The sequence below is a fragment of the Neoarius graeffei genome, chromosome 7 (genome assembly GCF_027579695.1).
Source record: "Neoarius graeffei isolate fNeoGra1 chromosome 7, fNeoGra1.pri, whole genome shotgun sequence".
Taxonomy (NCBI): domain Eukaryota; kingdom Metazoa; phylum Chordata; class Actinopteri; order Siluriformes; family Ariidae; genus Neoarius; species Neoarius graeffei.
The window spans coordinates 64,766,604-65,343,319 of record NC_083575.1 but is presented as its reverse complement, the minus strand read 5'-3'; the positions used below and the strand labels follow the sequence as shown (position 1 = coordinate 65,343,319).

Below are 576,716 nucleotides of genomic sequence, written 5' to 3'. Positions count from 1 at the left end.
CACAGAACAGTTTTCCACTTTGCCACAGTCCATTTTAAATGAGCCTTGGCCCAGAGAAGACGTCTGCGCTTCTGGATCATGTTTAGATACGGCTTCTTCTTTGAACTATAGAGTTTTAGCTGGCAACGGCGGATGGCACAGTGAATTGTGTTCACAGATAATATTGTCTGGAAATATTCCTGAGCCCATTTTGTGATTTCCAATACAGAAGCATGCCTGTATGTGATGCAGTGCCGTCTAAGGGCCCGAAGATCATGGGCACCCAGTATGGTTTTCCGGCCTTGAGCCTTACGCACAGAGATTCTCTGAATCTTTTGATGATATTATGCACTGTAGATGATGATATGTTCAAACTCTTTGCAATTTTACACTGTCGAACTCCTTTCTGATATTGCTCCACTATTTGTCAGCGCAGAATTAGGGGGATTGGTGATCCTCTTCCCATCTTTACTTCTGAGAGCCGCTGCCACTCCAAGATGCTCTTTTTATACCCAGTCATGTTAATGACCTATTGCCACTTGACCTAATGAGTTGCAATTTGGTCCTCCAGCTGTTCCTTTTTTGTACCTTTAACTTTTCCAGCCTCTTATTGCCCCTGTCCCAACTTTTTTGAGATGTGTTGCAGTCATGAAATTTCAAATGAGCCAATATTTGGCATGAAATTTCAAAATGTCTCACTTGGTATAAAAAGACTGGGTCTCACTTGGACTGGGTATAAAAAGAGCATCTTGGAGTGGCAGTGGCTCTCAGAAGTAAAGATGGGAAGAGGATCACCAATCCCCCTAATTCTGCGCCGACAAATAGTGGAGCAATATCAGAAAGGAGTTCGACAGTGTAAAATTGCAAAGAGTTTGAACATATCATCTACAGTGCATAATATCATCAAAGGATTCAGAGAATCTGGAAGAATCTCTGTGCATAAGCGTCAAGGCCGGAAAACCATACTGGGTGCCCGTGATCTTCGGGCCCTTACCAGGGGCGCAGATAGGATTTTTGAACTGGGGGGGACTGAGCTGTCAGCAAATGATTCCATTTTGTGTATGCATGTATGTGTGCGTGTGTGTGTATATATATATATATATATATATATATATATATATATATATATATATATATATATATACACACACACACACACACACACACACTACCATTCAAAAGTTTGGGGTCACTTTGAAATGTCCTTATTTTTGAAAGAAAAGCACTGTTCTTTTCAATGAAGATGACTTTAAACTAATCAGAAATCCACTCTATACATTGCTAATGTGGTAAATGACTATTCTAGCTGCAAATGTCTGGTTTTTGGTGCAATATCTCCATAGGTGTATAGAGGCCCATTTCCAGCAACTCTCACTCCAGTGTTCTAATGGTACAATGTGTTTGCTCATTGCCTCAGAAGGCTAATGGATGATTAGAAAACCCTTGTACAATCATGTTAGCACAGCTGAAAACAGTTGAGCTCTTTAGAGAAGCTATAAAACTGACCTTCCTTTGAGCAGATTGAGTTTCTGGAGCATCACATTTGTGGGGTCGATTAAATGCTCAAAATGGCCAGAAAAATGGCTTGACTATATTTTCTATTCATTTCACAACTTATGGTGGTAAATAAAAGTGTGACTTTTCATGGAAAACACAAAATTGTCTGGGTGACCCCAAACTTTTGAACGGTAGTGTGTATACATGTTATTTCACCTCCCTCACTGCCATCACCAGGAACTACCTGCAGGCCAGGACAATGATAACATTTTAACATAGCCTATGGAAATCCAAAGTTTACACATTATCATCACGCACAGAAATTGCAAAACTGCAAAACTAGTTTTAAAACTGCTAAGTTCCAACTGTTAAACATAGCGAGAGGCTGGGCTACGTGTGTGTGTAAAGTGTAAACCAGTGCATCCTGACTTTCTAACTATGCCTGTGTGTTGCGTGAGCGGCAGTCAGTCAACAACTCTTCGCAAAGTTTCCTTATGAAACAATATGCTCGCTGAAATTATGGCAGGGAACGCCAGATTAAAAATTAAAACTGCCTTCTGAGCACTGTATCTACAGGCTGCCACCGAAAGGAGGAGGCTACCAGAAAGGCATCTCTACTCCGTACGATTTTACTTTCACTATGACATTACTTTGAACAGACTATCAAAAAATTGCAAGGTGATATGATAAAGTAAGGCACAGTTTACTTACAGTCGTTTTTTTTTTTTGAAAAAACGATGCAATCGTTTTCTGCCTTTTGGCACCCTTCATCGTGCCGTGTTGGGGTCCTGAACTAGGAGGCGCTGTCCCCGATATGCCTGTCAAACTTGTTGTGGGTAACCATAGCAACCAAGCTCGAGCTCGCAACCTGTGCAGTCTGTGCAGTTGCAACTACGTCTGTACTGCTGTGCACCTCAATAAACCGAATGGTAATTAGTCTTTTGATTTTTCCGTGAGGTTTGCCTTATGCAAAGAAAGACAGCATAGACGTTTTTTCCTCCCTATAAGTGGGGGGGACCGAACGAGGTGAATTTAAATCTGGGTGGGACGAATCCCCCCCGTCCCCCCCTCTATCTGCGCCCGTGGCGCAGACATCTTCTCTGGGCCAAGGCTCATTTAAAATGGACTGTGGCAAAGTTGAAAACTGTTCTGTGGTCAGACGAATCAGAATGTGAAGTTCTTTATGGAAATCAGGGACGCCGTGCCATTCGGACTAAAGAAGAGAAGGATGACCCAAGTTGTTATCGGCGCTCAGTTCAGAAGCCTGCATCTCTGATGGTATGGGGTTGCATTAGTGCGTGTGGCATGGGCAGCTTACACATCTGGAAAGACACCATCAATGCTGAAAGGTATATCCAGGTTCTAGAGCAACATATGCTCCCATCCAGACGACGTCTCTTTCAGGGAAGACCTTGCATTTTCCAACATGACAATGCCAAACCACATACTGCATCAATTACAGCATCATGGCTGCATAGAAGAAGGGTCTGGGTACTGAACTGGCCAGCCTGCAGTCCAGATCTTTCACCCATAGAAAACATTTGGCGCATCATAAAACGGAAGATACGACAAAAAAGACCTAAGACAGTTGAGCAACTAGAATCCTACATTAGACAAGAATGGGTAAACTTTCCTGTCCCTAAACTTGAGCAACTTGTCTCCTCAGTCCCCAGACGTTTACAGCAGGGCTTTGAACCAGAATTTTTTTCCTATTGGTTCGTTCCGAACAGAAACAGAATTTTAACGTTTCCGGTTTTGGGTTCCACCATTAAATAGATGTTCCCGAACCGGTTAGAACAAAATAATTTCGTTCCCGGAATGGTTAATTACGTTCCCTGTCAGCTGTTTAACAAATGGCTATAAAATTATGTCTCTGTCTCATCCAGCTTAAGCCAAATGTAGGCTAATTCTATTACAACCTTCATTAAATAAGACAAGAAATAATTCAAAACAATTATTATTTCAAATGTTGGCGATTTGGATTCTCAGTATGTCCTCCCATCTACACAAACAGAAAAAGTGCCAAAAATGAAAGATAATTCGTTTAGTGTGTTACCAAAGGCTAGTCAGGCCCTATGCATTGATAGGCTAACAGAGGTTAACGTCATTTAATGTTCGCGAGCCTCTCATTAACATGGACAAATATATTGATATCGTGTTTGAAATTGATGTTTTTGAATAACAATAGACTGCAATATTTACCTCTTATTTAAGATGTGGAGACGTGATAGTAGTCCACCCTCCCGCTCTCTCCATTCAGTCAGCGAACGTCACACAGGAAGTGAACCCCAGCAGGTCATAGAAACTTGCGCAGGAGAAGAATGACTTTTTTATTTGTAGGCTACGGAAACTTTGAGGAACGAAATAAAAACCGGTATTAACCGGTTACCGTTATTTTTAATAAGCGTTTCTGTTCCGGAACATAAAAAATAATAAAGTTTCTGGTTTCGTTTCTGTTCCATGTGAAATAGAAAAAGTTCCCGGTTTTCGTTTTCATTCCTTGAACCGGTTCAAAGCCCTGGTTTACAGACTGTTGTAAAGAGAAAAGGGGATGTCTCACACATGACCTTGTCCCAACTTTTTTGAGATGTGTTGTTGTCATGAAATTTAAAATCACCTAATTTTTCTCTTTAAATGATACATTTTCTCAGTTTAAACATTTGATATGTCATCTATGTTCTATTCTGAACAAAATATGGAATTTTGAAACTTCTACATCATTGCATTCCGTTTTTATTTACAATTTGCACTTTGTCCCAACTTTTTTGGAATCGGGGTTGTAACACAACTTTATAGTATATACATAAAGCTGAGAGAAAACAAATAATACCATACAAGATAAGACAGAAAGGAACCATAATGCTATGCAGGAAATTGTCATGTGTGTATGACGACATGTAAATATAACTGAGCCAAATTACAGGCCTTGGGAAAACACACTCTGAAATCAAGTCTCTGTAGCTGAATGTGTTCATCCTGAACTTGTGCAAATAGAGTAATATGATCTTTTTTTTTTTTCCCCCTTTGCGTGATGATGCCTGAAGGCGGGCTGTTTGTCGCTGTAGTATTTGGATGACGTCCATTGAGTTAATATGACTGTTATAAACTGTTGATAGAAAAGCCGAAGAGGAAGCACATGTCTGTCCGGGTAAGTTGAAACCAGCGTTTATTTATTTTGCAGGGTTGCAAAAACAAACGCGCATGCAAGACAGGATACATGCACACCAAGTCGTGAAACGGGGAGGAAAAACAAACCGGACACTTGCTTTCTTTGCAGTGAAGTGCCACACGCCGGTAATCGGTGTTGATCGGCTTGGCTGGGGCTGTGAGTTGAGCTCAGTGGGAGACGCGCTGTGACTGAGTGTCATGGCCGCTGCTGCTGCTGACGAACCGGGTTACAATATGAAGGACGCACGACACCATGTAAGTCCGTCTGAGTGAGAGGTTTAGCCCGCTGTGCCTGCGTATTTGCACAAAAGTAACAGGTGGCTCATCTGTCTTTCTTTTTATCTGTCTGTAAAGTTGTTCTTAAAGTGGAAATTCAAATTGGGTCGAGCTGAACGAAGGAGAGAGAGAGAGAGAGAGAGGAGCCTCTGGCTGAGGAGCTAAACTCCGACTCTACGTGCTAATTTCCTCCCAGGACCGTAAATAACAGCTCTTTATCCTGATATAAACTTTAAACTCAAACCAAATTTCAGTTTTCACAGACTAAACATTAACACTGACGGTGAATATCTCTTCTCCTCGTCCGCCACAGGTGCAAACAAAGCTGTGTTGTTGGTAACTGCTCCAGTGCAGCTTTAGGAAACTTTCCCTCATGTTGATAAACAAACCAAGGGCTGTTTTATTTTCTTTTAAAACGTTATACACCACTATGAACTGATATATATATATTTTTTAAAAAACAGGTGTTTTGTTCAGCTGAGAAAACCGAGCACATATCTGAAGAGCAACCACGAGGTTTTGACACTTCAGCTCCTTAGAGCTCTGCACTACAGCATACCATAACCCAGTGAGAGGGCATTTATACTAATCCCAGTTTCCTACATGATCAAGGCCGTAGTTAGACGTGAACTTCATTTATACAGTATCTGCTTAGTAATTAAGATGTTGTAGCCCCTTGTTGGCAGCACGGTGATGTAGTGGTTAGCATTGTCGCCCCACAGCAAGAAGGTTCTGGGTTCGACGGGGGCCTTTCTGTGTGCAGTTTGCATGTTCTCGCCTGTGTCTGTATGGGTTTCCCCGACAGTCCAAATACATGCAGGTTAGGCTAATTGGTGGCTCTAAATGGTCCATGGCAGCACGGTGATGTAGTGGTTAGCATTGTCGCCCCACAGCAAGAAGGTTCTGGTTTTGACGGGGGCCTTTCTGTGTGCAGTTTGTATGTTCTCGCCACTCTGTATGGGTTTCCTCCAGATGCTCCGGTTTCCCCGACAGTCCAAATACATGCAGGTTAGGCTAATTGGTGGCTCTAAATGGTCCATGGTGGCATAGTGATGTAGTGGTTAGCATTGTCGCCTCACAGCAAGAAGGTACTGGATTCGACGGGGGCCTTTCTGTGTGCAGTTTGCATGTTCTGCCCGTGTCTGTATGGGTTTCCTCCAGATGCTCCAGTTTCCCCGACAGTCCAAATACATGCAGGTTAGGCTAATTGGTGGCTCTAAATGGTCCATGGCAGCACGGTGATGTAGTGTTTAGCATTGTTGCCTCACAGCAAGAAGGTACTGGGTTTGACGGGGGCCTTTCTGTGTGCAGTTTGCATGTTCTGCCCGTGTCTGTATGGGTTTCCTCTGGATGCTTCGGTTTCCCCAACAGTCCAAATACATGCAGGTTAGGCTAATTGGTGGCTCTAAATGGTCCATGGCAGCACGGTGATGTAGTGGTTAGCATTGTCGCCTCACAGCAAGAAGGTTCTGGTTTTGACGGGGGCCTTTCTGTGTGCAGTTTGCATGTTCTGCCTGTGTCTGTATGGGTTTCCCCGACAGTCCAAATACATGCAGGTTAGGCTAATTGGTGGCTCTAAATGGTCCATGGCAGCACGGTGATGGTAGTGGTTAGCATTGTCGCCTCACAGCAAGAAGGTACTGGATTCGACGGGGGCCTTTCTGTGTGCAGTTTGCATGTTCTGCCCGTGTCTGTATGGGTTTCCTCCGGATGCTCCGGTTTCCCCGACAGTCCAAATACGTGCAGGTTAGGCTAATTGGTGGCTCTAAATGTTCCATGGCAGCACGGTGATGTAGTGGTTAGCATTGTCGCCTCACAGCAAGAATGTTCTGGTTTTGACGGGGGCCTTTCTGTGTGCAGTTTGCATGTTCTTGCCATGTCTGTATGGGTTTCCTCTGGATGCTCCGGTTTCCCCGACAGTCCAAATACGTGCAGGTTAGGCTAATTGGTGGCTCTAAATGGTCCATGGCAGCATGGTGATGGTAGTGGTTAGCATTGTCGCCTCACAGCAAGAAGGTACTGGATTCGACGGGGGCCTTTCTGTGTGCAGTTCGCATGTTCTTGCCATGTCTGTATGGGTTTCCTCCAGATGCTCCGGTTTCCCCGACAGTCCAAATACGTGCAGGTTAGGCTAATTGGTGGCTCTAAATGGTCAATGGCAGCATGGTGATGTAGTGGTTAGCATTGTCGCCTCACAGCAAGAAGGTTCTGGGTTTGACTGGGGCCTTTCTGTGTGCAGTTTGCATGTTCTGCCCATGTCTGTATGGGTTTCCCCGACAGTCCAAATACGTGCAGGTTAGGCTAATTGGTGGCTCTAAATGGTCCATGGCAGCACGGTGATGTAGTGTTTAGCATTGTTGCCTCACAGCAAGAAGGTACTGGGTTTGACGGGGGCCTTTCTGTGTGCAGTTCGCATATTCTGCCCGTGTCTGTATTGGTTTCCTCTGGATGCTCCGGTTTCCCCGACAGTCCAAATACATGCAGGTTAGGCTAACTGGTGGCTCTAAATGGTCCATGCCGGCATGGTGATGTAGTGATTAGCATTGTCGCCTCACAGCAAGAATGTTCTGGGTTCGACGGGGGCCTTTCTGTGTGCAGTTTGCATGTTCTCGCCTGTGTCTGTATGGGTTTCCCCAACAGTCCAAATACATGCAGGTTAGGCTAACTGGTGGCTCTAAATGGTCCATGGCAGCGTGGTGATGTAGTGGTTAGCACTGTTGCCTCACAGCAAGAAGGTTCTGGTTTTGACGGGGGCCTTTCTGTGTGCAGTTCGCATGTTCTCGCTATGTCTGTATGGGTTTCCTCCATATGCTCCGGTTTCCCCGACAGTCCAAATACTGTACCTGCAGGTTAGGCTAATTGGTGGCTCTAAATGGTCCATGGCAGCATGGTGATGTAGTGGTTAGAACTGTCGCCTCACAGCAAGAAGGTTCTGGGTTTGAACCCAGCAGCTGACGAGGGCCTTTCTTTGTGGAGTTTGCGTGTTCTTGCCGTGTCTGCGTGGGTTTCCTCCCACAGTCCAAAGATATGCAGGTTAGGTTAATTGGTGGCTCTAAATTGACCCTAAGTGTGAATGGATGTTTGTGTCTCTGAGTGTGTCAGCCCTGCGATGAGCTGGCGACTTGTCCAGGGTGGACCCTGCCTCTCGCCCATGGTCAGCTGGGATAGGCTCCAGCTTGCCCTGCACGGTTTGAGTGGTTACAGATAAACCAAAAAATCAAACAAATGGTCCATAGGTGTGAATGAGTGTGTGTGTGTGAATGGTTGAGAGGAGAAAATCTCTATAATAGTCCAGTAGAAAGCAACGGGAAACCACTACTGTAATGTTCCTGAGAGACTTTGATGGCTGAAGCCATCAGAGTGGCCACGTCACTGCAGTGATATGCCAAAATGGATGGAGCCCCTAGTTAGGCTCTGCTCAAAATGTGTCCAAAAGTTTTACTTCTTGTTACACTGGTGGAAATCACAACTCACTATTAATATCAAAGTTATTATATTTCTTATCGCATTTATATAATTATTTATTTGCCTGTTTGACTTGGCCAGTGAAATGGGTCTAATCCAAACCTCAATAAGATCAAAACCTAGTAGGTCTATTAATATTGGGAACTTGGACCTAATGTGTTCTGCCTGTGGAAATTTCAAGAACAAAAAGCTCCAGGGATGTAACAAATACTCAGTGTTATTGTACACATTTAAATAATGTGCATGAAAGAAATCAGTACTGTGGTGGTCTTTGGAATTTATTTTTGTATTAAACTGGTCCCTGGTTACAAAAAGTTTGAGAACAAGTGCACTCGTACCCTTTTTCAACCAACAAGGAATAGGTTCTTGAACCGTTGCCATTCAGGATTCGTTGAACCTTGGTGCCAGCTAGTGAATCAGCCCATGTTTTTACCAGTTTTGAGCAGAACCGTTGTAATCAAGGATGCGTCATGAATGGAGGGTGTTGCGCAGTTCACAATGGGAGTAAACAGTAGCAGCTAAATGGCGGAATGCATTGATTACCTGCAAGCTTTTTTCTGTTATTCCAGATATCTGTTTTCGGTACATTTTTTTTTTCTGAAGATGTAGCCTTTCCCATTGTGTCCTCCATTTCTGAGGCTCTGTTTCCTCTTCAAACTAATGATGCACCCACTGATGTCATCATGGTTTGTGCTGGAAAAACCAGCTATATTTTGGTTCCAGCTCGGAACCAACTTTTCAGGTTATGAACCAATTTATTTTTGGTTGAAATGCTCTTAATGGTTCAAAATTTGGTGCGTGAATCAGAACAGAACCTGTTCCCTGTTGGTCAAAAAGCGGTATAATTGGTCTTTTCCACCAGGATGGTGCCAGTGTGGAGCCAGTTCTGCGTTGGTGCCTTTTAAGAACCGGCCTGCATTTTGACAGGTTTGAGAAATGAATATTACATAGTGGAAGTTGGGATTATTTCCATAGAAATGTTACCAGGGTAACATTTGTTGGCAAAGTAATGGCGTTCAGAATGCATCAACACTACCGTTCAAAAGCACTGTTCTTTTCAATGAAGATCACTTTAAACTAATCAGAAATACACTCTATACATTGCTAATGTGGTAAATGACTATTCTAGCTGCAAATGTCTGGTTTTTGGTGCAATATCTCCATAGGTGTATAGAGGCCCATTTCCAGCAACTCTCACTCCAGTGTTCTAATGGTACAATGTGTTTGCTCATTGCCTCAGAAGGCTAATGGATGATTAGAAAACCCTTGTACAATCATGTTAGCACAGCTGAAAACAGTTGAGCTCTTTAGAGAAGCTATAAAACTGACCTTCCTTTGAGCAGATTGAGTTTCTGGAGCATCACATTTGTGGGGTCGATTAAATGCTCAAAATGGCCAGAAAAATGTCTTGACTATATTTTCTATTCATTTTACAATTTATGGTGGTAAATAAAAGTGTGACTTTTCATGGAAAACACAAAATTGTCTGGGTGACCCCAAACTTTTGAATGGTAGTGTACTTTGCTTGTTTTTTATACGTTTATTTTTAGGGCCCGTTTACACGAGGACACTGTCGGGTAAAAACGACTAAATATTTTATCGGAAGTGCCTTTCGTCTACACGGGGACGGCGTTTCCGAGGCTGAAAAACGGAAAAAATTGAAAACGCCTTCCAGAGTGGATAAGTTAAAAACAGCCCCCGTTGCATATCCGTCTAAACTACCCAATACGCGAAACTCTGCTCGGATCTGCTCACGTCGGGTACGCGTTTACGTCATACATATGTCATATACTGTACATGCCAGCCCAGGAAGTAAGAAAGTAAGTAAAAAAGTAAGAGCATGTCTGATTACATCGATCCAACGGACCTTCAAGCTGCTCTGGCAGCTTTAATAAACGTCCAGGAGTCCTTTGAACATCTATACCGAATCTGCACATGAACAGAGGCGGGTATGCAATTACCTTTATGAATTTTTGGATACACCGATTCGTCGGAGGCGTGCGAGACGGATTTGGACAAGACCCGGGAGAACCAGTCAATGGTGGGACAATTTTGTGAGAGGAGTAACAGATGACAATGCCTGGAGGGAAAACTTTCGCATGTCCAAAGCTGCTCTTGTGGCTTTAAGCGAAGAACTTCGACCCTACATCGAGGGTGTAACAACAAACATGAGAGCACCTGTCGGAGTCTTGAAAAAGGTAGCTTGTATGTTGTACTATTTGAGTGACAAGGGACGGCTAAGGAAAACTGCGAACGCCTTCGGATTATCCCGATCAACGGTGTCAGTCATCATTAGACAAACATGCAAGGCCATAACTGTCCACCTCGGTCCGAAGTATATCCAGTTGCCATTCACTGTGCCCGAAACAAAGCTGCTTGTTTCCGGATTCCTGAAGGATCATGGAATGCCCCAATGTTTGGGAGCAGTGGATGGGACTCGTATAGAAATAAAACAGGCAGCCGTCAATGCCACAGACTACATAAACAGGAAGGGAAAGTATTCCCTTAATGTCCAAGCTATCTGCGACCACAAATATAGGTAAGATAAACGTTTTCTGCTTTTTCTGTAGCCCATGTAGGGTTCACTAAATTGCTATTATAGTATGCTATATTATTATTATTATTATTATTATTATGGTAGAAATATATATTGATATCATTTCACTATATTGTGTAGGAAAATACAAGTGTGGTTGTGAATGCCAGGGTCAGAGTGTTAGGCTACGTTTACATTAGACCGTATCTGTCTCGTTTTCTTCGCGGATGCACTGTCCGTTTACATTAACCCCCCTGAAAAAGCGGGGAAACGGGAATCCGCCAGCGTCCACGTATTCAATCCAGATCGTGTCAGCTCCGGTGCTGTGTAAACATTCAGAATATGTGGATACGCTGTGCTGAGCTCTAGCTGGCGTCTCATTGGACAGCGTCACTGTGACATCCACCTTCCTGATTCGCTGGCGTTGGTCATGTGACGCGACTGCTGAAAAACGGCGCGGACTTCCGCCTTGTATCACCTTTCATTAAAGAGTATAAAAGTATGAAAATACTGCAAATACTGATGCAAATACTGCCCATTGTGTAGTTATGATTGTCTTTAGGCTTGCCATCCTTCCACTTGCAAGTAGTAAGTGATATGCGCTGGGATCACACACACAGCGGCTCAGTCCCGAATTGTGGCTTGTGCACTTCACTCGCGCGCTGTGTGAGCTGCGCAGGGCCGGAGTGCGCACCCTCCAGAGGGCACTCGCTGTTCAGGGCGGAGTGATTTGGAGCGCAGGATGCCTGCGGAGCCGAGCGTATCCGTGTATTGGCGTTGCTGTGTGCACGCAAATCGTGTATTGGTGTTGCTGTGTGCACACTAATCGTTTTAAAAATGTTAATCTGATGATCCGCTGATACGGTCTAATGTAAACATGGGCTTAGTTGGGCAGGAGGGAGGAGGCACTGTTGATTGGGGTGGTGTGTGTGTGTGTTTTGGGGGGCATGGGGGGCTTCATTTATTGGAAATTACAATTAAATGCTATTGACTTACAGATTCATGGACGTGGTCATAAAATGGCCTGGAAGTGTGCATGACGCGCGCGTCTTTGCCAATTCAAAAGTGAACACCTACTTGAAGACAGGAAAGATACCTTCGTTGGAAAAGCGAATAGTGGATGAAGAGGATCCCATACCGGTCTTTCTGTTAGGAGACCCTGCCTACCTCCTTCTCCCTTACCTTATGAAGGAATACTCAGGTGGAGGCTCTAACCCATCAGAGCAATTACTTTGGACTTTGTCTGTGCAGGGCCTGTATGGTAATTGAATGTGCATTTGGTCGACTCCAACGGCAAGTTTTCAGCTCTCAGATGGCCCATGGACATAAATCTCACCGATCTGCTAAATGTCATTTATGCTTGCTTTGTATTACACATTACTGTGAGGCCTGGGCACCCCTGTGGATCCCCGTGTTGAACAGGAGGCCATACAATCCGATAGGATCTGCAACCTCCTACCAAACAAATAACTACCTGACAGACAGCAATGAGGGAAGTGGGAAGAGAGTAAGAAGAATTCTCACTAAATACCTTGACCCCTAATGGCCTTTGTATTAGACTCCAACAGGTGGACTGTGATCAAGATGGCTGCCTATTGGCTGTACGTTCTTTACAGCTCCTTGTTACTTTCTACATTCATCCTCACATTGACCGTTTAAAGTGCCATTCCACCATTGGATGTATTCTTTGGCATAAAATACAATATATTTTATGACAACATGACTAGACAGAGAAATCTTTTAGCTTCAAAATTATATATCAAACGTATAATTTTTGACAACGACAAGTATATTAATTTTGCGACCAAAGTCACCTACCCTTTTAATTTCTGCGCGGTAGTGAAACGTGATGTCATCGGCAGGTTCCCCTTCTTGTGTACCACGTGTCGGTCTATTTTTAGACCAGGAAACCCCCAAAGTGAGAGAGTCATTTCTCCTCGTATATGGGGGCCAAAAAAATTGCGAAAATTTTTGAGTTAATCTTTCAGTTAGCTAGATTTATTGGTATTAGCTAGATTTATTGGTATTATTTTTATCGCGTTCTATCCGCCATTGCTGATAATATGTGCCACGTCACACGTCACGTGGTACACAAGAAGGGGAACCTGCCGATGACATCACGCGCGGAAATTAAAAGGGTAAGTGACTTTGGTCGCAAAATTAATATACTTGTCGTTGTCAAAAAATTATGTTTGATATATCATTTTGAAGCTAAAAGATTTCTCTATCTAGTGATACCATTTATATATGTTGTCAAAATATATTGTATTTTATGCCAAAGAATACATCCAATGGTGGAATGGCACTTTAAGCTCAGGTGTGTTTCAATACTGTATGTATATTAAAGTGCCATATTAACCAAAGCATAGACTGTAAATTCTTTGTTTTTTATTCAGGACACACTTACAGAAGTGTTTTTCACAGAATATACCCTGGTAAATAGAACAGAAACTACACATGTGAACAATACAATAAAAATGAAATGCTTTTGGGTTTATTATCAGATTTATCATACTAAGTTGCCTATATGCTTAAACAGTAGTGCTAGGCAGGTGCTGAGCAAAAGTGTAGCAAAATGTAAACAATTATTTTGTATTACACCAAGTGACCCATATTGCTTAAACAATAGCACTAGGCAGGTACAGAACAAGTGTAATAAAATGTAAGCAAGATCTTTTTTATCGTACTGAGTGGCACACATCACTCAGCTGTCCACTAGTGAGCCTCTGGCTGCTGTTTAAGAAAAAAAAAAACTTAAAGTGCTTACTTAAGTACTACGCAGGTACTAAACAAAAATAGGGCAAAAAAATTGTTTATGACCTCAGTTACAAAGACACCATATCAACGTCTTCCTCATCTGAGTGTCGCTCCAGTAATCGTCTGTAGGACTGAGGTGCAGGGCCCATCTGCTTAACTGTGTGCAAATGTGGTGTGTATGAATGTGCTGTGGCCATGGTTGGTGCTGTGTATGAATGTGCTGTGGCCATGGTTGGTGGCTGTGTATGAATGTGCTGTGGCCATGGGTGGTGGTGCTGGGGTATGAATGTGCTGTGGCCATGGGTGGTGGTGCTGGGTATGAATGTGCTGTGGCCATGGGTGGTGTGCTGGGTATGAATGTGCTGTGGCCATGGGTGGTGGTGCTGGGTAGATGTGCTGTGGCATGGGTGGTGGTGCTGGGTATGAATGTGCTGTGGCCATGGTGATGGTGGTGGCTGGGTATGAATGTGCTGTGGCCATGGGTGGTGGTGCTGGGTATGAATGTGCTGTGGCCATGGGTGGTGGTGCTGGGTATGAATGTGCTGTGGCCATGGGTGGTGGTGCTGGGTATGAATGTGCTGTGGCATGGGTGGTGGTGCTGGGTATGAATGTGCTGTGGCCATGGGTGGTGGTGCTGGGTATGAATGTGCTGTGGCCATGGGTGGTGGTGCTGGGTATGAATGTGCTGTGGCCATGGGTGGTGGTGCTGGGTATGAATGTGCTGTGGCCATGGGGTGGTGGTGCTGGGTATGAATGTGCTGTGGCCATGGGTGGTGGTGCTGGGTATGAATGTGCTGTGGCACATGGGTGGTGGTGCTGGGTATGAATGTGCTGTGGCCATGGTGGTGGTGCTGGGTATGAATGTGCTGTGGCCATGGGTGGTGGTGCTGGGTATGAATGTGCTGTGGCCATGGGTGGTGGTGCTGGGTATGAATGTGCTGTGGCCATGGGTGGTGGTGCTGGGTATGAATGTGCTGTGGCCATGGGTGTGGTGCAGGTATGAATGTGCTGTGGCATGGTGGTGGTGCTGGGTATGAATGTGCTGTGGCAATGGATGGTGGTGCTGGGTATGAATGTGCTGTGGCCATGGGTGGTGGTGCTGGGTATGAATGTGCTGTGGCCATGGGTGGTGGTGCTGGGTATGAATGTGCTGTGGCCATGGGTGGTGGTGCTGGGTATGAATGTGCTGTGGCCATGGGTGGTGGTGCTGGGTATGAATGTGCTGTGGCAATGGGTGGTGGTGCTGGGTATGAATGTGCTGTGGCAATGGATGGTGGTGCTGGGTATGAATGTGCTGTGGCCATGGGTGGTGGTGCTGGGTATGAATGTGCTGTGGCAATGGGTGGTGGTGCTGGGTATGAATGTGCTGTGGCCATGGGTGGTGGTGCTGGGTATGAATGTGCTGTGGCCATGGGTGGTGGTGCTGGGTATGAATGTGCTGTGGCCATGGGTGGTGGTGCTGGGTATGAATGTGCTGTGGCCATGGGTGGTGGTGCTGGGTATGAATGTGCTGTGGCCATGGGTGGTGGTGCTGGGTATGAATGTGCTGTGGCCATGGGTGGTGGTGCTGGGTATGAATGTGCTGTGGCAATGGGTGGTGGTGCTGGGTATGAATGTGCTGTGGCAATGGGTGGTGGTGCTGGGTATGAATGTGCTGTGGCCATGGGTGGTGGTGCTGGGTATGAATGTGCTGTGGCCATGGCTGGTGGTGCTGGGTATGAATGTGCTGTGGCATGGTGGTGGTGCTGGGTATGATGTGCTGTGGCAATGGTTGGTGGTGCTGGGTATGAATGTGCTGTGGCCATGGGTGGTGGTGCTGGGTATGAATGTGCTGTGGCCATGGCCTGGTGGTGCTGGTATGAATGTGCTGTGGCCATGGTGGGGTGGTGATCTGGGTATGACTGTGCTGTGGCCATGGTGGTGGTGCTGGGTATGAATGTGCTGTGGCAATGGATGGTGGTGCTGGGTATGAATGTGCTGTGGCAATGGATGGTGGTGCTGGGTATGAATGTGCTGTGGCAATGGATGGTGGTGCTGGGTATGAATGTGCTGTGGACATGGATGGTGGTGCTGGGTATGAATGTGCTGTGGCCATGGGTGGTGGTGCTGGGTATGAATGTGCTGTGGCATGGATGGTGGTGCTGGGTATGAATGTGCTGTGGCCATGGAGTGGTGGTGCTGGGTATGAATGTGCTGTGGCCATGGTGGTGGTGCTGGGTATGAATGTGCTGTGGCCATGGTGGTGGTGCTGGGTATGAATGTGCTGTGGCCATGGGTGGTGGTGCTGGGTATGAATGTGCTGTGCAAAGGGTGGTGCTGGGTATGAATGTTGCTGTGGCCATGGGTGGTGGTGCTGGGTATGAATGTGCTGTGGCCATGGGGTGGTGGTGCTGGGTATGAAAGTGCTGTGGGCCATGGGTGGTGGTGCTGGGTATGAATGTGCTGTGGCAATGGGTGGTGGTGCGGGTATGATATGGTGCTGTGGCAATTGGGGGATGGTGATGTGCTGTGGCTATGGATGGTGTGGGTGCTGGGTTGGGCCGATGGGTGGCATGGGTGGTGGTGCTGGGTATGAATGTGCTGTGGCCATGGGTGGTGGTGCTGGGTATGAATGTGCTGTGGCCATGGGTGGTGGTGCTGGGTATGAATGTGCTGTGGCCATGGGTGGTGGTGCTGGGTATGAATGTGCTGTGGCCATGGGTGGTGGTGCTGGGTATGAATGTGCTGTGGCCATGGGTGGTGGTGCTGGGTATGAATGTGCTGTGGCCATGGGTGGTGGTGCTGGGTATGAATGTGCTGTGGCCATGGGTGGTGGTGCTGGGTATGAATGTGCTGTGGCGATGGATGGTGGTGCTGGGTATGAATTTGCTGGGGCCATGGATGGTGGTGCTGGGTATGAATTTGCTGGGGCCATGGATGGTGGTGCTGGGTATGAATTTGCTGGGGCCGTGGATGGTGCTGCTGGGTATGAATTTGCTGGGGCTGTGGATGGGGTTGTGTGTGAATGTTCTGGCGCTGTGTTGTACTGGAAAGGGGTGGCACAGTTTGCACGAGGTTGACACAAGTGTCTCACAAGAACATCAAAACTGTTGCTCAATCTGACATGAGCCTCTGCAATTGTGTCCAGCCTCTCACTGTTGCTTCTCTCAGCCTTCTCCATAATATCTACAATCTTCCTCTTTATGTCGAGGTCAGTCTGGACTGGATCCACACAAACTTTTTTCTGGAGCCTTTCACTTCTGTAGCTATTTAACTTTGCCTTCAAGAAGAGCAGGGAGAAAAATCATTAGCAGGTGAAATGTTTGGTATTGACAGTGAAAGTAGAAATACATGGTTGAATATTCAGTTAAAATTAAAATAAGTCATATCCACTTATGGAAGTACAAAAGCAGGCCCAATTGCCTTCAGATGAAAGGTAGTTATTGTAATGTTAATGTCGACTTTTTTGGCTTTTGAAATGAAACAGGAAGACAGCACACCTTGATTACAGTAATTAAGCGTACTCCACAGATCTAATTTCGAACAAAATAAACAAAACATACCTGCAGTAGACCTCTTCGTCTTTGGAGGGGGGTTTCGACACTCTGGGCCTGTTGGCTGTCACTCTGGGCTAGTTGGCTGCCACTTTCTTCTGTAGCACACGCTTGACTCTCGCTTGACTCACTAGAGTCATTCAAGGTATCGTCGTTGAGCTCAGCTGTCTCCAATCCGAATTCTAGAGATGAGGTGGATGGCGAACCACCCCATATGTTGTTACACAAGTAAAAAAATAGATATATAACCCGACCATGGCCACTCCGTCGTTGTGTATCGACTGCATCCCTGTATTTACTCCGTATTGATTTCAGCTTTGCAGCGATTTGGGGTTTAGTGATGTCGGTAGGTGTATGAGGGTAATCACCTCTCATCTCACTGTCTTTGGGAGCCGGGTACTGTTCAATGAATGAGTTCCATATATCTGCATATTTGGTTTGACAGGATTCCCAGTCAATTCCGTTTAGTGTTTTTGCTGTTTTGTAGTCCAACGTGGCTTGAAGTAGGAGTTCCACCTCCTCGTCTGTCCAGACGAAGTTTTTCTTAACCTCACGAGTAGCCATAGCCAGAGTAATCAAAGTTTTCGCGGCGCAGATGTGCAGATCGGACAAGACGGAAGACGTTGCGCATGCGTGCAGACATAGTGGAGGTCTTTCACAGCACCACCTAGCCGCCTGGCATGCACATCCAATTGAATTCCACACATTTATGTGTCACCGTATAGACGCAGATTTCCTCCTTGAAAACGGTCGTGTAGACGCGGAAAAAAGTGAGAACGAAAACGGACTTTTGCGTTTTTGTTTCAGACCGTCCCCGTGTAAAGTGGGCCTTAGTCATTACATCTTGCATTTGAAGGTTGCCTGTGTGTAGCAAATTCTGATTTCACTCATGTTTTCTCAAAATGGCAGTGAATTTCTTGTGGTATCCCCTCCTGTAGTCACTGAGATCTGTGGTTCCAACTTTGAGTTTTGTAGTGTTGTGCTGGTGCCAAATTTTTGGCACCAGCACCAGTCTTTTTTTCCAGTTGAAATGCCTGGAACTGGTTCTAGATTAGGCACCAGCACTGCATTGGTGGAAAAGGGACATAAGGTGTTTTGGGCAAATGTGGCCTGGGCCTCTGTGGGTCAGTTCATTACCAAATCCTTCTTATTTTTTGTCTAAAAATGTGGAAGTCTAGAGAGTCACTGCTTCTCTTTCCCATTCTCTATGCAATGCTAGGTTTAAAGTGGGATTTAGGGGGTGGAGGAGACCTAGTTCTTTCATGTGTCAATAGTATGGGAACATCATTGTTCAGTTTGTGTTCACGTAAACTAGAGATGATTGGTGATATTGGACAATAAGTGATACTGATCTGATAGTAACTGATCCTTTTAGTAACTTTATGTTCACACCAAACGCAACGAGAGAGTCAAAATGACTGGAAATCATTCATTTCCAGTGTGAGCCAGCATTTCCCAGCAGCAAGCAGTGACATGATTGTTGGCAGCACATCTTGGGTGGTGGGGGCATCAGAATAAAGTTGAAATTCAGGCAGTGCTATAGTAATGAACTATGATGCAGTTTGGGATTTATAAGTGCTCTTTTTTAAAAATAGTAAAGAAAACAGTCGTCAGAATTCTGGTTCCATTCAAACTGTTCCCAAGTAAAATGAAAGACAAACGAATAAGTATGGTGGCTTGTTTCCATTTATGATGTCTCCCTGTGTGTGTACAGGGACATAAATAAAAAAAAAAAGAATGAACTGCATGTTGAAATTTGCGCTTAGCATCAACACAAAAGTTAGACCACACAAATGACTTTTTTAATTAGTATATATCATTAGTTTGTTTTCTTACCAAACATGTATCATAATTGTTCGTTATTTTCCTTCATTGATCAATTTCTTACCTAGATTTCATGAGGTTAACTTATACCCTACTTATGGTCAGTTAGCACAAAGATACCAATTGATGTGTCTGTTTGCTTTGTGTCCCTTTTAAATAAAGTTTGCAAGACGACGCATTTTGAACGAACTTGTAGCAGCCTATTTTGTCTACATCACGGAGCAACCACAAACTTACCAGCGTTGTTGATAGACAGCCAGAGCAAATTTTAACACTCTCACCACCTTTGGTGTGAACATATCATAACTGAGCTACTCTTATACCCTGTCCACACTAGGGATTTTGTACCGATACGAAACTACTTTCGTACCGCAACACCTGTCCACACTAGCAACTATACCGGTACTGTAGCGGTATAACTGTATCGGTATGAAACCCACAAATGTATGGGTTTCGTACCGGTACAGGGGCTTCAAAGTTTGGGAGAATAGCAGGGTACAAATAATTTACAGCAGGGTGCAAAATGGTAAAATGTCTGCTAGCGGCAGACATAATGCACGCAAAGTGTGCAGGGATATATATATATATATATATATATATATATATATATATATATATATATATATATATATATATAGATAGATAGATAGATAGATAGATAGATAGATAGATAGATAGATATGCAAGTACGAATTTTTCATGGGGCGGGATGGTTTGGAACAGGCCATCTAAAATTGGGATAACATTTACCTGGGACGGGTATTTGAGGCGGGTCGTCTAGCTTAAGCTTGATTAGCGTTGTTACGCATGCCAGTGTTTCCCACAGAAATTTTGGAGACTATGGGGGCAAGCCATGGGGGAGGCGCGGGGGTTGTTTAAAATTGAGTGATATGTTAAATATTAAGTTATTACTGAAAAACTATTGATTAAAAAAACAGACACTGAGAAATGATCCTATAAACAACTTTACCAATATAAAAGATTACCAGGACTACAAAAATGCAGAAAAATAGGCTTTACTTATCCAAATGCTCCTGTTGGTTCAAAAGTTAAAGTGCATAGAACCTCACAGCACAACATGAAGTTACCTTCAAATATAATATAAATGCCTCAGCTTTCATGTAAGAAAAAAAAAACTATTAATACTAGTACTGTGTGCAGGCAGTCTCTCCTGAAGACTAAATTAAACAATAATTATAAACTAATAAAATAAATGGCTCAGGCTTCATAGAAGAAAAAAAAACAATTTGAACAGAATCTCACAGTATGATGCTGAAGCTGCCTAAACAATGGAAAATAAAATACCATTTTGGCAAAAACGTTGGCATCCATTAATTTCTTGTATTAAGTAAAAAAATATGTTGCCAGATACTGCTGACATTTTACAGCCCAAAATATGTTCAAAACCTGCCGAAATGCACTTAAAACCGCCCAAATTGGGCGGGAAACCGCTCAATCTGGCAACACAGGCGGCAGTAATGGCTGCACTCGTGTCAAGGATGTAAACACAGTTGACACGGCAACGGACATACATGACATAGTGGATGTAATTTACGTTCACAACTTTTTTTGCTGTCAGAAATATTTAATATTAAATTTTGTGACTCAACTGACAATAGCCGGCGGCATAACAAGCCATAGCCGGCGATTTGCCGCCGGTGACCGGCTACTTTTGAGACCGCTGCCGGTACAGTATCGGTACTGTAGCGCTTCGCTGTAGTGTGGACAGATGAAGCGGCTCTGTATCGATACAAATATAATGCGCATGCGCAAAGTCACACACCTCAATCGATGTCTTCGCTGAATAAAATAGTGAAGAACGGAGATTCGTTTGTTTCTTTCTCAACTGCCTCGCGAATTTTATACAATTCGACTGAATAAATGACCACCAGAAATAGACTGTACATTGACAACAAAAAGCGCACACACGTTGTTTCATCCGCCATATATTCTCGGAAGGAAGTTACTCGGTAACCACGGAAACATTTCGCGCACGCGCATTTCAACTACTGTGAAAGAAAACCGCAAACATTTCTCGCTAGTGTGGACAGATGCACTAAACTGTACCGGTATACTTTGTATCGATACAGTTATACCACTTTCGTACCGGTATAAGTGTGAACACAGCATTAGATGCAAAGCTTCAGTGATACAGTGGTACAAAGACAATTGGTGCCCTGTGTTCACGTCTGTGTTGTGCCAGTCAACATTACACATTTTAATGGCATAAATGAGTGGATCAGATGAGAAAATCTGTCAAATCTGATTCGATACCAGTCTAGCCTCAGTACCGTTGCTCAGTATTAGAAAGGTGTATCCTAACAGTTTATCCTGTGATCAAGTGTTATGGCCTTTCCTTTGTAATAAAGATGTTGTAGCCTCTGATTCAAATCACTAATCATTGCAAGCACAATAATGTTGTTAAAAACAGCCTATAACGAGCATCAGTACAGATTGCATATATGCCTTTCAGTGAGTAATAACATAGTGGTAATTGTGTTCAGGTGATTTTAGATTAGATTTTCGTCATTATATACTGTCCGGCCAAAATAAAAAAAAGTCGTGCACACAAATATTTTGTTGGATTGTCTTTAACTTTGATTATTTTTTTTACTGGGGCATTGTTTGAACAACCTCATGCAATGTCACAACATTTATTTCCATCCAGAATTGCATTAATTTTTTTGTCGAGATCTTGACTTGATGATGAGAGAGTTAAACCACTGTGTAAAGTATTCTCCAGCACATCCCAAAGACTTCCAATGGGAGTAAGGTCAGGACTCAGTGGTGGCCAGTTCATGTGTGAAAATGATTCCACATGCTCCGTGAACCGCTCTTTCACAATTTGAACCCTAATTTTATGCCTGGGCCATCAGGGAAGGAATAAAATCCATTGATGTAATAACCTGGTCATTCTGTACATTCAGGTGGTCAGCTGACTTCATTTTATTGCCACATAACATGGCTGAGCCTCGACCTGACCAACTGAAGCACCCCCAGATCATAACACTGCCTCCAGAGGCTTGTACAGTGGCCACTGTGCATGATGGATGCATCGATTTATGCGCTTCCCTTCTTACTCCGACACACATCACCCAGGAATAGGGAAGATCTGGACTTATCAGACCACATGACCTTTTTCCGTTGCTCCAGAGTCAAATCTTTGTGCCCCCTAGCATTTGGAAGCCATTTCTTCTGATTAGTCTCACTAACAAGTGGTTTTCTTCTGGCCAAACAGCTGTTTAGTCCCAATCCTGTGAGTTCTCATCACATTGTGAGTGTGGAAGTGCTCTTACTTTCACTATTATACATAAATCAGCAGTTTGACTATTGATTTTTTTTTTTAAGATTCGACCTCACCAAGTGTTTAAGTGAGCTTCGATCATGGTCAGTTAAGATTTTTTCCAACCACATTTTTTCCGTATATTTGTCAGTGGCGGCACGGTGGTGTAGTGGTTAGCGCTGTCGCCTAACAGCAAGAAGATCCGGGTTCGAGCCCTGTGGCCGGCGAGGGCCTTTCTGTGTGGAGTTTGCATGTTCTCCCCGTGTCCGCGTGGGTTTCCTCCGGGTGCTCCGGTTTCCCCCACAGTCCAAAGACATGCAGGTTAGGTTAACTGGTGACTCTAAATTGACCGTAGGTGTGAATGTGAGTGTGAATAGTTGTCTGTGTCGTGTCAGCCAGCGCTCGAAACTAACGGTGTCCCGATGTCCCGGGGACCATAAAAAATGTCATCGGGACACAAAATTATCATATCTGGGACAATCCCGGGACAATGGAAAAAAATAGATCTAGAGACGACAATTCCCCCGGGGGAAATCGTGAGAGTGATGCAGTGCGCGTAGCAGTCACAGTTGCCGGAGCTGAGCTGGACTGTATTTTTGTCTCTCTCTGCTCAGCGTGCGGGTGGGGGAGGGGCACACAAAAAGGGCAGCTTTCCGTCAGAGCGCTCCCTCCAAACAACGGGGGTTTACACGAAAACGGAAGGAGATATTCACAAACTTATTTCACATTGAGTGCCACAAGGGTCTCCTGAACACACTGATGTACTTTTTTTTGTCTGTAGTGTAAAAATTGAGGACACTAGAGCGAGTTAAAAACGAGTGGCTTTTCTGATTTAACAGTCAAAGCGCAGCCACGTTTATAATGGCAGTCTATGGGGTGCGCGGCTGCCCTCTCCTCACTTTCAGGCTTCTCATTCAAAAACTGCAAGTCCTATCGTGTAGGTAGACACATTGTGTGAATCAGGACAAGTGTGACTACTACTTTTGAGAAAATTGTGTGTGTAGAGTGAAAATTGGGTCTGAAAACACAGTTTAAATGAGAAAGTTTGAGCTATTTTTCCAAGCTCTCTACACTCTAACTTAACGAGCTCCATTGGTGTGTAACGCAATAGACACCCATTATAAAGCTGGAATTTCTCCAGGAACCCACATGGTGTTTGAGCTGGGACTGATCCAAAAGTATAGAACCTAGCAAAAAGTTGAATGCCAGATCCACAGAGGAGAAGTTTCTCTACGTTTTAAAGTTTGAATCATGTCTCTAGGTGAAAGCATGCCAGAGCAGCGGATGTTTGAAAATGTGTGTAGTTTTTCAAATAATTCCATAGAAATGAATGGGAAATTTATCTAGGTCAAAGAAAATGAAATTAAGCACTGTAAATAATGTAAATGATTTCTATGACTAAAGGTTACAATAAAAAAAACTTGGATTACATTGCTTTGTTTGCACTTATATGATATGACACTTTTATCCAAAGTGACTTTACGGTTTTTTACAGTGTTACAGTCCCTGTAGCAATGTTGGGGTCGGTGCCTTGCTCAAGGGCATTGCATCTATTGATGGTATGGCTGATGGCTTTCAAAACATCTCTGAATGGGGCAACAGGTATATTACATAAAAATGGATAACGGTAATGGTGAAAATGATAAGTTGGGCTTATAAATGCCAACAGATATTCAAGGTACAAGTAGATGAAATGAACATAAAAGGGGTCTTATTTTCAACTAAAGTGTACTGCAGATGTAGGGAGTTGAAACATTTTCTGAATGAGCTAGTTGGCCCCTTTAAATAAACGGGTATCTATTCATACAGTGAGATCGCCAAAGTTTAATAAACTGAAAATGCAATAACTGTAATTTTGAAGTAGATGATGTATAGGACATGTGTCACTTGTGTTTTGTGACTTATTGTAAAAATGATATAAAGGGTTCAAAATCGCATAGTTACAAATATAATAGTAACTTCATATGATAATATTAACCACTGGTTATTGCAGAGAGGAAAAAAATGGGGACACTATTGCTTCCATTCGGGACAATACAACACAGAATTCGGGACCACTGGGGGACACAAAGAACAAAAGTTAATTTCGAGCCCTGGTGTCAGCCCTGTGTTGACCTGGCGACTTGTCCAGGGTGTACCCCGCCTTTCGCCCGTAGTCAGCTGGGATAGGCTCCAGCTTGCCTGCGACCCTGTAGAAGGATAAAGTGGCTAGAGATAATGAGATGAGATGAGAAATTAGGTGATTTTAAATTTCATGACAACAACACATCTCAAAAAAGTTGGAACAAGGCCATGTTTACCACTGTGAGACATCCCCTTTTCTCTTTACAACAGTCTGTAAACGTCTGGGGACTGAGGAGACAAGTTGCTCATGTTTAGGGATAGGAAAGTTTACCCATTCTTGTCTAATGTAGGATTCTAGTTGCTCAACTGTCTTAGGTCTTTTTTGTTGTATCTTCCGTTTTATGATGCGCTAAATGTTTTCTATGGGTGAAAGATCTGGCCTGCAGCCTGGCCAGTTCAGTACCCAGACCCTTCTTCTACGCAGCCATGATGCTGTAATTGATGCAGTATGTGGTTTGTGAATGTGAGTGTGAATAGTTGTCTGTGTCTATGTGTCAGCCCTGTGTTGACCTGGCGACTTGTCCAGGGTGTACCCCGCCTTTCGCCCGTAGTCAGCTGGGATAGGCTCCAGCTTGCCTGCGACCCTGTAGAAGGATAAAGCGGCTAGAGAGAATGGGATGGGATATTTGTCAGTTTACCACTATCCTTCCAGGTTTTAATAATGCGTTGGACAGTTCTTAACCCAGTTCCAGTAATCTCAGCAATCTCCTTAGTTATTTTCTTTGCTTGATGCAAGCCAGTAATTTGACGCTTTTGAAACACAGCAGCATCTTTTCCACGACCATAGGATCCATCTTCCGGCATGGTTGTTTAAGAAATGAGAAGCTACTCACTGCATCAGTTAGGGTTAAAAGTATTGTCGCCAGCCGAAACATATTAATCACTACAGTAATTATCCAATCAAAGGCTCTGAAGTGTTTGCTTATTTAAATCCAAATAGTGACTTTTTTTGGCCAGGCAGTGTATAACAAGGCATGATAAAACATATATTGCATGTTGCACACACAAAGTGTTATTATTACAGAATTGTCACTTTAAAATGGTAACATTTACACTTTATACCTCATACCAAAGTAATAATACTATTTATACCAAAGCACTGTAGAAATCTGATTGGTTGGCTCCTGAGTTGCGCAACAATGTTTGTTCTATTTTCAGAAGATTGTGAGTTTGAATCCTAACAATGAAACAGCCATCACTGAAGACCCAGAGAGCAAAATTGTCCTGTTGCTCTCGGGGTTGAAGGAATGGCATACTTTCTTACTCCTGTCACTCAGAGTGACACTCACCAGTCGCGGGCATCTGTGAGCTCATGCATGCAGAAGGGGGCAGATAACGCTTGAATGCATGAATGCATGCACAACAGTTTGAAAATATGCAGAGGTTGGCTTCATGTGTCTTGGAGGAAGTATATGCTTGCGCTACCCTCCCTGTTTCACAGATGACATGTAATAATAGGGATGAGTTAGCCTGTGGGTGGGGATTTGGCAAGACCAGACTGGAGAGAAAATAAGGAAAAATCCAAAAATAAATAAGGTTGGTCAGGTGTTGACTAATTTTCTATTACAGCAACCCTGATAGTAATACTGGCTGTAATTGTAATTTTAGATTACATTAATGTACCCATTCTAATGTTGCTGTTTCTATAGGAGCAACTCATTCATAGAGACTTGTATGATGGATGCAGTACATAAGCTTAGCCTAATAATAAACATTAAAAATGTGTTATTTGATTATCAAGAACGTATAATCATTGATATGATAAAGATTCCTGTAAGGATATGTTTATTTAACATTTATGGAAAGAGTCTTGTGTGTTGTTACTTTCTAACTGTCAGTGTGTTTTCCATCATGTGAAATTCTCCAGAACAGATAGCCTATGCTTTACACTTTTTGTTCAAAAGAGAGAAAAATAATGCTGGTGAAAAACTGTTTATAGAGGGCTACCGCATGACGTCACCGCGCCGCGAGATTTTGTTAGGCGCCATATTGGAAGACCAAGTACATGCACTCACAATATAAAACAAAGTACGAGCGAGAGTAAAGTGACACGATGGATGATAATTCTGGTTATGTGAGTACATTACCAGCTGCAGAAAGGGCACGGTATGTGGAGAAACTGGCTGTGATTGATGGGTTTGACCCATATGATAAGACTCGGGGCAAGGGAGAATGGAAACATAAGGAGGACCTGATACCAATTCTGCCATCTGTTTGCTACCCAGACATTGTAAACTATTTGTTGTTTACACCCAGTGCCTACACTGCTGATGACTTGAAAGCCTACAAAGGGCTACAGGCTTACAATTATGTTGTTAGTGGCTTGGTTCGTGATATTACAGCTGTTATTAAGAATAACCTACACATAGTTATGGCCAAGGTAATCTTGTTGATATCTTTTAATAATATATCTTTTCAGTTGAAAAATTAATACTTTTTGTTACTATTAAGGTATCCATAATTTAGGTTAATTTATCCAAATTATACATATGTATTTATGATATATGCCTACACAACAACTATGCTTTATTTATATAATAGGAGGGAGAGCAAGCCCCAAACCATCCTAAATTATTATTATTATTATTATTATTAAATTGTAGAAGTCTGGGAGGCTTGCTCCTCATCCAGTTATCAACTTGGGGCCAATTTAGCATGTTTTAAATCTGAATTTCTTGCGTTTGCTTACCTCAAAGTGTCCACAGATCATGCACAGACTTATCCATTATATCCACAGTTTTTTGCCAAGTCTCACACAGGTTTCTTTCAAGTCTACTGTTGGGCCAATAAATCATAAATAAAACAGCTCAGATTTGTTTGTTTAAGTCGTTTGCCACTCCACTTTATTCTCGTGGGTTCACATATCGCTGCCGTTATTTCCCCCTAATCACGAGTTTGTTGGTCTTCCAAAATGGCGCAGGGTCTGTTTACTTCCGGTTTTGGGTGACGTCAGTGAAATCCCTCTATAGCTGCTATAATGTAAGTGATAACAGGAACCCGTTTCACAGACACTCCACATTATTAAATTTAACTATTAACAGTTAAAATATGATGTGTTTTCAATATTAAATTAAAAATTCTAATCATTGGCATATTGTGTTGTATAAGATGAATCATCTTGTTGCCTTGTACCTGTGACATGTGCAATGACAAAGTTGAATCTAATCTAATCTGTTGTAGTATAAGAGGAATAAAATACCACAGGGTGTGCTGTTATTAGAAAATAATTAACTCATTATTTACCTACGGTATAACAGCCTATAACACCACTTGACCCCTGTCGTGTTTTATTCATTAAATAAAGTTTTCTAGAACATTCTAACACAGCTGCTGTTTCACCTCCCTTTTTTTTTCTTCTTTTTTTGAGAGAGGGAGGGAGGGAGGGGTCCAAGTCCATTTGGTCAGCTGGGATCTTACAGTTTGTTGTTTGGCTGTCAGCAATCATGTCAAGTTAGGCCAGGACTTATTGTCATGCCATTCCTTAACACATATACAGCTGAATTAAATGCTGTGCGTTCAACAGTCTAGGGATATTGTATGCATTGTATGGGCATAGTGGAAGTGACCTGAGGGAAAGGGCAGTTCCCGTGTACTTTTATGTATCAGATCAGAATTGAACCTGTATAGATAGATATAAATAAATGTTAGTATCTAGTAGAACACTTCTGAACGAGAAAGTAGAAAGTTTCTAGTTAATTAAGGGCAGACAAGAAAGACACTAGAAGGTTAGTAGATCAGTGGTGGTATATGGTGGTGTGTGGTATCAACGATGCCAAGAGAAATCCCAGTATGAATGATATTGAGCCACTTGTCATGGTTTAATTGTAATTGACATTGAGTGAACATGACACTAGCAAGAATAGCAGTGGCTCATTGACCTCATTGGCCTCATTGACTTTGGGCTTCTGATTGGAAGGTCATAAGTTTTGAATCTGGATCCTTTAGGCTGCCAGTGTTGGGTCATTAATCATAAAAATGATAATTGCATTTTTATATGTTACAGGTGTCTTTGATATGAACATGGAAGTGGAACAGACAAACCCAAGCAGCCATCATGAGGATCAAGCTGGTGACAATGACCGAAGCAACTGGCGTAGACGCTTACGACTCAGGAAATCCTCAGCTTTGTTTCCCACTGTGAAAGGTCCAATTGAACAGCAGAAAGTTGATAAAGAATTGACCAAGAAGTCATCACAAAACGAACAAAAGGATCACCAAGTAGTGGACACTGTGAGCAGCAAGCTAGCATTTACTTGCTCTGATTGCAAGGATGGCACAACATTTAGTCCAGATGGTTTATTAAAACACTTTAAAAACTTTCATGGAGGTAAAGGGTGCCCATCGTCTTTTCCTTGCAACATGTGCAGTTTTGTTGATTCTGACTTTACTACCCTGCAGCAGCATTACCTGAAACACAAACACTCTCGGCTTCCATGTGAGACGTGCAATGACAAAGGCTTGCAAACGCCATCCCAACTCACAAAACATTGTAAAATGCACAACAGTCAATATCAATGTGAAAAGTGCAAGTTTTCTACAAAGGGGTTCACACCTTTTCTACATAACTCTTGTCCACACAGCACTGTACCAGCTATAGATAGTAGTGAAAAGTCTGGTGTTAAGACCATGAATGGTGAACTGAATGGGAATCTTTTGGCTGATGCTGCAGGTGAACCCCAGAAAGATGCGCTACTAAAGCACATGACTCCTACCTGCCATCGAGGGTGGAGCAGAAGGAACTGGTGGAAAAATAGAGATGTTTCCCCAAAACAACCCAAACGTAGTTCTCCAGATAACAAATTCCTGATTCCAAAATCAGAAATTCAGTGGACATCTGCAAAATACCTGCCTTTCTCAGCTGCAGGTTTACTTGATGAACATGGTGAACTACTAAATCCAACACGGACCTTAGAGGAAACTAAGCAGTTTTTGGAAAGGACAGTTAACTGTGGAACAAAATGGCCACTGACTCTAAAATGTGAACCAGATCTCTCATCTCTGTCCTGTCCCGGGCCCTTTCTCTCTGAATCAAAGATGCACCGATGTGTCACACCACTTCCTGTACTGAATTCTGAGAATGAACTTTCTGGTCTCATGGAGAAGAACAATATCTCAGTTCCACCTGATTGCACTACAAAGGTTGTTGGTTTCAAGATGGTGGATGGAAAAAAGCATCTTGTTGTTAAAGTCCTTCCTTCAACCAAGCCAGAGGTTTCTTCAGACACAGCAGAAGAATCTGCAGAATTAAACCAGGAAGTAAGAAATAATACACAATTAGACCCTCATATTGAGAGACCCAGTGATCCAATGTGTAGTGAATCAGGCAACATTATCGCTGCAGATTCCACAATCAACAGCTATGATTCTACCTCAACCTCATACCAGCCCAAAGAACAAGGACTTGGTGAAGAAAAAGACCAAGATACGATAGGAGATGCTCCTCAGGTTGATAACACTGACAATGACTGTAGCAATGACCAATGTGCAATCAGTGAAAGTCCTGATGCGCCTGCACAACTCACTCTCTCAGGAATAGAGGAGGTTTTTCATGTAGTAAATCAGACTGAAAAACCAGCATCTCCTGAGCTAATGTTTAACTCTAATGACGCAATTGACCTCAATGAAGAAAATGTAGATGTGCCAAGGGAAGTACGTTCCATCAGAGAGGCATATATCCCAACTCTGCAAACAGATATGCAGGAGATAAGTGACCCACACACAGACTATCAAGAAAAAGCAGCAAGTGATCATGAAGAAATTAATTCTGAACCTTCTACAAGTCAAGATGATATGAGTTGTGTTGAAGCTCGGTCTTCCAGTACCTCATCTGATTTTGGCAGCATGGAAGAGGGAATAAACTCTCAGCTCTTACCCTTGATGTCTGAGAAAGACAGAAGCCCCGATATCTACGTGAACAACATGGATAAAATATCAGGGGAAGAAGCAACTATAATACAACCATCTCTGGAGTCCTGGAATGAACAGAAAATGGAGAAAGGTCTAAACTCTCCCACAAGTCAAAATGGAGTAGCCATGTTAGAATCTAATATTATTGATCCAGTTGTAGCATCCCCTCACAAAAATACTACTGACTCTCTGTTTATTTCCCCACATGAACATGGAAGCCTGTTTTTCCAAGACAGTGGAGATGAGAACACAAACAACATAGACCCTAGATATGCTCATATCCCACTAGATCAGAAGTGTACAGTGGAAACTGTAGAGGAACCTTCCTTCCCACAGTTACCGCTTGAAGACTCTTGCCATAATCCAGACCTGCATCAAACACTCGAAGAGCTGCCTGATACTACAGTAAGCCATTTGCTTGATGATTCTGAAGTTACATACAGAGGTAAGCAATAATATTTATAACATAAGTGTTCTGCTCAGATATTTTTTTTGACTAAGGTATTTCTGAGCTTTGCCTTGTGAAGCCATGTTGTCAGTTTGCTAGTTAGAGCAGAGTGTAAATAAAATGTGTGAATATTGTCTCTTTCTGATTTAATGTCTTTAGCCATGTAGCTAGTCTCTGGTCCAGTGAGCTGCCTTCACAGCTAAATAACTTACATAAATGCATGTGATTTGATAAGGTACAATGGAGAATCTACTATAGACGCTGTGCCAGTTCATATCTCTAGAACTACAAATTAACATTTTATTTTTTCTATTTGATAGTACTTATTCACGGATTTGGTAGGGCCCATGAAATCCGCCTTAGGCTTTGTGTGTGTTTTTTAATGTTCCTGCCATATTTCAGTCTATTTTTGTTTAGATGTGCCTTGACAGATGTTAATGTTTAAATGAGACAGCTCAGATGTCCAGGTGTGCAAAAATAGTTTTTTTTTTCACGAATTAATTGTTTATCAAATCGGACGAAATTTAATATCGATCCATCTTTTAGTCTAAAATGCATTTTTTGGGTGAATGGTTTTCAAGGTTCATATCAGCTATGATTAAATGTAGCCATATAATTAAATAGAGAGGATCTAACTAGTATTAAAAGGAATTACTAGGCCCCCTCCCCCTTTAAATATCACTCTCTCGATTAACTTTTGCTATATAGAATTTCATATCTCATTCCTATTGAATCGATATCAAATCAGAATCAAATCAGATCAGGACATTAGAGCCAATACCCAGTCCTACTCAGATGTGCTTGATGTAAAAATCAGCATATCAAAAAGTGTGGAGAATCAAGCAGGACAGTGGGCCATATGAACATCATGAGACCATCACAGTCCTCCAAAGCTATGAAAAATATAGAGAACTGAACCAAACCATCTCATCTCATTATCTCTAGCCGCTTTATCCTGTTCTACAGGGTCGCAGGCAAGCTGGAGCCTATCCCAGCTGACTACGGGTGAAAGGCGGGGTACCCCCTGGACAAGTCGCCAGGTCATCACAGGGCTGACACATAGACACAGACAACCATTCACACTCACATTCACACCTACGGTCAATTTAGAGTCACCAGTTAACCTAACCTGAATGTCTTTGGACTGTGGGGGAAACCGGAGCACCCGGAGGAAACCCACGCGTACACGTGGAGAACATGCAAACTCTGCACAGAAAGGCCCTCGCCGGCCACGGGGCTCGAACCCGGACCTTCTTGCTGTGAGGCGACAGCGCTAACCACTACACCACCGTGCCGCCCTGAACCAAACCAAACAAAATTAATTTTTTCTCAGATTTGAGACAGTTTTGGAGGAAAACACTAATGTTTAAGCACTTCAGTATCTGTTACAGTTTGTCTTTTTCCTCTACAATTGTCATGTTTTTTTTTTTTTTTGTCTGAAATGCTAACTAGTTGCTTGTGTGCCCTTTAATGTCACCTTTTTAACCAGGTCATTCTTGATATCTTCACAGGTATTACCTCTCAGTTTGAACCAGTGAGCATGACTACCCAGAACGTGGATATGCACTCATCCAAAGCCATACCAGTAGCAGCAGTGACTAATGACAAGGCCTCTTCACAACTACCATTAATGACTGAACCTACTATCAGCACGAGGAGACGGCAAGAACCAACCACAAAAGACTCTCAGGGACGCATTTCAAAATCTAAACGAAGGCTTGCTCGAAATTCTCAAGAAAGCAAGTCATCAGCATTTATCCCTTACTGGGAACCGCTTCCTCCAGAAATGGAAAGGACTCTGCGACTCATTCCTGTTAGTTCCTCACAGCCTGTAAAAGTACCACGTTTAAACCAGCCTGTGGTCGTCCTCAATCACCCAGACACAGATATTCCTGAAGTGGCAAACATTATGAGATCAGTTCACAGACACCGAGGAGCTGTGCAAAAGGTTGTCCTTTCTCAGGGAACTCTAAAAGCCCTTTCAGAGCTTAACTGTGACACATTGCGTAATATATGTGTTGGCAACTTGCAGTCGTCTCACTACAGAAGAGCGTGGCCTCAAGGAACAGTTAAAGAAAGGTTTATCCTTAATCTGAAGCTGAAGAGGTTAGGTGGGAATAAGTTTAAGGTGGCAAATCTAAGCTCTAATGCCAACCAGCTTAAGTCAAGCTTCAGATGCTGGTTTTGTGGCCGCCTCTTTAGAAACCAGGAGGTGTGGGTAGGCCATGGTCAGAGGCATATTATGGAGGCTACACGAGACTGGAACAAGTTATTCAGCAGTGAAGAGCAGGATAATGGCGTAGATCAACTATCTTACTATTGAGCTTGTGTGATTCCTTCGTATTGCTTTATGCAGGCCATTTTTTGTGCATTGATTGTTCTAGAAGATTTTGAGTAGGCTGGAACAAGGTTTATCCATGCACAGCTCAGGGTTTGAAAAACAGGTCAGGTAATGTCTGTTTCTGGATTTTTGAGCTTTATCAGCATGTCACTCGTAGTGTTGGGTTGATAAACCATCTCAGGGACAGTTGGCCAACCGAAACAGAATTATTTATTTGTTCTTTTTACTTTGGTGTCAGTGTATGCTATTGTAAAAGCAATATACATTATTTATATAATGATTTCAAATGCACTTGTTTATAACATGGAATGACTAAAATGAAATAGCATTGCTGTAGAATTTATTTAACTGCTCTAAAAGCAGCACTATCTGTTGTATTTATTTATAGCTTTAATTGCTTCCAGATAGACTGAAGATATTTTTTTTGTTGAATCTGCTGATAAATATATTAAGAGATATTTGACGAAAATTCATCGTTTTTTGCATTAATTTAATATCCAATAATTGCTTACTGGTTTTAAGCAAGCAGCCTCATGTCTTTGCCAGTGAGTGTTTTACCGAGTCTTTGCAAAGACAAAATTATTTATTTATTTAGACAAACACAAATGCATTTGAGGTATTTGCTGTTGGATATGTAACCTTAACAGATGTATGTTTTGCTGTGACAATCAAATTTTGACAAATCAGCTGTAAAGATTCCCTGAAATTGTGATATTTAACGACTACAGCTTTTCTTTATAATGTTATCATTGTCTTGTGTACCAAATATGTTGTGTCGTCCCCCCCCCCCCCCCCCCCCCCATGCTCTTGTAGTTCAGCTGAATTCAAGATGCTGCCGTTAAAAAGATTTCATCATCCCTGGTTTGTAATGGCATCAGTGTTATCATGAAGTCAATGAAGTCCCTTTCAGCTCCGTTGGGCTACTCTTATTCAAGGAGTGAGCACTCTCTGTATAGATCTCCACATGGTAACCTTTATGTTGTATTTATCTCATCTCTGAAAAGTGTTGCAAAGAGAGATGAATTTGGTTACTTATATTTATCTTATTAATTGGCTGCCTGAACAGTTTGTGATGGAGTGGTTATTAATTGTAGCACTTAATTACTTATATTAATGTGATCACTTCAGCTTGAATTCCACAATCCAGCCCAAGTCAGATTCCATTTTCATCTGTCATCCCTCTTATTTGACTAGAAATGTAAACCTTGTTATTTTTTTTTCCTTCTAAATTTAAAAGCACTGGTGAAATGCTTGTAAAATATTCCTAAATCATGTACTACATAAACAAGTGCCTTCCCTTAAGACTCGGTTATGTGCTGTGTTTTGTGCTGTGTAGAGATGTCATGTTGTTTCAGACACGAGATAAAGAAATATGACACTGAAACGTTTGGGTTGAATACCAGTGCATGTTGACAAACTACACATGTGAGAAATGTTTAAACTTGGATTGGCCATAACTTGAAATATCTATCTCAATTGCAATCAGAAATATTCAACCCCCTTACCTCAAAAGACATTATAGTGATGTGGATGAAAGATACTGACAGTAAATAACAAAAAACCTCATTAAACAACAAAAAATATTTATTGATACATATTTGAGTTATTTTGACAACAGAAGTTGACAACTTTTGAAGTTCAAATGAAAATTTTAATCTTTTAACACATGTGCACTATTATTCAACCCCCAGCTTCAATACTTCGTGGAGCATCCTTTAGCTTTTATAACTTCTAGCAAACATTTTCGGTAAGTGCTGACAAGCTTCTTACACCTCTCGATTGGAATCTTTGCCCATTCTTCACGTGCAAAAGCCTCTAGCTCGGTGATGTTTGATGGCTTCTGTGCTGCAACTGCCTTCTTTAAATCCCACCAAAGATTTTCAATTGGATTTAAACCTGGTGACTGACAAGGCCACTCCAGGACGTTCCAGGATCTTTTTCTCAACCAAGCTTTGGTTGACTTGGAGGTGTTCTTGGGATCATTATCTTGCTGGAAAGTCCATTGATCACCAAGGATTAATTTGTCAACAGAAGGCATCACGTTCCTCTTTAAAATGGCCTGGTATTTCTGGGAATCCATGATGCCAGGTACACGATCAAGATTGCCAGTTCCTGCCGCAGAAAAACAGCCCCACGTCATCAATGACCCACCTCCATGCTTGACTGTGGGAATGGTATTCTTCTGATCATAAGCCTGGCCTTTCGCATGCCAGACATACCGCTGGTCCATATGTCCAAACAGTTCCAGTTTGGTTTCATCAGTCCATAGAACCGTCTCCCAAAACTCTGTAGTCTTATCCAAATTCCTCCTGGCATATTCTAGTCGACTTTTGATGTTCCTTGTGGTCAAGAGTGGAGTGCGTCTTGGAGTCCGGCCATGAAATCCTTGTTTATTCAGTGCACGTCTTATAGTTGCCACTGAAGCACTTGTACCAGCCTTCATCATGTCATCCTGTAGGTGTCTTGCACTCACATGGGCGTTTTTCTTAGTTGTCCTGACTAAGGGCCCTTGATAAAATTTTGGGCTTTCTTCCATGGCCAGGCAGATTTGCAGCTGTTCCATTAGTTTTAGACTTCCTTATAATGCTCCCAGTGGTGTCTCTTGGAATGTTAATTTTTTTGGAAATCTTCTGATACCCAAGGCCCTTTAGGTGTGATGAAATAATCTCCTCTCTCAGCTTTTGTGGAAGCTCCTTTGTCTTTCCCATGATTGCAACTGACCTTGAATACTTTCATGGGTGGGGTTTATATATGCATCATAGCTGAAGCAAATGAAGGATCATTATAGAGTTCCCAAAGGCTTAATTATGTTTCAACTCCACTTTAGGCCATAAAAACTGTCAGAAAGCTTTAAAAACAACAGTATTATATAGGGGTTGAATAATTTGTGACATGGCTATCTTAACAAAATATACTGTTACACACAAATACTACATCATGCATTTTCTGTGTTGATTTTATGCATCACTCAACTCATAAAGAAGTCATCCAAAGCAGAATCTTGCTCTTTGAAAAAACTTCAATTGATAAATCCTTAAAATCTTTGGGGGATTGAATATTTCTGACTGCAACTGTGTGTGTGTGTGTGTGTGCACACACAGTTGCAGTCAGAAATATTCAATCCCCCAAAGATTAGAATGATATATATAATTCTATCCACATTCACTGGATATGAGCAATCACATGCTCTGTTTGGCTACTCTACTACTAGGTTATCAGCTCATATACCGTGAGTAGAGAAAAACAAAATGGTGGAGCATGTTGCTGAACCAACCGAGGATGAAATAAAAACTCGACTCGAAAACAAAACCCCCCAAAATACAAAAAAGCAACAAAATATGGAATAAAAGTATTTGATGGTAAGAACATATCTTTTTATTTTTCAAGAATTATTATATCATTTTTTTCACAAATTGCTACTGTCATTTCACCAGCTTGTTTACATTCTTAAACGGAAATGATTTTGTCAGACGCTTTGTATATCGAATTTGCAAAAAAAAAAAAAATGCTCAGTTTCTCAAAATCCAGTGAATGTGGATAGAAGAAAACAGTTATTCCACTCAATCTCGTCGTCCATGGCTTATAGCCAACTTGGTACTACACGCCTTATCGGTTATCAGCTTATGTACGACTTGATTTTGTGGAATAGCTGTTAAATATATATGTGTGTGTGTGTGTGTGTACACTAAAGATAAGGTAATTCAGCTTCCACTTTCATCCTGAGTCTCTTTACTAAAGTTGATTATAATTAAATGTTTCAAATGTTCACAATATTTTACTAAATTGTCTTTAGGTTAAGCAAAATATACTACATAATATAAGTGCATTAAATACAACTTATGTACGAATACTTTACACACTTTTACAACTCAGTTGCCAGTATGACCATCACTTTGCTTTTCGGTCAGTATTAAATGATCCTGGAGTGTGCCAGCAAAATGACACGTTTTCCTGGCTTCACCAAACCGTTCCTGGATGTTCTGGAGAATCGTGACCGTGCAGGAAGTTGTGTGCTGCTAAGACACCGCACTGAAATTGAGTCACGGCTTTACGGCATGCTTCAGATTAGTGGTGTCTTTTGTGTTGCTTTGCATGTCCACCAACACAAGTGTGTTCTTTTGGTGGTTCTCGATGATTTCAGAGACAGTTTTGAATCGCTAAAAGAGAAGAAGTAAAGGGAAATTTCAATAAATGCTTTAAATGATGGGATCTAAACAAAATAACTTTTTGCAGTTTATTAAGAAGAATAAAAAGCCACGAGAAACATGAAGAATCAAAAACAAGCTGCATTGTGAACATTTTAAATTGGTCATGCCATAATGAAAAGTAAGTTAACGTTTAATAAATTATGAAATTTAAAAAAACATAAGCAATTTTTTTCTTTACCTCTTCTCTGTTCTTCTGCTTGCCCAGGGCGTACTGCTTTGTGCTGGGAATATAGCGCACTGGGATGTTGTAAACCCGTCCGTTGTAGAATACAACTAAAGTGTAGGGCTGCAGGGCGTCCACACCTGAGCTCTTCCTCACCAGGTAGGAACCATCCTGAGAAACAAGACACAACACCCAGGTAGAATGAAAGGATGCGACACTGTTTGTCACGGTATGTGATGTGACATGTTTTAATAGACTAATTTCACTGCTTAAGCCTATGTTCTGTTCTACTTAAAATAATCTATTTTTTTAAATTCCAGAACATAAATAAAAAACAAAGTTGACACCATACAACAGCAAACAACAGCAAAAAAAAAAAAAAAAGTCAACTTTCTGTCTACAGTCACTGGCCACTTTAGTAGGAACTTGTTCTTGATTCTAAGATTTCTGTTCTTGGCTGGCAGGAGTGAAACCCAATGTGGTCTTCTGCTGTTGCATGCTGAGATGCTTTTCTGCTCACCACGGTTGTAAAGAGTGATTATATGAGTTGCTATATCCTTCCTGGCAGCTCAATCCAATCTGGCCATTTTCCTCTGACCTCTCTTATCAACAAGGTGTTTTCACCCACAGAGCTGTCGCTCACTCAATGTTTTTTGTTTTTCGCACCATTCTGTGTCAACTCTAGAGAATATTGTGTGGGAAAACCCCAGGAGATCAGCAGCTTCTGAAATACTCAAACCAGTCCATCTGGCATCAACACCCATGCCACAGTGAAAGTCACACTCTGAGATCACAATTGTTCCCATTCTGATGTTTGAGGTGAACATTAACTGAAGCTCTCGATTTGTATCTGCATGATTTTATGCTTTGTGCTGTTATCAAGGGATTGGCTGATTAGATAACAGCAGGTGTATGGGTGTTCCTAATAAAGTGGCCAGTGAGTGTATAACTTTCATACTTTCACAACATGCACAAAGAAGTGATTAGTTATCGATCCTTTCTACTTTAATCACAACTCCATTATTTACCCAGAAATGGTCATATTTTTCAGATTCATTCTTTTCAAATAGGAATTTTTGAATTTAATCATGTCTTGTTGGAAAGCTTAAAAAAATACCACATAGTCTGTGGTCCATAGTTATTTCCTTAGATGACAATGTCATGCTGAAAGATTAAGTGTTTCCTGGTATTCTGCTGGTTGCTAACATTATGCTTATCAGCTATTTTTTTTTCTTAAAATGCCTCTGTCCTCATGAGCTAAGCCATTTTTCAACAGAAGTACATGCTTTCATACACTGGTTCATAGATCTTAAACCCAAGGGCATAGGGGCTTTTTAAATATCTTGAATAGTTTTGAAATGAATTAATATTTTGTCAATAAAACTGTGCAAAATACATATGCCATACTTCTAAATATTTGCGCTGTGAAAAGAATATTTCGATCAGTGCCTGAAATCCATTTGTTAAAAATGCATTTTTTTTTTGTAATAAGCACATTGGTGCATATTTAATGGACTTGCATCCCATTTTTATTTTTAAATATTTTCCTCTTGCATCTGAAGATTCTCTATAACAGCATGACTCTGACAGTAATGCCGGCTGCAATTCAAATGACAGGTTTATATTCATGTACTATTTATAATATGTTGTTTTTTCTTTTGCAACAACTCATTCACAGGGACTTGTATGGTGTAGCCAAACTCTAATAATAAACAGATTACAAAATGTGTTGGTATTTAACCAAAAATACATATAAATGTCGCCATGGGGAAGCTTTGTCTGTTTGGTGATGTCTGTTTAACATTTATGGAAGGAGTCTCCAGCGTCAGCGTTTTGTTAAAAAAAAAAAAACCCTATTCACTTGAAGAGGGAGAAAAAAATAGAGGCTGGCGAGGGAACTACTGCTTATAGTCATTTATTCCACAACATTAAATTTAACTCCAAATGTTGAAAAAGCACAGGGTTTTGTTAAAACCTAAAGCACAAGGCTTTAATGAATTAAAATTAAAATACTTCAGGATGTGCTGTTGTTGGAAAGTAACACTACGTTCACACTGCAGGCTGAAGTGACTCAAATCCGATTTTTTCGCCCATATGTGACCTGTATCCGATCTTTTATTGACAATATGAACGACACAGATCCGATTTTTTTCAAATCCGACCCAGGCCGTTTGGATATGTGGTCCTAATTCCGATTCCTATCCGATCTTTTCATATGCGACTTCAGTCTGAACTGCCAGGTCGCATTCATCTGACTTACACGTCATCAACCAGCCACAAACGTCACTATTCTGCACTGAAGTAGGCGGCGGGTCTCTCAAAAAAAGTTACAACAACATGGCTTTGATGTTCCTTTGAACGGAGGTTGCAGTCACTACCCCGCAGAACGCCTGAGCCAAAACCCTTGCCCTCTTCCTTCTCAACCTCCTCCTTAACATCAGGCTATTGTGCATGTTCTGGCTCCGTCGCAACAACAACTGCATCATCGCCAGGTACTCCATGCTGGCTACTGTCATACACAGGAACCTTTAGGTTTCTTCCGTAAACACTGGCCATGCTCACTGCGTGTGACGTCGTCGTATCCTGCAATGCGCATGCGGAACACTTTTAGGTCGCTTTTCGTTCATACTGAGGATCACATACAAGTCGCATATATTTATTAATGTGAATGACCTCACAAAAAAATCAGATTTCACAAAAAAATCGGAATTGAGCATTAAGCCTTGCAGTGTGAACGTAGTGTAATTAACTGCAGGGTGGTCACGGTAAATCCATCCATCCATCCGTTATCCATAACCGCTTATCCTGTGTAGGGTCGCAGGCAAGCTGGAGCCTATCCCAGCTGATTATGGGTGAGAGGTGGGGTACACCCTGGACAAGTCGCCAGGTCATCACAGGGCTGACACATAGACACAGACAACCATTCACACTCACATTCACACCTACGGTCAATTTAGAGTCACCAGTTAACCTAACCTGCATGTCTTTGGACTGTGGGGGAAACTGGAGCACCCGGAGGGAACCCACACAGAAAGGCCCTTGTCGGCCACTGGGCTCAAACCCAGAACCTTCTTGCTGTGAGGCGACAGTGCTAACCACTACACCACTGGGCTGCCCCCACAATAAATCCACTTTGCATTATGCTGCGTCACACCACCCCGTTGTGGATAATTTTCCTACAATAGCACAGCCTGAATGTGTCTTATTCCTTACCGTACATAAATAAGAAAATTGAAGCAAACAGTTCCTGTATTGGTGTAACTTGAAACAGCTAAAGTTTCATTCTTTATATGGGTAAAGAAAAACATTCGCCTAGCAGCTTGTGATACCTGACCTTAATTCAGTGTTTGATGAATAATATATATATATAAAAAAAAGAAGTGATCATTTTGACCTGATAGTAACAATATGACATGATGGATGCTAAAAATACATTTGTTATTTTTGCTAATGACGGATATGAATATAAGATATATTTAAAATAGACTGAACTTCTTACCATAAAATAAAAGTGGTGTAAAAAGTGATCATAGGTAGTTAATACAATTTAACATAAAGCATTGCATATTAGAAATCCGTGTGATAGAAAGCCCTTCAGGTTTGTGGAAGGGTAGCTTACCTTGGCTGATCGGATGAGTGCATCCTCTGCTGTTTTCCGGTCACAGGTACTAGCATACCACGGCTTCTTATACACACCAGCCTCCTGTGAGTGAGGAGGAACAATTACTATCCATCCATTATCTGTAGCTGCTTATCCTGTACAGGGTTGCAGGCAAGCTGGAGCCTATCCCAGCTGACTACGGGCGAAAGGCGGGGTACACCCTGGACAAGTCGCCAGGTCATCACAGGGCTGACACATAGACACAGGCAACCATTCACACTCACATTCACACCTACGGTCAATTTAGAGTCACCAGTTAACCTAACCTGCATGTCTTTGGACTGTGGGGGAAACCGGAGCACCCAGAGGAAACCCACGCGGACACGGGGAGAACATGCAAACTCCACACAGGAAGGCCCTCGCTGGCCACTGGACTCGAACCCAGGACCTTCTTGCTGTGAGGCAATAGTGCTAACCACTACACCACCGTGCCGCCCAGCGGAACAATTACTATGAGATGTTGATTTCTTAGTAAGAATCACACCAAACTCTGATACAGTAGCTTAGTATAGACCTGCATTTCTGCTTTCCTACTGAATAATTACTATAGTATATAACTTGTAGACCACGTGGCGTTAAAAACACCACAAGCAAAGCAAGGTGAAATTCTCTGGAAGCACTAAAATATGCAAAGGGATACATGAACCAATTAAATGAAGGATTAATGTTGTAGGATGTCATTAGGAAGAAGTTGATGCAGACATGTTTTTCACCTCCTCTTGCTGCCTGGTGGCACTGTCCTCCTGAGATAAGCTTCCTCTCCCTGGTGGAGACTCTGCACAAACACATAACGGACAAATTACCAAGAGAATCAATTGAAAACATGGAACAGAGAGAGAGAGCAAGAGAGCGAGAGAGTGGGTGTGAGTGTGTGCGGTGGTGGCAGGGTGTTTGGGTGTGACAAAATCTATTTTAGAACCACTTACTCTGGCAAAGGTTGTCACGCTGCAGAGACCTGCTGAAGTCATGAGAAATGAAAGGGAATTGCAATGAGATGCTACAGGTAGTGAATATTTACTGGATTTGACAAAGGTGTTGGTCTGCGGTCACTCACTTTACAAGATGAAATCCGGTAGTGGGTGGAGACACCACAGTGTGAGCTGGATCCCAAGCTGTTGAGCATCAGATAACAAGGTCAAGGTCAATATCAAAGTGAACGCCACTTTTTCACTTGGAGCAAAAGGGCATTACAAGATGTACACTCAGAAATCTTACACTACTATCCAAACACATCATCCTGTTCTTTTGCAGGTCCAGTTTGGAATGTTTAATGGGGACAGCTGGCGCATCACTTATCACATAACCAAAAAAAAAACCCAACAAAAAAAAAGGTCCAATCAGCAACCTCAGCGATTTTGTCAATACTTTTTGCAATGTGTGTTGAAAGTCTTGATTTCAGTTATCAGCTCGAACTTTGTTTGGTCCTGCTACTTCATATAAAAACAACGAGATAATGAGTTTCATCCATCCATCCATCCATTATCCGTATCTGCTTATCCTATGCAGGGTCGCGGGCTCACGTGCGTGTGTATAAATTGAGAAATACACATGTATGCCAGTAGTGTAGGGTTGCATTCACTGTCTAATACAAGGACAAAGCTGTAGCTTCTGTCGTTAGCATAAGTCTGGCTGATGCAGTGTGCGTGTGTGTGTTTTATGGAAAGGTTAAGTGTTCCTGGACCTGTAATAATCCTATAATCCCTCATATTTACATGCTTTACAGCTAGTTTTTTTTTCGAGCTACTTTTTCTCACTTCTGGCTTTTGTTTATTTTTTTTCTGGCCCAGAAATTGGCTCCACCCTCAACCATAGCAGGGCTGTTCAACAACCCCCCCCCAAAAAAAAAAAAAAGCGACTCATGAAATATGCAGTTCTAACAGATGACGATATAATGAATTTAATAATGTAAATAAAATATACTATTTTAGATTATGCCATACTCATGCTTACTAGAATATCTGTCTTTATCTGAAGAGGTGCACTTAACAGCTGATGCAATGATTGATTTCAAGTTATTGTAGGCAACCTGGGCCAGTGTGTGTGTGTGTGTGTGTGTGTGTGTGTGTGTGTGTGTGTAAATTGAGAAATAGTACACACATATACACCCCCCCCCACACACTCCTTGTTTAAAGCCACTCATGAAATACAGTGGGGCGGCACGGTGGTGTAGTGGTTAGCGCTGTCGCCTCACAGCAAGAAGGTCCTGGGTTCGAGCCCCGTGGCCGGCGAGGACCTTTCTGTGCGGAGTTTGCATGTTCTCCCCGTGTCCGCGTGGGTTTCCTCCGGGTGCTCCGGTTTCCCCCACAGTCCAAAGACATGCAGGTTAGGTTAACTGGTGACTCTAAATTGACCGTAGGTGTGAATGTGAGTGTGAATGGTTGTCTGTGTCTATGTGTCAGCCCTGTGATGACCTGGCGACTTGTCCAGGGTGTACCCCGCCTTTCACCCGTAGTCAGCTGGGATAGGCTCCAGCTTGCCTGCGACCCTGTAGAAGGATAAAGCGGCTAGAGATAATGAGACGAGATGAAATACAGTATGTAGTTCCAACAGAAGCTGTGGTGTTGGTTGGGGGAATACAGGAACGTTTTATTTTTGCAGTATGACAACAGAGCAAAAATAAAGCAAAGACCACTAAAAATGACAAACCATTATTATTATTATTATACACTATTTGCTACTTTCTTTGTTTATAATATACAAGAAAATACTATGTTATGCTGAGGATTATAAAGCCTATTCAAATGTAAAAGAGTCTAGAAGTGAAATACAGTATGTTATTCAGATTGTCGTTATAATATTAACTAACACTCATTGAACTAGAAAATCTCAACACATGACTAGAGGATTATGTACACTGCTACACTCAAAAAAACCAACATGGGTGTCTGTTACATGAACCTAAGTCTAACATGTAACGGTTGACATTTAAGTCACTCAACAAAATTGTTTCTGGCTAAGTTAACGCATTTTACTTAGGTGGAAATACTTTTATTACGTTCACTGAGCAAGTTATTTTTTGAGTGTGCCAGAGTAAGAATGAGAGCAATATTCAGAGATATTCAGATATTTCCATGACCAAAATTATTATTATTTTTTTTACCTTCGCGATCTCTAGTTGGAATGCTTGGTTTCTGAAAAAAAAAAAAATCTAATTACAAAACGTAATAACACTACACATTTAATGGTAAACAAAAGTGAAAACAAAACCAACATGCCTAATTTCATATTTCAGACTTACATACCTGGACAGCAGGTGGTTTTGGATTCTTCCTAATAAACATGGACCAATTTTTAGATACAGTTTTGTGTTGCATATCTGTAAACACATGATTCACTGTAATTGTATAGATATAATGTTGTTGTAACTTACATGTCTCTTGGCAGAGGGACAGGGATAGATGGGCGTCTTTCTTCTCCAGTCTTCTCCTGTTCTTCTGTCACATCTGCAAGAGAAAAGCTTGGTGTTAGATCATGATATCTGTTGTGTGTTCCAGAGGCATATACATTTGTTTCAGTGAATTATTTAACAAGCTACACAGTGTTCTGCTGGTAAAAAAAAAAAAAAAAGCTTTTTATTAAGACACAACCTCTTCTTAAAATATTAGTAGTTAAAGCACATCTTCAAAAAAGTATTGCTGGGAACTTACCGTCATCATCAATACAAACTTCATAGTCATCCTCATCCTCGGGCTCCTGTAAAATCAGATAACAGAACGTCACTGTGATCATTACTGTGTGAGGTGCATTTCATATTTCCATGCAAACGTAGCAAAGATTTCTGTTCATTTTGCATTTTACCCTTTTTCCTTATTAAATAATCAGTAATACTTACTGGACAGGTAACTGGCTTCTTAATATTAATTCTGCAAATATAAAAATAAGAAGGTATTATACTCAGTGTTAATCATTTACCTTAAAATTGTAATAAATGCATTTAGTTCTCAGCTGCCATGCTTTGTGACAGTTTTACATTCTTTGTCTTTATGTGTTTTGGTAGATATTGACACACTGCATAATAAATTATGATACAGATGTTTATTTTCTATTAAGTTTCAAATATAATCCTGGAAGTAATCTCTCATAGTCTTGGCGACTGGATTTGTTATTCAGTAATGAGGACTAATCGTTTTTCTGCACCCACATTTAAACCAAAAGCTACGACAATCTCCAAAAGGTCACACTTAACAGTTATTCCACAAAATTGAGTCATACATGAGCTGATAAGCCATGTACGACAAGATTGAGTGGAATAACTTTTATTCTTTCCAGATTCACTGGGTTTTGAGACATGGAGCATTTTTATTTTTTGCAAATTCGATAAATAAAAACTTTTATACAAAACGTCTGACAAAATCATTTCCGCTTAGAATTTAAACAAACCGGTGAAATGACAGGGGCAATTTGTGAAAAATGCTATAATAATAATTCTTGGGGAAAAAAAGATACGTTCTTACCATCATATACTTTTATTCCATATTTTGTTGCTTTTTTTATTTTTTGGGGTTTTGTTTTCGAGTTGAGTTTTTATTTCGTCCTCGGTTGGTTCAGCAACACGCTCCACCATTTTGTTTTTCTCTACTCATGGTATATGAGCTGATAGCCTAGTAGTAGAGTAGCCAATCAGAGCGTGTGATTGCTCATATCCAGCGAATGTGGATAGAATAATGGAGCGTATATGATTTCATGAAAATGTACAAAGCTGAAGGTGTGAGGATGAAGTTATTTAAATGTGTTCATTATCACATGAATGAAGTTGTAAGACTAATCAGAGGTTAGTAACTATGTAATTAGGATCCATATCTTATCTTAAATAGATATTATAGAAGGGAATGGATTTTATGTCTGGTTTCTATATACTGGAAGGCAGTTAGATTCTGGTAACCCACCCTATTTTTTTCAGTCATTTAACGTTAAATATACTTGAAGAAACTCAGTGAATAGTAAGAGTCCTTTTCTGCAGCAGAGTCTTCTTCAGATGTCTTAAACATTATAATGCCTAGACAACTTGTATAGGTTTTGTCAGAAATCTTATAAAATATTGTTTTAAGACCACACTATACAGTATGATGTGTTTAAGCTCAAAGCTCATCTCTTATTATTCATTTTTGTACCACAGCACTGTTGACTTCTGATGATTTAAGTTTCCATAACAGCAGCTCAGACAGTAGTTTTGGCTGTGAGGCAAATCACAGATTTATATTAATGTGCTCCGGCTAATATGTTCTTGTTTCTATAGTAACAGTGCATTCACAGGGACTTGTATGGCGGATACTCCAAACATGCTAAACCTAATAATAAATGTGTTGTTGTTTAATAGAGAAAAACATATAATTGTGATGATGTTTTCCAGAGGGCGACATTTATCTAACATTTGTGGAAGGAGTCTTGGGGTCAGCGCTTAAAGGTCACAGGCCTTGTGCAGACCAGAACGACCCAGCACTCCATTCAGGTCAGTGAGGAGGTCTGTTTGTGATGTAAGGCAACACTGCTACTTCTCATCTCATCTCATTATCTCTAGCCACTTTATCCTGTTCTACAGGGTCGCAGGCAAGCTGGAGCCTATCCCAGCTGACTACGGGCGAAAGGCGGGGTACACCCTGGACAAGTCGCCAGGTCATCACAGGGCTGACACATAGACACAGACAACCATTCACACTCACATTCACACCTACGGTCAATTTAGAGTCACCAGTTAACCTAACCTGCATGTCTTTGGACTGTGGGGGAAACCGGAGGAAACCCACGCGGACACGGGGAGAACATGCAAACTCCACACAGAAAGGCCCTCGCCGGCCACGGGGCTCGAACCCGGACCTTCTTGCTGTGAGGCGACAGCGCTAACCACTACACCACCGTGCCGCCCCACTGCTACTTATGAGACCAAAACTGTTTCACTTTTGCTTTCATAAATAGAAGATATTACACGGTGTTACAAAGATATGAAGTCTATCTTCGAGTGGTGAATGTACATTTCACGAGTGAGCAAAGCGAATAAGTGAAAATATTTTCAATATGAAAAGATAAACTTCATGTCTTTGTGCCATCGTGCAATGTTCTTTATATTATATAGATACATCCACAAAAAAACAAACAAAAAAAACAACAACCCCCCCACCCCCCAAGTTAATCGAGAATAATTTTAATTTTGAACCAGTTCACCATTTTGACAAGCGGAAAAACACTGGGAGTGATGTCATCTGAGTGAAATATCGGAAAATACGACACTCAGATCCAGAATGTATTTCGTATGAATTATACAAGTTTTTCAACACGAGAAGATAAACTTCATATCTCCAAGTCAACGTGTGATTTTCTTTTTGGCTCAGCCTTTGGCTGAAGCCTTTAGAGGCACCTGTCTGTATGTTTATGTTTAACCGAGTTCGAGCGTGTTTAAGAATGTAAGATGGTTATTGGCCTGCTGAAAAAGGCTGAGCTCAGACCTGCACAGATCTCTAGTTATTATATAGCCAATTTCCTCATGAATGAAGATATTGAAAAATATGTCATGGCTGTAGTTCTCAATGTCCCGGATGTAGTTCGTATGAAAAATACGAGTGGTGTATTTCCCAGTAAAACACTTGTGTTTATCTAATATAGATGAATGATGTTGCTATATTTTGGTATATTCTAACAGCTTTGGTTGAATCTAGTTGATTGGTGGTGTTGCAGACCTCCCTCTGTTTGAAGATGCTTATTCCTGTTTAATACAAATGATCTCTTTTATTTCTTTTTCAAACCAGTTGTCTTCTTTGTCCAGAATGTGTACACTGTGGACCAGTTGTTCTTCAGGGACAGGTAGAGAACTATGTGAGTCCTGACCTAAGGCCCTCTGTAATTGTACATTAAGTGCAGTGTACAAATATGGGCAATTTAGAGTAGCCAGTAGAAAGTTGGTGAATTCAAGTGCCTGGAGTCAACTGTGCAGGAAAATGGGGGCTGTGATAGTGAGGTGAGAAAGAGAGTGCAGGCAGGGTGGAGCAGTTGGAGAAGGATTTCGGGAGTCATTTGTGATAGGAAAGTCCCAGCAAAAGTGAAAGGTAAGATGTATAAGACAGTAGTGAGACCAGCTGTGAAGTATATATTGGAGACCGTACCCTTAACAAAGAGACAGGAGGCAAAGTTGGAGGTGGCGGAGTTGAGGATGTTAAGGTTTGCGATGGGAGGTTGGACAGGATAAGGAACGAGCACATCAGGGGGACAGCACATGTGGAGAGCTTGGGAATTAAGCTAAGAGAGATGAGACTGAGATGGTACGGGCACATCCTGAGAAGAGATGCAGAGCATGTTGGAAGGAGAATGTTGAGGATGGAGCTGCCAGGCACACGAAAAGGAGGAAGGCCAAAGAGGAGATACATGGATGTGGTGAGAGAGGACATGAAAGTGGCAGGTGTGGTAGAGAAGGATGCAGAAGACAGGGAGCAATGGAGACGAAAGATCCGCTGTGACGACCCCTAATCGGGAGCAGCCAAAAGAAGAAGAGTAGCCAGTTGATAAAACCTGCATGTCTTTGGACTGTGGAAGGAAAATGGAAAACATGTATATTCCACATGCAACGGCCCCAGTCAACTGGCAGGTTCAAACTCAGAACCTGCTTGCTGTGAGGTGACAGTGCTCACCACTGCACCAGCATCGTTGACATGACGTTTAATTAAAATGTCTCTGTCACCCTCTAGTGGCTGTCTGTAGTACAACGTTTAACACAAATCTTGGTGAATAGAGCATTTCAGTTTGCACATAATATAAACTAAGCAAATATAGAGCAAAATTGCATTTCAGTTCACACATGTAAACAGTTTTTCTCTTGTCAGTTTCTAAGTTCCTTTTTTAATTTTAATATTATTTCTGATCATTTTTTCAGGTACCCTATAGGCTACTTTGTAGATATACAATTAACCCTCCTGTTGTCTTCGTTTTCTGTATACACCCCTTGTTAAACACAGAATTCGGGTCATTTTTGACCCAAAGACAACAGGAGGGTCTGAAGTCCAGCTTTTGTTATGCACAATTTGCCAGCTATCCATAAAAACATATCTGATCAAATATTATTTGTATTTTTTTTTCTCTTAGTTTTTCTTTGGCAGTATGTTGTGCTGGTAGGAGTGTATTAGATGCAGCAGTGATGCTTTTAAACTGACTGGCTATTAGATGCATCATTAGACCTGCATCATTAGTGCACATGTAGGTGTACACTTCTAGAGACTTCAGCTCATTATTTTTCATGCACATTTTGCATTAATCATCCTCTCCCTCTTTATCAGCTGGTTTGTGACCATATGGTGGAACTGTTGCTCTAACACTACCTGATACATTAGTACCAGTACCACACACACACTATTACATGTAACTATAGTGGACTACAGTGAATGAGAATAGTCCACCATGAAAATATCTAAATTTTTTGGATTAGATTGAGGATAATTCTATAGTGATTTTACACCTAAAATGATCAGTAATACAGGTCATGCATTTAGGTCAAGACTTGCTAAAATGGCCATTGAGTAAAAAAACAATGTGGGTTTACTTCATAAAGTGATAACTTATCTCCCTACATGTTCCAATACAGTGCCTTGCAAAAGTATTCACCCCCCTTTATGATTGCCCTGTTTACAAGCTGGAACCAAAATGGATTTTTGGGGGGTTAGTACCATTTGATTTACACAACATGCCTACCACTTTAAAGGTGCACATTGTTTTTTATTGTGACACAAACAATAATTAAGATGAAAAAACAGAACTCTGGAGTGCGCATAAGTATTCAACCCCCCCCCCCCCCCGCCAATATTTTATAGAGCCACCTTTTGCTACAATTACAGCTGCAAGTCTCTTGGGATATGTCCCTATTAGTTTAGCACATCTAGCCACTGGGATTTTTGCCCATTTCTCAAGGCAAAATTGCTCCAACTCCTTCAATTTACATGGGTTGTGTTGGTGTACAGCAATCTTCAAGTTATGCCACAGATTCTCAATTGGATTGAGGTCTGGGCTTTGATTAGGCCATTCCAAGACATTTAAATGTTTCCCTTTAAACCACTCCACTGTAGCTTTAGCAGTACGTTTAGGGTCATTGTCCTGCTGGAATGTGAACCTTCGTCCCAGTCTCAAACCTCTGTCCGATTCAAACAGGTTTTCATCCAGAATTGCCCTGTTAGTGCCATCCATCTTTCCTTCAGTCCTGACCAGCTTTCCTGTTCCTGCAGATGAAAAACATCCCCACAGCATGATGCTGCCACCACCATGCTTCATTGTAGGGATGGCGTTTTCAGGTTTGCACCACACATGGCATTTCCCATGATGGCCCAAAAGTTCAATTTTTGTCTCATTTGACCAGAGAATCTTCTTCCATGTGTTTGGGGAGTCTGTCACATGCTGTTGGGCAAACTCCAAATGTGATTTTTTAAGCAATGACTTTTCTGGTCACTCTTCCTTAAAGCCCCACTCTGTGGAGTGTATGGCTCAAAGTGGTCCTATGGACAGATCCTCCCATCTCCACTGTGGATCTTTGCAGCTCCCCCAGCATTATTGTTGGTGTCTTTGTTGCATCTCTGATTAATGCCCTCCTTGCCCAGTCTGTGAGTTTTGGTGGGCGGCCTTCTTTTGTCAGGTTTGTAGTGGTGCCATATTCTTTTCATTTTGCTGTAATGGATTTAATGGTGCTCCCTGGGATATTCAAAGTTTGGGATATTTTTTATAACCCAACCCTGATCTATACTTCTCCACAACTTTGTCTCTGACCTGTTTGGAGGCTCCTTGGTTTTCATGTTGCTTGCTTAGTAGTGTTGCAGAATCAGGGTCCTTCCAGAACAGGTTGATTTATACAGACATCATGTGACAGATCATGTGACACTTTGATTGCACACAGGTGGATCTTGATCATCTAATTATGTGACTTATAAAGTGAATTGGTTGGACCAGCTCTTATTTAGGGGTTTCATACGAAAAGGGTTGAATACTTATGCACACTTCAGATTTCTGTTTTTTCATCTTAATTATTGTTTCTGTCACAATAAAAAACAAACAATGTGCACCTTTAAAGTTGTAGGCATGTTGTGTAAATCAAATGGTGCTAACACTCCAAAAATCCATTTTAATTCCCGCTTGTAATGCAACAAAACAGGACAAACACCAAGGGGGATGAATACTTTTGCAAGGCACTGTATTCTTATTCACAATCACAGAATTTTGCAGAATATTCAGTACCGGGCAAAAGTCTTAGGCACATGTAAAGAAATGCTATAGACCAAAAATGGCTTAAAAATAATGAAATGAACTGTTTCAACACTAAAAAGTACCATAAACAGCAGTAAGCCATAACAAATGGAACAAAGTCAATATTTGGTGTGAGACGACCCTTTAGTGCAAAATAAAATAGTAGGCTTAGATACAATGAGCGCAGTTTTATAAGGAAACGAGCTGTAGATTTTACTGAGCATCTTACAGAACCAGCCACAGTTCTTCTAGACACTTTGATTGTCACACTTGCTTCTTAAATTTGCACCAAAACCCAGTAGCTTTCATTGTTTTCTTTTTTTTTTTAATCTGAAAAGTGGTCTCTTTTGTAATATGCTGCCCAGATACAAACTTTTTTTCTGTAACATTTAATTTTATGCTGGAAAACAAACGTTTTGCACAGTACTGTATATTAAGATATAGTGTATACTGAATTATAGTATTAGATATTAGGATGTATTTAATGAGTTGATTTAATGAGGTATAAGGTGAGCTGATAGAGAGTGCCTGTGCATGAGCTGTCTCATCTCATTATCTCTAGCCGCTTTATCCTGTTCTACAGGGTCGCAGGCAAGCTGGAGCCTATCCCAGCTGACTATGGGCGAAAGGCGGGGTACACCCTGGACAAGTTGCCAGGTCATCACAGGGCTGACACATAGACACAGGCAACCATTCACACTCACATTCACACCTACGGTCAATTTAGAGTCACCAGTTAACCTAACCTGCATGTCTTTGGACTGTGAGGGAAACCGGAGCATCCGGAGGAAACCCACGCAGACATGGGGAGAAGATGCAAACTCCGCACAGAAAGGCCCTCGCTGGCCACGGGGATCGAACCCGGACCTTCTTGCTGTGAGGCAACAGCGCTAACCACTACACCACCGTGCCGCCTGCATGAGCTGTATACTTTAAAAAAGGACATTCCTGCATTTATGTAATAGAGTGTGCCTCCTCTATCACTAGCCACACATTTACATAAATGTCATCAGATGTTTTTATCTGTAGTATTTATGGCTCATTTCAGTTGGAAGCCTCATTTTCATTTCAGGAAGATTTCTGTACAAAGCAGGCATTTAATCACCATGCACCATACACCATCTTTGTACCATTCTGGCACAAAGATGGGACGCCTTCACAGCAAGTAAGGGCAGACTTTACGTGGTCACGTTTACCTGACTTCTGTTTCTTGAACACATCTGACTTCAGAGTTTTATATGGGGTCCTCTGGGCTCTAGGTTGGTTGGCTACACTAAATTGCCTTTCAATGTGAAAGAGTGTGTCTGCATGGTGCCCTCTGCTGTCCCATTCCAGGTCTAGTCCCACGTCACTTCCAGTCTTTTCCAAGATACATAGGCTATGGATCCACTGAGACTGTGAGTAGGATAAAACAGTTACTGAAGATGGATGGATGGATGAATGAATTAATTCAGCTTCAACAATCCCTCCTGTCCAAACTCTCGTGCCAATTTTCCTACTCTATTTTGCATACAGGAACATGATGGCTGGTTAAAATTTGGCCATCTGTTATTCAGTGGCTTCATCGTGGCTCATCGTGAGTCAGCAGCATTATGCTTTTGCCAGCACAGGAGGGTAAAATTCTTAGGTCAGGATTTTGTCTACGTACACATGAAGGAAAAAAAACAACAACAACCACCCCACATTGTTGAGGATAATAATGGCTTTAAAACCGGTTTGAAAAAGGAGCACAGGAGGCCATACCAGGTAGATTTGTCACTCTTTTTAAGATATGTTTACCAGGGTGTTTTCACTGCCCTCGGTAATAAAGTAATCTTATTTTACAGATGTGATTTCCATACACGCAGCTCACCATATCTGAAAAACTTTGCCTTGTCTACTAGTAATCACTTTTTCAGGATCACAGCTTGATTCATGTAGGAGGATAATGCATCATAGAAGTACAGCTGTCAGATCCAGAGGTCTACCCAGGCTGGTGCTCCCAGAAAGCTCTCTCAGTAGTCGAGGGTATAAACCATCCAGCAGGTCATCAGTGGTTTGTTTCATTGCCATTAGGGAAGTGCAATAAAAGCATCCCGGCCCACACTAACAGACTAAAACACAGCTTTTACCCCAGAGCTGTGACAATGTTACCACCCCCACTCATAGTCTCATAGTTTTTCATGTTATTGTGATTTTTAATGCTACCGACTGCTGGTTTTATACTTGAGCTGATTTCACACATTTGATTTTGCAAATGTTTTGCACCTTTAAATGCTTTTGCATATGCCTTTTTCTGTACATGTCAAAGTTTCATTATAGTTTTATTCTGCCTTATATATTGTTTATCAGTGCAACAACTAGCCTTACTTATTTGCTTAATGATGACAACCACTGTTGCCTAAGGACACTGTGATTAAGGAAAATGGTGCAATATTTAACACTTTTTGTAAGGTTAGATTTTATAGAATTATAAATTAAATATATAATACATTTTGTTACTTCTCTAGACAGTCAAAAACTAATTCAAACAAGATTATATAACTGACATTGTGTGGACACACATGGCAGATACAGTATGTTCGCTGCTATTAACAGTATAATACCTGGGACTTGGTTTAGGAGGCAGCTTTAGCGCAGGGGGTTGTGGCTTTGGGCTGCACCTGCAGGCCAGAAAGAGGAACTGTTACAAATATTTTGGAAAAAGGGTACACGAAAATATTGATGAAGTCACTTATTTCCTGCATATTTTGGTATAAAAAAAGTGTTAGATTTAACAGGTGCCACAACATGGACCAAAAATGAATTTCACAAACGCACACCAAAAATAACACGCTGAAATGGAAATGAAAGTCAGAGTTGTCAAAACGGAGAAATACACACACCCGTGCATACTCAAAGCAATCATAAACTCACCTGCTGATGGATGGAGAATTGTCCTTTTAAGAGAAAAATCAAGTGTAGATATAATTTAGTAAGTCAATTAATTACAATGGGAATGTAAAATGTTTAAAGATGATCTGCATAAATGAAGCAGATAAGACACAACGTTTAAAACTCACCTGGTCAGGAACCTCATAAACATCTGAAAATAATAGGGATAAACATTAGCATGGTACGGTATTCATAATATAACCGTCCTTTCTGTAACTTTTCCCTGTCATAAATATTACATAATCTTCTGATTGTAATTATTTGAGCTGATTGTGGTTAATTTTTCTACTAGTTTCACAAGCATACAGTATGTTACCATATACAGTAAGTGTATGTTGTTAGTCAAGAACAATATGCCAACAAACTCATATGTAGTTGATCAGTATAATCAAATCATTGCCCCATTATAGCTGAATCAGTAGTCTTGCTCAGTGACTTTGTTTTATGAACTATTTGTAACTGTGTCATGTAACAGCCATATTTAGTACAATATCATTAAAATTTACAGCTTGTAAATGAAAAGCTATGGGTTTTTTTGGCCATAATACATTTATTGATATGGTACATAATTTATTGTTTATTCTTCAGCAACCTCTTTGTCTTATTATTTCAGTAATAGATTTGTATATACAGTTGTTGTCAGAAGTTTACATACAGTGACATGAATGTCATCTTGGATATGAGTGTCATGGCAATATTTGGGCTTTCAGTAATTTCTTTGAACTGTTCTTTTTCTGTGGCAGAATGACTGCACAGCATACATCTTTAATTAAAAAAAGAAACCACTAGAATTTGGTGCACAAGTTTAAATTTTCTTTGGATTTTCTGAAATCAACACAGGGTCAAAATTATACATACAGGGTCAAAAATATACAAACAGCACACCTAATATTTGGGCAGAATGTCTCTTTGCAAGATTTACCTTAACCAAACATTTTTGTTTACCATGAACAAGCTTCTGGCAGAATTCTGTTTGGATATTTCATGACTCTTCATGGTAGAATTGGTAGAGTTCAATTCATTTTTTTTTTCTTGGCATGGACTCGACTTATGTATAAGCACAGTCCATATATTTTCAATAGGGTTGAAGTCAGGACTTGCTTTAAGCTTAATGTTAGCCTGCTTTATCCTCCACAACCAGCTCTGATGCATGTTTGGGGTCATTGTCCCGTTGTAAGTCCCAAGTTGTGTTCAAGTTTCTGATGGTTTATGCTGAAGAATTCTGAGGTAGTCTTCCTTCTTCATTATTCCATCCACTTTGTGCAATGAACCAGTTCCACTGGCAGCAAAACAGCCCCAGAGCATGATGATCCTACCACCACCACCAGCTGGTACAGTGTCCCTCTGTACATGGTGGTCATTGTGGTCAAACAACTCAATCTTTGTCTCATCTGAACAGACAGCTATCATCCAGAAGGCTTTTTTCTTTGTCTGTGTAGTCAGCTTCAAACTTTAGTTAAGCTTGAAGGTGTCAATTTTGGAGCAGGGGGTTATTTCTTGGATAGCAGCCTCTTAGTCCATGGTGATCTGAACTGTAGATGGTGATCTATCAGCTTCCAGTTCATGGCAGGGCTGTGCCATGGTGGTTCCCAGGTTGTTCCTGACCATCCAAACCAATTTCCTTTCAGCTGAGGGTGACAGTTTGGGTTTTCTTGAAGCAAAGTGGCTTGGCAAAGTGACTGCACCTCACAATAACTTGGATACAATTGTTCGAACTGATCTTGGAATTTGCAGTTGTTTAGAAATGGCTCCAAGAGACATTCCGGAGTTGTATATATCTGCGATCCTCTTTCTCAGATCTGCACTGAGCTCCTTGGACTTTCCCATTTTACTGTGTGTTGGTCAAGCCAATGAGTGCTGTAAACAAACCCTTTTTATAAAGGCACAGAGAAGCTACCTGCTGTAGTCAATCATGAAACAGGAAGTTAAGAGGCCTTGGCCTTGGCAAGATAAGAGACATTTTGGAAGTTTCACACCTTTGAATTAATAATCTAAGTAAACGTATGTAAATTTTTGACCCTGTATGTATAATTTTGACCCTGTGTTGATTTCAGAAAACCCAAAGAAAATTAAAACTTGTGCACCAAATTCTAGTGTTTTTTAAATTAAAGCTGTATGCTGTACAATCATTCTGCCACAGAAAAAGAACAGTTCAAAGAAATGACTGAAAGCCCAAATACTGCCATGACATTCATATCTAAGATGGCATTCACGTCACTGTATGTAAACTTCTGACCACAACTGTATTTGTATATAAGTATGTTGTATGTGCAGTCTACAACCCCAATTCCAAAAAAGTTGAGACACTGTGTAAAACATAAATAAAAACAGAATGTGAAGATTTGCAAATCATGGAAACCCTATATTCATTGAAAATAGTACAAAGACAACATACCAAATATTGAAACTGAGATTTTTTTAATTCTTTTTTGAAAAATATATGCTCATTTTGAATTTGATGTCAGCAACACGTTTCAAAAAAAGTTGGGACAGGGGCAACAAAAAACTGAAAAAGTTGTGTAATGCTAAAAAAAAAAAGAAAAAGAATTTGTTTAATTTGCAACAGGTCAATAACATGATTGGGTATAAAAAGAGCATCCCAGAGAGGCTGAGTCTCTCAGAAGTAAAGATGGGGAGGGGTTCACTGATCTGTGAAAGACTGTGTGGGAAAATAGTGCAACAATTTAAGAATAATGTTCCTCCAATGTAAAATTGCAAAGAATTTGGGGATCACATAATCTATGGTACATAATATCATTAAAAGATTCAGAGAATCTGGAGAAATCTCTGTATGCAAGGGAGAAGGACGAAAACCAACATTGGATGACCGTGATCTTTTGGCCCTCAGGCCACACTGCATTAAAATCGGACACAATTCTGTTGTAGAAATCGCTGTTTGGGCTCAGGAACACTTCAGAAAACCATCGTCTGTGAAAACAGTTCATCACTGCATCCACAAACGCAAGTTAAAACCAAATATAAACAATATCCAGAAACACCACCACCTTCTCTGGGCTCAAGCTCATTTAAGATGGATTGAGGAGAAATGGAAAACTGTCCTGTGATCTGACGAATCAAAATTTGAAATTCTTTTTGGAAATTATAGACACCACATCCTCTGGGCTAAAGAGGAGAGGAACCATCCAGCTTTTTATCAGTGCACAGTTCAAAATCCAGCATCTGTGATGGTACGGGGGGCATTATTGCACATTGCATTGGTAGCTTGTACATCTGGGAAGGCTCCATTAATGCTGAATGATATATACAGGTTTTGGAACAACATGCTGCCATCCAGATGACGTCTTTTTCAGGGAAGGCCTTGTTTATTTCAGCAAGACAATGACAAACTGTTTTCTGCACAAATTACAACTGCATGGCTCTGTAATAAGAGAGTCTGGGTGCTAAACTGTCCTGCTGCAGTCCAGACCTGTCTCCCACTGGAAACTTCTGATGCATTATGAAACTTAAAATCGACAAAGAAGACCCTGAACTGTTGTGCAACTGAAATTGTGTATCAGGAAAGAATGGGACATTTCACCCATCCATCCATTATCGGTAACTGCTTATCCTGTGCAGGATCGTGGGCAAGCTGAAGCCTATCCCAGCTAACTATGGGCGAGAGGCAGTGTACACCCTGGACAAGTCACCAGATCATCGCAGAGAATGGGACATTTCACTGTCAAAACTACAGCAATTGGTCTCCTAAGTTCCCAAATGTTTACAGAGTGTTGTTAAAAGTAGAGGTGATGCAACACAATGGTAAACATGCCCCTGTCCCAACTTTTTTGAAAGACACTTCTAAAATCAAGTGTTGCTTACATCAAATTCAAAATGAGTATATATTAAAACAAACAGACAAACAAACAATAACATTTCTCAGTTTCGATGAAATGTAGGGTTTCCATGATTTGCAAAATTCTGTTATTATTTACAGTTTACACAGCATCCCAACTTTTTTGGAATTGGGGTTGTACTACTATTATGCTAATTATATTAATATGATAAAAGTGGCATAAAATCAACAGAAAATTAAATTGATAATTGCAGTTGTTTGTACTGTTGACAGTTCAACTGCCAGACAAAAACTGAGACATTCCTAAGGCAACCTTTGAGGTTTAACCTCAAATGGATTTAAACAATGACACAATTTTTGTTGTTTTAATTTGTCCACTTTAATTTTTAAGGTTAGTAATGACTCTATTTGATTGAGTTATATATTAGTATGTCATGCTGTGTAGTCATGTGATATGGCTGTTGCTGATTGGCTGTATGAACCTACAGCACTGGACTCATTACAGTTAGCCCACAGCCTCACTTCATATCATTCTGTGGTTTTTTTTGTGACCTTAGTGGTGCTGTAACACGCTGTTTAAAAAACAAATTGCAAATAATCCTCTTTAAAACATTTGTTAACCCCAGATAAGACAATGTGGATGTTGTAAGCTTTCTTGTGTACGGTCAAATGATGCACAAATGCAGAGCTGGTCAAAAACTACTGAACAACTTTAGATTCTTATAAATTACTGGATTACACATAACAGCATACCTGGACTGTATGAGCGTCCTAATTGCTTTCCTTGGTGATCTATAGAAAAAAAAAAATCCAAGTAATGTTTATTGAAGTTGAGAGGTTTGAGGTTAACTCACCATAATATAATTCTAGGCTGAATGATAAGCCATTATAAATAAACTGGCTATGAAATCAATAAATCCACACCAGTGAGATAGACCAACTAGAGCATGTGTTCAGCACAGTCTAATCCTGTGCAGTGGGGAAATTAATCTTTTATTTTCTTGTTTTTGTTTTGATGAAAGTGATGAATACAGTACTCAGTATTCACTCCCACGAATGTCCCCTTTAAAAGACAGGATTAGTCTGGAACTTTAGTGTGAATGTTCTGTATTTCTAAAGATTACTGTACAATAAGTGTATTTTGATAACTTCTGCTGGCTTAGATGTAACAGTTTAGGTTTTTAATCTTATTTTGCAGAACCTTTCTCAGAAGGGTCAATATAGTTATCATCTGTGTCATCCTCAGGATGAATATAGTCCTCCTGCAAAGAAACACAAAAGGAATTAGGGATAGTTTCCAGGACAAGTTCATATTCATTAAATGTATTTAAGATTTAAGATGCATACAAAAAAAACCCCCAAAAAACCCCAACTGCTTTGGCACAGTTAAAGGGCACGGCTATTTCAAGATCAAGCGTATTTGACAGTCAGTGAACAGTGAAGTGAAATGAACAGCAATAGCTTTACTTACATCATACATTGCTGGTTGTTTGGACTTCTCTGGAATTGGTGGTTTGATTGGTAGGAAGGGCTTCATCGGTTTAGTTTCTGGTTGTCGACCAGGACGTGTGTCTGTTAAAGAGACATGACAGAAGAAGCAGGAAATTCTAGTTTTGATTAGAGTTCACTGACTACATTCAGACTTTGGGGCAGTTTGTGACATGGCAGCATTTGTATGATAAAGTCCTGATGTCAAACTGCTGACTGAATGTCCATATGCTTGTTGAAATACAGTAACACAGGCTTCCACAAGAGGAACAAGTGTATCCTGTCTGTATGATCTGTGGTCATTGCCCATGCACTGCATCTAGCATCAGATTTGTAAATCAAAAATGAAGATGAACACTTTAACCAGATTAATATTATTCTTTCGGCTGCTTCTGTACGTTCGGGGTAGCCACAACAGATCTTTTCAACATATTTGACTTGGCATAGTTTTTACACCAGATGCCCTTCCTGATACAAACCTCCCCAAATTATCTGGGCTTGGGACCAGCACTAAATATGCACTGTCTTGTACAAACCCAGTGGCTGGGTATTTTACCTAATCTGGTGGTGGAAACTTAGCGTACCCACAGGAAACCTACGCAGATGCGGGGAAAACATACAAACTCCACACTGAAAGGCCCCCCATCGGCCATGAGGTTCAAACCTGGAACCTTCTTGCTGTGAGGAGACAGTGCTAACCACTGCACCTCTGTGCCAATTTAGCCCGATTAAATGTTCAATTAACCATATATTTTGATCAGGATGCCTGGTTTGATTCGGAGATTGGGTTACTATTTGTGACCCACAAATAGAGATTTCATGATGTTGGTTAATTCCAAGTTCTCTACTTTCTAACTACCTCCCAAAATACATTAAATACAATTTATACAGTCCATATATAATAAAAAAAAAACACCTGCCATGCCTACTTATTAAAATTAGTAACATAACAAAAATGTAATTATTCAGTTTGTCTTGACGGGAGACTAACTTTAAGAGGAAATGTCAAGTCAAGTTTATTTTTATAGTGCTTTAAACAATAGACATTGTCACAAAGCAGCTTTACAGAATTTTAATGACTTTAAACATGAGCTAATTTTATCCCTAATCTATCCCCAATGAGCAAGCCTGTGGCGACAGTGGCCAGAAAAAACTCCCTCAGACGACATGAGGAAGAAACCTCAAGAGGAACCAGACTCAAAAGGGAACCCATCCTCATTTGGGTGATAACAGACAACGTGATTATAACATTTTTAACAGTTTGAACATGAAATCTGTTTTGTTGATGTTATAACTCTTCATTGATAGAAACTTGAGTGCAAAACTGTTCATGACAACTGCAGTCATAAAATTAGCAAGTCAACAGTAGTTCTCAGCCATAAAAGCATTACTGTAACTGTCCAGAGCGTCTTCCAAGTGTGACTTTCAACTGTCCATATGGGGATGATGTAACGTCTGGTGTAATGGTATAATGACTTACATTCATAGTTCATCTGCATGTTCTCTTACACAGATATTTTGTTCCAAACATAGGCAAACTGGATCGTTTAGTTTTGGATCATAATGATGATAAGTTGAAATTTACCCAGGTAGTCTCCTCCAGTGTACTTGACCAATCGGGGAGGCGTGAAGACTTTCTCACAAGGAGGAGGTTCATAGTTGTAATCACCCTGTGGTTCTTCATACACGTCATTGTCCTGCAATAAGGACTTAGTTAAGCATCATCTGTATATCAGAGATGTAATTTAAAAAAAGGATAGGATACTCACAAATTCTGAATCGGATGACTGGTCAGAGTCCTGGTTATCACCTGAATAAAGAAATAAGGGGACCATGTAAAGCGCTCATCGTCAATTTCCTTCACTGGACTTTGTATTAGCAATTAATTGATAGTGATTAGTATATTTTGCTTGGTCTTTTTTAGTATTCTGGGAGCGTACATAATCAAAATCCATTGACTGTAATAAAAAGGTAAAAGGAATTTACCAGGGTAATCTCTTGCAGGTACTTTTGGAGGTCCTTTGTTTTTTAGTCTGAAACAGAAAACAGCCAAGCAGAGTGCAATAAAGCTTTATGTCTCTTTTTAAGATTAAGGTTATTTTATTTGTCATTTCAACCATATACAGTTGGTACAGTACACAGTTAAAATGAAACAACGTTTCTCCAGGACCATGGTGCTACATTAACATCACAGGACTACAAGCTACAATACAACATAAAGTGCAAGAGTGCAATGAGTGCAACACTGCAGACAATAAATGACACAATAGACAGACAATAAACGCACAATAAACAACACAAACAACATAAAGTGCAGACACAACATAAGGTGCAGAGTTGAGGGTGCATATTGAGGTAAATATGCAAACCATAAACCGATAAGACACAATTTCATTTTTGGACCTTTCGAACATGTTTACTATGCAACGATTATATCAAATACTTAAAAATGAAGAGGATGCTGTTTATCATTACATTACATTACATGGCATTTAGTAGACACACTTTTCCAGAGTGACGTACAAGTGCAAAATCATCAGAATAGCTTTTTCAGTCCTGTGTGAATGCTGGTATTTCTTGAACTGTATGTAGTGTAATATTGGCCATTATTATACATACAGGACACTTTTTCGATGCGATAAAAACATGTATCCTGCTCCCTTCTAGTGGGTTTCATTCATTTGGTTTGATAGCATGCAATATTGTTAGAATATCACTTATCCTACATGCATTATGTCACTCTACTCAATGGAGAATGAGCTTTGAATGTGGTTTACAATATTGCATGGTTGTCAAGACAACATGACGTCACACGTCAGAGACATAAAACTTCCGCGCTAGGGAACGACTGTGACAATTTGTAAACAAACATGGCTGTCAGGTTTACTTTGTTAAATATGGAAGATTTGTAGAGAATTTTGAAAGAGAAAGACATGTTGAACATCCAAAAGGAGTGGGTATGTATAATAATAATAATAATAATAATAATAATAATAATAATATTGGCTGTCTTTTTTTGTGGTATATCATATTCCATTCAGCTAGCATGATACTGAACTCATCTTCGACTCATTCAATATCATGCTAACTGAATGGAATATATCTGATCTCATCTCATCTCATTATCTCTAGCCGCTTTATCCTGTTCTACAGGGTCGCAGGCAAGCTGGAGCCTATCCCAGCTGACTATGGGCAAAAGGCGGAGTACACCCTGGACAAGTCGCCAGATCATCACAGGGCTGACACATAGACACAGACAACCATTCACACTCACATTCACACCTACGGTCAATTTAGAGTCACCAGTTAACCTAACCTGCATGTCTTTGGACTGTGGGGGAAACCAGAGCACCCGGAGGAAACCCACACGGACACGGGGAGAACATGCAAACGCCACACAGAAAGGCTCTCGTCGGCCATGGGGCTCGAACCTGGACCTTCTTGCTGTGAGGTGACAGCGCTAACCACTACACCACTGTGCCACCCTTATTTAAATATATTTACCAAGAAATAAATAACTTTATTTGTTTGGTTGTAGAAAAAGATGGAAATGTACTTCGCTTCAGAATTTTTCATATAGGTTTCAGTGTTTAGATGAAGTGAATTTGTGGCCTTTGGGTTTTTTCTTCCAGCTGTCTATGAAACATTCTGAAATTTGTTGAGCATATGTCAAGTCTTGTTCACATTGAAATATGGGAAAATAATTATGAAATAATGTTTGCATTTGTTCAGTTGACTCCTATTTCTTGGTCATTATGTGACTGTGTGCAGCATGATTATTGCATTTATCTTGCTATCCATGTTACAGAACCCATCTCTAAAAGAAATATGTTTAAATTATGTTGCTCCTGAGTGCTGACTGGGTTACAAACTATGGACTTGCTATTGCCTAAATGTTATATATGACCAGTCTGTCATTGTGACATTGGGTAGATGGTGCTGGTCTTCTTGGTAAAGCTGTATGTGATTCCAGTCCAGACACTGACAGCCAAAATCCAAATTGCAGTTGTATGGACCAATACAACTTTATTTAGTCTAATCACTTCAATGAGATGGCTTCTTGTGCCATTATGTTTTAACAGCTGACTATGAGCATTGCTTATAGAAACCATTCTTAACCCCTTCACAAACAAACACACTTGGCTGTAGGGAAAATGGTAAAAGATGACTAATCAGACCATAATTCTTTTTTTCCATTCCTCAGAATGTGCTCTTTACACTTGGTTCTTCTGTGTTTATTCCTTGGATACAAACTCCAAATCACAGCCCTACCATAAATTCTATCTTTATGATGTTCAATGGGTATAGTTTGTGTTTTAGGTTGCAGAGCTTCTAATTCAATGCTGTTACCATTCTTAAAAGAAACTGCCCTAGATGCTAGCTAGCTACCCACTTTAACATCTGCCTCACTTGGGATCACCACCTTAACGTGGTGGGGCGGTTTTTGTGTCCCAGTGACCCCTAGAGCTATGTCAGCTGAAGCTTCATGCTCCTGGTAGGGCCACCCATGCCATATTGGTCGAAGGGTAGGGACCAGACAAAGAGTGATCCCCCCGCCTTGTTGTAGTAAAGGCTAAGGAGTAAACCTGAAAAAATCTGGAGTGGAGCCCCTAAGGTGGTTGGATGATGTACTGCATCCCCTTCCGACAACTCCTGCAGCCGAGCTGGTACCAAACTGTATTGGTTCACCCTTTCCTTTGGATTATATCAGCAATGCTGAGAGGAGAATCTTGATGTGTGGGCAAGATTTCCATAACCTTGCCTAGCACACATGGAGAGGACACTCCATCGATGTTGCAAGATATCAGCAAAACACGGGATGTGGCAGTTACCGGTGATAAGCTTCTATCCAATTGGTGTAGGAGTGAAACGCCAGGGGTCACTTCTGACGGTGGGAGAGGTAATCGCATCTCTTTAAACAGCTACCGCCTGCCTCAAGTTGGGCAGTCCCCAGCCAGTAAGGTGCTGTCCACCATGGCCTGCCTGCTCCACTGGGTGCATGGGGCTTAGAGCAACCCTTGACAAGCAGGCTGCAAATCTGCACAAGGCAACAACGAAAGATATAAGAAGACTCCAGCTTTTCGCTTCGCAAGTTGGGATGTTTGTACTGTGTCCCAGGAACTGACCAAAGACCTTCAGCACATAAATGACACATGCAAGACTGCCGTCATCGACAGGGAGCTGGCACGACTGAACATCGACATTGCGTGCCTCCAAGAAACCCACCTGCCCGATAGCGGTTCCATCAGAGAGTCCAGCTACACCTTCTTTTGGCAAGGTCTGCCACTAGATCAGCCAAGGCATCATGGTGTTGGCTTCGCTGTGAAGAACCCACTTACTGCCTATATTGAAAGTCCATCTGGCGGTACAGAGAGAATTGTCACACTTCGCATATTCACATCGTCAGGCCCTGTAATCATCATCAGTGCTTATGCTCCAACCCTCTACTCAACTCCAGAGGCCAAAGATCAGTTTTATGAAGCACTAGATGCTGCCATATCTAAGATACCCACTGCTGAAAGCCTGTTTCTCCTAGGTGACTTCAATGCCTGGGTGGGAGCCAACAATCAATCTTGGCCTGCATGCTTAGGTATCCATAGCATTGGCAAGATGAATGAAAATGGGCAGCGATTACTCAAACTGTGCTCTTTCTGTAGCCTGTGTGTCACCAACACATATTTCAAGTGCAAGGAGATCCACAAGGCTTCCTGGCGCCATCCCTGGTCCTGCCATTGGCACCAGCTAAACCTTGTCATCACTAGGCAGCAAGACCTATGCAATGTCCTCCTCACCCGTGCTTATCACAGCGCTGATTGCAACACAGACCATTCCCTTGTTGCCAGCAGAGTGAAGTTGAGACCAAAGAAGATCCATCATGTCAAATTCAAGGGCCTAGCTCGCATCAACACCTGCTGCATTGACGATCCCGTGAAAAAGCAGAAATTTGTAGATTCTTTCAGTGCAACTATGAAGAACACCACGGTCAGCGATGTCGCTGTTGATTCTAAGTGGTCCAAGCTCTGCAACGCCATCTATAGCTTGGCTCTTACAGCATACGGGCAAAAGGAGCGCAGAAATGCAGACTGGTATGCAGCTTCTTGGCAAGTTTTACAACCAGTAACTGAAGTCAAAAGGAAACCACTGCTGGCCTACAAACAAAACCCCTGCCCCACCACACGCGATGCTCTCAGGGCTGTCCAGAGTGTTGCACAGCAGACTGCACATCACTGCGCAAATGACTACTGGCTTAGGTTGTGTTGTAAAATTGAGACAGCAGCTGAAAACGGGAATGCAAGGGAAATGTACAAGGGCATCAAAGCAGTGACAGGTCCTACGCCCACTAAAACTGCCCCCTTAAGTCTAAAGCAGGGAATATTATCACAGAGCCATGCAAGCAACTTCAATGTTCAGTTGAGCAATACCTTGAGCTGTACAACAAACATAATGTGGCTAATTAACAAATCATTGTTTTACGCTGATGTATAAAAAAGTTGAATAATGTGATGATTTTCACATTTTTGACGCCCTGCAGTGATTTAGATGGCATTTCTTATGTCCTTTATACATAATTATACCCAGAAAAAAATCCATGTCCCATGTCCTTTAATCCTTTAATCTGCCCAGCTCTTTCACCTCCTTATCTGCACACTTTGCTCAAACAGGTCAGTTTTCAAAGCTCAAACTATCATGCTAAAACCACCATATTTGTATCTGTATTCGGATTTTAACCTGACGTGGGTATGGCCTAAATCAAAAGTGTTTGAAATATGAACCCTGCCACTATGCACCTGGAAACACTGGACAAAAACCCAGAGGTAAAAATGCCAGTACTGCCAACGTGGTCTGATAATTATGACAATTATGACAGTTCCTCAGCCTCAGCGACATCATCCATTCATCCATTATCTATACTGTTTATCTGAGGAAGTTGGAGCCAATCCCAACTGACTTCAGGGACACCCTGGGCAGGTTGCCAGTCTAATGCAGGTCTAACACAGAGACAAACAACCATTCCCAGTCACACCTATGGGCAAGTTAGAGTAGCCAGTTGACCTACTCCACACGCCCACACGCCTTTGGAGTGTGGGAGGAAACCAGAGCACCCTGAGGAAACCTATGCAGGTACAGGGAGAACATGCAAACACTGCACAGAAAGGTCCCAGTTGGCCACGAGGTTTGAACCCAGAACTTTCTTGCTGTGAGGCAACAGTGATAACCACTGCACCACCATACCAACCCTTCAGCCACATCAGATGAGCTATTAATTAGTCTCAACTAGAGATTGAAAAGTTTTTTACTGCTTGCCTGCAACATTGTTTCATGAATTTAGTTGGTTTGATTTCCCTAAAGAAAAACAACAACAACTAGTAGCCTAATTTAAACCATTGCAACCTTGACCAGGCAGTTACGGGATGCTGTAAATGTGTCGTGCAGCACCTAATGGTCATGCTAATGAATACAGTCTTTGTTTGTTCTCCTTTGTAGCTGACCACTCGCTTCACCCATATGAAAAAGTAAAAGCCACCTAATTGTGCAACCAGAGGCCCTGTGAAACTTTCTAGTCAGTTTTCTTTAGAAAAAGAATAGTGAACCTCTTATTTGTATGTGCATATGTATGTGTTTAGAACACATTATCTGTTCATTTGGAGTAATTTTTTTTTGTGTGTTTGATTACATCCATGATACATAAGCACATTTAGTGTGTTTCAGAGTGGAGTTTTCCATCAAGCTGTGGTTTTCGTTGTTAAAAATACATTGACATCAGTGCAGGATCTCTTTACACTGATGAGAACAGTGAGCATGTGCCTGGTTTCCTTTAACCAAGACAAAACCTGCATGCCACATGTCAACCTGCAGCTGTAATGTTATATTCTGTAAGGTGCATATAAGTTAGATCATATTGGGGCAGGCACGGCGGTGTAGTGGTTAGCGCTGTCGCCTCACAGCAAGAAGGTCCTGGGTTCGGGCCCCGTGGCCGGCGGGGGCCTTTCTGTGCGGAGTTTGCATGTTCTCCCTGTGTCCGCGTGGGTTTCCTCCGGGTGCTCCGGTTTCCCCCACAGTCCAAAGACATGCAGGTTAGGTTAACTGGTGACTCTAAGGCTACGTTTACATTACGTCGAATCAGCGGATCATCAGATTAACGTTCTTAAAACGATTCGCGTTTACACTAAAACCGTTAGCCGTGCACACAGCAACACCAATACGCGGATACGCTCGGCTCCGCAGGCATCCTGCGCTCCAAATCACTCCGCCCTGAACAGCGAGTGCCCTCTGGAGGGTGTGCACTCCGGCCCTGCGCAGCTCACAGAGCGCGCGAGTGAAGTGAACAAGCCACGATTCGGGACTGAGCCGCTGTGTGTGAGATCCCAGCGCATATCACTTATTACTTGCAAGTGGAAGGATGGCAAGCCTAAAGACAATCATAACTACACAATGGGCAGTATTTGCATCAGTATTTGCAGTATTTTCATACTTTTATACTCTTTAATGAAAGGTGATACAAGGCGGAAGTCCGCGCCGTTTTTCAGCAGTCGCGTCACATGACCAACGCCAGCGAATCAGGAAGGTGGATGTCACAGTGACGTTGTCCAATGAGACGCCAGCTAGAGCTCAGCACAGCGTATTCGCGTATTCTCAATGTTTACACAGCACCGGAGCTGATACGATCTAGATTGAATACGTGGACGCTGGCGGATTCCCGTTTCCCCGCTTTTTCAGGGGGGTTAATGTAAACGGACAGTGCATCCGCGAAGAAAACGAGACAGATACGGTCTAGTGTAAACGTAGCCTTAATTGACCGTAGGTGTGAATGTGAGTGTGAATGGTTTTCTGTGTCTATGTGTCAGCCCTGTGATGACCTGGCGACTTGTCCAGGGTGTACCCCGCCTTTCACCCGTAGTCAGCTGGGATAGGCTCCAGCTTGCCTGCGACCCTGTAGAAGGATAAAGCGGCTAGAGATAATGAGATGAGATGAGATATTGGGGCATTGATGTACTTGAATAAAACATGGTTGGTTGGTACACTCACAGCAGTTGCGTAGAACATTATATATTTTAAAAAAATGAGCAGGAGTTCCCCTTAACTGTCTGCTATTTCCCGTTCTAATACAAAAAAAGCAACAGAAAGAGCTGTGTACTAAGTAGCAAACATGACAATCACAGAGAAAATACGACTAATATAATTCCTTTACAACAGCCGACATGACAATTTTATTATAAAATCTTTCTAATAGTTAATGAGCAGTGTTTGGATGAGTTATAAGTGATTGTTGTTTTTCTTTTCACAAAAACCTCATTCTCATGGAAGAATGAAGAAGTTTAGCATCATTCATAGTTCAGCACTTCTCCTAGCAGACCAACAAAACCAGCAAGGACATGTGACTGGTGCACAGTTAAAGCATCTGGCAGCCGGGAAAACCCTACACATGATCAAATTTGGACATTTTCTACCATAGTTTTTTTTAATCAAGCTTTCTTTTGAAGGACTTATACAGTACTTTACAGAAAGTCTTGGGCACATGCAAAGAAATGCTGTAAAGCAAAGATGGCTTCAAAAATAATGAAATGAAAAGTTTCTACATTAAAAGAAAATGTTGTAAATGGTGGTAAACAGTAATAAACTAAACAAAGTCAATATGTGGTGAAGAAATAGTTTGATATAATAATAATAATAATAATAATAATAATAATAATAACCAATCAATTTTAGAAGGAAATTAGCTGCCAAGTTTTACTGGGCATTTTGGACAATCTGTCACATGCAAAACCAAGCAGCCATCTCATCTCATCTCATTATCTCATCTCATCTCATCTCATCTCATTATCTCTAGCCGCTTTATCCTTCTACAGGGTCGCAGGCAAGCTGGAGCCTATCCCAGCTGACTACGGGCGAAAGGCGGGGTACACCCTGGACAAGTCGCCAGGTCATCACAGGGCTGACACATAGACACAGAAAACCATTCACACTCACATTCACACCTACGGTCAATTTAGAGTCACCAGTTAACCTAACCTGCATGTCTTTGGACTGTGGGGGAAACCGGAGCACCCGGAGGAAACCCACGCGGACACGGGGAGAACATGCAAACTCCACACAGAAAGGCCCTCACCGGCCCCGGGGCTCGAACCCAGGACCTTCTTGCTGTGAGGCGATAGTGCTAACCACTACACCACCGTGCCGCCCAAGCAGCCATCATGAGATTTAATTTTTTTTGTCTGAAAAATGGTCCTTAAAGCTAGACCACCTTTCATATTTTTCACGTGTAGGTCAAAAAAGAATTTTCCATGATACCCAATTATTTTTGTTTAGTGGACTGAAAGCTACTGAATTTGAATCACAGACTTCCAATTTAATAGTTTAAAAAATAGAACAATTAATGAATTAACTCTCCGCTATTTTTTCCTACTTCACCATGACCCAATTCAAGATACTACATTATGCATCATGTGGTACGCTTTCCCCGTTCGTGTAAGGCATTGTAGGATACAAATTTGAAATAGGAGAGAAAAATGGAGGACGTGAGTGTGTGAATGAAATGTGAAAGACCAACTACAGTAATGGAAAGCGAGAAGAAAAGACGTTATGCTGTGAAGGAAAGGAAACGCAGGACCAAACTTGACTGTGCAAAGCAAGCGATTTCATACACATTATTTGCTCGGGAATTCCCTTAAATTAGATTACTTCTCAGCCACAGAATGGCCTGGGTTTTTTTTAGATATTGCAGAAATAAACATATAGCACAATGACCAAATTTCAGAGGGAAGTAAATTTCACCGATTTTATGAAATTGAAAGGCCATCTTGCTTTAACCTAATACAGTATGTTGATTTCTTTACTAGTCTACCCTACAAACATACTGTATTTCTGTAACATTACAGTTTTTGGCGGAAAAGTAATGTTTGGAAATACAAAATGTATTTTGTACTGACTCAGTAATTTGGAAGTCATACAATAAACATCTTAGATAAAACATGTACTAAAAAAAATAATGTGCCTTTTGCAAAGTTCTGCATTTCAACCACAAGTAAAGGTCTAGCATTTCAACATCCAGTTACCTCCAAAAGTAATAAGGGAAGGGAAGGGAAGGGACCCCCTGCCCCCCCCCCCCAAAAAAAAAAAAAAAATCATATCAGTCTCTGTCTCATCAGCATTTAAATACTAGCCTCATCATCGTCTCTTCACTTGACTGATCCCTGCCTGTGCTTGCATCAGTGGGGAAATAATCACTGATTAATTCATTTAGATATATTCTGTTGCCTAAATGACATTTTTATAAACATTTTCAAACTTTGTCTGTACAAAGCATCAAAGCACTCTTCTCTGTTTTGATGATGATGATGTAATGGCATGGGAACAACAGCGACATTTTTGTCAGTTTGTATCTGATTACAAACTGAATTTATCATGCTTATGTTAGTTTTACTATTGTGTGTAGCCAGGCAACGACTTTATCACACTGAAAGATTCAAAGCATGAGGTAACCACATACTGTAGCTCGTGAGATTTTAGATATCTAGGTAGACTGACTGCATTTAGCATGGCATTTGTTAAACTGGCCGAATTAAAACATTTCTACAATGTTTTGGTGAAATAAATTGATGTTTTTGGAAAGTAGACAGAAAACCCCGGTTTCTGGCACATAACGTCAATAAATCTGTGAGCCTGACAGTATATACTAATGACAACTACAGACATGCTTAATTACAAACTAGTCAGTAGTTCAGCTGAATGTGCAGCACTTTGACTTTGTCATACCTGTCTATTGTATTTCTGCCAGTTTTGAGTATACTGGCTGTCTGTTCACTTTGGAACCTGAAAGAAATGAGCAAAAACACCACCACATCATATCATCACTTTAGTTTTTCTCATTCCTTCCAAGTTTAGTTTCAGAAAAAAAAAATATTCCCCTACTACGAATAGACCACAGCTGAATGCTCTGTTGCATTTCTGTTCACACAGCCATGGTTCCTGTTGGGCCCAGACTGATAGAGGAACTGATACAGGTCTCACTACAGATGTTTCCCTCTAGTTTTTAACAGCACTTTGTAAAAGCCATTACATTTGTTTTTCAATAACTTTCATGAACCAACAAATAGTTCCACCATCTTGTTATTCTCCTCATATACAATATGTGACACAGCTTCATATTAAATGTAATTTTTTTTTACATGAGTGTACAACCCCGATTCCAAAAAAGTTGGGACAAAGTACAAATTGTAAATAAAAACAGAATGCAATGATGTGGAAGTTTCAAAATTCCATATTTTGTTCAGAATAGAACATAGATGACATATCAAATGTTTAAACTGAGAAAATGTATCATTTAAAGAGAAAAATTAGGTGATTTTAAATTTCATGACAACAACACATCTCAAAAAAGTTGGAACAAGGCCATGTTTACCACTGTGAGACATCCCCTTTTCTCTTTACAACAGTCTGTAAACGTCTGGGGACTGAGGAGACAAGTTGCTCAAGTTTAGGGATAGGAATGTTAACCCATTCTTGTGTAATGTAGGATTCTAGTTGCTCAACTGTCTTAGGTCTTTTTTGTCGTATCTTCCGTTTTATGATGCGCCAAATGTTTTCTATGGGTGAAAGATCTGGACTGCAGGCTGGCCAGTTCAGTACCCGGACCCTTCTTCTACACAGCCATGATGCTGTAATTGATGCAGTATGTGGTTTGGCATTGTCATGTTGGAAAATGCAAGGTCTTCCCTGAAAGAGACGTCGTCTGGATGGGAGCATATGTTGCTCTAGAACCTGGATATACCTTTCAGCATTGATGGTGTCTTTCCAGATGTGTAAGCTGCCCATGCCACACGCACTAATGCAACCCCATACCATCAGAGATGCAGGCTTCTGAACTGAGCGCTGATAACAACTTGGGTCGTCCTTCTCCTCTTTAGTCCGAATGACACGGCGTCCCTGATTTCCATAAAGAACTTCAAATTTTGATTCGTCTGACCACAGAACAGTTTTCCACTTTGCCACAGTCCATTTTAAATGAGCCTTGGCCCAGAGAAGACGTCTGCACTTCTGGATCATGTTTAGGTACGGCTTCTTCTTTGAACTATAGAGTTTTAGCTGGCGACGGCGGATGGCACGGTGAATTGTGTTCACAGATAATGTTCTCTGGAAATATTCCTGAGCCCATTTAGTGATTTCCAATACAGAAGCATGCCTGTATGTGATGCAGTGCCGTCTAAGGGCCCGAAGATCACGGGCACCCAGTATGGTTTTCCGGCCTTGACCCTTACGCACAGAGATTCTTCCAGATTCTCTGAATCTTTTGATGATATTATGCACTGTAGATGATGATATGTTCAAACTCTTTGCAATTTTACACTGTCAAACTCCTTTCTGATATTGCTCCACTATTTGTCAGCGCAGAATTAGGGGGATTGGTGATCCTCTTCCCATCTTTACTTCTGAGAGCCGCTGCCACTCCAAGATGCTCTTTTTATACCCAGTCATGTTAATGACCTATTGCCAATTGACCTAATGAGTTGCAATTTGGTCTTCCAGCTGTTCCTTTTTTGTACCTTTAACTTTTCCAGCCTCTTATTGCCCCTGTCCCAACTTTTTTGAGATGTGTTGCTGTCATGAAATTTCAAATGAGCCAATATTTGGCATGAAATTTCAAAATGTCTCACTTTCGACATATGATATGTTGTCTATGTTCTATTGTGAATATAATATCAGTTTTTGAGATTTGTAAATTATTGCATTCCGTTTTTATTTACAATTTGTACTTTGTCCCAACTTTTTTGGAATCGGGGTTGTATATTACAGGTTGTTTGTTGTAGAGCAGTTGCAAACTTACCGTTTTATTCGATTGAAAATGCTGTCGTCTTTCTTTTTGATGTCCTGAACTAATTTTTGGATTTGCCTGGAATACAAATGAACCGTGAGATTAAACGGCGCCATTATTTGCATATCTAACACACAATCACAGCATACATGTCTGAACTGTAGTGCAAGATAGAAAAATCTATTGATAGTACATGTGGGAAAGATGATGCAGTAATATGAAGCAGATATATGGGATAGTAATGTATTTCTCTCTTGGCATAACCTGGTTAAATCCATGTTCATTCTGCTTTAGTGTAAGGAGTCATTTCACAGTGTGGTCAGGGTTATGTGTGTTGGGTTAAAGTAAAAAGTTAGCAATATAATTCATTCTTAGTTTTAATGTGATGGACACACAAAAGGTATATAAACCACACTTGGAACAATGTAAAAATAAATAAATAAATAAATAAATAAAGTCTCATGCACCTTATACTCCTACACTTTCCAGACACCTACTTACAAGCTTGTGATGAGACTAATTTTAAAATGCAAGGCACACCCTTTTCACATTATGGTACGTGAGTGTTAAAAGCACAGCACATTGACTCATGCCTGTCTGAAAGTGTTGTCAGTGGTGAACATCGGTTTGGTACCTTGTGTGTTCATGATTGTGTAGGTGTGGTAGTAGTAGTAGTGGAGATGATAGTGTGAGCGAATTGAGACCTATAATTAATGAGATTATAGTTTTGTTTCGTCTGCTATTTCCTATCCTACATACACACACACTCACTGACTGGAACATAAAGTAATCGAGAAAGATTTCTCAAAACAGACTTCAGATGCATTTCAACAGAATGTGCAATGGCTTATGACACACACACACACACACACACACACACACACACACACACACACACACACACACACACACGCTGAGAGAGAATTTGTTTTAACACCACACTTTTCATAGAATGCAATCTTTCACCAAGCACAAAAGCACACAAACACACAGCTAAACAAACTTCAACTCTTCAACAGAGTTACAGGTGTGGAATTACTGCTACATGAAATCTCTTCAATCCTTTCATCAGTGCTAGCTTTACTTATACACCAGTAAGTAACTCTTAGCTCTGAATCAACAAACAATCATGTACAATATCTCAAGATGAATAAATTAGTGTACATTCCATTCAACTAAAGCTGTTCCATATTCCAAATGTATACAGTAATACCAGGAAATAAATTCAACACTAAGAGACGTTACAGTTTGGGATAATCTTCACAGATTTAGTTTTAACTTTTAGCTGACCCAGAATTAAGAATGTTGTTTTTTTCCTTAAAGTAATAGTTGATAATAAGAAAAAATCCCCAACAACAGCAACAACAAAACATCATTCTTACCGGAGTTTCTCACTGGCTGGAACAGTGATCTTGCTCAGTTTCTCCATGCTGTGTGAGAGAATGAGGATGTGTGCATTCTCTAAACTAATGCTATGAAGTATTTGGCAAAAAGCCAAAGGTTAGACATATGACTAACATAGTGGGATATTCTTTCTTTCTTTCTTTCTTTCTTTCTTTCTTTCTTTCTTTCTTTCTTACATTTCACACTTTTGTATATAAACAGACTGCAGGTTGCTTTTATAATAGAATGGAATAGAATGATAACCATGATTATATGACATCACATGGGGAAGTGAATTTTCAAACCCATTTTGGTCCAACAATAAGCACAGGGATGACATAAAATGAAGCCTGTCTCATTTCTGTCCTGCATGGCTGGTCACCTCTCTCCAATATAAATAGACAATTACATCTGAATACGAACAAAATGCAACAATTTTAGACCTAACAAATAAGAAAGAACCATCTCCAAAGTGGCTACTAAAGGACAATAGGTTCTGTCCATACAACACTTACACATTCAACTTTACTGGTGATTTCATTTCCGGTTAGCAGACAACCCTGATGTGTTAACAATAGCTCTGTATGCATGTTGTTTGCAAGACCTCACTTACAGTAGATAGCTGTAAACAATGTTCACCACATTGTGAAAGCATTGCTATGGCTTTTTCAAACGAGAAGGAAAAAGTGTTCAAGATATCAGGTTATACTGACATTTTTGAAGATAAGTGTTCTGTTCCAGTGCTAGCACAAAGCTAGGACTAAGAAACCGAGGTGGTGTAATGCAGCCCAAATTTAGAGTGGAGTTACTGTGACCACCTCAAAGTTGGATATTTTCCTATAACAGCACCATACAAGTCCTGTTGTTACTCTAGAGACATTACTGTAATATACAGTTGTGGTCAGAAGTTTACATACAGTGACATGAATGCCATCTTGGATATGAATGTCATGGCAATATTTGGTCTTTCAGTAATTTCTTTGAACTGTTCTTCTGTGGCAGATTGTACAGCATACATCTTTAATTAAAAAAAAACTACTTGAATTTGGTGTACAAGTTTTAATTTTCTTTGGGTTTTCTGAAATCAACACAGGGTCAAAATTACACATACTACAATGTCAGAAATATACATACAGCACACCTAATATTTGGGTAAAATGTCTCTTCGCAAGATTCACCTTGACCAAACATTTTTGTTTACCATGAATGAGCTTCTGGCAGAATTCTGGTTGGATATTTCACGACTCTTCTTGGTAGAATTCAATTAAATTTTTTTTCTTGGCATGGACTCGACTTATAAGCATGGTCCATATTTTCAACAGGGTTGAAGTCAGGACTTGTTTTAAGCTTAATGTTAGCCTGCTTTATCCTCTATAACCAGCTCTGATGCATGTTTGGGGTCATTGTCCTGTTGTAACTCTCAAGTCCCAAGTCGTGTTCAAGTTTCTGATGGTTTATGCTGAATAATTCTGAGGTAGTCCTCCTTCATTATTCCATCCACTTTGTGCAATGAACCAGTTCTACTGGCAGCAAAACAGTCCCAGAGCATGATGATCCTACCATCACCAGCAGCTGGTACAGTGTCTCTCTGTACATGGTCGTCATTGTGGCCAAACAACTCAATCTTTGTTTCATCTGACCATACAGCTATCCTCCAGAAGACCTTTTCCTTTGTCTGTGTGGTCAGTTGCAAAGTTTAGTTAAGCTTGAAGGTGTCAATTTTGGAGCAGGGCGTTATTTCTTGGATAGCAGCCTCTTAGTCCACGGTGATCTGAACTGTAGACAGTGATCTATCAGCTTCCAGTTCATGGCAGGGCTGTGCCATGGTGGTTCCCAGGTTGTTCCTGACCATCCAAACCAATTTCCTTTCAGCTGAGGGTGACAGTTTGGGTTTTCTTGAAGCAAAGTGGCTTGGCAAAGTGACTACACCTCACAATAACTTGGATACAATTGTTTGAACTGATCTTGGAATTTGCAGTTGTTTAGAAATGGCTCCAAGAGACATTCCAGAGTTGTGTATATCTGCGATCCTCTTTCTGAGATCTGCACTGAGCTCCTTGGACTTTCCCATTTTACTGTGTGTTGGTCAATCCAATGAGTGCTGTAAACAAACCCTTTTTATGAAGGCACAGAGAAGTTACCAGCTGTAGTAAATCATGATCACTAACAGAAAGTTAAGAGACCTTGGCCTTGGCAAGATAAACATTTTGGTAGTTTCAGCACCTCTGAATTAATAATCTAAGTGAGCATATATAAATTTTTGATCCTGTATGTAAAATTTTGACCCTGTGTTGATTTCAGAAAACCGAAAGAAAATTAAAACTTGTACACCAAATTCTAGTATATTTTTTTAATTAAAGATGTATGTTGTACAATCTGCCACAGAAAAAGAACAGTTCAAAGAAATTACTGAAAGCCCAAATATTGCCATGACATTCATATCCAAGATGACATTCATGTCACTGTATGTAAACTTCTGACCACAACTGTAGCTGCAAGCAGTAATTGGCAGGCCCAACTACCAAGAGTGCAGCAGTATTTCATGAGCCAGTATCGGATGTTATTATGCTACATCACTGGACATACAGTAGGGTCTGAGACCACATTGAAAATCTGGCATTATTCCCTTTCATATAAATTTGGAAATAAACAGAAGGATTTAGAATTTTGAAATATTTAAAATAAAGAAATTACATGTTAAATAGCTTGAAAATCTTGAAAATCTGAAATTCTAGGTTCCTGCTGAAATGTAATTTGTGTTATATTTGCCATGTTAACTGCTTTGTACAAAAGGTCAGGTTTTTCTCATGCTTAATCTGTTCTATTGAAGCATGTGTTCAGTTAACACTCCAATAGATTTCATCTAAAATGGATCATCAGGTTTATTTATTTCTCATCTCATTATCTCTAGCCGCTTTATCCTTCTACAGGGTCGCAGGCGAGCTGGAGCCTATCCCAGCTGACTACGGGCGAAAGGCGGGGTACACCCTAGACAAGTCGCCAGGTCATCACAGGGCTGACACATAGACACAGACAACCATTCACACTCACATTCACACCTACGGTCAATTTAGAGTCACCAGTTAACCTAACCTGCATGTCTTTGGACTGTGGGGGAAACCGGAGCACCCGGAGGAAACCCACGCGGACACGGGGAGAACATGCAAACTCCACACAGAAAGGCCCTCGCCGGCCCTGGGGCTCGAACCCAGGACCTTCTTGCTGTGAGGCGACAGCGCTAACCACTACACCACCGTGCTGCCCCGGTTTATTTATTTATTTATTTAAAGAAACTTGTGGAGTCCATGCCAGCTTGAGTGTACACTAAAGCAGAAAGGGGACATAGCAAATACCAAGAAACTCTGAAATTCATGTATATACAGTACTGCGCAAAAGTCTTTTAGGCACCCTATTTTTTATATAAACTTTGTTATAGATTTCTATTTTATGACTTCCACATTATTGAGTTGGTACAAAAACATTTTAGAGTTCCAAACATTTGTTTTCCAGCACAAAATTAAAAGTTACAGAAAAAAGTGTATCTGAACAACATATTACATAAGAGAGCACTTTTCAGATTGAAAAAAGAAAACATAATGAAAGCTACTGGGTTTTGGTGCAAAATTAAGAAGCAAGTGTGACAAAGTGTCCAGAAGAACTGTGGCTGGTTCTGTAAGATGCTCAGTAAAACCTACAGCTCATTTCCGCATAAAACTGCACTCATTGTACATGAGACAACAATTTTTTTAAAAACAAAAGGTTGTCTCACACCAAATATTGACTTTGTTTCATTTATTATGGATTACTGGTGTTTAGAGTATTTTTTTATGTTGAAACATTTCATTTTATTATTTTTAGGCCATTTTTGGTCAACAGCATTTCTTTACATGTACTTAAGACTTTTGCATAATAGTCTGATGCATGATGTCATTTTGACCATAGCCTGTTGTCATTCCTCTGAGAGGAGTATTTAAAAAATTTGGTTCCTGTTGTCATTTCATTTTATTATTTTAGGCCATTTTTGGTCAACAGCATTTCTTTACATGCTCCTAAGTCTTTTGCATAATACTGTATATGATGTATATATAAAACATTTGGTTTATAAGCCACTCTTCCTGTTGCCAGCTGGCGGCACTATGACAATAAAGCACTACTGGCATGTTCATGTGATTGCAGCATTGAATATGTCAACATCGGTCACACTGTATAACCTACAGTGGAATTCTGTGACACTTTCTGTATCTGTAGCAAAACATTTATAGCCTCACCACAGCAACACTGTTTGATATGTCAAAATTAACTTCCCTATTTAATATGAGGTATTTTGATATTCTGACCACATGTGCTCGGACTCCAATGAACCCTGTAAGAGATATTAAAATGACTTTTTTAGTCAGAAAGTCTCACTTTCTGTTGCCAGGTAGCAATGCGTTGACCAATAAATTAGCATAGACATGTCTATGTGACTGTGCTTGATCATTTAACATTCATGTGAGTTTTAAACCACAGTGCATAATGTACTTTAGAATTATGTCACACTTCTTGATCGCACAACCTGAGAAAATAATTGCCACCTTGACCATGACAGCACTTTAAGATAATCCATATTCTATTCCAGTTTCGCATCAGGGATTGCTTGATGTCATTTTGACCAGATTTGATTTTGATGATTCCTCTAAGAGGGCAGCATGGTGGTGTAGTGGTTAGCGCTGTCGCCTCACAGCAAGAAGGTCCTGGTTCGAGCCCCGTGGCCGGCAAGGGCCTTTCTGTGCGGAGTTTGCATGTTCTCCCCGTGTCTGCGTGGGTTTCCTCTGGGTGCTCCGGTTTCCCCCACAATCCAAAGACATGCAGGTTAGGTTGACTGGTGACTCTAAATTGACCGTAGGTGTGAATGTGAGTGTGAATGGTTGTCTGTGTCTATGTGTCAGCCCTGTGATGACCTGGCGACTTGTCCAGGGTGTACCCCGCCTTTTGCCCATAGTCAGCTGGGATAGGCTCCAGCTTGCCTGCGACTCTGTAGAACAGGATAAAGCGGCTAGAGATAATGAGATGAGATGAGATTCCTCTAAGAGGAGTATTTAAAAAGTTTGGTTCCTGTTGTCATTTAGTGGTACTATGACAATGAATCACTACTGTCATATATATGTGACCGTACCACGTCATTGATCATAAATGTGAAGTTTGAGTCACATTGCTTGATGTACTTCCACTGCCACTCTTCCTGTTGTCATTAATCTATTGCCTTGCCATAACAACACTGTTTGAGATGTCAAAAAATCCTTAGAAAGTTAGGATTATGGACATTTTGACATCATGCTGACCAAATTTGTTTTGGATCTGATGAATCACCAAGGAGAAGTATTTAAAAGGAGGGGTGGGAGCACTATTAAGCACCAGGGCTGGATCCAGTCTTTCACCAGGACTAGATGTGAACCACTTCAGATGTACTGTATGTGCCGATCATGTCAAAAATGTAAGAAAGGTTATAATAATAATGCTAGTACTAAACCTACTAATACTACTACAAATTAACAATTGTAAGAAAATGAAGTTTCATATCTTTTTTTATCTAAACATCAAGATGTCTCAGAAGGGATAACTCTATTCTTTCATTTGTATTTTTGTTTCAGAAAAAGGGATATGTGCAAGGATGGCCTGTTTCATTTTAATGAGGCCATACAACTTGACTGCAGGATAACAATAATGTAGTAGCTCTTATGACTATATTTGGTAAATCAAACTGAAGTGTTTCAAACAATTACATCTGAAACACATCTAGCAGAGAGAACAGGACATTATATTATTACAACTGAGGAAAAGAAAAGTTTAGGGCATTAGGGACCTAGGAGATGTTTAATCCCCACCCCCATCTCCCACCAAGGAGATGTTTAACCCCACCCCCATCTCCCACCTCCGACACCTGGTGAACAGTGAGATGGATCCCTTGCAGTTCGCACATCGATCGGGCATTGGTGTGGATGACGCTGTCATCTACCTGCTACACTGGTCACTTTTACACCTGGAGGGCACTGGGAGCACTGTGAGAGTCATGTTCTTTGACTTCTCCAGTGCTTTCAGCACAATCCAGCCATCACTGCTTAGGGGGAAGCTGGAGGGAGCTGGTGTCGATTGCCACCTGGCTGCATGGATCATCGACTACCTCATTAACAGACCGCAGTATGTGAGGTTCCACGACTGTGTGTCTGATGTGGTAGTCTGCAGCACGGGGGCTCCACAGGGTACAGTGCTCTCTCCTTTCCTCTTTACACTTTACACATCTGACTTCAGCTACAACATGGACAGCTGCCACCTCCAGAAGTTCTCAGATGATACAGCCATCGTTGGACGTGTGTCAGAGGGGGACGATCTGGAGGTCATCACCAACTTTGTCACCTGGTGCGAACTGAACCACCTGCGCATCAATGCCAGCAAGACAAAGGAGGTGGTGATCGATTTCAGAAGGACGGCTCCTCAAATTGCTCCAATGAACATCCAGGGTTTGGACATTGAGATCATGGAGGAGTACAAATACATGGGTGTTCACCTCAACAACAAACTGGACTGGACAAACAACACAGATGTCCTGTATAAGAAGGGCCAAAGTCGTCTCCACCTGTTGAGAAGACTGAGGTCTTTTGGTGTGTGCAGGACACTGCTTAGGACTTTTTATGACTCTGTGGTGGCATCAGTGATTTTCTACGCTGTGGTCTGCTGGGGCTGTGGAAGTTCAGAGAGGGACAGGAAGAAACTTAATAAACTGGTCAGAAGGGCTGGCTCAGTCTTGGACTGTCCTCTGGACTCCATTGAGGAGGTGGGTGAGAGGAGGATGTTAACCAAGCTGACCTCAATCATGGATAACCCCTCTTACCCCCTACATGAGGCTGTGGGGGCCTTAAGCAGCTCTTTTAGTAGTAGACTGCTACACCCACGGTGTAAGAAGGAGAGGTACCGCAGGTCATTCATACCTAATGCTGTCAGACTGTATAACACCCACAACTTGTAATGTAGCACCAATAACCTGTTTGTGGTTATATTTGCACTACTTCACCACTACTACCTCTGCCATCTCTCATCAATGCAATTATTATGTGCAATAATATAGGTCTTAAACTATTTTTGTACATACTTATATATATTATACAGAGTCTACCTGTAATGTGCAATTTTTTCCGAGCCTCTCAATAAGGCAATTTTTCTATACTTTTTCACGGTAGATAATGCAAATAGCCCTCTGTATTTAATCTTTCGTTTGTCTAATTTTTATTTCAGTTTTATTTTGTTATCTGTATGACATTTTCTTGCTACTGTAACACGCGAATTTCCCCGATGTGGGATCAATAAAGTGAATCTAATCAGCCCACTTTATAAACTTTTTTTTTTTTTGCCAGGGTTCAGGAAGCTGGAAGGACAGTAGCATGAAAATTAAATATATTTAACAGCAATACTCCTAACATCAATGCAAGACTTCCTTCATTTTTTCCACGTTTCAGTGACGATGTTGTGGTGGTTCCAGAGACTATGCAACTGTGAACATTGGGCATGAGGTGGGAATACCTTGGATGGGTTTTTGGGGGGTGGGAGTAAGCCAGAGAACCCACGGGGAATCCATGTGGTTATGGGGAGAACATACATAGAAACTGTGCACAGCAGGAACCCAAGTTCAGGATTTGAATTGGGGACACTGGAACCATGAAGTGGCAATACTTTTGGTTGCAATAATCTGCTGCCCTAAGTTATTTTATTTATTTGCATTGTTTATACTGCTGTTCTGTCCTTTCTTTTGTTTGAGAACATGGTTTAATGCAGGGGTTCTCAACCTTTTCTACTTTAAGGCCCACCTATTCATACTTGTAATGAGTTGGGGCCCATTAAAAAAGATCCCCAGTTATTTTGGCTTATTTATTCTATTATAATCTTATAATCTATTGTAAAGTGTATTAATGGGATGCAACATCACTCCCTGTTACAGATGGGAGCCTAAGAATTAAATAAATGGAATAAAACACATTTTTTTAATTGTAGGTATTGTATTTAAAACTGCATGGATGTGCCAGAAGTCAAACCATGCATGCAGGGCATTCTCAGTCAGAAGGGATTAATGATCCAAAAGTGGAGTCTGGTTGATTTAACACAAGAACTTATTGCCATGTTTGTGTTCTGCAGGCAAGCAAGTTATTAAAACTAAGAAGTACACTCAAAAGATGTGGATATAGAAACCACTCAATGGGATAGATCCTTACATGTTAACAAAGAAGGATTTTTCCTATGAAAGAAAAATTTACTAGCTAAATTTGACATTAGAATAAATTTTTATCCTATTGTAGCCATAACTAAATACAAAGACAATAGTTATGCATACTATTAATTAACTTAATGTGAAGTTAATTAATAGATAATTAACAGATTTTAAGTTTTTTTTAAAGATTGTGTATATTTTTAGTCTCTTGCATTTGTAATTATTTGTATCTGTACATGCATGACCCCACCAGCTCTGCTGATCAACTTCTCATCTCATCTCATCTCATCTCATTATCTTTAGCCGCTTTATCCTTCTACAGGGTCGCAGGCAAGCTGGAGCCTATCCCAGCTGACTACGGGCAAAAGGCGGGGTACACCCTGGACAAGTCGCCAGGTCATCACAGGGCTAACACATAGACACAGACAACCATTCACACTCACATTCACACCTACGGTCAATTTAGAGTCACCAGTTAACCTAACCTGCATGTCTTTGGACTGTGGGGGAAACCGGAGCACCCGGAGGAAACCCACGCGGACACGGGGAGAACATGCAAACTCCACACAGAAAGGCCCTCGCCGGCCCCGGGGCTCGAACCCAGGACCTTCTTGCTGTGAGGCGACAGCGCTAACCACTACACCACCGTGCTGCCCTGCTGATCAACTTATCAGGTTTAAATAAAGTCATTCATTCATTCATTATAAGTTGGAAAATTATCCATCTGTTGAGTTCCCTGACATCTCAAACTACCTGGTGCTGCAGACATCGTTCTACACGGACAAACAGATGAAAACCTGGAAGAGTATGGAGGAGTACAACTTTTTATATGTGGCTGAGTTAAAGATCTGGGGATCAGGACACTACGAGATAAATTGTGTATCGTTTTTGTGCGGGTAAGTAGGACTCTCTGGGCTTTTTGTGTGTGTCTTTGCAATGGTTGCTAGGATGCTACAAGTTTTAGTATCAGGTGTAAACAAACCACAGCTGCTCAATTCTCAATCCTCCCTGCTCATCTCTTCCAGCAGGCATCACAAATCCATATAATTTACCCACAAACGTATTTATTTATTCTGCCCACTGTGCTGTGTGTGTTAAATATAGAGGAGGAGGAATGTGACAAAAATAAAGGCTTGTTCTTCTTAATTTACCCATAAATGTATTTATTCTACTTGAAAAGTGTACGGCAAACCAGCTACTGGATTTGGCACACTACGGCATCCTGAACTATTCAGCATTTGGCTTCAAACTTGAAAAAAAATTCGTGGCCCACTAGATAGTGCTTCACAGCCCGCTAATGGGCTGAGGCCCAGTGGTTGAGAAACACTGGTTTAATGCATAATTATTTGAATGCCATTTTTGGTATTATGTAAAGATCATGAGCTAAAAGCTAGAACCCTCTGAGACATGCTTTTTGTCTGCTTATTTTATAGCATGGACATGAAAAATTAGATGATTGGTATTGGTAAGGCCAGGAATGAACAAAGTGTGTGTGTGTGTGTGTGTGTGTGTGTGTGTGTGTGTGTGTGTGGAGAGAGAGTACATTTTCCACAATGTGATCCACTTTTCTGCATTTTATATTTCAATAAAAACAACAGTAAGACAAACAAGTGTTTTATTAATAGTAGCAATCATTTTATTTTCATAGAAATCTTTAAAAAGATAAACTTACTTGTGCGAGGTTCAGCCGAGTATTTCAGAACACAAGAAATTAAAAGAAAGCTTGTATTTAAATCAAATGCATGATTGTGTTGACAGTTTTTAGTTGATCGTAGATCAGTGATCATAAAGCCTAGCTGTAGGCACTTCCAGAGCATGCATGCAAACTAGGGAACAATAATCTTCAAGGAAAGAATGCACGCTAAGTAGAGATTATATCTTTGTGATACAGAGCACAATGGAACAGAACAGTACTCAAATGCACTGCATACATGCCTCTGAAATTGACTTTTAGCTACTAAAGCCTTGGCAGGAAGTCAAAGCCAAGAAGCCTTTATTTGTCACATGTACGCTCAAGCACAGACTTAAATACACAGTGAAATTTAACCTCTGCATTTAACCCATCTGAAGCAGTGAATACACACATGTGAGCAATGAGCACACACACGTACCCAGAGCAGTGGGCAGCTATGCTATGCCTGGGGAGCAGTTGTGGGTTAGGTGCCCTTGCTCAAGGGCACTTCAGCCCAACCTCAGGCCATGGCTGCCCCATGTAAACCTAACTGCATGTCTTTGGACTGTGGGGGAAACTGGAGCACCCAGAGGAAGCCCATGCAGACACGGGGAGAACATGCAAACTCCACACTGACAGGCCCCTGTCGGCCACTGGGCTCGAACCCAGAACCTTCTCACTGTGAGACACCAGTGCTAACCACTACATCTCTGTGCCACCTTTAAAAGTGCCAGTAAATGAGAGCACAAATACATCATTGATTCTTATGCATATACCCAATGCACACTAAAAGTTTTCATGAAGTGTTCCTCTATTTTACACTGCATTTGAATCCACACAACTTCAGAAAGCATTGTAGAATCACACATCCATCCGTTCATCCATCCACCCACTCATCCATCCATCCATCCACCCATCCATCCATACAGTCATCCATCCATCCATACATACACAGTCATCCATCCATCCACACACTCATCCATCCATCCATCCATCCATCCACACACTCATCCATCCATCCATCCATACACCCATCCATCCATACACAGTCATCCATCCATCCATCCATCCATCCATCCATCCACACACCCATCCATCCATCTGTCCATCCATCCTTCCATCCATGCATCTATTTTTTACAGACACCTATAAGGTAAGCACAAGCGCCACAGAAATCCATTAAAAATTACTCAAACAAAATAATTCATTAATTTTTTCGCGGTCCGGTTTCCATCAAATCCTGCGCTCTGATTGGCTGGCGAGCGGGTCCGTATCCTACAATACGGACCCCGGTTACAGACCCTGGATAGGGACCTCTGGTGACTCACTCGTTCACAACAACAGCAAACATAGTAGCAATTTTTGTTAACATTTATTTTCGCATTTCTCAGGAGAATAGCATTAATTTTACATCATGGATAGTGATAACGACAGTCTTCACAGCGAAAGTGAGTTTTACTGCCCTGAAGATGAAATAAAAGAAAACATTTCAGGAGAAAGCTAAAAAACCTGTAACTGTTGCTAACGCTGAGCAAAAACATGGCTGAATCCTGAATGACTCAATTTTGTATAAATAGGGGACTACATAGGCGGCAAAATGTAGTTTTTTTCCTGCCATGGAAGTGCACTTGTATACCGAGGAGGAAGTCATTTGCATTACAGCCGTGAATGAGGATTCAAAATGGTGGCTCGCCTTGGCTCGGTTTTCCCTTTCGGGTGCTCTCGTTTTCCTATGGAATCAATTTTGTGCCAAAATGTTCATATAATACTTTTGAAATATCAAACAAAAACGACAAATCAAAATACAAAAAAAGTCAATTTTTTAGACTGGCAAACAAATTATTCGTGTAATCGTGCAAAATATCAGTCTATTACTCTTCAGAAACCTTTTATTTTTGTTCTGCGTCTTTCTCAGTTTTGTTTGACGTAATTTATTTTGGTTGCAATTCCAGCTTTCTCATTTGTGCTCCCTGACTTTTTGCTTGCAGTTTTGGCACAAACTTCACGTGTGGGTGGGCTGTCCAGGAATGCATTCCCATTGGCTAACTTGTGTTTGACTGACAGCTACGCTCAGCAATTCCCCCGGAGGCTGTTGCGGCCATTTCCTACTCGGATTTTGGCGGACTGTTTGACGAGTGACCGATCCATTGACGGTAAACAAGGATCGAGTGGACTTCAGTGGCGACTATGATATTGAATTACAACCCCGATTCCAAAAAAGTTGGGACAGAGTACAAATTGTAAATAAAAACGGAATTCAATAATTTACAAATCTCAAAAACTGATATTGTATTCACGATAGAACAGAGAAAACATATCAAATGTCGAAAGTGAGACATTTTGAAATTTCATGCCAAATATTGGCCCATTTGAAATTTCATGACAGCAACACATCTCAAAAAAGTTGGGACAGGGGCAATAAGAGGCTGGAAAAGTTAAAGGTACAAAAAAGGAACAGCTGGAGGACCAAACTGCAGCTCATTAGGTCAATTGGCAATAGGTCATTAACATGACTGGGTATAAAAAGAGCATCTTGGAGTGGCAGCGGCTCTCAGAAGTAAAGATGGGAAGAGGATCACCAATCCCCCTAATTCTGCGCCGACAAATAGTGGAGCAATATCAGAAAGGAGTTCGACAGTGTAAAATTGCAAAGAGTTTGAACATATCATCATCTACAGTGCATAATATCATCAAAAGATTCAGAGAATCTGGAAGAATCTCTGTGCGTAAGGGTCAAGGCCGGAAAACCATACTGGGTGCCCGTGATCTTCGGGCCCTTAGACGGCACTGCATCACATACAGGCATGCTTCTGTATTGGAAATCACAAAATGGGCTCAGGAATATTTCCAGAGAACATTATCTGTGAACACAATTCACCGTGCCATCCGCCGTTGCCAGCTAAAACTCAATAGTTCAAAAAAGAAGCCGTATCTAAACACGATCCAGAAGCGCAGACGTCTTCTCTGGGCCAAGGCTCATTTAAAATGGACTGTGGCAAAGTGGAAAACTGTTCTGTGGTCAGACGAATCAAAATTTGAAGTTCTTTATGGAAATCAGGGACGCCGTGTCATTCGGACTAAAGAGGAGAAGGACGACCCGAGTTGTTATCAGCGCTCAGTTCAGAAGCCTGCATCTCTGATGGTATGGGGTTGCATTAGTGCGTGTGGCATGGGCAGCTTACACATCTGGAAAGACACCATCAATGCTGAAAGGTATATCCAGGTTCTAGAGCAACATATGCTCCCATCCAGACGACGTCTCTTTCAGGGAAGACCTTGCATTTTCCAACATGACAATGCCAAACCACATACTGCATCAATTACAGCATCATGGCTGCGTAGAAGAAGGGTCCGGGTACTGAACTGGCCAGCCTGCAGTCCAGATCTTTCACCCATAGAAAACATTTGGCGCATCATAAAACGAAAGATACGACAAAAAAGACCTAAGATAGTTGAGCAACTAGAATCCTACATTAGACAAGAATGGGTTAACATTCCTATCCCTAAACTTGAGCAACTTGTCTCCTCAGTCCCCAGACGTTTACAGACTGTTGTAAAGAGAAAAGGGGATGTCTCACAGTGGGAAACATGGCCTTGTCCCAACTTTTTTGAGATGTGTTGTTGTCATGAAATTTAAAATCACCTAATTTTTCTCTTTAAATGATACATTTTCTCAGTTTAAACATTTGATATGTCATCTATGTTCTATTCTGAATAAAATATGGAATTTTGAAACTTCCACATCATTGCATTCTGTTTTTATTTACAATTTGTACTTTGTCCCAACTTTTTTGGAATCGGGGTTGTAATTCAACAAAGTGTAAGTGCGGGATAAATGTGTTGTATGTGTTGCAGTAGTACACATTATGCAGGTGTTTCATGGCAAGTCAAATGTTAAACTTAGCTCCACTACCCAATATAATAGCTGTCTTGCTAACGTTAAACACACCTGCATAATGTGTACTACTGCAACACATACAACATATTTGTCCCGTACTTACACTTTGTTGAATTAAGTCAATATCATAGTCGCCACTGAAGTCCACTGGATCCTTGTTTACCGTCAATGGATCGGTCACTCGTCAAACAGACCGCCAAAATCCGAGTAGGAAATGGCCGCAACAGCCTCCGGGGGAATGGCTGAGCGTAGCTGTCAGTCAAACACAAGTTACCCAATGGGAATGCGTTCCTGGACAGCCCACCCACACGTGAAGTTTGTGCCAAAACTGCAAGCAAAAAGTCAGGGAGCGCAAACGAGAAAGCTGGAATCGCAACCAAAATAAATTACGTCAAACAAAACTGAGAAAGACGCGGAACAAAAATAAAAGGTTTCTGAAGAGTAATAGACTGATATTTTGCACGATTACACGAATAATTTGTTTGCCAGTCTAAAAAAACTGACTTTTTTTTTTTGTATTTTGATTTGTCGTTTTTGTTTGATATTTCAAAAGTACTGTATGAACATTTTGGCACAAAATTGATTCCATAGTTTTCTGTTAGAATTTGATAAAGAAAAATAAATATATTATTTACCAGCTTAAGGTCGGTCTGTATGGTGAAATACCGTGACCTCGGCCTTGAATACTGAACTCGGCCCAGAGGGCCTCGGTCAGTACTTTCAAGACCTCGGTCACGGTATTTCACAATACGGACCTCCCAGCTGGTAAATAACATATATTTATTTACATACCTGGCAGTAGTATTTTAGGATATCAATAGCTGCCTTTTTAAAATTTGCACTTGGTCAGATCACTACACAGTATTGCATCTGCACTGTCCTGGCTCTTACTTTGTGCTGCTGAAAAGAGTGAGAAATATTCTCTTGATGCTGCACTATACTGGTATAATAACAAAAAAGAAACAGTTGAATTGTAATTGTAATGTGTAAAATAGTTTGATGATGATGAAAACTACTGTTGAGTATTTTAAAGATTATATGATAAAGGGATTTAACGTCCCCTGTGATATTTATTTAAAAAAACCCTGTTATTTCATTTTCTCAGTCAGACATAATTAAATGCCGTGACGCATGAGAATTCATCTCTGCTGCTAAAACCTAAAACACAAAATAAGAATTTGCCAACAAACAACTACTATTATTATAACAAACAGTTGGCGTATATAGTACTGCAGACTAAAGGCTCAGTCTTGCATCATATAGTGTAGATTTGGAAACAGTATTGAGTGGAAACCCGTGTTGAGGTTGGTGTAGGAATCTGCGTCAGTCTGTCTATATTAATCTCTGACCTTCGTCTGCACGTTTCCCCTTTAATACTTTGCATCTCTTCCTGAGAACGTTATGTTCAACACCTGGCATGTTTTAAATCATGAGCTGTTATCTTCTACATAAAACCTAAATCAAAGCATTAAGTAATGAAGGTGCTTTGTTTTGTTCAGATTCAGAAGAACAGTTTGGTCAGTGGCCCCTGATCACTTAACACACCATTTCACCTGTTCACAACAGGGTTGATATGAACATCAAATATAGTGATAACTAAATCGATGTTGGACTTATTAAAGCACTTTTTATTAAATGGTTTCAACATAGAATGATGGATGCGACACATCTGAAAGTCATTATGTGCATTGATAATGATGCAAATTTAAACAAATGGTCATCCTGCATGTTGCTGTTCTTCCTGTTGGGTGTCAGGACTCTATCAGGTTGGGATGGTGAAATTGTGTTTGTTTAGCCTACAGGCTTACAATTGCGTTTTATAGTTACACAATCAGGGCGGCACGGTGGTGTAGTCGTTAGCGCTGTCGCCTCACAGCAAGAAGGTCCGGGTTCGAGCTGTGTGGAGTTTGCATGTTCTCCCCGTGTCCGTGTGGGTTTCCTCCGGGTGCTCCGGTTTCCCCCACAGTCCAAAGACATGCAGGTTAAGTTAACTGGTGACTCTAAATTGACCGTAGGTGTGAATGTGAGTGTGAATGGTTGTCTGTGTCTATGTGTCAGCCCTGTGATGACCTGGCGACTTGTCCAGGGTGTACCCCGCCTTTCGCCCGTAGTCAGCTGGGATAGGCTCCAGCTTGCCTGCGACCCTGTAGAACAGGATAAAGCGGCTAGAGATAATGAGATGAGTTACACAATCATTCTCACTTACTTTCAGTCAAACCCTTTCCTGATCAGGGTCGTTGTGGACTGTCCTAGAAACACAGGGTTAAGGTGGAAATGTATCCTGGATTGGAATACACCCAGTCCATCACAGGGCCCTCTGTACACATATTTTCATACACTCATTCACAACTAGGGGCAGTTTAGTGTAGCCAATCCACCTACTGGAATGTTTTTGGAAGGTGGGAAGAAACCAGAGAAAGTGGAGAAAACACACACACACACACACACACACACACACACACACACACACACACACACACACACACACCATATTCACCCCATATTCTGCACGCAGACAGCCTTTGATTTTAATCATGCTGGCAATATTGTTCTTGATGCATTTGCTGTCAAATTTTCTGAATTATTATTGCCTCATATTGAACTGGCATGATAATGAAACAGAGAGAATTTCAAAACAAATGCATTCATAAGAATAATATGCATGTTTATCACAAATTGTGAACCAAACTTTTCCAAAGTTACAGTATGAATTTTGTCATTGAGGCAGGGACTGTTTTTTTCTTTATGTGGAGTAAGCACACAACATACATATTTTGTAGTGCACAAAATAAGAAAGTAAGCTGATAACCCAGTGACAGTAAATAAACCTAAATAAAATAAAATAAAATAAAATAAAAGTACCACACTGGATCTGGGGGAAAATAAAGCACACACAGAAAAATATGTGTGGCTCTATACATGAGTAAGATCAGTTACTGAAACTGAGCAGTTGCTTATTTTAAGTGCATGATGACTGAGTTTACACAATAGGTCTCATGGCTTAACCAGGGGAAGTAAGTTTTATTTAAGAAGACACGCTTACATAGCATGTCTGATGCCCTGAAGGTCAAAAAGTTGGTGATATTAGCCTGAGTTAATAGATACAAACAACTTTGTATAAGAGGATTTCATTAAGTTAAATATGATTAATATTGGGCGGCACGGTGGTGTAGTGGTTAGCACTGTCGCCTCACAGCGAGAAGGTCCGGGTTCGAGCCCCGTGGCCGGCGAGGGCCTTTCTGTGTGGAGTTTGCATGTTCTCCCCGTGTCCGCATGGGTTTCCTCCGGGTGCTCCGGTTTCCCCCACAGTCCAAAGACATGCAGGTTAGGTTAACTGGTGACTCTAAATTGACCGTAGGTGTGAATGTGAGTGTGAATGGTTGTCTGTGTCTATGTGTCAGCCCTGTGATGGCCTGGCGACTTGTCCAGGGTGTACCCTGCCTTTCGCCCGTGGTCAGCTGGGATAGGCTCCAGCTTGCCTGCGACCCTGTAGAACAGGATAAAGCGGCTAGCGATAATGAGATGAGATGATTAATATTTAAGGTTTATGATGTACAGTATAAATAATTAAAATTTCTTAATGAATTCATTTCTTATAAAGGCAAATTAATTTACACATTTGTATCACACATATTTTTATATATTTAAAGAAAATTATATTTTTCACAAAGCAGCTTATAAAATCCAGATATAGATTTACAGTTGTGATCAGAAATTTACATACACAACACTAGGCTTTCAAAGATTTCTTTGAACTATTCATTTTCTGGGGAAGAATAATTGTACTACATACATTCTACAAGAAACTAAATTATACATATAGGGTCAATAATGTACATACAGCACCCCTAATATTTGGTTAAATGTCCTTTAGTAAGTTTCACCTTGACCAGACGCTTTTGGTATCCATCAACAAGCTTCTGGTACAATTCTGGTTGGATATTTGACCACTCTTCTTAGCAGAATTAGTAGAGTTCAATTCAATTTGTTGATTGGACCAGACTTTTAAGCCCAGTCCACATATTTTTGATAGGGTTGAGATCAGGACTTTGGGAAGACCATTCCAAAACCTTAACATCAGCCTGCTTTATTCATTCCATGACCAGCTTTGATGTGTTTGGGTCATTGTCCTGTTGGAACACCTGACTGTGTCCAAGTTTCAATGGTCTGTGATTATGTGTCTTTTTTTTTCAGCAGGGGCTTCTTTAATACTTGCTTGACTGTAGACAGTTACACTGGTGTTCTAGCAGCTTCACGTTCATGACAGACCTGTACCTTGGTGTTTCCTGAGTTGTTCCTGACCATCCAAATTAATTTCCTGTTAGCTGAGGGTGACTGTTTTGACAGTTTCCAGACCTTGGTGAAGAGGCTACACCTCTTAATAACTTGTACTTGTCAAACAAACCCTGTTTATGTTGGCACAGAGAAGCTACCAGCTATAGTTAATCATGATCTCAAACAGGAAGTTAAGTGGCATTGACTTTGGTAAGTTAAAAGACATTTTGGAACTTTCAGCACCACTGAATTAATAGTCTAAGTGCGTGTATGTATAATTTTGACCCTGTATTGATCTCAGAAAACCCAAAATAAATTAAACATGTTTTCTTCTATTAAAAATGTATGAGGTACAATAATTCTGCCACAGAAAAAGAGCAGTTCAAAGAAATCACCGAAATCCCAATATTGCGTGACATTCATGTCCATGATGAGTGTATGTAAACTTCTGACTGCACCTGTACATCTCGAATGAGTAAGTCAGAGATGACAGTTGCAAGGAAAATCTCTCTGAAACTCAAAAGCGAACTCATCCTCTGCTAGGTGACACCAGATAGTGGGATTAATCTCAGAACCCTGTCTCAAATAAACCTATGTGTAAGCATTACATTTGGGCATCTTGCCTTTCCAAATATAGTATTTGCATGTGCATACTCCCATAGCTTTAATATTTCGTAAACAGTCAGTAATTTGGTAGCTCTGTTCTGGCCATTAGTGTCTACATTTGCGTGACTTCCAACACAATCATATCAAAACAGAAAACAAGAAATTCATTTCCTATTCTGGCACTGGAGCACTGTGACTTTACTGTCAGTAGCACATAGCTTAAACTAATTAAAATAACTAGCATCAGTTAATTTCCCCTGAAACGAGCTCAAAGAACCCATTATAACTAAATTATTGAGCTACCCAATTGAATTAGCATACAAAAATGACAGCTGCTATATTACCAGGTCTGAAAAAGACATGAGTGACTTTTCTCACCAAATAATGGCACATCATAAAAACAGAACAATATCTCATAAATTGCAGCTGTGAGCTTTCTATTTATTAGTATCAAACCATTAGCCTTTTTATTGATAAACTCTTTATGTTGGTTTACCGCTTACTAGCCAGCGTTACCAAACAGACCAATTAGATAAATTGCATACAGTCTCGTCTAATTATGGGTGCTTTGCCCTGTCTAATGCTTTCTCTTTCCTCTCTCATTACTTTTGGGCTCCGCTTTTATATTTATAATGGAAATGCATGTGTGCTCTTTTCTAATTAGGCTGTTAGAAACAAATCACTTCAAACAAAACACAGGCGACCATTATAGTGACTTATAAATTACCTGATGCAATTAGACCCATCCTATTAATGGATATGTCTGGTGTATATTAATGTATAGTGTTGTGAAACATTCCTCCAGTCAGCACTCAGTGCATTTCCAAGCATGACGAGTGCTGTTCTCTTATTCTTTTCGTCATGTATTTAATTTACATTTAAGTCATGTGCTTTTGTTTCTGTTTTACTCCTTTTGTCACCCCGTCCTGTCCCTGGTGTTTTACTCGATTGTGTTCATTTGTTCCATGTGCCACCTTGACTAGCTGTTTCTTCTTGTGAGGTCTTGCCCATTGTGTTGTGCAATCATGAGTGTTAGCTTTTGTCTACAGTGGTGCTTGAAAGTTTGTGACCCCTTTACAATTTTCTATGTTTCTGCATAAATATGACCTAAAACATCATCAGATTTTCACACAAGTCCTAAAAGTAGATACAGAGACCCCAGTTAAACAAATGAGACAAAAATATTATACTTGGTCATTTATTTATTGAGGAAAATGATCCAATATTACATATCTGTGAGTGGCAAAAGTATGTGAACCTCTAGGATTAGCAGCTAATTTGAAGGTGAAATTAGAGTCAGGTGTTTTCAATCAATGGGATGACAATCAGGTGTGAGTGGGCACCCTGTTTTATTTAAAGAACAGGGATCTATCAAAGTCTGATCTTCACAACATGTTTGTGGAAGTTTATCATGGCATGAACAAAGGAGATTTCTGAGGACCTCAGAAAAAGCGTTGTTGATGCTCATCAGGCTGGAAAAGGTTACAAAACCATCTCTAAAGAGTTTGGACTCCACCAATCCACAGTCAGACAGATTTTGTACAAATGGAGGAAATTCAAGACCATTGTTACCCTGCCCAGGAGTGGTCGACCAACAAAGATCACTCCAAGAGCAAGGCGTGTAACAGTCGGCGAGGTCACAAAGGACCCCAGGGTAACTTCTAAGCAACTGAAGGCCTCTCTCACATTGACTAATGTTAATGTTCATGAGTCCACCATCAGGAGAACACTGAACAGCAATGGTGTGCATGGCAGGGTTGCAAGGAGAAAGCCACTACTCTCCAAAAAGAACATTGCTGCTCGTCTGCAGTTTGCTGAAGATCATGTGGACAAGCCAGAAGGCTATTGGAAAAATGTTTTGTGGATGGATGAGACCAAAATAGAACTTTTTGCTTTAAATGAGAAGTGTTATGATTGGAGAAAGGAAAACACTGCATTCCAGCATAAGAACCTTATCCCATCTGTGAAACATGGTGGTGGTAGTATCATGGTTTGGGCCTGTTTTCACACAAGTCCTAAAGTTGATACAGAGACCCCAGTTAAACAAATGAAACAAAAATATTATACTTGGTCATTTATTTAGCAGCTTCTGGGCCAGGTCAGCTTGTCATCATTGATGGAACAATGAATTCTGAATTATACTAGCGAATTCTAAAGTAAAATGTGAGGACATCTGTCCATGAACTGAATCTCAAGAGAAGGTGGGTCATGCAGCAAGACAATGGCCCTAAGCACACAAGTTGTTCTACCAAAGAATGGTTAAAGAAGAATAAAGTTAATATTTTGGAATGGCCAAGTCAAAGTCCTGACCTTAATCCAATCGAAATGTTGTGGAAGGACCTGAAGTGAGCAGTTCATGTAAGGAAACCCACCAACATCCCAGAGTTGAAGCTGTTCTGTACGGAGGAATGGACTAAAATTCCTCCAAGCCGGTGTGCAGGACTGATCAACAGTTACTGGAAACGTTTAGTTGCAGTTATTGCTGCACAAGGGGGTCACACCAGATACTGAAAGCAAAGGTTCACATACTTTTGCCACTCACAGATATGTAATATTGGATCATTTTCCTCAATAAATAAATGACCAAGTATAATATTTTTGTCTCATTTGTTTAACTGGGTTCTCTTTATCTACTTTTAGGACTTGTGTGAAAATCTGATGATGTTTTAGGTCATATTTATGCAGAAATATAGAAAATTCTAAAGGGTTCACAAACTTTCAAGCAGCACTGTATTGTCTTTTGGCTTTCCAACTCGTGTCTGTGCTACAGGTTGATCACAGATTAGTCGTTTTTGAGATTTGCATTGACCCCTGCAATAAACACACAATAAAGCTCATGATGTATACATGTACTTGTGTGTCTACTTATTTGTCTTCCATTGTCTACTTCTAAAAGGTACTTTGGATGAGCTAGAGTGATTAAATAGAGTAATTTATCTGTTAGAGAGTGCCATTATCCACACCTCCACAGTTTGGAGGAAGTGATTAGCCATCAGCAACCAGGTCACAAGTGCACCATCTGCACTGCATTAGTTCCACCCCTGTGTGGGATCATAAATCATTACAGTAGAGAGTATGGATCTCATCTCATTATCTCTAGCCGCTTTATCCTGTTCTACAGGGTCGCAGGCAAGCTGGAGCCTTTCCCAGCTGACTACGGGCGAAAGGCGGGGTACACCCTGGACAAGTCGCCAGGTCATCACAGGGCTGACACATGGACACAGACAACCATTCACACCTACGGTCAATTTAGAGTCACCAGTTAACCTAACCTGCATGTCTTTGGACTGTGGGGGAAACCGGAGCACCCGGAGGAAACCCACGCGGACACGGGGAGAACATGCAAACTCTGCACAGAAAGGCCCTTGCTGACCATGGGGCTCGAACCCGGACCTTCTTGCTGTGAGGCGACAGCGCTAACCACTACACCACCATGCCGCCTAGAGTATGGATATATGGAGAAAAGACAAACAGTACTATGTATGTTAAAAAGATGTTCTGTATGACCATAGTATGAATAATGGGCCTAATGAGCACAGAACATCCCAAGAGCATGGATCTTTATAATGACACAATCCTCTGTTTAACTTTGACTTTAGTCTTTCCTTTAACCAGTCATGTGTAAAATACTTGCTTTATCCGCATTCCTTTCTTTATTTCCTCATAGTGGAGGAAATGCTCACTTTCTGTGAACAAAGCTTTTCATTAGCATATGATCAGTATTCCAAGATGGAAACAAAAACATGGGGGAAAAATAATGCCATTTAAAGAAAAAAAAGCACAGTGAAGACTTGTAACATTAATACTAATAAACTTACCCTCTTGCATTCCTTTCATAACACAATGACCTGAAAGGTGTACTCAGTAAAATTTTGCACAAGTTAGCCGAAGCTAGCTGATTTTAAAACAAATCTAAAATTAGAAGGGCACTCGGTCATGTGCATACTTCCACTCAGCTACATATTAGAAAATCCAGATGTTTACTAATCCGGGATGTAGATCAACATCAAAATCAAGTCACTTGAACTGAAGGTAATACTAAAACTGTACACCACATTTAATTTAATCTGACTCTTTGTTTGAGTTACGTTGGGAACAGACAAAAAAAATCAAAATCCTGGATCTGCATACATATCTGGATTTGCATTAAAATCTAATCAATTGTTCCTTGGCCCATGGTTTGCCTTTCCTCAAAATTTAATCAAAATCCATTCACTACTTATGTTGGAAACAGACAAACAAGGAAGCAAACAGAGGTGAAAACCTCCTCCAACAAAGTTGGCAGAAGTAACAAACAACAAACAAACAAACAAACAAACTCCCACTTTTTAGTATTCTCTAGTCATGTCCTCAAAACACACAAAGGCAAAGATTTCTATATTGCAGGCAACATGATTGACAGGCAAGTAGAGAAGCCACTTTGTCCTAACTGAGTTCATGTTGATGTACCACATAATTGTGGCACACCAACATACAACCTGTGATGTCGCAGAGACCACAGTTATTCTTCAGAACATATATTTTTGACAACTGGGTCAGACTTTGTGAAAACAAACCCCCAATAACAACAAAATTGCTAATTATGACAAAAAGTGTACTGTGACTTGGCTGACCCTGATTTTAATTGCTGAGCTATCACTGCTTGTGCTAAATATTGTAAAATATGATGCTTCGGGGTTATAAATGTGGAAGGATGTTCGTGGACCAGACAGAGTGAAAGTGTCTGAACATTTTTGTTCTATAAAGAAGTCAGTTTGTGCATTTGTGAAGGTTAACATGTTAATGTGTGACAGAAAGGAGGAAATGAAACTTAATCTTACGGTCTGTGGATGAGGCTGAATCTGCTCAGATCGTTGTCAGAAAGATTCTGGGGGGGGGGATGAAAAAAAGATCTTTTGTTAATCATTTCAGTTCAATCCTGCATTAGTCCAGTTCTTCTTACCCATTACATTCTGTGCATGTAAAGGAAAATCCTACTGTGAAACACATCAAATTTGTTTGATTTGAAATATTTGTGATAGGCTTCATGATTCTGATGAATATTTAGGGCTTGATTTTTGTTATTGTGATTAGAAGTTAATAGTTGTCTGCTGCTCTGATGTGACAAGGAGATATTACTCGTGCAATTACAATGAAGTTTAATAAAAGAAACAATTTCAGTGATCTCAAACATAATCATATAACAGTCAGGCTTTGCTCTTAGCTCTTCAATACTAAAGAGCAAGCGCTTCTCACTCACCAGTTCCAGTGGCATTTAATGTTATATTAAAGGTAGACTGACTTTCAGACTTTTCAGATTTAGGTCATAAAAAGAATTTTCCCCGACACCCAATTATTTTTGTTTAGTGGACTGAAAGCTACCGAATTTGAATCACAGACCCAATTTTATTAGTTTAAAAAAAAAAAAACAGAACAATTAATGAATTTAGGGCCACATGGCCCTAAATTCTCCACTATTATTTCTTGCTTCATCATGACGCAATCCAAGAGACTACATCATGCATCATGTGGTGGGCTTTCCCCGTTCGTGCAAGGCATTGTGGGATACAAATTTGAAATGGGAGAGAAAAATGGAGGATGCAAATGAAACATGGAAGACCAACTACAGTAATGGAAAGCGAGAAGAAAAGACGTTATGTTGTGAAGGAAAGGAAACGCAGGACCAAACTAATAAATATCGGCGGTCACCGAGCACCTCAGTGTGATCAGCTGTTCGTTTAGTGACAGAATGATGTAACAGTCAGTGCACGGTCAAGGTAAACCTGTAGATGGCAGTAATACAACACTGGATGCCAGCTGCCGTGAAACCCAAAAGAAGAAGAAGACGACGACACCAAATGGTAAACCTGTGCATGCGCACACTGGACTTCCTCTGTCTGCTTGACTGCGCGAAGTGAGCGATTTCATGCACATTATTTGCTAGGGAATCCATCCATCCTTTATCTGTAGCTGCTTATCCATTTCTGAATCCCCTCAAATTAAATAACTTCCCAGCCACAGAATGGCCTGGGTTTTTTTTTTAGATATTACAGAAACAAACGTATATCACACTGACCAAATTTCAGAGGGAACTAAATTTCACCGGTTTTATGAAATTGAAAGGCCGTTTACTTTTAATGTGAGATCTAGTAGAAACAGTGGAGACCCTATAGATTGGACACAAAGTTCCAGAATGCAATTCAGCTATACAACACAGTTGTGTTGAGTTATGGCAGGGACTCAATTCAGCTAGTTAGCAATCTACAAAACAGAGGTCATGAAACTTGAAGCTCTGGGAGCTGATCTGTTTGAGCAGAGTGTACAGAGGATAAGGAGAGAGAGCTGGACAGACTAATAGACTGGTACCAAAATTCAAAAAAGTGCTTATTTAAGGAGTTAAAGGCATTTTTGAGACAAAGTCGGCAAACAGTCTTATTTTGTCAATTTGGGTGTGCCGAATTCAAATCTGCAATATGCCGAGCTCTATCTGACCTCTGTTGACCTCTAGAGGTCATTGAACTTTGGGCCTGTAAACGTCTCAGCTAAACCCAGTTTCTCAGCTTTCTAAGGAATGAAATGCACTAAAATGATTAATGAATTTAGCAAATGGCCTTGTTTGTTAAATGTTTGGGTGCTGAATTCATTTTTAATTTGTAAAACGACATATGACCTCTGATAACCTCAAGGTCATTAAACTTGGCCTATAGGCCTATGCATTTAACGGCATTTTTAAACTGACTTTACTCCCCCAAAAAGAATATGAACAGACAAAAAACAAATAGAAAGGAACAAATGCAACATTAAATGCCAGTCCATGTACATGTGACTTACTTTTCACAATGAGAATGCCGAGGCGATCACCTTACATAACATTGCATTACATTTAGCGGTTATTGTTTATACAAAGCTACTGAAAAAAGGACAGATTCAGCAGCATACAAAATGTGGGGGCATACAGGGTATACAGCTTAATCAGGGTTAGTATATATGAGAGTTTTTTTCTTTGTTGTTTGTTTTTTGTAAAGGCTTTACCCCGTTTAAAACAAAACAAAACAAAAAACAAACAACAACAAAAAAAACCTCTCATATATACTAACCCTGATTAACCTGTATACCCCCACATTTTGTATGCTGCTGAATCTGTCCTTTTTTCAGTAGCTTTGTATAAACAATAACCGCTAAATGTAATGCGGTGTTATGTAAGGTGATCGCCTAGGCATTCTCATTGTGAAAAGTAAGTCACATGTACATGGACTGGCATTTAATGTTGTATTTGTTCCTTTCTATTTGTTTTTTGTCTGTTCATATTCTTTTTGGGGGGTAAAGTCAGTTTAAAAATGCCGTTAAATGCATAGGCCTATAGGCCAAGTTTAATGACCTTGAGGTTATCAGAGGTCATATGTCGTTTTACAAATGAAAAATGAATTCAGCACCCAAACATTTAACAAACCAGGCCATTTGCTAACTTCATTAATCATTTTAGTGCATTTCATTCCTTAGAAAGCTGAGAAACTGGGTTCAGCTGAGACGTTTACAGGCCCAAAGTTCAATGACCTCTAGAGGTCAACAGAGGTCAGATAGAGCTCGGCATATTGCAGATTTGAATTCGGCACACCCAAATTGACAAAATAAGACTGTTTGCCAACTTTGTCTCAAAAATGCCTTTGGGTGTCACAATTCTGGATTTTGGTACCAGTCTATAAAGGACTAAAGGGCTGATGCACTGTTCATTTTAGGTTGAGATGAAGCAAGAGTTAAATCACACAGGCACCATTAACAGCATGTAGTGGAATGATATTGGAGGTAAGGTATGAACCAGTTAACTAAAGTGATATGAGAGTAATATGTAGATGAAAGAAAGTTAAACCAAAAAATTCAATTTATTTGGTCAGAGTTGAATATAATAAGTCATTTCCAGCATTGAAGATCAAATATAAATTCACACATCACATCACATTATCTCTAGCCGCTTTATCCTTCTACAGGGTCGCAGGCAAGCTGGAGCCTATCCCAGCTGACTACGAGCGAAAGGCGGGGTACACCCTGGACAAGTCGCCAGGTCATCACAGGGCTGACACATAGACACAGACAACCATTCACACTCACATTCACACCTACGGTCAATTTAGAGTCACCAGTTAACCTAACCTGCATGTCTTTGGACTGTGGGGGAAACCGGAGCACCCGGAGGAAACCCACGCGGACACGGGGAGAACATGCAAACTCCGCACAGAAAGGCCCTCGCCGGCCCCGGGGCTCGAACCCAGGACCTTCTTGCTGTGAGGCGACAGCGCTAACCACTACACCACCGTGCCACCCAAATATAAATTATAAATATTAAAAAATATGTAGTGTTTATGGGCTCTGCAATGATCTGGCAACTTGTCCAGGGTGCACCCCGCCTCTCGCCTATAGTCAGCTGGGATAGGCTGCAGCTTGCCTGCAACCCTGTACAGGATAAGCAGTTATGGATAATGGATGGATGGATGGTGTTTATGGTGGATTTTTCCTTTAAGCTGACAATTTTTCTTATTTTGTGATTAATCATATAAATCTTTTACTTTGACATGACCATAGCAAAAAAGGCAGAACAGGGAATTTGATGGTAAAGAAGGTTCTGGGTTCGAGCCCAGTGGCTGATGGGAGACTTTCTGTGTGGAGTTTGCATGTGGCGGCACGGTAGTGTAGTGGTTAGCGCTGTCGCCTCACAGCAAGAAGGTCTGGGTTCGAGCCCTTTGGCTGGCGAGGGCCTTTCTGTGCGGAGTTTACATGTTCTCCCCGTGTCCGTGTGGGTTTCCTCCGGGTGCTCCAGTTTCCCCCACAGTCCAAAGACATGCAGGTTAGGTTAACTGGTGACTCTAAATTGACCGTAGGTGTGAATGTGAGTGTGAATGGTTGACTGTGTCTATGTGTCAGCCCTGTGATGACCTGGCGACTTGTCCAGGGTGTACCCCGCCTTTCGCCCGTAGTCAGCTGGGATAGGCTCCAGCTTGCCTGCGACCCTGTAGAACAGGATAAAGCGGCTAGAGATAATGAGATGAGATGAGTTTGCATGTTCTCTCTCAGTTTCAGCCCTGGAACTGCTTTGGTGGAAAAGGGGCATCAGTGTCTGCATGGGCTTCCTCCGGGTGCTCTGGTTTCCCCCACAGTCCAAAGACATGCAGGTTAGGTTAATTGGTTACTCTAAATTGTCCATAGGTGTGAATGTGTGTGTGAATGGTTGTTTCCCAAGCCCAGAAATGGGAGGGTTGCAACAGGAAGGGCATTCAATGTAAAACTATCCTCCAATTAATATGACATGTGGATCATTTGGGTCCACATGGACCCTGACCTGGTAGCAGTGCTAGACAAGGAAGAGGAGGAGGAAGAAGAAGAAGAAGAAAAGAAGAAGAGCGAATTTGCTGGTAATATGTGTACTTGATGTTTTTCATTCAGCTCAAGTGTATTACTCACTAACAGCACTAGATGGAGATAAAGCCTAGATTTAAAACACTTTAAGCTGATGAGCTCTCAAAGGAAGTGGCTTCTTTACACTTAGTAAAGAGCAACTTTCTCGAGAACTAAAATTTTGCTTCATTACCTCAGTGGCCATTTGACCTTGAGTCCTTATGCAATCTCAAAAATTATAAAGCCAGACCTCCATTACTTTTAATAAACTCTAACATTTTTTAAGGCCAGGGAATGGCTCCATCTCTGGGATAAAATACACCTTTCTCCATCTTCTGCAAAGAGCTTCATTTGATTTCAATACATTTCAATACTAGTATATTATAGTCATAGTCATAATATTATAGTCAAGCCCTGTGCCTAGTGAGCTACTGTCTTACATACAGTACCAGTCAAAACTTTGGACACAGGTTCTAATTTTTTCTTTATTTTTATGAATTAAAAGACACTTCATGTCTCAAAGTAATGATGGATGTCGTTTCACTTTATTTAGTTGAGTGGTTCTTGACATAGTATGGATTGCTACAGTTGTGGAAGAGGGCTATTTACTGCATGTTTCTTATATTTACTATTTACTGTTTTGGTCTCAAACACATTAAGAAGGCAAGAAATTGTACTAATAACTTTTGATGCGGTGCACCTGTTAACTGAAAAGCATTCCAGGTGACTACCTCATGAAGCTGGTTAAGATAATGCCAATAGTGTGCAAAGCATCATCAAGATAACGCTGGATACTTTGAAGAATCTAAAATATCAAACACATTTTTTTTTGTTTACTACAGAATTCTATATATGTTCTAGTGTTTTAGTCAAGACCACCTAAACCAAGACCAAGTCATGACAAAGACCAAAGTGTATTGAGACCAAGACAAGACAAAAACTTTGAGGGTCTGAGATCAAGTCAAGAACAACACCAAGGCAGGGTGAGGCTGAGTAAAGACCAGGACCAGACCAGTGTGTGTGAAAGGTGTGTGGGTGTATTGGTGTGTGTGTGCGGTGGGGGGTGACAGCTGTTAACAGGAAGAAAAATTTCAAATTAGCAATGAGTCATGTTATTAGTCACATTTGAAGCAGGAAATTTTACATCCAATCAAAGTAACGATGTTAACAAACAAATCAGACAAGCCATCCATCCATTATCCATAACCGCTTATCCTGTACAGGGTCGCAGGCAAGCTGGAGCCTATCCCAGCTGACTATGGGTGAGGGGCAGGGTACACCCTGGACAAGTCATCAGGTCATCACAGGGCTGACACATAGAGACAAACAACCATTCACACTCACTTTCACACCTACGGTCAATTTAGAGCCACCAGTTAACCACAGTCTTTGGACTGTGGGGGAAACCGGAGCACCCGGAGGAAACCCATGCAAACACGGGGAGAACATGCAAACTCCACACAGAAAGACCCCCGTCGGCCACTGGGCTCAAACCCAAAACCTTCTTGTTATGAGGCAACAGTGCTAACCACTACACCACTGTGCCACCTACTACAACACATGTTCCATCTCATCTCATTATCTCTAGCTGCTTTATCCTGTTCTACAGGGTCGCAGGCAAGCTGGAGCCTATCCCAGCTGACTACGGGTGAAAGGCGGGGTACACCCTGGACAAGTCGCCAGGTCATCACAGGGCTGACACATAGACACAGACAACCATTCACACTCACATTCACACCTACGGTCAATTTAGAGTCACCAGTTAACCTAACCTGCATGTCTTTGGACTGTGGGGGAAACCGGAGCACCCGGAGGAAACCCACACGGACACGTGGAGAACATGCAAACTCCGCACAGAAAGGCCCTCGTTGGCCACGGAGCTTGAACCCGGACCTTCTTGCTGTGAGGCGACAGCGCTAACCACTACACCACCGTGCCACCCCACATGTTCCATATGTTATTTAATAGTTTTGATGTCTTCAGTATTGTTTTATAATGTAGAAAATAATCAAAATACAGAAAAACCTATGAAAGAGTAGGTGTGTCCAAACTTTTGACTGGTACTGAAAGTTCCAACCAACCTAAAAATGCATGACTATAATGTTACGAAGCTGGATGAGTGTATCAGTATATAGTTAGAATTACATTTTACTGGTATCCAAGTCTCTAATGGAGCCATAAGTGGAATATGCAGCATTATATTTCAGTGTGTTACACAAAATTACATCACTCTGTGCCTTGTTCCTGTAATTGATCTTAGAATACTGTCTAAGTAACACATTTTCAAGATGAAAGGAGACACATGCCCACACAAGCAGACTGAACTATACTGTAGGTAGAAAAGATAAGTACAGTCTCAGAAAGAACAGAAATATGTGACAGGCCAGAGAGAGAGACTGTGACTGATTTTGTAATTAGTGTCCACTGAAGTGATCATGTGGACAGTGACGGTAGCATAGATTAGTGTTTTTGATCAGGACCCTAAGTAATCAATTATTTAATCAGTTTAAAGATGCAGTGTGGAGTGATTTTGTTAGTCATTAAAGTGATGCTATTGATCTGGTAGGGAAAATTATTAAAAAAACATGCACAAATGGATATGAGTCACATTTTTACAACTTGGGGGCTCCTGAGTGTCACAAAAGAAAAAACATTCAAGAGTTCGAATTCCGATAATAAGACAGAATCCCAATCATGCTGTCATCCATGGTCAGGAGACTAAGAGAGATTATTGTTCCTGTTGTCTAGGTGAAAGAGATGACATTAATTTCTCCTATTCAGTCATGGTCATTTGTGAGCACCTGTGAGTTCATGAATATGGAAGGTTAGTGCTTTCCGAGGAATGTTTATCTCACTCTGTAACACATTATATGCAGCAGATCAAAAAGACATGAACATTCACATGTTTTGGAGGAAGTGTGTGTTAAATCTCACCCTCCCTAGCTGGTATCTATTGCATGATCGGAGAAAGCTAGTTAGTAATTGGAAATTGGCAAATTGGAAGCAAATTCTTCTTCTTTTGGCTGCTCCCATTAGGGATCCCCACAATGGATCTGTTCCACATATTTGATTTGGCATAGGTTTTACACCGGATGCCCTTCCTGATGCAACCCTTGCCAATCTATCTGGGCTCTTAGTATGCACTGGTTTGTACAACGCCAGTGGATAGGTATTTTTACCGAACCTGCATGTCTTTGAACTGTTGGGGAAACCAGCGCACCTGGAGGAAACTCACACAGACACAAGAAGAACATGCAAAATCCACACAGAAAGGCCCCCATCTGCTATAAGGTTTGAGCCACAACTTTCTTGCTGTGAGGTGACAGTGCTAACCACTGCACCACCATGCCACCCCTGGAAGCAAATAGAGTTAAAAAGAAAACAAAAAAACCAAAACTAAACTAAAAGCACCTTACAACCCTGGATAATAATGAAGGTTTAGTATCTATCAGGGACAGTGCTGGGAAATTGTAATGTTACAGCAGACATTCTATCCAGTTATGTGCTTCCAAATTTGTAGCAACAGTTTGGGGAAGAACCAAATATAGTTGTGATGGTCAGGTGTCCACATACTTTTGACTTTACATGTGGTGTAGTAGTTACACAAGTTTAAGGATATAGAGTTGGAGCTTTGGATATAGGAGCCTTACAGTTTCTTACATGTTACATCATAAGCACTCAAACAAAACAGAACATCACCTTTTCTCATTATAATTGGATTTGATATCAGGTACTGCAACCGTTGTACCAATTTGCACATGATGCATGATGTTTGCAATAACATATCTGCCAGAGAGGTCTCTAAACCCCTAAATCCATACATCTGGAAAAAGTTACACTGCAAAATACTGAATTTGAGGAGAAAATTCCTTAATACTAGTGAAATTATCTTGCTGCATGGACAGATAATTTTACTTGAAAAGACATCTTGGAATAAGTTGGTTACAATCTAGAACTAATTTTAATAATCTCAGAGTTGGTGTCTTGTATTCTTCTACACTGCAAAAATGATATCTTTACAAGTTAGAATATCTTGAATATAGTTGAAACAATCTAGCATTTCCTATTAGAAGAATACAAGACACCAACTCTGAGATTATTAAAACTAGTTCCAGATTGTAACCAACTTATTCCAAGATGTCTTGTCAAGTAAAATTATCTGTCCATGCAGCAAGATAATTTCACTAGTATTAAGGAATTTTCTCCTCAAATTCATTTTCAGGTTTTTTTTTTTTGCAATGCAAATACTGTGGTTTGAAGTAAAGCTATTCCAGATATATACACCACAATATTTTAGACAGTTTGCAATGAACACATTTATAAACTAGTATTATTACTCAAGGAACTGTCTCACTACATCATCTTCTTACTAAGAAGCATGTTTTTATGGCTTCTTGTACTTTATATGAGAGTACAAGAAGTATAAGAGCTGCAGTAGGTGACTAAAGAAAGTGTCTAAAGGAAAACAGTACTATTTTTGCTAAATTTTCAATCCTTATAGGATTCAACAAAACCTGCCAAAAGGAATCCCCCAAATCAGTTCTGTAACTTTCAAGTCGACGCAACGGATGAATAATATTTGGAGTGTTTGTGATAAAGACTGATATATGCCAGGGCCAGAATGCTCCGATGCATTGTCTGCCTTTGATCCTAAGCTTAGCCTTTTAACACAGAATAAAATATCAAATCTATTTCAGCTGAGTGCCTCCTCAGATACAGGATGAGTGAATTATTTATGTAGACTTCTTGAGGAGCTGGAGTGAGACACAAGGCACCCCGGTGTCCTGAAAGACCAGTTGCATATTAAAAAGCAAAGCTCCCTCAAAACCACTGCACTAGAACCTCATCTACTATGTCAGCTTGAAGAACTCACACCAACACTGTCAGAAACTAGTCTAAGATGTCAGAACAAAAGACAGACCATGACCTTACACTTCTTTATAAAGAAACACAGTTTTCCACACAATAGGAGTCGGAAAACAGGAGGAATCCTGTTAAGGACAATGTAAATAACATCACAAATATTTCTCAGATGTTGTTCTCTTAGCGCTGTCGCCTCACAGCAAGAAGGTCTGGGTTCGAGCCCCGTGGCCAGCGAGGGCCTTTCTGTGCAGAGTTTGCATGTTCTCCCCGTGTCTGCGTGGGTTTCCTCCGGGTGCTCCGGTTTCCCCCACAGTCCAAAGACATGCAGGTTAGGTTAACTGGTGACTCTAAATTGACCGTGAGTGTGAATGGTTGTCTGTGTCTATGTGTCAGCCCTGTGATGACATGGCGACTTGTCCAGGGTGTACCCCACCTTTTGCCTGTAGTCAGCTGGGATAGGCTCCGGCTTGCCTATGACCCTGTAGAACCCTGTAAAGCGGCTAGAGATAATGAGATGAGATGTTGTTCTCTATTTCACTGTGGATTCACTGGGCGTGGTATGCATTGTGTGCTTCATGTCTTGCTTCACCTCAGCACCCTATGTTTACTATGGCAGCATGAACATAAGAGTAGTTTACAGAAGCTGTGAGAATATCTCACGTTTCATTTAGTACTCATCAATGGCTCAGCTCCAAATGAGCTGCTCAGTAAGGATTCCCTATTCGTCTGTGCTCACCTAGTCCCAGGCAATGTTATTTTAATCTACGGACTAATTTCCTAGGCACCCTAGAATAGGAGCAGATGGTTAAACGCATGAGCGGTGCTTGAATATGTAAAGTAATTCATTTCATACCCTTGGTACCCACTGAGCATGACAGCATGTACAGCATAGAGATTATTAGCAGGGATGCTTTGCTTCTCTTGACTGATACATGGCTTTGTTCTTTCAAAAGTTCTGATTCTGCACTGTTTTTTTCCCCCCTCAGGCCCTGTCTTTACCAATAACTAATGCTAATGCACAAAAACGATGTGAGACTAAATACACACAAATACACATTGATATGCAAAAATCTTAATAAAAAAATCAGAACTGATGGGAATGCAGACAGACCCAGACATCCTGAATCAATGCCTGTCTGAGAAATCTGAACTGTTCTACATGAGGCTTTGGCATTGACATATTAAATGAAGTCTGTTTAAGCTTTTAGTTCCCTTATTGATTTACATCACAATGTGCAAACTAACGTCCCCCCCCCCCATGATGAAACTGAGACCATGCAATGGCAACCATCTTCTGCATTCTGAAAGAATGCAATGGCAACCATCTTCTGCAAAATATGTGTTCTTCTGCAACACATATTTTACATAGCAATATGAAATTACATAAAAGCTAGAGTTAACTGCATAAAAATGGTAAATACAACCTTTGTTAGGATGAAAATGCGAATTACAAAGCCAGTGCAAATAAATGGGCAGACACCATAAATACCTCTGTTTATAGAAAGACTTCCCACTGTATCAAAGAACATTTGCTACAGCAAAGAAGAGGATACAACTCCAGCTATACTTTTAATTAGACAGAAAGAACAAAGATAATGACTAGGGTTGGATCCGAATACTCAGCATGCTCTTACGTCCGTTAAAAACCTACGACCTTACTGTTACTGTAGTATATTCTATGGGTATACAAGTGAGTAGTAAGGACACAGTTCGAATGCAGTCTGCTGCAATCTTACCTGTCCTTAGATCGGGATGTTTACAGATGATGTATACCCATGTATGCCACAAAAATGGTCACATTAGAAATTAAGGTTACAAAGAAATTAAATGTCAAAAACTAGAGGATATGCGCACTAGAAGGAGTTCTTGGACAGGAAGGAAACTTATTCCAGTCAACTTCATTCTCATTTTTCGTGATAGGCTGAACTATTTGAGCTTCTGCTTTAGCACCTGCATTTGGCCGTTGGGCCTGAGATAACACCCAGACATCCAGGTCGAGTCAAGTCAAGTCAAATTTATTTATATAGCACATTTAAAATCAGGCTTCATACTAAATTAACTAAAGATTACTGAGCTCCGAAAGGCTACAAAAAATCCCCAGAATATGGGAATAACCAACATTTCCATAAAGGCTAACAGGTTTGAGTCATACCGGAGTGTTTTAGCCATCTGGAACAGACTTTTAGATTGTAGGAGCTTTGGGACTATTAAAAGAGTTTGTCTAACAAGAGATATGATGCTGACTGTTGTGGGATAGTGAAGGATTCTGACCTGGAAGTTGGTGGGGAAGTTTAACTCGTGACAAGATGAAGAAAGGAGCTGGTGTTATGCCAAGGTTGTTACTTTCTGTCACACAGCTGCTTGAAATCCTCTCAACAAGCTTGTCAGCGGGTTCAGGATTGTTAGCTTGTGCATCATTGATCTTTATATTGATTGAAACAAACAAGCAGCTTGGCAGACTGATAGGTTAAGTGTCAGTTTTCTCTCACGTATTCAAGACAATGAATCTACCGGAGTGTTATTTAGTGTTATTTGTAACAGATCTTTAAAATATAGTTAACATACAGTAGATGAAAAACAGGATATATTTGACTATGCAAGAAAAGAAAAGAAAAGAAAAGAAAAGAAAAGAAAAGAAAAGAAAAGAAGACATGTGACTTCCATGTGAGATTGGGATATTTTGCATACACAGTCAAAAGACAGTACACTGTTTTTGACCAGGTGATGCCACTCCTTCAGGACTAGCTAGGACATCCTGTTTGCCAACAACACAATTATTCTCTGGCAGTATCATAATTCCTGTCTGCTCTCAGCTAAGTGGGTTTTGAATGATTCTCCCTCTCAGCAGCTGTTGAGCAGAAGCATATTTTTGGAGTACAAGTGGAGCATGATTTTGATAAACTTCCTGATAAATCATTGGTAGAACTTTGAGAAGTTTCCAAATGAGCTCACCAAGTCATTAAAAGATATACTATTCATGCATCCATCCATTATCTGTAACTGCTTATCCTGTACAGAGTCGCAGGCAAGCTGGAGCCTATCCCAGCTGACTATGGGTGAGCGGCAGGGTACACCCTCACCAGGTCATTGCAGGGCTGACACATAGGCTACGTTTACACTAGACCGTATCTGTCTCGTTTTCTTCGTGGATGCACTGTCCGTTTACATTAAACCGCCTGGAAACGCCTGGAAACGGGAATCCGCCAGCGTCCACGTATTCAATCCAGATCGTGTCAGCTCCGGTGCTGTGTAAACATTCAAAATACGCGGATACGCTGTGCTGAGCTCTAGCTGGCGTCTCATTGGACAACGTCACTGTGACATCCACCTTCCTGATTCGCTGGCGTTGGTCATGTGACGCGACTGCTGAAAAACGGCACGGACTTCCGCCTTGTATCACCTTTCATTAAAGAGTATAAAAGTATGAAAATACTGCAAATACTGATGCAAATACTGCCCATTGTGTAGTTATGATTGTCTTTAGGCTTGCCATCCTTCCACTTGCAAGTAGTAAGTGATATGCGCTGGGATCTCACACACAGCAGCTCAGTCCCGAATCACTGCTTGTGCACTTCACTCGCGCGCTGTGTGAGCTGCGCAGGGCCGGAGTGCGCACCCTCCAGAGGGCACTCGCTGTTCAGGGCGGAGTGATTTGAAGCGCAGGATGCCTGCGGAGCCAAGCGTATCCGTGTATTGGCGTTGCTGTGTGCATGGCTAACGGTTTTAGTGTAAACGCGAATCGTTTTAAGAACGTTAATCTGATGATCCGCTGATTCGACGTAATGTAAACGTAGCCATAGAGACACACAACCATTCACACCTACGGTCAATTTAGAGCCCCCAATTAGCCTAACCTGCATGTATTTGGACTGTGGGGGAAACCGGAGCACCCAGAGGAAACCCACGCAGACATGGGGAGAACATGCAAACTTCACAAAGAAAGGCCCTCATCAGCCGTTGGGTTCGAACCCGGAACCTTCTTGCTGTGAGGCGACAGTGCTAACCACTACACCACTGTTCATGGAGGATAGATTAAAACAATCCTGTTGATTAAAGGTACACCTAGGTTGAGCCAACTCCTCTGTGTATTCCTACACAGCTCATTTAAATAATAGCAGGTAGACCAGCATAGGGGTTCATCAGAGTTAGAATGAGGGATGACCTAATGGTCTATTGCTGTTGGAGTTGCTCTTTTTGTTGCTGCAGTTCATGATGTTGGTTAATGAACAATTTTAGCTTCCTGGACTTTGCACTCGTGAAATATCCTTGGTTTTGTCATGCTTTTTTTTTTTTTGGAAAACATTTATTTTCCCAGAGATGTATGTATGTTGAATATATAATCACAGGATTTTTTATTAAACAGACAAGAAACAAGTTGGACTCTTGGCTCATAGCACACTTTGTAGCAATACAAAGACTGGCAAAAAATATATAAAAAAAGAAAGGAAAATGTGGAAGGACTTCAGTCCTTAACAAATTAACAGTTTAGGAATAAACCAAAATTAGATAGGTCAAGTCTATATAAAAAGTCGACTTGCAGGAAGATGACAAGAATACATTGAGGTCACAAGATCCTGATAAAGAGTTACAGAAGTTCATGTACAGAAGGTGAACTACTAAATTTTCAGACTTTGCACTTTTTGTCTCACATGTAGTTTTTGTTGAAGATAGACACATTTGTCATGTAATCATTAAACAATCCATTGGAAATTCTATTAATTCATGATCATTTACTACCTAATAATACCTAAGTTAAGAATTAAAAATAAAATTAAAAGCTGGGCCATGAAACTGATTATATTAATTTGCAATTGTAGTGGGATGAATGGATGGAGCTTCTGGTAATGGCGCTCATGGGCCAATGGGTATGCTGGGAGCTTGTATATAAGGATATGGAGATCTGGCCCAGGAAAAAAACGCCTTCGTTTCCTGGTCCTACCTTGGCTCCCCGTATACCCGTTTCTGCCTGATCGCTGGTAAGATTTCCTGTTTGTTTAATGTGCATTGTTTGTCATGGCTTATTCCTCACATTGTGGGTAATGTTTTACTTTCTGCAGCTTCCGTTGGTGAGCTACGCTAATACCTTGCTGCACGTTTGAGTCTGTATATCCTGTACCGATAGGTTCCCATTCAGTTTATTTATGTTGGCAGCTTGTTCTGTGTTTGTAACCGAGAAACTTTTTGCAGTATTAAAGAATTGTGACTGAACCTGTGGAATTCGGCGTCGCAAGCAACTTGATACTGCTCCCCCGGTATGTAGCTTGATAGAGCATTGGAATGAATTTGTTGTTTCATTTATTTTTTTATTAACGTGATATTTTATGATGCATTTTAGGAATCAGGGCATACGCGACATTCATTGGGGTGCCTTCTGCTGTTTTGCTTGGCCCTGATTTTGTGTGATTGGTCTGACGGCGAACAGAGCTTTTGCTGTATGTCAGCTGCAATTGTGTGGCGTTGCTGTTCTGTTCGCGTTGTGTGTGATTGTCTGTGAGAGAGTGTCTGCATTTGTAATTTATCTTTGTTTGTTATTTTGTTTTCTGTTGGCCTACTTTGTGTGGGCTAATTGTTTTGTGTTTTCTTTTCCTTTGTGTACTGGTGGGAGGATCTCTGACAACTACCGTGGATCACCAGTATACACTTTTCATTAGTTGTTTGTTTTGGGTTGCTTTGTTTGAATTAATTTTGTGTCAATTTAGTTTAATTTTGTTTGATTTATACCAATTTTGTTGAGTAGATGTGTATGTGTTTTTGGGTGTGTTTGTTAATTGTGTCCACCTCCAGTTATATTAATTTCCTTTTTAGTGTGCTGTGGTTACGTGTAATTAGGTTGGATATATTTTTTTGCTGTGGGTGTGTTCACGTGTGAGTGGGTGTTTTATTCCTGGGATTTTTCCTAGACCAAAGACTTGCCCTTTTCGTGGGTAAGCCCCCAGCCTAGACATTTCTTTTTTTTCTTCCCTCTTCATTTGAGGTGGTACATACAGTTGTGGTTGTGAGTGTTGAGTTTGTGTTTCATAAATATATATTTTTTATACTCTTTCAATAAACTGAATTTCATGGATGGAAACACGTTTCTTGTCTTGCGGGTACAACGAACCTGTGTGCTATAGAACAGTCTATAGGTAATAACTGAGACACCTGTTAAGGTGATACTGGTCTAGGTAAATTCCCTAGTGGTGTAGTCAGAATATTAAACCCCCCCCCCCCCCCCCATTGGCTACACATTGGTAGTTTGTAAGTTTAAGAACTCAAGGTTTACTAGTTTACAAAAAGTCTAGAGGTGTGGAAAAGTGTGAAAAAGTTATAGTTATTTCCAATAACTGCTTTGTCATGGTCACGGAGGATCCTGAGCCTATCCTGGGAACACTGGGGACAACAGACCCTCTATGGGATTCCAGTCCACTGCAGGGCAACATATACACACATATTCATACACTTATTCACACCTAGGGCAATTTAGTGTAACCAGTCTACCAACACATTTCTGGGAGCTGGGAGGAAACTGGAGAACCTGATATGTGAGAGAAAATGCAAAGTAACCCTTGCCCAGGCTCAAACTAGAGACCCTGGAATTGTAAGCCAGAAACATTAAAATCTGCACATGTCCATTTTTAATAACATAATTCATTTGTTAAAATCACCACCTAACTCACAGATTTATAACATTCAACCCTATCTAGAGGTAACACTTTTTTTCTGTGGGAAAAAGATTGGAGCTGAATTATTGAACACTTCCTAGTTTCACTTTACAAATGCAAAATGTTGATGTTTCAGCTGAAAGTAATTGACTGATTATTTTGAGTGACTCACACTGAACAGCCATTGTTGGGTAAATCCATGTGACAGGATGCTTAGTTACATTATATTAAAAAAAGACACAATTTGCACATTTCCTATATGAAAGGAAGTACACTGACTGTTACATTACTTCTCTGCAATGAGCTGGTAACTTGATCTTTCAGCATGCCTAATCTCTTAAACATAATGAGAACTGAGAAAAGGATAAACATTGTTTGTGACAGTGAAAATTATGAGTTAGTTTAACATTACAATAGTATCCATTTGAAAATTGTACATCCACAATACACATGATTATGCTCCTCAGGAACATATCTGTGATGTTTTATAATTTACTCGACATACTCTATTTCCTTTCAGAACGAACGCTCACAAATGGCATACACCCTATATCATGGAATGAATCATATATTAAGTTGAGAGGAGTAGGATTTAGGAGTATGGTTTAGGTTTTTGAGAAAATGTAATGAGCTTGAAAATCAAGTTTCCACGTACTCAGTGGAAATGCTCAATGGAACCACAAGCTTTGAATTTCAGAAGGCTTCATGCTGGGACAGAAAATAGCACAACAGTGAAACTTTGGGGATGATGAGTATGCATTAGAATTTAAGAATTAGTAAGAATTACATTTTATTCTTGCCAAATAAAGTGGTACTTCATGTCATTCCAGCGGTAAAACTGTACTGAATTCTGGTGTCAGAATGAATGAATGAATGAATCATGATACCATACTCTAGTAAGACTTGTATACATTACAAGAACCATTTAAGCAAAAATAGACAATGAAAATATAATAACAAATAAATGAGTGTTAGATATTTCTATAAGTACAGTAAGTAAATACATAGCTTTCTTGTTATTTGTTTTTTCCCCACTTCTGTGTAGTTTCACTGATATTACACATAGATTTATTTTGCTGTAAACAATACAAGTAATCTTCTAAAAATAATTTCATGTAAGTGATGCAAACAATATTAGTAATTACTACTTGTCACATGAAATGATTGCCACTGTATGTGCCACCTACCAGAAACCAGCGGCCATCAATCTTCATTCTCTGCACTGCTGTAGCACAATCTCGCATCTTGTTCTATGAGTAACATACACAATATTATACATGCAAGCACTGCGTATGTATAAACTGCTACATTTTGGTGAGTATGTGTATATGTATTTCTACCTAACTGTTGGTGTGAAGTTTACTTTTACATTTGCTTTAACTAGCTCATATTCATCATTTATAATCAAGTCCATCAAGTCATCATTTGCTTGATGGACTTGATTATGCTTAATGAGCTAAACACTGGATCCTGACAGCATCTCCCATGACCATGTGCTAACAAATAATTATCTTCACTTCTATTATTCTTGTGAAGATACTTTTACACAGTAACAGCAGCAAAGTCTTCCTGCTGCGCCTGAGTGTTTTTCTACCCACTTACCTGAGACAAGAAGCTGGCTACCTGTGCTGTGCTCCACTCCTCAAACTGTTCCCTGGTTGGCAGATTCATTTCAGCTTCAACTATTCCACATCAAACTGAGAGCTATCTGACAGCAGCTCATCGATCTGAAGTGTTTACTGTAACTACACCGCCACTGGACTTCACATAATGTGGGAAGTGTGGGAAGTTCCTCTTGTCACTGTGACAGCCTCTCTGACAGTCTCACTGGCTAACTTTCTCACGTGAAACAACTCAGGTTGCACATTTCATATTCTGGTGAACTGTTGCAAACCAGGCTCATAAATACCACTCTTTGGCTTTGCTGGAGTAAATAAAAACCTCTGAAATTAAGCATGCCATTTAAAGTGAGAATTAACAGAAGGTCACCTTTTCAAAGTGTGACTTGAATAACCTTACTAAAGGAAGTGAAAGACTTTGTGGTAAACATTTCACATTTTAATGCAGAACAAAGATTAGTCAGAATATAGGTAGAGCACAAGATCTACGGGGCTAAAATAAACAACGTCTGACTTCTAAGTAGGTCTATATTTGTGCTTTCACTTTACATCAGGGCCTGTAGGCCACATTTCAAGTGCTCAATTGATCTTGCTTAATTTGGTGAAGTTGCTTTTGGTTCTAGACTTCAGTGGCAGACCAGCAATCAAATGAAACGCGAATGTGAACTGAATTTAATACGTTTTACAGAGCTGAGGGCTGCATGGTGGTGCAGTGTCTATTCACAGCAAACTGATTCTGGGCATGTTCTCCCCATAACTGCGCAGGTTTCCTCCGGGTGCTCCGGTTTCTTCCTACAGTTCCCGGCTACTGGCTACTCTAAATTACCCATAGGTGTGAATGTGGCTGTCTGTCTCTCTGCGTTAGCCCCATGATAGATTGGAGACTTGACCCTGCCTCTCGTTTAATGTCAGCTGGGATTAGCTCCAGCTCACCCGTGACCTGCAATGGATAAGTGGTATTGAAAATGAATGAATAACATGGCTGATATTAGAGTCGATGTTTTGGATTATCATTTTCAACTGCATCTATTAAAACTAGAAGGGCACTTGGATATTTGGACACTTGGAAGAGCACTCAGAAGCCATATATTCAGATTTACATCAAAATATAATTAATTGTTCTTTGGACCATAGCTCACCTTTCCTCAAAATTTCATCAAAATGCGTTCACTACTTCTTGAGTTATGTTGGGAACATACAAAAAAATTCTCGATCCTAATATATATCCTGATTTGCAGCAAAATCTAATCAATTGTTCCTTGGCCCATGGTTTATCTTTCCTCAAAATTTCATCAGAATCCATTCACTAGTTTTTGAGTTATGTTGGGAACAGACAGACAGACAGACAAACAAATGGAGGCGAAAACATAACCTCCTCTTACAAAGTTGGTGGAGCTAACAAACTAACAAAAACTCTCTAACAATGAATCCTGAGACTTTCAGACATATTTCAAGGTTGAAATGCAAAAAGAAAATCAGTAAATGCTGTATATAAAGTTCAGGATTCAATAACAAGGTGATATAAGCACACAGCTTCCTAATTTGAATACAAACACAAATACTCAGCAGCAAGCTAAAGTATAGTTGCTGTTTTTCCCTCAATTTAAAGTTGAAAAGTACAAATTACAGTAGTTGTGTAATAAAACTTGGCATATTACTGCAGATTTCACCTTACAAAACTGAGAAATATACAAATATAAACTAAATTAACACATAGCGGGTATATATTATAATAATATGCTAATTTTTGGCTAATGGATCAAATGTTAGCTAGCATGCTAAAAGCTCTGACAATACAAAGCAACACTGTAAAAAATGATTTGTTGTTTTAACTTAAAAAAGTTAGTACCCTGGCTGCCTTAAAATTTTGAGTTCATTGAAATTCATATAGTAAGTTAAATTGTTCACCTCGTTGTGTTAACTTACTATATTAATTTCAATGAACTCAAAATTTTAAGGCAGCCCAGGTACTAACTTTTTTAAGTTAAAACAACAAATCATTTTTTACAGTGAACTTGTCAATAGTTAACTTTCACAATACAAACTGGCTATATAAATACAAAATTTAGCTAATGACACATATTTATAGAAATAAATATCAAATAATTTTCCTCTGTGTCTTATTTTTAGAATTCTTGGATGCCAAGCCAAATTTATTTGATTGGCACCACATTTGGCAAATTGGAACAAAACAGGAACTGACTATCTGAATAACTGAATGTCCTGCAATCTTATCACTTTCTTCAACTTCAGCTGGCTAGCCCACTGGTTTAATTAAATTATGTTGCTGTACTTTGTGGACTTCATCACCATACAGATTTTCTTCCTCACAAAGCTGCTTTACACATTACACTTCTTGTCACTTTGCCTGATATTTTGTTGGTAGACACTGCATGTGTGTGTAGCTGTACAAACCACCAATTGCAGATAAATGATAGAAATTTGTAAATAAATATAACAAGGGCTCAGTTAACCATCTGTTGTTGTCGTCACATCTGTTCGAGTTTAGATTTGTTAGAAATGTGGTACTTAAATGCTTGATGCTGTCTGATGCAAAAAATGTAACAATTCCTTTTAAATAGAGAGGGTTCCTTTGAAATGTACTGATTAAAAGTCAAAAATCTTGAGTGAAAAATGGAGAGGTACTTGAATATTTAACTTCAGTTCTGTAACCAAGGTTTTATACTTTCCACCTCTGTTCATAATGAATAGGCTAGAATTGCATTTCAAACACTGGCTTATTAAACATTTTTTATTTGTTCTGTTTTTGAAGAGGGAGGTTCACCTTGGGTTATGTGCTTGTGTGATAGTGAATTCTTTCGTCTGTGCTGCAGGTGTACAGGGGCAGGCAGGCCATTTATCTGCCAGACTGCCAAACCAATGTACACATGAGGGGGTGGAAAGAAGAAGGCAAACAATCGAACAAATGCAGCATTGTGGCACCAATTAACATCCCAGTACTGAGCCAAGCATCTAACTATAAATATTTAACACACATGCCACCAGGTTTTTTTTTGACGTTGGTCACCAATAGTAGACTTTTTCAGAAAACTGATTATGACAAATACTAATCCATTACCATTTTGCATTTTTTTTGTGCATCTTTTTTTCTTCTTGAGAGTTAATTTTACAGAAATTTACTGGTACAGTAGTACTTGAAAGTTTGTGAACCCTTTAGAATTTTCTATATTTCTGCATAAATATGACCTAAAACATCAGATTTTCACACAAGTCCTAAAAGTAGATAAAGAGAACCCAGTTAAACAAATGAGACAAAAATATTATACTTGGTCATTTATTTATTGAAGAAAATGATCCAATATTACATATCTGTGAGTGGCAAAAGTATGTGAACCTTTGCTTTCAGTATCTGGTGTGGCCCCCTTGTGCAGCAATAACTGCAACTAAACTTTTCTGGTAACTGTTGATCAGTCCTGCACACCGGCTTGGAGGAATTTTAGCCCATTCCTCCATACAGAACAGCTTCAACTCTGGAATGGTTGTGGGTTTCCTCACATGAACTGCTCGCTTCAGATCTTTCCACAACATTTTGATTGGATTAAGGTGAGGACTTTGACTTGACCATTCCAAAACATTAACTTTATTCTTCTTTAACCATTCTTTGGTAGAACGACTTCAAGTCAAGTCAAGTTTATTTGCATATCGGTTTTAACAATAAACATTGCCGCAAAGCAGCTTTGCAGAATTTGAACGACTTAAAACATGAGCTAATTTTATCCCTAATCTATCCCCAATGAGCAAGCCTGTGGCGACGGTGGCAAGGAAAACTCCTTCAGACGACATGAGGAAGAAACCTCGAGAGGAACCAGACTCAAAAGGGAACCCATCCTCATTTGGGCAACAACAGACAGCCTGACTATAATATTAACAGTTTTAACACGAAGACAGTTTCGTTGATGTTGTAACTCTTCATTGATGGAAACTTGAGCGCAAAACTGTTCATGACAACTGCAGTCCTAAAGTTAGCAAGTCAACTGTAGTCCTCAGTCATAAAAGCATTACTGTAAGAGTCCAGAGCGTCCTCCAGGTGTAACTTTCAACTGTCCTCATGGGGCCGTCCTCCACAGGAGTGATGCGATGAGACTCCAACCAGACACAGGGCACCAGGATGGATCAAGCAGGTCCGAGGAGCAGAAGAGGTCAGCATCTCGATCCCAGGACCGACATGTAACTCAGAGGGACAGACTTGGGGGGGGGGAGAAACACAGGTTGTTAGGTATGCCCTAAAAATAACACAAGTATTAAGTCTGTGTGGTAGGCTCGCAGAGACGAGAGTCTTGAAATCAGGCATAATACACAACAATGGCATGTTAATATGGTTAAAAAATGTCATGACCTGCTCTGATGCTTGATTGGGTGATGGGAGCACACTCCTGAGCAATGATGGGATGCAGATGGGACCCTTAGGGCTGGCCAAGACAATTCAGTTACATTTCACCGGGTCTGGGGCATGCGACAGAATATCTGACGGACGATTCCTTGCAGGCTACGAGAGCCAGTCGAGGTCTCCACCCTCTCCACTAAAAGATTTCCTGTTGACTCCATGTAACTCAGAGGGACAGATTTGGGGGGAGGGGGGAGAGAGAGAGAGGGAGCGAAAACACAGGTTGTTAGGTATGCCCAATGTCACCTGAATAAGTAGGAACAGTATACATATTGCACTGAGTACAAGCAGGGACTCCGGCAGCTAACTATGACAGCATAACTAAAAGGGGAGAGCCAGAAGGTAACACAGGCATGAGGGAGCCCCAGGACATAAAGCAGCAGCCACTACACCGTCAACAAACTCGAGTGAACGACTTGTGTGCTTAGGGTCGTTGTCGTAATGCATGACCCACCTTCTCTTGAGATTCAGTTCATGAACAGATGTCCTGACATTTTCCTTTAGAATTCGCTGGTATAATTCAGAATTCATTGTTCCATCAATGATGGCAAACCGTCCTGGCCCAGATGCAGCAAAACAGGCCCAAACCATGATACTACCACCACCATGTTTCACAGATGGGATAAGGTTTTTATGCTGGAATGCAGTGTTTTCCTTTCTCCAAACAGAATGCTTCTCATTTAAACCAAAACGTTCTATTTTGGTCTCATCCATCCACAAAACATTTTTCCAATAGCCTTCTGGCTTGTCCACGTGATCTTTAGCAAACTGCAGACGAGCAGCAATGTTCTTTTTGGAGAGCAGTGGCTTTCTCCTTGCAACCCTGCCATGCACACCATTGTTGTTCAGTGTTCTCCTGATGGTGGACTCATGAACATTAACATTAGCCAATGTGAGAGAGGCCTTCAGTTGCTTGGAAGTTACCCTGGGGTCTGTGACCTCGCTGACTATTACACGCCTTGCTCTTGCTCTTAATTTTTTCCGCAGTTACTGGCTCACTTTCGTTATCAACGATGTCCTCGCTTTGGACATACGAACAACGTGTGGATCATCATGTAATCGGCGACTACTTGACGTCAAGCATAAAGCGTCATCACAGAGCAGTAAAGTCGACTGGTCGATTAGTAGATTAGTCTGTGCAATCCCTACTTCCAACTTTATAGTATCAGTTTGGATAAGAACCACATACAAGTGTGATTGGCAGGTGTCCAAAAACTGTTGGCCATATAGTGGGGGTAAGTACAAAACTATCTGAACGGGAAGCTTGTATTTTAACAAAGCAGTGTCAAACACTGATGTATATTATTTAGCAGTTGGATAACTTTTAGTTTAAAAGTATTGCAGGCAATAATATTAACTCTTAGACGCAAACTGCATCCAAATTCAAATCCCTTCTTCTCGGTTAAATTGCTCATGAAGTATTTATCGCAGTGAGGTGGATCACATACAACATGAAACAGTACAACTTGACCTTTCCAACAATGCTAGTTGCTTGTCTGTGCAATGAAAAGTTGGCAGGAAAAAATAATTTTTAATAAGTTTACAGTAAATTTAATCAGTTACAATAACTCTTGTTTGGATTACTCAAGAGCTCATCATTGCATAGATATGTAACACACATCACACGAAAAAGCAGAACCAGAACTTTGTAATGATCCGAGTCTCTTTCATACAGTATGTGTACATACTGAAGTACTCATGTTATGAAGACAGATCATACTTCTGCAAAGTAATGTCTAATAATTTCTTCCCATTTTCATACTCCGGCTTTTCAGGTGAACACTTCACACAGTCCCTATCGCTTCACAAGCGATATCCAACAAAAGTCTTAGGCACCCTATTATTTTTTCATACAAACTTTGCTATAGATTTCTATTTTATGACTTCTGCATTATCGAGTCACATCATTATATGAACATTTTAGAGTCCAAACGTTCGTTTTCCAGCACAAAATTAAATGTTACAGGGGAAAAATTTTTTTGTATCTGAGCAGCATATTCCATAAGAGAGCACTTTTCAGATTAAAAAAGAAAACATAATGAAAGCTACTGGGTTTTGGCGCAAAATGAAGACGCAAGTGTGACAAAGTGTCCAGAAGAACTGTGGCTGGTTCTGCAAGATACTCAGTAAAACCTACAGCTCATTTCCATATAAAACTGCACTCATTGGACCCGAGACTACTGTTTTTTTTTTAAGCAAAGGGTCATCTCACACCAAATCTTGACTTTTACATTGGTTTATTACGGCTTACTGCTGTTTTTATCATATATTTTTTAACGTAGAAACATTTAATTTCATTATTTTTAAGCCATTTTTTGGTCCACAGCATTTCTTTACGTGTGCTGAAGACTTTTGCACAGTACTGTATTTTAGAATAAACAGAATAAAACTTACCCTTTCCGATGATACTACTCGTTTCTCTGTGCAATAAAGTGCTGTTGAGTAATCTGGTTTTGAAATCATATTGAATAAAACAATGGCCTTTTTTCCGTTAGGCACGAAGAACATATCTTGCACATTGCTGAGTCATAGAGTTTCCCACCATCATGGGTCTGGTTTCATAGAAAAACAGCAATTTCATAAGACAACCCCCCCCCATTGACGTATAGGTTAATAAAAAAAAAAAGTGCAAATATTATGGTATCAAATGATGGAAGATCTGGATAGCCTAGACTGTTCTGGCAGGGGGGGACCCAAAACACAAGGCACATCATTACAAAAACACTGAGTTCCAAACGTTCGTTTTCCTGCACAAAATTAAATGTTACAGAGGAAAAAATGTTTTGTATCTGAGCAGCTACATTTTGTGCATTACAGCTAAATTTTGTATCTGCACCAGGCGTGCTCATTGGGGATAGATTAGGGATATAATTAGCTCATATTTTAAGTCGTTCAAATTCTGTAAAGCCGCTTTGCAACAATGTTTATTGTTAAAAGCGCTATACAAATAAACTTGACTTGACTTGACTCTTGGAGTGATCTTTGTTGGTCGACCACTCCTGGGGAGAGTAACAATGGTCTTGAATTTCCTCCATTTGTACACAATCTGTCTGACTGTGGATTGGTGGAGTCCAAACTCTTTAGAGATGGTTTTGTAACCTTTCCAAGCCTGATGAGCATCAACAACGCTTTTTCTGAGGTCCTCAGAAATCTCCTTTGTTCGTGCCATGATACACTTCCACAAACATGTGTTATGAAGATCAGACTTTGATAGATCCCTGTTCTTTCAATAAAACAGGGTGCCCACTCACACGATTGTCATCCCATTGATTGAAAACACCTGACTCTAATTTCACCTTCAAATTAACTGCTAATCCTAGAGGTTCACATACTTTTGACACTCACCGTTATGTAATATTGGATCATTTTCCTCGATAAATAAATAATCAAGTATAATATTTTTGTCTCATTTGTTTAACTGGGTTCTCTTTATCTACTTTTAGGACTCGTGTGAAAATTTGATGATGTTTTAGATCATATTTATGCAGAAATATAGAAAATTCTAAAGGGTTCACAAACTTTCAAGCACCACTGTACTTATCAATATGTTAATGTTACAAGTTACCCATTGTGGAGCCAAAAACTAAACATACAATAAAATAAAATGTTACAATTGCTGTACCAGTATGTAATGGTGAAGCTCTGTCACTCTACCAGTCAGTCTATTCTCACCTATAGTCACAAGCTATTGCTGGGTTTCACGTGACGTCACATTTGCTTCATTAGTTATTCAAAACTTTTGCTGGTGGCCTACCAAAGCTCAGTTGACAAAATGTTTGTACGGAGAAGGTGTATTGCTGACATGAAAAAACAATGCAAGTGTAAGGCATTTAGGTTGTTCGAATCGATCAAACCGTCAAACTGATAAAAGTTTCTTCAGGGTTCCCCGTGAACTAATAAAAAACAGTGAATGAACACAGGATTTCACAAAAAGACGTTGAGAAAGGCGGCTTTTGAACCTCCCACTGAAATTGAAGGGAGCCGAGTCGAAGCATGCTCGAGTTTGCAGTGATCACTTCATGAAAGGTTTGTTTATCCCTCTCAGCTATGTCCTTAGTGTTTTCCAAGTACTTTTCTTGCTATGTGTCATTATTTTACAGTACTTTTTTTTGTCACAAAGCGCTAAACTCCCCAGCTGTTTCTTTGTTTACTCCTCACAAAGTCCATATGCATGAAGGTCATGACAAAATTCTTACCCAGCCATACAGTTACAATGCGCTGTGATCACTTCTCCATCTTGTTTAACTAAGATCCAGGTCTTTAAAGGGGTTTCTGATGATCTTTGTGAATGATTTACCTGGGAGATGAGAGCAAACACAAGTGAGAATCAAGCGAACTGTTGATTGTTTACACTTCAAGTTGCAGCGCTTTGTTGTAAAGACGGAAACAAAAAGCTTAAAAAAACATACTTACATGGGCAAAAACAATACAGGATTCATTCGGCAGCGACTTGATACCGAAGTCCTTTACCCAGCCACATACAAAAAAGCTGTAAGCCTCCATACTCTTCCACGCTTTCATCTGTTTTGTGGTGTAGAAGGATGTTTGCAATATCAGATAGTTGGAGATGTCGGGGAACTCGACTGAAGGGTAGTTTTCGAGATCATATGACAAATCCTTCTTTCCCAGACTGTAGGGGTCGATTCCATTGCACATAGCAATCTCCTGAATATATCTAAAGTGAGCAGTGGCTTCTAGATTACGAGCATACTCCGATAAGTTATCACTAGTTGTTTGCACTATGGCAGCCGTTTAGACCACCAGCTATTTCACTTCTGGTAAAACCGCTAAGAAAAGTCAGGTGACTGAAACCCAGCAATCGCAAGCTCGTGAGTACAGGCAGCAGAAATGAGGTTCCTCTCCAGGGTTGTTGGGCTTAATCTCTATGAAGAGCTTGATATTCTGGGACAGCCTTGAAGTAGAATTGCCACTCAAGTAGAAGTAGCTTGAAGAAGAGCCCCCCCGAATCAAGAGGAGTCAGTTGGGTGCCCTTTGGTTGAGCTCCTATTACAGCTGTATCAGGCATGTTCCACTGGACATAGACCCTAGATCCTAGACTTCTAGACCCTGCTGGAGAGATTGTATCCCACACTTAGCTTGGGAATGTCTGGAATTCCCCCAGGAGGAGTTGGAATCTGTGGCTGTGGATAAAGAAGGCTGGGCTGAACTTCTCAGCTTGTTGCTGCTGTGACCCCGACCAGGAAAAGTGAGTGAATGAATGAATGAATGAATGAACACAACTAAAAAGCACTGGTTGGGTTTAGTAATTCTCAAACAATATTTTAAACTTGCATTTATATATAAAGTTGGCTGCTCCAATATCCTTTGCCATTCTGTTAAGTGAACGTTGAACTAACAGAAATTGCTATACATTGTGGTTCTTTTGCATGAATATGCAGTAAGTATTCTGCATTGGAGTGGATGTAGATTGGCTTTATAGTGCACTATGGCTAATAATGTATTATACTTGATTGAATATATCCAATTGTTTGTTCACTGAGAATTCTCACAACACTAGCAATCTGCACTCAACACAGTCATCTGATAAATAGGAATTCAAATACTAGACAAGATTTGAAAACATTTGATTAAATATGGATCCCAGAGAAGCAGGGTGTAACACATTTTAGCAATTTCCCTGCTAATCATGCTTAGTCAACTGGTGAGTGGAATCAAGTGTGATTTAACAGGAACTGATCAAACTGTGCCAGACTTTGGATCTCCAAAAATAAAAATTTGCAACATTGGTTTAAAGGTAGACTGCCTTTCAGATTTTTCAAGTGTAGGTCATAAAAAGAATTTTCCCTGACACCCAATTATTTTTGTTTAGTGGACCAAAAGCTGCTGAATTCAAATCACAGACTTCCAATATTATTAGATTTATTTTTCTAATAGAACAATTAATGAATTTAGGGCCATGTGACCCTAAATTCTCCGCTATTTTTGCCTGCTTCAACATGACCCAATTCAAGATATTACATCATGTATCACATGGTGGGATTTCCCTGTTCGCGCAAGGCATTGTGGGATACAAATTTGAAACAAGAGAAAAATGGAGGACGTGAGTTTGCGAATGAAATGTGAAAGACTGACTACAGTAACAGAAATGGAGAAGAAAAGACGTTATGTTGTGAAGGAAAGGAAATGCAGGACCAAACTAATAAATACTGGTGGTCAGCGAGCACCAGCTGTGACCAGCTGTTTATTTAGCGACAGAATGATGTAACAGTCAGTGCACGGACTTCCTCTGTCTGCTTGACTTTGCAAAGTGGGCAATTTTATGCACATTATTTGCTCAGGAATCCCTTCAAATTAAATAACCTCCCAGCCACAGAATGGCCTGATATTTTGTGAGATATTACAGAAATAAACATATATCACAATGACCAAATTTCAGAGGGAACTAAATTTCACCAATTTTATGAAATCGAAAGGCAGTCACACTTTAAATGAATACAAAAATCAGATCAACATATTTGCTTCAAATACACTGTGAATGTACCTATCTTATGTTTCAAAGACAAACCCCAGCATGTTTTGTCAAACATTTATTTTAAGAACTACTAGTTCTGAGAAACATTACAAGGAAGAGAAAGAAGAAAAGGGAAGAAGTGCCAGTAAAAAAACCCAAACCATTATTAAAAGAAAGAGCAGGAATGTGAAGACATGTGAAGCAGTGGAATGTAGATTGCAAAAAAAAAAAAAAAACCAGCCCTAGATGACCATCCTCACATATGCTGCTTTGTGGTTACTGAGTAGTTAATGAAGGGCTCCATCTTCACTGATGTGCTCATTTGCTGGCTCAAGCAGATGTACGACTAGCAGGAACAGCATGGGCTGCTGGGCTGCATATGGGAGGCACGTGGGGGGAAGCTTCTGGACAACACTGGACATCTGGGATGGTCCATAATTGTAATGAGTTTTCCTAAACCCTGTGGAGAAATAGAGAAAGAAAAAATGGTGCAACCAGTAACAGAGGTTGTAACAGTACAACTTCTACCTCAGATAATCTGCAGTGTTTATACACACATTGTTTTGTTAACTGTTCAGTTGTACTGTTTCAATTGTTGTGCAGTCCATAATTCCTTTATAAATACACATACATATACAGTATACAGTTATAAAGAATATGCATTCTATTTTTTATTTTTTACAGAATCTATTCATGTTTTTTCCCCATTATTCTTTGTATTATCCTGTGCTGGGATCAGACTACATGGATTCAGCCCAATTGTTACAAAATTTTGTTATGTTGAAAATGTCCAGTGTTGGCCCAAACATGAATGTCAGGAATGAAGAACAGGCCTTGTAGCATGACATAATCGAAGAACAGCGATGTGGCACCTGGGACACCCAATGTCACCCAGACGAAAAGTCTAGCATGTCAGAAATTTTTGTATTTTCTTGCCTAGTTTGATAACACCTATAATGTTTTCCTTGATAGGCATGATTGACAATTTCTTGACCCTTCCTCCCCAACAAAACGCAAGGACGTAAATGATGATTGGTCAGGATCAAGCTTGTACTATTTTCCAGTCTCCCTACCAACACACGGCAAGGATTTATGGCATTAATCCGACATGATGGCCATCATGAAAGACAAAAATATTATATGGTTTGATCCCAGCATTAAGCAAGCTGTGTAAAAATGCTTTGCATAAGAAGCAGACCTCAACCTGAAGGCTACGTTCTAATTGAGGATCTGTGGCAGTCTTGTGGTTCCTCAACATCTCCATTCAATCTGACAGAGCTTGAAAAATTTTGCCAAGAAGAATGGCCAAAAATATTAGGATCCAGATGTGCAACGCTAATAGACACAAATCCCAAAAGGCATGGAGCTGAAATTGCAGCCAAAGGTGATTCTATCAAGTATTGTCCTGGGGGATGAATACTTATGCAACCAACAAATGGTTGCTATTTTTATTCAAGTAACCTTTGTCTAATTTTTTTTTTTCACATTCAAATGTTAGACATATTGTTTAAATCAAACAGTAAAAATCCAAATTAAGTTCAATTCAGGTCCAGGTTGTAACACTACAAAATGCAGAAAGGCTCAAGGGAGGTGAAGATTTATGCAAGACACTGTGTATTACAATTTAGACATTTACAATTATACATTTTCATTCATTCATTCATTCATTCATTCATTCATTCATTCATCTTCAGTTTACCACTTACCCTGGTCTGAGCTGTACCCAGAATCGTTCTAATGATTCTTTAATAGCTGTGTGATGGAAGAAATATTGGCACTCTCACTGAAGGGAGCATTGTATGCATTTGACCTTCTTTTTGTTGTTCTAGTTACTGGTCTCCTTGGCAAGGTCACTCATCACTTTACATAATTCTTTATATTATCTGGAAATGAGGGCAGCACGGTGGTGTAGTGGTTAGCGCTGTCGCCTCACAGCAAGAAGGTCCTGGGTTCGAGCCCCGGGGCCGGCGAGGGCCTTTCTGTGTGGAGTTTGCATGTTGTCCGCGTGGGTTTCCTCCGGGTGCTCTGGTTTCCCCTACAGTCCAAAGACATGCAGGTTAGGTTAACTGGTGACTCTAAATTGAGTGTGAATGGTTGTCTGTGTCTATGTGTCAGCCCTGTGATGACCTGGCGACTTGTCCAGGGTGTACCCCGCCTTTCGCCCGTAGTCAGCTGGGATAGGCTCCAGCTTGCCTGCGACCCTGTAGAAGGATAAAGCGGCTAGAGATAATGAGATGAGATGGGATCTGGAAATGAGTGTTTTACTGGGAAATACACCACTCATATTTTTCATACAAGTTACATTCGGGACATGGAGATTGAGAACTGCAACATAAATCTCAATATATGTCACTTTGAGGAAATTGATGAATTGTTTTGATAAATTTGGGTACTTTTTGTTTGTGAATGTGTCTATATAATAAAAAAGAAAATCACACGTTGGCTTGAAGATATGAAGTTTATCTTCTCATGTTGAAAAGCTTGCATTTTTCATATGAAATACATCGCGGGTCTGAGTGACATATTTAACAGTTATTCCACGAAATTGATACCTGACGAGGCATGTAGTGCTGAGTTGGCTGTAAGACATATATGACGAGATTGAGTGGAATAACTGTTTTATTCTATCCACATTCACTGGACTTTGAGAAACAGATCATTTTTATTTTTATTTTTTGCAAATTTGATAAATAAAAACTTTATATAAAATGTTCGACAAAATAAGTCCCGCTGAGAATGTAAACAAACCGGCAAAACGACAGTAGCAATTTGTGAAAAATGCTATAATAATAATTCTTGAAAAATAAAAAAGATATGTTCATACCATCAAATACTTTCATTCCATATTTTGTTGCTTTTTTGTATTGTTGGGGGTTTTGTTTTCGAATACAGCTTTTATTTTGTCCTTGGTTGGTTCAGTAAAATGGTCTGCCATTTGTTTCTTCTTCTTTAGGGTTTTTTGAGGTGCATTACCGCAACCGACTGGGCTGGAGTGTGGAACAGGAGATATTGGGGGTGGGGGGACTATATTATTTTAGCTATTTCTGTTTCTTTTAAATACTTGAAAACAAAGTGATATATCTGACTTGATGCACTTCACCATTTTGTTTTTCCTCTACTCACGGTATATGAGCTGATAGCCTAGTAGTAGAGCAGCCAATCAGAGTGTGCGATTGCTCACATCCAGTGAATATGGATAGAATAATTTCCGATATACGCCACTCCCAGTGTTTTCCTGCTGACTTGATGCACATTGCAGGGGCGTCACTAGGAATTAAGCTTGACTGAGGCACTGCCCCCCCCCCCCCGACACACACACAAAATGCCCCCCCGCACAATGCACCTTAACGTTCCTGTCCCCAACCTATGCAAAGTGGATAATTCTCATGCTCTCGTGGATGAAGTTATGCGAGGAATAGGTCAACAAGATGGAAAACACATCCCAGTCCCCAAAAAAATTTATTGTTGGCATTTGGGCTTTTAATGCATGCTGATGCTAAATGTGTCACCTCAACTCTCATGATTCACGAACTTAGCTGGTTAGTTATGACTGACTAGCACATAGCCTACAACCTTAATCTTACCTCTCTCACCCTCCTCCTCATCTGTCACTGTTTCCCTGCCCCTGTCTCTGCTTCGTGAGAAGAATTGTCTGATATCCATCTGGAAAAGTAATTTAATATCGTTTAATTTGATGTAGTTTAATGGGTTTGTAAGAATATGGTTTGCTTAGTTTTGTTGCAAAAACTTCGCGCTACCTTAACTCATCCAGAGCCCGTTCTCTGACTCATCCAAAGAGTAGACTCATCTCTCCAGTAGGCTAAATGGACTCATGGCACGCCGCACGCACACTATGTTTACAGTGAGAATCTCCCAGACCAATCAGAAAATTAGTTAGAAAGAAGAGGCGATAGAAGTTTGAAACACACTCTGTCCTACAGCTTATAGTAGATAAATGATCTGCCAAAGAAACTAGTTTGTTACGAAAATCTTTCAACATTTTCTTACTGGGGCACAGCTGATTTTTACTGGGGCACGTGCCCCAGTAAAAAAGGCCTAGTGACGCCCCTGGCACATTGTCATGTCATGTTTTTGTGGATGTGTCCATATAATATAAAGAACATTACATGGTGGCATGAAGATATGAAGTTTATCTTCTCATGTTGAAAATATTTTTACTCATTTGCTTCACTCACTCGAGATACATGCATTCACCACTCAAAGATAAACTTAATATTTTCATGCAACTGTGTAATATCCTCAATATGTAATAACTTCAATATGGTTTACACCTTATCTATTTTCTTGTCACTATTTTCTGACATCTATTCAACTCAATTATTCAGGCCTGGTAGTTGAGCTTTATGATGGGTAGCAAATCAAAAACACCTGTTCCTCATTTCTTTGCCAAGTCACAAACACACACTCCACAACTCCAACTGCCAGCTCTCTCTCTCTCTCAAAGAAAAATAAGACACCAATACCATCACCACTGCCAAAGAAGAACTTCTCTGGCTGTGCCATTAGACAGAGAACACTGCCACATTTCTGAAATTCCTACTGTACAACTAATTGTATTTAGAGTGCAAAAAATGTTTCAGCCAACCCTTTCCTCTCTTTTGAGGAAACGCCGGCAACCTGAATTGAGCTGTGTTCAACCTCAAAAGGAAATGAAGTTTGGAGAAGTGACTGTGTACCTGGTGGAGAGAAGAATGGGTAAAAGCAGGAGAAACTTCCTGACAAGTTTGGCCAGGTCAAAGGGCTTCTGTGTGGATGACACCTTAAGGTATGTCAGTTGCAAAATGGTTGTCTTTATAAAAATTGAAACACTGTAGATGGATAACTGGCTGACCAAGTCACTGAAGGCCTAGTTGCGGGTTTAGCTATAGAATGAAAGAAATGTTGATTTGTTACATATTTTGTATGTCACATTTGATTGTCTCTGTGAGGCACACTATTCTGAGAATTCATTTTACATAATGTAATACAGGCTGTCAATCTGATATGCATCAATTTGTATGCAAATCATCATGATAATGTGAAGGTATCTTGCCTGATTTCTAAGAACACCAAAATGATGACAGGATAATGACAGAGAAGATGAAACTCTAGCTGATTCTGTCAGATGGGGACAATTGACAGCTACAATCAAGCTTGTCCTGCTTCACAAAAATGACACTTGTGAACTCTGTAAAGCTGAACATTTGCACGTCAATTGTAACTGGGTACAGTGTCTAATTTCAGTCTTTTTTTTTTAACTGCTCTTTGCACATTAAACAGCCTGTTAAAATAGAACTTTACCCCTCAAGGTCATAAAATGTCATAAAATATGGGCACGACTTGAAGCTCCTTGTTATGTCAAAGCTCTGTATGAGTGTTTCTGCATGTCTTGGATAGTAGTGGGAATCTATAACAGTAGCTTGTGTGCCTGGGTAAAGCTGATACATGTCTACTGCTGCCAGTTGGAGATCTGTGCCAGGCATCTGCAGCTGGCTGTGGGCACCAGTGGGTGTTGTTTTGGGCACGCTGGCATAACTGCAGCTGGTGGCTGGTTGTGGTGTGGTGTGCCATGCACAGCTGAGGGGTGGCACCATTCCCAGAAATGCAGCTTGAACTCCTGCATCATGCAACTCCCTCAACACCCAATCAGCTATTGTCTGAAGCTAACAGCAGGAAACAGACTGAAAGAGGTGTAAACTGACATTTTACAAGGTGGTGAGATGTACACATTAGTGGTGAATTAATAATACATTGACCTCGTTTAAATGGTCCTTGACCTCGTTTAAATGAACTTAAATGATGATACAAAACAACACTTGCATGTGCCATCCATGTATTATGTAAAAGATAAACAGAAGAACTAACCCATGGTGAAGTGTTTTACATTTGAAAATGTGTTGCTTTAAAAAAAAACCTAAGTGGATGTGGTCGCTGGTTTGTGGTTTTCTGAGGATTTTAAGAAGCATACATTTACTTCCACTTGTACATGAATATACAGTAGTTTTTTAGTCTTGTCTGCCTGCTCTTAAAACTAAATAAAATATACTTTAAAGGACCCATGGCATGGTGGTTTGTTGATGCTTTAAACGGGCTCGTGGAGGTTTCCGGATGTTATATCCGCAGCCTTTCTCGAAATGGACCCTCGGCATGTAAATATTGAGGTTTTTCACCCACGTGACCAAGTCATGTGAGGCTGCCATTTTGGACGTCACTGCTCGAATCAGTTTGAATGCGAGGAAGGCGACAAACGAAAAACATAAAAGAAAAAGGAGCGAGATGCAGAAAACACCTTCACTATCCAGCGACACAGGGCATTTACAGGGCGAGCAGAGGGAGAGGTATTTGCAAAAATTGAGGTTAGCAGGCTTAGAGAACGACGTTTACCTGCTTCCACCAGGATTGTTCACTGACGTACGGAAGTACACGAAGCCCTCGTCTTTACCTGACTTCGGCCCACATGATCTGTATACCTATGTCGTTAAAAACCCATCGCCATACACAGGTATTGATCTGAAAGCGTATAAGAGTTTGGATGCCTACAAATATTTTGTGTCAGGCTGGGTAACATGCCTACATCAGCGGGTCGTCCCTGGAGCCGGTGGTCGCCATCTTATTACAGCTAAGGTTTGTGCACATTTTCATTTACTTTCGGTCCTCAGGATAAACAAAATGTTATTAAATGTCATTGAAATAACTTCTTAGTCTGTTGAGACATGGCCCGTTATAAATTTGCTGTTACCAGGCAATGACCAAGAACTGTATTATTAGGGTCGGTGTCTGTGTTGTAGCAGTGTACTAGCAGCTAGCTGTTAGCACTAGCTAATGTCAACAACATAGCTAGTATGTTACTGTAGCAATGTTTACATTCAGTCATTTGGATGACTGTTAAAACCTTTCAGCCTCAAGTTTTTCCTTTACTGTATTTACTAGTTTACTGTAATTATGATCCGGCAGCTATTTACACCGGATCCAGTGTAAATAGCTGCCGGAGCGCGCTCCGGCTTGCTCCCCCTCAAATTAAGCAGCGCGCTCTGGCTTACTCCCGGAGTGCACTGCTTAATTTGAGGGGGAGCAAGCCGGAGCGCGCTCCGGAACCTCGGCCGGAGCACTCCGGGAGCAAGCCGGAGCGTGCTGCTTAATTTGAGGGGGAGCAAGCCGGAGCGCGCTCCGGAACCTCGGCCGGAGCACTCCGGGAGCAAGCCGGAGCGCGCTGCTTAATTTGAGGAGGAGCAAGCCGGAGCGCGCTCCGGCAGCTATTTACACTGGATCCGGTGTCTGTAACACGTTTTTTTTTCAAGCTGGTTCTCCCTCTCTGTCTGCAGCGTTAGTATGTAGCTTGACCTTCAAAATGGCGGACACCGGGGCATCACGTGACCCTGTGACATCAGGTGAAAAACCTCAATAGCCTCCTGGGAGAAAGCCCCATTTCAGCCCTTTTCCCAGTGCGTCGTTTTGCTAATGAGAAGCATGGAGGCGGGGAAGGGTAGAGGGTGGGGGCGGGTCTTATCATTAATATTCATGACATGTAAATGTGTTACCTCTGATTGGCTAACAGCACTGTGACGCTACCTCCAGTGGGTCAGAACAAGCGGATGTGGGTGTCTTACTATGGCGAGAGAGAAGGAACAAACCGCGAAGGGAAAAATACCGCGCGCTAACGTCATTAAGGTGCGACGCAAGGAAATAAAATAAATTCAACAAATGTTTGGGTTTTTACTGAACAAACAAACAAATAAAATGAACGAGTGACTTAAAAAAAAGAATGTGGGTGTCTTTGTAAAAACTGTTTTGATTGGCTATTATAACAGAGCATGTTGCATGCTTTTTGATTTTGTAGCGCAGAGTACCTGGGTAACTGCAGGAAGCGGTTAGCTGCACAGCTAATGTAGCCATTGCTAGGCTAACGCACCGATTTTAAAACACGGCAAAATGACCAGTTACACACTTACTTGTTCGGTGTTTGTTGCTGATGCGGCAGGGATGCTTGGTACGGACCCAGGCTTCAGTGACAGTTGATGTGCCAAACCTGCCCTGTACTGTCCCAAGTTGTGGAAACATTCATCAGGAAAATGCTTCCGACAAACATACACCGTCTTAGGTAGACTCGACGGCATATTATTGAAGTAAATAAAATTAAGCCACTGCGTCTTCAGGGGTTCTCCCGTCGGCAGTAAAAACAGACTCTTTTCTGTGTTGTCACATCCATGTACAGCGCAATTTCCAAGTTTCGCTCGCTTAGGTGATGCCATGTTGTTGTGTCCTCTATGGTCTCCTCACTACAACTGGGCGGGCAATCCATACAGTGGGTAGGAATCCAGAGGGGGGGCGTGGGGATCATCTCCCTTGCTGACGTAGTAAAGGGAAGAGCTTATCAACGCGCCGTTTTGACGCGCCATTCTCAAATGTTGGGCATAGTTTGGTTTACACATTATGAAATTTCTAGCCACTGGGGTGACTTAAGAAGGTCAGAGGAACTCATTTTAACGTTAAAAAAACTCAGAAAGTGAAAATTTCATGCCATGGGACCTTTAATACACTGTAAAGTAAAGCATTCTGTATATACCTATGTACATGTATGAAAGTAAAACTGAAGTATACTAAGAATTATATTCAAATTTGGTAAATTATATCAGAGTTGGCAATGACAACTGACCAAGCACTCATGTGTCACCCACATCTTATTTTAAGTTAATTCATAATTTTATTTAGAAAAATTTGCATACTTGAGATATACAGTGTGTCTGGTTAAGATGCATCTCCTTTGATGATATTTCATGGCATTTCATAGTTTTTTGAGTATATTTACAGTCAAACAGTCAGACAATGGACTTAACAATGCTCTTTGCTTGAGATAACATCACTCAAAAAAAAAAAAGTCCTTAAGTCTAAGGTCAAAAACATCTCATCTCATTATCTCTAGCCGCTTTATCCTTCTACAGGGTCGCAGGCAAGCTGGAGCCTATCCCAGCTGACTACGGGCGAAAGGCGGGATACACCCTGGACAAGTCGCCAGGTCATCACAGGGCTGACACATAGACACAGACAACCATTCACACTCACATTCACACCTACGGTCAATTTAGAGTCACCAGTTAACCTAACCTGCATGTCTTTGGACTGTGGGGGAAACCGGAGCACCCGGAGGAAACCCACGCAGACACGGGGAGAACATGCAAACTCCACACAGAAAGGCCCTCGCCGGCCCCGGGGCTCGAACCCAGGACCTTCTTGCTGTGAGACGACAGCGCTAACCACTACACCACCGTGCCGCCAGTCAAAAACATGTGCCTCTGTTTTTGGAAAGCTCTTCTATGTAACTCTCCTATAAGTTCTGAATAGCATTTAGGTCTATAATTAGATTTGAATACAGATGTAGACTACTTCTAAGCACTCAACTCAAATTTAATGAATTTATTGCGGAGCGGAGCCCCATACTTAAGAGAAATGCATCAACCTGATTTTTAATGGCTTGACTGTACGATGTCTACACATACAAATGACGAACATGTCCCACCACAGGAAACCCGATTGTAAGTGTTAGGCAATGTATCTCATAAACACTTGACCACCAGACAATGAAATCTGTATCTTTATTTACATAAGGCAGATGGGTTTTATCCAGCGTTTATTTATAATTTGCTTTTTAAAAAAATAACATGGAATTATTTGCTAAAACATCCATCCATCCATTATCTGTAGCCGCTTATCCTGTTCTACAGGGTCGCAGGCAAGCTGGAGCCTATCCAAGCTGACTATGGGTGAGAGGCGGGGTACACCCTGGACAAGTCGGCAGGTTATTGCAGGGCTGACATAGAGACAAACAACCACTGACACTCACATTCACACCTACGTTCAATTTAGAGCCACCAATTAGCCTAACCTGCATGTCTTTGGACTGTGGGGGAAACCGGAGCACCCGGAGGAAACCCACGCAGACACGGGGAGAACATGCAAACTCCACACAGAAAGGCCCTCTCTGGCTTTACTAAACATTTTACAGAAAATGTTCATGACAATTTCATATAAAACTAGTAAAACAGTTTTATTAATCCACTAGTTTGTTGGACAATTGACAGTTTGTGTAATGTAAAGGTGATAGATGGATGTAAGTGCAGGAAGAATTTTATTGAAAGCACGCTAGCAAAGAGATCCAAAACACAGACAAAGGCAGAGTCGAAAAACAGGTAGTGGTCAAGTGAGGCACAGATATCAGAGGTAATACAATACTCAAAGTCCAAAAACACAAATGGGGTCAAATCCAGAAAAGCGACACAAAATACAAGGATTGCTAAAGTCAGACACAGGGTACAGAGCATATACTTTGTAAAGTCAGCACTTTCCCCTTCCTTTGTTTATGGCTGAAGTGCCCTTGAGCAAGGCACCTAACCCCTAATTGCTCCCCAGGCACTTGTAGCATAGGTGCCCACTGCTCTCGGTATGTGTGTGTGCTCATTGCTCATGTGTGTGCGCATGTGTGTGTTCACTGCTTCAGATGGGTTAAATGCAGAGGAGGAATTTTGCTGTGCTTGAGTGTACATGTGACCAAATAAAGGCTTCTTCTTCTTTGGTCTGTGTGTTACTGAGAGTCCTTATATGTATGTTTGGCCTGGTCGCAAATGAGGAGACCAGACACAACAAAATTCTTTATGTGGGTCTTTTATTCTCCGACTGCACTAACAGAAGAGCAGTGTTAAGTCTGTAAGTTTGGGGACAGGATATAACTACAAGGAGAATAGAACAAAGAGTAACTTTCCCTCTTTACTGTACTTTTCCTGTACTTGTCTGTACCCAATTTTCATTGTTAACTCCCAAACAGTTCACTTTAGCACCAGTAACACTAATACAGCATGGCCACGGGACAAGAACTACAGCAAACAGACTTCACCTCAATCCCCCCTGCAGATAACCCAACCTAATGAGTTCCTGATACTGATAAAAGTATCTAAAGACAACCGCTATCTACATAGAGTACAGACAAACTGCATAACCAGTATAGAAAACACAGACAACATAGGCAGCAGTAGTGGCTATTTTCTAAATAAAGAAAATAAAAACAACACAAATATTACATTTGTTAAACCACACAACTCCAATAGTTGAATTGCAGTAAAATTCATTAATTCACTGGAAATGCACATTAATGAACCAAATGTGCTTTTACAAACATTTTTACATGAGCTTGAAATACATTTTCACAAGAAAGAAATTAATTTACACTCTCACTCCATTGTGCAGCCTGTGCACTAACACACACACACACACGGAACTCAACTCGACATATCTCCCCTCTAAATTAGGCAGAAGCATACAAAAATGGACACATCTTAATGAAATAGTCAGCATAAACCATGATGATGTGATTAAGCGTACTTTATCTGCACTTATGCTGCCCCATTGTTCAGTGTTGCCCATGGCACAGTGAAGATATTACACACACAACTTGCTCTATGAATTTACAAAAATCAGCAAGAATACCAAATCATCATTCATCAACTCTAGTCTGTTAGTTTAATCATGAACTCATCTGCTTACAACAATAACCATTTTTGCATTTTACCAACGCTTTTAGTGTTATTTTCATCCATGTACACAAAAATACACACCACGTGCATTCGTTCACCAGCACTGCTACTTCCAAGCACTTAATGTCTCATGGTGATTATGCGCTCTCGTGCGATCTCATCTTGTGCCATGCTTAAAGTGACAGCATTACATCAACAACAACAACAACAACAAAAACAGCTACTACAGTCATAATTTCCCAAAAAATAATAGCCCACTGTGTAAATAGCTCAAAAACACTCTTTAGCCCTTGTTCACCTGGCTACATTTGCGCTGTGATTGTGCTCTAATCAGGAACAGGTGCATGGTAATTAGCCTAAATTGCACTGCATGCACATGCAAATGCAAGTAGACATGAGATATGTAATTAGACAGCTGTTTGACATATCAAGTTTGATATTTGATTGTAACTATACAGTAATGATGAAAAGTGAAAGTGCAGGTTCACTGCTGTCCAGCAGGCACCCAACAGAGTCACACTTTTTTTTTTTCATATCTTATTTTTTATATTTTTGTAAATACTTAATTTATCTAGAAGTTTTCTCTATTTTCTATTCTCTGTTTATCATGTAATGATGCTGCTGGAATTTTAATTTCCCTGAGGGAACCCTCCCAAAGGGATCAATAAAGTTTTATCTAATCTAATCTAATCTAATCTAATCTAATCTAATCTAATCTAATCTAATCTAATCTCCATAATAAACATGTTGTTTCTGGCACATGGCATGTGGTGTCAAATAAATAAATAAATATGTATTCATAACTGTGATATGTATCTCATTATTGATATCACTGTCACAAGACAATGCAGCAATTTATTGGTGCGAAATTCACTACACTAAACAATTTGATGATTCATATGCTATATTTTATCCACACAGGACACTTTTTTGATGGAATGAAAACATGTATTCTATTCCCTTCTAGTGGGTTTCATTCATTTGGTTTGATAGCATACAATATTGTTAGCATATTGCTTATCCTATGTGTATTGCATCACTCTACCCAATGGAGAATGAGCATTGAATATGGTTTACAATATGTCATGGTTGTCAAGACAACATGACATTACACATTGGATGTGATGCAACTATCCAATGAGAGTTTTCTGCTGTGCATGTGCAGAAGCATTTCTTTGTCCGTGGGGAAAGAGAAAGACGTGCTGAACACCCAAAAGGCTACCAAAACTTCATTTGATATTCTTCATGCATATTTACAAGAGAAAAACATACCAACGGACATCGAAAAACTGGAAAAGAGTATATAATAATAATAATAATAATAATAATAATATTATTATATTGGCTGGGTTTTTTGTGGTATATCAGATATATTCCATTCAGCTACTCGTCTTTGACTCGTTCAATATCATGCTAGCTCAATGGAATATATCTGATATACCACTCAATGCCAGCCAATATTCTTTAAATATTGTTATTCAGGTTGATTTTGTACCTTTACAAATATTTTGCGATGCTAATATTTTGCATACACTCATTAGGAGCTCTGCTTTTAGGTAATGCCTAAATATTTATATTATGCTATCCAAATACTAATACTTGCCTTGGACTAATTGGGATAAAACATAGACTTGTCTGTTTTTAAAATGTTTGGCATTTATTTTGAAGAATTCTCTGAAAAATGGTCTTCTTACTGCAATTTCCATATACAGTACTTATTAATATCTGCACAGTTGTGACATTTTGTGACAGTTGTGACATAACCAGATTTTTCAGTGAAAATGTTTTTACATCTCTCTCACCTTGTTCTTTAGTTTGAGTGTTAATATTATTAGTACTCATGCTGAAGCTAGATTGCGTAGCTCTGGCTTAATCCAGGAAGCCTCCCACCTCTATGTCTGTCCACCACATCTCTCTCTCTCACACACACACACACACACACACAGAGAGCAACTAGTAAATGCAATTAAAAGAAGATGAAAATGAAAGGTTAGAAATCAGAGAGTGATATAAGAACAGGAAGAAAAAGATGGAGAGACGAAGGGAAAGATTTCATTTATGTTTCATGAACTCCACTCCATGATCAGATTTGATATGGAAATGTCAGTGAGCAGACAGCCTGGCTGCAGAATTGAACTTTGATTCAGTTCACACTCTCAGCTGAGACTTAAATTCATTCCTGTGGTTTGATTGACTTTATAGGAACAAAATGAACCTTTCTTTATGACTTGGTTTCAAAGTTGCTGGAAGGCTGTATAACATCTCTCAAACTTGACTGGACTACTCTGTCCATTTGGCTATAAAATGGCAGAAATAATTGCTGAATTATAAGTGATTGTACATTGATGTGATCTTGGTGAAAGCACACTGCTATATGTTTTACAACCTTTTATGAGGCACATGGCCCTCTATTTTTCTCCTTTTAGCTCACTGAAGAATGTGGAGTTTGCTAGTGCACAGTTTTGATACATGGGGAAGCCATGGCTTAAAGGTGATGATACATGGGGCAACTTTTTGGGCAATGTTGTCGGATAATGTTGCTAGCAATGAGCAACCAGGTGAGCCACAGGGCAACTAATTAGGGCAACAGACAATTGGCATCAACCAATCAGATAAGAACAAATCTATTGCCGTGGAGACATACACTGCAAAGATAGACACAAACATTTGCAGTGGTCACTTTTATCTTGGCTTCAGCCTTTATTTTGCTCAAGTATCACTTCTGGAACAAAACTGAATAGATACTCTGGTCAAAAGATAATTTGCTATTATTTTAACATTTATAAGTCAAAATAACCACATTATTCTGTTAATAATAAACACTTTTTAAATCTCTTTAAAAATGCTACTACAGTGCCTTGAAAAAGCATTCATACCCCTTGAACTTTTTCACATTTTTCCACCTTACAACCACGAACTTAAAAGTCTTTTATTGAGATTTTATGTGATAGACCAACACAGAGTAGCACATAATTGTGAAATGAAACGAAAATGATAAATGGTCATCAAAATTTTAAACAAATAAAAATCTGAAAAATGTGATGTGCATTAGTATTCAGCCCCCCTGCGTCAATACTTTGTAGAGCCACCTTTTGCTGCAATTATAGCTGCAAGTCTTTTGTGGTACATCTCTACCAGCTTTGCACATCTAGACACTGAAATTTTTGCCCATTCTTCTTTCCAAATAGCTCAAGCTCAGCTAGATTGGATGGAGAGCGTCTCATCTCATCTCATCTCATCTCATCTCATCTCATCTCATCTCATCTCATCTCATCTCATCTCATCTCATCTCATCTCATCTCATTATCTCTAGCCGCTTTATCCTTCTACAGGGTCGCAGGCAAGCTGGAGCCTATCCCAGCTGACTATGGGCGAAAGGCGGGGTACACCCTGGACAAGTCGCCAGGTCATCACAGGGCTTGGAGAGCGTCTGTGAACAGCAATTTTCAAGTCTTGCCACAGATGCTCAATGGGATTTAGGTCTGGACTTTGACTGGGCCATTCTAACACATGAATATTCTTTGATCTAAACCATTCCATTGTAGCTCTGGCTGTATGTTTAGGGTCATTGTCTTGCTGGAAGGTGAATCTCCTTCCCAGTCTCAAGTCTTTTGCAGCCTCCAACAGGTTTTCTTCCAGGATTGCCCTGTATTTAGCTCCATCCATCTTCCCATCAACTCTGACCAGCTTCCCTGTCCCTGCTGAAGAAAAGCATCCCCATAGCATGATGCTGCCACCACCATGCTTCACAGTGGGGATGGTGTGTGCAGGGTGATGAGCAGTGGTAGTTTTCCGCCACACATAGCGCTTTGCATTTAGGCCAAAAAGTTCAACTTTGGTCTCATCTGACCAAAGCACCTTCTTCCACATGTTTGCTGTGTCCCCTACATGGCTTCTGGCAAACTGCAAACGGGACTTCTTATGCCTGTCTTTCAACAATGGCTTTCTTCTTGCCACTCTTCCAAAAAGGCCAGATTTGCGGAGTGTACGACTTATAGTTGTCCTGTGCACAGATTCTCCCACCTGAGCTGTGGATCTCTGCAGCTCCTCCAGAGTGATCATGGGCCTCTTGGCTGCTTCTCTGACCAGTGCTCTCCTTGCTCGCTCTGTCAGTTTAGGTGGACGGCCATGTCTTGGTAGGTTTGCAGTTGTGCCATACTTTTTCCATTTTTGAATGATGGATTGAACAGTGCTTCTTGAGATGTTCAGAGCTTGGGATATTTTTTTATAACCTAACCCTGTTTTAAACTTCTCCAGAACTTTATCCCTGACCTGTCTGGTGAGTTCTTTGGTCTTCATGATGCTGTTTGTTCTTCAGTGTTCTCTAACAAACCACTGAGGCCTTCACAGAACTAGCCTGGGCCCGCCCATCCTAAGCGTGACGCAACACGAGGGCCTGTTCCAAGCTTAGTCTGGCCAGGCAGGCTATCTACAGCATTTCCAAGGTCCCGAAAAATCGGGAACCAATCAACTTTGAGCATCTCCAACGGCCCTGGGTAGAGGCGTGTTCAAAGCAGTGACGTAGTAGAACTGTGACCGGAAGCCATAGATTGTTTACAGAATCTATGCTGGAAGCGCTTCATTCACATCACGAACATGGAGCAGCTGCAAGCCTTTAACACAGCGGTAGATGCTGTATTGAAAGCATTCAACAGGAAGTTCTCATTGAAAACGGAGCAAAGAGCAGCCCTGGAGGTATTTATTGAAAGGAAGGACGTTTTCGCCTTGCTCCCGACCGGCTTCGGTAAGAGTTTAATCTACCAGTTAGCCCCATCGCGTCACATACGTCAGAGGAAAGAGTGATGTGATTGGTTTAAGCTTCATCACAGCCTTTTCTGGCTTCGACCAGTAGCAAACTGAGGCATTTCAGGGAGGCGGGTCAACCATGGGCTCTGGGAAACGGTTTGGCTTAATAGCTTGGCCAGACCAAATGCTCGGAGAGCTTTGAAGTCGCGTTAGCCAGGCTATCACAGAACAAGTGTATTTATGGTGAGAATAAATTACACACAGTAGGACTCTATTAACTAATTAGATGACTTCTGAAGGCAATTGATTGCACTGGATTGTATTTAGAGGTATCAGAGTACAGGGGGCTGAATACTAATGCACACCACATTTTTCAGATTTTTATTTGTTTAAAATTTTGAAGACCATTTATCATTTTCATTTCATTTCACAATTATGTGCTAATCTGTGTTGGTCTATCACATAAAATCTCAATAAAAGACTTTTAAGTTCGTGGTTGTAAGGTGGAAAAATGTGAAAAAGTTCAAGTGGTATGAATACTTTTTCAAGGCACTATAGCCTCAATCACATGTGCTGCTATAACTAATAACTGACATACACATCACAAAAACATAATGGAAAAAATACAATTGTTTAATTCTCATCTCAGCAAAAAAGACAAAAGATCATGGATCAGGAGATGGCTGCTGAGGATGAAAAGGGGTGACAGAGCTCTGGAAAGGCTTTCTTTTTTAGATCCTGAAGTTTGTACTGTTTCATCCTTGGGTTCCACAAGTAGTCATGCTCTGTATGTGAATTAGATCAGATGATAAATTAGACAATCTCTATTACAACTCATAAAAAAGAGCTGCCCATCACTTGTAACTTCATGCAAGAGAGCTAACATTATCCCTATATAGCTAGTGATAACTTTCAGCTAACTATGTTAGCAAAAACCACCGCTAGTTAGCTAAATCCCATTCAATCTCTATGGACTGGTAACTGCTAACGGCAGTTTACACTTAGCTGAAAACAAGCGATGTCTTAATTACAACCTGAGCACATAAAAATAGATGTCTGTTGGGTTTCTAAGGATTTGATGAGGTAAATTCACCACTTTGGGTTTACACGTAACAACTTACCAGCAAAAAAAGATATAAGCTCTTTTTCTTCGCTCCACTGCTGTTGAGATGCCGCCATCTTTATTGAAAAATTCAGAAGCTTTCAGGTGGTCATGTGATTTGCTGCTAGCACTCTGATTGGATGATCTTTAAAAGTTGCCCAAAATGATCAAAATAGTTCAGAAGGAAATTATGTTGCCCAATCTCAATGGGAAAGTGTCCAAGTACAATTGCCCAACAATATTGCCTGGCAACATTGCCCAAAAAGTTGTCCTGTGTATGATCACTTTAATGGTTAGAGAAGCAGCTTTGGGACCAAAAGGTTGCTGGTTCGATTTCCTGGACCAGCTGGAATAACTGAAGTGTCCTTGAGCAAAGCTCCTAACTCCCAACTGCTCCCCAGGCTGCTCTGGATAAGAGCATCTGCTAAATGCCATTAATGTTATGTAATGTACCATAAACCACGTTCCAACTGGAGTAGAACATTTAAATACTTCACATTTAAGCAGAAATATTATTACTGATATGTAAACAGAGCATAATGTTTTGATAGAAAACAAATTTTCTGTTTTGTGAAATGTCTCCAAAATAGACATAAATGTGTTTCTCTGTAGTTCTAACTGTTCACTAAGGATACATCCACACGACAACGGCAACGAGATTTTTTTTTAAAATATCGCGTCCACATAGGCAACGGATCAGTAAAATATCAGGTACATATGGCAACGCAACGCTTGCTGAAAACGATGCAATACACATGCCACACCTCTACGTGCACTGTAAGACGGTCCCATCGGAGACACCAGAACAATAGAAGAAGTAGACGCATGCGCATAAACCCCTTCTTCTGTAGCATCAGCCACATAAAGTTTTGATTATTAATCGTAGCGTAAAACGAAAGACGTGGAAAGAGGAATGAATGGGGGTAGATGGAAGCCGGTACGCCAACATTCTGATATCCTCCAGAATTCTTTAATGGTCTGGAATAAATTGAATGCTACACGTTGATGGATTACTTTGTTCTTCTACGCCCTTTTTGAGGAATGTATTGTCGGACTTAAACCAACATCTGAACACATGAGATCGCTCCTTTTTTTCCCCTATTTTTGCTGGCAGGATTGTTTTTGTTTTTGGAAAGCGCACGGGCGGTGTGCGGTTTGGTTATACTGCTTCCGCAGTGTTTGGACTAAAGACTCTGCCCTAAGGACTATTCTCTCACTCTCTCTCTCACTTTGCACCATTACACAATAAATATTCACAGTGAAAATATTTTGTAAGCGCGTTTCATGAACCAAGTTATAGGATTTGTTGACAACTCGCATCGAGTTTGTTACACTTCTACCCGGTGTGAAGCACTGACAGTCATGTGGTTGTGACGTCATCGTAAACAAATCCGTTCTACTCATCCAGACGACTTCGCAACGGCGCCGTTGCCAGATTTTTCCACTCTGGAACCCGTTCTCAAAAGATTTCATTTTGGGGCACCCAAAACGCCAGTGCCGTGTGGACGCCAGGCCAAAATGAGAAACAATTTTATCAGATTCACCTGAATCCGTTGCCGTGTGGACAGGGCCTAAATCCATCCATCCATCATCTATACCACTTATCCGTCAGGGTCATGGAGGAAGCTGGAGCTGATCCCAGTTGACATTGGGCAAGAGGAGAGGTACAACCTGGACAGGTTGCCAGTCTATGACAGGGCTAACACAGAGATGAACAATCATTCACACTCACATTCACACCTATTGGGAATTTAGAGTAACCTGTCGACCTAATCTGCATGTTGTTGGACTGTGGGAGGAAACCGAAGCACCTGGAGGAAATCCAGAGTCATAGAGAGAACATGCAAACCCCACAAAGAAAGTCCCCAGTAAGCTGTGAGGTTTGAACCCAGAACCTTCTTGCTGTGAGATTACCATGCTAACCCCTGCACCACCATGCCATCCCATTCACTAAATGTGAAATCAAAATATATTACTGAGTAAGAACGTCTAAACATAAGGCATTTTAAATGCAAACAAGTTATAAATAATAAAAATTAAATCCTTCACATTGTTGCTGTAACCAGAGTATTCCTACTTGGACATTCTGTATACTATAATGCTAACCAGAAGACTGTTTGTAATCCAGCACACAGGAGAACATAATTCTCAAGGGCACAAGGATGATAAGTTGATGGTACTCAAAGTGTATTGACTATTTCACACCTTCTTCACACACATGTTGGTGCTGAGCACGTTGCTGCCTGAATTTACACCTCGGAGTCTTATTACCATGACTATAGCCCTATCTGTCTGGTATTAATTTTACTGTGTGACCTCTGTAATAACTTTTATACATGGGTGATAAAACTCTCACATCCAGACGACAATTAAATGAACATCGGAGGGGCGAATTTACGTATGTGAGGTTGCTTTTTCAGCGGCATGGTGGTGTAGTGGTTAGCGCTGTCGCCTCACAGCAAGAAGGTCCTGGGTTCGAGCCCCGAGGCCGGCGAGGGCCTTTCTGTGTAGAGTTTGCATGTTCTCCCCGTGTCCGCGTGGGTTTCCTCCGGGTGCTCCGGTTTCCCCCACAGTCCAAAGACATGCAGGTTAGGTTAACTGGTGACTCTAAATTGACCGTAGGTGTGAATGTGAGTGTGAATGGTTGTCTGTGTCTATGTGTCAGCCCTGTGATGACCTGGCGACTTGTCCAGGGTGTACCCCGCCTTTTGCCCATAGTCAGCTGGGATAGGCTCCAGCTTGCCTGCGACCCTGTAGAAGGATAAAGCGGCTAGAGATAATGAGATGAGATGAGAGATGAGGTTGTTTTCTCTATGAACCTAGATGATTGTGACAGACAAGGTCATATTGAATAATGGGTTACTTATTTGGCAACATATAATGTGAGATGATTAAGGAACTTGCATATTATTAACTTCTTTCTAAAAATAAATAAATAAATATAAATAAGTCACCAGAGAGACATGGTCTTACCAAAGTGAGTTTTGACTGAAGAGTTTGGAAAATGTGTTTTGCATAAACATTTATTTACTGCTCTTAGCCTGCTATTTAGAGTAAACTAATTTTCTCTTCTTTTCTCAGTACAAGGAAACACATGGAATTTGTTGTGTAGTAATCACTCATAGTATGTACAGATTTGCTTGAGTGTTGCTTTAGGGATTTGGCTTTGCATGAATTGAGAATCCCTTGCTTGTAGGCTCCCACCTTTTCACATTTGCTCTGGGTTATTTTGTACAATATGAGAGAAAAGTGTGAGGACCTTCAACATGGAGGATTAGGCTCAACTATGATTCAACAGATTACCCTTCATCTCCTGCGCGCGCAGACACACACACACACACACACACACACACACACACACACACACACACAGAGTTTTTTGTTTCTCTCTTCTCTCTAATTGTGAGTCTGGGTTTGTGACTGCACCGCTATTGTATCTCTCTGGGAGCCATACACTCGGGGTAATTATGCATGGGTGACTGCTCACACTGGCACTGCAATTAAACAAAGCAACAACAGCATGGGATGCTGGCACACAGGTTGGCTGTGATGGATGTTTATGTGTGTTTATGTAGAGGTGTGTGTGTGTGTGCGTGTGTGTGTGAGAGAGAGATCCAAACAAAGCTCCTGTTTTCAGTAATGGAAATTTTCCGATGGTTCTCTTTATCAATGTGCCACAACATCAGTTCGAGATTAGAGACACCGTTTTGGCCAAAGGTTGGAAGAGAGATCAGGTTAAAGATGAAGGATTTGATTAAAGAGATAAGAATGAAAGTGTATGCTCTTCCAAATATACAGATGTACATTTACAAAGCTGTATCAGATTATTGTGGTTGTGAAGTTTTATTATTTGCTGTCATTTACAGTACCTGAAAAAGATCTTCCTTTTTGATTAAGGCTTATATGTTTTCTACTTGGAACCCTCTCTGCCCAGGAAACCCTGAACTTTAGGGTTCTACTTTGAGCTCTAAAGGCCTCCATATAAACTAATAAAATACAAAACAGGCGTTTGATCAAGTGCAAGTGGAAGCCCATCCATCCATCCATCCATTATCTGTAGCCACTTATCCTGTTCTATAGGGTCACGGGCAAGCTGGAGCCTATCCCAGCTGACTAGGGAGAGAGGCGGGGTACACCCTGGACAAGTCGCCAAGTCATCACAGGGTTGACACATAGACACAAACAACCATTCACACTCACATTCACACCTACGGTCAATTTAGAGCCACCAATTAACCTAACCTGCATGTCTTTGGACTGTGGGGGAAACCAGAGCACCCGGAGGAAACCCATGCAGACATGGGGAGAACATGCAAACTCCACACAGAAAGGCCCTTGCCAGCCACTGGGCTCGAACCCAGGACCTTTTTGCTGTGAGGCGACAGTGCTAACCACTACACCATCGTGCCACCCACAAGTGTAAGCCGTATTGTTGATACGTATATTATACCATAATTGCAGTGATTTAATGTGACAATTACAATTAGGACTATATCCACAACTTTCCCAAACTCTGAACTTTCCCATTCATTGTTGCATCATAGTGGATGCCGGTATCTTTCTTTCACTCCACTGTGTTGATGTTTGTAGCTAACGCTAACTGCTAGGTAGGCAAGATCAAAGATGACTAAAGGATGGCTACACAGGTCTGATTTTCTCATGTGCTCTGGGGATAATATGATTGGAGTGCCCCATCCGTCTACTGTCACAGAATGGATAGACAACATGAAGTTGTGGCCCAACGTTAGCTACTTTGACACTGTCAATTATTTTTATTCTTAGTACAATTATCTACACAGTAATAAAATTGGCAAAATAATGTGTAAAAGAGGCGGCACAGTGGTGTAGTGGTTAGCACTGTTGCCTCACAGCAAGAAGATCCTGGGTTTGAACCCAGTGGCCAGTGAGGGCCTTTCTGTGTGGAGTTTGTATGTTCTCCCCGTGTCTGTGTGGGTTTCCTCTGGGTGTGCTGGTTTTCCCCTGCAGTCCAAAGACATGCAGGTTAGGTTAATTGGTGGCTCTAAATTGAATGGTTGTTTGTCTTAGTTATCCTCTAACTAAAATATGGTTGTCATAGCTAGCTCCACTCAGCTATGTTTGGCTCCCTCAGCCTACTTGGATAAACTGGAAATCAAAGACCGGCATCTGGGAGAGGCGGGTTTCATGGCGACCCCCATTGTCTCTCACAGGAAAGCTATGGATACTGTATGTATGTATGCATGTATGTATGTATGTACAGTCAAGCTGGAAAGTCTGCACACCTCTTTCAACTTCTCCATGTTTTATTACATTATATAATTATTCTACAATAGATTGAGTTAATTTTTTGTCACAAAATTCTACACAAAATAGCCCACAATGACAAAGTGAAAGCAGGTTTTTAGACATTTGTGCTAATTTATTAAAAATCGAAATGTAAACTATAATATGTGCACAAGTGTGCACACCCTTTGATAGGACACCCAAAAGTGAGCTGAGGTGCATTTTGTTTCCACTGATACTGCATTAGATGTTTCTACAACTTAATTGGAGTCCACCTGTGGTAAATTCAATTGATTGAACATGATTGGGGATTGCCAACACCTGCCTATATAAGGTCCCACAGTTGACAGTGCATGTCAGAGCAAACTCCAAGCCATGGGGTCAAAGGAATTATCTGCAGATCTCAGAAACAGGATCGTGTCAAGGCATAGATCTGGAGAAGGGCACAGAAAAATTACTGCAGCTTTACAGGTCCCAAAGAGCACAGTGGCCACCATCATTTGTAAATGGAAGAAATTTGAAACCACCAAGAATCTTCCTAGACCTGGCCGCCCAGCCAAACTGAGTGATTAGGGAAGACGGGCCTTGGCCAGGGAGGTGAGCATGAACCTGAGGGTCACTCTGACAGAGCTCCAGTGTATCCTTGTGGAGATGTGGAGAACCTTTCAGAAGATCAACTATGCAGGCAGCACTTCACAAATCAGGCCTTTATGGTAGACTAGCCAGACGGAAGCCACTCCTTAGTAAAGGGCACATGACAGCCCGCTTGGAGTTTGCCAAAAGGCACCTAGAGGACTCTCAAACCATGAGAAACAAGATTCTCTGGTCTGATGAAACCAAAATTGAACTTTTTGGCCTGAATACCAAGTGTTATGTCTGGAGGAAACCAGGCACTGCTCATCACCTGGCTAATGCCATTCCTACAATGAAGCATGGCAGTGGCAGCATCATGATGTGGGGATGTTTTTCAGCAGTGAGAACGGGGCGACTAGTCCTGATAGAGGGAAAGATGAATGCAGCTAAGCACACCAAGATCCTTGAAGAAAACCTGCTCCAAAGCACTCTGGACCTTAGACTGGGGTGAAGGTTTACCTTCCAACATGACAATGACCCAAAGAACACAGTCAAGAGAACAAAGGAGTGGCTTTGGAGAAAGTCTGTAAACATCCTTGAGTGGCCCAGCCAGAGCCCAGACCTGAATCCAATTGAACATCTGTAGAAGGAGCTGAAAATGGCTGTGTACCGATGCTCCCCATCCAACCTGATGGAGCTTGCAAGGATATGCCAAGAAGAATGGGCAAAAATGTCCAGAAACAAGTGTGTCAAGCTCGTAGCTTCTTTCCCAAGAAGCCTTGAAGTTGTAATTGCTGCCAAAGGTACATCAACCAAGTATTAGGCTAAGGGTGTGTACAGTTATGTACCGGTAACCCTTAAATAACCTATTGTCAGTAAAATAAAATTGCATATTTCAAAAAAGTTTGTCATTATGGGCTATTTTGTGTCAAATTTTGTGACAAAAAATTAACTCAATTTATTGTAGAATAAGTCTGTAACGTAGCCCTGTGATGACCTGGCGACTTGTCCAGGGTGTACCTCGCCTTTCGCCCGTAGTCAGCTGGGATAGGCTCCAGCTTGCCTGCGACCCTGTAGAACAGGATAAAGCAGCTAGAGATGATGAGAGATGAGAAAAAAACCTTCCACTTTAAAATTTTCACTTTAAATTATCTTGCTTTTACATTTAAATATTTGCTGGCTTTGAGCGGTATATCAGATTCCATTCAGCTAGCATGATATTGAACGAGATGAAGATGCGTTCAATATCATGCTAGCTGAATGGAATATATCTGATATACCATAAAAAAAGCCAGCCAATATTATTATTATTATTATAATACAGACACATTTAATGGAACAATTATAGATTTTACAAAAAAATTAAGAACAGGAGGGCGTGCATGCACATTAAGGCGCGCCTCGGGCTGTGCGTGCCGAGAGGGCTACAGTGCGCGTGCTGTCAACAAGGTACACCTGCCGCTAATCAATGAACTATGTTTGGACTATTTAAAGGTCATAGGCAAGGGTCGGAGGTGGAACGTAGAATATCAACTTTATTTTTTAGAAGAACTACCCAAAAAGCGAATTCCATCTTCCTGGTGTCTAATTTGCACCCTAAAATTGAATAAAACGGTTAAAATATACTGGTTTGCACAAGTTCCGAAGGTTTGTTTACATCTCACTTATGCGCACTTTTACCGCCAGGGGACAGTCGTCGTGATGTCATTCAAGGCAAACAGACTGGGAACAGTTCTGTGTTTACTTGCGAACTGAGCACACATGCACAGACTTTGGTCGTGAGAGGTTGTATAAAATGTCTGAAAGCGATAGCGATTTTGAAGTAGGAACTCTCCAAATTGAATATTGAGAGGTGAAACGGTATATGTGTGAACCTATGGCCATTGTGAAGCAATCGGTGAATGTGGCTCACTGGTTTGACCGTGCGGCCTCGGAATCGTAAAGCGACTCGGATCGTGGTGACCCTGGACCTCAACAAGACTCGCACCCAAACAATTTATCCTGGTAGTTATGACAAATTCTTACTTTCGTCATAATACTAAATAAGAGCCCTTTTGAAGAATTATTCAACCACACAGGTACACACACAATCCCTATAATATAATGTGGATTCATTTATATTGCTAATATAATATATTGCTAATAGTAATACAAGCATTGTACTATTTATAGCCTGCTCTAAGCGAGGAAATATCCCTTTTGTCTCATTTCCACAATGATTGTACAGGATCCCTCAGGATTCTTGACTTGTCAATTGCAAGAAAAGGTAAAAATGTTTATGTTCAGTCTTCTTTTTGCTTGAGCGTTGCTGGTCCGTTTCTTCTTTGACTGCTTGATTTTGTGTTCAAATTTTGTCGGAACAGTGTCAGGTTTGAGCCTTCTCTATCCGGCACTGACACCTAAACTCTTCAACAGATGGGGATTCTTCAAAAATGAATTGTCGTTGAAGTGACCGAAGCACAGAGTGGCATATTTATCTGGCTGCCAACCCTCTCGCTTCATGCGCACAATCCACTCTCTCCATCTCTTCTTCTCTCTCAGAAAAAGGTAAAAACTTCTTCCTGAACCGGTCCTGTTGTTACAGTTCACTGCACAACAATAAGGCATGGTTTTTCTTTGGAAATTCCCGAATGCACATCTGCACTCAAGCCAAATGACAATGCAAATAAACTGAAGTGGACTCAACTCAAGCGGTTTGTTTGTCTTGAATGACGTCACGCGCTGAGTGGTCACGAAAATCGCCAAGCAGAAATTCACCATGATACGTGCTAACTTATTTTAATTATTACTTATTAACAATACTTCTTGGGAGCAGAAGAAAATTACAGTTTTTTTTTTAAACATATAAAGTTTCAAATGTGCATAAATTGAAAACCTTTGCCTATGATCTTTAAGGACTGCGCCAAGGATAGGGCGGCGCAAAGTATTACGCTGTATCTAGTGTGCCATACTAAGCCTTGTTTCCTTGTTCCTAGTTCTGGTTGACTTTCTGGTTTCTCGAATCTTTTCTCATATCTAGTTCTTGTTATTGTTTTGCCTCTGATACTCTGTCCATGCCTCGATTGACCTCCTGCCTGTTTCCACATTATGACCTTGCCTGCTCCCTTGGACTGTTTGCCTGTTGTGCGTCTTACGCACTTTGTTTGTCTCGTAATATTTATGGTTAGTGAATATACCTGCGCTTACATCCGTCACTCTCGCACACCTGACACATGTACAAAGTCAAAGTTCTAACAATAAAAATGTTATAAGTCCAGAAAGCCTGAACAACAACCCAAATTATATACAAGCTACATCCAGGTTGACAGTTCAAGTTCAAAGTTACTTTTGGTTGGAGTTAATTGTTACATTGCAGTAGTTCAAAACAAAAGGGCTTTGCTGAGTGACATCCACGAGTGAAGTCCTCTTGTAAAAGTCTCTGTCACTTTTCCTCACCTCCAAGTAGAACTTTGAGAATATTTCCGCTATTGCTTTCTTTTCCAGTTTTTCAATGTCTGTTGGTCTGTTTTTCTCTTGTAAATATGCGTGAAGAATATCCATTGAAGTTTTGGTAGCGTTTTGGGTGTTCAGCGTGTCTTTCTCTTTAAATCTTCCGCTTTTAATGAAGCAAACTTCGTGGCCATGTTTGTGTACAAACTGTCACAGTCACTCGCTAGCATGGAAGTTTTATATCTCTGTGTCTCTTTTCCAGTTTTTCGATGTCCGTTGGTATGTTTTTCTCCTGTAAATATGCATGAAGAGTATATAATGAAGTTTTGGTAGCCTTTTGGGTGTTCAGCGTGTCTTTAGTTTCAGTTTTCAGTTTATTTATTTTGTGCTTAAATGGAGCACTGAATTAACCCCGTCTTCTCTCTTTCCTGGCCGACAAAGAAATGATTGCGCTCATGTGCAGCAGCAAAGTTTTTGTCATTGGATCTTCACATGAGCTCTGACGTGTGACATCGTGTTGTCTTGACAGCGTGCAATATTATAACAATATTGCATGCTCATTCTCCATTGGGGAGAGTGGTGTAATACATGGAGGATAAGCGAGATGATGACAATATTGCATGCCATCAATAAACCCACTAGAAGGGAATAGAATACATGTTTTTATTCCATGGAAAAAATGTCCCATATGTATAATAATACATCATATGGCATTTAACAGCAAAAACAACAAAAAAGCCATTTCATTTTTTAGTAAATTTTTCTGAGAATTAAGGGAAAGTACTCATGTTTAGACAGTGGGCTAAAGACTAAAGACAATATTGGAAAACACAGTCTCACACACGGGCGGCATGGTGGCGTAGTGGTCAGTGCTGTCGCCTCACAGCAAGAAGGTCCGGGTTCGAGCCCTATGGCCGGCGAGGGTCTTTCTGTGCGGAGTTTGCATGTTCTCCCCGTGTCCGCATGGATTTCCTCCGGGTGCTCCGGTTTCCTCCACAGTCCAAAGACATGCAGGTTAGGTTAACTGGTGACTCTAAATTGACCGTAGGTATGAGTGTGAATGGTTGTCTGTGTCTATGTGTCAGCCCTGTGATGACCTGGCGACTTGTCCAGGGTGTACCCCGCCTTTCGCCCGTAGTCAGCTGGGATAGGCTCCAGCTTGCCTGTGACCCTGTAGAACAGGATAAAGCGGCTAGAGATAATGAGATGAGTCTCACACACACCTCTATTTATCTGAAAAATCTGCCAACCTCAGATGTGCAGTATGACCTATGCATGGGTGATTTTAATAATCAGTATGGAAAATCAACTTAAGTGCATAAGCTAATCATGAATATGACTTTCCTCAAGTAAATATCAATGCTGATTTAAGTCACCAATTCTGAATACGATATGCATTACGTCTCAGTATGCACCATTTAACTTTCATATGAGTGACAAGATGTCTTTGTCTGATCTTTGCAGTAATAAAGTGACTCATATTGTAGCAGAAGACAATCCAGCACATGAGCTCTGGCCATGGCTACAGGAGCAGGGCATATCAGACCTGGGCAAAATGAATGTCTTGGACATTGCTTGGTTTACACAAAGCATGAGAGCTGGCAGGCCCATTCCAGTGGAGGCGCAACATCGCATACAAGTGAGTATTCCTGTGTGTGTCTGTGCGTATAAAAGAGATATAGAAGGGATTTAGAAGGTGACTTCATGTAGAGAGCTGTTGAGGAAGAAGCACAATGATCTGTCAGGTCAGTTAAAGGCCACAGGAACTGGCTAAGTATGATAAGATATATGCGGAAGGAGGGTTATGAAAAGGTCTGGAGACCACATTACCATGATGGTGGTGCTGTAGTGTACTCACATACATAAACACTGGGTGGTGCTCTAAGTCTAAAGGGTTGTACTGAAGGTACATTAAACATCTGGTTCCGGCACTATAGCAATAACATTGCCAAAGCAATAAATAAATAATACAGTTTATAAAAAAAGAAAAAAAAGAGAGGGTCCTTTGTACATATTCAGTATGGTAATCATGAAATTCATAATCATTCATTTTCTCCAAAGGACAGAAGCATAAGCATAAATAATTGAACAGATGAATATTCTGTGCTGCCTACTTGATATAAGATTAAATCATTTTGGATGATCGATTTGCATACAATGCTCATAGCTAACAATTAGACTACACTGCATTATTCATTAACAACAATTTTGCTAAGGCTTTGTAGAGAAATGGCCCTTTTTCTTCAGTGCTCTTCACTTCTGTTCACTACTTAGACCTGGAGAACTCTGAGAAACCCGAATTACCTGAATGGTTCAGTCATACTGTCAAATAGTGTGTCAGAAAGCAAGTTTATCTGGGCTTTGGGAAATAAAGGGATGCATTTCCTGTGTTGGCTGTAACATCACATTGCCTTATCCCTGCTATCTGACAGCTGGAGAGTGATGTGCAATATTGTGCCAAATAAAACCATCAGTGTAGAGCCTGGTCTCATAGTGCCATACTAACTGATGCTCAAGATATTTATTAAAGACATTCCTCTGCTCTTAGACCACTCTGGAAGGAACTTCAATGATCTGTGTAAAAAATAAAGAAGTATGCCATCCAATTCTGGAGACCAATCAATCTCACTTCTGTTCTCAGCAGAAAGAATATGAGCTTGGCCAGAAAGGCTAAATCTCCTTTGGATCTCCAAAGAGCTATTACTGGGGACTGGCCCTTGTCTTTTTGCTATTTTTATATTACAGGCATTTAGTAGATGCTTTTATCCAGAGCGACATACAAGACCCTCACATACCCACAGTGGGCAGCCCGGGGAACAGTTGGGAGTTAGGTGCCTTGCTCAAGGGAACTTCAGCCATTCCTGCTGGTCCAGGGAACCAAAGCAGCAACCTTTTGGTCCCAAAGCTGCTTCTCTAACCATTAGACCATAGCTTCCTTTTTTAACCTGATAGTCCAAAATACCTATGGTTGACATAAAGATGATGGGTTTTATTTAGATTGATAGGTCATCATCATCATCATCATCATCATCATCTTGACTAAGTGCTTTATCCTCATAAGGGTCATGGTGGACCCTGTTCTGGGAACACTGGTGTGAGGCAGGAATACACCCTGGATGGAACAGTAAAAAACACCATACTGCCTTCAATAGATATTGTTTATATTCGATTGTGGCAGCGGGGGCGTGGTCAAGCGCCAGTCTGTGACAGGAGGGCGGAGTCAGGGAAGGTGAGTGGCAGAATCACTACACCTGAGAGCAATTAACCTGTGTTTGTGTGTCTTCCCAGTGACCGCGCCCTATATAGGGAGTGAGAGCAGAGAGCAGAGGACTCTTGCCTGAACAGACACCCTTCGTGTGTGTGTGTGTCTGTGAGTGAATGTTATGCTGAAAAGTGTGACAATAAATACTAAATTGGAACTTGATCTCTGTCCTGCCGTCCTCTGTGCTCCACCCACCTGCTCCGAACTGCCACAGTGGTGCCGAAACCCGGGACCTGGCGCACAGCAGCCTCACGGCCCCATGGAGTCCTCCCCATTTGCTGAACTGGTCCACGCCCTCGCCACGGCCCAGCACAGCCAGCACCAGGCGCTACTCACCCTCCGAAAGGAGCAAGAAGAGCGGTTCGAGGCCCTGGTGTTGGCCCAACAAGAAGATCGACAGGCGTTCCGGCACCTCCTCGCGTCGGCGGGGCCCACCAGCGCTCCTACCGCGGGCCCGTCTCCCCTCACCGTCACCAAGATGGGCCCGCAGGATGACCCCGAGGCGTTCATCATGCTCTTTGAGCAAGTCGCCGAAGCCTCGGGGTGGCCGATGGAGCAGCGCGCGGCGCGCCTTCTCCCCCTGCTTACGGGAGAAGCACAGCTGGCCGCGCTACAGCTCCCCGCCGACCGCCGGCTGGCCTACGCGGACCTCCGCCGGGCCGTCTTCCAGCGCGTGGGGCGCACTCCAGAACAGCAGCGCCAGCGCTTCCGCGCGCTGCGCTTGGAGGAAGTCGGCCGGCCGTTCGCGTTTAGCCAGCAGCTCCGGGACGCCTGCTGGTGGTGGCTGAGGGCCAACAACCGTGATGCCGAAGGAATCCTCGACCAGGTGGCGCTGGAACAGTTCGTCACTCGCTTGCCAGCAGGAACTGCGGAGTGGGTCCAGTGCCACCGCCCGGCGTCGCTGGATCAAGCAGTCGAGCTGGCGGAGGACCATTTGGCGGCTGTCCCGGTGGCAGGACAGCAGATGGCATCTTCTCTTCTCTCCTCTTCTCTCTCTGTCTCTTCCCCTCCTCCTGTGTCCCATCCTCGCCCCATTCCCCCACCGCGGAGGCGGGGGCCGGCACCACCCCAGCTGGCCCGCCGCACCCGCGGTGCCCTCCCGTTTCTCCCTTCTGTGTCTGTCTCTCCCCCACCTCAGGTGAGTGAGCCCCAGATCACCGGTGCAGAGGGAAAGCCCGGGCCGGTTTGCTGGCACTGCGGGGAGCCGGGCCACCTTCAACAGCAGTGCACAGCAATGGAAGTGGGTGCGGTGGTTCAGATCCCCGACGCGCCAGAGGCCGCCCTCGATCGGGCCGGAGCGTATCGCATACCGGTGAGTATCCAAGGGGCTACATATCAGGCGGTGGTGGATTCTGGTTGTAATCAGACCCCAATTCGCCAAAGCCTGGTTCAAAACGAGGCATTGGGGGGAGCACAAGGGGTGAAGGTGTTGTGTGTACACGGGGATGTTCACTGCTACCCTTTGGTGTCGGTCCACATTATTTTCAGAGGGAAAAAATTTATAGTGAAGGCGGCGGTTAATCCTCACCTTACCCACTCTTTAATTTTGGGGACTGATTGGCCAGGATTTCAGGGTTTAATGACGCGCCTAGTAGAGAGTGGGTCCTGCCATTTGACAGGGGGAGGTCCCGGTGTCGCTTTGGCAGGAGCAACTGTCACAGAGCCGTCTACGTCATCTCCGCATCAGAGTGAGGAGCCGCCGGCTCCTCCTCTCTCTATTGGGGAATCCCTCGCGGATTTCCCATTAGAGCAGTCGCGAGACGAGACTCTGCGGCATGCATTTGACCAAGTGAGAGTAATCGATGGTCAAACGCTCCAGCCGAACGCCACCCCGTCCTTCCCCTACTTCGCGATTATGAAGGATAGATTATACCGAGTGACGCAGGACACTCAAACTAAAGAGCGAGTCACACAGCTTTTAATTCCGAAGAGCGCTGGGAATTGGTATTCCAGGCGGCTCACTTTAATCCCATGGCTGGACACTTGGGGCAGGATAAAACACTAGCCCGAATAATGGCCCGATTCTATTGGCCGGGGATTCGCGGCGATGTCCGTAGGTGGTGTACGGCATGCCGCGAATGCCAGTTAGTAAACCCAGTGGCCATTCCAAAAGCGCCTTTGCGCCCTCTACCGTTAATCGAGACCCCGTTTGAGAGAATTGGGATGGATCTCTTCGGGCCATTAGATCGGTCAGCACGAGGGTACCGCTTTATATTAGTTCTGGTGGACTATGCAACACGATACCCGGAAGCAGTGCCTCTGCGCAATATCTCAGCACGCAGTATTGCAGAGGCCCTCTTCCGCGTCATCTCCCGAGTTGGAATCCCGAAAGAGATTCTGACTGATCAAGGCACTACGTTTATGTCACGGACACTGCGCAAACTGTATGGGTTATTGGGGATTAAGCCGATCCGCACCAGCGTGTATCACCCACAAATGGACAGTTTAGTAGAACGGTTCAACTGCACCCTCAAAAATATTATTAAAAAATTCGTAAGTGAGGACGCACGTAATTGGGATAAGTGGCTCGAACCCTTGCTGTTCTCAGTGCGAGAGGTCCCCCAAGCCTCCACGGGGTTCTCCCCGTTCGAATTATTATATGGGTGTAAGCCGCGCAGCATCCTAGACATGCTGTGGGAAAATTGGGAGGAGGGACCTTCACAAAGCAAAAACGACATTCAGTACATTATAGACCTGCGCGCAAAACTCCACACGCTCACCCACCTAACTCAGGAGAATTTGCGGCAGGCCCAGGAACGGCAAGCCCACCTGTACAACAAGGGTACGCGCCTTAGAGAGTTCACTCCGGGAGATAAAGTACTCGTACTGCTGCCCACGTCGAGCTCCAAATTGATCGCCAAGTGGCAAGGACCCTTTGAGGTCACACGGCGAGTCGGGGACGTCGACTATGAGGTGAGGCGAACGGACGGGTGGGGCGCTACAGATTTACCACCTCAATCTGCTTAAACTGTGGAACGAGGAGGTCCCCGTGGCGTTGGTGTCGGTGGTTCCAGAGAAGGCGGAGCTGGGGCCGGAGGTTCAAAAAGGGACATTGGCATCACGTACCTCTCCGGTCCCCTGTGGAGACCACCTCTCCCCGACCCAACTCACGGAGGTCGCCCAGTTGCAGACCGAGTTTTCGGATGTGTTCTCGCCCCTGCCCGGTCGCACTAACCTCATAGAGCACCACATCGAGACACCCCCGGGGGTGGTAGTGCATAGCCGCCCTTACAGGCTACCCGAACACAAAAAAAAGGTGGTTCGGGAAGAACTTCAGACCATGCTCGAAATGGGCATCATCGAGGAGTCACACAGTGACTGGAGCAGCCCGGTGGTCTTGGTACCCAAGGCCGACGGGTCGGTCCGGTTCTGTGTGGACTATAGGAAAGTCAACGCTGTGTCTAAATTTGACGCGTACCCAATGCCTCGTATTGATGAGCTGCTCGATCGACTAGGCATGGCTCGCTTTTATTCGACACTGGATTTGATGAAGGGATATTGGCAGATCCCCTTGACTCCACTATCCCAAGAAAAAACGGCCTTTTCCACACCGTTTGGGTTACACCAATTCGTCACACTTCCGTTTGGGCTGTTTGGGGCGCCCGCTACGTTTCAGCGGCTGATGGACGGGGTCCTCCGCCCGCACGCCACCTATGTGGCCGCCTATCTTGATGACATCATCATATATAGTAATGACTGGCCGAGGCACTTGGAACACCTAAGGGCCGTCCTTAGGTCGCTGAGGCGAGCGGGTCTCACAGCCAACCCAAAGAAGTGTGCAATTGGGCGGGTGGAAGTATGGTATCTGGGCTTCCACTTGGGCAACGGGCAGGTGCGTCCCCAAATTAACAAGACCGCAGCGATTGCGGCCTGCCCGAGGCCCAAGACCAAAAAGGGGGTCAGACAGTTCCTGGGGCTGGCTGGCTATTATCGTAGGTTTATACCTAATTATTCGGACGTCACCAGCCCGCTGACTGATCTCACTAAAAAGGGGGCACCAGATCCGGTCCAGTGGACGGAGCAATGCCAGCGGACTTTTTCAGAGGTAAAGGCTGCACTGTGTGGGGGGCCACTTCTACACTCCCCTGACTTTTCTCTCCCCTTTATGTTACAGACTGATGCGTCGGACAGAGGGCTGGGGGCGGTTTTGTCCCAGGAGGTGGAGGGGGAGGACCGCCCCGTCCTGTATATCAGCAGGAAGCTGTCGGTGCGTGAGGGGCGCTACAGCACCATAGAGAAAGAGTGTCTGGCCATCAAGTGGGCGGTCCTCGCCCTCTGGTACTACCTGCTGGGGCGCCCTTTCACCCTCTGTTCGGACCACGCGCCCCTCCAGTGGCTCCACTGCATGAAAGATGCCAACGCGCGGATCACCCGTTGGTATCTGGCACTCCAACCCTTTAATTTCAAGGTGGTCCACAGGCCGGGGGCACAGATGGTCGTGGCGGACTTCCACTCCCGCCGGGGGGGGGAGTCGGCTGCAGGCTGGACGGCCGCCCGGCCTGAGTCGGGCGGTGGGGGTATGTGGCAGCGGGGGCGTGGTCAAGCGCCGGTCTGTGACAGGAGGGCGGAATCAGGGAAGGTGAGTGGCAGAATCACTACACCTGAGAGCAATTAACCTGTGTTTGTGTGTCTTCCCAGTGACCGCGCCCTATATAGGGAGTGAGAGCAGAGAGCAGAGGACTCTTGCCTGAACAGACACCCGTCATGTGTGTGTGTGTCTGTGAGTGAATGTTATGCTGAAAAGTGTGACAATAAATACTAAATTGGAACTTGATCTCTGTCCTGCCATCCTCTGTGCTTCACCCACCTGCTCCGAACTGCCACATCGATACACTTGATACACAAAGGTATGAAAAAGGGGAACCCTTAAAGCACCATAAAATATTTCTCTATCAAAGTGGGTTCCAAGTAGAGCAATTTTAGAAGAAGAAGCCTTTATTTGGTCACATGTACACTCAAGCACAGTGAAATTCCTCCTCTGCATTTAACCCATCTGAAGCAGTGAACACATGCATGCACACACAAGTGAGCAATGAGCATACACACATACCCAGAGCAGTGAGCAGCTATGCTACAGCACCCGAGGAGCAGTTGGGGCTTAGGTGCCTTGCTCAAAGGAACTTCAGGCATGATACAGATGGAGGGGAAAGTGCTGTTCATTCACTCAACTCACTTCACATTTTTCCTGCTGGTCCCGTGAATCAAACCAGCAACACTTTCAGCCCAAGACTGCTTCTCTAACCTTCAGGCCATGGCTGCCCCTGGCAGCTAATGGCAGCTAATATACCATGCCAAAGGGCATAGGCAATTTTATACTTTCCAAACAGGTATGCAATAGCAAGAGCTAGACAATGTAGCTGAGGCTACAAAGGCAAAGACATCAGTGCACAAGCAAGACAAAAGTACAGGAACACAACAATAAACATTCATAGTCAACATGTGTGAGGATATGGGATTAGTGTGAAGGAAGATTTGTAGAAATAAACATTATTCCTTAATTTGAATTTAGTAACCACTATATCATGGTCAGGGTTATAGTGGATCTGGGGATCCTGAGAACACAGGGTGCGAAGCCGGAATACACCCTGGATGGGATGTGCCATGTCCATCATGGACACACACATCTACATCTAGGGGAAATTTTGCATAGCCAATTAACCTAACAGCATGTTTTTGAGAGGTGAAAGAGAAGCGGATAACCCAGAGGAAACCCACACAGACACGAGAACTTGTAAAGCTCTACTCAGACATATGTCTGTGAAGGTTCTCAGTCATCCAGGTCATCATAAACCATAGGTGCTAAAGAAGGCAACTGGACTTGCTTGAAATTCTTGAAGATGTTTCGCCTCTCATCTGAAAGGCTTTTTCAGTTCTGTCTGACTAGTGGGGAGTTCCAGGTATTTATCCTCTAGTGGACCAAAAGCAAACCTGAGAGTTGTTGAGGTCACATAGGTCGTTGACAGTCTCAGTCATCCTGTAGGTGTTGGGGTCACTGGATGCCATGTGCGAATGGTGTAAGCAGCCTAGAGGGTTGTTAGGGTGATTTGTGGGTCGTTGGCTCTCTCTGCCATCATGTGAGTCATTGAAGTTACGGTAGCTGAGTCTTGGTGTGGATGTGTAGTTTTCTGGGAAGTGTGCCAAGGACTGCATTGCAGGTAGCTGATAAGTGGTGTCTCAGACCACCTCCTCTGTTTAGTGATGGTCGTTCCAAGTTGATGAAGATGGCTTCTTTTACTCCTCTTTCAAACCACTGGTCTTCTCTGGCTAGAATATGTACAGTGCAGTCCTGAAATGAGTGTCCTTTGTTATTAAGATGAAGAGAGACTGCAGAGTCCTGGCCTGAGGAACTGGCTCTCCTGTGTTGAGCCATGCGCTTGTGAAGCAGTTGTTTTGTGTCCCCAGTCAGGCCCGTTTCAAGCTATTTGGGGGCCCTAGGCAAAGGGGGATCTGGGGCCCATAATTATCCCCCCCTCGACGAAAGGCCTTATGGCCGCCTACCCACTGAAGACTTAATAAATAAACATCACACATATTGTAATCATTCTTATGATTTTTACTTAATAAATGAACTCTTTACATAATTATAAATAATTATCAAACCCAATTAAACACAAGAATAGACAAAAAAAATATATATATATACACACACACACACACACACACACACACACACACACATATAAATCAAATATGAAAATAAGACAAAGTAATATAAAATGTGCAAATAACACACTAAATATTTACAGTATATAAACAAGTAGAAATAACTTCAAATGGTGATTAAATTATTACAAACATGAATAAGAATTTTAATAAGAACCAGCACACACAGAAAAGTGCAAAAGGTATAGAAAAACACATAAAAATTTAAGAATACACAACTAGAATCATGGGCAAAATGTCTAAAACTGCTGCTTGCGGGCTTTGGCTTCAGCAAAGGCAGCCACAATACCCTCCATGTCCAAAGACCTGCGGACATCACATTCAATTGAATGCTTCCTTGCAGAAAGTTCGGGTTTCTTAGCTGAATTACTGCATTACAGTAATATCCGACCAAGGTCACAAACGTAGCCTATTTATGTAAAAAAGAGCTTTCTTGTGAGCCATCCCCTGTCCTACTCCATTCATGCTCACGACACACTAGCTACTTCTGATGAAAGCCATGCAGCTTGCTGAAACTAACTCTGACTATGACATTTTGATAAACACAATAAGTTAATCTGGGAGAAGTTGACAGTCTTTCACCTATTTGTGTGGCACATATTAGAATTTTTAGCCAGTCCTTGCAAGTTTGTAAGCCTGTTGTGCATGACAACATTTACATCACTGTTATAAACACTGTCTACAAGATAACTACCATTAACGTAAGCTAGCTACCAAATTTGCTTGTCGACCCGCTTGGTATTAATGAGTGTGTACATTCTCACTTACCAGTGTCTTGTTTTTTTCTGTCTTCCTCTTCCCTTTTCTTCTTTCTCTTCTGGCTCCCTGAGGGGTAATTTCGCTTCATATTTGATTTTGTTTTTGTTTTTTTGCCGTGGAGCTCTGCAACCACTTGACTGGACGGAGATGGGCATTGAGGGGTTGACAACAGACTGTCATTGCACTTTTCGGCCAAAGCATGTAGGGAGGTGCTCTTGTGCATTAGGGGGCCCCCCTTGGAACTAGGGTATTTCAACAAGTGTCATTAGGCGCTGCGCTGCCGCGCTCAAAAAGTTGTCATTGCTATTGAACACATAACCAGTCGTTCGGCAGCGGGGGCCCTTCGAGGGCTGGGGCCCTAGACAATTGCCAAATCTGCCTACCTTGTTGCAACGGGTCTGTCCCCAGTGTACAGGTCTGTGCATTCCTCAGTGACTCTCCTTAGGTTTGCTTTTGGTCCACTAGAGGATAAATACCTGGAACTCCCCACTAGTCAGACAGAAGTGAAGAAGCCTTTTGGATGAGGGGTGAAATGTCTTCAAGAATTTCAAACAAGTCCAGTTGCCTTCTTTAGCACCTATGCTCTACTCAGACAGTAACCTGAACTCAGGATTGAACAGGGGAACTTGAGTTAAGCATAAATTTAAGCATAAGAAAAATCAAGCAAAGATTATTATTTTATATTGACATTTGGATCTCTTGTCTATTCTGAGAAACAGAGGGCCGAATGGTATGCTGGAAAGAGGTGTTGTGCCCTTAAACAAGGGGAATAGTAATGGGAGAAGGATGATGGAGCAACACACAGCTCTTGCCTTCACTTGTCTGTATTGAGTGAGGAAGAGGTACGTGATCCCCCTACTGGATCCCCAAGGCATTACTAGCAGATCGCCAAACAATTAACCCACATAGACAAGGATCTGTATTACCTGTCTGCATTCCTCTTTTTACAGTCTCACCAGTGATCAGTATTAATACACATTTACAATAAAAAATGAAACTGCATATCCTCAGAAAAGAATATCAAGATAACTGTAGCCTACTGTTGTCATGAACTGTAGTCATGCCTGTCACATACTGCTTGTCACAGAAAGAATGTGTATAGCACTAGGCATAAATGTTTGCCAGTAGTGCTTATTCAAGCCCTTGGCTAAAGGTGCTCCTGGATATCACATTGGGGGGGGGGGGGATGGGCAGAATTGTTCAGAATGCTCTCCAAAGCTGCTATCATCATCTTTTTCTGTCACTGCCTCCAGTGAGTTTAGACAGTGCTGTGATGGTTCTGGCGTTCCTGAGGCATTTGCTATCCCCTGCAGTGTTGTTGCTCTCTCAGCAGGCCACAGCATAAAGATAGCACACAATAGACTGATAGAAGAACCACCGTAGCCTGCTGCACACATTGAAAGACTCCAGCCTTCTTATAAAGAAGAGTGTCATCAGTGTTGTCAGTCCAGTGCAGTCTGTTGTTCAGGTAGAATCCCTGGTACATAGACAATGTTTGGTTTAACTTTTAAACAGCAACCTACCAGGAGGCACCAAATACAATACTATGCTCAATACTCTCAAACAAACATACAGGAAAATAAAACACAGCTCTAAAAGAAGACATGCACTGCATCTCAGCACTTGAGTGGAGTCTGTGTCTACTATACATGAGCAAAGTATTGAAATAAATAAACTCCATGGAGGACAGCACAGAAATTTAGAAAATTATTGAGCATAAAGTTACTGTATATAATAAGTCTTGTGATAGTAAAGACTGTAATGTAGCTCTTGGTAATCATGATAATGTGAAGCAATTAAACATTTTAATTTTGTAATTGTTTGAAGTGGTTTGTAGTTTCATTATTAAATGAAATATAATTTATTCTGTGTATATTTAAGTTTTGGCTGGTTTAATTGGCAACTAAAGAAATTTGTCATACAATTAAATGTCAAATTTACTTTTGCTAAATGACAAAATGTATTTGAAAAAAAAAATTTGTCAGAGGGGCAGCATGGTAGTGTAGTGGTTAGCACTGTCACCTCACAGCAAGAAGGTTTTGGGTTTGAACCAAGTGGCTGATGGGGGTCTTTCTGTGTAGAGTTTGCATGTTCTCCCTGTGTCTGCATAGGTTTCCTCTGGGTGCTTCGGTTTCCCCCACAGTCCAAAGACATGCAAGTTAGGTTAATTGGTGGCTCTAAATTGACCATGAGTGTGAATTGTTGTTTGTGTCTATGTATCAGTCCTGCAATAATCTGGTGACTTGTCCAGGGTGTACCCTACCTCTTGTCCATAGTCAGCTGGGATAGGCTCCAGCTTGCCCGTGACCCTGCACAGGATAAGTGGTTATGGATGGAAATCTTGTAGGGTTTGCAAATACACCTATTACTATTCCCTACAAAATCACCTATGTTCAAGGGTTCTTCAGTTTATTTGGAATCCTTAAAGGTTCTATGGACGGTTGAATTAGATGGAGTGTTAATAAAGTGTTGGGCCAGCATGAGCCACCAGAACAGCTTCAATGCACCTTGGTATGGATTCTATAAGTTCCCAGAACTGTACTAAAGGGATGAATACCATTCTTCAATAAGATATTGCCTTAAATAGTGTTTTGCTTATGGTGGTGGAGAGCGTCATCCAACATGTCGCTCCAAAATCTCTCCAATTTGGTAGAGATCTGGTGACTATGAAGGACATATCAGATATAGTTTATACTTTTTTTTGCATTTTTAAAAATTATTTTTATCATTTATTAAACCATTCTCTGAGTCCTCATGTGCTGTGGATGCAGGTGGAGTCATTCTAGAAGAGACCACACCCATTAGGATAGATAAGTTTCCTCATGGTGGCATGGTGGTGTAGTGGTTAGCACTGTTGCCTCACAGCAAGAAGGTTCTGAGTTCAAGCCAGGGGGCCTTTCTGTGTGGAGTTTGCATGTTCTCCCTTTGTCTGTGTGGGTTTCCTCCGGGTGCTCCGGTTTCCCCCACAGTCCAAAGACATGCAGGTTAGGTAAATTGGTGGCTCTAAATTGACTGTAGGTGTGAATGTGAGTGTGAATGGTTGTTTGTCTCTGTGTCAGCCCTGGGATGACCTGGCGACTTGTCTAGAGTGTACCCCGCCTCTTGCCTATAGTCAACTGGGATAGGCTCCAGCTGCACAGGATAAGCGGTTAGGGATAATGGATGGATGGATGGATGGAAGTTTCCTTATAGGATAAAGGTGATCAGTTAGAATAAGTTTGTATTGATTTGCAATGGCACTTTCTTCTAAGAGGACAAGTGTATCTAAACCATATCAATAAATGCGATCGCACAACACAGCCACAGTTTTTTTTCTTTATCTGTAGAACTCTATAACCAAAAGTTTCCTTTTTAGATACAATTCCAAGAAGAAGCCTTTTAAACAGCTATGTATTAAACATCGAAGAACTCTCAAGGAACCTTTTTCTCTAAGAGTGTCTGTTTGCTTATCAATGGTATAAGATGGCATGTAAGGCTATGACCCTTTTTACACAGCCTATTCAAGGTGGAATTCTTACTCCTTTATTCTGCCTTGCATTCTCTTTAAAACATCCGAATGCATTAAGTAGGGTCTGTGTTGAGCCAGAACGTTTGTAGTAACAAAGGTGGAATAAATGCCTGTATGCTGGCACAGTGGGAACGGGGTGTGAAGTTTTTGGCATTGACATTGTTTTGATGTTCTGCTTTCCGAGACCAGCGAAAATTCTGCCTCAAATTTCTTCCTACTTCTCTTCACTTTTTCCTCAACATATTTCTGATCTACAAATATGTTGCTTGCACGAGTCTCTCCACTCCTCTCTTCCTCATTACCTCTCTCTCTCTGTCTCTCTCTTTCCTCTCCATTTGTGAGCGCAGTTTTCTATGATGGACTTTTTCCTGAAAAGCTGCCTCGGCTAAAGGACACAAACAAATTATATATATATATATATATATATATATATATATATATATATATATATATATATATATATAGGCAGCTACTTCCCTTAAATGTGAATTATTTAATGGAAATGATTACATGTTGTATATGATGCTCAGCAACATTTCTTGTGTTTGAAGAGTGCTATAAATGTGCACAACAGCATCTCTGGTTGTGGAATGCCAGCTCGCAACATAAAAACACACACTGGTGCAACTTCCTACCAGATCTGTTTGTTTCCATCTAAATCACTAAAGCTGCAATATCGAGATGCCTTCTTTACACCAATATTATGGATTACCTGTCTAAAAAGGGCTTGCAAAGACCATAGTTGTACCTTGAATGAATACCTTGAATTTACCTTCCAATGTAAAAGATGTATAAGAAATGGTATACTCGTGTGGGTCCTAGCATAGTGATAATGTTTTTATAAAGTAATGTAATAACTTAATACATGTATAATATTAAGCTTAAATTGTTTTACAAATTGTTAAAAAATCAACAAAAATAACCCGCTAATTAATGAACTAGTGTTTTGCTATTTGACAACAATTTTAGGGCTGAATATTAAAGTAAAAGGATTTTAAACCCCATTTATTTTTAAAAACTGTAATTTTGAGGACTTGTGAGAGGCACTGGTCTTTGGAGCTTTAAAAAAAAACATCACTTTTGTAGCACTTCACTCTCAAAATGTTCAGTAAGCCAGTAATAATCCTTTCTGCTCTTATAAGATATTCAAGCAAGTAAAACTCCTACAACCTATTCATAGCTTTTACTGCAGTATTTCCATAATGTGTTCTTACTTTAAGAAGAAAACCACAGTACACTAAGGCATAAATAAGCTTGGATAAAAAATAAAAAAAAAAAGACATGAAATAAAATTGCCTGAGTGAACACAGCTGACTTTTCCACAGGCACTTAGCCTGCTCAGTAAAATGCTGCAGTGTTCATTTACCTCCTCTGCTCTTCTCATTGGAAAGCACAAGCTGTCTTTTTATGAAGGCTGTCTCTGTGGTGTGGGCAGAGACCTGTATGTAGGGAGACCTGAAGGCCTACCTTGTGTGCCTTCCTTCGCTCCTATCAATCATGGTCTGAGAGAGACAGAAGAAGACAAGGTCAGACTCAGAAGGGATGTGACCCCATAACCCTGTCAGTCTGTGGATTGTGATCTCATTAACCTGAATGGACATGGCTGACTTGTGTGTGTGTAGATCATTATCCTTGGCACATGTTCTCCTAACCTGCGTTTAGTCCTGGAGCCACACACACACACACCAACATACCTGTACACAAATATGAGCATAAGTCTCTGAATTATTTCTCATATGCTTTAAAATTTCATGACAGGGTACAACTGACTGAGTTGCAATTTTGCATACCAATAGTGTATATCTGTTTAGCTGGAGTCAGCACATATGCACAAGTATTGTATGTGATACTCCCATGAATGAAAATGAACTCTACAGGAAATTAACTTTAAATTCTGTCTTTACTGTATTTGTGATTACCATAATTAATAAAAATAATAGAACTGAGGAAATAATGGAAAACCTGTTTCGATGCAAGTCACTTACAAGTGTAGCTCAAAAAATTAGAATATCGTGAAAGGTTTTTTTGTAATTTAATTCAAAAAGGTAAACATTCATATATTGTATATTCATTACATATAAAGTGAAATATTTCAAGCCTTTTTTGTTTTAATTTAATGATTGTCTTATAGCTCATGAAAATCAGAAATCCAGTATCTTAACTTATTAGATTATTTCATAAGATCAATCCAAAAAAGGATTTACATGACAGAAATGCCTAACTTCTGAAAAGTATGTTCATTTATACACTCAATACTTGGTTGGGGCTCCTTTACCATGAATTACTGCATCAATGCGGCATAGCATGGAGGCGATCAGCCTGTGGCACTGCTGAGGTGTTACTGAAGCCCAGGTTGCTTTGATAGCGGCCTTCAGTTCGTCTGTATTTTTTGGGTTGGGTGTTTCTCATCTTCCTCTTGACAATACCCATAGATTCTCTATGGGGTTCAGGTCAGGCGAGTTGGCTGGTAATATCATGGTCAACAAACCATTTGGTAGTAGTTTTGGCACTGTGGGCAGGTGCTAAGTCCTGCTGGAAAAGGAAATCGGCATCTCCATGAAGCTTATCAGCAGATGGAAGCATGAAGTGCTCTAAAATTTCCTGGTAGACAGCTGCATTGACTTTGTATTTGATAAAACACAGTGTACCAACACCAGCAAAGGACATGGCACCCCAAATCATCACAGACTGCAGAAACTTTACACTGGACTTCAAACACCTTGGATTCTGTGCCTCTTCGTTCTTCCTCCAGACTCTAGGACCATGATTTCCAAATGAAATGCAAAATTTACTTTAATCTGAAAAGAGGACTTTGGACCACTGAGCAACAGTCCAGTCCCTTCTCTCTTTAGCCCAGGTAAGACACTTCTGATGATCTCTCTGGTTCAGGAGTGGCCTGATATTAGGAATGTGACAGTTGTAGCCCCTTTCCTGAAGACAACTGTGCGTGGTGGCTCTTGATGCACTGAAACCAGCCTCAGTTCACTCCTTGTGAAGCTCTCCCAAGTTATTGAATTGATTTTTCTTGAGAATCCTTTCAAGGCTTCAGTCATCCCTGTTACTTGTGCACCTTTTCCAGCCAGCCTTTTCAGCAATGATCTTCTGAGGCTTACCCTCCTTGTGGAGGGTGTCGATGATCATCTTCTGGACAACTGTCAAGTCAGCAGTCTTCCCCATGATTGTGGTTGCTTGTATTGAACTAGACTGAGAGATACATGGTATTTATACTGTTTTACTCAAACTCAAAATGAAATACTCTAATATTTTGAGATTTTTTAATACATTTTTGTTTATAGGCCATAATTATCAAAATTAAAATAGAAAAATGCTTGAAACATTTTATTTTACATGTAATGAGTCAAGAATATATTAAATTTTCACTTTCTCCAATAACTGATGGAAAATATTGAACTTTTTCCACAATATTTAATCTTTCGAGATGTACCTGTATAATGGGTAGCAGTTAGCACAGCCAATAAACACATACATAATATCTATCTATCTATCTATCTATCTATCTATCTATCTATCTATCTATCTATCTATCTATCTATCTATCTATCTGCACAAAACAAGCTTTATATATGTGTAATTCATCATTTCAGAGACTTTTTCCAGGAAAATATTGTCTGGTTATGTAAAACCCACATTCTGTAGTTACTGCATTGGTTCATCTTTCCAAAGTTTAATCTGAAGAGAGGCATCAGAGAGGCCAAAGCTGCTTACAGGAGGAGGATAGAGGACTGCTTTCAGAGCAACAACTCCAGGCAGGTGTGGCAGGGGGTCCAGCACATCAACTACAGATCCAGCAACCTCATAGCTGATGGTGACTCCTCATTGGCAGAGGAGCTGAACCACTTCTTCGCTCGCTTTGAGGTGGAGACACAAGAGGCAGCCATACTACACTCACAAGCCCCCAACAGCCACACACTCATGGTGGAGGAGCATGAGGTGAGGTGCACGCTGAGCACGGTAAACCTGTGGAAAGCTGCAGGACCTGATGGACGGGTGCTGCGGGTCTGTGCAGGTCCGTTGGCTGGGGTCTTTACCAAGATTTTCAATCTGTCTCTGTCTCAGGCTGCCATCCCACCCTGCTTAAAGTCCTCCATAATTGTCCCCCTTCCAAAGAAGAATACCATTAGCAGTTTTAATGATTACCAGCCAATAGCACTTACACCTATCATTATGAAGTGTTTTGAGAAACTGGTCCGAACTCAAATTATTTCACACCTCTCACCCAGGTTTGACCCTCCCCAGTTTGCCTACAGAGCTAATAGGGCCACAGAGGACGCAATAGCCACAGATCTCCATCTTGCTTTGTCCCATTTGGAGCAGCAGGGGAGCTATGTACGGCTGCTCTTTGTGGACTTCAGCTCCGCCTTTAACACCTTCCTCCCGAACAGACTGGTGACCAAACTTACAAACCTGGGAATATCCCACACCATCTGTCATTGGATTAAGGACTTCCTCACTGATTGCTCCCAGAGAGTGAGAGTAGGCTCCTACATTTCCTCTGCCCTTAGCATCAGCACTGGCTCCCCTCAGGGCTGTGTGTTGAGCCCCCTACTCTACACCCTCTACACCCATGACTGCATCCCTGCCCACTCCAGTAACAGCATTATCAAGTTTGCTGATGATACCACTGTGGTGGGGCTCATCTCCGGGGGTGATGAGTCGCAATACCGAGATGAGGTGGAGCAGCTGTCAGATTGGTGTACAAATAACAACCTGGTCTTAAACACCACCAAGACTAAGGAGCCAATCATAGACTTTAGAAGGAAGAAAATGGACATTCTGCCCCTGTTTATTAGTGGGAACTGTGTGGAGAGGGTCTCAGAATTTCGGTTTCTGGGGGTCCACATTCAGGACAACCTGACCTGGAGCGTCAACACTACAACTGTTATCAAGAAACCACAGCAAAGACTATTTCCTGAGAGTGCTCAGGAACAACCATCTTTCACAAAAACTACTGGTGTCCTTCTACTGTTGCTCCATTGAGAGCATATTGACTTACTGTTTCTGTGTGTGGTTTTCTAGTTGCACAGTAGGAAAGCACTCCAGAGGGTCATCACTATGGCCCAGAAGATCATTGGCTACCCTCTCCCCTCTCTGGAGGATTTGTACAGTTCTTGCAGTATAAAAAAAAAAAGCACAAAACATTCTCAGGGACCCATCTCACCCCGGACACACTGTGTTTGAACTCCTGCCTTCAGGTAAATGTTACAGGTCATTAACAGCCAGGACAAACAGTGCCATAAGGGCATTAAATAAAGCAAACCTGTACATTCAATAATACAGTATGATACAATATGGGATTGTACAATGTCCTCCACACCAGAGGATGTGAATGTTTGCGAGTGATGACTGCTGTTTTAAATAACCTTTTAAATTATTAATTTATATATTTATTAGTTTCTTCTTGTATTATTTTCATAGTTTTTTTAGATGCACTTTTTTTTGCACCATAGATTGCATTTAATTTTGTTGTATTTATTTACAATGACAACAAAGATTATCTATCTATCTATCTATCTATCTATCTATCTATCTATCTATCTATCTATCTATCTATCTATCTATCTATCTATCTATCCACACACACAAAAAAAACAAGCTTTATATATGTGTAATTCATCATTTCAGAGACTTTTTCCAAGAAGATATTGTCTGGTTATGTAAAACCCACATTCTGTAGTTATTGCATTGGTTCATCTTTCCAAAGTTTAATGAAACTACTTAAGAACTAAATTCTTTTACATCTGTCTCACATTAAGACATTCATTGTTAGATTGTCATGATTGTGGTTTTCAATTTGCATTATTTTAAACACGTTCAATAACCAACCATAGACTTCCATTATAAACACACACACACACACACACACACACACATACACACACACACACACACACACACACACACACACACACACAAACAAAAAAACCATGAAAGAATCATTGTTAACATTAATTACATAAACACTACAGATGCAGAAAACAGATTAGTTTAAAAAACACTGGCGGTTTTGGACTTTAAGATCTAATAAACATTCTGTTTGGGTTTGTTAATTATTCTGCCCTCAGTAGATTTTAAGTGATTTATGAGCATACAATAAATACACTGACCAAACTCCATTAAGGAAGAATTGAATTAAATGGGCTAAAATGAATCGCCCCAAGTATTTATTTAACCATTTATAAAACAAATCATGTCACAGCGCTTGCAGGAAGAGCCACACGTTACCTTCTACGAGGGCACAGAGTGCATGGATAATGTGATAAAAGATTTATGGCAGAAAATGTGATTTTTCACTTACAAAATAAATTCTATTCAAGACCAGTGTTATGGGGATTTCAAGATAAGTACGAGGAATTTCAGATAAATTACCATGTAACTGGTGTGCTCATAAGATATGATGCAGCCTTATCTGTAAAAAGTGAGACGATTATGCCAGATTGTTATAGCAGGGTGATTGGATTGGGTGCTAGCTGAGCTGAACATAAATATAGCACAACATTTATTGCACCTCTTCTAGTCCCAGGACCCATCATTATATTTCTTTTTCAGATAATGCTGGATCATATAAGAAGTAACTGTTAAATTGCATTTATCTGAAATTCCTTGTACATATCTTGAAATCCCCTTGGCACTCTTGTAACAACATAATAATCCATAGTTATTGAATGATATTATTTATCACAATTGGAAAAAGAGGGGATTACATTACAATTGTTATACACTACTAATATCATCCCAACTACTCTTTTCCCCCATTGTTAGACGTTTCCTTTTTTGTCCAGTCAAAATGGTAGCTTATAAGCTGTCAGTCATGCAGGAACCCATTTTGTCTCAATACAAGATGTTGAAAAATGACACAAATTTTTACACAATGTCATAAAGAAAAAAAACCCAATTCTAATAATTCATAAAGTAGAGCTTGTAGGACTTGATGGTACAATCCCTTGAATAATCAGCACTGCTTCTTGCCTGTTGTCTTGAGTGGGAGAGTGGTAAAACTTCATTGGGATCATCAGGTGGGCACTCCTTCCTTGATGTTTCATTGATTTAGGGCCACGACGCCTCCAGAGGGCTCAACGGCGACACCTGGCGTCCCAAGTGTGCTCCCCTCTGTTTTTACCCCTCAGTGGTCATCTCCCCCTCAATGGTCATCTCACAGCCCAGCTGGAGTCCTTCTTCTTGATCCACAGCCAGCTGCTGCTTTGCTCCGCAGCCTCTGAGAGTGATTTCAGTGCTTGTTGGAAGGCCTGTCCTTTCACTCCCATTCTGTTCAGGAGCCTAGTTGTAGTCTTGGCAACAAACCCTCTACACCCAGCTTCTACTGGGAACACCTTGGTATGCCAGTTACGTTGTTCTGCCTGGGCTGCTATTTCAGCATACTTCAGGCTTTTCTGCTTGTATGCCTCTTCAACAGCAGCTTCCCATGGTACCGTCAGTTCCAGGATGTATAGAATTTTCTGGGAAGTTGATCACAGGATGTGGTCTGGCCTGAGAGTAGTTGTTACTATCTCTGTCGGAAAGATGTTCCAGGTTGTCCCAGCTGGTCCACTGTCCCTGTTTGGACTGTGAGACTGCCTTTGTACATTGCTCTGCCTCCTCTTGGCACCAAACCTGCTCAACCACCAGCTTTCTTCTCTCAGTGGATGGAGCCTTGTGCCACATTGGTCGACTTGCACCAAAATCAAGCCCTGCTCTTCCCTGTTGAACATGTCCCACTATATCTCCATGCTTGAGAGCAGATTGTGCTTGCTGTACAGCTTCTGATGGGGTCCATTTCCTCCCAGTTGCCAGTCTGGGGGCAGCTGCTTGTATTGCTGCATCGTGAGACTCAGTCAAAGTCATCTCCAGCCTCACTTTAGTACACTTGTACTCTTCAGTGAGGCTGGAGACAGGCAGTTCCAGAGCTCCCCATCCATACAGCCCGATACTGCTGAGACAACGCGGGAGTCCAAGCCACTTCTTAATGTAAGAACTGACTATCCTCTCCAGTTTCTCAACCTTGATGATAGGTACCTCATAGACCGTAAGGGGCCACATCAGATGTGTTAGGACTTGGGACTGTCTTGGCCTCTAGAGGCCGCTGTTATGTTTTTTTTTCTTGTCATGTTTGTTTTGGACCTCTAGAGGTCGCCACTGCTTCTGTGTTTTGTGTTTGTTTTGATTGCCTGTTTAGTCCTCATTATTGTCACCTGTTTCCCATTTAGCTTGTGTATAAATACTTCCTCAGTTTGGTCCCCAGTCACGGAGTCTTTGTGCTACCTATGGTTTGTTTCCTCTGTCCCGTGTACCTTGCTTATGCTCTTGTGTTTTTTGGTATTTTGTTTTCTTTGGATTTTGTTCTACCTTTTTGGATCTTCTGAGCATTTTGCATTTTGCCTTTTCTTTTCTTATCTTTGGACTTTAGTTTGCACTACCTTTTTGGATCTTCTGAGCGTTTTGCATTTTGCCTCTTCTTTTCTCATTTTTGGACTTTGAACCTTTGGATCATACTTTTGTTTTTTTTTTGCCTTGGATTTTTTACTTTGTAAATAAACTTTTTTTGTACTCTACTATCGTCTCACGCCTCTGCACTTGAGTCAATCCCCTGGTGGCCTAGTGGGGGTTTGGTGGATCACTACACCAGCGACCCGGGTTCGAATCTCAGCAAAACCCTAACAGAAAGACTCCGTCATGACCGACTCAGCAGAGGCTTCTTCAACTGTCTACCCAGCTAACCTTCAGGGAATTATGGCTGCTTTAACATGCTTCGGAGCTACCATGGACAAACTCTTGCAAGCCAACGTGAGACCCTTGCGACCCTTGCGTCGCCAAGTCCTGAGCCTCCCCGGCCTCACTGCCTCAACTTGCAACCTGTCTACCTCCTCCAGTGACTGTCCAGAGCCCATGCAAGTGGGCCGTACTCGTCTCTCCGCATCTGAGAGGGAGTGCAGAAGGAGGGACAAGTGCTGCATATACTGTGGCAAGCCTGGCCATTTCCGAGCATCATGTCCCGAGCTCTCGGGAAAAGCATGACCGCCCCGTCCAGCCGAGGGAGGGTTGTGATGGGGCCTACCCTCTCTCCTGAACTCCCTGGCCAAGGAGTCTACATCCCGGTCTCCATCTCCTGGGGTGAGTCTGTCCACTCTTGCCAGGCCTTGTTAGACTCCGGGGCGGCTGGAAACTTTATGGATGTCCACTTCGCCCAAAGTATCAATGTCCCGATTGCGCCTCTTGAAGTCCCACTGTCTGTGTCTGCCCTGGATGGTCAAGCCTTAGGTGACGGAAGAGTCACCCAAGTAACTTCTCCAGTCTTCCTCCAGTCTCGAGGTCACAAGGAAGAAATATCCCTGCACCTGATTCATTCACCAGAGTTCCTAGTTATTCTAGGTCTTCCTTGGCTTACCCGCCACAACCCTCATATAGACTGGGTCAATAGCCAGGTTGTGGAGTGGGGTCCTTCATGCTATGCCTCTTGTCTGCTCTCTAGCTCTCCTGTGTCTCCTGCCGAGCCTCCTGATCTCAAGTTCCCACAGAGTACTGGGATCTCAAAGAAGTTTTCAGCAAGAGCAGGGCTGCCGTTCTTCTTCTGCACCATGCCTACGACTGTGCCATCGACTTGCTCCCTGGGGCTACCCCTTCTCGCAGCAGACTGTTTTCCCTCTCTCAGCCAGAACGCAAGGCCATGGAGGAGTACATCAAGGACGCCTTGGCCTCTGGGTTCATTCGACCCTCCACCTCACCTGCTGGTGCCGGCTTCTTCTTTGTCGGCAAGAAGGATGGGGGGCTCCGGCCGTGTATTGATTACAGGGGCCTGAACAATATCACTGTGCGCAACCGCTATCCCCTTCAGCTGATGTCCACAGCGTTCGATCTGCTCCAAGGCGCCACTGTCTTCACCAAGTTGGACTTATGGAATGCATATCACCTCATCCGCATCCGACAGGGAGATGAGTGGAAGACTGCCTTTAACACCCCATCAGGGCACTATGAGTACCAAGTTATGCCCTTCTGACTCACCAATGCTCCAGCTGTGTTTCAGGCCCTTATCAACAACGTCTTGAGGGATATGATCAATCAGTACGTTTTCATCTACCTTGATGACATCTTGATATTTTCTAAGACCTTGCAGGAGCACCACCACCATGTCCGCCAGGTTCTCCAGAGGCTGCTATGGAACAATCTGTTTGCTAAGGCCCAGAAATGCGAGTTTCATGTCCCCGAGGTCTCCTTTCTGGGATTTGTTGTACGGACGGGACAACTCCAAATGGACCCAGCCAAGATCCTGGCCATCCAGGACTGGCCCACTCCCAAGTCCATTAAGGAGGTGCAGCGGTTCTTAGGATTCGCTAACTTCTACCGCAAGTTCGTCAGGAACTTCAGTTCTGTAGCAGCACCCATGTCGTATCTCACCAAAAGGACTGGTGGATCTTATGTCTGGTCTCCTCAGGCGGAAAAGGCATTTAAGGACCTCAAGCACCGCTTCTGCACGGCACCCATTCTGGTCCTCCCGGACACTTCTCAACCATTCATCGTCGAGGTGGACGCCTCGGACAGCGGTGTTGGCACAGTTCTCTCAAAATGCTCGGAGGGGAAGTTGCACTCCTGTGCATACTTCTCCCACTGCCTGAGCCCTGCGGAGTCCTGGTGTGATGTGAGGGACCGAGAACTGCTAGCGGTCAAACTGGCCCTTGAGGAGTGGAGGCACTGGCTGGAGGGAGTGCAACATCCATTCCTGGTTTGGACGGAACACAAGAACCTGGAGTACCTCCAGCAAGCCAAGAGACTGAACCCACGACAGGCTAGGTGGGCCCTGTTTTTCAGTCGATTTAACTTCACCCTATCGTACCGCCCTGGCTCTAAGAACACCAAGCCTGATGCGCTTTCCAGGCTGTTCTCTGCCACCAACAGGGAGAGTGAAGTTGGGCCTATCATCCCTGTGTCCCGGATTGTGGCCCCTGTCCACTGGGGTGTTGAGGAGGTCGTCCGACGGGCTCAACGCCAGGATCCCGGTCCTGGGACGGGGCCACCGGGCCTCTTGTACGTCCCTCGTCAAGCCCGGGCCAAGGTTCTCCAGTGGGGTCACTCGTCCCCTCTCACCGCCCACCCGGGAGCTCGGAGGACCCTGGACTTCTTGAAAAGACGCTTCTGGTGGCCGAGCATGGAGAAGGAAGTGAGGTCATTCGTCCTGTCCTGTGATGTTTGCACCAGAACCAAGAACCCACAACAGTGTCCCCAGGGTCTCCTGCATCCTCTGCCTATTCCCCGGCATCCCTGGTCCCATGTGGAGGTCGACTTCATCACGGGCCTTCCTGACTCTCAAGGTAACACTGTCATTTTAGTCATAGTCGACAGATTCTCTAAGGCCTGCCGCTTCATACCGCTGTGCAAGCTCCCTTCTGCCCTTGAAACAGCGAAACTGTTTATGCATGTCTTCTGAGTCTTTGGTCTCCCACAGGACATCGTCTCAGACCGGGGGCCCCAGTTCTCCTCCCGAGTGTGGCACGGGTTCTGCAAGCTCATCGGCGCCACTGCCAGCCTCTCCTCTGGGTTCCACCCCCAGTCCAATGGCCAGACGGAGAGGCTCAACCAGGACCTGGAAATCACCCTGCGAGGCCTGGTGATGGATAACCTGACATCGTGGAGCACCTGGCTGCCATGGGCAGAGTACGCCCACAACACCCTGCAGTCATCGGCCACCAAGCTGTTGCCGTTCCAGTGCCAATTTGGGTTCCAGCCACCCCTGTTCCCGGACCAGGAGGAGGACGTTGGGGTGCCCTCGGTCAACCAATATGTGAGACGGTGTCGCAAGACCTGGAGCAAGGTCAGGAGGACCCTCATCCAGACTTCCAGGTCCAACCAGACTCAGGCCAACCACCATAGAAGGCCTGCCCACGTTTTCCGCCCTGGGCAGCAGGTTTGGCTGTCCGCCAAGGACCTTCTGCTGCGGGTGGAGAATCACAAGCTTGCTCCTCGCTACGTTGGTCCCTTCAAAGTTGTGCGCAGGGTGAACCCTGTCTCCTACCGGCTCCAGTTACCATGGACGCTAAGGATCAACCCTACATTCCATGTTTCCCTGTTGCGGCCCATACTGTCGTCCACGTATGCCCCTGCCCCTAGGATTCCCCACCCCCCCGCATCCTCCAGGGTCAGACTGTGTTCACTGTGCGCCGCCTGCTTGACTCCCGCCGGGTCCGCGGTGGGCTCCAATATTTAGTGGACTGGGAGGGCTATGGCCCTGAGGAGTGCTGCTGGGTCCCCGCTCGGGATGTATTAGATAAAGAACTTTGTCGGGACTTCCATTCGGCCCATCCAGATCGCCCTGGGCACATCAGGAGACGATCCTTGAGGGGGGGTCCTGTTAGGACTGAGGACTGTCTTGGCCTCTAGAGGCCGCTGTTATTTTTTTTCTTGTCATGTTTGTTTTGGGCCTCTAGAGGTCACCACTGCTTCTGTGTTTTGTGTTTGTTTTGATTGCCTGTTTAGTCCTTATTATTGTCACCTGTTTCCCATTTAGCTTGTGTATAAATACTTCCTCAGTTTGGTCCCCAGTCACAGAGTCTTTGTGCTACCTGTGGTTTGTTTCCTCTGTCCCGTATACCTTGCTTATGCGCTTGTGTTTTTTGGTATTTTGTTTTCTTTGGATTTTGTTCTACCTTTTTGGATCTTCTGAGCGTTTTGCATTTTGCCTTTTCTTTTCTTATCTTTGGACTTTAGTTTGCACTACCTTTTTGGATCTTCTGAGCGTTTTGCATTTTGCCTCTTCTTTTCTCATTTTTGGACTTTGAACCTTTGGATCATACTTTTGTTTTTTTTTTTGCCTTGGATTTTTTACTCTGTAAATAAACTGTTTTTTTTTTTGTACTCTACTATCGTCTCACACCTCTGCACTTGAGTCAATCCCCTGGTGGCCTAGTGGGGGTTTGCTGGATCACTACATCAGTGACCCAGGTTCGAATCTCAGCAAAACCCTAACAAGATGAGCGAGTAGTCCAAATTGCAGGCACCACAGTTTCAGCTTGCCAGGAAGTGGGGTCTTGTCTATGGTGGTAAGACCTTTGATGGTTTCTTCCCTCAGCTGGTTACTCTGGTCTGAGGCTTTCATTGTACCACCATCCCAAGCTCTTGACTGGCTGCTCCGACACCATTGGAATGGGTGTTTTGCCAATGTGGAATCTCTGGTCTATGAGTTTTCCTCTGATGATGGAAATGCTTCTGGATTTGCTGGGTTTAAACTTCATACCAGCCCATGTTATATTATCATGAAGCTTTTCCAGCAAATGCTTGGTGCATGGGATGGTGGAGGTCAGGGTGGTCAGGTCATCCATGTAGGCATGAATAGGAGGTAATCACTGTCCATCCTGCAGACGTTCTCCTCCAAAAGCCCATTTGGAAGCCTGGATGATCACTTCCATCACCATGGTGAAGGCTAGTGGGGAGATGGTACATCCTGCCATTATCCCAACTTCCAGTAATTGCCATGATGTTGTGCATTCTGTAGTTGTTATGCAGAATTGCAAATCTTGGAAGTAGTTTCTGACCAGGTTCGTGATGTTCTTTGGCACATGCAAGAAGTCAAAGGCTAACCAGATGACGGAATGAGGGACAGATCCAAAAACATTGGCTAGGTCCAGGAATAAGACGTGCAGGTCTCTTCCTTCCTGTTTTGCAGACAGGATTTGATGCCATATGATGCTTGTGTGTTCTAAGCATCCTGAGAAGCCTGGTATCCCAGCCTTCTGCACTGACGTGTCAATCAGGCCATTCTATTTCAGGTACAGTGGTGCTTGAAAGTTTGTGAACCCTTTAGAATTTTCTATATTTCTGCATAAATATGACCTAAAACATCATCGGATTTTCACACAAGTCCTAAAAGTAGATAAAGAGAACCCAGTTAAACAAATGAGACAAAAATATTATACTTGGTCATTTATTTATTGAGGAAAATGATCCAATATTACATATCTGTGAGTGGCAAAAGTATGTGAACCTCTAGGATTAGCAGTTAATTTGAAGGTGAAATTAGAGTCAGGTGTTTTCAATCAATGGGATGACAATCAGGTGTGAGTGGGCACCCTGTTTTGTTTAAAGAACAGGGATCTATCAAAGTCTGATCTTCACAACACATGTTTGTGGAAGTGTATCATGGCACGAACAAAGGAGATTTCTGAGGACCTCAGAAAAAGTGTTGCTGATGTTCATCAGGCTGGAAAACATTACAAAACCATCTCTAAAGAGTTTGGACTCCACCAATCCACAGACAGACAGACTGTGTACAAATGGAGGAAACCCAAGACCATTGTTACCCTCCCCAGGAGTGGGCGACCAACAAAGATCACTCCAAGAGCAAGGCGTGTAATAGTCGGCGAGGTCACAAAGGACCCCAGGGTAACTTCTAAGCAACTGAAGGCCTCTCTCACATTGGCTAATGTTAATGTTCATGAGTCCACCATCAGGAAAACACTGAACAACAATGGTGTGCATGGCAGGGCTGCAAGGAGAAAGCCACTGCTCTCCAAAAAGAACATTGCTGCTTGTCTACAGTCTGCTAAAGATCATGTGGACAAGCCAGAAGGCTATTGGAAAAATGTTTTGTGGACGGATGAGACCAAAATAGAACATTTTGGTTTAAATGAGAAGCGTTATGTTTGGAGAAAGGAAAACACTGCATTCCAGCATAAGAACCTTATCCCATCTGTGAAACACGGTGGTGGTAGTATCATGGTTTGGGCCTGTTTTGCTGCATCTGGGCCAGGATGGCTTGCCATCATTGATGGAACAATGAATTCTGAATTATACCAGCGAATTCTAAAGGAAAATGTCAGGACATCTGTCCATGAACTGAATCTCAAGAGAAGGTGGGCCATGCAGCAAGACAACGGCCCTAAGCACACAAGTCGTTCTACCAAAGAATGGTTAAAGAAGAATAAAGTTAATGTTTTGGAATGGCCAAGTCAAAGTCCTGACTTTAATCCAATCAAAATGTTGTGGAAGGACCTGAAGTGAATAGTTCATGTGAGGAAACCCACCAACATCCCAGAGTTGAAGCTGTTCTGTATGGAGGAATAGGCTGAAATTGCTCCAAGCCGGTGTGCAGGACTGATCAACAGTTACCGCAAACATTTATTTGCAGTTATCGCTGCACAAGGGGGTCACACCAGATACTGAAAGCAAAGGTTCACATACTTTTGCCACTCACAAATATGTAATATTGGATCATTTTCTTCAATAAATAAATGAGCAAGTATAATATTTCTGTCTCATTTGTTTAACTGGGTTCTCTTTCTCTACTTTTAGGACTTGTGTGAAAATCTGATGATGTTTTAGGTCATATTTATGCAGAACTATAGAAAATTCTAAAGGGTTCACAAACTTTCAAGCACCACTGTAGGTTGTCAGTCTTTGAGCAACAGTGCAAAAGAAGATCTTGCCTTCAACATTAAGGAGACTGATCTGCCGGAATTGGCTGATGTTAGAGGCATCCTTTTCCTTGGGTATTATTACACCCCCTGCTCTCTGCTCTCTTCCTCTTGTGTCAAGTTCTGAGGTTTTCAGCTCTTCGCAGGCTTGCCAGACGACCCTTAAGATCCTCATGCAGGAGGTCAATGGCTGCTCTCTCCTCCACTAAAGCTTTCCTCCATTGTTTCCTCAGCTGTCATCTTTCCTTGACAAGTTGATCAATCTCTTGTTGCCTTCTGGACTTGGGTGGGGTCGATGTTTCCTTTTTTTTGGCTGTTTTAGTCCAAATCTTTCTGCTCCATAGGAGTTGATAAGATCATCCATTTTCTCCAGCTTCTTCTCAACTGTTCCTCTAAGGCTACTCAGGATGTTCATCAGGTCTGTGTTGATTGTTGCCCACTCTTTCTTGCTGCAGAATTTGGCCACTTCACTTGGTCTCTGTGGCCTTGGATGTTTTTCTCCAATGCAGGCTGTGGCTGGTTAGGTTCCAGGTTGTCACAAGGTGTGCTTGAGTCTCTCTCAGTCACTGGGATAGTGATGTTTGGTGGACTGTGGGTTCAATCCTGCCGCTGAGCTTCATTCGCCTTACTGGACCTATGTCTTAGTAGATAAGACATTTTTTTGAAGATCTGCCATTGCCAGATCTTCAAAAAAAAAAAACTTTGCTGCCTATCATTTTATCTTCTTGTAGCCAGGCATACAGAAAGCGGTAAATTCTGGGAAGCATCCATCCATCCATCCATCCATCCATCCATCCATCCATCCATCCATTTCCTGCTGCTTATCTAGGTCCAGCTCGTGGGGACAGCAGTTCCAGCAAAGATGCCTAGGCCTTCCTCTCCCCAGCCACCTCCTTCAGCAAGGACTCATTCTCGACCCAGAGTGGGCAATTCACCCTTTTCTGGCTTAGAACCATGGCCTCGGATTGGGAAGTGCTGATTCTCATCCCAGCTGCTTCACATTTGGCTGCAAACTGCCCCACTGCAAGCTGATAGTCACAGCTCAATGAAGCCAACAGGAACACATCTGCAAAAAGCAATGATGTGATCATGAACCCTCTGAATCAGACATCCTCCACCCCTTGGCTATGCCTAGAAATTCTGTTCATAAATTATGAAAAATAATTGGTGACCAGGCCGGCACGGTGGTGTAGTGGTTAGCACTGTCACCTCACAGCAAGAAGGTCCTGGGTTTGAGCCCAGCAGCTGGTGAGGGCCTTTCTGTGTGGAGTTTGCATGTTCTCCCCGTGTCCACGTGGGTTTCCTCCGGGTGCTCCTGTTTCCCCCACAGTCCAAAGACATGCAGGTTAGGTTAACTGGTGACTCTAAATTGACCGTAGGTGTGAATGTGAGTGTGAATGGTTGTCTGTGTCTATGTGTCAGCCCTGCGATGACCTGGCGACTTGTCCAGGGTGTACCCCGCCTCTCACCAGTAGTCAGCTGGGACAGGCTCCAGCTTGCCTGCGACCCTGTAGGACAGGATAAGCAGCTACAGATAATGGATGGATGGATGGAATTGGTGACCAAGGGCAGCCCTGGTGGAAACCAAGGCCCACAGGGAATGAGTCTATCATATTGCAGACAGTGTGGACCAACCTCTCTCTCTGGTTATACAGGGGCCAAATGGCCCATAGCAGCAGGCCTGATACCTCATACTCCTGAAGCACTCCCCTCAGGACACCTTGAGGAATATGGTTGTATGCCTTTTCCAAGTCCACAAAGCACATGTAGACTGGTTGGGCAAACTCCCCTGCACCCTCAAGTACCCTTGCAAGAGTAAAAAGAGCTGGTTCAGTGTTCCACAACCAGGGTGAAAACCACATAATTCCTCCTGAATTCAAGGTTCAGCTAATGGATGGACTCTCCTCTCCAACACCCTGGCATATAGACCTTCCCAGGGAGGCAGAGGAGTGTGATCCTCCTAAAGTTGGAACACACCCTCCAGTCCCCCTACTTAAAAAGGGGGACCACCACCCCAGTTTGCCAATCCAGAGGTACTGTCCCTGACCTCCATGCAATGTTGAAAAGGCATGTCAACCAAGACAGCCCCATAACATCTAGAGCATTAAAGACCTCAGGGCAGATCTCATCCCGGGGCCCTGCCACTGAAGCCTTATCTTTTTTAACTACCTCAATGACATCAGCCTAGTGATTGGAGAATCCCCCTCTGAGTCCTCATACCCTGTTTCCTCTATGGAAGATGTGTCAATTGGTTTTAGGAGATCCTTGAAGTATTCCTTCCACTGCCTGATTATGTTCTCAGTTGAGGTCAGCAGCACTCCATACCCACTGTATACAGTGGGGGCAAAGCACCGTTTCCCCTTCTTGTGTTGTCTGATGGTTTGCCAGAAACTCTTCAAGGCTGACTGAAAGTCATGCTCCACATGGCCTCACCAAACTCCATCCACACCTAAGTATTTGCTTCCGCAACTGCCGAAGCTGCACTCAGCTTGGCCAGTCAATATCTGTCAGCTGCTTCCAGAGTCATAGGACACCTTCTTCAGCTTGACAGCTCCCTTTAACACTAGTGTCTACCATTGGAATTGGAGGGTGCTCCCATGACAGGCACCAACAACATTACAGCCATAGCTCTGTGCAGTTGCCTCAGCAATGGAGGAGTGGAACATGGCCCATTTGGACTCAATGTCCCAACCTCCCTTGGAATACAGTAGAAGTTCTGCTGGAGGTGGGAGCTGATGAGGATCTTCAGGACAGGAGCCTCTGCAAAATGGTCCCAGCCCACCCTCACTATATGTTTGGGTGTTCTGGGCCTGTCCAACATCCATCCCCACCATCAGATCCAACTCACCACCAGGTGGTGATCAGTTGACAGCTCAGCTCTTCTCTTCACCCAAGCATCCAAGACATGCAATCACAGCCTGACTATAACTAGCTGGTATCTGTCAAGCTCATGCAACAAGCTCAGGCTCTTTCCTAATCAAAGTGGTAACATTCCATGTCCCTAAAACCAGTTTTGGCAGTCAGGGATTGGACTGCCAAGGCCCCTGCCTTTGGCTGCTCCCTGATCCACAGTGCACCAGAACCCTATGGCTCCTCCTGCAGGTGGTGGGCCAACAGGCAGGTGGACCCATGTGTCTCCTTTGGGCTGAACCCAGCCAGTCCCCATAGATAAAAGCCCAACCACCAGGCACTCACTGACAAGCCTCTTTATCAGGCCTGGCTACAAGGTGGAGCCTCAGTATCCCTGTTCAGGGTGAGGTTTCATGCTTCCTTGCTCTCCTCCTCATAGACATCTTTGGTATTTCACTAGGTTTGGCTCTTCACCTAGGACCAATTTGCCTTGGGAGACCCTGTCTGTCTGTTGCCGTCCTCACAGTTGAGGGTCGGTGATCCAGGAAGCTATCAACTAGCTTTCCTTAATTCTCTTGGCTGATTATAGTACACCAGAGGGACCCAAACCCTCATCTGGTGGTGGGTACACATACACACCTATGGGCAATTTAGAGTAACCAATCGACCTAATCGACATGTCTTTGGACTGTGGAAGGAAACCGGAACACCCGGAGGAAACCCATGCAGACACAGGGAGAACATGCAAACTCCACACAGAAAGGCCCCTGTAGGCCACTGGGCTCAAACCCAGAATCTTCTTGCTGTGAGGTGACAGTGCTAACCACTACACCACCATGTCACCCTGGGAGACCCTACCAGGGACAAAATGATGTTCCAGAACCACTTCATGTATCATCACCTTATCATGGTGAAGGGGTTTGAGTGCCCAAATGATCCTAGGAGCGATGTTGTCTGGAGCAATTTGGGAGACCCTACCAGGGACAAATTGCTCCAGACAACATAGCTCCTAGGATCACTTGGGCACTCAAACCCCTTCACTGTGATAAGGTGGTGATTCATGGAGGGGTTTTGGAAAGGAATTTAAGCCTATTGGAAAATTGTTTAGGTTTAGGCTATCTCGTCTCGTCTCGTCTCGTCTTCTTCCGCTTATCCAGGACCGGGTCGCGGAGGCAGCAGTCTAAGCATGGAAGCCCAAACTTCCCTTTCCCCAGACACCTCGGCCAGCTCCTCGGGAAGAACACCGAGGCGTTCCCAGGCCAGCCGAGAGACATAGTCCCTCCAGCGTGTCCTGGGTCTTCCCCGGGGCCTCCTCCCGGGGGGACATGCCTGGAACACCTCCCCAGGGAGGCGTCCAGGAGGCATCCGAAAAAGATGCCCGAGCCACCTCAGCTGGTTCCTCTCGATGTGGAGGAGCAGCGGCTCTACTCCGAGCTCCTCCCGAGTGACTGTGCTTCTCACCCTATCTCTAAGGGAGCGCCCAGCCACCCTGCGAAGGAAACTCATTTCAGCCGCTTGTATCCGCGATCTTGTTCTTTCTGTCATTACCCAAAGCTCATGACCATAGGTGAGAGTCGGAACGTAGATCGACCGGTAAATTGAGAGCTTCGCCTTTTGGCTCAGCTCCTTCTTCACCACGACGGACCGGTAAAGCGACCGCATCACTGCGGAGGCTGCACCGATCCGCCTGTCGATCTCACGCTCCATCCTTCCCTCACTCGTGAACAAGATCCCGAGATACTTAAACTCCTCCACTTGAGGCAGGACTTCTCCACCAACCTGGAGAGGGCAAGCCACCCTTTTCCGGTCGAGAACCATGGCCTCGGACTTGGAGGTGCTGATTCTCATCCCAGCCGCTTCACACTCGACTGCAAACCGCCCCAGTGCATGCTGAAGGTCCTGGTTTGAAGAAGCCAACAGGACAACATCATCCGCAAAAAGCAGAGATGAAATCCTGTGGTTCCCAAACAGGATTCCTTCCGGCCCCTGGCTGCGCCTAGAAATTCTGTCCATAAAAATTATGAACAGAACCGGTGACAAAGGGCAGCCCTGACGGAGTCCAACATGCACTGGGAACAGGTCTGACTTACTGCCGGCAATGCGAACCAGACTCCTGCTCCGTTCGTACAGGGACCGGACAGCCCTTAGCAAAGAGCCCCGAACCCCATACTCCCGAAGCACCCCCCACAGAATACCACGGGGGACACGGTCGAATGCCTTCTCCAGATCCACAAAGCACATGTGGACTGGTTGGGCAAACTCCCATGAACCCTCGAGCACCCTATGAAGGGTATAGAGCTGGTCCAGTGTTCCGCGACCAGGACGAAAACCGCATTGTTCCTCCTGGATCCGAGGTTCGACTATCGGTCGAATTCTCCTCTCCAGTACCCTGGAGTAAACTTTCCCTGGGAGGCTGAGAAGTGTGATTCCCCTATAATTGGAGCACACTCTCCGGTCCCCTTTCTTAAAAAGAGGGACCACCACCCCAGTCTGCCACTCCAGAGGCACTGTCCCCGACCGCCACGCGATGTTGCAGAGGCGTGTCAACCAAGACAGCCCCACAACATCCAGAGACTTGAGATACTCAGGGCGGATCTCATCCACCCCCGGTGCCCTGCCACCGAGGAGCTTGCAAACCACCTCAGTGACTTCGGCTTGGGTAATGGACGAGTCCACCTCTGAGTCATCAGCCTCAGTCTCCTCAGTGGAAGACATGACGGTGGGATTGAGGAGATCCTCAAAGTATTCCTTCCACCGCCCGACAATGTCCCCAGTCGAGGTCAACAGCTCCCCACCCGCACTGTAAACAGTGTTGGCAGAGTACTGCTTCCCCCTCCTGAGGCGCCGGACGGTTTGCCAGAATTTCTTCGAGGCCGACCGATAGTCCTTCTCCATGGCCTCCCCGAACTCCTCCCAGTTCCGAGTTTTTGCCTCCGCAACTGCCCGAGCTGCAGCACGCCTGGCCTGCCGATACCCGTCGGCTGCCTCAGGAGTCCCGGAGGTCAACATGGCCCGATAGGACTCCTTCTTCAGCTTGACGGCATCCCTTACTTCCGGTGTCCACCACCGGGTTCGGGGATTGCCGCCACGACAGGCACCGGAGACCTTGCGGCCACAGCTCCGAACAGCTGCGTCCACAATGGAGGTAGAGAACATGGTCCACTCAGACTCAATGTCCCCCGCCTCCCTCGGAAGCTGGGAAAAGCTCTCCCGGAGGTGGGAGTTAAAGACCTCCCCAACAGAGTGCTCGGCCAGACGTTCCCAGCAGACCCTCACCATACGTTTGAGCCTGCCAGGTCTGTCCAGCTTCCTCCTCCGCCAGCGGATCCAACTCACCACCAGGTGGTGATCAGTTGACAACTCAGCCCCTCTCTTCACCCGAGTGTCCAAGACATAGGGTCGGAGATCAGATGACACGACTACAAAGTCGATCATCGACCTCCGACCTAAGGTGTCCTGGTGCCACGTGCACTTATGGACACCCCTATGCTCGAACATGGTGTTCGTTATGGACAAACTGTGACTAGCACAGAAGTCCAATAACAAAACACCACTCGGGTTCAGATCGGGGAGGCCGTTCCTCCCAACCACGCCCCTCCAGGTGTCACTGTCATCGCCCACGTGAGCATTGAAGTCCCCCAGTAGCACAATGGAGTCCCCAGTCTGAGCACCCCTCAGTACCTCTCCCAGGGACTCCAAGAAGGCCGGATACTCTATACTGCTATTTGGCCCGTAGGCACAAACAACAGCAAGAGCCCTCTCCCCAATCCGAAGGCGCAGAGAGGCGACCCTCTCGTTCACTGGGGTAAACTCCAACACATGGCGGCTGAGCTGGGGAGCTATAAGGAAGCCCACACCAGCCCGCCGCCGCTCACCATGGGCGACTCCAGAGAAGTGGAAAGTCCAGCCCCTCTCGAGGAGCTGGGTTCCAGAGCCCAAGCTGTGCGTGGAGGTGAGCCCGACTATCTCTAGCCGGTACCTCTCAACCTCCCGCACAAGCTCAGGCTCCTTCCCCCCCAGCGAAGTGACATTCCATGTCCCAACAGCCAGCCGCTGTGTCCGGGGGTCAGGTCGTCGAGGCCCCTGCCTTCGACTGCCACCCAATCCACACTGCACCAAACCCCTACTGCTACCTCTGTGGGTGGTGAACCCACAGGAGGTCGGGCCCACGTCGCCTCTTCGGGCTGAGCCCGGCCGGGCCCCATGGGCAAAGGCCCGACCACCAAGCGCTCGCATACGAGCCCCAACCCCGGGCCTGGCTCCAGGGTGGGGCCCCGGCTGCGTCCTACCGGGCGACGTCACGGTCCTGGATTTTTTCTCCATAGGGGTTTTTTGGTGAACTGCTCTTGGTCTGGCCTGTCACCTAGGACCTGTCTGCCTTGGGAAACCCTAACAGGGGCATAATGCCCCCGACAACATAGCTCCTAGGATCATTCAAGCACACAAACCCCTCCACCACAATAAGGTGGCAGTTCTAGGAGGGGGGTTTAGGCTATACTTTCTTGAAATCACACTGGAAAAGAAAATAACATTATTAATCAGTTAAGCGTGTTTTCACTGTGATACAATTTAGAGTGATTTTTTCATCTTTTTTCAATTATATTCAGTGAAAAATTCTGTTCCCTGTAATCTTTCTAATGCCTGATAAGCACTGTATCTTTTAGACATTTAAGTATAGCCTTTTGTAGGGAGAATATTTGTGTTATGATGAGTTTTATTAGTTAATGCTGCAGACAGTGAATATAATGCTTTTCCCAGTCCTGCTTATAGGAGACAAAAATATATGCAATTTTTTTTCCACTCAAGTAACTAACTAAATTCTTCTTTAATGACTGGTATAAAAGCTTGGTAATGTGTGCATTAGCACTTAATGTCAGAAAAATCACAATCTGCTGAGAGCCTTGTACAGGCAATTTTCATAGACATTTCATATCAGTTCCCGAGAACACGAATGTCACATACATAATCATTTTAAAACCTTATAGATGGGGAAATTATTTTTGTGCTGAAATTAAAAGCCAATTTACAGGAAGCAAATGAAATTAGGGCTTCTTGATTTCTTTGTAGGGCAGGTTGCAGGAAGTAATTGCATTGCTATCATAACTCTATGATGAGAAGAAGCCATTAACGTGTTGTCCTGATGCCTATGATACCCGAGAGTGAGTGAATAGTCCAGCCATTTGCCTAGATTTACACTCTAACCAAAAAAACAAAAAACAAACCCACTATGGTTTCAGCAGGATGCAATAAAGGCAATATGAAAAGGACTGGCTGAGATTTAATTCCTGCTAGTATATTGTCTGAAGTTATCTATGTTTGCTAAGCTTAATTAATTTAAATGTAAAACAAAATATCATGTTATTATGGCTGCTGAAGACTGGTATTAAAGTTCTGTCTCTCATGTATGCATGCACACATTCACACTTTCTCTCTATCTCTTGTTCTGTTTCTCTTTGCATGCAGAAGCCATCTGTGCAGCCGAAGCCAGAAGCAGGTCCACTAGACAGTCCTTGGCTTACTGTTTCTCAGTATGCATGCCAAAGACGGACCACACTGCACAATTGTAATAAGATACTCACTGTAAGTACACACACACACACACACACACACACACACACACACAGATGTTTCTTCAGCTTGTCGATCACGACATTGTTATTTTCAACTCTGACCCACTTTTAAAATATAAAATAAGGCATTTAAAAGGGAAAGCACACATTTATATTCACACTTTTGCACACTCACACTGTATGTTCTTGACAACATGGAGACATTTTTCTGCTTGACATGCCTGTCACTGAGAAGCTGCATGAATCTATAGTCTGGGATAGAAAGAAATCAACCCCAGCCTTAAAGGACTGATGACACGAACATGACTCTATGCAATTTCTTAAATAAACTATACAACATGGCAAACATGTTAGATTTCTGTTATAATTATGTGAAAAGAAGCTGTTGTTACGCAAATATCCAACTTTTAATTGCACAGCGCAAGAAAACTGGGTCCGTGGCTCGCGGCCATGTTGTGACGTCAGCGGGAGAACACGCTGCGGTTCACTGGCTGTTCTACTCATAGACATCCTATGGTTCTACTCTGGTTCTACTCAATGGAAATGGCGCATGAAAACGCCGGTGAACTCTCTAGTGCTAGCTCTTCCTCTTCTGGGAGTCTAGAATTGTGTTGATCTCTTCCGAATAGAATCTATGATAGCCTACCCTCTTTACCCTTTGCCTCTCGTTGCTAGGCGGCAGTTACATGAAAGCCGCAAGCTTTCACAAGCAAATACATGACTGATATCACGCCGACTTTATGATTACATTTATGATTATCATGTAGAATCTATAGCTCTACATGCCTTTATCTTATGTCGTTTCACAACACATGTTCTGACAGGAGGACTGTCTTTGGATCCGGCATAGCTACTAGTAGACCCCCTCCGGAATACTGGCAGTGTTGCCAGATTGGGATTTTTCCAATCTAGCAACACTGTCAACAGATACTGCTGACGTTTTCCAGCCCAAAATATGTTCAAAACCCACCAAAATGCACTTGAAACTGCTCAACTGGGCAGGAAAAATCCCAATCTGGCAACACTGTGTAGGCACTGCTGATGGTAGTAACACACGTTTGTGCTGAACTGAACATCCAAGAGATTCTTTTAAGCTGGGAAGGGTGTCAAAACAATCCAAATCGAAGTGTTCAGAGCACAGGACGGATGTTGGTGAGGGCTCCCACTTGTCACAAGTGCGCCTGACTTGCTTCACCCACTTCGCATGCAGCTCGGGATCTCTGGGAAACTTGAATAAACTTACCCCATCCTTGTAGGTTTTGGAGCAAAAGCCGGCAACACAACGCGAAGGCATAATAACTAATATATATATATATATATATATATATATATATATATATATATATATATATATATATAAATAATAATGTATAATAATAATACTAATAATGACAAACTGAACACCTGTCGCATCAACAATAAACTGGTAAGTTAGGAGGAAGGTTCTTTCGCTGACATCATATAGCTCCTCCTCCTCCGTCTCCTGGGTGCTGCAGCCCCGTCAAATTTGCCCAAATAGCCACGTTTTTTATCATAACTTGTAAAATAGGCGCCTTCGTGAATTAATATATGGATCATCGGGAATTACTTTTTATGTTCTAAAACATCGCCAAAGATGTCAAAAACATGTCATCAGCACTAAGTTCTTCATACTGCTCTGCGAATTTTTCTTACTACCTTTGGTGGTGCTGTTGCACTTGGTTCCACAAAAATCTAAAATAACATGCTTTTAGACATTCACTAACAAGAAATAATCTCATCTCATCTCATTATCTCTAGCCACTTTATCCTGTTCTACAGGGTCACAGGCAAGCTGGAGCCTATCCCAGCTGACTACGGGCGAAAGGCAGGGTACACCCTGGACAAGTCGCCAGGTCATCACAGGGCTGACACATAGACACAGACAACCATTCACACTCACATTCACACCTATGGTCAATTTAGAGTCACCAGTTAACCTAACCTGCATGTCTTTGGACTGTGGGGGAAACTGGAGCACCCAGAGGAAACCCACGCAGACACGGGGAGAACATGCAAACTCCGCACAGAAAGGCCCTCGCTGGCCACGGGGCTCGAATCCTGACCTTCTTGCTGTGAGGTGACAGCGCTAACCACTACACCACCGTGCCGCCCACAAGAAATAATGTAATGTTAATTTGATGCCTTTTTTTGAAAGTCAGGGAGGCTGACCCCTGTTAGCTCATTTATACCAGCTGCCTTGGTGCCAAGTTGTTGTTTTTTTCTTTTTCTTCTTTTTTCTCTCTCTCTTTTTTTTTATAATTGCATGGGCGCATGATTAAAATCTTTCAGTGTGAGGATTATGCCATCGTTTCACCCCTGTGCTTACCTGATCTGCACCTGCTCAGCAAACATCATCAGATATTAATGAAAATGCATAACCTGCACTGCTCACTTGCCTGGAGAGCAAACACCCTTGCAAAGTAAACTGATTCATAAGAATTTATTCAACCTGATAAGAGTATTCATGTGTTTTTTTTTTTTGTTTTTTTTTTAGAAAGAAATATCTCTGACCTTGTCTTGCATGAGTGGATTTATATTTTGTGATCACCTGCTCTGTCTCTGAATGCACACTGCGTTTGTCTAAAACTGGAAAGAGAACATGAAGACCAATAATGTGGAGAGGTGAAGAGACAGGCAGGGAAAAGAGAGGCGAGAGAACAAAAAACGTTGTAAAGAAAACGAGCAGAGAAAATGACAGAGCACAAGAGAGAGCACAAGACAGAGAGAGATAGAAAGAGAGATGGTAAAAACCAGGACAGAGAGTATGGGAACTAGGCACACAAGAGACTGGATAGAGACAGAAATGAAAGACAAAAACCAGACAGAGAAGGACATGCTCAGAAGGGCATTTGAGGCCATCGGTGCAGGAAGCTGGAGGTGAGAGCTGATGTCACCCACAAAGACAATTCCATTCCTATACCCCAGTGAGCTGCCAATCAATCAACACACGCTCCCCTCCCTGTTGTTGATTTATTCATATTATGTTTTTTCCCCATCCACTTCCCTTTTATCCACAGACCTTGGGATTTTCTACATCTTTCTTCACACATGAGAACACACTGACATATTTTCTATAAGCAGCTCTTGCTGTCTGCATGTGAGTGTTTATGTATGTGAGTATCGCACTGCAGAGCTGAATGGATGGATGCTTGGCTTTGGTGCTTAGTTTTTGAGCATTAATGAGCTGGCAATAGGTAATGAGCTTCCATGTAGTTGCCCTTAATCATCAGGGCTGTGCTGGTGCACTCACTGCTTAGACTGCAGCTCTGTGATGGTGCCGTGTGCTTGACTGAGCAGCAACACGGATGGATCGATCCCTTAACAATCCTGTGGGCTGAGCTTTCTCACACCTCAGCACTTCATCACAGCAGGTTTACACACACACACACACACACACACACACACACACACACACACACACACACACACACACACACGTTTGTCTTCCTATCCTTGTTGACATAACCCGTTTCAAATCACATCATTATTTACGTAATTGTTTTACCTCATTATTAGCCCTAAATTGCTCCCATCACACCTTTTTTTTTTTGGAATGTGTTGCAGGCCTGAAACACAGTAATGGCTGTATAGTAACAAATAAAATGAAGCTGACCAGACGAAACATGAAATATTTTGGGTTCATACTGTCTTCTATGAAATACAAGTCATATATTTAGTAGTGTATGTGTGATATATACAAACACTACTAAAGGAAGGCTGTCTGTCTCTCTGTCTCTTTGTCTGTTCACCTATGCAAATTGACATGGCTGGACCCACACTCTGTACTTTGCACATGGATTGGTGACACCCCAGAGGGGCCCAAGACAACATTTTCGATTTTCCAAAACATGGGATTAGTGTTAATCCAACACACTATTCATTTCCCATAAGCTACATGCTTGCACAAACACACTGTGCTAATCCAAGACACTATCATTTCACACAGGCTACATGCTCACACTAACACACTGTGCTAATCCAAGACACTATAATTTCCCATAGGCTACATTCTCACATTAACACACTGCACGCAGCCTCAGCGGGGAATCCCCTCCCCATCTTGCCTGAGAGTTTCGATTGTACACGACCTTGCAATCAGCACTCCTCGCTGGAGACTTCTGCTAGGACTGAGTCTACGTCACTGAGGAGATGTGGGGAGCGATTTACGTCGTTTTGACAGAACACAGTGAAAAAATATATATCACTCATGTCCACTCAACTCTCCACTGGGCTTTCTAGACCTGTGTTATACAAAGGTATTTGACTTTTGACTCCCTTTAGTTAATGTTGCAATTACTTGACACAGGGCCTTCTAGTATGTATACAGTCAAGCCAGAAAGTCTGCACACCCCTTTCACCTTCTCCATGTTTTATTATGTTACAGACTTATTCTACAATAGATTGAATTCATTTTTTATCACAAAATTCTACACAAAATAGCCCATAATGACAAAGTGAAAGCAGGTTTTTATACATTTGTGTTAATTTATTAAAAATAAAAATGTAAAATATCATATGTACACAAGTGTGCATGCCCTTTGATATGACACCCAAAAGTGAGCCGAGGTGCATTTTGTTTCCACTGATACTGCTTGAGATTTTTCTACAACTTAATTGGAGTCCACCTGTGGTAAATTCAATTGATTGGACATGATTGGGGATTGACAACACCTGCCTATATAAGGTCCCACAGTTGACAGTGCATGCCAGAGCAAACTCCAAGCCATGGGGTCAAAGGAATTGTCTACAGACCTCAGAAACTGGATTGTATCAAGGCATAGCTCTGGAGAAGGGTACAGAAAAATTGCTGCAGCTTTACAGGTCCCAAAGAGCACAGTGGCCACCATCATTTGTAAATGGAAGAAGTTTGGAACCACCAAGAATCTTTCTAGATCTGGCCACCCAGCCAAACTGAGTGATCAGGGAAGATGGGCCTTGGCCAGGGAGGTGAGCAGGAACCCAAGAGTCACTCTGACAGAGCTACAGCATATCCTTGTGGATATGGGAGAACCTTTCAGATGATCAACCATTCAGGCAGCATTCCACAAATCAGGCCTTTATGGTAGAGTGGCCAGACAGAAGCCACTCCTTAGTAAAAGGCACATGACAGCCTGCTTGGAGTTTGCCAAAAGGCACCTAGAGGACTCTCAAACCATGAGAAACAAGATTCTCTGGTTTGATGAAACCAAAATTGAACCTTTTGGCCTGAATACCAAGCATCACATCTGGAGGAAACCAGGCACCACTCATCACCTGGCTAATGCCATCCCTAAAGTGAAGCATGGTGGTGGCAGCATCATGATGTGGGGATGTTTTTCAGCAGCGGGAATGGGGTGACTAGTCCTGATAGAGAGAAAGATGAATGCAGCTAAGTGCACCGAGATCCTTGAAGAAAACCTGCTCTAGAGTGCTCTGGACCTCAGACTGGGGTGAAGGTTTACCTTCCAACATGACAATGACCCGAAGCACACAGCCAAGAGAACAAAGGAGTGGCTTAAGAGAAAGTCTGTGAATGTTCTTAAGTGGCCCAGCCAGAGCCCAGACCTGAATCCAATTGTACACCTCTGGAAGGAGTTGAAAATAGCTGTGTACTGATGCTCCCCATCCAACCTGATGGAGCTTACAAGAATATGCCAAAAGGAATGGGCAAAAATGTCCAGAAACAAGTGTGCCAAGCTTGTAACTTCTTTCCCAAGACGGCTTGAAGCTGCACTTCATGCCAAAGGTGGATCAACCAAGTATTAGGCTAAGGATGTGTATAGATATGTAACTCCTATTTTCTAAAAACCTGCTTTCACTTTGTCATTTTATGTAGAATTTTTTGACAAAAAATGAGCTCAATCTATTGTAGAATAAGTCTGTAACCTAATAAAATGTGGAGAAGGTGAAAGGGGTGTGCAGACTTTCCAACTTGACTGTAAACAAAACCACTAAAATTGCCCACACACAGACCAATATCCAGGCAGTATAGCTTACCTACTGTATGTGTAAAATTTAGCCAGTTTCATCTATTTGCTTTTTCACGCTCATGACACTGAATTTCATAAGATTTGCGTTTAACCCACGCATTGTTATATTTTTGCAAGCCCTTTTGTTCACCTGTGTGTTAAAGGTCCCCCCCTTTTAAGTAGCCAGTGTACACCGAGCCGTTATTTCCCTTTGAATGTAATGTACATTTTTCTTTTCACTAAAAATAAAACAGGCATTTTGCTAACAGTATTTTAATAGAAAATCTCCTTTGCTGACCTTGTAAAGTGTTACAAGGGAAACATTAAATATGAAGGATTACATAACCTGACACCCCCTGTTATGTTTGAGCTTGAACACACGCTGCAAATGCACTTCCATGCGCGCTCATACTGTGCTCGCTGGAGGAAGGATAGTTTTCAATGGTCCTGTTTTATAGAGGACACTGGACTAGATGAGTCCATTTAGCTTCCTGGCCAACAAACCTTGAGAGCATTCATCTCAACCCAGCCTTAAACAAATATAGTTTTTATTCTGCTGCTGTGACAGGCATTGAGGGAAAACCAGAATTTAAAAAAAAGAACACACTGAAGACCATTGTTACCATGCTGAGATCTTGGTTACATTTTGAATTAATATTTTGGGCTGGCAAGTTTCTTAAAGATTCCAGTCATTTTACAGTCATGACAGGTGAGAGATAGAAAAGACATAAAAACTTTGATAATAACTTTCATTACTACATCACTAATACATATAGTGGTGCTTGAAAGCTTGTGAACCCTTTAGAATTTTCTATATTTTTGCATAAATATGACCTAAAACATCATCAGATTTTCACACAAGTCCTAAAAGTAGATAAAGAGAACTCAGTTAAACAAATGAGACAAAAATATTATACTTGGCTTTCTTTATTGAGGTAAATGATCCAATATTACATATCCATGAGTGGCAAAAGTATGTGAACCTCTAGGATTAGCAGTTAATTTGAAGGTGAAATTAGAGTCAGGTGTTTTCAATCCATGGGATGACAATCAGGTGTGAGTGGGCACCCTGTTTTATTGAAAGAACAGGGATCTATCAAAGTCTGATCTTCACAACACATGTTTATGGTAGTGTATCATGGCACAAACAAAGGAGATTTCTGAGGACCTCAGAAAAAGCATTGTTGATGCTCATCAGGCTGGAAAAGGTTACAAAACCATCTCTAAAGAGTTTGGACTCCACCAATCCACAGTCAGACAGATTGTGTACAAATGGAGGAAACTCAAGACCATTGTTCCTTTCCCCAGGAGTGGTCGACCAACAAAGATCACTCCAAGAGCAAGGCGTGTCATTGTTGGCAAGGTCACAAAGGACCCCAGGGTAACTTCCAAGCAACTGAAGGCCTCTCTCACATTGGCTAATGTTAATGCTCATGAGTCCACCATCAGGAGAACACTGAACAACAATGGTGTGCATGGCAGGGTTGCAAGGAGAAAGTCACTGCTCTCCAAAAAGAACATTGTTGCTCGTCTGCAGTTTGTTAATGATCATGTGGACAAGCCAGAAGGCTATTGGAAAAATGTTTTGTGGATGGATGAGACCAAAATAGAACTTTTTGGTTTCAATGAGAAGCGTTATGTTTGGAGAAAGGAAAACACTGCATTCCAGCATAAGAGCCTTATCTCATCTGTGAAACATGGTGGTGGTAGTATCATGGCTTGGGCCTGTTTTGCTGCATCTGAGCCAGGACAGCTTGCCATCATTGATGGAACAGTGAGTTCTGAATTATACCAGCGAATTCTAAAGGAAAATGTCAGGACATCCGTCCATGAACTGAATCTCAAGAGAAGGTGGGTCATGCAGCAAGACAGTGACCCTAAGCACACAAGTTGTTTTACCAAAGAATGGTTAAAGAAGAATAAAGTTAATGTTTTGGAATGGACAAGTCAAAGTCCTGACCTTAATCCAATCGAAGTGTTGTGGAAGGACCTGAAGCGAGCAGTTCATGTGAGGAAACCCACCAACATCCCAGAGTTGAAGCTGTTCTGTACGGAGGAACGGGCTAAAATTCCTCCAAGCCGGTGTGCAGGACTGATCAACAGTTACCGGAAACATTTAGTTGCAGTTAGTTGCACAAGGGGGTCACACCAGATACTGAAAGCAAAGGTTCACATACTTTTGCCACTCACAGATATGTAATATTGGATCGTTTTCCTCAATAAATAAATGACCAAGTATAATATTTTGGCTCATTTGTTTAACTGGGTTCTCTTTATCTACTTTTAGGACTTGTGTGAAAATCTGATGATGTTTTAGGTCATATTTATGCAGAAATATAGAAAATTCTAAAGGGTTCACAAACTTTCAAGCACCACTGTAGATATCAGCAAATCATTAGTTATTTCCTCATTAACAGTTAACAAATGCCTTTAAATAACACTTTATGTAGGTTCTAAAGTATGTATACACTATTGTTGGCTCATTAAGTGCAGGAAACACACAACAGCAAACAGTCCAAATCAGCAGGCAAGGTCATAAACACGAAAACAGGCAAGAGGTCGATCGAGGCGTGAACGGGATATCAGAGGCAAAACAAGGACGAGAACTAGAACCAGGAACAGGAGTCGAGAAACCAGGAAAATCAGAAGGACAGGAAACAAGGCTCGGTAATGCGCACTGAACGTAGCGTAATACTTCGCATCGCATTACCTTCAAGGTAGTCCTTAAATAGCCCAACATTTAGTTCACTGATTGAAGACAGGTGCACCTTGTTCATGGTGCACATGCTGGAGCTCATTTGGCGTGTGTGCAGCCTGAGGTGCGCCTTCAGGTGCACGTGCCAAGGCGCGCAGGACTGATAGTGTGAGATGTAGATTTCTAACAAAGCTTTAAACTTTATCATATCATGAAAACTCTTTTTAATGGTTAGTTATTTAGATAAAAATAAGTGTATAGTTTTGTTTAAGTATTTGTATATGTATCAAGCTAAAAGCCTTTGTTATTCCGACAGTGAAATGCAGAAATCTCCTTTATTACTTTGTTCACATTTGATTTTGGCTGGACATTCCGGAGGTCGTGAGACACTGCCTCTTACTGGACACCCTGACATTATGTACAATTATGAGCACTTCACCTTATGTGATTGTCCATGCATGATGCCCCTACTTGCTTGCAGATATGTGTGTGTAGGCGTATAATCAGCCCTTGGCTGGTATCCACTTAGTCATGTCTCTACAGACCCCTGTGGTTCCCAGCACAGTAGGACTTCGCTCTCTTATCCTCACCATTATCAGCCTCATACACTCATTAACCACCACAGGGGGGAGAGCCTGTGTGTGAGAGTGTGTGTTCGACAGACTGCATTTGAAGGTGACTGTTTATCCTAGAAAAAGAGAATGTATGGTGTGTGTGTGTGTGTGTGTGTGTGTGTGTGTGTGTGTGTGTGTGTGTGTGTGTGTGTGTGTTTTCTATTGAGTGTGTATGAATTGTGACGTTCTTTGCCCTGTTACTGTGGCTTCTGGGTGCATTAGATATGCTCATTAGAGACTGCTCTAGCAGCATTAAATACATTTTTCCCAGTTAAATATTTATTCCCACAGCTTTTAAAATGAAAAATCTATCTTCTATTGTTAAAAAAAAACCCCAGCTGATATCTGTCACCCCATCTTCCCCTGTTGTCCATGATGGCTTCAGATTTTATTTAAACCAATTTATACTCTGTGTAAGGCACAAAACATGACAGACTATAAGTTTAACCACATGAACATGAATATGCACATCTTAAAGGAAATATAATGTTTGACTGCTACAGTGTCTTCGTCTTTTATATGCACTACCAATCAACTGCCAGTGGGGACACAGCTGAATGTATACACTGTACTTTTCATTGTTTTAAAGATATTTTGATAAAGCTATATGGTTGACATTTATTTCAGATGAGGATGAATACAAATAGTGAAGCAGTAAAACAATGCCAATGTATAAATATTACTTAAATTAAAAAAAAAAAATTAAAAAAAAATATATATATATCTCATCTCATCTCATTATCTCTAGCCGCTTTATCCTTCTACAGGGTTGCAGGCAAGCTGGAGCCTATCCCAGCTGACTACGGGCGAAAGGCGGGGTACACCCTGGACAAGTCGCCAGGTCATCACAGGGCCGACACATAGACACAGACAACCATTCACACTCACATTCACACCTACGGTCAATTTAGAGTCACCAGTTAACCTAACCTGCATGTCTTTGGACTATGGGGGAAACCGGAGCACCCGGAGGAAACCCACGCGGACACGGGGAGAACATGCAAACTTCGCACAGAAAGGCCCTCGCCGGCCACGGGGCTCGAACCCGGACCTTCTCCCTGCAAGATTCAGTATGATTTTAACTAGTAGATGCCGTTTTGAGCCATTTTCAACCCATAAAATGCTGATTTTTTTAAATCAAAATGGTAATTTTGTCAATATTAACATCAGCATTGATGTGTTCCATCACAGTAGTTATATAATTTAATTTACAGTTAAAAAAAACACATTTAAGTGTGCAGTGCCTTTTAAGCAATATGTTTGTTCCCTACAACTATATTCACAATTAAATGCAACCCCAAATCAGAAAAAGTTGGGATTGTAGGGAAAATGCAAATAAAAAAAAGAAAGCAGTGATTTCTAAATTTACTTTGACTTGTATTTCATTGTAGACAATATGAACCTAAGATATTTCATGCTTTGTCTGGTCAACTTCAATTCATTTGTTAATATTCCTATATTTCAGGCCTGCAACACTTTCCAAAAAATGTTGGGATGGGGGCAGTTTAGGGCTAGTAATGAGGTAAACACTTAAATAATGATGTGATTTGAAACAGGTGATGTTAACAGGTGATTGTAATCATGATTTGGTACAAAATCAGTATTCAGGAAAGGTATAGTTTTTGGACCAAAGATGTGGTGACGATCTCCAGTTTGTAAATAAATCCGTGAGAAAATTATTGAAATGTTTTCAAAACAATGTTCCTCAAAGAAAGGGACTTGGATATTTCACCCTCTAAAAAAAAGTCAAAGTCCCTCTCACACCAGGATCTGGTTTTCCCAGGCAGTCTTCTGTATCAGTATTAACCAACTCTTCAAGGCATATGGGTGCAGTGCCAATCTCCATTTCTATTGAGGTATTTCACCTGACGTCACAGGGTCACGTGACGCCCCGGTGTCCACCATTTTGGACGGCAAGCTAGCTAATGTCAACAACAGTAGCTAGTATGTTACTGTAGCAATATTTACGTTCAGTCATTTGGATGACTGTTAAAACCTTTCAGTCTCAAGTTTTTCCTTTACTGGATTTACTAGTTTACTGAGCTAGCGCGCGATGGCTCCCGGCTCGGCCGCCGAGCGCGCGATGGCTCCCGGCTCGGCCGCCGAGCGCGCGATGGCTCCCGGCTCGGCCGCCGAGCGCGCGATGGCTCCCGGCTCGGCCGCCGAGCGCGCGATGGCTCCCGGCTCGGCCGCCGAGCGCGCGATGGCTCCCGGCTCGGCCGCCGAGCGCGCGATGGCTCCCGGCTCGGCCGCCGAGCGCGCGATGGCTCCCGGCTCGGCCGCCGAGCGCGCGATGGCTCCCGGCTCGGCCGCCGAGCGCGCGATGGCTCCCGGCTCGGCCGCCGAGCGCGCGATGGCTCCCGGCTCGGCCGGAGAGCGCGCTAGCTCAGTAAACTAGTAAATCCAGTAAAGGAAAAACTTGAGACTGAAAGGTTTTAACAGTCATCCAAATGACTGAATGTAAATATTGCTACAGTAACATACTAGTTACTGTTGTTGACATTAGCTAGTGCTAACAGCTAGTTGCTAATACACTGCTACAACTACACCGACCCTAATAATACAGTTCTTGGTCATTGCCTGGTAACAGCAAATTTATAACGGGCCATGTCTCAACAGACTAAGAAGTTATTTCAATGACATTTAATAACATTTTGTTTATCCTGAGGACCGAAAGTAAATGAAAATGTGAACAAACCTTAGCTGTAATCAGATGGCGACCACCGGCTCCAGGGACGACCCGCTGATGTAGGCATGTTACCCAGCCTGACACAAAATATTTGTAGGCATCCAAACTCGTATACGCTTTCAGATCAATACCTGTGTATGGCGATGGGTTTTTAACGACATAGGTATACAGATCATGTGGGCCGAAGTCAGGTAAAGACGAGGGCTTCGTGTACTTCCGTACGTCAGTGAACAATCCTGGTGGAAGCAGGTAAACGTCGTTCTCTAAGCCTGCTAACCTCAATTTTTGCAAATACCTCTCCCTCTGCTCGCCCTGTAAATGCCCTACGTCGCTGGATAGTGAAGGTGTTTTCTGCATCTCGCTCCTTTTTCTTTTATGTTTTTCGTTTGTCGCCTTCCTCGCATTCAAACTGATTCGAGCCGTGCCGTCCAAAATGGCAGCGTCACATGACTTGGTCACGTGAGTGAAATACCTCAATAGCCTTCAGCCTCTCACCATTAGGGTTACAGTGGGGGGTTAGTCCTCTGGTAACTGTGAGAGTTTGACTTCCCCACTTGCATCTGTATTGCAGCATGCCTTGCCAGACAGTAGTACGTAGGTACCATTTTTATGATGGTCTTTGGTATGACCCGACCACGAGTAGAACTTGTGATCTCCCAGTTGAGAGGCAGACACGCTAACCACTAGGCCAACTTATGGTCATTTCACCCTCTATGGTGCATAATATCATTAAACAATTCAAGGAATCTGGAGGAATTTTGGTGCATAAAGGGAAAGGGGGTGGCACAGTGATGTAGTGGTTAGTGCTGTTGCCTCACAGCAAGAAGGTTCTGGATTTGAACCCAGTGGCCACCAGGGGCCTTTCTGTGTGAGTTTGCATGTTCTCCCTGTATCTGTGTGGGTTTCCTCCGGGTGGTTCAGTTTCCCCCACAGCCCAAAGACATGCAGTTAGGTTAACTGGTGTGAATGTTTCTTTGGGAAGCTGCGACAGGCCTAGCAAGCTGGTGGTAGATGACGTGTGCTCTCAATAAGATGTAGACAGACTTGTAAGAGGTTGGCAACTGACAGGCCAGTTGGCCTTTGGGGCTTCAAGATAAAATAAAACAAAAAGGGTAAGGGCACAAGCCTAAGCTGAACACTCATGATCTCTGATCTCTCAGACAGCACTGCATCAAGAGCTATTATTAATCTATAGACCACTTGCATGTGACATCACAGCCGATCCAGATTGTAAACAGACACCATCTTGTTGGTCAAACGCCATAGTTCCGTCTTCTACTTCTGCTTCTACTTCTACTTCTACCTTTTCTTCTGGAAAAGCCTACTATATACAATTCTACTACAACGTCAACTCCACTGAAAATCAATAAAACATAAGACGAGTGGAATCCTGTGTCTGAGTCCTTCCCTTTCAAGTGTGGGAAACCCATGATGCTCACATACACTTGACAGTAGGCTGCCACGGGACCCTGACAGGCGTGCAAAATGGATTGCTGCTATCAGGTATACCATATATACAGTAATAGTGATAGACTACTGATACTTGATCTAACTGATAATATAAAATATTCAACCATAATAGTGGATATGGCGGCACATGATGGGGATGCTGCGGCTACAAGCTCTCCCTACCTGTGCACGTTTTTTATGTTTTTTGTGTGTATTTTTGCGTGTTGTTCGTCTGTACCGGACTTCAATATCTACTACAACCGTATGGACTTACTGGACATTGGTTTCCAGCAGAAAATGACGGTTTGTAGCGATTTCCATCGCATGCACAACATTCCGGACGAGATAGCGAGACCAGCGGGGTCTCTGTGAATTGTAATTGGGTCTGGCAGGCGAAGGAGGCGGCGTCGGGAGAGGAAGCAAAAGCGAGGCTGCAGAGCCGGCCTGTTGACTAAGCTCAGAAAACAGCCACTCAAACCTCCACTGCCAAGCCTCTACCTCTCCAAAGCCAGATCCATGGTAAACAAGACGGATGATTTGGAATTACAGCTGGAATTACCTTATTCTATTCTATTCTATTCTATTCTATTCTATTCTATTCTATTCTATTCTATAATCGGCTGGTCAGTGCTATACTAGATACTACTGATATATCTAGTATCAGTACTAGTACTCAATATTTAAGTGACTTACCTGTCCAATGAGGATTGTTATTTTCTTGTTTACAAGATGCCACATCTGAGGGGGGCTGACAAATCCTGAATTTCTGTAAAGATAACTGTCCAGAGATTTATAAGCACGCAGTGCTTCACCACTGAACAGCGAGGGAAAGTTAATGAGGTAATTATACACAGCTGGGTATTCCACCTCTGGCAGTTCAATATCCACTGGCACGGTCATGAAAACTACGTCCGGTAATCGGTAAGGGTCACTAATCTGTAGGTCGTTTATTTTAGACATATATCTAGTTATCTGTTCATTAGAAAAATGAGCTGTGTAGTCCGTCGGTTATATTCAGTTGTGTTGTTGACCGACAAGATGGCGGCTGTTTACATTCCAGACGGGATTCGGTCACGTGACTGCAAGAGGTCTATACAGACTTGGACAAATTTGTTGGTACCCTTACAGCTCGTTGAAACAATGCTTTATTTCTTTTGAAAAGTAATGAAATTAAAAGTGATTTTTATTCATACTTCCATGCCTTTGGTGTGTCATAGAGTTAAGCAAAAAAAAAAAAAAAGTGTGAAAAGAAATGATTTATTGTTTATTTTACAAAGATATTCTAAAATAGCCTGGTTGGTGCCCCTAGAAAAGATTATAAATAATTGGATTATAGTGATATTTCAAACTAATTGTTTAACCTTAATTAGTATCACAGGTGTCTTCAGTCTTGTAATCAGTCATAAAGTCTATTTAAATGGAGAAAAGTTGTCACTCTGCCATTTGGTATTGTCCTGTGCACCACATTGAACATGGACCAGAGAAAGCAAAGGAGAGCGTTGCTTGAGGAGATCAGAAAGAAAATTATAGACAAACATGTTAAAGACTATAAGACAATCTCCAAACAACTTGATGTTCCTGTGACTACAGTTGCAAATATTATTAAGAAGTTTAAGTCCTATGGGGCTGTAGCCAACCTTCCTGGACATGGTCACAAGAGAAAAATCAACCACAGACTGAACAGAAGGATAGTGCCTATGGTAGTCAAAGAGCCAAACACAACTTCCAAAGAGATAAAAGTTGAACTACAAGGTTAAGGTATATCAATGTCTGACTGCACTATCCATTACTTTTTGAGGAACAGCAGGATCAGTGGAAGGACTCCATTGTTGAAGGAGAAACTTAAAAAAAGCCAGACTGGAATTTACTGAAATGCATACTGACAAGCCATGATGCTTCTGGGAGCATGTCCTTTGAACAGATGAGACAAAACTCAAGGTTATTGGCAAGTCACATCAGCTCTATGTCCACAGAAGAAGAAAATGAAGCTTTCAAAGAAAAGAACACCATACACACTGTGAAACATGGAGGAAGCTTGGTTATGATTTGGGGCTGTTTCGCTGTGTTTGGCACAGGGTACCTTGAATCTGTACAGGGCACAATGAAATCTCAAGACTATCATGGCATTCTGGAGCGAAACATACTACCCAGTGTCACAAAGCTCTGTCTCAGTCACAGGTCCTCCAAAGGGATAAAAACCCAAAACACACAGCAAAAAACACCCAAGAATGGCAAAGAACAAAACATTGGACTATTCTGAAGTGGCCTTCTATGAACCATGATCTGAATCTTATCAGACATCTCTGGAAAGAGCTGAAACATGCATTGTTGAGAAGGCACCCTTCAAACCTGAGACAACTAGGGCAGTTTGCTCAAGAAGGGTGGGCCAGAAGTACCTGTTGGCAGATGCAGAAGTGTCATTGAAACTATAGCGATTGCTTGTTAGCAATAATTGCTGCTAAAGGTTGTACAACAAAATATTAACTTAAGGATACCATCATTTTTGTTAATGCCGTTTTCATTTCTTTTGTTATGTAAAATATTCACTTGTATCAAAAATCAAAATCAAAATCTGATTTGTGTTAAACATTGAATAAACAAACAATGATGAATGCCATTAACTTTTGTCAATTTCAAGTTATTTCAGAGATAGTTGTGGGTTCTTGTTTTCTCATGGAAGGGTACCAACAAATTTGTCCATGTCTATAGCTCATATAACCACATGGGCTTGAGAACTTTGGCAAACCTTTGTCAAGCACTACAATACAGAGTTACATCCACAAATGCCAGTTAAAACTTCACTGTGCAAAAAGAAAGTGTAACAACTTTAAGAGAGTGGGCAGTGAGGAACTGGAGACAGGTGCTGCAATTCAAGGTGCACTTTTTATTTTGTTTACACTTTTCAGTGATTTTGATGGTCACACACAGACATACATGTGGGGAAATACAGTTCTCTCTCTTGGTACTGGCTACCTGAAAGACACACAGAGACACACATTAATAGACTGCCAGTAATTAGACACAGATGTACCTTGTCACATGTTACCTGCTGGTTCAACCTGACTCCTTGCCGTTCACAGCCGTTGCTCGACCACACCCTCGCTTCCACAAGAAGCCTTATGTTAACTGTGTCCAGAAGCACTGCCGACCTCTCTTCCACACAGTGGAACTGTGTATTGTGGTCAGAAAAATCAGTATTCCAGGTCTGTTTTTTGGAAGAAATGGATGTCATGTACTCCGGACCAAAGACATAAAGGACCATCCAGACTGTTACCAGCAACAAGTCCAAAAGTCAGGGTCTGTCATGGTATGGAGTTGTGTCAGTGCCCTTGGCAAATACTATAACTTACACTTCTGTGATGGCAGCATTAATGCAGAAAAGTACATTGAGATTTTGGAGCAACATATGCTGCCTTCAATAGGATATCTTTTCAACAAGACAATGCAAAACCACATTCTGCACACATTACAAAAGCATGGCTGTGGAAGAAGAGGGTGTCTGTCCCCTCTGTCCCCAATAGAGAATGTGTGGTGAATTTTGAAACAAAAAATATGACCACGACAATGGGACAAAAATAACACCTGAAATGCTTCATCACAGCCCTGTGATGACCTGGCGACTTGTCCAGGGTGTACCCCGCCTTTCGCCCGTAGTCAGCTGGGATAGGCTCCAGCTTGCCAATGACCCTGTAGAACAGGATAAAGCGGCTACAGATAATGAGATGAGATGAGATGCTTCATCACTTGGTATCTTCGGTCCCTAAACCTCTTTTAAGTGTTGTGAGAAGGAATGGCACCATTATAAAGTGGTAAATACTTTACCGTCCCAATCTTTTTTTTAAAAAATGGATTGCAAGAATCAAAATTGTAATAAGTTTTTATTTTGAAATCACAAAAAAAATTCATGAGGTAAAATATCAAATAATGTGCTGTTGTATTGTTTTGAGTGCAATACAGGACAGTCTTATTTACAAATCATTGTTTTCGGTTTTAATTTCAATTTCAACATACCATCTTAAATTTTTCTGATTTGGGCTTGTATTTCAAATGGCCTGGTTTAACAAGAGAATCAGGTTTCAAGCTCCTTATCCTTGGTGTGTATCTAAAGGCCGTACCTCAATGTCAACTTGTCTCTCATTTTCATTTTATGGTTACTAGTAAGCATTCCCATCAGTCACTCATATGTCTGCTTACTCAAATCTTAGAGCATAGAGACATTTCTGACACTGTAAGATGTCAGAAATAATTTAACAGTTTGGCAGTGTGATGTATTTAGCCTTCCATACCTGGAGTCTGACATCTTTGATCTATCATATAGCATTTATAGGACAACCTGAACTGAAGTTTGAACTGAAAGTGTAGGAGAAGCATAATCCCTAAGCCCTTCTGCCACTCACACCAGCCGATCTTACAAATACACTGCTTATGTCATTTCAATTCACGTCCTTTTAGTCAGTTACTGTCAACAACTTCTTCCTGTTAGTACATAGTGAGCTACTTCGAGCTGTCTTACTGGATATCTAATTAGGCTACGATGTTTTATTTCTGATCAAAAAGTGAATAATGCTGCCAACAATATCCTTGTCACCGCACCGTCACCTACCTTTGCATCTCTGTGTAACCAGCTCCATCACCTGCCAAGGTGATTACATTGACTGAAGAGTGAAGTGGCAAGGTATTTCAGTGTGTGTTTCCAGGTTTGAACTCACATCAACTCTATACTTGGTCTATACCATCCAAAAGCTGATTACTTTCAAAGAACAGCACATCCCAAACAGTGGCATAATGCAAAATTCTGAGCAACCCAAGTAACTAAATGCAAACCCTAACCCAGATTTGTGAAGAGAGTAAGAAAGGTGAGTGTGCATCTGAGAATGCAGTGTGGGAAATAAGGCCGGACTGGCAGACATTGACCGGTAATTTTAGCATTTGTCTGTCTGTATTTCAAAAGCACCTGACCGGATGGTCCATGAAAAAATTGTAAAGATATGGGTCTAATCTACTTCTAATTTTCTTCCAAATGTTACACTGGGTGAATACATTATGTCGTAACATGGCCTGTGACTGGCCGATCACGGACGCTCTCGATGAATAACAAGTCGCCTCTCATCAGCGAGTAGGAGTGCATTCTGGCATGACACCACGCAATGCTGTTATCAGCTGGGGAGGTATACCACTAACGTTAAAAGAAAATAGACTTTATGTTATGTAAATACAACTTAGAAATTTCTAAAGCAAGACAGTCTTTTTTTGCTGATATTATTAATAGGAATATCAACAATGCCCGTGCGCTATTTTCTACAGTTGAAAAGCTAACAAACCCATCAAAACAAATGCCTTCTGAATTTCTCTCAGTTAATACATGCAACGACTTTGCATCTTTTTTCAAAGGAAAGATTGATAAAATACGTATGAATATAGCCACACAGGTGCAAACACTTCAAAATCTGGAACCATTGGATAACGAGAGAGGGGGTCGTAATACAATGTCAACATTTAGTTTAATTGATGTTGAGACTCTGAGAAAAACAGTACAAAGTCTCAGCTCCTCCACATCTGAACTGGACATTTTACCTACAGTCTTTTTCAAATCTGTTTTTCACCTAATATCAGATGAGATACTTCAGATTATCAACACCTCCTTACGAACTGGCATGTTTCCCTCATCTCTGAAAAAAGCGGTTGTAAAACCCCTACTGAAAAAGAATAACCTGGATGTCTCAGTACTCAACAACTACAGGCCCATATCCAATTTGCCATTCGTTGGTAAAATAATTGAAAAAATTGTTTTTAATCAATTAACTGCCTTCCTGACATTAAACGGATGTTTTGATAAGTTTCAGTCAGGTTTTCGTGCCAATCATAGCACTGAAACAGCTCTTACTAAAGTCATGAATGACCTACGTCTTAATTCTGATGCTGGTAAAACATCAGTCTTGGTGCTTTTAGACTTAAGTGCTGCATTTGACACGGTAGATCATTCCATACTGTTACATCGACTGGAGCATTGGGTTGGATTTACTGGTATAGTAATCAACTGGTTAAAATCTTACCTACAACAAATATTTTTTAATGTGGCCATTGGAGGCCACAGTTCATCACCCGTGTCCTTGAACTGTGGGGTTCCCCAGGGCTCAATCCTGGGACCATTACTATTCAACCTTTATATGCTCCCACTTGGACAAATTATTAAGAATAACTCAATAAACTTCCATAGCTATGCAGATGACACTCAGCTTTACTTAGCTATGTCACCTAATGACTATGCCCCTTTTGAGTCTCTTCATAGATGCATTGACCAAATTAACAAATGGATGTCTCACAATTTTCTTCAGCTGAACGCAGATAAAACTGAAGCAATTATATTTGGCAAAAAGGAGGAAAGGCTTAGGATTGCCACTGTTCTTGAAACTAAGGGGCTTAAAGCAAAGGATACTGTCAAAAACCTTGGTGTCCTTATTGACAGTGAACTTAAATTCAACAGTCATATGAAAGTGGTAAAAAAGTCTGCATTCTATCACCTAAAAAACATTTCTAAACTCAGGGGTCCCATGTCAAAACATGATCTAGAAAAACTTATTCATGCTTTCATCTCCAGTAGGGTTGATTACTGCAATAGCCTTTTCACAGGTCTTCCAAAAAAGACCATCAAAAATGCAGCAGCAAGGGTTCTTACAAGAACAAAAAGGGTAGTCCATATCACTCCAGTCCTAAGGTCTCTGCACTGGCTCCCAGTGAGCTATAGAATTGACTTTAAGGCATTACTTCTTCTATTTAAAACATTAAATGGGATGGGACCCAGCTACCTACTGGATATGTTTCAATTATATGCACCAACTAGGTCTCTAAGATCACAAGAGAAAAACTTGCTAGTAATACCAGCTGTCAAAACGAAGTGTGGTGAAGCAGCCTTTAGTTGCTATGCTGCTAAGCTTTGGAACCAACTTCCAGATGAGATCAAAAATGCTCCTACTGTTGTTAGTTTTAAATCCAGGCTCAAGACAAAGCTGTTTTCAGATGCTTTCACTTGATTAATTTTTACCTAAGTAATTAATTTCCTTTAACATAATTTCTTTTCATTTTGATTTTAATGATTTTACTTTATTTATTTTAATTTCTTTTTAATCTTGGATTTTAATTATTTTACTTTTACTTTAATTCTTTGTTACTGTGATCCTCGTAGATTTTGTCTGTGGGACGATTTTTGGTGATCCTCGTAGATTTTGTCTGCGGGATGATTTTATTTGGTGATCCTCGTAGATTGTGTCTGCGGGACGATTTTTGGTGATCCTCGTGGAAGAGCCACGGGAAGAGCGCACTTTATGTGATCCTTGTAGATTTTGTCTGCGGGATGATCTTTGGTGATCCTCGTGGAAGAGCCACGGGAAGAGCGCGCTTTATGAGTTAAACCCATAATAATAATTAATCTCGAGGCTGATTCCTTTTTTGAACTTTATTTCATTTTATTATTTTATTTCTACTATTGTTTAATTCTTATTATTTTTCTTCCCCAATTATTTTATGTAATTTTATTTTCTATTGTTTACTGTTCTGCTTTTACTTCTGTAAAGCACATTGAACTGCCACTGTGTATGAAATGTGCTATATAAATAAACTTGCCTTGCCTTGCCTTACTACAGGTTTTGGACCCTGACAAAGTGTTTTTTCCATCGTATTTTAACCCTCTGGGGTCAAGAGCTTCGCCGGCAGGTTTAGAATGAGTAGGTCATGTATTTAGACAAATATCTTCATGAGTTTTTATCATACAAGCATTATAAATATATTAACAGATACTTTATACTTTCCTCTGTGCCCACTGCCAAATAATATTACATTTTTTAAATTCCCTAAATTAGATGAAACATAAAACTTGTCACCTTAGGCTACATCCACACGACAACGGCAACGAGATGTTATTTAAAAAAATATCGCATCCACATGGGCAACGATCAGTAAAATATCAGGTCCATATGGCAACGCAACGCTTGCTGAAAACGATGCAATACACATGCCACACCTCTAGGGGCGCTGTAAGACGGTCCCTTCGGAGACACCAGAACAATAGAAGAAGTAAGGACGCATGCGCATAAACTATTATGTGCGAGACTTCATATTAGCCACAAAGTCAGAAAAATCTGTTCGTAAAATTACATTATAATGACCAAATACAATGAAAAGTATTTTTCCAGTCTCACCTGTGAAAGGTAATCCCATGTGATCTCGTTTGGATGGCAAACCTGTTGGTACAGTTAAACGCAGCACATGAATGAGGCATCTTTATTCTTCGCTTTGACCCATCCAATATGGCGGCGAGGATGACGTATGATTCTACGCGGAAGGCGGCGTCTTTAATGGTCTGGAATAAATTGAATGCTACACGCTGATGGATTAATTTGTTCATCTACGCCCTTTTTGAGGAATGTATTGTAGGACTTAAACCAACATCTGAAGAGGTGAGATCGCTCCTTTTTTTCCCTATTTTTGCTGGCGGGATTGACTCTGCCCTAAGGGCTATTCTCTCTCTCTCTCTCTCTCTCTCTCTCTCTCTCTCTCTCTCTCTCACTTTGCACCATTACACAATAAATATTCACAGTGAAAATATTTTGTAAGCGCGTTTCACGAACCAAGTTATAGGATTTGTTGACAACTCGCATCGAGTTCGTTACACTTCTACCCGGCGTGAAGCACTCACAGTCATGTGGTTGTGACGTCATCGTAAACAAATCCGTTCTACTCATCCAGATGACTTTGCAACGGCAACGTTGCCAGAGCTTTCCACTCTTGAACCCGTTCTCAAAAGATTGCGTTTTGGGGCACCCAAAACGTCGGTGCCGTGTGGACGCCAGGCCGAAACGATAAACAATTGTATCGGATTCACCTGAATCCGTTGCTGTGTGGACAGGGCCTTAGTCACACTGGAGTCGGAGCACTGAGCACCCACTGAGCACCCACCATTCATAAAAGACTATTCACATGGTAACGGCATGATGATCACTTTCACTCTTCTGGTTTCGATTGGTTTCTCTTTGGCTACATCCACACGACAATGGCAACGAGATTTTATTAAAAAAAATATCGCGTCCACATGGGCAACGGATCAGTAAAATATGAGGTACATATGGCAATGCAACGCTTGCTGAAAACGATGCAATACACATGCCACACCTCTACGTGCGCTGTAAGACGGTCCCATCGGAGACACCAGAACAATAGAAGAAGTAGGACGCATGCGCATAAACTCCTTCTTCTACCCGGCATGAAGTACTCACAGGAACAAACACACAACAACAAGAAGATGGCTGCGACTCCGCGAGGAAATCGTGCCTTCTGTGTATACAAATTAGTTTTATTAGTGTGCATAGTTTTATATAACTTAATTTTCTTATTGTATGTGAACATTTTGAAAAGCATTTTTATATAATTTATATAACTTTTTATATTGTGTGAACATTTTGAAAAGCAGTCTTATCCACTAAAAAAAAAGAAATTCAAGAAATGTTTCAGTTACTTGTTTATTTAAAAGAAAAGCTGTATACAAAAGTGAATGCAATGCAGTGGTTCATACAAAACAGCGAGAGTGCTGCTTGTTCTAGTCATGTGGTTGTGATGTCATCGTAAACAAATCCATTCTACTCATCCAGATGACTTCGCAACGGCACCGTTGCCAGATTTTTCCACTCTGGAACCCGTTCTCAAAAAATATCGTTTTGGGGCACCCAAAACGCCGGTGCCGTGTGGACGCCAGGCCGAAACGATAAACAATTTTATCAGATTCACCTGAATCCGTTGCTGTGTGGACAGGGCCTTTCACAGTGTTTTCCTCTATTTTCTAAGTTCTAGTCCAGCAGATTTTAGTCTGAATGCCAAAGGATATTACCATGTCTAGTTTTGAGTAATTTTAAAAGTCATTTTGTTACAAAGTTACTTGGAATCTCTGACTCAAAATCTCAAAATTTTAACTCTATTATGTAAGAACAGTTGTATTGTTAATTACTAAATTTCTTATAGACTTAGAGTGGTGGCTACAGTTATCGACACCTTAATGATCTTTTGGCCATTGCAAAAGTAGAAAAGACTTTCAGTACATAAACTGTGCATGAATAATTCCTCAAACTTACACTAGAAAGAAAAATTGAGTTGATTCCCGATTACTTAGCGTATCAGATCACGTGACACTGTTCCACAATTATCGACATGTTTTTCCACAGTTATCAATACTGTTCCACAGTTATTGACATCCAGATGATTATTTATAAAAAAAAAATCGGTATGTGGTATTAAGTTAACAAAACATAGTTTTTATTTAAAATTTGTTTTACATAGACTTATATTTAGTACAAAGTATCTTTTTATATAAATACATCGGTCAGTGCTTACATAAATCAGGAAGTAATTCTATGAATGAACTGATAATATTTAACCTGTCAGAAAATCTTTTTGTTCCACTTTCTACCCACTTTCTAAGTATTTTTGTAGATCACATTTTGTTAATCATTTGTTGTTTGTATTAATTTCTAGTTCCGTAGTTTACCAATAATTCAAACAATGCTCTAATTTGTTGCAGTTAGATTCAGATTGGTGAAGCTTCAGTGTTTTCAAACAAGTGACTTTTTTAAATTGAGATTTTATATCTAAAAATATAAAATGTCTACTGATATTGTAATATGTGGTAGATATTTACAACAAACTGCAAAAAAATCTGAATGGAATAGAAAAATCTGAATAATTTAAGCATGTAATTTTTTATATGCTAGGAATTTAATTCTGGTGTAATTCTATTTATTGCAATAGCATTTCATTCTCTTATGAATCAGAAAAAAAATCATAGCACTTTTATTTTTTTAAAGTACTTCATCTACTCCAACAATGTTACACAAAGATCGATGCATAATGGTGGACACCGATGAAAGTGATCACTATTATCGACACCTCACGTGATTTGCACGTTTAGATACAAAATGACAACTGTCAAATGAAGGAGTAAGAAACAAAGTAGGCTTCGACAAGGAGATCATGAAATATCGGTGAATTTGATAAGTAAAAACATGTCCATGATCTCTGCAATGATCTGGTGACTTGTCCAGGGTGTACCCCACCTCTCGCCTATAGTCAGCTGGGATAGGCTCCAGCTTGCCTGCAACCCTGTACAGGATAAGCAGCTACAGATAATGGATGGATGTCCATGATCTTTCCACCATGCTTACTTACGATGATAACGTCCGGGTTTTCCTCAAATTGCTAATCATGCAAAAAAAATTCCATCTCAGGTAATGAGCCGTGTCATCAGACGACAAGATCAAAGGTCAAGGGGGTCTTCTGGATGATTAATTAACCAATAATAGCTGCTGTAACTGAAACTCACCTTTGTAAATTTGTTTTTTATTGGTAAATCTGAAAAGGCGTTGATAATTATGGACTGTCGATAATTGTAGCCACCACTCTAGTATAAAAATATTCATTGTTGACATAATGTTTCATGAGTGGTATTATAGTACCTATATATGAGTACCAGTAAGTTGCAACCAACTGGAACATCCTTGAACACCCCCCCCCCCCCCCCAGGGTTTTCTAGACATGGAACTGACTTGTGTGTGCTACTGTTTTCTTGGGAATAAATTTAAGCATATTTTTCTTGAATCTTCTGACATTTTCTTGTAAATTATATTCAGTTTGTAATGTAATTAGCAACTAATGTCTCGTGTAACTTGGCCTTTGAAGGTCACAAAAATGCACCTAGAAATAGCTGAGAAGCTATCTCCAGGCATCTACTGTAAAGCCCTTCAGCTTCCGGGGCCCTAAAGTGAGCCCCGGCTCCCCAGCTGCATTGTTCTGGGCCTTTGGCCCATCATTTGGACAGACTGAAATTTGGATGGACAGACAACATTTCAGACTTGTCTGTCCTGTGATGGTCTGCTTAAAATTCCTTATTTCCCCACACTGGAATGCATGTGTGTGCTTTCGTGTTAGTGTATTTTTTCAGTCCCCTTAGGGAGAAGCTTATGAACAAGTGGAAAATAACAGATTTCTTTCCAGTATTCAGAAAGGTACATGTCACTGGGTGGTCACCCATAAAGAAAGAGAGAGAGAGAGAGAGAGAGAGAGAGAGAGATGGAAAGGGGAAACCGGGAGATGAAATGAGCGTGACCCAGTCTGTTCTTTGATCCCTGTCTTCCTGTAACCACAGATCACACTGCTTGAGAAATACACACATGCAACTGACACACATCTCTCTCTGCTCTCTCACCCCTCCTTTGTTTTGTTTGCCATCTTATTCACACATTTTTTTTTCTTATTGGCTGGAAGAATGTAAACAAAAGCCTAAGACTAATGCCTCACTCACAACCTGCTGTAAGTGTTTTGGACACGCATGGGTCGCAGGGTTTGGTAGCTTGCAGCTGTGCCGCAGGGTCGCGGTGAACCCGGGGGAAAGTTTGGGGGAGGAGTACGGGCAAAGTACTTGTCAAGTACAGGTTGCAGACCTGACTTTCTTGAGGTGTGGGAAAAATTGTGCCGTTAGCCCATTGGAAAGCGTATATCTAACGCACGTGATCAGTGCGTGTTCAGTGAGTGTGGAGTGTGTGAGACTTGCATTTTACCAGTTTCCTGCACTATGAGTTTGGGCTGCACTTGTGAAGCATGTATGACGAATGTGATTAGCACGTTACAATCACTTATAACTTGTGTGTGATGCAGGCCAGGAGTGGGTATAAAACCAGCATGTCTGCAGCATTCTGCATCTGTCTTTCGACTGAAGAACATTGGATATTTTGTGGGAAAAATAAAAAAAAATTCAGTTTAAAGTTTAGAAAATGTGACCCAAGAAGAAGCGAGCAAAAGTGAAGTAACCCAGCCTGAAACAGCAGAGGGAGAGGAGGAGGAAGAATTTGATGATGATGGTAGCAGCACTGGAAAGCCCTGCACGAACAGGGAGAAGTATGCCTTCAAGCCGGCAGAAGGCACAGCACCCCACCAGAGGGATTTTCACAGGTAAATACACATGCTTTAAACATTCATTTCAGTATCTATATGCTTATGTAATTAATATTATATATGCTGAATTTCATGTATGTTTCAGCTAACGACTCCCAGAAGTGAGGACATTGCAATCTCATCATCGCTGTTGTGCCATGCTCAGTGATAAGGACAAGGACATCCCGACACCCCGTCCCACTACTCAGCAGGACAGTAGTTTAGCGTCAAAGTGTGTTTCAGTGCTTAAACTGTTGGGCTATTTAGTTGGGAATTTTTACAGTGTAATAAAATGTGTTATTCCCTTATACTCATATTTTATTATTTGATGTTTGCATGGTAAATTAACATATATTCAAATAAAAACAGCAAATGAGGTGGTCTTCTTCCTTTCTACAATGCTACACGCTACATGATCGGTTCCTTGGTTCCTCCCCAATATATATACCCAGAGTCTTGCCCCTAGTGTCGCGTGCAGGTCGCGTGCGCTGCGTGCAGGTCGCGTGCGCTGCGTGCACACCACACATAGGAGTAGAAAGTGAAATGCACTTCTTGCACGTCTTGCGCGCTGCACAAATAGCAAGTGTGGAATACTTGTGTAGTACTTCTGAGGCACGTCACTCATACAATGACCTTGCGTCACTCATGCATCTTACTGTCATCGCAAAAAGCCCCTACTAGCCATGCTGCTGACTTGGTTCAGGTGTACAGAAGGCGTACGGGTCCCGTACGTAGTGTATGCGCTCTTGATTTGTCGCAAGACCTGTAGAATTTGCATGTGCAGGACCAAAAGTCTCCACAGGCAGTCTGCGACCTTCTACGGCGCTGAACACACGCAAGTGTCACGCAAATCTCAAGCATGGTTTTGCCAAATTTTTTACCGTAGACCACCCGTAGCAGCACGTACGGCAGGTTGTGAGTGAGGCTTAACAATGCCCATTGCATGGCAACATTGATGAGATGATGTGTTACAGCACAGTGTGATGTTACTGCTACTTCTACTGTACCACTGGTACATCCTGAAGTGTTTCATTTTTATACCACAGCAATATGCTAATGTGAAAAAAACCCTTTCATTTCTTCATGAAAAAGACATACTTTTTAACAGATTATATTTACATACACTTAAGTTGTGTAAAATCCATGAATCAAGTTAGTTCCTGTGATCACTTATGTATAGCAGCTCTCAAACATCACAGATTCTCATATTACAGAGAAACCACGAAGCACAGAGACTTTCCCGTGACAGTAAACTTACCGACACTGGAGACTTCTTCTATAAGGAATGTTAAACAAACCTTTCCTTACAGAAAGCTTCACCATAATGAAACAAAAATGAGTTTTTTTTTTTAAATCAAATTACTATTAAACTATTATTACACAGTTTATGTGGAGTGTCTGCCATACGAGTCCCTGTGAATGAGTTATTACTATAGAAATGATAACATGAGTCAGGATTAGAAAATGAAACCATGCATTTATATAAACCTGTGATTTAAATTCCAGCCAGTCAGAAATGTGGCGTTTTAGAAAATTAATCAACATCTTCTGACCAACCAAATTCAAACACAGAAGATCATTAAGACTCTTCATGTCATGCTATAGGATGCTCTGGAAGTACTGGCAGAGAGCTATGAGTTCGTTGAGAGTATAGGTCCATGTCTGGGCTTCAGGAGAGCTGCATCTGTGCTGAAGAGTCTTCCTGTGCAACTATGCAGGATCACTGACATTGAGGGACTTCCCTGCATTGGACCAGAAAGCATGGCTGTTATACAGGTAGGGGATTACAGATCTTTGTAGTTTTTACAATGACCTACATGTTTGTAGCCCATCTTCTCATAGGTGAACATGAATCCAATTGGAAAACCATCAAGCAATTAAATGAACATATATATGGGTATTTATGTCAGCTTAGATCAGCGATTCTCAAACATTTTCATTCAGAAAGTCCTTTCAGTGGATCAAAGAATGCCAACACCCTTATGATTGCAGCACAGAATAAATGTATGAATATAATAACTTCTCACATATTACTAGACTTTTATTCCTGTTTTCATCTATTCAAGTTTTTAACTTGTTACATTGTCTTAAAAGCTTCTAAAAATTACTTCTTTTTCTTCTTCTTTGTTATTATTAATTTATTAATATTACCAACACATTTCCTAATTTGATTAAAATTGCAGCAATCTCTTCTTTTATTACTTCAATTTTTAAATTGTATTTATTTATTTATTTAAACTTTTGCAGCCGATTAAGCATTAGATTAGAAAAGAAAACCTACACACTTGATGGACTGGTATAATTTGAAACTCATTTAATTCAAATGACCAGTCAGCTAAGCTTGTCACTTTAATACTTTAATAGCAAATAATAACTATAACAACAGTAATTGATAGCACTTGATACTGATTGCAATTTCCTCCATTATCTTGTCAATAAAATAATAATAATAATAATAATAATAATAATAATAATAAAAATAAAATCAGAGACTCTTAGCTGAAATTCACAGTCCCCTGGGGGTCTTCGTGTGCCACTTTGAGAACCACTGCTTTGGAGAATGATAACGATTCTGCCTTATTATCATCCTTATTGAGACACATGCATGCTGTGACCAGTATACTGATCATGTAAAAGAGACAGAAAAGACTTCATTATTACTCATGGGTTTATGCATTTCTCAAGGTTTAAGATTGGTACTGTTTTTTATTTTTCTATTTTTTATTTTTTATTTTATAAATGGGGGAAAAAGTTCAGATCAACATTTCAGTTTAACACTCTGTATAGTACAAAAACACAGTTGGCTAGGTCAACTGTTTCACTACTAATCCACAATGGAAATCTCAATACTGTGTTAAAAAAAAGTAATTCTATTTTTCAGTTTATCTTGGCAATATAAACACTACTGGATCAATATGAATATCAATAACCTAACAAACATGGCATAGTATTTCTTGAACACTCTCTCCATTCCTGACAGTCTTTTTGTCTGTATTGATTCTCCGTGACCCTGGCTTAGGGCTTCCAGCTGGAGCAAAAAATGGATCAATTCACTGATCAAATCTGGGCATTTTCTCAGCTATAACTTCTGCAGTGCTGCTAAACCTCAGATACCCATTAATACTTTGTTTGGGAATTCAAACAATGATTCAATACAATTCAGTACTTACAATACATTTACATTACAGGCATTTAGCAGATGTTCTTATCCAGAGAGACATACAACATACCCAGAGCAGTCTGGGGAGCGGTTGAGGGATAGGTGCCTTATTCAAGGTCATTCCAGCCATTGCAGTTGGTCCAGGGAATCAAACTGGTGACCTTTTGGTCCCAAAGCTGCTTCTCTATACAGTACATTATAGCATGGAAATGGTTTAAACTTGTAAGGAACAAACCCAAATCAACCTAAGACAAGGTCAGGAAATGTATGTATGTTTGCATGTGTGCAGATGTTTACATACTTCCATCCATCCATCTGTAGCCGCTTATCCTGTACAGGGTCCTGGAGCCTATCCCAGCTGACTATGGGCAAGAAGACCCTGGACAAGTTGCCAGATCATCGCAGGCTGACACATAGAGACAAGCAACCATTCACACTCACATTCACACCTACAGTCACTTTAGAGACACCAGTTAGCCTAACCTGCATGTCTTTGGACTGTGGGGGAAACCGGAGCACCCGGAGGAACCCCACGCAAACACGGGGAGAACATGCAAACTCCACACAGAAAGGCCCTCGTTGGCTGCTGGGCTCGAACCCAGGGCCTTCTTGCTGTGAGGTGACAGTGCTAACCACTACATCACTGTGCCCCCCTCGTTTACATATTTATTACGTTATATTATAGGCACGGTGGCGTAGTGGTTAGCACTGTCGCCTCACAGCAAGAAGGTCCGGGTTCGAGCCCCGTGGCCGGCAAGGGCCTTTCTGTGCGGAGTTTGCATGTTCTCCCCGTGTCTGCGTGGGTTTTCTCCGGGTGCTCCGGTTTCCCCCACAGTCCAAAGACATGCAGGTTAGGTTAACTGGTGACTCTAAATTGACCGTAGGTGTGAATGTGAGTGTGAATGGTTGTCTGTGTCTATGTGTCAGCCCTGTGATGACCTGGCGACTTGTCCAGGGTGTACCCCGCCTTTCGCCCGTAGTCAGCTGGGATAGGCTCCAGCTTGCCTGCGACCCTGTAGAAGGATAAAGCGACTAGAGATAATGAGATGAGACATTATAGGCATTTAGCAAATGCTCTTATCCAGAGCGATGTACAAGAAGTGCAAAAGTCAAGTACAAGAAGTGCTGAACTTCTAGGCAAGAAAGTTCTAGTGCCAAATGTCTAAGTGACAGAATAACACCTCATGTAATATTCTGTTGAAGTAACAATCAACACACAGCCAAGGAAAACAAGCCAACCATATAGCTGAGCTGACAAAGTGCAACTAAATAGAGAAAAATAAAACCCCAGTGGCTAACCCCAAGTCCTAATAACCAGGCTAGACAGTACACAGCCTGATACTATGGGTACAGTGGGGTCAAAAATCTGAGATCACACTGAAAATCTGGGATTGATAAAAATGGAAAATAAACAGAACATTTTAGATTAGTTTTTAAATATTTAAAATGAAGAAAGTAAATGTTCAATATCTCGCATATTTAACAGCAAAGTAGGTCATTCTGGAGAAGATAAGATAAGAAGACCTTTATTATCCCACAATGGGGAAATTTCCTGTTTGCAACAGCACAGTGGATAGCAGCAGAGGAAGACATATCAAGCCACACAAGTTAAAAAAAATATTATACCTAAGATAAATACTAACCAACAAGAGTAAGCTAGATTTTGAATGTGCCCAAACAAAAATCCATACCACCTCCCTTCAGGCCTCTCCCCAAAGCCACTCCTCCAAAACACATGAACATGCATTGCCTGATTACTGCTGAAGCATGAGTCCATGAGAACGTGCATTGGAGGGGAATATAGCACATTGGTGTCATATCCAACTAACAACATTCACCCCGAAAAACAAACAAACTGGATAACTCCCTCATTTGTCACCATTGCTGAAAAGCCATGTTCACTCTGGTTTGACCTGCTTTGCTGCCTTCACCTGCTTCACCCCACTGAATCTGGGGTTGGCGCAGTACTTTAACACCATTTTGGTGAAAGGCCCAAGTTACAGACTATAGCATTTTTCTCAAAGAAACTCACCCCACAGAATGTAACTATGACATTGGAAACCAGGAACTACTGGCCATGAAATTAGCATTGGAGGAATGGAGACACTGGTTGGAAGGAGCAACATACCCTTTCACCATGTACACTGACCATAAAAAGCTGTATCTCAAGTCAGCCAAGAGATTGACCATAAAAACCTGTACTTGAGTATTTCAAGTCAGCCAAGAGATTGAACCCCTGCCAAGCTTGCTGGACACTGTTATTCACCCGTTTCCAGCTCACCATAGCCTACAGACCCGGTTCCAAGAACATAAAAGCTGATGCACTATCCTGTGTATGCCCCTCCTTAGCTCCAGCCCAAGATTTAGGACCCTTTATCCCCCCAGCCTGCTTCATCAGTGCCCTCACCTGGGACATAGACCAAGAGCTTGCCCAGACTTTAGCCTATCACATTCCTGACAGCTGCTCCTCCAATCTCACTTATATCCCTACATGTCTCTGAAGCTGGCTGATCACTTGGGCATATACAGCTCCTGCAACTGGGCACCCGGGCAGCCAACACACCTATCAACTGCTCAAAACTAAGTACTAGTGGCCGAACACGCTCACTGATGTCAACTCATATATCTCATCCTTTTTTGCATGTGCACAGGCTAAAGTACCCTGTGCGCTTCCAGTAGGCAAACTTATGCCATTACCCACACCAAAATGTCCACGGTCCCACATTGCAATCGACTTCGTCACAGACCTTCCCAAATCACAGAACCACACAGTGATAATGGTCATCACCGACCACTTTTCAGTCTCTGAGACTCATCTCTCTACTCAGCCTTCCCACAGCACTAGAGACAGCAGAATTGATCTTTTCACATGTCTTTCGGTACTTTGGCATCCCCGAAAATGTTGTCAGTGATCGGGGCCCCCAGTTCACATCACGAGTCTAGACTAGGTTCATGGACAAATTGGAGGTCTCAGTGAGTCTAACCTTGGGCCATCACCCGCAGTCCAAAGGACCACTAGAGAGGGCAAATCAGGAGATTGGATGCTTCCTGAGGGTGTTCTGTGCTGAGAATCAGAGGGACTGGGTGCAGTCTGTCACAACTATTTAGCAGGGCAAGCTGTTGTAGGTATAACATTAGGTGTAACTGGAAATTTTGGCTGCCCTTTCCCTGCCATTTTTGTGTGGTTAGCTCACTAGTTTTACCAATATATCTGCCTAGCCTTGTGGAAGACAAGACAGGGGCAGGATGTGCACAGGTAGGCAGGTAGACAGGCAGGTAGGCCATTCCAATCATTTCATTTGGACCAAAGAAGTTATTGGAAGGGCTTTTTATGGACCTGCGACTGCCACAGATGACGGATTTTTTTCTTTTTATTGTTGGAGCATTTGATTTATTCATTGCTATTGGGATGTAAAGAAAATTTAAAGAAATATAACAATGCTTCTGGAAAAACGAAACAAAACAATCTAGCCTACTTCACCTTCAATATTCAAGTTTCTAGGTACTTATTTAAATGTAAGTAAATTTGTGATTTTATGCATAACAATTATTTGCCAAAGGCAAGGTGAATATCGGTGAATAATAAGTCTCCGTTATTATTTACTGATATTCACTGAGCCTGAGGCCGATAATTGTTTTAATATAAATACACTGGTGATTATTTTTTAAAAATTGTATTAAAAATAATTTATTTCAAACTCCAAAAGTGGCATGCAAATGGAATGTTGAGTCACATAAAATACTTTGTTTTGAAATAGACAAAACAAATCACAATTCCACCTTACCTTTGAATAGTTTTAGACCAAACTTCATAGCATCTTTAGTGCTTTTAGGAATAGCATTTTCTTTCATAATTTCTAATTCTCCTCACTTACGGTGACAAAGTGATTGGCAGCCATTTTGCTGCTGGAGGTGATTATCGAGAAATAATCCAAATCTCTCTGCCTATATATATATATATATATATATATATATATATATATATATATATATATATATAATAAGAAAAGGTCAGATTTTCCTCATGCTTAATCTGGTTTACTGAAGCATGTGTTTAGACAACACTCTGAAAGATTTGGTCTAACATGGATCATCAGGTTTTGCACAAACTTGTCCATAACAGCTTGAGGTGCACACTGTCATTAAAGCAAAAAGAGGACATACCAAAGACTAAGAAAGTCTGAAATTCATCTAAATATTTCAAAGATTCTCCTCTTCACCCAAGTTGTTGTCAATAATATCATTTGTAATGAAAATTCTTGTATTAAATTAGAAAGGAATGTAAAATAAAAGTATTATCACTAATGCTGTCAGACTTTTGGACCCCACTGTATATATGAAAAGCGTTTTGTATGAATTCAGAGGGAACGATTCACATACTGTCACCGGCATTATGTGACAGTAATTTAAAAAAAAATTAATTCTAGAGGCTTGTATGTACTTAACTATAAGTTTTTTTTAATATCATATCCTATTTTCTCCTGCAGGATATCTTTGAATGTGGATCATCTTCAAAAGTTGAAGAAGTATTAACAGATGAGAGATATCAAACTTTGAAGGTTAGTTGCTGAGAAGTAAAGGTAATATTTTCTTTGGAGAGAAAAGAAAGACTGTATTTATTGATGTTTTGAAGGGAACAGGAGATTGAGGTAGTTGATCATGATATATAGTTCAAAGCAGAAGCTGAAGTCAAAGATTTTCGACTTCTTACTGTCTATGTAATAAGAAAAATAAAGACTGAGTTTCATGGCGCTCTGCTTTCACAAATATTTCTTTAATGGTTTCCGCCACTCAGTTAATCAGTAAGTCCACTTCATGCTACAGTAATCTCTATAAATAATACATTTAATGAAACTGATCTCTATGTCAAATATCTTTGCATGTGACTGTATGAAACCTGACGCCATCAAATAATAAAGCACTGAAGCTGTGCAGCCTCTATTCAGTGGATGTTAGTGAAGCAGCACGATTCTTATAAAGATACAGCAAAGCCATGCATTGCTTGGACTGTATGAATAATTATATTTCTGTTTATAATACAATCCCAAATGAGAAAATGTTGGGATGGTATGTTGAAATTGAAATTAAAACTGACAACGATGATTTGTAAATACTCTTTGATCTGTATTACATTCAAAACAACACAGCAGTAAATTATTTGATTTACCTTATTATTATTTTTTCCCCCAAAATTCACACTTTTCAATGTTGACTCTTGCAAGACATTTCAAAGACAGTTGGTATGGTAAAGCATTTACCACTTTATAATGTTGCCATTCCTTCTCACAACACTTAAAAGATGCTTAGGGACTGAAGACACCAAGTGATGAAATGTTTCCGGTGTTATTTTGTCCCATTCTAACTGCAACCAGGTCTTAAGGTGTGCAACAGTATGGGGTTGTCATTGTCATATTTTCATTTCAAAGTTTGCCACACATTCTGTGTTGCAGACAGAGGGGACAGAAACCCTCTTCTTCCGCAGCCATGCCTTTGTAATGTGTACAGAATGTGGCTTTGCATTGTCTTGTTGAAATGGCCCTGGAAAAGATGTCATCTTGAAGGCAGTACATGTTGGTCCAAAATCTCAATGTACTTTTCTGCATTAATGCTGCCATCACAGAAGTGAAAGTTACCTTTACCAAGGGCACGGATGCAACCCCATACCATGACAGTCCCTGGCTTTTGGACTTATTGCTTGTAACCTTCTGGATGGTCCTTTATATCTTTGGTCCAGAGCACACAGCATCCATTTCTGACAAAAAAGTCCTGGAATATTGATTCATCTGATTACAATACATTTCCACTATGTGATGGTCCATCCCAAGCCCAGAGACGTTGTGCACAGCTAACACAAGGTTTCCTTTTTGCACAGTAAAGTTTTAACTGGTATTTGTGGATGTAACTCTGTATTATAGTGCTTGACAAAAGTTTATGAAAGTAATCCCCAGCCCATGTGGCTATATCAGCTGTAGATGAATGACGGTTCTTGATGCAGTGCTGTCGGAGAGATCGAGTGTTCAGTTTAGGTTTGCGCCCTTGCCCTTTATGCACTGAAATTCCTCCAGATTCCTTGAAAAGTTTAATGATGTTATGTACTGTAGAGGATAAAATATCCAAATCCCTTTGTATCTTATTTTGAGGAACATTGTTTTTAAACATTTCAATAATTTTCTCATGCATTTGTTGACAAACTGGAGCTCCTCAACCCGTTTGCTCCAAAGACTAGGCCTTTCCTGGATTCTGATTTTATACCAAATCATGATTACAATCACCTATTGACATCATCTGTTTCAAATCACATCATTATTTAATTGTTTTACCTCATTATTAGCCCTAAATTGCCCCCATCCCAACTTTTTTGGAATGTGTTGCAGACCTGAAACACATGAATGGATGTATATTAACAAATCAATTGAAGTTGATCAGACAAAACATGAAATATCTTTGGTTATACTGTCTGCAATGAAATACAAGTCAAAGTAAATTTAGAAATCATTGCGTTCTTTTTTTTATTTGCATTTTCCCTACAATCCCAACTTTTTCTGATTTGGGTCTGTAGCTTTTCACCAGTGTGTTTGGAGTTGGACCCAAGACAGCAGAGAAGTGGTATCGCAGAGGCCTGCGTAGCCTGGAGCAGATCGTCTCTGACTCCAGCATCCACTTAAACAAGATGCAAATAGCAGGTAGCACATTTATAGTTATCACAAGTAACAAACGTGATCAAATACTAAATGCTAGGATATCTGTTCTGGAGATACTTACAGTATGTTGAATTCATTTGTTTCCTTTTTTTTGATGTGTGTCTTTAATTTTGTCTTTTTGGAATTGTGTGCTTTCATAGATAAACTTTGGTCTGATAAACTATGACCTGATTCTTCGATTAAAAACCTTGGATGTAAACTTTTCCTGCAACTGTAATAAGGTTTTGACATGTTTGTGCTTTCTACCTATACTCACCTGTCATATTTTTAGAATGATCTCATCTCATCTCATTATCTGTAGCCGCTTTATCCTGTTCTACAGGGTCGCAGGCAAGCTGGAGTCTATCCCAGCTGACTACGGGCGAAAGGCGGGATACACCCTGGACAAGTCGCCAGGTCATCACAGGACTGACACACAGACACAGATAACCATTCACACTCACATTCACACCTACGGTCAATTTAGAGTCACCAGTTAACCTAACCTGCACGTCTTTGGACTGTGGGGGAAACCGGAGCACCCGGAGGAAACCCACGCGGACACGGGGAGAACATGCAAACTCCGCACAGAAAGGCCCTCGTCAGCCACGGGGCTTGAACCTGGACCTTCTTGCTGTGAGGCGACAGTGCTAACCACTACTCCACCGTGCCGCCCACTTTTAGAACGATTTTATTTATAATAAATAGAAACTAGGACTGCCAAGGGGCACAGTGGCCAAAGTCAACAGCCAGGTTTTAAGAGATTGGAGGTTGAATGGTTTACCCAGAGCCATTGGGGTCAAGAGACAATAAATGACCCTCCTGAGTGTCTCTGAAATCATGCACATGGGAAAGCCATGGCCTACTGGTTAGAGAAGTGGTTTTGGGACCAAAAGGTTGCTGGTTTGATTCCCTGGACCTACAGGAACAGCTGAAGTGCCTTTGAGCAAGGCACCTAACCCTCAACTGCTCCCCAGCCTGCTCTAGGTATGTTGTACATTGCTCTGGATAAGAGTGTCTGCTAAATGTCAGTAATGTAATATACAGTCCCCTTCCAAAATATCAGAACAACTTATATTTACCTTTTCATGTCTAACCCAAATGTCATTTAGTATATAGCAAAAACAAAAGAATTGGCCTTGCTGTTTTAGTACTTTTGGAGGGACTCTGTATGGAAGAGTTAGTGCTACAAAATGATGCTGTGGCTTCAGGTGTCATGGCTTTCTAGTTGGCTTGTGATAGGGAAAACAACTAAATTTGGGTGAAAAATACAAAGAAAGAGGAGTACAGGATCAAAATAAATGGAGAATTAAGAACTAGTGTAAGCAATACTTACTGTGCTGAGGCGCATGCTGAGAGAGGCAATTTGTGACACTAATATTGATTTTAAATAACTAAGAGAAAGTTCAGACATTTGGAACACACTGGTACAAATTCTTACATAACTTCTAATCAGAACATGTATTTATTACATAGCTTCACTTAGCTATGAGGGAGGCAATATTCTGCAAGTTTTGCACTGTTTACCGATTATTTGTTGCTTTAGCAATTCTGAAATTATACTAAATTACTCTAGCAAAAGTAAATCTTGAAATCACGTAAGCTGAGTGATGAATGTCTCTATCAAAGTGCCATTCATCATTTGGCTGTCACTGTGTTAATACTGGGTCTGCCACGTCTCTCTGATTCCCTGCAGGCTGTTGTGTTTGTTCCCGCATCGTTAAGTTGCCCAAAGCTGTATTGTGTGGGTTAATTTCTTTTGCAGCTCTCATCTGCAGCAGAAAATGCCCCCCCTTCTCTGAGACATTTCACTCTTCTCTTGGAGAGATGTGCACAATGTCCTGTATTAAGAAGCTTCACTGACAGGCCATTGGCTAGCTATAGACATGTTCCACACACAGACCTGGTGCCACATGGGGTTCTCACAGATACAGATGGCTGTGGGTAGATGAGATAGAGAGAAGAGCAAAATGCCAAGGCTTTGCAGCCCTCCTGCAGAAACACAATGAGAACACTCTGTCATCAGTCAGGCAGTTAAAAAGGCCAGCTGCCCAAAGGCCAGGCTCGCTTCCGTTATGATGCTTTTCCGAGTTATGATCTGATTGTGTTATTGCAGTTATAAAAATGTTAAATTGCCTGACCTGTTACAAACAGGCGGTAAGTTTCAACACTGCATCCTAATTTGGATTTCTAATGGAGGGTTGTGTTGTTAATTGCTGATTGTTATGAAAATCTGTTGTGCGGTGAAAGTTTAATGAGGCTCAGGTTTTTACTGCCACTACACAACTGATTTTTAATAGGCAGCTGGGGTAGTTTTTTTTATTTTTTTAATACACACACAAACACACCCACCCACACACACACAGTTGCACATGCAGACACTCATTTGCAACCTGCTGTCCTATAAACAAGCTTGTTCCTAAACAATTATGCAGATTGAGTTGAGGAACTTTCCGGGAAATATACGGCATGCCTCAGGTGCGCTGCACAGCACAATATATTAGTTGTTTGCTTGAATAGAACAGAATTTCTCCATCTCATTTTTAGGCTGTGCGAGTGTGCAGGATTTCTGATGAAAATAAGATTTACACCAGTCAAATATGATGAGATAGCTGTACTTAAAATCATACCAGTACAAATCTATACCTGCAGCATAATACGCTGAATATTACCAATTATTCAGAATCAGAATCACTTTTATTGCCAGGTATGTGAACACACACAAGGAATTTGACTCTGGTTTCACTTAGCTGTCTTAGTACAAACAGATAAAAAAAAAGCGTAGACAAAAAACAAAACAAAAAGTTATGTACATGTAGAAGGGTAAATATATGTATAGACAAGGATATATATACAACCCCGATTCCAAAAAGTTGGGACAAAGTACAAAATGTAAATAAAAACGGAATGCAATAATTTACAAATCTCAGAAACTGATATTGTATTCACAATAGAACATAGACAACATATCAAATGTCGAAAGTGAGACATTTTGAAATTTCATGCCTAATATTGGCTCAATTGAAATTTCATGACAGCAACACATCTCAAAAAAGTTGGGACGGGGCAATAAGAGGCTGGAAAAGTTAAAGGTACAAAAAAGGAACAGCTGGAGGACCAAATTGCAACTCATTAGGTCAATTGGCAATAGGTCATTAACATGACTGGGTATAAAAAGAGCATCTTGGAGTGGCAGCGGCTCTCAGAAGTAAAGATGGGAAGAGGATCACCAATCCCCCTAATTCTGCACCAACAAATAGTGGAGCAATATCAGAAAGGAGTTCAACAGTGTAAAATTGCAAAGAGTTTGAACATATCATCATCTACAGTGCATAATATCATCAAAAGATTCAGAGAATCTGGAAGAATCTCTGTGCGTAAGGGTCAAGGCCGGAAAACCATACTGGGTGCCCGTGATCTTCGGGCCCTTAGACGGCACTGCATCACATACCATACAGGCATGCTTCTGTATTGGAAATCACAAAATGGGCTCAGGAATATTTCCAGAGATCATTATCTGTGAACACAATTCACCGTGTCATCCGCTGTTGCCAGCTAAAACTCTATAGTTCAAAGAAGAAGCCGTATCTAAACATGATCCAGAAGCGCAGACGTCTTCTCTGGGCCAAGGCTCATTTAAAATGGACTGTGGCAAAGTGGAAAACTGTTCTGTGGTCAGACGAATCAAAATTTGAAGTTCTTTATGGAAATCAGGGACGCCGTGTCATTCGGACTAAAGAGGAGAAGGACGACCCAAGTTGTTATCAGAAACTCTTTCAGAATAGTTCAGACGCCTGCATCTCTGATGGTATGGGGTTGCATTAGTGCATGTGGCATGGGCAGCTTACACATCTGGAAAGACACCATCAATGCTGAAAAGTATATCCAGGTTCTAGAGCAACATATGCTCCCATCCAGACGACGTCTCTTTCAGGGAAGACCTTGCATTTTCCAACATGACAATGCCAAACCACATACTGCATCAATTACAGCATCATGGCTGCGTAAACGAAGGGTCCGGGTACTGAACTGGCCAGCCTGCAGTCCAGATCTTTCACCCATAGAAAACATTTGGCGCATCATAAAACGGAAGATACGACAAAAAAGACCTAAGACAGTTGAGCAACTAGAATCCTACATTAGACAAGAATGGGTTAACATTCTGTAGCGCGTATCGAGTGTGGGTGGAGCACAGAGGATGGCAGGACAGCGTTTGGAGGCAGACAGGCGATTTATTTTTACAACTTTTCAGTATGATACCGTTCATTCATTCACACGCACACACTTGTCTGGTCCCGGGTTGCGCTCCCTCTCCTCTCTCTCTGCCTCCTTAAATAGGGAGCGGTTACTGGGAAAACACACACACAAACACAGGTTAATTATCCTCAGGTGTCGCGATTCACCTTCCCCGGCTCCACCCTCCTGTCACAGACCGGCGCTTGACCACGCCCCCGCTGCCACATACCCCCACCGCCCGACTCAGGCCGGGCGCTCGTCCGGCCCGCAGCCGACTCCCCCCCCCCCTTGACGGGAGAGGAAGTCCGCCACGACCATCTGCGCCCCCGGCCTGTGGACCACCTTGAAGTTGAAGGGTTGGAGTGCCAGATACCAACGGGTGATCCATGCGTTGGCATCCTTCATGCAGTGGAGCCACTGGAGGGGCGCGTGGTCCGAACAGAGAGTGAAAGAGCGCCCCAGCAGGTAGTAACGGAGGGCGAGGACCGCCCACTTAATCGCCAGGCACTCTTTTTCAATGGTGCTGTAGCGCCCCTCACGCACCGACAGCTTCCGGCTGATATACAGGACCGGGCGGTCCTCCCCCTCCACCTGCTGGGACAAAACGGCCCCCAGCCCTCTGTCCGACGCATCGGTCTGCAACACAAAAGGGAGAGAGAAGTCAGGGGAGTGTAAAAGTGGCCCCCCACACAGTGCAGCCTTTACCTCAGAGAAAGCCCGCTGGCACTGCTCCGTCCACTGGACCGGATCTGGCGCCCCCTTTTTAGTGAGGTCAGTCAGCGGGCTGGTGACGTCCGAATAATTAGGTATAAACCTACGATAGTAGCCAGCCAGCCCCAGGAACTGCCTCACCCCCTTTTTGGTCTTGGGCCTCGGGCAGGCCGCAATCGCTGCCGTCTTATTAATTTGGGGACGCACCTGCCCGTTGCCCAAGTGGAAGCCCAGATACCGTACTTCCACCCGCCCAATCGCACACTTCTTCGGGTTGGCAGTGAGTCCCGCCCGCCTCAGCGACCTAAGGACGGCCCTCAGGTGTTGTAGGTGCCGCTGCCAATCATTACTATAAATGATGATATCATCTAGGTAAGCGGCGGCATAGGTGGCGTGGGGCCGGAGGACCCTGTCCATCAGCTGCTGAAACGTAGCGGGCGCCCCAAACAGCCCAAAAGGAAGTGTGACGAACTGGTGTAAGCCGAACGGTGTGGAAAAGGCCGTTTTTTCCCGAGATAATGGAGTCAAGGGGATCTGCCAATATCCCTTCGTCAAATCCAGTGTCGAGTAAAAGCGAGCCGTGCCTAGTCGATCGAGCAGCTCATCAATACGAGGCATTGGGTACGCATCAAATTTAGACACCGCATTGACTTTTCTATAGTCCACACAGAACCGGACCGAGCCGTCGGCCTTGGGAACCAAGACCACCGGGCTGCTCCAGGCACTGTGGGACTCCTCGACGATGCCCATTTCGAGCATGGCCTGAAGTTCTTCCCGAACCACCTTTTTTTTGTGTTCGGGTAATCTATAAGGACGGCTCCGCACTACCACCCCCGGGGGCGTCTCTATGTGGTGTTCTATGAGGTTAGTGCGACCGGGCAGGGGCGAGAACACATCCGAAAACTCGGCCTGCAACTGGGCGACCTCCGTGAGTTGGGTCGGGGAGAGGTGGTCTCCACAGGGGACCGGAGAGGTACGCGATGCCAATGACCCTTTTTGGATCTCCGGCCCCAGCTCCGCCTTCTCCGGAACTACCGACACCAACGCCACGGGGACCTCCTCGTTCCAAAGTTTCAGCAGATTGAGGTGGTAGATCTGTAGCGCCCCCTCCCTGTCCGTTCGTCTAACCTCATAGTCGACGTCCCCGACTCGCCGTGTGACCTCAAAGGGTCCTTGCCACTTGGCGATTAATTTGGAGCTCGACGTGGGCAACAGGACGAGTACCTTATCTCCCGGAGTGAACTCTCTAAGGCGCGTGCCCTTGTTGTACAGGCGGGCTTGCCGTTCCTGGGCCTACCGCAAATTCTCCTGAGTTAGGTGGGTGAGTGTGTGGAGTTTTGCGCGCAGATCCATAATGTACTGAATTTCGTTTTTGCTCGGTGAAGGTCCCTCCTCCCAATTTTCCCGCAGTACATCTAAGATGCCGCGCGGCTTACGCCCATATAATAATTCAAACGGGGAGAACCCCGTGGAGGCTTGGGGGACCTCTCGCACTGCAAACAACAAGGGTTCGAGCCACTTATCCCAGTTACGTGCGTCCTCACTTACGAATTTTTTGATAATATTCTTGAGGGTACGGTTGAACCGTTCAACTAAACCGTCCGTCTGTGGGTGATAAACGCTGGTGCGGATCGGCTTAATACCCAGTAGCCCATACAGTTCGCTCAGTGTTCGTGACATAAACGAGGTGCCTTGGTCAGTCAGAATCTCTTTCGGGATTCCAACCCGGGAGATGACGTGGAAGAGGGCCTCCGCAATACTGCGTGCTGAGATATTGCGAAGAGGCACTGCTTCCGGGTATCGCGTTGCATAGTCCACCAGAACCAATATAAAGCGGTACCCTCGTGTTGACCGATCTAATGGCCCGACGAGATCCATCCCAATCCTTTCGAACGGGGTCTCGATTAATGGTAGGGGGCGCAAGGGCGCTTTTGGAATGGCTGCTGGATTACTAACTGGCATTCGCGGCATGCCGTACACCACTTACGGACATCGCCGCGAATCCCCGGCCAATAGAATCGGGCCATTATCCGGGCGAGTGTCTTATCCTGCCCGAGGTGTCCAGCCATGGGATTAAAGTGAGCCGCCTGAAATACCAATTCCCGGCGGCTCTTTGGAATTAGCAATTGGGTGACTCGCTCTTTCGTCTGAGTGTCCTGCGTCACTCGGTATAACCTATCCTTCAAAATGGAAAAATAGGGGAAGGACGGGGTGGCGCCCGGCGGGAGCGTCTGACCATCGATTACTCTCACTTGGTCAAACGCGTGTCGCAGAGTCTCGTCTCGCGATTGTTCCAGTGGGAAATCCGCGAGGGATTCCCCAATAGAAAGAGGAGGGGCCGGTGGCTCCTCACTCTGTCGCGGAGATGATGTAGACGGCTCTGCGACCGCAGCTCCAGCCAAAGCGACACCGGGACCCTCCCCTGTTAACCGGCAGGACCCACTCTTTACTAGGCGTGCCATTAAACCCCGAAATCCCGGCCAATCAGTCCCCAAAATCAAAGAGTGGGTAAGGCGAGGATTAACCGCCGCCTTCACTATCGATTTCTCCCCTCTGAAATGTATGTGGACCGACACCAACGGGTAGCTGTGAATATCCCCGTGCACACACAACACCTTCACCCCTTGTGCTCCCCCCAATGCCTCGCCTTGCACCAGGCTTTGGCGGATTGAGGTCTGATTGCAACCTGAATCCACCAACGCCTGATATGTAGCCCCTTGTACACTTACCGGTATGCGATACACTCCGGCCCGATCGAGGGCAGCCTCTGGCGCGTCGGGGATCCGCACCACCGCCCCCACTTCCATCGCTACACACTGTTGCTGCAGGTGGCCCGGTTCCCCGCAGCGCCAGCAAACCGGCCCGGGCCTTCCCTCTGCAGCTGTGCTCTGGGGCTCACTCACCTGAGGGGGGGGAGAGACAGACACAGAATGGAGAAACGGGAGGGCACCACGGGTGCGGCGGGCCGGCTGGGGTGGAGCCGGCCCCCGCCTCCGCGGTGGGGGAATGGGGCGAGGATGGGACACGGGAGGAGGGGGGGGAGAAAGAGAGAGAGGAGAGGAGAAAGAAGATGCTGCCGTCTGCTGTCCTGCTGCTGGAACAGCCGCCAGATGATCCTCCGCCAGTCCCACGGCCTGATCCAGCGACGCCGGGCGGTGGCACTGGACCCACTCCGCGGTTCCAGCTGGTAAGCGGGCGATGAACTGTTCCAGCGCCACCTGGTCGATGATTCCCTCGGCGTCGCGATCTTCGGCCCTCAGCCACCGCCAGCAGGCGTCCCGGAGCTGCTGGCCGAACGCGAACGGGCTGCCGACTTCCTCCATCCGCAGCGCGCGGAAGCGCTGGCGCTGCTGCTCCGGCGTGCGCCCCACGCGCTGGAGGACAGCCCGGCGAAGGTCGGCGTAGGCCAGCCTGCGGTCGGCGGGGAGCTGTAGTGCGGCCAGCTGCGCCTCTCCCGTCAGGAGGGGGAGGAGGCGCGCCGCGCGCTGCTCCATCGGCCACCCCGAGGCTTCGGCGACCTGCTCGAACAATGTGATGAAGGCCTCGGGGTCGTCCTGCGGGCCCATCTTGGTCATGGTTAGGGGAGACGGGCCCGCGGCCGGGGCGCTGGTGGACCCCGCCGACGCGAGGAGACGCCGGAACGCCTCTCGATCTTCCTGCTGGGCCAGCACCAGGGCTTCAAAGCGGCGCTCCTGCTCCTTTCGGAGCGTGACGAGTGCCTGGTGCTGGCTCTGCTGAGCCGTGGCGAGGGCGTGGACCAAGTCCGCGAACGGGGAGGATTCCATGGGGCTGCTGGGTTGGTGCTCCACCTTGTCCCGGGTTTCGGCACCACTGTAGCGCGTATCGAGTGTGGGTGGAGCACAGAGGACGGCAGGACAGCGTTTGGAGGCAGACAGGCGATTTATTTTTACAACTTTTCAGTATGATACCGTTCATTCATTCACACGCACACACTTGTCTGGTCCCGGGTTGCGCTCCCTCTCCTCTCTCTCTGCCTCCTTAAATAGGGAGCAGTTACTGGGAAAACACACACACAAACACAGGTTAATTATCCTCAGGTGTCGCGATTCTGCCACTCACCTTCCCCGGCTCCACCCTCCTGTCACAGACCAGCGCTTGACCACGCCCCCGCTGCCACACATTCCTATCCCTAAACTTGAGCAACTTGTCTCCTCAGTCCCCAGACATTTACATACTGTTGTAAAGAGAAAAGGGGATGTCTCACAGTGGTAAACATGGCCTTGTCCCAACTTTGAGATGTGTTGTTGTCATGAAATTTAAAATCACCTAATTTTTCTCTTTAAATGATACATTTTCTCAGTTTAAACATTTGATATGTCATCTATGTTCTATTCTGAATAAAATATGGAATTTTGAAACTTCCATATCATTGCATTCCGTTTTTATTTACAATTTATACTTTGTCCCAACTTTTTTGGAATCGGGGTTTTATATATATATATATATATATATATATATATATATATATATATATATAAATATTTTGGTGCAAAATGGTGCATAGTGCAAGGATGACTTAGTAAATATAAATATAAATATACAGTGGTGCACAGAATGATGGTATGAGTGTGCAGATATTTCACAGTTGATGTTACTGATATTTGAGTCCGGTTTTAGCTGTTCATCGCAGAGACAGCCTGAGGGGAAAAAACTGTTCTTGTGTCTGGTTGTTTTTGCATACAGTGATCTGTAGTGTCTCCCAGAGGGGAGAAGTTTAAACAATTTGTGACCAGGGTGTGATGGGTCTGCAGAGATGTTACCTGCCCGTTTCCTGACTCTGGACAGGTACAGGTCTTGGATGGAGGGCAGGCTGATGCCAATAATTTTCTCTGCAGACCTTATTGTCCATTGCAGTCTGTTCTTGTCCTGCTTGGTGACCGATCCAAACCAAACAGTGATGGAAGAGCAGAGAACAAACTGAATGATGGCAGAGTAGAATTGTGTCAGCAGCTCCTTAGACAGGTTGAGCTTCCTGAGCTGGCACAGAAAGGCCTCTGCTGGGCCTTTTTGATGATGGTGACTGTGTTGGTCTCCCACTTCAGGTCCCGGGAGATTGTGGAGCCCAGAAACCTGAAGGTTTCAACAGCAGTCACAGTGTTGTAGGTGATGGGCGGCAGGGTGGGGGGCTCCTCCTAAAGTCCACTGTCATCTCCACAGTTTTGAGCGTGTTTAGCTCCAGATTGTTCTGACCGCACCAACAGACCAGCCGTTCAACCTCCCATCTGTATGCAGACTCGTTACCGTCTCGGATGAGGCCAATGACTGTTGTGTCATCTGCAAATTTCAGAAGTTTAACAGACGGGTCTCTTGAGGTGCAGTTGTTGGTGTAAAGGGAGAATAGCAGTGGGGAGAGAGTACACACCCCTGGGGGGCGCTAGTGCTGATCGTCCGGGTGCTGGATGTGATGCTCCCCAGCCTCACCTGCTGCTTCCTGTCAATCAGGAAGTTTATAATCCACTTACAGGTGGAGGAGGGCACAGTGAGTTGGGTGAGCTTGGTGTGGATGATGTCTGGAACGATGGTGTTGAACGCCGAACTGAAGTCCACGAACAGGATCCTGGCGTATGTCCCTGCAGAGTCAAGGTGTTGCAGGATGTAGTGCAGTCCCATATTGATTGCATCATCCGCTGATCTGTTTGCCCGGTAGGCAAACTGCAGGGGGTCCAGCAGGGGGTCTGTGATGTCCTTCAAGTGTGAAAACACCAGTCTCTCGAAGGACTTCATGACTACAGATGTGAGGGCTACAGCCCTGTAGTCATTCAGTCCTGTGATGGTGGTTTTCTTGGGAACCGGGATTATTGTGGAGCGTTTGAAGCATGAGGGGACTTCACACAGCTCCAGGGATCTATTGAAGATCTGGGTGAAGATGGGGGCCAGCTGACCAGCACAGACCTTCAGACAGGAGGGTGACACACCGTCTGGGCCGGGTGCCTTCCTGATCTTCTGTCTGCGAAAAAGCTGACAAACATCCTCTTCACAGATCTTGAGTGCTGGTGTGAGGTCAGAGGCGAGAGGAGGCAGAATAGCAGGGGGTGTAAATGGGTCTTTAATGTCTGAAGGGGGGGAGAGGTGTGAATGTGTCAAATCTGCAGTAGAACACATTCAACTCATCAGCCAGTTGATGGTTCATTGCAGTGTTGGAGGATGGTCTCCTGTAGTTGGTGATATTCTTCAGGCCTATCCACACTGATGCCAGATCGTTGGCTGAAAGGCTGTTTTTGATCCTTTCAGCGTGGCTGCTCTTAGCTGCTTTCACCTCTTTCGTCTGTAGGCCTCCACCTTGGCCTGGCGAAGCTGCCTGAGTTTTCCGGTGAACCAGGGTTTGTTGTTGTTGTATGTGTGGAAGGTCTTGGTGGGCACACACATATTCTATCCACATTCACTGGATATGAGCAATCGCGTGCTCTGATTGGCTACTCTACTATGAGGATATCAGCTCATATACTGTGAGTAGAGAAAAACAAAATGGTAGAGTGTGTTGCTGAAGCAACCGACGACAAAATAAAAACTCTAATCAAAAACAACCTCCCCCCCAAAACAAAAAAAGCAACAAAATATGGAATGAAAGTATTTGATGGTGGCATGGTGGTGTAGTGGTTAGCGCTGTTGCCTCACAGCAAGAAGGTCCAGGTTCGAGCCCCGTGGCCGACGAGGGCCTTTCTATGTGGAGTTTGCATGTTCTCCCCGTGTCCACTTGGGTTTCCTCCGGGTGCTCTGGTTTCCCCCACAGTCCAAAGACATGCAGGTTAGGTTAACTGGTGACTCTAAATTGACTGTAGGTGTGAGTGTGAATGGTTGTCTGTGTCTATGTGTCAGCCCTGTGATGACCTGGCGACTTGTCCAGGGTGTACCCTGCCTTTTGCCCGTAGTCAGCTAGGATAGGCTCCAGCTTGCCTGCGACCCTGTAGAACAGGATAAAGTGGCTAGAGATAATGAGATGAGACATTCTAAGGCAAGGCAAGGCAAGTTTATTTATATAGCACATTTCATACACAATGGCAGTTCAATGTGCTTTACAGAAGTAAAAACAAAAACAGTAAACAATAGAGAAATAAAATTACATAAAATAATTTTATTTTTATTCTAAAACAATTAATTAAAAGAATTAAAAGAAATTAAAAGAAAATAATAAGAATTAAACAATAGTAAAAATAAAATAATAAAATGAAGTAGTAGTTCAAATAGGATGAGAAAGAAAAGGAAAAAAAACCCAGCAGAATAGAATAAAGAATAAAATAGGATAAAGTTAAAGTAAATTTAAAACATGCAGAGAAGTAAAAATTATAAAGAATGTAAAGAAGACAATATAATTATTTAACAGAAAGCATCTGAGAACAGCTTGTGCCGCTTTTCCACTACAAACGCGGCTGAGCCGTGCCGTGCCGAGTCGAGCTGAGTCGAGCTGAGCGGGGCTGTTGGAGTTGCATTTCGACTACAACCGCGCTGAACCGTGCTGGCTGGAAGTGGGTGGACACATTGGGTGGAGTTAGCGAAAGTGGGTGGACGTCACGTGATGTCGTTAAGCAGCGCAAACAGTGACATCAGTGACAGTGGCGGAACAAGTCAGAGCCGGGCCGGGGGCGGGGCAAATGACCGGGCACTTTATTAAAGCTTATCATAACATCATTTTAGGCTACAAAATGTCCGCAACTGCGGTGTTTACCAATTTCAACACTACCGGGTGCAACTATGTTATTTAGTACATCAAATCCTTCAAACGAACATGTAACTCAGAAACAAAAAACATTAGGATACTGTACATGGCTCATAATAAAACATCAATAGCCTATACTGCGCACATTATTTGAAGGGCATACGAATGAGCGCTCAGAGGTTGCAACGGTGACAGGAAGAGTCAGAAATAAAAGGAGGGCGGTGCAAACCTCACTGAATGCACTGTGTTTACCAATTTCAACACTACGGGGTGCAACTATGTTAGTTTGTACATTAAGTCCTTCAAACGAACATGTAACTCAGAAACAAAAAAACATTAGGTGACATACTGTACATGGCTCATAATAAAACATCAATAGCCTACTGCGCGCATTATTTGAAGGGCATACGACGAGCCTTGCGCTCCGCGAACTCATCCACGATGCTCTGTATGTCACTGATTCAGTGAGCTTTTAAGCGGTATCTCACGACCCGAATAGTAAACAATAAACATGGAGGACATGGAGTCGTTAGTGTTGCTGGTCTTGGTGCTGTGGCTTGTTGTCACCGACAACGCTTACAGATACTGGCAAGAGCGTATAGATGAGGCGAGGCGCATAAGGCTTCAGAAATTCTCGTAATTCGTAATTATTCTTCTTCCGGGTTTGCGGTGTTTACAGATCCCAGTGCGCTCGCGGGGCGTGTGTGGGCATGTGAGGACACTCCTCCTCACCAATCAGTGCACAGGGGAGTGTCTGCTCACGCCCCCAACCTCACTCGGCACGGCTTGGCTCGCTTCAGCCCCACTCCAAAACGGTGCGAGTTTTAGGGGCTAAGCAGGGCTGAAACGAGCTGAGTCGTGCTGGTTTTTGGTAGTCGAAACGCGAGCCATGTCGGGCTGAAGTGAGCTGAAGCGAGCTGAAGTGAGCTGAAAAAGGGTAGTGGAAAAGGGCCATTGGTCTTTAGTCTAGATTTAAAGCTGCCAACAGCAGGAGCATTTTTAATGTCCTCTGGGAGTTGGTTCCATAGCTGTACTGCATAGTAGCTAAAAGCTGCTTCACCACACTTTGTTTTAACAACTGGTTTTAATAGTAAATTTTTCTGTTGCGATCTGGTAGATCTGATTGGGTTAGGCCGCTGCAACATATCAGAGAGGTAATTGGGCCCTGTACTGTACCATTTAGAGATTTGTATACCAACAGCAATACTTTAAAGTCAATTCTGTAGCTTACTGGAAGCCAGTGAAGGGACCTTAGAATTGGAGTAATGTGCTCTGTTCTTTTTGTTCGTGTGAGAACCCTCACCGCTGCATTTTGAACCAGCTGAAGTCGTTTGATGGTCTTTTTTGGCAAGCCTGTGAAAAGGCCATTGCAGTAATCAACCCTACTAGAGATGAAGGCATGTATTAGTTTTTCCAGATCATTTTTTGACATAAGTCCTCTTAGTTTGGAAATGTTTTTTAGGTGATAAAATGCCGTTTTAGTGATTGCTTTCATGTGACTGTCAAAGTTTAGCTCGCTGTCAATGAAAACACCAAGATTTTTAACCATTTCTTTAGTTTTAATCCCTTTTGTGTCAAGAATAGTGGTAATCCTGAGTCTTTCATCTTTTTTTTCCAAATAGAATTACTTCTGTTTTATCTGTGTTCAGCTGAAGAAAATTTTGTGACATCCAGCTATTGATTTGATCGATACACTGGTAGAGACATTCAAGGGGGGCATAATCATTAGGTGATAGAGCAAAATAAATTTGGGTATCATCTGCATAGCAGTGATACAAAATTGAATTTTTATTGATAATTTGCCCAAGTGGGAGCATATAAAGGTTGAAAAGTAATGGTCCAAGAATCGACCCCTGGGGGACACCACAGGTCAAGGACATTGACGTTGAGGAACAATTTCCCAGGGTAACAAAGAAGCTTCTATCTTTTAAGTATGATTTTAACCAATTGATAACTTTACCAGTCAATCCAACCCAGTGTTCAAGTCGATATAGCAGTATGTTGTGATCAACAGTATCAAAAGCTGCACTGAGGTCCAGTAATACCAGGACCGATGTTCTAAGCATTCTAAGCGGAAATGATTTTGTTGGACGTTTTGTATAAAGTTTTTATTGACTGAATTAGCAAACAAGAAAAATAAAAATGCTGTGTTTCTCAAAATCCAGTGAATGTGGATAGAATAAAACAATTGTTCCCACTCAATCTTGTTGTACATGGCTTATAGCCAACTCAGTGCTATGCACCTCATCGGCTATCAGCTCATATACAACTCAATTTCGTGGAATAACTGTTAATTATACAGGTAAATGTGCCATTCAATACATTTTGAGAGGCAAATGAGCAATGTATGGTGTATAGTATTAAAGAACTGTATATTTATGAAAAAATATATTTTGTGGCATTCCAACTCAAATTAATTCAAACATTTTTTTCTTGCATGAAAATTAATGCATGGTATGGTGATGCTGCTGCTTGTTATGTATAAAGTGGATTTAAGAGTACAGAGCGGGTATAGAAAGAGAGTTCATTAGAAGAGGCGTAAGTGGTTACAGATAACTGGGATTAACTGTTCTCGGCTGTAATAGAGGTTAACAGCATTGAGACATTTTCAGCCACAGGAAAAAAATATAAATAAAAGCACTTAACTACCAGCTGGAGGAAATAAAAATTACTGGGCCTCACTCAAACTATAACAGGGTGAACTTTTGTCTAGGCTGCTGCCATATGCAAGCTTGAAGATGATTGTAGTGCTAACAGAAGATACATAATTAAGATAAGCGCTTTTGCTTAGTGCTTTAGATTTGGAATTAAGAAAATGTGTTGAGGATTTAGACACGTCTATTAGGGTTATATCAGTCTCTAAAGGAAATGAAGCAACATACGAGCTCATATAGATAAAGAAGCCTCTATTTGTCACATACACACTCAAGCACAGTGAAATTCATCCTCTGCATTTAACCCATCTGAAATAGTGAACACACACATAAGTGAGCAAGGAGCACACACCCATACCCAGAGCAGTGGACAGCTACCGTATGCTACAGCATCCGGGGAGCAGTTGGGGGTTATGTGCCATGCTCAAGGGCACTTCAGCCCAAGGCCGCCCCATGTTAACCTAACCACATGTCTTTGGACTGTGGGGGAAACCTGAGGACCTGGAGGAAACCCCCACAGACACGGGGAGAACATGCAAACTCCACACAGAAAGGCCCCCGTTGACCACTGGACTCAAACCCAGTACCTTCTTGCTGTGAGGCGACAGACCTAACCACTACACCACCATGCCACCCCATAAACATTCTCTGCTCATCAGAATCATTTTCCGCAGTTTGAATGTGTTGATGCTCATGCCCTACATACAGTATGTTGTATGTGACACTCGTACCGTATGAGCGCCTTCTTTTTTTTCTGTTCAGTGCACAAGATGTTTTTCCTCAGACATTCATAGTAAAAAAGAAATGCACATAAGCCTCACCGCCTGCTGTTTTGTGATGCCTGCTGATTTAATTCAAGAGTTCAACAAGTATTGTTGTTACTTAATTGCTGAATTAATTTTTTTGTTCCCAGGATTCCAGTATTATGAAGACATCTCAAAGCCAGTAAGCAAAGCTGAGGCTGAGGCAGTGGGTCAGATTATAGAGGAGATTGCTAGCTATTTCAGTCCGGATGTCACTATCACTCTGACTGGAGGTTTCCGCAGGTTAGTTAAACAAAAGATCAACTTATTTTGCATAATTTATTTTCACAGTTGCATCTTCAGTATTGGACAATGAGCTTGGGACAAATAAGAAATGCTTTAGCAATTTTAAACAAAATATTTCAGTAAAGAATACTGAGGTGAGCATGAACAAAAACAACATGAGCATCTAGAACTAGAAAGCTATTCAGAGATGAGTTGTGTACACATAGTGAGGATTTAAAGGTGACATATTATAGCCCTTTTCCACAAGTCAACACAGTTCCCTGAGGTTTTAATGAAATGTCTGTGACATGCTTTGGTCAAAATACCATAAGGATAAAGCACAACAGCTCCCTTCTCAGCCTGTCTAAACACCCCTGTTCAAAACGGCTGATTTGACTGCCTGTTCCTTTAAATGTTAATGAGTCACTGATCACCCCACCTCCCCTCTTTCATGGGCTAATCAGGTAACACTTTCATCATGAATATTAATTCGCAAAGTCAGTTCTCAAGCCAGGAATGGATATACTCAGATGAGGGGTGACATAATTCTAATGCACTCCCCTTGTGACAGAGAAAGGGGAGACAAATTTGAAAAGCTTGTTGGATGATAAGTTTTCTGAAATAGGCAGCACAAAAAAACCTGACTGAGCATCTTATTTCGGAATTTGTGCATACTCCAGATACCAAATGTATGTGCACAAGCACTGAAAAAGTGAGTTTTTCATAATATGTCCCCTTTTATACTGAAATCATTCTCACTGGTGTTCAGACCTCTCTGACCTTCTCTACAGTTGCATCTGAGTTGCGGTGATGGGGTGAAGTTTCTGAAAACAAAGATGCGTCTCAGACATGGGCGTCGCCACCATTGAATGTGAAGGGGACGTGTCCCCTTCACATTTCATAATTCTTCGTTTGGACCCCCCCACATTTAACATAAAATATTAGTTCACCCAGCGCCATTTCTATTGCTTTGTGAAAGAATCCATTCCACTTGATCGATAAGAGAATACACATACCAATGAAAATCCACTCCGGATTTTCTGGGCGTTACCTACAACAACTCACCGCACGAGAGTGAAGTGAATCTCAGTGCAAGCAGAGAAATGTTGGTGTAGCTGCTCGAAAGTGGAGGAAGTGACGTCAACCCCATTGCAACCTCACAATGTCTAGCTTTTGCTAAAACCTTATTCTTTTGTTATATGCCCTCAGAATTAACCCTAGGCCACGTTAAATTAATGTTCAACTAAACAATGAAATAAGCTTAGTCTAATGGGGTATTCTTGGTTGATGATGAATTGTTTGCAGTATTTGCTCCCTCCCCAGACACAATGGACATAAGGACAAAGAAGCAGAAAGTCAGTCAAAATTTCCCCACAGGACAGGGTTTTTTTTGTCCCAATGGAAATGTCAGTGCAGTTAGCTGGCTAGTCAATGTTAGGAGATGTATCAGCTAGCTTAATGTTAGTTATCATTTAATTCAAACCCAGTAGGTCGACCTTACTGTAATGCCAAGAATGAGGTCAAGTCTGCTCTGATGATATTTACTGATTCCCTGTTGTGATTTGAAGAACTTGTTTTGTCTGGTCTTTGCCAGTTTTCTGGAAAGTAACATGGGAAATCAGTGTATGGGGAAGGAATAGTAGAAAGGAAAGCAATGGAGAGAGATGGATGGTATTCCAGGTAGATTGTGGAGGAAAGGGGGATAAAAGTTATGAAGTGGTAGAAATTGTGGTGGCACCAATGTAAGAAGGAGTTATATCTATAAATCTATTTGTTATACTAATCTGTAAATGTTACTGTAGTACCACCATTGCATGTAGGTTGACAAAACTGCACTTGTTCATTGTGTGAAGTTCTCTTTTATGTGTCATTGCTTGACACTGCGTAATTTCTGTTATGAAGACTGCATGACGCCATGTCATTTTTGTTATGAGCATCACTAAATCGGAAAAAAGTAAAATGCACCCACTAAAGTCACTGTTGGTGGTGAACAAAATTGCACCTGTTCATTGTGTGAAGTTATTTTTTATGTGTCAATGCTTGACACAGTGTGATTTTGTGTTATGAAGTTTGCATGATGCCATGTCATGCCTGTTCATTGTGTGAAATTATGAATATTCTTATTTTTAAACATATGGTTGAGTGTCACTATTGCTTGGCCCAGTGGCATGTTGTGTTACATCTAAAACTAAATAAAAAAGGAAACACAAAATAAAAAGTAAAATGCACCCATAAAGTCATTGTTGGTGATAAACTGTGTCACATTCATCTCATTATCTTAGGCGTAGCGGTGGGTTTAAAAACAGGCTGATGAATATATGGACTAGTTGAATGAGGACTTATTGTTGAGTCTCTAAAATAGTCATCGAATTAAGTGACTTTTGTAGGTAAAATTAGATGTTTAACAACCTGTTAAAAATACACCAGAATGCAGGAAATGGCATCTAATTAATAAAAAATTTTCTGGGGGAGGACCCCCAGACCCTCCGCCAGTGTCCCCCCCCCCCCCCACATTAAAAATGCTTCTGACGCCCCTGGTCTCAGAGATGCAGATGTGTTATTTTTTGTTTGCAGTATCAGAGTAGTATCATGTACATTGGCACTGTCTGACATTTTAAGAACATTCAGTGAAAACACATTTGTGTACAAGTTGCGGAATGGCATTCAAGAGCAATATTAAACACAAATAGCATTATGAATAAATTAATCATATGAATGTTGACACACACCTTATGAGGTCATGACCTTAGTTTTGGATCTTGCAACCTTAAATGATGCAAATGATTTTGACCACACACAAAATAACAAAAGAAATGAACAGTACTTCATGACTGGTTCAAATCTGTGTTTTCACTCTTATCTAAGCGTCATGCTTTCTTCCACCATTTGTACAAAATATTAGGCTATTTCTGCATCATTATACAAAAATTAGGATGTGCTGTACCAAGTACTTTATAGGCTTGCAGACAAATCATGTGGGTGGAATTCATTTTGTAAAATAGAGGAATTTTACAGTGATAGCATGATTAATGTAATTTATCATGACCAGGATCTTTTCTCTCTCATGATCCTGATAGCTTTTTTATAACTTTACTTTCTCCCTATGCATATATTATTTATTAGTATAAATATGGAGGTGATTATAGAAAATCACGCATGGTGATTGGTCAAGACATACGGACTATTTCTCAATAATCGCCTTGAGTGACTTGACAAAATGGTGGCCAATGGCTTTGTCACCGTAAGTGAGGAAGAATTAGAAATTATGAAATAAAATGCCATTCTTAAAAGCACTAAAGATGCTACTAATTTTGGTCTAAAACTATTTAAAGGTAAGGTGGAATTGTAATATGATTTATCTATTTCAAAACAAGGGGCGGCACGGTGGTGTAGTGGTTAGCACTGTCGCCTCACAGCAAGAAGGCCCTGGGTTCGAGCCCAGCGGCTGGCGAGGGCCTTTCTGTGTGGAGTTTGCATGTTCTCCCTGTGTCCGCGTGGGTTTCCTCCGGGTGCTCCGGTTTCCCCCACAGTCCAAAGACATGCAGGTTAGGCTAATTGGTGGCTCTAAATTGACCGTAGGTGTGAATGTGAGTGTGAATGGTTGTTTGTCTATGTGTCAATCCTGTGACAACCTGGCAACTTGTCCAGGGTGTACCCTGCCTCTCACCCATAGTCAGCTGGGATAGGCTCCAGCTTGCCTGCAACCCTGTAGAACAGGATAAGCGGCTACAGGTAATGGATGGATGGATATTTAAAAACAAACATATTTTATATGACTCGGCATAGATAAGTGACACAAGTCTGTGTCACATCATTACTGTATTACAATTGTGTGCCGCTTCTGAAGTTTGAAATAAATATTTTTTTTAATATGATTTAAAAAAAATCACCTGTGTATGTATACTAAAACAATTATCCACCTCAGGCTCAGTCAATATCAATGAATAATAGCCTCTACTTTGTCTTGGTTATTATTCACTATTATTATACATACAGGTCACTTTTTCCATAGAATAAAAAACATGTATTCTATTCCCTTCTAGTGGGTTTATTGATGGCATGTAATATTGTTATCATATCTCTTATCCTCCATGTATTACGCCACTCTCCCCAATGGAGAATGAGTGTGCAATATTGTTATAATATTGCACGTTGTCAAGACAACACAATGTCACACATCAGAGCTCATGCGAAGATCCAATGACAAACTTTCTGCTGCGCATGCGTGGAATCATTTCTTTGTCTGCCGGGAGAGACAGAAGACAAGGTCAATCCAGCGCTACTGCTAGGATTAGCTATGCTATAATTAAGCACTTAATAAATTAACTAAAAATTGAAATTGAAGATGTGCTGAACACCTGAAAAGCTACCAAAACTTCATTATATATTCTCCACACATATTTACAAGAGAAAAACATACCAATGGATATCGAAAAACTGGAAAAGAGACACGGTGGAGATGTAAAACTCCTGTGCTAGCGAGTGGCTGTGACAGTTTGTAAACAATCATAGCCACGAAGTTTGTTTAGTTAAAAGCAGAAGATTTTGATAGAATTTTGGCTTCCAAGTTGCTCAATTGTGTGTAGATGTCGATGTTGATTTTAAAAGTAACGAAGTAAATTACACAGGGAAAATAATAATAACATTCGGCTTGACTGCGCTAGCACTGGCCTTTGCTAGCATTACACCAGCTTGAAGGGAACTGGACTGCTGCACTAACAGCACCGAGTCATGGGTAAGCTAGCGTTGGCCTTCGAGAATGCTGATATGAAGAGAGTGTGTATGTATAATAATATTGGCTGGCTTTTTTTCGTGGTTTATCAGATATATTCCATTCAGTTAGCATGATATTGAGCTAATCTTTGACTCATTCATTGCTAAGTGAATGGAATATATCTGATAGACCACTCAAAGCCATCCAGCCATCCATTATCCATAACCAGTTATCCTGTGCAGGGTCACGGGCAAGCTGGAGCCTATCCCAGCTGACTATGAGCGAGAGGTGGGGTACACCCTGGACAAGTCACCAGATCATCACAGGGCTGACACAGAGACAAACAACCATTCACACCTACGGTCAATTTGGAGCCACAAATTAAACTAACCTGCATGTCTTTGGACTGTGGGGGAAACTGGAGCACCCGGAGGAAACCAATGCAGACACGGGGAGAACATGCAAACTCCACACAGAAAAGCCCCAGTCAGCCACTGGTCTTGAACCCAGAGCCTTCTTACAGTGAGGCAACAGTGCTAACCATTACACCACCGTGCCACCCTCAAAGCCAGCCAATGTTATTTAAATATTCACTTTGCCTTCAACAAATAATTGTTAATTAGGATGAGCTGTATTTTTATTATCTCATTAAGGCTACATCATATTGATTTTTGGACTTGTTCATGTTTTTAAAAGTAATCAAACACAACTGGAAAAAATCCTGAGAACTCTGCAAAAGTAAAATCTGGCAACCCTGGTAAGCCTAGTCTGAATGTAAAAAATGTTTTTCCTGCTGAAATGCTACCATAAATTTTTAACTTATAGTTGCTGGAATCAGTTACCAAATCTGAGTACGGTCTCCAGTCTTTAACCCAGAAAATGGTAGATAAAGACTATTTTAGGCGGCATGGTGGTGTAGTGGTTAGCGCTGTCGCCTCACAGCAAGAAGGTCCGGGTTCGAGCCCTATGGCCGGCGAGGGCCTTTCTGTGTGGAGTTTGCATGTTCTCCCTGTGTCCGCGTGGGTTTCCTCCAGGTGCTCCGGTTTCCCCCACAGACCAAAGACATGCAGGTTAGGTTAACTGGTGACTCTAAATTGACCGTAGGTGTGAATGTGAATGGTTGTCTGTGTGTCAGTCGTGTGATGACCTGGCGACTTGTCCAGGGTGTACCCCGCCTTTCGCCCGTAGTCAGCTGGGATAGGCTCCAGCTTGCCTGCGACCCTGTAGAACAGGATAAAGCGGCTACAGATAATGAGATGAGATGAGAAGACTATTTTAAACACAGAACACAAATGAATATCAACTTGCGGAATACTGAACTGAGAGTTTAAATTCACGCAACCATACAGAAATGACACAAATAACATGACTAGAAAAATAATGGAAACATGTTCATGGAAGTACTAGGAAATGGCAGGGTGAGAACATATGGAAGATCATTGTTACATGATGACTGGTATGTAGCGTTTGTTGCTGCGTGATGACTGGTGTGTCGCGTTTGTTGATGCATGACGACTGTTGGATTTGTTGCTGAGTGATGACTGGTGAGTAGAGTTTGTTAATGCATGATGACTGTTGTGTTTGTTGCTGTGTGATGACTGGTGAGTAGCGTTTGTTGCTGCGTGATGACTGGTGAGTAGCGTTTGTTGCTGTGTGATGACTGGTGTGTAGCGTTTGTTGAAGCATGACGACTGTTGCGTTTGTTGCTGAGTGATGACTGGTAAGTAGAGTTTGTTAATGCATGATGACTGTTGTGTTTGTTGCTGTATGATGACTGGTGAGTAGCGTTTGTTGCTGTGTGATGACGTGAGAAGCATTTGTTGCTGCGTGATGACTGGTGTGTAGCGTTTGTTGATGCATGATGACTGTTGCGTTTGTTGCTGTGTGGTGACTGGTGTGTAGCGTTTGTTGATGCATGATGACTGTTGTGTTTGTTGCTGTGTGATGACTGGTGGGTAGAGTGTGTTGCTGCGTGATGACTGGGGTGTAGCGTTTGCTGCTGTGTGATGACTGTTGTGTAGCGTTTGTTGCTGTGTGATGACTGGTGTGTAGCATTTGTTGCTGTGTGATGACTGTTGTGTAGCATTTGTTGATGCATGATGACTGTTGCAGTTGTTGCTGTGTGATGACTGGTGAGTAGAGTTTGTTGCTGCTTGATGACTGGTGTGTAGCATTTGTTGCTGTGTGGTGACTGGTGTCTAGCATTTGTTGCTGTGTGATGACGTGTGTAGCGTTTGTTGATGCATGATGATTGTTGTGTTTGTTGCTGTGTGGTGACTGGTGTGTAGCGTTTGTTGCTGTGTGATGACTGTTGTGTAGTGTTTGTTGATGCATGATGACTGTTGCAGTTGTTGCTGTGTGATGACTGGTGAGTAGAGTTTGTTGCTGCGTGATGACTGGTGTGTAGCATTTGTTGCTGTGTGGTGATTGGTGTGTAGCATTTGTTGCTGTGTGATGACTGTTGTGTAGCATTTGTTGATGCATTATGACTGTTGTGTTTGTTGCTGTGTGATGACTGGTGAGTAGAGGTTGTTGCTGCGTGATGACTGGTGTGTAGCATTTGTTGCTGCATGATGACTAGTGTGTAGTGTTTGTTGCTGCATGGTGACTGGTGTGTAGGGTTTGTTGCTGTGTGTGACTGGTGTGTAGCATTTGTTGCTGTGTGATGAAGAGTGTGTAGTGTTTGTTGATGCATGATGACTGTTGCGTTTGTTGCTGCATGATGACTGGTGAGTAGTGTTTGTTGCTGTGTGATGACTGGTGTATAGCATTTGTTGCTGCATGATGACTAGTGTGTAGTGTTTGTTGCTGTGTGGTGACTGGTGTGTACGGTTTGTTGCTGCGTGATGACTGGTGTGTAGCATTTGTTGCTGTGTGATGAATAGTGTGTAGTGTTTGTTGCTGCGTGGTGACTGGTGTGTCACGTTTGTTGCTGTGTGATGACTGGTTAGTAGTGTTTGTTGCTGTGTGATGACTGGTGAGTAGCATTTGTTGCTGTATGATGACTGGTGTGTCACATTTGTTGCTGTGTGATGACTGGTGTGTAGCGTTTGTTGATGCATGATGACTGTTGGGTTTGTTGCTGTGTGATGACTGGTATGCCACGTTTGTTGCTGCATTGATGACTGGTGTGGAGCGTTTGTTGATGCATGATGACCGGTGAGTAGCGTTTGTTGCTGCATGATGACTGGTGAGTAGCGTTAGTTGATGCATGATGACCGGTGAGTGGAGTTTGTTGATGCGTGATGACTGGTGAGTAGCGTTAGTTGCTGCATGATGACCGGTATGTAGCGTTTTTTGCTGCGTGATGACTGGTGTGTCATGTTTGTTGCTGTGTGATGACTGGTGAGTAGCGTTTGTTGCTGCATGATGACTGGTGAGTAGTGTTTGTTGCTGTGTGATGACTGGTGTGTAGTGTTTGTTGCTGTGTAATGACTGGTGAGTAGCGTTTGTTGCTGCATGATGACTGGTGAGTAGTGTTTGTTGCTGTGTGATGACTGGTGTGTCACATTTGTTGCTGTGTGATGACTGGTGTGTAGTGTTTGTTGATGCATGATGACTGTTGCGTTTGTTGCTGTGTGATGACTGGTGTGTAGTGTTCGTTGCTGTGTGATGATGGGTGTGTAGCATTTGTTGATGCATGATGACTGTTGCATTTATTGCTGTGTGATGACTGGTGAGTAGAGTTTGTTGCTGCGTGATGACTGGTGTGTAGCGTTTGTTGCAGTGTGGTGACTGGTGTGTAGCGTTTGTTGCTGTGTGATGACTGGTGTGTAGCCTTTGTTGATGCATGATGACTGGTGCGTTTGTTGCTGTGTGATGACTGGTGAGTAGAGTTTGTTGCTGTGTGATGACTGGTGAGTAGAGGTTGTTGCTGCGTGATGACTGGTGTGTAGCGTTTGCTGCTGCGTGATGACTGGTGTGTAGCATTTGTTGCTGCATGATGACTAGTGTGTAGTGTTTGTTGCTGCGTGGTGACTGGTGTGTAGGGTTTGTTGCTGCGTGATGACTGGTGTGTAGCATTTGTTGCTGTGTGATGAATAGTGTGTAGTGTTTGTTGATGCATGATGACTGTTGCGTTTGTTGCTGGATGATGACTGGTGAGTAGTGTTTGTTGCTGTGTGATGACTGGTGTGTAGCATTTGTTGCTGCATGATGACTAGTGTGTAGTGTTTGTTACTGCATGGTGACTGGTGTGGAGGGTTTGTTCCTGCGTGATGACTGGTGTGTAGCATTTGTTGCTGTGTGATGAATAGTGTGTAGTGTTTGTTGCTGCGTGGTGACTGGTGTGTAGGGTTTGTTGCTGCGTGATGACTGGTGTGTAGCATTTGTTGCTGTGTGATGAATAGTGTGTAGTGTTTGTTGATGCATGATGACTGTTGCGTTTGTTGCTGCATGATGACTGGTGAGTAGTGTTTGTTGCTGTGTGATGACTGGTGTGTAGCATTTGTTGCTGCATGAAGACTAGTGTGTAGTGTTTGTTGCTGCGTGGTGACTGGTGTGTAGGGTTTGTTCCTGCGTGATGACTGGTGTGTAGCATTTGTTGCTGTGTGATGATTGGTGTGACACTTTTGTTGCTGTGTGATGACTGGTGAGTAGCGTTTGTTGCTGTGTGATGACTGGTGTGGAGTGTTTGTTGATGCATGATGACCGGTGAGTAGTGTTTGTTGCTGCGTGATGACTGGTGAGTAGCGTTAGTTGATGCATGATGACCGGTGAGTAGAGTTTGTTGATGCCTGATGACTGGTGAGTAGCGTTAGTTGCTGCATGATGTCCGGTATGTAGCGTTTGTTGCTGCGTGATGACTGGTGTGTCATGTTTGTTACTGTGTGATGAGTGGTGAGTAGCGTTTGTTGCTGTGTGATGACTGGTGTGTAGTGTTTGTTGCTGTGTAATGACTGGTGAGTAGCGTTTTTTGCTGCATGATGACTGCTGAGTAGTGTTTGTTTCTGTGTGATGACTGGTGTGTCACATTTCTTGCTGTGTGATGACTGGTGTGTAGCGTTTGTTGATGCATGATGACTGTTGCGTTTGTTGCTGTGTGATGACTGGTGTGTAGTGTTCGTTGCTGTGTGATGACTGGTGTGTAGCATTTGTTGATGCATGATGACTGTTGCATTTGTTGCTGTGTGATGACTGGTGAGTAGTGTTTGTTGCTGTGTAATGACTGGTGAGTAGCGTTTGTTGCTGCATGATGACTGCTGAGTAGTGTTTGTTTCTGTGTGATGACTGGTGTGTCACATTTCTTGCTGTGTGATGACTGGTGTGTAGCGTTTGTTGATGCATGATGACTGTTGCGTTTGTTGCTGTGTGATGACTGGTGTGTAGCATTTGTTGATGCATGATGACTGTTGCATTTGTTGCTGTGTGATGACTGGTGAGTAGAGTTTGTTGCTGTGTGATGACTGGTGAGTAGAGGTTGTTGCTGCGTGATGACTGGTGTGTAGCATTTGTTGCTGCATGATGACTAGTGTGTAGTGTTTGTTGCTGCGTGGTGACTGGTGTGTAGGGTTTGTTGCTGCGTGATGACTGGTGTGTAGCATTTGTTGCTGTGTGATGAATAGTGTGTAGTGTTTGTTGATGCATGATGACTGTTGCGTTTGTTGCTGCATGATGACTGGTGAGTAGTGTTTGTTGCTGTGTGATGACTGGTGTGTAGTGTTTGTTGCTGCGTGGTGACTGGTGTGTAGGGTTTGTTCCTGCGTGATGACTGGTGTGTAGCATTTGTTGCTGTGTGATAAATAGTGTGTAGTGTTTGTTGCTGCGTGGTGACTGGTGTGTCACGTTTGTTGCTGCCTGATGACTGGTGTCTAGCATTTGTTGCTGTGTGATGAATAGTGTGTAGTGTTTGTTGCTGCGTGGTGATTGGTGTGTCACGTTTGTTGTTGTGTGATGACTGGTGAGTAGCGTTTGTTGCTGTGTGATGACTGGTGAGTAGCATTTGTTGCTGTATGATGACTGGTGTGTCACATTTGTTGCTGTGTGATGACTGGTGTGTAGCGTTTGTTGATGCATGATGATTGTTGGGTTTGTTGCTGTGTGATGACTGGTGTGTCACGTTGGTTGCTGCATGATGACTGGTGTGGAGCGTTTGTTGATGCAAGATGACCGGTGAGTAGCGTTTGTTGCTGCGTGATGACTGGTGAGTAGCGTTAGTTGATGCATGATGACCGGTGAGTAGAGTTTGTTGATGCGTGATGACTGGTGAGTAGCGTTAGTTGCTGCGTGATGACTGGTGTGTCATGTTTGTTGCTGTGTGATGAGTGGTGAGTAGCGTTTGTTGCTGTGTGATGACTGCTATGTAGTGTTTGTTGCTGCATGATGACTGGTGAGTAGTGTTTGTTGCTGTGTGATCACTGGTGTGTCACATTTGTTGCTGTGTGATGACTGGTGTGAAGTGTATGTTGATGCATGATGACTGTTGCGTTTGTTGCTGTGTGATGACTGGTGTGTAGTGTTTGTTGCTGTGTGATGAATAGTGTGTAGTGTTGTTGATGCATGATGATTGTTGCGTTTGTTGCTGCATGATGACTGGTGAGTAGTGTTTGTTCCTGTGTGATGACTGGTGTGTAGCATTTGTTGCTGCATGATGACTAGTGTGTAGTATTTGTTGCTGCGTGGTGACTGGTGTGTAGGGTTTGTTGCTGCGTGATGACTGGTGTGTAGCATTTGTTGCTGTGTAATGAATAGTGTGTAGTGTTTGTTGCTGCGTGGTGACTGGTGTGTCACGTTTGTTGCTGTGTGATGACTGGTGAGTAGCATTTGTTGCTGTGTGATGACTGGTGAGTAGCATTTGTTGCTGTGTGATGACTGGTGTGTAGCATTTGTTGATGCATGATGACTGTTGCGTTTGTTGCTGCATGATGACTGGTGAGTAGTGTTTGTTGATGCATGATGACCGGTGAGTAGCGTTTGTTGCTGCGTGATGACTGGTGAGTAGCGTTAGTTGATGCATGATGACCGGTGAGTAGAGTTTGTTGATGCGTGATGACTGGTGAGTAGCGTTAGTTGCTGCGTGATGACCGGTATGTAGCGTTTGTTGCTGCGTGATGACTGGTGTGTCATGTTTGTTGCTGTGTGATGATTGTTGAGTAGCGTTTGTTGCTGTGTGATGACTGGTATGTAGTGTTTGTTGCTGCATGATGACTGCTGAGTAGTGTTTGTTGATGTGTGATGACTGGTGTGTCACATTTGTTGCTGTGTGATGACTGGTGTGTAGCGTTTGTTGATGCATGATGACTGTTGCATTTGTTGTTGTGTGATGACTGGTGTGTAGTGTTTGTTGCTGTGTGATGACTGGTGTGTAGTGTTTGTTGATGCATGATGACTGTTGCATTTGTTGCTGTGTGATGACTGGTGAGTAGTGTTTGTTGCTGCATGATGACTGGTGTGTCACATTTGTTGCTGTGTGATGACTGGTATGTAGCATTTGTTGCTGTGTGGTGACTGGTTTGTAGCGTTTGTTGCTGCATGATGACTGGTGTGTAGCGTTTGTTGCTGCATGATGACTAGTGTGTAGTGTTTGTTGCTGCGTGGTGACTGGTGTGTAGGGTTTGTTGCTGCGTGATGACTGGTGTGTAGCATTTGTTGCTGTGTGATGAATAGTGTGTAGTGTTTGTTGATGCATGATGACTGTTGCGTTTGTTGCTGTGTGATGACTGGTGAGTAGCATTTGTTGATGCATGATGACTGGTGAGTAGTGTTTGTTGCTGTGTGATGACTGGTGTGTAGAATTTGTTGCTGCATGATGACTAGTGTGTAGTGTTTGTTGCTGCGTGGTGACTGGTGTGTAGGGTTTGTTGCTGCGTGATGACTGGTGTGTAGCATTTGTTACTTTGTGATGAATAGTGTGTAGTGTTTGTTGCTGCGTGGTGACTAGTGTGTCACGTTTTTTGCTGTGTGATGACTGGTGAGTAGCATTTGTTGCTGTGTGATGACTGGTGAGTAGCATTTGTTGCTGTATGATGACTGGTGTGTCACATTTGTTGCTGTGTGATGACTGGTGTGTAGCGTTTGTTGATGCATGATGACTGTTGCATTTGTTGCTGTGTGATGACTGGTGTGTCACATTTGTTGCTGTGTGATGACTGGTGTGTAGTGTTTGTTGATGCATGATGACTTTTGCATTTGTTGCTGTGTGATGCCTGGTGAGTAGCGTTTGTTGCTGCCTGATGACTGGTGAGTAGTGTTTGTTGCTGTGTGATGACTGGTGTATAGCATTTGTTGCTGTGTGATGACCAGTGTGTAGTGTTTGTTGCTGCATGGTGACTGGTGTGTAGCATTTGTTGCTGCGTGATGACTGGTGTGTATTGTTTGTTGATGCATGATGACTTGTGTTTATTGCTGTGTGATGACTGGTGTGTAGTGTTTGTTGCTGTGTGATGACTGGTGTGTAGCTTTTGTTTATAATATATGTTTAATTATTCAGGAAACTTGTTTAGGTATTAATATTCAAGCAAGATGTAATGTTGGTCTGTTGAAGCATACAGGAACCTTGAATTTGTTACATGTACTCCATTTTAACTCCTTTCAGCTCACACACAATTGGATTGACTTAAATCTACCTTTATTAGAGATAATTTGTCCTGGGTGAATTTCAGATGTTTTTTGTTGGAGAAAATATAAAGATATATTTCTGAGAAATTATTCAATTTAAAGTAGTGAGAAAACTACTCAAGAGAAATTATGAAATATTACAAAATAATAAAACAACATTAAAAACATTAAAAAGAATATCAATATAAAATATGGTATGAGATTTTCCATACATAATGGAGAAAGGCTTAACAACTTCTGCCATCTTCTTTGTGCAAACATGCTTTTTAATAAACCTATGAAATCAGAACATATCTGTTATTCTTCTGAATCTAAAAGGCTGGTAATGATAATTTCCTCTGAACTACAGTGATTTTATATGAACCTTAAGGGGATCCTCCAGCAGATTTGTCCTCAAACGTATTTTAATAAAAGTAGTCGCAGATTTCAAAAATCAAACTTTCATTTTCGGAGACCAAATAGTTTTTGATAAAAATGAATTTTCTTTAAGACATCAGATGGGCTTCCTGCGGTGGTGATGTATGCAATGGCATCATGTAGTGGTCGCTTGGACCAAGTCTAGGGTGACCAGACGTCCCGGTTTTACTGGGACAGTCCCGATTTGGGGTTGTGTGTCCCGAGTCCCAACAAAAGTCTGTCGGGACACGGATACAGTATGTCCCGGTTTTCGCCACTCGTGACGTTTGCGACTGAGCAGCGTGGGAATCGTTAGTGGACAAATGTCTGCATTTACTATTTTGATGAACTGACAGGAATTGCAAACTTTCCTGGTTACTGCCCCCTGGCCCTGTGGCATGGGTGTTTATTTAGCCACATTATTCCAGACAACAGAACGTGTTGCCATGCAACAATAAAATAAACATTAACTGGCGCGAATGTTCTTTGTCTAGCAGCTAGCAGCAGTAATGCCGCAGCAATTATGCCGAAAAGAAAATGTACCTTTTCCAAAAGTTTACAGGGCACCTACCCCTTCCTCCGAGAGGTGCAGAACAATGCACACGAAGCCTACTGCACACACTGTAAGTGTTTTGTTCTTGTACTGAGTTGGGTAGCCTATGTTGCAAATGATGTGCGCTCCTGTGGGGGCTTTCCTTAGGCTGTCGCCCCTCTCCTCCTTTATTGCTGTTTTGTTTGAGTGTATATTTACGGAAGCTGAGAGAGGCCCTTCATATAATCTTTTTTTATTCACCTTGTTATCCCGAGATAACGACATAATTAATTCAGGATCTCGAGAAAACAACACAACTAATTCGAGATCTCGAGAAAACAAAACCGTTATTTCATGATCCCAGCTGGATCACTGTATCTCCGTCGGTAGAGACGAAGCCGGGCCAGTCTTCTGCGGAGGTGCCGCGGACTAATTTTGAAATTATCCCTTATTAAAAGACTTAATGCAGTCTCTCCCTGTGTCAACCCCTGATCAAAATATTGCCTTATTAGGTGATCGATTATTCCAGACATTCTAATGACCAAAGTTGCATCTATACAGAATGAGAAATAGCCCCAAAGTCAGCATATCACAAGTCTCTTGGCGTTCCTGAATGAACCATTTCTCAGCTGTTTACTCGAGATCATGAAATAATTGTTTTGTTTTCTCGAGATCACGGAATAATTTTGTTTTCTCGAGATCTCGAATTAGTTGTGTTGTTTTCTCGAGATCCTGAATTCATTATGTCGTTATCTCGGGATTAGGGGCGGCACGGTGGTGTAGTGGTTAGCGCTGTTGCCTCACAGCAAGAAGGTCCTGGGTTCGAGCCCCGGGGCCGGCGAGGGCCTTTCTGTGTGGAGTTTGCATGTTCTCCCCGTGTCCGCGTGGGTTTCCTCCGGGTGCTCCGGTTTCCCCCACAGTCCAAAGACATGCAGGTTAGGTTAACTGGTGACTCTAAATTGACCGTAGGTGTGAATGTGAGTGTGAATGGTTGTCTGTGTCTATGTGTCAGCCCTGTGATGACCTGGCGACTTGTCCAGGGTGTACCCCGCCTTTCGCCCATAGTCAGCTGGGATAGGCTCCAGCTTGCCTGCGACCCTGTAGAAGGATAAAGCGGCTAGAGATAATGAGATGAGATGAGATCTCGGGATTAACAAGGTGAATAAAAAAAAGGATTATATGAAGGGCCTCTCTCGGCTTCTGTAGTATATATTCTCAAATCACTTGTCTCTTTTTTGTTTCTGTTTAACATACCATTCTGACAGTTTATTGCTGTGTTGAACAGCTTGTTGCACCTTCCATTAAAGTGTTCACTTTTGTACACATCTTCTTGCTTTATTCATTCAGTTGTGGGGAATGGTTAGTAAGGTTGATTCTGACCTAGGCTATGTTGAGGTCACATATCTACTTTTTAAGTTCATGCTATAGTGCATACAATTTTAGAGATATAGCCTACATGTGCATATGCATTCTTCTTGGTGTTCTCACAAACAGCTGAAATAAATCAGTTTAAATTTGGCCTATGGACATAGCCTGGCCTATTCTCAGCCATTACAAAATCTGTTGTCTGACCATAATTTAACTGATCTGTATACCACTATGCTACTAGATAACAAAATGCCTGTTTGTTTTATTTCATGTGAGATGTTGATAAATGGGGCGGCACGGTGGTGTAGTGGTTAGCGCTGTCGCCTCACAGCAAGAAGGTCCTGGGTTTGAGCCCCGGGGCCGGCGAGGGCCTTTCTGTGTGGAGTTTGCATGTTCTCCCCGTGTCCGCGTGGGTTTCCTCCGGGTGCTCCGGTTTCCCCCATAGTCCAAAGACATGCAGGTTAGGTTAACTGGTGACTCTAAAATTGACCGTAGGTGTGAATGTGAGTGTGAATGGTTGTCTGTGTCTATGTGTCAGCCCTGTGATGACCTGGCGACTTGTCCAGGGTGTACCCCGCCTTTCGCCCGTAGTCAGCTGGGATAGGCTCCAGCTTGCCTGCGACCCTGTAGAAGGATAAAGCGGCTAGAGATAATGAGATGAGATGAGATGTTGATAAATGTGAGCTTCAACAAAATGATAAGAGCACCTCTCTGAGTGTCACGTTTACATAAAAAAAAAAGGTGTGCGTGCACGAGCATGGTCGCGCGCAAAAGTGTCCCGGTTTCAGACTAGGGAAATCTGGTCACCCTAACCAAGTCAGCTGTTTATATTTTCTGTTTACTTCATAGTTTTATTAGTTTCAGATGTATTTTTGTCAAATTTATCAGTTTTAAATAAGTATGCCTCATTGTGTAGCATATAAATTCCACAATGATGTGAAAAAGAAAGCACAAGCTGCAACTAGACTGCATTTCCACAGACAAAATGCAAAGTGTGCTTGATCAGCTGTAGCAGAGGGTCACCAACAGAAACTGGATCAGACATGAGACCTCGTGCTGCAAAATCTTTTTTTTCCACATGATGTACAGAAAGTGTATATGGCAAAGTTCATGTGTGTTCATGTGTGTACAGTGTAGTGTGTAAATCTCTGTTTTAAACCATGCCACACTCTCTCTGTTAATTTACCCAGCACCATGTAGATCATGTAAAAAAAGATTTTAGAGCGTGAAGTGTCATGTCCTGCTGCAAGTTGAGCCATTTTAAGCTGAGATTTGTACACTTGGCATTTTGTCTGTGGAAATGCAGTCTAGTTCCAGCATGTGCTTTCTTTTTAGCATCATTATGGCATTTATGTGCTACACAGTGAGGCATACTTATTTAAAAACTGATAAATTTGGTAAAAATACTTGTAAAACTATGATGTAAACAGAGAACATAAACAGCTGAGTTGCTCCAAGCAACTGCTACCTGATGTCATCCCATACGTCAAGCCCATCTGGCATTTTAAAGTAAATTAATTTTTCTCAAACACTATTTGGTCTCTGAAAATGAAAGTTTAATTTTTGAAATCTGCAACTACTTTTACTTAAAATAAGTTTGAGTATAAATCTGCTGGAGGATCCCTTTACGTCCTGAAAAAACCCACCACACCTAACAGCAGGCTCATAGCAGGCTAGCATTGCTAATCTTGATAACCTACTGTATTTCAGTGGGGAGGATGCCACAAGCTAGCAGCTACTTAATTTTTTAGGTGTCTGATTAGTTGTACCAGAGGCCAGAAAAAAAATGAATTTCTGCCTGTTTTGGGCATTCCCAGTTCAACAATAAATTTATTTGTGATGTTACACTCCACAGTGGGGCGGCACAGTGGTGTAGTGGTTAGCGCTGTCGCCTCACAGCAAGAAGGTCCGGGTTCGAGCCCCGTGGCCGGCGAGGGCCTTTCTGTGCGGAGTTTGCATGTTCTCCCCGTGTCCGTGTGGGTTTCCTCCGGGTGCTCCGGTTTCCCCCACAGTCCAAAGACATGCAGGTTAGGTTAACTGGTGACTCTAAATTGACCGTAGGTGTGAATGTGAGTGTGAATGGTTGTCTGTGTCTATGTGTCAGCTCTGTGATGACCTGGCGACTTGTCCAGGGTGTACCCCGCCTTTCGCCCGTAGTCAGCTGGGATAGGCTCCAGCTTGCCTGCGACCCTGTAGAACAGGATAAAGCGGCTAGAGATAATGAGATGAGATGAGACACTCCACAGTAGTGATTAATGGTTCATATGAAAGTAAACACTCATGGCTTTAAGAGTTTTTTATATATCTTTTTTAAAACCAGTCTACTATATTTAAATATTACAGGTTTTTTGTAGCAATTGTATACTGTTTTTTACTATCAAAAAAGCTTTAGGCCCTGTCCACACGGCAACGGATTCAGGTGACTCTGATACAATTGCTTATCGTTTAGGCCTGGCGTCCACACGGCACCGGCGTTTTGGGTGCCCAAAACGCAATCTTTTTGAGAACGGGTTCCAGAGTGGAAAGATCTGGCAATGTTGCCGTTGTGAAGTCGTCTGGATGAGTAGAACGGATTTGTTTACGATGACGTCACAACCACATGACTGTGAGTGCTTCATGCCGGGTAGAAGTGTAACGAACTCGATGCGAGTTGTCAACAAATCCTATAACTTGGTTCATGAAATGCGCTTACAAAATATTTTCACTGTGAATATTTATTGTGTAATGGTGCAAAGTGAGAGAGAGAGAGAGAGAGAGAGAGAGAGACTCTGCCCTTAGGGCAGAGTCAATCCCGCCAGCAAAAATAGGGAAAAAAAGGAGCGATCTCACCTCTTCAGATGTTGGTTTAAGTCCGACAATACATTCCTCAAAAAGGGCGTAGAAGAGCAAATTAATCCATCAACGTGTAGCATTCAATTTATTCCGGACCATTAAAGACGCCGCCTTCCGTGTAGAATCATATGTCATCCTCGCCGCCATATTGGATAGGTCAAAGCGGAGAATAAAGATTCATGTGCTGCGTTTAACTGTACCAACAGGTTTACCGTCCAAACGAGATCACATGGGATTACCTTTCACAGGTGAGAAACAACAAATTAATCCATCAACGTGTAGCATTCAATTTATTCCGGACCATTAAAGACGCCGCCTTCAGCATAGGATCATACGTCATCCTCGCCGCCATATTGGATAGGTCAAAGCGGAGAATAAAGATTAGCTGCGTTTAACTGTACCAACAGGTTTGCCGTCCAAACGAGATCACATGGGATTACCTTTCACAGGTGAGACTGGAAAAATACTTTTCATTGTATTTGATCATTATAATGTAATTTTACGAACAGATTTTCCTGACTTTGTGGCTAATATGAAGTCTCGCGCATAATAGTTTATGCGCATGCGTCCTTACTTCTTCTATTGTTCTGGTGTCTCCGAAGGGACCGTCTTACAGCGCCCCTAGAGGTGTGGCATGTGTATTGCATCATTTTCAGCAAGCGTTGCGTTGCCATATGGACCTGATATTTTACTGATCGTTGCCCATTTGGACGCGATATATTTTTAAATAACATCTCGTTGCCGTTGTCGTGTGGATGTAGCCTTAGTTGCGCTGTCTGTTTTATCTCTGTACCAATGTTACTGTGGATAGGTGTGAATTGTTTGCCCCTCCCCTTTCCCATCGGCCTGCTCACCAGCAGCTAAGCACAGAGTCACAATACTCTACACACAGAAACCCAACAGTGTCCTGATCAATCTTAAAACTGGCTTGTGGAGATAAAATAATTCATTTTGTTTATACTGACTGAAAATGTCTAATAAGATGATTTACATTGTGCTGGCAGCATGGCACGGTGGTGTAATGGTTAGCAATTTTACCTCACAGCAAGAAGGTTCTGGGTTCAAACCCAGCGGGTGACAGGGACCTTTCTGTGTGGAGTTCTCCCCATGTCTGCGGGGGTTTCCTCCAGGTGCTCTGTCCCCCCCCCAGTCCAAAGACATGCAGGTTAGGCTAATTTGTGGCTCTAAATTGACCATGAATGGTTGTTTGTCTGTATGTGTCAGCCCTGCAGTGATCTGGCGATTTGTCCAGGATGTACTCCGCCTCTCGCCCATAGTCAGCTGGGATAAACTCCAGCTTGCCTGTGACCCTGCACAGGATAAGCGGTTATGGATGGATGAACATTATGCTGGCAGAAAGAAACAACATTTTACTGTGAGAAAGGCTTAACTGAGTAAAGCACTGTCACTCCACTGCAGTCTTCTCTGGTAGCTGATGCTAGTCAGCTAGCTAACATCAAACAACTTGCCAATTTTTGGAGAGGCTTTTTAAGTAATATATTTAAACTGCAGTAAAGAGGATGATTCAGTAAATCATGCACAAATGATATTGATGACACTGTTTACATACAACATCAAACCATTTTTACTTTGTTACACTACATCACTGGGTTTTTTTTTCTGTTTTTTTCTTTTTTACAGCTAGCTGAAATTACTTTGCATGGCAACCAGACTATATCTGTACTGGTCAGCCCTTATATTTGAAAATAGATGGAGTGGGTAGGTGGAACAGAAAATTGAAGGGTGGATGAGGGGCACAGATATCCAAACTATTTCTGGCCAGTCAGCATGATACATGATATATCAAACTGGTACTTATTTTTTCTGATCTCTGGATGTAGCCTAGTGTTTTCTAGCTATATCTGATAGGATCCTGTCAATGAGACCAGACTTAGGAAATAAGTATTGGAAGTGGATAACTAAAAATGGCTGGTAGGCATTTGTATATATGCGAATAACTTATAAACTGATTGAAACCAAATCTGACACATTCTGTAAATGCTGCATTTGGTTTGAATTACCTATTGATGTAGCCGATTTAATTGATTTGCTAAATTTGTTGCTCAGTTTAAAAGCAATAACTGGTAAAGGTGTCAACAGAGAAAAATCTTTCAGTAGAGCATTTATGCAAATAAATGTTTCTTTCTACAATTTACAGGAAAACAAGAAGAGGTGTAAAACAGCTGCAGCCTTTCGCACCTCTAAAAATGTCTTATTCTTGCCATCTTCTAGAAACAGAAAAACATAGTTTTGTTCATTTTGTTTCATAAAAATATCAGCAAATATGCGATCCCTGGTTGTTAGTGTGTGAGCCTCAGTTGTTTACTATTTGTTCCTACATTCCTCAGTTGATAAAATAGTCTAAAAATGAACTTGTAGGAAAGCATTTTATTCTCTTAGGATTGTAAAATTCCTATAATAATAATAATAATGATAATAATTCTCATCTCATCTCATTATCTCTAGCCGCTTTATCCTGTTCTACAGGGTCACAGGCAAGCTGGAGCCTATCCCAGCTGACTACGGGTGAAAGGCGGGGTACACCCTGGACAAGTCGCCAGGTCATCACAGGGCTGACACATAGACACAGACAACCATTCACGCTCACATTCACACCTACGGTCAATTTAGAGTCACCAGTTAACCTAACCTGCATGTCTTTGGACTGTGGGGGAAACCGGAGCACCCGGAGGAAACCCATGTGGACACGGGGAGAACATGCAAACTCTGCACAGAAAGGCCCTCGCCGGCCACGGGGCTCGAACCCGGACCTTCTTGCTGTGAGGTGACAGCGCTAACCACTACACCACCGTGCCGCCCATAATAATAATAATAATAATAATAATTTTTATTATTATTATTAAGTTTAATTTATATAGCACATTTCACAATCCCAAGGTTTCTTTACATAGGGGAAGGAGGGGGAAGAGGAGGGAAAGAAGCAGATTAGGCAATAAAGGGGGAAGCCTTCACCCACAACTTTTCAAACTTTTCAAACCATAACCTTAGAAACTTTGACACTAATGTATATTAATACTTGAGAGCAGGCCTGGGTTACAATAAAAGCTAGGTGGGGTTGAAGCCCTGGGGACTGAGTTCAGAGGGTGCCTCTGGTTGGCTGTCATGTGTGTCAGCTCTGCGTGAATGACAAGTACCCTAATTATAGAGCAAGAAAGTGGGAATACAAACAAAGAACCACACATATCTACACCCTGACACTGATCTCCCCTCTGCGCATAGCAAGAATTTGGAATCTGCAAAACATTTTTTTCTAAATGTGGATATAGCTGCACCTCACGTTGCCTGTTACTAATGCATCAGTAGAATGTTTCCTTTAATAGAAAAAAAATCTTTTTCAGTCTGCTATTGTACAGGAGAGACTGAGCCTTCTAATATGCATGTCCCTGGAGTAAGTCATGGTTAGAAAGATAAATTATCAAAGATTTCACCTCTTGTAAGGCTGTGAAAAAGAGCAGCTACTTGTAAGCTCTTCTAAAGCCCATGTGTCAAATTCAAGGCCCCTATTTTCATTCAGTCTATGCGAACTGTAAAAAAAAAAATTATTAAAGGGCCCCAGCACACTACTACTGAACATTTTCACACTTTCTAGCATTCACAGCATATCTGCCCCTGGAGCAAGTGCCTGTGTTCTGTATGTGCCACTGTAGCACACTTGGGTTAAAATCAACACCTATCTGCTGCATCTGATGCAAGTCAGACCCTCATCTAAAAATAATTTACAAACATATCAATTGATTTCCAGAGCGAAGTGTAACACAGCCGATTTTTAGTGGATGATGACACAAATTTATTGTGTTAATCATTCAGTGTATGTGCTATTGTCAACCAATTTTACCCTAAAATAAATTAAATAAAACAGAACATGTGATCTCATTTATTTTATGGGTGATTAAATATGGATTAATTATTTCTGAGACCTTTTATGAACATCATGGCACAGCAAAACAATATTATACATACAGGTGAGTAATTTCTGTTGTACCTTTTACCTATAAACATCAGATTATGGTCCTCATGTAGTCTCAGAGCCTAGATTATTGATGTCAAGTCATAGAATAGCTAATAATACATTACAAAATAATAGCTTTAGCTGAGAAATGCTGATATGGCCCTAGTTAAATGCACTTTTATAACTGATACTTGTGATACTGTAAAGAAAAAATGGTAAACAGTGCTGCTCTGAATTCATATTTGTGTTTAACAGACCTGTTTTCACAGTTCCAGGTTACAAATGCGAAAGTGTAAATAGTAGTGTTTCAAAACTTTGGGTGAGATAGTGAACAGTGTCAGCAAATCACTGCAGTGTCCTTAAATTCAAGCAAACATCCACATTTTGGCATCCTGTAGCCAATACTTTTTTTATAATATACAAGTGCATCTCAACAAATTAGAACATTAAATAGAGGATATTACATGGTCACATGAAGATATGAAGTTTATCTTCATGTGGTGAATTTATATTTCATGAGTGAACAAAGCGAACGAGTGAAATATTTTTCAACAAGACAAGATAAACTTCATATCTTCAAGCCAACATGTGATTTTCTTTTTATTATGTAGACACATTCACAAACAAAAAGTACCCAAATTTATCAAAACAATTAATGGATATCTTCACAAGTGAGGACATTGAAAAATATGTCACGGTTGTAGTTCTCCATGTCCTGAATGTAGTTCGTATGAAAAATATGAGTGGCATATTTCCCAGTAAAACACTCATAATTATCTGTGTAATATAGTGAAATATTTCAAGTCTTTTTTTTTTTACATTTTGATGATTATGGCGGGCGGCATGGTGGTGTAGTGGTTAGCGCTGTCGCCTCACAGCAAGAAGGTCCTGGGTTCGAGCCCCGGGGCCGGCAAGGGCCTTTCTGTGTGGAGTTTGCATGTTCTCCCCGTGTCCGCGTGGGTTTCCTCCGGGTGCTCCGGTTTCCCCCACAGTCCAAAGACATGCAGGTTAGGTTAACTGGTGACTCTAAATTGACCGTAGGTGTGAATGTGAGTGTGAATGGTTGTCTGTGTCTATGTGTCAGCCCTGTGATGACCTGGCGACTTGTCCAGGGTGTACCCCGCCTTTCGCCCGTAGTCAGCTGGGATAGGCTCCAGCTTGCCTGCGACCCTGTAGAAGGATAAAGCGGCTAGAGATAATGAGATGAGATGAGATGATTATGGCTTATAGCTCATGAAAATCAGAAATCCAGTGTCTCAATTTATTAAAATATTTAATTTCGAGTTTGAGTAAAACAGAACAAATACCGTGTATCTCTTGGTCGAGTTCAGAACACACAATCACAATCATGGGGAAGACTGCTGACTTGACAGTTGTCCAGAAGATGATCATCAACACCCTTGACAAAGAGGGTAAGTCACAGAAGGTCATTGCTGAACAGGCTGGCTGGAAAAGGTGCACAAGCAACAGGGATGACCGCAGCCTTGAGAGGATTGTCAAGAAAAGTCGATTCAAGAACTTGGGAGAGCTTCACAAGGCGTGGACTGAGGCTGGTGTCAGTGCATCAAGAGCCACCATGCACAGACGTCTTCAGGAAAGGGGCTACAACTGTTGTATTTCTAATATCAAGCAACCCCTGAACCAGAGACAACACCAGAAGCATCTTACCTGCAGTAAGGAGGGAAAGAGCTGGATTTTTGCTCAGTGGTCCAAAGTCCTCTTTTCAGATGAAAGTAAAATTTGCATTTCATTTGTAAATCAAGGTCCTAGAGTCTGGAGGAAGAGTGAAGACGCAGAAAATCCAAGGTGTTTGAAGTCCAGTGTGAAGTTTCCACAGTCTGTGATGATTTGGGGGTGCCCTGTCATCTGCTGGTGTTGGTCTCCTGTGTTTTAACAAGTCCAAAGTCAACGCAGCTGTCTATCAAGAGATTTCAGAGCACTTCATGCTTCTATCTGCTGACAAGCTTTATGGAGATGCTGATTTCCTTTCACAGCAGGACTTAGCACCTGCCCATAGTGCCAAAACTATTACCAAATGGTTTGCTGACCATGATATTACTGTGCTTGATTGGCCAGCCAACTCTCCTGACCTGGACCTCTTAGAGAATCTATGGTGTATTGTCAAAAGGAAGATGAGAAACACCCGACCCAGGAATACAGATGAGCTGAAGGCCACTATCAAACAACCCAGGCTTCAATAACACCTCAGCAATGCCACAGGCTGATCGTCTCTGTGCCACACCACATTGATGCAGTAAAAGAGCCCCAACCAAGTACTGACTGTATAAATGAACAGACTTTTCAGAAGTTGGACATTTCTGTATTGTAAATCCTTTTTTGATTGATCTTAGGAAATATTCTATTAATTTGAGATACTGGGTTTCTGATTTTCATGAGGTATAATCCATAATAATCAAAACTGAAACAAAAAAAAGACTTCAAATATTTCACTTTACATGTAATAAATATATAATATTTTAGGTTTTTATATATATATATATATATATATTTTAAATAGTTTTTTAAAATATATTTTATATAGACAGTTTACCTTTTTGAATTAAATTATGAAAAAAAATGAACTTTTTCATGATATTCTAATTTTTTTGTGATGTAATAGTACAGTATTTACCTGTGCATGTGCCTGGAATTTAGAGTATTAAATAAAATAGAGAACCAAGATGGATTAGAGAGACCCTTGGTGTTAACATAGCCCCAGGGCCTTGTGTGGTCTTAATCCCGGTGTGCTTGGGAGTGACAGAGATGGAGGTACTGTGCCTCTGAACACTTATTCTAGGGGGCAATGAATTTAGTTTATTAGGAACGGCCTTATCAGAAGTGGAGTGATCTAATAAGCATTAAACTGAATGGTGGTTTCACTGAATACACCACTTACAGGATTCTAGCACAGGTCTGAGTAAATGTAAAGGCCTTAATTTCCAGATCACCAGAAGCTGAAGAAGATAAAATGTGTGGCAACATTCCAGAGGGGGGTGTAACTAGTAACTATTTTTTATAGAGGCTAATTAATGACGGCGGCATGGTGGTGTAGTGGTTAGCACTGTCGCCTCACAGCAAGAAGCTCCTGGATTCGAGCCCAGTGGCCAACGAGGGCCTTTCTGTGCAGAGTTTGCATGCTTTCCCCGTGTCTGCATGGGTTTCCTCCGGGTGCTCTGGTTTCCCCCCACAGTCCAAAGGCATGCAGGTTAGGCTAATTGGTGGCTCTAAATTGACCGTAGGTGTGAATATGCTTGGAGAGGAGATAGGCGCCACCAAGCAATCCAAGCCCAGAGAAAAGACATGAGAGATGAGTGGCTATGTCAGCATCTCTCGTGCCTCCCTATGACCGCAATGCGGTTACGGGAATGAATGGAACGGAATTAACGATGATTTATTAAAATAATTATAGTGTTAACATTGCACTCTCAATCCACTGTCTTAATGCAAAATGTACACTCTGTGGTCAAAAGTATGCAGACACCTGACCATCATACCCATATGTGCTTTTTGAACATCCTATTTAAAACCATGGGCATTACTATGGGTCCTTTGTGGGTCCCCTGTTTGCTTCTTTAACAACCTCCATTCTTCTGGGAAAGCTTTGCACAAGAGTTTGAAATGTTGCTGTGGGGATTTGTGCTCATTCATGCATAATGTTGGGCAGTGAGATCAGACAAGAAGACCTTACTTATAGTCAAACTATGTCTTCGTTCATTTTCATTAGCCATAGGTCGACATCCTGGTCAAAGTCGTAGTGAATCCTGGGACCACTCGATGTGTGGTGGGGTTACAATCCATTTCAGGGCAACATGGATGGGATGCCAGTCCAGTGCAAGCTAATACACATACACACTTTCACAGCTGGGGAAATTTAGTGTAGCCATTTCACATATTGACATGTTTTTGGGAAGTGTGAGGAATGTCAGATTAAAACCAATAATAACATTTTATGATAATTTGCAGAAACATTAATTATGAAAAGTGGGTAACACCTCCAATATAAGGTACGACTATGTGAACTAATTGTCAGGTGGTAGAGATGGCAGCAATAACAGGTTAGAATTCTTCATTTGAAAACTGGCTCAAGGGTTGGGCAATGTACAATCAGATTAACTCAGATCTTTTTTTTTAACCAACAGAATAACAAAACACAGGATATAAAGCTTGTTAACACAGACATGAATACACTGAGTGGATAATTCAAAAAGAACTGTCTGGGTTTGAGTGAGTATACTGTATATAGAAGTGTTCCTGATTGAGTCCAAGTGTGTATGATGAGTATGACAGTGACTGAAAACAGGACAGAGTTTGTGTGTGTGTGTGTGTGTGTGTGTGTGTGTTGGGTGTTGTAGTCAGTGGCGGCCATTTCTGTAGGCCGCGAAGCAGGCTGGGAGTTGTGGATCATGGTAGTCATCTCTGAAGGTGGCGATGCATTTTGGGGATTGTAGTGTGACACCAATTCTAGCATTGATGTGACAATGGTGCAAAATAACTGCTCTATTTACTACTTTGTACAACAACAATCTGTTGTCAAAATAAGAATCAAGACAGCACTATTAATACATACCAATGGTGAACCATTACTATTAGAGCTGGGACTTCAGCTCAGCCAAAACTTAGCCAGACACACCAAAAAAGCAACAGGGCAAAGGATTTTGCAAGGGATTAGTGGCAGGCTGCCAGGTCACTCCATTGTGTGTAGTTGTCAATGTTGATTTTAAATGTAACTAAGTAAATCACACAGAGAAATGAATACTTAAGTCAAAGTGAGAAATACTGTGGCGAGCATGCATGGACGGAGAGTTTGGAGACAGAAATCTTAGTTTTTCGGTTGTTAGCCTGTGCTACTTGCTCTCGATAGCACTAGCTTGACTGCTTTATTAGCATTCCCTAACACTATTGATGAACGATACACTGGCTAGAAGGTGACTTCACTTTTGTGCTAACAGCAGTGACTTGCAGGTAAGCTAGCATTGGCATTTGAGAAGGCCTAGGGCAATACATTTTTGGTCCCTCCCACTATAAATCAAAATTTGATTGGTTAATTCATCTGTCACTTCCTACATAAATATACACTGCCCATGGCCTTCTGTCCCGGCAATGCAGTCCTAACCAATGAGTGAGCCAGCTCTAAGCTCTTCTCAGCCGAGACTAGGGACAACAAACAAAAAAATCTCATTGGATAATTCTATTTTAATGTTTTCAGGACAGCAATCCTTTCATTTCTGAAGCAAATTTCATAGAAAATTAGGCCAAATTAGAAGAGAATAATTATAATGAAATTATGAAAGAAATTAAATAATGAAAGAAATTAAATATAACTATAGTATCTGACCAGGTGGGTGGAGCACAGAAGCACGGCAGGCCAGAACTGAGTTCTCAAAACTCTTTTTATTTTACACTTTTCAGCTTTTCCCAATCTCCCAGCCACACATGTGCACACACACAAGTCTTCTGGTTGGGGAGAGAGCTCCCTTTCTCTGCTCTCTCTCTCCTTTTAAAGGGCACGGTCACTGGGGAAGACACACAAACACAGGTTAATTCCCATCAGGTGCAATGATTCCACCACTTACCTTCCCTGACTCCGCCCTCCATTCACAGACCGACGCTTGGCCACACCCCCGCTGCCACATACCCCCACCGCCCGACTCAGGCCAGGGAGCTGTCCGGCCTGTAGCCGACTCCCCCCCACCTGGACGGGAGAGGAAGTCCGCCACGACCATCTGCGTCCCCGGCCTGTGGACCACCTCGAACTTAAACGGCTGGAGTGCCAGATACCAATGGGTGATCCGCGTGTTGGCATCCTTCATACGGTGGAGCCACTGCAGGGGCGTGTGGTCTGAACAGAGGGTGAAAGGGAGCCCCAGCAGGTAGTAGCGGAGGGCGAGGACCGCCCATTTGATGGTGAGGCACTCCTTTTTGATTGTGCTGTACCTGCCCTCACGCACCGACAGCTTCCGGCTGATATACAGCACTGGACAGTCCTCCCCCTCCACCTCCTGGGATGGAACAGCCCCCAGCCCTCTGTCCGACGCGTCCGTCTGCAAAATAAGGGGGAGCGAGAAGTCAGGGGAGTGTAACAGTGGCCCCCCACACAGTGCAGCCTTTACCTCAGAGAAAGCCCACTGGCATTGCTCCTTCCACTGGACCGGATCTGGTGCTCCCGTTTTAGTGAGATCAGTCAGCGGGCTGGTGACGTCCGAATAATTAGGTATAAACCTACGATAGTAGCCAGCCAGCCCCAGGAACTGTCTCACCCCCTTTTTGGTCTTGGGCCTCAGGCAGGCCGCAATCACTGCTGTCTTATTAATTTGGGGACGCACCTGCCCATTGCCCAAGTGGAAACCGAGATACCATACTTCCACCCACCCAATCGCACACTTCTTTGGGTTGGCTGTGAGACCTGCTCGCCTCAGCGACCTAAGGACGGCCCTTAGGTATTCCAAGTGCCGCGGCCAGTCATTACTGTAAATAATAATGTTGTCCAAGTAGGCAGCCGCGTAGGTGGCATGGGGCGGAGGACCCTATCCATAAGCCGCTGGAACGTAGCGGGCGCCCCAAACAGCCCAAAAGGAAGTGTGACGAACTGGTGTAAGCCAAACGGTGTGCAAAAGGCGATTTTCTCTCGGGACAGTGGAGTCAAGGGGATCTGCCAATATCCCTTTGTCAAATCCAGTGTCGAATAAAAACAAGTCGTGCCTAGTCGATCGAGCAACTCGTCAATACGAGGCATTGGGTATGCGTCAAATTTAGACACCACATTGACTTTTCTATAGTCCACACAGAACCGGACTGGCCCGTCGGTCTTGGGAACCAAGACCACCAGGCTGCTCCAGTCGCTGTGGGACTCTTCGACGATGCCCATTTCGAGCATGGCCTCGAGTTCTTCCCAAACCACCTTTTTTTTGTGTTCGGGCAGTCTGTAAGGGTGGTTGCGCACTACTACCCCCGGGGGCATCTCAATGTGGTGTTCGATGAGGTGGGTGCGGCCGGGCAGCGGCGAGAACATATCAGAGAATTCTGTTTGCAACTGGGCGACCTCCGTGAGCTGGGTCGGGGAGAGGTGGTCTCTACAGGGGACTGGAGCGGTGGGCGATGTCAATTTTCTTTTTTGAACCTCCGGCCCCAGCTCCGCCTTCTCTGGAACCACCGACACCAATGCCACGGGGACCTCCTCATTCCAAAGTTTTAGGAGATTGAGGCGGTAAATCTGTACCGCCCCACCCCTGTCCGTTCGCCTCACCTCATAGTCGATGTCCCCGACTCACTGTGTGACCTCAAAGGGTCCTTGACACCTGGCGATTAATTTGGAGCTCGACATGGGCAACAACACGAGTACTTTATCTCCCGGTGTGAATTCCCTAAGGCGCGTGCCCCTGTTGTACAGATGGACTTGATGTTCTTGGGCCTGCCGCAAATTTTCCAGGATTAGGTGCGTGAGTGTGTGGAGTTTGGCGCGCAGGTCGATAATATATTGAATTTCATTTTTACTGGTTGAAGGTCCCTCCTCCCAATTTTCCCATAGCACATCCATGATGCCACGCGGCTTACCCCCTTATAATAATTCAAATGGGGAGAACCCCATGGAGGCTTGCGGGACCTCTCGCACTGCGAATAACAGGGGCTCGAGCCATTTATCCCAGTTGTGTACGTCTTCGCTTACAAATTTTCTAATTATGTTTTTGAGGGTGCGATTAAACCATTTGACTAAGCCATCCGTTTGTGGGTGATAAACGCTGGTGCAGATGGACTTAATTCCCAGTAACCCATACAGTTTGCGCAGTGTGTGTGACATAAACGTAGTGCCTTGATCAGTCAGAATCTCTTTGGGGATTCCGACCCGAGAGATGACGCGGAAGAGTGCTTCTGCGATACTACGTGCTGAAATATTGCGAAGAGGCACTGCTTCCGGATATCGCTTTGCATAGTCCACCAGAACTAAAATAAAGTGATATCCTCATGTTGACTGATCTAATGGCCCGACGAGATCCATCCCAATTCTTTCAAACAGGGTCTCGATTAATGGCAGAGGGCGCAAAGGCGCTTTTGGAATGGCCATGGGATTTATTAACTGGCATTTGCGGCATGCCGTACACCACCTACGGACATCGCCGCGAATCCCTGGCCAATAGAACCAGGCCATTATTCGGGCTAGTGTCTTATCCTGCCCCAAGTGTCCGGCCATGGGATTAAAGTGAGCCACCTGGAATATAAATTCCTGGCGGCTCTTTGGGATTAAAAGCTGTGTTATTTGTTCCTTAGTCTGAGTGTCTTGCATCACTTGGTATAGTCTATCCTTCATAATGGAAAAATAGGGGAAGGACGGGGTGGCGTTTGGCTGGAGAGTTTGACCATCAGTTACTCTCACTTGGTCAAACGCATGCTGCAGAGTCTTGTCTCGCGACTGCTCTAACGGGAAATCTGTGAGGGATTCCTTGAGAGAGGGAGGAAGAGCCTGCTGCTCCTCACTCTGACACGGTGATGACGTAGACGGCTCTGTGACAGCTGCTCCTGCCAATGCCACTCCGGGACCTCCCCCTGCTGAACTATGGCAGGCCCCACTCTTCACTAAATGCGTCATTAATTCCCTAAATCCCGGCCAATCAGTCCCCAAAATTATCGGGTGGGTAAGGCAAGGATTAACTGCCACCTTTACTCTAAATTTTTCCCCTCGAAATAGAATGTGGACCGACACTAAAGGGTAGTTGTGAATATCCCCATGCACACAACACCTTCACCAACTGTGCTCTTCCCAATGCCTTCTCTTGCACCAGGCTTTGGTGGATTGAGGTCTGATTACAGCCGGAGTCCACCAAAGCCTGATATGTATCCCCTTGGATACTCACCGGTATGCGATACGCTCCAGCCTGATCGAGGGCAGTCCCTGGTGTGTCAGGGATCCAGACCACCACGCCCACCTCCATCGCCAAGCACTGATGCTGGAGGTGTATTCCCCACAGCGCCAGCATACCGGCCCAGGCTCTCTCCCTGCACCAGTGTTCTGGAGATCACTCACCTGAGGGGGGGGGGGAAGACACAGACAAGGAAGTAGGAAGTGGTAGGACACCACGGGTGCGGCGGGCCGGCTGGGGTGGAGCCGGCCCCCGCCTCCGTGGTGGGGGAATGGGGCGAGGACAAGGAACAGAGGGAGAGAGAAAGAGAGAGAGAGAGAAGAGAGGGGAGAAGGGGAGACACGCTGTCCTGTCGTCAGAACGGCCGCCATATGGTCCTCCGCCAGCTCGAGGGCCTGATCCAGCAACGCCGGGCGATGGCACTGGACCCACTCCGCTGTTCCTTCCAGAAGTCGGGTGATGAATTGTTCCAGTGCCACAAGATCGATGATTCCCTCGGTGTCACGGTTGTTGGCCCTCAACCACTGCTGGCAGGCATCCCGGAGTTGCTGGCCAAACGCAAACAGCCGGCCGACCTCCTCCAGGTGCAGTGTGCAGAAGCGTTGCCGTTGCTGTTCCGGGGTGCAACCAACGTGTTGGAGGACAGCCCTGCGGAGGTCCACGCAGACCAGCCGGCTGTCGGCGGGGAGCTGTGGCATGGCCACTGCGCCTCACCTGTTAGTGGGGGAGGAGGTGCGCCACATGCTGTTCCACCGGCCAACCCCACGCCTCTGCTGCCTGCTCAAAAAGAGCGAGGAAGGCTTCGGGGTTGTCATGTGGACCCATCTTCATTAGGGTGAGGTGGAGAGGGTCCATGGCGGTGCTGATCGGGGCCCCCGCCTACGTGAGCAGGTGCCGGAATGCCTGGCGATCTTCCTGTTGTGCCAGCACCAGGGCTTCAAACTGTTGTTCCTGTTCCTTCCGGAGGGCAATCAGTGCCTGGTGCTGGCTCTGTTGGGCCGTGGCGAGGGCATGGACCAGGTCCTTGAAGGGGGAGGACTCCATGTCGCCGTTCCCTTCTGCACTCCTTCCCGGGTTTCGGCACCACTGTAGTATCTGACCAGGTGGGTGGAGCACAGAAGCACAGCAGGCCAGAACTGAGTTCTCAAAACTCTTTTTATTTTACGCTTTTCAACTTTTCCCAATCTCCCAGCCACACACGCGCACACACACAAGTCTTCTGGTTGGGGAGAGAGCTCCCTTTCTCTGCTCTCGCTCTCCTTTTAAAGGGCGCGGTCACTGGGGAAGACACACAAACACAGGTTAATTCCCATCAGGTACAATGATTCCACCACTTACCTCCCTGACTCCACCCTCCATTCACAGACCAATGCTTGGCCACGCCCCCACTGCCACAATAACATTTGAAATGCTGATATGTTTGGGACTTCTCTGAAGACCTAGAAGGCCCTGATGGTTCCCTTCTGATGCATACAGTTTCACATTTAATGTTTGCATTTTCACAATGCTTTGGGATAGAAAATTTGGGATCAAAACTCTGACTTAATGCCCACCCTAATTTTGTTTGGGTTAATAAATGCTCTGCATGACTTATCATTAATACAGCACAGCAATTATCACTCACATATACAGTATGTGTCTTTTCAAAATGAGCTCTCAATAAGTGACACTGAAATAATTTTCTCATGAAAAGTCTCATAAGGAGTTTTCTCAATCACCGCTTGACTGGTCCCACCATCTCTCAGGTTACAAGGAAGGCATGTATGGGTATCAAGGCTGTTGTCTGTTTCTCTGGCACCTAAGTGATGGCATGAACTTCCTCTACGTAGATGTCTGAACAGCAGAGCCATCGACCGTCTTCAAGTGATGACTAAAGACCTACCTTTTCATGGATTACTTAAATTAGCAATTTAAATAAAATTGTATTGTTTTTGTGTTTTTAAATTACAGTGGTGCTTGAACGTTTGTGAACCCTTTAGAATTTTCTATATTTCTGCATAAATATGACCTAAAACAACATCAGATTTTCACACAAGTCCTAAAAGTAGATAAAGAGACCCCAGGTAAACAAATGAAACACAAATATTATAATTGGTCATTGATTTATTGAGGAAAATGATCCAGTATGTGAGTGGCAAAAGTATGTGAACCTCTAGCATTAGCAGTTAATTTGAAGGTGAAATTAGAGTCAGGTGTTTTCAATCAATGAGATGACAATCAGGTGTGAGTGGGCACCCTGTTTTATTTAAAGAACATGGATCTATCAAAGTCTGATCTTCATAACACGTTTGTGGAAGTGTATCATGGCACAAACAAAGGAGATTTCTGAGGACCTCAGAAAAAGCGTTGTTGATGCTCATCAGGCTGGAAAAGGTTACAAAACCATCTCTAAAGAGTTTGGACTCCACCAATCCACAGTCAGACAGATTGTGTACAAATGGAGGAAATTCAAGACCATTGTTACCCTCCCCAGGAGTGGTCAACCAACAAAGATCACTCCAAGAGCAAGGCATGTAATAGTGAGCGAGGTCACAAAGGACCCCAGGGTAACTTCTAAGCAACTGAAGGCCTCTCTCACATAGGCTAATGTTCATGAGTCCACCATCAGGAGAACATTGAACAACAATGGTTTGCATGGCAGGGTAGCAAGGAGAAAGCCACTGCTCTCCAAAAAGAACATTGCTGCTCGTCTGCAATTTGCTAAAGATCACATGGACAAGCCAGAAGGCTATTGGAAGAATGTTTTGTGGACGGATGAGACCAAAATAGAACTTTTTGGTTTAAATGAGAAGCATTATGTTTGGCGAAAGAAAAACACTGCATTCCAGCATAAGAGCCTTATCCAATCTGTGAAACATGGTGGTGGTAGTATCATGGTTTGGGCCTGTTTTGCTGCATCTGGGCCAGGATGGCTTGCCATCATTGATGGAACAATGAATTCTGAATTACACCAGCGAATACTAAAGGAAAATGTCAGGACATTTGTCCATGAACTGAAGCTCAAGAGAAGGTGGGTCATGCAGCAAGACAATGACCCTAAGCACACAAGTTGTTCTACCAAAGAATGGTTAAAGAAGAATAAAGTTAATGTTTTGGAATGGCCAAGTCAAAGTCCTGACCTTAATCCAATTGAAATATTGTGGAAGGACCTGAAGGGAGCAGTTCATGTGAGGAAACCCACCAACATCCCAGAGTTGAAGCTGTTCTGTATGGAGGAATGGGCTAAAATACCTCCAAGCCGGTGTGCAGGGCTGATCAACAGTTATCGGAAACATTTAGTTGCAGTTATTGCTGCACAAGGGGGTCACACCAGATACAAAGGTTCACATACTTTTGCCACTCACAGATATGTAATATTGGATCATTTTCCTCAATAAATAAATGATCAAGGATAATATTTTTGTCTAATTTGTTTAACTGGGTTCTCTTTATCTACTTTTAGGACTTGTGTGAAAATCTGATGTTGTTTTAGGTCATATTTATGTAGAAATATAGAAAATTCTAAAGGGTTCACAAACTTTCAAGCACCACTGTATATTACCTCTCCAACAGAATTTTTTTTAGACTGATAGTACTCTTAGTCCATGACCTAGTGAACCAGTATCAGGATATACTTATTGATGGAGACTTTTAAAGCACTTCTGTAAGTCTCTCTGGATAAAAGTAAGCATAAATGTAAATGAGGGGTGGCATGGTGGTTAGCACTTTCACTTCACAGCAAGAAGGTTCTGGGTTCAAACCCAGCGGGTGACAGGGACCTTTCTGTGCGGTGTTTGCATGTTCTCCCCGTGTCTGTGTGGGTTTCCGCCAGGTCCTCTGGTTTCCTCCACAGTCCAAAGACATGCAGGTTAGGCTAATTGGTGGCTCTAAATTGACCGTAGGTGTGACTGTGAGTGTGAATGGTTGTTTGTCTCTATGTGTCAGCCCTGTGATGACCTGGCAACTTGTCCAGGGTGTACCCTGCCTCTCGCCCATAGTCAGCTGGGATAGGCTCCAGCTTGCCTGTGACCCTGCACAGGATAAGCGGCTTTGGATAATGGATGGATGGAAATGTAAATGAGGCCATGCACAGTAGATGTTGCTAATATGATTGACATTTGAGTTCCCATTAATAGTATAATTTCTCGCAAACCTTTAAAATGTCCTACATATTATTTTGAAAAAGCACATGGGTATTTGAAGGTATTTTTGAAACAGTGCACAATGCAACAGATTTAGAACTGAATATATTCAAACTAAAAGCTTTAATTTTTATTTTAAAATATATAATATGTATAATTTGTTGCATGCTTTGACAGAAAGCATGCAGATAATTTGATTTTTACAGGGCATTTCTCAGGCACAATGCATCTTTTATTTAAGATTGTTTTGAAGTTCTTTGTGAATTCAACCAAGTACACAGTTTGTAAGTAAATAACTCATCTGGTTGGCCTCATGTTCCAGACTACAACCATTTTATTTACATCATTTTAATTTATTTAGAGCCTTTATTGTATTTATAGCTGATTTAGAAGCAGAGTGTCCTTTAAGACATTATTCTCTTTTTAATCTCTCATCCCAGTCATCACATTATCCTTGCCTGGCCTGTTGATTAATAAAAGAATAAAAGAATGGCACCATGCTGTTTTTTAAACTAGTCATAATTTTTCCTTTAAATGTTGCATTTGTTTTGTTTGCTTGACTTCCTACAAACCTGAATGAGTATGCACATGTATCACCTCTGAGCTCCCTCAGTCTGTCACCCTGCTAAATGAACTGGCTGAGTTACTCTACTAACTGGTGGGCAGAGATACCACATTTCCTCCATGTAAAATGGTGTTTCGTCATGAGCCTTAGGCTGCCTTTTTTGTGCTGAAGTTACAATCTGCAAAAAGAAAGCGTCTAGCTTCCTCTCACAGACTATTTGTAATGCTTTTGTCATGCTTCACTGCTGCAAGTTATTATGGTTTTTACGCAATAGGTTTTTTTTTGTTGTTGTTGTTGCACAAATACAATCTTTCTTTATTTTTTTCTTTGCTCTTCCTCTGGTAGGTGTCTCTCATGGGGTCTGAGCTGTTTAATGTTCTGGTGGCTTAGCTTTAAAAGAACACTAGCTTTAACTGCTGTACTATGTTGTAAATTATTCAGCAGCAAGCTATACTGTAGGACACAATAACTTGCTCCTCAGTGGGAGAGACAAGCCTTTTGTTGTTTATGTAGACGCAAGTTCTCGAAGATCCTACAGTTACCTTCCCCTTGGCTCTAGTGTAAATGGTTCAGGGAATAGAGCCACTTGTCTGGCTTTATTTTGTCTGCTGCCTCAGCCCAGTGACTAACCACAGACTCCCAGGAGCTTCGCTGACACACCCTGATCATGTCGCACTTCAAGATACGTCAGATTTTAATGCTCTCCTTACCAACTGGGGAAAGTAACTGAATAGCCTAGGGTATACATATAAAAAGTGTATCTTATGAATATGGCAGTGATCCTAATGCTATAAACTGCAACTGCATCCTAAGGGACTGGTTTGTGGTCTGTTTCTGTTGCCTTTGGCAATGGTTCAGATGTAGAGGAATTATAAAGCCCAGAATTTACTATCCAAGTGCTTACGAAATTCCTTATCTAGCATTTCTCAGGCCATCTGTAACTGGAAAATTGGCAGTGATGAATTACCTGAATCAAGGGATTTATTTGCGACAGCTACCCAAGGGAACAAACAGGATGCAGGGAGGTAATTTATTTACTGTACAGAAAGTAAGTGCTGTAATTGGGGAAAAAATGGTTAGGTTAATACATTAGGGAAGTGCACACATCCTTGACCTATAAGCGAGTCAGAGGAAGTAGTGCTAGTATCTGACATGTAGATGTTCCTCTATCTCTGTGGCCTTTGTAATGCTAAACTCAGCTGGTTAAACCTCATATCACACAGCTATGTGTCATTATTGCCAGCCATACAGAGTTATTCCATTCTCTCATGCTGTCTTTTTGTGCATTCTGTTGGTACTGGTGGTGAGGAGACAACCATCAATGCTGCTGAGAGGTTTCTGACATTCCATTATCAGAGGCCCTGTTTACATTATTTCGAATCAGCGGATCATCAGATTAACGTTTTTAAAACGATTCGCGTACACACACAAATAGCAGGAAGTGAAGTCCGCGCCGTTTTTCAGCAGTCACGTCACATGACCAACGTGGCATGACCAACGCCAGCGAATCAGGAAGGTGGATGTCACAGTGACGTTGTCCAATGACGACATCAGCTAGAGCTCAGCACTGCGTATCCTCGTTCCTCAATGTTTACACAGCACAGGATCAGATACGTACTGGGTTGAATACGTGGGCCCTGGCGGATTCAAATTGTTCCGCCTGTGTAGTCGTTTCCCGGCGTTTTAATGTGCACGGACAGTGCATCCGCAATGAAAACGATACGGATACGGTCTAATGTAAACACCACCAGAGTGTAAAGGTGACCTCACCTCAGCATCCCTTGATGGCCCTGTATCACACTTCATACACTTCATCTTGCAGCTTTGTTTGTTGGTCAATCACTGAACATCAAAGCCTTGCTTGTTTTATATTGTGTTTAGGATATGGATATATTTAACCCAATGACATTTACATACACAAGGAAAATGTTTTTGTAGCAAATGTATACAGGTTCAGGAGAATATGACACTTGAAGGAGTCCACTAAGTGACTCCCAAACACAAAACTAGTAAAGACATGGCGAAGAATATTGGTAGACAGTATGTTGTTACAGTATGTTAAAAGGATGTTCAAAAACTTAAAGGAGTTATGCAGAAGAACCATGGCCTCACTTTTTGTTTATAAATGCCTTGAGACCTCAAGAATGGCATAGGAATAGTTTTAAGCATTAAAGGTCCCATGGCATGGTGGTTTGTTGATGCTTTAAACGGGCTCGTGGAGGTTTCCGGATGTTATATCCGCAGCCTTTCTCGAAATGAACCCTCGGCATGTAGATATAGCCTCCTGGGAGAAAGCCCCATTTCAGCGCTTTTCCCAGTGCGTCGTTTTGCTAATGAGAAGCAGGAGGCGGGGAAGGGTAGAGGGTGGTGGCGGGTCTTATCATTAATATTCATGACATGTAAACATGTTACCTCTGATTGACTAACAGCACTGTGATGCTACCTCCAGTGGGTCAGAACAAGCGGATGTGGGTGTCTTAGTATGGCGAGAGAGAAGGAACAAACCGCGAAGGGAAAAATACCGCGCGCTGACGTAATTAAGGTGCGACGCGAGGAAATAAAATAAATTCAACAAATGTTTGGGTTTTTACTGAACAAACAAACAAATAAAATGAACGAGTGACTTAAAAAAAAGAATGTGGGTGTCTTTGTAAAAACTGTTTTGATTGGCTATTATAACAGAGCATGCTGCATGCTTTTTGGTTTTGTAGCGCAGAGTACCTGGCTAACTGCAGGAAGCAGTTAGCTGCACAGCTAATGTAGCCATTGCAAGGCTAACGTGGCACCGATTTTAAAACACGGCAAAACATAAGCTCATAAGTGCCAGTCAAGTTCCAGACTAAACTCAGTTTAACAGAGCATGCTGCATGCTTTTTGGTTTTGTAGCGCAGAGTACCTGGCTAACTGCAGGAAGCGGTTAGCTGCACAGCTAATGTAGCCATTGCAAGGCTAACGTGGCACCGATTTTAAAACACAGCAAAACGACTTAACAGTTATACACTTACTTGTTCGCTGTTTGTGGCTGATGCGGCAGGGATGCTTGGCACGGACCCAGGCTTCAGTGACAGTTGATGTGCAAAACCTGCCCTGTCCTGTCCCAAGTTGTGGAAACATTCCTCAGGAAAATGCTTCCGACAAACATACACCGTCTTAGGTAGACTCGACGGCGTATTATTGAAGTAAATAAAATTAAGCCACTGCGTCTTCAGGGGCTCTCCCGTCGGCAGTAAAAACAGACTCTTTTCTGTGTTGTCACATCCATGTACAGCGCAATTTCCATGTTTCGCTCGCTTAGGTGATGCCTCACTACAACTGGGCGGGGCAATCCATACAGTGGGTGGGAATCCAGAGGGGGGGCGTGGGGATCATCTCCCTTGCTGACGTAGTAAAGGGAAGAGTTTATCAACGCGCCGTTTTGACGCGCCATTCTCAAATGTTGGGCATAGTTTGGTTTACACATTATGAAATTTCTAGCCACTGGGGTGACTTAAGAAGGTCAGAGGAACTCATTTTAACGTTAAAAAACCTCAGAAAGTGAAAATTTCATGCCATGGGACCTTTAACAATAAATCTAATATAGTAATTTTTACGATTAAAATGATTCATATAGGTAGCAGTCTGAGTGAATGACCTTGACATCTGTGACGTCTCAGTAGGAAGTCTATCGGTCTCATCGCCATTTCCGCTATACTAAAACACAGAGCTAACTGCAACTTCGATCCTCCATTTTGAGCTAATTTATCGCCATGCCACGTAGATGTGTTGCTGGCGGGTGCAGCAACACGACAGAAGGTGGATTTATGTTGCATTCATGGCCCAAAAATGTTCAAACTGCAAAGATTTGGACGTGTTTTGCGAGAAATTCAAAGGCACAGTTTACTGATGACTCATATGAAACCTCTGATCGGTTGAGGAGTGTTGGCTATAAGCCTGTATTGAAAGAGGGTGCAGTACCAACAATTAAAGGAAAAGAAAACTACAATAAAAGGAAAGTAAGTTCAGTTGCACCAGTTCTCCTGGAGTGTGAGCCGAGCAGTAATGGCAGAATACTCAGTATGGATAAAATAGAGAATGAGTGGATCAGTCGTCAGATTTCTCCGCTGGATATGCTTGCCTCGGCAGCAATATCTCACCCTTATGTGGAAGAAGTGAATGAATGAAGAACCAAATGAAAAACTGAAAGTCAGATTGTTTCAGAACAATCGGCCACAAGTTCGGCCTTCAAGAAGTGAGAACACAGATGGGTAAGATGCGACTCTCATTTGGATACATCACAACACCAACACCACTAGTTGTTTACCTGCATTTAGATTAATACATGTAACTTGTATTGTGTATTTAAGTTACCGGAATAAGATTATTTAATTTGCTTCAGAATGTGATTGTCTCAGTTCATCTGATAAGCATATCAGTGAGCAGCAGACAGCCCACCCAGATGCTTTCCTCATCCTGGCTGGGGATTTCAAGCATGCATACCCCAAAAGCGTGTTTCCAAAACTCTATGGACATATCAACTTTCCTACACGTGGAAACAATACTCTGGACAATGTTTACACCATGCATAAAGATGCCTACAAAGCCCTACTCCTCCCCCACCTTGGGGCCTCAGATCACTCCACTGTTATGCTAATGCCAGCATACAGGCCGCTGGTTAAAGTCACCAAACTAGCTACAAAACAGATACGGTACGTGTGTGGCCAGAGGGGTCCTCAGAGGCACTCCAGGACTGTTTTTCCACCACTGACTGGAGCATGTTCAGACAGGCAGCCACCTACAACAACACCACAGATCTCCAGGAGTACACGGAGACCATCACTGCCTACATGAGGAAGTGCATGGACGACGTTACAGTCACCAGAACCATCTCCATTCGGGCCAATCAGAAGCCATGGCTGACAGGGGAAGTCCATAGGCTCCTGTGGGCTTGGAATGCCGCCTTCAGAGCTGGGGACGAGGTGGGCCTGAGGACAGCTAGGGCCAATCTGTCACGAGGCATCAGGGTGGCCAAGAGACAGTATTCCAGGCACATTGCTGACCATTTCAATGACAGCAGAGACACCAGGAACCTGTGGCGGGGGATTCAGACCATCACAGACTACAAGCCCTCGCCACAGACCTGTGACAACTCCACGTCTCTGCTGAATCAGTTGAATGACTTCTTCGCTCGCTTTGAGGCAGAGAACAGCACCACGGCACAGAAGACCCCACCACCTCCCGGCGACCAGGTGTTGACGCTGTCCCCAGACAGCATGAGGAGAGCTCTCAGGATGACAAATGCACAAAAAGCCCCGGGTCCTGATAACATTCCTGGTCGTGTCCTGAGAGACTGTGCCGAGGAGCTCACAGATGTCTTTACAGACATCTTCAACATCTCGTTGAGCCAGGCTGTTGTCCCCACGTGCCTCAAAACCACCACCATTATCCCAGTCCCGAAGAAGCCGTCTCCCTCCTGCTTCAATTACTACCACCCTGTCGCACTCACTCCCATCCTCATGAAGTGCTTCGAGCAGCTAGTCATGAGGCATATCAAGTCTGCCCTCCCCCCCCGCCCTGGATCCTTTCCAGTTTGCATATCAGTCCAACCGTTCAACCGATGACGCCATCTCCACTGCCCTCCACTCAGCCCTCACCCACCTAGAGATAAAAGACTCATATGTCAGAATGCTGTTCATAGACTTTAGTTCAGCCTTCAACACAATCATTCCTCAGCAGCTCATTCATAAACTGGACCAGCTGGGACTCAACACCTCCCTGTGCAACTGGCTGCTGGACTTCCTGACAGGGAGACCACAGACTGTACGGGTCGGCAACAACTCCTCCAGCACCATCACACTGAACACAGGGGCCCCCCAAGGATGTGTGCTAAGCCCCCTCCTCTTCACTCTGCTGACCCACGACTGCACATCAACATCCAGCTCAAATCTCTTCATTAAGTTTGTGGATGACACGACTGTGGTGGGTCTCATCAACAATGGTGATGAGACAATCTACAGGAGTGAGGTGAGCTGCTTGGCCATGTGGTGCAAGGACAACAATCTCCGTTTGAACATGGAGAAGACGAAGGAGATTGTTGTGGACTTCAGGAGAGAGTACACCCAGCATGCTATCTATTGACGGTGCTGCAGTGGAGAGGGTGAGCAGTACCAAGTTTCTGGGTGTGCACATCTCTGAAGACCTGTCCTGGAGCAACAACACCACATCACTGTCCAAAAAAGCCCAACAGCGTCTGTACTTCCTCCGCAAACTGAGGAGAGCAAGAGCCCCGGCCCCCATCATGCACACTTTCTACAGAGGCAGCATCAAGAACATTCTGACCAGCTGCATCACTGTGTGGTACGGCACCTGCACCGTGTCCTGCTGCAAGTCTCTGCAGCGCATCGTGAGAGCAGCTGAGAGGATCATTGGTGTCTCTCTCCCTTCTCTAATGGATATTTATAACTCCCGCCTTACCCGCAAAGCCATCAGGATTGCAGGCGACCCCACCCACCCATCTCACGGCCTCTTCAGCCTGCTGCCATCGGGGAGGAGACTGCGGAGTCTTCGGGCCAAAACCAGCAGGCTCAAGAACAGTTTCTTTCACCAGGCAGTCAGGAGGCTCAACTCCCTCCCTGTTCTGCCCCTCCTCCCCCTTCTGCCCCCTGCCACAGATTCTGCCCGCACACCCCCCTTCAGCATCTGACATGTCATCCTCACAGTTTCCCCCCCAACACACACACACACACACACACACACACACACACACACACACACACACATACATCTTATCATTCATTAACATACTGAACTCAGGGACCGCACATCTCACTTTACCTCGCTCATTTGCACTATTCCGCACTACCTCATCTTAACAGCTGCTAGTTTGTTTATACTGCTTATTTCATGTTTCATTTTTACCTGCTATACCTCAAGTGCCCTTGACTGTTATTTGAACGTTATTTGACTGTTATTTGACGGTTATTTGAACCAATTTATGTGTGTGTGTGTGTGTGTGTGTGTGTGTGTGTGTGTGTGTATGAGTGTTTAGTCTACATCTAGTTCATATCTAGAGTGTTTATACTGTTTATATTGTCTGTTTGAGTGTTTAGTTTGTGTGTAGTTCTTATCTAGTGTTTACACTGTTATATTGTCTGAGTGTTTAGTCTATGTCTTGTTCTTATCTAGTGTTTATACTGTTTATTTATACTGTTTATATTGTTTGTCTGAGTGTTTAGTCTATGTCTAGTTCCTATCTAGAGTGTTTATACTGTTTATATTGTTGTTTGTTTTTTTTCAATTATTCTATTTTTATTTATTGCATTGCCTGTTTGCATCGTGGGTCAGAGAGGACTGAAATTTCATCTGTGCTGTTTGTCGAGCATGTATAGCATATTTGACAATAAAGTTGACTTGACTTGATTATTTAATTAGCCTTTTACGTTTTATCGGTGAAAATGCATGCATGTACATGTATGTTGCATAAGTTATAACACCTGTTTTAATGAGAGCCACATGAGACTGTCAGTTCAATTCCATTCAATTCTCTAGACGGCTTTGTTCTCTGGCTTTAATTTCGTAAGGTGGGGGCCTCTGTGGCCAACGTGTTACCATCGGATTCACTTTCCGATGGTTCGAACTGATACAGTTCTACGTGTATAGCAGTAGCATGTACACACACTCCAATTTCAGGACTTTCACAGTCAGATGTATTACTATCTGAGGAATCCGAAGAATCTCCAATAAGTCCGAATGAAGAGGCCATTGCAACCACTCTCGCCTGCCAAGTCTGGCTTTGTTCTAGAGCTGTCAAAGGCTTCAGCCTTAAAACTGGTTACCGCTGTGATGTCACTCACTCAGGGCTGACTGGCTCAGCAGGGCAGCTCGAATGCCAACTTTGTGGTCGATTTTAACTCTCAAAAATATATTTTTTTAAATTCCCATTTATGCAGCATACGTCAAGGATGGAAATACTATCCACCCAGAAATGTATTTAAAAATAAAGGTTCTGCGTATCTCCTTTAAGTTACAAGTTATTATCATATCTGAGCTACTGTGTGGAGATATGGGGTAATACCTACAAATCTAACCTGCAGCCGTTATGCACATTACAAAAAAGAGCAATAAGAATTGTCAATAATACGGGATATCTTGAGCATACAAATGCATTATTCGTAAAAGCACACACTCTGAAATTCACTGATCTGGTTAAACAGAAGACTGCACAAATTATGTATAAAGCAAGACATAACCTTCTTCCAGGTGAGGTACAAAATATGTTTATGGAAAGGCAGGGAGGGTATAACCTGAGAGGGGAAATGAATTTTAAGAGAGTAAATGTTAGAACAACTATGTAAAGTATGTGCATAACAGTCTGTGGGGTGCAATTGTGGAATGGTCTGGATAATGAACTAAAAAATAGCACCAACATAAAACTGTTTAAAAAATTATATAAAAACATGTTACTAAAAATATATGAGAATGAGGACAGGCAGACTATATAGGTGATGATGAAATTGAGAGTAAGTCTGTGACTGGTCTTCTTGTATTTTGTATATAGTTATAGGTATGTGTATATGTACAGTGGGGCAAAAAAGTATTTAGTCAGTCACCAATTGTGCAAGTTCTCCCACTTAAAAAGATAAGAGAGGCCTGTAATTTTCATCATATGTACACTTCAACTATGAGAGACAGAATGGGGGGGGAAAGAATCCAGAAAATCATATTGTAGGATTTTTAATGAATTAATTGGTAAGTGAGCAATTCCAGCGTTATGGATGTGACATTTGGACTCAAAATGGCAACAACTGACCTAGCTAATTTTTATTCCTTTCCAGTATTTTAAAATTTGTTGTAATATTTTTAAGACCTCTCATATTGGAGAAGTCATGGGAAAAAAAGAATTCCCATAGTACATTTAGAACTCTAGAAAATGCCAAAAAAGACATGCGTTATGGATGTGACGGAAAAAATACCCCATTTCCAGGGTGACTACACATATTCATCAAACTCTGTGAAATTGCAAACATAATATCCAAATGCAGGCATGCATTTAATAAAGGAGTCTTAGCTGAAAATAAAAAAAGCCTTTGTTTAAAATATTTTCTATTTCAAGCAGAATCTAGGAAGAAAAAATCAGCGTTATGGATGTGACGAAATTCCGTTATGGATGTGACGCGTCTGAAATAGACATGGCATATGTTTAGAAAATCAGCAATTTAACCACCATAACCCTTTGAAAAACTCTCTAAATATCAGCTAAAACTATCAAAGTTCTTAAATAATATTTAGGATGGTTATTGTTTTGCTGTTTTGTGGATTTTAGCATACATTTCTGTGGCTTGTGGCAATAATATAGAATTGTACATGATCAAAGTTGATTTTAGCTTGGGTTTACATTATAAGAAAGAAAGACTGACAGTGACATATTAGGTTGGTTACAAATTGGTTCAACTTATTCACATCTGTAAAATACAGGCCTAGGTGATATCTCTGGGAGTGGTTTTGATGTATTACATGTTGCTTTATTTTTGCATGGTGAGGTTGACATTTACATGGAATTGCCCAAGTTCCTCAGTAAAATAAGTATTTGGTCACCTACAAACAAGCAAGATTTCTGGCTCTCACAGACCTGTAACTTCTTCTTTAAGAAGCTCCTCTGTCCTCCATGTGTTACCTGTATTAATGGCACCAGTTTGAACTCGTTATCAGTATAAAAGACACCTGTCTACAACCTCAAACAGTCACACTCCAAACTCCACTATGGCCAAGACCAAAGAGCTGTCAAAGGACACCAGAAACAAAATTGTAGACCTGCACCAGGCTGGGAAGACTGAATCTGCAATAGGTAAGCAGCTTGGTGTGAAGAAATCAACTGTGGGAGCAATTATTAGAAAATGGAAGCCATACAAAACCACTGATAATCTCCCTTGATCTGGGGCTCCATGCAAGATCTCACCCTGTGGGGTCAAAATAATCACAGGAACGGTGAGCACAAATCCCAGAACCACACGGGGGGACCTAGTGAATGACCTGCAGAGAGCAGGGACCAAAGTAACAAAGGCTACCATCAGTAACACACTACGCCGCCAGGGACTCAAATCCTGCAGTGCCAGACATGTCCCCCTGCATAAGCCAGTACATGTCCAGGCCCGTCTGAAGTTTGCTAGAGAGCATTTGGATGATCCAGAAGAGGATTGGGAGAATGTCATATGGTCAGATGAAACCAAAATAGAACTTTTTGGTAAAAACTCAACTTGTCGTGTTTGGAGGAGAAAGAATGCTGAGTTGCATCCAAAGAACACCATACCTACTGTGAAGCATGGGGGTGGAAACATCATGCTTTGGGGCTGTTTTTCTGCAAAGGGACCAGGATGACTGATCCGTGTAAAGGAAAGAATGAATGGGGCCATGTATCGTGAGATTTTGAGTGAAAACCTCCTTCCATCAGCAAGGGCATTGAAGATGAAATGTGGCTGGGTCTTTCAGCATGACAATGATCCCAAACACACTGCCCGGGCAACGAAGGAGTGGCTTCGTAAGAAGCATTTCAAGGTCCTGGAGTGGCCTAGCCAGTCTCCAGATCTCAACCCCATAGAAAATCTTTGGATGGAGTTGAAAGTCCGTGTTGCCCAGTGACAGCCCCAAAACATCACTGCTCTAGAGGAGATCTGCATGGAGGAATGGGCCAAAATACCAGCAACAGTGTGTGAAAACCTTGTGAAGACTTACAGAAACCGTTTGACCTCTGTCATTGCCAACAAAGGGTATATAACAAAGTATTGAGATGAACTTTTGTTATTGACCAAATACTTATTTTCCACCATAATTTGCAAATAAATTATTTAAAAATCAGACAATGTGATTTTCTGGATTTTTTTTTCGCATTTTGTCTCTCATAGTTGAGGTATACCTATGATGAAAATTACAGGCCTCTCTCATCTTTTTAAGTGGGAGAACTTGCACAATTGGTGACTGACTAAATACTTTTTTGCCCCACTGTATGTACTGTATAGATGTATTGTATGTGTGTATATATGCATAACATAAGTATCTGTATATATGATTTGATTTGGTCGACATTATACCATGTCAGTATGTCTTGGTATGTTGGTATGTTTTCTTTTTGTTTGTTGCTTTTGTTTTCTTTTGTATATATAGTTTATTATGGTGGAAAGTGACGTTTGATTAGCGGTGGTATAGAGGGTTAGGATTGGATAAGTTATTACTTCTTCCTAATCCTTTCTGAACATTATTATGTTATTGCCTTGTGGCTACGCTATTCTGTTTGTTTATGATGATGTTTTGATTATTGCATTTTTTTATTTAATTTTTTTAATTTTTATATCTTTCTTCTTTATTGTTCAGAATCAATCAATCAATCAATTATTTTTAAAGAGGCCATTTGATCATTAGGACTTCCCAGGTTCATGTCAACATTTTTAGAGCACTTAAGCCCAATAATTAAAGGTTGTATTGCGCTGTACCTGAGTGGCATGGTGATGTAGTGGTTAGCACTGTTGCCTCATAGCAAGAAGGTTCCAGGTTCTAACTTCAGGGCCGACAGGGCCTTTCTGTTTGGAGGTATTCCAGTTTCCCCCACAGTTCAAATACATGCAGATTAGGTAAAATACCCAGCCACTGGGGTTGCACAAGCCAGTGCATACTTAGTGCTGGTCCCAAGCCCGGATAGATTGCGGAGGGCTGTGTTAGGAAGGGAATCCAGTGTAAAACCTATGCCAAATCAAATATGCAGAAAAAAGATCTGCTGTGGTGACCCGTAATGGGAGCAGCTGAAAGAAGAAGATTGTGCTGCACCCAAGTCCTGTGTTCATTGTGTAGGACCAAGCAATTCCATGGTCCATCAATGGCCTGTTTTCCATTCTTTTACAACCCCAGTTCCAAAAAAGTTGGAACACTGTGTAAAACGTAAATAAAAACAGAATGCAATGATTTGCAAATCATGGAAACCCTATATTTCATTGAAAATAGTACAGACACAACATATAAAATGTTGCAACTAAGAAATCTTTTTTTTTTTTAAATATATCCTTGGGTGGCATGGTGGTGTAGTGGTTAGCGCTGTCGCCTCACAGCAAGAAGGTCCAGGTTCAAGCCCCGTGGCCGGCAATGGCCTTTCTGTGCGGAGTTTGCATGTTGTCCGTGTGGGTTTCCTCCGGGTGCTCCGGTTTCCCCCATAGTCCAAAGACATGCAGGTTAGGTTAACTGGTGACTCTAAATTGACTGTAGGTGTGAATGGTTGTCTGTGTCTATGTGTCAGCCCTGTGATGACCTGGCGACTTGTCCAGGGTGTATATTCCTGCCTTTCGCCTGTAGTCAGCTGGGATAGGCTCCAGCTTGCCTGTGACCCTGTAGAACAGGATAAAGCGGCTACAGATAATGAGATGAGAAAAATATATCCTTATTTTGAAATAGATGCCAGCAACACGTTTCATAAAAGTTGGGACAGGGACAACAAAAGACTGGAAAGTTGTGTAATGTTAAAAAACAAACAATCAAACAAAAAAACTCTCATCACATTCTGTTTTCACTTACATTTTACACAGCGTCCTAACTTTTTTGGACTTGGGGTTATACTTTTTAAGCTATAACTATTGACAATTCAATGGCTCCCTCTATAGGATCACCCAATTACACTGTCCTCTCTTTAGGACCAGTTGAATTACACTGTCCTCTACTTAGGACAACCCAGATACACTGTCCTCTCTTTAGAACCAACTGAATTACACTGTCCTCTATTTTAGACAACCCAACTACACTGTTCTCTCTTTTTGACCACTCAATTACACTGTCCAGTGATGGTCCAGCTGTCAGTCTTATAAAACTTTGGATTTAAATTAAAATTGTCAAGCTTTAACTTCAACTTTACTACTAGTCTGTTAGCCCAGTATTCACTGTTTAGGACCTCCCAATTACACCATCCACAGCTTTAGGACGATGGAATTATACTCAACTTATAGGCCCATATTGCAGCATCCACTGTTTTGGACCATCCAATATTAATAATAATGATGATGATGATGATGATGATGATGACTACTTTTTAAGGTCATGAAATTTTACCCTCCACTGTCTACAGTTTTAGTCCAGAAATCATAGTGTTTCACAGTCTACTGTTTAAGATCGTACAATTCCATTGCCCAGTGTTTTGGACTTCACAATTTAACAGACTAATTTTAGGACCAAGCTATGAACAGTGTAAAGTATTTTTACTCTATTTTATATTATACTTTATGGTAATATTGGCTTTAGATTACTTAATATACAGACAGCAATCATACTAATCATCATTTTCAGATGGTAGTCATCAGCATTAGAGTTAGCACTAATGTTAGTTGGTTAGCTTGTTGCTAAGCTACTCACAGTTGTCTGCTGTTGTTGCTGTAGCACAATTTCAGTCCAAAATTTTGCATGAATGTTTGAAATTCACACTACTAATAGCTACTTAGGCCTGTAACTGCAAATGTGTGGTTAAGTAGGTTTTTTTATATTTATTTTTTAGCTTTACATGCTTTAAGGGGGGCACAGTGGTGTAAGTGGTTAGCACTGTCGCCTCAGAGCAAGAAGGTTCTGGGTTCAAGCCCAGTGGCTGATGGAGGCCTTTCTGTGTGGAGTTTGCATGTTCTCCTCGTGTCTGTGTGGGTTTCCTCTGGGTGCTCCGGGTTCCCCCACAGTCCAAAGGCACACAGTTAGGTTAACATGGGACTGCCTTGGGCTGACGTGCCCAAGAGTGTGCACACGTATGCAGCGGCTTTGCTCTCCTATAGTGAACTACATTTTGTTGTACATTTGTGCAGTGACAATAAAGGTATTCTATTTAATAGCGCAAACAAAAGACATGCTTTTGTGGATGCATCCATGTGTCCCCCCCCCCCCGCTTTGCATGTCAAATGTCCTGAGGTGGCATTGACATTATTACAATTTACAAATTACCACTTACAACGCACCACGAATGTGGCAACATTTCTTCTGTATGTGTCAGACACATCAAAACAGATGCAAGGTGTATTACTGAAGGCTTTAATCTGTAATGGTACAGTCTTCAAAAGCACAAGCCACTGGGAATTGTTCCTAAGTGTAAACAACATGAAATTTCTTATAGTGTAACCATCCCACTCTGAAGCGTTTACTTGTTGTGCAATAAACTCTGCATTCCTGTAATCTCACCGTGTGTGTGTGTGTGTATGTGTGTGTGTGTGTGAGAGAGAGATAGAGAGAGAGAGAGAGGACCGAGCCACTGTTGACAGGACTGACTTATTGAAGAAACATCTGTGCCAGAGCGGCTTGCAGACAAGCATGAAGGAGATTAAAAATAGCTATCACCCCTGTCTTAATGGTCAGAAGAGTCTAAAAGGCTACCAAGCATCTAAAATTATCTGGACATTTAATTCCATCACAAAAATCTCCTCCTAACTAACCCTTCATGCAAATACTTTGGGGAAGAAAAAAAAACCTGTCAGCTGTATTATTCATCCAGCACCTGTGTGACTGTGAGACTGACAGGACGAATGGAGGGTGTTTCTGTAACTCGGCAGAAGTTTTAACTGTACAGTAATTAGTCATACCTACAGGAGTTTTATTGCCTTGTCTTTGGATGACATTTCTTAATATCGCTTTCTGGATAACTGACTACAAAGCTAAATCTACATCTTCATCTATTACTAGTGTCATAACATGGTTAAATGGGTCTTTAATGATCCATTTGCCAGTTGCTTAAAAGTCTGCATTTGATTGCATGAGATTGTAAGGATATAGAACATTAACCATAGCTTTTAGTATTGACTTTGACCATCACACATCTTTAAATGCCTGGTGCTTTATATATCCATGGTCAACATCATCAAATCACAAATTAAACATAATATCAATTGGGTTATAAAACATGATGTGCTGTGAAACAGAAATAATCAACAACATTAATTATTGCATTACTATGGAAAAAAAGGTGTACTTTTGTGTGATCTCATAAAAACGTTGTGAGGTCACACAAAACATCGCAAAGAGATCTCACAAAGTCTTTCATTCAAAGGTGGACAAAGTACCCAACTTCATTACTTAAGTCAAAGTACAGATCCCACTGGTCAAATGTTACTCCGATACAAGTGAAAGTTGTACATTCAAATTTTTACTTAAGTTAAAGTACTGAAGTACTTGCTTTTAAAAATACTTAAGTATTAAAAGTACATTTTCTGTCAATGCATCGTTGTGTTATTGCCACAACTCTTACAAAATCTAATGCCATGACCAAAGACAGAAATGTGAATTCACAAAATGAATGCATGCTGTGCCATCATGGTGGTTTAACATTAAGCTAGCTAGTCAGTGAAGCTCCACCTGACATGCTAGCAAAATCTTTTCAAACTCGAAATCATATTCGGTAGTTAATGCTACTAAAAAGGAAATATTTCTACATTCTGTTTATTTGGCAAGATTATGCTAAAACATATTTCTGAAAGGACGTCTGATAAGTTAATGTTATTCATGTTGGCGTAACTCCATTTTTACATGCTAACTAACAGTGCCCAGATTAACTAGCTATATGTAAACGTTAGCCATGGACAAGGCTATGGCAACTTGGCGGGCAAATCCATAGAAAGTCATGTGACTAACCAGACTGCACAGCTATTGCAATGTTATCGCTAGATCTAAAAGCACAGACAACTTCATTGCAAGCTTTCTCTTGGAATAAAATGTTTGCATACCTCAATATGCTTCTGCAGGTTGGACGGCGAGTTTTTGTAGGCCGTGATGTGGTTAGTTTTCAGCAAACAAAGTAAACATTTAAAACAAAACAACTCTTTAATCCTTTCAGAAAACTGAAACATGGGTTCTAGGTATGGCCCTGGATGCGTGCATTCCCCAGAAGAACCGCCTCCTTCCATTCTGCCATCAACTGATCGTGTTCAAATGCTGAGAAATCAATGAACTTGATTTTATCCAGTCTATGGACATGGTGTGACCCTAGTGATTACTGATAGGCTGGCTCAGTGTCACCTGCGAGAAAAACAATTATGTTTTAGAAAAGAAAAAAAACCATCCACTTTTAAAGCTGCTTCATAGTAACGAGTAACAAGGAGCTTGACAGAAATATAGTGGAGTAAAAAGTACGATATTTGTTTTTCAAATGTAGTGAAGTTAAAATCACAAGTTTCCAAAGAAAATAATACTCAAGTAAAGTACGGATACTCAAAAAGTGTACTTAAGTACAGTACTCAAGTAAATGTACTTCGTTACTGTCCACCTCCGCTTTCATTTAGGTCATTGCACTTCCGGGTCAGTTTGGCAACATGGAAACAAGGCTGTAATGAGGCTAGATGCATATAAACAGCAAATTTATGCTGCATTTCTAAAATAGCATTTGCATACTTCTAAATAGCATTTATGCACATCTAAATAGAGTTTACACAACTTTAAAATTGGCTAGAATTAGAGTTTCCTTTTATTTTACCAATGAAGCCACAGTTTATTCAAAATTGAGCTTTATTATCAATATTTACGGTATCTAGACTGTGTGGCTAATCACATTGTCTCTTGCTAGAGGGTATGCACATGACATATGGTATACAGAAGTCACTGCAGCTACACCCACTGAGTGGCAGAATGCCTCATTTACTGAGTGGCACTGTTAGCATTCAGCACAAATGCCATGAAAACACACACACACACACACACACACACACACACACACACACACACACACACACACATCTATAAAATTGATGTGATGTGATTTAATTGATTTAATAATTTAATTAATTTAATGTCTTTATATCTGAGCCTAGTCTCAAATATGAACCTTCTAGGAACCTCTCCCACTCGTGTGTGCGCGCCACTCTTTTGGTTCCCCTGTTCCCAAACTGACCTGGAAGTACATTGACCTAAATGAAAAACTTGGCGAGATCTCACATTTCATTTTAGACATCTTGTTTTCCTCCACGTCCCTTCTGGGGCTCTGTACATGTATCAACTACAAAGTTGATTATTTTCTAATAAAACCATATCCTAGAGTATATTTCTCTTATACCACAGAAATTTCTCAACTAATCATTTTTTAAAATGTATTAACTGATCATACATTTGATCAGTTTGATAGTTATGTTTAATGCTGTGGATTGGCCTTGAAACAAATTACTACTTCTTATTACTCATGTTACAGCAGATATTTAACAGTTATTCCATGAAATTGAGTCGTACATGAGCTGAAAGATGACGAGGCGTGTAGCACTGAGTCAGCTATAAGCCATGTATGATGAGACTGAGATTGTGATTCTATCCATATTCACTAGATTTTGAGAAACAGAGTGTTTTTATTTTTAGCAAATTCGATAAATAAAAACTTTTATACAAAATGTCCGACAAAATCATTTCCACTTAGAATGTAAACAAACCGACAAAATGACAGTAGAAATTTGTGAAAAATGCAATAATAATAAAAATTCTTGAAAAATAAAAAAGATACATTGTTTCCATCAAATACTTTTATTCCATATTTTGTTGCTTTTTTGTATTTTTTGGGTTTTTGTTTTTGAGTGAAGTTTTTATTTCATCCTTGGTTGCTTCAGCAACACACTCCTTCATTTTGTTTTTCTCTACTCATGGTACAGTATATGAGCTGCTAGCCTAGTAGTAGAGTAGCCAATCAGAGTGTGCGATTGCTCATATCCAGTGAATGTGGATAGAATAAAAACTGTTGTTCCCTCACCACCCCCTCTCTCGCTCTCTTTCTCTCTCTTTAAATTAAAATGACAAAAAATATGCAGCTTGTCATGCTATCAAGAAAATGCAAAGCCATCTGTCCTGACGACATTCCTGTATTAGAAAACTTACAGCTTCTTCTCAGACTGTTAGAAAGCACTTGCACTGGAGACTATCTCCTAAAAGTCCTTGTGTAATATGTTACTATAGAAGCCATAAAGTATCAGAATGAGCTCTTTAAAATAATCAGTTCAGCCTTGCAATATAAGCTGCTGTCAGAGCTCTGCTGTAATAGAAAATTAGTCAAAATCTTCTGAACAACCAGTATTGAGTGTTCAACAGCACTGTGGTATAAAAACATCTAAATTGCACATCCCCTCTCAGTGGTGTATTATAAATTCCCTGAACAAGAATGAATTGCAGATCCCAAAGAAAACATCTGGGATTATTTGGGATAAACACTGGTGGCATCCATTCCAGGCAGGCTCGATGCTGATATTAAGGCAATGGGTGGCATAACCAAGTGTTGTATATTTTGTCTGTCGTGATAGCTCTTCCAGTGGTTAAAGCAGATACGCAGAACCTTTATTTTTAAATAAATTTGAGTGGATAGTATCTCCATCCTTGACTCTTGTATGCTGCATAAATGAGAATAAAAAATATATATTTTTGAGAGTTAAAATCGACCGCAAAGTTGGCATTCGAGCTGCCCCGCTGAGTCAGCCAGCCCTGAGTGCGTGACGTCACAGCAGGAACCGGTTTTAAGGCCGAGGCCTTTGACAGCTATAGACCGAAATCACATAAATAAAAATTTATGGTGAAAGTAAGAAATACTGTTACCGACTTGCTCAACTAAGACTGATTTGACTTCATTGATTGTGGGTTGACTCTCATTAAAACAGGATAGGTGTTATAACTTATGCAACATACATGTACATGCATGCATTTTCACTGATAAAACGTAAAAGGCTAATTAAATAATCAGATGAACTGAGACAATCACATTCTGAAGCAAATTAAATAATCTTAAACCAGTAACTTAAGGCCACACCAATTTAATTAGTTGGTTCTCGGATTTTTTCAGGAAAAATATGAAGCGAGCGAGCAAAATAAAAGTAAAATTAAAAAATGCTCTGATGGTAAAATTAGCGGTGGAAATAGAGGGCTTTCATAATAAAGAAACAAAACAAAGACAATACATTATTGTTACACATTTCATATGGCTCTTTTAATAGCTTATCTTATTTCCACCCATATGAATTAAGGATAATTGAAAATAAAAGTCTGAAACAACAGTCTTCATTTTTTCCTTTTATTTGTGTAAACAAGCCCCCAAGGGGAACTCAAACAACTGTGCCTGACAAGTCAGAATGCCATCTCTCTGCATGTCTTTTATCAGCCAAACCAGTAAACAGATAGGCTAAATAAACGATTGAATTACAGTCAAATGAACATCTACAATGCACAGAAAAAAAGATTTGACGAGGAGTAGGCTACTTCTGATGGCTAAATACTTCGAATGATTTTTTTGTTTGCCCCTCACATCAATCAATGAAATATATAAATCAAACCCACCTCCACAGAGTTGTTGTCCAAGTTGGCACATCGCAGGGTAACAAGCTCACGGCATCTTGAGTACAACTGTGCAAAGTTTTCCCCCTCTTGAATTTCGAAACACCTGTCAAAGATTTTACGCCTCTGTTCGCTGAATTTCCTAACAATCACAAACACAGGCTTTGCAGGATTCCCTTCCACAGGCATGTTTCTTCCACAAGTCTTTATCTAAAGTGAAAGGGGCGATTTGATTGGTTTTCGACGTCATGTGACCTCAACCTGCAGTCTTCAGTATTTTGAACCATCAGCCACAATGTTTTTCTGTTGGTGGGAGTTTGATTTCGATTTTACTTTTTTCATTTTGAATTTTCTTCAAGCGGCGATTCCGAGAACGAACTAATCAAATTGGTGTGGCCTAAACACACAATACAAGTTACATGTACAGGTAGTCGTCGACTTACGACCTATGTGACTTACGACCAATCGACTTTACCACCGTCTGGTTATGACTGGCAAGTGTTTCCCAGCTGAGCTAGCTGAGCGTACGACAGTTTCTGCCCCAGCTCCCGGCAGCATCTCTCGCCACGTACAACAGTTTCCGCCCCAGCTCCAGGCACATGCGCAGTCTGTCTCGTGCTCCCTCACGCACTCCATCATACAGTTTCCGCCACAGCTCCAGGCACATGCGCAGTCTCTCTCGCGCTCCCTCGCGTACTCCGTCATACAGTTTCTGCCCCAGCTCCTGGTTTATGAAACGAGCAAATGCTCCTGCCAGCCCGAGCACTGCAACCCCTTGGTAAAATTTTCTATAGATTTCTATAGAAAAAAATCTATAAAAATTCTATAAAATTTCATTTAGAAATTTTATAGAATTTTATAGACTTTTTGTAGAAACTTTATAGAGTTTTAATAGAAATTTTTATAGAGTTTTAATAGAAACTTTATATAGTTTTAATAGAAATTTTATAGAGTTTTAATAGAAATTTTATAGAGATTATACATAGAAATCTTATAGAATTCCTATAGAAAGTCAACAGAACGATTGGTTCTTGAGAATGGTTTATATTTCGTATCTGAACAGTTAAAGCATAAGAAACAAGAAAGAAATAATTCCTGCTTTCACTTAAGAGATGGTCGGATTGGGACCCTGCAGTTAGTGGTTGCAGTGTGTAAAAATGAATGTGAAGATGATATATGTAACTGTAAAAAAGAATTGTACTGTATATTTCGACGTTTCGAATAATGTTTCAATTAAATACAGGTATATATAAAGTTAAGGGGCATCAAATTAGAGAGGTTGAAATCACTAATGAATTGATAGCATGTAATTTATCTGATATAGCAAATAAGTATATTTCCATGAAAATACAAAGAAAGACGTTTGTTTCACTTCTTCCAAATGCCATTGAGCTTGACTGAAAATTAATGTATAGCGTATATCAGCGTTTATTTTGGAAGTACATTTATTAAATTATGTCTTAAACTGTAATTTACATTTGGATCAATTGAGTTGTTGATCAGAAGTGTTATTATGTGAGATAAAGTAAATGAAATAAAGAACATTTTTATTGGAGATAAGTACTAAAGTTGTTCTTTGGATGCAAGGCCTTTTGTCTCAGACTGGAATTTCTGTAGGGTCTTTAAAATCCACCAAATTGTGTTTTTATGGAAATAACCATTATGAAATTTATAAAATTCTGTTGGCCCTAATAAAGTAGAGCTTCTATAGAACTCTGTATCAATTCTATAGAAATCGTTTTCTATAGACTACTATTTATATAGAATTCTGTTGAGATTCTATAGAAGCTGTTTTCTATAGAGTACAACTTCTATAGAATTTATACTATTTCTATACAACTTCTATAGAAACTATTTTCTATAGAGTATTAGTTCTATAGCGTTCTATAGAGATTGTATAGAAAGAGGGGTTTCTATAGGATTTTCTATAGAGTTTCTATAGAATTCTAAAAAACATTTTGACAAGGGACAGCTGATGATGATGTAGACGACCCACAGCCAAGCACCAGTGATGCCAGCGGTCACTAAATTTTGTATTTTGCTATGTTTTACATTTGTATTTTGGTATGTTTCAAACTATAATGTTTTCTATTTTTCACACCTGCATTTCGTATTTTTTGTTTTGCACATATTAAACAAATTGTACTGTATGCAGTGTAGTATGCAGTGTTTGACTTAAACCAAATAATGAGCCAAGGTAATGAAATAAGAAAATGTTGATAAAATAAGACTTTAAGATGATTACAATATCATTACACATCACAATATACTTACAGTACATTCATTTAACATAGGCCGACTTACGACCAGATTGGTTTACGACCGGTCAGTCGTAACCAAACGCAGTCGTAAGTCGACGACTACCTGTATTAATCTAAATGCAGGTAAACAATGAGTGTTGTTGTTTTGTATCCAAATGAGAGTTGCATGTTACCCAACTGTGTTCTCGCTTCTTGAAAGCCGATCTTGTGGCTGATTGTTTTGAAACAATCTGACTTTCAGTTGTTCGTTCAGTTCTCCATTCATTCGTTTCTTCCACATAAGGGTGAGATATTGCTGCTGAGGCAAGCATATCCAGTGGAGAAATCAGACAGCTGCTCCACTCATTCTCCATTTTCTCCAAACTGAGTACTCCGCCATTACTGCTCAGCTCAGGCAATTACTAAAACCCGGGACGGGACAGGACATCACCAGTTTTAGCAACAACCGCAGGGGAGGTCACTGCCTGAGCGATGTCACTTCACGTCCCGTTCCGTCCCGGGTTTTACCAACAAACCCTCGGCTCACGCTTCAGGAGAACTTGTGCAACTGAACTTACTTTCCTTTTTTAAACAAATAAATAAATGCTTTTCTTTTCTTTAATTGTTGGTACTGCACCCTCTTTCAATATGGGCTTATAGCCAACGCTTCTCAACAGATCAAAGGTTTTGTACGAGTCTTCAGTAAAATGTGCAGAGCAGAGGAGAAACCACTTCGTAGGCGCCCAATGTGCCCATGAACTTCTCGCAAAACACGTCCAAATCTTTGCAGTTTGAACATTCTTGGGCCATGAATGCAACGTAAATCCACCTTCTGTCATGTTGCTGGACCTGCCAGCAACACATCTACGTGGCATGGCGATAAATTAGCTCAAAATAGAACCTCGAAGTTGCAGTCAGCTCTGTGTTTTAGTATAGCGGAAATGGTGATGAGACCCATAGACTTCCTCCGGTGATGTCACAGATGTCAAGGTTATTCACTCAGACCGCTACCTAAATGAATCATTTTAATCATAAAAATTACTATATTAAATTTATTGTTAATGCTTAAAACTATTCCTATGCCATTCTTGAGGTCTCAAGGCATTTATAAACAAAAAGTGAGGCCATGGTTCTGTGTATCTCCTTTAAGTGCACAATTATACTTACTGCCTATTTCACCTGCTGCTCTAATTAATGCCATAGATTTTCTTTGGGACAATAGACAAAGTACAAATACTTTTGTTGGTGAACAAGGATCTGTATGCCACTGACATGGGTGTAATATCAGCTATCAAGCATTGATTTAATCAGTGGAAAATCTACTGCTGTAGGTGACAAAAAGATTAAGTATCTGAAGAATAACAAGATACAATGAGTTCAATAGCCTTGGGTGTTGTTTATGAAATTCCATCCAGGGTCTTTATTATTCATCTGTGTTTTTACCTTGTCATGGGCTTGTAAATATGTATGTATGTTTTTTATGCGAGGTACAGGAAAATGCTGAATTATTTACACTTTCCCCCTCATGTGCACTGCATATGAAAGCCAACAGATGCCTGCCTTGAAACCGACAACAAAGTGAGTCAGGCTTTCTTGTATATTTACTTTTGGCTTTTGAAAAATCCTAATCTTCACCATGCTATTTCTGGGCTTTTATACGAAAAGCTTTATTTGAAATCCTGTCATTGCAATGTTCAGTTTATGCAATCACAGAGGAGGCAGATTAGGGGTTGAGGGGTGGGATGGTACTCTAGGTGTAGAATATGTCATTTAAGTCTTTCTGCTGATTAGAGCTGATCAGCAGAAAATAGGTGCACACAGCTTCTGTTATGAATAAATTCAAACTTAACGATCCAATAATTCAATCAGCACATTAATAATTAAAGTAATAATATCTAATGTCAATACTCAAGGAAAGTTACAGTGAGTCTATGTAGAGTACATAAGACAGTTATTACCACATGCAAAATAAATAAAGAATAGAATATTTTTAGGTCAGCACAATGGGATGTTGTGATATTGTTACCACAACAAAGTAGACAAGAACAATAACAAGAAGCTTTTATTTATCACACGTACACTTAAGCAGACTTAAAGCATATACGCAGAGCCATGGCCTCACTCTTGTTTATAAATGCCTTGAGACCTCAAGAATGGCACAGGAATAGTTTTAAGCGTCAACAATAAATCTAGTATAGTAATTTTTATGATTAAAGTGATTTATAGAGGTAGAGGTCTGAGTGAATGACCTTGACATCTGTGACGTCACAGCAGGAAGTCTATCGGTCTCATCGCCATTTCCGCTATACTAAAATACAGAGCTGACTGCAACTCCGATCCTCCATTTTGAGCTAATTTATCGCCATGCCACGTAGATGTGTTGCTGCACCCGCCAGCAACACAACAGAAAGTGGATTTATGTTGCATTCATGTCCCAAGAATGTTCAAACTGCATAGATTTGGACGTGTTTTGCGGGAAGTTCACGGGCACATTGGGCGCCTACGAAGTGGTCTCTCCTCTGCTCTGCACATTTTACTGAAGACTCGTACGAAACCTCTGACCTGTTGAGGAGTATTGGCTATGAGCCCGTATTGAAAGAGGGTGCAGTACCAACAATTAAAGAAAAAGAAAACTACAAGAAAAGGAAAATATTTTATTTATTTATTTATTTATTTATTTATTTAAAAAGCAAAGTTCAGTTGCATCAGTCCTCCCGGAGTGAGATGAGGGTTGTTGCTAAAATCCGTGATGGAATGGGACGTGACATGTCGCTCGGGCAGTGACCTCCCCTTGGTTGTTGCTAAAACCGGTGACGTCCCGTTCCATCCCGGGTTTTAGTAATTGCCTGAGCCAAGCAGTAATGGTGGAGTACTCCGTCTGGACAAAATAGAGAAAGAGTGGATCAGCCGTCTTATTTCTAAACTGGATATTGCTGCCATCTCGCCCTTACGTGGAAGAAGTGAATGAACAGAGAATTGAACGAACAACCGAAAGTCAGATTGTTTCAAAACAATCCGCTACAAGATCGGCCTTCAAGAAGTGAGAACACAGACAAGTAAGATACGACTCTCATTTGGATAAAAAAAAACAAAAACAACACGTTGTTTACCTGCATATAGATTAATACATGTAACTTGTATTGTGTGTTTAAGTTACCGGTATAAAATTATTTAAATTGCTTCAAAATGTGATTGTCTCAGTTCATCTGATTATTTAATTAGCCTTTTACATTTTATCAGTGAAAATGCATGCGTGTACAGTGGTGCTTGAAAGTTTGTGAACCCTTTAGAATTTTCTATAGTTCTGCATAAATATGACCTAAAACATCATCAGATTTTCACACAAGTCCTAAAAGTAAATAAAGAGAACCCAGTTAAACAAATGAGACAAAAATATTATGCTTGGTCATTTATTTATTGAGGAAACTGATCCAATATTACATATCTGTGAGTGGCAAAAGTATGTGAACCTTTGCTTTCAGTATCTGGTGTGACCCCCTTGTGCAGCAATAACTGCAACTAAACGTTTCCGCTAACTGTTGATCAGTCCTGCACACCGGCTTGGAGGAATTTTAGCCCATTCCTCCATACAGAACAGCTTCAACTCTGGGATGTTGGTGGGTTTCCACACATGAACTGCTCGCTTCAGGTCCTTCCACAACATTTCTATTGGATTAAGGTCAGGACTTTGACTTGGCCATTCCAAAACATTAACTTTATTCTTCTTTAACCATTCTTTGGTAGAACGACTTGTGTGTTTAGGGCCGTTGTCTTGCTGCATGACCCACCTTCTCTTGAGAGTCAGTTCATGGACAGATGTCCTGACATTTTCCTTTAGAATTCGCTGTTATAATTCAAAATTCATTGTTCCATCAATGATGGCAAGCTGTCCTGGCCCAGATGCAGCAAAGCAGGCCCAAACCATGATACTACCACCACCATGTTTCACAGATGGGATAAGGTTCTTATGCTGGAATGCAGTGTTTTCCTTTCTCCAAACATCACGTTTCTCATTGAAACCAAAAAGTTCTATTTTGGTCTCATCCGTCCACAAAACATTTTTCCAATAGCCTTCTGGCTTGTCCACGTGATCTTTAGCAAACTGCAGACGAGCAGCAATGTTATTTTTGGAGAGCAGTGACTTTCTCCTTGCAACCCTGCCATGCACACCATTGTCGTTCAGTGTTCTCCTGATGGTGGACTCATGAACATTAACATTAGCCAATGTGAGAGAGGCCTTCAGTTGCTTAGAAGTTACCCTGGGGTCCTTTGTGACCTCGCCGACTGTTACACACCTTGCTCTTGGAGTGATCTTTGTTGGTCGACCACTCCTGGGGAGGGTAACAATGGTCTTGAATTTCCTCCATTTGTACACAATCTGTCTGACTGTCGATTGGTGGAGTCCAAACTCTTTAGAGATGGTTTTGTAACCTTTTCCAGCCTGATGAGCGTCAGGAACGCTTTTTCTGAGGTCCTCAGAAATCTCCTTTGTTCGTGCCATGATACACTTCCACAAACACGTGTTGTGAAGATCAGACTTTGATAGATCCCTGTTCTTTAAATAAAACAGGGTGCCCACTCACACCTGATTGTCATCGCATTAAGTGAAAACACCTGACTCTAATTTCACCTTTAAATTAACTGCTAATGCTAGAGGTTCACATTTGCCACTCACAGATATGTAATATTGGATCATTTTCCTCAATAAATAAATGACCAAGTATGATATTTTTGTCTCATTTGTTTAACTGAGTTCTCTTTATCTACTTTTAGGACTTGTGTGAAACTCTGATGATGTTTTAGGTCATATTTATGCAGAAATATAGAAAATTCTAAAGGATTTACAAACTTTCAAGCACCACTGTACATGTATGTTGCATAAGTTATAACACCTATCCTGTTTTAATGAGAGTGAACCCACAATCAATGAAGTCAAATCCGTCTTAGTTGAACAAGTCGGTAATGGTATTTCTTACTTTCACCATAAATTTTTATTTATATGACTTTGGTCTATAGCTGTAAAAGGCCTTGGCCTTAAAACCGTTTACTGCAGTGACGTCACGCACTCAGGGCTGGCTGGCTCAGCGGGGCAGCTCGAATGCCAACTTTGCGATCGATTTTAACTCTCAAAAAAAATATATATTTTTTATTCCCATTTATGCAGCATACAAGAGTCAAGGATGGAGATATTATCCACTAAGAAATTTATTTAAAAATAAAGGTTCTGCGTATCTCCTTTAAGCACAGTGAGATTCCTCCTCTGCATTTAACCCATCTGAAGTAGTGAATGCACACAAATGAGCAATGAGCACACACACACATAACCAGAGCAGTGGGCAGCTATGCTACAGCATCTGGGGAGCAGTTGGGGGTTAGACGCCTTGCTCAAGGGCTCTTCAGTCTAACCTTCAGGCCATGTTAACCTAACCACATGTCTTTGGACTGTGGGGGGAAACGGAGCACCCGGAGGAAACCCGCGCAGACACAGACATAGGGAGAACATGCAAACTCCACACAGAAAGGCCCCCGTTGGCCACCAGGCTCAAACCCAGATTGTTCTTGCTGTGAGAATTGTTAAGTCAAGTTTATTTGTATAGCGCTTTTAACAATAAACATTGTTGCAAAGCAGCTTTACAGAATTTGAATGACTTACATGAGCTAATTTTATCCCTAATCTATCCCCAATGAGCAAGCCTGTGGCGATGGTGGCAAGGAAATACTCCCTCAGACGACATGAGGAAGAAACTTCGAGAGGAACCAGACTCAAAAGGGAACCCAGCCTCATTTGGGCAACAACAGACAACATGACTATAACATTTTTAACAGTTTTAACATTAAGTCAGTTTCGTTGATGTTATAAACTCTTCATTGATGGAAACTTGAGTGCAAAACTGTTCATGACAACTGCAGTCCTATAGTTAGCAAGTCAACTGTAGTCCTCAGCCATGAAAGTATTACTGTAAGAGTCCAGAGCGTCCTCCAGGTGTGACTTTCAACTGTCCACATGGGGCCGTCCTCTACAGGAGCAATGTGATGAGACTCCAACCAGACACAGGGCACCAGGATGGGTCAGGCAGGTTTGAGGAGCAGAAGAGGTCAGCATCTCGATCCCAGGACCGACATGTAACTCAGAGGGACAGATTTGGTGGTGGGGGGGGGGAGAAAACACAGGTTGTTAGGTATGCCCCATGTCACCTGAATAAGTAGGAACAGTATACATACAATCCACTGTATGCATTGTATGCATTGTATGCATACATTGTATGCATTGTATGCATACAATCCACTGAGTACAAGCAGGGATTCTGACAGCATAACTAAAAGGGGAGAGCCAGAAGGTAACACAGGCATTAGGGAGCCCTGGGACATAAAGCAGCAGCCACTACACCATTAACAAACTCGAGTGAGCAAGCGAGTGGGGGACTGACAGCATCCATACATCCCAGTTTACCAAAACACTCTATGTCTGAGGACCCTCCAGATCTACACCTTTACCTCATAAACACTATTAACAAAAGGCTTGACTAAACAGATATGTTTTCAGCCTAGACTTAAACACTGAGACTGTGTCTGATTCCCAAACACTACTTGGAAGGCTGTTCCATAACTGTGGGGCTTTGTAAGAAAAGGCTCTGCCCCCTGATGTAGCCTTCACTATACGAGGTACCAGCAGATAGCCTGCACCTTTTGATCTAAGTAGGCGTGGCGGGTCATAGAGGACCAGAAGTTCACTCAGGTACTGTGGTGTGAGATCATTCAGTGCTTTAAAGGTCAACAGTAGTATTTTATAATCAATACGAAATTTGATTGGGAGCCAATGCAGTGTGGATAAGATGGGGTGATGTGGTCATATTTTCTAGTTCTAGTAAGGACTCTTGCTGCTGCATTTTGAACTAACTGGAGCTTGTTTATGCACTTATTGGAACATCCAGACAGTAAGGCATTACAATAATCCAACCTGAAGGTCACGAAAGCATGAACTAGTTTTTTCCACATCATGTAGTGACATTAAATTTCTTATCTTAGCAATATTTCTGAGATGAAAGAAAAGCTATCTGGGTGATGTTATCAATGTGAGTTTCAAATGAAAGACTGGGGTCAATAATCACTCTGAGGTCTTTTACTGCTGCACGTGAAGAAACAGAAAGGCCATCCAGAGTCACTGTGTAATCAGAAAACTTACTTCTAGCTGCATGTGTTCCTAGTACAAGTACTTCAGTCTTGTCAGAGTTAAGCAGAAGGAAGTTAATAAGCATCCAGTGTCTAATGTCCTTCACACATTCCTCAATTCTATTAAGCTGGTGTGTCTCATCAGGTTTTGCAGAAACATACAACTGTATGTCATCAGCATAACAGTGGAAACTAATACAATGTTTACAAATAATATCACCCAGAGGTAACATATATAAAGAAAAAAGCAGTGGACCCAAGACAGAACCTTGTGGAACACCAAACTTTACCTCAGTATGTCTAGAAATATCACCATTTACATCAACATATTTATAAGACCTGAGCCAGGAGAGGGCCGTTCCCTTAACTTCCACAGCATTTTCTAGTCTATCCAGAAGAATGGAATGATCAATGGTATCAAATGCTGCACTAAGGTCAAGCAACACAAGCAGTGAGACAGCCCTGATCAGACGCCAACAGTAGGTCGTTTACTACTTTAACCAGAGCTGTCTCTGTGCTATGATGAAGTCTAAATCCTGACTGATACATTTCATGGATGTTATTCCTATGCAAATATGAGCATAACTGCTGTGCCACAGCTTTTTCAAGGATCTTGGAGATAAAGGGGAGGTTTGATATTGGCTGATAATTGGACAACTAACAGGGATCAAGGTTAGTGTGATGTTTGCCCACAGAGGAATTGTAGTAGATTTTAAAGAATGAGGAGGCAGTAGTTATCGTTCGTCCTTGTACTTGTCCTTAACTCTCAACGGTACACTGCACAATGCATAGAACAGTCTCATGGGATCTCTACTCTCCCGATTACGTCACATCTACTCTCCAATATAACCAGTGCCACCTGCTGGTGGTGAAGTATACTATGCATCCTAAAGCATTAGTAATCTGCAAACACAACATCTCCCCTGTTTCTCACAAGATTACTTTACCCTTATGAAACTGAAATTATATTTCACTGAACATAAAACGTACATCACATACATTCATTCTACTTCTCTAGAAATGAGTAACATGTTAAAACATGAGAGTAGACAGTGCCTAACTGTAACCGGCAACATTAAAGTTAACTGCAATGCATACAATTGTAAACTTAGATTCTTCAAGGAACTAAGATAAGTATTGTATATAAGTGCAACAGAAGTATATCACCAAAACAAGACTAATTAAATTTCACCTTGAAAACATCAATCTGTCTTACATTCTTCTCTTTGTTTTTTTTCACATTGTCAAAGGAACCATAGAACAGTGTAACATTTTTTTTTCATAGGGCAGCGATCTGCCTACACCCTGTACATATCTTCTTGTCATTTCGTCACGTAATCTTTCATCCAGGTTGGTGGTTGACTCTCTCTTTGCCGTGCAGCAGATCTAGGTGATGTCTCTGCTGGACTGGTACTGTCCTCCAGTTCATCACGTTGAGGTGTCTCCTTGTGAAGAGACAGGCGTGCTGCATTCCACCTTTTCCCATCACTTAAGATGAAGGTGCTGGGGCCGGTTCGCTTCAGGACTGTCAAGGGTTCAGTGTATTGTCTCTCTCCCTTTCCCACATGGAAAGGCTTGCGAATGCGCACTTTGTCACTGACTGAAACCTTGGGAGCCTTTGCACCTCTCTTGGAGTCGAAGTACTGCTTGCTTTTGCTCTGTCGGCGGATGACTGTGGTTCTGACGTCGTTGTATTCTCTGTTGCTCTCTGCTGGTGGTAAGACATGGAGCTTTGTCCACATCGGTCTTCCTCTCAGCAGCTGGAAGGGACTTTTGCCGGTAGTTGCATGATCAGTGGCTCGGTAGCTCTGCAGCATCTCAGTCACTGCAGGCTTCCATGGATGCTGGGCTACCTCTGCTGCCTGTATACAGTCTTTCAGAACGCGGTTGAAGCGCTCAACGCACCCGTTCGACTGTGGATGGTACACACTCGTTTTGATGTGTTTAATGCCCCTTTCCTTTAGGAAGTCAGCAAAAGCGGAGGACGTGAATTGTGGTCCGTTGTCAGTTGTAATTGCAAGGGGGTTGCCTTCACGTGCGAACACATTGGAAAGGAATGTCATCACTGTGGCTGTAGTTGCATTTGAGGTAAAGGCCACCTCAGGCCACTTGCTGAAGTAGTCGATGAAAGTAATAGCGAATCTGCAGTCATAGGCTGCGCGTTCGAATGGGCCTACGATGTCAATTGCCACATGCTGAAAAGGGCCCCCGGGAAGCTCAACAGGCTGTAACGGGGCTGGAGAAGCTTTGGCAGTTTTGTCACATGACTGACAGATTGAGCAGGACAGTAGAACTTCGTGGACCAGGTCATCCATGTGTGGCCACCAGTAGAGTTCTCTGAGGCGTTGCTTCGTGCGGACCACGCCTTGATGGCCTTCGTGTGCAAGATGCACGATTCTCTCCTGAAGAGACTTGGGAACCAGCAGGCGAGTACCCCAGAAGATCAGTGGAGCCTCAACAGCAAGTTCATGTCGTAACATGTTGAATGGCTGTAGTTCAGTTGGGAGTGCTTTCTTCACCTTTGGCCACCCTGAGCGGATAACCTGTCGCAGCTGTGTCAGTACGGGGCAATCTTCACTTTCAGCTTTGAAGTCGGCAAGCGGCAGTGCATTGTGAATTGAAATCTCAGCAATCTCTGTGCATAGGTCTCCGTCAGCTTCCGCAGTGGTGCTGGTGTCAGTGAGGGGAACACGGGACAGACAGTCTGCCATGACGTTCTGACTATCTGGCCTGTACTGCATGTCGTATTGGTAGCACATCAGCTTAGCCGACCATCTTGCAATCCTCATGCCAGCTCTGTTCATGCCTTTGGTGTTGAGGAGAGTGGTCAGTGCCTGGTGGTCAGTTCGAAGTGTGAATCTGTGTCCCCACACGTACGTGCGCCATCTTTCCACAGCCCACACACAGGCTAGGGCTTCCTTTTCTGTAGTCGAGTACTTCCTCTCGGCTGCAGACAGCGTGCGTGAAGCGAAGGCCACTATGCGTTCATGGTTGTCAGGGTGCAGCTGAGTCAGTATGGCCCCTAGGCCATAATCAGAGGCATCCGTCGTAATGAAGGTAGGTAGCTTCGGGTCAAAGACAGCCAGGACAGGACTTTCCAACAGCATTGCTTTCAGCTTGGTGAAACTTTTCTCTGCGTCACTGTCCCACTGTAGCTCAGACTGTGGACTCGATCTGAGCAGCTGTCGCAGTGGCTCAACCAGCGTTGCATAGTTTGGCAGGAATTTGCTGAACCAGGACGTTAACCCCAGGAAGGAACGTAGTGCTGCCATGTCTTTTGGGGCAGGTGCGTCAGCAATGGCAGTGAGATGGTCTGGGCTAGGGCGTAGCCCTTCTTTGGAGATGACGTGACCCAAAAAGGGAATGCTTGTCTGCCCAAATGAGCTCTTTTCGAAGTTAATCTGAAGGTTTGCGTCTTTCAGGTGCTGCAGGACTGCCTTTAAGTGCTCATCATGTTTTTCTCTGGACTCTCCACTGACTATTATATCATCTAAATAGTTCTGTACTCCGGGCAGGTTTTTTAGAATCGATTGCATCATTTTCTGGAATGCTGATGGAGCAGACGCAAGTCCGAATGGAACTCGTGTGAATCGGTAGAGACCATCATGTGTAATAAAGGCGGTGAGGTTGCGACTCTCAGTGTGAAGTGGTAACTGGTGATAGGCTGAGCTCAAGTCAATCTGACTGTAGTGTGTGGCGCCTGCTAGTGCTGAGAACAAATCCTCCATATGAGGAAGTGGGTAACAGTCCATGATCACACTTTTGTTGGGCTCACAGAGGTCAACACAAAGGCGTATTCCACCTGAGCGCTTTCGTGCAACAACCAGGGGACTCACCCATTCAGATGCATCCACACGCTCAATGATGCCGGCCTGAAGTAAGCGATTCAGCTCCTCCGACACCTCTTCTCGTATGCTCAGTGGCAACCGTCTCAGCTTCTGGTGAACTGGCTGCACCGTGCTGTTCACCTGGACCTTGTGAATGAAACCTTTCACACAACCAAGTTGTTGGGGTGAAGAAGAATCAATGTTATTCACTGTTGCATTTTCATCATGTTGCCTAGCGCTATTCACCTTGCCTCCAATGATGTTCACATTGAGTGCTTTAATCAGGTCAAGCCCCATCAATGGCGATCCAGCTTTCACGATGTAGAAGTGGGTAGAGACTCGTTTGTCATCTGCAATGTAAACTGTAGCAGGTAAGCATCCAAGTACAGGTAGTTCACCTTTTGCATAAGTAACTAATCTGATTTTTGGTTCACAGAGTGAGCAATCTGCAAAGTAAGTCTTATACATGGCTTCTGACAAGATAGACATGGAAGCGCCAGTGTCTACAATGAGCTGCATTGTGTGATAATTTCCTTGTGGTGCTTCGACCTTCACTGTGCATGTAATCTTTTCTTCGGCTGCTGCCGCGGGTTTTGTCTCATCACCCACGCAGAGCACCTCGAGCTCCGGCACCGTAACTTCTCTCACTTCACTCACGGACGATTTGCACACTTCTGCGAAATGTCCCTTTTTTCCGCATTTATTGCATTCCACAGAGGCAGCTGGACAGTTCTTTTCATTCGCTAAGTGTTTATTGGATCCGCATCTGTAACACTTTCGATCCCGCCGATTTGCATTTGCATGTACACGGCGATCTGTAGCTGAGGGCTTTGCTGGACGCGCTCCCCTTTTCCCATGAAAATGTGCATTCGTTGCCCTGATAGCTTGCACTGATGCTGTTGGCGGGTTTTTAGCTGAAGACAGTAGCGTGGAATTTTTAACAGCTTCTTCAACTTGGCACGCAAGTGTCTGTGCCTTGTCTAAAGTTAGATCCTCCTCCATCAGTAATTTATCCTTTACAGCACTGAGATATGCACAAGAGATAAGCTGATCTCGAATCATTTCACTTTCCATTGCTCCGAACTGGCATTGTGTAGCTAAGGCTCTCAAAGCAGCTACGTACTGAGAAGCAGTTTCATCAGCTCGTTGCACACGTTGTCTGAACTTGTGTCTGCACGCTATAACATTCACTTTAGGTACAAATTGCTTTTCTAAAGCAGTCATGGCCGCATCAAAAGTAGTACCTTCATCTGGCAAATCGTAGAAAATGCGTTGTCCCTCCGGACCGAGGCATTGTAGCAAAACGGCGCGTTTACGTGCATCAGGCCATGTGTTTCCAGTTGCATGTATGGCTAGCATGTAATTATCAAAGATTTTCCTCCATGTAGCAAACGGAATCGGTGGCTCACCCACTTGTGGAAGAAAAACTGGTGGACTCGGTACCAATGTGCTCATCTTCGTTGCCAATTTGTGATGTTTGCCCACGGAGGAATTGTAGTAGATTTTAAAGAATGAGGAGGCAGTAGTTATCGTTCATCCTTTTACTTGTCCTTAACTCTCAACGGTACACTGCACAATGCATAGAACAGTCTCATGGGATCTCTACTCTCCCGATTACGTCACATCTACTCTCCAATATAACCAGTGCCACCTGCTGGTGGTGAAGTATACTATGCATCCTAAAGCATTAGTAATCTGCAAACACAACAGTTAGGTTTTTTAATCAGGGGTTTGATAACTGCTAGTTTAAAGGATTTAGGTACATAGCCAATCATAAGAGAATAATTTATTATTTTTAGAAACTGTTCAATTACTTCAGGTATTATCTGTTTGAATAGATGTGTAGGTAAGGGATCTAGTACACAAGTTGAGGCTTTTGATGCTGAGATTAATGAAAGTAATTCAGTTTCTCTAAGGGGAGTAAAACATTCTAATTGCTGATCTGATACAGTTATATTGTTAACTACAGGGTCACTTACATTGTCTGTCTGACCATAAATTAGTAGTTGGAATTTTTTGTCGGATATTCTCAATTTTGTCATTAAAAAAATTCATGAAGTCATTGCTACTACATACTACAGGTGTGCATGTGTCTATAGTGGACTTATTCCTGGTTAATTTTGCTACAGTATTAAATAGGAATCTAGGATTATTTTTGTTATCTTCTATTAGGGAGGAGAGATATGTTGATCTTGTAGCACTAAGAGCTTTTCTATACTTCAGGAAGCTCTCCTTCCACGCTAATTTGAACACTACCAATTTTGTTTGACGCCATTTACATTCCAACTTTCGAGTGGTCTGTTTTAAAGTGCAAGTGTCATCATTATACCAGGGTACTAATTTTTGTCTCTGACCATTTTCCATTTAAGAGGAGCTACATTATCTAAAGTATGGCGTATAAGCATTCAGCTGCCTGATCAAGTTCTGCTAACAGTGACCCAATCAAAGTTGGTAACTCTGGGAGATCATTTATAAAGCTCTGTGAGGCCACAGTGCTAACCACTACACCACCATGCCCCTCCAATAGTGAATAGTTAATAGTGAATAGTTTTTCTGGAAAAATATACCCAGTGGGGGCAGCACAGTGGTGCAGAGGTTAGCACTGTCGCCTCACAACAAGCAGGTTGTGCGTTTGAACCTGATAGTCGACTGGAGCCTTTCTGTGTGGAGTTTGCATGTTCTCCCTGTGCCTGCTTCCTCCCACAGTCCAAAGACATGCGGATTCGGTCAACTGTCTACTCTACATGGCCCGTAGGTGTGAATGTGAATGGTTGTTTGTTTCTGTGTTACCCCTGTGATAGACTGGCAACCTGCCCAGGGTGCACCCCCCATCAGCTGGGATTGGCTCCAGCTTCCCCATGATGATAATGGATGGATGGATATGGCCAATGACTGTACTTTTTTTTTAGTAATTAATGACACTTTTTAACTGTTACTGTATTACAGTTATATTTACTGTCATGGAATGTCTGCAAGATTAGTTAGTTCCTATTATTATGTGCATTATAACAGCTGTAAACACTCATTTTCCCAGCAGCCCTCTTTTCTCTCTCTTGTAGTTAATACAACAAAATAAAATGCAACTTATCATGTTACTGAGAAACCAGAATGTGTATACTCCTCGGTCCTGAAGACTCTCTAGTGACAGAAAATTTACTGACCGCTACAAAGCTCAGACACTGGAGGCTCCTTCCATAAATGTTCGATAAGCATATCCTTTCAGAAAGGACCCTGTGCATGAGCTGTTATTATAGGAATAATAATAATGCAATCTATTGAGTGCATTAATATAAAACTGTCATTTTTGCTCTAATCAAATTATTGTCAGAGTCATTAGAGTCATGCTGTTCTCGAAAATTAATCCACACCTTCAGATTTGAGAATTCAACACTGCTGTGGTTTAAAACCCTTTAAAAATATGCCATTATTTTCCCCCAGTTGCTATTAAGACCAAATATATTTTGCAGCCATCTTTGTTATTAAGTGCAAAGAGATTTCCTTTCCCCTGGCTGTTGTTAAGGGCAGACATGGTGAGGGCTTTAGTGAGGTTTGCCAACACAGCGAAAGTCTGAGCAAGAGATTCTTAGCACGTTTGTCTCAGGCTAGGGATCGTGTGTTTGATCCTGTCATTGCATCATGGCAGAGTTAATTGGAAATAGAAGAGAGTTTTGATACTCCAGCACTGAGAATAAAGCTTTCAAGCAGCTCTGTCTCAGGGCACATGCCTCATACATTAAACATAAAAGTAAAAGGTAAAATGCAGGTAAAAGAAAAGAAAAGTGCAAAGTGTCAGGGACTGAAGGCTAGATTTTCCCCAGGGTAGGTTCTTGGAGAGACTAAAAGTGCATGCTGAACTTAGAGGCAGAAGTGTTGGGACAACGGACCAAGTATCTATAAGTAACTCCAGAATTATTGTCTCCTTTGAAGAGGACAGCTGAAAATGATCATATAAACAGCACACACAATTATTTCAATTTTCCACTTGGCAAAAATTTTCATAGTGGCATCGTTTATTGTGGGCAGCACGGTGGTGCAGTGGTTAGCATTGTCACCTCACAGCAAGAAGGTTATGGGTTTGAGCCCAGTGGCCGACGGGGGCCTTTCTGTGTGGAGTTTGTATGTTCTCCCTGTGTCTGCGTGGGTTTTCTCCGGGTGCTCCAGTTTCCCCCACAGTCCAAAGACATGCACGTGAAGTTAATTGGTGGCTCTAAATTGACCGTGAGTGTGAATGGTTGTGCGTCTCTATGTGTCAGCCCTATGATGACCCAGCTACTTGTCCAGGATGTACCCCGCCTGCTGCCCGTAGTCAGCTGGGATAGGCTCCAGCTTGCCTGTGACCCTGCACAGGATAAGTGGCTACAGATAATGGATGGATGGACCTTTTATTGTGTTTGAAATGACTACTAAAGGATATGTATGATAAATGTAAATAAATAAATGTATTACTCACAATCTTCAGGCAGTTTATTGGTGCCTTTGAACTTTTCCTTTTGCCCAAGAGTACAAATAGGATGTTGCACACATTTAAAATCCCTTTGACCTCCATCACCATAAGAACACAAGTTATATAGCTACAGGTATTGACATGTTTGTTTTTGTAAGGACAGGGACATAGGATTATGCATATGTAGCATATACAGTTGTACATATACAGTATGTGTATATATATTTGTTATTCCACAAAATTGAATCGTACATTAGCTGATAGCTGACAAGGCGCATAGCACTGAGTTGGTTATAAACCATGTATGACGAGATTGAGTGGAATAACTGTTTTATTCTATCCACATAAAACAGAGCATTTTTATTTTTTGCAAATTTGATAAATAAAAACTTTACACAAAACATCTGACAAAATCATTTCTGCTTAGAATGTAAACAAACCGGCGAAATGACAGTAGCAATTTGTGAAAAATGCTATAATAATAATTATTGAAAAAAGATATGTTCTTACCATTGAATACTTTTATTTCATAGTTTGTTGTGGGGTTTTTTTTTGTATTTTTGGGGGGTTTTGTTTTTGAGTAGAAATTTATTTAATCCTCGGTTGGTTCAGGAACACGCACCGCCATTTTGTTTTCCTCTACTCACGGTATATGAGCTGATATTCTAGTAGTAGAGTAGCCAATCAGAGCGTGTGATTGCTCATATCCAGTGAATGTGGATAGAATAATATACAGTACCATATGTGTATCTACCTACCAATAGTTTTGAAAAAAAGCAGCATATACAAACTTGTTTTCATGGTCCTGGTCAGGGTTGTGGTGTACCGGAGCCTATTCCGGAAACAAGGTGTAAGGTGGGAATACTCCCTGAATGGGAAGCCAGTCTATCAAAGGGCACTCACATTCACACTTAGGAGTGATTTATCTTAGCTAATCCACCAACATGCCAATGGATACAGGGAGACCACATCACACATACGCTGGGCAATGGCCACCACACAAACTGCACTGTTTTTGGAATTACAGTTGGAATTAAATCTCCTCTATAATGGATATGTCACATGTATACTCAATTCAGCAACCCTTTGGGCCCAAGGCTGCTTCTCTAACCTTCAGGCCACGGCTGCCCCAAGAGCACAGTCTAACTATTAAAACATGACATACAAGAAAAGTCCCCATACCTACTGTAAAACATAGTGATGAATCTTTGATGTTTGGGGCTGTTTTGTCACAGGCAGTCCAGGGGTAATTGTGAAGATCGATGGCATCATGAATTTTTACAATGTTATGAAATATTTTAGCCCCCAAAATGCTTGCCTTTTCCAGGAAAATAAGACTGGCTGTAGATTGTTATTTTAAAAGGCATTCAAAGCAAGAAGAAAAGTGTGACAGGGAGACAAAATCAATGTTCTGCAATGGCGTTCTCAGTCTCCAGACTTGAACCCATCTGAAAATCTTAAAGAGGAGCATTCACATGCACAAATTCACAAGAGTTACAAAATCTAAATTAATACAACACCCCAATATGGTTAAGCTTAAAATTGCTCGAATTGCATTTGAATTCTAGAAATGGAATGAAATTACATTTTTATAGATTTTTTATCTTAAAAATTAAAAGTACTATGTCAGTGTTAATGTAAAATGCAGTTGTATTCTGTATATTGATGTTTACATTGAAGTTGACAGTACTTTTGAAGGTGGAGTTGTTTGCATGGCTTTAAATTACTATTTAAAACAGGATCCTGATATGGTATTTATGACACATGACTGACTCACATAATTGTATTTTAACATGGAAAAATAATCTGACCATCACAGAGTTGATAGACACAGATGTGACATATCAACAAAAAGCTTCTGATGAGCAGAAAGCGTAATGATATTACTATTAGATGAACACAACAAATAATCATTTAAATAGAAGGAAATGGGGCAGCATGGTCGTGTAGTGGTTAGCACTGTCGCCTCATAGCAAGAAGGTCCTGGGTTTGAGCCCAGTGGCCGGCAAGGGCCTTTCTGTGTGGAGTTTGCATGTTCTCCCCGTGTCTGTGTGGGTTTTCTCCGGGTGCTCCAGTTTCCCCCACAGTCCAAAGACATGCAGGTTAGATTAATTGATGGCTCTAAATTGACTGTAGGTGTGAATGTGAATGGTTGTTTGTCTCTGTCAGTGTGTTTACATGCACATAGAGAAAATCGAATTTCTGCCGTTGCTCAACTGAAATCGAAGTTCTAAATGCCATGGAAACACCTTAGCTAGGCTGAAATTGAACCGAACTTGATTTCTCGTAATCGAGCTACACGACCTAGATTATGCGATTTTTGCCGAGCTACTTAGTGCATGTAAACCCTATCGAGCTACGTAGTTGAGCTACTTACTTCAGCACTGCCCCTTCCGGAAGTGACGAGTGACGAGACCACAAGCGGGAAACACGACAGCCTCGGTCGGCATGACAACAGTAGTAGCGAGCAGCAGAAGAGGTCAGGAGGAACAAACGAAGAAGAGAAAATGGCGAGCAGAAACGTGCACTTCTGGAGCAATGAGGAGCCAGAGTTCATGCTCATTCAGCTTAAGGAGTTGAATATATTAAAATTCATGGACGGGATAAAAACGCGCAATGGAGAACACGGAACTGATAACTTTGTTTACACTCTTGAATAGCTCTTCTTCATGATGACAACCGGAAGTGTATTAACACGATGGGGCGTGTAGCGCCACCTGTGGCTCGGGTGCACAATGTACCTCACACAATAGCTCGATTTCCTTGTATGCATGTAGGATTGGATTTCTCTGGCACCCCTGCTGGGACCCTTTGCTCGATTACCGACAGCAGCTCGATTTGGATGTGCATATAAACGTACTGTGTGTGTCAGCCCTGTGATGACCTGGCGACTTGTCCAGGGTGTACCCCACCTCTCGCCCATAGTCCGCTGGGATAGGTTCCAGCTTACCTGCGACCCTGTAGAACAGGATAAGCAGTTTCAGATAATGGATGAATGGATAGAAGGAAATGGACAGTTCTCATATATTGGTGAAAGATGTCTGCAGCGGTCTGATAATGACATCACTTGTACTCTTTCAAGCCCTGTAGTTTGGTGTGTGTATGTGTGTGTTTAATTCTAGCTTTATTTTCCAGGCTCTGGCAGCATTGTGGCAAGTTTGATGTAGCACTGTTCAAAAAGAAGGCATGTCAGCATTAAACCCTTCAAAAGCCTGTGTGGAAAAATATTCTGTCCCCAAGTCATATGTTTATTTTTAAATTAAAATAAATAAATAATAAAAAAATACTTATATATATATATATATATATATATATATATATATATATATATATATATATTAAAGAGCCCCATCCAGGGATGAGCAAAAGCCATAAAAATGTAGTGAGATTCATAATATTAAATATAAATATTTTAATCCCTTACAAAATATTGTAAGCAAACAATATTGGTATGATATTGTACCAAAGTAATATTTCTAATATTACAGAGATGTCCAGAAGTGCTGGCAACCAGTGGTTTTCTTCGCCTACACAGACGTTTGCACCGGCTACTTGATCCCAGAATAAAAAAAATACAAATTTGCCTTTCAATGTTCAAGCAATTTATATTGTCTCCGCTACCCATAATTTGCTGCAAATCCAATTATTCCATGATGAAATTGTCTTTGATTTGGGTCTAATGTGACCGGAAGCGATGCCATATTCAGGGCTCGAAATTCATAGATTTTTTCACCAGCCAGCCGGACTAGTTACCTTCCAAAGTAACTAGCCAAACAGAAAATCAACTTGCCAAAATTTGTTCATGTATGAATTTTACTTCTGTCAAAAGTAACACAAAAGAGAGTAGTTACCATTGTTCATGACTAATGTGCATTTATTTCAAGACCCGAGTATTTTGATACTGTTTTTTTTGCACACTTTACAAATTGGCATTTGCTGTTCCACGTCCTCCTCGCGATATCCAAAAAAATGCCAGATGACTGAGCCCTTACTAGTTCTTTTAGGAACCAATTCGTCAGCTTCCATTTTTAATTTGTCACTGAATTTGACAGAGCTTACACGGTAGCCTATGCAACACCAGCAATTGCATGAACTGAGTCAGCGCTGGAAACCAAAACTAGGAAATCTTCCTGCAAGTTCCCGAAAGTGCTTCCTTTCAGCACCTAGATGTCGCCCGGGATTGGTTGGCGAGTGCATGACGTTATTGTTTTTTTTTACCCTTAGGCAGCCCGGGATTGGTTGGCGAGTGCGTGACGTTGTTTTTTTTTTACCCTTAGGCAGCTTGGGATTGGTTGGCGAGTGCGTGACGTTATTGATTTTTTTATTTTTTACCCTTAGGCAGCCCGGGATTGGTTGGCGAGTGCGTGACGTTATTGATTTTTTTACCCTTAGGCAGCCTGGGATTGGTTGGTAAGTGCGTGACGTTATTGTTTTTTTAACCCTTAGGCAGCCTCTCACGTTACTGCCTGAGGGACAGGGAGAAAACCACCGGAAAAGGTTTTAAACAAACGCAAGTCAGCAGATGACCATAAAATACTCGATAGTTACAATATAATAATTATATGTATCTCACACAGAATTTTCGGAGATATATCGAGTATATTCGATATATCGCACAGCCCTAGTCTGAATCTTCGCTTCATATATATTTTTTATTTTCAACTAGCCAGCCGGGCTGGCTAGTGACAGGAATTACCTGCCAAATGACAAATTAAGCCACCTTGAGTGACCGGACCACCGCAAATTTCGACCCCTGCATATTTGTTGATCGAATCTCGCAATCTCGAATCTCGCAATCCGATTGGCTGAGCCAGACCATGTGATCATGCCATAGCGTATGTACTTATGTTACACCATGTAGTTATGTTACAGAGCCAGGCAGCATACTACAGAGGGTAACTGAGAAAGCCAAGCACACATACATCTGGAGGGAAATTCATACATATTTTGCGGGTATTTTACAGGCAAATGGTTAGTAATTTATTAGCTGAGAAGCCACCAGAAGGCATGTAAATTTCAAATTTTCTGGGGGGGGGGGGCACATGCCCCCAGACTTCCCTAGAATTAGCATGCCTTTGCCACTGCAAATTCCAGAGCTGCCTATTATGTTCTTTAGCCAGCTACTTCAGATTTTCTGAAGAACCCTGATATCATTATCATCATATCTTGTTGTGCCAGTACTGCAGCCAGTTCAGGGCTTCTTGGTTAGCTTCATATAGGTCTTGATTGGTGACATTTGGACCCAGTTTGGACTCATGGAGAATATGTCCCATAGTTTGGTTAGGATGACCACCTCAACACTCGGCTGAGTTCACCTGTCCCCATTTCAGTAGGTTGTCTTTAGTTCTACCTACTCCGCTCCTGGCTCTGTTCAGGGCAACCCATTCCCTTCTGGGCAGGTGAGTACCATGAGGTACTGTAGGGACTCGCAAGGACTCTGAAGAGCTTCATTTGGTGGTAGAGTGTCGGAAGCTTTCCAATGGTCTAGTCTGTATTTGGCAGAGTCCTGAGGGTTTAGATTCTGTACAACCATGAAGCTCTTTCTGGACTTGAGTCTTCTTCTTATATCTTGGTAATGGTGTAGAGGATGTCTTGGGTCTTGCTCTTGTAAAAACTTCTGAGTTCTGGAGTGAGCTTCTTGTCGGATGGAAGGTGGTGCAATACCTGCTAGCCAGTATAGTGCTGATAGGGGTGTAGGTTTCAGCACTCCTGTTATGATAGGGCAAGAAGTATTAAGCTCAGCATCCACTTTTCCAGCATGGCATGACCTTTCCCATACTGGAGAGCAGTATTCTGCTGTAGAGTAGCATAACACCAGAGCAGTACATCGCAAGGTGTTGGCGTCAGCTCCCCAGTTGAGAGTTGTTAGGTTGTTGAGGAGCTTGTTTCTAGAAGCGATCTTCTCCTTGAGTTTTCTTACATGCTCTCTGTAAGATAGAGTTCTGTCTAAGGTTACTCCAAGGTAAACCGGGAATTTGTCGTTGACCAGTTTTTTACCATTCCAAGCGATGTTCAGCTGTCGTTGGGCCTGATGGTTGTTCAGACGAAACGCGCAGACTTGAGTCTTGCTAGGGTTTGCATTTAAGAAGTTGGTTTCATAGTAGTCTGAAAGACTATTTAGGGCAGCCGTAAGTCTTCGCTCAATGACATTGAAAGACCTGTTGGGTGGCAAGTCCTAGGTCATCAGCGTATATAAACCATTGAATATTTTTGAAATGGGGGAGGTCGTTAGTGTAGATGTTAAACAGGGTTGGTGCAAGCACTGAACCTTGAGGGAGACCATTTGTCTGTGAGCGCCAGCGGCTCCTTTTCCCATCCATCTCAATGAAGAACCGTCGGTTTTCGAGTAACGACTTGATTTACCCTAACAATGCTGGCATTCCGGACCATTTTAGCCAGTTTTAGTAAGAGCAGTCTGTGATTGACAGTGTCGTAGATAGTGGTCAGGTCAACAAAAACCGCCCCTGTGACCTGCCCGGTTTCGAAACCATCTTCAATGAATTGGGTAATGTTCAGAACCTATCCACAGCAGGACCTTCCTGGCCTGAAACCACCTTGGTCGGGAGATAGTAGTTCATCTATTGTAGGTCCTATACACACAAGTATCATTCTCTCATATAACTTAAAAAATATGCACAGCAATGATACAGGTCGATAGTTTTTGGCATGGCAGGGGTCCTTGTTGGATTTCAGTAGGGCAACCACCTTCTCTTTCCGCCAGATCTTAGGGATTGTGAGGGTGGTAGCACAGTTGTTGAACATTTGTAGCAGCCAGGCTTTGACTTTGGCACCAAAATGCCTTATGACTTCGGTTGTGATACCATCAAGCCTAGCAGCTTTCCCAGATTTCAGAAGTTTGATGGCATCGTTGAGTTCAGTGATGGTGAAATTTACAAACTCATCCTCACTTTCTAGCATCACCTTCTCCATCTCTTCTTTCATCATCTTCTTCAGGTGACCTCTTTCTTTATTCAGAGGTTTGCCATTCAAAAGTAGCTGTTTTGCAACTGCATTGGGTGTCACAGCAGTTAACCTTGCTTGTGGGTTCTTGTCAGAGTTCAGTTTCTTAATCGTGGACCAGGCTTTCTTGCTGTTCTGAGTCATGTCAACACTGGTGATGAATTCCTTCCACCTTTCTCTACATCCTTCCGAGACTGAAGCCAGCACAGACTCTCCCATTGCTATTGTTTCCTCTGCAAATGGGTCGGCTTCATATGCTTTTGCATACTCCTCATAGAGATCTTTGCTGTCTTCACTTAAACAAGGGATGTAGGACTTGCGGCATCCTCTTGGGATATGCTTCTTTGAAGTTTCCCAAACAAGGAAATGGAACTGGTCATAGTTGTTGGGATGAGGTTCCAACAACTGTATTTTATTGTCGAGTTCCGTGGTGAAGTTCTCCCAGTTTGCCTTGCGGAAGTTAAATCTAGGAATAGGGTTCCTTGATTTTAGAGGTCGAATTATGGGTTTAGTGTTAACTGTAATCGGCCTGTGTTGTGACCTTGGTATCGGGTTTTCAACCGTTTTCTCAAAGTTTTGTGCAAGTCTAGAGGGCACAAACACCAGATCTGGATTGTATCCACGTCGCCAGCACCAGCTCATAAAAGAAGGTTTGTCTTTCGCCTTGTGTAGTAAAGTCATGTCATTATTTAATGCCCATTCTTCAACTGCCTCGCCGTCTGAGTTGGTATCATAGTAGCCCCATCGGGTGTTGTGGCTGTTGAAGTCCCCTACTACTAGGCAGACTTTATCAATTAGGTCACATTCCGATGGCCAAATGAAAGGAGTCGGTGGAGGTTTGTAGACGGAAACCACCTTGATGTCTTTGGTTTCCACAGTCAGTATTTCAATGCCATGGGCAGAGAAGTCATTGGTTTTAGTGGCTATGGACTTATCATGCACATAAACTGCGTTGCCATGTACAGGACTTGGATGATAGATCGCTAGTTCCATGCCGGGGATTTTATGTGGCACGGCGTCCTTGTGAGTTTCTTGAATGCACAAAATATCGGCATTCAGTCCAGTCAGTAATTCGGCCTTCGTCAGTGAAAGACCTTCTGAGTTAAAGCTGGTAATCTTCAGCCTTAACATCTTTGGGACCGAGGGTTTATCCTTTTACCACCCCTAGCTATTGTAGTAAGCACATTGTGTCACAATTGGTCTCCCACGAGGGATTTAACAGGGGGCACCACGTGAAGGTTTGCTACTTGCTATTCAAAAGTAGCTGTTTTGCAACTGCATTGTCATACCCTGATATAAACACTAATAATGTTTGTAATACCTGTAAATACAATATTTTTTGTAAATACAGAAATACCTCTTGTAAAAGGGACACAAAATCAGTATTGGCACACCTGGAGATGTTCTGGTAGATTACACACTAACATTAACGCCAGGTCCTTCAGAAACCACATTGGTCCTATCAATCAGTGAAGAATTGTTCAATTAAATGTCTATTTTATTTTTAAAGTACTGTATTACTATACCAGGGCTGCTAACCTGTGGTTATATTTTACTCCTGTGTGTTAGTGAGAGCTTATTAAAACACCATGATTACAGCAGGCTTGTCTTGTGAAAAACATATTAGCGGAGTTGGGAAATCTTTTAAACCCTGAGCAGCAGTACGCATGGTTTTTGCAACATGGTGAAAAGAAACAATTCACTTGATATATTGCAGGATTTCAGTTTCCTCCTTGATGATTCATTCAGGCGTTTGCTTGCACTGCTGTGCTGTTCACAAACTGTTTAGAAACAGAAGGTGCCTTGGTGTACGTGCATGCTCTAAAAGCAACCAGAACCACATCATGGAAAAATGAAATGATATAGTATTTTGTAGTATTTTGACCATCATATCCAAATAACCGAATGGGATTTCATATTCAAATACATTTCTCAGGAACATGTAGATTCTGTTCAAAACTTGGAAGCTGACAAAATATTTAAGTATGAATTATGTATATTTTCTTAATGTATATGCAAATCAAATATATAAAATTCATATTAAAATACACTTTTCTCAGCTTCTAAGCTCCATACTGTTTGAGCCCACTGCTAGCTGAGGCTTTTAAACAGGCAATAAAAAAAAAAGTTACTTTTTTAACTCCAGATTTGGATTTCTACTATACTTTTTTTTGAAGTGTAGTATTTTTTTTCTTTAATTGTATTTCATGTATTCTATATTAGAAGGCTAGCTGATTACACAGGCTTACAGCAAGGCAATAAAAAATTATATCTACAGGCTCATGCACTCGGATATGCAAATTGGCCTCCGAAAAAAACTAAGTACCCTGAGGGTAATGATAGCAAACCTGTTTCCGAGAAATGGGCCATATCTAGCATAGGTCTGTGTACTATGTACAGCAAAACCAATCCACCAATTTAATATGGATACATATTTTTGTACAGTATGTCCTTATATGTTATAAAACTTAATGTTGAAGTGTGGATCGATCTGTTTCTTCCATGTGCTGACTGTGACCTTTCTCATCTCTGTATCTCTGTATAGATGTCACACTCCCACGAGTTATCCATGATAAGCTGACCCCTTGAGCTTTCTATTCTAATTTCACTTTATTTTTTTCCTCACTTTTCCTCACTCTTGTCGTTAGACTGCCAGTGGCTGGTGAAGTCAAGTGTGTCAGCATGACATGTGAGACACAGCACCCATTTACTCTCATTGTTCAGTTTATTAACTGTGAAACACATGCCTGTGATTCTGTCCATTCTACAGATTATTATTAAAGGGCACATTCCAGCACATTCACTGTGCTCTGAGCTACAAAGATCATTCAATTTGATTGGATGTCACCACAAACATTCAGTGTTAAGAACTTCATCATGCAGGTCTCCAGAGACTGCCATTTATCTATGTATTTTGTTTTTAACACTCCTGTGCCCAAGGCCATTTTGGTGGTCCAAACCCAAATGTGACTTGAAGGCACCTTACCTACTATAATTATATGCTCTGTTTGGAACAGCCACTCACACACTATAGTGGTGCTTGAAAGTTTGTGAACCCTTTAGAATTTTCTATAGTTCTGCATAAATATGACCTAAAACATCATCAGATTTTCACACAAGTCCTAAAAGTAGATAAAGATAACTCAGTTAAACAAATGAGACAAAAATATTATACTTGGTCATTTATTTATTAAGGAAAATGATCAAATATTACATATCTGTGAGTGGCAAAAGTATGTGAACCTTTGCTTTCAGTATGTGGTGTGACCCCCTTGTGCAGCAATAACTGCAACTAAACATTTCCGGTAACTGTTGATCAGTCCTGCACACCAGCTTGGAGGAATTTTAGCCCGTTCCTCCGTACAGAACAGCTTCAACTCTGGGATGTTGGTGGGTTTCCTCATATGAACTGCTCGCTTCAGGTCCTTCCACAACATTTCTATTGGATTAAGGTCAGGACTTTGACTTGGCCATTCCAAAACATTAACTTTATTCTTCTTTAACCATTCTTTGGTAGAACAACTTGTGTGCTTAGGGTCGTTGTCTTGCTGCATGACCCACCTTCTCTTGAGATTCAGTTCATGGACAGATGTCCTGACATTTTCCTTTAGAATTCACTGGTATAATTCAGAATTCATTGTTCCATCAATGATGGCAAGCCATCCTGGCCCAGATGCAGCAAAACAGGCCCAAACCATGATACTACCACCACCATGTTTCACAGATGGGACAAGCTTCTTATGCTGGAATGCACTGTTTTCCTTTCTCCAAACAGAACACTTCTCATTGAAACAAAAAAATTCTATTTTGGTCTCATCCGTCCACAAAACATTTTTCCAATAGCCTTCTGGCTTGTCCATGTGATCTTTAGCAAACTGCAGACGAGCAGCAATGTTATTTTTGGAGAGCAGTGGCTTTCTCCTTGCTACCCTGCCATGCAAAACATTGTTGTTCAGTGTTCTCCTGATGGTGGACTCATGAACATTAACATTAGCCAATTTGGGAGAGGTCTTCAGTTGCTTTGAAGTTACACTGGGGTCCTTTGTGACCTCGCCAACTATTACATGCCTTGTTCTTGGAGTGATCTTTGTTGGTTGACCACTCCTGGAGAGGTTAACAATGGTCTGGAATTTCCTCCATTTGTACACAATCTGTCTGACTGTGGATTGGTGGAGTCCAAACTCTTTAGAGATGGTTTTGTAACCTTTTCCAGCCTGATGAGCATCAACAATGCTTTTTCTGAGGTCCTCAGAAATCTCCTTTGTTCGTGCCATGAGAATGTTTTGTGACGATCAGACTTCGATAGATCCCTGTTCTTTCAATAAAACAGGGTGCCCACTCACACCTGATTGTCATCCCATTGATTGAAAACACCTGACTCTAATTTCACCTTCAAATTAACTGCTAATGCTAGAGGTTCACATACTTTTGCCACTCACATATGTAATATTGGATCATTTTCCTCAATAAATAAATGACCAAGTCTAATATTTTTGTCTCATTTGTTTAACTGGGTTCTCTTTATCTACTTTTAGGACTTGTGTGAAAATCTGATGATGTTTTAGATCATATTAATGCAGAAATATAGAAAATTCTAAAGGATTTGCAACCTTTCAAGCACCACTGTATATTGTCCACTATATTACATTACATTACATGGCATTTAGCATGAGTGACATATAACGAGTGCAAAAGTCAGGTACACGACGTGCTGAACTTCTAGACAAGAAAGTTCTAGTGCCAAGTGAACAGCAATACTGAGTGTAATATGCTGTTGAAATACCAATACTCAAACAGCCAAGGAAACAAACCAACCATATAAAGTACAACTAATGCCCCTTTTCTACCAAATCAGTTCCAGGGCTGGTTTGGGGCCAGTACTTAGTTTGGAACCGGGTTTTCTGTTTCCACTGACAAAGAACTAGCTCTGGGGCCAGAAAAGCCGTGTTCCAGGCTAGCACCAACTCTTTGCTGGGCCAGAGGAAAGAATCGTTTACGTCAGCGGGGGGCAGAGTTGTTAAGACCGACAACAATCGCAAGACCGCAAAAGGTCGCCATTTTTAAGCGACGAGAAGCAGCAGCTGTACAAACGTGAAGTCATCCATTATTATTGTTGTTGTTGTTGCTGCTTCTTCTTCTCCGTGTTGTTGTTGCGTCGATGTTCGCGCCAAGGTTTATGCAAACGCAGCGACGTAACTGACGTATACAGCGACGTAACTGACGTATACAGCAACGTAATGACGTGGCTCCCCTTAGCACTGCGAGCTATGGAAAAGCAAACTGGTTCTCAGCTGGCTCGCAAATTGAACAAGTTGTGAACCAGCACCAGCACTGGCCCTGAATCAGCCCTGGAACTGATTTGGTGGAAAAGGGGTATAAGAGAACCCAAAACCACTAACCCCAGGCGAGACTGTACACAGCCTGGGTTGGTCTAGACCGAGATGCAGTTACACAGTGGGCAGGGAAGAAGGAGAGAGGTGCAGCTGGAAGAGGTGAGTCTTCAGTCTGCGCTTGAAGGTGGTCAGGGAGTTGGCAGTTCTGACCTCAACGGGAAGGTCATTCCACCAACGGGGAGCCAGGGCAGACAGCAGTCTTGAGTGTTCTGGGCAGGAGTGGAGAGGAGGAGGGGCCAGGCAAACTACAGTAGCAAAGTGAATCAGTGAATCGGTGCTGTTGGAATTCTCAACTGTAAATTTCATTCACTATATAGTGCACTACAAAATTGTCGTGACATACACCAAAATGTAGTGTACAGAAGCTGACACCACATCAGTTGACACAGATGTCATGCATTGCAATCTGCCACGAGTTTCATAAAGTTTTATTTTATTTTTATTTCAGTATTGTGAAGAGATATGTTAATTATCCAATTATACTTATCAAAAAATGGCAACATTGGTGTCCCTGTTCTGGCATTTTGTCACATTGGCGCCTGTCTGCACGTGACTCCACTTCACAGAATTCATAGTGGCCTTCAAATATGGCCGCCACAGACTACAACATCTATCCTGCACTTCACTGCTCACAGTCTCCTGATTTCTAATTGCACACACACCTGGACTCAGTCACCACAGCACACTCACAGCACTCAGTCTTTCTGAAGTAAAAGCTCAGTTTTGTGTGTCTGACTTCACCAAACTTTTTGATTATTGCACTGGTTTGACTGTGCCTTTTTGATGTTGCTGTTTGTGCCTTACCTGACCATTGCCTGTTTTTGGCTCTACCTTTTGACTACTGGTTTGTATTTTTCTGCCAGCTTGCCTGGCAATCTCCTTTCTGTTTTTACATCTGTCTGTTGCCTACCCTTTTGGCACATTTGTTTTTGTGACAAAGATAATGTTTACAAATATAAGAATACGTACAGTGCAAAATTATGTAGCAGTGTACATCCCTCAAGAACCCAAAATGTACTGTATCAACAGCTGTTTGCCCTTATTCCCTAGTGAGTGTTCTATGTAGCAAACACTATAGAGTGAGTGGACAAGTGGACATTCTGAACTCAGCAATAGTTTGTCGTTGATATTAACTCTGGCTGGATAAAACTAGTCTTGAAATTGACACATTATTATGAATGTACAGTACTAGCCAGCCATTTTATCCAACAAACATAGGCAGGCTTTTAAACCACAGCTTGTGATTCGAGGTTTATTTACCATTGCAATTAGTAATCATAATTAGATAATTACTTATCTAATTACTCAATGGGCCTGTTGTTTACGGCCATAGTTCTCAAAATGGATTATGTGACGCATAGCCAGGGGATCCACAACTATATAAATTTTTTTTTACTCTGGTTATTATACACAGTCTCCTCTGAATATTTCTACATATTGAAGACATTTGAGTTTGATATCAAATGATGAATGAGACAATGGATCAGAATTTTAGCTTTCGTTTCCTGATCTTTAACCCATCTTGCTGTATATAGCTTGGGACAATGCACCTTTTGTTTGACCCCACCAATTTTTCCAAGTGATCATAAATATTGGAACATGTGACTGACAGTAGTTTCTTGTTTCCCAGGTGTGCTCTGTTAGATGGATTTATTTCAACAATCAATGGCACTGAAAAAACAAACAAACCCATATATATATATATATATATATATATATATATATATATATATATTAGTACAGGACAGAAGTCAAAGGCACATGTAAAGAAATGCTGTAGACAGCAATGGCTTAAAAATAATGAAGTGAAATGTTTCAACATTAAAAAAACAAAACAAAAAAAACCCCAAACTATAAACAGCAGTAAGCCATAATAAATGAAACAAAGTCAATATTTGGTGTGAGACGACCCTTTGCTTGAAAAAAATAGTAGTCTCAGGTACAACGATTGCAGTTTTATAAGGAAATGAGCTGTAGGTTTTACTGAGCGTCTTGCAGAACCAGCCACAGTTCTTCTGGACACTTTCTCACACTTGCTTCTTAATTTTGCAGCAAAACACAGTAGCCTTCATTATGTTTTCTTTTTTAATCTGAAAAGAAGTCTCTTATGTAATATGCTGCTCAAACATATATTTTTTCTGTAACATTTAATTTTGTGCTGGAAAACGAACATTTGAATCTCAGTGTTTTTGTACTGACTCGATAATGTAGAAGTCTCATCTCATCTCATTATCTCTAGCCGCTTTATCCTTCTACAGGGTCGCAGGCAAGCTGGAGCCTATCCCAGCTGACTACGGGCGAAAGGCGGGGTACACCCTGGACAAGTCGCCAGGTCATCACAGGGCTGACACATAGACAACCATTCACATTCACACCTACGGTCAATTTAGAGTCACCAGTTAACCTAACCTGCATGTCTTTGGACTGTGGGGGAAACCGGAGCACCCGGAGGAAACCCACGCGGACAACATGCAAACTCCACACAGAAAGGCCCTCGCCGGCCCCGGGGCTCGAACCCAGGACCTTCTTGCTGTGAGGCGACAGCGCTAACCACTACACCACTGTGCCGCCTAATGTAGAAGTCATAAAATAGAAATCTATAACAAAGTTTGTATGAAAAAAATAGGGGGCTTAAGACTTTTGCACAGCACTGTGTATACAGTATGTATATTATATGGACACAAGTGTTTTACTGGGAAATATACCACTCATTTTTTTCATACGAGCTACATTCAGGACATGGAGAACCAAAACTGTGACATAAATCTCTATATGTCACTCGTGAGGAAATTGATGAATTGTTTTGATAAATTTGGGTACTTTTTGTTTGTGAATGTGTCTATATAATAAAAAGAACATCACACATTGGCTTGTAGATATGAAGTTTATCTTCTCGTGTTGAAAAACTCACATTTTTCACATGAAATACATCGTGGATTTGCATGGCATATTTAACAGTTATTCCACGAAATCGAGTTGTACATGAGTTCATAGCTGATGAAGCACATAGCACCAAGTTGGCTATAAGCCATGTATGATGAGATTCAGTGCAATAACTGTTTTATTCTATCCACATTCACTGTATTTTGAGAAATGGAGCATTTTTATTTTTTGCAAATTTGATAACTTTATACAAAACGTCCAACAAAATCATTTCTGCTTACAGTGTAAACAAACCGGTGAAATGACAGGAGCAATTTGTAAAAAAAAAATGCAATAATTCTTGAAAAAAAGATAGTCTTTCCATTAAATACTTTCATTCCATACTTTGCTGCTTTTTTCTTTTTTGTATTCTTGGGGGTTTTGTTTTCGAGTAGTTTTTTTTTATTTTATTTTGTCCTTGGTTGGTTCAGCAACACGCTCTGCCATTTTGTTTTTCTCTACTCACGGTATATGAGCTGATAGCCTGGTCGGAGATTAGCCAATCAGAGTGCGCAATTGCTCATATCCAGTGAATGTGGATAGAATAATTCCCGATATTTCACTCTAATGACGTCACTCCCGACGTTTTCCCATTGACTAGATGTGCATTGCCAAAATGGCAATCTGGTAAAAATTAAAATTCTTTTGATTATGTAAGACCAGAGCAGGTGGGTGGAGCACAGAAGCACGGCAGGCCAGAACTGAGTTCTCAGAAACGTTTATTTTCTGTGGTATATGTGGCTTTTCAGCTCATTCACTCTCTCACACATGCACACACATGCTTTCGATGCTTGACCACGCCCCTGCTGCCACATACCCCCACCACCCAACTCAGGCCGGGGAGTCGTCCAGCCTGCAGCTGACCCCCGATGGGAGAGGAAATCCGCCACGACCATCCGCGCCCCCGGCCTGTGGACCACCTTGAACTTAAATGGCTGGAGTATCAGATACCAATGGGTGATCCGCGCATTGGCATCCTTCATGCGGTGGAGCCACTGCAGGGGCGCGTGGTCCGAACAGAGGGTGAAAGGGCATCCCAGTAGGTAATAGCGGAGAGCGAGGACCGCCCACTTGATGGCGAGGCACTCCTTTTCTATGTTGCTGTACCAGCCCTCACGCACCGACAACTTCCGGCTGATGTACAGCACTGGACAGTCCTCCCCCTCCACCTCCTGGGACAGAACAGCCCCCAGCCCTCTGTCCGATGCGTCCATCTGCAAAACAAAGGGGAGAGAAAAGTCAGGGGAGTGTAACAGTGGCCCCCCACACAGTGCAGCCTTTACCTCAGAGAAAGCCCGCTGGCATTGCTCCATCCACTGGACCAGATCTGGTGCCCCATTTTTAGTGAGATCAGTCAGCAGGCTGGTGATGTCCAAATAATTAGGTATAAACCTACAATAGTAGCCAGCCAGCCCCAGGAACTGCCTCACCCCCTTTTTGGTCTTGGGCCTCAGGCACACCACAATCGCTGCTGTCTTATTAATTTGGGGATGCACCTGCCCAAGTGGAAGCCCAGATACTGTATTTCCAATCGCACACTTCTTCGGGTTGGCTGTGAGACCTGCTCACCTCAGTGACCTAAGGACAGCCCTTAGGTGTTTTAGGTGTCGCGGCCAGTCATTACTATAAATAATGATGTCGTCCAAGTATGCGGCCGCGTAGGTGGCGTGGGGGCGGAGGACCCTATCGATAAGCCGCTGGAACGTAGCGAGCGCCCCAAACAGCCCAAAAGGAAGTGTGACGAACAGGTGTAAGCCAATCGGTGTGGAAAAGGCTGTTTTCTCTCGGGATAATGGAGTCAAGGGGATCTGCCAATATCCCTTTGTCAAATCCAGTGTCGAATAAAAATGAGCTGTGCCTAGTCAATCAAGCAACTCGTCAATACGAGGCATTGGGTGCGCATCGAATTTAGACACCGCGTTGACTTTTCTGTAGTCCACACAGAACTGGACCGACCCGTTGGCCTTGGGAACCAAGACCACCGGGCTGCTCCAGTCACAGTGGGACTCCTCGACGATGCCCATTTCGAGCATGGCCTCGAGTTCTTCCTGAACCACCTTTTTTTGTGTTTGGGCAGTCTGTAAGGGTGGCTGCACACTACTACCCCCGGGGGCGTCTCAATGTGGTGTTCTATGAGGTGGATGCGGCCAGGCAGGGGCAAGAATACATCAGAAAATTCTATCTGCAACTGGGCGACCTCCATGAGTTGGGTCGGGGAAAGGTGGTCTCTACAGGGGACCAGAGCGGTGGGCGATGTCAATTTTCCTTTTTGAACCTCTGGCCCCAGCTCCGCCTTCTCTGGATCCACTGACACCAACGCCACGGGGACCTCCTCGTTCCAAAGTTTTAACAGATTGAGGTGGTAAATCTGTAACGCCCCACCTCTGTCCATTCGCCGCACCTCATAGTCGACGTCCCAGACTCGCTGTGTGACCTCAAAGGGTCCTTTCCACCTGGCGATCAATTTGGAGCTCGACGTGGGCAATAACATGAGTACTTTATCTCCTGGTGTGTGTGACATAAATGCAGTGCCTTGATCAATCAGAATCTCTTTGGGGATTCCGACCCGGGAGATGACACGGAAGATCACTTCTGCAATACTACGTGCTGAGACATTGCAAAGAGGCACTGCTTCCAGATATTGCATTGCATAGTCCACCAGGACTAAAATAAAGTGATATCCTCGTGTTGACCGATCTAATGGCCCAACGAGATCCATCCCAATTCTTTCGAAGAGGGTCTCGATTAATGGCAGAGGGCGCAAAGGCGCTTTTGGAATGGCCACGGGATTTACTAACTGGCATTCACGGCACGCCGTACACCACCTACGGACATCACCGCGAATCCCTGACCAATAGAACCGGGCCATTATTCGGGCTAGTGTCTTATCCTGCCCCAAGTGTCCAGCCATGGGATTAAAGTGAGCTGCCTGGAATATAAATTCCCGGCGGCTCTTTGGGATTAAAAGCTGCGTTATCGGTTCCTTAGTCTGAGTGTCCTGCATCACTCGGTATAATTTATCCTTAGTAATGGAAAAACAGGGGAAGGACGGAGTGGCGTTTCGCTGGAGTGTTTGACCATCGATTACTCTCACTTGGTCAAACGCATGCCGCAGAGTCTTGTCTTGCGACTGCTCTAATGGGAAATCCGCGAGGGATTCCCTGAGAGAGGGAGGAGGAGCCTGCTGCTCCTCACTCTGATGCGGTGATGACGTAGACGGCTCTGTAACAGCTGCTCCCACCAATGCCACACTGGGACCTACCCCCGCTAAATTATGGCAGGCCCCACTCTTCACTAAATGTGACATTAATTCCCTAAATCCTGGCCAATCAGTCCCCAAAATTATCAGGTGGGTAAGGCGGGGATTAACCGCCACCTTTACTCTAAATTTCTCCCCTTGAAATAGAATGTAGACTGACACTAAAGGGTAGTTGTGAACATCCCCATGCACACACAACACCTTCACCAACTGTGCTCTCCCCAATGCCTCGTCTTGCACCAGGCTTTGATGGATTGAGGTCTGATTACAGCCGGAGTCCACCAAAGCCTGATACGTATCCCCTTGGATACTCACCAGTATGCAATACACTCCGGCCCAACCGAGGGCGGTCCCTGGCGCATTAGAGATCTGGACCACTGCGCCCACCTCCATCGCCGAGCACTGATGCTGGAGGTGCCCCGGCTCCCCGCAGCGCCAGCATACTGGCCCAGGCTCTCCCTCTGCACTAGTGTTTCGGAGCTCACTCACCTGAGGGGGGGAAGACACAGACATGGAAGTAGAAAACGGAAGGGCACCATGGGTGCGGTGGGCCAGCTGCAGTGGAGCCATCCCCCGCCTCCGCGGTGGGGGAATGGGGTGAGGAGGAGAAACAGAAGGGGGGAGAGAGAGAGAGACATGCTGTCCTGCCGTCGGAACAGCCGCCATATGGTCCTCCGCCAGCTCGATGGCCTGATCAGCAATGCCGGGCAATGGCACTGGACCCACTCCGCTGTTCCTTCCAGAAGTCGGGCGATGAATTGTTCCAGTGCCATCAGGTCGAAGATTCCTTCTGTGTCGTGGTTGTCGGCCCTCAGCCACCGCTGGTAGGCATCCCGGAGTTGCTGGCCAAACGTGAATGGCCGGCCAACCTCCTCCAGGTGCAGCGCGCAGAAGCGCTGCCGTTGCTGCTCCGGGGTGCGCCCCACATGTTGGAGGACGGCCCTGCGGAGGTTGGCGTAGACCAGCCGGCTGTCGGGCATGGACCAGGTCCTTGAACGGGGAAGGACTCCATGGGGCTGTCTCCTTCTGCTCTCTGTCTCAGGTTTCGGCACCACTGTAAGACCAGAGCAGGTGGGTGGAGCACAGAAGCACGGCAGGCCAGAACTGAGTTCTCAGAAACTTTTATTTTCTGTGGTATATGTGGCTTTTCGGTGGCACAGTGGTGTAGTGGTTAGCGCTGTCGCCTCACAGCAAGAAGGTCCTGGGTTCGAGCCCCGGGGCCGGCGAGGGCCTTTCTGTGTGGAGTTTGTATGTTCTCCCCGTGTCCGCGTGGGTTTCCTCCGGGTGCTCCGGTTTCCCCCACAGTCCAAAGACATGCAGGTTAGGTTAACTGGTGACTCTAAATTGACCGTAGGTGTGAGTGTGAATGGTTGTCTGTGTCTATGTGTCAGCCCTGTGATGACCTGGCGACTTGTCCAGGGTGTACCCCGCCTTTCGCCCGTAGTCAGCTGGGATAGGCTCCAGCTTGCCTGCGACCCTGTAGAAGGATAAAGCGGCTAGAGATAATGAGATGAGATGAGATATGTGGCTTTTCAGCTCATTCACTCTCACACACGTGCACACACATGCATTCTGGTTGGGGAGAGCTCCCTTTCTCTGCTCTCTCACTCCTTTTATAGGGCGCGGTCACTGAGGAAGACACACAAACACAGTTAATTCACGTCAGGTGCAGTGATTCTGCCACTTACCTTCCCTGACTCCGCCCTCCATTCACAGACCGACACTTGACCACGCCCCTGCTGCCACAGATTAACTTGTGTTTTGTTTTATTTATTTATTTATGTGGATGTGTGCATATAATATAAAGAACATTACACAGTGGTGTGAAAATATGAAGTTTATCTTCTCATGTTGAAAAATATTTTCACTCATTTGCTTCACGCACTTGTGAATACATACATTCACCATTCGAAGATAAACTTCGTATCCTCTCTCTCGCGCTCTCTCTCTCTCTCTCTTTATATATATATATATATATATATATACATACATACACGCACACACTAGTGCATCTCAAAAAATTAGAATATTGTGAAAAAGTTCAATATTTTCCATCAGTTATTTAAGAAAGTGAAAATGTTATATATTATAGACTCATTACACATAAACTAAAATGTTTCAAGCATTTTTCTATTTTAATTTTAATCAGTATGGCATACCATACAAAAACATAAACATCTCAAAATATTAGAATATTTCATTTCGAGTTTGAGTAAAACAGTATGAATACAGTGTATCTCTCGGTCTAGTTCAGTACACACAACCACAATCATGGGGAAGACTGCTGACTTAACTGTTGTCCAGAAGATGATCACTGATGCCCTCCACAAGGAGGGTAAGCCACAAAATGTCATTGCTGAAAAGGGTGGCTGGAAAAGGTGCACAAGCAACAGGGATGGCCGCAGTCTTGAGACGATTGTCAAAAAAAGTTGATTCAAGAACTTGGGAGAGCTTCACAAGGAGTGGACTGAGGCTGGTGTCAGTGTATCAAGACCCATCACGAACAGACATCTTCAAGAAAGGGGATACAACTTTTGCATTCCTAATATCAAGCTACTCCTGAGCCAGAGACAATGTCAGAAGTGTCTTATCTGGGCTAAGGAGAGAAAGAAATGGACTGTTGCTCAGTGGTCCAAAGTCCTCTTTTCAGATGAAAGTACATTTTGCATTTAATTTGGAAATCACGGTTCTAGAGTCTGGAGGAAGAGTGGAGAGGCACAGAATCCAAGGTGTTTGAAGCCCAGTGTGACGTTTCCACAGTCTGTGATGATTTGGGGTGCCATGTCATCTGCTGATGTTGGTCCACTGTATTTTATCAAGTCCAAAGTCAACACAGCCGTCTACCAGGAGATTTTAGAGCACTTCATGCTTCCATCTGCTGACGAGCTTTTTGGAGATGCTGATTTCCTTTTCCAGCAGGACTTAGCACCTACTCACAGTGCCAAAACTACTACCAAATGGTTTGCTGACCATGATATTACTGCGTTTGATTGGCCAGCCAACTTGCCTGACCTGAACCCCATAGAGAATCTATGGGGTATTGTCAAGAGGAAGATGAGAAACACCCGACACAAAAATACAGATACGCTGAAGGCCACTATCAAAGCAACCTGGGCTTCAATAACACCTCAGCAGTGCCACAGACTGATCACCTCCATGCCACACTACATTGATACAGTAATTTATGGTAAAGGAGCCCCAACCAAGTATTGAGTGTATAAATGAATATACTTTTCAGAACTTGGACATTTCTGTATTGTAAATCCTTTTTTTGATTGACCTTAGGGAATATTCTAATAATTTGAGATACTGGATTTCTGATTTTCATGATCTATAAGCCATAATCATCAAAATTAAAACAAAAAAGGCTTTAAATACTTCACTTTACATGTAATGAATATAGAATATATAAAAGTTTACCTTTTTGAATTAAATTATGAAAAAAAGGAACTTTTTCATGGTATTCTAATTTTTTGAGATGCACTAGTGTGTGTGTGTGTATATATATATATATATATATATATATATATATATATATATATATATATATATTGTCTTGCAAAAGTATTCATCCCCCTTTGTATTTGCCCTGTTTTGTCGCATTACAAGCTGGAATTAAAATGGATTTTTTGGGGGCGGTTATTTATATAATGTCTCTGAATGAGGAAGTAATGGGAATCAGGTAAGCTAAGTGACCCCTAGAGGTGGGATAGTACTCAGGTAATGGCAACCTTTGGTAGTATGGAGTGAGATCATTAGGGGAACCTGTGATAATAGTCAACATGAATTTTATAGTGTAAAAAAAAAAAAAAATCCAGTTGACTCCCACTTACAATTAAATTTTCCCAAGTATTGCAACTACATAGCTAATAAAATTAACAGAGCAAAACTTAATGAAACAGTAGTGCAATAGTGCATTTAATAGTACAATCTATAACACAACCAACCATTAGTTAGCTAGCAATGAACCTAATGTAAGTTTGTCGATCAACTTTTATTCAAAATAGTATTTAGGTAGCCTTAGGTAGCCCTAGAGCTCAGTTCAAATCAGTGTTTTTCATTTTTTCAGCTCCAGGTAGATGGATGATCTTCTGATCATGATACCGTGATCTTCCCGAGACACATCTCTAACTTGGGAACCTTTCAAGTTGCATTCTTTGTTCTTTTCAGACCACAAGGGGTGCCTTGTACAACTACCAGAACCATGGATTTACTTTTTTGTTGAAGAAATAAAAATACAATCAACCTCATACACACATGATTCCCTTATGGGCCAGCTAGCTGCCTGTACTGCTTATAGTGAGAAATGGCTCTGCTGAGACCTGACCAGAAAATTCAGCAGCACACTGCAGAATGCCCATTTCACTTGTTCACAAGTTTGGACATGTTTAACTTCTGAATTATATCCAGAAAAGTTTAACAAATGTTGGATTCTGTGTAGCTCACAAAAGCTTGTAATGATAATGAGAATAATTTTCTGGTGATGAAAGACAAGCTGTTTTGGCAATCTATGCCTTTTAATTTACACTGAACTTCTGTGATTGTGACCCTAAAAAGAGGCAAAAAAAAAAAAGCAAGATTAGAAATCTGAGAAGCAGCATCCACTGTGGTTCTGGTGTTTTCACACTTGAGTTCTTTTCTTACAACAGAAAGCTTATAGGTGTTTAAAGACGTATTTTCAAACAGTTCTCAAGACTTAAAGTCTACACTTTACAGGCAACACATAGAAAGCCGTGCATTTTTGCATGGTGTAGTGTGAAGTTTTGATTAGACGTTCCACCTGTGTTTAAAGAACATCATCAAAAGGCATTTTTTTAATGTAACCACTTAACACCTGTCCTCCTGAGTTGTAGCTAAAGTGGCCGCGTGTAACTGTTCAGCATTACCATAATCTTAAACAGTGAGAGCGGTAAAGAAAATGAGAGCCTGGCAGCTGAGCTGATATGAAGAACAAATATAGGGTTTAATGATGCATTACAAATACCCTGTTTGAAAGTTGTTATACATAGTAAATATCCACTTAATGTAATACAGTAGACTCCCAGGAAATAAAGTACATTATTGTACCTTTAGGGGTACAATGGCTTGTCACTGGGACAGTATCCTCTAAGGCAGGGGTTCTCAACCTTTTCTGCTTTAAGGCCCACCTATTCATACTAGTACCGAGTCGGGGCCAATTAAAAAAGATCCCCAATTATTTTGGCTCATCTATTCTATTAAAATCTAATAATCTATTGTCAAGTGTATTAACAGAATGCAATATCACTCTCCGTTACAGATGGGAGCCCAGGAAGTAAATAAATGCAACAAAACAAAGTGTTTTTAATTGTAGGTATTGCATTTAAAACTCTATGGATGTGCCAGAAGCCAAACCATGCATGCGGGTCATTCTCAGCCAAAAGGGATTAATGATCCAAAAGTGGAGTCTGGTCCATTAACACAAAAACTTATTGCCATGTTTCTGGACAGCAAACATGCAGGTTGTTAAAACCAAGAAGTACACTCAAAAGAAGTGGATATAGAAACCACTCAATGGGATAGATCCTTACATGCTAACAAAGAAGGATTTTTCCTACGAGTTGGAAAATTATCCATCCTATTGAGTTCCCTGACATCTCAAACTACCTGGTGCTGCAGACATCATTCTACATGGACAAACAAATGGAAACCTGGAAGAGCATGGAGGAGTACAACTTTTTACCGGTATATGTGGCTGGGTTAAAGACCTGGAGATCAGGACACCAAGCTAGACAGTGGTAGACGGATCTAAGTGCAGGAAGAGTGTTTATTAGCAGCCGTGATATTTACAGAAGCAAAACAGAAAACAGAATCATAAAGCAGAGCATTTAAATAGCGTTATAAGCATGGCTAGAAACAAACATGACAGTGATAATACTTCCCAAAGCCTCTGTGAAAACAGCGTCCATATCTGCGCGTGCTGATTGCACTCAAGATCATGTGTTTCCCATAATGACTGGGTCCCGAGCGGGTTTAGCTGCTCAAGCTGTGCCAGGCTCAAGCGTACAAAGGTGTGATAGTCAAGTGTTCACCTGTTGTGTGACCACAACTTTTAGCTCACGTGTATATCACCATGCATTGCCACCAAAGTGCCTCATTTTCATCAATAACCCATCACGAGCTGTAGTGTGACCGTAGCTTAATGAAGCGGATGTGACATTGGATGTAATCCAGCAATTGTACCCTACTACAAGTAAAAATTAACTTCAACTTGAAAAAAAAATTCACGGCCCACTAGATGGCGCTTCACGGCCCACTAACGTGCTGCCGGCCAGTGGTTGAGAAACACCGCTCTAAGGTACTAATTTTTACACTTTATATCCTGCTTGGGAACATATATCTACCTTTTTAGCCCTAAAAAGGTACATATAGTTACCTTGAGGTCCAATAATGAGCCCTAGGGGGTAGATTAGTGTAGACTGGACCTTGGGGTACAGAAATGGACTCCTGCTGTACCCCTTTTTCTGACAGTGTAGAGTTACTCAAAATTTTTTTCCAGTGTATCCCTATAAAACTGATTAGTATGCCAATGTAGAACTCTTAACTATGGAGTCTGATGTCCTATACTGATAATGCAGTTATGGTTAATGGTGTGTGTGTGTGTGTGTGTGTGTGTGTGTGTGTGTGTGTGTGTGTGTGTGTTTACGTACACAGGGGAAAAGAATTTGGGCATGATGTAGATTTTCTCCTTTCTGTACCTGGGCCTGGTAAAGAGGATGGACTTCTAACTACTGTGATTGATCGACTCAGGAGTCAGGTACTGCAACAGCTTTTAACCTCAAACTTCTCTTCATCAGCAAGCATGAGCATTATCACCTGAGCGCACTTTCACTGTTCTTTACATTGGATTTCTGTTCTTTGAAAAGGACACCCTGATTTTATTCTTGCACCCTGGTGGTGTTAGTAAATTGAAGTGCTCAAGCTTACCATATCACATATGTACACTCACTAGCTACTTTATTAGGAACACCCATCCACCTGCTGTTTTATGCAGTTATCTAATCAGCCAGTCCCTTGACAGCAGCACAATGCATAAAATCATGCAGATACAAATCGAGAGCTTCAGTTAATGTTCCCTTCAAACACCATAATGGGAAAAATTGTGATCTCAGATTGTGACTTTCACTGTGGCATGGGTGATGGTGCCAGATGGACTGGTTTTGAGTATTTCAGAAGCTGCTGATCTCCTGGGGTTTTCACACACAACAATCTCTAGAGTTGACACAGAATGGTGTGAAAAACAAAAAACACTGAGTGAGCGACAGTTCTGTGGGTGGAAACACCTTGTTGATAAGAAAGGTCAGAGGAAAATGACCAGATTGGATTGAGCTGCCAGGAAGGATATAGCAACTCATATAATCACTCTTTACAACCGTGGTGAGCAGAAAAGCATCTCAGCATGCAAGAGCAGAAGACCACATTTGTGACACCTCTCCGAATCCAGGGACGCATGTTGGCCAAAACGAATCGGAGATAATCGCAAAAGAAGCATTTTTTTTTTCGAAATTTGTGATTTTCGTTTTTTTCCATCATGTGCAAGTTGAGATCTTGAAGCATGCAATCAGTATTTCAGATAATAGATTGTTTTGTTGGAAAAGCATACATTTTTTGTTGCAAATTGTCTCGTTTTTGTCAGGACTGTAGCCTGCTGGGGGGTGTGGGTAAATTACCATATGGGCCATTCACATGATGATTTAAGTCTTTTGTTTGTTTTTCGCGAATCAGCTGTATGATACGAGCTGAGCTCCTGGCTACTTAAGCTGCATACAGGCATGTAATTTCACTATGGAATGAGCAAGCTAAACAGAGCGCAGAGGAGCTGAAACACCGCGAAGCAAACAGACGCACGGTAGTTACATCGGAGATAACCATTTCTAGCAAAAAAAAACGCAACCAAAAGGAAGTGTTCTAGGACTACATTCCATCGGAGGCATTGGTGTGTGCAATGCAACGTTTCTCTTTCTGATGGGGTAAGTTTATTAATCTAAGGTTGTGTGGTTATTTTTGCATGTAACGGAGAGTGTTGTGGTTTGGTTACATGAAACTAGCATTGTGTTAGTTGTGTCATCATCATGCTATCTTTCTTTCTTACGGTGTGAGTATTTTGTTATTTTTGCATGTAACAGAGTGTTGTGGTTTGGTTACATGAAACTAGCGTTGTGTTAGTTGTGTCATCATCGTGCTATCTTTCTAATGGTGTGAGTAATTTTTCAACCACAAAACGTTAAAGTATACTTTAGGACTTATTTTTGTACTTCATAATTGTTTTGGGCATACTTTGCATGGAAGGAAAATTGACGTGGTGATCTTTGTTTACATGAAAGTAGCATCGTGCTAGCTAGTAGGGGGTAGGGTTTTCCTTAATGTCATGCAGATGATCACCATTATGTGCCCGCCCTGCACCCAGAGTAACTGAGATGGAAAACTTTGAGGGCGATTTTCGCCCTTTTCTGTTTTAAGAGGTATACACTTTCAAAAGGCCACACATTCTTCAAATATTGTCAGATCTCCACATGGAAGGCATCATTGGAAAGCTTAGAAACTGTACTTTCTGAATGTCAATAACTCAAAATGCCCCCGGGCGAACATGTGTCCTTGGATTCCGTTATCTGACACATTTGGATTCCAATCCTGCCAGCCAAGAACAGGAATTTTAGAATCAAGAACAAGTTCCTATTAAAGTGGCTGGCAAGTGTATTTGTACATTACAAGGCCATGTTCAGTTGCGCATCAATGGTGATGAGTAAATACTGAAATTACTGTCTGCATTCAGACTTCAGACATACAGTGGTACTTGAAAGTTTGTGAACCCTTTAGAATTTTCTATATTTCTGCAGAAATATGACCTAAAACATCATCAGATTTTCACACAAGTTCTAAAAGTAGATAAAGAGAACCCAGTTAAACAAATGAGACAAAAATATTATACTTGGTCATTTATTTATTGAGGAAAATTATCCAATATTACATATCTGTGAGTGGCAAAAGTATGTGAACCTCTAGGATTAGCAGTTAATTTGAAGGTGAAACTAGAGTCAGGTGTTTTCAATCAATGGGATGACAATCAGGTGTGAGTGGGCACCCTGTTTTATTTAAAGAACAGGGATCTATCAAAGTCTGATCTTCACAACACATGTTTGTGGAAGTGTATCATGGCACGAACAAAGGGGATTTCTAAGGATCTCAGAAAAAGCGTTGTTGATGCTCATCAAGCTGGAAAAGGTTACAAAACCATCTCTAAAGAGTTTGGACTCCACCAATCCACAGTCAGACAGATTGTGTACAAATGGAGCAAATTCAAGACCATTGTTACCCTCCCCAGGAGTGCTTGACCAACAAAGATCACTCCAAGAGCAAGGTGTGTAATAGTCGGCGAGGTCACAAAGGACCCCAGGGTAACTTTTAAGCAACTGAAGGCCTCTCTCACATTGGCTAATGTTATTGTTCATGAGTCCACCATCAGGAGAACACTGAACAACAATGGTGTGCATGGCAGGGTTGCAAGGAGAAAGCCACTGCTCTCCAAAAATAACATTGCTGCTCGTCTGCAGTTTGCTAAAGATCACGTGGACAAGCCAGAAGGCTATTGGAAAAATGTTTTGTGGACGGATGAGACCAAGATAGAACTCTTTGTCTTAAATGAGAAGCGTTATGTTTGGAGAAAAGAAAACACTGCATTCCAGCATAAGAACCTTATCCCATCTGTGAAACATGTTGGTGGTAGTATCATGGTTTGGGCCTGTTTTGCTGCATCTGGGCCAGGACAGCTTGCCATCATTGATGGAACAATGAATGCTGAATTATACCAGCGAATTCTAAAGGAAAATGTCAGAACATCTGTCCATGAACTGAATCTCAAGAGAAGGTGGGTCATGCAGCAAGACAACGACCCTAAGCACACAAGTCATTCTACCAAAGAATGGTTAAAGAAGAATAAAGTTAATGTTTTGGAATGGCCAAGTCAAAGTCCTGACCTTAATCCAATGGAAATGTTGTGGAAGGACCTGAAGCGAGCAGTTCATATGAGGAAACCCACCAACATCCCAGAGTTGAAGCTGTTCTGTACGGAGGAACGGGCTAAAATTCCTCCAAGCCGGTGTGCAGGACTGATCAACAGTTACCGGAAATGTTTAGTTGCAGTTATTGCTGCACAAGGGGGTCACACCAGATACTGAAAGCAATGGTTCACATACTTTTGCCACTCACAGATATGTAATATTGGATCATTTTCCTCAATAAATAAATGACCAAGTACAATATTTTTGTCTCATTTGTTTAACTGGGTTCTCTTTATCTACTTTTAGGACTTGTGTGAAAATCTGATGATGTTTTAGGTCATATTTATGCAGAAATATAGAAAATTATAAAGGGTTCACAAACTTTCAAGCACGACTGTAACAACAGACTATATTGCAATTGAAAGGTTAAAGGAGAACTGAAGTCATTTTTAAACTTGCTTTATTTTTTAATTAATGTGTTATTCAATCGCGTTTTCGGTTTTAGTAACCTTATATCGTGACTCGTATTGGCAACAAATTGCAATTAAATATTATACTTATCAGCCTATTCGGTTTTTAGCCATGTTGAATGTAGTTCGTTTGGTCCACAGCAGGCGTCGCTTATCCGCGTGATCTTCACGAGACTTGTGCAAGACTTCGAAACGTGAAGTGTCAGCCAGGTGTCAGTGCCGCCATTTTGAAAACTCTTTTCCAAATGAAATATTGCACAAAAACAAGTTTAAATGACGATTACTGCCTACTTTTTTCAAACTTTCCTGATTGCTATCAAAATAAACAAAACTTCCGGCTTGAGTACATCAGCATTCGAAAGAGGGCGCACGCGTCTTCTGACAACGTTGGCAGATGTTGGTCACTTTGATTTCTGCTGTACGTTTTACTTCCGTCCTACGATGTCTCGCACAGGTCTCAACAAATCTCGTTTACGGCCATTGCTTTGACATATGTTCTGATATATTACATAGCATGTTTGAAACACTCATAACTTGCTATAGCAGTGACACAATAGCTATCAAAAATGCATTCCTATATTTAATAAAAATGAGATAAATATAATTTTTATAATAAAAAAAATTTGCCTTCAGTTCTCCTTTAAGGACACAGTGTGTAGTTTGCTGAGACACACACAGTGGTGTGTCTCAGTTACACGCTATTCTGAGCTTTCGTCTTGCAGCATATTGTCTTGAGCGAAGAGCAGTGTTAAGTTCAGCTTCACTGTTCCCTCAAGCAATTCTTTATTTTGTAGGAGTGTATGATATTTAACAAATTTCACAGCTATCCAAAAGCCAACATGCCTTACTCATATGTGCCAATTTAAAGGATCAGAGCGAAGATAGTATCCACACTTGAAGCTTTCACTGTGTTTTCTACGTGTTATCTTTTTGCCACTTGTTTGTTTAGCCAATTATTTTGGGTGTGAATAAAAATACATTACACTTAGAGAACAGCATTCCAAGTGTAAAGCAGCTCTTTGATTAATGAGTAAAACAACCCATCTGTTCCATTTTTAAAATGAATTTATTTACCCTTTCTTTGTGTGAGTGAAACATGAAAAAAAAATGTTTGCGACACTGGCAAGACTGAATTTGAGCCTTCCCTCTGATAGCAAAAGATTTCCCTTATTGCTTATACAAATAGCTGAAGGCTTCAAACAAATGGGTTTCTAATGAGTTAGATCCAGGGGTTACACTCACACTTCAGAAACTTGGATCAGGAAAAAGAACAAATCAACACTTTATCTTCCTAAGAGACACAAAAAATATATCTCACTCTCTCCAGTACCATGAGAATTTGCACCTCTTCCTCTCAGGAATTTGGCAGAGTCCCTCGTAGCAGAATTTCTCTCTGCAAAACAGTTTAGCTTCTGTATCAAAATTCAGACTTGTCAGACTACTTGGTTTATCTCCCTTAAACATAATCCATCCATCCATCCATCCATCCATCCATCCATCCATCCATCCATCTGTTATGGGTGTTAAATAGGGAATTGCAATAAAACATATTTAACATACTACCAAGCCCCTCCTCACCCTCATCTATCACTCTACACCATCAGAAACAGGGGTACAGTAGGAGTCCATTTCTGTCCCCCAAGGTACAATCTACACTAATCTACCCCCTAGGGCTCATTATTGGACCTCAAGGCAACTATGTCTACCTTTTAAGGGCCAAAAAGGTACATGTATGTTCCCAAATAATATATAAAGGGTACAAATAAGTACCATAGAGCATAGTGCCCCAGTAACAAGCCATTGTAAGGTACAATAATGTACTTTATTTTCTGAGAGTCAGTCTATCTATCTATCTATCTATCTATCTATCTATCTATCTATCTATCTATCTATCTATCATGGTTGGCAGGTGTAACAATACACAACATTGGGATTTGATACAGTTTCGATATGATGATGTCTTGGCATGACAATTTTGAAGCATTGCCTGATTATGTACCTTAGGTTTCCATTTTCAGTTCAATCCTGCATTCTTCCACTAATATGAACTTCCTAATCGTCATAGCGATTTCTTTACCCTGGATTGAATCAGCAGGGAAGAGACAGCTAATATGCTAATACATTAGCTACTTGCCTAAGAGCATATTTAAAAGAAGCATTTTTCTAAATCCCTTGTAGTCTGTCCTGATTTGAAATAAAGAGGGAGCTACATTTTCAGTGGAAGGCATGCGGGCATGATTTAAATAATTATTACACCTCACCTTATAAGCAGTATTTTATGTTAAATACTCTTGTTTATTGTGCTGTCTTATCTATCTATTGATTGATTGGCAAGTTTTATTGCTGTAGTTTTCTAGCACTGTGAATGTGTGGATTGCAGTGACAGTATTTCATAGATTGATAGACAGGTTGTTGAATGGTTGATGGATGCATGATGGATAGATTGATAGATGGAGATTTCTGGCAAAGCCCAGGGAATAGACAAGGACCATATCTGAATATAGTATTAATTAATGAAGCAAGTTAATTGACTGATTAGAGAATTTGGTGACAGTTGTAAAGAAATGGCTGCTGAAACATAACTGTCAAACATTCCTCTGGAACAAGTTTGAATTCTGAAGACTATGGAAAAGAAACACAGTGGGACAGGAGGAGAGTTGGATAAGCTGTTCTGCAGGTATTATCACTTCATTCTTTGGTCAGCACATATGATATTAAGGCAGGGGAATTGGTACAGGTGAATAGAACACTGTTCACAATTCCCAGGCTTCACATCCTTGTTGCTAATAGATATCAGAAACTGTTCCACCAGCAATTTTATTTTTAAAATCTGGAGAGCTTTCATTCGACACTTTTTGGGAGCTTGAAAGCAAGCAGGGGAAAGGGATCAGAGAAAAGGAATCATAAAATTGTCAGTGGAGGGTCTTTGTCTTTGGAGTATGCATAGAAACACTCAGCTCTAAATAGAAGATGGAAGGATTGAGGATAGAAGAGGAAGAAACACAGAGAGGGTGTGAAAGTATATGAAAGGAGCCGAAACGTCAGGGAAAGACAGCAAACAAAGGTGGGAAAGATGGAGCAGCAGCTAGATAGGGAGCAAGACGGGGTGACAGAGTGAGAGAATGATGGAGAAGAAGACTTGTCAGCAACTAGCTCCTCGGAGAAGAGAGTAGTAGATGAGGGGATAATGAGTGGGAGGTGTTTGATAAAATGCAGTCAGTGGCAGAAGCTGCAATGGTGAGGCAGTTGCCTACTGGCCCCCTCTCTCTGTCATCTTAGAGTTTAAAAATCGCAGTGTTAAAAATAACCCAGCACCCACCCGTCTCTCTTTCCTTCCTTGTACTCAATGACTCTCTCTCTCTCTCTCTCTCTCTCTCTCTCTCGTGTGCAATTTCTCTCTCACTCTGTCTTGCTCACTCTCGCCTCCTCTACCTTTAGTCCCTGCTGGTAATTAGCCCTGTTAACTTTTCTTGGCAGAAACTATACTTTGCTCTCGAGTTTCTGCTACCTGCAGGGATGTGGGTGCGTTTGGCTGGGAAAACATGAAGTTTGCCTCCTCAGGTCTCCCAGGGGCAGTCGAGTCTGGTAGGAAGCTGCTGATTAAGTGGAGGTAGTGGAGGTCGTCGTACGTTGTGTAACCTTGTCATAGCTGATCTGGGCCCCTGTGGTGCTCACAGCATCGCTTAGGCTCAGTATCACATGCCTGGCTCTCATTCTTTTAGCCTGAGATGAGGTAAAAATACATCCAAAGAGGAAAAAAAAACACCTGACCTTGTAAAGATAGGCTTCATCGTCTTTCATTTTTCTCCCGGCAGCTGCATATAAAAGCATAAGTGTGGGCCAGTGGAAAGGGCAGCCAGTCGCTAACACAGAGACAGATGAGAGGAAGTTCTGGCCAAGAATCAGGATACACAGTGAATCTGCTTGCCACTTGCTTTTGTGCTGCTCAGAATTTCAGTTAGTTATTTTGATTGTGAGGTGAGGTAGTTAAGGCTGAGAATATTGTCATTGAGCTACAATGTCAAGGTGCAATGTTACCTGTTGCTAGTGTGTGGGTGTAGTTTCGGTTTGGCTCATTAGTTGTAACTACAGTAGTTACACTTTCTTGGGAATAAGCATGGTCTCTATTAAAAATTAACAGCATTTATCAGAGCCTTTTTTTTCAAGAGGCATTTCAGTCTCTCTGTGTGCTTCTATTACAGTCATTCTTTTTTGAAAATATTGTTTGTTTTCAGAAAACATGCTCTGTCACAGGGATCTTACTTATAGTTTACACACAAGAGTAGAAGCAACCATGATTAAAGTGTACAGTACCTTCACCTCAGCTCTGAGCCTAACTCCACCCACTGCATAATTCTGAAAAATTATACATAATTTCTTCCAAAAAATAACATAAAAGTTGTAATTGCATAAATATTCACCCTTGCTGGACCGAAACCGCAAATTGTATTTCTGGTGCAATTAGTTTGCATCAAAAGACCCATATTTAGTTGGATGGAGTTCATCTGTGAGCAGTTAAAGTGTCATGTGATCTCAATATAAACTCACCTGATTCTGGAAGAATCCAGAGTTTGCTAGGGAATATACCCAAACGAGACCGTCAATGATGCTTTAGCTCACTCCGGCCCCGTCTAGTCCAGAAGGAACGATCTAAAGTGGGTCACCTTGCGCAATAAATGTTGCAAGCTATATATTCTATATACAATAATTTAGCCATGAATAAGCATTAGTCACCCATCATGTTTAAAAAAGTAGCAATAAGGTTCATTTGACTACTGTCAAATCAAATACTTCAACATTCTTTGAAATGTTAGAAAATGGTAAAAATTATTAGAAACAATAATTTATATAATTTATCCTACTTTGGTCAGAATTAGAGTGTAGAGAGTGACAATAATAATAATAATAATAATAATAATAATAATAGTTAGATTAGATTAGATTAGATTAGATAAAAATTATTGATCCCTTTGGGCAGGTTCCCTCAGGGAAATTAAGATTCCAGCATCATCATTACAGATAAACAGAGAAAAGAAATAGAGGAAAACTTCTAGATAAATTAAAATAAATTAAGTATTTACATATACAAATATAAAAAGAATAAGATATGGGGAAGAGAGGAAGGGGGAGGGGGGAAAGGAGGGGGGAAAGGTGGGGAGAAGGGGGCGGCGGCTGCAGGAGAGATATTGCACTTTATATTGCACGTTATATTGCACATTGTCCGGTATTGCTTATTGTTAGGCTAGGCTGCTGCTCCTTCCCATCCTCTGTCCTCCTGTTACCCCTCCCCCCCCCAGAGAGGAGTTGTACAGTCTGATGGCGTGAGGGACAAAGAAATTTTTAAGTCTGTTTGTCCTGCACTTGGGAAGGAGCATTCTGTCACTGAACAGGCTCCTCTGGTTGCTGATGATGGTGTGCAGAGGGTGACTGGCATCGTCCATGATGTTCAATAGTTTGTCCATAGACCTCTTCTCTGCCACCATCACCAGAGAGTCCAGCTTCATGCTGACCACAGAGCCGGCCCGCCTGATCAGTTTGTCCAGCCTGGATATGTCCTTCTTGGATGTGCTGCCCCCCCAGCACACCACAGTGTAAAACAGGACACTGGCGACCACAGACTGATAGAACATCCACAGGAGTTTCCTGCAGATGTTAAAGGACCGCAGCATCCTAAGGAAGTATTGAGGTTTTTCACCTGACGTCACAGGGTCACGTGACGCCCTGGTGTCCGCCATTTTGAACGTCAAGCTAGCTAATGTCAACAACATAGTACCTAGTATGTTACTGTAGCAACATTTACGTTCAGTCATTTGGATGACTGTTAAAACCTTTCAGTCTCAAGTTTTTCCTTTACTGTATTTACTAGCTAGCGCCAGCCTGCCCGAGCGTGCTAGCTCAGTAAACTAGTAAATACAGTAAAGGAAAAACTTATAACGGGCCATGTCTCAACAGACTAAGAAGTTATTTCAATGACATTTAATAACATTTTGTTTATCCTGAGGACCGAAAGTAAATGAAAATGTGAACAAACCTTAGCTGTAATAAGATGGCGACCACTGGCTCCAGGGACGACCCACTGATGTAGGCATGTTACCCAGCCTGACACAAAATATTTGTAGGCATCCAAACTCTTATACGTTTTCAGATCAATACCTGTGTATGGCGATGGGTTTTTAACGATATAGGTATACAGATCATGTGGGCCGGAGTCAGGTAAAGACGAGGGCTTCGTGTACTTCCGTACGTCAGTGAACAATCCTGGTGGAAGCAGGTAAATGTCGTTCTCTAAGTCTGCTAACCTCAATTTTTGCAAATACCTCTCCCTCTGCTCGCCCTGTAAATGCCCTACGTCGCTGGATAGTGAAGGTGTTTTCTGCATCTCGCTCCTTTTTCTTTTATGTTTTTCGTTTGTCGCCTTCCTCGCATTCAAACTGATTCGAGCCGTGACGTCCAAAATGGCAGCCTCACATGACTTGGTCACGTGGGTGAAAAACCTCAATAGCCTGCTTTGTCCCTTCCTGTATAAGTGTTTGGTGTTGCAAGTCCAGTTCAGCTTGCTGTCCAGCCACAGCCTGAGGTACTTGTAGGAATCCACAGTCTCCACCTCGACTCCCTCGATCAGAACTGGTCGTGACCTTGGTCTGGACCTCCCAAAGTCAATGACCAGCTCCTTGGTCTTCGAGGTGTTGAGCTGCAGATGGTTCCTGTTGCACCACACAGCAAAGTCCCTCACCAGGCTCCTATACTCCTCCTTTCTGTCGTCACTGATACACCCAACGATGGCTGTGTCATCGGCAAACTTCTGAATGTGACAGCTCCGAGTTGTAGCAGAAGTCCGTGGTGTACAGGGTGAAGAGAAGAGGGGCCAGCACTGTGCCCTGGGGTGCTCCGGTGCTGCTAATCACAGTGTAAGACGTGATGTCCTTCAGCCTGATGTACTGCGGCCTGTCAGTGAGGTAGCTGGAGATCCAGGTGACCAGGCAGGGGTCCACTCGCATCCTGTTCAGTTTGTCCTGAAGCAGTAGGGGCTGGATGGTGTTGAAGGCACTTGAGAAGTCCAAGAAGAGGATCCTCACTGTGCCATTTCCCTTATCCAGATGTGAGTGGGCTTGGTGTAGCAGGTAGAGAATGGCGTCTTCCACACCGACACCTGCCCGGTACGCAAACTGCAGACAGTCCTGGGCATGTTGTACCTGGGGTCTGAGGAGGCTGAGGAAGAGCCGCTCCAACGTCTTCATCAGATGTGAAGTGAGTGCCACCGGTCGGAAGTCATTCAGCTCGCTGGGCCGATTCTTTTTGGGAACTGGAATGATACATGATGTCTTCCAGAGGGTGGGCACTCTCCCCAGCTGCAGGCTAAGGTTGAAGATGCGTTGGAGTGGTTCACCCAGTTCAGCAGCACAGGTCTTCAGTAGTCGGGGACACACCTTGTCCAGACCTGCTGCTTTCCTGGGGTGAAGCTTCCTCAGTTGATCTCTGACCTGGTCTGCGGTAATGCATGGAGGAGTCTGTGTTGAGGTGGGGGCTGCTGTGATGACTGGGGGGAGGTGTGTTGAGGGAAGAAGGAGAGACGGCTGCAGTGAGGGAGAGGGTGGGGGGGACGTGGGCTAGTTGAACCGATTGAAAAAGTCATTCAACTCGTTCGCCCTCTCCACTGTCCCCTCAATAACTCTGGTCTTTGTATTGTGGCCTGTGATGGTTTTCACACCTTCTCAGACCTCCCTCATGCTGTTCTCCTTCAGCTTCTGCTCCACCTTTCTCCTGTAGCTGTCCTTAGCTTCCCTCACGCAGCGTTTTACCTCCTGCTGTGCTGCTTTCATTGCCTCCCTATCCCTGCTCCTGAAGGCAGCCTTCTTCCTGTTGAGGACAGCTTTGACTTCGTGTGTTACCCATGGCTTGTTATTAGGGTAACACCGTACAGTCTTAGCGGGGGAGACCACGTCTGCACAGAAGTTAAGGTAATCCGTCAGACAGTGTGTCAGCCCCTCTATGTCCTCACAGTGTGGGCTAAAGGCCAATTTATGCTGACAACCCAGTCCTCGCAGATGGCGTCGCAGACAGCATCTGCGTAGCCCCCCGACCTTCGCAGATGCTCTGCGCGCACCTCCCAAAAATTGTGACCACCGCAGAAGCCTCGCAGACAGCGTCGCAGACAAGAGGGCTCTGATTGGTCCACTCTACATCCGCTGTACACGCACTTCCGCTTCCCTACTTTCCCGGTTTGTTTTGTTTTCATGACCGCCATTTTTAAAAACACGAGCGAAGATGGAGCAGCACGAAGAGCGGTTGATCGAGGAAGTGAGGAAGTATGTACATCTATACGACTCCAGTTCTAGTCATTATAAGTAACCGGAGGATAAACACTCCACTAACCACACCCACCAACTACTCCTAGCGATTTCGTGACTTCGCGCCCCCTTGCATTGTGACGGTGAATAAGATCGCGCACGCCTATTACTCCCCACTCAACGATAAATTACAACTGTCTACGAAAAGCTATCTGCGAAAGCCTTGTCGCAAGAGCATGCAGAGGCCTTAAGCAGTACATCCCAGTCCGTGATGTCATAACAGTCCCTGAGGGCATCTTCCATTTCAGGGGACCACCTCCTGATGGAGCTAGTTGTTGCAGGCTGCCTTTGAACCAGGGGGGTGTACTTCGGCTGTAGAAGAACCAAGTTGTGGTCAGACTTTCCTAGTAGGAGAAGTAGAGTCCAAAGTAGCATGCTTAAAGTCCCCAGAAATTATGATAAATGCCTCAGGGTGCTGTCTGCAGCCTTGCTGTGACAGAGTGAATCCTCTCACATGCAGCAGAGCGGCTGCATCTGCCCTCGGAGGGATGTAAACACAGATGGTGACCACGTGACTGAACTCCCTTGGCAGATAATATGGCCGCAGGCTAATGGCTAGCAGCTCCAAGTCCAGGCAACATAAAACTGTCTTTATGGAGATATGTCCCGGGTTACACCAGCAGTTGTTAACATAAATGATGAGTCCCCCACCTTTGCTTTTCCCGCATGTGTTAGTGTCTCTGTCGGCTCTCACAGCAGTGAATCCCCGCAGGTCCACATTAGCATCCGGTACAAGGTGTGTTAGCCATGTCTCCGTAAAGATAAATAAGCTGCTCTCCCGGTAAATCCACTGGTTGTTCAGAGCAGAAAGCTCGTCGACTTTATTCGGCAGCGAGTTCACATTCCCCATGATAACAGAGGGAATGGATGGTTTGTAGTGCCGCCGGTTGTCCGCTAGACTAGCCTTTAGCTTAGCTCCAGCCTTGCAGCCCCTGGGTTTCCTCCTCAGCTCGGCCGGGATGGGGTGTCGTATCCTGGCTCATCCCATTGTTTTCAGGGCCAGCAGTTCCTCTCTCGAATAAGAGAGAAAACTGGCTCCTGGTTACGTGTTAAAGTTAAATATGTCCATGTTATATAGTAAAACACACTATGTCTTTGTAAGAAGAGCAGAAAAGTAAAAAAAGGTGGAAAAAAGAGGTTTAAAGAGCTAAAAACTACAAAGCTACTGGACAGGCAGCCGTCTCACACAGCGCCCATACTTAGAATAATAATAAGACTGTCAATGATGGTGTAGCTCACTCCGGCCCCATCTAGTCCAGAAGGAATGATCTAAAGTCAACCACCTTGCACAATAAATGTTGCAAGCTATAAACACTACCGTATATACAAGCTATACATATAGTAGTATGCAAATGTTTGGGCACTCCTGGTCAAAATTGCTGTTACTGTGAACAGTTAAGCAAGTTGAAGATGAAATGATCTCCAAAAGGCATAAAGTTAAAGATGACTCATTCCCTTTATATTTTAAGCAAAAACAATTTTTTATTTTCATCTTTTATATTTTCAAAATGGCGGCACGGTGGTGTAGTGGTTAGTGCTGTCGCCTCACATTAAGAAGGTCTGGGTTCGAGCCCTGTGGCTGACGAGGGCCTTTCTGTGCGGAGTTTGCATGTTCTCCCTGTGCCCACGTGGGTTTCCTCTGGGTGCTCCGGTTTCCCCCACAGTCCAAAGACATGCAGGTTAGGTTAACTGGTTAGGTGACTCTAAATTGACCGTAGGTGTGAATGGGTGTCTATGTGTCAGCCCTGTGATGACCTGGCGACTTGTCCAGGGTGTACCCCACCTTTTGCCCATAGTCAGCTGGGATAGGCTCCAGCTTGCCTGCGACCCTGTAGAACAGGATAAAGTGGCTAGAGATAATGAGATGAGATATTTTCAAAATGACAAAAAAGGAAAAGGGCCTGAAGCAAAAGTTTGGGCACCCGGCATGGTTAGTACCTAGTAACACCCCCTTTGGCAAGTATCACAGCTTGTAAACACTTTTTGTAGCCAGTTAATAATCTTTCAGTTCTTACCTGGAGGATTTTCACACATTCGTCCTTGCAAAAGGCTTCCAGTTCTGCAAGTTTCTTGGGCTGTCTTGCATGCACTGCTCTTTTGAGATCTATCCACAGATTTTCAATGATGTTTAGGTCAGGGGACTGTGAGGGCCATGGCAAAACCTTCAGCTTGTGCCTCTTGAGGTATTCCATTGTAGATTTTGAGGTGTGTTTTGGATCATCATCTTATTGCAGGACTCATCCTCTTTTTAACTTCAACTTTTTTACAGATGGTGTGATGTTTGCTTTCAGAATTTGCTGGTATTTATTCGAATCCATGCTTCCCTCGACCAATGAAATGTGCCCTGTGCCACTGGCTGCAACACAACCCCAAAGCATGATCAATCTACACCCATGCTTCAGAGTTGGAGAGGTTTTCTTTTCCTGGAATTTGGCACCCTTTTTTCTCCAAACATACCTTTGCACATTGTGGCTAAGAAGTTCTATTTTTATTTCATCAGTCCACAGGACTTGTTTCCAAAATGCATCAGGCTTATTTAGATGTTCATTTGCAAAATTCAGATGCTGAATTTTGTGGCTAGGAAAGGTTTTCTTCTGATGACTCTTCCATGAAGGTCATATTTGTTCAGGTGTCGCTGCATAGTAGAACAGTGCACCACCACTCCAGGGTCTGCTAAATCTTTCTGAAGGTCTTTTGCAGTCAAACAGGGGTTTTTATTTGCCTTTCTAGCAATCCAACGAGCAGTTCTTTCAGAAAGTTTTCTTCATCTTCCAGACCTCACCTTGATCACCACTGTTTCTGTTAACTGCCATTTCTTAATAACATTACAATCTGAGGAAACAGCTACCTGAAAACACTTTGCTACGTTCTTGTAGCCTTCTCCTGCTTTGTGAGTATCAATTATTTTATTATTCAGAATGTGAGGGAGTTGCTTAGAGGAGCCCATGGCTGTTGATTTTAGGGACAAGTTTGAGGAGTCAGAGAATTTATACAGCTTTGAAATCTGCATCATCTGACCTTTCCTAATGAAGAATTTGAACAAGCTATAGCTCAATAAGCTAATTAAGGTCTGGAACCTTGGTAAAAGTTACTGGAGAACTCAAATGTATTGGGGTGCCCAAACTTTCACATGATGTTCCTTTTCTTTTTTCACTCTCCAATTGTACAAAACAAAAATAATACACAAATCTTGCAGAAAATGCTGAAAAGAAATGTGTCATCTTTACCTTTAGGTGATCAGTTCATCTTCTGCTCACTTAACTATTCACAATAACAGACATTTTCAGTAAGGGTGCCCAAACTTTTGCATGCCACTGTGTGTGTATATATATATATATATATATATATATATATATATATATATATATATATATATATACACACACACACATACAGTGCTCAGGGTAAATGAGTATGCCCCCTTTGAAAAGTAACATTTTAAACAATATCTCAATGAACACAAACAATTTCCAAAATGTTGACAAGACAAAGTTTAACATAACATCTGTTTAACTTATAACATGAAAGTTATCTCCATCCAGACTCCATCCAGCATCCAGTCACTAAAAGAGGTCATTGTTGAAGAATGGAAAAAGATTGATGTTGCAAAATGTCACCAACTTGTTCATTCCATGCCTAGAAGACTTGGTGCTGTCATTAAAAATCATGGAGGCCATACAAAGTACTAGATGTAGTAGTTTTTGTTGTGGGGTGTACTCATTTTTGCACCACCCTAATTTGAGTAAAACTGAAAAATGTGTAATCTAAGTTATATTATTAACCTTACTTTTTCCCATTATAAGTTAAACAGATGTTATATTAAACTTTGTCTTGTCAACATTTTGGAAATCGTTTGTGTTCATTAAGATATTGTTTAAAATGCTACTTTTCAAAGGGCGTGTACTCATTTACACTGAGCACTATATATATATATATATATATATATATATATATATATATATATATAAAAGCTATAAACACCCTAGGAATACTGACCTATTTGCCAAAGAATCCAAAACGGCGAGGAATTGACTGAGAAGAAGCAATTTTTGTTCAACTGCTCATTAAGGCTTAATTAGTCCATAACTTCATTAATAATTGTAATTAAACAAATCTGGGTAGAAGTTATATGCACCCTAGGTACTCCTACCTTCATGCCAGAAAGAATCAAAATCTGTGGAGAATTGAGGGAGAAGAAGCGATTTGTGTGGAAACTGCTCGTTAGGGCTTAATTACACCATGTCTTCATTAATAATTGTAATTAAACAAATCTGGGTAGAAGTTATATGCACCCTAGGTACTCCTACCGTCCTGCCAAAAAGAATAAAAATCAGTGAAGAATTGAGAGAGAAGAAGCGATTTTTGTGAAATGTGGACGATGCCGGAAGGATGACAGACAACACATGATGACATAAGCTCATCACCTATCAGCTGGATGAGCTAATTAACCAGCATTATGAATTAATAAATGAGTAAATTGGGAAATTGTGTTATGAATTGCAATGTCTATTGTATGCATTTTTAGATGGCATCCTGTCTTTTATAGTTGTTAAAGAGTTTTGTTGAAAGCAGTTCAGGGCAAGTGGACAAGAATCTTTTGCGTGTTTGCTGATGGCCTACAGGAAATCAGAGGTTGGTCATTTTCACTATAAGTCAAAAGAACACTTCCTGTAAAGCCATGGCCTAAAAGTTAGTGAAGCAGCTCTGGGACCAAAAGGTCACTGGTTCAATTCACTAGACCAGCAGGAATGGCTGAAGTGTCCTTGAGCAAGGCACCTAACCCCAGGCTGCTCTGGGTAAGTTGTATGTTGCTTGGGATAAGAACGTCCGCTAAATGCCATTAATGCAATGTAAAGCAGTTGATTTTTCGACACTTTTCTTAATGAATAGTACCAGACTGTACATAACTAGAAGTGTGTCTTGCAAGACATGGCTACTGCTTCCAGTTCTATTCACGTCATAGAAATCTTCCATGCTATGTATGGGACTCTGTGTGTGTGTGTTAATATACTACCTGTGGATGAAAAATTGGTCCACTGCTTGCACAGAAAAGGTAATCATTTGCTATATTATAACTGTGGGTCAAAAGAGCACATGGCTCTCCAACCCGACTTACCTCTTTTCGCATGCCAGGGGGAAAACGTTTGCAATTACCAGCTCTGTTGGATATGTCATAAAATGAATTACTTTCACAAATAGCATGCCCTACAGCCCTTTAAGATAAAATGTTACTGTGCACTGTGCCTGTTAAATATGCTCTTTGTGAGTTTGGAATTTTTGTAAGTTTATATATATATATATATATATATATATATATATATATATATATATATATATATATATATATCCTCACACATCCATAGCTGTTTTTAGTCTCTCTAACTGTCTTGTGCATGGTAATTTTGACTACCAGAACAAATGCACAACTTTAAAATCAAAGGTGAGAACAGTTCAAATGCATTGGGCTCACTGAGGCTAATCTCATTCTGAAGATGGAGAGGTTTGAAGTCTCCTGCTCTGCCTCACTGCAGTTGAACAGCTGCAAGTTGGCTGCTATCCTCTGGATGATCAGCATGTGGCAACTGCTTGTGGCTCACTTAAATGAAAGAGTAAAATATAGAATCAAAAGCAGGAAAAACTGACCTTTCTGATAGTATTTGTAAAAGTGGCAACTCCTTTGTGATGTTGGCCGAGCCGTTACACGTCACTCATTTTTAGAGAGCCGCAGGTGCCACAATCTGGTATGTGAAATTGACAATTTTGGTCAAGGCTGTACCAGTCCCTGGAAACAGTGAGAGGGACCAATTGCTGCTCAAATCACTGAAGCCTCAAGGTTTCATAAGGTTCATAGAGAACCATGTAAAGCCTGTGACAACAATAAGGATTCAGAATGATCCGGTATAAATTTCCAAGGCATAACAAGGAAAAACTAGATGGAACTTGACGCCAACGGCGTCGATGGGGATGCCTCCGCCCAGTAGACTACACGCCTTATTAAGTTGTGATCTGGGGATGGACATTTGACCTCACAGTAATCTTGACCTGGTGAAATTACTTGTATCAGCCTTGGAGATATTGTGTTCACAAGGTTTTCGGACAGACATTTGACCTCACAGTGACCTTGACCTTAGACCTTTTGATATCAAAATCTAATCAGTTTATCTTTGTCCCCAAATGCAGTTCATGTTTGTCCCAAAGCACACAAATGGTGAAACTTTAGTGAAATTCCTTTCATTAGCCTTTGAGATATCGTGTTCACAAGGTTTTGGGATGGACGTACGTACGCACGGACAGACGGACAACCCGAAAACATAATGCCTCCTGCACCTTACGGTGGTGGAGGCATAATGATGACCAAATTAGCCTACAAAATGATATTGAGAGAATCCAAGCATAAAGTATCAAAAGATCTCATCTCATCATCTCTAGCCGCTTTATCCTGTTCTACAGGGTCGCAGGCAAGCTGGAGCCTATCCCAGCTGACTACAGGCGAAAGGCGGGGTACACCCTGGACAAGTCGCCAGGTCATCACAGGGCTGACACATAGACACAGACAACCATTCACACTCACATTCACACCTACGGTCAATTTAGAGTCACCAGTTAACTTAACCTGCATGTCTTTGGACTGTGGGGGAAACCGGAGCACCCAGAGGAAACCCACGCGAACACGGGGAGAACATAAAAACTCCGCACAGAAAGGCCCTCGTCGGCCACGGGGCTCGAACCCGGACCTTCTTGCTGTGAGGTGACAGCGCTAACCACTACACCACCGTGCCGCCCACTGTTTGAACATAAGCAAGATGTTATAGTAACAAACTTGATGAAAGCAGAAATTAGTGTGGTTTAGTCAGTTTATGCAGAATTCTTGGTGAAGGAAAAACCCCTTCATAACATCCAGCCAAATTTGGATAACTGGGAATACTGGGAAGAACAGAAGGACAAAATGAGACATAAAGAGACCGAAGACAGGTTGGGGCAGGGTCTGGAGGTTAGAGAGTGAAAGAGAGATGTCAGGGTTGGCTGCAGATAGAAGCTGTGAATTGATTTCCTCTGGGCCTGCGCCCAGTCTGATTATTCGGCTCCTGATGGGAACAGCACTAAGGCGATTAAGATTACAAATTGTCAGTTTAATTTCAGTGCCTGCAATAATTGTTGAGTTACTATAACCCTCTTGCAGCCTATAAATCTTCAGCACTCTTCCTAAAGAGCAATGATTGCCAGAGAAGCAACAGTGCTTTTGGTATCACTCTCATATACACACACAAATACACTCATATTTTCTCTTTTCTTTCTCTCTCACACACACACACACACACACACACACACACATTCGGTGTCTCTACTGGTCAAAAGTGACATTCACTGTGTGTAAATTCTGGCCCACTGTGCTAGAAACTGCCCATCACTCTTCCTTCATCTAAAAGGTCCTCTCCATCCTGCAGTATAAGATAAAGTGACCACACACTCAGCCAATGAAGTAAGAGGTGATTGAGAGTGAGGAGAAGAGGACATTACAACCAGGGTGGGGATGGAAGTCTCAACTCATTTCTGCCCTCCTTCTCTACTTGTGTCTTTCTGCCCATTCCATTTCTCTCTCTCTCTCACACACACACACACACACACACACACAGACTCATGTAATGAGCCTCTGGGCGCAACTCAACGTCAGCAGAAGTGAAGATGAATTTGCTGCTCTGAGGTGAAGAGCCGATTTTGTATGTAATTATATGGAGCATTTCACTTCCCATCAATACAAAGCCATGAAAGAAGCCAAAAGTCTAATCAACTAAAGCTAAAGTTGGCTTCTTCCCCATCCACCCACCACCAGCTCTGAATCCCAGCGCTGAGAAACTAATAAAGCTCCTTAGTTCTTAAATATTAGAGATTGTTTGACACAAAATTCTATTGTTAGGCTGATTAATTTCAACAAGTCCCAGGCTTCATGAGTTCTGCAATAAATGTTAGGTTTGGTAAAACTTTCTAGAAATTGAGACGAGCCAATCTAATTAACTGCACTCACCTTGTTCAAAGAAGGAAGTCAGTAAATCCCACTTTCTCACATGTCTGCAGTGTTAGATAAAGTTAATTACCAGCTTCATCTGAAACTTGGAATTGATTCCAGGAAATCTAGCACTGATTGGATGCTCTATTTTCATGCAGGCACAAATCTTGGAGGTATAACTGTGGCATACTGCGAAGCTAGTTAGGTATAAACTTAATTTTTCTTTTCTTTCTTTTTTTTTCAACCATTTGCTATTTTGATGGCCAAAAATGAACACACTTGCACTTGCATAGGTGTAGCAGTGCAAAAGTGGATGGAGCAGTACAGGGCTAGTTTTAAACCCCCAAATATTACAAACATAGTATCAGTCTATATATTACATTTCATTACAGGCATTTAACAGACGCTCTTTTCCAGAGCAACATACAACATACCCAGAGCAGCAGATGGGGGTTAGGTACTTTGCTCAAGAGGACTTCAGCCATTCCTGCTGGTCCAGGGAATCGGCCCGGCAACCTTTTGGTCCCAAAACTGCTTCTCTCACCATAAGGCTATAAAATATCTATATTCTAAATCTATATATTATATGGACACAGGTGTTACACCACTCATATTTTTCATATGAGCTACATTCAGGACATGGAGAACCAAAACCGTGACATAAATCTCTTTATTTTTTTCGTGGTCCGGTTTCCATTAAATCCTGCGCTCTGATTGGCTGGCGAGCGGGTCTGTATCCTATGGTATGGACCCCAGTTACGGACCTCTGGCGACTCGCTCGTTCACAGCAACAACAAACATAGTAGCAATTTTTGTCAACATTTATCTTTTTTATAAGATTTATTTATAAGATTTTTATCAAAAATCTTATAAATTTTTGCCAGCATTTTTCAGCATAATAGCATTAATTTTACAGCATGGATAGCGATAACGACAGTCTTCACAGCAAAAGCGAGTTTTACTATCCTGAGGAAAAATAAATAAAAGAAAACATTTCAGGAGAAAGCTAAAAACCTGTAACTGTTGCTAACGCCGAGCAAAAACACGGCTGAATCCTGAATGACTCAATTTTTTATAAATAGGGGACTACATAGGCGGCAAAATGTAGTTTTTTTTCCTGCCATGGAAGTGCACTTGTATACCAAGGAGGAAGCAATTTGCATTACAGCTGTGAATGAGGATTCAAAATGGCGGCTCGGCTCGGCTTGGTTTTCCCTTTCGAGTGCTCTCGTTTTCTGTTAGCGTTTGGTAAAGAAAAAAATTAATATATTATTTACCAGCTTAAGGTCGGTCCGTATGGTGAAATACCATGACCTCGGCCTTGAATACTGACCTCGGCCCAGAGGGCCTCGCTCAGTACTTTCAAGACCCCAGTCACGGTATTTCATGATACGGACCTCCCAGCTGGTAAATAACATATATTTATTTTTTTCACTATACGGTTTCCATCAAATCCTGCGCTCTGATTGGCTGGCGAGCAGGTCCATATCCTATGGTACGGACCCTAGTTACGGACCCCAGTTATGGACCTCTGGCGACTCGCTCGTTCACAACAACAACAAACATTGTCAACATTTATCTTTTTTTATAAGATTTATTTATAAGATTATCAAAAATCTTATAAATTTTTGCCAGCATTTCTCAGTAAAATAGCATTAATTTTACAGCATGGATAGCGATAACGACAGTGTTCACAGCGAAAGCGAGTTTTACTACCCCCGAGGAAGAAGAAATAAAAGAAAACATTTCAGGAGAAAGCTAAAAACCTCTAACTTGCTAACACTGAGGAAAAATATGTTTGAATCCTGAATGACTCAATTTTGTATAAATAGGGGACTACATAGGCAGCAAAATGTAGTTTTTTTTTCCTGCCATGGAAGTGCACTTGTATACCGAGGAGGAAGCAATTTGCATCACAGCCGTGAATGAGGATTCAAAATGGCGGCTCGGCTCGGTTTTCCCTTTCGGGCGCTCTCGTTTTCTGTTAGAATTTGGTTAAAAAAAAAAATATATATATATATATATATATATATATATATATATATATATATATATATTGTGTGTGTGTGTGTCTGTATGTATGCTATTTACCAGCTGGGAGGTCCGTATCGTGAAATACAGTGACTGAGGTCTTGAAAGTACTGAGCGAGGCCCTCTGGGCTGAGGTCAGTATTCAAGGCCAAGGTCATGGTATTTAACCATACGGACCGACCTTAAGCTGGTAAATAATATATATATATATATATATATATATATATATATTATTTACCAGCTTAAGGTCGGTCCGTATGGTTAAATACCATGACCTTGGCCTTGAATACTGACCTCAGCCCAGAGGGCCTCGCTCAGTACTTTCAAGACCTCAGTCACTGTATTTCACGATACGGACCTCCCAGCTGGTAAATAGCATACATACAGACACACACACACACACTATATATATATATATATATATATATATATATATATATATATATATATATATATATATATATATATATGTGTGTGTGTGTCACTCATGAGGAAATCAATGAATTGTTTTAATACATTTGTGTACTTTTTATTTGTGAATGTGTCTATAATAAAAAGAAAATCACACGTTGAACTGAAGATATAAAGTTTATTTTCTCATGTTGAAAAACTTATTTTTCAGATGAAATACATTGTGGAGCTGAGTGAAATATTTTCCGATATTTCACTCCGATGATGTCACTCCCACTGTTTTTCCACTCACTGGACACGCGTTGTTAAGATGGCGAACCGGTTCAAAATTAAAATTCTTTTGACTAACTTACATATTTTTTTAAATGGATTTGTCTATATAATATAAAAAATGTTACACAATTGCACAAAGATATGAAGTTTATCTTCTCGTGTTGAAAATATGTTCACCACTTGAAGATAAACTTCATATCTTCACACCACCATGTAATATCCTCTATATATAAGTCTAAAAAACATGCTACTAAGGTAAAAACATTAAAAAAAGTCACAATAAAGAATTAGACAAGAAAGAAGAAAGCATGCTTTATAATCCTTACAGTCAGGTCCATAACTATATGGACAGTGACACAATTTTTGTAATTTTGCCTCTGTACGCCACAATGGATTTGAAATAACGCAATCAAGATGTGACCGAAGTGTAGACTTTCAGCTTTAATCCAAGGTGTTTAACAAAAATATTGCATTAATTGTTTAGAAATTACAGCCATTTTTAACATCGTCCTTCCGTTTTCACAGGCGCAAAAGTAATCAGACGTTTGGACAACAAAAGTCATTTGAGGTGGAATGTAAAGTGACTTTCTATCTCTCATTCTCTCCTGTATTTCTTCCCAATATTAGCCTCAACCCATTACTCTTTTGTGTGATTTTATCCCATTTTTCTTTCACACATTTACTCACCTCATTTTTTTTATTGCAGTTTAAAGTAATTTTCTTTCTTTGTGAGCCACTTCAACCCTCCTCTGTTCTTTGTTCTCTCTGTCTTCCTCTGCATACCTTTCTGCTTCCTGCTTGCCTGCATGTGCTCTGTGGTAAAGTCCGGAATTGATTTCATTTCCTGTGGAGTGGAACTATTTAACACAGATTGAGAATGGCATCCTGCTGTTGTCGCCACATTAAGAGTTACAATTTAGCAGTGATTGTATACTGAGAAAAAGTGCCCTTTAGTAGTCTCTGGTCTTTAATGAAATAGTGGGTATCTGCTGTTTGTGCTATAATTACAAGATTTTGATGCATATGTGATGAACTGTGGCCACTGATTCATTCAATCCTTTACAAATTTCTTACACGGCCTTACATTGAAAATAAATAAATAAGCCAATATCACCAAAACACAAACAAACAAATAAATGAATAAATAAAATTTAAAGGGGGGGAGGGGTGCCAGGGTTAACATGCCAGGTTACTGAACTATTTATTAGAAGTTAGCACTACCAATCGAAGTGCTCTGAACACGGCCCTTAACCCGTAATTGCTCTGGGGTGACACCCTGGAGGGTCGGGGGGAGAAAAGTTTCACAATGTACACGAGTCTCTACAATGCACACTATGAATAATGGGAATAACCCTATTAATGCAGAAATCATTTAAAAATATATCCACATCTTTCTTTTTAACTTAAAATTGGATGTCATATGAATTTTAACTTTGTCTAAATATCCATCCATTATCTGTAACCACTTATCCTGTGCAGGGTTGTGAGCAAGCTGGAGCCTATCCCAGCTGACTATGGGCAAGAGGCAGGGTACACCCTGGACAAGTCAGCAGGTCATCACAGGGCTGACACATATAGGGGAGAGTGGGGAGGAGTGAGCCATGGGGAGAAGTGAACCACTTAAAATTTTTCTAAATTTAGCCAGGGTTTATCCCAGTTAACTTGTCATATGAAGTCACCAGGGAATTCCCCTGACTTCAACCCACAGTGGATGGAAGCCTGGCACCCTGCTCACAACAGGAGAACAAAAGTCTAAAATTCAAGGTAGTAAGTAAATATTTCACTTAACATGTTTTTTCATCCTATTGTCTAATAAACCAAGATAACAATCACATTGTTGTTGTTGTTTATTAGGCATGTACTGTGGTATTGTGTGATGACATAACCTGGGCCACATCCTTCCGTTCAAATGTAGGTCGACATCAGAAGCAATGGCGGGTCGTTTTGGGAGGAGTGAGCCACACAGTGCATGGGAGGAGTGAGCCTAGGCTCACTCCTCCCTTCAGTGGCCCACTCCTCCCTTAACTAATCTTGTGTCATGGTGATACATTACCCTACTAATACTTTTACATGTAATTAAGGTATGGGGCTATAATCCACAGATTACCAATAATCCTACCAACCAGTCGTTGGCATCAAACGTACTTTAGACCAGTTCATGTTTGATGTTTTAACACGTTCATTTTCGTATGCTGGTTTGGCATACGAGGTACCTATACTTCTGTTGTAGGCTTTAATGGCCCTTTTCCACTACCCTTTTTCAGCTCACTTCAGCCCGACACGGCTCGCGTTTCGACTACCAAAAACCAGCACGACTCAGCTCGTTTCAGCCCTGCTTAGCCCCTAAAACTCGCACCGTTTTGGAGTGGGGCTGAAGCGAGCCAAGCCATGCCGAGTGAGGTTGGGGGCGTGAGCAGACACTCCCCTGTGCACTGATTGGTGAGGAGGAGTGTCCTCACATGCCCACACACGCCCCGCGAGCGCGCTGGGATCTGTAAACACCGCAAACCCAGAAGAAGAATAATTACGAATTACGAGAATTTCTGAAGCCTTATGCGCCTCGCCTCATCTATACACTCTTGCCAGTATCTGTCCGCGTTGTCGGTGACAACAAGCCACAGCACCAAGACCAGCAACACTAACGACTCCATGTCCTCCATGTTTATTGTTTACTATTCGGGTCGTGAGACTACCGCTTAAAAGCTCATTGAATCAGTGACATACAGAGCATCGTGGACGAGTTCGCGGAGCGCAAAGCTCGTCGTATGCCCTTCAAATAATGCGCGCAGTAGGCTATTGATGTTTTATTATGAGCCATGTACAGTATGTCGCCTAATGTTTTTTTGTTTCTGAGTTACATGTTCGTTTGAAGGACTTAATGTACAAAATAACATAGTTGCACCCCGTAGTGTTGAAATTGGTAAACACAGTGCATTCAGTGAGGTTTGCACCGCCCTCCTTTTATTTCTGACTCTTCCTGTCACCGTTGCAACCTCTGAGCGCTCATTCGTATGCCCTTCAAATAATGTGCGCAGTATAGGCTATTGATGTTTTATTATGAGCCATGTACAGTATCCTAATGTTTTTTGTTTCTGAGTTACATGTTCGTTTGAAGGACTTGATGTACTAAATAACATATAGTTGCACCCGGTAGTGTTGAAATTGGTAATCACCGCAGTTGCGGACATTTTGTAGCCTAAAATGATGTTATGATAAGCTTTAATAAAGGGCCCGGTCATTTGCCCCGCCCCCGGCCCGGCTCTGACTTGTTCCGCCACTGTCACTGATGTCACTGTTTGCGCTGCTTAACGACATCACGTGACGTCCACCCACTTTCACTAACTCCACCCAATGTGTCCACCCACTTCCAGCCAGCACGGTTCAGTGCGGTTGTAGTCGAAATGCAACTCCAACAGCCCCGCTCAGCTCGACTCGGCACGGCACGGCTCAGCCGCGTTTGTAGTGGAAAAGCGGCATAAGAAGCCTTGAGTTCCAATTTCAGGTTAGTTGGTTATTTGGCTAAGCGTGCCCATTACTAGTATCTCATTTCAGATTATTTTGGTGTTTCGGCTAAAGACAGGCCTCAGGTTTAATTATGTTTTATAGACTGTAATGCTGCTGTGCAAACACGTGTTCCTACAAAAAAAACCTTATAATAGCTGGACTTTTTTTGTTAAGATTTTAGATTTTTTTGATATCTTTACTGTTTTACAAGTTTTACAGTCTGATTTGTTTTTTTTAATACGTTTCATTTGTTACAGTTCAAATAAAAGTTTGTATTTCATGACAAATGTCATTTGTTCATGATTTCAAGCCAGTGGTCCAGTCCTCCCCATGGGGTGGTTCACACCTCCCTTAGATCGGGAGGAGTGAGCCATAAAATTAACAGGCTTTTTCTCCCATCTGTAGAACTGATGGTTGCACGATTAGTTGTACAACTTGGTTTGTGTTGCAACTACTCTGAATACCTTTCATTTGCATAGGATCATTTTAACTTCAGCCCTTTTATTTTGGCTAGGGGTCCAAAAATAAAAAAAGCGGCTCACTCCTCCCCACTCTCCCCTACCCCTTTTCCACCAAATCAGTTCCAGGGCTGGTTCGGGGCCAGTGATGGTGCTGGTTCACAACTCGTTCAACTTGCGAGCCAGCTGAGAACCAGTTTGCTTTTCCATAGCTTGCGGTGCTAAGGGAAGCCACGTCATTACATCACTGTATACGTCAGTTACGTCGCTACGTTTGCATAAACTTTGGCACAAATATCGAAGCAAAAACAACACAGAAGAAGCAGCAGCAACAACAACAACAATAATAATAGTGGATGACTTTGCGTTTGTACAGCTGCTGCTTCTCGTCGCTTAAAAATGGCGATCTTTCGCGGTCTTGTTATTGTTGTTGGTCTTAACAACTCCCCCCCCCCCCCCCCCCCCGCTGACGTAAGCGGTTCTTTCCTCTGGCCCAGCAGAGAGTTGGTGCTAGCCTCTAACCAGTTTTTCTGAGAAAATGTATCATTTAAAGAGAAAAATTAGGTGATTTTCAATTTCATGTCAACAACACATCTCAAAAAAGTTGGGACAAGGCCATGTTTACCACTGTGAGACATCCCCTTTTCTCTTTACAACAGTCTGTAAACGTCTGGGGACTGAGGAGACAAGTTGCTCAAGTTTAGGGATAGGAATGTTTACCCATTCTTGTCTAATGTAGGATTCTAGTTGATCAACTGTCTTAGGTCTTTTTTGTCGTATCTTCCGTTTTATGATACGCCAAATGTTTTCTATGGGTGAAAGATCTGGACTGCAGGCTGGCCAGTTCAGTACCCGGACCCTTCTTCTACGCAGCCATGATGCTGTAATTGATGCAGTATGTGGTTTGGCATTGTCATGTTGGAAAATGCAAGGTCTTCCCTGAAAGAGACGTCATCTGGATGGGAGCATATGTTGCTCTAGAACCTTGATATACCTTTCGGCATTGATGGTGTCTTTCCAGATGTGTAAGCTGCCCACGCCACACGCACTAATGCAACCCCATACCATCAGAGATGCAGGCTTCTGAACTGAGCGCTGATAACTTGGGTCGTCCTTCTCCTCTTTAGTCCGAATGACATGGCGTCCCTGATTTCCATAAAGAACTTCAAATTTTGATTCGTCTGACCACAGAACAGTTTTCCACGTTGCCACAGTCCATTTTAAATGAGCCTTGGCCCAGAGAAGACGTCTGCGCTTCTGGATCGTGTTTAGATCCGGCTTCTTCTTTGAACTATAGAGTTTTAGCTGGCAACGGCGGATGGCACGGTGAATTGTGTTCACAGATAATGTTCTCTGGAAATATTCCTGAGCCCATTTTGTGATTTCCAATACAGAAGCATGCCTGTATGTGATGCAGTGCCATCTAAGGGCCTGAAGATCATGGGCACCCAGTATGGTTTTCCGGCCTTGACCCTTACGCACAGAGATTCTTCCAGATTCTCTGAATCTTTTGATGATATTATGCACTGTAGATGATGATATGTTCAAACTCTTTGCAATTTTACACTGTCGAACTCCTTTCTGACATTGCTCCGCTATTTGTCGGCACAGAATTAGGGGGATTGGTGATCCTCTTCCCATCTTTACTTCTGAGAGCCGCTGCCACTCCAAGATGCTCTTTTTATACCCAGTCATGTTAATGACCTATTGCCAATTGACCTAATGAGTTGCAATTTGGTCCTCCAGCTGTTCCTTTTTTGTACCTTTAACTTTTCCAGCCTCTTATTGCCCCGTTCGAACTTTTTTGAGATGTGTTGCTGTCATGAAATTTCAAATGAGCCAATATTTGGCATGAAATTTCAAAATGTCTCACTTTCGACATTTGATATGTTGTCTATGTTCTATTGTGAATACAGTATCAGTTTTTGAGATTTGTAAATTATTGCATTCCGTTTTTATTGACAATTTGTACTTTGTCCCAACTTTTTTGGAATTGGGGTTGTACTTTACTAATAATAAATTAGGACTTTTATTAATACAACCATTTCCCAGTGAGAAATACTGCACAGAACAACTCCTGTCTCACTTTTCAGGGCATTCTCCTTTACTCAGACCTCCAGGAATCAACTTTTGATCTTAACAAGTTGCCAAGTCGTCGGTTTGAAGCCATGGACCATTTCCAGAAGTGCTTCCTGATCGTGAAGTTGAAGAAAGAGCAGGTGGTTGGTCAGCAGGCAGAACAGAGACGTGGGAGAGACTGGAAGGCAGTGCGGGTGGATTTGGTGGCACCTCCGGCTGAGCGCTATGCCTTCGCCCTGCTGGGCTGGAGTGGCTCCACGGTAAGGGATGATGGATCTGGGGACTGTGCACCATACAAAACCAAACCAATGCATCCTCCTTGCTCTAAAAATGTTTGGAAATATATTTTTGGTTTGAAGCATGGAATCAGGAGTGAGTTGATTTAAGGGTGCCTCTATAAACTGACATACTCTTTGTCATCACATGGTATTCTGGGTGGTAGTTGGCTAAAACAACAAAAAAAGACATACTCATTCTCTGACCTCTTCCTAGAGATCTGTCCCACAATGCTTAAGGGCTAGACTGAGATTTAAGAAGAGGTGGACCCCTAGTTATTTTATGGTGCTAACATAAAACATAGTAACATTCAGCTTATTTGATATTATATGAGTTTTCAACATTGATACAATGAAAATGTCATTTAAACCAAATTTCAGTAAATCTGTTTGTGGACCTAATTTAGCCTCTATTCTTACTCTCTTGTTGTGCTTTTGTAGCCAGGCTAATTACATTGTCAGACTCAGCGATGGGTGATTATGCTGTCATTAGGCTAAATGCCAAAATAAAAAAAGGCAGCACAGGAGAAAAGTAGGGCTGCTATCTAGACATAAAGTTTCTGTAAAAACGAAGCAGAACTGAAGCAGGCATTAGACAATTTGCACCTCATCTTTTTTTTTGAACTGCTGTTCATGATGAGCTACAGGGTGGCATAACCTACTTAGGGGTGGTTCAACATTTTCAACAATTTCACACAGTACTATTTTGATGACACACCCCCCCCCCCCCCCCCCAACAAAACAAAAAAGAGTACAAATAAAAATGCTGACTTTTCATCAACTATATAAGACTTGAAATTAAAGTTTTCAGACACAGGCATTTTCTCCATTGCTACTAGAATATGAGTAGGCGAGATATTTAATTAATTCTGTCTACTAAGGACATGCTTAGGGATATTTAGGAAAATATCAATTTCTAGCCTTTACAAAAGTAAAATAATAAATATTGCATCTAGAAATTGTTTGTATCAAGAAAACACCTCATGCCAGATCTTGCAAAATTGGGTAGTGTTAGGGTTGGGTAAACAATCAGTAGGTAAACAGTAAACAATCAGTAGGTCAGGCAAGGCACAAGCAGATTATCGTATGCACAGACAAAGGTGGAATCAAAAGACTAGGAACAGGAATCAGGAAACCAGGAAATCAATACAAAGCACAGCTCGGTAAAGTGTCTCGACAGCTCAATACTTCGCAAACTGGGTGAGTTTTCAGAAGAAGAAGCAGCCTTTATTTGTCACATGCACACTCAAGCACAGTGAAATTCATCCTCTGCATTTAACCCATCTGAAGCAGTGAACACACACACAGAGCAGTGGACAGCTATACTACAGCGCCTGGGGAGCAGTTAGGGATTGGGTACCTTGCTCAAGGGCACTTCAGCCCAAGGCTGCCCCATGTTAACCTAACTGCATGTCTTTGAACTGTGGGGGAAACTGGAGCACCCGGAGGAAACTCACGCTGACACAGGGAGAACATGCAAACTCTGCACAGAAAGGCCCCTGGGCTCGAACCCAGAACCTTCTTGCTGTGAGGTGACAGTGCTAACCACTTACACCAATCAGGTGCTGATTGCGCCTTAATCCAGTGCAAGTGTGTGTCATTTGCAGTGCACGCATGAGTTAGTTTGCAGTGCACGCTGTCCAGCGCATGCCTGAGAGTCCATCTGTTGCGCGTTCCAAGCATGCGCAGGTGTGACAGGTAGATTACTTAATTATAGGATTAATGTGTGCTGAATAACCTTCAGACTTGTTCCGTTTCCACACTGCCTAGCTTTTTGAAATGGCATCCGACCTCTTCAAACTGTCGTGCATGATCACAAAGACATTCAGGAAGTTGTTTTATAGGTTTACTGGCTTTTGTGTATCGCAGTTGTTCTGCTTTTAGCGAAATTGAAGAGCTTTTCAAAGTGGTCATCACCTGCTGCTGCCATTATTTATGACTGTTGTTAGCTATTTCCCCAAGGCTGTTATATGCTATACTAGTTCCTTTTTTTTTCATAATTTAATTCAAAAAGGTAAACTTTCATCTATTCTATATTCATTACATGTAAAGTGAAATATTTAACCTCCTAGGGCCCAAGCTGTTTTTTTACATGCATTTTTTATTTCTCTTTGCTATTTGGGCTTATTAGAACCTGATTAGAATAAAAACTAAGCATCATCTTTTGATAAGATGTACTTTTAGAGAAAAAGTATGTCCACATATGTGGATTCTTGTTCTGAATTTCCATAAAGTGCTGTCCACGCATGTGACCGCTAAGCCCTAGGAGGTTAAAGCCTTTTTTGTTTTAATTTTGATGATTATGGCTTATAGATCATGAAAATCAGAAATCCAGTATCTCAAATTATTAGAATATTCCCTAAGATCAATCAAAAGAAAGGATTTACAATACAGAAATGTCCAAGTTCTGAAAAGTATATTCATTTATACACTCAATACTTGGTTGGGGCTCCTTTACCATGAATTACTGTATCAATGCAGTGTGGCATGGAGGTGATCAGTCTGTGGCACTGCTGAGGTGTTATTGAAGCCCAGGTTGCTTTGATAGTGGCCTTCAGCGTATCTGTATTTTTGTGTTGGGTGTTTCTCATTTTCCTCTTGACAATACCCCATAGATTCTCTATGGGGTTCAGGTCAGGCAAGTTGGCTGGCCAATCAAATGCAGTAATATCATGGTCAGCAAACCATTTGGTAGTAGTTTTGGCACTGTGGGTAGGTGCTAAGTCCTGCTGGAAAAGGAAATCAGCATCTCCAAAAAGCTCGTCAGCAGATGGAAGCATGAAATGCTCTAAAATCTCCTGGTAGATGGCTGTGTTGACTTTGGACTTGATAAAATACAGTGGACCAACACCAGCAGATGACATGGCACCCCAAATCATCACAGACTGTGGAAACTTCACACTGGGCTTCAAACACCTTGGATTCTGTGCCTCTCCACTCTTCCTCCAGACTCTAGAACCGTGATTTCCAAATTAAATGCAAAATGTACTTTCATCTGAAAAGAGGACTTTGGACCACTGAGCAACAGTCCATTTCTTTCTCTCCTTAGCCCAGATAAGACACTTCTGACATTGTCTCTGGCTCAGGCGTAGCTTGATATTAGGAATGCAAAAGTTGTATCCCCTTTCTTGAAGATGTCTGTTCGTCATGGGTCTTGATAAACTAGGGTTGCCAACTTTCTCATATCCAAATGAGGGACACTTTGTTCCGGGTGCGGACAAGTACTGGTACAGGCCCTGTACACGCACCCCAGCGCCCCAAAATAGTTACCGAATTGCCTTTAGGTGAGGGTTTCAAATGTAGGCCACTACAAATTCATTTCTAAAATAGAGCTTTTAAAAATTAATAGACCAATTAATGGATATTTTTAAGTAACTTAATGCAAAATAACAAGCAATTCTAATATTATTGTCTCACTTTTCTCTTTTAAACTTTGGCCAAATAATTCATCAGGCCATATTTATGAAGGCAATGTCATAACCTGAAAAAGTATTTGCTATAGCTGTAAAACCCTGATATTTGCTTAATTGTCCATTTGAAAACCCTAAGAACCTTCTGCAATGCTTCATAGCCAGTGGCGTGCACAGATAGACACGAGGTGGTGCTCAAGCACCTGTCCCTCTGCCCTCTGTGCAAAAAAGTGCCCTTTTGAATTTTTTTTTACAGTTTACTGAGGCCAGTGTCGACATGATATTTTAGAAAAGCCGCGGCATTAAAAGCGTGTGTGAAAATAATGTCCCGATGTGTGCCCCCTCCGCACACACACCGGACCTCTGTCTCTCTTGCTCTGTCACGTGAACAAGCGTGCAGTGCATTCAATGTGAGGTTGCAGCAGCATAGCGTCCTGGAAGCCACGGCCTTGTCATAGTGCAGACAACACATCGGGCAGTCAGTCAGCTCTTCCCCTGCCCCACCAGCCAGGTAACACATGAATCGAGTGAAAATGTATTGTTTGCCCTCTAAGCCCAAGCTGTAATTATTTTGTCGTGAAGTAGCCCGTCGCATACTGAAACAACTGCACATAAGTATTATATTTTTTGCTAGACCATTTTCAGATTTAGGAAAACAAAAATTTCTATTTCTATTTTGTTCAATTAGAGATTCCTGGCAAAGTCAACCTTGATGTAATAAATTAACATTAAGTGGTTGTTTTACACTTTTAAAAACTAAAACGGGTCAGTGGCGACCCGAACACAAGAGGAGGGTTAAATCAAAGACTTTTATAATAAGGTGTTCCACATGCGCAAAAAAGTGCCCTTTCCCCCCCCCAGAGCACTTGCCCCCCCAAAATGTCTGTGCACACCACTGTTCATAGCAGAAGAAGAAGAGAGAAAGACATCACAAAGGCAGGAGTGAGGCAGAAAAGCTCCCCTTCTATAGGCTGAGGTCTATCCTGTTTCGGAAGGTTTTTTTTAAGCTATTTGCTATCCTTATCGAACAGTTAGGCTGTATCCACTGGCTGCACCATCTGCTCTAGTTTAATTTGATGCCTATTTTGTCAGTATAGCTTAAAAATTCAGGATATGGCAGCCTTTGACAGTGAATGATTTTAAATCGCAGATGACCGCGACTCTCGGTAATAGCACTTCTCACGGCAATAACGCGATTTACACCACAGCATTGGAGTGAGGGGCAGGATCTGTCCCTGACGGGACAAATTAAAATTGCCCAAAAAACGGGATGTCCCGCCCAATACGGGACGGTTGGCAACCCTATGATACACTGACACCAGCCTCAGTCCACTCCTTGTGAAGCTCTCCCAAGTTCTTGAATCAACTTTTCTTGACAATCCTCTCAAGACTGTGGCCATCCCTGTTGCTTGTGCACCTTTTCCAGCCAGCCTTTTCAGCAATGACTTTTTGTGGCTTACGCTCCTTGTGGAGGGCATCAGCGATCATCTTCTGGACAACAGTCAAGTCAGCAGTCTTCCCCATGATTGTGGTTGTGTGTACTGAACTAGACCGGGAGATACACTGTGTTCATACTGTTTTACTCAAACTCGAAATGAAATATTCAAATATTTTGAGATGGGGTTTTTTTTTATGTTTTTGTACTGTATGCCATACTGATTAAAATTAAAATAGAAAAATGCTTGAAACATTTTAGTTTATGTGTAATGAGTCTATAATATATAACATTTTCACTTTCTTAAATAACTGATGGAAAATATTGAACTTTTTCACAATATTCTAATTTTTTGAGATGCACTAGTATATAGCTAAGCAGAAAATCTTGTGCGTGCATTTCAAACACAGTGGCCTCAAATTCTGATGACACAAACAACATTTTAATAGATTTTAAAAGCACACAATGAGCTTTAAGCCCCTCTCCCCTAGTGTACGGTCAATATACCATCAGAAATAGGGATACAGTAGGAGTCAATATCTATACCCCAAGGTACAATCTACACTAATGCACCCCCTAGGGCTCATTATTGGACCTCAGTATAACTATGTGTACCTTTTTAGGGTCATAAAGGTACATATATGTTCCAAATCAGTATATAAAAGGTACACATAAATGCCTTAGAGAATACTGCCCCAGTGACAAGCCATTGTACCCCTAAAGGTACAATAATGTACTTTATTTTCTTAGAGTGTATGCTTGTGAAATTGTTGAAAATGTTGCACCACCCCTTATAGGAAAGTGTCCTCTACCCTCTTTAGCATACATGAGCTCACAGACACCCATGATTAGCTAGTGTCGGATTAGCAGAGAGTATACCATCTCTCCCACCCAGAGAGCTTGGCCAATTTTGCTCTCTTGTCTCTCGGTTATGGATGGTGGCATCATCAGGATTTGAATTCACAACTTCTCGAACATAAGGCAAACCCAGGAGCCAGACACTTTTTTGAAAGAAGGAATGCATTTCCTAAGTCATTTTGATATGAAAACATTTCCCTTTTTTAAAGTATGGGATTGTTATATAATCAGTATTATCTGAATATCTGCTAGATGATCAGATTGCCCACAGGTGTTGAACCTCACTTCTCTGCTCTCTTCACTTGGTGAAAGTGAAAGGATGATGAGGAAAGATTGATCTATTTTTGATATGATGCTAAAAGGTTGGATTAGTTTGTCTTGATGCTATGCATATTCAGTTCATCGTGTATTACGTTACTGTATATAAGATTAAAGTGCGTTATTTTGTATATCTATCAATTCTGGGTTTTTTTTGTTGTTGTTGCTGTCACCTGCTAATATTGATCATTTGTTTCACCATTCTTTGCTTTATTTCATTGCTTTGTTCATTTGTAAGCTCTGCAGTGTCATGCGGTCTCCACTTACAGTGTTTTGTTGATAACAAAATAATAACAGTGCTCAACTGGCCATGACCTTTAGGAAATTAGCATAATGCAAAACGCATTAGTGATTAGATGAGATTAATAGAGAGGAATTTAAGTAGGTCTGCTGACCATGATAAGGCTTTCTAAAGAGATTGATGTCAAATGGTGCATTTAATTCAACTTGCAGAGCAGCAGAAACTGCATTTAGATCATAAGTGTAGATTGGGACTAATTGTGACTGAGGTGCTAGATTTTACATTTGAAAAAGTTTACTTGAAGTTTACTTTTTTATGTGATTTATGAAGAGAAAAATAATAGACAAGATTAGGCATTAGTTTGTTATCATCCACAAAAAGTTAGCTATGTGTCTGTGTGATTTACTTGAAAAAACATACATGCAATACTGTGCAAAGGTCTTAGGCACATGTAAAGAAATGCTATAGACCAAAAATGGCTTAAAAATTAATGAAATGAAATGTTTCAACATTAAAAAAATACTGTAAACAGCAGTAAGTCATAATAAATGAAACAAAGTCAATATTTGGTGTGAGACGACCCTTTGCTCTAAAAAAAAATAGTAGTCTTAGGTACAATGAGTGCAGTTTGATAAGGAAATGAGCTGTAGGTTTTACTGAGTGTCTTACAGAACCAGCCACAGTTCTTCTGGACACTTTGACTGTCACACTTACTTCTTAATTTTGCACCCAAACCCAGTAGCTTTCATCATGTTTTCTTTTTTAATCTGAAAAGTGGTCTCTTATGTAATATGCTACTCAAATACAATTTTTTTTTCTGTAACATTTAAGTTTATGCTGGAAAACGAATGGTTGGAACTCTAAAATATTTTTGTACTGACTTGATAATGTTAAAGTCCTTCCCGCGCCATGTGGCGCAGATCTCCGTAGCCCTCGGCCTCTAGCCTATTACATAGCTAGGGTTACAGTGGGGGGCTAGTCCTCTGGTAACCACGAGAGTTTAACTCCCCACTCGCATCTGTATTGCAGCGTGCCTTGCCAGATGGTAGTAGGTACCATTTTTATGATGGTCTTTGGTATAACCCAACCATGAATAGAACTCACGATCTCCCGATTGAGAGGCGGACACGCTACCAGTAGGCCACTAGCCGGTCAACTTGATAATGTAGAAGTCATAAAATAGAAATTTATAACAAAGGTTGTTTGAAAAAAAGGTTGCCTAAGACTTTTGCACAGTATTGTATGTCTTACACGAGGCTGTGTCTCTGTAGCAGTTTGAAAGAGACCTGAGGAGATTTGCCAGGATGGAGCGCAACATGCTACTGGACAATCATGCCCTCTTTGACAAAACTACGGTATGTCATACACATAACACACATTCACTTTTTCTTTTCTACTCCTAGAACCCAACATTTACTTCCAAAAGCGAATATATTGATGTATGCACCCCAGACGACACTACAAAAATCCTATATCTGGGACAACTCACTATATACTATTTGTCTGTGCATGAGTGTTTGCATATTTACCAAATCTGGCAAACATCTAAGCATTTAAGTCTAATATTTAATGCAAAGTTAAATCACAAAAATCACAAATCTCAAAGATGCCACTGAATCAGCCTGGATGTCCTCTATTTTCTCTATTTGTTCTCTTAAAGAGAAAAAACTGTGATATAGCCGTAAGCTTATAGTGCTTTCTAGTCTTCTGTGGAAACTCAGAGAGTGAATGCATAACTTATCACGCGAACTTCACCCATTATAGTAATATAGATAACATCGAGCTGTCAGTAAGCTCACATAAATGCACTCAGTCACACCAAAGACACACATGCGGCATACACACACTAATGGAAGACATCTACAGTACATGTTATGGACACGGGTGTGCAGAAAATGTTTCTAATGCTTTTCTTAATTGAGTAATTTGCTTACTGGACATCCTTTACCAATTCAGCTCAAATAAAAATACCACAGGGAACATGCAAAACTTTTCTCATCAAATTTCACTTCCCAGTAATACTGGCGGGAATTTGGCCTAATAATGGCCAACATTAACATATAATGACTGGACACTGTTTTTTCTGTAACAAAGTAATCCATCAATGTCATGTCCCAATGGTTCACTGTGACAGCACAGCCTCAGCCATGCTGACAGCCAATCAGGACTGACACCTTGGGAGGTTTCCTCCAATGGACCTGCAAATCATATAATGTGTGCTGTCATATTTGTCACATATGTTGGCAGCTCAGATGAGTTGATTTATGATTTAAGATGAATGATAAAAGTAGACTATAATGATAGACTACTGTATACTCTCTTCTGGGTCTCATTCAGATGCCCTTGTTTACTTCTATTTGTCTGCCTCTCTGTGTGAGTTCTCATTTATACACCAGTGTTACCTGTAACCAACTAATGCATGTGAGGTTTTCAGTCATACAGATCAATTTGAATGTCTAGAAATAATAAGTACAGTGTTATTAAACTTATTTTTCCCCTCCCAATTCCCAACATCTGCTACCAAACATCTAATGACAGTAACTGTTGTATGCTCACATTTTGGTTCGCTAAATTCCCCATGCACATGGTGTGCAGATAACCTTCATGTGGTTCTCTATTATTCATCATGTCTTCATTCATATTCAGTAACTGCTTTATTTTGGTCAGGGTCATGGTGGATTTGGAGGTTATCACAGGAACACCGACATGTGAATGCACCATGGATGGGATGCCGTTCCATTTTGGGACACTATACACTCACATTCACACACACATTCACAGCTAAAGTCATTCAGAATCACCAGTCCTTCTCCTGGCATATTTGTGGGAGATGGAAAAAAACTGGACAACTTATGCAAACCCATTCTCATAGTTCTCCTGTATTCTATAGTTTGAACTCATATATGCAACTCATATATGATGGTATTCTCAAACATGTTTCCTCGCTCATCTGACAGGCTCGATCAGTTCTACTAAGACCTACAGGTCTTCTAATATCCTACTAGTAGAATGTAAGATTGGGGGCAAAACATTGTCAAGAGTATAGCACAAATCCAATCATCTTTACTTCCTCTTGCTAGACCTCAAATAATAATAGACTAGATAGAGACTGTGGCTCTCACAGTAATTTGTGCTAGCTGACGTTTGTCAATTGAAGGTCAGGTCAAGGAAAAGTTGCACCCTGCCGCCTTGAACAAAAAAAAACAAAACAAACAAAAAAACCCCCAAAAACATAACCAAGAAAACTGATTGAACAAATCATGAAAATTGACAGAGTTATAAGTGATTGAAAAAAAAGCCCATTTTTCATGGATCATTCTGGTTCGGTGATCCAGATCAGCACCAAAAGTCATAGCAACGTAATTCAGCCCAGGGGTATTTTTCATATGAAATTTGGTGATGATTTGAAGACTGAGGGAGAAATAGCATCCTAAAACAACTTTAGGATAATAATAATAATAATAATAATAATAATAATAACTAAATAGAGACTGTGACTAAAGTCACAGTAATTTGCGCTAGCTGTTACAAAGTGGGATGTCTGGTCACCATACCTGTCAGGGATGGATGGAGACAAATGTATGTGCAGAAGATATTTATTAAGAAAAGTGTATTCAGGTAAACAGTCCAAATCAGCAGGCATAAATCAGAAACAATAAACAAGCAGTCGGTCAGGCGAGGCACAAACAGAATATCAGAGGCTCAGACAAAGACAGAAACAAATGACTAGGAACAGGAACTGGGAATTCAGAAACCAGGAAATCAAAACAATGCACAGCTCAGTAATATATCTAAACAACTCAATACTTCACAACCTGAGTTAGTCTTTGGTGTCCTTATACTGTATATGCGTGCTGATTGCACCTTAATCCAGTGCCAGTGTGAGTCATTAGTGGCGCGCGCACGTCAATCAGTTTGTAGTGTGCACCATCCAGAGTGTGTGCGAGTCAGCCAACGTGTGTGGGTGTGGCAGTCCCCTTTAGAGCCGGAATGATAAGAGATAGAGAATGATGCTTAGTGAGGAAAAGTGGTGCCCTGTCACCCTGAACAAAATTAAAAAAAAAAAACTTATTGAAAAAAAATCATAAAAGTTGACAGAGTTATAAGTGATGGGGAAAAAATCCCGTTTTTCATGGATCATTCTTGTTTGGAGATCCAGATCAGCACCAAAAGTCATAGCAACGTAATTCAGCCCAGAGGTATTTTGCATGTGAAATTTGGTGATGATTGGTTGAAAACTGAGGGAGAAATAGCATCCTAAAAAAATGTTAGGAGAATAATATAAGAATAATAAAGTAGAAGCCCTGTGATGACCTGGCAACTTGTCCAGGGTGTACCCCGCCTTTCGCCCGTAGTCAGCTGGGATAGGCTCCAGCTTGCCTGCGACCCTGTAGAACAGGATAAAGTGGCTAGAGATGATGAGATGAGAATAAAGTAGAAAGATCCTAAGTGAGAGTAACAATTTGTGCTACTGCTGCTAGTACAAATTAAAAAGTTATGAGATCACTTATTTAATACCACAGATAAGTTTCTGGTTCATAGAAGATGTCAGGATGCCAGATGATGGACTCAGTGCTGAGTCAGTGTGTATACTTTCGCCACTCATGACTTCAGGTCCTGCCCCATGGACTCATTTGCATTGTGTGGATGATGTGAAGTCAAGCAGCCGGTGATGTCGGGTTTTCAAACATGCCACCGAAGTGACAGAAAGGGAGATGACCTGTCTCTCTCAATTTACAAGGTGAAAAGTGGGTCAGCATTCTGGCAGATATGGAGGACGAAATGACATTTGGAGAGTTAATTTAAAGTCAGAGATGCACAATGACTTTGGAAGCACTGATGCTTGGAAGAGGAGAAGATGGTACTGAAAATGTTTATTCAGAGACAGAGACTGGAAGAGAACTTGGGAGGTGACATGTACACACACTGCCACACTGATCCAGTCCTCAGTATAATGTGTTGACTGAAGATCAGTCTTTATCATGGTAAGATGGAGAAGAAGAAATCAGTGGACAGTATGCTATTAAACCTTCAAGCTAATGAAGATCAATTAGATATCTCTTTCTTGGTGTCACTTGCACACACACAGCTCTCTTTTTATTCCACTGTCTAAGACCAACACTAGTGGTGTGACGTTGGCTGCCGTGAACACTTAATTAACCGTAAGAAAGTATAGCTGACACAGCCAAGTTAATGGTGCTTTTATCTTTGTGAAGCACTCTAATTGACCCTTTGGTGATGGAATGAACTATGTCTTGTTCCTGTCTAATGGATATATACTGAGAAAGGGCGTATCCTGATGAGGTTGTATAATTATCCCATGGATGAAGTCTTGACAAGGTCATCCTGAGTGTCGGCAGCCATTTTCTTTCTTGATGATGAATGTTATTGAGTGTTCTAGTGAAGAACATGGCTGAACATGCTTAAATTACACCAATTACAAGCTAGCACTTACACAAATAACCCCAGCACCTCTACAGGAGCTGTAACAGCTTTCGGAGGGTGGCAATTATTGACTAATGGGAGTCTGTAGCACAGAAGTTCTTAATGGCTGGCGTCAGAGTGGCATGTTCTCTTACGGATTCACACAGCTCTCAGAGTATTGTTGAAATGTGCTCTTATGAGTCCAGTGTGCAAGTTTGCAGGGTTTCTTTGACTCTTGTGTGACTTTGAAAGTCATTGGGTAGGCACCTCTGGCTTGAGGCAATTTTATGCCTTTGTAGGAATAACAGATTCAAATGTAAATCAATGTTTTGTACGGGCTCGACACTTACGTCATCTATCATTCTCTCAGCAATGTAAATGTCAAATCAGAAATGTATGTTTGCTTGGCCAAATGTGTGTGTGTGTGTGTGTGGGGGGGGGGGGGGGGGGGGGTTAACTGTGTCCTCTACTGTAGGGCTGAAGGTGGAGGATAATTAATATGTGGTCTGGGTTTTGATGAATGAGGACATTGGAAGATTTCATCAGCTTCAGACAATTCTGCTCCCTCCCCAAACAGGAGGTTTGTGTGACCCTGCTAACACCTCCAAAAATAGTCCCCTCACTTTAGCGGTCATTGGATGTGGGTGCATTCTTTAAAGACGTTTGTCAAAATTTAGCATCGTTAATATTGCTTTTCCTTTGTTATTCCTCTTCTTCACTGTTCTTATGTGCCGCACAGGAATTTGGTTATTCCATATATTAATGCTCTGTGTGTGTGTGTGTGTGTGTGTGTGTGTGTGTGTGTGTGTGTGTGTGTGCACGCACGCTTTCTGGTAGGGTAATTACTCAAAGCCAGATGTAAGAGTATGATTAATAACCCAGGATTGTGCAGACTCTGAAGCCGGATGTCCTGGTGTAGGGGTTGTAGCTGTATCTGTCATATAACATAGCATAATTAATATCCCCTCATCTACATGAGACCCAGTCTAATTGTCCAAAGAGTTCATGTCACTTACTGAATCCTCAAAGCTACAGCCAAGTCCACCGACTTTAAAGTGACCAAACCTGCAGACAAGGATTTACAGCTTTATTTCCTTCATTTATGTCATGAACCAGGACTGTCAGCAGCTTTACATAACTTACACAGTAGCATTTGCCTGCACAGAACTTTTATAATAATTTCGTAAACTATTGTGAATATATCAAAGTAGACCTGGTTTGGTGTTTATGCCTATAATGGTGAGTAAGAATTAGTGGGGGGGGGTTAATGGTCTACAGCAATACATCTATTTTAATAAATGCTAGCTTGCTCCTTTTGCTGGGAGATTAAGGCAATAAGTCTTTCTTCCCACAGATCTCTCTCAAAAGAAACAGGTCTGTATTTTCCCCAGAGAGTCTTTTAGCCCAGATAGCTCAGTGAGAATAATGCTGGACTAAAAATGGGACCCTTCTTTATAAAGGGTTGAATGAAAGAGAACAAAAAACACAAGAATGAGCACTTATACACAGCATGTTGCAGTTTAAACATTTCTGTGTAATTATAATAAAAAGGGGAAAAACATGTATTTCAGACATTTTTGAAAAACTAAAATTTCAAGCATTTAGCCCATGAAAATGCAATATGACAAGTCTGAATCTTGGTTGAAACGTACATTAATCACACATTGGTTAGTCATGGCAGGTGATGCCCATTACATGCATTCCTCATACGGTAAAGTGTCCAGGATTTGCAGTTTCTGCCATATTAAAAACAGAAAAAAGTTCAGATAATCATATAGATATCCATCCATCACCACTTATCCTGTACAGGGTCGCGAGCAAGCTGGAGCCTATCCCAGCTGACTATGGGCGAGAGGCAGGGTACACCCTGGACAAGTCGCCAGATCATCACAGGGCTGACACATAGAGACAAACAGCCATTCAGACTCACATTCACACCTACGGTCAATTTAGAGCCACCAATTAGCCTAAGCTGCATGTCTTTGGACTGTGGGGGAAACCGGAGCACCCGGAGGAAACCCACGCAGACACGGGGAGAACATGCAAACTCCACACAGAAAGGCCCCCATCAGCCACTGGGCTCAAACCCAGAACCTTCTTGCTTTGAGACAACAGTGCTAACAACTACACCACCATGCCACTCAGATAATCATATAGACATTTCAAAGAATTTTTTTTTGATCATTCATTATTATACACATTCATTCATTCATTCATTCATTCATTCATTCATTCATTCACTCATGCATTTCTTTAAAAACATAATCACATTCCTTTCTCTTTATGTATTTTGTTTCTTTTATTTACTAGTATCCTTTCTATTATATTTATGAATCTACTGCTTCAGTAGTGAAATGGCATGAGGCAGGGGTTCCTGTCTAAGGTGTCAGTACTTTGTTCAGCATCTTTCCTCCCAAATTGCCTAAAAAAAAAAAACTTTTGGAGATTTTGCCATCTTTGCAAAACAGCAACACTGGGGGAAAAAAGGTCCTGTGCCAAAAAATATTCCCCTATTAAAGGACAATTAAGTCTAGACTGGTATCTATCACCTGACCAGTAGAAAATACAGAAACAATATTTTGACTACAGGTATGAAATTTAGCTTTGGCCAGATTTGTTCTCATTTGTTTAATTCACTCAGGGACACTATAACCATCATCTGGAAATTGGCAATATGGTGCCATTATATGTTTGCCATTGGTTATACTCTTTCAGTACTTGTCCCGAGCTTCACATGTGTTAGTGTGGTTCTCAGTGCCTGTTTTTACATTTTCTATTTTGAAGTGCCACTCTATTAGTTAGCAAGAAACAAACTCTATCTATTGCTGTGCCTGTAGGACTTATTAACATTAAAGACTCTCTGTTCTTGTTAACTGTTGTGTGTGCTGTGACACATTACGTTCCTGCAAGTAACATGCTCATCTGTAGAGAAAACTCTGCTGTCAAAATACTGCTAAATGTACTATGATCCATCCAGAGTCACATCCTGAAGCTGAGAGAACAGGGATAATGAAACATCAGCTCCATCATCACATTTTTCAGAATACAGCTTGCTTCACTAAATGTCTCTTAGTTTTTTATCACTCTGCAATAACATCTTTTTCAACTAAAATAAAAAAAACAATCAAACTTTTATTAAAAGGCTTATAATCAAGATGCAGATGTATTTACATTTAGCCTATGGTAAGGTAACATAGCGGCTTAGCTTGTATCATTATGTCTAATATTTGAGCATTTCGGAGGGTCGTGCAAAAAAGCTGTAACGCGGCTGTGACAAACCAGACGCTTGCGGATTATAACTTAACTCAAGGTTTTAATAAGAGAAGAGTAATCCAAAATCAGAGTACAAAAGCCAGGCCAGGTCAAAACCAGGAAATTCAAAACAGTAGCAAGGGCTAGACAAATCATAGTCAGTAAACATCTGACTACCTCTCCGTTGTTTCAGTTGGTCTAGGCGAATAGCCAATGAAACCAGCTTCTCTAGCAAAAGACCGTCGTCCTTACAAGCCAAGATGTCAAAGTTCAGTCCATTGCGAAATGTCACTAATAATGCAGGCTCATTCCAACCACTCCCAGCCGCGAGAGTGCAAAATTCCAAAGTGTAATCGGAAACTGAGCGATTACCCTGACGTAGTCGTGTGAGTAATTCCCCTTGCGAGCGGCCCTCATTGGCGTGATCGAAAACTGCTTTAAATTCCCTAATGAAGTGATCATAAATGTTGGATTGGACTGTGAGCCAAACTGCAGTAGCCCAATCTAACGCCTTGCCTGTAAGACAAGATATCACAAAAGAAATATCTGAGCTCAGAGGGGAATTAGCAAAAAATATAGAACATTGTAGCAAAAACCCTTTACACTGATTAGGCATGCCACTAAACTTATCCGGTTTGCTGACAACAAACAAACTGGTAACAGCTGTGGAGAGAGCAGCTTGGTTGGAAATCACAGAAGAGCCGGAGGAGCTGAGTAGTTGGAGTTGTGTGGTGAGTTCCCTCATGCTTTCAACAATTTGGGCTAACTGTTTCTGCTGCTCACCTTGCTGTTGCATGAGAGTATGGATGGACTGAGTCATGGAGTCAAAATGTTAGTGATGTTGTCCAAGCATCTGACCTTGGCTGCTAATTGCTACCTGTAGCTCTGTGTAATCTGCCGTATGCATGTGGGCGCAGTATTCTGTAATGTGGCTGTGACAAACTAGATGCTCGTGGATTATAAATGACCTCAAGGTTTTAATAAGAGAAGGGTAATCCAAAATCAGAGTACAAAAGCCAGGCCAGGTCATTCATTCATTATCTCTAGCCGCTTTATCCTTCTACAGGGTCGCAGGCAAGCTGGAGCCTATCCCAGCTGACTACGGGCGAAAGGCAGGGTACACCCTGGACAAGTCACCAGGTCATCACAGGGCTGACACATAGACACAGACAACCATTCACACTCACGGTCAATTTAGAGTCACCAGTTAACCTAACCTGCATGTCTTTGGACTGTGGGGGAAACCGGAGCACCCGGAGGAAACCCACGCGGACAACATGCAAACTCCACACAGAAAGGCCCTCGCCAGCCCCGGGGCTCGAACCCAGGACCTTCTTGCTGTGAGGCGACAGCGCTAACCACTACACCACCATGCCGCCCAGGCCAGGTCAAAACCGGGAAATCCAAAACAGTAGCAATGGCTAGACAAATCGTAATCAGTAAACGGGCAATAATCAAGAAACTGGGAATTAAGAGAGATGGGCAGTCAAAACACAAGGGCTAGGCAAAAAGGGAAAAAAACGGAAGGCAAAAAGGGTCATACACAGAGAAACGGTCGATACAATAACGCTCAGTAGGCTTATGAGAAGTGAAGACAATACTGCGCAAAGGGCAAGACAGACAAAGGGATATAAATACAGACATAAACAAAAAGATACAGGTGATGGTGATCAGAACTCAGATGAACCACTCCTACGAAGTGGTTCCGGATTGGTTGATGGCATGCACGTGGTAGTAACTGGTGTGTGAGGGGGATTATGGGAAATGGAGTCCTGAGGGTTGAGGCAGATGGAGGGTGAGCCTGGAAGCGTGACAGATCCCCCCCCCCCCAAGGAGTCCAAAGAGGCCGAGGGACGAGGACGACCATGACGACTGCCACCCACGCTGCCGGGAACACTCCTGAGCGAGCCATCAGAACTGCCGCGGTGCTGGACAGAGGGCCATCGCCGCGGACAACCTCTGGAACCATCGTTGAACAGACTGCCAGGAGGGCTGGAAACACAATGCCTGGGATGGCCCCTAGGCCAAGGCGCGGGCTTCTCTGGGTGATGCTGATGGAAATCCTCCACCAACCCTGGATCCAGGACATCTCGTGCAGGAACCCAGCTATGCTCCTTGGGCCCATAGCCCAGTCCACTAGGTATTGCAGAGTCCCTCCTCTCCTTCTGGAGTCCAGCAACTGACAGACAGCATACACCGGGGCACCTTCCACGTACACCGAAGGTGGGGGTGTGACTTCAGGTGTAGCCTTGTCCAGCGGACCTGAGACAACAGTTGGAAACACAGTAATGCACAGAAAGATCTAATTTGTAAGTAACCTCATTGATTCTCTGGAGAATCTTAAATGGACTAATGTACTTGGGCAATAATTTTCTACTTCCCTCAGGAAACCTGAAGTCCCGGGTCGACAGCTACACTCGGTCCCCAGGGAGGTGGATAGGTGTGTCACCTCTATGGTGGTCCATCTGCCTCTTGTGTCAGTGGAGAGCATTCTCGATGCGCTGGTGTGTCTGTTCCCAGACCTGTTCACTCCGTTGCATCCAACTGTCAATGGCAGGGTTGTCAGAGGGCATGGCGGACCATAGCATTAAGGGGGGTTGATAACCCAGCATACATTGAAATGGTGTTAAATGCGTAGCAGAGCTAATCAATGAATTTTGCGCCATTTCTGCCCAGGGCAAATATTTTGACCAGTTGGCTTGATTATCGTGACAATAAATTCTCAAAAACTTTCCTAGTTCTTGGTTGATTCTTTTGCATTGACCATTAGACTGGGGATGGTAACCGGCGGTGAGACTTGTGTTAACTCCCAGTCTCTCAAAGAATGCTGACCACACATGAGAGGTAAATTGAGGCCCTCGATCTAATACTCTATCCTCAGGAACACCAAATATATGGAACACACAGTTGAAAAGGGCTTCAGCTGTCTGAAAGGCTGTAGGTAGGCTAACGAAGGGGATAAATCTAACTCCTCGTGAGAAACTATCAACAATGGTGAGAATGACCATGTAATTCTGCAAGGGGGCAAATCAGCAACAAAGTCTACTGCTACATGTGACCATGGATGAGAAGGGACAGGCAAGGGCATGAGTTTACTGGCAGGGAGAGTTTTGGGTGTTTTGCACTTGGAACAGGTGGTGCACAAGGAGACAAACCTATGGATATCTGACAGCATGTCCTCCAACCAATATCTGCCAGACAATAACTGGTGAGTACGTGTCTCCCCCGGGTGGCCAGAAGTTAAAGAGGAGTGGGCCCACGTAATTAATTTGTGCTTGCATTGAATAGGCACATACTTCCTTCCCATGGGGCAAGATTCAGGGGCAGGAGTGACAGTTAATTCCTGATCTATCTCCCATCTAATAGGGGCAACCACTACTGACAGGGGTAGTACATTGACAACTTCAGTAGAGGACTCGGGACTGGGATATATATGTGAAAGGGCATCTGCCTTAGTATTACGGGAACCGGGACGATAAGTAATGGAAAAGTTAAATCGTGAGAAAAATAAGGACCGCCAAGCCTGACGGGGGTTGAGCCGTTTAGCTGACCATAAATATTCAAGGTTTTTATGATCTGTTAAAACTAGGAATGGATGCGTAGCTCCCTCTAGCCAATGGCACCATTCTTCAAAAGCTAGTTTCATGGCCAGCAATTCTCTATCTCCTATACCATAATTGTGTTCTGCAGGGGTCAATTTATGGGAGTAGAAGGCTATCAGATGTAGTTTACAGGGATCACCTATGCACTGGGACAACACAGCTCCAGTGCCTACCTCAGAGGCGTCCACCTCTACCACGAAAGGCTAAGTGGGATCAGGATGCTTCAGAACAGGGGCTGAGGTGAAGGCTCCTTTGAAAGTTTCGAATGCCTCCTATGCCCGGGGGTTCCATGTTAGTTTTTTGGCGTTTCCCTTCAATAAAGTGGTAAGAGGGGCTGCTATGCTACTGAAATTATGGATACATCGGCGATAGAAGTTAGCGAACCCAAGAAATCACTGGAGTTCCTTTATGGAAGTGGGAATGGGCCAGTTCACTACAGCCTCTACCTTCCTGTCATCCATAACAACACCCTCCGGACTGATGACGTAACCTAGGAAAGAAGTGGAAAGGAGATGAATTTCACACTTCTATCCTTTGACATATTATCAAGCAGACACATCAGAATAGAACAAGCATGTCAAATGTGAGTTTTGAGATTGGGGGAATAAATCAGAATATCGTCAATGTAGGCAATAACATAATGACCAAGCATATCCCTTAGAACAGGGGTGTCCAAACTGATCCATAAAGGGCCGTGTGGCTGCAGGTTTTCATTCCAGCCATGCAGCAGCACCCTGATTTGGCTTATTCAATCAACTGACACACCCACCCTTTAATCAAGGGTGGGTGTGGCTGCAAGTATTTGACTGTGTGAAGACAGTTCAGTTGATTGAATGAGCCAAGTCAGGTGTGCTGCTGCATGGCTGGAATGAAAACCTGCAGCCACACAGCCCTTTATGGATCAATTTGAACACCCCTGCCTTAGAACATCGTTAATAAATGCTTGGAATACAGATGGAGCATTACACAACCCGAAGGGCATTACTAAGTACTCGTAGTGCCCCCCAGTGGTAAGGAATGCAGTTTTCCACTCATCACCTTCCTTTATGCGGACTAAATTATATGTGCTTCTTATGTCAAGTTTTGTGAAAATGGATGCTCCACAAAGTTGATCTAGCCCTATGGGGACCAAAGGCAAAGGGTAAGAATAGGGTTTGGTGATTTGGTTAAGGCCACAATAATCAATGCAGGGCCTAAGCCCCCCATCCTTCTTATTAACAAAAAAGAACCCTGCAGCTGCGGGAGATGTAAAAGGACAGATGAAACCCTGTTCTAAAGCTTCCTGAATGTACTCCTCCATCGCTTTCTCCTCTGCTTGAGTGAGTGGATAAATTCTAGATTTAGGTGGAATAGCATATCAGTCAACTCAATGGAACAGTCATATTCTCTGTGAGGAGGAAGTATGGTAGCACTTTTCTTGTTAAACACTTCTAACCGGTCACTGTATTCGGGGGGAACTGAGACTACAACATTAGCATTGGAGCTTTCTATAGTAGCTGACAATACCATAACTGTGGGGAATACTAGACAGGTGTCATAACAGTAACTAGACCAAGAGAGTATTTCTTTATCAGACTACGAGATGACTGGGTTATGTTTTCTAAGCCAGGGCAAACCTAAAATGATAGCATACCCAGAAGAATTGAAGACAAAAGAATTGATCTCTTCAGAATGTAAAGCACTGACAGTCATACTGATGGGTTTCGTGACCCGGTTAACAAGTCCCTCTCCAACAGGATCCCCATCGACAGTAGTCAGTCTCAGTGGTGTTTTCAGTGGCTCCACAGGAACCTAGAGTTGCTCCACCAGCTCGGCATGAATAAAGTCCCCTTCAGCTCCAGAGTCAATTAAGGCTGAGAACACAGAGACAGACTGTGGGCAGTTAACTGTCATGGGTAGGAGAAAGGACTTAGAGACCAACCCCTTAGTGGGTGTACTCACCACATTAGCGCATGGAGTCTACTCCATGCACTTTCCCAGGGTTGGCGGATTTGACAGTCATGTAAAATGTGACCGGCAGTTCCACAATAGAGACAAACCACTTTGGAGACATCGGTGCCTTTCTTCCACAGACAAACAAAATGCGTCACACTGCATAAGTTCTGGGGGTTCTGGATCCTCACGAGTCCGGGCCGTAGGTGGATATGAGCGGCGAGGGGTCAGTGCAGTAGATAGAGCCATAGAAGATTTACATGGACCTCTCCCATGTTTCAGTTGGTCTAGGCGAATGGCCAATGAAATCAGCTTCTCTAGTGAAAGACCATCATCCTTACAAGCCATTTCAGCCAAGATGTCAGAGTTCAGTCCGTTGCGAAATGTCACTAATAATGCAGGCTCATTCCAATCATTCCCAGCCGCGAGAGTGCGAAATTCCAAAACATAATCGGAAACTGAACAATTACCCTGACGTAGTCGGGTGAGTAATTCCTCTTGTAAGTGGTCCTCATTGGCGAGATCAAAAACTGCTTTAAATTCTCTAACAAAGTGATCATAAGTGTTGGATTGAACTGTGGGCCAAACTGCGATAGCCCAATCTAACACCTTGCCCATAAAATGAGATATCACAAAAGAAACACGAGCCTTGTTTGAGCTCAGAGGGGAATTAGCAAAAAATATAGAACATTGTAGCAAAAACTCTTTACACTGATTAGGCATGCCAATAAACTTATCCAGTTTGCTGACAAAAAACGAACTGGTAACAGCCGTGGAGGGAGCAGCTTGGTTGGAAATTACAGAAGAGCCGGAGGAGCTGAGTAGTTGGAGTTGTGTGGTGATTTCCATCATGCTTTCAACAATTTGGGCTAACTGTTTCTGCTGCTCACCTTGCTGCTGCGTGAGAGTATGGATGGACTGAGTCACAGAGTCAAAATGCTGGCAATGTTGTCCAAGCAACTGACCTTGGCTGCTAATCGCTACCTGTAGCTCCGTGTAATCCACCATCTGCATGTGGGCGCAGTATTCTATAATGTGGCTGTGACAAACTAGACGCTCGCAGATTATAACTGAACTCAAGGTTTTAATAAGAGAAGGGTAATCCAAAATCAGAGTACAAAAGCCAGGCCAGGTCAAAACCGGGAAATCCAAAACAGTAGCAAGGGCTAGACAAATCGTAGTCAGTAAACAGGCAATAATTGAGAAACCGGGAATCAAGAGAGATGGGCAATCAAAACACAAGGGCTAGGCAAAAAGGGTCATACACAGAGAAACAGTCAATACAATAATGCTTAGTAGGCTTATGAGAAGTGAAGACAATACTGTGCAAAGGACAAAACAGACAAAGGGATATAAATACAGACATAAACAAAAAGGTACAGGTGATGATCAGAACACAGGTGAACCACTCCTACGAAGTGGTTCCGGATTGGTTGACGGCGTGCACGTGGTAGTAACTGGTGTGTGAGGCGGATTATGGGAAATGGAGTCCTAAGAGTTGAGGCAGACGGAGGGTGAGCCCAGTAGCGTGACAAAAGCATGATTTCTAGAGAGCTAACAACAGCAAAATTACACATCTGTATAGTATTATAGGAACTAATTCCTGGATAATTCATTGGAAAGTCCTTAAGTGTGTATACATGCCAGAATTCAAATTCCAGAAAATGGAGATGGCAGTCGACTATGATAAAACTTAGAGTACAAGTCCCAGAAAAATATCCAGAGGGCTCATGTTTGAACATACAATTAGGAAAGTGGATGACATCTTGATGGCTCGTTGTCCCAAGAAGCACGGTCACATTTTTATAACATCTGCAATATAAAATATGCAAACATATGCAAATAATGGCACCTTACAGCATATGGTTATTTATTAATAACACACCAGTGTGTTCCAGGAATATAGTGTAGGTGTATAAGATAAATATAAATTTCACCAAATTCACTGTGTGGGATTTGTTATACGTCATGTTTTGTGTAATTGGGCTTTTATGGGAAATATGAATGTGTGCATTCTGCTAGAATATTATTTCTATGCAAATTTGTTTGATGCAAAGTCCAAATCATAATAATGAAGGTATGCTGATTATATCCTGGGTTTTTCTGTGGAAAAAAGGACTTAATATTGTGGGGTGGCACGCATAAATAAATTCTTTAAAATGTCTATATGATTATCTGGGTGGCACGGTGGTGTAGTGGTTAGCACTGTTGCTTCACAGCAAGAAGGTCCTGGGTTTGAGCCCAGCAGCCAATGAGATCCTTTCTGTGTGGAGTTTGCATGTTCTCCCTGTGTCTGTGTGGGTTTCCTCTGGGTGCTTCGGTTTCCCCCACAGTCCAAAGACATGCAGTTAGATTAACATGGGGCAGCCTTGGGCTGAAGTGCCCTTGAGCAAGGCACCTAACCCCCAACTGCTCCCCAGGTGTTGTAGTATAGCTACCCACTGTCTGTGTGTGTGTGTGTGTGTGTGTGTGTGTGCTTGTTGCTCACTTGTGTGTGTGCGCATGTGTGTGTTCACTGCCCCAGATGACAACCCCTGCTTCCTTCTACACCAATCTTGCCAAACCATGCCTTCATGGACATTGATAAGATAAGACTTTATTGACATTGTAGTTGTACAACAAAACTTAGTTTGGTAGCTGTAACGGTTCAGTGTTCGTGGGTGGAGCACAGAGGACGGCAGGACAGAGATCAGGTTTGACAGAACGTTTTATTGCCACACTTTTCAGCATAACAATTTGGTATGCACTTTGCAGACACACACACACTCAGCGTCTGGTTCGGGAAGAGCTCCTCTGCTCTCTGCTCTCCCTCCCTAAATAGGGCGCGGTCACTGGGAAGACACACACAAACAGGTTAATTGCAGTCAGGTGTAGTGATTCTGCCACTTACCTTCCCTGACTCCGCCCTCCTGTCACAGACCGGCGCTTGACCACGCCCCCGCTGCCACATACCCCCACCGCCCGACTCAGGCCGGGCGGCTGTCCGGCCTGCAGCCGACTCCCCCCTCCCCCCCCTTGACGGGAGAGGAAGTCCGCCATGACCATCTGCGCCCCCGGCCTGTGGACCACCTTAAAATTGAAGGGTTGGAGTGCCAGATACCAACGGGTGATCCGCGCGTTAGCATCTTTCATGCGGTGGAGCCACTGGAGGGGCGCGTGGTCCGAACAGAGGGTGAAAGGGCACCCCAGCAGGTAGTAATGGAGGGCGAGGACCACCCACTTGATCGCCAGACACTCTTTCTCTATCGTGCTGTAGCGCCCCTCACGCACTGACAGCTTCCTGCTGATGTACAGGACGGCGCGGTCCTCCCCCTCCACCTCCTGGGACAAAACCGCCCCAAGCCCTCTGTCCGATGCATCGGTCTGCAACACAAAGGGGAGAGAAAAGTCAGGGGAGTGTAAAAGTGGCCCCCCACACAGTGCAGCCTTTACCTCCGAAAAAGCCCGCTGGCATTGCTCTGTCCACTGGACCGGATCTGGTGCCCCCTTTTTAGTGAGATCAGTCAGCGGACTGGTGACGTCCGAATAATTAGGTATAAACCTACGGTAATAGCCAGCCAGACCCAGGAACTGTCTCACCCCCATTTTGGTCTTGGGCCTCGAGCAGGCCGCAATTGCTGCCATCCTATTAATTTGGGGACGCACCTGCCCGTTGCCCAAGTGGAAGCCCAGATACCGTACTTCCACCCGCCCAATCGCACACTTCTTTGGGTTGGCTGTGAGCCCCGCTTGCCTCAGCGACCTAAGGACGGCCCTCAGATGTTCGAGGTGCCGCTGCCAGTCATTACTATAGATGATGATATCATCTAGATAAGCGGCCGCATAAGTGGTGTGAGGGCAGAGGACTCTGTCCATCAGCCGCTGAAATGTAGCGAGCGCCCCAAACAGCCCAAACGGAAGGGTGACGAATTGGTGTAAACCAAACGGTGTGGAAAAGGCTGTTTTTTCTCAGGATAGTGGAGTCAAGGGGATCTGCCAATATCCCTTTGTCAAATCCAGCGTCGAATAAAAGCAAGCAGTGCCGAGTCGATCGAGCAACTCATCAATACGAGGCATTGGGTACGCATCGAATTTAGACACCGCGTTGACTTTTCTGTAGTCCACACAGAACCAGACCGACCCGTCGGCCTTCGGTACCAAGACCACCGGGCTGCTCCAGTCACTGTGGGACTCTTCAACGATGCCCATTTCGAGCATGGTCTCAAGTTCTTCCCGAACCACCTTTTTTTTTTTGTGTTCGGGTAGTCTGTAAGGGTGGCTACGCACTACTACCCCCGGGGGCGTCTCTATGTGGTGCTCTATGAGGTTAGTGCGACCGGGCAGGGGCGAGAACACATCCGAAAACTTGGTCTGCAACTGGGCGACCTCCGTGAGCTAGGTCGGGGAGAGGTGGTCTCCACAGGGGACCGGAGGGGTATGCGATGTCAATGCCCCTTTTTGAACCTCTGGCCCCAGCTCCACCTTCTCTGGAACCACCGACACCAATGCCATGGGGACCTCCTCCTTCCAGAGTTTAAGGAGATTGAGGTGGTAAATTTGTAGTGCCCCACCCCTGTCCGTTCGCCTCACCTCGTAGTCGACATCCCCGACTCGCCGTGTGACCTCAAAGGGACCTTGCCACTTGGCGATCAATTTGGAGCTCGAAGTGGGCAACAGTACGAGTACTTTATCTCCCTGGGTGAACTCCCTAAGGCGCGTACCCTTGTTGTACAGGCAGGCTTGCCGTTCCTGGGCCTGCCGCAAATTCTCCTGGGTTAGGTGGGTGAGCATGTGGAGTTTTGCGTGCAGGTCCATAACGTATTGAATTTCGTTCTTGCTTTGTGAAGGTCCCTCCTCCCAGTTTTCCCGCAGCACGTCTAGGATGCCGTGCGGCTTACGCCCATATAATAATTCGAACGGGTAGAACCCCATGGAGGCTTGGGGAACTTCTCGCACTGAGAACAAGAAGGGCTCGAGCCACTTATCCCAATTACGTGCGTCCTCACTTATGAATTTTTTAATGATATTTTTGAGGGTGCGATTGAACCGTGCCACTAAACCATCCGTTTGTGGGTGATACACACTGGATCGGCTTAATCCCCAATAACCCATACAGTTCGCGCAGTGTCCGTAACATAAATGGAGTGCCTTGATCAGTCAGAATCTCTTTCGGGATTCCGACTCGGGAGATGACGCGGAAGAGTGCCTCTGCAATACTGCGTGCTGAGATATTGCGCAGAGGCACTGCTTCTGGGTATCGCGTTGCATAGTCCACCAGAACTAATATAAAGCAGTACCCTCGTGCTGACTGATCTAATGGCCCGACGAGATCCATCCCAATTCTCTCAAACGGGGTCTCGATCAATGGAAGAGGGCGCAAAGGCGCTTTTGGAATGGCCGCTGGATTTAGTAACTGGCATTCGCAGCATGCCGTACACCACCTACGAACATCGCCGCGAATCCCCGGCCAATAGAATCGGGCCATTATTCGGGCTAGTGTCTTGTCCTGCCCTAGGTGTCCAGCCATGGGATTAAAGTGAGCCGCCTGGAATACCAATTCCCGGCGGCTCTTCGGAATTAAAAGCTGCGTGACTCGCTCTTTAGTTTGAGTGTCCTGCGTCACTCGGTATAATCTATCCTTCATAATCGCGAAGTAGGGGAAGGACGGGGTGGCGTTCGGCTGGAGCGTTTGAACATCGATTACTCTCACTTGGTCAAACGCATGCCACAGAGTCTCGTCTCGCGACTGCTCTAATGGGAAATCCGCGAGGGATTCCCCAATAGAGAGAGGAGGAGCCAGTGGCTCCTCCCCCTGATGCAGAGATGACGTAGACGGCTCTGTGACAGCTGCTCCTGCCAAAGTGACACCGGGACCTCCCCCTGTCAAATGGCAGGACCCACTCTTTACTAGGCATGTCATTAAACCCCGAAATCCCGGCCAATCAGTCCCCAAAATTAAAGAGTGGGTAAGGTGAGGATTAACCGCCGCCTTCACTATAAATTTTTCCCCTCTGAAAATAATGTGGACCGACACCAAAGGGTAGCGGTGAACATCCCCGTGGACACACAACACCTTCACCCCTTGTGCTCCCCCCAATGCCTCGTTTTGAACCAGGCTTTGGCGACTTGAGGTCTGATTACAACCAGAATCCACCAACGCCTGATATGTAGCCCCTTGGATACTCACCGGTATGCGATACGCTCCGGCCCGATCGAAAGCAGCCTCTGGCGCGTCGGGGATCCGAACCACCGCGCCCACTTCCATTGCCGTGCACTGCCGTTGAAGATGGCCCGGCTCCCCGCAGCGCCAGCAAACCGGCCCGGGCTTTCCCTCTGCACCGGTGTTCTGGGGCTCACTCACCTGAGGTGGGGGAGAGACAGACACAGAAGGGAGAAACGGGAGGGCACCGCGGGTGCGGCGGGCCGGCTGGGGTGGCACTGGCCCCCGTCTCCACGGTGGGGGAATGGGGCGAGGACGGGACACAGAAGGAGGGAGAGAGAGAGAGAGAGAGAGAGAAGAGAAGACGCCATCTGCTGTCCTGCCACCGGAACAGCCGCCAAATGATCCTCCGCCAGCTCGACTGCCTGATCCAGTGACGCTGGGCGGCGGCACTGGACCCACTCCGTGGTTCTTGTTGGTAAGCGGGCGATGAATTGTTCCAGCGCCACCTGGTCGATGATCCCCTCGGCGTCATGGTCGTTGGCCCTCAGCCACCGCCAGCAGGCGTCCCGGAGCTGCTGGCCGAACGCGAATGGCCAGCCGACTTCCTCCAACCGCAGAGCGCGGAAGCGCTGGTGCTGTTGCTCCGGCGTGCGCCCCACACGCTGGAGGACGGCCCGGCGGAGGTCTGCGTAGGCCAGCCGGCGGTCGGCGGGGAGCTGTAGCGTGGCCAGCTGTGCCTCTCCCGTTAGGAGGGGGAGGAGGCATGCCGCGCGCTGTTCCATCGGCCACCCCGAGGCTTCTGCGACCTGTTCAAACAGCGTGATGAACGCCTCAGGGTCGTCCTGCGGGCCCATCTTGGTGACGGTGAGGGGGGATGGGCCCACGGCCGGAGCGCTGGTGGACCCCGCCGACGTGAGGAGGTGCCGGAACGCCTCACGGTCTTCCTGCTGGGCCAGCACCAGGGCTTCGAAGTGCCGCTCTTGTTCCTTCCGGAGTGTGACGAGTGCCTGGTGCTGGCTTTGCTGGGCTGTGGCGAGGGCGTGGACCAGGTTGGCGAACGGGGAGGATTCCATGGGGCTGCTTGGTTGGTGCTCCACTCTGGATTCCGGGTTTCAGCACCACTGTAAACGTTCGCTACGTGTGGGTGGAGCACAGAGGACGGCAGGACAGAGATCGGGGTAAATAACGGCTTTATTGCCAACTTTTCAGTCTAACAATACTTTTAACACACACAGAGACACACATGCACTAGCATCTCGTTCAGGGATCAGCTCTCCTCTGCTCTCAGCTCTCCCTCTTAAATCGGGCACGGTCACTGGGAAGACACACAAACACAGGTTAATTGCTCTCAGGTGTAGTGATTCTGCCACTTACCTTCCCTGACTCCGCCCTCCTGTCACAGACCGGCGCTTGACCACGCCCCCGCTGCCACAGTAGCACTCAGAGAAAACAGCAGAAATAAAAAGAATATAAATAAAATACAAGATAAAGTAAGTGGGGGGAATTGCAGCATAGGCAGATATTACACAATTGTAATAGGTGTATTTACATTCCTATGTGTAAAGTGATCAAGTAAGTAAAATAAAGTGCAGTGTAAGCAGATTTTGCACAGATTTTGCCAAACTATACCCGGGTTTAACCTGGGCAGGGGTTAATTTGGCCTGGTTTTAGTAATTGCCTGAGCCAAGCAGTAATGGCGGAGTACTCCGTATGGACAAAATAGAGAACGAGTGGAGCAGCCGTCTTATTTCTAAACTGGATATCGCTGCCATCTCACCCTTACGTGGAAGAAGTGAACGGAGAACTGAAAGAACAACTGAAAGTCAGATTGTTTCAAAATAATCGGCCACAAGGTCAGCCTTCAGGAAGCGAGAACACAGACGGGTAAGCTCCAACTCTCATTTGGATATAAAACAACAAAAGCACGTTGTTTACCTGCATTTAGATTAATACATGTAACTTGTATTGTGTGTTTAAGTTACCGGTATAAGATTATTTAATTTGCTTCAGAATGTGATTGTCTCAGTTCATCTGATTATTTAATTAGCCTTTTACATTTTATTAGTGAAAATGCATGCATGTACATGTATGTTGCATAAGTTATAACACCTATCCTGTTTTAATGAGAATCAACCCACAATCAATGAAGTCAAATCAGTCTTAGTTGAACAAGTTGCTAACGGTAATTCTTACTTTCACCGTAAATTTTTATTTATATGACTTTCGTCTATAGCTGTCAAAGGTCTCGGCCTTAAAACTGGTTACTGCAGTGTCGTCATGCATTCAGGCATGGCTAGCTCAGCAGGGCAGCTCAAATGCCAACTTTGCAGTTGATTTTAACTCTCAAAAAAATGTGTATGTATTATTACCATTTATGCAGCATACAAGAGTCAAGGATGGAGATACTATCCACTCAGAAATTTATTTTAAAATAAAGGTTCTGCATATCTGCTTTAAGGTTAAGATAAGATTTGTGTGTAGGCATAGCAATAAGTATCTGAATTTCTATGTCAGGTGAAAATCTTCACAAGCAGTGGTGACTCATCCATAGGGCTGAAATACTGACTACCTCTTTTGAGTGACCAATAATTTAATAAAAAATATTCCTATCTGAGGCGGCACGGTGGTGTAGTGGTTAGCACTGTCGCCTCACAGCAAGAAGGTCCTGGGTTCGAGCCCAGTGGCTGGTGAGGGCCTTTCTGTGCAGAGTTTGCATGTTCTCCCTGTGTCCGCGTGGGTTTCCTCCGGGTGCTCCGGTTTCCCCCACAGTCCAAAGACATGCAGCTTAGGCTAATTGGTGGCTCTAAATCGACTGTAGGTGTGAATGTGAGTGTGAATGGTTGTTTGTCTCTATGTGTCAGCCCTGTGATGACCTGGCGATTTGTCCAGGGTGTACCCTGTCTCTCGCCCATAGTCAGCTGGGATAGGCTCCAGCTTGCCTGCGACCCTGTAGAACAGGATAAATGCCTACAGATAATGGATGGATGGATATTCCTATTTGACATACAGTATATAAGCCAATGTTCCATTAAGTTGCTCACATTTCTTGATGTTGCACCATCATCCATAGAGTTATTGCAATAAGTGCTCAAAACAAGAACTGCAACAATTGCCAATAGAGGCCCACTGGCCAAGGATAATGTTGCTCCATTTTGGGGGTAGGAGCAGTATGTAGTTCCTAGCTTGGGTGAGTTTAAAAAGGCTTTGCAGCCATCAAGATCTTGTTTTATAGCAAATCAGTGGAATTACATCGAATAAAGTACAGACAGTGTTTCAGTGATGTACAGAGCAATTTCTATTGTAAGATATATTGCAGAGATTGGAAGAGGTAAAGAGGAATTATGGAGTGGATAATATTTGTACAACCAAAATGTGTTGCATCATAGAGATGTTGCTTGCCATGAAAAGATTGTGGAAAAAATAATCTGTCACATCCCTTTCCAGTGTCAGAATTTTGGGGGCTAGTTTCATGTCTTTTGTGTTGATTCTGAAATGGGGATGGGCTGGAAATTTTGCCAACCTGGCAACCCTGGTTTTTGATATTATCTCTATTCTGTATCACCTCATCTCACACATGAGAAGCATCAAAGCTGCATCGAAAACAACTGAACATGAGTACTGTACATCTAAAAATGCTCAAATTGAGCTGCTACACTGTATTGACTGAAGAAGAAGTCTTTATTTGGTCACGTGTATGGGTACTCAAGCACAGTGAAATTCCTCCTCTGTATTTAACCCGTTTGAAGCAATGAACACACACATGCATACACAAGTAAGCAATGAGCACACACACATACCTAGAGCAGTGGGCAGCTATGCTACATCACCCAGGGAGCAGTTAGGGGTTAGGTGCCTTGCTCAAGGGCACTTCAGACATGATATAGGGGTTAGCTGTTCATTCACTCAGCTCCCCTCACATTTTTCCTGGCAGTCCCAGGAATCAAACCAGCGACCCTTTGGGCCCAAGGCTGCTTCTCTAACCTTCAGGCCATGGCTGCCCCCATGAATTTGGTTGTGCAAAACAGCATTAATAAGACATAGCCTCAAACAAAATTAAGTCTATTTTGTCTATCACACTTGATTATTGCTACAGGCTACTGTCCATAATAAGCAGTTGAGAGACAACAATATATAATGTACTGTATATTGTACTGTATATTGTATTATTGCATATTATACTGCATATTGCTGTCTCTCAACTGCTTATTATGGACAGCAGGCTGTAGCATAAATCAAGTGTGATAGGCTCTTGACTTAATTTTGTTTGAAGCTATGTCTTATTAACGCTGTTTTGCATGACCAAATTCTATGGTCACGAACCACTGTTGTGCACAAGGATAGTAAGGGGTGTGTGTGTGTGTGTGTGTGTGTGTGTTGTGATGCCTTGTGATGGACTAGCAGTGTTCCAGGCATTGGCTCTGGATCTGAATCACAATAAGGTGATTACTGAAGATGAATACAGTGAATTTAGCAAGGAAAATCTGATTTTCTATAATGTTTTATGATGAATTAAGCCATTTGTCAGTGTTGTGAGACATGAAAAGGTCCTTCCTGTTGTTATGCAGTACTATAGATAGTCCACTAAAAGCGTTACTAATCTGGAAGTTTATTCAATCAGCAGCAGTGCCACAGCATGCAAGATCCAACACTTCATACTTTTAGGTTTATAGAGGTCCAAGAGAATTTGGAAGATGATTTGGAGGCTCTACTGAAATGGGGCCTTTTCCTATCAGCCCTGGATCAGTCAAGCAGAGCTCTATATAGTAGCTATAAATAGACAGCCATCAATCGGAGATATTTAGACACCTGCTGTTGTCACCTTTTTAGGCACTCTCCATCCTATACATGCCGGCATAAACACCTTTGCATACAGATTTACTGGAGGCAGCCAGAAGCAAATCTTATCTGGCATGCTAACAAGGTATAAACTTTGTGCATGCGCACATTCTTTCTAATAAATCCTGGCGCATGTCCTTCTTTGTTAGAATCAAACACACACACACACACACACACACACACACACACACACACACACACCAGCTGGGAGTTTTCAAAAGCGTTACTCCCAAAAGCCCAACGCAATTGCCCTGTTATTGTCCACTCATCCACTGCTCACTGCTCAGAAGTGTGTGTGTGTGTGTGTGTGTGTGTGTGTGTGTGTGTGTGTGTGTGTGTGTGTGTGTGATGACAAGGTGGGTCTACCATAAAATGGAGGGGCAAAATGGTGTAATTTTGTCTCACTTTAACTGAACAGCATATACACACAAAAACCCACCCACACACACACACACACATTATGCCAGTTACACAACAAAATGCTGGATATTATACATGCATCATAATCCTTAATTAAGTCCTATTGACATACAGTATCTGTTACAGAGAAATGTTTTGCCACCTTCGCCTCTTCTCCCTCTGGAACTTTGACTCACTGCATGATTATGAAGGTGTGATGAGTGTGTGTGTGTGTGTGTGTGTGTGTGTGTGTGTGTGTGTGTGTGTGTGTGTGTGTTGCACGTCTGGTGCCCAGGTCATGGTAGAGGAGATTGCAGATCCTTTTTGTACGAGTGACTGATTACTGAAGCTTTCTCAGAGAATGTAGTGGAGATAAAAGATGAAGCTTCATGAGCCACAGAGGACTGCATGGCCTCTTTGGTCAGGGCTTTAGCAGTCAAGGTCAGCCTCTTTGACACATGCTTGGCTTTCAGAGTGAAATTCGTCTGATAAATGGTTGAGTTTGTTCACAGTGATTATACAAAGCAGAATGCCTTAGAGTATTCAAACTTGCTGAATCCTGTCAGTTTGGCATATGAAAAAAGATAATTGTTTGCTGTAAATCCGGAAGGCTGTGTGGGTGGACCAAACATCAGGAAAAACAACATTTACATTTACTTGATGCTGAATGAGAATGAGAATTCAATTGTCAGAAGCTGAGGAGACTGAATGCATGTGAAGCTTAAGCATTCATCTCAGCCATACACAAGAACATGGCTATTGAAAAAAGCCCCCACTCTCTCTCTCTCTCTCGCTGTACATGCAGACATTGAAAAAGATTCTCACACGCTCACTGCCACATATTGCAAATCTAATTGATTTAACATCTACACAATATAATTAACCGGCGCGAGCAATGAACATGGTTCTGATTGATTAAAAAATATATGTTATTTCTGGCTTAATTAAATTCTAATTAATCTTGTTGAATTTCTTAATATCCATTCACTAATAAAGCTGAAAATCTGCTCCAAAATGGCAACAGATGTTTGTGCATGACTGTGACGCATGTCAGTGAAATGATTGTCATTTTGAATCTCTAAGCTGTAATAATTTAGCTATGAATAAACATTAGTCACCATCATTTTTATAAATGTAGCAATAAGGTTCATTTGACTACTGTCAAATCAAATGTCAACTCAAATACTTCTCTATTCTTTGAAATGCTAGAAAATGGCAAAAAGTATGAGAAACAAAACAGCATATGGCTTATATAATTTATCCTGCTTTGCTCAGAATTGGAGTGTAGAGAGTGACAACAACAACAATAATAATAATAATAATAATAATAATAATAAGTAACAAGACCATCAATGATGGCGTAGCTCACTCCAGCCTTGTCTAATCTAGAAGGAACGAAGTGGGCCTCTTTGCACAATAAATGTTGCAAGCTATATACACGTTATATATAGAAGCTATATACACCCTAGGAATCCAAAACAGTGAGGAATTGACTGAATAGAAGTGATTTTTATTGAACTGCTCATTAAGGCTTAATTACGTAATCCATAACTTCATTAATAATTGTAATTAAGCAAATCTGCATAGAAGTTATATGCATCCTAGGTACCCCTACCTTTATGCCAGAAAGAAGCAAAATCAGTGATGAATTGAGGGGGAAAAAGTGATTTGTGTGGAAACTACTCGTTAGGGCTTAATTACTCCATATCTTCATTATTAATTGCAATTTTCAAAAATTTGGGTAGAAGCTATATGCACCCCCAGGCAGACCTCTCTTCCTGCCAAAAAGAATAAAAATCGGTGAAGAACTGAGAGAGAAGAAGCGAATTTTGTGAAATGTGGATGACACTGGATGGATGGACATCGGACAACACATGATGGCATAAATTCATCACTTGTCGGCTGGATGAGATAATAATAATAATTATTATTATTATCTCATCTCATTATCTCTAGCTGCTTTATCCTTCTACAGGGTCGCAGGCAAGCTGGAGCCTATCCCAGCTGACTACGGGCGAAAGGCGGGGTACACCCTGGACAAGTCGCCAGGTCATCACAGGGCTGACACATAGACACAGACAACCATTCACACTCACATTCACACCTACGGTCAATTTAGAGTCACCAGTTAACCTAACCTGCATGTCTTTGGACTGTGGGAGAAACCGGAGCACCCGGAGGAAACCCACGCGGACACGGGGAGAACATGCAAACTCCACACAGAAAGGCCCTCGCTGGCCACGGGGCTCGAACTCGGACCTTCTTGCTGTGAGGCGACAGCGCTAACCACTACACCACCGTGCCGCCATTATTATTATTATTATTATTGTCCAGGGTGTACCCCGCCTTTCGCCCGTAGTCAGCTGGGATAGGCTTCAGCTTGCCTGCAACCCTGTAGAACAGGATAAAGCAGCTAGAGATAATGAGATGAGATGAGATAAATACTTCATAAATACTTTCTCCATACAATTTATAATCCTTGCTTCTAGATGGTGGGACAAATGCAATACTGTTTTATTCTGCAGCAGTTGAAAGAACAATGACTTGTAAGTAAAGTAATGCAGTACTTAAAGAATACAATCTCCCTTGACATTTTTCTACTAAACATGATAACTATATTAACTGTTAAGCTGAACAGCTAGCAAATTGTTTGATCCTCTTCAATAAGCCATTTGTGTTGAAAGTAATTTGTGGAGGAAGTTAGTTTTGCCCTTCCTTTGTAAACCACTGTATAAAAGCAATAGACCACTGAAGATCATATGATATTGCAAACAACATTGTGGCTGTGATGATCTATGACACTTTGGCTCTTTGGCTTGTGCCTGGTACCTGATCATAACCACTATCACAGGCAGCCGACTATAAAACAACAGCAGCAACAACAAACACAGCCATGATGTTATTTACGATAGCACACTCCCTGGAATACGATGTACCTTCTGTAAATACTCAGTTCATAATCTGATGCGTAAGTGTGGTCATTATTAAAATACCCAATATCGCCTTGATCCCAAAAATGAATTACTTAATTACATAGTTTTATGAAACACTTCATAGTTTTATGTTCCTATTCAGCATATCAATCATACTGGTACACTTCATAACTTGAGATTTTTTTTTTTTTTTATTTAGAAGATTTTTATTTTTTCACTGCAGGATTCAACCAACACAGTGTGTATTTTTGTCAGTGGACCAACTTGCTTACAAGCTCATCAAAAAGAAGCAATGGTGAGCCAAATTTTCCATGCTGAAAACTTTTTTGCCGAAAGCTTTATAAAATCTCATGAACACTGGACATTTGGGATTCTTGCCCACTTTCCTTCTACTTGCTGTCTTCTACTGTCTATTAATCTTCAAGATGAGTAATCAAAGCCAGCACATAGTGGTGATATATTTAGACTGAAGGCCTGATGGCCTGCAGGCCTGTTGCACTCCAGCCTACTGATAAAATAATGCATTACACACAATATGCCTGCAAAATGGCTCAATTTTTGAGAGCAGCCTTGTGTCAGTGTATGGTAATGTTTCTCAGCAGGCGGTGTGCTGCTTTTCTGCTCCTGTCTTCAGATCATCCTGTAAAGTGGAAGAAGGCCAGGAATCACTGTCAGACATTATGTGGTATGCCATCCACTTTCCCATTGTGCTAATTGTAGTACTGAAGCATGGAGATGGGATCTCAGTGTGTGGCCAGTCTAGAGGCAGAACATGATTGATTGTCAGAACTGTATCGTCTGAGGGCCATGTCCAAACAGATCACTTTACTAGATGTTAAAATGCTTATTTGAGTTGGCACTACACATGTGAATTTGTGAATTGAACATTTCTAGTTGGCTGTGAAGCTGTTATGTAAGCAGACGATTCTTTCTATTACAAGAACCTGTAGAGTTAGTAAAAAAAAAAAAGTAGTGTGATTGCTTTTCAGGGGCGGCACGGTGGTGTAGTGATTAGCACTGTTGCCTCACAGCAAGAAGGTCCTGGGTTCGAGCCCAGTGGCCGACGGGGGCCTTTCTGTGTGGAGTTTGCATGTTCTCCCCGTGTCTGCATGGGTTTCCTCCGGGTGCTCCGGTTTCCCCCACAGTCCAAAGGCATACAGGTTAGGCTAATTGGTGGCTCTAAATTGACTGTGAGTATGAATGGTTGTTTGTCTATGTGTCAGCCCTGCGATAACCTGGCAACTTGTCCAGGGTGTACCCCACCTCTCGCCCATAGTCAGCTGGGATAGGCTCCAGCTTGCCCGCGACCCTGTACAGGATAAGCGGATACAGATAATGAATGAATGAATGATTGCTTTTCAAACATAAATCCATGCAGTGCTGTGTGCACAATGTAAAAAAATCAATGTGAAATTGATAATTTTTTATAAAGCTACATTAAAGGTACGCAGCCCTTCATGACTACTGATAAAGCTACATAATTCATGGTAGTTGTGTTACGTGTACATACTGAGGACTTAATATCAAAAATACACACATCAGTGTTCAGACCTCAGATGTGCCTGCAGTCTTGCGTGCTATTTGTATAGTGTGCAGGAGCTGAGTGCATGGGTGGAGTTTGCCAAAAGCAAAGGCATGTCTCAGTTATGTGACACTGTGTCCTTGAACTTAAGTCGATTTTTCTGCTGTGATATTGGCTCGAGAGAGGAGCAGTATTAAGTCGAGCTCCAGCATCTGACAGTATGATGTACGTAACCACAGTATGTCACACTGAAAATTCATGTTTTAGGCTGTAAACACACTGACAATTCATGTTTTAGGCTGTAACCACACTGACAAAACAATTTTTTGAGGCCAAGAATTTTTTAAAAAATTTTCCTTAAACAGAGGAGATATATTTTGATCAGAGCTTATCTCAACAAACAGATTTTACATAGGTAAAATTATAAACTAGCCTAAATTTAGAGTGAGCTCTAACCAAAGAAATAATTGGTGTTATTTTTATAACTTGGCCACTAAGAGTTGCTAATTAAACACATGGTAAAACAGCCTACAGCCTGTGCACATATTGTGTTTTCATTACTGTGATTTATTATGTGCCCACTGTTAATTCTGCACACAATTTAATGTGCCCATGGTTTAGCATCTCAAGGCTACATTAAATTGCACGCGCAATTGTTGACATATAAAATATTGTGACATGTTGAGTCACTTGTTGCAATTCTCAACTAGAAGGGCACTTGGAGCATGCAGACCTCTGCCAAGGGCAAATGCTGCATCTTGCAAGATTAGCGAAAGTGAAACTAAATTCGTGGATCCGCCTCGTGACACTGATCTGCTCCAAAATTTCAGGGGTTCTTCCGTGGTCCATGCTACACCCTTCCACCAAGTTTCCTGGAAATCAGATTGGTATGGGGGCCTTTCTGTGTGGAGTTTGCATGTTCTCCCCATGTCTGTGTGGGTTTCCTCCGGGGGCTCCGGTTTCCTCCATAGTCCAAAGACATACAGTTAGGTTAACATGGGGCGACCTGGGCTGAAGTGTTCTTGAGTAAGGCACCTGACCCCTAACTGCTCCCCGGGCGCTGTAGCATAGCTGCCCACTGCTCTGTGTGTGTGTGTTCACTGCTTCTGATGGGTTAAATGCAGAGGACGAATTTCATTGTGCTTGAGTGTGCATGAGATAAATAAAGGCTTCTTCTTCTTCTAATGCAGACGTGGTCAGAATGATACAAATTGGATCCTCGTGCTGGTCTTGGAAAGCTTGTTGTCACTAAGATTCACATCGCCCACCTTTACATGATACATAACTGTTACTCAGTCTGTTGGGCAATTATTAGCACCCTTCATTGTTTAAAATATACATTACACTTAATTATTTATTAATAATACCTCAATAACCGTTAACAACTCTTAATAACTGGTCTCTTTGGTGGCGGTAATAATAGCATTTTTACCCCTGCCTAAGCCTATTTTTTGTTAAAATATCCATCCATCCATCTGTCCATTACCGCTTATCCTGTGCAGGGTCGCAGGCAAGCTGGAGCCTATCCCAGCTGACTATAGGTGAGAGGCGGGGTACACCCTGGACAAGTCACCAGATCATCACAGGGATGACACATAGAGACACACAACCATTCACACTCACATTCACACCTACGGTCAATTTAGAGCCACCAATTAGACTAACCTGCATGTCTTCGGACTGTGGGGAGAAACCGGAGCACCCAGAAGAAAGCCACGCAGACACGGGGAGAACATGCAAACTCCACACAGAAAGGCCTCCGTCAGCCACTGGGCTCGAACCCAGAACCTTCTTGCTGTGAGGCAACAGTGCTAGCCACTACACCACTGTGCTGCCCTTTTGTTAAAATAAATAATTTATTATTAATAATAATCATAATTAGGAATATTAGATGTTTATTTGAATGCTTCTCATCCACTCAATTATATAATCTCTTTTTATTGTTTTTTTTAATTTTGTCTTTCGTATTTCATCTTATTGCATTTAACAGCAAAGGGGAAAAAAAGCAATCTGCATTTTCATTCACACTTCTGGGCTTAAAGGGAGGGGCTTGTGTTGAAAAGCAGTAGTTGTTCCTGAAGATCCCTGTCTTGGACAGCTCTACTAAAGAAAATCTCTGCAGCATCAACGAAATGTAGGCCATTTTAATAATCTGAACTGGCAGCCCAAAAGATGACCTTAGTTATGTGGTTGGCTTTTAAAACCATCTCTGCATTCAGGGTAAAAATATTGATTGAATATGTAGTATATATTGAGTCTTCGTACCCCATTCAGGTTGCCAACTCTGAATGCAACCAATAAAGACTACTTTACATAATGCCATAAAGACTATTTGACAATTTTGATATCAAGCAGATATACGTAACATGAATCAAATGACATTTGACAATGTTGTGTTATGACACCTTCTGGGCTGCTTTAGATGAGAATGTCATAACTGATGAAGTAGCTCAGTGTATTTATGGGAAGTCATGGTGGAAATGGTGTAACATAGCCTGCCAAGTGAGCTTAATTGGAAAAAATGAAGGTGAGAACTTCCATCGTAGTGTCTCCTGAACTCGGCACTTAGCTCAGAAAGTGGCACTTGACTCCATTGTTAGCTGTTTCACTAAGTTTTGAAATTTCTATGCAGGTTTACACAAGGGCTTATACTTATCATATAGCCCTATTACCAATGCCCTTATGTAAAGTATCACCATATATCCATCCATCCATTATCCGTAACCGCTTATCCTGTGCAGGGTCATGGGCAAGCTGGAGCCTATCCCAGCTGACTATGGGCGGGAGGCGGGGTACACCCTGGACAAGGCGCCAGGTCATCGCAGGGCTTACGTCTAAATAATTTGTGTAAATGATTTCCCTGTTATTACTCTGTCTTCATACTGACAGCTTTGTATGAAGAGAAATTGGATTGACATAAATATTCTTATTTAATTCTTATTTTTGAAGCTACATCTTTAATATTAGATTCCTAGATATTTAAAAGAAGCCAGTAAAATTCAGAAGACAAGGTCCTTTCCACCTGCTCATGCACTTTTTGGATTGTAACTTGAAACTATACGGTGCTAATAGTTTTCTAGGTTTATGAGCTATGCTATTGATTGAATATTACAACACGCAAACACACACACACGCAAACACACACACACGCATGCACAAAATGCCAACTCCTGACAAATGACTCCCCATATCCAATTCGCATTTTCCCCGAAATGGAATTATAAAGAGAGAAATTGGACTTTCATTTCAAGCCCCAGTCATTTTGTAGGGATTTATTTCATGGAGGTCAGCAAAACAATTAAGGAAGTTGTAATAGGTGTGTAAGAAGTAGAGGAGAGAATGTTAAATTTGATGGTGCATGAGCAGTATGTGACGGATGGAGCGTTAAACTGGTGTGACACGGGTTGGTAGTGTGTGGGTGTGAAATAATGTGCGGGTATGAAATCTCTATTTCTTGCATGTGTAAAATAAACAGCTCTGCTATGAAAGGCTTTGCAAATACATGTTTTTGTTCCTTTGTCTTGAAGGTCTGAGGGGCATGAAACATAAATCTGATCTCTCAAATGATAAATCATATAATTTTATTTGATGCATTCAAAAATTCCTTTTAGATTTATCTTTTAATTAAAGATCCTCTGTTGCTCTCTGTTGTACTTTGGAATGAGTTTTGTTGATTTTTTCCTGCTGTCTTTATAATTGCATTTTTGAGCTTGGGTACCTGCTCGGGCGGCACGGTGGTGTAGTGGTTAGCGCTGTCGCCTCACAGCAAGAAGGCCCGGGTTCGAGCCCCGTGGCTGGTGAGGGCCTTTCTGTGCGGAGTTTGCATGTTCTCCGTGTGGGTTTCCTCCTGGTGCTCCGGTTTCCCCCACAGTCCAAAGACATGCAGGTTAGGTTAACTGGTGACTCTAAATTGACCGTAGGTGTGAATGTGAGTGTGAATGGTTGTCTGTGTCTATGTGTCAGCCTTGCGATGACCTGACGACTTGTCCAGGGTGTACCCCGCCTTTCACCCATAGTCAGCTGGGAAAGGCTCCAGCTTGCCTGCAACCCTGTAGAACAGGATAAAGCGGCTACAGATAATGAGATGAGATGGGTACCTGCTCCCGTATAGGTCAGAATGTCCTGTACTCTGAGAACAATGAGTAGATGGGCTAAAACCTGGTTTCTTCTTCTGGTCTTTTATGTGGAATCCTTCAAAAAGGTTTCAAACTGCTTCAGGAACTCTAAAATACTACGCAAAGAACCCATTAACCTGCCCCCTTTTGAGAACAGAAACTGTGGCCTGAAGAAGCAGATAACATTTTATTTTAATTTCTTTGGTGTCAAATGTAATATTATTAAACATTAAAGCAAGCAATAATAAAGGATAGATTAAGAAAGTAATATGATTATTTATTCTATCCATATTCACTGGATATGACCAATCGCATGCTCTGATTGGCTACTCTACTACTATCGGCTCATATACCGTGAGTAGAGAAAAACAAAATGGCGGAGCATGTTGCTGAACCAACCGAGGACAAAATAAAAACTCTACTCGAAAACAAAACCCCAACAAATTGTTCTCAAGTATTTAAAAGAAACAGAAATAGCTAAAAGAATATATCCCCTCCCCCCATATCTCCTGTTCCACACTCCAGCCCAGTCGGTGGCGGTAATGCACCTATAAGTTGGTTTGCCATCCACCAAAAAACGCTAAAGAAGAAGAAACCCCCCCCCCAAAAAAAAACAAAAACAAAGAAAAACAACAAAATATGGAATAAAATTATTTGATGGTAAGAATTTGATGGTCTCTTTTTTTTATTTTTTCAAGAATTATTATTATAGCATGTTACAACCAGCTAACCAGCGTAACACACGAATGACCAAAAAACCAACAGACTCAAGTCTAGGGGGTTTATTACAAGTAAGGGGTTTACAATATAAGAAAATAGTAAAAAAAAAAAATAAATAAAGACAATAACTAAATATGATAAGGGTAAATAACGGCATCAACTGCTGGCATGAAGACAACCCCTCTTGCTCCTGGTCACAGCTCCCATTTATAGTGCACAACATGTCAGGTAGACCAATTGGAGACGTCCCACCAACAGGGAACACCTGGAAGACAATCAACAGGCAAAACACAAGAAAATACGGGAGAACCTACAGCCACCTAGAGGTAGAAGAGGGACATAACATAGCATTTTTCACAAATTGCTACTGTCATTTCAGCAGTTTGTTTACATTCTAAGCAGAAATTATTTTGTCTGACATTTTGTATAAAGTTTTATCTTGATTGAATTTGCAAAAAATTAAAATGCTCTGTTTCTCAAAATCCAGTGAATGTGGATAGAATAAAACAGTTATTCTACTCAGTCTCATCATACATGGCTTATAGCCAACTCGGCGTTGCATGCCTCGTTGGCTATCAGCTCATGTATGACTTGATTTTGTGGAATAAGTCAAGCAAAGTCAAGTCAAGTTTATTTTTATAGCGCTTTTAACAATAGACATTGTCGCAAAGCAGCTTTACAGAAAATTAAAGACTTTAAACATGAGCTAATTTTATCCCTAATTTATCCCTGATGAGCAAGCCTGTGGTGACAGTGGCAAGGAAAAACTCCCTCAGACGACATGAGGAAGAAACCTTGAGAGGAACCAGACTCAAAAGGGAACCCATCCTCATTTGGGTGATAACAGACAGTGTGATTATAAATAACTCGCTTCTATAACAGTGTCCTATACAGTCACAAAGTATAACTGTGTAACCAGGAAAATCATTATAGTTTTAGCATGTCTTGTTGAAGTTATAAACTGTTCATTGATGGAAACTTGAGCACAAAACAGTTTGACAACTGCAGTCCTAAAGTTAACAAGTCAACTGTAGTCCTCAGCCATAAAAGCATTACTGTAAGTGTCCAGAGCGTCTTCCAAGTGCGAATTTTGACTGTCCATATGGGGCCGTCCTTCACAGGAGTGATGTGATGAGACTCCAGCCAGATGTAGGGCATCAGGATGGATCAGGCAGGTTAGAGGAGCAGAAGAATAACTGTTAAATATAAATAAGAAGTAATTATTTAATTAAAATTAACATCTAATATAGGCTACTGCTAGTATATTGATGCATGATTAATAAATTACCCACCCACTACACACTTCTACAAACACAAGAGAAGAGGAAAAAGCCTGAAAAAAAACATGAAATGGTCTGCAAGAATAAAAAAGCAATTGCAGTATTTATAGCAGCTAACACTTCTTTTTGGCACTCAAACTGGTTGTAATGCCTGGCCTTTGTACCTCCTAACTAGCAATCTCTCAGTGGTTATCATGACTGTAAAAAATAAAAATGGACAAAAAGGGAGTACTAGAAGAAGAAATAAAGGAGTGAAAGATGCTGAGAGAGAATGGCTGAGGGTTGAGTCTGGGCTTGTGCACTTGTCGTGTTGTATTAACGTGCACAGTGATTGTGGTGACAGCACTGACACACGGCTAGAGATCCCGTTTCACTAAAGGCCATGATTAATTCATGCCACTCTCTCTATGTGTTTGTCCCAGGTCAGGAAGTGACTCATATTTAAGAGTCTCAGAAGCACAAAAGTAAACAAGATGTGCTGTGTAGCTCCTTCTGTCATAGCACAGTGCAATTTACCACAGACATTGTACATCTAGTATAATTGAAAGGTTATGTATAAAGGTTTTGTACCAAACTTTCAATAAGCTTTGGGTTTTGCTACTTAAATATTTATCTGAAAAAGTTATTTATGTGTTTAAGTATTAAAATGGGGCAGCACAGTGGTGTAGCATTTAGCACTGTCGCCTCACAGCAAGAAGGTTCTGGGTTCGAGCCCAGTGGCTGACGGGGGCCTTTCTGATACCCCTTTCCCACCAAATCAGTTCCAGGGCTGGTTCGGGGCCAGTGCTGGTGCTGGTTCACAACTCGTTCAACTTGCGAGCCAGCTGAGAACCAGTTTGCTTTTCCATAGCTCGGGGTGCTAAGGGGAGCCACGTCATTACGTCGCTGTATACGTCAGTTACGTCGCTGCATTTGCATAAACCTTGGCGCGAACATTGAAGCAACAGCAACCAGGCATGAAAACGGGTCAGGGGTGAAAAAGGTGAGAAGGGTGCATGAGTGGTGACGTGGACTCTGGTGTTGTTTTATTTTGTTTGGGGGGTCCTCCCCCAGAATAAATATTATAGCCTTCTTACTAAGTATACTGTATTGACATTTGCACAAGGACATACAGTACAAATACAAATTCAAATACATGTAGTTATAGTGAAATTATGCCCTGGAAAAAATGTGAATAATAGAACGAAGAAAGTGGAGAACACACAAGGAATAGTGATCATTTTTTCCTTTTATTTGCCTGGACCACCAGTGTCTCCATGGCCTGCTTTCGCCAAGTTGCCACATGTTTCAGCCTTGCCCGCTTCTCTCCTTCAGCAGTCTGTTTCTTGGCCTGCTGAGCACTGCAAGTTGCTTGAGAGCCATACTTGCTCTGCTGCTGCTGCTTTTCCTCCTTGTTCACCCTCTGCTGGTGTTTGTATGTGGCTGCTGCAGAGTTAATGTTCTTGCACAATGTTCTGTCCACTTCCCCAAACTTCACGTCCTCCCTTCTAAAGAGCTGCATAGCTGTCTTCCCCCTGGACATCAGCGTGTACTTGACCGTCTGTATTGCATTAAATGTTTCCACATTCATGTTGCCACTCCTTTGATCAATTACATCATTCATCAGACTAAATGAGGACTTGACTCTAGGTCTATGAAAGATGGAGAGGCAACACTTAACCAGTGCACCCAGGGAGGGGTACTTGTCTGGTTTGTTGAAGACATGACCCCACCACTCCATGATGCTCTCTCCCTCCTTGAAGCTGGGGATGGTCGGGTCAACACTGAACCACACAAGTTCCCTCTGGATATCCTGGTCTGCTGGCAAGAGGTGCCCCAGCATACCACTCATCCTGCCAAGATATGGAAGTACCTGCAGCTTTCAGTTCTTTTTAAATCAAGGCTGAATACTTTCTTCTTTGCTGCTGTCTTTTATTAAATCAAATTTGAGACTTTTAATTTGATTTCTTTCAGCACGGACAGCACTACAAAATGGCGTCTCCACTATACAGTGCCCTATATAGTGAGTAGCGAGCAATTTCGGACACAGGGATTGTCAAAAGACGCATGCGCCCTCTTTTGAATGCTGACGTAATCAAGCCGGAAGTTTTGTTTGTTTTGATAGCAATCAGGAAAGTTTGAAAAAAGTAGGAAATTCAGTCCGATGACTCAATCCAGCTTCCAGCTTCTGGTGGTCTGGTCTGCACTCTGACTGATGTGTGCACACTCTGGCCAGCAGGAGAAGAGGCGCGAAATGATGCTGTTTGCCCTTCGCAGCGAGATGTACTCGTTGCTATCGCGTCAATATCAAAGCAGGAGGAGGAGGCGCAAACCGGCACGAACTGTCTATGGATGCGAAGCGACCTCCTTGCCCTTTGGGTCAATATCAACCCCCCCCCCCCCCCCCCCCCCAATTTTTTTTCTCATTGGATCTACACGATTCACGTAGGTCACCCATTTTGGTTTCAAAACGGCGAATTTCGCCAAAAGGTGAGGGATTTTCATGTATGAGCAACACGGAGAAGAAGCAGCAACAACAACAATAATGGATGACTTCGCGTTTGTACAGCTGCTGCTTCTCGTCACTTAAAAATGGCGACCTTTCGCGGTCTTGCTATTGTTGTCGGTCTTAACAACTCCGCCCCCCCGCCCCCCGCTGACATAAGCGGTTCTTTCCTCTGGCCCAGCAAAGAGCTGGTGCTAGCCTGGAACCGGTTTTTCTGGCCCCAGAGCCAGTTCTTTGTCAGTGGAAACAGAAAACCCGGTTCCAAACTAAGCACTGGCCCCGAACCAGCCCTGGAACTGCTTTGGTGGAAAAGGGGCATGTATGGAGTTTGCATGTTTTCCCCATGTCTGCATGGGTTTCCTCCGGGTGCTCCGGTTTCCCCCACAGTCCAAAGACATGCAGGTTAGGTTAATTGGTGGCTCTAAATTGACCGTAGGTGTGAATGTGAGTGTGAATGGTTGTGTGTCTCTGGTGGGGTTTACATTAGACTGTATCAGCGGATCATCAGATTAACGTTTTTAAAACGATTAGCGTGCACACAGCAACCCCAATACACAATTCGCATGCACACAGCAACGCCAATACACGGATACGCTCGGCTCCGCAGGCATCCTGCGCTCCAAATCACTCCGCCCTGAACAGCGAGTGCCCTCTGGAGGGTGCGCACTCCGGCCCTGCGCAGCTCACAGAGCGCGCGAGTGAAGCGCACGAGCAGTGATTCGGGACTGAGCCGCTGTGTGTGTGATCTCAGTGCATATCGGGTATGCGCGTCACTTACCACTTGCAAGTGGAAGGATGGCAAGCCTAAAGACAATCATAACTACACAATGGGCAGTATTTGCATCAGTATTTGCAGTATTTTCATACTTTTATACTCTTTAATGAAAGGTGATACAAGGCGGAAGTCCGCGCCGTTTTTCAGCAGTCGCGTCACATGACCAACGCCAGCAAATCAGGAAGGTGGATGTCACAGTGACATTGTCCAATGACGACGCCAGCTAGAGCTCAGCACAGCGTATCTGCGTATCCGCGTATTCTCAATGTTTACACAGCACCGGACCAGACACGATCTGGATTGAATACGTGGACCCTGGCGGATTCCCGTTTCCCGGCGTTTCCAGGCGTTTTAATGTAAACGGACAGTGCATCCGCGAAGAAAACGAGACGGATACGATCTAATGTAAACTTGGCCTCTGTGTCAGCCCTGCAATGACCTGGCAACTTGTCCAGGGTGTACCCCGCCTCTTGCCCATAGTCAGCTAGAATAGGCTCCAGCTTACCTGCGACCCTGTAGAACAGGATAAGCGGCTACAGATAATGGATGGATGGATGGATGGAAGTATTAAAATGATCCAAAAACAGAACAGTTTATCAGATGTTAAGTATTCACCTGCTCCTGCATGTTTCACAGTATGTTTATATACAGTGTAATGCTGGCTAGATCAAATTATATTGCGTCCCTTTCTGGGTTTTTATTGGAGTGGACGGAGGCATGACTGTGGAATTAGATTTGCAGCAGACATTGAACTGCTTAGCTTAATTAGGGCCTTTGCACTCTCTCTCTCTCTCTCTCTCTCTCTCTCTCTCTCTCTCATTACTGTGAGTCACATACACTTATCAACTCGACACTCGCTTACTAGAGATATTACTATTATCATTACTATCCTCATTATCTCTTACCATCTCTCTCTCTCTCTCTCTCTCTCTCTGCCCATGCACTCTTTCCCTTTAATTACTTGTCACACATGTTTATCGGCTAGCTAGTCTTTTGTAGAGGATATTACTACTGTCATTACCATATTCACTGTCTTTCTCACCCTCCTGCTTCCTCCTTTCTCTTTGCGCATCTCCCTCACTCAGTGTCTCCTCCTGCCTGCTGTCCCACATGCACACATAGTCTGGCTCTCATAATAACCTGTCACACATTTATCTTCCAGTCCTGTCTTACAGATATTAGTATAATCATTACTATCCCACCCCCCCACCCCACCATGTCTGCCCCAATTTCTCTTCTCCCCTCTGTCTCTCAGGTGAACTCATGGTTTTTGCCCTCTCATCTCCATTTTCTTTCTCCACACAAGTATTCCAACTTCCTCTGTTTCTTACCCTTGGCAATAGTTTAACACAGTGCATAATAAAACCCAAATCTGTGCAGCCAGTATTATATTTCAATGCTCGGTGTTGAAACAGTGAAGACAGTACTATTCAGTGCCCACATGTGGGGCAGTTGGGGGAATTTGTCAGGCAAAACCAGCAACTTTGGAAACAAACCAATTAATTATTTACAGGCTTCAGCAGAGCAAGAAACTTAATTTGCCGTTATCATAAGAGGCCTGTGCTTTCTGCAGACATCGAGCAAGGGACTCCTATCTCTCTCAAGAAAAGTCTGGTCTCTGCACAATAACAGAGAAGGATGAACGCGCTAATTGAGGGCCATCGTTAATGAAATCCGGCAGGGTGTTCTAAAAGAAATAATGAAATGCTGCTTTGCTTCACATGGCCAGTACTGATGCATTGTTACTGCCATGCCAAATAATCAGCCATGCTTTATGTGACACACTTCATTAATTATATGTATTTTTTTATTTATAAGTTTTTATTTCCAAGGAGTATATTTATTATACACTCCTTATACCATAGTGCTTTTGAATTCCTGAAGATCACTGGTAGGAAGGCGTTGGTTTATTTTCTATAACAGCAGCTCTGACAGTACTGCCAGCTGTAATTCAAATTATATTAATGTGCTCATTTATTAATGTGTTAGCTTTTCTATACTAACTCATTAATGGGGATTTCTGTGAGAGTTTGTACACATAAAGAAACATATATTGTAATTGTTAAAGGTTTGTAATAAGACTTCAACGACTCACATGATGGCAGAGAGCCAACGACCCAAAGATCACCTTAACAACCCTCTTGGCCACTAACACCGTTCACTCCTGGCCTCCAGTGACCCTAACAACCTACAGGATGACTGAGGCTACCGTACATCCACACGACAACGGCAATGAGATGTTATTTAAAAAAATATCGCGTCCAAATGGGCAACGATCAGTAAAATATCAGGTCCATATGGCAACGCAAAGCTTGCTGAAAACGATGCAATACACATGCCACACCTCTAGGGGCGCTGTAAGACGGTCCCTTCGGAGACACCAGAACAATAGAAGAAGTAAGGACGCATGCGCATAAACTATTATGTGCGAGACTTCATATTAGCCACAAAGTCAGAAAAATCTGTTCGTAAAATTACATTATAATGACCAAATACAATGAAAAGTATTTTTCCAGTCTCACCTGTGAAAGGTAATCCCATGTGATCTCGTTTGGATGGTAAACCTGTTGGTACAGTTAAACGCAGCACATGAATGAGGCATCTTTATTCTCCGCTTTGACCTATCCAATATGGCGGCAAGGATGACGTACGATTCTACGCGGAAGGCGGCGTCTTTAATGGTCCGGAATAAATTGAATGCTACACGTTGATGGATTAATTTGTTCTTCTACGCTCTTTTTGAGGAGTGTATTGTAGGACTTAAACCAACATCTGAAGAGGTGAGATCACTCCTTTTTTTCCCTATTTTTGCTGGCGGGATTGACTCTGCCTAAGGGCTATTCTCTCTCTCTCTCTCTCTCTCTCTCTCTCTCTCTCTCACTTTGCACCATTACACAATAAATATTCACAGTGAAAATATTTTGTAAGCGCGTTTCATCTCATCTCATCTCATTATCTCTAGCCGCTTTATCCTTCTACAGGGTCGCAGGCAAGCTGGAGCCTATCCCAGCTGACTACGGGCGAAAGGTGGGGTACACCCTGGACAAGTCGCCAGGTCATCACAGGGCTGACACATAGACACAGACAACCATTCACACTCACATTCACACCTACGGTTAATTTAGAGTCACCAGTTAGCCTAACCTGCATGTCTTTGGACTGTGGGGGAAACCGGAGCACCCGGAGGAAACCCATGCAGACATGGGGAAAACATGCAAACATCCAGACGACTTCACAACGGCAACGTTGCCAGATCTTTCCACTCTGGGTCCCGTTCTCAAAAGATTGCGTTTTGGGGCACCCAAAACGCCGGTGCCATGTGGACGCCAGGCCGAAACGATAAACAATTGTATCGGATTCACCTGAATCCGTTGCCGTGTGGACAGGGCCTGAGAGGGTCAATGACCCATGTGACCTCAATGACTCTCCTTAGGGCTGCTTTTGGTCCATTAGACGATAAATACCTGAAGTTACCCACGAGTCAGACAGAATTGAAGAAGTCTTTTGGATGAGAGGTGAAATGTTTTTAAGGATTTCAAGCAAGTCTAGTTGCCTTCTTTAGCACCCATGGATTCCATCATGGAAAAGTCTTCTAGGCAAAGTACTTTGCAGTTATTGGTTTCTCATTTGTTTTGTCTTATTAACTAAGAAAAAAAAGAGATGCTGGTGAGGGAATAACTGCTTGTTTATAGCTGCTATAGTGTAAGTGATAACAGTAATTAACTAACTAATCGCACGTTTCTTCTTCTCCCCATAACCAGCAAGGGCTGTAAGGGCACCATTGATGACATTTTAACAGTCCATCATTGGTGTGCCTAGGGCATTTAAGCTTGGTAGAACCCATCCCTCTCCAAATTTGATCAATGGACAGTTTAGAGTAGCCAGTTAGCCTAACTACATGTCTTTTGGACTGTGGGGGAAACCGGAGCACCCGGAGGAAACCCACGCAGACACGGGAAGAACATGCAAACTCCACACAGAAAGGCAAGCGTGCATTTAACAACATGAAATAGAGTTACAGTATCTTCTTCTTCTTTTGGCTGCTCCCGATTAGGGGTTGCCACAGCGGATCTTTCGTCTCCATTGCTCCCTGTCTTCCACATCCTTCTCTACCACACCTGCCACTTTCATGTCCTTTCTCACCACATCCATGTATCTCCACTTTGGCCTTCCTCATTTTTGTTTGCCTGGCAGCTCCATCCTCAACATTCTCCTTCCAACATGCTCTGCATCTCTTCTCAAAATAGAGTTACAGTATAAATGGTCAAAACCACAACATTGACGAATATGTTCCTTTAAGGGTTGTATTTTATTCCATGTACAGTTTCACTTTAAAGTCATGTTTTCACCATGAAGACAGTGCACCATAAATGTTTGGGTTTTTTTTTTATTGCTTTCAGCCCAGTGTTGTTTTTGGCAGCCATTTTTGATTTAGTTTTAGTCTTAGTCTTTTGGACGAAATGCTTATTAGTTTTAGTCACATTTTAGTCAATTCTATCCTTGATAGTTTTGGTCTAGTTTTAGTCCAGTTTTAGTCATTCATTTTAGTCGAAAGAATAATTACTTTAAAATCTTAAATTAGGCCAATACAGAGATAGGAAATTGTAATCGAGGTTGACAGGTTGTGCATAACATACTCTCTACATAAACGCTGTCTAGTGTGCATGCTCTCTACATAAACGCTGTCTAGTGTGCATGCTCTCTACATAAACGCTGTCTAGTGTGCATGCTGTCTACATAAACGCTGTCTAGTGTGCATTCTCTACATAAACGCTGTCTAGTGTGCATTCTCTACATAAACACTGTCTAGTGTGCATGCTGTCTACATAAACGCTGTCTAGTATGCATGCTCTACATAAACACTGTCTAGTGTGCATGGTCTCTACATAAACGCTGTCTAGTGTGCATGCTCTCGACATAAACGCTGTCTAGTGTGCATGCTCTCGACATAAACGCTGTCTAGTGTGCATGCTCTACATAAACACTGTCTAGTGTGCATGCTCTCTACATAAACGCTGTCTAGTGTGCATGCTCTCTACATAAACGCTCTCTAGTGTGCATGGTCTCAACATAAACGCTCTCTAGTGCGCATGCTCTCTACATAAACGCTCTAGTGCGCATGCTCTACATAAACGCTCTCTAGTGTGCATGGTCTCTACATAAACGCTGTCTAGTGTGCATGCTCTCTACATAAACGCTGTCTAGTGTGCATGCTCTCTACATAAACGCTGTCTAGTGTGCATGGTCTCTACATAAACACTGTCTAGTGTGCATGCTCTCGACATAAACGCTGTCTAGTGTGCATGCTCTACATAAACACTGTCTAGTGTGCATGCTCTCTACATAAACGCTGTCTAGTGTGCATGCTCTCTACATAAACGCTCTCTAGTGTGCATGGTCTCAACATAAACGCTCTCTAGTGCGCATGCTCTCTACATAAACGCTCTAGTGCGCATGCTCTACATAAATGCTCTCTAGTGCGCATGCTCTCTACATAAACGCTCTCTAGTGCGCATGCTCTCTACATAAACGCTGTCTAGTGTGCATGCTCTCTACATAAATGCTCTCTAGTGTACATGCTCTCTATATAAATGCTCTCTAGTGTGTATGGCCTCTACATAAACACTCTAGTGTGCATGCTGTCTACATAAATGCTCTCTAGTGTTCATGCGCTACATAAACGCTGTCTAGTGTGCATGCTCTCTACATAAACGCTCTCTAGTGTATATGCTCTCTATATAAATGCTCTCTAGTGCGCATGCTCTCTACATAAACGCTGTCTAGTGTGCATGCTCTCTACATAAATGCTCTCTAGTGTACATGCTCTCTATATAAATGCTCTCTAGTGTGCATGGTCTCTACATAAACACTCTAGTGTGCATGCTCTCTACATAAATGCTCTCTAGTGTTCATGCGCTACATAAACGCTGTCTAGTGTGCATGCTCTCTACATAAACGCTCTCTAGTGTATATGCTCTCTATATAAATGCTCTCTAGTGTTCATGTGCTACATAAACGCTCTCTAGTGTTCATGCTCTACATAAACGCTCTCTAGTGTGTATGCTCTCTACATAAACGCTGTCTAGTGTGCATGCTCTCTACATAAACGCTGTCTAGTGTGCATGCTCTCTACATAAACGCTGTCTAGTGTGCATGCTCTCTACATAAACGCTGTCTAGTGTGCATGCTCTCTACATAAACGCTGTCTAGTGTGTATGCTCTCTACATAAACGCTGTCTAGTGTGCATGCTCTCTACATAAACGCTGTCTAGTGTGCATGCTCTCTACATAAACGCTGTCTAGTGTGCATGCTCTCTACATAAACGCTGTCTAGTGTGCATGCTCTCTACATAAACGCTGTCTAGTGTGCATGCTCTCTATATAAACGCTGTCTAGTGTGTATACTCTCTACATAAACGCTCTCTAGTGTGCATGCTCGCTACATAAACGCTGTCTAGTGTGCATGCTCTCTATATAAATGCTGTCTAGTGTGTATACTCTCTACATAAACGCTCTCTAGTGTTCATGCTCTCTACATAAACGCTGTCTAGTGTGTATACTCCATTGTTCACAGAATCGTGTTTCTGCCTCCGTTTAACATGTCATAATGCGCTGATAGAGCACAAACATGTCATGATGAACACACAACTAGAAGATGACCACGCTGTCCGTTAATGTAAATATGATGGCTAAACATGCTGCTAACGTTAGAGTAGCCAGGTGTGCCGCTGCTCATTTAGGCATATTAAGGCACTGCAACAGGTCTGAAAAGCTACATTTCCCCCCATATGTTTCACAGTAACTCAAATATGGGTCAATATATGACAAAGCATTCAGTTGTTGTCCCACCAATAATCCCTGCACGACAAGTTTTACTCATCATGTGTTAATTGAATTTAAGTTAGCTTAACCAAGCCAACTTTAGCATGAAGCTAGCGGTCCCATTCATTTTTGCCAGGTCACAGTGTTTTGGAAAACTGCATAGGAAATTCATCACAGACCGATTGTTGAGTGACATTAATCAAAGCTAGCAAACGTATACATGATCTGTTAAGGACTTCTTGTAACGTTAACTTACTGTCGCAGAAATAGCAGTATGGTGAGCCTTTAGATGCCTCTTGAGGTTGGTCGTATTCTTGCCACGTAGTTTATAGCCACAGCTTGTACCTCTGTCTCCCACTACAAGGCATTCCGTTTTATTTTCTGCTGGATTATGTGTAAAGTATGTCCATAAATTATCACATCTTTTCCGCCCACCAAGCCCTTGTGCTGGCGTTGCCGCCACCATGGTCCATGAACTGTGTGTGGCTGCCCTGGTGTGCACTGTGCCCGGACATGCCTGGTGGTGGGCGTGACCAAACAAGGACAGGATGCAGGTGCATTGCTGATATTTTCAGCATTTGGCAGACAGATTGCACGCACCATTAGAGGAAATGCCATGCATTTTGATAGTCCTATAGCCAACCCACTAACATTTTCGTCTCGTCTCGTCAATGAAAACAACAGATACGTCTCGTCATATTTTCGTGATCAAAGAGTTATGTTTAGCTTGTCACTGTCTCATTATAGTCATGAAAAAAAGGTGCGTTAGCGAAATCATTTCGTCATCGTCATCGTTAACGAAAACAACACTGTTTCAGCCACATCCGGATTCACACTTGTCTCCTTTATTCCCCCTTCTCTCTGGCACAAATACCAATACTAAACAGTATGTTCTTTTTTCTGCTTAACAGCAGAGTAAGTGGTCTGCAACATAGGGGGTAAATACCTGGTATTAAATTCACTGGGAATTCAATAAGCTCAATACGCAATAACATAACAGAGAAGTATGAATGTGCTAAGTGAGGGCAGTCATTAATGAAACCCAGCAGGGTGTTCAAAAAGAAATAATATAATGCTGCTTTGATGCTTCACCCAAACAATCAGTTATGATGTATGTGACAGTCTCTTGTATGTTTTAATTAAAAAGGTGGAAATACACACTCATACACATCATAGCATCACCCAGCACTTTGACGTGTTCTCAGCCATGTCCTTTTCCCTACAAGGGTTTGAGTGCAAAAGATGAATGAGATGACAGATCAGAATTTCAGCTTTCATTCATTTCAGTTTCAGACCACCCAATTTATAGGTTATAAATAGTACAGGAACAGACAGTCTTAAAGTAAATTAAAGCAACTAACACTAATTATTCTACCCACATTCACTGAATATGAGCAATTGTGTGCTCTGATTGGCTACTCTACTACAAGGCTATCAGCTCATATACCATGAGTAGAGAAAAACAAAATGGCGGAGCATGTTGTTGAACCAGCCGAGGACGAAATAAAAACTCTACTCGAAAACAAAACCCCCCAAAATACAAAAAAGCAACAAAATATGGAATAGAAGTATTTGATGATAAGAACATATCTTTTTGTTTCAAGAATTATTATTATTGCATTTTTCACAAATTGCTACTGTCATTTCAGCGGTTTGTTTACATTCTAAGTGAAAATGATTTTGTCAAATGTTTTGTATAAAGTTTTTCTTTATCGAATTTGCAAAAAATAAAAATGCTCTGTTTCTAAAAATCCAGTGAATGTGGATATAATAAAACAGTTATTCCACTCAATCTTGTCGTACATGGCTTATAGCCAACTCGGCACTACGCACCTCATTGGCTATCAGCTCATGTATGACTCAATTTCGTGGAATAACTGTTACATATTTGGTTGAATATCTCTTGCTTGCAGTAAGTGCATTAAACCAGCAACCCACTCACATCAATAAACTGTTGACTGTTATCAATAAACAACTTCTTTAGTGATGTTTTCCCAGGCTTGTACCACAGCTTCTTTCAGTTGTTGTGTGTTTTGGGGGTTTCTCCCTTCAGTCTTCCCTTAAAGAGGAGAAATGCTGTCTCAATTGGGTTAAGGTTTGGTGATTGACTTGGCCAGTTTAAAACTTTTTGCTTTTTTCCCTGATGAAGTTGTGTTGGCAGTGTGTTTAGTGCCATTGTCGTGCTCAATGATGAAATTCCCCCAATCAGATTGAATGCATTTCTCTGTAAGTTGTCAGGCATTCTGCAGCTACCATCATGGTACTAGCATGGTAGCATCTCATTAATAAAGATCAGTGAGTCCGTTACAGAAACAGCTCTGCAAGCCCAAGCCATGGCACTACCTCCACCATGCTTGACGGATGAGCTTGTATGTTTTGGATCATGAGCAGATCCAAAAGTTTCTCCACACTTTGATCTTTCTATCACTTTGGTAGAGAATAATCTTGGTTCCAGAACGTTTGTGGCTTATCTCTGTAGGTATATTCTCATCACAGGATAGGCTCCAGAATCATCACAACCCTGACCATGATAAAGCGCTTAAAAATTTGGCGGCATGGTGGTGTAGTGGTTAGCACGGTCGCCTCACAGCAAGAAGGTTCCGGGTTCGAACCCAGCGGCTGGCGAGGGCCTTTCTGTGTGGAGTTTGCATGGTCTGCGTGAGTTTCCTCCGGGTGCTCCGGTTTCCCCCACAATCCAAAGACATGCAGTTAGGTTGAAGTGGGGCAGCCTTGGGCTGAGGTGCCCTTGAGCAAGGTACCAAACCTCTGACTGCTCCCCGGGCACCCTGGGCTGCCCACTGCTCTGGGTGTGTGTGTGTGTTCACTGCTTCAGATGGGTTAAATGCAGAGGATGAATTTCACTGTGCTTGAAGTGTGCATGTAACGAATAAAGGTTTCTTTTTCTTCTTACTGAAGATGAATGAATGAAACTGCTGGTTCACACTGTGCAGTGAATAATAGGATGTATTTTCACTTCATGAATTAAAAAATACACATAACCAAAGAACTAATGAGTCTGTCATATAACCCATGGCTGATTATTTGGCATGGCAGTAACAATGCATCATTACCGGTCATGTGAAAGAAAGCAGAATTTCATTATTTGGCTCGGAACACCCTGCTGGATTTATTAATGATGGGCCTCACTTAGCAAGTTCATCTTTCTCCATTACTGTGTAGAGACCTGATGAGGAAGTGGATATTTATGGAAATTTCTATTATATATATATATATATATATATATATATATATATATAGTGGTATGCAAAAGTTTGGGCACCCCTGGTCAAAAATGCTGTTAAGCAAGTTGAAGATGAAATGATCTCCAAAAGGCATAAAGTTAAAGATGACTCATTCCCTTTATATTTTAAGCAAAAACAATTTTTTTATTTTCATCTTTTACATTTTCAAAATGACAAAAAAGGAAAAGGGCCCAAAGCAAAAGTTTGGGCACCTGGCATGGTTAGTACCTAGTAACTCCCCCTTTGGCAAGTATCACAGCTTGTAAACACTTTTTGTAGCCAGCTAATAATCTTTCAGTTCTTACCTGGGGGATTTTCACACATTTGTCCTTGCAAAAGGCTTCCAGTTCTACAAGTTTCTTGGGCTGTCTTGCATGCACTGCTCTTTTGAGATCTATCCACAGATTTTCAATGATGTTTAGGTCAGGGGACTGTGAGGGCCAGGGCAAAACCTTCAGCTTGTGCCTCTTGAGGTATTCCATTGTAGATTTTGAGGTGTGTTTTGAATCATTGTCTTATTGTAGGACCCATCCTCTTTTTAACTTCAATTTTTTTACAGATGGTGTGATGTTTACTTCCAGAATTTGCTGGTATTTATTTGAATCCATGCTTCCCTCGACCAATGAAATGTGCCCTGTGCCACTGGCTGCAACACAACCCCAAAGCATGATCGATCCACACCCATGCTTCAGAGTTGGAGAGGCGTTCTTTTACTGGAATTTGGCACCCTTTTTTCTCCAAACATACCTTTGCACATTGTGGCCAAAAAGTTCTATTTTGATTTCATCAGTCCACAGGACTTGTTTCCAAAATGCATCAGGCTCATTTAGATGCTCATTTGCAAACTTCAGATGCTGAATTTTGTGGCTAGGATGCAGGAAAAGTTTTCTTCTGATGACTCTTCCATGAAGGTCATATTTGTTCAGGTGTCGCTGCATAGTAGAACAGTGCACCACCACTCCAGGGCCTGCTCAATCTTTCTGAAGGTCTTTTGCAGTCATACAGGGGTTTTTATTTGCCTTTCTAGCAATCCAACGAGCAGTTCTTTCAGAAACTTTTCTTCATCTTCCAGACCTCACCTTGATAACCACTGTTTCTGTTAACTGCCATTTCTTAATAACATTACAATCTGAGGAAACGGCTACCTGAAAACTCTTTGCTATGTTCTTGTAGCCTTCTCCTGCTTTGTGAGCATCAATTATTTTATTATTCAGAATGCGAGGGAGTTGCTTAAAGGAGCCCATGGCTGTTGATTTTAGGGACAATTTTGAGGAGTCAGAGAATTTAAACAGCTTTGAAATCTGCATCATCGGACCTTTCCTAATGAAGAATTTGAACAAACTACAGCTCAATAAGCTAATTAAGGTCTGGAACCTTGGTAAAAGTTACCTGAGAACTCAAATGTATTGGGGTGCCCAATATATATATATCACATCACATCACATTATCTCTAGCCGCTTTATCCTTCTACAGGGTCGCAGGCAAGCTGGAGCCTATCCCAGCTGACTACGGGCGAAAGGCGGGGTACACCCTGGACAAGTCGCCAGGTCATCACAGGGCTGACACATAGACACAGACAACCATTCACACTCACATTCACACCTACGGTCAATTTAGAGTCACCAGTTAACCTAACCTGCATGTCTTTGGACTGTGGGGGAAACCGGAGCACCCGGAGGAAACCCACGCGGACACGGGGAGAACATGCAAACTCCACACAGAAGGGCCCTCGCCGGCCCCGGGGCTCGAACCCAGGACCTTCTTGCTGTGAGGCGACAGCGCTAACCACTTCACCACCGTGCCGCCCATATATATATATATATATATATATATATATATATATATATGTAAAATTTAATACCATTTCAAGTTGCAGACCACTTATATTGCTAGAAAGAAAAGGGAGTACTGACTATCAGTACTTCTGTGAGAGGGAACAAGGAATAATGGAGACCAGACAGAAAGTATTGACACAGCAAGGTCAATTTGTTTTTGCTATACACTGAAGGCATTTGGATTTGAGATTTAAAAACAAAAAATGTGACGGTAGATCATAATTTCAGCTTTCATTTCCTGATATTTACATCTATATGTGTTAAATAATTTAAAACATGGCACCTTTGGCGGCAGACCACCCAGTTTTCTGGTGAGTAAAAGTATTGGACAGTAAATAACAGTAACAGATAGATAGTAAATAACACATTATTATACATACAGGACACTTTTTCCATGGAATAAAAACATTTATTTTTTTCGCAGTGTGGTTTTCATTAAATGCTGCGCTCTGATTGGCTGGCGAGCGGGTCCATATCCTACAATACGGACCCCAGTTACGGGCCCTGGTTACGGACCTCTGGCAACTCGCTCGTTCACAACAACAATAAACATAGTAGCAATTTTTATCAACATTTATGTTTTTTATAAGATTTATTTATAAGATTTTTATCAAAAATCTTATAAATTTTTGCCAGCATTTCTCAGCATAATAGCATTAATTTTACATCATGGATAGTGATAACAATAGTCTTCACAGCAAAAGCGAGTTTTACTACCCTGAGGAAGAAGAAATAAAATAAAACATTTCAGGAGAAAGCTAAAAACCTGTAACTGTTGCTAACGCCGAGCAAAAACATGGCTGAATCCTGAATGACTCAATTTTGTATAAATAGGGGACTACATAGGCCGCAAAATGTATTTTTTTTTCCTGCCATGGAAGTGCACTTGTATACCGAGGAGGAAGCCATTTGCATTACAGCCGTGAATGAGGATTCAAAATGGTGGCTCGGCTCGGTTTTCCCTTTCGGGTGTTCTCGTTTTCTGTTAGAATTTGGTAAAGAAAAAAAAATATTATTTACCAGCTTAAGGTCAGTCCGGATGATGAAATACCATGACCTCGGCCTCGAATACTGACCTCGGCCCAAAGGGCCTCACTCGGTACTTTCAAGACCTTGGTCACGGTATTTCACGATAAGGACCTCCCAGCTGGTAAATAACATATGTATTCTGTTCCCTTCTAGCGGGTTTCATTCATTTGGTTCAATAGCATGGTAAATATATTATTTACCAGCTTAAGGTCAGTCCGGATGGTGAAATACCGTGACCTCGGCCTCGAATACTGACCTCGGCCCAAAGGGCCTCACTCAGTACTTTCAAGACCTTGGTCACGGTATTTCATGATAAGGACCTCCCAGCTGGTAAATAACATATGTATTCTGTTCCCTTCTAGCGGGTTTCATTCATTTGGTTCAATAGCATGCAATATTGTTAGCATATCGCTTATCCTGCGTGTATTACGCCACTGTACCCAATGGAGAATGAGTGTTCAATATTGTTACAATATTGCACGTTGTCAAGACAACATGACGTCACATGTCGGAGATGTAAAACTATCATGCTAGCAAGCGACAGTGACAATTTGGAAGCAAACCAGGCTGCAAGGTTTGCTTTGTTAAAAATGAAAGATTTTGAGAGAATTTTGGCTGCCGGGTCGCTCTGTTGTGTGTAGCTGTCGATGTTGATTTTAAAAGTAACTAAGTAAATTATATAGGGAAGTGAATACTTAAGTATGAGTGAAAAATACTGTGGTGAGTGTACATGGAAGAAGAGTCTGGAGACAGAAATCTTAGTTTCTCAGTTGTTAGCCTGTACTAGTAGCTCTCGGTAGCACTGGCTTGACCACACTAGCTTTTGCCTTTGCTAACACTTGCTGAATACTACACTGACTGGAAGGTAACTGGACTGCCATGCTAACAGCACCAAATCACGGATGCTAGCATTGACCTTCGAGAATGCTGATATGGAATGCTGATATGTATGTATGTATTATAATAATAATAGGGTCCTGGGTATGACGTTAAACTGCATCCAGGTAGAGTGGAGAGGCCGTGTGTGGGGTTAGCAAGTCCCAGCTAACGTCTATAAAATGCGCACAGGTTGCCGATAGTATCCACTCTACAACTGGCGGGTTGGTTGGCGCCATAAAACCGATCAAACCCTTGTTACCTAGGGATGGGATAGCGGTCAACGGCGGAACCCAACGGGTGAAGGCGGATGAACTGTGATAGCTGCTGCAACCAGCGAGTAGGGCAGTCCACGAAGAAGTGGATCCTGGCCAGTTGCTGCGTCTGTGCCCATCCTCTGCACATTGCGGTAACGCACCTGCAGTAATCGATGTCCACAGGATAAGAGAGGAGTATCAGACATATTTACACAACTCCGTTACTCCTTGACTATGTGCAGGTTTTCTCTCTGAAGCCCTACGGCGAGGGACTAATGACGACGGAGGCAGGTGGAGGATACTGCTGGGAGCCTCTAGCCATGAATCTCCACATAGGCGGCTCGGGTGTGATGGTCACTTTGACGTCAACTTGGAATGACGACTCATCTCGTATCCTGCTCGAGTGACAAAGCAGCCCATGGGATAGCACTGCTTTCCCCAGAAGGGGAGGGGAAGATAAAAGGATTCCTAAAAAAAAGCTCTTTCCACTTCAATCTGCTCATTTACCGTGGCGAGCTGATTATCCAATTTAGCGGTAGAACAAGAAATAGTATTCGCATACGACATAAAGGCAAGACGAACATCAATATTGCAGTATGGAATGTCTGGACTCTTCAGGACAACCCAAACAACCTTGAGCACAGAACAGCTGTTGTAGCAAATGTACTGGGATGTTATGGCATCGATATAGCAGCGCTCTCTGAAACTCGTCTCCCAGATACCTCACAACTTGAAGAACATGGATCTGGCTATACGTTCTTTTGGAGCGGTCGACCAGCAAATGAAGCCAGACAATCGGGAGTTGGCTTTGCCATACGTAACCAACATCTGAAGCTCCTTGACAAGCTCCCGCAGGGGATCAGCGACAGGCTTGCTACCTTGCGACTGAAAGTAAACTGCGGTTTTGCTACCTTCATCAGCGCCTATGCTCCAACCATGGCATACTCAGATCAGGCAAAAGAAGAATTCTATGAACAGCTAGACCATGTCATTCAGTCAGTGCCACGTTCTGATAAGCTGTTCCTACTTGGCGACTTTAACGCTCGTGTGGGATGAGATCATACAGCATGGTCGAAAGCCCTCGGTCACCATGGAGTTGGAAAGGAAAACTCAAATGGCACCCTTTTGCTGACCTTGTGTGCTGAGAGGCAGCTGGTTATCACCAACACTCTCTTCACACAGAAAGACAGCTTTAAGACAACTTGGAGACATCCACGCTCTGGTCATTGGCACCAAATTGACTTCATCATCATTAGGCAGAAAGATTGGCACGATGTTAAACTCACACATGCAGCTAAAGCTTCAACCTGTCACTCTGATCATGCTCTTCTGAAAAGCAAAGTTTCCATCTCATTCAAAGTGAGCCGACAGCATCAACGTGTCCAACCAACCAAGAAGTTAGATGTTGCTAAGCTTGTTGCTAGTGAGACACAAGAAACTCTTAGAGAGAACATTGCATCTGCCCTCGTGGATCTTGCAAACACTGAGCATAACGATGCAGCCAGTCATTGGGAAGAGCTCCGCCAAAAAGTATATCAGGCATCGGCTGACTCTCTTGGATATGTAAAGAAGAAACACAAAGACTGGTTTGATGAAAATGATGTCTCAGTGAATGCTCTGCTTGACGAACTACACTCACTTCATGTTGAGTATGCTAACAACAAAGACTCGCAGGCAAAGAAAGATCGTTATAACCATGTGAAGCAGAAGGCTCAAGCCAAGCTACTTGAGATGAAGGACAACTGGTGGTGAGTCAGGACAAGAAAACTACGGGAAGCTGTTGATACAAAGAATGCCAAGAAGTTCTTTAGTGAACTCAAGGCTGTCTATGGACCTTCATCCAGAGGAGCTAGCCCACTATTTGACCTTGATGGGCGTACTGTGATCAAAGAACCCTCACTCATTACTGAGAGATGGGCACAGCACTTCAATCAGTTGCTTAACCGCCAGTCAACAATCTCTGAAGAGGCGATTGCAGAAATGCCGCAAAGCCCAGTGATTGAAGAGCTTGACTAACTACCAACGAAATAATCAAGGCTATTAAACAGCTTTCTAGTGGCAAAGCACCAGGTGAGGATGGTATCCCTCCAGAAGTGTACAAATATGGCGGAGAGAAGCTTGCATACGAACTAACACAGCTTTTCAAGGAACTCTGGATAGAAGGTGAAGTTCCACAGGACTTCAAAGACGCTTTGATAATTCACCTCTATAAGAATAAAGGCGATAGACGTATATGCGACAACCATCGTGGCATATCACTGCTTAGCATTGCTGACAAGATTCTTGCCAGAGTGATCGTCAATCGTCTCACCACTCATCTTGACAGTACGCTTCCAGAGAGTCAATGCGGCTTCAGATCTGGTAGAGGCACAACAGACATGCTATTTGCAGCCAGACAAGTCCAGGAAAAATGCAGGGAACAAAACCTAGACCTGTTTATGGTGTTTGTAGATCTCACCAAAGCCTTCGACTCTGTCAGTCGTGAAGGGCTCTGGAAGTTACTTCTGAAGATTGGATGTCCACCAAGAGTAGTTAAGATCATTCGCTCTTTTCATGAAGGTATGATGGCCCGTGTATCTGACCTTGGGACCACATCAGAAGCATTCCCAGTGACAAATGGAACCAAGCAGGGATGTGTCATGGCCCCTTTACTGTTTAGCATCATCTTTTCTGCAATGCTCCAGGATGCCTTTAAGGACTGCAACAAGGGAGTCATGATCAGGTTCAGAAGCGACGGTGGCATCTTCAACTTCCAGCATCTGAAAGCCAAGACAAAGGTGTCTCTACTACTTCTACGAGAATTACTCTTTGCAGATGACTGCGCACTGATTGCTCACACAGAGGAGGACCTACAGAGCATTCTCAATGATTTCGCTAGAGCAGCTACACGCTATGGTCTTACTATCAGTATAAAAAAAACTGAAGTGATGGTTCAGCCGAAACCAGGCAGCCCACCTGTGGACCCAGTCATTAAGATCGGTGATGATCAGTTAAAGGTTGTGCAGAAGTTCTGCTATTTGGGTGGCTTCCTCTCACAGAATGCCTGTATAGATGATGAAATCACTTCCCGAATTAGTAAAGCAAGTGTCAGCTTTGGACGGCTGCAGCACAGACTATGGTCTGATCATGGTATTCGCCTCAGCACAAAGCTTGGTGTGTTTAGAACAGTTGTGCTATCTACTCTCCTGTACAGAAGTGAATCTTGGACCTGGTATCATCGCCATGTGAAAAAACTTGACCAATTCCACCTTAGATGCCTCCGTAAAATCTGTGGCATCTCCTGGAAGGACAGACTACCAAACACTGCAGTACTTGAGTGCTGTGAGTTAGAAGGTATTGAAGCACTCCTCATCAAAGGCCAATTCCGATGGGCTGGACATCTCGCCCACATGGAGGATAGCAGAATACTGAAGGCGCTTTTCTACGGAGAAGTAGTCAGTGGACAGCGTTCACGAGGAGGACAACACAAGAGGTTCAAGGATGTCTTGAAATCCAACCTGAAAGTATGTGAAATACCTATTGAAACCTGGGAGAGTCAGGCTCTAAACCCTCCAGAGTGGCGATCCATCTGTCATGTTGGTGTTGAGAAATTTGAGCATCGACGCATCGAGTTGCTCCAGGAATTCCGTTTAGCCCGCCATGCCAGACAAAACCAAACTCCTCCAAGCAGTACCGACTTTGCCTGCCCTGACTGTCAACGACACTGCCGTTCCCGAATAGGACTGATCAGTCACCGCAGAAAACATGCAACCCTCAACCAGGAACACTGAGAGAAAGGAGATCTGTCGGATACGACAGCTCAGACTATACATACATACAATAATAATAATAATAATAATAATAATAATATTGGCTGGCTTTTTTCATGGTCTATCAGATACCGTATATTCCATTCAGCTAGCATGATATTGAATTCGTCTTCGACTTGTTCAATATCTTGCTAGCTGAATGGAATATATCTGATATACCACTCAATGTCAGCCAATATTATATAAAGCATATACGCAGAGCCATGGCCTCACTTTCGTTTATAAATGCTTTGAAACCTCAAGAATGGCACAGGAATAGTTTTAAGCGTTAACAATAAATCTAATATAGTATTTTTTATGATTAAAGTGATTTATAGAGGTAGCGGTCTGAGTGAATGACCTTGACGTCCATAATGTCACAGCAGGAAGTCTATCGGTCTCATCGCCATTTCTGCTATACTAAAACACAGAGCTGACTGCAACTCCGATCCTCCATTTTGAGCTAATTTATCACCATGCCATGTAGCTGTGTTGATGCACCCGCCAGCAACATGACAGAAGGTGGATTTACGTTGCATTCATGGTCCAAGAATGTTCAAACTGCAAAGATTTGGACGCGTTTTGTGAGAAGTTCACGGGCACATTGGGTGCCTACAAAGTGGTCTCTCCTCTGCTCTGCACATTTTACTGAAGACTTGTACGAAACCTCTGATCTGTTGAGGAGCATTGGCTATAAGCCCATTGATAGAGGGTGCAGTACCAACAATTAAAGGAAAAGAAAACTACAAGAAAAGGAAAGTATTTATTTTCTTTTATTTTTTTTAAAAAAGCAAAGTTCAGTTGCATCAGTCCTCCCGGAGTGAGCCGAGGATGGTTGCTAAAACCTGGGATGGAACGGGATGTGACATATCGCTCTGGCAGTGACCTCCCCATGGTTGTTGCTAAAACGGGTGACGTCCCATTCCATCCCGGGTTTTAGTAATTGCCTGAGCCGAGCAGTAATGGCAGAGTACTCCATATAGACAAAATAGAGAAAGAGTGGAGCAGCTGTCTTATTTCTAAACTGGATATCACTGCCATCTCGCCCTTACATGGAAGAAGTGAATGAACGGAGAATTGAAAGAACAACTGAAAGTCAGATTGTTTCAAAACAATCGGCCACAAGATCGGCCTTCAAGAAGTGAGAACACAGATGGGTAAGTTCCGACTCTCATTTGGATAAAAAAAACAACAAAAACAACACGTTGTTTACCTGCATTTAGATTAATACATGTAACTTGTATTGTGTGTTTAAGTTACCGGTATAAGATTATTTAATTTGCTTCAGAATGTGATTGTCTCAGTTCATCTGATTATTTAATTAGCCTTTTACGTTTTATCAGTGAAAATGCATGTATGTACATGTATGTTGCATAAGTTATAACACCTATCCTGCTTTAATTAGAGTCAACCCACAATCAATGAAGTCAAATCAGTCTTAGTTGAGCAAGTCAGTAACGGTATTTCTTACTTTCACCGTAAATGTTTATTGATATGACTTTGGTCTATAGCTGTAAAAGGCTTTGGCCTTAAAATCAGTTACCGCTGTGACGTCACGCACTCAGGGCTGGCTGGCTCAGCGGGGCAGCTCGAAAGCCAACTTTGCAGTCGATTTTAACTCTCAAAAATATATATAATTTTTATTCCCCATTTATGCAGCATACAAGAGTCAAGGATGGAGATACTATCCACTCAGGAATTTATTTAAAAATAAAGGTTCTGCATATCTGCTTTAAATATTTTGTTGCATATCCTTTGCTTGAAATAACTACATCAAGCTGGCAACTGACTGAGCCAGGGAGTTTTTCTAGATGGATGGGATGCCTGTCCATCACATCACAGCATGGGTTTATTGGGGAGCATGGGAGGAAACCAGAAACTGGAAAATCTAGGAAGAACAAGGACAGAAACTCCATAGGGACAGTAACCCCAGCTCAGGATTGAACCTGAGGCATTGGTGCTGTGAGACAGCAAAGCAACCCACTGTGCCACTATGCCTTAATTAGCACTTTGCAGTACAGTTTTAGAAATAATAATAGTAGGAATAATAATAAAAAAACCTAAAAGTGCTATTGAGAACTGTATAAGAGATTGTTTCTCTATCCCATTTTCTAAGAGAGCTGTGTTTCCTGAGATGTATTAACTTTAGCTTACGATAGATAAATCCGTATGTCAAAAGTTATCAATCTACATTTTCTGCCAACTAGAATAAAATCTGACAGATGAGAAGCGTCAGTCGAAGCAGGACACATCCATCAAAAAGAGGTAGTAATACTGTGTGAAATTTTTACTCTGTGATTTTCACTGTGTGATATGCCATCTGCAATTCTTCTAATTTCTCAGATGCTGTCTTATTTCAAAGCAACCCTATCTCATGAAAAATTTGGACAAATTTGAGCAATGAGGGTGATGAAGATGGATTCTGCATGATTTAATTTAAATCAAGTTAAAAGAAAAGGCATGAACTCAAATCACAGAACTGGTCCAAATCCTTGACCTTTTTAACATTTCATACAAAACAAATTGTGTGAATTGTTACAAAGTTGTCAGCATGAGACTACATACAGTGGTGCTTGAAAGTTTGTGAACCCTTTAGAATTTTCTATATTTCTGCATAAATATGACCTAAAACATCAGATTTTCACGGAAGTCCTAAAAGTAGATAAAGAGAACCCAGTTAAACAAATGAGACAAAAATATTATACTTGGTCATTTATTTATTGAGGAAAATGATCCAATATTACATATCTGTGAGTGGCAAAAGTATGTGAACCTCTAGGATTAGCAGTTAATTTGAAGGTGAAATTAGAGTCAGGTGTTTTCAATCAGTGGGATGACAAACAGGTGTGAGTGGGCACCCTGTTTTATTTAAAGAACAGGGATCTATCAAAGTCTGATCTTCACAACACATGTTTGTGGAAGTGTATCATGGCATGAACAAAGGAGATTTCTGAGGACCTCAGAAAAAGCGTTGTTGATGCTCATCAGGCTGGAAAAGGTTACAAAACCATCTCTAAAGAGTTTGGACTACACCAATCCACAGTCAGACAGATTGTGTATAAATGGAGGAAACTCAAGACCATTGTTACCCTCCCCAGGAGTGGTCAACCAACAAAGATCACTCCAAGAGCCAAGGCATGTAAAAGTCAGCGAGGTCACAAAGGACCCCAGGGTAACTTCAAAGCAACTGAAGGCCTCTCTCACATTGGCTAATGTTAATGTTCATGAGTCCACCATCAGGAGAACACTGAACAACAATGGTGTGGATGGCAGGGTTGCAAGGAGAAAGCCACTGCTCTCCAAAAAGAACATTGCTGCTCATCTGCAGTTTGCTAAAGATCAAGTGAACAAGCCAGAAGGCTATTGGAAAAATGTTTTGTGGACGGATGAGACCAAAATAGAACTTTTTGGTTTCAATGAGAAGCATTATGTTTGGAGAAAGGAAAACACTGCATTTCAGCATAAGAACCTTATCCCATCTGTGAAACATGGTGGTGGTAGTATCATGGTTTGGGCCAGGATGGTTTTGCTGCATCTGGGCCAGGACGGCTTGCCATCATTGATGGAACAATGAATTCTGAATTATACCAGCGAATTCTAAAGGAAAATGTCAGGACATTTGTCCATGAACTGAATCTCAAGAGAAGGTGGGTCATGCAGCAAGACAACAACTCTAAGCACACAAGTTGTTCTACCAAAGAATGGTTAAAGAAGAATAAAGTTAATGTTTTGGAATGGCCAAGTCAAAGTCATGACCTTAATTCAATCGAAATGTTGTGGAAGGACCTGAAGCGAGCAGTTCATGTGAGGAAACCCACCAACATCCCAGAGTTGAAGCTGTTCTGTACGGAGGAATGGGCTAAAATTCCTCCAAGCCGGTGTGCAGGACTGATCAACAGTTACCGGAAACGTTTAGTTGCAGTTATTGCTGCACAAGGGGGTCACACCAGATACTGAAAGCAAAGGTTCACATACTTTTGCCACTCACAGATATGTAATATTGGATCATTTTCCTCAATAAATAAATGACCAAGTATAATATTTTTGTCTCATTTGTTTAACTGGGTTCTCTTTATCTACTTTAGGACTTCCGTGAAAATCTGATGATGTTTTAGATCATATTTATGCAGAAATATAGAAAATTCTAAAGGGTTTCCAAACTTTCAAGCACCACTGTAGCTGTATGGTCACTTCTGAATAACCAATTTCATCCAAAATCCTCTGTTCTTTTGATCAGAACTACCATGCATTTATGATCAGAGTGTTTAAATAATCTAGAGAAGGGGGTAAGGAAGCTGAGGTGTGAGTTACTGTAAAGAGACTGAAAGGAGCAAAGCACTGGCCTGATTTTATAGCTGTGACTGTTATTTCCATACTGGCTGTAATTGTAGGATTGATTATTAAAGGAATTGTATATATTTTTTCGTGTGTGTGTGTGTAGGAAGCTGTTCAATCAGAGAGAACAGAGAGACTGAGTGTCTAATCGACTTTCTCCTGCTTTCTGCCTTCATCAGCTTTTCCATGTCTGCCAGCAATATAGACAAAGTAGCTTTAAGGCAATCAAAAGACAATTCAATTTATCACTTCCCTGCTCCCCACCTCCAGTTTCCCTGCTTAGCAATAAAACTATAAGAAAGAAAGCAGCAGTAACAATACGTGCTACAATTTCTGCAGCAATATCACTGTATTGCTGAAGAAGGCTTGACCTGCTGTACCTGTGTGCATAGGTGTTGGTGTGCAATCCACCCTATATTCTCTTCCTTTTGTTGAAAGGTCAAATCTCCACATAAATATCGCTTCATAGTCAATAATCAGGAACAAACAAGTCGGCCCTCTGATAACGACTTTATTTCAGTGATTTACCACAAACTCATTTCATATTCCCACAAATGAGGAGCTATGATTCAGAGCAGATTCATTTCATGGCAAGTCATTTTGATTATTTCTTTTTATCCCAGTCAACCAAGAGGGTATTCAATAGACTAGACCTTTAGTCATTAGGCATTTCAGCATCTTTTTAATTGGAGGTTTTCCCTGTCGGTTTTTCTCTATTATGCCTGGGGTATGAAAGGCAGCAGCCAGCAGCTTTCAGTTCAGAGTCTAGACTTACACATCACTGCGGCACTGATGAAAGCCTCTTTTACCATTCTGCTGGTGAAAGCTGTATAGTGCTGGATGATGGAGCTCGTAATGACTTCCAAACAGTGCTAGGGTTCTTATACCTCTTATCCTGGGCTTTCACAGAAAGTTTTTCAGTAACAAAACTTCTTCCATTGTCCTAACATAGCCTTCAGGTCCAAGAGCATTGCATTTGTATAGGGAAAAAAAACAAAAACGGTGAACGTCTTTATTACAATAAAAGCAGTAATGAAGCACCTATGAAAAGCACCTTAGGCTACGTTCACACTGCAGGCTGAAGTGACTCAAATCCGATCTTTTCGCCCATATGTGACCTGTATCCGATCTTTTATTGACAATATGAACGACACAGATCCGATTTTTTCAAAGCCGACCCAGGCCGTTTGGATATGTGGTCCTAATTCCGATTCCTATCCGCTCTTTTCATATGCGACTTCAGTCTGAACCGCCAGGTCGCATTCATCCGACTTACACGTCATCAACAACAATTCACAAACGTCACTATTCTGCACTGAAGTGGGGGGTGTCATGGCTCAGATGGCTAAGGCACCATACCATAAATCCGGGGACCCGGGTTCGATTCCGACCCGAGGTCATTTCCCGATCCCTCCCCGTCTCTCTCTCCCGCTCATTTCCTGTCTCTCTACACTGTCCTATCTATAAAAAAAAAAATCTGCACTGAAGTAGGCGGCGGGTCTCTCAAAAAAAGTTACAACAACATGGCGCATAATCACGGGCGCAGATAGAGGGTGGGACTCATCCCACCCAGATTTAAATTCACCTCATTCGGTCCCCCCCACTTATAGGGAGGAAAAAACGTCTATGCTGTCTTTCTTTGCATAAGGCAAACCTCACGGAAAAATCAAAAGACTAATTACTCTTCGGTTTATTGAGGTACACAGCAGTGTATACATAGTTGCAACAACTCACATAAAACAAAGACTGATATTCGGTTGGTTGAGCTGCGCAGACTGCACAGGTTGCGAGCTCGAGCTTGGTTGCTATAGTAACCCACAACAAGTTTGACAGGCATATCGGGGTTGGGGTTGGTTTGCTGGCAGCTTTGTCCCCCCCAGTTCCAAAAACGTATCTGCGCCCCTGCGCATGACATCAATGCGAGGGACGCTTCGGGCTGTGAAGGTTCTGAATCTTCTCAATGGAAGGACGCAGAAGTTAGGGAGCTGATTTCCATTTTGGGGGATACAGCTATTCAAGCTAGATTGGATGGGTCATACCGCAACCGGGTGGTTTTACTTCCGTAAACACTGGCCATGCTCACTGCATGTGACGTCGTCGTATCCTGCAATGCGCATGCGGAACACTTTTTAGGTCGCTTTTCGTTCATACTGAGGATCACATACAAGTCGCATATATTTGTTAATGTGAACGACCTCACAAAAAAATCGAATTTCACAAAAAAATCGGAATTGAGCATTAAGCCTTGCAGTGTGAACGTAGCTTTAGATTCAGCCGACTCCGAATGAACCCTGAGTCTCTAAAACTTTTTCAGTACTGTGCCTTACACAAATGTTTACAGGGTGTTTCAAAAAAAATTGATATAATTTCACAATCTAATAACTTTGCCAGTTCTCTTTCAATTGACCTCAAATTTTAACAGCATGTGTGGAAACGGGTCGAAATTTTATGTTTACTGTTTTTTGTTATCTTTTTAGGTATAGAAATGCCGTTCACTGGAAAAGAAAAGGCATTTTGCGTGTTAGAGTACGCTCAAACACAGTCGAACAAGACTGCAGCATGTATTTATGAGAGGATTCTCTAAAAATGCACCAACTGCAATGAAGATTTGGACACGGCACAAAACGTTCAAAGAGGAAGGGTGTCTGTGTGTGTCTGTGTCTCAGGCAGCGCGTATATTGAAAATTTGTGAAATCGTTCGTGGAATCCACATGCCTTTGAATTTCTCATTCAAATTTTGAGGAATAAATCTTATATTTCTCAACGTTACGTCTGTTCAGTTTCATTTGCCTAGACTATGTAGTTTCTGGGATATTTACATCTCAAATCATATAAATTTTTTTGGAAACACCCTGTACTTTAATTGAAGAGCTTATTCCCAAAACCTTCTAAGACCAATTTAGTACAATCAGAGAAAAAACAAAATGTCATTTAAATCCTTATAGTTTCAATATTTGTGTAAAGGTGGACCTAATCGACATTCATATACAGTTAGTCGTCGACTTACGACCTATGCGACTTACGACCGATCGACTTTACGACCGTCTGGTTACAAGGACGCGTTATCCTAATGGGCTTCATGGGCAGCTGCCCAGGGCCTCGGCCACTAGGGGGCCTTGGAGGTAGCGAGATCGGAAAATATGAAACCATATTTTCAGAAGTTTTGATCATATTGATAACATTTTTGATGCATTTCGCCACCCGTAAGGAAGCCCACCTTGTCCCGTCGCATAAATCACCCGTCATTGTCAATATGATCACTGTCCACTATGTCTTCACACGCTATGCCAGCTTGAGTTCAGTGATTTAATTAATGACTTCGCTTTCCAGAAAAGTAGGAAAGTGCCCTTGTAAGTTGACCCATGGCTGTCAAACTGAATGCGCAAAGCTGTGTGCCACTGCTGTTTGGGACATTACGTATGTGAAAGGATGAAATGTTTCACATAGCCTAACATTTTGAGATTTATTTCTGAGAAGCAAGATATTTTTCTTTCTTTGTTATCGCTCTTTGTTTTCACAAGTTAAAAGTCACCTGGATTCCAAAATGAAAACGAACGGTTATATACCAAATGAATGTTCTTGTTCTGAATACTAAAGAAACTGTTGTAGGCCGAGGTTATGTTCTTGACCTGTTGTTCATTGACTCACTCATTCAAAGGCTTCTTGAGGCTAAACTTTAGTTAACCAGACTTGTTAACCGTGATGTCTGATGGATTTTTTCACCATGCAATTGCCTATTTCACCATTGCTTTTTCTTGATTAAATAGGTGTTGATGGATATAAAGTTTTATCATTCAATAGTATTTCTAATTGTGCCACTAGGGCTGCACGATTATGGAAAAAATGATAATCACGATTATCTTGATCAAAATTGTAATCACGATTATTAATCACGATTATTCTTGATGTTAGGGAAATCACTTAAATTTTATTTCACTATATTCAAACAAACAATATGAACAGCTTTCAGTGCAGAATGAAATTTAAAAGAGAAATTCTGATTTCCAAATGACAAATAAATGAAATTTATCCAAGAAATTACCAAAGGATGAAGGAACTGAAAACTCAATTGCAACAATTACATAGCATTATACTGAGGCCTACAAGTTTTTAGCTAGAAAGACCAGCCTATCAACATGATCTGGCTTTAAACATGAGCGAAGGCAGGTCACAACATTGCCTCCAGTGCTAAATACGCTCAATCTGTTACCTACTCTCACGCTATCACCCCTTGAAGAAGATACCGCCAGTGTTGCCAGACACTGCTGACGTTTTCCAGCCCAAAATATGTTCAAATCCGCCAAAATGCACTTAAAACCGCCCAATCTGGCAACACTGGATACCGCTGCACTGAAGCTCTGCGCACTTGGCTTCATAGTCTATGCTTGGCTTGCTTGCTTATTTAGGCGGAGTAATGAAACCTTACATGCGTCGGTTCGCCCCCTAATGGTTTGGCGGAGTACTGGTCAAAAAGTGCTTGATCAGATATGCAGCAGAGCTCGCATTTTAAATGGAAATAAATCGCGATTTTCATTTAATTTAATCGTGGCAGCCAAAATCGCGATTTTCGATTAAATTCGATTAATTGTGCAGCCCTATGTGCCATTATCATTATTTAAGTTTCTGTGTCTAGTTAGACAGGCACGTCTGAGGGGGTGAATTTGCTGAGCGCAGTTGACAACAGGCGGGGGTGGCGCATGGGAAAGGTCAGAGTTTGGGAAAGTTGTGGATATCATGGAGCGATCTGAAAACTCATGAATGGCTTTGAATTTTGTACTTTAGAACTAAATTATTACTAGAATTCACAAACTTGGAGCTGAGGAAAGGAAAGCAAAAAAAAGAAAGGTGCTCCAAGGAAGGAACATTTTATTTAATTTTTACTGCAATTCTTTTCATACTTCTCAAATCATAGTCACCCTTCGGGCGATCAAACCTCAACTTTTAGTGGCCCTGGTCAGTTTTTAATCACCACTGGCAACTGTGCGACCGCCAAGTTTCAACCCTGTAATATTCAACAGAGATGATCATTTGAATTTCTTCTGACAAACAATTTGAACTCTCACATTTTCAGAACATAGACACAGATAAGTCTTCCCATTGTATGTATGTTCTCCACTTCCTGGAACATACATATCTTGTTGTTGTCATTTTATTATTTGTATTTGAAAAGTTTCTTGCTCTTTGTGGAAATGCAACATCTTAAAAACTGTTCAGAAACTAATAAGCTTTCTTAGGCATGTCTCAAGGACAGACTATGGGCTGAACTGAAGGTCAAAATGCACATTCAGAACTGCCTCCAGCCACCAGACAGTCATCCAAGTCCATAACCTTCAAAAGGATTGGCTCAATGCACTGCACACTTAGCGAACACAAGCACTAATATTTTTCATAGATATGTCCTTGGATTTCTGCCAGGGAAGAAAAAGATGTCACTCATTCTATAGTTAGGGCCATTTTCCCAGTCAGAGACGAATACAAGTGCAAGTTAGATTTTTATTCAAAAGACACAGGTAAATTCCAAATCTTGAAGAAAAAATGTAAACAGAGATGAGCAGAAAGTCAGGCAATCAGCAAACAGGATAATACGGGCAAATCCAAAATCTAAAAAAAGCCCATAGCAACAAGGAAAGATCAAAAACCAGAATAGCAAGATGCAATATGCAAGGCTTGGTAAGTTAGTGGGCGGCATGGTGGTGTAGTGGTTGGCACTGTTGCCTCATAGCAAGAAGGTTCTGGGTTCAAGCCCAGTGGCCGACAGGGGCCTTTCTGTGTGGAGTTTGCATGTTCTTCCTGTGTCTGCGTGGGTTTCCTCCGGGTGCTCCGGTTTCCCCCATAGTTCAAAGACATTCAGGTTAGGTTAATTGGTGGCTCTAAATTGACTGTAGGTGTGAATGGTTGTTTGTTTCTATGTGTCAGCCCTGCGATTGTCCACTGTGTACCCCGCCTCTCGCCCATAGTCAACTGGGATAGGCTCCAGCTTGCCCACAACCCTGCACAGGATAAGGCCAAACAAAATAATATGTGTTTCCGGTTACCCGACCAACCCTGTAAAAACACTGCGACCCTTCAACTGTTTATGACCACGATAAACAAACTATTTCTCGCGCCTGACCCTACCTGCTTGGCAGCCACCTGGCGAGTCAAACGAGAACCGCTAGGGCGTGTCATATAAACCACTCGGTATTTGCCGAAAGACACGAGGCCCGTCAGGAGTAAATTGACAACCAACACGCACCTCCCTCTACCCCAGCCCTTTCAAACCAGCACGGGCACGGCCTGGTAGGACGGTGCCTCGGCCAGTCATTCTCCACCGTGCAAGAGCTGCTCAGCGACTTAAGTTTTGATTTGATCCATGGCTCCAGCCCACCTTTAAACGTTTATAACTCGGACACCGAAGGTCGCAGCAAAGCCAAATTTCGTAGGCATTTCTAGACAGGGGTCACCGTTAGATGCAATCGAATACATAGCTGAACAATGCTGCGTATTCTTGCTAGTGTTACAATGATGATTATCTTAGATTTTTAAGTAGAAAAACTGGCCACCCTTGTGTTCATGCCTCGAAGGGTCGGATGTAAATGACTGCTTGCACATGCGCAGTATATTTCATTGATTCTTCCGGGTGCCTATAAAATGGAGGTTCGCCTCGGAACAAAAAGCGACACAGTGGACAGAAATGTTTGCTTGTCAAATCAGCCTACTGCAATGCAAAAGATATTCACAACAATTAAAAATATTTCCAAATGAAGAACTATAGAATAACTACAACATTGTTTCCTACAACAAATCACACAGTTCTGACATTCTGGGATCAGTTGCAAACGTTTAACGAGTATTTTGCAAAAAAAAAGTTTTCAAAGGAAACTTCTTACTTTTTCCTACCTACCCTAGAAAATTTGTCGTAAACTTTTGGGATAAACACATTTTTTTTCCCTACCTACCTACCCTATTTTGAAAACCCAGGAAACAGGAAACACATATTATTTTGTTTGGCCTAAGTGGTTATGGATAATGGATGGATGGTAAGGCAGTGTTACTTTGCAAAAAGTCTTGTTGAGAGTCTGTGTATATTTAGTCTGTGTATGTGTTATTGGGAACAGGTGTGCATGGTTAGAGTTCAAGTGAGTAGGAAGGTGCTGGTAAAGTGCTGTGGTGGGGATTGTCCATGGCAGCCATGTTTGTAGGCCACAGTGTGTTCTGGGAAGTGGAGTTCTGGATGGATTCTGGTGTTGGTGTGACATTGGGCTGTTTTGCCATTTTCTTTTCTCATCTCATTATCTGTAGCCGCTTTATCCTTCTACAGGGTCGCAGGCAAGCTGGAGCCTATCCCAGCTGACTACGGGCGAAAGGCGGGGTACACCCTGGACAAGTCGCCAGGTCATCACAGGGCTGACACATAGACACAGACAACCATTCACACTCACATTCACACCTATGGTCAATTTAGAGCCACCAGGTAACCTAACCTGCATGTCTTTGGACTGTGGGGGAAACCGGAGCACCCGGAGGAAACCCACGCGGACACGGGGAGAACATGCAAACTCCGCACAGAAAGGCCCTCGCCGGCCACGGGGCTCGAACCCGGACCTTCTTGCTGTGAGGCGACAGCACTAACCACTACACCACCATGCCGCCCGCCATTTTCTTTTATAATGATTAATACAATAAATATAATTTTTAAAATCTAATAATACAAATATTCAATAAATCACACGTTTATATGAGTTATGAGAACCTGATTCAAGTACAACATCCAAACAGAGCTATAATATAAGAGAACCTGAGAAGTACCATTTCATGATCAGTTGTGAATTAAATAAAAAATGAATAAATAATTTTTTTTTAAAAAGCTGGAAGTTATACAAATTATAGTATGGAAACAGGAGCATGATAAAGAGAAGCATGATAAAACCCCAAAATTATTTTAGTCAATTATTTTATTCTTAGTGAGGGTGTTGATGGTGAGGAGCTAAGGAACTACAAAAGCACAGAGGCATACAATTACCTACACAGTAATAAAATTGGCAAAATTATGTGTAAAAGAGATGGCGAGTTTGTTTGCTTAAAAGCTGAGGTTGAGCCTAGCCAGAGCAAAAAAAAAAAAAAGGAAATTCTGCAGTCATGTAGCAGCTATCATCTGGAAGGTAGGCTATGTCAGAGTAGAGTGATTGTATTATTGTATTGGCTTACTGATAATGTAGTGTTTATACGGTATATTGTAAGTCGCTTTGGACAAAAGCATCTGCCAAATACCATAACCATAACTATAACCATATTAACCATAAGCACCTAGCTCTAGTCTAATAGAACTCTATCAGCCAACTGTACTGTAATGTTGCTTGTAAAGGCTCAAGAAGCAAAAGCGCAGTCAGAGAAGCACAGGTTAACCATTTTAATGCAGATGCAAATGCTGTTGAACTTTGGAAGCAATAAACATTTCATCTCATTATCTCTAGCCACTTTATCCTGTTCTACAGGGTCGTAGGCAAGCTGGAGCCTATCCCAGCTGACTACGGGCGAAAGGCGGGGTACACCCTGGACAAGTCGCCAGGTCATCACAGGGCTGACACATATGACACAGACAACCATTCACACTCACATTCAAATTCATGGTCAATTTAGAGTCACCAGTTAACCTAACCTGCATGTCTTTGGGGGAAACCGGAGCACCCAGAGGAAACCCACGCGGACATGGGGAGAACATGCAAACTCCGCACAGAAAGGCCCTCACTGGCCACGGGGCTCGAACCCAGACCTTCTTGCTGTGAGGCGACAGCGCTAACCACTACACCACCATGCCGCCCAGCAATAAACATACCATACTTAAATAATTCCTTGTCTATGTATTTGTCCAAGCTTCTTCAACTTCTTAACTACCCTGATCATTCCAGATATCTAAACAACAGTGACACAATTATGTTGTTGATTAATCCATTTCTGGGGGCATAAGTTAAACCCGTGGGATGTTATTCAAGTAAAAATGGTTTTAAATTTTTTTGTGTTCGGCTAAAGGAAATTTATGGGCCACTTTATTTTCACCTGGGCCACTAAGAATTCAGGGATACAGGCTCGAGTGGCGAGCAAGCGCTGAAGCTAATTTTTAGCCCTGATATTATCACATCATCAACCATACTAAATATGCATGCTGTATACAGGAGTGTGAGTATAGTGAGTATAGAGCACCCAAACTATCTTCTTACTTCTGGCCAAATACATATACATTAAAGTTTCTTGCTTCTTGTACTTAAATTACATAAATAAACACACCTACAAACAGTTCCACATTGATTGTTCAGGCCATATCAAGTGCTTCAGCAATTTGGAGAGTTTATTCAAAAGCAACTGGAAAATTATAATTCATAACTAATCAAGTGGCTATTCAAAATCCCACTGCATATGCTCATTTTTCCAATCAAAGATTTTTGTATCTGGACTGGGGTCAGAGAATTAAAACTGCAGGAAAATTGTGTGATTTTCCTAGAAATATATCCTAGTCCCCTACCTCAGGGAACAAATTTCACATTCAGGCCAGTGACCACTGTGCAATCTACTTCTTTGTTTTTATGGATTCAAAATTGTTGTGAAAGAGCCTATGCACCACATTCTTAAAGTTCTAAAGTCAGAAATCTATCATGGCTAAGGCATTTTTTTCTTTTGATTTTCCTACATTTTCTCCCCAAATTGATCACTAGCCAATTCTTACCCACCATCCAGCTGTCCCCTATCACGTCACAGTTATCAACCGAGGAGGCTGAAGGTTCACACATCCTTCCTGGGAGACATGTGAAGCTGCTCATGCTGCATCACAGGGCAGAATAACGCACTCAGAGGACATCGCTATCTTACACATACTTGAGCACATTGTTGCCTGTGATTGTCTAGTGTCATTGTAATTGCCAGAGGAGAGACAGTATGCATCCCTCCCATCCACAGATCATGACCAATTTTGCACCCTTGACTCCTGGCCACAGATTTCTGTGGCATCATCTTGACTTGCCACTTGGGAGGCAAGGGTAAGGATATGAGGGATTTGTGCAGCTTGCTTAAGAAAATCATGATGGCAGCCATGTTCAGGGGTAAATCCTGTAAATTTGGGAGCTAGGATGCTGACGTGCCATGATCAGTGTACTTTTTTTTGCTCCTACAACATAAATGGGGCGGCACGGTGGTGTAGTGGTTAGCGCTGTCGCCTCACAGCAAGAAGGTCCGGGTTCGAGCCCCGTGGCCGGCAAGGGCCTTTCTGTGCAGAGTTTGCATGTTCTCCCCGTGTCTGCATGGGTTTCCTCTGGGTGCTCCGGTTTCCCCCACAGTCCAAAAACATGCAGGTTAGGTTAACTGGTGACTCTAAATTGACCGTAGGTGTGAGTGTGAATGGTTGTCTGTGTCTGTGTCGGCCCTGTGATGACCTGGCGACTTGTCCAGGGTGTACCCCGCCTTTTGCCCGTAGTCAGCTGGGATAGGCTCCAGCTTGCCTGCGACCTTGCAGAACAGGATAAAGCGGCTAGAGATAATGAGATGAGATGAGACAACATAAATGATGAGCACAAGTGCCTCACAACACAAACCCAGGGAAACGTCTGTGAACTTCATTCTGCCTGACCTGCCAGCTGCTTTTGATATAGTTGATCCTTATCTGTACTTTTGATGATGTAGGCTTCTGGCACTATGCTCTAAATTTTTCAGTTTACATTTTTCTCAATGCACATGATTGGTCCTACCACACAGAACAGAAAGGTTCAGTTTGTTCACCTCACAGTCTTACTACAGGAGTATACTAGGGTTCAGTACTTGGGCTACTCTTGTTCTAACATCCTAGATCTTTCTTAATACCATACCATAACACTGGTGACACCTTAATGTACTTCTCTTTTTCTCCATCAAATGCTTAAGTGTCAAAATGATCCCTTCCTGGATGAAGTTTCATCATCCGAAGTGAAATTTTGGCATGACGGAAGTTTAATGATTGGAAAAGCCATGGCCTAATGGTTAGGGAAGCAGCTTTGAGACCAAATGGTTGCCAGTTTGATTCCCTGAACCAGCAGAAATTACTGAAGTTCCCTTGAGCAAGACACCTAACACCAGGCTGCTCTGGGTATGTGTTGTACGTCGTTCTGGATAAGAGTGTCTGCTAAATGCCTATCATGTAATGTAACTAAAAAGAACTTCCCTATGGTGGATCTCTCAATCACCAGCTCCTCCCTCACAGTTCATCCAGCCGAAAATCTAGATCACAATTTCCCCAACTTCTCCAATCACATGATGTCAATGACTAGATCATTACATTAACAGTATTTAGCAGACACTCTTATCCAGATCGATGTACAAGCAGAGTACCAAGAGCTGCCTGGGGAGCAGTTGGGGATTAGGTGCCTTGATCAAGGGCACTTCAGCCATTCCTGCTGGTCCAGGGAATTGAACTGGTGACCTTTTGGTCCCAAAGCTGCTTCTCCAACCATTAGACAATGGCTTCCCATCATGAAGAGTTCTACATCATAGCATCATAAGAAAATTAAGAAAGCACTGAAAGGATCATACAAGGTCTAGTCATTTCCAGATTTGACGATGCAACTTGCTGAGCTTTCCTCATATGCAATACTTCCTCTACAAAACATTCAGAATGCTGCTGAGTGTATGGTCCATAGCTTATTGAAGTGATCTTATATGATACTTCTACTGGCTTCCAATTCCAGCAAGAACCTTGTGTGTCATTCTCTTAGGGGTAGCAAGTTCATAATGTGTAATCCCACTGGTTCAGTAGCCCTTTTCACACACATATTCTGCAATATTGCTGTAAAGAAGATCCCTCAATATTCCAGTTTGGTTGTTTGTAGTGAATCAAATAAAGCCAGCATGAAGCTGCACCAGTGTGTTTTTACACAGCATGGTGGCATTCTGCAACCAGAGACATGACATCCAACACAATGAAGTATTGGTGTCCACTATGCACGGAAATAGCCCAAGCGTACCGACATTGCTTTCAAAACAATAATGGTGGGTGAAATAAGTGTTGAGATGCTTTTGTTAGCTATACACATTTATACCACTCTTCAAATTCAAGCAAAGATGCTATGTTATCAGAAATATGTTGGAGGAGAAAGTGAAGAGAAGTAGGAAGTGATTTGAGGGAGAAAAACGTGTGCACTTTAGACGCCAGAGACAGATGTTTGAATTCATGCTGCTCTCAGAAAGAAGAATGTCAGAAATGAATGTCACTGTCAAAAACATCACACCCCTGTTTCACAATGCCAGCTGTCCCTCTTACACAGACATCAATCCCGCTTCTGTTGCCATCAATCATTCTGGCTCAGAGGCAGAGCAACATAGACCCCCCGTTCTACATAAGGACATTTTATACAGAACACAAGGCAGAATAAAGGCGCAGGATTTCTGCCTTGAACAGGCTGTGTAAAAAGGGTAAAGTATCCTGGGTCCTTATTGGTGATTTGTGCTTCTCATTTCTCATGGACCTATTGGGCACTGGTGGCTCAGTGGTTTGAGGCTCTGGTTTACTAATTGGAGGGTTGAGGATTCAAGCCCCAGCACCACCAGTTTGCCACTGTTGGGCCCTGGGCCAAGGCCCTTTACCCTATCAGCTCAACCAATCCATATCAACCCTATATAGAAGTGAGAATAAAGACGGAAAAAGAAGAATTTCTAATTGCCCTATTGTCTTGAGACCTAGTACAAACTTATAAATAAGTATAGTTAAGTGATGTAACGAAGGTTGTGTTTGAACTGTCACAAGCCATGTGGACAGTGCTGGCATTTCTACCTCTGCACTGGTTCTACATTCTTCAGTGGATTTATTGTTTGCATGTGTATCAGATGTATTTTTGGGGGGTGGTTCTTTGTTTTGAAAGGATATTTTGAAATTGTCCTTTTTATTTAGTGGCTACATCACTCTAGCACTTGTATGAATCCTCTCTAGTCTTTAAGGTTATCCATCTTTACAAATCTATCAAGTTCTTTGTACCATTTCACCCTCAGCTGGTTGCACTTTTTCTGAGTTGCTCTGGATAAGAGTCTCATCTCATCTCATTATCTCTAGCCGCTTTATCCTTCTACAGGGTCACAGGCAAGCTGGAGCCTATCCCAGCTGACTACGGGCGAAAGGCGGGGTACACCCTGGACAAGTCTCCAGGTCATCACAGGGCTGACACATAGACACAGACAACCATTCACACTCACATTCACACCTACGGTCAATTTAGAGTCACCAGTTAACCTAACCTGCATGTCTTTGGACTGTGGGGGAAACCGGAGCACCCGGAGGAAACCCATGCGGACACGGGGAGAACATGCAAACTCCACACAGAAAGGCCCTCGCTGGCCACGGGGCTCGAACCCAGACCTTCTTGCTGTGAGGCAACAGCGCTAACCACTACACCACCGTGCCGCCCTGGATAAGAGTGTCTCCCAAAAAAATAAATGTAAATGTGTGAGGTTGTATTTCAGATATTAAAACCCATTAAACATGTGTAAAAGTATTTATGTTCAGCTCTTTCTCACCCAAACTGTATTCATCCGTTTCTTAGTTTCCCTAATTAGCGATGTCTCTCTCTGTATAAGACTCCTTCATATTGGATATATAAGATATGATATCTTGTATCTTGTGATGTAAGACTCCTTCATGTGGCTTCATGTTTATTCCTCATGGTCCATGTCTTCATGTGCCATTATTTTTCTGTAAAACACGTGCTTTGTTTCTTCTTTATTTGATTAGTAAGTAAAGCACTGAAATGGAATGTTTAAAGTAACTGTATCTTGTAATGCTCTTGTCACACTGCAGTTTAATTTGTGCACAGTCTTCCCCAGCCTTTAATCCTGCAAGCTCAACAGAGCTCAGTGAATTTTTTTCTACATTAAAAGTTATTTCAAAATATCATGGCTTATTAGTACCACTTATGTAATTCTGTGATTTTTCTATAATATTGAGACATAGAGTGATTACTTTTATGCTGCTATTATAGAGATTAATAGAAGCAAGAGCATGTCGTAGACCACCACTAATCCTCTTACAATGTCTTTGGAGTTTAGTTCAAATTCTAACTGGTTAAAGCTGATTTAACTAATATTGTCAAGACTTTGATCAACAGTATTAGAAAATCAAGTGTGGTCGATGTGAGGTGGAAATGAACTCAATGGGAAGTTTGGTCTGCTCGTGGAGAGTTAGTACATTAATGTAGTGGCCTGGAGTAATCCAAAGTTTATTAATGAACAGGATAATTCAGAAGTAAATACTTTATAAACTAGGCAAGAGCTTGCAAAATGGTGTTTAAAGTATTATAATGCTTGTTCTGCAAGGTTACGATATCTGAGAGTATAGCCGTTGTCTTCCTTTATTTTCACCTATTTGCTTGGTGATATATAAGCACCAGACAAAATCTCTCTGTATTAGTTCCAAAATTTTACAGGCCTAATTTCTCAGTAGAGGTGAAAAGGTTAATGGAACCATCTGGAAATTCATGAAACTATTCACAAATATCTTCCCAGAAATGGTTCCATATATGTTTTATTCTATCCACATTCACCGGATATGTGCAGTTGCACGCTCTGATTGGCTACTCTACTATGAGGCTATCAGCTCATATACCATGAGTAGAGAAAAACAAAATGGCAGAGCGTGTTGCTGAACCAACTGAGGACAAAATAAAAACTCTACTCGAAAACAAAACCCCCCAAAATACAAAAAAAAGCAAGAAATATGGAATAAAAGTATTTGATGGGAAGAATGTATCTTTTTTTATTTTTCAAGAATTATTATTTTCGCATTTTTCACAAATTGCTACTGTCATTTCACCGGTTTGTTTACATTCGAAGTGGAAATGATTTTGTCGGATGTTTTGTATAAAGTTTTTATTTATCGAATTTGCAAAAAATAAAAATGCTCTGTTTCTCAAAATCCAGTGAATGTCGATAGAATAAAACAATTATAATACTCAATCTCATCGTACATGGCTTATAGCCGACTCAGTGCTACGCATGTCATAAGCTATCAGCTCATGTACGACTCGATTTCGTGGAATAACTGTTAAATATATCTATTTTTTTTTTTGTATTGGAAACGTGAAGCACATTGTAAGCAGGAATGACAATCGGTAGGTTTATAATGGATATTGGGAGTTAAAGAAACATTCAGTTTAAGTGGTCTGTTAATATCAAGTTATGGTATAGCCAGAGCATGCAATAAGTATACATCAAAGCTGCAAGTTTAGAAAAAGAAGATGGTCTTCAAGTATGCATGTGACAATGCAAAGTGCAAAATTTAATCAGTGGTGATTTGTGAGATATGTGTCTGTACTTTTTCTAAGAAATAGTATCTTATGAACAGCCATGTACAAGGAGAACTCATTTTAGTGCCTGTACTGATGCCTGACTGGCGAGTTGGCCTAGTAGTTAGTGTGTCCACCTCTCAACTGGGAGCTTGTGTGTTCTACTTGCAGTCTGGTCATACCAAAGGCCATCATAATAATGATGCCATTTACTGCCATCTGGTGAGGCATGCCACAATACAGATGTGAGTAGGATGACAAACTCTTGCGGCTATCAGAGGACCAGCCCCCCACTGTAACCCTATCTATGTAATAGGCGAGAGGTTGAAGGGCTATGGAGATCAGCACTGCCTGGTGTGCCTTAAAGGACATGGGACATGAAACATAAATGCACGCTATATCAGTTTCTTTCCATTAAAAATATGAAATAATTGCATCAACAAATACAAAATTATCTATTAAATTCAGCAAAATCGTTATATTCGTGATGATTATATGGCATTTTTGCTTGAGCTCCGATATGCATATTTTACAACCGGAAGAACCGCTGTCACGTGATCATACGTCACAAAAACTTTCGGGTACAGCACAAGCGGGTAGATGAATATGAAGAAGTGTGAATCATGATGATGACGAATGTGACAAAATAGTTTTTGTGTCTTGGATGACAAGAAAATTGTTTCGTTTTTAGAGTGTTTAACATACATTGAACATCATGGTGTATTGCGACCTCCCAGTCAGTCAGACGCGCTGTTACTCCTGTTAGCAATGTAGCTAGGCTCAGCATGGCCAATGGTATTTTTTGGGGCTGTAGTTAGATGCGACCAAACTCTTCCACGTTTTTCCTGTTTACATAGGTTTATATGACCAGTGATATGAAACAAAGTTCAGTTACACAAATTGAAACGTGGCGATTTTCTATGCTATGGAAAGTCCGCACTATAATGACAGGCGTACTAACACCTTCTGCGTGCTTCGACAGCGCATTGATACCTTCACTTGGAGTTGTACCATTATTTTTTAGACAGGGCGGACGGACCAGGGCATTCGCCCGCCTGGCCGTGCCCGACGAGGAGCGCTCTCGGCCGACTTGGGAGGCAGACGGCAGCCCCTCCTGGAAGTGTGGTTTTACCATGGGCCTCATGCGGTAAGGATTAGTATTATAATTTTGGGTGTATCAATTATTGATTATCATAATTCTGACTCGTTTTGCCATTTTGAATGTTTTCATCTCGGACTCTGGAAGCATTGTATCTCAATCAATCTCGAAAAATATCAGCAAAAAAAAAAACTAGCTTGCAACGGACTTTAGCTAGATCTATGATGAACTTTCAATGTATGATACAAAAATAATACTTCTTTCAACAGATCATTAGCCTTTGAGCAGAATTGTTTTTAACTTACCAGGATGTGTTATCGAGCCAACCGCTTTCAGTTTCATGAGGGCTGAATGAACCCTCACTCTCAGAATCATCTGACCCGTCAGAGTAAAGACAAGATCCATGTTCATGTGAATTTCCAGCTATCGGTTCGAATTGATAGGGTCTAACTTCACATCTCTGTGAAACATCAGGAATGTCACTGTCGATGGTGTCCATTTCGGTAACCTGTTTACATTAGATACCCAAGCGCTGGCTCCTTGAAAAGTTTTTGTGACGTCACGGGTCACGTGACCGCTTAGCTAATTAACGAATCATTGTTTTACGCTGATGTATAAAAAAGTTGAATAATGTGATGATTTTCACATTTTTGACGCCCTGCAGTGATTTAGATGGCATTTCTTATGTCCTTTATACATAATTATACCCAGAAAAAAATCCATGTCCCGTGTCCTTTAATGTGCTTAGTACTTGGTGGGAGACTGCCTGGGAATACCAGGTGCTGGCACAGGGAGGACTTTAACTTTTTTTTTTTTTCCTGATGTCCTTAATTTAGGCATAAAAAATTAAACATTGAAGTTTTTTTTTAATTTATCCTTATAGATGACAGTGTATAAACCAATATGATATAGACCAGGGGTTCTCAACCTTTTCTGCTTTGAGGCCCACCTATTCATAATTGTAACGAGTCGGGGCCCATTACAAAAGATCCCCAATTATTTTGGCTCATCTATTCTGTTAGAATCTAATAATCTATTGTAAAGTGTATTAATGGGATGCAACATCACTCCCTGTTACAGATGGGAGCCCAGGAATTAAATAAATGCAATAAAAACAAACTTTTTAATTGTAGGTATTGTAGTTAAAACTGTATGGATGTGCCAGAAGCCAAACCATACATGCAGGTCATTCTCAGTCAAAAGGGATCAATGATCCAAAAGTGGAGTCTGGTCCATTAACACAAGACCTTATTGCCATGTTTGTGTACAGCAAACAAGAAAGTTATTAAAACCAAGAAGTACACTCAAAAGAAGTAGATATAGAAACCATTCAATGGGATAGATCCTTACACATTAACAAAGAAGGATTTTTCCTATGAGTTGGAAAATTATCCATCTGTTGAGTTCCCTGACATCTCAAACTACCTGGTGCTGCAGACGTTGTTCTACATGGACAAACCGATGAAAACCTGGAAGAGCATGGAGGAGTACAACGTTTTATATGTGGCTGGGCTAAAGACCTGGGGTTCAGGACACTACAAGATAGACAGCGGTAGACAGATCTAAGTGCAGGAAGAGTGTTAGAAACAAACATAACAGTGATAATGCTTTTCAAAGCCTCTGTGAAAACAGCGTCCGTATCTGCTGATTGTGCTCAAATCAGTACCAGGTGTTTCCTATAACGATCGGGTCCCAAGCACGCGCGCAGCTGCTCGAGCTGCACCAGGTTCAAGCGTGCAAAGGCGCAACAGTCAAGTGTTCACCTACTGTATGACCACAACTTTTTAGCTCACGTGTATATCGCCACCAAAATGCCTCATTTTCATCAATAACCCATCACAAAGAATCGCGAGCTGTAGTGTGACCATAGCTTAATGAGGTGGATGTGATGTCTCGGATGCAACCCACCGACTGTACTCTACTACAAGTAAAAAATTAACTTTAACTTGAAAAAAATTCGCAGCCCACTTGATGGCGTGTCACAGCCCAGTGGTTGAGAAACACTGAATAGACAATGTATTATTATTATTATTATTATTATTATTATTATTATTATTATTATTATATAGGTAAAAGTATCTCTCTAAATTAATATTTTAATTATAGACATATGAGCATACATACAATCTCTCTTATCTTTTTGACTCGGACACATTTTGTCCCTCTAAAGTGCTCTGTTTTCTCTGTCTAAAACAAGGCTTTTCCCTTTAAAAATAAATAAATAAAATTTAAAAAAATCATCTCAATTACTCCTGTTAAATGAGAAATTGTTGAGTTTCTCTTCAGTCCTCGAAATCAAACACTTCAACTGCAGCCTTTGTGGCCTTATGGTTAAAAAAAAGGATAAAATGGATGATAGAAAATGAACTTGATGTGTAGGAATGAATTGGTTCAGTGTAAGATATTTAATTAAATAGAAATAGGAGACTGTGCCTCTGGTAAAAAATAAATGTAACTTGGCTGAGACTTCCCATTTGAGTCGTGTCGTATCACTGCAGATAAAACTGCTGCTATTTTCTCCTGAAGGTGAGTTGGCATTGTCAAGCTCTCTAATGTCAAAATTTCAGGTATTTGGCTGTTTGCATATTTGGCATAGCAACGTGTTTAGGCAGCCAGTGAAGCCATATAGCCTGAACCTGATGAAGTATCTTAAAAGTGCCAATAATTTTTGAAGGAGTTTAAAAAATCTGGGGCCGGCTTGTCTCAATGGCTTGCAAGCTAACACAGGGAAGTGTGCCGTATTATAAGCAATTCTTCTGAAATAAAGCTAAAGTAATGAAAATAGCCACATTGACTCATCTCATCTCTTGAGGTTGTAAGAGCAAAGAACTTGTTACTGGCATCCATTTTGTGTAATGGCTGTGGTGAATATCTCAGACCTCTCTCCTTGTCCTCTAATCTGAAGTGTAGTCTGAAGTATACTTTCTTATTGCCACTCACATGTTTTCCAGCGACATATCTTTTTGGAAACTGTGAAAAGCAACACCTTTGTACAGAGCTTTGAAGAGTTAATGAAAAAGGTGTTTGTTGTAATAAAATGCACAAAATTGTGAGCAAAAATTTGTTAAACGTGGATACAAGAAGAAAATTGATGTCATGAAATTATGGCAATTTACCCCTTTAAAACTCTCAATGTGCTTTTTGCAAGTTCTGAATTAATAAAATTGTACCCCAATTTTTTTTTTTTGGTCTCCCTTAAAGATAACATGCCAAAACAGTCATCTGCAGCTACAACTCAGGTGAAGTTCACATGTTTATTTATTTAGTTATGTTGAATTCTTTAATTGAAGTATATTTTTTTTCACTGGGATGTGTTCTGGAAACATAATGAAAGCGCCTGGTATTATTTTGAGCAAGAGAACTCGAACAAGATATTTAGGGTGCATGTGCTTTACTGTTGTCAATATGCTGACTTGAGCTAAATTTTTAAATAATGCTTTTAACAGCATTCAAAATATATAATGAAATTAATTTCATTGTTAGGGACACTGTTACCCCTTTTCCACCAAATCAGTTCCAGGGCTGGTTCGGGGCCGGTGCTGGTTCACAACTTGTTCAACTTGCGAGCCAGCTGAGAACCAGTTTGCTTTTCCATAGCTCGGGGCGCTAAGGGAGCCACGTCATTACATCACTGTATACGGTACGTCAGTTACGTCGCTGCGTTTGCATAAACCTTGGTGCGAACATCGAAGCAACAACAACACGGAGAAGAAGAAGAAGAAGAAGCAACAACAACAACAATAATAATAATGGATGACTGCTGCTTTACTGCATCCATGATATCTCGTCACTTATTTAAAAATGGCAACCTTTCGCGGTCTTGCTATTGTTGTTGGTCTTAACAACTCCCCCCCCCCCCCCAAACCCCCCTGACATAAGCGGTTCTTTCCTCTGGCCCAGCAAAGAGCTGGTGCTAGCCTGGAACCGGTTTTTCTGGCCCCATAGCCAGTTCTTTGTCAGTGGAAACAGAAAACCCGGTTCCAAACTAAGCACTGGCCCCGAACCAGCCCTGGAACTGATTTGGTGGAAAAGGGGCATGTGTAACTTACCAGAGCATTGTGTGGACATGTTATCTTTGGAAGAAAGGACAAATTAATTGGTGCAATTTTATTATTTGTGATAATTACAATAATTAACACCAAAATGAAAAGCATGAATAAAGTAAATTATGTGCATGAAAATTTAAAAAAAGGTTATTTTCTTTGCCTCTCCAGGGCTTTGTTCTTTACTTTTTCACCTTTACTACACCCTTGATATGGCACAATATTTTATATGCCATTTTTAAACTAAATTGTAATCTTTGCTTCTTGCGTATAGTACCAGTCAAAAGTTTGAACACACCCACTCATAAGTTTTTTTCTGTATTTTGACTATTTTCTACATTGTAGAACAATACTGAAGACATCAAAACTATGAAATAACAGATGGAACATGTATGGAATTATGTAGTAAACAAAAAGTGTTTAAAAAACCAAAATATGTTTCATATTTTAGATTCTTCAACGTATACAGCGTTTACCTTGATGACACTTTGCACACTATTGGCATTATCTTAACCAGTTTCATGAGGTAGTCACCTGGAATGCTTTTCAATTAATAGGGAATTAGTGGAATTTATTGCCTTCTTAATGCATTTCAGCTCATCAAACAGTAAATAGTAAATAATAAAAATACAGTAAATAGCCCGATACGACAACTGTAGTAATCCATATTATGTCAAGAACCACTCAAGTAAGTAATGAGAAACGACATCCATCATTACTTTAAGACATGAGGTCTCTTTTAATTAATAAAAATAAAGAAAAAATATTCAATTAGATGGTGTGTCCAAACTTTTGACTGGTACTGTATGTACATACATATATTTGTGTTTGGATCTTACTATGTGAAGTAGCCAAAAGAGGGACTTGACTTGATATATTAATAGAGGCTTTGCACCATCATGTGACCCCATAGCAATGGTAACTAGGGTGCCATGACAGGGGGCACGCTTGTAGTGCTCTATTCAGCCGAGTTAGTTGTTATTGGTCGGTATGAGAAGGTTTTGCTGTATTTTGGGATGTGCAAATCGTTTTGAACGAAACAAAGACATCAGATTTTTTTTTTATTTACCAAAAGTAATTAATCATCTGGGGGCAAAACCTAGAGAGATTTCTAAACATAGAGGGGGAAAAAACATTCTGCAGGAATCAAGTAGTGTCTTTCCCAAACCTTGGTCAAGTTTTCTTGGTATAGTTTATGGCTAGATAGGAAAGATCATACTTAGGGACTGTATCACTGGCAACATTCTGACATTGTAGCATATAGTGAAGTGCAGTGAAACAAAATGCACAACCAAAAATCAACCCATTATTGTATGTAATGTTCTCAGACTTGATAAGGAGGTAAATGACTTCTGTATGCTGAAAGAAAATGCTCAGAGCCAATACTATGCCAAAGAAAACTGTGAGAACCAAGAGAACATTTGAGGTCACCCTTTATTTTGATCATCTACTTTAAACACAAACCAGCCAGGTAGGAATGATGTACATCATGTGTAGGCATGATATTAGATCTTTCACATTGAAAGTGCTTATTGTTAATTCAACTATTACTAATCAGGATTTTAATGTACTGCATTTAACAGAAACATGGATTAAACCAAATGAGCATGTACCATTAAATGAAGCTAGTCCTTCCACATACAGTAAATACATCAACCTTGTCTAACTGGCAGATGCACGTATCACTGTTATTATATCAGAGAAGAACTCCATACGTAAGAGAATATGATAATGCATTGACCTGATTTTTGATGGCTTTTGTGGCTGTATGACTTCCGTACATGCATATGTCAAGTCAAGTCAAGTTTATTTGTATAGCGCTTTTAACAATAAACATTGTCGCAAAGCAGCTTTACAGAATTTGAACGACTTAAAATATGAGCTAATTTTATCCCTAATCTATCCCCAATGAGCAAGCCTGTGGCAACGGTGGCAAGGAAAACTCCCTCAAACGACATGAGGAAGAAACCTCGAGAGGAACCAGACTCAAAAGGGAACCCATCCCCATCCGGGCAACAACAGACAACATGACTATAACATTAATAGTCCTAACATAAAGTCAGCTTCATTGATGCTATCAACCCCCCACCAACGGAAACCCGAGCGCAAAACCGTTCACGACAACCATAGTCCCAAAGTCAGCAAGTCAACTGCAGTCCTAAAGTCAGCAAGTCAACTGCATGTATGTACGTATGAATGATGTTCGTGTACCACCACAGGGGACCCGATCATACGTGTTAGGCAATGTATCTCATACACACTTGACCACCAGACAATGAAATTTGTATCTTTATTTACATAAGATAGATGGGGTTTTAGCCAGTGTTTATTTTTAATTTGCTTTTGAAAAAAATAATGTGGGATTAATTACTAACACATTTTACAGAAAATATTCATGACAGTTTTATATAAAAGTAGTTAAAACAGGTTTATTAGTCCACTAGTTTGTGTCATGTAAGGGCAATAGACAGATGAAGGTGCAGGAAGAGTTTTATTGAAAGCATGCTAACAAACAGATCCAAAACGGAGACAAAGGCAGAGTCTAAAAACAAGCAATGGTCGAGTGAAGCACAGACAGGATATCAGAGGTAATACAAGACTCAAAGTCCAAAAACACAAATGGGGTCAAAACTAGAAAAGTGATACAAAATACAAGGCTTGGTAATGTCAGACACAGGGTACAGAGCATATACTTTGCAAAGTCTGTGTGTCACTGAGAGTCATTATATGTATAAGTATATGCTGTGATTGCACTGTATTCAGGAACAGGTGCATGGTAATTAGTCCTAATGGCTCTGTGTGTGTGTGCCAACATACATGGATGTGACAGATGTAACCAGACAATTGTCTGACATTTCAAGTTTGATATTGAATGGTAACTATATAGTAATGGTGTAACGTGAAAGTGCTGGTTCACTGCTGTCCACCAGGCACACCCAGCAGAGTCACACCATAATAAATGCCATGGTGTTGTTTCTGGTGCATAGCATGCGGTGTCAAAGAAAGGAATAAATATGTATTCATAATTGTGATGTGTATCTCATAATTGCGATCACTGTCACAAGACAATGCAGCAATTTATTGATGTGAAATACACTACACTACACAATTCACTGGTTCATCTCATCTCATTATCTCTAGCCGCTTTATCCTTCTACAGGGTCGCAGGCAAGCTGGAGCCTATCCCAGCTGACTACGGGCGAAAGGCAGGGTACACCCTGGACAAGTCGCCAGGTCATCACAGGGCTGACACATAGACACAGACAACCATTCACACTCACATTCACACCTACGGTCAATTTAGAGTCACCTCACTGGTTCATATGCTATATTATTATTATTCTATTCAGTTTGAGTTTGTCTCATCTTATCTCATTATCTCTAGCCGCTTTATCCTGTTCTACAGGGTCGCAGGCAAGCTGGAGCCTATCCCAGCTGACTACGGGCGAAAGGCGGGGTACACCCTGGACAAGTCGCCAGGTCATCACAGGGCTGACACATAGACACAGACAACCATTCACACTCACATTCACACCTACGGTCAATTTAGAGTCACCTCACTGGTTCATATGCTATATTATTATTATTCTATTCAGTTTGAGTTTGTCTCATCTTATCTCATTATCTCTAGCCGCTTTATCCTGTTCTACAGGGTCGCAGGCAAGCTGGAGCCTATCCCAGCTGACTATGGGCGAAAGGCGGGGTACACCCTGGACAAGTCGCCAGGTCATCACAGGGCTGACACATAGACACAGACAACCATTCACACTCACATTCACACCTACGCTCAATTTAGAGTCACCAGTTAACCTAACCTGCATGTCTTTGGACTGTGGGGGAAACCGGAGCACCCGGAGGAAACCCACGCGGACTCGGGGAGAACATGCAAACTCCGCACAGAAAGGCCTTCGCCGGCCATGGGGCTCAAACCTGGACCTTCTTGCTGTGAGGCGACAGTGCTAACCACTACACCACCGTGCTGCCCCTAGTTTGAGTTTGTGCCCTTGAAAATAGTTTGCTCATACATTCATCAGCAGCGCTAATATATATATATATATATATATATATATATATATATATTATATTATATATATATATAATTTGTGAACCCTTTAGAATTTTCTATATTTCTGCATAAATATGACCTAAAACAACATCAGATTTTCACACAGGTCCTAAAAGTAGATAAAGAGAACCCAATTAAACAAATGAGACAAAAATAATATACTTGGTCGTTTATTTATTTCTGAAAATGATCCAATATTACATATCTGTGAGTGGCAAAAGTATGTGAACCTCTAGGATTAGCAGTTAATTTGAAGGTGAAATTAGAGTCAGATGTTTTCAATCAATGGGGTGACAATCAGGTGTGAGTGGGCACCCTGTTTTATTTAAAGAACAGGGATCTATCAAAGTCTGATCTTCACAACACATGTTTGTGGAAGTGTATCATGGCACGAACAAAGGAGATTTCTGAGGACCTCAGAAAAAGCGTTGTTGATGCTCATCAGGCTGGAAAAGGTTACAAAACCATCTCTAAAGAGTTTGGACTCCACCAATCCACAGTCAGACAGATTGTGTACAAATGGAGGAAATTCAAGACCGTTGTTACCCTCCCCAGGAGTGGTCGACCAACAAAGATCACTCCAAGAGCAAGGCGTGTAATAGTCGGCGAGCTTCACAAAGGACCCCAGGGTAACTTCTAAGCAACTGAAGGCCTCTCTCACATTGGCTTATGTTAATGTTCATGAGTTCACCATCAGGAGAACACTGAACAACAATGGTGTGCATGGCAGGGTTGCAAGGAGAAAGCCACTGCTCTCCAAAAAGAACATTGCTGCTCATCTGCAGTTTGCTAAAGATCACATGGAAAAGCCAGAAGGCTATTGGAAAAATGTTTTGTGGAGGGATGAGACCAACATAGAACTTTTTGGTTTAAATGAGAAGTGTTATGTTTGAAGAAAGAAAAACATTGCATTCCAGCACAAGAACCTTATCCCATCTGTGAAACATGGTGGTGGTAGTATCATGGTTTGGGCCTGTTTTGCTGCATCTGGGCCAGGACGGCTTGCCGTCATTGATGGAACAATGAATTCTGAATTATACCAGTGAATTCTAAAGGAAAATGTCAGGACATCTGTCCATGAACTGAATCTCAAGAGGAGGTGGGTCATGCAGCAAGACAACGACCCTAAGCACATAAGTCGTTCTACCAAAGAATGGTTAAAGAAGAATAAAGTTAATGTTTTGGAATGGCCAAGTCAAAGTACTGACCTTAATCCAATGGAAACGTTGTGGAAGGACCTGAAGCAAGCAGTTCATGTGAGGAAACCCACCAACATCCCAGAGTTGAAGCTGTTCTGTACGGAGGAATGGGCTAAAATTCCTCCAAGCCGGTGTGCAGGACTGATCAACAGTTACCGCAAACGTTTAGTTGCAATTATTGCTGCACAAGGGAGTCACACCAGATACTGAAAGCAAAGGTTCACACACTTTTGCCACTCACAGATATGTAATATTGGATCATTTTCCTCAATAAATATATGACCAGGTATAATATTTTTGTCTAATTTGTTTAACTGGGTTCTCTTTATCTACTTTTAGGACTTGTTTAAAATCTGATGATGTTTTAGGTCATATTTATGCAGAAATATCGAAAATTCTAAAGGGTTCACAAATTTTCAAGCACCACTGTATATATATATATATATATATATATATATATATATATATATATATATACTATATTGCCAAAAGTATTTGCTCACCCATCCAAATTATCGGAATCAGGTGTTCCAATCACTTCTATGGCCACAGGTGTATAACATCAAGCACCTAGGCATGCAGACTGTTTTTACAGTTTGGAGCTGGCCCCTTCCTCTTCCAACATGACTGTGCACCAGTGCACAAAGCAAGGTCCATAAAGACATGGATGACAGAGTCTGGTGTGGATGAACTTGACTGGCCTGCACAGAGTCCTGATCTCAACCCGATAGAACACCTTTGGGATGAATTAGAGCGGAGACTGAGAGCCAGGCCTTCTCGTCCAACATCAGTGTGTGACCTCACAAATGCGCTTCTGGAAGAATGGTCAAAAATTCCCATAAACACACTCCTAAACCTTGTGGACAGCCTTCCCAGAAGAGTTGAAGCTGTTCTAGCTGCAAAGGGTGGACCGACGTCATATTGAACCCGATGGATTAGGAATGGGATGTCACTTAAGCTCATATGTGAGTCAAGGCAGTTGAGCGAATACTTTTGGCAATATATATATATATATATATATATATATATATATATATATATATATATATATATATATATATATATATATATAAAACCTAGAAAAAAGGTAACACATTTGAAGTTCTTTATACTCACATGTAACCACAAAAAATAAGTCTACTCAATTGATTGCTCTGATTGTTATTTACAGACCCCCAGGGGCTGTATTCTGAATTTGTCTATGAATTTGCAGATGTCATCTCAAACCAGGCTTCTTTAGACAAAGCATTACTTGTTGGAGACTTTAATATTCATTTTGATCATCCACAAGACCCTCTGTGAACAGTGTCATGTCATGTCATGTCATCTCAGGGTGGTTTTCTTGCCAGCATTGCCTCTGGTACAGGAATAAGTTTCTAAGTATGCAGGAATAAGTTTATAAGTTTACAGCCAGGAATATATTTGGTCTGGATGGAAACTTAAAGCTATGAATTGTCTAGTCCATGGGCAAATGAGCAAACTGAGTCACTGAAAGCATCACTATGATGAAATGTAATCCACCTGTAAACAAACCGAATGGACAATCGAAAGATCAGTCACCATGGTTACAAGCCCAATGGACTGTTCACTGGAACAATAGACCTGAAAAAGGCAGGTGTACATACAACTGCAAAAGTGGCCAAGAAAATATTTACTTGAGTGAAACATGATCTTTAAGAAAGAATGACAAAAGTTAAAGCACCCCTATATGTGTCATTTAAACCAATAGTTTGTTTTATGGCCAAGGAACTATTTTATTGCCTAGGAATATCTGTATGAGGCAACAGTGCTAACCACTACACCACCATGCTGCCCATGCAATAACATTTATTCATCTTTAGTAATACCTGGTTAGGGTTGCAGTCATCCAGAACTTATTCCAGAAATGCTGGGTGCAAGGTGGGAATCACCCTGGACGATAAGGGTATCCCGTTATTTAGCACAAAAAGCTTTTAGCACAAATCCAAAGTTTTTTAGCACAAGTTCTAAAGTCTCTTAGCACAACTCTATGATCTTTAGCACAATTCTGGATTATGGTCACAATAATCGAAAAAAAAAAATACTCATCTTGATACTGGAAGGGGTTTATTATGATTGCTTAGGGACTGGAAGCCGGAATTTCTGCTGTTGTGCATGCTAAGGACCAGTTGTTGATCCCTGAAAGATGGACTGATGATCTGAATCTTTGGTGTCTTTGGATATTTGTAGTTAAGTCATAACAAGCCTTGAATTGTGGGCACCTTCATAGATAACTTCAGTCACTTCTGATCATATCACAAATTCAACTGACTGTCAATAACTATGTGTTTACAGAATTAATTAACCTGGGGATTATGTCTTTTGCCCTGCCTGACAATGTGTTTTGCCAATTAAGAAATAACCAACAGTTGCGATATGTGAACAAATGAAAGAAACTTCCACTAAAGTATCCTAGAATGAATGACAATTAAATAAGTGTAATATAAATGTTCAGAAATGACAAAACAAGCAAAATTATATAAAATATTTATAATATGGCAATCATGAAGCAAGAAGATGAAGAAGAAGAGATTACGCTAAGATGTAAGGGTCGTTTGATCATCAAGACAAGTCTCGAAGCTGTGGTTAGTTTACAGGGAAATTCACTTTGTTGTAGCATGTTTAAATTTGATTTAAATATTTCTTTTTTTCTTCAATGCTATCAAATATCTTTAAACACGATCAGATAAAGTGTTATTTAATAAAGATTAAGTGTTCTTGGATGTTGTGCTAAAGAACTTGGAGTTGTGCAAAGAGACTTTAGAACTTGTGCTAAAAGACTTTGGATTTGTGCTAAAAGACTAGTGCTAAAAAAAACAGTTGTGCTAAATAACCGTAAACCGATGATAGGGATCCACTGCAAACTCCGTTAAAAAACATAATGCTCACATATTTGCACACTCATTCACACCTATGGGCACTTTAGTGTAGCCAGTGCACCTATTGTTTTTGTGAGGAAAGTGGTAGAATCAGGAGGAAAACCTTGTGAAGCGAAGCTCCATATATATAACTGGCAACCCAAGCTCAAGACTGAACACTATGTGGTGTGCTATCATGATGTGTAATGAGAACATAATTTACCCCAATATCAATTCATGTAATCACAATCAACCATGGGCGGCACGGTGGTGTAGTGGTTAGCGCTGTCGCCTCACAGCAAGAAGGTCTGGGTTCGAGCCCCGTGGTCGGCGAAGGCCTTTCTGTGCGGAGTTTGCATGTTCTCCCTGTGTCCGCGTGGGTTTCCTCCGGGTGCTCCGGTTTCCCCCACAGTCCAAAGACATGCAGGTTAGGTTAACTGGTGACTCTAAATTGAACGTAGGTGTGAATGTGAGTGTGAATGGTTGTCTGTGTCTATGTGTCAGCCCTGTGATGATCTGGCGACTTGTCCAGGGTGTACCCCGCCTTTCGCCCGCAGTCAGCTGGGATAGGCTCCAGCTTGCCTGCGACCCTGTAGAACAGGATAAAGCGGTTAGAGATAATGAGATGAGATGAGACAATCAACCATCTAGTCAAGTCAAATATGCTATACATGCTCGACATACAGCACAGATGAAATATCAGTCCTCTCTGACCCACGGTGCAAACAGGCAATGCAATAAATACAAATAGAATAATTGAAAAAAACAAACAATATAAACAGTATAAACACTCTAGATAGGAACTAGACATAGACTAAACACTCAGACAATATAAACAGTATAAAAACAGTATAAACACTAGATAAGAACTAGACAGACTAAACACTCAAACAATATAAACAGTATAAATAAACAGTATAAACACTAGATAAGAACAAAACAGACTAAACACTCAGACAATATAAACAGTATAAACACTCTAGATATGAACTAGACTAAACACTCATATACACACACATATAAATTGGTACAAATAACCAAACAGTCAAGGGCACTTGAGGTATAGCAGGTAAACATGAAACATGAAATAAGCAGTATAAACAAACTAGCAGCTGTTAAGGTGAGGTAGTGCGGAATAGTGCAAATGAGCGAGGTAAAGTGAGATGTGCGGTCCCTGAGTTCAGTGTGTTAATGAACGATGAGATGTATGTATGTGTGTGTGTGTGTGTGTGTGTTGGGGGGAAACTGTGAGGATGACATATCAGATGCTGAAGGGGGGGGCAGGGGGGTGTGCGAGCAGAATCTGTGCCAGGGGGCAGAGGGGGGAGGAGGGGTAGAACAGGGAGGGAGTTGAGCCTCCTGACCGCCTGGTGAAAGAAACTGTTCTTGAGCCTGCTGGTTTTGGTTTTTAAGTCCAGGGTTACTTTGAAGCTAACTTATGAAAGTATGAGATGGTCAAGGTGTTAGGTTTGTACATATCAGTATCACCAGAGAGAGTCAAAGGCCAAAACAACATTTAATATCTCTGCAAATGCAACAATTATGATGACATTTTTCAATTTGAGCAGAGTGCATCAGCAGTTCTTGAAAGGTCATTGTGTATCTTCATTGAAGTATGATTCATGGGCTTTGCAGTTTTGAAGATAAATCACTGATATTTTTAGCAAATACCGGATTCTATGTCCCTGGATCTATTTCCAAATGGACCCAAAGGGCCCACTGGTAGTCCATCTACACAGAAAAGTGGAAAAATCTACAACCATCACACAAAACAACAACAACAACAACAACAAAACAATGGAGCCTACTGAATAGATGATGGTAACGTAACTGTTATCAAGCCAAACAAAATAAAGATTTCAATTCAAAGAGTACATTATCCATTGCTTAGCTCCAGAAATTAAGTACAGTAGTTCTGAAAAAAGAAGTAGCTCTAGAAATGCCAAATGCAAGCATTTTCTCAGCGGTAGATTCCATTCCTGGGTTTTAGAAGATTTAACTGATAAACAGTATTTAACACATCTTTTGGGTGATACCATTATAACAAATTAACTTTTGGCTTCTCCTTGGTGTCATACAGAGTAGCTGCTCCAGCATTGTCTGGCACAGAATTTGGAAGAACTTGAAGGTGCTGAGAATGTCATGGATGACATTTTAGTGTAGGATTGGTATGAAGCACCAACATGAAACTGAATTAAAGGAAATGCTGCATCAGATAATTTGTATTGAAGAACAACTTTATCACATGTACACTCAAGCACAGTGAAATCCCTCTTTGCATTTAACCCATCTGAAGTAGTGAACACACACATGCACACACATGTGAGCAATGAGTACACACACATACCCAGAGGAGTGGGCAGCTACGCTACAGCACCCGGGGAGCAGTTGGGGGTTATGTGCCTTGCTCAAGGGCACTTCAGCCCATGGCTGTCCCATGTTAACCTAACCGCATGTCTTTGAACTGGATATTCATTCAGCAAAGATGGCCGGTAACCAAACCAAATTCCACGTGTACGTGCGTAACATGACTTTGGGAAGAAGGTGTCTAAATGCATTGGGAGTCTGAGGAAGAAATGAGTTCCCAGAAGCTTCCACAGAATCAAAACAAAACCACAAAGGAATACTTACCTGCTTCAGAAACACAAGCAGAATCAATTTAGCAATGAGGAAGGATTTCTGAACGAGTGCACCAGCCCCAGAGTCCTAACAGCAGAGCAGCTAAAAGCAGAGCTGAACAATGAAGTGAGTACTGAAAACCAAAACCTACCAGAGTACAAAGTCAGTTCCTAGACTTAAAAAAAAGATCAATAAAAAAGGACTAAATCAGTGGTGCAGATCCGATGTCAGGATTGGGGGGGGGGACACAAAAGTGATTTTTTTTTTTGCCCGTATGCAACTCATGCCATGCAACCATAAATCACAACTTCGTAGAGGCTCGCCACATCATTCAAAAAGTATTGCACAGGGAATCATTTGTCTGAAAATACATTTGTTTGTACAATTTTGAATAATTTAGGGGATTTTTATTGGGGGGGACAATTCATGTTTTTCAGAAATTGGGGGGTCATGTCCCCCCCATCCCCCCTGGGATCTGCACCCATGGACTAAATGTTCAGATACAATGAAACATTACACTGTCCTGTGAAAGTAACAGTCTGAGCAGGTAACGTTTATTTTAAGTATAAAAGGCAATTTAAATATTTGTTTATAGGTGTAGAAAGAAAACAAAATCACTAGAAGGGCAATGGCAATTAACTTCTCACAATCAAATCACAGACATTAAGAGCACAACTTGTTTCATGCATGTGGGATGAAATGGTAATATGAGATGCAACTTGTATTTAAGGAAATGTCTGATGAACTGGTCGAATTTGTTTGGTCTTCCATACCTTATGCTTCATAACAAGTGAACTACTTGGAAAAGCACTGAAAAAGTCACTATTAGTGGTATAACCATGATGATAATCTAATTATAAACTCTGGCATGCATAGACCAATATGTACATATATCACTTTATATAACTTACTGTATAACGTTAGGTATATCAGACACTCGCTGGCCGTGCTGTGAAAATTGTGCATGCAGACACTCATCTAAGTTTCCAAGTCTGTCATTGCTTAACTCTTGAATATTTTCTATCATGAATACTATCATTAAAAAGCTTATAAGCTCTCCTTTCCAAAAGCTCTCCTTTTCCAACTGGGTTACTCATGAATATCAATCAAATAATTTTTATAGGAATGTTCTGTAGCTCTCACTGTTTCTGATGAAGTACTCAGCAAAAATTTCCATCACCTAGTCTTGATGTTATGATTCACGGGAGATTTGAAGTGAGTTTTCATGGCTTTACCTACTTATTTTTTCAACTCAAACTGATTCATGTAAATAAATAACTATTTTAAAATATAACTGTAGCTGTTTTGATGAAAAATATTGAGATCTTAGTGGTTGGAATGAAATAAAAAAAAAAAACGGAGGTCAGAAGCGTGTGTCAATTTCAATTCAATTAAATGGAATTGTTTATTGGATGTGGAACAGTTTTTTTTTCAAGGTTCGCCTTGAAAGCTATGAATATTATAATTTATATTCTTTAATATAAAACACTAGTGGGCCCTACTTTTGAGAAATACAAAGGCCTACAGAGCACAAAGAGGGTATTAGAAATAATTTTATTGCTTTTTTATTGAGTGTACCGATTTAACGTTTTACCTAATTAGCGTAATTAATACTAATTAAATACTAATGTGCATAATTTGTTTTTACTAAATTTTCAAACTTTGTATTTGGTATACAACCATCCATGTGCCTGCCAATTTCCATGTAAGTATCTTGAAAATAAAAAAAGTTATTAAGAAAAAAACATTTGATCTCATTTGTTAATGAGGCCCATTTTGGACCTTGTTATCCTCATACAGAATATTGCAACAGTTTTCTAAAAATGAAGCCGTTTTATCAATCTTTGATTGGTAATATCTCAAGAATGGATAAACATTTTAATTCTGTAAAAAGTACGTTGTTCTGCATTCAGTTTTGAATCCAGTGAGAGCAGTTTCAAGCAATTTGGATTAAATTTGAATTTTCACCTGATATGCCTAATTAATGTTAACATTTCAAAATTTCTGACAAAAGCCAGTTTCTTCTCTAGGATTGACAGCTTGTACTCATGAACACTGATTTTATTTATGTAGGGATGTTCAGAGGGATCCCCATGCATGATTATTTCATGGGGAGTTAATCAATCAGTCAGTCATTCCACTAGTCAGTCAGTCAGTCTCTCGGTCATTCATTTAACGAACATGAATCTTTTAGGCCTGCCAACTCCAAAAAGTGGGATGCCATGCATTCAAATATTTCTTATAAATTTAGCTAAGAGAAAAAAATAGGAGCAAATAATTTTAATTTAGATGGATGCAGATGTGCCGGTTTGTATTTGTGCCATAGATTCAGCATTGTATTTTGCTCAGTAAAGCTTTCCAATGCTCAGTATTAGCCAGATTGTTGTGGGGATTTTAGTGAATGGACTTCTCTCAGTTCAGCTGCCCAGTTCAGCTCTGGTCTGCAATCAGGCCTAATTTGCCTGCTGCATAAATCTGTTCCAAAATTGCTCTATGTTTGCCTGTTATTTGGACCGGGTAGTACTCTGCTCAACAGTGGATGTGCCGTGCCGTGTCTTGTCTGTCAAGTCTTGACACATGCTTTCCAGATCTCATCAAATCTTGATGAATAGAAAATGACATCTCTCCTTTTTATGTTAACATTTCAGTTTTCACAAATATTTTTCCATGGCTACCAAGCTTTTAGCTTGATACTCCTGCTATTGTGTCATGTGCTATGTTCTCACACAACCCAAAAACATCTGCCATTGCCAACTGTGGCTCATAAGAGAGACTGTTGATTGGTTATCTATTGGTGACAGCAAATTAACTTCCCACTTAACAGCATAATATATGCTGTAGATAATGGTGGTCAAAAGTCCAATCGCCATTAAAATCTTATGCTAAGCCATAAATGGCCCTACACTATGCATGGATGTCATGCCTGTTCAGATGTGTCCTCTTAGTGTTGTTTAAGCTCTATAGATAGTTTTCACATGACGTCACAGAGTCGGGGATTCCCTGGTGGCGGCCATCTTGGGGGGCGAGCTTACCGTACGGGTCATTGAGCACACATTGTAACGTGCGAGTTACATTTATTTATATATTATTTACATTTATAGTTACATTATTACTATTTAAAGCTAGCAATGGTGCACACCTGTTGTATTCACGGCTGTCGTAAAAGGTCAGGTGAGGACGTCAAGCGGAGCTTTTATGGAATTCCCACTGTACGGGAGCACGAAGGCGAGCAAAGAAACTCAGCATACAAAGGAGAAATCTATGGCTTGCGAGAATCAACCGCAAGGATTATCAGCCTTCCAAACACAGCAAAGTCTGCTCCGATCATTTTATAAGTGGTAAGTTGTTTAAATAAACAATCAATTGTGTTTAAGTTTGTTTTTGGAAACCAAAACATCGTGTAAACAATCTCTAGAGAATGCCTAACTGGAACCGCTGAGTGTACTGTATTTATAAAAACATTTGGTACAAGGCTGCAAACATATGATTATTACTGGCCTATAAATTGTCATATTTATCATAACAAACAAAATGTAACAAGCCTACATACCAGTTAATTATATTACAAAGTTTATACTGACATGGTACTGTAATACCACTAATGGATGTAAAATTTGTCTTAAATCAACTCGATATTATACACGCACATATGCAGTGTTGAGAGCTCTAAAATTCCAATGTTTGCATACCTTGGCTGTAATTAGGACACGGCTCTCACTGGTTTTTATATGGTGGACTTCACACACCCAGCCACAGACAAAATAATTGTATGACTCCAGCGACTTGTATGCTTTGAGGTCATCAAGTGTGTAGGCACTTTTACTATTCACGAAATAGTTCACAATATCAGGGTACGATATGGATGGCAGCCCTGCATAGTCACTTGAAAATGCTTCTTTGTCCACTTCGTAGGGGTCAATTCCCCCAATCAAGGCCAGTTTGACTGCATACCGTTGTCATGAGATGTCGTCCAATGTATCCATATACTTCCGTTTGCTTGATTTTGCCGACATTGATCTTTATTTTAGAAAACTGACTATATAACTTCATAAATTCGTCCGAGATAACGTAGCCAGTAGTGGCGATGGTCCGTTTTGTTAGCCCCGCAAGATGGCGACTGGGGGGCGTTCCCCGGGATGCTATGACGTCAGTGAAAACTATCTATTCACTTGTTCCTCCTTGATTATACTGAGTTTAGGTCATAAGTCACATTACCTTTGAAGTCAGTGGTTTGGTGGCCTACTTTCAGTTTCCTAATAATCCCAGTTAGCCAACAAATTGTCTTTGTTGTACACCACATTGTAAGTAAAGTTTAAACAGACAATTACATGATGAATCTAAGGTAATTAAAGCTTGATTAATTTATTAAGGTAGTCTTCCAGTGAACATAATTTGCATGACATTGTTATAATGAGTTCACATGATGGCAGCATGGTGGTGCAATGGTTAGCACTGTCACCTTATACCAAGAAGGTTCTGGGTCTGAACCTCATGGCCGACAGATGTGGAGTTTACATGTTCTCCCCGTGTCTACATGGGTTCCTTTGGGTGCTCTGGTTTCCTCCCACAATTCAAAGCTATGCAGGTTAGGTAAAAATACCCAGCCACTGGGGTTGCAGAAGCCAGTGTGTACTTGGTGCCTTGGTCCCAAGGTTGCATCAGGTTGCATCAGTAAGGGTATCTGGTGTAAATCCTATGCTGGATCAAAGCGGATGATTTGCTGTGGCTCCTTCTGACAGGAGCAACCAAAAGAAGATAAGGAGTTAGCATTAGAAAATTAGCATGTGAGCCCATAAAATGTTAATCTTATATTACTGTATAATTCAGGATCCTAAACATCCTGGCTATGTTCAACTGCTGACTACCTTATTGAGATATAATATGTATTCATGCATAGCAAAGTGTGGACTATTGTGGGAACAAATATTGTTTTAAACATCCCATTACATCTACTTATTGGAAACCCACAAGGAGAACATGCACAGACACTCCATACAGACAGTAAATTGAACTCAGGATCAAACCAGGGACCCTGGAGCTGTGAGTCAGGACTGCATCACTGTCCCACCTGTATACATTGTTGAAGGGCAGAGATATTTATGGTGGTAGTTGGATTAACTTTTCCAGTCAAGCAATATCTTTGGAAGACATGTAGATGAACCATAAACTAAAACTAAATACAGCCTTTTGATCCACAGTTTCAGCCACAGAAGAAATCTTGATAGTAAAAATTGAAGTGCACATAGTTTTCATGGCAACATCACCATGTTGTGCTGGGTTCCATGTTGAATTTTAATCTTCTACTTCTATAGTGATTACTGGATTAGCTGCATTTTTTTTCCTGCATTGTCTACTTCTCCATTGGTGTGTTCAGTGTATAATATATAGAGGATATTACACAGTGGTGACAAGATATAAAGTTTATCTTCAAGTGTTGAACATCCATCCATCCATTATCTGTAGCCGCTTATCCTGTTCTACAGGGTCACAGGCAAGCTGGAGCCTATCCCAGCTGACTATGGGTGAAAGGCGGGGTACACCCTGGACAAGTCGCCAGGTCATCACAGGGCTGACACATAGACACAGACAACCATTCACACTCACATTCACACCTACGGTCAATTTAGAGTCACCAGTTAACCTAACCTGCATGTCTTTGGACTGTGGGGGAAACCGGAGCACCCGGAGGAAACCCACGCGGCCACGGGGATCACATGCAAACTCCGCACAGAAAGGCCCTTGCCGGCCACGGGGCTCGAACCCAGGACCTTCTTGCTGTGAGGCGACAGTGCTAACCACTACACCACCGTGCCACCCAGTGTTGAACATATTTTTTAACAATATTTTCAACACAAGAAGATAAATTTCATATCTTCATGCCACAGTGTAATGTTCTTTATATTATATAGATGCATACCCAGACACACAGAAAAAAAAACACAAGGAAAACACTGGGAGTGACGTCATCAGAGTGAAATATCGTAAAATATTTCACTCAGATTCGCGATGTATTTTGTATAAAAAATGCAAGTTTTTCAACACGAGAAGATAAACTTCATATCTTCAAGCCAATGTGTGATTTCCATTTTATTATATAGACACATTCACAAACAAAAAGTACCCAAATTTATATAGAGAAGTATGTCCCAGTTTTGGTTCTCCATGTCCTAGATGTAGCTCATATGAAAAATATGAGTGGCATATTTCCCAGTAAAACACTTGTCTATATAATATAATACATTATTATACATACAGGACACTTTTTTGATGGAATAAAAACATGTATTCTGTTCCTTTCTAGCGGTTTCATTCATTTGGTTTGATAGCATGCAATATTGTTAGCATATCGCTTATCCTACATGCATTACGTCACTCTACCCAATGAAGAATGAGCATTGAATATGGTTTACGATATTGCATGGCTGTCAAGACAACATGACTTTGCATGTTGGAGACGTAAAACTTTTGCACTAGCGAGTGACTGTGACAATTTGTAAACAAACATGGCCGCTATGTTTGCTTTGTTAAATACGGAAGATTTTGAGAGAATTTTGAAAGACGAAGACGTGTTGAATACCCGAAAGGAATGTATAATAATAATAATAATAATAATAATAATAATAATATTGGCTGGCCTTTATTCGTGGTATATCAGATATATTCCATTCAGCTAGCATGATATTCAGCTCATCTTTGACTCATTTAATATCATGCTAGCTGAATGGAATATATCTGATATACCACAAAAAAAAGCCAGCCAATATTATTTAAATATACACTGAATATAATGTGAGCTGTGAGACTGAGGTGGGGTTTACATTAGACCGTATCAGCGGATCATCAGATTAACGTTTTTAAAACGATTAGCGTGCACACAGCAACGCCAATACACGATTCGCGTGCACACAGCAACGCCAATACACGGATACGCTCGGCTCCGCAGGCATCCTGTGCTCCAAATCACTCCGCCCTGAACAGCGAGTGCCCTCTGGAGGGTGCGCACTCTGGCCCTGCGCAGCTCACAGAGCACGCGAGTGAAGCGCACGAGCAGTGATTCGGGACTGAGCCGCTGTGTGTGTGATCCTAGTGCATATCGGGCATGCGCGTCACTTACCACTTGCAAGTGGAAGGATGGCAAGCCTAAAGACAATCATAACTACACAATGGGCAGTATTTGCATCAGTATTTGCAGTATTTTCATACTTTTATACTCTTTAATGAAAGGTGATACAAGGCGGAAGTCCGCGCCGTTTTTCAGCAGTCGCGTCACATGACCAAGGCCAGCGAATCAGGAAGGTGGATGTCACAGTGACGTTGTCCAATGACGACGCCAGCTAGAGCTCAGCACAGCGTATCCGCGTATTCTCAATGTTTACACAGCACCGGACCAGACACGATCTGGATTGAATACGTGGACCCTGGCGGATTCCCGTTTCCCGGCGTTTCCAGGCATTTTAATGTAAACGGACAGTGCATCCGCGAAGAAAACGAGACAGATACGGTCTAATGTAAACTTGGCCTGAAACTCTGGATTGCAGCAAACCTTTCTTCAGGGTGAAAACAAAGAAAAAGTTGGATGGAGAGAGGATGGTCTATTAAAAAGAAGATCCAGCAAAATAATGAACAGTTTAGATAAGAGAAGGAAGATTGAATAGTGGATGAGATGGAGGTCATGATGACTTTACTAACAAGCATAATTTACCCCATGAGTGATCTTTTGATTTCAAGAAGTACAAATAACCAGTGAATATTTACTCAGTCAGAGACCAGGTGTCCTCTGCCTGTGCTCATTCAGCACACAAAGCACTGTAAACACGCACACACAGAGAGAGAGAGAGAGAGAGAGAGAACAGACATGAATCTCTGACCATTCTGTACCTGATTTGCATTTTAAACAACACTTCAATAGACGATGTAAACCAAATGCCTGGAGCAATTCCTCTCCCAGCTCTTGCCCCAGCCCATCATTCCTGTTGTCTGTTCACAGACAAATGATCTTTCCTGTTTTTTTACGCTTCCCTTCTTCCTTTGCCTCATTTTGACATGCTACTTTCAACTTAACACTTCAAGGCAGGATATGTCAGATTTATAGCTTCCTCTTGGCCTCATCAGCCTTGCCTTGGGCCCACAGATATCTGTCTGTATATGGCATTACAGGATCACACAAAGAACCTGGTTTTCCATCCTTTGAATGCCATCTGTAAAACCACCTATTACATACACACACTCTTTTATCTTGTCACCACATGCAAACCTTCATGCTATCTATTGGGACAGCATGGGACCCTTTAACTCTAAAATACATTTCATGGACCCTGTCGCGTGAATACCATCCAACTATTACAATATCAGGCTCATTATTTAACTATGTACAATAATACTCTTGGTATTTATTGAAGCCATAGAGCTATTTAATGATGCAATCTCAACCAACAGAACCCATTATTTCCAACTCAATATTATTTATAGGCCTATATTTTTGGAGTTATTCAAGCAACCAGTCAAAGAGGTTAACAACTACAAGAACTTAGTATAAATATAATAACATTAATCATGGTTGGTTGTGATTCAGCATTGTAACAACAACAACAGCAACAAAATCATGGACCCCACTTTGAGAACCACTGATTTCTAATATATTACTGTCCCTTTTTCTCTTTTCTTTTGTGATGGAAAAGTAATGACATCCACAATGACTTTGTTCTTGGAGTGTCTTTAGAGAGAGGTTAAAGTTTTCTGAATGTTGACCTCCCTGTTAATAGACCATTTGCACTTATGTCATGAATCTCCCATGATGCACTCCGATTTTGTTGTGTCTGCCATCTTTGTGGTATAGCGACCGAGGAGAGTACATTGGCGAACTGTAATTTTTCACAAATATATCACAAATTGAGTAATAGTGACAAGGTCAGATACAGGGAAAAGATAAAAGAATGTTCAGGGGTGGATCCGTACAGCAATGTTGTAGAGTATGAAGACGATGTACGGATGTGGCCGAGTGTGAATTACACACACATCATGAATTACTTGGTGTTAACTACCAGATTTGTCACTGGTACAATTGATGCAGGGGTGGCATGGTGGTGTAGTGGTTAGCGCTGTTGCCTCACAGCAAGAAGGTCCTGGGTTCGAGCCCCGGGGCCGGCGAGGGCCTTTCTGTGTGGAGTTTGCATGTTCTCCCCGTGTCCGCGTGGGTTTCCTCCGGGTGCTCCGGTTTCCCCCACAGTCCAAAGACATGCAGGTTAGGTTAACTGGTGACTCTAAATTGACCGTAGGTGTGAATGTGAGTGTGAATGGTTGTCTGTGTCTATGTGTCAGCCCTGTGATGACCTGGCAACTTGTCCAGGGTGTACCCCGCCTTTCGCCCGTAGTCAGCTGGGATAGGGTCCAGCTTGCCTGCGACCCTGTAGAAGGATAAAGCGGCTGGAGATAATGAGATGAGATGAGACAATTGATGCACATTATCATTTACTGTTTAGCACAAGTTTACTGTAAGGTAAAGTAGGTTCCTGATGTGGGCAAATGTTACACAAAACACAAACCAAAAAAAAAAACAACCTAATTATTGACGTCTTCTAAGGCAACATTTTACCGAGCTCAACTACCTACATTTTACTGGGGCTTTGTGCTATGCATTTGTAACTGCAATATAAATTGGAGTAGCCCTTACATGTATATCACTTACAGTATGTCACATCTTCATATATATTTTGTCTATGGTTCACATAAACAGTAGAAATATAAACTTACTCTTTACAAAATGATCTGCACATACTCATACATGACCTGCACATAGCTGGTCTCTTTTATGTCTGATCTTTTATGGCTTCTTTGTGAAGCACTTTGGGTACCTTTTAGTTATTGTAAAGGGCTAGATAAATAAAATTTGATTGATTGATTGATTGATTGATTGATTGATTGATTGATTGATTGATTGATTGATTGATTGATCTGTTCAGATTTGCAAGCCACTGTCTCTGTCATCTACAGGTTAGATCTTTCATTTGGGGTCCTTCTCGCATTTTAACAGTGGGTAAACTAAACAATCTGACTCCAGCCTTAGCAGAATTGTTCGATCAGCCAATAACTGTGCAAATTTGTGGCATTTCATATTGAGGTACTTGTTGCTACGCATGTGTATTTCCACAAAGATGGTGGACACAGCTAAATCAGAGAGGGTCATGGTACAAGTGACGTTTATTTGCAGATGGTATATATGATGGTTGCTCGTTTCTGTGTTAGTCCTGTACTCGATTGGTGACCTGCCCAGGGTGTACCCTACCTCTCACCTGAAGTCAGATAAGCAGTATAGATAATGAATGGATGGATGGTTTATATCTGGATCTTGTTGCAGCAGGTAGCATTGCCGTCTCACAGCTCCTGAGTACACGGTTTGATCCAGAGCTCAGATCACTTTTTGTGCATTCTCACCATGTTTGCGTGGGTTTCCGCTTTGGGTTTCCTCTCACCTTCCAAACATATGCTGGCAAGTGGATTGGCTGCACTAAATTACCCTTAGGTATGAATGAAGTGTGTGCATGGTGCCCTGCTATGGACTTGCATTTCATCCATGGTCAGTTTTTCCACCTAACACCTAGTGATCCTAGGACTAGTTCCAGATCCACTGCGATAAAGCACTTCCAGGGACAAATAAATCATTTCTGAACACCTTTAATGAGCCTGAAGTAAAACTATCCTGGGAAATATACATAAATCTTCCAGTCAACCTAAATGTGTCTCATCATGATCATGACTCATATCTGTGTGTCTAATTAGACTCTTTAAAACTTTGAGCCAACTCTCATGACACAATTATGAAAACGCAATAAGAGAGATGGTGGGCGTTGCAATAAATGCAGCAAAGACAGAAGTCCAATAGGGAAAAGTAGTTACAGTATACCTATTCAAAACACTTGGCTTCATGATCCACAACAGTGGCAGCCTCTACATTTTAAACATACTACTTCCTTTCAGATAACATTTTCAGTACAGTATGTTATCCTGTTTGAGGTTCTCAACTTTGCCTGACCTTGAAGAACAGCAACATCATCACTGTGACTCTTTGTCTCTGTCAGTTCCTCAGAGAATATCATTGGTCAAATACAAGCAATGTTCACACAAAATGTCAGCTCCTCTCTCTCTCTTTGTCCTCATCTAACATTTCTTGGTGTTTTTCAGGTATCCGATTCAATTGTTAAACCCTTCATATCACTAGTACTGTATTTTGCTTCCACCCCCCCCCCCATTATCTCTAGAATACCTTCCTGCCGGCTAAGACAGAGGAGGACATCTTCATCCATTTGGGATTGGACTATATTGAGCCTTGGCAGAGGAATGCTTAGACCTCATCCTATTCATCAAATGTGTGTGCATTCCTGCAGCGAATCTCCCCTCATAGCACACTGCTAGACTGCACAGATTCAGTGGCATCAATGATTTATTTCACAGAAAAGCCAAAAATGTAATACTTTGCCAAAGGAAAATGTTTTTAATATGTAATACTTGAGCTACATTTAAATTTAATATATTGTCGCCTCACAGCAAGAAGGTCCAGGTTCGAGCCCCGTGGCCGGCGAGGGCCTTTCTGTGCGGAGTTTTCATGTTTCCCTGTGTCCGCGTGGGTTTCCTCCGGGTGCTCCGGTTTCCCCCACAGTCCAAAGACATGCAGGTTAGGTTAACTGGTGACTCTAAATTGACCGTAGGTGTGAATGTGAGTGTGAATGGTTGTCTGTGTCTATGTGTCAGCCCTGTGATGACCTGGCGACTTGTCCAGGGTGTACCCCGCCTTTCGCCCGTAGTCAGCTGGGATAGGCTCCAGCTTGCCTGCGACCCTGTAGAAGGATAAAGCGGCTAGAGATAATGAGATGAGATGAGATGAGGTAATGAGATGAGATGAGATATAAAATACAGAGAGAGAGTTTATGAATTGCATATATATCACAAGTGAGCGAAGCAAACAAGTGAAAATACTTGCAACACAAGAAGATAAACTTCATGTCTTCATGCCACTATGGACACATCAAAAAAAAAAACGCAAGTTAATTAAAAGAATTTTAATTTTGAATAGGTTTGCCATTTTGACAGCGCGTGTCATGTCAGTGGGAAAACACCGGGAGTGACGTCATCAGAGTGAAATATTAGAAATTATTATACATTCAGGATACTTTTTTGATGGAATAAAAACATGTATTCTATTCCCTTCTAGCGGGTTTCATTCATTTGGTGTGATAGCATGCAATATTGTTGGCATATCGCTTATCCTACATGTATTACACCACTCTACCCAGAAGCATTTCTTTATTCGCCAGGAAAGAGAAAGACACATTGAATACCCGAAAGGCTACCAAAACTTCATTAAATATTCTTCACCCATATTTACAAGAGAAAAACATACCAATGGACAATGAAAAACTGGAAAAGAGAATCTGTATGCATAATAATAATAATAATAATAATAATAATAATAATAATAATGGCTGTTTTTTTGTGGTATATCAGATATATTCCATTCAGCTAGCATGATAGTATGATAGTGAATTCGTCTTCAACTCATTCAGTATCATGCTAGCTGAATGGAATATATCTGATATACCACTCAACACAAGCCAATATTATTTAAATATTTCACGCAGATCCCCAATGTATTTTGGATGCAAAATACAAGTTTTTCAATACAACAACATAAACTTCATATCTTCAAGTCAATGTGTAATTTTCTTTTTATTATATAGATACATTTACAAACAAAAAGTACCCAAATTTATCAAAATAATCCATTGATTTCTTCATGAGTGAAGATATTGAAAAATATGTCTTTGGATGTAGCGCGTATGAAAAATACGAGTGGCGTATTTCCCAGTAAAACACTCATGTCTGTTTATTTATATATATATATATATATATATATATATATATATATGTGTGTGTGTGTGTATGTGTGTGTGTTTTATATCTATCTATCTATCTATCTATCTATCTATCTATCTATCTATCTATATATATATATATATATATATATATATATATATATATATATATATATATATATATAAAATATACATTATTTAGGAAGGATGAGTGAGAGTGAAGGAAAACGAATTGCTGTAATTACCAGCCTATACATAAAACCAGATGAGACCAGACTGTCTAGGACTCCATGTGGTGATAATAAGCACAGGTGGAGTTTAACAGCAGTATAAGTGACATCGGATTCCACCATTAGCGAGTATCATTTACTAAATCCTAGGATCCTCATTTCTTTAGAATAACAGTGCTGAAGGAATCATATAATTTCTTTTGAATTTCTAATGTTTCTTTAAATGTATGCAGAGATTTAGTCATGCAGTATTACTCAGTCGCTTTTGTATTTTGCATTACTGACAGGTAGCCACATGTTTGTAATATGACATGGTAATATGACAATATTGACTGTGTCTATGCTATGCATCTGAAGGATATAAAATGTCTTCTTAGGATAGCTTAATGGTGTCTGTTAGTATGAATTACTTGTGCTTATTTTGGAGAAAGAGGTTACATACGCTCACATGGAGCTGTTATTACACAATAAAATTGTTCTCTAGCATGTAGACATTGATGCAATTTTGGTCTTATGTTGCTCAGTTTATATACAAATGAACTGCATTCTGAAAATTTGAATAAATGAATTGAATAAATGCATGGAACAAAACAGGAATCATTAGAAATCTTATGGTTTTCTTGTCTTTGAATGTTTGCAGTTGTATGTGTTTATATCTCTGTGAGTCATATGACTATATTAAACGTTCCTGACTGGATATCATTACAACTGAAACATGATGACTGACAGTACATTTCAGGGATCATATCAATCAGAAATGAATCATGCCTTGCACTGGCTTTTAGGCATCCCAGGTTTGATCCCTTTTTTTCTCTACAAGTTCTGCTAACATTTGATTAATTCCCATATAATAAATACAGACATACTGAAACTTTATATGCATGTATTAATAGAACCTGTGAGTTCCTCTTAGCACTCGATGTCCCTCTTAATTGTACCACACAGTGATAGGCCACTGTTTCAGCCAAAAAGGTACCCAATACACACAAGAACTCATATGCATCCTTTTATGTCTAAGAACACAGATGCTCCTATTTAAAGAGCCTTAAATAGAGCAGTCCAGGCGTTTCCAGGACTCGACCCCAGGGTCTTCTCACTTTGTCTGTCCAGAAAGGCCTCACTGCAAAACACAGCCATACTCTATTTGGTGTCCAAACTAGGTTAACTACTGTTGCTTTGCTTTTAAATTCCTTTATGTCAAACTCCAAAATCTCATATCAGAATTCACTATATCCCCGAAAGTTAGTAGTGGAGCCAAAAAATTGAACTGAAAATGGGTTGGCAAAGCTAAGTGGCACAAGAGAAAATAAACTCAGTTTTTCCAACAGTCTGTCCTCAGGAGATGAGTTCGTCAGTTCAAATCCCAACAATGCCACAACCATCTGTGGCTGGGAGTCCAGGAGAACAAAATTGGCTGTGTTTTCTGGGTGGGAGGAATGGCGATACTCTTTCCACTGTCAATCAGGGTGACAGGAGCTCAGCAGTGAGCTTAGGTATGTGTAAGAGGGTGTTGTCATATCATTTTTAGTTAACTTCTTCTGAATATCTTCATCTGCCCTGTGATGTTGCATGAGCAGCAGTTTAAAAAGATGTGGTGGCTGCGGCTTCATGGGTATTGAAGGAAGCACATGCTAGCCTTTAATCTGACCAGATAATATTTATCATGCGCTGAGGGAGAACTAGGTAATATGTGGGAATTGGCAATGAGTAACATTTGGGGCGGGGGGTTGGATTCTGACCTGAAAATGAAGCTCACCTAAACCTGTTATGTTGTTCTTTGTGGTTTTTGCCATTCTTCTGAGAAATGAAAATAATGTACACTGTTGTTTTGGTCAGTGTGATTCTCTTATAGATTGTTACATATAAACATTTTCCTCTTTGCAGCATTGCTGAGAAATCATTAAAGGAAACCTCCACCTTGAAACACATTAAATATGTTTATACTGAAATATATATGATGGGGTTATTGTTTCTGGTGTTGGCTGATGCTTTATTTTCATTAATCCTGTGGCAAGTTAGCACTTCTATACTGCCCTGACACCAAAGGGAATATTGCTTGCGCAGGTACAATGGCATTTAATAGAAGAAAACATTTCAACAATCATAAGGGATAATAGTCAGATTTTTGCTGTTAGCGCCTAAAAACAAAACAGCAAGAGCTTCTTGTTCTCAGTCACCTTTGTCCAGCAATGTATGTTAATGAGAAAACCAACATAGAAGTCATGGAGACATGAAAATTTGGACTCAGAGTTCCACAATGAAATGCAGCTATAAGACACAGTTTAGTTTAGTTAGATCTATGAGCTTACAGTACAAGGTTGAAGTTGTTGATCATGGTTTTAACATGAAAGCTTTAGCAGAGTGTACAGACTGAAGGAATAAAGCACTGCTGCATCAGTCCCACTGCAACCACTATCAGCAGGTAGTCAAATGGCATTGTGGGTAATGTAGGAAACCTTTAACCAAAGTAAAAATAGACCAATATGTTGATGAATGACATATAAAAAAAGAAAAGTCAACTTCATGAGAAAATAAATCATGGATACATTGAAGATCGTATGTTAATTATAAAGATTCATACAGCATCTTGCAAAAAAATTCATCCCCCTTGGTGTTTGTCATGTTTTATCGCATTACAAGCTGGAATTAAAATGGATTTTTGGAGGGTTAGCACCATTTGATTTACACAACATGCCTACAACTTTAAAGGTGCAAATTGTTTTTTTTATTGTGACACAAACAGTAAGATGAAAAAACAGAAATCTGGAATGTGCATAGGTATTCACCCCCTTTCATATGAAACCCCTAAATAAGAGCTGGTCCAACCAATTCACTTCATAAGTCACATAATTAGATGATTAAGATCCCTGTGTGCAATCAAAGTGTCACATGATCTGTCACATGATGTCTGTATAAATCAACCTGTTCTGGAAGGACCCTGATTCTGCAACACCACTAAGCAAGCAACATGAAAACCAAGGAGCCTCCAAACAGGTCAGAGACAAAGTTGTGAAGAAGTATGGATCAGGGTTGGGTTATAAAAAAAATATCCCAAACTTTGAATATCCCACAGAGCACCATTAAATCCATTATAGCAAAATGGAAAGAATATGGCACCACTACAAACCTGACAAGAAAAGGCCACCCACCAAAACTCACAGACCGGGCAAGGAGGGCATTAATCAGAGATGCAACAAAGACACCAAAGATAACACTGAAGGAGCTGCAAAGATCCACAGCGGAGATGGGAGTATCTGTCTGTAGGACCACTTTAAGCCATACACTCCACAGAGTGGGGCTTTATGGAAGAGTGGCCAGAAAAAAGCCATTGCTTAAAGGGAAAAAAAAAAGAAAATACATTTGGAGTTTGCCCAACAGCATGTGTCAGACTCCCCAAACATATGGAAGAAGATTCTCTGGTCATACGGTATGAGACTAAAATTGAACTTTTTGGCCGTCATGGGAAACGCCATGTGTGCTGCAAACCCAACACTTCCCATCACCCTGAGAACACCATTCCTACAGTGAAGCATGGTGGTGGTAGCATCATGCTGTGGGGATATTTTTCATCTGCAGGAAGAGGAAAACTGGTCAGGACTGAAGGAAAAATGGATGGCACTATATACAGGACAATTCTGGGGGAAAACCTGTTTGAATCAGCCAGAGGTTTGAGACTGGGACGAAAGTTCGCGTTCCAGCAGGACAATGACCCTAAACATACTTCTAAAACTGCACTGGAGTGGTTTAAAGGGAAACATTTAAATGTCTTGGAATGGCCTAATCAAGGCCCAGAGCTCAATCCAATTGAGAATCTGTGGCATAACTTGAAGATTGCTGTACACCAATGCAACCCATCTAACTTGAAGGAGTTGGAGCAGTTTTGTCTTGAGGAATGGGCAAAAATCCAAGTGGCTAGATGTGCTAAGCTAACATACTCCAAGAGACTTGCAGCTGTAATTGCAGCAAAAGGTGGCTCTACAAAGTTAGATTAGATTAGATATTTTATTAATCCCAGAGGGAAATTCAAGGTATCCAGTAACATTTCCGCATTGCACAAGATCAATACAAAACTAAATAGCATTATCCAAGGAAATCATATAAAAAACTAAAATACAAAATACCAAAGAAATAAAACATTACCAATAAGAGCAAGTAATAGAATATACAGCTCTCAGTGTGGGAGGTAGTGAGGTAGTGCAGTTGGCAGTAACCAGTCACTGTGCAAATAAGAGTGTAATGAGCAGTGCAAATACTTTGTGGACAGTTACATACATGTGAAGTGTGTTTAGTGGTATATGATAGATAAAAAGCATAGTATATTACATGATAGGCATAGTTAAAGTATATATCAGTACTTATAGTCTATGTAATAGTGTGATAGTATATGATGTCTCATCTCATCTCATCTCATCTCATCTCATTATCTCTAGCTGCTTTATCCTGTTCTACAGGGTCGCAGGCAAGCTGGAGCCTATCCCAGCTGACTACGGGCAAAAGGCGGGGTACACCCTGGACAAGTTGCCAGGTCATCACAGGGCTGACACATAGACACAGACAACCATTCACACTCACATTCACACCTACGGTCAATTTAGAGTCACCAGTTAACCTAACCTGCATGTCTTTGGACTGTGGGGGAAACCGGAGCACCCGGAGGAAACCCACGTGGACATGGGGAGAACATGCAAACTCCACACAGAAAGGCCCTCGCCGGCCACGGGGCTCGAACCTAGAGCTTCTTGCTGTGAGGCGACAGCGCTAACCACTACACCACCGTGCCGCCCAGTATATGATGTATAATATTAAATTAATATATAAATATTAAGTTAGTATATATAGCAGTATAATAAGTAAGTAGGTCCATTATAACAGTATATAATAATAAAGTATATAATAAGGTAAAGTACAACATACCGGCTTATCTACAAATATCTCTATATACCCATCTATGCATATAATGTACCGTACATCTATGTAAGCAGTAGAAAAGTGCAATGGACATGAAATGAGCAGTGTAACTAGTCCTGAATACAGCAGAGTCACAGAGTCTTATTTTTGCTGAGCCGGGAGGAGTTGAACAGTCTAATGGCCAGAGGGACAAAAGACTTACTGAATCTGTCCGTGGTGCAGGGCAGGGACAACAGTCTGCCACTGAACGAACTCCTCTGCCTGATGATGGCACCGTGCAGAGGGTGGTGAACATTGTCCATGATTGAGAGCAGTTTGCTCAGGGCCTTTTGCTCTGCCACTGATGTAAGGGACTCCAGCTCAGTTCCCAGCACAGAGCCAGCTTTCCTCACCAGCCTGTCGAGCCATTCAGCATCTCTCTTCTTAATGCTGCCTCCCCAACACACTACAGCACAGAAGAGGACACTGGCTACCACAGACTGGTAGAACAGCAGTAACAGTTTTCGGCAGATCCTGAAAGATCCGAGCCTCCTCAGGAAGTAGAGTCTGTTCTGACCCTTCCTATAGAGGGTATCAGTGTTCACTGTCCAGTCCAGCTTGTTGTCCAGATGTACACCCAAGTATTTGTAGGTCCTGACCATCTCCACATCGACCCCCTCAATAGAGATCAGCTGCAGAGTCGGTCTGGACCTTCTAAAGTCCACAAGCCTTTCTTTTGTTTTGCCAATGTTCAGCTGCAGGTGGTTGGATTTAGACCACAACACAAAGTCCTGTATCAGGCTCCTGTACTCCTCCTCCTGTCCATCATGAACACATCCCACAATTGCAGTATCGTCCGAGAACATCTACATGTGGCAAGACTCCAAGTTGTATTTGAAGTCTGATGTGTAGAGAGTGAACAGAACTGGAGAGAGCACAGTCCCCTGTGGTGCTCCCATGCTGCTGATCACCGTGTCAGAAATGCCGTCCCTGATCCTGACGTGTTATGGTCTCCTGGTGAGGTAGTCTGTGATCCAGGAGACCAGATGTATGTCCACCTCGATCTCCTGCAACTTGTCTCTCAGTAGAAGGGGCTGGATGGTGTTAAAGGCGCTGGAGAAGTAAAAAAACATGATCCTCACTGTGCCGCTCCCCTTGTCCAGATGAGAGTGAATCCTGTGCAGAAGATAGAGGATGGCATCATCCACTCCCACCTTCTCCCGGTATGCGAACTGCAATGGGTCCTCAGCATGGTGGGCCTGGGGTCTGAGGAGGTTCAGCAGCAGTCGCTCCATAGTCTTCATCACGTGTGATGTCAAGGTGACCAGCCTGTAGTCATTCAGTTCCTCTGGATGTATTTTCTTGGGAACTGGAATGAGGCACGACGTCTTCCACATGACAGGAACCCTCCCGAAGCGAAGACTCAGGTTAAAGACGTGTTGGAGGGACTCCCCCAGTTGGGCAGTGCAGGCTCTCAGCATCCTGGGACATACCTTGTCTGGGCCTGCTGTCTTCCTGGGGTGGAGTCTCCTCAGCTCTCTCCTGACTTGGTCTGCGGTGAAGATGGGGGGACTGAGGGGGTGGATGTGTATTCCGTCTGCAGGAGGTGTTGATGGCTCTGATGATGATGATGATGATGATGTTGGTGGTGGGAGTGAGGGCTGATCTGCCAGTGATGGTGACGAGGTGACAACTGCTGCAGGAGGAGGGGAGGAGGGGGCAGCAGGAGCAGGACAATCAAAGCTGTTGAAGAAGTGGTTAAATTGGTTTGTCCTGTCCATGCCCTCGTCTGCTGAGCTGCCACTGTTCTTCTTGCAGCCTGTGATGGTTTTCATCCCATCCCAGACCTCCTTCATGTTGTTTTCTTGCAGCTTCTGTTCCACCTTTTTCCTGTATGACTCAAAGTATTGACTTTGAGGGGTGAATACTTATTCACACTCCAGATTTCGGGGGGGGGGGATTCAGCTTAATTATTGTTTGTGTCACAATTAAAAAAAAAAATTTGCACCTATAAAGTGGTAGGCATGTTGTGTAAATCAAATGATGCTGCCCCCCAAAAAACTCCATTTTAATTCCAGCTTGTAATGTGACAAAAGAGGACAAATGCCAAGGGGGGTGAATACTTTTGCAAGACACTGTATACAAAAACAGAAGAAAGGAAAATGATTTTTTTTTCCTATAAGCACCTGAATACTTGTTGTTGGATCTTCAGTGCTTTCATAAAAAGGCCAATTAGCAGATTCACTGAAACATGCTGATTCTTATGCTTTGAGGCAGTGATGGTTGAAGTATCGTGTCTAAAAATACACCAGTGATCCATAATTCATTAAAAAAGAACAGACAGTGGATGTTTCCGACACATATTCAATAAACCACAGAAACTTCCTGTAAGCACAAAAAACAACACTAATAAGTCTATGTGATATCAAATGGACTCTGCGCTTAATCTCGGAGTCTCTGGAGAGTTGTGCAAGTTTAAACCTGATATTTATTTCTTGCCTCATATTCATTTGAATACTAGGACTAGACATATTAATCATGATAATAATCCCAACATATCTGAAGCATATAAGTGGATGCTTTAAAATGGCATCTTGTATACAACTGCATTCCATTAGCATAAATTTAATTAGCATAACGCTCTCTTTAGAGCTATTATCATCAAAACATGTAGTTGTTTTTAAAAAGCCCATGGCTCACAAATTCAAAAATGTTTAGTATTCTGGCAGCATCAGAATACTTTCTGTTGCACAGAGCTTTTTTGTTTGTTAGTTTTCAACAATAGTTCATGATATCTTTAAACATCCAACCTGACTTCCATTCAGCCTGAATAATGTCGAGCTGTACACTTTGGGACAGAGAATGATCTGTTGGTGTCATTAAAAGTGAGCTTTGTTCAGCGCTTGTAATGGGCCTCTGCAGTGGGAAAGGGAAGGTCATTTAGCTACATGCTCATTTGTCTGTCTGGAGGTTAACTGTGTGATGGAGAGGACTGATGCTATCAGGGTGTGTTTCTAAGACTCAGTGGGTGCAATAAAAGGGAAGACTTTGACTCTCTGTGTCATGGTGGGCACAGAGGTGATACACAGTTGCATCAATAGCACAATATAAAGCCTTTGTTGGTAAGTAATAATGAGAGCTACAACTGTACAATTGCATTGCCACTTCACAACTCCAGGGTTTGATCCAAAGCACTGTGTTAAGTTGTGCATGTTTTCCCATTGTTTGCATGCATTTCCTTTGGGTTCTTCAGCTTCTTCTTATCTCCCAAAAAACATGGTTGATAGGTGGACTGAGAGGGCGGCATGGTGGTGTAGTGGTTAGTACTGTCGTCTCATAGCAAGAAGGTTTTGGGTTCGAGCCCAGTGGCTAACGGGGGCCTTTCTGTGTGGAGTTTGCATGTTCTCCCTGGGTGATCCGGTTTCCCCCACAGTCCAAAGACATGCGGTTAGGTTAACATGGGGGTGGCCTTGGGTTGAAGAAGAAGAAGAACAACAACAACAACTTTATTTATCACACGCTTGTGAAATTCCTCTCTGCATTTAACCCATCTGAAGCAGTGAACACACACATGCATGCACACATGAGCAGTGAGCACACACACATACCCAGAGCAGTAGGCAGCCATGCTAACAGCGCCCGGGGAGCAGTTGGGAGTTAGGTGCCTCGCTCAAGGGCACCTCAGCCCAAGGCTGTCCCATATTAACCTAACCGCATGTCTTTGAACTGTGGGGGAAACCAGAGCACCCAGAGGAAACCCATGCAGACACGGGGAGAACATGCAAACTCCACACAGAAAGGCCCCCGGCGGCCACTCGAACCCAGAACCTTCTTGCTGTGAGGCGACCGTGCTAACCACTTACACCACCGTGCTGCCACGGTGCCTTTGCGCAAGGCACCTAACCCCCAACTGCTCCCTGGGTGCTGTAGCATAGCTGCCCACTGCTCGGGGTATGTGTGTGTTCATGTGTGTGTGTGTGCGCACGCATGTGTGTGTTCACTACTTCAAATGTGTTAAATGCAGAGAGAAATTTCTCTATGCTTAAGTATATGTGTGATAAAAACAGTTGTTGTTCAAAAACATCTTAGTGCAGTATAATGCGACATAATCCAAGCAGTTTAACAAGCTCATTATTCAGTTAGCCATGTTGAAGCATATTATTCAGTAACTACTATGAATTATTCAGTAGCTGCAGTAAAATTAAGAGCTATGCAGTTTTGACAGTGAGTGATGTGAGTCTGGGACATTACACAGCTAAGAATTCTTGGTTAAAGACCCAGCAGTGGATTACATGGAATGCCCTGTACAACACGCAGGGCGAAAAAAACAATGTGTAGATCAATGTAGAGGCAGCCTGTATCGTGATTGTAAGAGCAAACTTTTCTGTATTGTACTCTTGGACATGATTTATTAGTTGTGCTGCACTGGCTGCACTGTGTGTCCAACCAGTCAAAGGCAACGGAAGCGGATGACAGAATAAGGGCACTGTGTATCCTCTGTTTGCCACTTGAATCCTGTCACTGTCAGCCACTCTGAAAGAGACGTATAAACCGATTTAGTCAGTGCACAGGCAAAGCGAGGAAGCCAAAGATGGCGAGGAAGAGTCAACAGATTAGAACAGATACAGCAAAGTACTCTGATGAGGAGTGACAGGGTGTCATTTGGCACTCACACACAGAGAGAATGACAGGGAGAGGTCTCTCTCCGGTTAAGTAGTCATTAATTTGTCAGACAGGTTTGCCGATGACTTGAACGTTTAGAGGCTGTGTTGAATGAGTGATGTTATTGCCAAATTACTTAATTAAAGGAAGCTCATTGGAGTGGCAGCCTTAGATTGTTGATTCTCACTTTGATTTGTATTGATGATTTAGGCAAAATGATATTGCTGAGATAATGATCGTTTAATGAGAATCAATTTATTCAACTCAAATTAGTTTGTAATGACCAATTGATAAGGACACAAAGTGACAAGGATTTGCCAGGCTTTTCAGATAAAATTACTATCTGCCAAAGAAAATAGGTATTACATCTTTTGCTCAGAGTACTCCTGAGAGGCTGTAGTAGATGGTGGATGGGTTGATGATGATAATGATTATGGTGTGTGCAAGTGCATGGGTTTTTTTTGTATATATATATATATATATATATATATATATATATATATATATATATATATATATACAGTGTCTTGCAAAAGTATTCATCCCCCTTGGTGTCTGTCCTGTTTTGTCACATTACAAGCTGGAATTGAAATGGATTTTTGGAGGGTTAGCACCATTTGATTTATACAACATGCGTACCACTTTAAAGGTGTACATTGTTTTTTTTTTTTATTGTGACACAAACAATAATTAAGATGAAAAAAACAGAAATCTGGAGTGTGCATAGGTATTCACCCCCTTTCCTATGAAACCCCTAAATAAAAGCTGGTCCAACCAATTTACTTCATAACTCGTATAATTAGTTGATTAAGATCCACCTGTATGCAATCAAAATGTCACATGATCTGTCACATGATGTCTGTATAAATCAACCTGTTCTGGAAGGACCCTGATTCTGCAACACCACTAAGCAAGCAACATGAGAACCAAGGAGCCTCCAAACAGGTCAGAGACAAAGTTGTGGAGAAGTATGCATCAGAGTTGGGTCATAAAAAATATCCCAAACTTTGAATATCCCAGGGAGCACCGTTAAATCCATTACAGCAAAATGGAAAGAATATGGCACCACTACAAACCTGACAAGCGAAGGCCGCCCACCAAAACTCACAGACTGGGCAAGGAGGGTATTAATCAGAGATGCAACAAAGACACCAAAGATAACACTGAAGGAGCTGCAAAGATCCACAGCGGAGATGGGAGTATCTGTCCATAGGACCACTTTAAGCTGTACACTCCACAGAGTGGGGTTTTATGGAAGAGTGGCCAGAAAAAAGTAATTGCTTAAAAAGTCACGTTTGGAGTTTGCCCAACAGCAAGTGGCAGACTCCCCAAACACATGGAAGAAGATTCTCTGGTCAAATGAGACTAAAATTGAACTTTTTGGCCATCACAGGAAATGCCATGTGTGGCACAAACCCAACACCCTGAGAACACCATCCCTACAATGAAGCATGGTGGTGGCAGCATCATGCTGTGGGATGTTTTTCATCTGCAGGGACAGGAAAGATGGTCAGGACTGAAGGAAAGATGGATGGCACTAAATACAGGGCCATTCTGGAGGAAAACCTGTTTAAGTCAGCCAGAGGTTTGAGACTGGGATGAAGGTTCATGGTCTAGCAGGACATTGACCCTAAAAATACTGCTAAAACTGCACTGGAGTGGTTTAAATGGAAACATTTAAACGTCTTGGAATGGCCTAATCAAAGCCCAGAGCTCAATCCAAATGAGAATCTGTGGCATAACTTGAAGATTGCTGTACACCAATATACGGGTAACTCATCTAACTTGAAGAAGCTGGAGCAGTTTTGCCTTGAGGAATGGGCAATAATCCCAGTGGCTCGATGTGCTAAGCTAATAGAGACATACCCCAAGAGACTTGCAGCTGTAATTGTAGCAAAAGGTGGCTCTATAAAGTATTGTTGTTGGTTTTTTTTTTTTTTGGGGGGGGGGGGGGGGGGAATGCTTATGCACACTCTAGATTTCTGTTTTTTCATCTTAATTATTATTTGTGTCACAATAAAAAAAACAATGTGCTCCTTTAAAGTGGTAGGCATGCTGTGTATGTATGCAGTATAGATAATGGTTGGATGGATGGATGGATGGATATTTTGGCTATTTATTGCTAGAGAGTGAACATATTGTGATTAAAACTGTCATTAAATTCCAGTTGACATTATTTACAGGCATAATATCTTTGATAATGGTGGGTTGTCAATTACACCACTGTAACAAAACCAATCATGGACCCTCTGGTGATACTTCAAAGACCCTACTTTGAGGATCATGTCTATGGTATGCCTCTAATGATGGGATGGCATCCCCTGACTTAGGTTCTATGTGTGTTCATATTCAAGTTCTTAGCCCTATAGGTGGGATGACAGCCTCTGTTTCTGAATATACTGTATGTCTGTGAATGTTCAGAATGTTTTTTGACCATATAGACGGAATGCAGCGCCTCTTTTTGGTTACATGTCAAGTCAAGTTTATTTATATAGCGTTTTTAACAACAGACGTTGTCACAAAGCAGCTTTACAGAAAATTATAGACTTTAAACATGAGCTAATTTCATCCCTAATCTATCCCCAATGAGCAAGCCTGTTGTGACGGTGGCAAGGAAAAACTCCCTCAGACGACACGAGGAAGAAACCTTGTGAAAGGAACCAGACTCAAAAGGGAACCCATCCTCATTTGGGTGATAACAGACAACGTGATTGCAAATAACTCGCTTCTATAACAGTGTCCTATACAGTCACAAAGTATAACCGTGTAACCAGGAAATTCATTAAAGTTTTAGCATGAAGTCTGTTTTGTTGAAGTTATAAACTGTTCATTGATGGAAACTTGAGCGCAAAACAGTTCATAACAACTGCAGTTGTAAGGTTATTATGTCAATTGTAGTCCTCAGCCATCATAGCAAAACTGTAAGTGTCCAGAACCATCTTCCAAGTGCGACTTTTGACTGTCCATATAGGGCCGTCCTCCACAGGAGCGATGTGATGAGACTCCAGCCAGACGTAGGGCATCAGGATGGATCAGGCAGGCATAAGTCAGTCTTTGAATTCAAGGCCTTTTACTTGGCATGGCAGCCTCTGATTCTGGTGTGCATGTTCCAGTTCATGACCCTATAGATGACATGGCAACCTCTGTTTTTGGGTATATGTGTGTGACTCTTCCCTCCTGTGTATTTGCCAGAGAAGGAGCAAGACATTTCCCTGTCTTATTTGCTTGGCAAAGTGGAGATGCAGTATGCAAAATCACAATGTCCTCTCTCTGTGTGTGTCTCTCTTTGGTTTAGTCAGAGGTGTGTTTCAGTGCAAATAAGACGAAGAGGCTAATGCACTGATTTTATAGCTCACTAGATTTAAGACCAGCCTGAAAGTACACTTTTCATAGACACCTCATTTTACAGTGTGCATTCTTATAGACTGTTAGACTAGTAAAATACAGAGATATAGAGTATTACTTGTGAATAAGATCATTCTTTTCATGTTAGCCTTTTAGGTTTCCTTCAGTTTGCCATATTCTGATGTGACATTCTCACCATTCTCACATCTTGCATTATTAAGGTTTTTGTACTCATATAAATAAATGAAGGATATCATCCAGATTAGTTGTGCGCCAGACTTTAACCTGGAATGTTTGTACTGTTGTATATCAGCCAAATTTTATTAACTGAATCAATCTGCTGTAATTCTACATGTATATGCTAACGTGCATGAGAAGCCCAATGCCTGAACAGCTCAGATTAACTGTTACACTCCAAAATTTACATATATGAAAGAGTGAAGCGTTACAGATAGCATGGTGGAGTCTTCCTCTTTTTGCAATGACATGTTTTTTTCTGTAGCATCCTTTTTAAATTCATTAATGTATGCTCTGCTTCTCCCTGCTCACTCCTCGCCAGATGGTCCACTGTACTGCTAGATGAATAGGCCGACTCCCTCAAGAGCATGCCTTCTATGTTAGCGCCAAACACACTGATCCTAGGTCAGGGTGAACAGAAAAGTTTCTACAATTAAAGTTAACGCTGGCCTTGAGAGAATAGACCCTAAATCTGTCTCTTAATACCTTACATCCCTAAAGTATGTCTCGTTTCTGATTCTCTTGAGTTGTTCAGATAGAGCAAGTGTAAGAAAATCTTTTTTCTTTTTTTTTTTTCTAGAATTCATTTTCCCCAGATGTCCTCAAAAAGTAATTACAAACTGCACGCTTCTTGCATGTGCATGACTCAAACCTTAGGCAATCGACCATAATATTATGCTAACAATTACCTCATGTGTCAACCAAAAAAAGTTTCCAGCTGGGAGTATTCAGAAAGTTTCACTCTTTCTACTTGCAAACGTTCTCATTATTTTGAACTGCTCAACCAGTAATCCAGGAATACAGACTAGGAATAAGCAGTGTTTAGATTAAAATCAATATCCCTTTGTTACATACCCGTAGTGTAATCAATAATCATTAGTGTCTATGAAATGAGTCTGAAATATGGCATGATTAATGTAACTGAAATGTAATTGAAAACAACTGTAAACATCGCAGCTAATAGAAGCTAATCAATCTGGCATCATTTCAGGCATTGATATAATGTAATTGCGGCCTTCGTTCATTATGTCCCTCTTCCATGCTCATAAATCCAGAGAATACAAATTCCTTCAGAGTTAAAACTTCAGACTCATTCTTTTCAAACTTCTGAATAGAAAAGTGTATGTGTCTGCATATTTACGTGTGAGTGCAGAAGACCAGGCTACAGCAATATCACAAGGAAGTTGTCTCTCACACACACACACACACACACACACACACACACACACACACACACACACAGAAATGACAGAGAGGGAGAGATGATTTTCTGAGCTAGTGATAACATTGTGTGTGTGGCTGATCTGTGATGACCTCCAAAAAGAAAAAAAAAGCAAATACGATATATACCATCTATCCATCCATTATCTGTTACCACTTATAATAATAATAATAAGTTAAATTTATATAGCGCTTTTCTCAATACCCAAGGTCGATTTACAATTATGGGGGGGGGGGGGGGGGGAGTCCACCAAATAAAGGTCAGGATGTCATTCCAATGGTGTAGCAGCCACAGTCCCACCAAAAGACACACAAAAACAAGTCCCACACCACCTGCACAGCCGCCCTGACGCCGCTGGGCAACACGGCCCAGAACACCGTGCCATGGATCCACAAAGTGAGCACAGAAACACCACCACACGGAGTTCTGGTATGTCCCAAACTGCCTGCACAGCCGCTGCGACGCCACCGAGCAACATCGCTTGGAACACCGCACCAAGCACAAAAACACCGCCGCACAGAGCGCTGGACAACCCTGATGTTAAAATGAGCAACGAGCTCACTGCAGTTCATAGCAAGGAGCACAGGCATCACCCATGGCAAACCAAGGCCTGGAGGGAACCAACACTTAAAATGCTGGATCCGGAGCTACACCACAACCAGCGGACAAAACACTCAAACAAAAACAAAAAACAAACATCAAACTACACAAACACAAAAAAGAAAAAAGAGAAAATAAAATGAAATAAAAAGCTCCGGTGAGAAGCAGCAGTCAGAATGTGCATGGCGTACTCTCAACCGGAAACAGAAAACAGCTTATCCTGTACAGGGTCGCAGGCAAGCTGGAGCCTATCCCAGCTGACTATGGGCGAGAGGCGGGGTACACCTGGACAAGTCACCAGGTCATAACAGGGCTGACACATAGACACAGACAACCATTCACACTCACATTCACACCTACGGCCAATTTAGAGTCACCAGTTAACCTAACCTGCATGTCTTTGGACTGTGGGAGAAACCGGAGCACCCGGAAGAAACCCACACACAGTGCGTTTACATGCACATAGAGAAAATCGAATTTCTGCCATTGCTCGACTGAAATCGAAGTTCTAAATGCCATGGAAACACCTTAGCTAGGCTGAAATCGAACCGAACTTGATTTCTCGTAATCGAGCTACACGACCTAGATTATGCGATTTTTTGCCGAGCTACTTAGTGCATGTAAACCCTATCGAGCTACGTAGTCGAGCTACTTACTTCAGCACTGCCCCTTCCGGAAGTGACGAGTGACGAGACCACAAGCGGGAAACATGACAGCCTCAGTCAGCATGACAACAGTAGTAGCGAGCAGCAGAAGAGGTCAGGAGGAACAAATGAAGAAGAGAAAATGGCGAGCAGAAACGTGCACTTCTGGAGCAATGAAGAGACAGAGTTCATGCTCATTCAGCTTAAGGAGTTGAATATATTAAAATTCATGGACGGGAGAAAAACGCGCAATGGAGAACACGGAACTGATAACTTTGTTTACACTCTTGAATAGCTCTTCTTCATGACGACAACCGGAAGTGTACCAACACGATGGGGCGTGTAGCGCCATCTGTGGCTCGGGTGCACAATGTACCTCACACAATAGCTCGATTTCCTTGTGTGCATGTAGGATTGGATTTCTCTGGCACCCCTGCTGGGACCCTTTGCTCGATTACCGACAGCAGCTCGATTTGGATGTGCATGTAAACGTACTGACAGACACGGGGAGAACATGCAAACTCCACACAGAAAGACCCCCATTGGCCCCTGGGCTCGAACCCAGAACCTTCTTGCTGTGAGGTGACAGTGCTAACCACTACATCACTGTGCCACCTGCCCACCCTATGATATATACCAAAAAAATAAAAACACAACCCCTCCACACACACACACACACACCCCAATTCCTGCTTCTTTGGATGGTTCATGAAATGAGAAAAGGAGATTAAAAAACACTTGAAGTGAACATTCATTATATGCTTGATGTAGAAAATGTCAGGATGCTTCTCCTCTGTAAATCCTGTGCAATTCACTGAACTTTGTGGCCAGTGTGAGTCGGATGATTTGCAGAAATGGTGACATTTCATGAGCTATGAGAACTCTTTCGGAATAAAAGTGCATTTCACATACATGCTCAGTTCCTCTTCATAATGGAGCATGCACGAATATGTGGGATTCTTTAAACGTCCCTGACCTTCTTACTTTCTTCTCCCTCTTTTCATTATCTGCGTACTTGACCCTCAAAATTGCACTATAACCGCCACTTCACATGCCTCAAGTGCTGCCACATGCTCATACCTCATCGGCCGGCGCCTGGTACATAGTCAGCACCTGCTAACGATCGCTCCTAATGTTGCACAGCGTGTAATCAACGGCTCTTTGTGTTGAAATGGGCTACGTTTTTGGCGTGGGAGAAGTGCCGTTCCTCTTCTTACTGGCTGTATTGCTGGAGTACAGAGTGCTTGATGAGAAGTGATGGCATTACCCACAGGGCCATAAAACAGCTTTTCACATGAAATGAGAAATCGAGCCAATCCACAATCACCGCCAGGACCATAGGTTTGGCTACGGCTGTATCATCCTCCTGAGAGAACATGAGAGAATGTGCGTATAAGTTTCAGAGCTATGCTTATATAACACCTCGCTCTCCATCTTTGTTTATTGCTCATAATCAAATATATTACTATTTTCCCCAGACATAAGCATCCATTATTTCTTATTTGTGACTCAAGGCTATGAGGACATCAGCTGGTGGCTTTGTTCCTCTTTATTCCACCCCAGAGCAAAGCATGTGGAGGTTTCAGAGTGTAAGTGCAGGTTGTATTAGTGTTGTCAACACCGATCTTGGTGCGAATGGCTCCTCGCTGGGCTTGTGAAGGAGAATGGGGGAGTCGATGCAATAGTGGCTTCACTAATATCTGCTGGGAGCAGGGCTGTCTGGAAAATAAAACTTCATTGCTACTCGAGGTGTTACAAAGATCCATCGACTTCCCATTTCAGGTAATAGAAATTATATCAAGATAAAACTATTTCTCCCACTTTTTTTTTTTGAGCAGCACCCACATCTCCATAATGGAGAGAGAGATGGACTTACCCATGGGCACAGAGATGATAATCTAATTGAAATTATTATTATTATTATTATTATTATTATTATGTCGTCTTGGGCCTGCTCTCTTATTTCCACCCAACCTCCTGCTGTTGTAAATTGAAGCATTCGGCAGGGAAGACCTGAGCCAGACTGACATGGTATATAAATAACAGTTACGGTGACAAGAAAACAGGTGTAATATACACCAACTGGCTCTGCCCTGGTGTCTGGAGTACAGACGGTGGCTATACTTGTGTGAGTGTGAAGAACTCTACAATATAAACAGCCATTTGTAACCCAAGCAAACACATCTGGCTCGACATCCCCATGTTTGTGGATGCATTAACTCCAGCAGTTCAGTTAGCTGGAACTCCATTGCTCGTTTGCTTGGTAGCTGATATTTCAGCTGTATGTCTGCTGGAGGCATCTTGACAGATGTTGTTATCTTAAAACCATACTAATCAAGAAGACATACAACGTTACCACAGTCCTTTTTCAGCGTACACATTCCAGGAAAGAAAAGTTCTTGAAAGGTCAAATAAGTGCAATCTTGATTGCATTGATCAACCCTCATGTAATCAAGCTAGTGATTGTGAAAAAAAAAAGATGAGGAAAAAAATTCTCCACTCTTCCTCCTTTACAAATCGATTCTGTGGCTGAAATGAGAATTATTGTGAAATAATGTGACTGGGAGAAAAGCAGATATTAATCAATATAACCTTTGCAACTAACAACCTTGTTATTCCTCAAAGCCAAACAAAATGAGATTTCGTCCACGCTCAGGTCTTGTTATTATGACTAGTAGCTAACGGAGGTTATACAGCTGACTATTGATCATGATGAGAGGACAAGCAAACCTCGGCAAGGCTTAATGAGATGAAAAATGAAAATGATTTTTTTCCTCATAACCATGTCCCTGCTGAGAAACTCATAAGAACGCTGGTCTCTTTTCATCTCTCTCTCTCTCCTTTTCTTATTTCTTTCTCTTTCCTTCTGTCTCTGTCTATCTTACTTTCCCTCTATCATCCCCACTCTGTCTTTCTCTCTTTATATATATGTCCTTCTGTATCTCCTTTTCTTTCCTTTTCACTCAATCTCTATAGCTCTTTCTCTTGCATCTCTCTACCCCCTCTCTTTCCCTCTATACCTCTCTCTTTCCCTCTCTCTGTCTCTCTTTCTCTCTAATACCCTTTTCATCCCAGGTTATACCTGCGTTAATTTGTGTTTGAAAGGGTTAACCCACATTGTCCGACCCAGCTTTGAGTCCCAACTCTCTGAGGGACTCGGATCGGACAAGAGTCAATCTCAATGTGAATTACACCACCCTGGTCACTAACTGCCAGAGCAGGACAAATGAATCTCCTGCAAATGGTAGCACACAGTGCTTTATCCTGCAGGCACACACACACACACACACACACACACACACGCTTATATGAGTGGTGAACTAGACCTGAGAACGTGAATAAAAGTATTTCAGTTTGTGCATCAATGGTGCATGCAAAATAAACATAATATGTGCTTCATTATTTCTAAAGTGATTAATGCTAATGGGTGCTGAGTGATGTCACATCACTAAAACATCCATCCATCCATTATCCGTAGCCGCTTATACTGTTCTACAGGGTCGCAGGCAAGCTGGAGCCTATCCCAGCTGACTATGGGCAAGAGGCAGGGTACACCCTGGACAAGTCGCCAGGTCATCACAGGGCCGACACATAGACACAGACAACCATTCACACTCACATTCACACTCACAGTCAATTTAGAGCCACCAATTAACCTAACCTGCATGTCTTTGGGGGAAACCGGAGCACCCGGAGGAAACCCACACAGACATGGGGAGAACATGCAAACTCCACACAGAAAGTCGCCCATTGGCCACTGGGCTCGAACCCAGAACCTTCTTGCTATGAGGCAACAGCGCTAACCACTACACCACCATGCCACGTGTCACTAAAACATTTACAGTGGTGCTTGAAAGTTTGTGAACCCTTTAGAATTTTCTATATTTCTGCATAAATATGACCTAAAACATCATCAGATTTTCACACAAGTCCTAATAGTATATAAAGAGAACCCAGTTAAACAAATGAGACAAAAAATATTATGCTTGGCCATTTATTGATTGAGGAAAATTATCCAATATTACATATCTGTGAGTGGCAAAAGTATGTGAATCTCTAGGATTAGCAGTTAATTTGAAGGTGAAATCAGAGTTAGATGTTTTCAATCAATGGGATGACAATCAGGTGTGAGTGGGCACCCTGTTTTATTTAAAGAACAGGGATCTATCAAAGTCTGATCTTCACAACACGTTTGTGGAAGTGTATCACGGCACAAACAAAGGAGATTTCTGAGGACCTCAGAAAAAGTGTTGTTGATGCTCATCAGGCTGGAAAAGGTTACAAAACCATCTCTAAAGAGTTTGGACTCCACCAATCCACAGTCAGACAGATTGTGTACAAATGGAGGAAATTTAAGACCATTGTTCCCCTCCCCAGGAGTGGTCGACCAACAAAGATCACTCCAAGAGCAAGGCGTGTAATAGTCGGCGAGGTCACAAAGGACCCCAGGGTAACTTCTAAGCAGCTGAAGGCCTCTCTCACATTGGCTAATGTTAATGTTCATGAGTCCACCATCAGGAGAACACTGAACAACAATGGTGTGCATGGCAAGGTTGCAAGGAGAATGCCACTGCTCTCCAAAAAGAACACTACTGCTCATCTGCAGTTTGCTAAAGATCACGTGAACAAGCCAGAAGGCTATTGGAAAAATGTTTTGTGGATGGATGAGACCAAAATAGAACTTTTTGGTTTCAATGAGAAGTGTTGTTTGGAGAAAGGAAAACACTGCATTCCAGCGTAAGAACCTTATCCCATCTGTTAAACATGGTGATGGTCGTATCATGGTTTGGGCCCGTTTTGCTGCATCTGGGCCAGGACAGCTTGCCATCATTGATGGAACAATGAATTCTGAATTATACCAGTGAATTCTAAAGGAAAATGTCAGGACATCTGTCCATGAACTGAATCTCAAGAGAAGGTGGGTCATGCAGCAAGGCAACGACCCTAAGCACACAAGTCGTTCTACCAAAGAATGGTTAAAGAAGAATAAAGTTAATGTTTTGGAATGGCCAAGTCAAAGTCCTGACCTTAATCCAATCGAAATGTTGTGGAAGGACCTGAAGCGAGCAGTTCGTGTGAGGAAACCCACCAACATCCCAGAGTTGAAGCTGTTCTGTACGGAGGAATGGGCTAAAATTCCTCCAGGCCGGTGTGCAGGACTGATCAACAGTTACCGGAAACATTTAGTTGCAGTTATTGCTGCACAAGGGGGTCACACCACATACTGAAAGCAAAGGTTCACATACTTTTGCCACTCACAGATATGTAATATTGGATCATTTTCCTCAATAAATAAATGACCAAGTATAATATTTTTGTCTCATTTGCTTAACTGGGTTCTCTTTATCTACTTTTAGGACTTGTGTGAAAATCTGATAATGTTTTAGATCATATTTATGCAGAAATATAGAAAATTCTAAAGGGTTCACAAACTTTCAAGCACCACTGGACCAGTTAATTTCTCTAACACTGTTTAATCACAAATTTTTACTTTGTGTGCACAAATGATGCACAAACGAATGGAAATATTTATTCAAGTTCTCATCATATGGCGTGCCAACTAAAGCCAGTGCAGACAAAGCCTCACTTATGACAGGTGCAGAGACACTTTCACATCATCTCAATTCTCTCTTTATTTCTCTATCCCCTTCTCTCCATCCATATCTCTCTTTCATCCTCTCTCTCTTTCCATATTCTTATCCCTTTGACACCACTCTCTCTGTTTCTTTTTCCCTTTCTGTCTATACCATCTCTTTATTCCATCTCTCCTTTATGTCTCCCATTCTCTCTCTTCTACCTCTTTCACTATCCCCTCTTTTTATCCATATCCCAATATCCCTATGTTCTCCCACCCATCCATTTCTATTTCTCCTCCTCTGTCTGTCTCTCTCTTTCTCTCCAGCCATATCACTCTCTCTCTCTTTCTATGCCCTGCAGCTCTCTCTCTCTCTCTGTCTCTCTTTCTCTCTCTCTCTCTCTCTCTCTTGCATATGCACACTCCCTCTCTCTATTTCTCCCCAAATCCCAGAAGTATTAGTTGCTCTCAGCTCCTGGACACTGGAGTTGCTCTGTCCCTTGCCTCTCATTTCACCTCCTACTCTTTAGTGGTTCTGACTCGTCTAATTGCTTGCACAGGGAGAAGAGAGAGCTACTGCTGTCACTGTTCAGAACGGAGCTCAGCATGCCCACAGCCCTTCAAAACTCTCTCACAACAATATGGCATTCAGAGCAAAATTTCCAATAAGTATGTACACCCGAGGTTATGAATGTTTGCTGACAGACTGCAACAATGTCTCAAAATAAGATATAGCCGTACTGGATTGTCAACACAGAGGAAATTAAATCTGAAATCTCACACTGGACTGAAGGCATCTGTGTTATTTAATAGAAGTACAACCATTTTTTCATAGTCATCAGAGTTCAATTTCCACCATCTGATACTTTCTGTTTGTGTGTGCGCGCGCTTGGTTTTATAAATGAGCTTTCCCGAGCCTGGGATAATGGTGGTTTTTAGGGAATTTTTCAGGTCAGATGTTTAAAGCCATGAGGTTGTTCTTTATACATTTACATTTCTGTGCTTTAATAGATGTAGTGATGTTAATCTTAATTAGTTTCATGTTGATTTTTCTTTTGACCCCATTAAGTAAATTAAGAACCAGTTCCTACTGCTATATATATAGATTTACATGTCATTTTGGATGGAAGCTTTAATTGGAAGCAATCAAATATTTAATCATGGCTGTAATGCTGTCTTCTAGCAGCAACACATAACTGTGTATTAACATAGTGGAATAGTTCTGCAATGAGCTGGAATCAAGTTAATAACTATATAAATGACCCTCAAAAAAAAAAGAATGATATAAGCAAACACCAAAGAAACCAAACAATCATCTATTTCTGATTAATATTATGCATTAATTTACAAAAATGCACAAATCCTTCATTTAGACTGATGCCTTTTAAACACTTCTACATTTGAGAATGAGCAGATCTGTTTGGACACAAGTTGAAATAAGCATATTTTTATTACCTACATGTCTTTTTACTTCTCAGTTTTAACATTAAGAGTTTTTTTGGATACTTAATTTGTCATGCTTTGGCTTTTACTATATTACTATATTACTACAATTAATATTATTCTATCCACATTCACAGGATGTGAGCAATCATGCTCTCTGATTGGCTACTCTACTACTAGGATATCAGCTTATATACCATGAGTAGAGAAAAACAAAATGGCAGCGCGTGTCGCTGAACCAACCGAGAATCAATTAAAAACTACTCAAAAACAAAACCCAAAAAAATACAAAAAAAAGCAACAGAATATGGAATGAAAGTATTTGATGGTAAGAATATATCTTTTTTTTTCAAGAATTATTATTGTAGCATTTTTCACAAATTGCTACTGTCATTTTGCAGGTTTGTTTACATTCTAAGCGGAAATGATTTCGTTGGACGTTTTGTATAAAGGTTTTATTTATCAAATTTGCAAAAAATAAAAAGGCTCTGTTTCTCAAAATCCAGTGACCGTGAATATAATAAAACAATTATTCCACTCAATCTCATTGTACATGGCTTATAGCCAACTCAGTGCTATGTGCCTCATCGGCTATCAGCTCATGTACGACTCGATTTCGTTGAATAACTATTATATATCACACAAGCAAGAGTGTGGTTATACTGAATATTGGCACGACTATGATTTGGCCACAGGCCACTAAAGGTGCCTCTGTTGAAATTGGTTTCGCTTCTTCCTTTTTATCTTCATCTGATGAGCTTTCATGTTTTAAGACAAAAGTTATACATTAAAAAAAATTGTTTGCTATATCCGCTGATAATGTAGAAACATTTTCAGCTAACTGTTACTAGAAGTGGAATTTTACGTAGTAAACATGGATAAGTAAAGCAATAGAAACAGTGAAATGTCCCAGTGCAGTGTCCCAATGTGGAACTGTTGTATAATAATAAATTAACCATGAATATTCTCTACAGTATAATCACTTTATTGTTGTTAAGTTATTTTATAAAGCATGATGCTCATGTGAAAAGCACAACTCTGACAGAGTAATAGAAGGCATTCTCATTTTCAACCAAAATATTTAAGAAAGGAACATTTTGTTTCTTAACATTTCTGAACATTTTCTTTCTCCTTAATGGCGAACACCTTCCATCCACTGCAGGAGACAGTAGCAGCACTGGGCAGCTCATTCAGTGACTGGCTCTTCCATCTGCGGTGTGTTAAGGAGAGATATAGCAGCTCCTTCCTCCCTACTGCTGTGAGACTGTACAACCGGCACCTCACCAAGCACAGCACCAGACACTCCTCACAATAATGAACAATACTATCCAGATCACTTCTACATCCATAGAGACCCCTCTGAACATATACTGTGTTCACTGACTATCAGCATCAGTACTTTACAGCGAACTGCTAGCTACACACTGTTAAAATGGCTCCTGTGCAATATATCTACTTACTTGTGCAATACCACCTGTGTAATACACTTATCTCATCTCATCTCATTATCTCTTTCCGCTTTATCCTGTTCTACAGGGTCGCAGTCAAGCTGGAGCCTATCCCAGCAGACTACGGGTGAGAGGTGGGGTACACCCTGGACAAGTCGCCAGGTCATCACAGGGCTGACACATAGACACAGACAACCATTCACACTCACATTCACACCTACGGTCAATTTAGAGTCACCAGTTAACCTAACCTGCATGTCTTTGGACTGTGGGGAAAACCGGAGCACCCGGAGGAAACCCACCCGGACACGGGGAGAACATGCAAACTCCGCACAGAAAGGCCCTCGCCGGCCACGGGGCTCGAACCTGGACCTTCTTGCTGTGAGGCGACAGCGCTAACCACTACACCACCGTGCTGCCTGTAATACACTTATGTTAACTGTATATCCGCAAACCTGTTAATTTATGTAAATTTGTTAATTATTATCTTTAAATTTGTAGTTTATTTCTTTTTAGATATACCCTTTTTTTGTATACTTAGTACTTTTGCACTACTCCTTCACTGCCTTATCTTTTTCTCTTTATATATTTTGCTGCTGTAACAATGTAAATTTCCCCGTGTGGGTTAATAAAAGGTTATCTTATCTTATCTTATCTTATCTTTGAACAGCATGGTGGTGTAGTGGTTAGCACTGTCGCCTCACAGCAAGAAGGTTCTGGGTTTGAGTGGCTGACAGGGGCCTTTCTGTGTATTGTCTGCATGTTCTCCTCATATCTGTGTGGGTTTCCTCTACAGTCCAAAGGTTAGGTTAATGTGGGGCGGCCTTGGGCTGAAGTACCGCAAGTTGGCCTAGTGGTTAGCGTGTCCGCCTCTCGATCGGGCGACTGTGAGTTCTACTCACGGTCGGGTCATGCCAAAGACCATCATAAAAATGGTACCTTCTGGCAAGGCATGCTGCAATACAGATGTGAGTGGGGAGTCAAACTCTCACGGTTACCAGAGGACTAGCCCCCCACTGTAACCCTAGCTATGTGAGAGGCCGAGGGCTATAGAAACAGAGATTGGTGCCACCCTATGCACCACATAGCGTGGGAAGGGACTTTTTTGACTTGGGCTGAAGTGCCCTTGAGCATGGCACCTAACCTCTAACTGCTCCCCGGGCACTGTAGCATAGCTGCCCACTGCTCTGGGTATGTGTGGGTGCTCATTGCTCAGATGTGTGTGTTCACTGCTTCAGATGGGTTAAATGCAGAGAGGAATTTCACTGTGCTTAAGTATATGTGTGATAAATAAAGTTGTTCTTCTTCTTTTTGCTCCCCTATCATATGACAACTATCAACCGCTGCCGCTGAAGGCTAACTAACACCAAGACATGTGAAGCCAAACAACTCATTTTGAACTGCTGCTCATGCTGCATCACCAGGCGATGTAACATAATCTGAGAAAAGTGCTATCGACTCTCTGACGCATACATGAGCCGAGAGACGCCGACAATTAGCTAATGTTGCTGTGATTGACAAGGGAGAGAAAGCATGCCATGTCGCCCACCTAGAGAGCATGATCAAATTTATTTCCCTGGAACCCAGCCATGATCAGCTTGTGGTATCTGCGGGCTTCTTTTCATGAGCTTCTCACAGTAGGGCTTTTCTGCTGCACCACTCAGAAGCATTATTTTGTTCCTTTGTTGTGTAATACAGAATTAATGCATGTTTCTTTTTAGAATAGTTTCGTAGATTGTGTTTTGCAAGCTGATACCTGGAACAAGAAATAAAATCAGAGAAAACATTTGTCTTTGGCCCCTTTGTTTACTTTGTGTCTCTGCGCAGTACCTTGATGAGACAGATTATAAATCCTTTGATACAATAACCCTTGGTTGCTTGGAAACATGATGTGAAGATATAAAAACAAGCCAACAAAAGAGAGCACGAGAAAGACACAAGAGGTCTCCTCTTCCTCACTGCTCATAAACCTAAGTCAACCATGTAAACAGACCAAAGGTAAGTATTTACTCTCCGTGTCGCTTTGCTTACTGCTCATTGCAACGTACAAATTACTTCCCAACATCCCAGACAATGGGCTATTACAGCCAGGGTTCAGTTTATATTTGGTACCAACAGTCAGCCTCTCTGAAATGGAAGGCAAACACATGCTGTGGCTTCTGAGACATGGCGCTGAGAGCTGGGCATTTGTCTGGCCCATAACCTCTGATAGCTGTCTTTGATACCTGCAGGAAGCATATGGAGGGAACTGGGCTGGGCAGGAGATAGCTTGCTCGCCTGAGGAATCACTTTTGAACAGCAGGCTAATGTGTCCTGTCAGAGAGTCGCATTCGCAGGGAAACATAGTGCTTATTGCTGAACATCACTCTGCCTGTTCTCACAGTGATGAATTAATCATTAAAGGCATGGCATCAGTATTAAGTAACAGATGATGCATTCTGATCTGCTAGATGACCTTTCCTGAAAATCTCCTCACAGAAAGAGAGGGATGAAGATATCTGTAGAGAATGGCCTGTAGATGATACACGTTCAAAAACAAAAACAGGTCAAAACGGGAGAAAGCAGAACTTGTGGTTTTATTTCATTTTCTATCCTCCTGAAAATGCAATCAAGTCCGCGGTTAAAGAAAAAAAATATATGTGAAATTTTTTCAGAGTTTGGAAATGGCAATTATTGTGCAGCTACCCAAACATGGCAGAATAGTGGTGCAGTATATAACATTGCTGCCTCACAGCTCCTGGGTCCCCAATTTGATGCTAAGCTTGGGTTAATGACTATGCAGAGTTTCATATGTTCTCCCCGTGTCCACGTGGGTTTCCTCCTACCTCCCGTAAAAGTGCAGGTAGGTGGATTTGCCATGTAGTGGTGTCTCATTTCTTATCTAAGTTGTATTCCTGTCTCGCTTCCAGTGTCCTGACCAGAATACAAAAGTGACTGAAGATGAATGAATGAACACAAATACACGCATATTGACAAAATATTTTGCTTCCATTTGTCTTAATTAGAGTCATGACACAATGACAGCCTGTATCTTAGGTGTCCCAAATATCCACATCTGTATTTGGATTTAAACTAAATGTGGGTGTGGCCTAACCTAACATTTTTATTTCTTTATTTATTTAAATATAAATTAAATATTAAATATACAGGGTGTTTCAAAAAATTTGATATCATTTCACAATCTAATAACTTTGCCAATTCTCATTTAATTGACCTCAAATTTTAACAGCATGTGTGGAAACAGTTCAAAATTTTATGTTTAATGTTTTTTGTTTTTATCTTTTTAGGTATGGAAATGCCATTCACTGGAAAAGAAAAGGCGTTTTGTGTGTTAGAGTACGCTCGAGCACAGTCGAACAAGACTGCAGCGTGCATTTACTGTATAAGAGAATTCTCTAAAAATGCACCGACTGCAATGCAGATTTGGACACGGCACAAAAAGTTCAAAGAGGAAGGCTGTCTGTGCAGGGCAAAAGGATCTGGACGACCACCAGCATTGGAAGAGACGGTTGAGCGGGTTTGTGAATATTGAAAATTTGTGAACTCATTCATGGAATCCGCATACCTTTCACTTTCTCATTCAGATTTTGAGAAATAAATCTTATATTACTCAGCGTTAAGCCTGTTCAGTTTCATCTGCCGAGACAGTGTAGTCTCTGGGATATTTACATCTCAAATAATATCAAATTTTTTGAAACACCCTGTATATCCCTATTATTTTCCCTTATATATATATATATCCCTAAATATGTACTTGTGACTGTTTTTCAATCCCTTTCTTGCAGTTATTATTTTTGCTTGTACTTGCCCACATTTTATATATATATATATATATATATATATATATATATATATATATATATATATACACACACACACACACACACACACACACACACACACACACACAACCCCGATTCCAAAAAAGTTGGGACAAAGTACAAATTGTAAATAAAAACGAAATGCAATAATTTACAAATCTCAAAAACTGATATTGTATTCACAATAGAACATAGACAACATATCAAATGTCGAAAGTGAGACATTTTGAAATTTCATGCCAAATATTGGCTCATTTGAAATTTCATGACAGCAACACATCTCAAAAAAGTTGGGACAGGGGCAATAAGAGGCTGGAAAAGTTAAAGGTACAAAAAAGGAACAGCTGGAGGACCAAATTGCAACTCATTAGGTCAATTGGCAAAAGGTCATTAACATGACTGGGTATAAAAAGAGCATCTTGGAGTGGCAGTGGCTCTCAGAAGTAAAGTTGGGAAGAGGATCACCAATCCCCCTAATTCTGCGCCGACAAATAGTGGAGCAATATCAGAAAGGAGTTCGACAGTGTAAAATTGCAAAGAGTTTGAACATATCATCATCTACAGTGCATAATATCATCAAAAGATTCAGAGAATCTGGAAGAATCTCTGTGTGTAAGGGTCAAGGCCGGAAAACCATGCTGGGTGCCCGTGATCTTCGGGCCCTTAGACGGCACTGCATCACATACAGGCATGCTTCTGTATTGTAAATCACAAAATGGGCTCAGGAATATTTCCAGAGAACATTATCTGTGAACACAATTCACCGTGCCATCCGCCGTTGCCAGCTAAAACTCTATAGTTCAAAGAAGAAGCCGTATCTAAACACGATCCAGAAGCGCAGACGTCTTGTCTGGGCCAAGGCTCATTTAAAATGGGCTGTGGCAAAGTGGAAAACTGTTCTGTGGTCAGACGAATCAAAATTTGAAGTTCTTTATGGAAATCAGGGACGCCGTGTCATTCGGACTAAAGAGGAGAAGGACGACCCAAGTTGTTATCAGCGCTCAGTTCAGAAGCCTGCATCTCTGATGGTATGGGGTTGCATTAGTGCGTGTGGCATGGGCAGCTTACACATCTGGAAAGACACCATCAATGCTGAAAGGTATATCCAGGTTCTAGAGCAACATATGCTCCCATCCAGACGACGTCTCTTTCAGGGAAGACCTTGCATTTTCCAACATGACAATGCCAAACCACATACTGCATCAATTACAGCATCATGGCTGCGTAGAAGAAGGGTACGGGTACTGAACTGGTCAGCCTGCAGTCCAGATCTTTCACCCATAGAAAACATTTGGCGCATCATAAAACGGAAGATACGACAAAAAAGACCTAAGACAGTTGAGCAACTAGAATCCTACATTAGACAAGAATGGGTTAACATTCTTATCCCTAAACTTGAGCAACTTGTCTCCTCAGTCCCCAGACGTTTACAGACTGTTGTAAAGAGAAAAGGGGATGTCTCACAGTGGTAAACATGGCCTTGTCCCAACTTTTTTGAGATGTGTTGTTGTCATGAAATTTAAAATCACCTAATTTTTCTCTTTAAATGATACATTTTCTCAGTTTAAACATTTGATATGTCATCTATGTTCTATTCTGAATAAAATATGGAATTTTGAAACTTCCACATCATTGCACTCCATTTTTATTTACAATTTGTACTTTCTCCCAACTTTTTTGGAATCGGGGTTGTAATTAAAAGGCACTTCATATCATAAAGTAATGATTGATGCTGTTTCTCTTTACTTAGTTGAGCGGTTCTTGACATAATATGAATTACTACATTGTGGAAAAAGGCTATTTACTGTAAATTATTTACTGTTTTGGTCTCAAACACATTAAGAAGGAAAGAAACTCATCCACTAATTAACTTTTGACAAGGCACACTTCTTAACTGAAAAGCATTCCAGGTGACTACCTCATGAAGCTGGTTAAGATAATGCCGATAGTGTACAAAGCATCATCAAGGTTGTGACAGAGTGCCTGTCACTAGAGTTGAGTATGTGCTCTGACTACCATACCAATGAGCCTGGTTCTTTGGTGTTGTGGTCAGGGTTCAGGTTTGGCATCCTGTAGACCTGGGTTCAAGGCAGGATAAGGTGACTGCTCTCTTGCTTTGCTACAGATGGTGTCAGAAGTAGGATGGCTTGCCAGGAGGCCATTAGAGGTGTGCCCTGTGTGTGAGCCATATGAGGGACCCCCAGGATAGGTGGCCCCTGTTTGAGGGACCCCAGAGATGGGTGGGACACCCTGGTATGGGAGAAGTACAGGTGAGGGATGCCTGTGTGCGTGAAGTGCACAGGTGTGCCTCCCAAAGGGGAGGGCAGTGTGATGGAGTGCATATCACTACAGTTGAGTAGGTGTTCTGACTGCCATACCAATGAGCCTGTTCTCTCACTTTGCTACAAAGGTAAATGGTGGCTACTTTGAAGAATTTAAAATATAAAACCTTTAAAAATAAACACTTCTTTTGTTTCCCACATAATTCCATATATGTTCAATATGTTATTTCATAATTTTGATTTCTTCAGTATTGTTCTACAATGTAGAAAATAGTCACAATACAGAAATACCTATGAATGAGTAAGGGTGTCCAAACTTTTGATTGGTACTGTATGAACTAGTAACCTAAATCAAACCCTGACCAGGCAATCACTGAGGATAAATCAGTGAATACTGTAAATACAAATGAATGAAGTTGCTCTTTCTTTGTCTTGAAAGCTTCGTATCTGACCACTCGCTGGTATCTACATGAAAGTATAAAACGTCACAGGATCCCTCTAGACTTGTCTCAGATGCCCTGCAAATGTTTCTGGTAAGCTTTCTAAAAAAATAATAATAATAATAATTGAATTTAAAAAGAACACTAATGGGCGGCACAGTGGTGTAGTGGTTAGCGCTGTCGCCTCACAGCAAGAAGGTCCAGGTTCGAGCCCCGTGGCCGGCGAGGGCCTTTCTGTGCGGAGTTTACATGTTCTCCCCGTGTCCGCGTGGGTTTCCTCCGGGTGCTCCGGTTTCCCCCACAGTCCAAAGACATGCAGGTTAGGTTAATTGGTGACTCTAAATTGACCGTAGGTGTGAATGTGAGTGTGAATGGTTGTCTGTGTCTATGTGTCAGCCCTGTGATGACCTGGCGACTTGTCCAGGGTGTACCCCACCTCTCACCCGTAGTCTGCTGGGATAGGCTCCAGCTTGACTGCGACCCTGTAGAACAGGATAAAGCAGCTAGAGATAATGAGATGAGGTAATAATAATTTAATTTAAAAAGAACACTAATGGGCGGCATGGTGGTGTAGTTTTTAGCACTGTCGCCTCACAGCAAGAAGGTTCTGGGTTGGAGCCCAGTGGCTGACGGGCTGTGTGGAGTTTGCATGTTCTCCCCGTGTCTGTGTGGGTTTCCTCCATGTGATCCGGTTTCCCCCACAGTCCAAAGACATGCAGGTTAGGCTAATTGGTGGCTCTAAATTGACTGTAGGTGTGAATGTGAGTGTGAATGGTTGTTTGTCTCTATATCGTGTCAGCCCTGTGATGACCTGGCGACTTGTCCTGGGTGTACCCTGCCTCTCACCCATAGTCAGCTGGGATAGGCTCCAGGTTGCCTGTGACCCTGTACAGGATAAGCGGTTACAGATAATGGATGGATGGAAGAACAATAATGCACTCCTTATTTGTACCTGTATCTGAATAATGTATTCGTATTCATTACATTCTCAGTTTTGAGTGAATAAATTGTTGATGCATGAAATATTGCAAGGGATTATACAGGAAAATACTGCAAATGTACATACATTTCGTGTCATGTGACTTAATTTTCATTATGCTCCTCTTGTGCAACAAACCAATTCACAAGCGAGAATGATGAAATCTTCCTGCCCTTCTCATGAATGTGCAGTTTACACTCCCCCCAACAGCTGTTCTCCCTAATAACTCCTGTTTCTAAAGGGAGAAACAGAAGAGATTGGATTTGTGTGCTGACTAGTTTCTGTGTACTGACAAGAATATTCTGGCAGCACCTACAGTACCCATATTTTCCTGCTCTCTTAATGCCAATGTATATGGCAAGGAAAGGTTCAGATGATGTACTGTTCTTAAAATGTAATCTCCTTTGGCTAGATAATTACAGTTTAAATCATAATCTTGAACAAGTTTGAGATGAGTCATCCAAATGTTCATCTTTTAATGAAATGAGAGTAAAATTCATGTCTTGAATCACGTTAGAATGTAGAAACATACTTCATTATGTTAACAGTTTATCCAGAATATGCTTCCAGCTAAATGCTTCCTGGTAGGAAAAGGCATTAATACACAGAGTGTAGGAAGGATTGGATATGGAAGAAGATTTTCAGCACTATGGCAACAGCAGCAGCCAGTGGATCAAGAAAATGATGAAAAGTTCTCTTAACTTAAAGCAAGATAGCCTTTCGATTTCATAAAATTGGTGAAATTTAGTTCCTTCTGAAAGTTGGTCATTATGATATATGTTTATTTCTGTAATATCTCACAAAATATCAGGCCATTCTGTGGCTGGGAAATTATTTAATTTGAGGGGATTCCCTAACAAATAATGTTCATGAAATCGCTCACTTCGCGCAGTCAAGCAGACAGAGGAAGTCCGTGTGCGCATGCGTAGGTTTACCTTTGACCGTGCACTGACAGTTACATCATTTTGTTGCTAAACGAACAGCTGATCACACCGAGGTGCTCGCTAACCGCCGATATTTATTAGTTTGGTCTCGTGTTTCCTTTCCTTCGCAACATAACGTCTTTTTTTCTCGCTTTCTGTTACTGTAGTCGGTCTTTCACGTTTCATTCGCACACTCACATCCTCCATTTTTTCTCCTGTTTCATATTTGTATCCCACAATGCCTTGCACAAACGGGGAAAGCCCCCCACGTGATGTACTGTATCTTGAATCGGGTCATGGTGAAGCAGGAAAAAATAGCGGAGAATTTAGGGCCACATGGCCCTAAATTCATTAATTGTTCTATTTAAAACAAAAAAACACCTTATGAAACCGGAAGTCTGTGATTCAAATTCAGTAGCTTTTGCTCCACTAAACAAAAATAATTGGATGTTAGGGAAAATTATTTTTATGACCTACACTTGAAAAATCTGAAAGGCAGTCAACCTTTAATTCTAGAAAATACTGCCATCTTGATTTGATGAGAAACTAATGCACATTTAAAGGACAGTTTCTTGCTTCATGTGGCTAATTTCTTCATTTCTGTGCGGTTGTCTTTGGAAAATATTAGCAATGCGGTTTATCTGGAAAAAAAACCTGGCTAATGATAATCAGAGGTCTGTAGATTTTTATCAGTCAGTGAAGGAATAGTTCAGGGAAGCCAAATGAGAGAACAGAATGTGGGAAATCTTTGAAATTCTTGATGGATTTTCAATACAGTTCCACTTCAGTACCATTCACTGCTATTATGTGCATAGTACCAGTGGAAGTGTAGCTACTGACAACATTCAAGGTGACTGCGTCATCATTTTAATGTTAATTTCAAATTGATAATACCTCACAATCAGCCAGTTCAACATCATCAAGTTACTTTGTGTAGCTTTCTAACTTTTGTCTGTTTGGCTGTTCGGTTAGCCACCTTTATGTAAGATCAGTGTTGTCGTCGTTCAATGGCTCCATCCTCTCCTTTGACAAACATTTTTTAAAAAATCTTTTCTCAATTGCCATTACCTTTTCTTTATCGGATTGTAGTTCTGGGTCACACAAAAGCAGCAGCAATTTAATAGCTCATTTTGAGTGGTAGCCTTGTTCAATTGTGTTCAATATGTCAGGTGTGCTTCTCTTTGCCATTGTCAGTGTGAGAGGCATTAACCAGGGTTGCCAGGTTTCAGCAAAATTTCCAGACCAGCTACATCTCAGGAAACATCCAAAAAAAACATGAAACACACAATTTTGATATACAGACATTATCCACTTCATTATCCCTCTTTTCCTCTCCCAATCTTTGCAGTATATCTTACATTTGAAATGGTTCTGTACAGACACACTGTTTGCACTTACACTTTGCCTTTGTTTGTGTAACTGTGTTCAATTTAATTCTGAGGATTAGCTACAAAACAAGATCATGGTAGCCACTGAGTATTTTTTTTTTAAATAGCCTAATATGGTGACCTTGGCAACCCTGTTATTAACAGGAATATTTGCTACTCCTGACCTGAGCATGGCCCTCTATTAGCACATGTTGCAGTTTCCAATTTTGACCACTAGGCTTAAAATGAACTTGATGCAGTTAAATGAGGCAGTGCACATCTCATCTCATCTCATTATCTCTAGCCGCTTTATCCTGTTCTACAGGGTCGCAGGCAAGCTGGTGCCTATCCCAGATGACTATGGGCGAAAGGCGGGGTACACCCTGGACAAGTCGCCAGGTCATCACAGGGCTGCAGTGCACATCCTGCCTCATAATTGTACAATATCTAGAAGGGTGAGGAAATCAATGGGATATCTGCACATGGCTGTCAAATAGCATTTTTAAACTGTTGGTGATTCAAAAGAGATGCAGTAACTAACTGTGGGCGGCATGGTGGTATAAGTGTCTGGTCTGTGTCTGGTCGGAGTTTTATTGCCCCACTCCTGTGAAGGACGGCCTCATGAGGACAGTTGAGGGTTATATCTGTTAAAACTGTTAATATTATAGTCAGGCTGTCTGTTGTTGCCCAAATGAGGATGGGTTCCCTTTTGAGTCTGGTTCCTCTCGAGGTTTCTTCCTCATGTCGTCTGAGGGAGTTTTTCCTTGCCACCGTCGCCACAGGCTTGCTCATTGGGGAGAGATTAGGGATAAAATTAGCTCATGTTTTAAGTCGTTCAAATTCTGTAAAGCTGCTTTGCGACAATGTTTATTGTTAAAAGCACTGTACAAATAAACTTGATTTGATTTGATTTGATTTGATAAGTGGTTAGCACGGTCACCTCACAGCAAGAAGGTTCTGGGTTTGAGGCCAGCGGGAGCCTTTCTGTGTGGAGTTTGCATGTTCTTCCCTGTGTCTGCGTGGGTTTCCTCCGGGTGATCCGGTTTCTCACACAGTTCAAAAGACATGCAGTTAGGTTAATATGGGATGGCCTTGGGCTGAGGTGCCCTTGAGCGAGGCACCTAACTCCCAACTGCTCCCCAGGCGCTGTTAGCATGGCTGCCCACTGCTCTGGGTAGGTGTGTGTGCTCATTGCTCACGTGTGTGTGTTCACTGCTTCAGATGGGTTAAATGCAGAGAGGAATTTCACAAGTGTGTGATGAATAAAGTTGTGTTTTCTTTCTTTCTTTTCTTCTAACTAGTAGTTGGGCAGCATGGTGGTGTAGTGGCTAGCACTGTTGCCTCAGAGCAAGGAGGTTCTGGGTTCAAGTCCAGTGGCTGACAGGGGCCTTTCTGTGTGGAGTTTGTATGTTCTCCCTGTGTCTGCGTGGGTTTCCTCTGGGTGCTCCAGTTTCCCCCACAGACATGTGGTTAGGTTAACTGGCTACTCTAAATTACCCATAGGTGTGAATGGTTGAGATGAGAAAACCTCTATAATAATCCAGCAGAAGGCAATGGGAAACCACTACTGTAATTCTTCCCTAGAAACGTTGATGGCTGAAGGTGTTAGGCAGAACGCTAAAGAAGAATTAGTAGTTCAAGGTTAAGATGTATGGAGTTGTGAATGAGTTGGTTATGAGGATTAACATTTGTTGAACAGCTGATATATATGGTAGGGCTCTGCCCCACCTGCCCCTATGGATGAGCCTCCACTGTAACGTAGACTCAGGTGATTGTTAATAAATTGCCAGCATAGAAAGTGAAATGTTTCCCAATGCAAGTTTTTTTTTGTTATCCAAATGTTAATTATTTTTCAGTCTGAAGAAGAACTGAATCATGGATATCCTTCCCTCAGGAATGAAGCTCTATATTACTGGTCTAATGCTATTATCATCAAAGAGTGGAAAGGAAAGTTGGCTGAAGCAGCATCTCCAATACCAACTACCTCTGCACTCCTTGCATATGAGACATCGTGTGGCCGTGAAGCGAGCCGAAATTGCTATTCAACCAATTGCTCAAATTAATCTTAATTGAATTTCTGTCTGGGGTCATTAAAAAGCCCCAAAGTAATTGTATCTTTGTGGAAGAGAATTATTAATGTACAAGTAGGACTAAAACTGCATGCTCAGCACATATGGGAGCACCAATAAATTCACACTGGCTGGATCAGCTCACTCTATTATACAGGAACAAAGATTTGGGAAATTCTTAGAACCCTAAGAATAGAGGCTGTGAAATGAGTGATAGAAGAACCTCTTTCTCATGTCTACATGGTGCTCTGATAATGGTTATTAATTTTTAATTGATTGGTTATGGTGCTTTTTAAATTGTTGAACAATTGGGAAACATTTTGTACTATTGATTTGTCAAACCTGATTTGTCAGGTAATGATTTTGTATAACAGTACAGCTCTGACAGCAGTGCCGGCTTTAATTCAAATCACAGGTTTATATTAATGTGCTCATTCCAATACGCTTTTGTTTCTGTAGTAACTAATGGCTACTAAGCCATAATTCAGAGGGGCTTGCATGGTGGACGTACTACCTAAATTAACCCCAATAATAAACAAATTTTAAAATGTGTTATTTAACATACAAATTTTGAAATAGTGAAGCATTTTTAAGGAGATGTTTATTTAACATTTCTGAAAGGAGTCTCTAGTATCAGCTGTTCATAACTGTCAGTTTTCCACCATAGTAAAGTCTTCAGGACAGAGGACTTTGTGCTTTCCGGTTTTTCAGTAGCTGCCTTTTTTCATTAACTTCAAGAGAGAGAAAAAAGAGAGGCTGGTGCAGAAAAGATTATTTATAGCTGTTATAATATGACTGATAACAGGACCTAAACTGTCTTGTGGACAATTCATAGCATTAAATAGTTAAAAAGCATGATGTGGCTCATGAATAAAAACAAAACTTTTTAACTGTTGGCAAATTACTGTGGTAAAAAAGGAATAAAACACTAAACACTTTTAAAAAAAGCTCTTTAAATAATAACTTCATTGTGGTAACACTTCCTGTTGACTTGTATCACACCACCCTGGCCAGCTGACAGGCGATGAGCTTATGCCATCATGTGTTGTTCATCATCCGTCTGCCGTCTGTTGTCCATCTGACATCATCCATGTTTCACAAAAATCGCTTCTTCTCTCTCAGTTCTCCACTGATTTTTATTCTTTTTGGCAGGAAGGTAGGTCTGCCTGGGGTGCATATAGCTTCTACCCAAATTTGCATAATTGCAATTAATCATGAAGATATGGAGTAATTAATCCCTAACAAGCAGTTTCCACACAAATCGCTTCTTCTCCCTCAATTCTTCACCAATTTTGATTATTTCTAGCATGATGGTAGGAGTACCTGGGGTGCATATAACTTCTACGCAGATTTGCTTAATAATAATAATAATAATAATTATTATTATTATTATTATTATTATTATTATTATTATTATTATTATTATTATTATTAATGAAGTTATGGACTAATTAAGCCTTAATGAGTAGTTCAACAAAAATCACTTCTTCTTGGTCAGTTCCTCGCTGTTTTGGATTCTTTCTGGCAAATATTTGAGCTGGACTAGTTGAGAGTAGAACTGCACAAGGTGGCCCACTTTAGATTGTTCCTTCTGGAGTAGAAGGGGCTGGTGTGAGTGACGCCGTCATTGACAGTCTTTTTTTCCTATAATAGCATGTCCCAAATGTACATAATGATCATACTGTGATCAAAGTAGTATTATAGCATAGAATTTGCAATATATCATATGTACAGTATGAGTCAAAAGTTTGGACACATCTACTCATTCATGGGTTTTTCTGTATTTTGACTATTTTCGACATTGTAGAACAATATTGAGAACATCAAAACTATGATATAACATATGGAACATATATGAAACTAGAAGGGCACTCAATAGAGTGTATACTTCCGTCAAGCCACATATTCAGATTTGCATCAAAATCTAATCAATTGTTCCTTGGCCCATGGTCCATCTTCCCCCAAAATTTCATCAAAATCAATTCACTACTTTGAGTTACTTTGGGAACAGGTAAACAAACAAACCAACAAATGGAGGTGGAAACATAACCTCCTCCAACAAAGTTGGCAGTGGTATTCATGTTGTAAACAAAAGCATATTCAAAAACCTCCAAAAAGGAAATCAACATCTCCATAAAGCTTGCCAGTAGATGGAAACATGAAGTGCTCTGAAATATCTTGGTAGACAGCTGTGTTGACTTCTGACTTGATAAAACACAGTGGACCAAAGCCAGCAGATGACATGGCATCCCAAATCATCACAGATGTCTGTGTGTGGTGGCTCTTGATGCACTGACACCAGCCTCAGTCCACTCCTTGTGAAGCTCTCCCAAGTTCTTGAATCGACTTTTCTTGAAAATTTTCTCAAGGCTGCAGTCATCCCTGTTGCTTGTGTACCTTTTCCAGCCAGCCTTTTCAGCAGTGACCTTCTGTGGCTTACCCTCTTTGTCGAGGGTGTCGATGATCACTTTCTGGACAACTGTCAAGTCAACAGTCTTCCCCATGATTGTGGTTGTTTGTCCTGAACTAGACCGAGAGATACATTGTATTTATAGTGTTTTACTCAAACTCGAAATGAAATATTTGAATATTTTGAGGGGTTTTTTTTTGTGCTGTTGGCCATAATTATCAAAATTAAAATAGAAAAATGCTTGAAACATTTTAGTTTTCATGTAATGAGTCTAGACTATATTAAATTTTCACTTTCTTAAATAACTGATAGAAAATATTGAAATTTTTCATGATCGTCTAATTTTTGGAGATGCACCTATACATACCTCCGTGGTTAATCAACATATGACCTCTGCCATGTGTAAATGTATTTTAATCAACTGAAAGAATTAATAAAGGTTTGCCCTGAAGGTAAGGTAAGAGACTTTAATTCTCCCTCTTATATTACGCATGACAAGACAATCCACAGAAATTGCAGAATGTCTTGTCATATATAAATCTGTGTCAGAGTAAGTGATACTATTAGTGTTAATAATGATTATTAAAATGTTCACGCGCACACATTCACTCACACACACACACACACACACACACAATTTTGTCTTAATATCCTCATGAGGACGTTCCACTAACATAAACATTAGTACAGCTAATTAATGCTATGTTCTACCTAAATCTAACCCTAACCTCAAACTCAGTAACAATAACAAACCTGTAAAAAAAAAGAGACACAATATCTAAACTGTCAAATCTAATCCTTGTGGGGACATTTGGTTCTCACTAAGATATAAAAGCATGCCTCCGTTACACACTCGTGCACACACACTATTTTCTCCTTGCCACAACACTACTCATCGCCTGTAAATAATTCAGTGTTGTCACTCAAATGTTATTGATCCAGCTGGTAATTGTCTTTATTAACAAACATCTATCAAACACAGAGTTTCCTGGTGCCTATAGCAGGCCCTGAGGATAAACAATTCCACTGTCTGGTGTCTTTTCAAGTACTGAAAGACAGTGCTCTTCTCTAGTGAAGTGGGTGCCATCAAAATCCTGGTGAAAACTTTTAATTAGGTTTCTGCTCTCTCCAAAGAATTTTATACCTCATTACACAGACTGGTATATGGTCAGGACCAAGTGCTTCATTAACAGCCATGAAATGATTGGTTATGTCATTGCAGATTGTTTTAGCACTTTCTGCATATGTGAGTCCTTCTTTAGGTGTTACAATTTAAGCTGTAAGATGAAAGTGCCACTTTCTAAGCCACATATGAGTCATATATATATATATATATATATATATATATATATATATATATATATGGGAAAGAAAGGCATCACACAACACCGATGCCCAATGGTTAGTGGACCTAAGAGCTGACCACAGCAACCTCCCAGAACAAGAACCAGTAACCATCTCAATGGCAGACATCCAAGAAAGAGTGTCAAAGATGAAGAGCTGGACAGCACCAGGCCCCGATATGATCCATACGTACTGGCTGAAGAAGCTAACTGCACTCCATGAACGCCTAGCAGCACAGATGAACCAGCTGCTGAGGGATGGAACCCACCCAGAATGGCTAACCCAAGGCAGGACAGTCCTAATCATGAAGGACCCCCAGAAGGGACCCATCCCATCCAACTACCGGCCAATTACCTGTCTCTGCACAACATGGAAGGCCCTGTCAGGCATCATTGCAGCAAAAATGAGTAAGCATGTGGCTCAATACATGAGCGAGGCACAGAAAGGGATTGGCAGTAACACCAGAGGAGCCAAGCACCAGCTACTGGTCGATAGAACAGTTGCCCGAGACTGTAAGAAGAGACAGACCAACCTGTGCACTGCCTGGATTGACTACAAGAAAGCCTACGACTCAATGCCACACACATGGATACTGGAATGTCTGGAACTGTATAAGATCAACAGGAACCTAAGGACCTTCATCCAGAACTCAATGGAAATGTGGAAGACAACCCTTGAGGCCAACTCAAAACCCATTGCCCAAGTCAACATCAAGTGCGGCATATACCAAGGAGATGCGCTATCACCACTGCTGTTCTGCATAGGCCTGAACCCCCTCAGTCGGATCATCACGAAGAGCGGCTACGGGTACCGATTCCGTAGTGGGGCAACAATCAGCCACCTGCTCTACATGGATGACATCAAGCTGTATGCCAGGAATGAGCGAGAAATAGACTCGCTGATCCACACCACCCGGATCTACAGCGATGACATAGGGATGTCATTCGGATTGGACAAGTGTGGCCGGATGGTCTCAAAGAGAGGCAAGATGATCTGGACTGAGGGGATTGACCTACCAGAGGGCAACATAGGTGATATCCAAGACAGCTACAAGTACCTTGGCATCCCACAGGCTAATGGAAACCATGAAGAAGCCACAAGGAAGTCAACCACAGCCAAATACCTCCAGAGAGTAAGGCAGGTCCTGAAAAGTCAGCTGAATGGTAAGAACAAGGTCCGAGCCATCAACATGTACGCACTACCAGTCATCAGATACCCCGCTGGTATCATAAACTGGCCAAAGGAGGAGATAGAAGCCACAGATATCAAGACTAGAAAGCTCCTCACCATGCATGGAGGGTTCCACCCCAAGTCCAGCACCCTGAGACTATACACTAAGCGGAAAGAGGGAGGCCGAGGGCTAGTGAGCATCAAGACCACGGTCCAGGATGAAACATCGAAAATCCGAGAATACATCAGAAAGATGGCCCCAAAGGATGAACTGCTAAGTGAATGTCTCAGGCAGCAGAACCCTGATGAGAGTGCAGAGGAGGAGGAGGAACAGACAACCTGGAGAGACAAACTCCTACATGACATGTACCATCGTCAGATAGAGGAAGTGGCTGATATCAAGAAATCCTACCAGTGGCTGGATAATGCAGGACTGACAGACAGCACAGAGGCACTAATCATGGCAGCACAAGAACAGGCCATAAGCACAAGAGCCATAGAGGCCAGGATCTACCAGAGTAGATCAGACCCAAGATGCAGACTGTGCAAAGAAGCCCCTGAAACAGTCCAGCACATAGTAGCAGGGTGTAAGATGCTAGCTGGATCAGTGTACATGGAGAGGCACAACCAAGTGGCTGGGATAGTATACAGGAACATCTGCAACCAGTATGGAATAGAAGTACCCAAGTCCCAATGGGCCATACCACAGAAGGTGGCTGAGAACAACAGGGCCAAGGTTCTGTGGGACTTCAGCTTCCAGACTGACAAACAGATCCTGGCTAACCAACTGGACATAGTGGTGGTGGTGGACAAAGAGCAGAAGAGGGTGGTGGTGATAGATGTGGCGATCCCAGCTGACGCCAACATCAGGAAGAAGGAACATGAGAAACTTGAGAAGTATCAAGGGTTGAAAGAGCAGCTGGAACGGATGTGGAAGGTCAAGGGTTGCGTGGTCCCCGTGGTAGTGGGGGCACTTGGGGCAGTAACCCCCAAACTGGGAGAGTGGCTCCAGCAAATCCCAGGAACAACATCTGAAGCCTCAGTCCAGAAGAGCGCAGTCCTAGGAACATCGAAGATACTGCGCAGAACCCTCAAACTCCCAGGCCTCTGGTAGAGGACCCGAGCTTGAGGATGACATGGATACCACCCCCCCACCGGGGGTGAGAAGGAGATTTTTAATATATATATATATATATATATATCATATCATCTCATTATCTCTAGCCGCTTTATCCTTCTACAGGGTCGCAGGCGAGCTGGAGCCTATCCCAGCTGACTACGGGCGAAAGGCGGGGTACACCCTGGACAAGTCGCCAGGTCATCACAGGGCTGACACATAGACACAGACAACCATTCACACTCACATTCACACCTACGGTCAATTTAGAGTCACCAGTTAACCTAACCTGCATGTCTTTGGACTGTGGGGGAAACCGGAGCACCCAGAGGAAACCCACGCGGACACGGGGAGAACATGCAAACTCCACACAGAAAGGCCCTCGCCGGCCCCGGGGCTCGAACCCAGGACCTTCTTGCTGTGAGGCGACAGCGCTAACCACTACACCACCGTGCCGCCCATATATATATATATATATATATATATATATATATATATATATATATAACATAAACATATATGTGAGAAATGAGTATTTTTAAGTTCTGCCATGCATAAATCTACAGAAATTGCAAAGACAGGCTCATTCATGTGTATGTTTCAACTGGGCTACTCATCTAAACCCTGCTGAATCACACCAGTGAGTCATGCTTTCTAATTTCTAATGAATGCATGCCCTGGCCATCAGAACATCCAAGTGCAGAGATTATTTGCTGAGAAGGCAGGTTTTATTGGTACAGAAATCCCCTCACGTCCTTTAAAGAATCTAAAGGGCAGTATATAAATCAAGAGAGTCCCTCTCCTCTCCTGTTCTTCCGCATGCTCTAGGATTTCACTTATTCTCCCACTTAGACATAAATCCAGCTGTGAATGACTAACACTGTCTGATACCAGTAGGAAACAAGCTTTCATTAAAAGTGCTTCAAGTCAGTTCCATGCAATATTTGAAGTTTTTCTTTCTGCTTATGTGATCAAGACTCTTTAATGTCTTCTCAGAGCCAACTTCTTGGTATGTCAGCTGAAATGGGACGTAATTAACGCCAGAGTGTGTCACTCCTGTGGCTCATCTCACGGGCCAGTTAAAGGATAAGCCGAAACAGAATTAAAGATGCATTTTGTTGGTTGTATCCGGAACACTCTGGTTTCTGGAGCTCCATCTTATTGACCTGATCTTCTTATGAGCCTCATTAGGAATTCCACTGCGGTCTCTTGAACAGTCAGCATGCCCCTTGAGCTTGTCCAGAGGATCTCTATCTCTCAGTCAGTATGTTTACATGCACACTAATTTCCAACTATTATTCAGAATATGACAATATTTGGAATTTGATAGCAGTCATGAAACAGCATATTCAGTTTATATTCTATCCACATTCACTGGATATGAGCAATCACACACTCTGATTAGCTACTCTACTTCTAGGATATCAGCTCATGTACTGTGAGTGGAGAAAAACAAAATGGCAGATTTGTTATCAAGTATACAAAAGAAACAGAAATAGTTAAAAGAATATAGGTTTTTCCTCAATATCACCTGTTCCACACTCCAGCCCAGTCGGTGGTGGTAATGCACCTATAAGTTGGTTTGACAACCGCCAAAAAAAACCTAAAGTAGAAGAAAAAAAAACAAAATGGCGGTGTGTGTTGCTGCACCAACCGAAGATGAAGTAAAAACTCTACTCGAAAACAAACCCCCAAAAATACAAAAAAGCAACAAAATATGGAATAAAAGTATTGAATGGTAAGAACATCTCATCTCATCTCATCTCATTATCTCTAGCTGCTTTATCCTGTTCTACAGGGTCGCAGGCAAGCTGGAGCCTATCCCAGCTGACTACGGGCGAAAGGCGGGGTACACCCTGGACAAGTCGCCAGGTCATCACAGGGCTGACACATAGACACAGACAACCATTCACACTCACATTCACACCTACAGTCAATTTATGCTGCTTTTCCACTACCAACGCGGCTGAGTTGGGCTGAGCCGTGCCGTGCTGAGTTGGGCTGAGTCGAGCTGAGTGGGGCTGTTGGAGTTGCATTTCGACTACAACCGCGCTGAACTGTGCTGGCTGGAAGTGGGTGGACACATTGGGTGGAGTTAGCGAAAGTGGGTGGATGTCAGGTGATGTCGTTAGGCGGCGCAAACAGTGACATCAGTGACCTTTTAAGCGGTAGTCTCACAACCCGGAGAGTAAACAGTAAACATGGAGGACATGGAGTCGTTAGTGTTGCTGGTCTTGGTGCTGTGGCTTGTTGTCGCCGACAACGCCAACAGATACTGGCAAGAGCGTATAGATGAGGCGAGGCGCATAAGGCTTCATAATTCTCGTAATTCTCCTTCTTCCGGGTTTACGGTGTTTACAGATCCCAGCGTGCTCATGGGGCGTGTGTGGGCGTGTGAGGACACTCCTCCTCACCAATCAGTGCACAGGGGACTGTCTGCTCACGCCCCTAGCCCCACTCGGCTCGGCTCGCTTCAGCCCCACTCCAAAACGGTGCGAGTTTTGGGGGCTAAGCAGGGCTGAAGCGAGCTGAGTCGTGCTGTTCTTAGATAGTCGAAACGCGAGTCGTGTCGGGCTGAAGTGAGCTGAAGCGAGCTGAAGTGAGCTGAAAAAGGGCCATTAGAGTCACCAGTTAACCTAACCTGCATGTCTTTGGACTGTGGAGGAAACCCACGCGGACAACATGCAAACTCCGCACAGAAAGGCCCTCGCCGGCCATGGGGCTCGAACCCAGACCTTCTTGCTGTGAGGCGACAGCGCTAACCACTACACCACCGTGCTGCCCTGGTAAGAACATATCTTTTTATTTTTCAAGAATTATTATTATAATACCATTTTTTACAAATTGCTACTGTCGTTTCACTCGTTTGTTTACATTCTCAGCAGAATTTATTTTGTTAGACATTTTGTATAAAGTTTTTTTCTTTATCAAATTTTGCAAAAAAATACTCTGTTTCTCAAAATCTAGTTAATGTGGATAGAATAAAACAGTCATTCCACTCAATCTCGTCATACATGGCTTATAGCCAACTCGGTGCTATGCGCCTCGTCAGCTATCAGCTCATGTACTACTCGATTTCGTGGAATAACTGCTAATTATATTCTCAATTTGGCCTTGGTCTGAATGTAGCATTTTCCAATGAAGATGTGGGATTTGCCGATATTATTTGGGAGCATTTTTGGACATGTACAGAGCGCATTCAGAATATGTGTCTCAATTGGGGGTTTTATGGCAGTTTGCGACACACAGCCTCTTGCCTGTTCACGGCGAGTTCTTTGCGTTGTACACAAACCAAGCAGATAACAGTTAGCAGAGCTGGGAGAATGCACAACTGCATGCAAATGGGAATATTAGTGTAACATTCGTTTTCATTATTCACGTAAACAGCTTGTTAGAAATATCGTCTTTTTCAGAGTAAGGGCAAAAACTGGACTATATTGTGCATGTAAACGTAATGAATATTTACTAGGCCCAATTAAAGCGTCAGCAATTATAAATTATTCAGCAATGCATGTGCATACTGTACAGTGGATATAAAAAGTGTACACACCCCATTAAAATGATAGGTTTTTCTGATGTAAAAACAAAAATGAGATCACGATAAATAATTTCAAAACTTTTCCCACCTTGAATGTGACCTATAACCTGTACAATTCAATTGAAAAACAAACAAATCTGTTGGGGGGGGGGGGGACATAAAAAAATAAAAAATGTACAATAAGCTGGTTGCGTAAGTGTGCACACCCTTAAACTAATACTTTGTTGAAGCACCTTTTGATTTAATTACAGCATTCAGTCTTTTTGGGTTCACACCTGCCATCAATTAAAATGACTCATTAACCCCAAATAAAGTTCAGACATTTACTCAGTTGCATCCTCCAGCAAAAGCCAGCATTCACAGAGAGCTTACAAAGCATCAAAGGGATCTCATTGTTGAAAGGTATCAGTCAGGAGAAGGGTGCAAAAAATGTCCACAGCATTAGATATACCATGGAGAACAGTGAAGAGTCATCAAGAAGTGGAGAAAATATGGGAGAACTGTGACATTAAAGAGAACTGGATGTCCCTGCAAAATTGATGAAAAGACAAGACAAAAATGATCAGGGAGGCTGCCAAGAGGCCGACAGCAACACTGAAGGAGCTGCAGGAATTTCTGGCAAGTACTGGTTGTGTACTGCATGTGACAACAATCTCCCATATTCTCCATAGGTGTGGACTATAAGGTAGGGCCAAAGAAAAACATCCCGGCTTCACCAGAAGAAAATTAAAATTTTGGAACGTAAAGAGCCCAGACGTAAATCCAATTGAAAATCTGTGGGGTGACCTGAAGAGGGCTGTGCACAAGAGATGCCATCAAAATCTGACAGATTTGGAGCACTTTTACAAAGGAAAGTGGGCACATATTGCCACGTCTAGATGTGGCAGGCTGATGGACTCTGACCCAAAAGACTGAATGTTGTAATTAAATCAAAAGGTGCTTCAACAAAGTATTAGTTTAAGGGTGTGCACACTTATGCAGCCAGCTTATTGTATGTTTTTTATGTTTTTCCCCCTAACAGATTTGTTTGTTTTTCTATTGAATTGTACAGGTTATAAGTCACATTCAAGGTGGGAAAAGTTCTGAAATTATTTATCGTGGTCTCATTTTTTTTTACATCAGAAAAACTGTTAAAATTTTAACAGGGTATCTACACTTTTTGTATCCACTGTACATGAAGAATATAGTACATTTTAAAACATATGCATGTGGAAACATAAATAACCTCAGAAAATGACTATGTAGTGAGAGACATGTTTTAAGTCACATAATTGTGAATAAAAAGTGACATGACAGTAAAGCATTTAATCTCTAGCAAATATCAATGAACCTTTCTTAGTTTATTCTGAATCATAATAATTTATAATGCATTCCTGATACATAATTTACATGAATATAGTCAAAGGTAGTAAAATATCCAACTTGTTTGTTCAAGCAAAAGTAAAACTACTGAAGTAAATCAATACTCTAGTAAAAGATGAAGTACTGCAGCAAATTCTTCCAAGTTAATGAAGTGAAGTATAAAGTCTTAAATTTACTACAGTGAAAAAAAAGTACAAGACAGAATAACAAAAAAAAAAGGGATCAACCTCAAATTACACAATGAGTTCAGTCACTGATGGTAAATTAGTGTCCTTCAAGAAGCCAAGAAATGTGGAAAACATTAACTAGGGCTTTATTCCTTATCTCTAACATTACAAGACGAACTATCTGAATGCTAATACCTAGCTGTCAGAATACAACCTGCCTTAATATACATTCACGGAGCACTTTAGTAGGAACATCTGTACACCTACACATTCATGCAATTATCCAATCATTTAGCAGCACTGCAATGCATAAAATCATGCAGATGTGGGCCATCAGCTTTGGGTAATGTTCACATCAACCATCAGAATGGGGAAAAAATGTGATCTTGGTGATTTTGACTGTGGCATGATTGTTGGTGCCAGACAAGCTGGTTTGAGTATTTTTATAACTGCTGATCTCCTGGGATTTTCACACACAACAGTCTCTAGAGTTTAATCAGAATAGTGCAACAAAGAAAAACAATCAAGTGAGCAGCAAGTCTGTGGATGGAAACGCCTTGTTGATGAGGGAAGTCAACAGAGAATAGCCAGACTGGTTCAAGCTGACAGAAAGGCTCCAGTACCTGAGGTAACTAACCACTTAATACAATTGTGGTGAACAGAAAAACATCTCAGAATACACAGCACATTGAACCTTGAGGCAGATGGGCTACAGTAGCAGAAGACCACCTTAGGTTCCACTTCTGCGGGCCAAGAACAGAAAGCTGAGGCTGCAGTGGGCACAGACTCGCCAACACTGCACAGCTGAAGAATGCAAAAAGAAAAGTATAGCCTGGTCTGATGAATCTCAATTTCTGCTGAAGCACACAGATGGTAGGAACAGAATTTGGCACCAATAACATGAACCAACCTGCCTTGTGTCAGCAATCCAGACTGGTGGGGGTGGTGTAATGGTGTGGGGAATGTTTTCTTGGCACACTTTGGGCCTGTTCATACCAACCAGTCATTGCTTGAACTCCACAGTCTATTTCAATATTGTTCTGACCATGTGATGCACTTCATGGCCACAATTTACCATCTTCTAATGACTACTTCCAGCATGATGATGCACCGTGTCACAAAGCAAAAGCCATCTCAGACTGGTTTCATGAACAGGACAATGAGTTCAGTGTTCTTCAGTGGCCTTCCCAGTCATTGGATCTGAATCCAAAAGAAAACTTTTGGGATGTGGTAGAGAGGGAGATTCAGGACAGTATGGGAAGACAATAAACATAAATATCTATCTATTATTAAAAATGTTGTACAAAGCAACTTACCCTGGGATGTACTCAGCTAAATATGAAGCATTTCATTTCTGCATCAGTTTTGAAGCACTTCAAAACAAAACTCTCGTGTCTCTCTAGTGAGTGGGAGGACCCACTGTTGGCTTTTTTTTTTTTTAAGCTCTACAGCTTTTCCTGTTTTGTGTTTTTGAGGCCATTTTGTAAAGTCCACTATTGACAACAGTGAAAAGGGACCATTTGGTCAGGTATCACTATATCAATAGCTGGATTCCTCAGCTCATCTCTTACTCCACTGAGCTAGCACTTTGCTTCCAGTTGATTTATGGTTTAGCCTTGTATGGTCTGGGCTGCTCCTGATCAGTTACTACTGTCAAACATGATTAAGATTTTTTAGTTTCTTATGACAGAGCTCATAACAGTCACAGAGTCAAATTTTGCTTAGAGCATTGACTTCAGATTCAGAATCGCAGCAGTTTTGACATTTACATATGGCTGGTGTCCTTACAATCTGTGTTACTGAAGGATAACCATACCAGATATTTTTCTAAATATCTGTGGAGCTATTTATTAATGGTAACTTGTCAAGTTACAAGCTAGTTAGAATTCTTAAATAGCTAAACTATCCTTTTGTTGAAGCCATTAAAGCAGCGAGCTACATTGCTAAGTTACTAAGAAAAAGTAGCTAGCTACAATGAAGCTACAAACTAAGGAAAGTCAAGGTAACTTTTTTTTTACTGCGCAGCTGATTTATGTACAAAGTATCATTTACATGCTTTGTACAGCATACACCAATAAAGAACAAAGCAGTTTTTTTAAATTTGTATTTTTATATGAAGCCATTAACATTGGATATCATATCAAAACATTGTCGTAATCATTACTTATTGTTTCATACTGGTTTCTTCTTCTTCAACGTTTTGCCTGATGGCAGGTCCACTCTGACAGCTTCAGCCCTCAAAGTTTTTAGGGAAGAATTACAGTAGTGATTTCCCATTGCCTTCTACTGGATAGAGGTTTTCTCCTCTCAACCACTCACACCTATGGGTAATTTAGAGTAGCCAGTTAACCGAACCTAACTGGGAGGGAAACAGAAACACCCTGAGGAAACCCACACAGACATGGGGAGAACATGCAAACACCACACAGAAAAGCCCTTGTCGGCCACTGGTCTCGAACCCAGAACCTTCTTGCTGTGAGGTGATAGTGCTAACCACGACACCACTGTACCACCCCATATTGGTTAACCATACTGTAACTATTTCACTAAACCATATCTGATGTCAGTTATCATCCATTCATCCATCCATTATCTGTAACTGCTTATCCTATGCAGGGTCATGGGCGAGCTGGAGCCTATGAGCGAGAGGCGGGGTACACCCTGGACAAGTCTCCAGATCATCACAGGGCTGACACATAGAGACAAACAACTATTCACACTCACATTCACACCTACGGTCAATTTAGAGCCACTAATTAACTGCATATCTTTGGACTGTGGGGGAAACTGGAGCACCCAGAGGAAACCTACGCAGACACAGGGAGAACATGCAAACTCCACACAGAAAGGCCCCCGTCAGCCACTGGGCTTGAACCCAGAACCTCCTTGATGTGAGGTGACAGTGCTAACCACGACACCACTGTGCCACCCCATATAGACCCCTTCGCATGTTTGTAAACAAACCGACCGTTGCCAGGATGCGCGCGCAGCCTGGACCCAGAAACAATGGCGCTGCCCATAGACCGGCATTATGAGCTGTCAGATTATGCCAAACAATTGTCGTTACAAGATCGAGAATGCTACATAAATAAGTTAACTCTAACAAGTGGACATCGCCTACCGGATCCGTATTTAATTAAAGAGTGGACGGATGATGTTAGTAAGTTACCTGGTATACAATGGCCAGATATATACTCGTACCTTATTGACAAGACTTCAGTGTACACCCACGAAAAACTTCGTGCCTACAAGTCTTTAGACGCATATGATTATGTTATGTGCGGGCATGTACAGAACGTGTTTTACACTGAAATTGTTTTAATCAAATTATGCCAGTGATGTGATGGCAATGTGGCTTTAGCTACAACAGCAAATACCAACACTAAACAGCAATTTGCAGGAGGTAATGGCATGAAAGGAATGATAGTGTAAAGAGTGCAGCTAAGAGAAATCAGAGCTGCGTAAAAAGCGAGAGGCAGAGAGCAGAAATGAAACTGAACGGGGCGGGAGCTAGGTTAGAGCAGTCAACGTAAGTTGGCATTTAGAGTGAGGGCACACAATTTTACCTTTCCATCCTTGCTTTAAAATTGTGATTTTCGGCATACACAAATAATGATGGCACAAAATCTGGACTGCTTGAGTCAAGCAAGACCTCTCCTACAAACAAAACTGCATGCAAAGCTAAGTTAACATGCTAACAATATTCATTACATTGTGTAACTATGACCCAGCGAATCAGACAAACGTTACCAAAGTATTTTGCTACATCAATAAACGAAGACTAGAAAGAATAAAAAAGAAAGATTTAATAAATAGCCTGATCTTACCTGTGATGAAGTGGGCGCTGCAAACCCGCGCATTTTTGATGGTGCTTTCATCCCAGTCTACACGTTTGATGGCTTGTAGCCATAGACGTTGGCGATTTTTTTTGGAATGGGTGAGATCCTGCTGGAATTCTGAACATTTTAACCCCATCACTGCTACGATTCTGACACCCGACAACACAACAACTAGGCATTTCTGAGTCTTTTTTGGGTCCAGGCTGCGTGCGCAATTTCCGCTTACGTATGAATGACGTTTACTGCGAAGGGGTCTATTGACTAATCATAACTATTTCACTAAACCATATCTGATGTCAGTTACTATGCTCTGTCAAAACAGTTGGCTATGTTGCTAATCACATTAATTCAACAGAAAATGCTAAAAAAAAATACTGTTTACATATAATATTATTAACACAAATATTTATATTTACATATTATACACTTGATTATTTTTACAATCACATGCAGATGAACATTACACTGAAATTTTTAGATTTCGTACTGTATACAGCAAAACTGAAACACCTTCTCACAATTCTGAAACCTGATGCTCAAAATTCCTTGGTTTCATTAAACTGTGCAACTTTTAAGAGCTACACATTTCAGCTTTCCTGACAGGGTGACATTTTCTGCCATCATGTTCTTGCTATAAATCCTTGTACCCTTTAACTTGTTTTTCCACCGGAACAGCCAGTGTGATGTTCGCCTTCCTTATAAAACACGTGATGAATTATATTTAGCACCCAGCTCAGTAATGCCATCAGTCTTAGCAGTACCCACGTGCCATAATCAACTACGTGTTTAACAGCAACAATCAGAGCTGACAAGTTGAAAATCAATACCAGACTGTCAAGGAAAAAAAAAAAACATTAAGCATATAAATTGCTAATGTTGGCTCAATGACTCAAGGGGTTTGGGGCTATTTCCGTGGTATTTCTTGAAGAAATTAGAATGGTCATGAAGAATAAAAAGAAATCCTTTATCGGATGAATGAATCTGCATAGATCACATCCACACCCCGAATAGTATGATATATTAATCTGGGAAAAGGAGGCTATTAAGGCATCATATGATGCCAGGGTACCGTTTTGCCCTGTACTGAAGGAGAAAAAGGGAGTCTATTCATATTTAATAGGAGGCAAATATGAAGGGCTTTAGTTTTCATCTTCTTTGTACCATGTTCAATTCAGACCCATGAGAGTCAGGATAAATAAATAAGATGGATGATGGGTATGCTGTGAGGACTCAGGATGGATTTGAATAAGCCATGTGAAATGATCTAATTGAGAACAAAATGCACGCTATTTAACTGGGCTCTCTACCAACAGACAGCCTTTTTTTTCACTTCCCTGTAAACTGGTTGGATAACAGGCTTTAGGTTTATAATTAGTATGTTGAGGAGCACTTGAGGCACACTAATAATGAATGAAGACCCGGTGAGGTAGGTGCACGCTTACAAATCTAGATCGAGGCTTGACTTGGAGTCAAATTCAGATCATGGATTTCATGAGATTCTCTCCAAGATGTTTTGAAAAGAGCTAGAGACAAGCTGTATGCAAGAGAGAACTTCTAGTAAAGAGTAAAATCCTCCCACACTGGCTCCTATCTCTGTAGAAGAAGAAGAAGCCTTTACTTGTCGCATGCACACTCAAGCACAGTGAAATTCATCCTCTGCATTTAAACCACCTGAAGCAGTGAATGCACACAAGGAAGCAATGAGCACACACACATACCTAGAGCAGTGGGCAGCTATGCTACAGCACTCAGGGAGCAGTTAGGGATTAGGTGCCTTTCTCAAAGGCACTTCAGCCCAAGGTTGCCCCCATGTTAACCTAACCTGCATGTCTTTGGACTGTGGGGGAAACCGGAGCACCCGGAGGAAATCCACGCAGACACGGGGAGAACATGCAAACTCCACACAGAAAGGCCCACATCAGCCACTGCGCTCAAACCCAGAACCTTCTTGCTGTGAGGAGACAGTGCTAACCACTACACCACCGTGCTGCCCGTACTTTGTAATCAGAACGTTACTTCAGGCCACTTTTTTTTTTTAATTCTCAAAGGTCTGAAAATTGAGAGAGTGTGATTTTTCTGTAATAAGAATCTATGTCTTTTTTGGACCCTCTGGCCACTAGAAGTTCCATATCTATTAAAAGCAGTCGACAGTAGCAATAAACCATTTATCGGGTAGTTAGAAAGTCGATCAAGTTAATGAGTACTGCCTGCACTGCAGATCTCTCTGGTAACAAAAAGTTGTGACATCTTTCTTTTCCCTTGCTGGTAGACTGTGGAGGCACGGCATGCTAATTGTCACGTCATGAAGGAGGAGAGCTAAAGATGGTGATTAAGCCTGGAGACAAGACGTAAGTACTGCGCTCTGTACATAGGGAGTCAGCCTGGAGGTTTGTCTACCGTCATCTCTTCTATTCACAAAGCAAATTGCAGGCCAGAACAGAGCTGAACAGAAATAGTTTTGCAGACAAGATAACAGTCAATTACAGGCCAGAACAATCAGCTTTGTGAGAAAGAACAGGAGGGGAGGAAGAAGTGAAGGACAGAAAGGAAAATGCAAAACACAGAGCTCCAATGCCTAGACAGCCGGAGTTTATCTGTCTGTAATTTATATTTGCTAAGGGCTAAATGGACTGTGAAGAGAGCCTTCCTCTGGGGATGTGGATCATTTCCCGATTTATGGAGGACGATTGCGGTGTGGTGTTCATTGCTACATATGTGGAGCGAGTGGGAGGTGGTAGTGCAGAAGGAGACAGGTGGAAGATGCCTTCTGGCCTCATTGATGTGTCTCCTTGCCTCACATTCTGTCATACATGCACCAGTGGCTCCAACATAAGCCTGTTAAATGCGCATGCAACAAAGTGAAGCAAAATCACTGCACATTCGAGTACAAATGCAGAATAATGGATTAATGCAATATCGCAAGAAGATGGGTTTTGTCGAGAGTTTACTTGCAGATTTTTCTGTCCCATAAATCAATTCAAAGCCACCACAGGATATCATCTAGCCTCAAGTTATCATCAGGGATGATATGTGATTTGGTTATCTGATAATAGCGCTATTTGATGCAGCTTCCTATGGGCATTGATTAGTCTGTCTGCACACATGCCATATCCATTCCCAATTACTGTAAAGCCCTTGGGTGGTGTAACGTTTCTTTTTTTGTGATAGTTCAGCATGAATGGAGGCTGGAACAAGCTAATAAAGGAAGCTTTTTCAGAATCTAGGGCATTTTCTCGGTGTTTTTGGCCTAGGCCTTAAGCAAGTGGGAGTATGATGAAGAACATTAGGCCAACTAGTAAAAACAGGATGAATGAATTAATGATTAAAAGCTAGCAGAAGCTATGTGATATAGAACATCAGTCCCTTTACTGCTGTACTCTGAGGTCTGAGAGGCCTGATGGTCACGTGCCTGTACAGAAATTTGGGGGGAATAGCCATGCAAGCAGGCCCGGTGGAAAATTTGTCCCAGTTCAGTTGCCAGCTAACAAATTTTTGGGCACATCGCCAAACATATTTACACCTCAGTGTTAGGAGTTTAAAGCCTCTGCCACACAATAAACCTTGAACTATTTTTCTGAAAATACTATTTTTAAAACTTTTATTAGTCCTTTTCTCAGTGCCTGTATGATGTGAGTGGTTTTGTGATTTTGGTCAGTGATTTGGATTATTCTCTCTGTTCATGTGTGAACACATGAATCTCTTGAAAAAAAATCATATACAAGGCTGATGTGGTTAGGTTTTGTTGAATTTCACATGAAAGAGGTCAGACATAATCCTTATAACTGCTAACATTTCTTATTCGATCCACATTCGCTGGATATGAGCCATCGCATGCTCTGATTGGCTATTCTACTACTAGGATATCAGCTCATATACCATGAGTAGAGAAAAACAAAATGGTGGAGCGTGTTGCTGAACCAACCGGGGATGAAATAAAAACTGTATTCAAAACCAAAACCCCCAAAAATACAAAAAAAGCAACAAAATATGGAATAAAAGTATTTGATGGTAAGAATATGTTCAATAATTATTATTATAGCATTTTTCACAAATTGCAACTGTCATTTTGCCGGTTTGTTTACATTCTAAGTGGAAATGATTTTGTCAGACATTTTGTATGAAGTTTTTATTTATCGAATTTGCAAAAAATAAAAATGCTCTGTTTCTCAAAATCCACTGAATGTGGATAGAATAAAACAGTTATTCCACTTAATCTCATTATACGTGCCTCGTTGGCTATTAGCTCATGTACGACTCGATGTCGTGGAATAACTGTTAAATATGGGGTGGCATGGTGGTGTAGTGTTTAGCACCATTGCCTCACAGCAAGAAGGTCCTGGGTTTGAGTCCAGTGGCCAACGAGGGCCTTTCTGTGTGGAGTTTGCATGTTCCCCCCGTGTCTGTGTGGGTTTCCTCCGGGTGCTCTGGTTTCCCCCACAGTCCAAAGACATGCAGGTTAGGTTAATTGGTGTAGGTATGAATGTGAGTGTGAATGGTTGTTTGTCTCTGTGTCAGCCCTGCAATAACCTGGCGACTTGTCCAGGGTGTACCCCGCCTCTCACCCATAGTCAGCTGGGATAGACTCCAGCTTGCCTGCGACCCTGCACAGGATAAGTGGTTATGGATAATGGATGGATGTATGGAACTGTTAACTATGTATTGAATCATGCAAGTTATTATGATTTTGCAAGTGTAATGAAAGCAGACAGCAATGACAATTAATTAATTAATTGCTTTTTTTAGTAACTGCTTTATCTTGGTCAGATGCATGATGAATCCAGGAACACGAGATGCAAGGCGAGAACCTTAGAAGGCAGACTAGTCCACTTCAGGGCACCAGGGACGTGTTTTCAAGAGGTGAGAAGAAACCAAAGAACTTGTAGGAAACCCACATGGATGCAGAGAGAACATGTGAAAGTCCACACAGAGAGTAACTCAAGCTGTGGATCAAAACATAGACCCTCGAGAGTGAGGTGTTGTTTTCCACTGCAGCACTGCAGCAGCAACTAAAGAAAGGCAAATTCACAGGCTGTGTGAGTTCATTTTTTCAGCATCTGTTCTTTAACATTATTTGAATAATTCAAAGCAGAGCAATAGCAGGGGGAGACACTCCCAACAGCATATAGTTCATGAACCTGCACAGGCTTCTGTTCGACCCAAACTGCATTATGTTGAATTATATTATTAGCAAAAACATGAGTGAAAAGTAGAACCTTAGTATTTGGTATCTCCCCCTCTTTTTGTTTTTTTTTTTCCTTTAATGACAGACTGCACTGAAGTTGGCATGGACTCCACACCAAGCACACTGTCCACTTTAATAGGAACACCTGTACACCTGCTCATTTATCGTTGATGCAGTTAGCCAATCAGCCAATCATGTGGCAGCAGCACAATGCCAAAAAAATTCAACCAGAATCAAGTCAAGAGCTTGAGTTTATGTTCACAACAAACATCAGAATGAAGAAAAATTGTGTTTTCTGTGACTTTAATCATAGCATGGACATTAGTCCCAGATGGGCTGGTTTGAGTATTTCATAAACTGCTGAGCGTCTTAAAATTTCACACACACAAAAATAGGCAATGTACAACTTGTAGATGTGGATATAACAGAATGTATTACAAAAGCAAAAGCCAATCCTTATCCAGAGTTTACAGGAAATAGAAAAGGAAATGGATTTTTCTTCTATTTTCTTATGGATCCCATTCTGTTTCAACAACTGAATGATACTGTTCAGATCTTCTTCTCTATCCGTCATGTCGCTACGCACTCTGCATGAAGATTGCCGCTGTGTGGCATCAAAAAGTTATGGGCAGTTCTTTTTCAAGGTTACTGTAAACATCAAAGTTTCCTCAAGAAAGGAAAAAAAAGGGGGGGAGAAAATGATGGTATGAAAATGATCATCTGTTTTCTTTGGGGATACATCAGTTTAGCAGAATATCCAGAGTAATTAAGCACTGATCAAAGCCCATCTGGATGAGTGCAAGCTTTAACAAGATAATAATTTGTCAGTAAGAAAGTACATCTTTTTTGTACAGCAATTGTTTGTGTAGTTGCACACAATGCATCTTGTTTCTCTGATCATGGAATGGTAAATTTCTCTCTCACCACTGTCTCACACAGCAATAACTAAACATAGGCAAATTTGTAGGCTGATTTCATTTGAGTTCATTTTCACGTCATATATGTAGCTGCTCTTTAACACCCAATAATCAAAGCAGAACAATTACAGAGTTAGACACAGTCACTTGTTGGCAAAAAGCCCAATGTGACAAAGCTCTATTGAGCAATATACCAAAACTAACAGGGTTTTTTAAAGGAACAGTCCACCGTACTTCCATAATGAAATATGTTCTTCTCTGAATTGAGACGACCTGATCCGTCTTATACCGTCAAAGAATAGACATTCTAAAATCAGTAGGCTTTTCCCATTTTAAAGGAGATACGCAGAACCTTTATTTTTAAATACATTTCTGAGTGGATAGTATCTCCATCCTTGACTCTTGTATGCTGCATAAATGGGAATAAAAATTATATATATTTTTGAGAGTTAAAATCGACCTCAAAGTTGGCATTCGAGTTGCCCCACTGAGCCAGCCAGCCCTGAGTGTGTGACGTCACAGCAGGAACCGGTTTTAAGGCCGAGGCCTTTGACAGCTATAGACACGCCCGGATCACCGCACAGGCTTCATATGGCTTCAGCCTAGGGGCCCCCACGCCCCCCGCCTCGCAGGGGGGCCCCCAATTGGTCAAAAGAAAAAAAAATCCTTCGTATTCATTGGCTCAAAATGAATATTTAAATAAACGGACGCTGATTGGGTGAGGCAAATCCGCCTTCCATATATAAATGTTAGACGTCACGCACGACGTCACTCCACAGTTGAACAGTGAACATGTGTGACAGAAAATACGAGAGCGGTGCTCAAAAGCGCAAGGCGCAATGGCAAAAAGCCCAATGTGACAAAGCTCTATTGAGCAATATACCAAAACTAACAGGGTTTTTTAAAGGAACAGTCCACCGTACTTCCATAATGAAATATGTTCTTCTCTGAATTGAGACGAGCTGATCCATACCTCTCTGAGCTTTGCGCGACCTCCCAGTCAGTCAGACGCGCTGTTACTCCTGTTAGCAATGTAGCTAGGCTCAGCATGGCCAATGGTATTTTTGGGGGCTGTAGTTAGATGCCACCAAACTCTTCCACGTTTTTCCTGTTTACATAGGTTTATATGACCAGTGACATGAAACAAAGTTCAGTTACACAAATTGAAACGTGGCGATTTTCTATGCTATGGAAAGTCCGCACTATAATGACAGGAGTACTAACACCTTCTGCGTGCTTCAACAGCGCATTGATACCTTCAAAGCGCGCAGAAGGTGTTAGTATGCCTGTCATTATAGTGCGGACTTTCCATAGCATAGAAAATCGCCATGTTTCAATTTGTGTAACTGAACTTCGTTTCATGTCACTAGTCATATAAACCTATGTAAACAGGAAAAACGTGGAAGAGTTTGGTCGCATCTAACTACAGCCCCAAAAAATACCATTGGCCATGCTGAGCCTAGCTACATTGCTAACAGGAGTAACAGCGCGTCTGACTGACTGGGAGGTCGTGCAAAGCTCGGAGAGGTACGGATCAGCTCGTCTCAATTCAGAGAAGAACATATTTCATTATGGAAGTACGGTGGACTGTTCCTTTAAACCTAATGAAACCCAACTGGCAAGTGCAAGTCATCATGACACTAGCGTAGCAAACGTTATGTTAGCTGCAGCTGCAGCCAGTAGTACGGTACTACTAGCTCTGGTGAGGGTGAAGGACCATCCCTTTCAGACCCCGTCCCATTTGTGGAGGAATGTGCCACTGCCACTAGTTTCACAAACACACACACACACACACACACACACACACACACACACACACACACACACACACACACACACACACTCCGATGACATTGACATGCATGATAGTTTCCTTCAAGCATCAACATCAAACATTTCACATCTAGATCCCCCCTCTGTTTCTGGGACTGCAAGCTCATGCAATGTTAGCTTCTCTGACCAGGCGGCTGCAAAAAAAAAAAAAACTTTAAAATGTAGAAAATAGACAGTTCTTTACAGGTAGATGGGATAAGATGGTGGCCGGGGGGGGCTACAGCAACTTGTAGCATAGGGGCCCCTGGCCATGTTAATCCGGCCCTGGCTATAGACCAAAGTCATATAAATAAAAATTTATGGTGAAAGTAAGAAATCCCATTACCGACTTGCTCAACTAAGACTGATTTGACTTCATTAATTGTGGGTTGACTCTCATTAAAACAGGATAGGTGTTATAACTTATGCAACAGACATGTACATGCATGCATTTTCACTGATAAACTGTAAAAGGCTAATTAAATAATCAGATGAACTGAGACAATCACATTCTGAAGCAAATTAAATAATCTTATACCGGTAACTTAAACACACAATACAAGTTACATGTATTAATCTAAATGCAGGTAAATAGCGAGTGTTGTTGTTTTTGTTGTTTTGTGTCCAAATGAGAGTCGCATCTTACCTGTCTTTTGAAACAATCTGACTTTCAGTTTTTCATTCAGTTCTCCGTTCATTCACTTCTTCCATGTAAGGGTGAGATATTGCTGCTGAGGCAAGCATATCCAGTGGAGAAATCAGACAGCTGCTCCACTCATTCTCCATTTTCTCCATACTGAGTACTCCGTCATTACTGCTTGGCTCAGGCAATTACTAAAACCCGGGATGGGACGTCACCAGTTTTAGCAACAACTGTGGGGAGGTCACTGCCCGAGCAATAATATGTCACGTCCCATCTTGTTCCATTCTGTCCTGGGTTTTAGCAACAACCCTCGGCTCACACTCCAGGAGAATTGGTGCAACTGAACTTACTTTCCTTTTCTTGTAGTTTTCCTTTAATTGTTGGTACTGCACCCTCTTTCAATATGGGCTTATAGCCAATGCTCAGAACAGATCAGAGGTCTCATACAAGTCCTCAGTAAAATGTGCAGAGCAGAGGAGAGACCACTCCGTAAGCGCCCAATGTGCCTATGAACTTCTCGCAAAACGCGTCCAAATCTTTGCAGTTTGAAAATTCTTGAGCCATGAATGCAACATAAATCCACCTTCTGTCATGTTGCTGCACCCGCCAGCAACACATCTACAGTGGCATGCAAAAGTTTGGGCACCCTTACTGAAAATGTCTGTTACTGTGAATAGTTAAGTGAGCAGAAGATGAACTGATCACCAAAAGGCATAAAGGTAAAGACGACACATTTCTTTTCAGCGTTTTCTGCAAGATTTGTGTATTATTTTTGTTTTGTACAATTGGAGAGTGAAAAAAGAAAAGGAACACCATGCAAAAGTTTGGGCACCCCAATACATTTGAGTTCTCAGGTAACTTTTACCAAGGTTCCAGACCTTAATTAGCTTATTGAGCTGTGGCTTGTTCAAATTCTTCGTTAGGAAAGGTCAGATGATGCAGATTTCAAAGCTGTTTAAATTCTCTTCACTCCTCAAACTTGTCCCTAAAATCAACAGCCATGGGCTCCTCTAAGCAACTCCCTCACATTCTGAATAATAAAATAATTGATGCTCACAAAGCAGGAGAAGGCTACAAGAATGTAGCAAAGAGTTTTCAGGTAGCTGTTTCCTCAGATTGTAATGTTATTAAGAAATGGCAGTTAACAGAAACAGTGGAGATCAAGGTGAGGCCTGGAAGATGAAGAAAACTTTCCGAAAGAACTGCTCATTGGATTGCTAGAAAGGCAAATAAAAACCCCTGTTTGACTGCAAAAGACCTTCAGAAAGATTTAGCAGACCCTGGAGTGGTGGTGCACTGTTCTACTATGCAGCGACACCTAAACAAATATGACCTTCATGGGAGAGTCATCAGAAGAAAATCTTTCCTGCGTCCTAGCCACAAAATTCAGTGTCTGAAGTTTGCAAATGAACATCTAAATAAGCCTGATGCATTTTGGAAACAAGTCCTGTGGACTGATGAAATCAAAATAGAACTTTTTGCCCACAATGTGCAAAGGTATGTTTGGAGAAAAAAAGGGTGCCAAATTCCAGGAAAAGAACACCTCTCCAACTCTGAAGCATGGGTGTGGATCGATCATGCTTTGGGGTTGTGTTGCAGCCAGTGGCACAGGGCACATTCCATTGGTCAAGGGAAGTATGGATTCGAATAAATATCAGCAAATTCCGGAAGCAGACATCACACCATCTGTCAAAAAAAGTTGAAGTTAAAAAGAGGATGGGTCCTACAATAAGACGATGATCCAAAACACACCTCAAAATCTACAATGGAATACCTCAAGAGGCACAAGCTGAAGGTTTTGCCCTGGGCCTCACAGTCCCCTGACCTAAACATCATTGAAAATCTGTGGATAGATCTCAAAAGAGCAGTGCATGCAAGACAGCCCAAGAAACTTGTAGAACTGGAAGCCTTTTGCAAGGCCGAATGTGTGAAAATCCCCCAGGTAAGAACTGAAAGATTATTAGCTGGCTACAAAAAGTGTTTACAAGCTGTGATACTTGCCAAAGGGGGTGTAACTACGTAGGTACTGACCATGCAGGGTGCCCAAACTTTTGCTTTGGGCCCTTTTCCTTTTTTGTCATTTTGAAAATGTAAAAGATTTTAATAATATTTTAACTGTGCAATATCCCCACATAACTTTCATTCCCCTCCCAAAATGTGCAATATTTCCATATAACTTTCCCCTCTTTTAATAATCCAGGAACAGCACTCAGGACCAGCCTTTTATTTTATTAATGTTATTTAACATTTGCCCTCTCCTTATGTTTAATACTTGTATTTAAAATTTTGAGCATATAACTCCCCCCCATGTATTGTATAGTGTTTCTATATTTTATATTTTTATTATAGTGTTTTTATTTTCTAATCTGTTGACTGAGAGAGCCCTGCACAAAAATTCCAAGGTGTCTGAACTGTTGGTTTATGCACAAATGGCAAATAAAAAAACCTTGAACCTTGAACCTTGAGATGAAAATAAAAAATTGTTTTTGCTTAAAATATAAAGGGAATGAGTCATCTTTAACTTTATGCCTTTTGGAGATCATTTCATCTTCAACTTGCTTAACTGTTCACAGTAACAGCAATTTTGACCAGGGGTGCCCAAACTTTTGCATACCACTGTACGTGGCATGGCGATAAATTAGCTGAAAATGGAGGATCGGAGTTGCAGTCAGCGCTGTGATTTAGTATAGCAGAAATGGCGATGAGACCGATAGCCTTCCTGCGGTGACATCACAGATGTCAAGGTCATTCACTCAGACCGCTGCCTATATGAATCATTTTAATCATAAAAATTACTATATTAGATTTATTGTTAATGCTTAAAACTATTCCTATGCCATTCTTGAGGTCTCAAGGCATTTATAAACAAAAAGTGAGGCCATGGTTCTGAGTATCTCCTTTAAGCACGGACAAATTTCCTAACACCAAAGATTACAGGGGTGTAGTGTTTAATTTATTCGTGATTAAAAATGGCTATGAGTGAAGTAGCTAAGCACGCTAATGTAGAATTACATTATATTTGTGTCTCATCTCATCTCATTATCTCTAGCTGCTTTATCCTGTTCTACAGGGTCGCAGGCAAGCTGGAGCCTATCCCAGCTGACTACGGGCGAAAGGCGGGGTACACCCTGGACAAGTCGCCAGGTCATCACAGGGCTGACACATAGACACAGACAACCATTCACACTCACACCTATGGTCAATTTAGAGTCACCAGTTAACCTAACCTGCATGTCTTTGGACTGTGGGGGAAACCGGAGCACCCGGAGGAAACCCACACGTACACGGGGAGAACATGCAAACTCCACACAGAAAGGCCCTCGCCAGCCACGGGGCTCGAACCCGGACCTTCTTGCTGTGAGGCGACAGCGCTAACCACTACACCACCGTGCCGCCTATATTTGTGTCATCTCTACTTAATGAGTATGCAATCAATAGGCATTTAACATAAACCCTGTAAAAAATAAATATATATCACAATTAAAATGTTAATATTTTAAACAAACAAAGCTTTAATATGGAAAAAATTTAAAGGTTTATACAAGTATACTGACCTCCCCCCCCCCCATGTTTTCGATTAGCAATCTATTAATGGGTTGAAATGATTTACATCATTAATTGCTGCTTTTTGATATTTAACTAAATTTTGATTAAATCTCGTATGTAATCCTAATCAATTTGTGTTCTTGCATATTAAAAGTACTGCATCTACATGGCTTTTGTCAAATGTATTTTTTTTTCTTCAGTGTTAGGTTGTTACCAATCCTTTATCTATACCTGCCCTAGTGCACAATAACAAAGGAGCTCGACAGAGCTTACGGTTATAATACTCTTGTTCACAAACAGTACAAATATAGCATTCCCCCTGGTAGAGATGATAAGAAATCGTGTAGTGGTAGGCTTTAGAGATATGAGGATCTCATAAAAGATACAGCTGGACCCAGGCCGGATACTAGCATAAAAGCTAACCCAGGCCAGACAAAGTGTAAAGAAACATGACCTGCTGATAAGATCTGAAAATGCTGAAACAAAGAAAACAAATATAGATACAATATCAATACAGAAACTATCCAAACAGAAGATAGCATCAAATAAACCGGAAGCGTGTGCTCAGAAAATACACACAGCATACAAAATCAAGCAGGCAGAAAACGACAAGAGACGTTGGAAATTTCTTCATGGAATCTGTGACCAGCCAGAGGGACTGAGTACAGGAAGTGCAGAAAAAAGGGACGAGTCTCAGTATTGTGTAAATCAGTGCAAAGAGTGGATGTGTTGTAACAAGTGAAAACAGAAAATACAACTGAACAGAGTACTGAGTCCCTTGAAATTTCACTAAGGATCAGGAATAACTGCAATGCTGAGGCAAGAAAAGGAAAGAAGGCAGGAAGGAAGGAAGGAAGGAAGGAAGGAAGGAATGCTCGAGCCCCACAATCTGAAAATAAAGTTCTATGTATACTTAAGAGTTTTTAGACTTGGAACTCTCTCTGATCAAAAAAAACTATTTCAGGGTTCTACATAGTTCTGCATAGGGTCAAACTGAAGTACACTTTGGGCTCGGAGATTTTTCCCAAAATACTGCAACTGCTTAGATAATTAACTTTAGTTCAAGCAGCTGTTAAAAATTATAAAGCATAGTTTGTTTGTTTATGTATTTGCACATAAAGAAAAAATACATAATACAAAATAAGTAATACATGCAGAGTCACTTTTGAGATTGGAAAAAAAAACTAACAGAGAAATGAGGCAGCATGGTGGTGTAATGGTTAGCACTGTCGTCTCATAGCAAGAAGGTCCTGGGTTTGATCCAAGTGGCCGACGGGGGCCTTTCTTTGTGGAGTTCGCATGTTCTCCCCGTGTCTGCAGGGGTTTCCTCCGGGTGCTCCGGTTTCCCCCACAGTCCAAAGACATGCAGGTTAGGTTAACTGGTGACTCTAAATTGACTGTAGGTGTGAATGTGAGTGTGAATGGTTGCTTGTCTCTATGTGTCAGCCCTGTGATTATCTGGTGACTTGTCCAGGGTGTACCCCACCTCTCGTCCATAGTCAGCTGGGATAGGCTCCAGCTTTCCTGCGACCCTGCACAGGACAAGTGGTTATGGATGGATGGATGGATGGATGGATGGATGGATGGATGGAACAGAGAAATGTGGAGGAGGAGCCAATAAAACCCATAAAGGCTTGTTGAGTGGCCCTCCTATGGTGAGACATTCAGCATAAAAACTTCTCTCTCTCTCTCTTTCTAGTGTTCTGCCTGATGGCAGGTCCAAGTTTCTAGGGAAGAATTACAGTAGTGGCTTCCCATTGCCTTCTACTGGATTATTATAGAGGTTTTCTCCTAACTGCTCACACCTATAGGCAATCTTGAGTAGCCAGTTAACCAAACTGCATGCCTTTGGACTGTGGGGGAAACCAGAGCACCTGGAGGAAACCCACATAGACACAGGGAGAACATGCAAACTCCACACAGAAAGGCCCCCGTTGGCTACTGGACTCAACCCAGAACCTTTTTGCTGTCAGGCGACGGTGCTAACCACTACACCACTGTGCCACCCACCATAAAAACTTCAAAGTTAGGATATACAGGCAAATCCATACAAAAACTCAACAAAAACATTAAAAAAATTAAAAGGTGTTACAAGTTTAATAACAAGAAAGGTGATAGTGGTTATGATGTTGTATGACTTAACTGATCCAGCAAGAAGAGTATGGTTAATTTCTTAAATGATTTAATACTGGTGGAATTTCTCATACGAACTGGTAATCAGTTCCAACAGGAAAGACCTCTGAAACTAATTGGGAAATTAAATGTTCCCAAGTTGTTGTTTTTTTCAGGATTGGTAAGTAGCTCCCTATTTGCATCCCATTACTCCTCCAAGACTAAGTAAAGACTGAGCTGCACGGGATGGTAAGTAATATGCTTCATTATGCAGAATTGAGAGGCCTACAGTGAGCTCCTAGAATGTGGTGAACTTTGATAAGAAAGGAAACACAGCTTTTCCAAGCCAGGACTTATAAACAAATCAATTCCACTAGTAGTTAGCTCTCAGGTGAACTTTCTGGCATGCACTCCAGTCTTCCTTTTCCCTCACAAAGTTGGCAAGTTTGCTGGTAGCTGTGCAGCCAGCAATCATCTCTCAGCACCTCCACCAGCCTTCTTGCTTTTGCCCACAGCAGTTCCTTCTTCCATGTGTGGGATCCCACTGGAGAACATTGTTGGCTGTTAGTTCAGGATGACGCAGACAGTGTCCTGCTAATCCCATTCTTCTGTATGCTATTTTTTTCTGGCTCAGATGAAGTCGATCTCTATCATTATCATCATCACCTTCTTCTTCTTCTCCCTGGTTCAGCACTGTTGCCAGGTCAGGGTCCATGTGGACCCTATTGATCCACATGTCATGTTAATTGGAGCATAGTTTTATGCTGGATACCCTTCCTGCCACAACCCTCCCATTTCTGGGCTTAAGAAACAACCATTCACACACACATTCACAACTATGGACAATTTAGAATAGCCAGTTAACCTAACTGCATGTCTTTGGGGGAAAACCGGCGCACCCAGAGGAAACCCATGCAGACACAGGAAGAACATGCAAACTCCACACAGAAAGGCCCCCGTCAGCCACTGGGCTTGAACCCAGAACCTTCTTGCTGTGAGGTGACAGTGCTAACCACTACACCATCATGCCACCCGAAGTCGATTTCTATATAGTTGGAAATTTAGCACATGGCCTTGCCATTTAATGTGGCATACAATTATGAGCATTCTTGTATATGTGCCATTTAGGAATTTCTCAAATGATTGGGTCAAGGTCAGGTTCTCACATAAAATCATTAAAGCAGCATGGCCTGCTGTCAAGCAAAGATCTAAGTAAACCCCATCAACAGAGTTGCAAAGTTCAGGTAGTTCACCCTGGCCATTATCGAACATAATATTCTCAACAAGTTAAAGGAGGCTCTAGCAATAAGCACATCACTTGAGGGATCATGCCGACATACTGACAGATGTACAGGAAAAAAATAAGAGAATTGGAAGTGAACAGTAGATAGCTGTGTGTGCGCAGTCTTTTCTGTATTTCACCTTCTTACTTGAACTAGCACAGATCTTGAGAAGTCTATAAAAACTCATCTATGTGAAATTAATTACTTTATCTTTTAAAGCCGCCATTCACATAATAATAGCGCTGAATGTACTTGAATGACAGCAGTAACGCTCAGTTCTGAATTCTAGTCTTAAACTGGCTAAGCTTACTCTGAATAATAACGAGAGTACCTATTCTTTGCCGCCCGTTCCGATCACAATATGATGCTATTCGGGAGCCCAGGTGTCTCTTTGTGAAGTACTGTAATAAAAAAGCTCTGATGCAAAACTGCACTTCAGAGGGAGCTGTCAACTCAATTTTCTGTTCCGTATTAAACAAGTAGACATGAAATTGGTTTTACTCTAATTCAATATACTAGTATAACAGTTGCACATCTTTGTGGCAGCAATCTGCTTTGTACAGCTGCATGCCTGGTTATGATAAGCTCAGCTCGGCTACTGATGCTAATACTAGTTGTTGCTTAATGCAATCTTAATATATTTTCTGATCCCCCCCCAATCTTAATAACACAATGCTGTGAATGCTGCTAGGTTCAAATGTGGGATCTGTTTGATGGATCCAAACATTTGGTTTCCCAATTACATAGCCAGCCTTAAGTTCTGACTGTTACAGATTTTTACTCTGTTACCCCTTTTCCACCAAATCAGTTCCAGGGCTGGTTCGGGGCCAGTGCTCATTCAACTTGCGAGCCAGCTGAGAACCAGTTTGCTTTTCCATAGCTCGGGGTGCTAAGGGGAGTCACGTCATTACGTCGCTGTGTACGTCAGTTACGTCGCCGTATACGTCAGTTACATTGCTGCGTTTGCATAAACCTTGGCACGGACATCGAAGCAACAACAACACAGAGAAGAAGCAGCAGCAACAACAGCAACAACAATAATGGATGACTTCGCGTTTGTACAGCTGCTGCTTCTCGTCGCTTAAAAATGGCGATCTTTCGCGGTCTTGCTATTGTTGTCGGTCTTAACAACTCCACCCCCCCGTTGACATAAGCAGTTCTTTCCTCTGGCCCAGCAGAGAGTTGGTGCTAGCCTGGAACCGGCTTTTCTGGCCCCAGAGCCAGTTCTTTGTCAGTGGAAACAGAAAACCTGATTCCAAACTTATCACTGGCCCCAAACCAGCCCTGGAACTGATTTGGTGGAAAAGGGGCATGTGATATAATATCTGTGTGATATAGCAAAGTCTGGCAGGTAAGGAACTTCACTGTTTAGGAGACGATCCATGAAAAAAAAATGACTTGCTAAACAAGCGATGACAATGACAAATCAGGTGTTTGCTATATTGAAGTTATATGAGATGTAGAAGCATCTCTTGCGTCTACATTTTAAACATGAATTTCATTCTGACTAAAAAAAAAAGTGACAGAAAAAGATGAATGCAACAACCGAGCCCTGGAATTGCTATGCACTAGCCTTGCTGTCTGGGAAGGTTTTATCTTTAAATGTAGGCACATGCTCAGCCATATTTCTGCCTTATTAGTTATCCAGATAGAAAAAGCTGTTCATGCAACTTGCAGGATTTCCTCATTTGACCATTATCTATTATTGACTAGATATTTGGTCTGAGGAGCGATATAAAATATTCAAGTTGGACTACCAAAATAAAATAAAGTAAAATACAATATAATACGACAACAAAAAAAATTGTGTCCGATGCAATGAGAAAGATATTCCCTATTAACACACTCACCAGTATCCATGGATATATTCGAGTTAAATAAATAAAACTGGTCAAGATGTATGAAAAGGTGTGCTCTGGAATGCATTAAAAGAGGTGAGGTGGAGAAAGTAGATGCCCAAAGGCATAGCAATGGATAAGACAACCATGAGGAACAAGCCTGGTTTATAAGAATAGGGTTCCAGAGCCGAAATTGCTGAGTCACCTTCCACACAAAGAGTTCAACTTTTGAATTGACTGTCTCAGAAGGCACCTACGGTAACAGCCTAAGGTTCCCTTATAATGATTATGCTATTCTGAACTTCTCTGTGGCAGGGTTGCATGTTTCAGGTACAGGGGTAGTGACAGAAGAAGATGGGTGCCTAGGGGCAATAGAAATAGAGAATGAATGTAATATAATTGGAAACAGATGTTGGAAAGCACTTTTCTCTGGTGAGCCCATTTGAAGCAACTGATTTGAGGGTCACCAAGTTATCAAAGGCCAGAGTGGAATGGAAACACGCTTTTGTAGTCCGTTCTCTTGTTGGCAAAGAAGAATCATTAGAGTAGATGATGGAGCTGGCTGTGCTAACTTGCAAATTTCTAGATGTCCTTGCAAAAAGAAATGAGAAAGAATCCTGGTTTAAAAAAAAAAAAATTGGAGAAGGAAGAGATGATCCCAAAGCTGTATGATGGTGAAAGGAACCAAGGAGTAAGTAGAACAGTGAGCTGTAGCCCTGCCATGGGCAAAGTGTGCCAAGGGGTCTTAAAATTGTATTTGCAATACCTTTCTTGTCTCCAAGAAAAAAGAAAAAAAAATACACACATACAGGGTGTTTCAAAAAATTTGATATAATTTCACAATCTAATAACTTTGCCAATTCTTGTTCAGTTGACCTCAAATTTTAACAGCATGTGTGGAAACAGGTCAAAATTTTATGTTTAATGTTTTTTTATTTTTATCTTTTTAGGTATAGAAATGCGGGTGGCACAGTGGTGTAGTGGTTCGCGCTGTCGCCTCACAGCAAGCAGGTCCTTGGTTTGAGCCCCGTGGCCAACGAGGGCCTTTCTGTGTGGAGTTTGCATGTTCTCTGTATGTGTGTGTGTGTGTATATACACACACAATACTGTGCAAAAGCCTTCGGCACATGTAAAGAAATGCTGTAGACCAAAAATGCTTAAAAAATATGAAATGAAATGTTTCAACTTTAAAAAAATACTATAAACAGCAGTAAGCCATAATAAATGAAACAAAGTCAATATTTGGTGTGAGACAACCCTTTGGTTTAAAAAAAATAGTAGTCTCAGATACAATGAGTGCAGTTTTTTAGGAAATGAGCTGTAGGTTTTACTGAGCATCTTACAGAACCAGCCACAGTTCTTCTAGACACTTTGACTGTCACACTCGCTTCTTAATTTTGCACCAAAACCCAGCAGCCTTCATTATGTTTTCTTTTTTCATCTGAAAAGTGCTCTCTTATGTAATATGCTGCTCAGATACAAACATTTTTTTTTCCTGTAACATTTAATATTGTGCTGGAAAACGAACGTTTTGACTCTAAAATGTTTTTGTACTGACTCGATAAAGTAGAAATCATAAAATAGACATCTATAACAAAGTTTGTATGAAAAAACAAATAGGCTGCCTTAGACTTTTGTACAGTAATGAGTACACACACACACACACACACACACACACACACACACACACACACACACACACAGAATGAAAGATGAAAGTTGAAGACCTGGGAATTGTGGAAGCTGGTGTGCAGAATTTTCAGACTCCTGTTGCTCCTATACATCCTGTGTCTGTTTACAAGGTGCACATATGACTGTCAAACAGCAAAGCAGGATAAATTGCTGTTGTTGGTATAAGAGTGTTGTGATTTTTCTTGCAATCAGTTCAGATCTTATCGACAGATAAACAGATGGGTAACAAAACATTCAGCAAAGAGAAATTAAAAGCAATTCCTCTGTCTCTTTACAGAAATATGAGGCCTGCTAGAAAACACTGACTGATTTGTGTCAACAGGGTTGAATATTGAGTTGGATCATCCCAGCCTGCTACTCTAGATGTGCTGCTCACAGGCCACAGTTCATCTGATACCTTTCATATACCTTTCTGGCTCCAAGCATCAGGATTTTAAGGTTGTAATCTGACTATCCACACTTCAGTGTATATGTACTGCTGCACACCACTTTCCAATGAGAAAACTAATTTTTATGTGGTGACAAATTGAGCTTTTCAGAGCAAGGTATAGTCACAGGACTGAAAAAGTTCATGGTATCCCAGCTTTCAAATGTATTCAAGACTTTTGCTTGAATCAGTTAGTGGCAAATAAACAAAATACAGTATTCATGCATGGTTGGCAATCGGTTATGAAAAAATAGCTGCGTATGGTCATTTGTAGTCAGTTATGACCTCTTGTGAAAAATAAGCTCTTGGATGCATTTGTTGCTTAAACATACACTATGTTGCCAAAAGTATTTGCTCACCCATCCAAATTATCGGAATCAGGTGTTCCAATCACTTCCATGGCCACAGGTGTATAAAATCAAGCACCTCGGCATGCAGACTGTTTTTACAGTTTGGAGCTGGCCCCTTCTTCTTCCAACATGACTGTGCGCCAGTGCACAAAGCAAGGTCCATAAAGACATGGATGACAGAGTCTGGTGTGGATGAACTTGTCTGGCCTGCACAGAGTCCTGACCTCAACCCAATAGAACACCTTTGGGATGAATTAGAGCAGAGACTGAGAGCCAGGCCTTCTCGTCCAACACCAGTGTGTGACCTCACAAATGCGCTTCTGGAAGAATGGTCAAAAATTCCCATAAACACACTCCTAAACCTTGTGGACAGCCTTCCCAGAAGAGTTGAAGCTGTTCTAGCTGCAAAGGGTGGACCGACGTCATATTGAACCCTTTAGGAATGGGATGTCACTTAAGCTCATATGTGAGTCAAGGCAGGTGAGCAAATACTTTTGGCAATATAGTGTATCTCAGTCTTGCAAAGTCTAGAAAGTCCTTTCCATCTAAAACAAAGAAGATTGAATAAAGGAAAATCAAATTCACATTGGGTGTGAATACGAGCACTTGTGGGTCAATTATAAAGACGTACAAATACCAGATTTGTGAGCTATTTTTAGTGAGATGCTTCTCAGCTGGACTGGCCTGTCAGTGGAAATGTTATCTCGACATTCATCATGGAAGATGTGGTTTTATATTTGCTAAAAAGCCCGAACGTGTCATAATTTTCAATGTGTGTTCTGTGTGGGAGTGTTATTTACTGTTAATGTTGCGCATGAGAGACGGTGGGAAGAAATCCCCAGCGCGTCACTGATTTTTTTTTTTTACTCCCATCTCAGAAGACTGGCCCTTGTTTATTATAACAAATGGCTTTTATTACGTAGATGAACTTTTAGAAATTGGTATGCTGCCATAGTCTAGGATCAGTAACTCATAAAAGAGGGGAAAAAATCCCAATAGCTAACCCTTGAGACAGATGGTTTCCTCAAACAGGCTGATCTTTTCTGCTTTGCTTTACAATACTGGTTCTTAAAAGACATCTTACTTCTCACATTCGAAGCACTGACTTTACTACCAGATGACATGAGCTCATGCTGAACAAGCATTTGGCTGCACTTTCTTTGATATTACACCAAGACTGTCAGAAAGTCACAACTAACTAGCCTGTTGCTTGAAAGCAGAAAGCAGATACAAGAATTAATTGGCAATTAGTGCAGAGTTCAGCCGAAGAGATGCATCCTGGAAAAAATCTTAATTAAAGCAAGCTAAAACTTTACTAATGATGTTATTATACAGAATCATATATGCTTGATTGTTAAGCTCTCAAATAAATATCCACCAAAAGTTACAATAGTGATAACACCATGCACTTCAAAACCAAAATTAAGTGCACACAGTCCCATAAGGTCTTGTTTACTCTTTCTTGAAGTGAGTGAACTCAACTTCAATGCATTTACATATATTTGCATATTTGGCATGCTTTTCACTTCTGCTGTGCCTCTTCTCCACATATGAATTTCAATTTTGAAGCATACTTAAGGAGCTTAACACTCTATCCACATTTCTTGATCCTGACCCACTTTCTCAAATGCTAATACTTAAAGCTCCCATAAGCAGGATAGGGGGTGGGGGGTGGGGCGGGTTACCAATGCCAAGTTTGAAACCTCAGGTTGATTGATTAAGGTATTTCTGAGATGCTTATGTGCAAGCAGATGTTGACGCATTACAGGAAATAAACACGTGACACATTTTACCATGGCTCAGGTGTACAAGTTGAAGGATGCTAGCTTGATGGAGCAGGAAATAAGGGTAGGATGGCGGCTGAAATGAGCTTTCTCTGTAGGGTGGCTGGGCTCACCCATAGAGATAGGGTGAGGAGCTCAGACATCCGGAGGGATCTCAGAGTAGAGCCGCTGCTCCTTCATGTCGAAAAGAGTCAGCTGAAGTGGTTCAGGCATCTGATTAGGATGCCTCCCGGGCACCTTCCTTTGGAGGTTTTCTGGGCACGTCCAACTGGGAGGAGACCTCAGGGCAGACCCAGAACACACTGGAGAGATTATATATTTCATCTGGCCTGGGAGCACCTTTCTAGTTCCCCAGGAGAAACTAGAAAGCATTACTGAGGAGAAGGATGTCTGGAATACCCTGCTTAGCCTGTTGCCACCGCGACCCGACTTTGGATAAGTGGAAGAAAATGGATGGAAAAAAATAAGGCTAGGATGATGTCAAAGTTAATGATTTGTCTTATGGAAGCAATGGCATTTTTTAAAAGTAGTTTCTATTCCACCTCCTCCAACAGTGTCTTATAACCAAAATAAAGTGTTCAGAAAGGAATGGGGAAAAGCTATAAGGAACCTTGCCAGCATGTTTAGCCCAGATGGCCTTGGCAGTCATGAATTAAGTAGCAGTTACATCCACAATGCAGACTGTGGATGCAGATTTTTAGAAGAAAAAAGAGAGAAAGGTAGAGCAAGCTTATTATTTGACAAATTCATTCATTCATTTTTGGTAACTGGTTTATCCTGGTCACAGTTATGGTGGAGCTGGAGCCAGTCCCAAGGACACTGGGCCCAAAACACTAGGCCCTAAATGGGATCCCAGTTCATCGCAAGGCTCTATGCACACACACAGTCCCACACACATTCATACCTATGGGCAGTTTCATCTCATCTCATTATCTCTAGCCGCTTTATCCTTCTGCAGGGTCGCAGGCAAGCTGGAGCCTATCCCAGCTGACTACGGGCAAAAGGCGGGGTACACCCTGGACAAGTCGCCAGGTCATCACAGGGCTGACACATAGACACAGACAACCATTCACACTCACATTCACACCTACGGTCAATTTAGAGCCACCAGTTAACCTAACCTGCATGTCTTTGGACTGTGGGGGAAACCGGAGCACCCGGAGGAAACCCACGCGGACACGGGGAGAACATGCAAACTCCACACAGAAAGGCCCTCGCCGGCCCCGGGGCTCGAACCCAGGACCTTCTTGCTGTGAGGCGACAGCGCTAACCACTACACCACCGTGCCGCCCCCTATGGGCAGTTTAGCTAAGCCAATCCTCCTACCAGCATATTTTTGAGAGATAGGAGGAAACTGCGCAACCCAGAGGAAACCCATGTGTAAGTGGGTAGATCATGCCGACTATGCACAGACATTAACCTGAGCTCAAGTATTGAACCAAGGACTCTGGAGCAGTGAGGTGGAAATGCAACCTGCTGCATCACTATGTCACTGCAAGCATATACCACTGAAGATATGTCATGAGATGATTTAAACTAAAATTAGACCTGGGATCACAGAGCTCGTGAGAATTACTGTCGAGCATATGCCAGTTCAGCTAATGGCCACAATAATGAGCAGTGGAGTCCTACTCCTGAGTAGGAGTGGTTTGTTCATAAAGGCTGCACTAAAAGCTTGATTCAACATGATAAACTATAAACTTTTATGTAAAAATATATCAGTAGTTTTATGTTTGCTTGGAAAAAAATTGCTTGTACTGTAAATTACTTTTAAATATTTATGCAGTATGCGGCTGGAGTTTCAACTGCTTCTGAAGCAGGTCTGTGTCTCATTTAGGCCAAATATTAAAATAACATTTGGACTTGCTCCAGCTTAGGATCAGATGTAACAGCATTCTTTGTTAGCCTGTGCCTATTATGAACCAGTTTGCCACAGATATATATATATATAAATAAATGGGTCTCTTTAGGTATTGGGCCATTGTGTACAAAGCCATCTGGTTGGATCTGGAATGGCTGCAACAATACATTTGGCCCTAAACTGATGCAGCAAACATTTGTTGCCGAGGAAGGCACTGGAGCCACTTTCCAGTGCTGGAGAGACCTGACACATTTTAAGGACTTGAAAATGAGACTAAGTTATATTTGCTTCTGCTCGATAGGTAATCATCCTCACCCAGCCATCCTGACATCCGGAAATTTCCCTGTTTTCAGAACATTGCTGCTTCACAAATCTTTGAATCAGAAAGATGCAGCTTTTGGTTAAAGATACTCAGGTAATTAGTGAGGTAACATAGTGAGTATGTTAGTTTATTAAAGGTTCTGACTGCAAAGTTGAATTCTGGGCAAAAATGTTCTATTTCTATTGCTGTTGGAGTTTCAAGATGTTTCACGTTGATTTGAAGTTGATTTGAGTTGAAATTGAGGAGTTGTGCTGTTGCACACACTGTGTATCCTATATGTAAATATTTTGCTGAGATAAAATGCTTCCCACGTTTTACGATTCTGGAGCTTGCCGAAGCAAGTGAGCAAAAATATCACGTGACCACCGTGGGGCGTTTGACCTACTTTTAACCAAAACAAGCTGGTATGGGAAAACATGGCGGACTCCACTCTCCCACCAGCTAAAAGCCAACGGAAAAGAAAAGGAAAATATGAAAGCAAATCAGCTAAAAAGCATAGCAGAAAAGCAATGGAAACCAAAAGGTTGTCGTGAAGGGATAGGTTGACCGCTGGAATTGACTGAAGGATGAAGCAGGCGTGAAATCTGACAAAGAATTTGCAGCGCTCATCTTGGATTAGTGAGTCTCAGTATGGAGTTACACACCTAATGTTTTGATCTTACAGAGAAAGAAATGATAACACAAAAGCAGTAACAGAGAAAAGATATGCATCTTTTGTTTCACGGATCTATTTGTGAATGTCAACCACAAATTACATACCTCCGACTCAAAACTCTCCGAGGTCGATGCAGAGTCACGATATTTTCTGCACGTTGCCATCTTGGTGTGACCCAGTTCCATAATTATGCTAAATAGTTCAAGCTCCTCACATTCGGCTATTTCCATGAGGCCATACTGTTTGGCTCCGAGAGGTAGGATATTCGGTCCCCAAATGGAAGAAAGCGACCCTCAGCACATCAAAATGATCACATCTCGTCCACATAACATTGTTCTTGCAGGACATGGGAAAATGCTACCGTATGCACACACACACACACACACACACACACAAAAAAAAGTAAAAATTTCCGATGACTTTGCAGTCAAGTACCTTTAAATTTCTGTCATATATATCTCTAGACATTTGTAAATCTGTCATATATAGCTCTCTAAATTTGTATACAATTTGTACAGTTCATTGATTTCTCTATTGTTTTGTAAGTAGAACAGTTTCCATTATTCATCTTTTTTTTTTTTTTTTATTGAGGAACACAATGACAAGTAGGCTTTGAATATTTTTCTCTGGTAGGTCACACCAGAGTCAAACATTTTCTTTTTCAAGTGTGAAAACCTCAGGGATATTTTATTTGACTCTGGTAAGCCCAGCACATTGAATCAAATTGTCTGCTCTCTGGCTATTTCTGTGATTATAGAGTGTATGCCAGTTACACACAAGTTTCAAAGCCTTAACACAGGGCTCAAGGAGATATATTGCTTGGGTGATCTTAAAGAAATATGCTACTCACAGGCCTACTATTTTAGCTATCTAACCAGCACACATCCCCACTGGTGTTTTGCTGTGATTGACTAACCTAAGCACAGGTATGGGTACAGAGTTTTGAACGAGCCAGTTGATCTTGTGAATTCTACAACCTTTTACATTGTTATTTTCTATAGTCGGCAGTTGTGTTTGGATGTCTTGGATGGAGTTAATGCAGAATGATGCTTGGTGAGGAGATTCTGCAGGAGTTAAGGGATTTCAGGGAGAGGGTGGGGAACTTCAGTAGCTGGTGGGTGTTAGCAAGAACTACTACAATAACTTACAACAGCTTGAAGGATATAAGACTATTTAGCTCTTTTAGGGATGTTTTGTGAAAAGTGAGATTATAGCAGGTAGATTGGCAACCTACCCAGGGTGACCCCGCCTCCTGGTCGAAGTCAGATGTGATTGGCTCCAGCTTACCCCATGACCCGGACAGATAAGCGGTATAGATAATGGATGGATAGCAGGATATCAGCGCTAGATTAATGCTGGATTCATTGGATTTTCTTCCTCCCTCATCTTTTCTTAAATAATCATAAATTCATAAAGAATAATAAAGTTGCTTATGTTCATCAGTGTTTCCCATCAAAGTCCAGTTTGAACACACCTTTGCTTGTGCAGCGAAAGAGGTAAAGAGAATAATGAAGCATATTATAACAGAGAGAAAGAAAGGGAGGGCATACCCTCTCTTTCATTCAAGAGCACAATTCTCTGAGGCTGAGCTGGGAAAGAAGGCGATAAATGAGTCTCTAGAGAGAAGCCATTTTTGAACAAAATGACCCTCATCCAGAGCTTAAGGGCTCTGAAAAAAAAAAAAGCTGCATGAAGCGAGAGCTGGAACTCACACTGGCATCATTTGGAATAAGACTCACACAGTGTTTGCGAGATCATACCCTCAACTTTTTTTTTTCATTCTCAGCCTTCATCAAACAGGCATTCTCAATCTAAATTGTTATATCGATCGATTCAAACTGCTGGATGTGGTTTTTGAGAATATGGAGATTAGTAGCCTTGTAGTAGTGGTGGCTGAATGGTTATTAATATGTTAGTTGAGATACCAAACAAGTATTCTTGAGGAAATAATTATATCCTCAAACTCAGAGAATATATGTAATTATCAGTTGGCATTCTCATCATCATCATCTCCTCAGTACTAAAGAGGCATTATGAGGATGAGAGATGTTACTGAGCATATCGTCACATGTCAGTACCAGTTCCAAGAGCAAACTCTCTCACTTGATGTTCTCACCCCATAGCACTCTGTTCACATAGGATCAAACTAAACTTGAACTTGCTTGCCTTAGAGGATCAAACTGAGCTAGTCAGGTAATGTTAGCTAGAAAGCTAACACACAATTTTTGTTTGTTTGTTTGTTTGTTTGTTTGTTTGTTTGTTTTTTAGGCAAAAAAAGGTTCAGGCTACTCTTAGCTGTTAGTGCCTTGCTTATGCATAGCCTCTGATGTGATTGGTCTTGCTCTCTGCAGTTCTGGTACACCAAGTGGTCTGTAAATAGCTAGGAGGCTAACATTATCTAACTAGCTAAAACACAAAGTTTTATGTCTGGTCACATTATGCGTTTTTATTATCCAGTCTTGGTGTGTTTTTTGTATGTTTTCTGTGTATTTTGTTATCTGATCTGTGCAATTTCAAATCCTGGCCTATTCGTGTTCTCAAGCCTGTCTCATAACTAGGTAGCAAATGCTAAGTTGCTACTGTTGGTACTGTAGCTACAATTAATTTTTGCCAAAACTGGAGCGTGATTATGAATACCCGGAAAAACTACCTCCAAGCTCTGACTGTGAAAGTCATGACCAGGGAAGCCATGGCCTAGGGTTAGAGAAGCAGTTTTGGGACTAAACAGTCGCCAGTTTGATTCCCTGGACCAGCAGGAATGGCTGAAGTGCCCTTGAGCAAGGTTCCTAACCCCCAACTGCTCTGAGTATGTTTTATGTTGCTCTGGATAAGAGTATCTGCTAAATATTTGTAGTGTAAGAGCTTGCAACAGCTCATAGAATTTTTTCTTCCATGTCTTTTTTTAAGAAGAAGAAACCTTTATTTTTGTCACATGTACACTTAAGCACAGCGAAATTCCTCCTCTGCATTTAACCTAACTGAAGCAGTGAAGACACACACACACACACACACACACACACACACCAAGAGCAGTGGGCAGCTATGCTACAGCACCCAGGGAGCAGTTGGGGGTTAAGGCTCACTCACAACCCGCCATATGTGCTACTACGGGTGGTCTACGGTAAAAAATTTGGCAAAACCATGCTTGAGACTTGCACGACACTTGCGTGTGTTCAGCGCCATAGAAGGTCGCAGACTGGCCGTGGAGACTTTTGGTCCTGCACATGCAAATTCTACAGGTCTTGAGAAAAATCAAGAATGCATATACTACGTACGGGACCCGTACTCCTTTTGTACGCCTGAACCAAGTCAGCAGCACAGCTAGTAGGGGCTTTTTGCGATGACAGTAAGACACACGAGTGGCACACGGTCATTGTACAAGTGCCGTGCCTCAGAAGTACTACACAAGTATCCACACTTGCTATTTGTGCGGCCCCCAAGACAGAAGTACATCTCACTTTCTACCCCCATGTGTGGTGTGCACGACCCGCACGCGACACTAGGGGCAAGACTCTGGGTATAGAAGAGAGGAACCAAGGAACCGATCATGTACCGTATACCATTGTAGAAGGGAAGAAGACCACCTCATTTGCTGTTTTTGAGTATATGTTAATTTGAGTATATGTTAATTTACCATGCAAATGTCAAATAATAAAACATGAGTATAAGGGAATAACGCATTTTATTACACTGTAAAAAATCCCAACGAAATAGCCCAACGGTTTGAGCACTGAAACACACTTTGACTCTGACTCCGAGCTACTGTCCTGCTTCTACTCCTGCTGAGCAGTGGGACAAGGTGTCAGGATGTCCTTGTCCTTATCACTGAGCATGACACAATGGCCTGACAGTGATGATGGGATTGTAATGTCCTCACTTCTGGGCATTGTTAGCTGAAACATACATGAAAATCAGCATATATAATATTAATTATATAAGCATATAGATACCGAAATGAATGTTTAAAGCATGTGTATTATCGTGCAAGAGGTTTAATTAGTATTTGCCTGTGAAAATACTTCTCGTGGGGTGCTGTGCCTTCTGCCGGCTTGAAGGCATACTTCTCCCTGTCCGTGCAGGGCTCGCCGGTGCTGCTACCATCATCATCAAATTCTTCCTCCTCCCCCTCTGCTGTTTCAGGCTGGGTTACTTCAATTTTGCTCGCTTCTTCTTGGGTCCCATTGTCTAAAGTTTAAACTGAATTTTCAAATTTTTCCCACAAAATATCCAATGTTCTTCAGTCGAAAGACAGATGCAGAAGGCTGCAGACACTCTGGTTTTATACCCACTCCTGGTTTGCGTCACACATCCTTCACAAATGAGGCCTGTACTCGTACACACACTCCACACTTACTGAACACGCACTGATCACGTGCATCAGACATACGCTTTCCACAGGCTAATGGCGCAATTTTCTCCATGGCTCGAGGAAGTCAGGTGTGCAACCTGTACTTGACAAGTACTTTGACCGTATTCCTCCCCCAAACTTTCTGCTGGGTTCACCGCAACCCTGCGGCACGGCTGCGAGCTACCAAACCCTGCAACCCGTGCGTGTCCAAAACACTTACGGCGGGTTGTGAGTGTGGCATTAGGTGCCTTGCTGTGGCTTTAGTTTTCATCTCCTTTGTACCACGTTCAATTCAAACCCATGAGAGTCAGGATAAATAAATAAGATGGATGATGGGTATGCTGTGAGGACTCAGGATGGATTTGAATAAGCCATGTGAAATGATCTAAATGAGAACAAAATGCACGCTATTTAACTGGGCTCTCTACCAACAGCCAGTCTTTTTTTCACTTCCCTGTAAACTGGTTGGAAAACAGGCTTTAGGTTTATAATTAGTATGTTGAGGAGCACTTGAGGCACACTAATAATGAATGAAGACCCGGTGAGGTAGGTGCACTATTACAAATCTAGATCGAGGCTTGACTTGGAGTCAAATTCAGATCATGGATTTCATGAGATTCTCTCCAAGATGTTTTGAAAAGAGCTAGAGACAAGCTGTATGCAAGAGAGAACTTCTAGTAAAGAGTAAAATCCTCCCACACTGGCTCCTATCTCTGTAGAAGAAGAAGAAAAACCTATCCCTAAGACTAACCTGAAAGACTAAGTCTGAAATTGTTTCCATGGAAACATGAAAAATGAAAATTTCTCAAATTTCTTAGTATGAAAAGCCACATCTACATCACCTTGTTAACATGTATACCAAGTTTCAAATTCGTAGCATGAATAGTTTTGGATATATGCTCCGGAAACGAACATTGCTCTTAGAAACGAAGTCAAAATCTATTTTTTATGTAAATATTTGAAAAATACTTTTTTCAAAAATCCAAAATAGCAAAAGGCACCAGTTCACACGTTGCTTGATATGTATACAAAGTTTCATGAAGATATCTTCAGTAGTTTTAAAGATATGGCCCGGAAACGAAAACGTGACCAGACGGACGGACGGAACCCGGTTCTATATCCCCCAACAAACTTTGTTTGTTTTAAAGGTTCATGAATTTAAACTCAGGTTACAAATTCATAAACATAAATGACAAATGAAAAAAAGCTTGATTGACAATTAATCTAACAATTAAGCTCTTGTATGTAGCATACTGTAACACTTTATGCTGCAAAAGCATAAATAAATGATATATTTATATCCGGTATTTCCCACATCACCTGCTTTAAATATCTCCTGATAAAACTAAACTACATAAAATTAAGTAAGAATCATGGTTGGAAATGGCAACCACCAAGTGTAAATGATGTAAATGAAATATGTTTTTCATTATACCAGTCTGCCACATGCTTAAATGAAGTAACTCGTCAGTGGCAGAAGAAATGTTTCATTGGAGGGGAATATTTACTTTCAGGAGTGTCTCACTCCAGAAAACTGCTCTGATAAAATATGAAGATTAAAAACATTCAGATATAGTGAGCTGGAGGCCGCAAAAATATGCATGAAGAGCAGCCTATTTCAGATGTTCTCTACTCTGTCACAGATTTGTCATGGATTAAGACACTGTCAAGTTAATCTGGACCTGAATTGAATCTGGTTGCCAGTATGTTAGGCAGACTCACTGGCCATTTCCTCAGACCCACCATCTGATCATAGGACCATCGGTGACCAGTGTGTTGTGGTGCTACAAGTGTATTAGGTGGAATAGTGTTGATGGGTTTTAAACATTGTGATCACTTTAGTTCAGTTAGACTTTTAGTTATATCTTTTCCCATACATTGTTAGTGTTAATCATTCTTTAACTTATTGATAACTCATACTAGTGCCATGCCAACAAATGTATTGCAATTCCACGATTGGTGTCTGTATGTCTTTCAAGCTACCCGTACAAATAGGGTTAGGGTTGAAGTTAACTGGAAGTGGGCGTGGCCTAAACAGCAACAGATATTTTTTCTTTCTTTCCATCTATCTTCCATCCATCCATTATCCGTAGTCACTTATCCTGTGCAGAGTCGCAGGCAAGCTGGAGCCTATCCCAGCTGACTATGGGTGAGAGGTGGGGTACACCCTGGACAAGTCGCCAGGTCATTGCAGGGCTGACACACAGAGACAAACAACCATTCACACTCAGGTGGGGTTTACATTAGACCGTATCAGAGGATCATCAGATTAACGTTTTTAAAACGATTAGTGTGCACACAGCAACACCAATACACGTTTCGCGTGCACACAGCAACACCAATACACGGATACGCTCAGCTCCGCAGGCATCCTGCGCTCCAAATCACTCCGCCCTGAACAGCGAGTGCCCTCTGGAGGGTGCGCATTCCGGCCCTGCGCAGCTCACAGAGCGCGCGAGTATAGCGCACGAGCAGTGATTCGGGACTGAGCCACTGTGTGTGTGATCTCAGTGCATATCACTTACCACTTGCAAGTGGAAGGATGGCAAGCCTAAAGACAATCATAACTACACAATGGGCAGTATTTGCATCAGTATTTGCAGTATTTTCATACTTTTATACTCTTTAATGAAAGGTGATACAAGGCGGAAGTCCGCACTGTTTTTCAGCAGTCGCGTCACATGACCAACGCCAGCGAATCAGGAAGGTGGATGTCACAGTGACGTTGTCCAATGACGATGCCAGCTAGAGCTCAGCACAGCGTATCCGCGTATTCTCAATGTTTACACAGCACCGGACCAGACACGATCTGGATTGAATACGTGGACCCTGGCAGATTCCCGTTTCCCGGCGTTTCCAGGCGGTTTAATGTAAACGGACAGTGCATCCGCGAAGAAAACGAGATAGATACGGTCTAATGTAAACTTGGCCTCACATTCACACCTACGGTCAATTTAGAGCCTCCAATTAGCCTAACCTGCATGTCTTTGGACTGTGGGGGAAACCGAAGCACCCGGAGGAAACCCACACAGACACAGGGAGAACATGCAAACTCCACACAGAAAGATCCCTGTCGGCCACTGGGCTTGAACCCAGAACCTTCTTGCTGTGAGGCAACAGTGCTAACCACTACACCACCATGCCGCCTCCATCTATCTTTTTTATTATTAAATATAAACCCTAAATTAAGTATGAACATTGATGACCTGGCGACTTGTCCAGGGTGTACCCCGCCTTTCGCCCATAGTCAGTTGGGATAGGCTCCAGCTTGCCTGCGACCCTGTAGAAGGATAAAGCGGCTAGAGATAATGAGATGAGATGAGAAGTATGAACATTAACTTAAATTCAATATATCAGCATGGTCACCTACATCACTCAGCTCATTGGTCTAAACTAGAGATATGCATGGGACTGTTCAGATAATCTTGCTTAATTTTATTTTTGTTTGCATCTGCCTGTGATATTTTCAAATGAATTGTAGTTTGTTCTCTAAATGTTGCTCCCTGTCTTGATGCAAACTTCTTGTTTCAACCAGATGCTCTCTGAACATTTCTAGCAAATTTGTATCTTTTTTGAAGATGTTACAGTATTCTGAATAATGTATTTGTATTCGGTTCATCTCAAGTAAATGTAATGTTTATGTGTACATAAAAGAATGACAGGTTAATGTTGCTTGGTTACAAAAATGGTGATGAACAAATAGAGTCTATGCAAAAACTGAAAAAGCAGATCAAAGTATGTTTCCTATAATTTCGCGACTCTCAATCAACCTATTTATCATCAAGGTCATCAGACTGAACTCATTCTCCTGCATCCTGTCAAAAGCTCACCTATATAAATTATGCACTGAGTGTTGGTGAAATCTTCCTCCAGCACTCATACCTGTGATGTTACTGAGCCTTAGTTCTTGCACTAATATATTTTCATGTTATTTCATATCAGACTTGTAGTACTCGAGCAGTGGCGTGCACAGACATTTTGAGGGGGCAAGTGCTCTGGGGGGAAAAAGGGCACTTTTTTGCGCATGTGGAACACCTTATTATAAAAGTCTGAGATTTAACCCTCCTCTTGTGTTCGGGTCGCCACTGACCCGTTTTAGTTTTTAAAGGTGTAAAACAACCACTTAATTTATTACATCAAGGCTTTTTGACTTTGCCAGGAATCTCTAGTTGAACAAAATAGAAAAAGAAATTTTTGTTTTCCTAAATCTGAAAATGGTCTAGCAAAAAATATAATACTTATGTGCAGTTGTTTTTGTATGCGATGGGCTACTTCACGACAAAATAATTACAGCTTGGGCTTAGAGGGCAAACAATACATTTTCACTCGATTCATGTGTTACCTGGCTGGTGGGGCAGGGGAAGAGCTGACTGACTGCCCGATGTGTTGTCTGCACTACGACAAGGCCGTGGCTTCCAGGACGCTATGCTGCTGCAACCTCACATTGAATGCACCGCACGCTTGTTCACGTGACAGAGCAAGAGAGACAGAGGTCCGGTGTGTGTGCGGAGGGGGCACACATCGGGACATTATTTTCACACACGCTTTTAATGCCGCGGCTTTTCTAAAAGATCATGTTGACATTGGCCTCAGTAAACTGTAAAAAAAAAAAAATTCAAAAGGGCACTTTTTTGGACAGAGGGCAGAGGGGCAGGTGCTTGAGCACCACCTCGTGTCTATCTGTGCACGCCACTGTACTCGAGTCCAGGACTTGGACTCGAGTCCAACTCGTGCCCTAATTTTAAGGACTCGTGACTTGACTTGGACTTGAGCACTGATGACTCGGACTCGTGCATTAACTGCATTCGGACTTGTAAATCAGAGACGAGGACTCTGATTTTTTTCTTTATTTGTTTGTAACATGCCATAATAATTTGGCAAAAGATATTTGTATCTACGTTAATTTTTATACTAATTTTGTGCAAGAGAATGCACGTTCACCTGTTCATGCATCATGTTCAGGAACAAACTAATGTTAATGGCGCTAAAATGCCTGGAGAGAAGCTCCTAGGATTGTCCACTTTGCTTATACAGACTTCTCGTGCAGTGGGAAAAAATGCACTGCTATGTGTTCCATATGTAGAAGAACTATCGAGGAGACGATGGGGACAACCTCGAACTTCAATCGTCATTTGGCAAGACTCCACCCAGAGCAGTAAGTGACACGCTATGTTCATTGCTCTGTTGATAGCGAGGCTTGCTTGCTGACTGATGAACTAGCTAGTGTTAACCCTCTCTCATGTTATTTGCCCTGTTGATAGCGGGACTTGTGTCGGACTCGACTCGAAATTTTCTTTAGTGACTTGAACGAGACTCAGACTTGAACACTGGAGACTCAAACCTAGACTTGGACTTGAGGTTTGGTAACTCGACTACAACACTGTTTCATATAATATTTCACACTTTAGCTATGCCCTGGTTAACATCACCTGAATTTTCACTTAATTCTTGTTGTTGATTATGTTTTAATAATTTGGTTTTGCTTGCTGTTCCTGTTTCTTTGAGAATCTCTTGCAGCTCTCAATTCTTCATGTCTGACAGAACTGCTCATGTTAATCACTTAAATGAAACATGTATTCCCTCTATACATTTACTACATTTACACAGATCTGTCATCTAAGCTTTCAAAAGAGTAGAATTCTTAATGTCAGGGTTATCTCTGAACAGTGACATGATTGCACATTGTTCACTAGAATGGTTGGAGAGAGTAAAAGCTCGGGATTATACTACTACTCAAGGAGGCAAAGAAAAGGATCACAATTCAGCGCTTTCTTCCAAAAAAGGAAATGTTTCAGCATTTATACCAGAACTTGGACATCATGTTGTCATGGTGATTGACTTAGATGTCAAGTATGTAAATATGTTCATTTGATCTCCAAACTTGAGGAATCTTACCAATCAATATGGGCATTTGGGGTATAAAAGCAAGGTTTGCTTTCAGAGAGAAAACACCCACGGAATAAAGTCAAACACAGCACACACATTCTTGAATTTTGTGTACTGAGTGAATCTACAAGGTCATGGTTAAAGTTTGACTGTGATTCCTATCGTGGAAATTTTTATGAAAACCTCAGGTATTCTTGATATGATGAAAAGTAAATAAAGCTTAACTTCATAAATCGTTCAGTGCTAGCATGCAACTGATAACCATCAAGTTTTTAGTAAAAAAAATACTGTGCATCATTTTTGGCCATTACAGTTACATGGTTATCAACAACCCTGAAGCAATGGTAATATCTCTCTTCTTCAGGATCAAGAGTTTGCTGTGTGCTGCAGCAGGAAGAAACTTCAGCACAAGCAGATCTCTCCATGGTGTTTTGAACTCCACATATAATCCATTAAATAAACATTAAACGCCAACTGTTATTTGTGAAGACCCTCGAGATAAAAGTTCACCATGGTCATGTGCCGCATCTATTTTTAATTGCCTTTTAATAGGGCACATATTTTAAAGCAGATTTGCTGCTCACAAACTAATAAAGAATGGGAATTTTAGGAATTACAAGCATTCCCTCAATTCTAATCACATTTTATGGCAGCCAAGAGGGTAAGGCTGTCTACTTATATTTATAAGCTCAAGCAGAACAGTCTGTTTCGCAGTTATTATACACTTTGTGTGTGTGAGATACCTAACTGCCAGAATTTGTAGACTGTAGGCGTTGCACTACCATTAATTCATATTGCTGCTAATGATACATCTGCACATCTGAAGTGGAGCCTCTGAACAGTTATTGCCCACAGAAAGATCTATGGTAAAGGCTAAATTAATTGTTTAGTGGGATTCTTGGCCTTTTTACAGTCGATATAAAAACATGAGAAAAAGACTTGGAGGCTGCCAAGAGACCTATTAACATTATAGGAGCTGGAGGATTATCTGGCAAGTACTGGTCACTCCCTGTGTATGACAACAATCTCTCATGTTGCTCATGTATGAATTATGGGGTAGGACGGATATACAGAAGCTCTTTCTAAAGAAAAATTTAGAAAACATCCAAGGCTGCTTAAATCTCCCCACTGTGGCAAAATGTGTTATGGTCTGATGAGACCAAAATAGAGCTTCCATCCATCCATTATCTGTACCGTTTATGTGTCAGGGTTGAGAAAGAAGCTGAAGCCAATCCCAGCTGACTTCAGGCGAGAGACCAGTTACACCCTGGGCAGGTCACCAATCTATCACAGAGTTAACACAGAAGTGACCAACCATTCATATTCACACATATGGGCAATTCAGAGTAGCCAGCTGGCCTAATCCGCATGTCTTTTGGATTGTGGGAGGAAACCGGAGCACCCAAAGGAAACCAAGCACATGGAGAACATGCAAACTCCACACAGAAAGGCTTAGTCAGCCATGAGGTTTGAACCCAGAACCTTCTTGCTGTGAGGCAACAGTGCTAACTGCACCAACATAACCACCACAAAGTGGAACTTTTTAGGGAAAATTCTAAGATATTTAGTGCAAAACCAAGAAACACTCATGGTGAAGCATGGTGGTGGCAACATCCAAGTATCCAAGTCAACAAAGGAATGGCTTCAGAAGAAGATCAAAGTTTTGCAAAGGTCCAGTCATAGCCCAGATCCAAATTCCATTTTTAAAAAAATCTTGTGGAATGACTTGAAAAGGACTGTGGATAAGAGATCCTCTCACAATCTCCTAGATTTTGGAGCATTTTTGCAGGGAAGAGTGGAATTAAATTGCCAAATCAAGATGTGCAAAGTTGGTAGACTCATCCAAAAAGACAAGCAAAGGTGCTTAAACAAATTAGATAATGGGTGTGTACACTTATGCCAATAGATTAATGTAAGTTTTTTTCTTTTTTTCCCGAAAACATTCATCTTTCCATTATCTGTAGCCACTTATCCTGTGCAGGGTCACAGGCAAGCTGGAGCCTATCCCAGCTGACTATGGGCAAGAGGTGGGGTACACCCTGGACAAGTTGCCAGGTCATCACAGGACTGACACATAGAGACAAACAACAATTTACACTCACACCTACAGTCAATTTAGATCCACCAATTAGCCTAACCTGCATGTCTTTGGACTGTGGGGGAAACCGGCACACCCAGAGGAAACCCACGCAGACTTGGGGAAAACATGCAAACTCCACACAGAAAGGCCCTCATCGGCCACTGGGCTCAAACCCAGGACCTTCTTGCTGTGAGGCGACAGTGCTAACCACTACACCACCATGCCACTCTCCCTCAAACATTCATCCATCCATTATCTGTAGCCGCTTATCCTGTTCTACAGGGTCGCAGGCAAGCTGGAGCCTATCCCAGCTGACTATAGACGAGAGGCGGGGTACACCCTGGACAAGCTGCCAGGTTATTGCAGGGCTGACACATACAGTAGAGACAACCAACCATTCACACTCACATTCACACCTACGGTCAATTTAGAACCACCAATTAGCCTAACTTGCATGTCTTTGGACTGTGGGGGAAACCGGAGCATGCAGAGGAAACCCATGCAGACACGGGGAGAACATGCAAACTCCACACAGAAAGGCCCTCGCTGGCCGGTGGGCTAAAACCCAGGACATTCTTGCTGTGAGACGACAGTGCTAACCACTACACCACCATGCCACCCTCCCTCAAACATCTCATCTCATTATCTCTAGCCGCTTTATCCTGTTCCACAGGGTCGCAGGCAAGCTGGAGCCTATCCCAGCTGACGACGGGCGAAAGGCGGGGTACACCCTGGACAAGTCGCCAGGTCATCACAGGGCTGACACATAGACACAGACAACCATTCACACTCACACCTACGGTGAATTTAGAGTCACCAGTTAACCTAACCTGCATGTCTTTGGACTGTGGGGGAAACCGGAGCACCCAGAGGAAACCCACGCGGACACGGGGAGAACATGCAAACTCCACACAGAAAGGCCCTCGCCGGCCACGGGGCTCGAACCCGGACCTTCTTGCTGTGAGGCGACAGCGCTAACCACTACACCACTGTGCCACCCTCCCTCAAACATTTCAACTTTTATTTCACTTGAATTTTGTTGGATATGATGAGCTGAAAGATGGAAAAAGATAAGATTTACCTTGGTTTTATTTTTTACATCACAGAAACCTGCAATTAAAACTGGGGTGTGTAGACTTTTTTATACCCATCTCATCTCATGTCATTATCTCTAGCCGCTTTATCCTTCTACAGGGTCGCAGGCAAGCTGGAGCCTATCCCAGCAGACTACGGGCGAAAGGCGGGGTACACCCTGGACAAGTCGCCAGGTCATCACAGGGCTGACACATAGACAGCCATTCACACTCACACCTACGGTCAATTTAGAGTCACCAGTTAACCTAACCTGCATGTCTTTGGACTGTGGGGGAAACCGGAGCACCCGGAGAAAACCCACGCGGACACGGGGAGAACATGCAAACTCCACACAGAAAGGCCCTCGCCGGCCCCGGGGCTCGAACCCAGGACCTTCTTGCTGTGAGGCGACAGCGCTAACCACTACACCACCGTGCCGCCCCTTTTTATACCCATTTTTTATATGTAGTTATACAGTATATAGCTTGGTCTTTTATAGTGAAATTCAAATCAAAAATGACTTGCTGATTAACAAAGCAAATAACATAAACTCTACAGTACTACTCCTGATCCAGAGGCTTTCTCGTTGATCCAGATATAGGTCCAGAGAACACAATCATGTTCATTAATCAGTGCTCATCAGAGTTAATCAACTAATTTATTAAGAAGGATGTGAAGAAACAGGTAATGTTCAGTCCAGAAATAGACATCACTAAAATATCTTGTGTTGCTTTTGTCCTGTTCATACATCATGAATCATTCTTGAATCAACATCAACAACAGAGAGGTATAGTATACCGTGGTTCTCAAAGTGGGGTCCGTGAAGCAAAGCCCCCATGTCCATGTTTATTTAATTATGCTACAGTGGTGGAAATCCCAAAGCACCATTATCATAGTTGTTGTAATTAGCTCATCTGGTTGACAGGTGATGAGTTTATGCCATCATGTGTTGTGTGTCATCCGTCCAGTGTCATCCACATTTCACGAAAATCACTTCTTCTCTCTCAATTCTTCACCAATTTTTATTCTTTTTGGCAGGAAGGTAGGTCTGCCTGGGGAGCATATAACTTCTCCCCAAATTTGCATAATTGCAATTCATAATCAGGATATGGAGTAATTAAGCCCTAACTAGCAGTTTCCGCACAAATCGCTTCTTCTCCATCAATTCTTCACCGATTTTGATTTTTTCTGGCATGAAGGTAGTGATACCTAGGGTGCATATAACTTCTACCCAGATTTGCATAATTACAATTATTAATGAAATTATGGACTAATTAAGCCTTAATGAGCAGTTTAACAAAAATTGCTTCTTCTCGGTCAATTCCTCACCGTTTTGGATTATTTCTGGCAAATAAGTAGGTATTCCTAGGGTGTATATAGCTTCTATATACAGTTAGGTCCATATATATTTGGACACTGACACAAATTTTGTTTTTTTACCTGTTTACTGAAACATATTCAGGTTATAGTTATATAATGGACATCGACATAAAGTCCAGACTTTCAGCTTTCATTTGAGGGTATCCACATTAAAATTGGATGAAGGGTTTAGGAGTTTCAGCTCCTTAACATGTGCCGCCCTGTTTTTAAAGGGACCAAAAGTAATTGGACAATTGACTCAAAGGCTATTTCATGGGCAGGTGTGGGCAATTCCTTCGTTATGTCATTCTCAATTAAGCAGATAAAAGGCCTGGAGTTGATTTGAGGTTTGGTGCTTGCATTTGGAAGATTTTGCTGTGAAGAAAACATGCGGGGGCAGCAATGGTGGTGTAGTGGTTAGCACTGTCGCCTCACAGCAAGACGGTCCGGGTTCGAGCCCCGTGGCCGGCGAGGGCCTTTCTGTGCGGAGTTTGCATGTTCTCCCCGTGTCCGCGTGGGTTTCCTCCGGGTGCTCCGGTTTCCCCCACAGTCCAAAGACATGCAGGTTAGGTTAACTGGTGACTCTAAATTGACCGTAGGTGTGAATGTAAGTGTGAATGGTTGTCTGTGTCTGTGTGTCAGCCCTGTGATGACCTGGTGACTTGTCCAGGGTGTACCCCACCTTTCGCCTGTAGTCAGCTGGGATAGGCTCCAGCTTGCCTGCGACCCTGTAGAACAGGATAAAGCAGCTAGAGATAATGAGAATGAGATGGATGAGAAAACATGCGGTCAAAGAAGCTCTCCATGCAGGTGAAACAAGCCATCCTTAAGCTGCGAAAACAGAAAAAAACCCATCCGAGTAATTGCTACAATATTAGGAGTGGCAAAATCTACAGTTTGGTACATCCTGAGAAAGAAAGAAAGAAAGAAAGAAAGAAAGAAAGAAAGAAAGCACTGGTGAACTCATCAATGCAAAAAGACCTGGACACTCACAGAAGACAACAGTAGTGGATGATCACAGAATAATTTCTATGGTGAAGAGAAACCCCTTCACAACAGCCAGCCAAGTGAACAGCACTCTCCAGGAGGTAGGCGTATCAATATCCAAATCTACCATAAAGAGAAGACTGCGTGAAAGTAAATACAGAGGGTTCACTGCACGGTGCAAGCCACTCATAAGCCTCAAGAATAAAAAGGCTAGATTGGACTTTGCTAAAAAACATCTAAAAAAGCCAGCACAGTTCTGGAAGAACATTCTTTGGACAGATGAACCCAAGATCAACCTCTACCAGAATGATGGAAAGAAAAAAGTATGGCGAAGGTGTGGTACAGCTAATGATCCAAAGCATACCACATCATCTGTAAAACATGGCAGAGGCAGTGTGATGGCTTGGGCATGCATGGCTGCCAGTGACACTGGGTCACTAGTGTTTATTGATGATGTGACACAGGACAGAAGCAGCCGGATGAATTCTGAGGTATTCAGAGACATACTGTGTGCTCAAATCCAGCCAAATGCAGCCAAACTGATTGGTCGGCGTTTCATAATACAGATGGACAATGACCCAAAATATAAAGCCAAAGCAACCCAGGAGTTTATTAAAGCAAAGAAGTGGAATATTCTTGAATGGCCAAGTCAGTCATCTGATCTCAACCCAATTGAGCATGCATTTCACTTGTTAAAGACTAAACTTCAGACAGAAAGGCCCACAAACAAACAGCAACTGAAAACCGCTGCAGTAAAGGCCTGGCAGAGCATTAAAAAGGAGGAAACACAGCGTCTGGTGATGTCCATGAGTTCAAGACTTCAGGCAGTCATTGCCAACAAAGGGTTTTCAACCAAGTATTAGAAATGAACATTTTATTTACAATTATTTAATTTGTCCAATTACTTTTGAGCCCCAGAAATGAAAGGATTGTGTTTAAAAAATGCTTTAGTTCCTCACATTTTTATGCAATCATTTTGTTCAACCCACTGAATTAAAGCTGAAAGTCTGAACTTCAACTGCATCTGAATTGTTTTGTTCAAAATGCATTGTGGTAATGTACAGAACCAAAATTAGAAAAATGTTGTCTCTGTCCAAATATTTATGGACCTAACTGTATAGCTTGTGTATAGTGTATATAGCTTGCCACATTTATTGCGTAAGGTGGCCCATTGTAGATCGTTCCTTCTCAACTAGACGGGGTCGGAGTAAGCCAGCATTTCTCAACCTTTTTTCAGTCATGGCACCCTTCAGAAGTATGCAAATTCTCAAGGCACCCCCATATAAAATATATGCAGTCACGCTGACCATACGCTGACCCTGGCAATGACGTTGTGACATGGGAAAGGGGGCCATGAGACAAATTTTGATGATGCATGAGGCGGCGATGATCTGTATTAGTGTAACTATCATTTTTTGGAATTTTAATTCATTTTAGTTATTTCAATGTTAGAATATATAATTTTTTGACGGCACCCCTAACGAAGCCAGACAGCACCCCAGGATGCCGCGGCACCCCTGTTGAGAAAGGCTGGAGTAAGCTATGCCTTCACTGACGGTCTTGTATGTATCCTTGAGGTCTTTAAATTGTCCCTTGAATTAAATGGATTTAATCCGAACCTTACTTACTTAATGGATTTAAACCGAACTCTATAAATAATGGCTTACAAATAAGGTCAATTTGGACTTAATGGGTTTTGTGAGTAGAAATTTCAAGAATCGAAAGGTCTATGGTTCTAATAGCATACAGAGTGTTAGAATGGAGTACTAGCATAACTTGGGTCAGACATTTACTCCTGCTGGGTCCACCAGGTAAGGCAGAGATTGTGCCTGACAATCACTACTGGCATCTCTCTCACATACAATGTGCTTTTCTTTTCAATCCAGATATCTTTGAAAACAGAGTGAGCCAAAGACAGAGAGTGAGACAGAGAGAGAGGGAGAAGCAAAATAGAACCACTTATCTAACATCACACTCCCTTTCTGTAATCAAAGGTGCAAAGCCATCCAAGGTGATTTGCAAATGCTTGCTTAATAAGTGTAGGTCTTTATAGAGAAGGATATAAGGCTTGGGGTTTGGCATTAGCCTGTGGTTTAGTGATGAAGAACTTTTTGTGCTCATCAGTGGGCAATTAAAGCTGATCACTCCCTGCATAATACTCTGCAGCAGAAATAACTGTTTATTTGTTAGAAGTAAACTGATGCGTGTTTTGGTTATTTGATTTGACCACTGAAGAAGTTAATGGTATAACACAACACAGCCTAAACGTTTAAGTGTCATGC

At 42.0% G+C, this 576,716-nt stretch overlaps 3 protein-coding genes across 7 annotated transcripts; 2 read left to right on the top strand and 1 right to left on the bottom strand.

Annotated features, from left to right (window-relative positions):
* The first annotated feature begins 11,923 nt into the window (after positions 1-11,923).
* On the top strand, positions 11,924-34,425 carry LOC132888896 (uncharacterized). Its single transcript, XM_060924990.1, has 3 exons — positions 11,924-12,122; positions 28,446-30,794; positions 32,309-34,425. The coding sequence occupies exons 1-3, from the start codon at positions 11,924-11,926 to the stop codon at positions 33,118-33,120; spliced, it is 3,360 nt and encodes a 1,119-aa protein (XP_060780973.1). The 3' UTR covers positions 33,121-34,425.
* Positions 34,426-36,216: 1,791 nt separating this feature from the next.
* Positions 36,217-116,108, bottom strand: blnk (B cell linker). 5 transcript variants are annotated; one of them, XM_060926231.1, is made up of 25 exons: positions 115,923-116,108; positions 115,508-115,570; positions 98,271-98,317; positions 73,393-73,458; positions 71,325-71,381; positions 61,557-61,603; positions 61,340-61,380; positions 61,156-61,267; positions 59,554-59,654; positions 59,284-59,344; positions 58,836-58,874; positions 54,418-54,440; positions 54,272-54,294; positions 53,962-54,018; positions 45,003-45,033; positions 44,818-44,863; positions 44,541-44,613; positions 44,413-44,440; positions 44,271-44,301; positions 42,225-42,282; positions 42,097-42,125; positions 41,884-41,945; positions 41,129-41,212; positions 37,525-37,680; positions 36,217-37,295 (listed from the first exon to the last, which is right to left on the bottom strand). In XM_060926231.1, exons 1-25 carry the CDS (start codon positions 115,989-115,991, stop codon positions 37,179-37,181), a joined length of 1,521 nt encoding a protein of 506 aa, XP_060782214.1. In that variant the 5' UTR covers positions 115,992-116,108; the 3' UTR covers positions 36,217-37,178. The 5 variants fall into 5 exon arrangements, with proteins under 5 accessions (XP_060782214.1, XP_060782213.1, XP_060782215.1 ...); XM_060926230.1 differs by having other exon boundaries at positions 42,097-42,128; positions 115,923-116,107; XM_060926232.1 differs by lacking the exon at positions 71,325-71,381 and having other exon boundaries at positions 42,097-42,128.
* A 15,300-nt stretch (positions 116,109-131,408) lies between these two features.
* Positions 131,409-481,631, top strand: dntt (deoxynucleotidyltransferase, terminal). Its single transcript, XM_060926229.1, has 11 exons — positions 131,409-131,602; positions 154,915-155,089; positions 191,369-191,485; positions 219,466-219,636; positions 225,508-225,579; positions 227,580-227,703; positions 243,890-244,022; positions 342,058-342,160; positions 370,995-371,240; positions 378,789-378,872; positions 481,545-481,631. The coding sequence occupies exons 1-11, from the start codon at positions 131,409-131,411 to the stop codon at positions 481,629-481,631; spliced, it is 1,506 nt and encodes a 501-aa protein (XP_060782212.1).
* The last annotated feature ends 95,085 nt before the right edge of the window (positions 481,632-576,716 follow it).

What these genes read in the sequence shown, in the direction of transcription:
- LOC132888896 (XM_060924990.1), top strand. Translation starts at nt 11,924, where the DNA reads ATGGACGTGGTCATAAAATGGCCTGGAAGTGTGCATGACGCGCGCGTC. An exon ending in CCTTATGAAGGAATACTCAG is followed by an intron (nt 12,123 to 28,445) that starts GTGGAGGCTCTA and finishes TATATGTTACAG; the next exon opens with GTGTCTTTGATATGAACATG. An exon ending in TTCTGAAGTTACATACAGAG is followed by an intron (nt 30,795 to 32,308) that starts GTAAGCAATAAT and finishes ATATCTTCACAG; the next exon opens with GTATTACCTCTCAGTTTGAA.
- blnk (XM_060926230.1), bottom strand. Translation starts at nt 115,991, where the DNA reads ATGAATCTGCCAACCAGGGAACAGTTTGAGGAGTGGAGCACAGCACAG. An exon ending in ATTTTCAATCGAATAAAACG is followed by an intron (nt 71,382 to 73,392) that starts GTAAGTTTGCAA and finishes CATTTCTTTCAG; the next exon opens with GTTCCAAAGTGAACAGACAG. An exon ending in AGTTTGTATTGATGATGACG is followed by an intron (nt 44,614 to 44,817) that starts GTAAGTTCCCAG and finishes TTTCTCTTGCAG; the next exon opens with ATGTGACAGAAGAACAGGAG.
- dntt (XM_060926229.1), top strand. Translation starts at nt 131,409, where the DNA reads ATGTTTCAGCCAACCCTTTCCTCTCTTTTGAGGAAACGCCGGCAACCT. An exon ending in TGTGTGGATGACACCTTAAG is followed by an intron (nt 131,603 to 154,914) that starts GTATGTCAGTTG and finishes TGATCTTTGCAG; the next exon opens with TAATAAAGTGACTCATATTG. An exon ending in TTGATCGACTCAGGAGTCAG is followed by an intron (nt 342,161 to 370,994) that starts GTACTGCAACAG and finishes CTCACTTTTCAG; the next exon opens with GGCATTCTCCTTTACTCAGA.